This window comes from Stenella coeruleoalba, assembly GCF_951394435.1.
Source record: "Stenella coeruleoalba genome assembly, chromosome: 14".
NCBI classification, from domain to species: Eukaryota; Metazoa; Chordata; class Mammalia; order Artiodactyla; family Delphinidae; genus Stenella; species Stenella coeruleoalba.
Genome location: NC_137160.1, coordinates 69,288,884 through 69,805,314, shown reverse-complemented (window position 1 = coordinate 69,805,314; position 516,431 = coordinate 69,288,884). Strand labels below are relative to the sequence as shown.

General features: G+C 47.7%; 2 protein-coding genes, 1 long non-coding RNA gene and 1 pseudogene across 5 annotated transcripts; 3 read left to right on the top strand and 1 right to left on the bottom strand.

The window, feature by feature from the left end:
- Positions 1 to 4,617: 4,617 nt before the first annotated feature.
- Positions 4,618 to 15,717, bottom strand: CRYBB1 (crystallin beta B1). 2 transcript variants are annotated; one of them, XM_079942425.1, is made up of 5 exons: positions 15,485 to 15,717; positions 13,608 to 13,726; positions 9,737 to 9,869; positions 6,840 to 6,982; positions 4,618 to 4,921 (listed from the first exon to the last, which is right to left on the bottom strand). In XM_079942425.1, the coding sequence occupies exons 1-5, from the start codon at positions 15,632 to 15,634 to the stop codon at positions 4,738 to 4,740; spliced, it is 729 nt and encodes a 242-aa protein (XP_079798551.1). In that variant the 5' UTR covers positions 15,635 to 15,717; the 3' UTR covers positions 4,618 to 4,737. The 2 variants fall into 2 exon arrangements, with proteins under 2 accessions (XP_079798551.1, XP_079798552.1); XM_079942426.1 differs by lacking the exon at positions 15,485 to 15,717 and adding an exon at positions 14,962 to 15,084.
- A 6,109-nt stretch (positions 15,718 to 21,826) lies between these two features.
- Positions 21,827 to 27,537, top strand: CRYBA4 (crystallin beta A4; the record flags this gene model as incomplete). The annotated part of the gene is made up of 5 exons (XM_079942427.1): positions 21,827 to 21,955; positions 22,612 to 22,730; positions 23,623 to 23,764; positions 25,663 to 25,805; positions 27,390 to 27,537. Exons 1-5 carry the CDS (start codon positions 21,917 to 21,919, stop codon positions 27,535 to 27,537), a joined length of 591 nt encoding a protein of 196 aa, XP_079798553.1. The 5' UTR covers positions 21,827 to 21,916.
- A 58,567-nt stretch (positions 27,538 to 86,104) lies between these two features.
- LOC307196937 (lactoylglutathione lyase-like) lies at positions 86,105 to 87,038 on the top strand (annotated as a pseudogene). Its single transcript has one exon. The product of its transcript is annotated as a lactoylglutathione lyase-like (transcript).
- A 96,319-nt stretch (positions 87,039 to 183,357) lies between these two features.
- LOC307196936 lies at positions 183,358 to 406,138 on the top strand. The gene is made up of 5 exons (XR_013831293.1): positions 183,358 to 183,621; positions 336,580 to 336,743; positions 372,053 to 372,139; positions 391,488 to 391,668; positions 405,955 to 406,138. It is a non-coding gene; the product is annotated as an uncharacterized lncRNA (long non-coding RNA).
- The last annotated feature ends 110,293 nt before the right edge of the window (positions 406,139 to 516,431 follow it).

Here is a 516,431-nt window from a genome sequence, read left to right as displayed (position 1 = left end):
GGTGAGAGGAGGTTGCGGGGGTCTGCGGGGGCTGATGCTGCGGGGCTTTGTGGGCTAGAAGGAGTCAGGACTTTACCTTGCAGAGGTGGAGAGATATGGAAGGCGTTCAGCGGGGGAAGGACATGCCAGCTTTGCTTTCTGCAGAGATCCTCTGGCTATTGTGCAGAAGAGGACAGGCAGGGAGACTGGTTTGAAGGCTGTTAAAATTCTCCAGGGGAAGCTGGTCAACCCAGGTGGGGCTGGGGACATAGGGTTGTGTTCGGGCTCCAGAGATGTCTGGAAGACAGAACTGGCAGATCTCAGCGGCGGCGCTAAAGAAGGGGACCAGAATGATCGCCTGTTTTCTAGGTTGCACCTCTCCTCTCAGCACCCCAACTCAACGAACCCCCTCAGGTCTCAAGCTGGCTGTCCCCGCCTTGAGGAAGCCTAACTCCACCTCCCCACCCCTGGCAAATGTCCTGATGAGACGGGCACTGGACCAGGCAGCCGGGGAAATTGATGTGACGTTGAAGGCAGATGAACGAGCTCATTACTGTTTGCTCCTCCAGCCTGTGAACAACTGGGTCAGGGGCCTCTTCTCTCTTCCCCAACCTGTCTCCCCAGCTTCTAGACAAAGCCTGGCATGTGGGAGCCCCTCAGTCAATATTCATCGAAAGCAGGAAGAATAAATGTAGCATAAAGCATGTGGATTCTGGGACTTCCTGGTGGTCCAGTGGTTAAGACTCTGAGCTCTCAATGCAGGGGGCACAAGTTCGATCCCTGGTCAGGGAACTAAGATCCTGCATGCTGCACGGTGTGGCTAAATCAATCAATCAATCAATCACGTGGATTGTAAACCCCTTTCCACCTCTGACATTCAAGAAGATGATGCCGATGATGATTCAGATGCTTGCTATGCTCTAAGCACCTTATAAGAATTACATTCAAGCTAATCATTTACTCCTTCCAACAACCTCCAAGATTTTATTACCATTACTCCCGTTTTACAGATGAGGAAACAGAGGCTCCATCAGGTAACTGGGCTCGACCAAGGGCAAGAGCTAGTAAATGTCAGAGCTGAGATGCAAACTCAGGACAGTGGGGGAAGGAGGTGGTCCAGCAGCAGGCAGGAAGCTAGGATAGAGGGGCAGGTTCCCTCCTCTTGCTGGAAGGATGTGGGGTTATCCTTCCTAGTTGGGTACCCAGGCTTCATAAAGTACCCTGATCTTGGGTTCTTGATCCAGATGACTGGCTGTCATGGCAACATGGCCCTAAAAATATGCTCATCTCTCTAGAACCTCCTCAGGGCACCCTGGCACCATGCCCTCTTTCCAAAACTCAGTTGCTGTGTATCCATCACCATCTAGCGCTGGCACAAAAGGGATCACGCCTCAGGTGGTCCTTCCGTCCCCATCCTGCTCTTGCACACACATCGCTGACTTTGTGTCCATGTCTCTATGCCCAAAAGGCTGTGGGCTGCCTCCGGTCACTGTGGGTGCGAGATGATGTTCCATAACCAAGGTGCTTTATTTTCCCAAAGGCCTGAGACTCAAAGATTCATGAGCTGAGATCTAGCGTGGAAACATGGTGATGTCCCAGCTTGCCCAGGCAATGCATCCTGAAGCCAGCATTTACAGCAAAACTCATGCAGAATCAAAACAGCGCTGAGAAGCCCCCGAGAAGGCTGTGGGCACCACGGCCACTCAATCAAGTCCAGCTCTACTGCTATCCCCCAGCATCGTACCCATCATCCCTTCTGCTGAGCACCTGATGAAGTCGAAACTGAAAGTTTCTGTTTTGAGGCAAATATGTGACATATTTAAGCTCTGAAATTCTGTTCCAGGTGGTGAGATGCTCACATTTCAAGAGACGTTTTGGAACCAGGACCCACGGAAGGAACAATAGGCTTATAACTCTCATGTCACACTCCTGGTCCTTTTAGATGTTCTTTTCTTTTACTTGTTTCTTTTTATCTTTGTTACTTATTTTTGCTTGTAATTTTTATTTGTTCTCTGTTTTCTATTACCGTGTTTTATTTATTCATAAATTCAGTAGCAAAAGTTACATAAATGTATGGATAAAACAAATTAAATATAAAATAATCGCTTTGTTATTTTCTTCCAAGTTATGTTGGTTTGTTTTGCCAAGTGTGTATATTATTTCAGCAATGCTAATGTGCATATTTTTTATGTAACACCTGTGAGAAAATAAGGACATCAACAGCTTTGAGTTGAAAGCAATCTGGAAGGTCTAGACTATGAATGCAAAAAACTTAAGGACTCACTTCATTGGTGGATGTCTATTGTGTTTTTCTTTTTTTAAATATTTATTTACTTATTTATGGCTGCATTGGGTCTTAGTTGTGGCGCACGGGCTCTTCATTGTGACGCACGGGCTCCAGAGTGCGTGGGCTTTGTAGTTGTGACACGTGGGCTTTGTAGTTGTGACACGTGGGCTCTCTAGTTGTGGCACATGGGCTCAGTAGTTGCGGCGTGCAGGCCCTGCGGCATGTGGGATCTTAGTTCCCAGACTAGGGATCGAACCCGTGTCCCCTGCTTTGGAAGGCAGATTCTTAACCACTGGACCACCAGGGAAGTCCCCTATTGTGTTTTTCTTTTATAGGACTCACAAGATTGACACACTGAAAAAGTTATGTCTAAATAAGTTTAAAATAGTTCTTTCAATAAGGACGAAATAAAAATTCTAAGTGATCAGAAAGCAGCTGTGTTATATTTGAATGGATAGTAATTCTCTTTTTCTTTCTCAAATCATAAAATCATGGGGCATCTTGCCATCGATGAAGTCTTAGCATTGAAGAAATGTGAAAGTTGGTTTTGTGTGATTCCACCACAGTAGAATTTTAGAGCTGCCCTCACACACCTTAGGAATCGAGGATGGGAATCTATGTAGCCTGACACCAGAATCAGAGAATAGTGGACACTTAGACATAAATTACAGAATCTTGGAGAATCACAGAACTTTGGAACCATAGAATCCCAGCATCCGAATCTTGAGGCTGGATGGACATTGGAGCTGTCATTTTACAGATGAGAAGAATAAGTCCCCGGGAGTGGAAGTGATTTGCCCAACACTTGGTAGCTTCTAGCAGTAGAGCAGGGCTGACACCCATATCTCCTGATTCCTACCCAGGAATCCTATCTTCTGGTCCAAGACAAGACAGCCTGTCTTCTAACACAAGATGCTGGTCAAACTGGAGAGTGGATGTTGGGAGAACTAGGGTGGGAAGAAGATGGAAAATGCATGTCTCAGAAGGTAAGATCGGAGGTGGTGCTTCAACTTTGAAGCTCAGCAAAACCACGGAGCGGGGTGTCATGAGGCCCCACTTTTCTTTCCGGCTTCCTCTTCTGCCACACTTAGCATTCCCTTCCCACCCCTGACATCCATCCACACAACCACCAAACTACTCCTCCCACCTTAATAAGCTTGGACCCACCACAAGCTCTCTCAGCCTCTGTGCCTTTGCGCATGTTGCTCCACGGCTGCCGAGTACAGCTGTGCAGGTTGGGCACTGCACAAGGGTACCATAATGACATCGTAGACATCACAGATTTATTCCAATACTTTCTGGCAGATGGCCGTCAAATGTCCTGAGAAAGTAGCATCTTTTTATCATTTGCACAAAGGTGCCATATGGGGTAGCAGGGACCATACTGTTTGCTCTGCCTGGGATGTCATCTCCCTCATTCGCCACCAGGCAAGCTCCTAGTCCATCCTTCAAGACCCCCTTCAAATATCCCCTCCTCCAGGAAGGTATCCATGGCAACAGCTCCCCTAGGCTTTCTGCATAGATTAATGGTTAATAACATCAATCAATGCTACTTGTTGACTCAGGAGTCAATACTGCCTGATGGAGATTTCCAGAGCAGGGCATGTGCCATTTGTAGCAGGAGAGATGATTCTAGGTGGAACTTGGACCCAGGATTAAATAACACTAAATCAGATACAAGGAAATAAGCCTCTTTTTACTCTTCTTTGATTAAATCAGGGAGAAACATGTCAGTTTGGGCAAGCGTGTCTTTCAGACCTCTCTCTGACGCTTGCTAATCACCCATTTTGTCAAAGAGCAAGCAGGATGCAGGCTAAAACCTTCAGCAAGCGGTGGTGTCTGCTGAGAATTCAATACTTGGCCTTTTTAAATTGTATTTACTTATATGACTGCTTTCTATCTATACCATATGATGCCTGTTTTCCACATCCTGTAGTGTTATCAAATTTTACTTACAAGTCAGTGCATTTAAGCACACAATATTATTTATTTAAATAAATATATTAAGTAACTAACAAAACAGGTGGTAAGCAGAGAAGGCAAAAATCAGGAGAGTGGTACCTGAAGGAGTAGAATTTGAAAACACAGATTTGTTTAAGAGCGTGGCTCTGGAACCAGACTGCCTGGGTTCAGATTTTGACTTGACACCTGTGTGACCTTGGGCAAGTCACTTTCCCTCTCTGAGCCTCAATGTCCTCACTTTTTAAATAGGAATAATTATATAATACTGGCCTCCTAGAGTAGTCCAAAAGATACACTAAGAGAATGTAAAGAACTTAGCAGTGCTCACTGTTTTGATTATTATTATAATTATCAAGACAGAGGAAGTCACATGCCAGCAATGACAGGGGACCTTGAGGCATCCATCTGTTCACAGACCCAGGAGACATTTTGGCTTCAGGAACTTTTATTTGCATGGGGAAGATGAGCCTCCGGAAGGGTGGGTCACGAGAGAAGAGTGGTGTGTAGACTCACTTGGGGGGCTCAGCGGCCAGCACGGGGAAGCAGCCTTCACGGTGCCACTGTCTGTCACGCAGGCGGCGCACAGCCTGCATCTGTGGCTGGAAGGCTCCCCACTCATTCCAGTGCCGGAAGTCACCAGGCTCCAGGAGGTACTGGTACCCGCGGTAGCCAGGATACTGATAGCCGACCCAGCTGGTAGGAAAGCAAGGACAGCATGGAGATGGCTAGCCTCACTACCTGGCACTTGGACCCCCACCTTGACCAGTCAGTTCTCCATCCATCCATCCATCCCTGCAGTCTGCTCTCCATCCCTCACCTGTGAGGGTTTGGACTTGGGTTCACCAGGGCCTCCTCTGTCCTGGCTTTGCCCCTTCCTGCTGGCTTCCTGCTGGCTTTGGCCAGTGATCTCACCTCTCTGACAGATCTCAGTTTTCTCCTCTAGAAAGTGGGGATGGTCATGGGAGCTGGTTTATTAGGGTGTTTGGGGGCCAAATGGGAAAATGCATCTAAATTACTTACTAAGTGGGTTACATGTACATGGTAGGGAGATTAATACACATCCCACTGAAAGTGGTGACCCAGAGCTCAGAGAACAGGATTAAAGGTAGTGAAGATAGGGCTTGGGGACTGGTTAGCAATGAGGCAGATAAGAAGGGGGAGCTTTGTTTCAAAAAATGGTTTCCTTTGTATGAAAGTGAATTTGCGTGTAGCGGTTGGGATCACACATTCTGGTATCGGATATAATCGGTTCAAATCCTAGCTCTGCCATTTACTAGGTAGATGACTTATCAGAACACCAGCTTGCTATCTATGAAGTGGGCGTGATGACATACCTGCCTCATTGGTGTGTTGTAAAGACTCAATAACTATTCATTGAAGGTAGTGCAGTGCTTGGTCCACAGTAAGCAATTAATACCAGTTATTATCCATGATTGATTTCTAATTCTGTCCTTGCCTCTGCAGGGAGGGTTTTTCCAGGCCTCTCCCAGAGCCCCTGCCCATCTTTCAAAGTCTGATTTAAGTTCCAGCCTTGCCAGATAAGTCTCGGACCCACCCTCCACTCCAGCACACATACCCCGGTCCCAGAAACCTTCCTTCCTCCTCTGACCTCCTGTGGGGACCATCTCTTACCTATTATTGTCGGACATCATCTCACAGGTGTACTGACATCTCCCTGCTAGACTGAGTAAGGCCCCTGAAGGCAGGAACTGGCCCTTCTTCATCTCTGCCTCCCCCAGTGTGCTGAGCACAGAGCCTGGCTCACAGACAATGTTTAGTAAATTTCAGATTGCTTGAATGCAGGGATACTGGGTTTCAGGGAAGGAGAAAATAGCAAGAAAAAGGTCAGAGCCCTGACGGTGTTACAGGAGCTCAGAAAGAGTCTGGGGTGGAGAGGTAGACACCTTACATTTGCCTAGAGGAGACCAGGGGTGTCTGGCATGGTTGTTTGGAGGCAGGGGCATCGATAAAGTGACCTCCTTCGGGTATCCGGCCCTTCCCTGTGTTCTCATGGACATGGGGACATGGGGCTCTGTTTTGAAAGCTTCAGATCCTGAGAGCTCAGAGCAGAAGTCCTTCGGAATAAGGAGTCTGCTGAGCCCATTGTATAGATGGCAACACTGAGTCACAGAGAGGGCATGTGGCTCACCCAGGTGCCACAGTGCATCAGTGATGGGGTTAAGGGCCTTTCATTACACAGTCTCACCTCTCAGATGTCATTCTACTCATGTCCCTAGAGGCTACAATTTCCCTGAATATTCCCTTTCCCTAGACACATCCAGACTCGTCTACTCACGTCAACTCTGCCCCTTGCACTTATTTATTCCTCCAACCCAAATACAGAGTTAGAAGCCCCTATTCGCTCCATCTTCCCACTTTTTAGAACAACTTGCTAGGTCTGTTTACATTGACATGTAGTTCGTCAACAAATGACTCCACTCCCCAGAGGGATGAAACTCTCTTTGTGGAATCCCAGCCACTGGCACAGAGAGAATTTAGGAGGAGCCGGGGCCTTTCCTGTATGTCTGATGTCACATCCTGTAAGGGAAACGGCGTCCGAATCTGTCTGAGCTTGAAGCAGGGGATGAGGGCCCACAGGAGGGATTCTTACGTTCCGCTGGCGACCTTCACGCTGCCCACGCGGTCACAGAAGCCGTAGACCCAGAGACTGGGCACATCGTCCTCCTGAATCTCCATGGTGTTGCCCTTGAAGTTGGCACCTTCAAACAGGCAGAGCTTGTGCGCCTGGGCGTCCTGGGGAAGGAGAGACTGGGTCAGGGCTGTGAAGTATGAATGGGGCAAAGAGAAGTGACTTCGCAGGGCCTTCTGGGTGTGGAAAGAGAGAGCGGAGTCTGCTCAGGCCACCATGGGACTCGCCCAGGATTGCAGTTGTCCAGCCTCAAAGCGCCCTCCTCATCTGGGAAAAGGGAGTGTCAGCCTCTACTTCCTGGAGTTAATCCATACAGAGCACTTAGCACGATGTCTGGCATACATACACCAAGTGCTCCAAGCAAATTTATTATTTTTATTATGATGATCAGGGATGCAGAGGCTCAGAGAAGTCAAGGTTCTTGATCAATGTCACACAGCCAGCGAAGGGTAGAACCTTCCAGAGAAGCATTTCATTCTTCCCATCCCATCTTGCACCCTGTTCCCTTCCACTCCCTCTGCTGCAGCCACAGTGGCCCTATTTTAGTTCCTTGGTCCCACCCACTCCATCTTCATTCCAGGAACTCTGCCCTGCCTGTTCCCTGGGAGCCTGTTCAAATGGCTGACTCAGTTCCCATCCTTTGCAAGCTGTCTCTCCTGATCACCCCTGACCACTCCCACCCCCTCTTCCCCAACATCAGAGCTCCGGTTTCCTCTTCCCCTCTCCTAGCACACTGCATGGCCCCCGTGCAGCACGTGCAACAGTTGTTTGCCATTACAGATTCATTTTTGTGATGAGGTTTTCAGTAGATACCTCCCACGAGGGCAGGGACCTTGCCTGTCCGAAGCACAGCTGCACACCCAGAGCCTACGACACAGCCTGGCAGAAACACATCAATGTGTTTGTGGTTGAATGAATGACTGTAGGTGGAAGATGGCTGAGCTAGAGATCCCTCTAACTTCCCAGGAGAGAGGGCTGGAAAGGAGTCAGGGAACCAGCTGGCAGGGAGTTGGAGCCACTCAGGTATGAGAGAAGATGGGCCACGTTAGGATGGTGGCAGGGATACAGAGGAGGAATTAGACCAGTGGCTCTCAGCCCTGGCTACCCAGAGACTACCTAGGAGGCATGAAAAGATATCAGTGCCTGTGACTTAGCCCCAGAGATGTGGACTTAATTGGTCTGGGGTGGGGTCCAGGCATTGGGAATTTTTTCTTTGTTTTAAAATTTTACTTTTATTAGAGTATAGCTGATTTACAATGTTGTGTTAATTTCAGGTATTCAGTTATACATACATATATTCACTCTTTTTTAGATTCTTTTCTCATATAGGTTATCACAGAATATTGGGTAGAGTTCCCTGTGCTATACAGTAGGTCCCCGTCAGTCATCTATCTTATATGCAGAAGTGTGCATGTGTTCATCCCAAGCTCCTCATTTTTCCCTCCGCCTCGGGGATTTTTTTCTAATAATATATTTTATTTAAGAAAATGTGTCTAAATTATGATGATTTCAATATGTAGCCAACATGGCAATATTAATGAGGTATTTTACATTCTTATTCTCCTTTTTTACTATGTATTCAAAGCCTGGCATGGCTGTTGCACACCTCCATTCAGACTAGCCAAGATTCAAGTGTTTAATACCCATACATGGCTATTATATTGGACGGCAAGGTTCTAGAAGCTACTGGAAATGCCCTAGCTGATCGCTCTTCCAAACAAGGTCCGCTGACATAGACCGCCTTATAAGGACCATTGACGGAGAGATTTCTACGAATTCTTACGAAGAGTCCATTATTAAGGCTGATAATTCAGCCTCAATTTGAGAAAAACACTAGGAATGATCGGAATGGATAATGCATTAAGGTACGTTTGGTGATGCCAAAACAGCTGGCTGTGCGCACATGATAGCCTCAAAAGGACATGCATGAAAACTCTTCATGGGGCTTCCCCGGTGGCGCAGTGGTTGAGAGTCCGCCTGCCGATGCAGAGGACGCGGGTTCGTGCCCCGGTCCGGGAGGATCCCACATGCCGCAGAGCGGCTGGGCCCGTGAGCCATGGCCGCTGAGCCTGCGCGTCCGGAGCCTGTGCTCCGCAACGGGAGAGGCCACAACAGTGAGAGGCCCGCGTACCGCAAAAAAAAAAAAAAAACTCTTCACGAAAATTCCCATCTCAGATGGCAAAAGTTGGTTACCATCAGACACTAACATTGGTGAGTGAAGATGTGGCTGGTTCATGAATCATCATCAGCATAATTCTAGAAGAAACTTGTGATTGGCTTGGAGATAACTCCACCTATTTTGGCTTTGAGTCTTGAAGTTATGCTACTTACTTTAGTTAAACATTATAAAGGGGCTAATTCAGTATATAGTCTTATCATCAGGATAAGGTGCCTTTCATGGTGCCTTTCTACAATATCCCTCTTTTCAGCTATTACACGAGCTTCAACCTGCATGTCTGATGATTTGGATGGACCTTGGGATTTTTCGAAGCTCCCCAGGAGTGCCTAATGTGCAGTCAGCAATTAGAAACGTTCCACAAAGAGAGTCAAGGAAGACAACAACTGAGAGGTTCAGTCCACTCTTGACAGCAGCAGAGAAGGAAAAAGCTAGGTTCCATTGGCCCTGGGCTCCTAGTAGGAGCTGGACACACGATGAGTGTATCAGGGATGCCTTATGAATTGTTGAGCACAAGAGCCATTGCCCTTGGACAACTCAGAGGTCGCTGTGCCTCCCTGCCCACCATTCCTTCTTTATTTTTCTTGCTCACCTGACTCCTTTGCTCTCCTGGCCATCAGACCTCACGCTTGCTCCTGTCCTGCCGCACTAATCCCCCAGGCCCGGTACAGGAGCCACTCACCATCCTGATGGGCCGGAAGGACATGAGCCGGTCGCTGCGGTAGCTGCTGGACCACGTGTCCCATCGCGGGTACTCGCCCTTCTCCAGGATGAACATCTCCCCCCGGAAGTTGGACTGCTCAAAGGCAACCCAGCTGGACATGAGAGAGATGGGGAGGGCGGGGAGAGTCAGGAGGGGCAAAGGCAGAGAGGAGAGGAATCCTTAGCAGAAGCCCCTCCCACCACTTGCCTTCCGATCTTCCCCTTGCAAGGCAGCCCCAAGGCCGGTGGGTTTGATCCCAGGCTATGCCACTGACTGGCTGTGTGACCACAGGAAGTTGCTTCACTTCTCTGAGCCTCGGTTTCCTCATCTAATACGCCTATTTTCTTGAAGTTGGTGAAGGATTAAATGAGACAATGTGTGTAATGATACGACCAAAACGTTTCCCCAGATGTAGGATTTACATATAATTTAAGTATTATAAGGACTTGGGAGAAATAACACACAAGAAGACATTTTTTAAAAAATGGATTCCAGCTAGGAGAAAGTCTTTGTTGGATACTAATGTGTCTTTAACACTTATTAATCTCTCTTTGTAGCAAAGGAAGAACAGGCCACCAGCCCAGAGCCTTGAGCAGGCTATTATACTGTGTTCATTGTATAAATTTGTTTACGGATACCTTTTACTTATAGCAGATGATATCAGCTGTCCATTTGTAAAAGTGATGCAAAGGTTCTTTTGATATATGTTTACTTGGGTCAAAAATGGGTCATTTAAAATGAAATATATTAAATAAATAATAGTCCTGGAGGTATGGGGGTAGGGAAAAATTGATACAGGTGCTTGAATCACCTGTATTTTTGGTAAAGACCGGCCTGGCATACAGAAGACAGTAATCGGTATGAGGGCAGTGGGAGGGAAACGATAGTAATATTCACCTCTCAGATACCTATGAGAATTAAATGTGATTGCACATATGCAGGTGTTCAGTTCTCTAAAAGGACTAACTAAGCTTGATGTCAGATGGGGGCTTTCTCAGTGCGGCCTGATTGAGAATGGCAGTGAGCTTGTGTTAGAGGGACCAGGGATTCTGGGGGAGATAAGATGAAACCCATTTCATAGATGAGAAGGCTGAGACTAAGGAGCCTCTCGAACTTTGCCCTCTATGTGTTCAGGAGTTCTGAGGGAACATGAGAGGGCTGAGGGGTCACTGACATTAGTCTTATCTCCCTGGGGGCTGCTGGGACCTTCCTCTACCCAGAAGGAGATGCGGCAGATGGAGGAGGGATGGGCTACCACCACAGACTGAAACAGAATGTGTCCCAGGAGCCTCAAGTCTTGTCTGAGGAATGCGCCAACCCACACTGGAGTGACAGAATTGAAGATGCAGACTGATTCTTCCAGAATAGAGGTGAATCTGCCTCAGTCCTCCCTAGTCTAGAGTAGAGGAGAAGAGGGAGGGAGGGAGGGAGGAAGGAAGGAAGCTAGAAGGAAGGAAGGAAGGAAGGAAGGAGAGAGGGAGGGAGGGAGGGAGGTTAAATGGATAAGTAGATAAGTGGATGGACAGGTGGATGGACAGGTGGATAGAAGGGTAGATGGCTGGATCTATGGATGAGTGTATTGATGGATGGATGCATGATGGAGAATGGATGGATGGAGGGAGGGGTAAATAGAGGGATAAAGAAATGGGTGGAGAATGAATGGACAGATGGATGGATGGGTGGATGGGAAGGGAGCCTTGGAAGGTGGTGCCTTGTAGGAGTTAAGAACATAGACTTTGGAAACAGATGGACCTGAGTTCTAATCCCAGTTCATCATTTATTTTCTGTATGACTTTCGGCAAGTCACTTAAGCTCATTAAGCCTCCGAAAAGGAGAAGAAATGATTGCACCTACCTTGTCAGGAGGTTATGAGAGTTTAAAAGAGAAAGCATAATCAGTAATATCTTTCATGACTAAAGAAGAAGGGAAGCTGCTGGAGATCTGAGCTTATGGAAAGACAGACACTGATGTGGTCCTGCCACCCTGCCACCCTCCCCCAAAACTGTCTTATTCAGGAGTCATAATGCCCAGTGAGGACCTGTTACATGAGTGAGGAATTGTCAATATTTATTTTAGTGCCTTTTCTCATCTCCTACGGTTCATTTGAGTCTTATAAGCAAGGAGAGAGGTAGGGCAGAAATCTGAATTCCCAGATATGGAAACTGAGGCTCAGAGGGGCTAAGTCACTGGTCTAAAGTCACATGATGGTGTCAGGTGTCAGTTGAGGCCTCCTAGGTTTCAGGCAGGCATGCCTCCCCTCCCCATCTATGTGAGGGCACACCTCTCCTCCCCTCCCCCTGCCCACCTCATCCCCTCATTTTTTTTTTTCCACCTCTGTTTTTCCCATGACTCTGCTGGTCCTGACACAGAGCCAGGGCCCTGGAACACAGGATCTTTTCTCTCCCATCAGGTGCAGTCCCAGAGCACACACCAAAGACCAGCCGCATCTTTGCTTGAGGAGAGATGCTCTGGGTTTGAGTCACAGACAATGAAAAAAGCCTGCAAACCCAAACTGGCCACATCCGGCAGCTTCTGCCCCCAGCTGGGCAGTCTGAGGGTGGGGCTGAGGTTACCAGCCTACCCTGGCCCAGGGTGACTTGGCTAAACTCACAGGGCAACAGGGTGGGTAAATAATCCTCTGCCACCTGCCATGTTTGGGCACCGCCAAAGTGCCAGGCCCATGCTGCGTTATCACCTGCAGACCTTAGAATAATCCAGTGGAGGGTAGTGAGGACCATTACTCTGCCCATTTCAGAGATGAGGAAACTGAGGCTTGGACGCTGAACAAGGCAAACAGGGGAGCTGGGACTCAAACCCAGACCTGCCTGACCTCAAAGCTTATCTCTGCCCTTTGTATGCTGGGTGTACCGGCTGATCACACTCCTTGAGGGCTTTTTTGCTGGAGAGACAAGAGGCAAGGGGGCCCTGTGGGTCTCATCCGGGGGCTGGCCCTGCACCCTGAGCTTAGTGCACAGGGGCTGAAGTTGGTGCAGCCACTATGTCCAAGGGACAATGATTCTTGTATTATATGGGGGTCACTAAGGCCCAGAGAAGCCCAGAGAGTGAGGGGCAGGCTGTGGAGCATGGTGACTAAAGCGCTAGAGATGAAACTGATCAACCTGAGTTGAACCCAGGGTCTACCACTTACCACTAGGTGACTTTGGCCAAGGGACTTAACCTCTCTGAGCCTCGGTTTCCTCATCTGTCAAATGGGAATAAGAATCGCCCCTACCTCATACAGCACTGTAGGATCATCTAGGTAAAGCCCTCAGTCAGTGCCTGGCACGAATGGGTACTCAACAGTTGCTTAGTATTACCTTTAAGGCTGCTTGATGCCCAGAAGAGGGGACAGCTAATGGACACCTGGCTCTTTGGCCTCCTCCTGCTATCAGTGATGGGCAGGGTTCCTTCTATAGCAGAAAAAACATCTCTCTAGAGCCTGGAATCATGACTTACTGTCAGTGTGACCTTATGTTAATCAAATCACCTCTCAGAGTCTCGGTTTCCTCACCTGTAAAATGGGAAGGAGAATCATACCTCTCTTTCCTCCCTCTTGGGTTTGAAAGAAGTACTGGAAATAATATACAGTTGGCCCCAGTACCCATGCATCCAACATCTGCGGATACGGAGGTTCGGCTGTACTATGGGGACTTGAGCATCCGAGGATTTTGGTATCCACTGCGTATCCTGGAACCAATCCACCTCGGATACTGAAGGATGACTGTATGTGTCTCTAATAGCATGGTGATAGGCATGGAGTGGAGCGGGTGGCCAGTAAATGGCAGCTATGGTCGTTTTCTTATTACTTTACTAGGGCTGTGGGAGTGCCCTTCCACTGCCCAACACTCACGGTCCTGAGACGACAATGAGGCTGCGCACTCGGTCGAAGCCGCGGTCTCCCAGGTTCAAGCACTCCCCGGAGAATTCCACCCGCCGGCCCTGGAAGTTCTCCTGCTCAAAGACCACCAGCTGCAGGAGAGAAGCCCCCATGTCAAGGGGGCAGAGTGAGCAGGGAGAGGCTCCAGGTCAAATATGCATTAAGTACCTATGTAAATAAGAGCAGGCTGTGCCCAGATCACACGAGAGCTTGCCATGAGCCAAGATCTGTGAACTTAATATCTGTACCATCTTTAGGAACTGATGGATCTTCCTTCCAGGCCATTATCTGTGCTCTTTCTCCTGTCTGGGATGCCTTCTTCGTCACATATCCCCATCCTGGAGCTCATGTCCCCTGTCCTGTCCTAGGCTCAGATGTCACCTCCTCCAGGAAGCCCTCCCTGATACCCTCTCCCTGGGTGAGCTTGGTTGAGTGCCCCCCCCCCCACTGTGCTCATCCCATCAGCAGCACAAGTAACACACTACACAGTCACTGCTGCTTTGCTTCTGGGTATCCCTATGCACCCCTCTCCCCTTTCACTCAACCCTTCCAAAGACCAATGGGGTGGATCCATTTCTTTATCTCCAAGCCCCAGCCCCTGCCACAGAGCTGATGCTCAGGAAACATTCACCAGTCTACCCAACAAACCATAGGGGAGGCCAGAAGCAGGGGCCCCTGTGTAAACGTGGGCTAATCCCCTCCTCTCACTAAGCATCCAATTTTGGTTTTTATCTGTTTGTTGTCCCAAGTTGGGAAAACGCTGCCATTCATTTGGACCGAGGCAAGTGGATGCCTTCTCTTGAGCCTCAGTTTCCAGCTATAAAAGGGAAAGAGGTTCACATACCCTTGACCCAGCCCTTCCACTCCTACACTTATCTGCCCAAGAGAAACTCTTGCAGGTGACGTGGCTGAAAACACCTTGACCAAGCCGTTCACGACAGCAAAGCTACCAATCACCCAGGAGTGACGGTCACACTCTGAAACATCACACAGCAACCAAAACGAATCACCCACAGCAATGCACAACAGTATCAGTGACTATTAGAAATCTCATAGGAAGAAAAAAGAAAAATCCAGAAAGATTACATATGGTACATTTCAGTAAGTTAAAAACAAATAAAACACACATATATACTTTTAAAGGAACAATGCATCAAAGTACATAAAAAAGCAAGCAAGCAGATGACGGACGCGGTGGGGATGGCAGGAGCCTCGCGTAGGGGAGGAAGGAGGTGGGCTCGCGGGACGGTGGGGGGCGGGTAGGCGGCTGGAGAGGTGGGAACGGAGGGGGGCGGGAACACTTTGAAGTTAGATTGAGGATGTTTACCAAGTCCTGGCTTTTCACACAAGTGGTGGGTTTGCTGGTGCGTGTTGTATTATTAAAAATTAAATTGAAATTAACCATTAAATAAGCGACTACATAAATAAAATCTGGCCAGGGGTGGACTGCATGACAGCCTGTCATGAACCAAGGGTGGTGAAATGACCCAGTTCTGTGCACCCGAGGTTGAAACCCAACCCAACCCAATCCGAAGGGACCGGATGCCTCGCTTTCCAGGAGCCCTTTCAGCTTGACCGACCACTTGGAACACTTTTCAAGAGGGTCTGAGGCCGGCCTTCTGCCCTGGAGGACCTCCTGGGACAGCCGTTTCCTGCTGCTAAGCCAGCCCGCTTTCTCTCCTTCTCCATCTGTTTCTTGCATGCGACAAACTGTAAGCAGGTGCAAGCCGGTTGCGCAGACTGGCGGGGAGGGGAGCGGAGGAGGGGGAGGAAGAGGGAGGGTAAGGGTAAGGGGAGGAGGGAGAGGAAGCGCGGGGTGGAGCCCAGCCACCCCGCCCCCAGGTCCTCACCTTGTAGCTCCCGGGAGGCAGGTCCCCTTTGGCAGCGGGCACCCGCTGGGCTGGGGCCTGGGCGGGGCCGGAGCCCGGGGCTGAGCCCTTCCCATCAGTCCCTGGGTTCACCGCAGCTGTTGCCGAGGCCTTGGCCGCTGGCTGAGACATGGTTCCCAGCTGCAAAAGTCTGTAAAGAACCCTTCGGCCTGGGTTCAGTCAGGGGTGGCGCCCCCAAGCTGCCTCCCTGGCTCTCATCCCCCATCACCCTGTGTGCTCAGGCTTCTCTGAATTCATCTAGTCTTTCTCCTTCTAAAACAGAAGCCTGAATGTTTTCTGTCCCCATCTCCCTTTGCCGTCAAGGATTTCCTGTCTGGGGACCACTCATCCCTGTTATGCTTTTCTCCAGGCCTCAGACCCTGCCGGTACCTCCACCAAGCCGTGTCCTCGCTGTCCCCCTGCTGTGTCCTTCCTCTGCCCCCCCGGAGTCACTTATCATGCTTCTCACCACTTATCATGCTTCTTGGCTTGGACAACCTCAACTTGCCTCAGCAGATTCATAACAAGAAGTCCTGTTTGGGAAAGCCTAAGGGAGGCCAGGCTCTGTTACAGTCATGAATGAACACATCCGTCCCTCACCGTAACCTCTTATCTCCTCTGAGCAATCTGAGGCGGGTGGGGGTGGTGGGATGACCTGCCCAAGGCCACATAGCTACTAAGTGGTAGGACTCCAATTTCAGGGCAAGCACCCAGCAACTGGGCTTTGCCATTTACTTATTGGGATTGATTCACCCTTCCATCCCCTGCACCTGGCTCAGCACCTGGCCCACAGTAGATGCTCAATTAACATCTGTTCAGAGATTGCATGAATGCATGTTCCTCTCTCTTTTCCCAGTCAAACTGCTGCCTCTGGTACTGCCTGGGAATGGGTGTGTGGGTGCAGACACAGGCCTGGGACTGGGGCGTAAAGGAGGCTCCAGGAGGACGTGTTTGGCCCATGGCAGGGTTCTAAAAGGAGGCTGTGGCTGTGTAGGCGTTGGGTGGAGAGGACTTTGGTCAATTCCAGTGGTTCCTCATTACTTTGGGGTCATGGATGCCTTTGAGTGTTTGAAGAACGCCTTGTCCTTGTCCCCAGGGAAAAAAATGCCCCCTTTAATTTTGGAGACAATTTCCAGGGGGCTCCAGGACCCCCTGAGGGCGCAGATCATCAAGACCCTCTGGCAGTGGATTCCTGAACACTTTCTGTAAGAAAGAGCTGGTTGGGGCAAGCAGATCCCTCCCTGCGTCTCCCCCTGAGAAAGACTGCGGTGACTCTGGGGTGCTCTGCCCACGATGGGCAAGGCCACATATCTGGGCCACATCTGTGGCTTCCAGGCGCTTGCTTACCCCCACCCTGACCCCGGCCAAGTCAGTCTATGAATCAACATTCCCCTCGTATGGTAGCTGGGTTCCTTGCTTTCTGGACATGTGCTCATCCCTTCAATATTCTCTCTCTCCTCTCCCCCCCCACCCCCGCCTCCTCCCTTTCCCCTCCCCCTCCCTCTTGCTGCCTTCCTGTTTATTTCTGTTTTTACTTCTCTCTCTGCCTATGCTTCTGTCTTTCTGTTTCTCTGCCCAGTATCTTGCTCTCTTTATACCTCTGCATCTCTCTCTCTATCTGTTCTTTGTCTTTCTTCTCTTTCTTTTCCTCCCTCCCTCTCCTCCTCTCTCTGCCTGTCTCTATTTTTATCTTTTCTCTCTCTCTTTCTCTCTCTCTCTGCCTTTCTCCTGATTACCCCATCTCCCTGACTCTTTTCTGTCCCTGATCTCTCTGCCTCCCCCTCTCTCTGCCTCTGTTCTGTCCCCTCCCCTCCCCTGGGGCTTTTAGCTGCGGTGGGTCCCCTCTTACCTGGGGCCCTGCTACTTCCTGCTGGAGGGCAGGCAGGAGGGCAGGCTGGTGCAGTGGGTGACAAGGGGCCGACCCCCCATTTTATAGTCTGGCAGACACCAGACCCTGTGGTCTGTGGCACAAAGGGGGAGCTGGCTCAGCAGGCCCCAGGCAGAGAGTCAGGGGCCTCAGAGGCCTGACCCTGTCGGGTTCCTGCAAAGGGCAGCACTTCCCATTGTGAGCCCGGCAGGCACAGCAGAAACCCTGGCCAGTAGCCACATCGCTTCGCCTCTGCCCAGCCCCTGCCCGGGTGCCGCTCTCACAAACCCCAGCCGGGGCTGGGCCCACAGGGTCCCCGCTGGCTGCCAATCCTGGGGCAGGGAAAAGGGGAGCCCCCAGAAGGTAGGGGACCTGGGTTTGAGTCCAGGCTCAGCCACTCTGCACTGTGTGGCATTTGGCAAGTCTCTATCCCTCAGGGCCTCCGTGTCTGCAGTTATCAGTGGCACAGGTGTCCCTGTGGGGTGCTGCATAGGAAAGAAGGGGCCGTGAGTAGCACTAAATGCATCACCGCCGCCTCTGGTCAGGTCCCAGGACAACCCACCTTATTTGGCACTTTCATTGTACCCATTTGGCAGATGACCAAAACTAGGGTCCAGAGAGGTCAGAGTCAGGAACTGGCCAGGGTAAGGGGGAGCTAGGGAAACCAGGTTGCGAGGGAGACAGATTGGGAGAAGTGGAGAGCGACAGAGAGAGAGAGATGATGGAGATGGACCTACAGAGGGGCAGATGGACGGTGATGGGGAGAGAGACAGACAGAGAGAGACGGACGCCAGGTTGAGGCCCGGGTAGAACAATGGACTTCAACAAGGTCACACAGGGCGAACTCATAGTAGAGCCAGGGCTGGAGGGAGCCAGGGGCGCTGCTGGGCCAGACCAGCCTGCAGTCTGACTCCCCAGCCCCAGGTGGTGGGGGGGGGCGGGGAGAGGGGATTCTGCATAGGTTTTTGCTTCTTCTATGGGGGTCCAGGAGCCCAGATTCCCCGCGGAGCCCAGCTGCGCCTGGAGGTCACTGTGGCCTGGGGCCAGCTCTGCCTTGTGCCCTTCCACCCCCGCCTCACTTCCTGGCCTCCCCCTCAGCCTTTCATCCTGGGCCAAGGCCTGGGAGGGGGCCAGCGACCGCAGGATGGGGCAGCCACTGTAATGGGGGCCAAGATGCCTGTGGTAGGGACCACCCACAGGTCTGGGTTTCAGGGTCAAGATGTCTGGGGCAGTTCCATGATCCCTGTGGTAATGGGCTGCCAGCCAACCAGTGAGGGCAGAGGTAGGGGGTGCACGGCCCCATGCTGGATGGCTCCACTGGGAGCATCGGACTGACTTGGCTCCTATAATCCTGATTATGATGGTGGGGACTCTGAGACCAATCCTCTTTGCAGATGAGGAAACCGAGGCAAGTCCCTTTCCCCTCTCTCAGCCTGTTTCCTCATCTGTAAAATGGAATTAGGACTCATATCTTTTTTTTTTAAGTTTTTTTTTTTGATGTGGACCATTTTTTAAAAGTCTTTATTGAATTTGTTACAATATTGCTTCTGTTTTATTTATTTATTTATTTATTTTGGTTTTTGGCCACGAGGCATGTGGGATCTTAGTTCCCCAATCAGGGATCGAACCCACACCCCCTGCATTGGAAGGCGAAGCCTGAACCTCGGGACCACCAGGGAAGTCCCAGCCACATCCTTTTAACTCCTGAACCCAAGCTCTTAAAAACGACGCCCTCCTGTATTTAAGGGTAATCATGTTCCCCAGCTTTAGTGAAATATAAATGACACACAACATAGTGTAAGTGTAAGGTGTGCCACATGTTGATCTGATACATTTGCAAATTGCAGAATGATTGCTACCTCCATCCCATCCCATAGTTACTATTTACTTTGTTGTTGGGAAACATGTAAGATCTGCTCTCTAAGCAACATTCAAGTATACGATACGTATTAGCTGTAATCACCATGTTGTACATTAGGTCCCCAAACTTGTTATTCTTATAACTGGAAGTTTATACCCTTTGAGCACCATCTCCCTGTTTCCCCCACCTCCTAGCCCCTGGCAGCCACCATTTTACTCTCCACTTCTCTGATTTTGTCTTTTTAAGATGCCATATGTAAGTGAAATCATACAGTATTTGTCTTTCTCTGTCTGATTTATTTCACTTAGCACAATGCCCTCAAGGTCTATCCATGCTGTCGCAAATGGCAGGATGTCCTTCTTTTTCAAGGCTGAATAATATTCCATTATATCTATATACCACCTCTTCTTTATCCACTCATCCGTTGATGGATAATTAGGTTGTTTTCACTTCTTGACTATTGTGAATAATGCTGTAACAAATATGGGAGTGCAGATGTGTCCATAGTAATTTTTTTTTATTAGGAATGATGATGACAATGATGATGGAGACACATGACGAATGTTATGTCCCAGGCGAAGTTCCGGAACAGCAAGTGCTGTTCATGTGTAATTCACACTTACCCTCACAATACCCCTATCTCTTAGGTTAAACCCAATTTACTTTGTTATACCCATTTTACATATGAGGAAACTGAGGCTCAGAGAGATTAAGTAACATACTCAAGGTTACCGAGCCAACAAGAGTGGGACACAACCCTGAGCAGTCTGGCTACAGAGCCTACATTCTTAGCCTTTAATCTTCATGGCAAACTAATATTAAAGTTATGCTTTTTTTTTTTTTTTTTTGCGGTATGCAGGCCTCCTACTGTTGTGGCCTCTCCCATTGCAGAGCACAGGCTCCGGACGCGCAGGTTCAGCAGCCATGGCTCACTCTGCGGCATGTGGGATCTTCCCGGACCGGGCCACGAACCCGTGTCCCCTGCATCGGCAGGCGGACTCTCAACCACTGCGCCACCAGGGAAGCCCTAAAGTTATGCGTTTGATAGGGCTACCTTTAACCCTCTCAGGAGGGAACTAATATTGCCATTTTAGATGCCATGAGCTGACCTAGGACATCCTCCAGGTCACCCAGAGCGATCTGGTTTCCAGCCATGCTCTTTCCCATGCTGTGAAAGCCCCCTCTTAGGCCAACTCAGAGGGTGGGAGTGTGGGGAGAGGGCGCACAAAGCGAATTCTACAAACCCTGGATATTCAGCAGGTGTGGTACAGTTTGCAAAGCATGTTCACACCCACCAGCTCCTTCATTCTGCCCACAGAGCCCTCTGGACTCCTCTCTGAGCTCTGTGGGCCCTGGAGGCCCTGGTCCAGCCACCTTTCCTGCCTGTGTCCCTCTGCTCTCCTTCAGGGTCCCTGAACTCCAGCACCATCAGGCCACCAGCCCCATATTCCTACCTCTACAGCTTTGCCCAGCAAAAGCATTTCCTTCCATCTCACTTTGTACAAATCCTCCTCACCCTTCAGAGCCTAGTTTCAATGCCACCTCCACCATGAAGCCTACCCTGATTGCTCCCACTGGAAGAGGAAGGGACCTGGGAGGGGGAAACGTATAGGCATTTGTTGAATGTCTGTTCCAGGCATGTTACATAATCTCACACCAGTCCTGTGATATAGTTTATTCTTGTCCCATTTTCCAGGAAGAAATAGGGGAAACGACCTGCCCCAGGTCACACAGCTAGGAAGGACGAGGTTTTTAGACTCTGTGTCTACCGCTTGTTATCCTTCTCCAGTCAGGAGTCCCATGGAGCTGATTAAGGCGGACCTTCCTCCTCTTGCCTTCTTCATGGGTAATCCCTGAGTGGGAGCAACCTGACCTTTCCCTCCCAGCCGAAGCCAATGCTGCTGACACCTCTCTATTGGAGTTCCAGCCAGGGCTGGCTTTTGTTCCCGTTGCTCGCTTGCTGAGTCAGGGCTCTGTCCCCCAGGGGCCCTCTCTCCTCCCTGCCTATAAGAGCCTGACCTCCGCTGGTGCCAGGTCTGGCATGTTCTCTGGGTCCATCTCGGTAAGTCCCAGGCTCGGAGAAGGAGTGGGATCTGAGCTCTGGGTGAGCATCCTGGGAGGGAGGGGAGCCCAGGTCCCCAGTCCTGGGGACATCACTGTGCCATCCTGAATGCCATCCTCATCCTAACCGAGGCATCCTAACTAGGACCCAGACATCAAGACCAGTACCTGCAACCCCCATTTAAAACCAGAATTACTCCTGCAATCCTGTTGCCTCAGCTTCCACTATTAGAGTTCCCTTTTTGGGTCAGATGCTGTCTTTGGGAGGCTATCTTAAGCTGAGCACCTTGGTTCTTGCCTGGGGTGAAACATCCGCCCACCAGCAGCTACAGAAAATTTCCCATAGTGAGCAGATAAAACAATACAGAGCAGGGCTTAGAGGAATGGGACCCAGAATGGGTACATTCTGAGATAGCGGTAGGATGGAAGCAAAGCAGACGGTATTGGTCACAGATGGAAAGGGTAGGAGAGGGACAGGCCGAAGCCACACTTTGCCCCCAACCGCAGGCACATCTGGACCCCATCTGGAGCCCAATCAGCCCAAACTAGACTTCAGCCTCAAGGAGGGGAGCAGAGTCAGGGCAGAAGCGTATCACGTTCTCCTCTTGTGTAGGAAACAAGCAACATGTCTCTGCAGTGCACCAAGTCAGCGGGACACTGGAAGGTAGGAAGAGGCATGGGAAGGGGGCGATGTCTGGGAAGTGGGAGGGCACAGGTCGAACCCAGATCCTGGGGACCACCGCCCCCACCTTCATTGAATCCCCACCTCACCCCTGGCGGGCGGTAATGAGGGCCCATTTCACAGAGGATGCAGTCAAGGCTCCAAGAGGGAGAGGGTCTTGCCCAAGTTCACACACTGGGGTCTTGATTTGAACTTGTGTCTTATGGTCCCAAATTCAACCGTCTCTCTGGCAGAGGTGGCAAACTGGTAATGGCACATAGTCTCTGGGCATGATTTCTTTGACTTCCTCTGTGTTAAAAAAGAGAAGAAAAAAAGAAAACCCAACCTTTGAGTTTGTCATCAGCCTTTGAAAACATGGAAGGTCCACAGAAAAGTCAGATATAGGGGTTGTCTTGGGAAATTTAACAGTTGGTTGCATTATCATGTGGCAACAGTAGGTGGCGCTGAGCAGATGCCACCCACTTCCACAGGGCCTATGCTCCTGGGTCCTCAGCCCTCACGCTCCTTTCCTGGCCCCTAGAGGCATGTGAGTTTGCAATCCCTGCTTTACCTGATCTGCCCCACCCTGAGTCCTGGGGTGAAGCCCTAACCGCTCACGGGACTCTGATGCGCGTCTCCACCTTTTCTCTCCGGCATAGATCGTGGTGTGGGATGAGGAGGGCTTCCAAGGCCGGCGGCATGAGTTCACAGCTGAGTGCCCCAGTGTGCTGGAGCTTGGTTTTGAGACTGTGCGATCTTTGAAAGTGCTGAGTGGAGCGTGAGTCCAGGGGGATTGGAATCGGGGTGGGGGAGACAGGAGGTGATCTAGAGAGGGGTGCTGGGACTTTTAGATGTTCTAGGTGTTATCTTCCCAGGCTCTAACTGTACCGGTGTGCCTTCCTTGGGTCTGAGATGCTGGGGAGTGTGCAGCATGGCAGTGTAAGGTCGCGCAGGTTGTGCACTGCTCAAATGTAAGGGGCACCATTCACACAGAGCCTTCCCACTGGATGAGGCAGCCCTGCGGGGGCAGACCTTTAAAACCCAGTGTTGCATCTGAAATGTCCCTCTTAGGCACAAATCAAAAGCCAATATCACTCACCAAAAGTAGAAGGTAACTATAACTAAATATAGTAAAAAAAAATAATAATAATACTAGCATTCTGTAATTGAACATTGTTGCCTGACTGAGGCTCTGAGCATGAGATATGTTTTGTTAAGAGAGAGAGAGAGAGAGAGTCATGAGATGGCCAAGGCGTAAGTCAGCATGTGGTCAAGCCTCATCTACATGGCCTAGAGGGACACGTGCAAGAGTGCCAGCTACCTGCACGGAGCCGGTCCCCTACCTACAGTACGCACAGCGAGGCAGTGGGCTACTAGGTCTAGATTGGACGCCTCCATGTCAACAGGCTGGATGTTTGGGGCCGGGTAGTTCTGTGCTGGGGGCTGTCCTGTGCCTTGGAGGACGTTTAGCAGCATCCCTGGCCTCTACTCACTAAACGCCAGCGGCAAAACCCTCTGCTCCCTCCTCCCGGCACGAGGACCAAAAATGCCTGCAGACATTGTGACATGCCTCCTTGGGGGACAGAGTCACCCCTGCGTGACAACCACTGGTCTAGAACTCAGGGTGGGGGGCCTCTTAACCTCTTGCACTCTCTACCCTCTGTCCGCAGGTGGGTGGGTTTTGAGCACGCCGGTTTCCAAGGGCAGCAGTATGTGCTGGAGCGGGGTGAGTACCCGTCCTGGGATGCCTGGAGTGGCAACACGTCCTACCCCGCCGAGAGGCTCACCTCCTTCCGGCCCGTGGCCTGCGCTGTGAGTCCTGCCACTGCCTGAGCCTGGGGTGGCCTGAGCCCCTCCAGTGGGGGTTTGGGAACCAGATGTCCCAGAGTTCAAATTCTCATGTCACTGCTTCAAGTTGTGTGAGGTGGCAGTCCCTCCCCTGGGCCTCAGTCTCTTCATCTTGAAATGGGGCCATAGTACCTATGTTGTGGGGTAAAAGGATGTACGTATAGCATCTGGACAGAGCCCTCCACAAACGTTCTGCCCATTGCAACTTTGGTTATAATATGAGCTCCTCCGTGTTCTGCGTCCTTCTTTTCATGACTGAGGGACAGTGGGAGAGCCTGGGTGCCAGAGGTGGCAGGGCAAGTGAGGAAGAAGCGTTCTCTTTCTTGTTCCTAATTCATTATCAGTGTTCTTGATTTTATATTTTTGCTACTGTTTACAGAGTATGGGTGGAGGTGGGCATTATTACTCCCATCTTACAGATGAAAAAACTGAGGCCTGGAAAGGTGTACTTTTTCTTCCTTCAAAAACAACTTTTATGGATTTTAAACCACACGGCACACATTTATCACTTAAGGTTCAGGGGAAAACCTGATATGGCCGAATAAGAAAATAAAAGTCATTTATACCCACACCTCTGAGACAAAAGCTCACTGTTATCAGTGCTGGAGATTTCCTTGGTCTTATATGCTACCCACAGATTATATCCGCAGTGTTGATATCAGTATCTATGTCTAGATCTGTATATCCATCTATATCTATATATCTATACACGCGTATCACTCGGTTATAAAAGTTGAATCATAACGAACCTAAAGTTTGGAAACCAGCTTTTCTCCCTCTGCAAGTATATCACAATCACTGTCCCAGATGATTAAATCTCACCTGTGGCATCATTTTCCGTAGTGTCCTAGTATATCATTTGGTGAATGTTCATTTGTTTCACAAACGGCCCAGGCGTTGCGCCAATGCGGGGACTCGGAAGGACTCTCACAGATGCAATCCCTACCTTTACCCAGTTTACAACTTCTGGTTTCATTTCGTTCTCAAAACAATCCTGAAAAGCAGATGTGGTTAGTTTCATTTTAGAGATGCGGAAACAGGCTCAGAAATGCTGTGTGACGTGTATTTGTTTGTTTTTTTTAAATAAATTTATTTATTTATTTTTGGTTGCGTTGGGTCTTTGTCGCTGCGCTCGGGCTTTCCCTAGTTGCGGCGATCGGGGGCTGCTCTTCGTTGCGGTGCGCGGGCTTCTCATTGCGGTGGCTTCTCTTGTTGCAGACCACGGGCTCTAGGCGCGCGGGCTTCAGTAGTTGTGGCACGCGGGCTCAGTAGTTGTGGCTCGCGGGCTCTAGAGCGCAGGCTCAGTAGTTGTGGCGCACGGGCTTAGTTGCTCCGCGGCATGTGGGATCCTCCCGGACCAGGGCTCGAACCCATGTCCCCTGAATTGGCAGGAGGATTCTTAACCACTGCACCACCAGAGAAGTCCCCATACTTTTTTTCTTTAGATGATTAAGCTTAGTCAGCTGCTAAGTGGAGAGTCAGGATTTGACCCCAGATCTCCACACCCTTCTCTTAACCGTAGTGCAATATCCCAGTGTACCTGATCCTCTGTTATCGGACATTCAGGTTGTTTTTTCTCTTCCCTTCCCCCTTCCCTTCCCTCCCCTGCCCCCTCCTGTTATCAACAAGGCTTCTTTTCTCCTTGATTATCTTCTTTGTGTAAATTTCTGAAACAGGAATTTCTGGAAGGACAAGCAGTACACCTCTTGTAAGGTTTCTGGTGCCTGTTGCCTTACTGTCCTTCCAGAAAGTTTCAAGGAAGGCTGATTTTGGAGACAAGAACAGGGGTGTAGGGGCCAGCAGAGGCTCCTGGGTTTCCGACTGAGGACCTGATGCTCTGACTCTGTTCCCTGTACCTGCAGAACCACCGCGAGTCGAGGCTGACCATCTTTGAGCAAGAGAACTTCCTGGGCAAGAAAGGAGAGCTGAGTGATGACTACCCCTCCCTCCAGGCCATGGGCTGGGATGGCAATGAAGTGGGCTCCTTCCATGTCAACTCGGGGGCGTAAGTGGATGCAAGGCTCTGCTTGGCAGGGACAGAGGATGTTGAGAAGGATGGGGACACCTCCTGTGAAAACTATGCTGGGGACTTTGGGGATCTGATGCCCACATTCCAGAGGAAGATACTGAGGCACAGGGAGCTATCAGGCAAAATTTCTGGGATTGCAAGTAGTGGACACCCAGATCACACTGATATTGAGCTCAAAGGTTATTTATTGGCCCCTATAACTAGCTTCAGGCACAGCTGGATCCAGCTGCGACAGTAGGGATCTGTCTTTCTCCCCCTCTCGCTCTGCCTGCCTCAGTGTGGCTGTATTCTTAGGCAAGTTCCTCTCATGTGAAGAGAAGATGGCAGCTTCATCCTTATATTCCAGCCAGCCCCAGTGATTCCACGAAAGGTTCCAGGAAAGGCTCTCATTGGTCCAGCTTGGGTCACAGGTTCAACTCTAAACCAATCACCATGCCCACAGGAATGGGGTGCTCTGGTTGGCTAGACCTGGTCACGTGCTTATTGCTAGAGTGAGGATTTTCCCACGTTGACTGAGGCGGGTGGATGTGACAGGGTCTGTCACCAGAAGAGGAGAGGATGGATGCCCAGGAGTAAACAAACAGATGTGGGTTAAGCAACTTGCTCCAACAGCAAGTTATCCAACAGCAGGTAGGTAACTGAATCCAGCTTCAAGCCCAGGACTCACTGACCCTTCCCACCCTTTTCACCCAGGGGATGGCTGAGGTGTGAGATCCTCGGTTACATAGGATATGAGAGTCACCTTCTGAGGTACCCCTTGGCTCCTGGCTGGCAGGGGCAAAGGTGGGAGGTAGGGTTACTTTATTTTTTTAGTTTTCTCGGGAAGCACCAGAGGATCTTGTTTCAGAGTAGGATGGACCTCTTGTGATTCTTGAGTCTACTTCCCTCTTACAGAAAGGGAGAGGGAAGCTCAGAAAAGGAGACACCAATCCTTATCTAGTCCTGAACAACGCAGGGGTCGAGGAATTGAAAGAATAGCCTTTTCCTTGGAGGTACCCCTGAATAAGGCAGGAGGGGGAAAAAATAAGACTCCCCACTTCGTTCTCCCTCCATCCATCCCTCTGTCCTTTCCTTTCTTCCTTCCTCCCTCCCTCCCTTTCTTCATCAAATATTTATTGAGCTCCTCTGTGCTGGGTATCATGTTAGGCACTAGATAATGATGAGCCAGCACACACACCCCTACACCCAGGAGCTTCCTGTTGGCAGAGGAACCTGACATTTTTACAAATCATCTGTTAATTACCTAATTACATGAGTGCTACAAAGGTTCAATAGGGGACTGTCAGACCGCCCTGATGACGTGATGACTGAGCTGAGACCTGAAGGATAAATCCAACTTAACCAGGCAAAGAAGGGTTGGAATGGTGTTACTGGCAGAGGGAACAGCGTGATCAAAAGGACCCAGTGGTGGGGAGAGCAGGGCACATTCTGGGCAGGAATGCCAGGGAAGGAAGTCCAGGATGGCTGGCGTGTGTTTGCAGCATGGGGTCCCCTTGTCCCTGTCTTAATCACTATGCTGGTGCCTCTTCAGGGTAACAGTCTGCCTCTTCCCTTTTCCAGCTGGGTTGGCTCCCAGTTTCCTGGCTACCGAGGTTTTCAGTATGTGCTGGAGTGTGATCACCACTCAGGCGACTACAAGCATTTCCGGGAGTGGGGCTCTCATGCCCAGACCTTCCAGGTGCAGAGCATCCGAAGGATCCAGCAGTGAGCAGGGGGTCCAGCGCTGAGCAGTGAACATGTGCTTGTCTGGAACACAGGAGCTTTGGAGGCTGTTCCATGCTCTCTCCTCTGCCTCCCCCTGTAACCCGTACGACCCCAGCACCCATGTGGGCAAGTCCATGCACAGTCAGCACGAAAAACTAAAAGTAATTAAAAAAAAAAAAGTCTAGGGTTAGCCTGTGGTTTTCAATTTTATTAATCCCTTCAAAGAACCAACTTTTAGCTTTGTTGATTCTTCTCTATCATTTGTGTTTTATTTTACTGAGCTTTGCTCTCATCCTTAACATTTCCTTTCTTCTATTTACTTTGGGTTTACTTTATTCTTCTTTTGTCCAGCTTTTAAAGGTAGACTCTTGGGTCATTAATTTGGGCCCCTCTTTTCTTTCCCCCCAATAGAGCCGTTGAGAGCTATCAATTTCCCTGCAAGTACTACATTAGCTGCTTCCCAGAAATTTTGATTTGATGTGTTTCCATGATCATTCAGTTTGATATTTTCTAGTCTCCCTTGATTTTTTTCTCTGACCCATGGGTTAAAGGTGTGGTATATAAATATTTATTTTCTAGATATTTTATTGGGATTTTCTAGATAGTTTACTGTCATTGATTTGTTATTCAAGTCCACTGTGGTCAGAGAACATACTCAAGATTTCAATATTCTAATGAACGGAAACTTATTTTATGGCCCAGCTTATGGTCTATTCTTGATAGACTTGAAAACTGTTTAAATCCTGCAGTTGTTAGCTACAGTAAGTCCTCTACATACAAACCTTCAAGTTGCAAACTTTCAAAGATGCGAACGTGCGTTCATACGTCGAGTCACGTCAGTTAGTTCGCGTGTCTGGCGTACGTTGTCACGTGCGTGCATCCTCTACGAGCGGTTGTGTTTCTGTATACTTTACAGTACAGTACTGTATAGAGTACAGTAGTGCAGTATCTTTATTTTAAGCCTAGGATGTCCAGAAGCAAGCGTAAAAGCAGCAGTATATAGCTGGCTGTATTAGCTGGGTACCTAGGCTAACTTTGTTGGACTTAACGAACAAATTGGACTTACGAACACACTCTTGGAACGGAACTCGTTCGTATGTAGGGGGCTTACTATATCGTGTTCTATAAATGTTGATTAGGTTGAGCTGGTTCACAATGTTGGTTAAATTTTTCTATATCCTTTTGCCAAATTTTTAAAAAAATCAGTTTTTCATCAATCCCTCAGAGAGGGCTGTTAGTAACTCCTACTGTGATTTGGCTCTATCCGCCTCTCCCTTTAGTTTTGTCCAATTTTGCTTCCTGATTTGTTTTTTTTTCCTTCAAGAATCTTGATGCTCTGTTATTAGGTGCACATATATTTATGATTGCTGTCTTCCTGATAAATTGTCCCAAGCTTGTGTTTTTTTTTGTTTTGTTTTGTTTTTTTGGGTTTTTTTTGCGGTACGCGGGCCTCTAACTGTTGTGGCCTCTCCCGTTGCGGAGCACAGGCTCCGGACGCGCAGGCTCAGCGGCCATGGCTCACGGGCCCAGCCCCTCCGCGGCATGTGGGATCTTCCCGGACTGGGGCACGAACCCGTGTCCTCTGCGTCGGCAGGCGGACTCTCAATCACTGCGCCACCAGGGAAGCCCCAAGCTTGTGTTTTTTAAAGCCACGCATGGAGGGAGCCAGTTCTCTCCCCTAAAGCTTCTCACATTCCTTTTCTCTCTCCCCAGTTCTTTCTCACACATACTACCCTGGAGTCTCATTTAACATCTTCCACCTGAAAAGTTTTTAAAACAAAGAAATAAACTCCTATTCCATTTGCAGCCTGAGTGGCAAGATCTACGCATACGTTCCCCACCCCCACCCCTGCTTACTCTCTCTCCTGGTTCTGTACATATAGATTGTCTCAACAATCATAAGCCATTTGGCTGTTCTTCTAGACAATCTTCCTCTGTCATAAGTAAGCCTGACAGAATCAGGAAGGGGTGGGGTTCTGAACAGCCTGCTGGAAAAGATAACATTCTCTGGCTCAGGAAGGGGAGGGAAGTGTTTGGGAACATTTGCACTTCAGTAATTTTTAACCCCTCTTTGTGGCATCCCATTCATTCAAACAATCATTTGCTTGGGACCTACTGTGCCCTGGGAAATGGTAAACAAGATACACAAAGTCCTTTCTCTCATCCAGCTGGATGGGCAAGACAGACAAGTCTACAGTGGACTATAGTATCCTGTGATACGTGCTGTGATGGGGAAGCACAGGTGTGTAGGGTAGATAAGAATGGGCCTGGGGCAGATGATGGGAGAGCGATGGGGAGGCAGTTCTTCCTTGGAGCTTGTCTCTACTCAGACCTCTCCTCTGAACTCCATCCCTGAATACCAGCTGCCTCCTGGATGCCTCCGAGTGGATGTCTAATGCACATCTCAAACAGAACCCATCCAAAACCAAAGCTACACTTTTCCAGCTGTCTGGGCCAAACCTTTGGAATAATCCAAAATCTCTCACACCCACAATCCAATCCACTGGCAAATGCTGATGTCTGCACCTTCAAAATGGAACAGAACCCAGTCCCTTATCACCATCCCCATTGTTCCCACCCTGGTCCAAGCCATCCTCCCCTCTCTCCTCGGTCTCCCTAGTCCCACCTTTGCCTCTGAACAACCTGTTCTCCGCCCAGCAGCCAGAGTGGTCCTGTTAAAAATGTAAGGCAGATCTTCACTCCCCTGCTCGAAACCCTCCCACTCTTCCCATTCCACTCCAAGAACAAAACAAAACATTTCCTAGTCCTACAAGGCTGGCCATCATTTGCCTCCCCTGTGATCTCTCTGACCTCATGTCCCTATAGCGATGCTTCCTTAAACATCCAAGGTGTATTCGTTCGCTATGTTTGCCAAGACCAAATAGCACAGATTGGATGGCTTCAACCACAGAAATTTACTTTCTCACAGTTCTGGAGGCTAGAAGTTCAAGACCAACGTGCCATCAGGGTTGGTTTCTGGTAAGAGCTCTCTCCTTGGCTTGCAGACGGCCACCTTCTCCCCGTGTCCTCCCGTGGCCTTGCCTCTGTGCGTCAACCCCTGGTGCTTCTTTCTCTTCTTATAAGGACCCCCGTCCTCTTGGATTAGGGCCCCACCCTAAAAGCCTAACTTAACTACCTCTTAAAAGACCTTTTCTCCAAATACCCTTATATTCTGAGGTATTGGGGGTTGTTGGACTTCAACTTGTGAATTTTGGGAGGAAACACTTCAGTCCATAACACCAGGTTTATTCCTGCCTGAGGTTTTTGATTCTTGCTGTTCCCTGTTCCCTCAGACATTTCCCACCAATCCTTTCACTTAGAATCAGGGATTCACAGACTGTCAGACCTAGAAGGAAACTTCTAGATCAAGTCTAGTGTTTCTCAAGCTTTTTTTCATTATTGCCACCCTCCGGGGTCTTTTTAGACATTGTCTTCCAAACTGCCACCCCTCTCCTCTGTGGAATCTTAATACCACAGATATAATGTATATCTGTGTATGTCCAATATGTATATCTGTGCTTTATACATAAAAAGAATAAAGTTTAGGGGGTTTCTTTGGTTTGTTTGCTCCTCAAGAACCAATTTTCACCTCTTTGGGGGCACTGTTGCCCCCACTGTAAATGTGTAATGTAGCCTCATCCCTTTCTTACATGTAGGGAAGTGGAAACCAGGGAGGGATGGGGACTCGCCCAAGGACATACAGTGAGTTAGAGGCAAAGTCGGGATTAGAACACAGACCTCCTGACATTCTCCAACTCACCTCCATTCATTCATTCATTTATTCATTCAACAAACTTTTATCAAACATCTACTAGGTACCAAACACTATTACAGGCACTGAGGATCTAAAAGGGAACAAATCAGATACAAATCCCTTCCCTTGAAGGAGTTACATTCTAGTTGGAGGGACACTGATGTTATCCCCACACTCCAGGGTTCCTCAGTTAGGATTTATCAGTGGTCATTTGGGGATATTGTTACTTTGTTCCTTGAAAAAAAATTATGTCCTATAGCTTTGGGTACCATTGGTGTCGACACTGCAGGAGTTCTCACAGCTTGCAAGAGTTTCATGTGTATTTTGACTCTCTGGAAGAGAGAATAGAGTGTTCCGAGTTTCCCAAACTTATTTGACCACACGACTATTATTATCTTTTATTTTTCTGGCGGAGCATCTTGCATCATGAGTGACCTGAGGAATATAGGTGGGAAAACCGGCAGTTAGCTGTGATAGTCATTCACAGCCTAGTATGATTTAGTTTGGGGGGCGTTTAGGTCCCGGCACTCACCAGGGCTTTAGGAAAGGCACTGTGGAAGTGCTAAGTGCTGCTGTGGGAGCAGGGATACTATCCAGGAAGTGGTTTCATGGTCAGTCCTCGGGAATGGGCATTAGAAAGACACAGGGATGAGGACAATTTAGAGAGAGGGTTCTGAAGTCAATCACTGTGGATTCTGAGGTTTTGCTGAGGCCTAGGATGGACGTTGGGCCTGGTCACCATCTTCCAAACAGAAGTGTCTTCACCCTGAGCCCCTGAGCCCCTAGAAGGCACTGGATGTAGGGAGGTTGTACCCCTAAAGCTCTACCCACCATACAGGGGCAGCTTTCTGACCCTGACAGCTCTGAGTTGGTACCACCCTCTGAGGCAGAGGCCATCACAGCCCTGGATTTGCATCCTGGGCTTACCAGCTTGTCACCTCAGTTTCCTTCTCTGTTACCGGGGGAAACACGATACCCACCTCTTTGTTTGTGAAAAGTTAGATGACATATTACACATGCCTGTGCCCAGAACATATACAAGGTACTTGGTAAGCTCTCAGGAAAAGCTGGTGGAAGTTGTTGGTATCATTCTCAGTATTGTTATTAGTATTAGTCTACCTTTCTCTGTCTTTTTGCTTTCATAGCCCCCCATCTCCACCTCAACCCCCTTACCTGGGGTATGCCTTCCTCGGAATAATGATGATGATGGTGACACTGATGATACATATTGCGTTGGTTCCTTTCACATGGGATATAATTTAAACCTCACAATAACTCCTTGACATTATTATTATCCCTATAAAACTCATCAAGAACTTGAGGCTCAGAGAGGTCAAGCAACTTGCCTGAGGCCACCCAGCCTGCATGAGCATTGAGCTCACTACGGGTTGTATAAGGTTTCATGAAGTATTAAAGAGATACTAGGCACGAATGGGACTTATAAACAGTAAATTGCTAGGTTCATGTCCTCCTTTAAAATAGTTAAGAAAGTAGCCCCTCACACTTCAGTATGAATAACCAGGGGACTTCTCATCTACCACAGGAAAGCTGTGGATTCCTGGGGTCAAAGCAGGCAATATTTGCTTAAGGAATGAATGAATAGGGGGAGCCTCATTGGCATTTGATGGCGGCCCTATTAAGAGTCAGCCCCAGTCAGAGCCAAGAGTGAGACTGGCAACTACAAAAAATGGGACCCCAGATGCGAGATGACGGCTGGAGAGACAGGCAATAAAGAGACAATTTTTCAGGGATGATCTTGGGAGGGAAGGAAAGAGAGCGTGAAATTATTTTTCATATCTTGCTGGGAGACAAATTCTCCTAGGTTATAGAGGAAGGGGAATTTGAATTATTGATGCTATTTGTTCAGAAGTAAGTGGCAAGCACAGAACACCCACCATCCAGCATTCCACGCTTGGAGAACATGACCGACCAAAGGGTCTGGGACTGCGGATCTCAAACCAGCGTCCTCTTAGCCCAGATAGGGAAAGGGACTTGTCTAAGACCACACAGCAAGCACTGTCCATGTGGCTGGTCCAAAGCCTCATCACCCAGATACTCCCACCCCAAGTGGGTGGCATGGCACAAAGGACGGCAACACATCTGGGACTGCACACACCTAAGTCTGAATCCTGGATCCTGAGTTTTCCAGACAGGATGACCTTTTCTGTGTGTGTGTGTGTCGGGGGGAGGGTGCTTTGCCTCACTGAGCCTCAATTTCCTTATCTCATAAAGGGGAAACTGATACTTGAGAAAGTGCTGTGAGACATAGAAAGCAAACTTATGGTTACCAAAGGGGAAAGGGGAGGGATAAATTAGAAGTTTGGGATGAACAGGTACACACTACTTATATAAAACAGATAAACAACGAGGACCTACTGTATAGCACAGGTAACTATAGCCAATATCTTGTAATAACCTATAATGAAAAAGAATGTAAAAAAAGAATATATATATACACACACACATATATGTATAACTAAATCACTTTGCGGTACACCTGAAACTAACACAACATTGTAAATCAACTATACTTCAATTAAAAAAAAAGTGACAATACCAGAAAAAAAAAAGTGCTGTAAAAAATGAGATGGGACATTGTGTGCCGTTTCTCTTTCTTATTCTTCACTTGCTCTGCACAGCCGCCCCCGCCCTTCTGGTTCTTTCTCTGGTCTACAGGGTCCTCACACTACTGTCTTACCGAGCAAAGAGGCTGTGACAAAGGTGATGGTGGGAACGGTCAGATAGAAAGCAAAGAAACCACCTGGAATGAAAGTGGAAGATAGATAGCTAGAGAGAGAGAGAGAGAGAGAGAGAGAGAGAGAGAGAGGGAGGGAGGGAGGGAGGGAGGGAGGGAGGGAGATATTGGGCTTTTTCCTGCAAATCCCGCCATAAGCGGCTGCGTGGAACACCTATTCATCACTAACAAGAACCAAAGCAATGATGATTACAGTAACAAAGCTCATCACCGCAGCCCTTTGTAAAGAAACAACATCTATTGAGGTTTGTATCAAGCTGGGCACAGGGCCAGGCATTCAACCATTTCCTCCCCCACTCAACCCCCAAGCAGGCCATCGCCCCCAGCTCACCAGCTGAGGGACTTGAGTTTGGGAAGCCGCCACCCAGCCACAGCACCCGGGGTGGGGGGCGGAGTCTGGCACAAGCCCACTCGGTGGGTGATGACCGCCCCCCATCCCTACTTCCTGGGGCTGTTTACCTGTCGCCTAATTACAAGACTAATGGAGATGAAATATCTCAAGGTGCAGAGGCTCTTTCTTCTCTTGACACAAAACCTCGGGGAGGCAAGCCAGCAGGTCATGACCTTTTCCTCCCTGAGGTGGCAGTCTGCCCTTTTCACCCCAGTTTCGGTTTAGAGAATTGCCCATTCTCCTCTGCGAATCAACGCATCCAATGAGGTTGACTCACCTGATTCCAGAGGTGAAGACACCAGCGACCCAGGTAACAGTCACCGTGATTGGGCCAAGGGATGGGCACGTGACCCAGTGGGAGCCAATGACAGTTTGCTCTGGAAGTTTGGTTGGAACCGTTCGGAAAGAGACGCTTTCTACGTTCTGGGCTTGTGAAGTTTACAGGTGTGAGCTTGTGACCTGCCTTTGAAGGCAGCCCTGAAAGCAAAACCAAGGTGGGGAAAACCCTAGAGGCCAGAGAATGAGTCCAACCCTCCTGTTATGCAAATGTCACCTGTGCTCTTCATCACATGAACCAAAAAACACCTTCTCCCCGTTTTTTGTTTTATTTGTTTTTTTTTTCTTAAGACATTTTAAGATGGGTTTCTGTAATTTACACTTGAAAAAGTCCTGGCTCTTCCAAACCCACCAGAGGGGAAACAGAGAGGAGTTGACCACTTCCTCTCCTTTTCCCAGCAAGGGGCCCTGGTGGCTTTTCTTTCGGGGAATGTGGGCCCCCTTTTTTTCTCGCGCGTAGCTCAGAAGCTTTCGGTCTTTTACCCTCTGGCCTTTCTCGACCTTAGTGACCACGATCATTCTCCATCCCGGTCTCAGTCTCCTCTTCCCCCAACAGGCACTATTCACACCCTTGCTCTGGTGAGAAGACTGAGGCTGAGACGTGCAAGCTAATGTGCTCCTTTGCACAGAGCACCGGAAGCAGAGCTGGGACTCGAACTGGGGACTGACACTCTGGCCAGGGTTCTTCCTCCTTCCCCCTGTGGGGAAGCAGTGCAGCCTAGCTCTGCCGAGTATGAAACCGATTTCTTCGTTGAGGTTCAACCAAAGTCTGGGCACCAACTCGTGGAGGTCCCTCAGGCACCTCCCGGCCTCTTCAGCCCACCAGGCTGCCTCCGGATCTAACAAACGTCCACCCAAGACCTGCGCCGCACCGCCACCTGGTGGTCACATATAAAAACACACGCTCCAAGGGGCTGTCAGGAGATCGTTCTGCCCTGGGGCGGATGGGATAGGGAAAGGGGTGGTGGGATAGGGATCGATGGGGCAATTTCTAGGAATTTTGGAATCTGAGATTTGATTAGGGGCCTGAGATTCCTTCTCTGTTTCTCTGCCACACCTGTGTCTCTATACTCTTTTTTTCTCCTTGTAGTCCTTGGACACCTTTGAAACGAATTGCATTCCCTCTTTTCCTTGGCTGCCAGGATGCTCAGACCAATGTACAATCCACTACTGGCAACTAAATTACCATGTGGCAGGCATCTGGAAGAGAAGCTTAATCCCTGACTCCATATTCCTTTCTCTGAGCCTCATTTTTCTATCTTATTTTATATTTAGTTTTCTGCTTGGGCTGAGGGCATCCTTATAAACCACCTTAATTCCCCTCTTTGTGGGGAAGAGGGATGAAAAAGCAGGATTAAAAATTCAGAAAGCACTTCCTACCTTCTGCAAGCCTCAGTTTCCTCCCCTGTAAAGTGGGTACAAGAATCCCGGCCCTGTAGGGTTTTGTGTGGGTTTGGGGAGATGCCAGGTAAATATTAGTGCCTGCCTTATTTCCCATCTCTCCAACCCCCTGCCCTGGGCTCTCTGCTGCTTGCCTAGGGCAGGCCGGGATGCAAAGGGGATCCAAAGCACAGATCACTTTGCCTGCAGACCCACTCTGTGCTCTGTAGACCTACTGGGTGCCCCTGCCTGAGCCTGGCGCCCTGAGCCCAGTTCCTGTCTACCTCCTGGAAGACTTTTGGCCTCCAGAACCTTCTGCCTCCTGCCTGAAGACGCTGCAGCATTCCCAGCTGATTTGCAGAGAGTCCAGGTACATCTCATAAATAAAGTATGTACTCTTCCTGCAGAAAGGCTGCAGCGCGGCTGCGCGGGGGTGAGAAGCCTGGGTGAGAAGGAGCCACGGGAGGTGGGGAGGACTGTATGTGCTTCTGGTCCCATACCAGCGGCGGCTTGGGGGTGGGGGGAACGCTGAGAGCCTAGGAAGGTGTAATGGGGCCAGGGTGGGGAAGAGGCTCCATGAGGGCAGGAGCTGGATGCAGCCTGTTGAGGCTGAATCTTGGTTCAGACACCTTCTAACTGTGTCCCTTAGCTTCAATTTCCTTATCTGTAAAATGGGGATAATATCAGTACCGGTGCCATTGGGCTGCTATAGCCATTGCACTTAAAGCATTTAACTCACGAGCTGGAACACAGTAAATGCTCAGTAACTGTTATATTTGCCCTGAATTTCCTTAGTCTCTTCCCCAAGAGCTTTGCATTGCTTCTGCTCTGGGGAGCAATGAGGATGGGGTTCACACTGCGCCTGAGTGTGGGGAGAGGATTACAGGCTACAGGAAGGGTAGGAAACGGGAAGAGAGGCTCAAGGCGACAAGAGCAGGTGTTTGGAACAAGAGATGAAGACACAACCACCAACGCACAAGAGCCAGACCAGTTCCGGAAAGGGGACAGCATTTCTGCAGCCATTTCTGCGTAGGTGCTTGAACTGCTTGACTGGCTTCTAAAGGAGAGTGTGATCTTTGGAAGACAGAAGGAGCTGGGGACCCTGGGGACATAGATTACACCGTTAGCACAGCTGCACTGGAAGAGAGGCCTTGGGTAAGTCACTTTCCTTCTCTGGGTCTCTGTTTGTTCATCTATAAAATGGTTTCTGAGAGGCATTCCAGAAGTGTAGCATTTCCACTTCAAGGTTCACAGATGTACTTCCGACAAACATACATGGAGGGCCACCTGTGAGTCAGACCCTGGGCCAAGCTCTGGTGATGCGATGGTGGAAAAACAGCAGGTTCCTCCCATGAAGGGTCTTGAGAGCTGGTGTGTGCGTGGTGTGTGTGTGTGTGTGTGTGTGGGCGCGCGTGTACACAACAGACAAGCAAATGAATGTATAATCTCAAACTGAAATCAGCCCTGAAGGAGCGGGACGTGGGTCAATCATGGAGTGTGTGTAACTAATGGCCTTGACTTTGACCAGGAAGCTGGAGAAGGTTTCACTGGAGACAAGGATGCTCGGGCAGGGCTAGGGGCAGCCGGGTGGTGCATGGCTGGAGGAGGAGCTTGGTGAGGGATGGACACGGAGCCATGATCAGGAACCGGCCAAGGCAGGGCCTTGCTGGGAAAGGGAAAGAGCTTCCTCTTCATCCTGAGACCCTGAAGGGCTGTGGGCAGGGGGAGTGATGACGTCAGCTTGGCATTTCGAGAGTCTTCCGGCTGGAGTGGGGGGAACAGATTGGAGGACGCTGGCCTGGAAGCTGGAGGTCCCAGCTGGGGACGATGGAGGGAGAGACCCTGGTGGCAATTGGTGGGGTGAAGAGGACTTGGTGAAATGACAAGAGGATGCACTGATAGGGCGCGGGCGCACTGCATCTGGGAGCGAGGCTCTGCCGGGCTCATCTCCCCCTTTCCAGTTCCCTCTGGGCCCCATCTCTGGCTCTGCCAGCGTCTGCCCTTACCGCAAAAGAGCTGAGGCGGGAGGGGCGGGGCGGATGGGGCGGCAGCGGCTGTGCTGGAGGCTGCAGGCGGCGCCTTGCTCTCCACAGCAGCAGGAGAGGCTGGCTGCAGCCCCTGCTGGAGCGGCTGTGGAGCAGGTGCGGGGCGTCTGGAGGGGCTCTGTTTGCAGATGGATCACGAGATGGGATGGAGGAGAATGGCACACACGCTGTCCTCCTTCTCTGTTGTCTGGACACAAAAACCCAGACAAAGGAGCAGCAGGGACACAGGGCACAGCCCCGCAAGGAGGCAGGCCCACACAGCACGTACACACCGGGGACAAAGGAGAGGAGGACAGAGGCAGGTCTGCGCAGAACAAGGAGCGAGGGAGGGGGGAAGGCTCGCGTGACCTCGGGCAAGGCTGCCTGGTGTCTGAGCCTTGCTCTGGGCACCGTAGACAAAGAGGCTGCGGGACACCAGTAGGCCCCGGACCTCGCCAGTCCGATGGTCTCTTCCTCAAAGGAAAACTGATCGTGGACTCCATAAATTTGAGAGTACACTTTCAGGTCCTGTGGTTGGTGGTGATAAAGAAAGTGACCGTGAATGTGGTGTGGGGTCCACGTCAACCTGCATTTAGTTAAACCAACAGCTTGGACACACACACATGAAAGAGCAAGTGATTTGTGGATAGGACTTGCTACTTATACGCTCTGCAGACAGGGTTGGTGTCTGTGGTGTTTGTAAGACCCACTTATAATAATTTCCCAGGGCTAAGAACTCCAAGTCTTGTATAGTCTGTAATGGTCCTTCCAACTGAGAAGGGGAGAGAGAGAGAGACAGAGAGAGAGGATGTTTACTAATCCCATAACCATGCCATGTGTTTTCTGCAATCAAATCACTTATTCTTTGGAAAGCCCTGCAAGACAGGTTGTGTTATGCCCATTTTACAGAAGAGGAAACTGAGACCCAGAGGGACGTCGCATACTGAGTAAAGGGCAGATTCAAACTCAAGTCTGCCTGACTCCCGCGTCTACGTCTTAGCTGCCAACCGAGCTGAGAGGAAGGCAGAGAAAGGAAATAAGACAAAGACCCGAGTGGCAGAGAGCCTGGCAGTCTTTAGTGAGTGCCTCCCCACTGCTGGAGAAAGATGGATGCCTGGTAATGTTGTTTGGACACCTGGATCCAGCTGTGCCTGAAACCATTATAGTGGTGGACTTATTTCTGCCACTCGAAACTGAAAAGGTCCTGAAAAAGAATAGTTATACTTCTTGTGACTTTCAATTCTCAGTCCCTGGTACAGCGTCTGGCACTCAGTAGGCCTTTTGACTTCAAAGACAAGTTGGGTCACTAATGTATATTCCCACAAGCTCCCTGAACTTCTTCCGTGATGGTTTGCTCACAGTGACTTCTGCCCTCTCCTTGACTAGGCTGCGAGCTTCTAGAGGGCAGGACTCTGCGTTACTCACCATCCTATGCCAGGTTGGCACATAGGGGGTGGAAGCTTCTCAAACTGGGGAGACCTTGGATTCACGGAGCCCAGGGTGGGCTCTGCTGAGTGGCATTGGGCCGTGGTGGGTGATGGGAGTCTGCATGATCCATTGACCCCATGGGATGTCCCCTGGGCACTCACTGTGCCCAGGCACACCAGTGGCTTCGTACTGCAGGCCCCTGTGACTCCCTGCTGACGGTTTTCTTGGGCCAAGGGCATGTGTTTGGTCTGCACCAAGGGCAGCCTGGAGGTGGCAAGGGGTTGATGCCTGGGGAGCATCCTTCAGCCATGACAGATAAGAGTTGGTGAGTAAGTACCCTGGTTTCCTGGACCTCAGGTGGGACAACTCAGGCATGTCCCACCCAGTCTCCTAGAGGGACCCCAGCAGGACTGTGTCCTAGTTGCCACAACAACTTGGTTCTTGTTATGGACTGAATTATGCCTCCCTAAATTCATAGGATGGATTGAATGTGACCCCAATGTGACTGTATTTGGAGACAGGGCCTTTATGGAGGTCATGAAGGTTAAATGAGGTCAGAGGGTGGGGACCTAGTCCAACAGGACTGGGGTTCTTATAAGATGAGGAAGAGACACCAGGGGTGTACACACAGAGGAACGGCCAGGTGAGGACACAGGGAGAAGCTGGCTGTCTGCAAGCCCAGGAGAGAGGCCTCAGGAGAAACCAGCCCTGCTGGCACCTTGATCTTGGACTTCCAGCCTCCAGAACTGTGAGAAAACAGTGGCTGTGGCTGAAGCCCCCAACCTGTGGCGTTCTGTTACAGCCCTAGCAGAGTGATGCACTCGCTAATCCACCTCGTCTGGCTTTTTTCTCTTCCTTGTCTCACTACTTTACTCCACTCTCAGTGTTTCCTGGGATCACCTTCCAAATAAACTACACGCACTTGAATCCTTGTCTTGGAGTCTGTATCTACAGTAGTCCAGGCTCATGCTCCTGTCCATGCCTTATCTAGTGGGACTGCTGGCCTTTGCACAGGAAGGCAGCCACTGGGGGCAGGACAGAGATAAAACTGGAAAACATGAACTCTACTCGCCCATGGCAATGATCCTGAACCAATGATGTGCTTCTTGGACGGATATTAACCGCTGCTGTGCATGCCCAGGGCAGGACAATAAACAGACCCCAGCAAGGCGGTGGGGCTGAGCTGACTGTGGGCCATTGCATCCTTCCTAGGGGAAGGATCGGGTGAGCGTGAATGCAGATGGTTTTTTCAGAGATCTGAGCGCGGCTTTTGGAAACAATGCTGAGTTTGAATTTCAGCTTCAACACTTTCTAGCTGGCTGACCTTGGGTAAATCACTCCCCCTCTCTGAGCCTCTCTTTCCTTATCAGATGGAGATGATGTTGACATTTCCTCAGACAATGCCCGGGGCAGGGGATGTGGGTAAAGCCCTCTGAATAGTGTCAAGTAAGTGGGCCAGGGGTTAAGTTCATTGCTTCTGAAGGTGATGACAAGGGAAGGCAGAGGTCACGGGGGGGGGAACTGTTAAAAGCATATGCTATTCGGGGCCACACCAAAGGCGCCTCTCCTCTGCTGTACAAGCACCTTCCCCTGAATTTAGGGAGCTCCACCCTCCCCCCAGCGAGGATGAGTCACAATGAAATTTCTATCTGAGTGAGCTGGAAGCTGCTGGCTCGGGGAAGAGCCCTCAGAGAGAAGCTCCCCTGAGGCCCCGACGATGCACACAGGCTTGGTTAATATCTTGGCTGGAGGGCACTGGCTTTTCTCAGAGCCCTTCCTTAGAGGGTACGGCCGGTGTGGCCAGGAAGAGAGGTGGTGCTGGGGAGGCGGAGGGGGTCTGTGTGATTCGTTTAGGTAACAAGGTGATGAAGCCCATCTTGTCACCTTTCCAGAATGCCCTGACCAGGTGCAGGGTCAGGGGGGTATAAAAGGAAACGAAGCACAGAGAGGCATGTACCCCAAAGACTTGAAAAGAGGGACTCAGACAAATCCTTGTCCGCACACGTTCACAGCTGCCAAAAGGTGGAAATAACCCGCGTGTTCATCAACGGATGGGTGGACACACAGATATCCTGTATGCATATGATGGAATACGATTCATCCATAACAAGGAACACAGTGCTGGTATGTGCGGCAATGTGGATAAACCTCAAAAATCTTATGCTTGGTGAAATAAGCCGGAATCAAAAGAACACATGTTATATGATTCCATTTATAGAAAATAACCAGAATAGGTAAAGCCATGAGAGACGGAAAGCAGATTCAGGGTTGCCAGGGCCTGGCGGGAGGGGAGCATGGGGAATGACTGCTTAGCGGGTGTGGGGTAGTATTGGGAGGGGATGAACATGGTTTGGAACTAGATCGAGGTGGTGGCTGCACAACGCTGGGAATGTGCTAAATGCCACTGAACTGCTTGTTTTCAAGTGGTTGGTTTTACATTATGTGAAAGTCACCTAATTTTTTTTTAGGTGCAGCCGCTGTGGAAAACAGTATGGAGGTTACTCAAAAAACTAAAAATAGAGTTGCCACATGATCCAGCAATCCCACTCCTGGGCATATACCCGGAAAAAACTCTAATTCGAAAAGATACATGCACCCCTATGTTCATAGCAGCACTATTCCCAATAGCCAAGGCATAGAAACAACCTAAATATCCATTGACAGATGAATGGATAAAGAAGAGGTGGTACATATATACAGTTGAATACTACTCAGCCATTAAAATGAATGAAATAATGCCATTTGCAGCAACGTGGATGGACCTAGAGATTATTATACTAAGCGAAGTAAGCCAGAAAGAGGAAGCCAAATACCATATGATATCACTTATGTGTGGAATCTAAATTACGACACAAATGAACCTATCTACAAAACAGAAACAGACTCACAGACGTAGAGAACAGACTGTGGTTGCCAAGGTGGGTGTGGGGGAGGGATGGACTGGGAGTTTGGGATTAGCAGATGCAAACTAGTATATATAGGATGGAGAAACAAGGTCCTCCTGTACAGCACAGGGAACTATATTCAGTATCCTGTGATGATCCAAAACAGAAAAGAATATGAAAAAGAATATATAGATCTATAACTGAGTCACTTTGCTGTATAGCAAAAATTAACACAACATTGTAAATCGACTATACTTCAATAAAATCAAAAAATTAAAAAACTTTTTTGAAAGGAGGCACAGTGGGGTAAGTGACTACTCAGAGGCACCGGGCAGGCTGATGACAGAGTTGTAATTGGAACCCTGGACTCCTGGACCACCTGAATGTCTCCAGGGGCTGTTCTAGGGATAAAGAGAAACCAGAGTCCCCTCTCCTCGACATGTTACCAGCGTCAGAATTCCCTTGGAAATCTTGGGCTGCGGGGTGGGGGGTGCAGGTATAATGAATCAGTCCAAGATTACCCAGGCTTGCAGAGCCTTATGGGAATAGGTGAGGTAACCACCCGGTCCAGCTTACAGGAGGAAACTTTATTTTGAAATGGATCTCCAGAACGATGGCGCCTCTTCCTGTTGCCATGGCAACCGGCACTCCATTATAAGCCGCTCAAGCCACTTGCAAGAGAGGCAGAAGAGAAGACATTGCCACTTCCCTTTGGGGTGCGGTCTGAGGCTCTTATCCACTTGTGGGTTGCCCGGGGCCCAGGTTAGCCCCGTAAATGTCCCCTGGAGGTTGGGGCTCTTGGTGAGTTGTGGTGAGAATGACATCTACCATGTTGGGGATGTACTCTGCCGTGTCATGGGTCTACCCGCAGGATAAGATGAGGGTTAGAGACAAGAAGGATGCCAGCTCTCGATATCAGACGAGGCGTGGATCCCAGAGGAGGCGGCAGCCGTGCCTGGAGCATAAAGGAGATGACGGAGACCACCGTGGGTCCCTCCCCTTCCCAAGATAATGGAGAATTCAAGGGAAGGTTTTGTTCACTGCAAAAGTACTCAGCAGGTGGACAGAGGAAAGGCAACGGACCAACCGAATCCCTCAGGAGAACCAGTTTGAGCTAGCCGTGATAAAGAAATTAGAGAATCAGGGACAGAGGGCAGCAGGCAGGACCACACCTCACTGCTTTCGGTACCCGCTGGACATGGGGTCCGCCCTCTCCTTGCATCATTCAGTGTATGATTCATGCTGAATCCACCTGTATTAGACACGGTGTCTTCGCAGCAAATCCACAGTAGCTTCTGATGATTATTTTGCCCCTCTCTTCTTCCCACTGCGCTCCTTGAAAAGATATCCCTAGAACCAAAGATGCTTGGGAATAGGATCACAGGATCATTATTGTTCCTCTCTGAGAAGCCCCAGAGAACAGGAGAAGCGTTGAAAATTTGTGAGCGGCAAGTGCCTTGATTTTTTTCCCCCAAATGGATATTGGAAATGATGGGTGGATCCTCAGGAGGATTTGGGAACTGATTATGAACCAGGTGGTTTGGGGATACTTCACAAAGAAAGGAGTGACCCCTATGCATCCCTTGTGTTAATTCAGAACCTGTCACGCTGAACCCCATTTCCTTTTTTGTTTGTGGTCTGGTGATAGAGGGGAAAGTCGTAGACCTGTAATGACAGCAGTTTGGCTGTGGACTCCGGGCTATGCTGTGACCAGACCCCATCTTGCCTGTTCTCTTACTGTTCCACGTGAGTCTTACTTCTCTGGCAGGACTGCCAGGTCTGTCCGGGTGGAGGCAGTATCTCTGGCCTCCCTGGGATCTTCGTGGTTCCTGCAATGGCCTTGGGCTGTGCACATTGGAAATGTGCTATAGGTTTGTTGAATTGGGTCTGGATTTTCTGAAGAGCAAAGCTGGGGGTCCCAGCAAGAGGTGTGTAGTAGAGTGAATAGCTAGTAAACCTGGAACCTGAAATGGTGGCTTCAAATCCCACCTGAATCCCTTACCAGGGACCTGGGCAGCTCCGGTTGCCTCTCTGAGTCTTAATATCCTTTCCGGAGCAGAGAAGATGATAAATAATATACACAGAGGGGTGAAAATGAAAGGAGATGTCATCGTATTATAGGAATAAAAATATGTTCTGAGCCCTTGCTAAGTGCCAGGCTCTGTGCTCAGCATCCCTCCCACCATGTATTCCTGCATTTAACCCACACAACCCGATGAGGAGGACTCCATTATTATCCCTACTTTGTGGACTAGGAAACTGAGTCTCAGAAAGGGAGTGAAGCTTGCCTAGGGTCATCCGCTAAGGGGCATGGACAGAGCTGAAATCTAAACCCAGGAGAGCCTGGTTGTAGAGGCCACTGGAATTGTCTAGCCACAGTAGTTCTCAAGCATCGGCATCCCCCGGAGGGCTTGTTAAAACACAGATCTCTGGGCCCGCCACGCCAGCGTTTTTGATCCAGTCGCTCTGCGGAGAGGCCTGAGTGTCTCCATTCCTAGTGATGTAATGGTGCCTGTCTAGGACCCGGTCTAGAACGACTGCTCTAGGACCATTTTCTAACATTGCTCCTCTAGAAAAATAGTAGGTACAGAGGAGTGGGCAGTTTGGGGGGGAAAAAAAAAGCCACACCTATAAGAGCTGTTAGGCCAAGCGGGATAGTGGCACGAACACGGGCCATGAGGTCTCAGACATGGGTTCGGATCTTGACTCCACCATAACCACGTGCAGGGTTAATTGAGAGGCACACACCCAAGTCGTGCTGGTTAAGCACCTGGTACTCCGGCACCAGCCTCTTCGTCCTCCTATGCGCGGCTCCAGGCTTTTGCTCCCCGTGTCCGCAGTCGTGCGCCGCTCGCCTCTCGTCTCTCCATCCCTGCGCGCTCGCGCTCCGCTGTCGAGTCCAGCCTGGCGAGCGTTGCCATGGCACCGTGGCTGGCTGGGACGCTGGAGGCAGAGCGCGCTGCCCGGCTCGCCCCTTTGGGCCGCGGGGGTGGCTGTGCGCTCCCCCCCACGCCCGGCCGCACCCCGCCTCCCCGGCCCCGACCCCCGGGAGGGGGTAAAGGGTAGGGTGGGGGGTTGCAGAGGCGCGGTGAGGCGGGAGGAGGGCAGAGGCGAGGGCCGGGGGTAGGGCGCCTCCGCCCGCCAGCCGCTCCCGCATTAAAATTTCATGGGCGCTGCAGCAGCTACAAAGACGACGCCGGCTGCGCTCGGGGGACCAGAGGGAGGGAGGCTGCGGACGAGTGCGGGGAGGAGTTTGCGATGGGAGGCGCTTGCAGGGGCTCCCCCAGTTCTGCGCTGTGAGCTGGGGCACAAAGAGCCCTCTGCACTGGCGCCGCAGGACCGCGGACCCGAGGTAAGCCGCCGCCCCATTCTAACAGCCCTCCCTTCCCAAGCGTCCTTGTCTGCACGCTGGGAACAGCCTACTTCCCCGAGCTTGGGGTCCCGGGCAGGGTGCAGGGGTGGCAAACACTGCCTGAAGTGCCCCTCATTTGTTGGACGAAGAACCTCTCCAGCCCGCAGTTGTCAAATGAAGCCAGGACTCCGGCCTGGGTGGGGCATAGGGGAAGAGGTAGGGAGGTTCGCAATGGAGTCTAGTGCCCATGGGAGTCTTGCAGTCATGATCTGAGGGGGAACAAAGACCCTCCCCTCCCCCCGCTACCAGACAGAACAGGAGGGGTCCCCCTGGACCTTTTCCACCCACCGGAACTGGCCAAGCCTTGGAGGGACCCTCAATGGTCTCAGAACTGGAGATGGGGGATGGGATGGTGGAGCAGGGTTCTTGAGTCCCTGTTGTTTCACACCAAACCCCCCACCCCGACCCCCCGCCCAGCACCTGCCCATGCTCCACTTCTGGGACTCAAATTCCAGATGTCCAGCTTCCAAAAGGATGGAGAGGGTCGGAAAACCTCTTCATTGAGCAGAATAATGATATTGACAATGATAATAATAATACATCAGTTTATGGAGCGCTTTCTGTATGCCAGCAACACGCTGGTTGCATGCATTGTCTCAACAGTCCCAGGAGATGGTAAGAACCCCATTTTAAAGATGAGGAAATTGAGCTCCGGAGAAGGTTAGCTACACGTCCAAGGTCACACAGACAGTGATTTTGAATCTAGATATGTCCAACTCTAAAGCCTATGTTACATCCTTAAAACGGTCTGGGGAGACCTCAGAACCCACCAGCTGCCCACCTATTCCTCCCCAATACACTCTCTGGAGAGGCTGGGAATTTAGGAGTGAGGGGGTCAGATCTCTCCTCTCCCCCACCGGAGGCTCGGCTAGAGAAATTGCTTCTCTGCAGCGAAAGGGGAGGCCAGGGGCCTAGATTCCTCACCGTCATCCCAGACTCCAGACTAGTGGCTGCCCTGCTCCGGGATCGCTGGGGCGCACACCCCACTGCAGTGCCGCGGCGGGAAGCGGGGGCGGGGAGGGGGAAGGTGGTAGTGCGGGGAGAGGTGGGGAGAGAACGGCTTTGTTTTTCTTGGTGCCAGCCTCAGTCTGAGTGAGGCCCAGAGCCAAACGCTCATTCAGGCTACGGTGCTCTACCTTCCAAAGCGCAGTGCCATTTGGGAGCGCCTGGGAGCTTCGCGATTGCCTGGGCTGGTGGGGGAGGGGAGGGATGAGTAATTCCTCTTGACAGACTGGGAAACCTGAGGACAGTGGTTCTCAGACTTTAGGGGCGTTGCTTCGGATACGCAGATGTCCAGGCCACGTGGCCAGGGGGATGAGTCAGCAGGACTGGGGTGGGGCTGGGCATCTGCATGTTTACTCAGATCCCCTCCTCTCCTCCATCATGCAGAGGATCAGACCTCTCCCCTCACCCCAGCCCAGAGCCATGTAGCACTCTGGGCAAAAAGGTATCCTCGGGGACACTTGAGCAGTGGTTAGCTTTGAGTTTGGTTAATTTCACGATGAAAGCATTTTAAGGGTAACATCTCCTATGCCTTCCTTGCCCACCTATTTTATTATTTAATGACCGTTGCCACTGAGTAAGTTTCTGAAATCTACCCTATATCCTTCTTGCTGCATTTTTGGCCCATCTCTCCACTCCTTCAGGGAGGAGAGCGGTGAAGTCTTCGGAGCCCCCCAAAAGGAAGCATGACTTCGTACCACGAACTTTAGAAGAAACACTCTCTATGCTGGCATTCAAAATGAATTCAAAAATGTAATTTTTTGGTGATCTTTAAAATGACCATAGTGAGTTTAATAGGATGCATGATAACTGTAGAAGATTTGCAAACGACTGAAAAAAAAAAAGATGAAAACTCCATAATGTCGTTACCCAAGAATAACTACTGTATTTACTATTTTCACATATTCCCCTGCAGTATATTTTCTATTCCTGAAGATACTAATTGAAATTGTGCTCTATGTATACTGCTTTTAAAACGTTACATCAGAGGTGTGTTTCTCTGTTTTTATGCCCTTGGCAGAAATCATTGTAAGCGGGTTGGTGTTTCCTTATTATTGGTCCTGCCAGTTTGTGTGTTTTTTTTTTTTTTTTTTTGGTACGCGGGCCTCTCACTGCTGTGGCCTCTCCCGCTGCGGAGCACGGGCTCCGGACGCGCAGGCTCAGCGGCCATGGCTCACGGGCCCAGCCGCTCCGCGGCATGTGGGATCTTCCCGTAACAGGGCACGAACCCGTGTCCCCTGCATCGGCAGGCGGGCTCTCAACCACTGCGCCACCAGGGAAGCCCCCTGCCAGTTGTTTTTAACATCTCTGCGTTTAAGATCCTTTCTCTGGACCTGATCCCTGCTTCCACCCAGGGCAGGATTCTGCTCTTTGAATTGGTCCCTCCTGGATGCATTGCAGTGTGGTAGAAAGAGAAGGCATCGAGTTACACGGATCTCTGCGTGAATCCTCCTCCCCACCTACACGGTGTCAATTTCAGGAGGAAGTAATTGCCTTTCTCTGAGCCTCAGCCTCCGCATCTGTCAAGTGAGAATCATAATCTCTGCTTTAAAAGGCTGTTGTGAGGCTCTGAACCAGCGTGTGTAAAGTGCCCGACACCCAGTAAAGACATTGCTGCTTTAGTGCATCAACTATCAGCTCAGGTCACTTCTACCGCCCCTGAATCTTGTAGAGAAAACTTCGTTATTTGCTTTTATTTGTACGGGGCTGTCGGTTCCTCTCCTGGGTGAAACTCAGGCTGTTCGAGCAGCAACGTTTCTGGGGCATTGGGGCCGTAGTGCAGGTTCAATGGGCTGGTGAATAACTTAAAGGCTAGTCCTTTGTTTGGAAAGGATCCTTCCCTGTGTCTCTGAGGCCTGGCTCATCTGTCAGCTGGAGCTCCGTGGAACAATAGCCAGCGATACTCAGGGGCAGAGGCAAAGGCCGGCTGAGGGTGACATGTCTCCTCATCCCTCTCCAGGCTGATTGGATCAGATGAGGCAGGTGTCCCTTGCTCCCTTGTTGTGCCAGGTGGGCCCCTCTGGAAGCTACCAGGTGAGTCATGGAGGGGAGGGAGGGGCTGAGCTATCCTGTACTCAGGGGTGTGGAGTAGATGATTAATGGTAACTGACTCCAGCTACCATTTATTAACCATTTACCAAGGTTCTTGCTGGGTGCTGCCTCTTGGAGACCCCACAATAAGGCTGGGAATTGGGCATTACGGATGGGAAACTGAGACTCAGAGAGGTGAAGTGACTAACTCAGGGTCACACAGCATGTTAGTTGTAGAGTCAGGATTTGAACCTGGAACTAGTATGGCTGTGAAAAGTGTCTGTGCACCTATTACGCTACGCCACCTCCTCTCCTAAAAGTGAACATAATCAGTTGCCTCAAGACTACAGAAGCCACTGGAATAAACTGACCCAGATGGTTTAGCAATCATCACGGATTCCCTCACAGTAACACTAACACTGGTGACTATTGTTTGCATTTGACACATCCCTTCCTCAGGTCTTTTCTCCTTTAACCCCCACCCCCATATCTGAACAGGAGCCTTCTGCCCCTTAGGGGTTCAACAGGCCTGGTTAGAATCCAGAGGCATCATTTTCTAGCTGGGTAATCGTGGAGCAAGGCACTGGACTCTGAACCTCAGTTTCCTCATCTGTAAAATGGGAATAAAAACCCCACTCCTTGTTTTGTCAGGTAAAGGCATCCCCCACCCGCAGTTCGGGGGTTCCCTTGTTTGAGGAAGAGGTGAATACTGAAGCTCCTCTTTTGTGTAGGCTGTATTTGAATACTTTGTGCAACTGCGTTCTGCGCATGCGCAGAAGCCTGTTCCTGTGCGAGTCTCCTGCAAGGCGCCCTGCACATCCGCTTATTCCCAGGAACTTCCGTTATGTCTCAGCACTCACTCGTCCAAAGCAATTTAGGCCAACGTCCTTCCTACGCCTCAGCTCTCTGAGCAGCTATTTTATTCCAGAGTCAGGGAAATAAAAAACAACCCCAAACCCAGAGGGATCCTAAAATGCAACCAAATGCATGTTTCCCTGGCAGCTGGTCGTCTGTTACCAGGAACAGCACAGATTTTAGGGGAAAAAAATGAGTATCCATGGATGGTATTAATGAGCACTGTGGACAACGGTAGTCATAATAATATGAGATCATAAGAGAATGCAAGCTAATAAATAATAGTCATCATCTCATGTAATCCTCACAACAGCCCTGTGTGGTGGGCACCATCATTATCCCCATTGCGTGGATAAGAAGACCAGCCCAGGGAAGCAGCGGATTTGCTAGAGGTGGCAGAGCAGGATGGGAAGCCACACCGCAAAGCCTAAGTCCTTTCCAACACATTTGGATGTTTTGGTTGGCCTTGGCCCCACCAAGCCACCTCCTGGTTTCTCATTTCACTTCTGATCTGCACCCGAGGAGATCAGTTTTGGCAAATGCTGTGATTTCAGAATAGGACCCTGGCATCTATTGTCCGATGTGCCCATGGCTACATCTTTATCCCCCCATCCCTCTTTCTTTCTCTCTCAATGACAGATGGAGGCATCTCCCTGTCCACCCATGTGGTACCAGACACATTCACGTGGCCACCAGGACCCTAACAGCATCAAAGGAGTAACCAAGGTGACCCTTCCTCTCCTTCTGTGCACCCCTGGGGGTGATGGAGACCAGCCTCATGCTGTGTGGTCAGGTCCACCACGAAATCCACACACACAGGAGACCCTGTGGATTTCAGCAGTAGGAGGGACCTCTAGGATTCTCTGGTGTCCAATCCCTGGATCGAAGCTTTCCTGATGGGGCCCCCGACCTTGGCTTGAAGTAGGGGTGGGGTGGAGTCTGTCTGGGCTAGTGGGAGCTGAGATGCTGGGACCCGGGAGCCCACCACCAGGCCCCTGTGTGGCCTTCGATCTGACCCTTCTTGATTCTTGCCCTCTGTCATCACATCTAAGTGAGTTTTGAAAAGCGAACTATATTGAGGTATAATTTACGTGCAGTAAAAATACACCCATTTAAAGCATCAATGTGTTTCGATAACTGTATACACCTGTGTAGCCACCACGACAATCAAGATATGGAACATTTTCATCACCCTAAAATGTCCCCCTGCCAATCCCCTCCCAGCCCCTGCCCCAGGAAACCACTGACCTGCTTTCTATGCCTATAGATTTGACATTTTCCCTAACGTTTCATTGTTAGGGAATCTTTTGTTCTTGGCTTTTTTTGCTCAGCATAATGTTTTTGAGGTTCATACTGTTATCAGCTGTGTCAGTAATTCACCCTTTTTTTGTCTAACTTCATGGAGGCATATCATGTAACTTACCCATTTCAAGTGCGCAATTCAATGTTTCTTTTTCGTAAATTTACCAAGTTCTGTACCCATCACTACACATCAGTTTTAGAACATTTCCACTGGCCCAGTAAGATCCCTCACCCCCACTTACTGTTAAACCCAGCCAACTCCTAACCCCTGGCAGCTGGTAATCTGCTTTCTGTCTGTACAGGTTTGCCTTTTCTGGACATTTCATATAAATGGACTCGTACAGCATGTGATCTCTTGGGCCGGGCTTCCTTCACCCTGTATAATATTTTCGAAGTTTATCCTTGTCATAGTGGGTAGCAATAGTTTGTTCCTTTTTACTGGTGAGTAGATTTCATTATATGAGTGTACTACAGTTTATTTATCCATTCACCAAGACAGGGGATTTAAATTTAATCCGTGCCTCCTAAGTGGGGTGTATACACCCCCCGCCCCTGGAGACATATAATCCTGAAGGATAAACATGGCCCATATTTCTGGGACATCAGTGTTACACAAAGATTCACTCCAAGTTTAAATCATTAACTGGGGGAAATAATTTTTGGAACATGCACTGTGTGCCAGGCACTGGCTAAGCCTTTGAGAATAATTAACTTTGAGTCATACATCGGGTACGTGGGGTTTGGAAGCCAGAATCTCACCCATGTTTTGTTTGACCTCAGAGCCCTTTATACCCTCCTAGACAGCTGTCAGCTTGATGCAGGAGCTAAAGTGCCCCTTGAAACCCCTATTGCCTTATTCATAACAGGGATTCTGGGTCCACAGGGTGAGGGGAAAGGGTTTTTGTGTTTAAACAATGTTCCTCTGAGCAATGCAGGGTCTCTTTACAGAGTGCAGCAGGTTCCTGGGATAGAGGAGAAAGAAAGGGATTTCCGCTTTCTTCGGGACCACACGGGGAAGCAGCCTTGCAGATAAGTATTCAAACTTAGCAGCCCACAGCCTACCAGCCTGCCCTCTCCTGGTCCGTACAGGAAAGTACAGCATCCCCGAATCCCCAAGTCGGGGGAGAAATCAGTGCTGCGGCTCATTCACTTCTGTACCACAAAGAAAGAGCTTGTCCCCGCTTTATGGGGCCCCAGAAAGTAATTTTCCTACCCCACTTTTGGCATCAAGGCTAGAATTTTACAAACTCCACCATCGGGAACTTCTGAGGAACCGAGTTTAATGACTTCATCTTGAGCACCTGTAGATCTGGTGTCAGAAGGAGACTGGGGACTCCTGGTGATTTGGGCTGGCCCTTCCCTTCTCAGTTCTGACCCTCTGTCATCATGTTTATAAAACTTGGCTAGGACCCCTTTGCCTGGCAGTCAAGTGGGGACCTTGGCACTGTGACCCTATGGCATGTGCTTCGCCATGTAAGTGTCTGAGTACATCTCCAGGTCTGGACCCATGCCCTAAGTCCAGGTGCTGACAGCAAGCTCTGAAAATATGCCAAGAGGGCCCCTGACTCTCCTGGCGCAGGTCTGCTAGTGGACTGGAGACCTGGGGTAGTCATCAAAGAGCCCCAGCCCACCATCTGACTCCCCAAGCTTTTCTTTTTCTGGGGCATCAGAAGAGAGAATGGGAGATGAGGGCGGGGCCATAAAGATAACTGAGGCTGAGCCGAAGGGCACTTCCTACGTCCCATCCACTGCTTCAAACTACGGGTTATTACTGGGTGCTTTGGGTGAGTGTCCAGACGGGCTGGGCTCCAGAACTCAGAGAGAGGGGGGACAGACTTCCCACGGCTACACGCGATGCCGGAGCTGGGACCACATGTCCAGATTCCCGGCTCTGTTTGCCTGTCTCACTCGAGCTGTTTCCCCTTTCTCTGGGGTCACATTCCGCTGCCGGCAGGGAACAGGGAGGCGGCTGAAGGGAGCCAGGGGTGTTCTGGGCTGGGAGGGAGGGAGGGAGGGAGGGGGCGCGGGGCCTGGGCCCGGCCTCCCTGGCTCCTGGGGCGGGGCCATCTTGTTAGCAGAGACTCGCGGCCCGGCCCGGGCTGGGGAGGGGCCTGGGGGCGTTTTTCTCCCGTGTCGTGGTTGGCTCTTTTGTCTTCCAGGATGGACCTGTAGGGTCTGCGTGGGGTAGGAGCTGGGAGCTGCACGCTGCCAGGTAAGCCCGGGTAGGTGTCAGGGAGGGGTTCCGCTGCGCTTCGTTTCTTGGAGGCTGATTCTCCCCCCATCCAGGCCCAGGTACCCAGGTCTGGCCCAAACACTCCTGCCGTTGTGCGTGGTCTCGTGGAGGTGGTGGGACTGAATCAAGAGCACTGCGGGTGGGTCCACGTCAGAGATTTCAGCACATGCCTTTATCCAGCGCAAACACGGACCAAGCGCCTTCTCCCGGCTAGAAGCTGAGGATCCGGAGGTCAGCATGAGATGCGGTCCCGCCCTCTCAGGGCTTCATGTAAGAACGTGCTTTATCACAGTCTCTGTGAGGGAATGAGCTCCCCGTCCTGGGAGGGGTGTGTGTGTGTACGTGTGTGTGTTGGGGGAGAGGCGTACCGAGGTCCCCTCAGCGGGACTGTTGTAAAGGGAAGCCGAGCCTCCCGAGGACTGTGAAGGCCCTTTCTGCCCACCTGGACACTTGCTTCTTGTCCGCCCGTGAAGCCCGTGGGCCGGCTCCGGGGCCCCTTTATTGCTTTTACACCCCTTATGCGAGCCCCGCCAAGACGGGGCACCCTCTGCATGCGTTACGAGCATCCGAAGCCCTCACGCCGCCCGGTCTCAGTCTCGGTGGCACAGGAGGGAGACTGGGGGTCTTTGAAGGGCCCCCTTAGAGGTGCGGCTGCGGGAAGCCGGGGTGCAGGCTAGGCCCCCATCCTCACGTGCTGTGCCTGCTCCGGCTGCCTCCCCAGGACTCCCGGGTGACCCTGGACTCTGGCCACGGTGACACAGGGAGCAGCCTTTGGTGGTTTTCTGGAACCCTGGACAATTCCCCGGAGACCTCATCCTTCCCAGCTCCTGGGCTGGAGACCCCGGGGATAAGGCCCCCTCCTTGTTGGTGCTCCGCCGAGGACAGGACCTGGCTCTGGAGGACAGCGCGAGGGCTGTGAGGGAGGCTGGCAGCTCACCGTCCCCCCGCTTCTGTCTGGACCTGCCTGCTGGGCCCTACGGTCCAGGCCTGGAGGCCCTTCCTGACCCCGTGAGGACTTGATTTCTCCTTGAATCCCTGCCAGCGACCAGGCAGAGCTGGACCTGAGCCAAGGCCCCGCTGACCACACCCTCGCCATGGCTGGGTCTCCAAGGACCCTACAGGACGGGGGAGTCGGGGAGTAGCTCCCAGTGGGATGGAGGGTGGATGCAGCTCCCGGGGCGCCACTGGCTGGAGTCTGTCTTGCGCCGTTTGCTGTGTGAGTGATTCTCATTTTTTGTGGGAGCTTCTTGGACGGGGCTTTTCCTTGCTTCTCTCCCTGATGGTGACCAGGAGGGGGCAGGTGGGCCTGGGGGCAGCTTGGGCCTTTCCCTAGTGTTACGGAGCTCTGGGAGGGGCTATCCTGAAAGGAGAGAGTTTCCAAGAGACCCCGCTGGAGGTGGGGGAGGGGTGTGCGTCGTCGTGACACTCAGCAGAAAGAGACAGACACCGGGCCTTGCTCCCGACATCCAAAGGGAACGGTCTGGAATCAGCCTCACCCCAGCCCAGTCTCAGACCCTGCCCCTTGCCACACCCCTGTCCCTGGGGAGCAAAGGCAGGCAGGGCAGGCTCCCCACACATGCAGCTGCCGCATCACGCGGCGCAGACTCACTTGCACGCCCCCCTCCTCGTTCTCCACTCCCTCCAGCCCCCGCAGCGGGGCCAGTCCCAGTGCTGGCACAAGAGCTGCCTCGGCTTTCCTTAGGCAAGTTTAAGAGCCCCACCGTCCTTTTCCCAGGGTGGGGAGGGGACCTGTTTTAGTCAGCTTGCTTGGGCTGCCATAACAGAGTACCACACTGGGATGGCTGAAACCACAGAAATGCATTTTCTTATAGTTCTGGAGGCTGGAAGTCGGAGATCAAGGTGGCAGGGATGGTTTGTGGTGAGGCCTGTCTCCTTGGCTTGCAGATAGGAACTTATTGCTGTGTTCTCACATGGCCTTTTCTCTGTGCATACAGAGAGAGAGAGAGAGACAGAAATAGTTATCTGGTGTCTCTTCCACTTCTTATAAGGGCACCAGTCCTATGGGATTAGGGCCTCATCCTAATGACCTCATTTAACCTTAATTACCTACATAAAATCCCTATCTCCAAATATAGTCACATTGGGGGTCACAGCTTCAACGTATGAATTTGGGCGGAGACACAATTCAGTCCACAGCAGGTGGTCACCACAACATGGACAGCTGGAGCCAACTCCCCTTTAGAATTCCCACCCCCAGTAGGGAGGAAGAGGAGGAATAGAGGCCTGGGAAGTAGAAACATTGGGAGATTCTGTGCGAGGGTGGCCCTGGAGGCCTCTGGGAGACACCGGACCCAGTGCAGCGAGGAGGCGCCCCCAGCAGAGGGCTGTTACGGGAAGAGCTTGGGCTTTGGAGTCTGAGGGTGTGCAGTCTGCCGTACAACCTTGGGCAACTCACCTCACCCCTGTGAGTCCAATTTCCACCCTGAAACTGGAGCCATCTGCTCACCTGGGCGTGTGTGTGGGGGGCACAGGGAGAAGTCAGTGAGATCATGCACCTGGCACAGCGCCTGACTCTTAGTAGGTGCTCAATAAACACTCCTATCCATCTTGGAGTTTAGATTTAGGGCTTCTCTCTTTTTGGTACTCTGGACTTTAAACTCCTCATCTTTGATCCAGAGGCATTTCTGACTCTTGTATTTTTAATATCCCTCTCTAATCAGATTGAGGAATTGGCTGCATTGCATGGCCTCCATAGTAGCTCCAAATGCTTCCTGGGGAATCTAATATCCACCCCTCTCATCAGAATTGAGCACCTACTGTGAGCCCTTCCCTGTACTACTCGCTTGGGGGGAATATAAGTGAAGATATGGCCCTGATGCAAGCCTGCAGGATTTCACAGCCATGCCAAGTGGGAGAAAACCATCTCACACAGAGAATTAGGGGATGGGGCAGAAAACAGTTTACTGAGGCACAGGTTCTCGGTGCTTGAGTGGGTGGGAGTAAGACCCCAGAGTAGGCTGAAAAGGCTTCCCAGCGAGGCTGAACTAATCAGGACCTTGGAGGATGAGAAAGGTATGGTTTAGCTGAGAGTTTCCAAGGGAAAATTAGAGCAGACATGCCCAAAGTAAGTTCTAGGAGACGTCATTGCTCTTAAAAAAAAAAAAAAAGTTCAAATTCAGTAGGTTTCTGTAGTGCAGGGCTTATCAGAGCCTCTGAAAGTGCTGATGGGAATTGTGAATACTCAAGGATAGACAGAAGATTAAGTGTTTCCCCCCAGACTTTACTGGCAACAGAACCCTTTTCCTACAGAGCATCAGTTAGAACCGTGGAGAGTCTACAAGGGGGTTTATGTGGGAAAATCACAACTGTGAAAAGAGATGACGAAACGAGGGCACACTCAGGTGCTCTGTAGCAGCGGCTGGAAAGGCAGCCCTTTCCCTGGGGCTGGGAAGTCCGAACTTGGTTCCAGGAGCCAGGTGAGCTCTATGCAGTTTTAGTATTTGGGGGAGGGCAGGCCATTGGTTGGAGTAGCCAGAGGCCTGGCAGTAGGGGACGGAGAAGCTGTCCACTGGACCCGGCGGCTCTAGGGCAACAGACCTTCTGTGGGAAGATGCTGGTGTGCGCGCGCGTGCGTGTGTGTGTGCGTGTGCCTGAGTGTGACAGGACCCAGCCTTCTGGGAAGGGGATGGCCAGAACCGGGCAGGGGGTTTCCCGCCAGAGCAGCAGGGCCCATTTTCAGGGGAACTGAAGTGTGTGGGAGGGCCCCTGAGGCCCAGAGCTGAGAAGTAGGGAAGCCAAATTCTTCTGGGCAGGGTCTACGTGGCTAGCCTTGATTCTGGTGGGGCTGAGGAGCTGGGAGGCAGACCCCCTGCCCTGGTCAGACCCGGCTCCCTGGCTGGTGGGGGCGGGAGGCCTCTGGAGCTGCAGCTGGAGGGGCTGGGGCAGTGTTGCATGGTGTGATTAACCTACTAACACAGGGCTCGGCCGGGGGACGCTGTGGCGTGTGACGAGGTGCCTGGCCTTCTGCCAACCGACTAACCCACTAACCAGGCCCGAGCATGCCCTACTAACCCCCTGCAGCCAGACCCTACTAACCTTGCAGCTCGTGGGCCTTTCCCGGGGCAAGGATGTGGGGCAGACGAGGCTCCGGAAGCCCCTGCCCAGGGCCTGGGATCTCTGTGCAGACCCACATTCCAGGACAGGGCGCGCAAACAGGACTCGCCAACTCTGCTGCTTCCTGCTGGGTGACTCTGAGCAAGTCCCCTCACCTCTCTGAACCCGTTTCCTCGGCAGTAGAGTGGGAGGCCCGTTCCTCACCTCACCGGTGGCAGTGAGGAGTCCCAGGAATATGAAGCTCTTGACACATGGCAGGTGCTTAAAACATATATATGAGGGCAGGGGTGGGAGACCCAGAAAACCCGACCCATCATGTACCCTGGCAGACCCTGATCGCTCTGGGTGGTCTGCACACAGACCCCTCTGCCTGGGGCTGGACACTTGCTTTGAACCCCTAACCGTCTCTTCCCCACACTCTCCCTCCTCTTCAGCTTTCTTTCCGTAGACAGCTCTTTTTTTCAATTACTAACCCGTCTAACCCCGGGGGGCCTCAACTGCACCCCGACCACCCCTTAACAAACTAATGGACCTGCGTGTGTTCTTCCTTTTCTCCTAGCGACTCCCAGTGTGTGTCTGCTGAGGTGCCCCTGTCCGCTGGTGCTGTGCTCTGACTTACTAACCCAGCCCCTACTAACTCTGTTTTCTCTTCTTACTAACCCCAGCCCTGCCGAGCTCTGGGCCCCCCCTCGGGGCTGGTCCCCCTCCTTTTGGCAAGCAGATGTCCTGGGGCTGGCCTTGCAGACAGATGCCCCACTTTGCTGCCCCGATCGGCTGTGAGTTCAGAGTCCACTGGGCCGGTTCTATTAACCACACCAGTGGCCCAGAGGAAGAGGTGGTCCTGCGGGTGTGGGAGGAAGGCCGACCTCTGAGCACAGCATCCTTCCTCTGTGCACAAGGCTGGTTGCCACTGGGAGTGGACGGGAGCAGGGCAACTTCTGGGGTGTGAGTGTGGAGGCCTGTGGGTCTAGAATGCAGAGCTCTGGGCTCCTCCCAGACAAGGGAGCAGAGAGAAGGCGCCTGTGTGTCCTTCTCTGGAGGGAAGCGAGGGTAGAATCTTCTACATTGGCGAGTGGCCGGTAGAGGCGCGGTGCAATTAATGAAAGGCGCGTCCTGCACAGGAAGTCAGCAAAGGGGCGTGTCTCGCACAGGAAGTTAGTAAAGGGGCGTGTCCCACACCGGAAGTCAGTAAGTGAAGACTTCCCCACATTGGAAGTCGCTGAAAGGGTCTTAAACCGCAGTGGAAATCAATGAGTGGAACATTTAGTACAGGAAAGTCAGCCAGAGGGGGCATTTCCCACATTTGAAGGATGGGAAGAGGGGTATCTTTTACACCAGAAGTCAGGGAGAGGGGACTTTTGGCCTTATCACAAGGTGCTGAGAAGGAATGGCCAAGAGATCAGTGAGAGGGGCCTTTCCTAGAACGAGAACTTGGCTATAGGGGCCCTTCTCATCCCTGGAGCTGGGAGACCCGGGTTTCCCACACTGGAAGTAGATGTGGGCCTTTTTTCCTACTGAAGTCATTGAGAAGGGCAGTCCACAGGGGGAAGTTTGAGAAACCAGGCAAGAAAGCAGATCTTGGGTTCGGGGTTTGCAGGAGAAAGCGGGAAGCCACAAATGAACCCCAGGCACCCACAGAGCCCTGCAGACTGTCGGGCCAGCCAGAAGTTCATCCCTGGCTCCGCGTCCTGTTCACACCCATGTCCCTACACCAGCCTGCCTCCCCAGAGCCCGCCAGCTGCTAAGCCAGGGCCACACCTGGGGGTGATTTTATGCCTCACCTCCAGTGGGCACCTTGGTCTCTTTGGGCTAATCTCTGGCTCCTTTGCACTAACTCTTGCTCTCACCCAGCTAATCCCTGTCTCGCCCTGGCTGCCCCAGAGGGCTGACCACTAACAGGCAACCCTACCCATCTGGGGGCTCCAGCCTCCTGGCCTGGCTCTGACCTGCTCTGAATTAACCCCTCCTTCACCTGACTAACTCCTACCCTCCTGATCTGTTCCTTTCAGCGGAAACTAACGGCTTGTGGATTTCTTTCTGACTAACAACAGGTCTAACCCTCCTCAGTCACTATTACTATTAACAGCTTGGATGTCGGCATGGCTGGGACTGGGCTAACACAGGTTTGGGACTTGACTAACACAGGGAGAGGCGGAGCTAGTCGTGTTGGACGTGGTCACTGCTCTGGGGAAGAGCTATCTGAAGTCAGGAAAGTTCTCAGTGCTCTAAAGGAGGGGCTGGGCTGTGGCTCCGGCCTGATGGAGGAGTGGTGTCTGCTGAGGTGGCGTCAGAAACAAAGTCAGCCTCCCAAGATTTTGGCCACTGGACATATGCTATCAACCCCTTATAACCTGCATTTGGGCTCTGATTCTTTTAAACAATAGCCTGATAGTTGCAATAGTGGATGCAGCGTTTGTGGCCCTAAAAATGCCCGTCTGGTGTATACAGAGGATATGCCATTGTGTATGGAATTATCAGTCATCAGGTGAGGGCCTAGACTCCTTGATTTGGGGACTTTAGAGCTTTGGAAGCTCTAGGACATAAAACTTTAGATTGGAATAGTCAGACCGGTTGTAAATCTATCACCCATTTACACCCTGGTGTAAATTAGCTCAGCTTTCTCCTCTAACTGCTGTGCAATTTAGCTGCCCTGAGATGATGAGAGTTTGGCTGGGAGGGAGTTTGGATCTCTTCAGTGCTGGGGGAGGGTCCTCTGGGCGCAGAGAGGAGAAGCAACGAGTCCAGGGGTTCTTGGGTGGGAGTAAGAGGGGGCACCAGGTAGGGGGGGGATGGGAAGAGGGGGCAGTTTTGCTGGCTCAGTCTGGTAATCAGGGTCTGTGGGAGACGACAGCTCAAGGCAGGGCCTGGAGGACTGGATCAGCTCAGGGGCAGGGTCAGAGGCCTGCCTGGAGGCCTTGCAGGCAAGTTCCTTGGGTCACTGAATACTGCTCTGGGGCTGAAAGCTTCTCTGATAGGCAGGGACTCAGAGCTAATTTAGCGGAGCTGGTGGTGAGGCCTGAAGGGCGATCCAGAGGCCTGAGCTGCAAAGGGAAGGAGAGGAGAATGCATCGGAAGGAGCCTGCAGAACCGGGGCTGGGGTGGAGCCTGCACTGGGGAAAGCACGTGCCTGCTGCCCTCTAGTGGTTGCCTTGCCCCATTTCACTCGAAGCATTTCCCATTCCGGGGGCCTTTTTATTCAACCACAAACACTTGATGCTGCTGAGGACCTACTATGTGCCCAGCACTGCTCTGGGTCTGGGACCCACGCACGGGCTTTTCCAAAGTGCTCGTCTAGCTCAATGGGGGAGATGGAGAAAATAAACAGGTAATGCAGTAAGATGGGTGCCATGATAGGGATGGTGGGGCTGTGAAAGCACCCAGGAGACAGACAAGGATGAGATGCACCTCCTGTGTGCCAGGCACGGTGCTAGGCGTTGGGGATGACTGCTGATTAAACATCACACAATCGTCAGGAACTTTAATGCTAGCGTATTTAGTGGGGGCGGGGTAGCGTGAGGTGTGGGCAGTCAGGGTAAATTTTCTAAGAGGAAGACATCTAAGCCGAGCCCTGGCTGGGCAGACTGTAGTGGGGATGAGTTCCAGGAAGCGGGAATGGCGGACACAAAGTTCTGGGGATCAGAGAGGATCGAAGAAATTCTGGAAAGGTCGTGGAGAGCGCAGCAGGAGGCAGGTGGGAAATGGACAAATACCAGATGGTGCTGCCAGAGAGTTTATCCCCGGGGCAGTGGCAGTGCGCTGTGCATGTGAGCTGAGGAGGTGAGAGGTTAGATTTGGGTTCTAGGCTGACCGTGTGACCGTTTCAGCCCAGGTGGAATTCTGGGGAGCTTCTAATACGTTCTGGCCAAATTTCAGAAAACTGGTTCGAAGTGCTTGAAAGGAGGAGGACCCTCAAATCCACCTTAAGATAAATAAGGTGGGCCATGCTCCTGCCTGGCGGGGGCCTGGTGGAGGGAGCACGGACGGCTTGGAAGGAGAACAGCCTTAAAGGCACGTCATCCCCAGCCCCTGGTGTCACGCCACTCCATGCCACTCTTCATCCGAGGGCATGTGGTCACTGGCTGGGAGAATCTCACTGGAGAGGGACCCTGTTAGTCCTGTCAGGCTGCAAAGCGGGGGCAGGCAAAGCGGGGTCAGGCAGGCGTGGAGGAAGCTTCCGAGAGGCTGGTCCCGGGGAGGGAAAAACGTGTCTTGGTGGGTAACGAACCTTCTGGAGGCAGAAGGATTGGGACCAGGCCACCTTTGAGACTGACGATGGTGGTGGGATTCTAGGATCCTGTGTGAGTGCGTGTGTCCTCGACTTCATACTAGAGGAAGCTGAGCCCAAGAAGGCAACTCTGTCCTCCAGCCCCTGACCCGGCCGTGCTGATGCTCACCCTGGCCTCGACTCCACTGAACAGCCAGCTCGTTAGGAGCAGGACCTCGGGAGCTGCGGAGCTGGGGAGCTGGCCTCCCAGCTGGAAGGGGAGGCTGAATCCTTTAATAGGCAGCGTGGAGGGACTGGTGACTGTGGTCCCTGCCGGGGGGCTGTGCTTGCGTAGCTATTCATAGTGTACATATTGAGCTGGAGGGATATGCTGCAGGGGGTGGGGCTGGTCCCATCCCTACAGAAGACCCCAAAGGCCCTCTTGAGAATCTACCCAGGGACCCACTGTTTTACTTGAATAGACCAGAGACATTTTCCACGTCATTGCCTCCGGGGACGCTGAAGGTGGGGACAGAAATTCTGCTGTTGATGAAAAACAGTATTTTTACGTGGATCCAGCAACGGAGTTTGAACTTGGCATTTTGTTTTCACCCACGAATGTAGTTTCTTTTGTTGAAAATACCATTTTGATATTAAAACTAACTCACACCCAAAGGATGACTGTGACTTAAGAGGCTTGGAGGCAGGGTGGGTGGGGAGGGGAGAGCCAGTGGCATTTTCAAGGAATAGGAGTGGGCTCTGCCAGCCTTTTCTCAAGACCATGACCTTAAAAGTCAACACAATAGGGTACAGATTTCATTTGTAGTTTGTGGGAAAACACACAAAAGTTACCATCTTAAATAAATTTATTTTAAAAATGGTTATTTAATTTTATTTATTTGTGGCTGCATCGGGTCTTCGTTGCTGCGCGCGGGCTTTTCTCTAGTTGCGGCGAGTGGGGGCTACTCTTCGTTGCGGTGCACGGGCTTCTCATTGCGGTGGCTTCTCTTGTTGAGGAGCACGGGCTCTAGGCACACGGGCTTCAGTAGTTGCGGCTCGCAGGCTCTAGAGCGCAGGCTCAGTAGTTCTGGCGCACGGGCCTAGTTGCTCTGCAGCATGTGGGACCTCCCCGGACCAGGGCTTGAACCCGCGTCTCCTGCACTGGCAGGCGGATTTTTAACCGCTGCGCCACCACGGAAGCCCTACCATCTTAATCATTTTTAAGTATACAATTCAGTGGTACTGAATTACAAAGTTACAATGGTAACACTGTTGTGCAACCGTCACCACTATCAATGTATTTTTTAAATAGCACTACTTTGTGCCTAGGACAGTGCCTCAGAGAAAATCCATCTCTCTTCTCACCTTCTCTCTCTTTCCTTCTCTCCCTTTATTCACCTAGAAACCATCCACTGAGTCCATCCTGTATATCGGGCACTGCCCTACTCTCTGGGATGCCAGGCTGCCTGCTTTTCTGTTTCTCTAAGGCAACCATCTTTTTCTCACTCCAGGATCTTTGCACTGGCTGTTCCCTTTTCCCATGGCTGGCTTCTTTGTGGCCCTGAGGTCTCAGCCGAATGTCACCTCCTCACAGACATCTCCCCTGACCACCCCATCCATAGTGGTTCTATCGTTTTTGTTCTCAAATATTTTGGTCCTAGGACCCCTTTATACTCCTACCATATAGTAAGTGGTCACCCCCCGAGTCCTCTTGGGCTCTGCCCACTCACAAGGCTCAATTGGTTTCCCATTTCATTCATTCAACAAAACCTTCTAATGGCCAAAAAGCACATGAAAAGATGCTCAACATTATTAATTATTAGAGAAATGCAAATCAAAACTACAGTGAGGTATCACCTCACACTAGTCAGAATGGCCATCATCAAAAAATCTACAAACAATAAATGCTGGAGAGGGTGTGGAGAAAAGGGAACCCTCTTGCACTGTTGGTGGGAGGGTAATAGTTGGTGCAGCCACTATGGAGAACAGTGTGGAGGTTCCTTAAAAAGCTAAAAATAGAGCTACCGTATGACCCAGCAATCCCACTCCTGGGTGTATATCTGGAAAAAATGAAAACTCTAATTCAGAAAGATACATGCACCCCAATGTTCATAGCGGCACTACTTATAATTGCCAAGACATGGAAGCAACCTAAATGTCTACTGACAGAGGAGTGGATAAAGAAGATGTGGCAATGTATATACAATGGAATAATACTCAGCCATAAAAAATGCAATAATGCCACTTGCAGCAACATGGATGGAGCTAGAGATTGTCTCACTGAGTGAAGTAAGTCAGACAGAGAAAGACAAATATCATATGAGGAATATTATATGAGGAATCTAAAAAAGTGGTACAAATGAACTTATTTACAAAACAAAAATAGAGTTCCAGATGTAGAAAACAAACTATGGTTACTAAGGGGGAAGGGGGGACGCATAAATTGGGAGGTTGGGATTGACATATACACACTACTATATATAGAATAGGTAATAAGGACCTACTGTATAGCACAGGGAACTCTACTCAATACTCTGTAGTGACCTATATGGGAAGAGAATCAAAAAAAGAGTGTGGATATATGCATATGTATAACAGATTCACTTTGCTGTACAGCAGAAACTAACACAACATTGTAAATCAACTATACTCCAATAAAAAATTTTAAAAAGATCTTCTTATCCCTACTGTGTGTGAAGCACCACCTTGGGTGCCCAGGGCACAGGCAGAAGCAGACAGGTATCACCCCTGCCTTTGTGGAACTCACAGCCCAGGGGAGGCAGCTGCGCTCAGCTCTTCAAGGACAGGGAACACCTCACAGGGAGAAAAAGAGGAGAGAGAAATCGGCATAGAGAAAGTCTACCATATTATAAATTAGAACTGAGATGTTTTAGAAAGACTGGTTTATCCATTCATTACCATAATAGAAATGAAAACTGAGACTTTTAGAAGGCTTGTTTATTAATTCACTAAAAAAAGACAATAAAAATAAACATTGCATGCAAGCACAAATAACACTTTATGAAAAACAACTGTTTCTACAACAAAGACTCTGTTTTTCGGTAAATCTCTTTAATGTCTGGCTTAATAGAAGATAGAGTCTGTTGGATTCTGATATCTGCTTCTGCATTCAATCTGCTGCAATATCATATGTCCATGTAGCCCCTGCAAAACTCCACCGTGCACTTGTGAGGGAAGGAGATGAAATGGACAAATTAATTTCTCTCTGGTCCCCAGACCTCAGGACTGCACCTTGAGAACCGCTGCTCTGTCACAGAAACCTGTTTATTTCTTGCAGAAAACTTGTGCCCATCTGACATGACCTTGCTTACTCCTCTGATTCCTTGTTTACTGTCTGTCTCCGGTCTTGTTTATTGTACGTTCCTAGAAGGCAGGGTCCCAGAGCCCATTGGAGGTGCTCAAAGTGGCTGAACCAGAGCTGCAGTTCTCAGGCATGGCCAGCAGGTGACGGCATTGCACCAAGACCACTGCACTCTCTACTGGAAACCTGGTTCCTCTCTGGGACTTTTGGGGGAGGCTCTGTGGGGATACTTTTTGGATTCCAGAGTTTCAGGGCATTGGGTGGGCCTGGTATGGGTGGGGGAAGGGAAAAGGCGGGAGAGAACGCAGTTTTGGACAGAAGCTTTGGAAAAGCTTTGCTCATTTCTGCTGAGGGCTTCTGTTCTTTTTTTTTTTTTTTTTTTTTTGCGGTACGCGGGCCTCTCACTGTTGTGGCATCTCCCGTTGCAGAGCACAAGCTCCGGACGCGCAGGCTCAGTGGCCTCACGGGCTCACGGGCCCACGGGCCCAGCCGCTCCGCGGTATGTGGGATCTTCCCGGACCGGGGCACGAACCCGCGTCCCCTGCATCGGCAGGCGGACTCTCAACCACTGCGCCACCAGGGAAGCCCCTTCTGTTCTTAATAGAAGCCAAGCCAAGTGACTTCTCCTCTTGAAGCCTCAGTTTTCTTCTCTGCAAAATGGGCAAACTATGATTTTGGCTTCCATTTCACCATGGTTCTCTCGGCAGGGGTCACTTTATTTTGACGACACTGGTGTTTCTGACAATTCAGGGTCCCCTAAGTTTCTCCCCCTAGAGTATTCCGAGAACCAAGCTGATGCTGTGGGCTCTGCCTGCAGGCAAGACCATCTCCCCTCATCCCGCCTCCAAACCCCAGGCTTCGGCCCACCCGGGTTGACGTAAGATGGCCGTTTCCATTTTCCACGTGCTTACTGCGTGCCACGCTCTGTGCTAAATGGTTCCTACGTGCTGGCTCCTGGAGCACTCACGGTATTTGAGAGGTGGGCTTCCCTACCCCCATTTTTAAGGGAGGGGGGCACTGAGGCTCAGAGAGGTGAAGAGAGTTGCCCAGAGATGCACAGCTGGAGGATGGGGAATCCTAGGTCCAAGATGGTTACCATGGCGACAGGGATACATCATCCCCAGATGCTGAGTCCATCTTCCCAGTAAGACTGAGTCACTGTCTCTACACCGGCTTCTCTCTCCTGTTACTCCTTCTCCCTGCGAGGTGTCCCCTGTCCTTGGAGAACTGAACCTAGTTTGTGCTTTCATATTTGTTTTGCTCACGTGCTGCCTCCTCCGGTCTGTGAATTCCATAAGGATGGGGATGATGCCTGCCTGCTTCATGGCTATACCCTGTGCTGCACCCAGCATCGTGCTTGGCACAGAGTTGGGAATCCGGAAGATTTTGTTGAATGAATGAAATGGGGAGCCAGTGGGAACTTGAAAGTGGGCGGTGCCCCCAGCTGACTCGGGAGCAGCCAGCTCCACCCCTCGCTGGCTGCATGACCCCCAGCTAGTGATCTCCCATTTTTACGCCTTAGTTTCTTCATCTGTAAAATGGGGATAACACCATGTCCCTCTAAGAAGTTGTGAGGATTTGATAAGAGGAGATGCAAAGTATCAGCACGTGAAGGGTCCCCAGTCCCTTTTCCCCACACCTGTGGTTTCTACTGGCGCCGGGTAGGTAAGGTTTGCCGATGGAATCCAGGCAGAAGGTAGAACTGAGCCTGAGAATCTGACGGGGGAGCAACTGGGCCAAGTCACTGAGCAAACTGACAGGCAGCCCAGCTGGGGCTCAGGCCGCCGTGTCCTCCCAGCTCCTGAGCCCACCTGAATGCAGGCAACCCAGGAGCCGCGGTCCTGGTGGTCAACTCCCTGTGGGCATTTCTCACCAGGTCCCGTGGCAGATAAACAGAATCTCCAATGCCAAGTGGTCACAACAGGGTCGAAGCCACACAGCTGGGGTCGGTGGGGAGACAGAGGCCGCCGTGGAGAGGTGGTGCTGTTTAGCCTAAAACACAACGAGCTTTCCAGCCCTCTCCTGTGGGAAGGAGGCCTCCTCCCAGAGAAAAGCCCTGGAATGCAAGGAATGTTCTGGAGCCTCCAGCCTGGGCCCCAGGACAGGAGCGCCTTGGAAGCACAGGGCCGTGGGGGCACTTTCCCAGGGATTATCTCAGGGCCGCTGGGCCGCCGGGGAGCTCATACCAGACATCACCTTTTGGCATTGGGGTCAGGCCTCAAATGCCTCGAAGCTTTCCCAGGTCCTCAGTCTGGCAGCGACGGAGCTCCTGCCGGTCTTGTACTGTCTTGACTTCAGCCTCTCATCCAGTGCCAGCCCCCTGGGGTCTGGGGCCGGGTCCTGTGCTGGGCACTGAGGGGTACAGAAAAATCAGACTGAGCTCTGCTCTGAGCCAGCTGCGGGTGGGAAAGATCCAGTTTCAAATCTGAACTCAGATACTGTGTCATGTGGGACAAGTCACGTCACCTGTCCAGGCCTGTGTGTCCCCATGTGTAAGATGGGGTTAATAATGGGACCTCCTTCTTGGGATTATCAGGAGGGTGAAAGGACCCCATGCATGGGCAGGTCCTGGTGCAGAGTAAGTGTGCAGCAAATGTTCGTTATTATTGTCACTGTGGTTGGTTGTATTTTCCAATCTCTCCCATCCCCTTCCATTCTCTTGAAGCTCAGTGGGTTTGTGACCATGGCAGAAGTGATAGTATGTGGATTTCCAAGGCCGAGTCCGGCTCACTTGGAGCCTAGCCACCATGCTGTGAGGAAGCCCAAGCAGCTGTGAAGAGGCATGTTGAGGACCTAAGCCCCCAACCCCTTTCCCCATCCACAGCCCTGGCTGAGCCCCCAGACCCATCAACTGGGCCATCTCAAAGGCGGATCCTTTAGCTCTAGCTGGGCTGACCCAGCTGATGCTGCACGAAGCAGAGACAAACGGTCCCCACTGAGCCTTTCCAAAGTTGCAGATTCAGGAGCAAAAGAAATGATTCTAGTTTTAAGCCGCTAGGTCTTGGAGTGGATCCTTATGCAGAAACAGACAATAGATACAGTTCCTTTTAAGAAATGTCTTTGCTCCTCTCTTGCCTGGACTCAGGATGTTTCCTCCCTCATCCTGGTCCTCTGCCAGCATCTCCCACCTCAGTGAAGAGCCCCACATCTCATCTCTGGTTGCCCAAAGACGAAACCTGGGAGAAGTCACGGATAGCTCCTGATTCTGTCCGTTTTCCTCCATCCCTCTGCCATTCCCCTCACCCACGCCTCCAGCACTTCTGTCTTGGGCAGCCGGGGCAGCTTCCTTGCCTGACTCCCATTTTCTTACACAGAACAGGAATCTGATAGATAAATGATAGGCAGAGTGGGTAAATCACAGGCTTACAACTTCATCTGCCTGGAGTGCTGGGTCTCAGCTTACAACCTTCATCTGTCTTTTCCTGGCCTGTCTTCTTTGTTCCCCAAGGCCCAGGAGGAGGCCACTCCGGCCACCATGTCCTGTCTGCGCACAGCACCCTCAGAGGTCAGCGGGGGAAACAGACATGGAAACTAACACGTGAGGTACTTCCGGCCATTCACTGCTATGGAAGAAGTCGAGGAGAGCGATGGGGAAGTGTGTCCAGGGGGTGGACAAGGTCAGGTGGTGGCACTGAGCTGCTGGGAAGGAGTCAGCCACGTGACATCAGGAGGAAGGGAGTGTCAGGCAGGGGGAAAAGCAGGGGCAAAGGCCCCGAGGTGGGGATGGGTTGGTATGTTAGAGGGAAAGAGACAAGGCTGGGGTGCAAGAGGCTGGGGCTCAGGTCATGAGGGTGGGGTAGGGGGCAAGCAGGGAATCACGTGGAATAGAGGAGGTGATTCAAAGTTATTTCATACACTTGTTTTCCCAACCAGGTTACTAGCCCCTTGGAGGGCAAAGAGACGCTGATTGTCTCCCGGTGGGGACAGCCAGCCATACCGCTGCTGGTGCCTGTTACAAGTGACACTTTGTGGGGGCAAACTGCTCTTCAGGCTCACCCCGGAAATTCCTACTCAGTGCCAGTGTCACCTGCTCCGCGAAGACTCCCAGGTTCAGCTGCCCTTGCTTGCCTCGTGCCCCGCTGGACCCTGGAGCAGCTTCCAGCCCGGCACCCAGCGCTCTGACTTTTGTTTCCTCGTGTGGATCTTTTTTCCAACCAGGCCATTGTGTCTTAAAATGAGGTTCCCCCACTGCCTCTGAATTTCTGAGGCTGGGTGGGCTTGTTAAAAATGCAGACCCCTCTGAATCAGCATCTCGGAGTGGGCTCAAGAATCTGCCCTTCTAACAAGCTGCCTGCCAAGTAATTGTTTTTTTTAACTTTTTATTTTACATTGGAGGATAGTTGATTAACAATGTTGTGTTAGTTTCAGGTGGACAGCGAAGTGATTCAGTTATACATATACATGTATCTATTCTTTTTCAAAGTCTTTTCCCATTTAGGTTGTTACATGACATTGAACAGAGTTCCCTGTGCTATACAGTAGGTTCTTGTTGGTTATCTGTTTTAAATACAGCAGTGTTGAAGCAACGCATCCCAGAACGAGGTCCTGAGCAGAGGGGCTGTACCGAATACGGTCCCCAGGCTCCCTGCACAAAGCTCACCCCACTCAGTGTGTGTTGAGTGAAGGAATGAGGTTCCAGCAGGCATGTGGGGAGAGCAACTATCTATCCCTCTTAGGACCCTCCCTTGTCTCACGCATAGTCCCCAGGTAAGCAGGCAGTCTCATCATGTTTTTCTGCCAGGGGGAAACTTCTCCAGTAAGAATTCCCCTACCTCCCCCACTGTATAATCTGCTCATTAATACACAGTATTGTAGAAGTGATCTATAATTAGATGCTAACCGAGTTTGCCCGTAGAATTGGGTGGGCGAGGTCAGCAAAGTAAGCCGGGAGCCAGCTGATTGTTATGATCAATCAATAACCTATTTATTTCCCAACATTTCTATTAACCTCTGCCAGCCAATCACGGTTTCAATTTGAAAGGCTGGGCTCCGCTTTGCTGACTGGACAAGTCTGATTGAAAGCGGGACCCTGACACGACCCCGAGGGCAAAATCCAATTAAAATCATTTTCACTTGTAGATTAATATTTTTAGCATGTTCTACATCCTGGGATTCATCATTCCTGGCAGTAACTAATGTCTTGAGACACGAGCAGGTGGATTGGCACTGCCATAAATAACAATTGTGATTAATTCGCTCATCACGTCCTAGGATGGCTTTGGGGCGGTGGTCGGTGCAGCTTCTGAGAACTTTTCCCATCACAGGCTGGTTATGTGGTCCTCTGAATCCTATCATTGGATGGCCTTTTCTAAGTAGGAATGGAGTTTGTCCCTGGGTCTGCCTCCCTCTTGAAACTGAGCTCCCTGAAGCCAGGTATCATGCCTCGTTCATCCCAGCAAGTCACTTATTGTTTGGCATATCCAGTTCTCCTGCTCTGGAGAGGGTCCCTTCCTCTTTACATCTACCTTGTTACCATAGGAATCGCCATGTTTGTGCAACATGGCCCCATCCCTGGACGCTGTTGATTGGATCAGGGGTAAGGCCCAGCCCCAGGTGGGCCAATGAAAGCCTTTGGGAATTTGGAAGTAGGTTTAAGGGAAGTGGTCCCTAGGCCCAGCATGGGTATTCGAGGGAGTGCTGACTGCCATCATCTGTCCTGTGGGCTGGGAAGTAGTTATAAACGAAAGCAATGCCAAGAGAGGAGAAAGGGTGAGAGAAGGCCCAGAGAAGGGATACAGGTTTCCTAGCACACCCTGATTCCTATTTCCAGCCCTTTTCTGAGACCTAGTTGCATTCCAGATCAGGTTCTATGAGTCACCCCTGCATTTAATGATAATTATTCTTTCTCCCTACCTCCCCTGCTTGTTAATTTGAATGTCAGTTCCTTTCCAACAAACGTATTCCCCAAAATTCAGAGCCCAAGAGATGTCCAATGTCACACACAGGCTGGTGGCAGAACCATCCTCTTTCTCCTGACTCTCTAATGAAGAGCCCTTTGGGGGAAGAAGGGAGTAAGGAATAACTCCCACTTATTGAAGATCTACTCTGTACACATCTGCTTAATCTCTCCCATCCTGGGAGGTAGATTTTATCCTGTTTGCAGGTGAGAAATCTGAGGCTTGGAAGGGAACAACTTGTCCAGAGAAGAACTGGGGATTTAATGGTTTTGGCTAGTTCTGTGACTGTCCAGCACCCTATGCTGCCTCTTTGAAAGAGGTGTGCTGCCTCGCTGTAAATACCGGGGTGAGGCTTGCTGGGAGATAGTTTGCCCATGGGAACTCCAGGAGGAAATCAGCCAAAAGTCAAGGTCAGCCCCTTGAAGTCCTGCAGAGGAGACACAGGGCCACGAGTTCAGACATGACCAAGACCCCCTATCTTTTTTATATATATATAAATTTAGTTATTTATTTATATTTATTTTTGGCTGCATTGGGTCTTCGTTTCTGTGCGAGGGCTTTCTCCTGTTGCGGCGAGCGGGGGCCACTCTTCATCGTGGTGCGCGGGCCTCTCTTGTTGCGGAGCACAGGCTCCAGACGGGCAGGCTCAGTAGTTGTGGTGCACAGGCTCTAGAGCGCAGGCTCAGTAGCTGTGGCTCACGGGCGTAGTTGCTCTGCGGCATGTGGGATCTTCCCAGACCAGGGCTCGAACCCATGTCCCCTGCACTGGCAGGCGGATTCCCAACCACTGCGCCACCAGGGACGCCCAAGGCCCCCTATCTTTAAAGACCATCCCCTATAGGACCCACTCATTGCTGTGATCGCTTCAGGACCCCGTCAGGGACCACCCAGGCAGCCCCACCTCCAGCCTCTGGATGTCTCATCGGCCACTGTTGTCTCAGTGTGGCCACTGAGATCATGCCAGCATCTGCACCTGTGTGTTAGGAAAAGCAAAACCAGATCTTCCCAAAGAGGCTCTGCAAAGGGGAAATCCAGAGGACCAAGGTGCATGACCTGCTCTGATGCTCTCAGTGATTTTTGTCCCCCGACACTGGGCTATGGTTGTGTGTGTACCAGGCTCTCTTTAATATGCACATTTGGATTGGACTGGGATTCCCACAGCAGATTTCCTAATGCGGAATGGATGGCAATAGGGAAATAAACACAGCTAGGACCAGGTATCCAGACTAATGTATACTGAAGTGTTTCAGCACATATATTCAGGAGTCCAAGAAGACTGGGAAATTCCTGTAGTCCCTGTCTGAACCTGGGCTGCTAGAACAAGGTACCATAGACTGGATGGTACATAAATGGAAATTTCTCATAGTTCTGGAGGCTAGAAGTCAGAGATCAGGGTGCTAGCATAGTGGGATCCTGGTAAGTTCTGGGTTGCAGATTGCCAACTTCTCATATCTTCACATGAGGAAAGTGAGCTAGCTTTTTTTTTTTTTTTTACCCCCCTTATAAAGGCATTAACTCCATTCATGAGGGCTCCCCTATCATGACTTAATTACCTCTCCAAACTCTCATATCCCAGTACCATCCCAGTGGGGACTAGATTTCAACACATGAATTGGTGGGCACGGGGGGAGGGACCACAGACATTCCAGTCCCTAACAGTCCCAAATTCTAATCTCCAAATCATTTTGGCTGACCATTACAAAAACCAACCAGCCAACCAAACTGGAGGCCTTGTAACACTGCGGTTTCCTCAGCCTCACTTCTGGGGGATTCTGATTCCATAGGTCTGTGGTGCATTTGTCCTTCTGAGATGCTTCCCAGAGGACTCTGACAATCAGCCAGATTTAGAGAAGCCCAGGGCATATCCTTATATTAAAGGCACTGATAAGTCCTTCAATAGATACACCTGTCAATTTCACTGCACCCGGCTGATTAAAGTTACTTAACGTGAAATAAATAAAATATATAAAGGGATACATAACACCTGTTTGCACGAGGTCCACTGGGTCCACCGGGTCCACCGTTCAGAGTCTACCAACATTTTTCCTTAATAATTCTATACGCATAACTCCAGTGATTCTTTCATGTCTATCCCACCCTTTTACTGAATCCACTGGGCTGTTCTCTCCCTAAGGGTAAGTATAGTATCTGCCTTACAGTGAAACCAAGAAGGACCCTGCAGGGCCCTCCCAGGTACAAAAGCCCTTCTGAGTCCCCTCTCTTACTAGTAGAAAAGCTGTAGTCTCCCGGACCTCGCCTGAGTCCCAAAAGAGCAAGTTCAAGCAGTTAATAATTAGGGAAACAGAGTCACAGAATCTTTAGTTCTTCCCTGAAGGACACAGATAAGTGTCTGAAGCCCACTCCTGAGTTGTTTTATGGCTATAAAACCACCTCCAGAGGGAAGAAGCTAACTGCATGATGACCAGACTGTAGCCATGACATAAACTGCTCCGCCTTGCACAATTCCAGGAACTGGTCTCAAGGATATGGGAACAAGCCGACCCTGGAGCTGAAGATTAACTGCTCTTAAGACAATCAAGATGGCGCTGACCAGACCACCATGTGACCAATTTCAAGATGATCGACGGAGCCCAGTGTGCCGTTCTGCACGTAAGCCCTGCCCGCACACCCCTGAAGCTTTCCTTTAAAAGCTCTTGCCCCCTGATTGACAATGGGGAGCTGGTTTGGGGGGATGCTAGTCTGGCATCTCCCAAGGTCACCGGCTTCCTGAATGATGCATCTTTTTCCACCAATCCTTGTCTCTCAAACATTGACTTTTGAGCAACGAGCAGGTGAAGCTGAGTTGGGTTCCAGCTCTGGCTGGTAAAAACATCCCCCCCCCAAACAGAGCCTGAGCAAACTAATGTCTCTCAAAATCAACTCTGAACAGGAGACATGACCCCCTTCTCCTCTTCCTCTCTTCCTATCAATGGCAACACTGATCTTTGGGGGAGAGATTTAGAGCAAAGGGATGACGATTTCCCCTTGATCTTCCCAGATGTGAATCTGATTTTCATCCTACAGGTGGTCATAGTTGGGACGCCTATAAAAGCGCTTTTGGTTAGCTGGCAGCGTTGGGTGTTGGGTGCTGGCCACCCACCTCATTCTCCGAGGTGTGTTCTCCCACTGCTCTGGTATTTGCCTCTGAACAAACTGGTTCCCAGGTATGAGCCCTCCTGAGAGAAGCGGTCAAGACAAGAAGTTTCCCGTTGCTCCATTTCCTGTGCTTTCAAGCCACCAGGGGATTGAAGAGAGCGGTGCCAAGGCTATTGAAATGGGCTTCTCTGTGGAGGGGGCTCTTGTGTTGGAAATCAGGTAAAATTCAGCACCGATAAAGCATTCACAACGGCACTTTACGCCCCAGGAGCACTAAGATCCCACTAATCTTCAATCAAAATAATTAGACCATGAAAGGTGGCGTATTCATCCCAAAGGCACTTGGGCATCTGGAAGTTAGGGAGAGACCGAACCACCCACCTTTGGGGCTTCGCCTTTTGAGGGGTGCAATGACAGGGCAGGACACCGGAGAGCCAGAGGATTCTGCTGGGTGTTGCGGGAAGGGGGCCCGGTCAGCGTCAAGTCCACTCAGCCCACCCACCTCTCCCTCCGAGCAGGGAATGGTTAGCATATGCAAGGCACTTTAAATGCACTATTGGGTTGCACCTGCAGGCCTGTGAGGCTTGCAGTTACCCAGCCTCGAGACCGAAGAAAGCCAGGACAGCGAGAGAGACGTCAAATGACTTGTTGGACGGGGGATCTTAAAAAAAGGTCCTGGAGCAACACGTCACCACGTGCAGCCAACGGCAGGCAGGACATGGCATCTTCTCCAGCTACTTGGGGGAGAAGGAGGCTGCCATTTATAGGGGGGAATTGACGTCAGGTCAGTTAACTGGGACTAAGGAAGCCCTATAATGAAGAGGGTTGGGTGGTCATGTGAGTGAAGCAGGGGCTGGTCGAGCAGGGGACGGACACAGAGCAAGAGAACATCCATCTTGAGGGGCCTGACCATACACGCCACCCCTACAGACCCCACAGGACCCTTGCAATCCGGGTCCACCCCTCTGCCCCGATATCCCTGGGGTCAGGCCGGGGCGCGCTGCAACCAAACACCACAAATGCCATCTAGACACCAGCAGCTAAGGAGCATCACAAGGAAGCCAGGTGCTTGTCGGGTCAGCTTTTCACGTAAGTCCAGCGGAGGACCACAACGGCAACCAGACTCATCTCGCAGTGAGGCCACCACTGCCGCCCAGTCTGAGAACAGATTCCCTCCACTCAGACTAGGGTCGAAACGTAAGCTTCAACAGGCGCAAGACGGGGACTATCACGACCATCGAGCAAAATACAAACAGTCACGGCACTGAGACAACCCACCTGCCTGCAGGCCACACCCCCGTCCACCCTCGGTCCCCACAGCCGGCGCTGAATACTGAAGAGGCGGTTAAACAACAGGCCACCGGGTTAATATAATGGCGCCTTTCTCCAGGAGGGGCCCAGGGTAATTACCGTAGCGGCCTTAGGCGGGGTCGGGGAGAAGACAGGAAATCTGTAAGCCCCTTTCTAATGCTGTTCCCCACGAAGCGGCAGACACAAACCACCTGGACTTACCTGCCAGTCCCAGGCCACTTTATAACTGTTCCCCGGGGGTAGATCCTGCGGCAAGGCCAAAAGTGAGATGCTGTCCCGACAGGTGCTTGGCAACGGTCCTTTGGTCCCTCGGTGTCAACAGCTGAGCTAGTGTGGACTAGTTGCCTCTAGGTTAACACGGCGTAGGCGCCGGGACGATGGTCCGGGGGCGCTCAGGGATATTTCTCAGGGCTCGAGTCAGCCTCCTGGTCCACGTGTTGAGAGCGAGCTCCCCTCTCAATCGTTCAAGTGGTCCCGTCATAGCCCCGCAGTGGTGGGGCAGCAAGGCAGGTGGAAAAGCGAGTGTACGGCATTCTTATCAGCCCATCCCTGGGCTGCATGGTCCTTGGTGGCTATCCGTGTCCACGGGGGTCCTGTAGGTCACGCACAGCTGTTCTAGACCCTGAAGAGTGGTTGTGATGCTCGATGACTTGGGTCAGCTCCCACCTGTGGTAACGCGTTGTAGACGGCCTGTAGCTGTGGTCCCATCCCCCTATATCGTTGCTCTGCCCCCTCCCATAGCTGGGCCCAGAAACCCAAGGGTTCTCTTATTATTCTGCCATTGCCACAGCCCCTAACCAAACCCCTCTGGGTAACTGGCCGCGTCCAATTCACAAGGCTGTCCCTGAGTTAATATCCCTAAAGCCTGTGTCTGTAATTGTGTAGGGGTGCTGTTTCGGGGTAGGCTTGTCTTACCCGTCCAGATAACACCCAAGTATCTGATGGATAATCCAGGTCCTTGTGTTTCCTCCGTATTCACCAGCCATCCCCGTGCAGTCAGATGAACCCCGAGGGTGGAGCTGCTACTTCTAAACTGGAAAGAGACTCTGAGTTGAACAGGGCATCCTCAATGTAAGGAAGAGGAAGGCGGCTCTGGTGGTGGCCAGCCGCCCCAGGGCCCTGCGTGCTAGTGGACGGCCGCCTCGGGATCATCCCCCGCAACTTTCCGTTCCCGACAGCTCGGCGCTCACGGGAGTTTCCTCGGCCTCCTGGTTGGCCGGCCAACTGTTGGGCTGCACCCGCGGGTCTGTGAGCCTTGTAATTGCCCAGCCTTGAGCCTGGTACATCAACGGTCACTGGACACGGGACCTTACACGTCCGAAGCAAAGGGTCCTGGGGCGACACCCCACCATGCGCAGCAGACAGCGAGCAGAACATGGCGGCACTCTTTACCCCGGGTGGGGGGGGGAAGGGAGGCTGCCATTTATACGGGGAACCGCCATCACGTGGGCTCATCAGTTACCAGGGAAACCAGCAGCTTGGGCACGCCCCTCACGGCCCTCAGGTTAATGAGCATCACGAGGCCAGGTGTTTCCCTTTAATAAACTAGCAGGTGGAGCCGCTCTGGGCTAAGGATTAGGACAATCACTAGCTGGGGGCTGGGGGCAGGTACAGTCCCGTGAGCAGGTGCAGGTGAAGCAGGGGCTGGTCCAGCAGGGGACATACAGAGAGCAAGAGAACAGCCATACATGCACTGCTTCATCGCATCCTTGCCATAGCTTTGTTACCGTTATCTCCTATTACAGGTGAGGAAACCGAGGCCCAGAGAAGTTAAATAATGCACCCTTCAAAGCCCCACAGGAAATGTACCCCACAGATGGTACATTCAAATTAGCCTAGTTTAATAAAGGTACCGTTTACAGAGGTCAGGGTAGTGTATTCGTTTTCTATCGCTGCATTAAAAAATAGCCCCAAACATCGTGGCTTTAAATTTTATCCGTCTGTTAGCTCACAGTTCTGTAAGTCACTAGTTCAGACATTGTGTACTTAGATTTTCTGCTCAGGGTCTCCCAAAGTTGAAATCAAGGTGTCGTTGGGGCTGTGGTCTCATCTGAGGCTCAGGAATCTCTTTCAAGTTCATTCAGGGTGTCAGCAGAATTCAGTTCCTTGTAGTTGTAGGACTGAAGTCCCTATTTTCTTGCTAGCTGCTTGCCAAGGGACTGCTCTTGGCTCCTAGAGACCACTCTCAGACCCTTGTCATGTGTCCCTCTCCATAGGCAGCTCATGGCATGGATGTTTGCTCCTTTGAGGCCAGCAGGAGACACTGTCTCAGACTTCCAATCTCTTTGAGTTTTTTAAAGGATCACCTGATTAGGCCAGGCCCACCTGGGATAATCTTTCTTTTGATGAACTCAAAGTCAATGGACTAGTCACTGAGTTACAGTGTGAAATCTCATCCTATTCACAAGTCCAGTCCCCACTCAAGGGGAGGGGATTATATAGGGTGTGTTCACCAGGAAGCAGGAATCAGGGGGGGCACCTTTGTATTCTGCCACCAAGAGGCAGGAGATCAGAAACTACCAGGCTTTGTGGGTTCCCTGGGGCTAGTCATGGAGGGACTTGCTGACCATCCTTAGTCATGAATAGATGAGAAAAGGGGGTGGTTATAGAGCTGGGAGAGAGGGACGGCTGTGGGGGAGGGCTACCTAGCAGAAGCTGGACCTCTAGTTGAGGGGCACAGCTGGTCCATGGAGACCTAAGCATGGGCTTAGGGTGTCAGAAAGATCAGGACACAAAAGGGATTAAAAATAACTTCAGCCAATGGAACCAGGAAATCTAGAAAGGAGTTCATTTACCCTCCGCATGTGCACACATTTTGTGTTTTATGGTTTACATTGTTTTAATTTTGATTTGCATAGGGGATCACATGGGGATCCGTAATCTTTTCTGAGCTTAGGGCTTCTGAAGATCTGTACCTGCTCCTGCCCATAAACAGCAGGGCCAGGGGAAGGGACTAGGAGAGTCCCTCATCTTAGTGCTCTAGGATGGATAAGAGCATCCCCTTTTCCAGAAGGAAGAAAATGGGAGGAAGGTTGCTACTGACCCCCTTAGGCTCCCTGCATGGTGCTTAAGTACATGGCTTTGGGGTCGGGCTGCCTGAATTTAAGTCTTATTTCTGCCACTTACCAATTCTGTGATCTTGGACATGTCATTCTTTACGATTGAGCCTCAGTTTCCTCATCTGCAAAATGGGAATGATACCAGCTTGCTGAGTCATTGTGAGGGCAACCAAGGCACATGCACTTAGTAAACACTGTAAAAAGATGGATAATCACTCATTCCTTATTTATTGGATGTCTGCTATGTGCCAGGTTCCATGAGAGGCACTGGGGATGCAGAGGTGACCAGGACAGACTAGGTCCTTTCTCCCATGGAGTATATTGTATTTTCATAAACAAATAATGAGTCAGGTTGTGGTAAGGGCTACAGAGGAAAAAAAAAATCAGGGAATTCCCTGGTAGTCCAGTGGTTAGGACACAGCACTTTCACTGCCGGGGCCCAAGCTTGGTCCCTGATCGGGGAGCTAAGATCCTGTAAGCCATGCAGTGTGGCCAAAAAACAAAAACATAAAATCACAGAAGAAAAATAATCAGGGGAACAGACTGGAAATTAATGGTGGGGCAGGTTCTATTTTAGAAGGTGTATTGATCAGGGTTCTCTGGAGAAATAGAACCAATAGGATCTATAAGATTATTATAAGGAATTGGCTCACGTGAAGTCCCATGATGTGCTATCTGCAAGTCGGAGACCCAGGAAAGTGGATGGTGTAGTTCCAGCTTGAGAACCAGAACTGGTGCTATAAGTTCTAGTCCAAGTCCAAAGGCCTGAGAACTGGAGAGTCCATGGCATAAATTCCAGTCTGAGTCTGAAGATCTGAGAACCAGGGGCAATGATGATATAAGTCCAGGACTTACAGGAGATGGTATAAGTCTTCTGGGGGGCAGGAGAAGACTAGGGTCCCAGTTCAACAATCGTACAGTGGGAGAAAATTCTCCCTTCCTCTGCCCTTTTTGTTCTATGCAGGCCCTCAATGAATTAGATGATGCCTACCTGCATTGGGGAGGGTGCTCTGCATTACTCAGTCTACTGATTCAAATGCTAATTTCACCTGGAAACACCTTCACACACACACACACACACACACACACACACACACACAGAGAAATAAATAATGTTTAACCAAATAAGTGAGCAACCCCGTGACCCACTCAAGTTGACACATAAATTAACCATCACAGAAGGGACAGTCAAGGATGGCCTCTCTGAGGAGGAGACATTTAAACAGAAGCCCGAGTATTAGTTATCAAAGCTGTGTAACAAATCACTACAAACTTAAAATAACATACATTTATTATTGCACAGTTTCTGTTGGTCAGGGGTCCAGGCACAGCTTTGCTGGGTGCCCTGCTCCAGGATCTCATCTGAAAGCTACCATCAAGGTGTTTGCTGGGGCTGTGGTCTCATTTGAGGTCTCATTGTGGTCTCTCTCTTTTATTTTTTTCTTCCTTAAAGCCTTTACTTTTCAGACATGACAGAAAACTCTTACAGGTACACATGGAAAAGCAATACATGATCACAGCCGAAAGTGAAGACAATCTAGTCGGATTGCTAATGTTGAAGCTGAAGGATCCGCGTCCAAGCACACATGGTTGTTGGCAGAATACGGTGCCTTGCGGGCTGTAGGACAGAGGGCCTCAGTTTCTTGCTGGTTGTCAGATGGAAGGTGCCCCCAGTGCCTTAGCTGGTTGTTGGCTGTTGGCCACCGTCAATTCCTTGTCCCATGGGCCTCCGCAGCATGGCTGTTTGCTTCATGGAAGCCAGCAGGGAGACTCTGCTGTAAAGATGGGCACTACAGTCCTATATAATGTTATTATGAACATGCTGGGGACATTTCCCATCCTCTTTATTGGTTAGAAGGAAGTCACAAGTACTGACCACATGCAAGGGGAGGAGATTATATGTGGGGGTAAGCACTGGGAGGTGGGGATAATTGGGGGTCACCTTAGCATCTGTCTGCCACAGCTTATATGAAGTGGATGGAGCCAACCAAATGGAGATCTGGTCTGCCAGAGGGAAATGGCAAGAGCAAAGGCCCTGAGGCAGGACCCTGCTTGGTGGGTTTAAAGAACAGCAAGAAAGGAGGGTGAGAAAAGAGGTTGAAAGCGTTGTGGGGAGGGGGTCAAATCACGTGGGTCTGGCAGGTCAGAGCAAGGCTTTTGGATTTTATTCTGAATGTGACAAGGAGTCACTGGAGAGTTTTGGTCAGGGGAATACTAAGATCCGATTTATTAACTTAATTTTTTCCTAAATTAAAAAAATGCAGTAGAATACACATCACATAAAACTTACCATTTTAAAGGGTGCAATTCAGTGGCATTTAGTACATTCTCAGTGTTGTGAAACCATGACCATTATCTAGCTCCAGAACATTTTCATCATCCCCAAAAGAAATCCTGTACCCACTACCCATTACCCATTAGCAAACACTCCCCATTCTCTCCTCCTCCCAGCCCTTGGCAACCAACTAATCAGCTTTCTGTCTCTGTGAATTTACCTATCCTGGGTATCTCATATAAATGGAATCATGTAATATGTATCTGGATTTTTTCATTCAGCATAACGTTCATCCACGTTGTAGCATGCATCATGACTTTCATTCCTTTTTTACGGCTGAATAATATTCCACTGTATGGACATACCACATTTTGCTTATCCATTCATCCATTGATGGATATTTGGGTTGTTTCTACCTTTTGGCCATCGTGAATAATGAATAATGCTGTTATGAACATTGGTTTACAAGTGTCTTTTAGAACACCTGATTTCAGTTCTTTTGGGTATACACCTATACAAATAGCAGTTGAATTGTTGGGTCATACGGTTACTGTATGTTTAACTTGTGCTAGACTGCTTTCCACAGTGGCTACACCATTTTACATCCCCACCAGCAGTGTATGAGTGTTCCAATTTCTCCACAGCCTTGTCAACACTTATTATTATCCATATTTTTGATTCTAGCCATCCATGTGGGTGCAAAGTGGAATCTTCCTGTGCCTTTGATTTGCGTTACCCTGACGACTGCTGAGGCTGAGCATCGTTTCATGTGCTTTGGGTCACTTGCGTATCTTCTTTAGAGAAATCTCTGTTCAGCTCCTTTGCTCATTTTTAAAAAATTGGGTTGTTTGTCTTTTAGTGGTTGCATTGTAAGAGTTCTTTATATAGGTTTTGTTTGTTTGTTTGTTTGTTTGGCTGCGTTGGGTCTTCGTTGCTGCATGCAGGCTTTCTCTAGTTGTGGCGAACGGGGGCTACTCTTTGCTGCAGTGCGTGGGCTTCTCATTGCGGTGGCTTCTCATTGTGGAGCAAGGGCTCTAGGGCATACAGGCTTCAGTAGTTGTGGCATGCGGGCTCAGTAGTTGTGGCTCGAGGGCTCTAGAGCATAGGCTCAGTAGTTGTGGCACACAGGCTTAGTTGCTCTGCGGCATGTGGGATCTTCCCGGACCAGAGCTCGAACCCATGTCCCCTGCATTGGCAGGTGGATTCTCAACCACTGCACCACCAGGGAAGCCCTATATAGATTTATTTTTACGGAGCTATTATCACTGCTCCCAGTAGGGCTCTGCCTGGATCCACAGGCAGCAGGAGTGCCCTCTGCTTAATAGGAAAAGGGTAGAAATGTCCCTTTCCTTGAGCTGCCCACTCATCCTTCAGATTTCAGCACAGGCTTTACTTCTCCAGGGATTAGGTCAAATTCTCATTATCACCTCTGAGGATCCCTCCTTCCTAGACTAGTCATTGCTTTCATGATTGGATAAGCAACTGTCTCCCCTTGCAGAGGTCCTGAGAGCAGGGACCACGCCTGTTTGTCTTCCTTTGTAGCCCCAGCGCCTTGCCCAGTTCCTGGAGCAGACGGGGCATTAAGTAAATTATGTTAAATAGCGAAGGAATCTTTGTGCTCTTGGAGTCAGGGCCTGGCACGTCGCAAAATAACTGGTTCCGTTTGTGCTGAATAAATGAATGGGTTCTCCGTGGTCTGGTGGATCCCATCTCTGCTTCTATGTGGTGTCAATGGCACGGCTTTAGGGTGGACAGACTGGAATTTGAATGCAGGCTCTTCTACTTTCCAGCTGTGACCTTGGCAAGTCTTTTCCTTCTTTTCCAAGAACCCATTTCTTGGTCTGTCCACTGAGGGTCTTCATTGGGGGCTGCAGAGAGGATCTCACAGAGGATGGTTTCAAAGCCCTCGGTTAACCAAAGTCCTTTGCAAATGTACTTGGAGAAATACCGCTTCCCCCAACATCCTTCCATGGAGATCAGTGGTTCAGACCCTGCTGGGTGAACCCACTTCTGGGCCTGGAGGCCAGAGCTGCAGTCCTCGTGTCTCCTCCCTTTCCTGACCCTCCTCTGTCTGAGATGCTTGATAAACAGTGGCACTGGCCGAATTTCCTGGTACCCTGAGTGATTGGGGTTTGTGGTCACAAATTTGAACATCCTGGATGTAATTCCTGAGTCTGGTCACCTGTGTCTTGCAGGAGGGAGGAAGGTGGACAGATTTAGCAGTGGGATGTGCTGCAGCTGCTTTGGGTCCTGTCTTCTTGCTTTATGGGCGCGAGTTCTGAAGCACGGTCACGTGCACGCAGCTCCTTTCTCCTCCACTGTAGTCCATATGGAGCTTCCCCCACCCTCATCCCCCAACTAACTTATCTATTTTTATTGTTTCTTATCTCTTAATTATAACAGAATGCATGCTTGTTGTTTAAAAGAGGTTTCAAATAATAGAAAGTGAAGGCTCTTTTTGCCCCACTCGAATCTCACATTCTAGGGTAACCAGTGCAGAGTGTGGTGTGGGTACCACCAGCCCCTGTCTCTATGACACTCTTAAAACTTGTATGTGTGGGCTTCCCTGGTGGCGCAGTGGTTGAGAGTCCACCTGCCGATGCAGGGGACACGGGTTCGTGCCCCGGTCCAGGAAGATCCCACATGGCACGGAGCGGCTGGGCCCGTGAGCCATGGCCACTGAGCCTGCACGTCCGGAGCCTGTGCTCCGCAACGGGAGAGGCCACAACAGTGAGAGGCCCGCGTACCGCAAAACAAACAAACAAACAAAAACAAACAAACAAAAAACTTGTATGTGAAATGCTGGAGGGGGTGTGGAGAAAACGGAACCCTTTATGGGGGCAAACTGCTCTTCAGGTTCACCTTGGAAAGTCCTGCCCAGTGCCAGTGTCACCTGCTCCGCGAAGACTCTCAGGTTCAGCTGACCTTGCTTGTCTCGTGTCCCGCTGGACCCTGGACCAGCTTCCAGCCCGGCACCCAGCGCTCTGACTTTTGTTTCCTCATGTGGATTTTTTTTTTCTAACCAGGCCATTGTGTCTTAAAATGAGGCTCCCCCACTGCCTCTCAATCTCTGAGGCTAGGTGGGCTCATTAAAAATGCAGGCCCGGGCTTCCCTGGTGGCGCAGTGGTTGGGAGTCCGCCTGCCGATGCAGGGGACACGGGTTCATGCCCCGGTCCGGGAAGATCCCACATGCCGCTCCAAAAAAAAAAAAAAAAAATGCAAGTCCCTCTGAATCAGCATCTCAGGGGATGGGCTCAAAATCTGCCTTTCTAACAAGCCACCTGCCAAGTAATTCTTTTTTTTTTTTCTACTTTTTATTTTATATTGGAGTATGGTTGATTAATAATGTGATAGTTTCAGGTGTACAGCAAAATGATTCTGTTATACATGTATCTATTCTTTTTCAAATTCTTTTCTCATTTAGGTTGTTACATAATATTGAGGAGAGTTCCCACTTCTTTTTCATTTAACAATGTATCTGGAAAATTGTTATACCTCAGTCCACATAGACGTCCTGTGTTCACATTTATTTATTTAATTTTGAGGAAGTAATATATCCACTGTTAAAATATATAATAAAATATATTAAACGTATTTATGTGTAAAATATATAAATATATTTGAAGGAAGACAGTGAGAAATCTCCCTCCCATGTCTATGCAACCCCTCCCCCACGAATAACTATGATTCTTAGCTTTTTATATCTTTCCATATATATATATCCAGAGTATATTTATATTCTTACTTTACCCCTCTTTTTTACTCAAGAGTGATACACTATATATGTGCATTTTGGAGATATTTCCATTTTAGTACATAAACAGTTTCCTCATTCTTTCCTTTCTTTTTTTTTTAAACAACTGCATATAGCACAGCATTCCACAGTATGGATAGATCAAAATGTGTTCATTCTTTTAGAAACTATCATTTTAATTCACTAAATAAGTGATACAGCGTAGGTATAAAACTCAAGGTGCAGACGGGTGGCCAGTGAAAAGTCAGTTTCTCCCACTTCTGTCTCCAGATTACTCAGTTCCTCCATCTGGAAACAAACACCGTTCCCAGGGTCACACTATCCTTCTTGAGTTGGGCTGTGTAATACGTGGTGTACACACACACACACACGCATACATACACACTTACACTTTTCCCTTCTTTTTCAGCCTCAACCAATGAGGCAGAGATTAGCCTGCACAAACACCTCTGTTCTCAGGTGTGGATGGATTGGGACCTGTCATCACTGAGTTCAGTGCCAAGGGCATTGCCTATTTTGATGGATGTTTCCAAGTTTTGTTCCTAGGAGGCGCCATATACATCTCTACGTGGATCCTCCAATGCCCAGGGTCTGGGCTGGCTCTGAAGGGATGGGAAGCCAAGGGGAAGTCTGCCTCCTCTTCTTTGCTCAGCCTTACCCTCTGTGTCCCTCCTTCCAAACTTTCCCCCAGCTCCAGCTTCACGGTCAACCTTTTCTGGGCAGTGTGCTTGCTCCCGTATCCCCAACAAACTGAAGCTCCATTCACGGGTCTTTTGTGTCGCCAAGTCCATATGTCCCAAAGGGTCTTCCCTGCAGGTGAATCGGTGGAAGGGAACCATTTTACTCCTCCAGTCAAATACGTAGTTTCACCAACTCGGGGTGAAACTACGTTAAAGCAGGTCTCTTTACTGCAGGACTTTTCAGTGCCTCTAGTATGCTAATGTACACTGGGATCTCTACGAGGTCTTAGAGTCTCTAGACTGCTTTGACTACACAATTTCAGACACGCCAATATGGTTTCACTGCTTTAGTGTCATGAAGGGGAGTCTGAAGCCCAGAGAGGGACTGCTACTTGTCCAGTGTCACACGTCGATGGTGGAGATCTGAATTTCTAGCCTTCCCGTGTCCGTGACAGCAATGGAGTAAGTCCTCAGTGCCTTCTCCCTGCACCAGCAGCTCTAAACGTGGAGCGTCAAGGTGTCCTGGTGACCTTCAGGGACACCAAGACCTGTAGCTTCACTAAATTTTGTTTTTTGGGCCACGCCACGCGGCTTGCAGGATCTCAGTTCCCTGCCCAGGGGTCGAACCTGGGCTACGGCAGTGACGGCGCTGAATCCTAACCACTAGGCCACGAGGGAACCCCCTAGATTCATTAAATTTAAAACAACTGCGTAGGATCCTTCAAAAGTGTTAAGATCATGAAAACAAGGGAAGGTGAGAAACTGTCACAGACTGGAGGAGAGTTAAGAGACGTGACCACTAAATGCAACGTGCTTTCTTGGGGAGGATCTGCTTTAGTGAAAAACCGGGTGAAATCCAAATAAAATCTGTCGTATAATTAATAGTACGGCACCGATGTCAGGTTCTTAGTTTTGATCAGTGTACCATGGTCATGTACGATATTAACACTGGGGGGTGCTGGGTGAAGGATACACCAGAACGCTCTGTTTTATCTTTGCAGCTCTTCTATAAACCTAAAAGGATTTCTGAAAAGGGAGCTTCACGGCCTGCAGAGTGTGGGTGGCGGCTGCGTTCCCGGGGACCGTCGTCCGCGATACAGCAGCGCAGCCATGGTAGAGCTGCAGCCCACGTCCAGCAGACTCACCGACGAGGCCGCCCTTGTCTGCGGCACCTACCCGGACCCCAGCACCAAGGATCTTCTCTTGCAGCAGACCATGCTGCGAATTAAGATCCTAAGTAGTCACTGGATTTTTATCCTAGAATTCTTGGAATGACGCTACTCCAAAACTTCGATTTTCCCACTATGATATTTTCACTGTTTCTTGGCTTCTGAGGATAAAAATGACATCCCAAAAGGTAAAGATGAAAGAGTAGCATGGGCCATTCTCCAGAAAAGCTATGCTAGAACTGACACACTACTGGGGCACTGAAGAGGATGAGATGCAGAGTTACCACAGGGGCAATTCAGACCCTCGGGGATCTGGTCACATTGGAATTGCTGTACCTGATGTTCACAGTGCTTGTATAGGATGTGAAGAACTGGGAGTCAAATTTGTGAAGAAACCTGATGATGGTAAAATGAAAGGCCTGGCATTGATCAAGATCCTGATGGCTACTGGATTGAAATCTTGAATCCTAACAAAATGATAATTTTATTTAGTTCTGTGAGAATGCTGCTTTGAGATTTCAGTGAAGACATTGTGGAAGGTGAAAAAGGAAACAATGTGATTCAAGATATTCAGTTAAGGGCTTCCCTGGTGGTGCAGTGGTTGAGAGTCCGCCTGCCGATGCAGGGGACACGGGTTCGTGCTCCGGTCCGGGAAGATCCCACATACCGCGGAGCGGCTGGGCCCGTGAGCCATGGTCGCTGAGCCTGTGCGTCCGGAGCCTGTGCTCCGCAGCGGGAGAGGCCGCAACAGTGAGAAGCCCACGTACCGCAAAAAAAAAAAAGATATTCGGTTAACAGGAGCATCTAGGACTGATGGCTTATTGTCTCAATTCAAATTATTCTTTTTTTTTTTTTTTTTTTTTTTTTGCGTTATGTGGGCCTCTCACTGTCGTGGCCTCTCTCGTTGCGGAGCACAGGCTCCGGACATGCTGGCTCAGCGGCCATGGCTTATGGGCCTAGCCGCTCTGCGGCATGTGGGATCTTCCCGGACCAGGGCACGAACCCGTGTCCCCTGCATCGGCAGGTGGACTCTCAACCACTGCGCCACCAGGGAAGCCCTCAAATTATTCTTAAGTCCATTTCCCTTTCCTATTTCAGCTATGTTTTTCACCTAACTGTTCAGCCATTCTGGTTTTAAAGTAGTGCTTTGTCTTATGTCCTTGAATGTAGTTGTATAACTTCACTTTTTTAGGCAATAATTAGAACAATTCCCTTCAGGGGCTGCATTTGCCTTCTATCTCCTGAAGAGATACAAGTCTACAAGTCTGCCTTTGAATCATCATTTTCAAAAAAAAAAAAAAAAACCGACACTTAGTATGTTTTTGTTGTGGTTACCTTCCGGGGTTTCAGTTCCTCAGAAGTAACTTTTCAGAATGAGAAGTAAAGAACCCCGAACGAAAGTGAAGCTTCATGTATATTTCCAAAAAAATAAATAAACAAACAAATAACTAAAATTATTTCAAAATAGAAAGCTAAAAATGCATATATTAGTTATGCCAAATCAAACTCCATCCTGCACTGGATTCAGCCATAGAAAACCAGAAGCAAGCCCAAAATGTATGTTAGAATGCTGGATGAAAATATCTTCGGGAAAAATACCCAAGCATGCTGATCATCTCGGTTACTTGTGAGCAGGGCCCCGGGTGGCTACTGTAAAAGGAGGGAGACTTTTCACAGTTGATTCTGTAATACCTTTTGGATTTTGAACTATGTACATGTATTCTCTTTCAACAATTAAATCTTAAAAATAATTGAAGAGAGGAATTGGAAAAACATTACTTCGGACTTTTGGGGGCAAACAGAATGGATGAGAGAGTAACAATACTGCTCACTGCTGTTAGTGTTCACTGGAGGTCCTGTGATGTGCTTGGTGCTGTGGTGAGCACGGAACAGGGAAGAACTCATTGAATCCCCTCAACAGTGCAAGACCCCCGTTTTATAGAAGAACACCCATTTGTTCAAGTTGTCATGTAGAAAGTGACAGAGCTGGAATTTGAGGTCAAGTCTGCCTCACTCTATCACCTGAGCTTTTAATCATTCTTTCTACTACTGTGGGATAAATGTGCATGCAGGAGGCTATGGGAGCGAACAAGGCGAGGCATGCAGCAGACGCTGCTGGAGCCCAACCCATAGTCCCTTGCCCTGCATTTCTTTCCCTGGGGTGGGGAGAGACTCTCTCTGGCCATTGGACCTGCGCTACCCATGCTCTGGTCAGCTAAAAGAACTGGTGAATTACGCCCCAACCAATGACTAATAGAAGCTGGTGTATAGATAACCTAGCTCCCTCCTCTCTGGGTGACACCCTGTGTCATTTGAGTGACAGGATTGAGCCCTGTTGCCTGCGGTGGTAACCTGCTTGATAACATATCCCTTCCCTGTCTCACTTCTCTTCTCTCCTACCAAATAAATCACCTGCGTGCAAATATTCATCTCTGGGTCTGCTTCTGGGAGCTTCCAGGCCAAGAAGAGCCCCTAATCTAGTCTGGAGGAGGTAGAGAAGGCTGCCAAAAGGAAGTGAATTTGATTTATCTTTACGTCTTTAAAAATGAGATGTATTTTACATTTAGTGAAATCTTGGTCTTTAAGCAGATAGTTAGATCAATTTGATAGAGGTGTACACTTGTGTAACCCACATACCCATCGAGAGAGAGCATGTCCGCCACCCCAGAAAATTCCCTCGTGCCTGTCTCAGGCAATCCCTCCATCCCCAGAAGCAACCCCTTCTCTGATTTCTGTCACTATAGTTTAGCTTTTCCTATTCTAACACTTGTAAATGGAGTCATACAGCAAGTGCCCTTTCGCATCTGGCTTCCCTCACTCAGCAGAACGCTTCTGAGATGTACCCATGCTGTAGCTCGTGTCAATAGCTCATTTCTTTTCTATCGCAGTAGAATATGAATATCTCATAGCGTATTTATTCTCCTGTGGATGGACGGGTACCTGAGGTATTTCCGGGTTTTGCCTATCATGAATACAAGCCGCTATGAACGTTCTTGCACAAGACTTTTTTGAGAATCTATGTTTTCATTTCTTTTAGAAAAATTTCTTGGAGTGGGATTAATTGGTCACATGACAAGTATATATTTAACTTTTTAAGAAATTGCTCAATGATTTCCAAGTGACTATAGCATTTTTTATTCCCAACCATAATAAATGAGCACTCCAGTTCCTCCGCATCCCTGCCAACACTTGATGTCATTGGGCCTTTTCATGTTATCCATTTAGCTGGGCCTGGAAGGGCAAACTGGACTTTGGAGGATGGGGGAACACAGGCCCCCAGAGTGTCAGGCATTACCCAAACAGCATTACAGTTGCCAAATACGGGTGATTTCTTTGACGGTTTCAGCAAACAGTGAAGTCCCCCTGTAGAGAGCCAGCTCTGAACACCTTTCCTCTTTTTCCCACTCTGCATTGGCAGCAGACGGCATGCCTCTCAGGCTCAGACCAGGAAGTCTAGTTCTGAACTCTGTCTCTCGGGTGTGAGCAATAAAACAAAATTTTTTGTTTGGCTTTAAACATTTTTTTCTTTCTGAGTCTGTTGGACCAAGGGAATCAGATTATTTACAGAGTACAGGCGATTTTATGAGAAGTTTAAAAGCAAATTCATCTGTGCTAAGCTACAATCTGGTGATGGGGTCAAAGCTTTGCAGTTACACATCCACTGAGCGCAGAAGGAGACGTTAGCACCAACAGTGACAGATCTTAAATCCTGATCTTCCAGCTTTTTGAAAGCTCATTCCCCTGCTTGAAAAGTTTTATTGGCTCTCATCACCAGAAGACGAAAATACACACTCCACAAACCCTTGGTTGGAGAGTACTCTCCACCTACTTCCTCTCTGTTCCAGTTCTACTGACTCCCTTGGGTGTCTCAAATACGCCAAACTCACTCCTGCCCAGGGCCTTTGCATGTGATATCTCCTCTGCCTAGAATGCTCTGCTTCCTGCTCTTAATGGCTGGACTTCTTAACCCTGGGTCTCAGCTCTTCAGCATTTTTGCCACCTTTTCAAGAGATTACTTTCCCTCATCACCAAATCAAAATCATTTCTTTACAGAACTAGACTCCTCGTCTTTTTGTTGGAGAAAAAGAATCTATGGAAGTCACAGACCTTCCCCTCCATCAATCTGGAGGGAGAAGAGAAAAACACCAATGACCCACCTCTGGTTTGTTTTTCTGTCGGGAACACAGAGATGTGCATTGCAACATCATTCCAAGGGCAGTCCACCATCAGGTAAGATCATCAATCCAAATGCCGTGATTTTCTTGGGACGTTATTTTTACAGGATGTGGCAACCATTTCTAAAGTCTTAAGAATTTTTCAAGACCCTTTTGCTCTCTGTGTACTTTCAAGACAAGTTGTTAATAGTTATAAATGTTAACAACTTGTACGAGCCTCCACGTGGCACTGAATAACGAGATCGTGTGTTCCTAAGATGGTCCTCAATTTCACATCTTCTCAAATCTGGCTGTCTGATCTTTGTTTTCTAATGCAGGAAGAGATCTGTGCCTTGGTCACTGCAGGGGAGAAGAGCCTTTTCTTTCGTCTCCTTCTGGGAGGACTTAGTAGGAACATGCATGTGCGTGCAATAACTGGATGGTTGCACAGTGGTGAAAGCTAAGCTGAAGTGTCTGATAGATTGGTTGGAGGCCCAAGGGCACAGGGGGCCTGCAGCTGTGTGTGGGCAACTGTCCCCATTGGACCAAGAACCTGCCCTTCCGTGTACTTCCCCGCTTGGTGCAGATACCACAGTGGCCAAGTGCAGACTGAGGTCACATTCCTGGGCAGAATGGGGGAGCAGGGAGGCATTGACAGTGGGCAGAGGGAGGCCAAGGGGCAGAAGGGCTCTGGGGAGGAGGGTTCAGCCTCAGCTCAGACCCCTGTCTATTGTCCCAACCACGAGAGCTGACCGTTGTCACCATGAGTCACAAGATCTATGATGTAGCCGTCTGGGGCCTTGATGGAAACTCTGCAGGAGTTCCCAGGCTAGGAAAACCCTCTTTCCTGTTTTAAAGTTCTTTCTTTACACTTCCGAGGGTTCTTTCCCACCACTCACCCCTACACGGGATTTATCACTGTGTCCCAGCTGAGAAGCTGGGGATGCCAGGCCTCGGCCCATGAAGATGCCCCTTAGGGGGCTTCCTACATGGACACCAGGAAGTCAGGGTGAGCCCCCGGAGCTGTGGCCCAGGCTGCCCAAGTGAGCAAAAGTGACCCATGGACCATGGGAGTGGTTTCTTGCTTTGGAGGATGGGCAGTGCCACCCATTAGACATCGTGGCTCTCGGAAGCCAAGCTGTCACCAGCAGGTTGGGCAAAAAGTCAAGAGTGAAAAGAAAGATAGAAGTATTTCCCCCAGCACTTCTCTGGGTGGGGAAAAGGTACTGGCCCAAGTTCTTATATTCTGGGCTGCGGAAGAATAAGAGAATAAGGGGAATACCCTTCCTTATATACTTCCTCAACCTATGTCTTGACTTAGCCAGTCCTGCTGTTGTATTGGCATGTATTGAAGGTAGATGGAGTCCTGTCTCAGTCTGGGTTCCCCGCACAAAGCAGAGCCCACGATGAGGGTTTGGATGCTGAGGTCTAGTTGGAAGGAGGTGCAGGAAGCAGGAGCGAGGGGGCGGAACGTGGGAAGGAGGAGAAGCCAGCATGGCGGGCTGTAGGGAGCTGGTGTCTCTCGGGGCAACAGGGCTCCGCCCTGTGAGACACCCTCTGAGGGGCTGTGCTGAGAACGCCTCAGAAATGTCCCTCTGAGGGACTGGGGCAGCATTCATCCCCCAACTCCTATCCACGCCCCCCCCCCCCCCCCCCACCGCCAGTGGAGGGAGAACTCCCCCTACTTCCTGGCTGCCCCTGCTGGAGAACTGAGCTGTTTCTGCAGTTTGGGGAAGACCCATCGGCAAAACAGTGGAGCGATTCCCTGGCTTGTCCTTGAGATGGGACACGGCCAGTGTGCATGGAACCATCTGCCGCAGAGACACCGAGAGGATGTGATGCAGCCCCACAGTCTCCCTTTAGATGTGGCGAATAAGGATGGCAACCAAGTCAGTCTAGAATCCAGGTGGCCTCTGGACCCAGACTGCCTGGGCTGGAATTCCAGGGCCACTCTATGGTGTTGGGTCAGTTCCTCAGCCTCTGTGAGCCTCAGTTTCCTCCTCTGTACAATGGGAACAACCCCAGGGCCTCAGTCCTGGAGTGAATGTTGGCTGGAATAAGACACAGGAGGCTCTTCGCTCCGCCACAGGCACAGAGGAAGTTCCCAGTAAGCATTTGTCGTTGTGTGTATGGTTCCATCGTGGGCTTTGAATTCTAGCCTGATGGAGCCTATGGTGGGAGGAGGTGGCAGGTGTGGATATCTTTTAGAGTGCTCTGTGATGCGCAGGAAAGTGTGGGAACAAAGGGCAGAAGGTGAAAGGCAGTTACGGACATAACCGAATGGACCAGGAGGGATTTTGCCCTTTCAGGCACTTGTTTCTGGCTCGGTTCCCTGCCTGCGCCCCAGAGCTTCCGTGATTCACTGGGAGCACCAGGCACTCTCCCTCTGGCCCCTCCCCGCCCTCCTCTCCGAGCGCGGGCCCTCCTCTCCGAGTGCGCACCCATCTCACGGCCCCTGCACCTCAGCCGATTCTCCTTGTTAACAATAAACACAAATCCTGTTATCTCGCCTCTCTCGCAGCACTTGCCCCTTGATTTAAGCTGCCTTCTCTTCCCCTTTCATCAGCCCTGGGCCCCTCCTATCGTATATCTTGCCTTTATCTACTTCCCCAGCGCTAGGTAGCCTTGCGCACAATCGATTCGCTGGGCGGGGTGGGGGGGCGGGGGGGGGGAGGGGGAAGGGGGGAGATGGCAGGCCACCTGCTCGGCCGCCGAGGCCCGCTGTTCTTCTCAGGAGGCCGGGCCAGTATTTCTTGTGAAGCTTCTGTCTGGCCATGTTCGGTTTCTCATAAGGTTTCTGGCCGAGCTCGGTAGTATTTCTTGCTCCTGCGCGGCACAGCCTGGAGCTCCCTAGTAATTCTTAAAGGGCGAGATGGAGAGGCATACCTTTGGAGCGCTCTAGAATCCATCTGGCCTGTGGCTTGAAGTGGCACGTGGGGGTTTGTGGGCAGAGGGATGATGGGGAGTGGCTCCCATGATGGGGACTTGGTGGGTCCCTGGGTCACACTGTGGGTTTGCTCCTGTGCCTCCTGCGGCCACCTCCCCCTTGCGTCTCTGCATCAGTGTCATCACAACAGTCTGGGAACGGGTTCTCCGGTGCCAGCCTCATCCCACGCCATCTCTGGAAAGACCCCAGCAGCTCTGCTAATAATCCAGGTGTGGCAAGTTCTTCCTATCCCCAACTCAGTTTCCTCGCCTGTGAAGTAAGTTGGTTTCTCTTTCTTTTGTTCCTTTCTTCATTTATTTAGGAAACACGAAAGATGCAAAGAGTGTTCATGATGTCCCAGGTAGTGTTCTAAATACTTTCCAAATATTGACACCTTGAGATTCTCCTAGCCACCCCATAACAAAGTTTTACAGATGAGAAACCATGGCACAGAGAGGCTAAGCGACTTGCCCAAGGCCACACAGCTAACAAGTGGCAGAGCAGGGATGCAAACCCAGGCACTGGCTCTAGTGCACGTGCTCTCAAGAGACGTTTCCTCTTCATGGTCTTGTGGCCTCCATCCAGTTCCCAAACACCGCTACAGTTGATTCTTGTTATTCAAGCTAGTTAAGTTTTATAAAGTAGTCTCAAACACTGAACTGGTGAATATCGAACCATTGCTCCTAGGGGACATACAGGGTTAGGTTCCTGAAAGCCTCTTGTCACGACATTTTTATCAACTGATCAATACATAAACTTGTTTTATGTGTGTTTCTGTTTAAAGACACCTGAGTTAATATATATTGTTGATTCATTAACATTGAACTCACAGCCAATAGCCCTATAGCTCCTGCCTGAATAAAGGTTCTCCAACACATGTATTTTCTCCATAAGGTACATCACAGCCTTCTTACGCTTAGGAACACTAGTTAGCTAAACAGCAAAATGAAATGAACAAAGAAACAAACAAAAGCAGCAAAATCACCAACGAAAAGCCTACAAATGCAAAAAAATGTGGCACCATTTAGACCACAAAAGGACACCTGTTCACAGCATGAGAGCTGAAACAGGAAGGCAGAGTGCCACCTTGCTCAGCCCAAGCTGGGAATGTTCACAACGGGTGACTTAAATTTTTTGCTGCTCTGCACATGACCACAAATGACTGTGGAAATTGATTTGGGGGTTACAAGTACATTTTAGCAAGTAGGCGAATTTGCAAATACAGAATCCATGAATAATAAGGATTGATGGTATTTTGTATTACTCCCCTGCTTAAACATCTGCTGAGGCTCCTTACCGTCTACTATGTCAAATAAATAGAAACTTCACCTGCCTGCCTTTCAAGGGTTTTAATAATCTAGCCCCATTCCATCTATTAAAACGCGTTTCCCTTTACTCCTGGGGCCATCTCCTTTCTCCCTGGGCCTGGTTCCTCTTCCTTACTATTCTGTCACAACACCAACTCACTCCTAACTTCACACCTTCGCTCTCTGTTTCCCCTCTGGGCATGTCCTCCCTTCTTTCACTTATCTACCAAATCCTACCTACAGTTTAAAGGTCAGATCAAATTTCTTTTTTCTTTGTATAGCTTTGTCCCACTGATTATCCTTTCCTGGATGTTGTAGACTCATACCATACTGGAGGTTCATTTTTTTAAATGTTCTTTTGTGATTCTCTCACAAACAGCCTGCATGCGGGGAATTTCCCACAAAGCACTGTTTGATGACACTCTCAGAACAGGAGGCATCCAAGTTACACTGATCACGTTTGGGCTTGGATAGTGAGGCTGTTTTGGTTACAAGTGTAGAAGGAGGGATAACGTTGTACTCACCATTGAGACCTGGCTGGAGGAATGTGTTAACTCTTCAGAAATACCAATCGGTCTCCTTACATAACATAGAACAGTGAGCGGAGGATAATTAGACCATCAAAGGGGTCTTATCTAGAATTGATCTGTTCAGAGACATAAGCCTCTGCTTCTAACAGCCTCAGGGCGAGCTGGCCACGTGTGCAAGGAGCGGGGGCAGGGTGGGAGTTCTGAGATCTCAACTTGGGTAGGGGCTGGTCACCACAGGAGGACTTCAAGCTCCCTCTCTGGGACCCAGCTTAGCCCTAATGATGCTCGTCCCCCTCTTCCACCCTCCATGGAATAAGTAAGTGGAAACGGAGCCCAGCAACAGCTGGTCCAAATCATAGTCTGCGAGGGGTATTTGTCTTGCTGGTTTTCCCATGTCTTCATCCTGAGGGAAAAGACCTCCCCCAACCCCAGTGCCTTTGCTCTGGGGCACAGATGAAGGACAGGTGAGATGCGCAGAGGGTGCCGCCTCTTTCTGCCCATTACGTATACCTTCCTTTCCTTCTTAAAGTGGTCCTTGTCAACAATATTCAGTTAGGTTGAAACCTGCCGATCGACCAGAGTGGGTTTGGATAAACTAGTCTTGAATTCCATCAGTGAATTGGCGGTGTGCAGAACGTCAGAGCTAGGAGGAAACTAAGGGGGATGGTGGTCAAGTTCAGCACTTTCTTCTTGAAAAGAAACTGAGGACCAGCTCGGGGAAGATCACACAGCTAATTCATGTCATAGAGCCTCTCAAAATTGGGGCTGTCCTTCAAATGTCCCCACTTTCTGTTTCTACCTCTTTGGACATTTCCCCCTAGGCTTAGAGTAGCTTCCCCAAACTTAGGTGTTAGTAGGTGTGATGGAAAGTAAGACAGGTTAGGCATTAGGGCAGAGATCCAACCTGGCCCTGTGACCCATCGGCTGTGTGACCTTGAGCAAGTCATTTACCCTCTCTTAGCCTTGGTTCCCTTATTTGTAAATATAAACGCCCACCTCACGGCCCTGTTGTGAGGAATAAGTGATACGATTTATGTGATATTAAACTAATATTGACTGAGTCCTCCTAATTGAAGGCCCATAGTAGATGCTCAAGAAATGTTGGTCCCTTTATTCCTTACTCTTGACGTGTCCCTACATCCAGGTAATTTACACACATTCTCTGTTCTCCACTGAGGAGCGTGTGTTATCCTCTGTACAAAAACAATTCTAATGGTGGGGTTTCAGGCTGGGGGGGGGTGTGTGGGGGCCACTTTGAGAGACTCTCCTGTCAATTCTGAGCCCTTCTCAGGAGCTAGACTGACCTTGGCTTCTGCATTGTTTTCGTTCCAGCCAAAAATGTTTTGAAATTGGGGCCCAAACCTGGCAGATCCGAGAGGCTTGTGCCCACCCCCAGCACTTCTCTCCTTGTTCTGTCTCAGGTGGACGATCTGGCCACAGAGCATTTTCCTTATGGTCACAGGATGATGAAGAACCATGCACTAAGACACTTCTCTGAAGGGTGACATTTTTCATGGCCCCGTCTTCTCTGAAGCAGGGGGACAGTGGGGAGAAGGGGAGAGGAGGAGAGGTGCTGGATTCAGTGCTACACATCCCGGGTTCCAGTCCCAGCTCTGGCTCTTGCTGTGTGATTTTGGGCAGGATGTTCCATCTCTCCAAGCCTTATTTATCAAGTAGGGGTAACAATTGTTCCCACCTCACAGCTGTTAGGGGGTTCAGTGATGGGATCTATGTAGCCAAGGGTCCAGCACCCAGTAACAGCTCACTAACTATTAGCCATGCCTGGAAACAAAGAAGGCAGGATTCCAATTGTAGAATCGACTTCCAGAAGGTTGGACTGTCTTAAATATCGGGCAAGTCCCTTTCCCTCTCTGGGCCGCAATTTCCGCATCTGAAAAATAAGGGTGGGACAGATGGAACCACATGGCAGGTGTTTACATGGGTCCAAGGAGCTCAGGCCACTGGCCCCACCTCTGCCACCTGTAAGACTCTACCCTCCAGCTGGCAGGAGCCCTGTTTCTCTCCCTCCCCAGCGCTTCTTTAGCCCCCGGCATGCGGCGTCTGGCAGAGGACGGACACCAGACAAATGCAGGTTGCACGGATGGAGGAGCCCTGCCTTGGTCTGTTTTATCTACTGGGTTTTTGCATATGATTTTGTTTGAACAAAGAATCACATGGTTCATCAGTTAGTCCCCAGCAGGAAACACACAGCACACACAAATCGGGATAATTCAAGGAGAGTTTAATAAAGGAATTGCTGACAGAGGTGCGGGCAGGGTATAGGGAAACCACACAGGATAGCACAGTCTCTGGGGCCTAGTTACAGAGCATCATTCCTAGACCAGAAGATGTGACCAGGGAGGGATAAGGGTTACGTGGTCTCCAGGCAGGGGCTGAGATTCTCAGTGAAGGGATGCAGCCACCTCTCAGAGACCCTGGCAGGTAGGAGCAGAGGGGATAAGTACCCTGACCTCCATTCCCCCTTCCACCACCCACTTCTCATTTCCTTCTGGCAGAGCCCAACCAGAAGGCAGAAGGCAAGACAGTCCACTGCAGTCCATACGCGTCAGCCTCTGGGGCAGATAGTTGGGGGAGAAGCGTAGCGAGGGGATGGGGGTGGTGAAAAAGGAGGATGCCCGCGGCCAACACCCCCGACCCTGCAAAACACATGCCAGGATTAGCTCCCAGATCGCCGCTTTCCAAGGGTCCTTCCAGGTCTATCATGCACAGACTCTGCAATATGTCCAGCCTTACCAAGGTCCTATTGTAGCAGCTCAGAGTTGGAGGGGGCTGGTCTGGTACTAACGGCACAAGTTTGTTACATTAGGTCAAATAATGCCTATATTCAGATGTCAGGTTTTTGGGTCATGGGATTTTTCCTCTTTCCTTCCTTCCTTTCCTCCTTCCTTCCTTCCTCCTTCCCTCCCCACTCTCCTTCTCCCTCCCTCTCTCTTCCTTCCATCTCTCTCTCTCTCTCTGTATTTTCTACACATGAACAGATATTCCTCCTGCCGCTCCGGGATGCTGATACTGGGAGCAGATATACAGCATTTCTGCCATGATATAAGGGCTGCTGCAGTGCACAGCTGTCTCCTACGAAGGCGCTGCTGGTGCACTTCCTTGTCAGCCTTGGTTTTCTTGGCTGTCTACTGACTTTTCCAGAAATTCTTGCAGAGCAGAGTTTCTCAGACAAGGGAAATTTTGTGCCCGTCCCCTTCTCCTGGGGGACACGTGGCACTATCTAGAGACATTTTTGGTTGCCACAACTAGGGGTTTGCTACTGGCATCTGGGGAGTAGAGGCCAGAGATGCCGCGCAACATCCTTCAATGCACAAGACAGCCCACTCGCCCCACCCAAATAATTATCCAGTCCAAAATGTCAGTGGTCCTGGAGTGGAGAAGCCCTATTGTAGAGGGAGCCTCTTCATGTGGCTTTGGTCTTGGAGTCTCCCTTTTCCTCAGTTCCCTCTACTACCTTCTTGCTATGTGATTATGAAGACTCTTGGATACCTCCAGCAATGGGGAGCTCACTACCTGTTTTGAAGCCAGTCAGGCCTGGTCTTGATCTTGGCTCTTCCACTAGCAACCATGGAACTCTGGGCTTCCCCACAGGTGGGAGTGGCTCCACCACTCTGTGCCTAAATTTTGTCCAGGACCACGGGATCAGCAGCAGCCCTGCCTCACAGGTCATATGAGGCTCAGATGAGTTGATGCTCTTAAGTGGCCAGCTCAGCGCATGGCGCAGGGTGAGACCACTCGGTAAATGTTCTCAGCTATGAATGGCCCGCCCTGGCTGGTTTCATCACCTGGGTCGTGGGTGCATCAAGGGAAGATGAACTGCAGGGTCTCTCATGCCTGGGAAGTTTCAGAAATCTAGAGAAGTTTAGCACTGAGTGAGGAAGAAAATATAGGCTCTTGGGGAGACCTTTTCCTTTGGGGTTGTTTCTGTTTGGGGGAAGGGTGGTCTCTACGGATGATCGGAGGAGACCTGATAGCAAGCTTTTGTTTGTTTGTTTTTTAAAAAATTTTAATTAATTAATTAATTAATTTTTGGTTGCATTGGGTCTTCGTTGCTGCGCACAGGCTTTCTCTAGTTGTGGCGAGCGGGAACTACTCTTCATTGTGGTGTGCGGGCTTCTCATTGCAGTGGCTTCTCTTGTTGCAGAGCGTGGGATCTAGGCGTGCGGGCTTCAGTAGTTGTGGCACATGGGCTCAGTCGTTTTGGCTCGCGGGCTCTAGAGCACAGGCTCAGTAGCTGTGGCGCAGGGGCTTAGTTGCTCCGCGACGTGTGGGATCTTCCCAGACCAGGGCTCAAACCTGTGTCCCCTGCCTTGACAGGTGGGTTCTTAACCACTGTGGCACCAGGGATGTCCCAGCAAGGTTTTAGGATCGTTTGTGAAGGAAAATCAGAATTGCTAACGAAGGCAATGGCAGGCACCAGTTAAGTTGGCAAGTGGACGGTTCTGACCACCATTCATTCCATTTCCCTGCAGGGCTCAGGACTCCATAGCGCACCCCAAAGGTGGGTACCAGTGGGACCTACCTGAAGAGACTCAAAGGTGGTGGGATGGGGAGGGAGGAGGAGAGGGAGGGGATGACCCAGGTGAGCCCAAACATCTCGGTCCAGAGACCCTTGCACCGCCGGAGCACCACTTAGAACTGTCCCTCTGCTCTCCCCAGCGCATGACCTTGGAGGGATACGTAGGGCTTGGGGAGCAGGTGTGCATGGGGCTTAGCTCTAGGTGCCTGGTCTCTGAGTGATGACCTCTCCCACCTCCATTCCTATAATGCTGACAGGTAGAAAGCTCTCATACTGTTCAGACTCCACGCTAATTCTCTCACCTGGTCCTCACAACATCCCTCTAAGTCGGGGTCTCCATCCCCATGGAGAGGATGAGGAACTTGAGGCTCAGAGAAGTGAAGCCCCGTGCCCGCGGTCACACAGGTGAGGAGGGGCACAGGCGGGACCCACTGTAGGCAGCCGGGTTCCAGAGCTCGACTGCTCAGTCCTCTCCCAAAGAGCTCCCATCCAGCTCCATCCATCTCCCCTCAGCACAGGATCCCCTAATCTATGTGAGAAACCGACTGTTGGCGACATTTCATCTCGCTTGGAGGCTGACGGTGATAATTTGCAGCCTTGCCAAGGTGGGGAGATTATATATATTATCCAAAGCAAATATAAAGTAAGGGATGTAGTGTAGAGGGCAGTGTGAACGTGGATGTGGAGCCCGCAGGGCCAGGGGCCCAGACCTGTGGAAATAGTTACTCATCCCGGCTCACCCACCCACAGCTCCCTGGACCAGGGTCTAGTCTATGGTCACATGACCATACAAACCAATACAGAATCATGAACTGTGATGGGTTCTGGGAGAGATCAGAGCAAGTGTGTCCGACATCCCCAAGACAGCCCTCAAGTTCAATGAATGAGTTGCATAGAGTCCCTGCAAGTGCTTTACTGGAAAGAACGCATGGTTACAGTTTATTACGTGAAAGGATGCAGATCGAAATCAGCAAAGGAAAAAGGCACATGAGGCAGAGTCCAGGAGAGATCTGGCGTGCGCTGCCTGTTGTCTTCTCCCAGTGGAGTCGTGAGGACGCTGCTTCTTTCTCCCAGCAATGGTGTGTGACGGCACATATAGAGTGTTACCACCGGGGAGGCTCACCTGAGCCTTGGTGTCCAGCATTTTTATTGGGCGTCAGTCACATAGGCATGGAGCACCTACAAACGGACCTTAATAACTCAGTCTCCTGCCCCTCCAGAGGTCAGATGATACAGCAGGGTTCAAGGGCCCTCCATACATCGCATTGTTAACGTATACTATCCGGCCAGGTGTGGCCCAGTGTCCCAGGTATACAAAGACACTCCTATTAGTGAGACCATCTCAAGGGCTTAGAGGTAATCTCCCGAGAACCAGTCAAGCCCCTTCTTTGGATTATTCAGGGTTGAACATGCGAAACCTGCTGAGTTAACCCTTTAATGCACAATAGGATTCTACAGGCGAGAACAATAAGGGCTTTTCAAACTTGGAAATTTGGATATGGTGTCAGTGATCATTACCTGAGCAGGTTCCTACCTTTCTCAGTGCCACGTTCCTACCGTTAGACTTATGGTAGTTGATAATTATTCTATTTATTGGTTTACTTGCTTCTGTCTGCCTGTTTTGCTAAACCAAGAGTTCCGTGGGGTAGTGTGTGGGTCTGTCTGGTTTTTGCTGTTTTCGCTAATACTTGACATACTTCACACACTGCCCTGCAGGACCAGGACTGGGCTGGAGCAAGCAGGACACTCTCTGGGGTGCAAAATTTAAGAGTGGTGGACACATACAATCTCAGTCATCAAGATAAATAATGTTTTAATGCAATATTTTAAGAAATCAAAATTAATACAAAAATTTACAAGAAACAAAGTATTAAAATTTTAAACAAATACAGGGCCAGTGCTATTGCTGACCTTTCCTTTGGTGTCCAGCTCTACCATGGCTTGGCTCTGTTTTGGATCTTGTCTTTGTATACAATTTTGATGTTTCGTTCATTATGGATTTGGGGCATTCATTTTGACTTAAAAAATATTGCATCAAGAAGTTATGTACCTTGGGGAATTCCCTGGCGATCCCGTGGTTAGGACATGGGCTTTCACTGCTGTGGGCCTGGGTTTGATCCCTGGTCGGGAAACTATGATCCCACAAGCCACATGGCTCGACCAAAAAAAAAATTTTTTTTTAAGGAGTTATTTATCTTGAGGACTGAGTGTTTTGGTGCCCCCTTAAATTTTACACTCAGACAGAATGCCTCGCTTGCTTCACCCTCATTCTGGCCTTGCTGCTCACTGCACGGTAGGCCCCCAACAAATATTTATTGAATGAATGAAACACCCACCTGTGAAGCGGATAGTCATATGTCCGTTTTTAAAATGAGGAAAGGGGGACTTCCCTGGTGGTGCAGTGGTTAAGAATCCGCCTGCCAATGCAAGGGACACGGGTTTGAGCCCTGGTCTGGGAAGATCCCACATGCCGCAGAGCAACTAAGCCCGTGTACCACAACTACTGAAGCCCGCGTGCCTAGAGCCCGAGCTCTGCAACAAGAGAAGCCACCGCGATGAGAAGCCCGCGCATGGCAACGAAGAGTAGCCCCCGCTTGCTGCAACTAGAGAAAGCCCGCGTGCAGCAATGAAGATCCAACACAGCCAAATAAATAAATAAATTAATAAATTAATAAAATGAGGAAAGGGAGGCTCAGCGAGGCTCAGCCACTTGCTCAAGACTCAGGAGAGGGGCTGGGCTTCCTTCCTCAACTGTCTTTCTCCGAAGCCTGAGTTTTTATCTACTGTGTCCAGCTGTCTCCCCACCTCCCTGCCTCTGAGCATCAAATCCCGAGGTGGACCCTCCCGAGGGTCCCCTGGGGGACAAATCTCAGGGGAAAGGAGGCCAGCAGTGAGGAGACAGGAGAGGAAAATCGAGAATTGGAGAGGGCATGACATATGTTCAAGGCATCCGGATGGAGAAACACGATGGGCACATTCCAGGCAAGACAACCCCCTGCCTTGTCACTTACTGTAAATTGTCCCCCAATCACTGGGCTGACAGAGATGGATTCCCAGGGCTCATGGCACAATTAAGCTTTCTCAGGCGTCTCATGGGGGAAGGAAGCAGTTGGTTTACTTGCGAATGCTTGGGGATAATTTTCTAATGTCCCTTCCGCCATTGCAGAGGCTTGGCTCCAATCTCTTATCATATGTAATTCCTAATGATTTCTCTGTTATGTCCTGTTTTATTAAAGCGTCATTGAACTCTACCCTATTGATTTAGATTTCACAGACAATTGAAATTTAAATTGACTCCAAATTGAATGTCTCCATGTAATCTCTGTTCTGCAATAAAGATAGATAAAATGCTTCTGTTTTTGATAACAAGTTATACTGGAGGCACATTTTAATTTTGGGAGGGAAGAAAAAAAATGTGACTGAGTCTTGACTTTCTTTGAAAAGTGGCCGATGGTTCAGGGCCCAGGAGGTTGTTGTTGGGTTTATTTTCCCTCTGGGGCACAATGCTGGAGTTACAGAATTTTGGAATGTCTGAGCTAGCTCACAGATGGCAGCGGGAGGTGATCTCATGTGACCTATGATTGAATTAATAAGGTGATCCATCCACAAAATCCATCCATTTGTCCAGTGAGGACAGTGTGAGGGGCGGGGAAGCGGGAAAGAACGAGGATCCCTCATCCCATGATGCTGTGCGTGACTCGTGTCATTCTGAGGGTTGGGTCTGGAAAATCATCTTGGGAAAAGGAGGGAGATACGTCACTGCAGCCAGTTATGGGGCACCGTCATTCAACATCTGTTTCCCCCAAGCCAGATGGTCACTTTTATGATGGTGGTCACTCTCAAATCTTCTTTCCTTTTCCACTAATGATGGAGGACAGCAGTTGGGGCATGGGAAGGATGAGTGGAAGAGGAAAGGTGGTATCATCCCAGAGAGTCTCTATTTGTTATGAGATAGATTATCTAGAAAAGGGAGAATCAGTCAAGTGCCTGTGAGAACCTGGAGAGAAGTTGAAGTCGTCAGATGCCTGAGATCCTTCCAGAACAGTTCTAAGGGAACAATCATTGCCTCTGGAGGGTTCTAGAACCACCATGAAAGCTACCTCATCTGAGTCGCAGCATTCAGGAGATAGAGATTCAATGGTGGGAGGGTGTACCTGTTTCCTATTACTGCTGCAATCAACTACCACAAACTTATCGGCTTAACAGAATACAAATTTATTATCTCACAGTTCTGGAGGTCAGAAGTCCAAAATGGGTCTTACAAAGATATAATCAGCGTGTTAGAAGAGCTACATTCCTTCTGGAGATTCTAGGAGTGAATCAGTTTCCCTGCCTTTTCCAGCTTCTAGAGGTCAGTGCACCTGCATTCTTTGGCTTGCAGCCCCTTCCTCCATTTTCAAAGCTAGCAATGTACCATCTTCAAACTTCTCTCTGATCTCTGCTTCCATCCTCACAACTCTTTCTCTGACTTTTTTTTTTTTTTGCCCTCACCGCCCAGCTTGTGAGGTCTTAGTTCCCCGACCAGGGATTGAACCTGGGCCCTTGGTGGTGACAGCATGGAGTCCTAACCACTGGGCATCCAGGGAACTCCCTCTTTCTCTGACTTTGTCCCTCCTCCTTCTTGTGGTGACATTGGACTCAGTTGGCTAATCTAGGATAAGCTCCCCATCCCAAGATCACTGATTTCATCATACCTTCACAGTCCTTTTTGCCATATAAGGTAATAATTCACAGGTTCTGGGGATCAGGGGGTAGATGTCTTTGGAGGGGCCATTTTTCTGTTTACCATAAAGGAAGTGGAAATGACCCCATTTAAGCCATAATCCTAGCTACTGTGCGCCTTTCACAGCAAAATCCACTGGAGCTGTCCCGAGTTGGCAGCCTATGATGGAGATGAGAGCAGAAGATGGAACTCAGGACTCCTGTGCCCCTCCTGGCTTTCTGTTATCAAGTCATCTCTGTGCTCCTGTGCCTGCGTGGAAGCTGGGTCAGAGGGACCCTGAGCTTTGCAAATGCAACTGGAAAGCTGATTTGAGTTTCTCGATGGAGGTCAGTTTTCAATGCCTCCATGAAGGAGGAATGGCAGCAAATAAGGAAAAAGTAGAGAAACACTTATTTTTATGGAGGGCTAGCGGACCCCAGGGTCTGCCAAGCAATGAATGAGACTGAACAAAGGATAAGGATTTGACTCATCCATTCAATACAACTGTTGTCACAGTGAAATTCCCAGCCTAGTGCAGCAGCTAGAAGTACAAAAGGCAATCACTCTCCAGTGTGGATAGGAGAATAGTAGGGGAGTACCTAGCCCACACTGGGGGCATTGGGGCTGGCCACTGGAAGGAAGTGACCTCGAAGTTGACACCTGTAGGATCAGGAGGAACTAGCTAGGGGAGGAGGCAATGGAGTGGAGGGAGACTTCCAGGGAGAGAGAACAGCATGTGCAAAGGTCCTGAGGTGAGAGCGTGCTCACTCAGGGAACTGCAGGAAGTCCAATCCAGCAGGGGCACTGAGTTTGACGTTGAGACTGGTTGTAATGATAAGGTTATTTATGGCATTCTCAAAGCCATGTCTGTTTTTCCCTCTAAACTGTGAGCTTGTAAAGCAGTAGTTGTATCTGTCTTGCTCATGGTTGAACTCCCACCAGCATGGTACTTAGCATCTATACATAGTGTTGCATGAATGAATGAATAAATAGACGAGGTCAGAGAGGCAGGCATGGGGCAAGTCCCACAAGGCTTTGCGTGTCATGGTCAGTAGTACCGCCTCTCTCCACAGTAGGTGACCTGGAGCTGAATTAGGCTTGGCTTTAGGCTACTGGAGGATCAAGTACGTATCTGGTGGTGGGGCTGAGGCTGTCGATTTTGACACTCCCAGCAGTTGGGGGCTGTCTCCAGAGGCCTGTGTTCAGAGCTTAAATAACCAAGAATGACTGACTCCTGCCTGCCGTGGCATTTACTGGTTTTTGCCCCTCACTGACCAAAATGCCAGCCACGTTCCCCACCCATCTTCCAGCGCATCTTCCACCAGAACCTCGTTGTCCAGCTCCGATGCGACTCCCGCCCATGCAGGTGATCCAGACTTGAATTTACCCAGGCTCATTCAAGGCTGGGTGTTTATTTCATCTGCCGCTGAGACTCCCCTGGTGCTTGGACCCCAAGTCCACCCTCTAGCCCTGAAGATGCTCTGTCTGCTCTCTGTCCCCACAGCCGCAGCCTTTCCCAGGCCATATCCTGCTTGCCCTTGAGTCTCCTGGGCTTGGGAGTGGGAAGCACCTGGCACATAACGGCAGCTTAATAAACGAATCAATCCTCCTTAAGACTTGATTGGCCATTAGCCTCATTATCCTGTGAGCAGAGGGCTGGGGGAAATTCTAGAATGCCCAAGAGGGGACAGATCAAGGGGAAGGGTGTGTCCAGCCCGCATTTGTGGACAGGATTACACCCAGAAAGAAGGCAGTCTGACCAGGAATCTTCATCGCTGGACGCATGTCAGATCCACAGGGGAAGCCTTATAAATACCAATGCCGAGGCCCCACCTGGAGCTTTGGAAGCTGAACCGCTAAGGGAGTGGCCCAGCTGTTGGTGCTTTAAAAAGCCCCCCAGGTGAGTTTAATGGGCTGCCAAGGAAGGCTGGAATGTTATTTTTAATCTCTTGAGTGAAAGAAAGTCCCAGATTTGGCCATCCCAGCTTTGGCACACGGAGATGCTTAATGAATAGCAAGTTTCCTGAGATCTCAGATTTTCTGGTACCATCAGATTAGCCTCGATAACAGTCTCCCGTCACCACCGTCCCATGTCACACTGATATATACAGCATCTCCTGTGACCCCTTCATGCAACCGATGGTTGCCGTACTCTAGATGATTCTGTGCTTAACATCTTTCTTCAAATTGCATCTTAACCCACTTCTCTTATTCTTTCCTTAGTCTGTTCTAAACTAATCTCATGAGAGTGTGGGTTTGATATTCTGCTGGTATTTTTTTCGGAACACATGAAAACATAAACATATAATGATGAAAGAGAAAAAATAGGTTCATATCTCTACTACCTAAAATCACTTTGCCAATGAATTGTACTTATACTACTCTGTGGAAAATACTATTTTATAGTTACCAAAAATGTTTCACAAATAAAAGGATGAGGGCGAGCAGTTTTAAAAGTCTCCATCTCTCTCCATGAATCAGATACTGTTATTCTTTCATTACATCCTTCTGACAACCTTTGAGATATTAAAAATAACACTGTTTCTAATTAATTAAAATAGAGCCCACTGGGGGTCTAATTTTGTGTGAGTTTCTTTCTTTCTTTCTTTTTTTTTGGTATTTGCTTTAGGTCACAAATCAGTTTCACTCCTAAAACTTCATTTAAGTAGAAACCAGATTTCTCATTAAGAATTTAAAAAATGTTAATACCCTTAGACCCATTCATTGCATTCTGGGGCATTTATAAGAAGGAAATACTTCAGAAGAGAGATAATAGTTTATATACAAAAATGTCCAGTGCAGTGTTCTGTACAACTATGAGAAACATTAATCCACCCAAATCTCTAATAACAGAATGACTAATTTAATATATAATTAATATATATATTTATATATATATTCAGTTTAATGAAAGGTGTGATTTAAAAGATTAGGAACCCTATAAGATTCTAATGTTTACTGGATTCTAATTTTTACATCTCCACCACTTAGCGCAGTGCTCGGTACAGATTAGACCCTCAAAAATACTTGTTAGGGCTTCTCTGGTGGCGCAGTGCACGTATTGCAAAAAAAAAAAAAAAAAAAAAAAATACTTGTTAGAGGTTGGATGATTTATTAAAATGATAGTCACAGAATTTATAATAACACAAAAAACCATTTTTTAGTAAGTGAAGAAACCAGGTTGCAATAGGAAACATAAAGTATTGTCACATCTGTATTAAAATGTGCATTGGCTTTGTACATGCCAAAATAAAGGGTGGATTAGTGAAATGTATATCAGGCTATAGAATTTTCTGCAGCTACTAAAATGATGTTTGCAAATAATATTCATGATATGAGAAACTGTGATAAAGACGTAAAAAGCCACATGCCACATAATCCAGTTTGTGTGTATGTATAGAATTCTAACATCATATGTTATAATTTAATTGTAATTATGTTATATTTATAATAATGTAAATATTATCAATAAATATTATAAATATCTATAAATACTATAAAATAATAACATATATTTAAACATTTTACATAAATTTAATATTCAATATATTCATTTTATTATGTATTATATATAGGTATCTGTATTTTACGTTTTATTTTATTTATATGTATATGTACATATATATGTATACACATACATTCACAAGACTGGGAATAACCTCAGATATTAACAATTGTTTTAGGTGGTAAGATTAGGATAAGTTTTTTTTTTCCTCCATTTCATTGTTCCCAGTTTTCCAAACATCCTCCTTCAGTGAGCATGAGTTACTTTTATCATCAAGACAAAAGAATAACCTCTAGGTATGTTTTAGAGACAGAGCGGGTGGGAGAGTTGGGGGGTGTGGAGGCGCGCAGCCTTGAGGGATGCTGGAGGATAGAGGTCTGCGGTCACATCGCATCAGCTGGTGTGACTGATTCTGCCCAAGTTCAGGTCCGCAGGCTTCTCTGGGCAGGAACTCGTGGCGGAGCCCGGCGGGGGGATGTGCACTGTCTGCGCCCTGGACTGTCTGCTTGTGGATGGTTTTGGGGACCAGTAGCCCGGGGGCCTGGCTGATCCTTCCAGAGGAATGCTGCCTTCCCCTAATTTGCCGGGTCCCTCCAGTTGCTAAGAATGATGGACAGTAATTAAAACTAAGCTAATAACCTCCTCACTCTTGACATTTCTGTGGGGTTTTGTTCACCATTATCTACATATAGATTAAAAATTGTAATTGGACTGGCGATCGGGTTAGGAAAATCAACCGCCTTCTAACTTGTCGTTTGCCAGAGACTGACACTTTGAAATTTTATTTAATCTGAGAAAATTGAGTTGAACTCTGGCACCCTGGGAGGCAGGGATGGGGGTGGAGAGGAAGGGGGAGAAATGAAGCAACATTTATCTTTAAGGACTGATGCTAGCTGAGAAAATATTCAGGCTCTGGGCTGGAAGGAGTGGGTCTGAGGTCAGAGGGGTGCAGGGAGCAGCTGCAAGGATACAGCAGACCAGGTATAGGGTGGAGGCCTCCTAGGAGGCAGCCATGGGAGGGTGACCAGATGCCCCAGTGGGATCCTGGATGAAGGAGGTTTAGGGAGACCAAAGCCACGTTCCTGAAAGGATTCCTGTGTCATTTCATAGGGTTTGGGCTACCTAACCCCACCGAGTCCCCCTGTGCTGGCGAAGAGTGATGTTATTGGTTTATAATTCCATGATTACAGGTCTCTGCAATGCTGTGATTATAGGGGTCCAACGTACATCCTTCTGTTCTCTGCAAGACTGAGGTACCATGCATCCCTTTCCCTGGGTCTAAGAGGCAGGGGTTCCCTTATTTCTGAGTCTATGCTCCTGGAGTGTGAGGTCTGAGGTCTGAGTCTATGTTCCTGGAGTGTGAGGACTCCAGAAGTCAGGGATTATGATATCGACTTTAAAAGGGGGGCCATTGTCACTGCTCAGCTGCCCCTCCTATGGAGTCATGAATTTGTCTAAATTGAAAGCCTTAAACTGATACTAATCTTAGCTTGTGTCCCCTAGGTGATGGGCCAGCTGAAGATTTCTTTGTAATACACCATGTGGCGGCGTCCATGCTGCTGCTTAAGATACTTCAGTGGGGTCTCATGGCACGATTTGGGTCAAGTCCAGTCTCCTTAGGATGGCTTCAAGGCCATTCTGGATTGCCTAGTGCCTCAGTCTCTCCAGAGTCAGCCTCCTGAATCCTCACAAACGTTTCTCCCCCAGCGTGCACGCTCTCTCTCCCTTTCTGACTACAACAGTGCCTCCAGATCTTTGCATTACTCTTCCCTCTGCCTGGAATTACCCTCTTCCTGCCCCATGCCACCCCCTTAACTTTGCCTCCTTCACTCACCAAATTTCTATTAATCTATCACTTATCTTGGGCTTTACCTTCTCCAAGAAGTGTTTGCTGCCTTCCCAAATCGTGTCCTCTGCTCCCTCGGCAGCCCCGCCCCATACTCACTTTGTGCCAGTTCTGTGTGTGACTCTCTGCCATCTTCTCCCATCAAACCAGGATCTCCTTGAAGGCAAGAAGAGTTTCTCGTTTACTGTTAATTCTTCCATCCCATGGTGCAGTAGTGCCAGAATTAAAGAATGAACGAATCTGTGTATAAAGGCAGGGAATTTGTGACTCCTTTTCCCTTGGAATAATACATGCTCATTTATTTATTAATCTCAGAAGTATTTGTTGACTGTCTACTTTGTCCCTTGTTCTGTGCTCAGCCGTTTGGTGTCCTGTGAGCGAGGCATAAGTCTCTATTGTCTACCGTGCTTGTGGGGGAAATAGATTAGAAAGATGAATTGGGGGGAGGAGTTACGGGAAGAACATTCGAGGCAGAGGAAACACATGTGAAAGATCTTGAGAAAGGAAGGGGAGAGACACAGTGTGAAACAGAAGCCCGGTGGGGCTGGGGCACTGTGAGAGATAAGGAGGGGTCCAAAATGAGCCCAGAATTGTGGGCGGGACTTGAATCATGAGGTCCTTGCAGGGTTTCCAGCCTGGAGCTACGGGATTAATTTTACACTGTGAAAAGATGGTTTGTTGAATGAATTAAGTCCATGTGTAAGATATAGACAGCCTTGTCTATTTTGAGAATAATTATTCTCATCCTTCATGCTTGTTGCTTTAATCTTTCCGGCACACATTCACCTCTGGAGAGGACCTGTGAATTTTACCTGCCTAGAAAGCTTTCCCAATACCCTTTTCTGGAAACACATTCTGCCGGCTGCAGAGGCGGTCCCAAGACCCAGGCCTGACCAATCATAGCATCCTATCCCTCTGGTGATAGTGACTGGGGCAAGAGGCAAGCACGTGACCCAAGCAGGGCCAATCAGAGCCCTTCCATGGGGTTGGTATGTGGACTTGGTAGGAGGAAGCTTCTCCTCCACTTAAGTTTGTAGGGCAGGTACCAGCCACGTGGAGAAGGTGGAAATGGAAGGTGTGTATGGAGAAGGAGAGTGAAGCCACCGTCACGAGATGAGGAAAAAGGGAGAAACGAGAGCGTTTTCTTCGAATGTTTGAACTACCCCAATATGCAAATATTGAGAACCAGTGAATCTCCCCTTCCTCGGCTAAGCTAGCTTACACTGGATGTCTATCACTTACATCCAAATGAGTCAGCTCACTCATGCCGTGCCTGATTCCCATACCTCTCTAGGATGTAGTCAAGGAAGGCATCTTATCCTAATTTTATAGTGGAGAAAACCTGGGGCTCAGAACATTGCCTGAGCTCATGCGTATTTAGTGGCAGAGCCGGAATCAACTGATCCATCCCTCCTTCTATCAACCAATTGATATTGTCAAGCTATTATTCCAAGAATGGTGATTCTGAGGATTTTCTGGATCAGCCCCAATTTCAGATACTCCGTCCCAGTATCCTCACAGACCACCTGAATGGGCCACTAATTTGAAGTGACAAACCACCTTTCCTTAAATGCTTTTCCATGTCCAGAAATAATTTGAAAAATCCATTATAGCCTTAGCTCTCGATTTGTAATTTGGAAGGCGCTATAATGACTCAGTGGTGTGCTGGTACGTGTTTAGCATTCAACGTGTGGTTCTGACATTAATCTTGGTTAATATTTTTGTTTACATTAGTGAGTGAGACAAAAACAAAACAACAAAGACATATGTTGGGACTTCACTTGTTCATCGGTGACGCGGGCAACTTTTTTCTGAATTGAATCATGGTTTTCAAATACTGGAAGAATATTTCCTCGATTGTGCTTTCACAATAGAATGGCTACAGACACATCATATCTTTAAGTTTAATCTGCTTTATTAACATTTTTTACATCACTTTCTAAGGAATTAACAAAACAATAATAAATTGAACCATGGCTTGGAGCATTTACTAGGATCTGTAAATATTCCTATCGGGGTTGATTTCAAGCTACCAACATGATGTCATTAAAGTGAAGTTGGGGAGATGCACAGATACCATTATATGTATTTCTACCAGATAAGTGCAATGGACGTAAATAACTTCAAGAGTATAGATTATAATAAAATGTGGTCAAATAATTAGGAAGTGACGAGTTTTGAGTAGTTTTAATGTCATTTATTTAACTGTAAGTTTATACAATTTAATTTTTAATCATGACCACATTTTACAACTGGCTCACAAAATTCCTGAAAATTTAGCCGTTGGCTGTCATGGGATGGTATGAGCTGGTACAGCGTACAGCCACAAGTCACTGTAACCGTGTATTCTCTGATAATTGGATGTTAATTGAAACTACCTGCCATTGTCCTGAGAGCCTTTCTTCTTTTACTGGGAATGAGCTTATCCTGGAGGTTCCTTCTAAGAGCATCCTTCTGGTTCAGATCAAGCAATGCCCTCCCCTTTTCTTTCACAGCCCCCTCTTTTTTCCCTTCATAACACTTAACACAGATTGTAACAATGTTACAATCACAATCAATAAATATCAGAAAACTCCAGGCTTCCCACATCATTTTCATGAGATAGAGTGAGTGCTTGTTTCCGTTTTTGGTCAGAACAGAGATTACTCAAGAATAGAGTCATGATGATGATGATGATGGGGATGACCATGGCAGGTACAATAAATTGTGCTCTTATGATGACAGGCTTGATTCAAAGTGTTTCTCATGCATGAATACTTTACAGACTACCTCCATCGTATGAATGTGGAAACAGGCTCAGAGAGGTTAAGTGACTTCCCCAATGTCACACAGCTTCAATCCAAGACTGGTTGACTCTGAAGCACCTCCTCTCCAAACCTTTCTCCTATCTGGGAGGGAAAACCTGGATGGAAAGCAAGCCCTTTAGCTGGCAACCCCTTGCTCATTTCCTTCCCTGAGTCACCGTCCAGCCACGGAGGCACAGACCCCACTCCCTTTGCCGTGTAGCGCATTCGCAAAGCTTGGCCAACCCAGCGCTGAGACTGAGTTGTCAACCAGGAGATAGAAAAAAAGAAAAAGCAATTTCTTCCCTTTCTTGGCTCAATCCTATGTAGTCAATACTGTTAACAGTGAATCAAATATCAGGACTGCATTGACTCAGGAAAAGGCCAAGGAGAAAAAAATTCCAGAGCAGAATCCAAAAAGCAGAGAAAAAATGTTCAGCCAGAAGCATAAATCATACCTGGGGAAGTGAACCTGCAGGGGCAGCAGTAATAGCATGAGAATTAGCTGCCCCAGCAAGCTGGCTCTCCAGGGCCCCTGCTTTTGGTGTCCAAGTTTCTTGGACCCCGGTTCCTGGTAGATCCAGAGGATGAGAGGCCACTAGAGGCAGGGCTGGGGATCTCCGATTTGAGGTCCTTCGGATTTGCCACCTCACCCCACAACCCTTGGCGGAGTTGGGAAGGGGTATCTGCAGAAAATGGCTTTTGGGGGCAAAGCGCCCCCTTCCGCCCCTTCAGCCCTTCATCCTTCCATACATGCCATCCTATAAGATTTTACAGTGCAGAGCACTGGCTCCAAAAAGTATGAGGCTCAAATGTTCTAAAAAATATTCAGGCATGTCTGAGCCACGCTGCCGACTGACCTGTGATCTCCTTTCATAAATGCAGCTATTCAACAACTTTTCATGAAGCACCCACTGTGTGCCAGGCATTGTTCGAAGGCCCTGGGGATTCAGCCATGGACAAAATAGACACAGATTTCCTGATTTCACTGAAGCTACAGTCTAGTTAGTGATGCAGGGGAGATAAGATAATTAAGACTTTTATAGTATGTCAGAGGGTAGTAGATGTTATAAGGAAAAACAAAGAAACTAAAAGGGATGTAGGGTTTTTTGAGTGGGAAGAGTCAAGTTTAAGGTAAAGGGACATCTGAGGAAAGACTTAAAGCAGGTGAGGATGTGAGCCTATCAGAAAGTGGAGAAATGTGTTCCAGGGAGCAGGTGCAAAAGTCCTGAGGCACAGCGTGTCAGGGGTGTTTGAGAAATGATGGGGTGTGGCTGGAGAGGAGCGAGGGGATGTTGACAGATGGTGGGGTTGATGTTGGAGAGGTGACCAAGGACCAGAACAGGCAGGGCGTCTGGGCAGTACGGACTTTGGCTTTCCTCTGGGTCGGTGGGGATTGTTGGGGAATTGGGAGCTGGGGAGAGACCTAATCTAACATGGGTTTCAATGTCTTGTCAGTCCCTCAACCCCATATCCTGACTAGTTAAGATTATAAAAAAACAGATGGATTTGCATGGCAACTTGTGTACCCCTGAGAACCCATCTTTCTGATAGTCACCTGTTAACGCCCTTGCACATTCTTGGCATATAATAAACGCTCAAACATACTAGATGAGCATAGAAAGATGTCTGGATGGCTAGTCAACAAAGAGTTAATGGTGCTTCCTTTGGAGACTGGAATGGGTATGGCAGGTAAAGGGGAATTTCCTCTTCTCTTTCTTATGTTTTTGTAATGTCAGAATTATTTTTTAGCTTTTTTTTGTTTTGTTTTTTTTAAGATGTGTTGAATGGTTAGATAAAGACCGGGAGCTCTGTGTTAGGTTGTGTGACCTTGGGTAGGCCATGCGTTTCTGAGTGTCCACTGCTTGTTTTGATAATGGGGTAGCCCTCTCATGCCTACTCATGAGGGTCTCAGGGAGATTAAGCCCAGTGATGTCTGTGGAACACCTGGGACAGCGTCTGGTTTGCACTGATTTTAAACCAGGTTCTTAAGGAGAGACCTGATGGGGAAGGACCTGGGCTTTAGGGACATAGGTGCCCGCACTAGCCCCCACCTACTGCTCTGAGCAGGCCCAGCTCTCTCCATCCTCCTGGGCAGCTGGGAGCTGGCTGACCATTCCTTCTCTCCCTGACTCCTCTACCCCAGCCTGGTACCCTATACCCTCCTTGGGGAAAACTGGCCACCTTCCCTGCAGGCCCCTCAGAAACTGAAGGACATCCTAAGACCTAGGGGAGAAGCCACATCACCCAGTGGAACTCAATAGAATCTTTTTCCAGGTGAATTCCAGAGACTTGTAAGGTGTTCACCTAAGAAGCAGCCTGGGGACTAGTCTCACGTTCAGCACAGACACCTCCCGCACAGTGTTCTAGCACCTAGGCCCCCGCAGTGGACCCTTGTCAGTTTTGCCTCTTTAGCATCTGTTCCTTTTTCTGGTAACAGCATCCTACTTTTTTTTTTTTGGCCACACTGTGTAGCATGCAGGATCTTAGTTCCCTGACCGGGGATCAAACCCATGCCTCCTGTAGTGGAAGCGTGGAGTCCTAACCACTGGACTGCCAGGGAATTCCCAACAGCACCCTACTTTCTTAAGGAGTCCTCTCCCATCCCCACTCCACTAGTTTTAGTGGGGTTGACTGCCCCTCCCCCACATGTGGAGGCGAGCATGTGAACCAGGCCTGAGCCAATCAGAGCACTGCTGTCCTCTGCCTTCAGTGATTGGTTCAGAGATGGCACTCATGACCCAATCTAGCCAATGAAAGCCAGACTCAGGATTTTGGTTCAGACTGTTGGTGTAACAGTCAGAAAGGGCTGGGATATGCTACAGTAACACACAGCCCCTAAATCTTAATTAGGGTGGTGCAAATCTTAGTGGCACAAAACAGCAAAATAGTGGCACAAGTTGATTTCTTGCTCATGCTCCATGTCTTCCTCAGGCTGGTGGGGGCTCTGCTCTTATCTCCCTCATTCAGAGATGCAGGCTGGTGGAGACTCTACCATCAGGGACATCATCAGATACCATAGCAGGGGGGAAGGGGATGTGGAATCAGATGCATCTGACTTCAAGTCCCGACTTTGCTGCTTAAAGCAAGGGACCTGCCTGGTACATAGTTATCGCTCAGAGAGTATCGATTTCCCCCTTGTCCACTTTCTCCAACCCTTATATGTTGTATGTCCAAGTTGGATTTCCAGAGCTTGGCTCAAAGGCCTGCCCCTCCATGATGAGTTCTCAGACCCACCTCATTGCCCAACACCTTTCCATCATCTTAGCACAGAGGGAAGCACCTAGTAGGGGCTGTAGTCTGTGCCCCTTCAGTGTCTAGCAAAGACCTAACCACTTAGTAGGTGGCATTCTCAGGGCCACGCAAGGTGCTTTGCGGTGTCAGGCGCATAGTAGATGTTATTAGTTGAACTGTTAAAATGCCCAGCCCAATGCCAAGCAGATAGTGTGTTCTTTCCTTGTGTCTCTCCCTGCAGTGTTTCTAGCAGTGTATTTTTCGAAGATTACCCCCCAGAACACGTCCTCCCAGCCCCCAGCCTCTTGCATCTTGGGACCTGGAGTTTGTGACCAGGAGTTGCCACCAGGGTATATTTGCTGAAATGGGAGGGGTGAGGTGAGGGGGCCTTGAAGGGGTGGTCCAGGGCTGCGCTGCCCTGCGCGGGTCATCAGGGGTCAGTGAGCAGCAACTTGGCTTATGAATTTCCTTGGAGGGCCCCAGACAAAGAGAAAAGTCATTGGTGATGCAGTTACCTCGGCAACTCTTTGTGCTGGAGAGTGGGAGAGAGATGGGGGAGGGAGGAAACTGAGGGAAGGGGGCAGCTGCTGGGGGAGAGGGAGGTGCCGTAGGGGAAGTTTCCCTTTAAAAGAGGTGAATGACTTTGCTTCTGACTTCTGAACAAACTGAAGGAAGGGGTCTCCATGCTGCAGGATGGAGGCTGGTCTGGGTGGGACGTCCTGCTTCTCGTCTTCAGGCCTCTCTTGAAATTCTTCCAGCTGGCCTAAGAACATGGAGAGAACTGGGTTGGAGTTCTGGCCCTTCTTCTAACTTGCTGTGTGACCTTGTGCAAGTTACTCTCCCTCTCTGAACCTCAATTTCCTCTCTTATAAAATGAGGATAGTCATCCACAGCGTGGCAGTGAGGATTAGGAGATTGTTTTATGTAAAATGTGGAACAGTGCTGGGCCCCTATGAAGTCTGAACTACCTGGCGGCTGGTATTTATTTGATGGCCTCTCACTGGCTACATGGATTTAGGCAAGTGACTACCTTGAAATAAGGATGGGGCATTTCTAGGTAACATGCTGTGAGCCAAGGGGGAGCTCCTGGTAACTAGTGATTATTGATGATTTTGGATGTTTCTGCCGGATTCTTGACATTGGGAAGGGGGTGTGTGGGAGAGTCATTACTGTTGGGCCTCATGGATCATTATTATGTAGAGGGAGAGACTGAGGCCCAGACAGGGGCGTGAGCCTGAAGTGCCCTTGAGGGAGACACCTGGGAGAGGGAACCAGCAACACGGCAGCAACGTTGCCCAGCTCTCTGCATCGTGTATTCCCGGAACAGCTCTCTCGCAGCCCCCGGGCAAAATTCCGTCCTTCCCCACCCACCTCGCATTGCGCATGTCCAGGAGCCAGCCTCCATTTCTGGGCCGCTGAGACCGTGAAAGGTAGGCAGAGGTCTGAGTAGAGGCATATTTGGGTGGGGTGGGAACCCCGGCTTCATGAGGGCAGGGATGGTGGAAACCTAGAACTCCATGTTCCAGGGTGGGGTGGCCTCGGGCGCAGTGCCTCTCCTACCAAGGAGGCTGACCGGTTCCTGTCCATTTGCCGGGGCCTTGGGGAGATGTGGTTATGGCGAAGGAATCTACTTCCCCGTGTACACTGTACACTGGCAGCCGGTTTATCAGCCTGGCTCTAAGGAGGGCGGTTTTCCTGGAAAACAAGTACCTGGAGTCCTAACCTTCATGGAGACCCTCGCTTAGCTCACCAAAGCCCTTTTGTCTGTCTCTCCGTCCATGTCTCCCCATCTTGAGGAGCTGTCCTGTCCCTGGGCAGACTCCCTAGGCTCTGCTGGGAAAGAATCTCTGTCTCTGATCCCAGATGGTTTCTGACTGCTGTGGGGAGACACACTTCGCCGTGTTTTAACTACATATTATGGGTGTTACCTGGGAAGCATCACAAACAGGAAGTGCTTCTGGTGTTCAGAGGGCTGGAGATGTGAGGGAGGGCTGCCTGGAAGAGGCAGCATGCTTCTCTGAAGGAGGAAAGAAAACAATAGGTGTCAGGGCCAGGCACTTTCAAGACACTCCTCATTTAATCCTTACAGTAACTTGGTGAGTTGGACACTATGATGATCCCCATTTTACAGGTGAGCAAACTGGGGCTTGGAGAGGTCAGGGGCCTGTTTCAGCCTGTCCAGAGGTTGCAGAGGCCAGGTTTTAAGCTGAGTCTGTCTGATCCAGATCTGGGACATTTTGCTCTACTGCAGGCCAAGATAAGTGTGTCTAGGTGGAAGCTGTAGGCAGGGAGAGAGTGTAGAGTGAGGATCCAGGAAGATTCTGGATAAGGGAAGTGGCAGGGACTAGTGGGGTCATACTAGCCTGGGGGGAGAGGGAGGGCAGAGGGGTTTGTATTTAATGCTGTGGGAAAATCTGACCATGCCACTCCACTTGCATAGAACCCTCTATGGCTCTCTAGAACCCTTGCAAAAGCTCTGCGTTCTCACCACAGCCTTCAACATCATGCATGACCTGGCCCTGCTCCCCTCAGCAGCCTCATCCTCCTGTGCTAACACAAGCACACCTCCTCCTCTGCAGAAGTTCAGTCTCCACCTGGGACCTTTGTCTCATGATTCCTTCTTTCTGGAGAATTCTGCCTCTCTCCACTGCATGGCTCATTCCACTCGTTATTCCTGTCCCAGCTTAAATGGCACCTCCTCTGGGAAGCCTTCCTTGATTCCCCAGGTGGGTCTGGTGCCTCCTCCGAGTGCTCACAGCCACCTTGGATTTCCCCATCACTCTGCTCTGATTATCTGTCCCCCTTTCCCTGTCTTAGTCTGTGAGCACTCCTTGAGGGCAAGAACCACGTCTATTTGTTCATCACTGAATTCTCAGTATCAAGAGCGAATGTTGCCAACGCATAGCAGATACCCAATAGGAATTTATTTAATAAATGAATGAGGTAGGGAACCAGTGAAACTTTTGGTGGACAAGCAAACTGGCAGAAATTGGGTGGTGGTGGGCAGGATCTGGTGGAGAGAATCCTGATTCAGACAGGATGTCACCCCACTATACGTCAAAGTGCCCCAAGCACCCCCCATTCCATCCCTCTCCCTTTCACCTTTGTGTGGGGAGGAGGCTCCCTTAGGTCCTGAAGAATTCTCTGCCTCACTCCTGTCTCCTATCCCAGCCTCCACTGGGGCTCTTAGAGTCACTCCCCTGCCCTCTTGCCTGCCAAGGACACCCATTTCTGGAGAAAATCTTAATGGAAGTCTCTCCAGCTATTTTTCTGTCTCTAGGAGGAATTAGCAACCACAAAATCTTCTTTTGTCCCAGAAGTGGAGCGAATAGGCAGTGCTAAGAGGCTGCTCTCTCATCCCCTTACCATGGCTTTTTCGACCACTGGGGAGACCATCAATTATTGAGCACCAGCTGTGTGCGTTTCCAATGAATGTTAAATTCATTCACTCCACGTTACGAATGGAAGGAATTGGAACTCAGAGAAGAGAAGAGACTTTCTGAGGTCACTCTCTGGAGAAGTTTAGAACCGGTGTTCATGCCCAGAGTGGACTGCCCCCCTCAAGCCCCTGACTGGAGCCACGGTGAACTGTGGGCACTCGAGCCAGTGCAGTGCCCTGGTTTAGGTGTGGTTTCTCCACGTGCAGCTGTGTCATCTTGGGCAAAGGGCTTTACTTGACTTCTCTGTGCCTCAGCTTCTTCATCTGTAGAATGGGCGTAATAAAAGCATCTACTTCACTGGCTTGTGAGAAGTTAATTGTTGAGAATGTGTCTAGCGAAAGTGTTTGGCAGAGGGCCATAGGTACAGTGCAATCCAGATTAATTCAACAAATCTTGTTGATTTGGATGTTGGGGCTACAGCAAGGGAGCAGAGCAGACCCCACTCCACCCTCCGGCACTTACAGTTTTGGTTATTGCCATGTCACAAGGTATAAGATAATAGTCTCTGAGCCTTGAGCTACTATGTATACATTCGCCCATTCTGTTGAGTACCTACTGTACTCCAGCCTCTTATGCCTCTCCAAGGAAGCCTGTGAATGGGCTTACAAACAGGGAAGGAGAGAGTCAGAGAGAGCCTTCAGTAGGCTGAGTCCTGGAGGGCCAACAGGAGTTAGGTCCGGAGGGTGACCTAAGTGCCTACACTGCACATGCAAAGGCACAAGAGTTGTCTTGCTTGTTCACGTTTAAACCTTAGTGGTTGTTAGACTCCTCCATTAACGTTTGGCCATTTCTTCCCTAAACTCAACAAATTGTGTGTGAACGTGAGAACTTTAACCCCGCTAGCTTTGACCTTGATTCTCTTTACATTCTTTTAAATATCATCTCATTTAATCCAAACAACAATCCTGTTGGTATCATTATATAAGTCCAGGAATAGATGATCACTTTATTTTACAAAAGCACAGAGAGGTGAAATGTTGTGTCTAAAGTCACCCAGTTATAGGGTTGCCGGATTTACAAAAACAAAAGTAAGCAAAGCTGGGCTTCCAGTTAAATTTGAATTTCAGATAAACAATGAATGATTTTTTGAAGTCTAAGTATATCTCGTGAAATATTTGGGACATAACTTATACTGGAAAAGTATTTGCCATTTCTCTGAAATTCAAATTTAACGAAGTATCCTGTATTTTACCTGGCAGACCTATCCAGTTTTTGAACTTGGTTGTGTCTGAAAATAAAGGTAATGATAATTATCATCTCGGTTTCTTGAGGGCCTACTGTGTGCCAGGCTCTGTCCTAAGTGCCTCTTGAGCATACAGTGTCTCTTGAGCACTGAAGGAAGGGGCCAGTCGCGCTACTCTCCGTGCCCTCTGCTCCGGGCCAGGTGGCCCTGCAGTTTCCAGCGTGGCCACGCAGTGTCACCCTCGGCCCGCTGTACCCGGGCGGGGGCGGCCGGGAGCGCGCGGCCCATTCATCATCACGGCGGGGCCGCGGCGCGCAGACAATGTGGGGAGCGGCCCTTGCCCGCGCGGCTGTCGGTACAAAGGATGCGCTGTTAACACGTGTACGGTAATGGGCTCCCCCACGGCCTCTTCGCGGGCCGCCCGCTCCCAGCCTGACGGATGGCCTGAGCCATCCATCTAAATTATGTCATGAGCAATGAGCATCCTCCTCTGTCCGGAGCCCCGCCGCCAGGGCCAGGCTGGACCTCATGCGGTGAACTCTGCCGGGTCGACCCTGTGGCCTCCCACTCTGGGAAGGGAACCTCCTGCAGGGTGAACACCTACTGTGTGCTGGTCCCCAGCCCCTCTCTTCTTGATTTCCACGTAAGGTGGTGTTTGGATTATTTGCCCATTTCACAGAGAAGGAAACAGAGGCTTGGAGCCGGGAAGTCTTTATTCTGAGGTCACACAGCTCTGGGGGTTGCTAAAGATGGATTTTTTTCCTTACGGCTTTATTGAGATATAACTCACCTACTATAAAATGCACACGTTCAAAGTGTACATTTCAGTGGTTTTTAGTCTCTTCACAGTTGTGCAAATATCACCACAATTCAATATTAGAACATTTTAACTACCCCCTCCCTCTCCCACCAAGAAACCACATACCTGTTAGCACTCTTAGTTCCTCTGCCTCCCTAGCTCCTGGGAACCACTAATCTTTCTGTCTCAATAGGTTTACCTATTCTGGACATTTCATATAAGTGGCATCCTACAACATGTGACCTTTTGTAACTGGATTATTTCACTTAGCATGGTGTTTTCAAAGTTCATCCCTGTTGTAGCCTGTGTAAGTACTTCCTTTTCTTTGCTGAATAATATTCCATTGTATGGATATATCACTTTTTGTGTATCCATTCATCTGTTGATGGACGTTTGGGTCGTTTCCACTTTTTGACTCACGTGAACAGCGCTGCTATGTCCATTTGTGGAATATTGGTGTGGATATATGTTTTCAGTTCCTTTGGGTAAATACCTAAGAGTGAAATTGCTGGGTCATATGGGAACATGATGTTTAATCATCTGAGGAACTGCTAGACTGTTTTCAAAGTGGCTGCACCATTTTACATTCCTGCCCACAGTAGATGAGGGTTTTGATTGTTTTTCCACATTCTAGCCAACCCTTGTTACTATCTGACTTTTTGATTCTAGTCATCCTTGTGGGTGTGAAGTGGTATCTCATTGTGGTTTTGATTTGCATTTCCCTGATGGCTAATGATGTCAAGCATTTTTTCATGTGCTTATTGGCCATTTGTATATCTTCTTTGGAGAAATGTCTATTCCGATCCTTTGCCTATTTAAAAAAATCGGACTGTCTATTATTGAGTTGTTGTAGTTCTTTATATATTCTGGATACAAATACTTTATCTGATATATGATTTGCAGATATTTTCTTCCATTTTGCAAGTTGTCTTTTCACTTTCTTTAAGGTATTGTTTGCAGCAGTTTAAAATTTTGGCGGAAGTCCAAGTCTCTATTTTTCATTTTGTTGCTTATGCTTTTAGTGTTGATAATTAAGAACCAGCTCTGTGTGACTCTGAAGCTGGTGCTCTTTTTGCCTTCAACCTTCCATGGGGGATGTAGAAATTGGTGGTCAGGATTTGGTAGTCAGTCGTCTTAGGCTTGAGTGAGGGTGCAGAGCTGTGGAGAATAATGACCCTGGAATCAAACGGATTTGAGTTCTAATCCTAGCCAGGCTATTGCTTTCTTTGGTGACTTGGGCAGGTCATTCAATGCCTTTGAACCTCAGTTTACTCATCTGTACAATGGGATGATCACACTTGCCCTCGAGGTTGCTGTGAGATTAAATGGGGGTGGAGCAAGCACATGGAAGATGCTTCCTAGACATAGCTGGGTTGACATTGGCCTCTGAGTTCACCACGAAGAGCCCCCCCCAACTCCCCACACCCCAGTACTGTGCAGGGCTCTGGACCTGGAGACACACAGCACCTCTCTTGCCCTCAGATGCCAGGCACCAGGGCACACGGCCGGGAGTCCCTGGGCCTCTGTCCCAGTGAACTTTTCTCTGGAGCCTGAACACAAAGCATAGTTTCCCTTTGTCCTGCTGAAAACTGTGAGGGCAGCAGAGGGAACCAGAAGGAACCATTAAACTGTCAGGCAGAGGGAGGCGGAGGTTCCAGTTTAGAAATTGCCCCCCCAGGCCTGCCCCAGCTCCCATAGCCTTTCAGCCTCTGTTACCAATAAGGCAACTAAGGCTCAGAGAGGTGAAGCCATTTGATGGAGGTCACACAGCCCCATCTTGAAAAGCAATACAAAGAAGGGCTTCTTGCCTCCAGGTCTGAGAATCTTCAGGCATCACCCTGGCACGTGCCCCACTTCTTGTGGAGTCAGGACCTTGGAATGCCCCCCTACCTGCAGTGCACCTCCCTGGCTCCCCATTAGGACAAGACGCTTTGGAGCCACACAGAACTGGGCTGGAATCCAGTGACACCATTTACTCTCTGAACCTCAGTCTCTTCTTCTGTTCAGTGGGGATATTTGTTCCTGCCTCTATGGTTGCTGTGAGGATGGAATGAAGGCTGAGCCTTGTACGAGCTGAGTGTGGACCCAGCCCTCTGTGAGTGCTTGGTAATTACGACTGTTTACTATGACTATCAATAACCCAGACAAGAGTTTTGTAACAGATACAGACTGGGGATTCACACTGGCCTGACTGCGAGGTGGTGGCCAGACCATTCCCTCATCCCCGGAACCCCCAGAGGCAGTATTTTCAGGGCGGTGGGAAGCGGAGGGCACTGTCTGCTGGAGCATGGAGTGGATAAAATTGATTCCGGCCCAGAGGCTGCAGGTGGCAGGGCAATTACCGACTGCAGAGCCGCTGGATATGAGAAGCCCTCGGGTCACGGCTCTGCTGACCTACGAGTCGGTGGATCGGTCTGGCTGGCTGGCTGGCCGGGCCTCCTGTGCTGAAGCCAGGGGCTGCGGTGCTGGGGCACCCGGGGTCGGGGCTCGGCCTCACCCGCCCCTCCAGACAGACAGACTGATAGGCAGGTGGACAGGCCCATATCAGCTCCACTGGGGGAGCCGGACGTGTTTCCATTTTGATCATCACAGAGCCAGCCTCACAAGCAAGTGCTTAGCCCCTGGGGCTCATAGCCCACTTGTGCATGGAGGTCCCACTAATGCAGTCTGGCTCATAGAGAGCCTTGCCGTGAACGCATCCCTGCCTGCCCCTCTGGCATTTGGTGATGCAGAGACAGGCTGCATGTCTGTGAAACCCTAGACTGAGTGCCACCAGGACAGGGGCTGCATCTGTCTTGGTCACCATCCTCTCCCCCCACCTGGCACGGTGCCTGGTACAAAGTGGGTACTTGGGGGAACATTGAATGGGTAGATGGGTGTTTGATTCTCCTTTCTCCTCTCTGCAGAACCTAGCCAAGTGTCTTGTATATAGTAGGTGCTCATGCAGTAGAAATGCCCAGTCTTAGAGCAGGAAGGGCCTTTTGAAAGTCTATAGTGCTCTTGGCCCATGTTATAGATGGTGACTGTCTTAGTCAGTTTGGGCTGTTATAACTAATACCATGGACAGGGTAGCTTAAACAACAGACACGTATTTCCCATAGTTCTGGAGGCTGGGAAGTCCTAGATCAAAGTGCTGGTAGATTTGGTGTTTGATGAGGGCCCACTTCCTGGCTTGTAGACAGCTGCCTTGTTGCTGTGTCCTCACATGGTGGAGAGAGTCATCATCTCTCTCAAGTCTTGTCTTCTAAGGACACTAATCCCATTCATGGGGGCTCCACCCTCATGACTTAATCACCTCCCAAAGGCCCACCTCCAGACACCATCTCATTGGGGGTTAGGGCTTCAACTTATGAATTTGGAGGGACATGAACATACATTCAGTCTATAGTAGGGACACTGAGGCCCAGAGGGGGAAGTGGCTTACCCAAGGACACTCAGTCCATGCAGAGCCAGGCCCAGAACCTGGATCCAGTGTTCCTTCCTCTCCTCCCCCATGGCTGGGTGGGTTGATGTCATCTACAGAGTGAGGCCTGGCCTATCACTCTCCTCCAGCTTCTGGTGGCCTTGGACATCCCTTGGCTTGTAGATAGACTTCTCCCTGTGTCTTCACATCATCTTCCCGATATGCTCGTCAGTCCGAATTTCCCCTTTTATAAGGACACAGGCCTATTGGCTTAGGGCCAACCCTAATGATCTCATCTTCATTTGATCATCTGTGAAGACCCCATTTCCAAATAAGGTCCCATTCATAGGTACCAAGGATTAGGATTTCAACATACTTTGGGGGGGACACAGTTCAACCCGTAATTGGCCTGTAATGAAATAATCATTGTGCTGTGTTTTTTGAGCACCAGCTGGCATATACCTGGCACATGGTGCCCAGAGCATGGGGGTGGGGTGGGGAGGAGGAACAATATCTATAAGTGGGGACCATGGAGGGGGTGTGGATGGAGGGCAGTGGGAGGTGGCATATGTCTCTGGGCCTGCAGGGGGCGCACTGGGAGATGGGCCAAGAGAGGAAGGTGGGGCCGATGGTGCCAGCGTTGAGTGCCAGGTGCAGGACTTAAGAATTGAACCACTAAAACATTCTCAGGAGTAAGCAGGAGTCTCAGGCTTGATGAGCTACAGAGCTGTAGAAACCATGCTGGCTTGTTTTGTTTATTTGGGGCGGGAGGTCTGTGTTTAAAGCTCAGCTCATCTCCAGCTCTCATTTAATGGGGGAAGAATCTGAGGTTCTGAGTGGGGAAGTGACTCTCTCAGGGTCACCCAGCCCGCAAGGGCCAGGAGTGACATTGGATGGTAGACCTTCTTGCTTCCAAGTCTTAAGAGCCCATGGCCCAGTCTGCAAGTTATAAAAATGCTTATTCAAAACACAACAGCCATTACCGATGACAACAGAAGCCATTTGCCATGTTTCACTCATCTGCTTCTCTAGGGGTTAGTAAATTTGCAGCCAATTTTCAGGGGTTTCAAATTGGATTTCTAGGTAGATTCCATTGAGACATGGAGAAAAGTTCCCACGCTTATCCTAGAAAGGGCTGGGCTGAAGATTCCTTCATCGAGTGAGTGTTTCCTGACCACATACTGTGTGCCAGCCTTCCCCTCCCCAGATGAGGGCTGGGAATTGAGAGGCTTTTTTTTTGTTTTTTGTTTTTGTTGGAAAAATTCTTTTGGAATCCACAGATACTCTTGCTGCCTCAGCCTCATGGAACTCCAGTGGGGTAGACAGTCTCATACACGGATAACCAGAATCCAGGTAGCACGATTGAAGCAAGCCCAGGGGGGCGGTGGCATCTGGGGGAAAGTGTCTGACCAGCCTCAAGCACAGGGAGGGCTTTCTGAAGGAGGTGATGCCTGAGCTGAGTCTTGAGAAAGGAGTTGGAATTCACCAAATGGGGGAGGGGATCAGGGATGTAGTCCAGGTGGAATGGCATGTGAGAAGGCTTAGAGGTATAAGGTTTTATAGAAAGTCATTAAATGCACCTGGCTGTGAGGCTGGGGAAGTGTGGGGAGTAGATGGGGAGAGATTAGCAAAAGCCTTTGAAGTCAAGGGGAGGAGCTTGGGCTTTATCTAGAAGGTAATAGAGATCTATGGAAGGGTTCAGAGCAGGGGAGTAACCTAGCAATACCGGCCTTTTTGAGAGCTCCTTCTGGCTACTGTGATACCAGTGAAAAGATGGCTGCAGTTGTGCAAGTGCATGGTATTTAATATAATAATAGTTATTACAATATATATTACAATAATAGTGTACCAGGCACTGTTCTAAGCATTTACATGTTTTACCTCATTCAGTCCTCAAATATCCCTATGAGCTGAAGTGCATGGTAACCTGGGGCCTGGCATATTGTAAGTATCAACAAATTATCTCCATCATAGTAGTAATCTGTATGTACTCCTTGCCCCATGTTGCAGCTGAGGATTGCGGTTCAGGCTGTTTAAATAACTTGCTGTATTGGATGCTGGGATGCACAGCCCAGATCCACTTTAGGGAAGGAAGGCTTTATTCCTTCACTCCAGGAGCGGTGCCTTCTTTGGAGGCTGACTCAACAAAGGTTACTCCCTTCTGGGGGCAGCTAACATCCAATGACTGATAGATGCAGGAAGATAAAGGCCTGACCCCTTGTGCCAACTCGAGACAGCTCTGAAAGGCCATCTCAGCTCCAGAGCTCCCCGTGGGGTCCGCTGAGACCTTTGTTGGACCATCATCACAGCTCAGCTTCTTCCTCTTCCCAATTCTGCTTCCTTCTCCCCTCTTGCTTGAGTTCTAATCCCAAGAGCACTTTCTGCTGAACATCCTGCATGGTAGATTCTGCTTGCTGGGGACAGACCCATGACACATGCCCAAAGAAATACAACCAGTAATCAGTAGAGCCTGTGTATTAGTCAGGGTCCTCCAGAGAAACAGAACCAATAGGTCAGATAGAGAGATAGAGAGATAGATACATAGATACATAGATAGATAGAAAGAGATTTATTATGAAGGATTGGCTCACATGATTATGGAGGCCTAGAAGTCCCACAGTCTGCTGTCTGTAAGATAGAGGCCCAGGAAAGCCGGCAATATGGTTCCAGTCCAAACCCAAAGGCCTGAGAACCAGGGGAGCCAATGATGTAAGTCCAGGTCCAAATCTGAAGCCCCAACAAACATGAGGGCTGATGTCCAAGGGCAGGAGAAGGTGGACATCCTGGCTCAGGCAGAGAGAGGGAATTTGCCCTTCCTCTTCCTTTTTGTTCTATTTGGGCCCTCCATGGATTGGGTGATGCCCACCTACATTGGTGAGGACGATCTTTACTCAACCTATTGATTTAAATGCCAATCTCTTCTGGAAACACCTTCACAGATATACCCAGAAATAATGTTTGACCCACTGTCTGGGCATCCCTTAAGCCTAGTCAAGTTGACACATAAAATTAACCATCACAGTCAGAAAACAAACGCTGACCCATCTGGCGTCAATAAGGTCTCCATTTTGTTGTCACCACACTACCTCCGTCAAGAATATTTGACTCTGAACTTTGGTTTCCTTGTCTGTAAGGTGAGGGTGTATCAGTCAGTGTCGTAGTCTGCTCAGGCTGCCATAACAAAATACCATAGACTGAGGGCTTAAACAATAGACATTCATTTTCTTGTAGTTGTGGAGTCTGGAAGTCCAAGATCAGGGTGTCAGCAGGGTACCAGCAGGCTCATCTCTTGGATTTTAGACAGCTGCCTTCTTGCTGTGTGCTTACGTGACCTCTTTTTTGTGTGCAAAAAAGAGAGAAAGAGAGAGAGAGAAAGACACACACACACACACACACTCACACCCCTCTGGTGTCTTTTCTTTTTTTAAAAATTAATTAATTAATTTTTGTCTGTGTTGGGTCTTTGTTGCTGTGCGTGAGCTTTCTCTAGGTGTGGCGAGCGGGGGCTACTCTTCGTTGTGGTGCGCGGGCTTCTCATCATGGTGGCTTCTCTTATTGTGGAGTATGGGCTCTAGGCATGCGGGCTTCAGTAGTTGTGGCTCATGGGCTCTAGAGTGCAGGCTCAGTAGTTGTGGCGCATGGGCTTAGTTGGTCTGCGGCATGTGGGATCTTCCCAGACCAGGGCTTGAACCCGTGTCCCCTGCATTGCAGGTGGATTCTTAACCACTGCACCACCAGGGAAGTCCCTGGTGTCTTTTCTTAAGAGGACACAAATCCTATCAGATCAGAATCCCACCCTTTGACCTCTTTTAACCTTAATTACTTCCTTAGAGGCTTCATCTCCAAACACACAAGGGGTTAGGGCTCCAATATATGAATTTTGGCGGATGTTCAGTCCATGACAGTCAGCTTAGTTCAGGCTCTGCAGAGGTACAAACATCTCCAAAAATCTCTGTGGCTTCCAAAGATAGGGGGACTGACTTGTCCTAATTCACCCAGGTTTGTCTTGGTTTTAGCACTAAAAATCCTGCATCCCAGGAAATCCCTCAGTCCCAGATAAATCAAGGCCATTCATTTGGACTGTCTCAGTTTTAAAACTGGAACCCCCTTGGCTCTTGAGAAACCTGGACAGTTCCTCACCCTGTAAAAAAAAAATGAAGATTTATCTTTCACTTGCGTTCCATGTCCATCATTTACACATCCATCATGTTCCTCACGTTCCACATTGGCGGCTGCCCTGCTTCAAATGGTTTTTACGTGTGACTCAGGTCACTGAAGCAGCCTCTCTCTAGCACATTCCTGGTCTGGAGGCAGAGAAAAAAGACACCCAGAGAAGCATGCACTGTCTGTTAAAGATTCTGCTTGGACGTGACATGGATCACTTCTGCTGTCATGTGACTAGAACAAGTCACATGACCAAGGCTGCTTGGAGTGTTGCAGGATGGTAAAATCCTTCCTCCAGGAGGGGTGCCCCAGGAAAGGGATTTGGGCTATTTGGAGGCTGCTTGGAGGAGGTGATCGTAAACATCTTGGGTGGCCACTAACCGCTTCTTTCCAGAGCTGAGGGCCTCCTCTCTGTGTCTGCAATGCTCCGCCATGCTAATGACTTGAAACAGCGGCTAATTTGACAAGCCAAATGGAGTTCCCATGATTGCATTTGACTTTCTGACTAATGACAAGAGATGAACTCCCTTTTCTTAGCGCAACTTACAGTTGGATAGCCTTGGGCCATCACCCGATCCCAATGTTCAAAATGTTGCCTTGTAAATTGTCTAATAAAGTAATAAAGAAACAGACTTGCTAAATGATTTGTCTTTTAACCATTGTAATGGGATTTTTTTTTGGGGGGGGGTAACATTGTTTTATGTCAGAATGCAAAAATTATCACATGTAATTAGAATCATTTCAATTCCAGTCTCTGCCAGGCCTCTGACATATCCGGCAACTTGTGCCATGGCATGCAAGTCAGCTCGTAAAACCTAATCAAATAAAATTGTGAAAGGCAGTCGGATTTGGAGTGGTGCAGTGAATGCTGGAAGGGAAGTGGTGCAGTGAATGCTGGAAGGGAAGGCAGCTCCTCCATGCCTTGGAGGGAGGAGAAAGGAAGGAGGGAGGAGGAGGAAAGATGAAAAGAGAGGGGAAGAGAAAAGATTCAGCTGCGTTAGGGCTGCTTTCCATCCGGGCAGCCCAGGACCCGACAGGCCATGGGTCCACCATGATGCTCTTAATCACTGCCCCTTCAACCCCACTCAGATCCCACATTTGTACCCTCCACCCCCTGAGTTTCATCTCATTCAGGCCGACCAGGTCCCTGCCTGTGCATCTTTTGAATATTTAATCCTAATCGTGCAGACACATGTATGGATCTATTTATCCACAAAAGCTGCAGTATAAATGTTTAACCAGAAAAGCACACGGCAGTTTGGAACATCTAACAGGCAAGCTTTTCCAAGGGCACAAGGACGGGCAGGCTGTCTCGCTGTGGGGAGAAGATGTTTATTGAGAAAAATGTCCCTGGTTCCCAAAATGTCCAGGTCAGGTCTTGGGGGTGGGGGTTAGGAAAATGTTGCTTTTTCCAATTGGCTTGAATGAGAAGCTGCTTGCCTCTGACTGGAGAAGAGTGGAGAGTGAAGGCTGCCTCCTTCTAGATGTTGGTGGGCATATAGGCTCTTTATTTGTCCCGTGATGTCCCTGTGCAATGATGGCAGCCCGGTTGTCCTCATTGGGGCCTGGAATCTAGTTCTAGGCAGGAGGGTTGTCTGCCCAGGCTGGGATGTGTGGGCGGCAGCGGAAATTCACACTGGAACCAGTGACCTGCGATAGAAGAATCACACTGTAAAGGGAAGTGATAACATCAGGGAATGGCAACAGAGTGCTTGAATATTCTGGGCACTTGGACCAACAGCCAGCGCCGGACCCGGCTCCTGATTCATCAGTATTACACATCAGCACTACGCAAGCAGGCTGTCAGCAACTTTGATATTTGCCTCAAACCCAAGGAATCACAGTGGAAGTATTTCCCGGAGACACCTGGCAAGAATGCCGGGCAGTGTATTCTTCTGCGGTCAGAGAGCATGGGACTGGGCTCTGGAGGCTCTGGGTTTGAGACCCCGGTGCTCCACTAAAAACCAATGTAACCTTGGGCAAGTCTGAGCTCCCATCCACCCCCAACAGAGCAAGAAGAGAGAATGTGACCACCTAGTATGTGCCAGCAACCACATTGCAGCCTTTCTGCAGAAGAGAAATGATTGACCCCGTTTTAGTCAGCGTAAGCTGGGCTGCTGCAACAAAAATGCCTTATAAGCAAAGTTCATTTTTTGCCCCTGTAAAGTCCACCGTGGGCCTGGGCAGCTGTGCTCCATGTGGTGACTCAGGGATCCAGGCTCCTTAAATATGTGTTTCCATATTTCAACACGAGGCCTACTGTATTAACAGGGGGCAAGAGAATTTCCTTAGTTTGGAAGTGATGCTTGTCACCTCCACTCATAGAACCAGTCACATGACCCCAACAACCTGGAAGGAGGCTGGGAAGGGGTGGTTTTCTGTGTGTCCAGGAAAGATGAATATGAAACAGCATTTGGTGAACACATAGCACCATTTCTGCTGCAACCACCATGTCTTATCTCAGCAGTTACCATAAGACCATGACTCTACATTAGTTTATTTAAATCATTAAAGATCCTTTTGGATGAGGACATTGAGGCCCAGAGAGGTTGAATAACTTGCCCAAATTCACAAATCATGGCAGATTCGGAATTTGAACCCAGGTTTGCATGCCTCTGAAGTCTGTGCCCTTCACCTCTCATGTGGTGGTGGACCTTCAGACTCCAGGGGAGCTGGTGGGGTGACTGCTTTCACCCTCAAGTGTCTGCTTGTGGTAGCCAAGCCTGGATGCATGAGGGGAAAGCACGCTTTGCTGACTTGGGAATCCCACTGGGTGGATGTGACACCTTGCAAAAGGCAATCAGTGGTTCCTGACAATTTTTTCATTTAAGCAAAAAATATGGAAAGCATATTTTGATCTTTGCTTTTCTTTCATTTCCCATCTGTTCTTCATTAGGAGTTCAGACTTAATAACTTTCTAGAGTTGGTATTGAATTCAGAAGCTGACACTCCTTGGAGAGGATCCTTGTTGCAAGAGGATGGGTTGGATCATGCTGGTTGTTGTTTTCTCTTGCTCTTCTGTCTGTAAGTCCATCTGTTCCCTTGCCTTCCATATCTGATCCTCCTCACCCAGAAAGTCAAACTCACTTGTGGGTGAAGCAAGAGACTGCTTTGGTGTATAATTTCAGGAATGTTTGATTGGTCTACTGACCCTTCAGGTCCTCTCCCGCTTATACCTGTGCCTAAAACCCCACCATTCAAGAACCTTCCCTTTAGCGTAGGGGAATTCTTATGTTTGGTCAAGATGGCCCAAGAAAGGTAATCGTGTCCCAATAGCGTACCTTTTCAGTGGCTGGGGGAAAAATCTTGAAGAAAGCAGATTTCAGAGGGGAAAGAAGGCAGAGGACATGGGGAAGTAGTGCAGTTGTGGCCAGAGTGTTGACTTGGGGTCAGAAAACATGGGGTTGTGTCCCACTGATGCCACCATCCTTGGATATGGGTCTAGCAAGCCATCCAACCTCTCTGACCCTGTTTCTTCATCTGTAAAATGTGGACATATGATGTATTTCTTGTAGAGTGACAGAGAAAATCAACAGAGACGAAAAAGGCAACTTACAGGAACTCAGTGTTTTACAGCATGGCAGGAAAATATTTTGAAATATTAACTGAGTTCCTCTTTTTCTAAAAAAAAAAAAATCTGTGCATTTATTTATGTCCTGTGGCCAGTCTCCTCACTCAGGCAGCAGCCAGACCATGCAGCATGCATTGCCTCAGGGAAAGGATGACACAGCAGAACTCAGATAAGGAAGGGAATCCAATTTTGGCTTTTGAATTTTAAAAGCCAGCCAAGGACTGGGCATATGACAAAAGATTTGGAAGGATGTAAAAGTGAAGCAGTCCTGTCTCTAAGACTAGAGAAGATTCCCTGGGCTGCAGAACAGAGTTAAGGGCGAAGTGAAGGGAACATGGATGCTGGTGCCTCCTGAGAAAGGACAGGGAGGGCTTGAGGTCCAGGGTGAATCAGGGTGTCTGTAGATTACCATGGACCACACCTGAGCAAGGACATCTTAGCAAAAGCCAAGAACAAGATAAGATGACTCCTATTCCTGACACCCTATGGATAGCCATTCTCCAGGGAGCCTCACCTCCTGGAATGCATACCTTCATGCAGTTTCTCCCTTCATTAAATTGGGACTATCTGTGTGATCAGTATTGTGCAGTGTTGTACAGCAGAGGTGATGTGTGACTTCAGAGGGTGGGTCATAAAGGGCTTTTCAGCTTCCACCTCATTCTCTTAGGTTCCTTGCTCTGAGGGAAGCCATGCTGGGGGGACACATGTTTTGGAGATGCCCACATAGAATGACAGGAGGCTCCAGTGAGTGAATCACCTTGGAAATGGAGCCTCCGTCTCCAAACAAGCCTTCAGATGAGACCACAGCCCTAGCTGATATCTGACTGCAGTTTCACAAGAGACCTGCAGCCAGACCACCCGGCTAAATACTCATGAATTTCTGACCTACAGAAGCCATATGACATAATAAAAGCTGATTATCATTTAAGCCACTACATTTGGGGGCAGCAGCAATTGATAACTGATACACTCAAGTTGGCATAATGTCATCTCTCCAGAGTTTAGACACAGCCCTGGACAAAGGAGGAAGAGGACCCTAGATGAACTATAATTGTATTTCTGCCACTTGGTAGAACACAGGCTTGTATAGATATTATACTCCATTGCAAAAAAGTAAAGTTTTCTAGACTGCCTGAGTTTCTAGACTAGCTGTACTGCTGCAACCCACTCCAAAGGGCTTCTGTAGACATTTTCAGGACTGTGGGAATCTGGGGACGCCAGGACAAGAGCCACTAGACTTTTGGGACAAGGATGGTCAAACAAGGTGCCTGAAGATACATAATTCTCCAGTTCTTGGATTTGGGGACCACTCAGCCTGTGCCTGTCTCTTCTCTGGGCTCCCTTTGGCTCCTCACTGCACCCCCTCCCATGAGCACATGTGAGCTCTGCTTGATGCCCAAGCCCTTCAATTTGTCTTGTTAGAAAACCCTTGTGTTAAAGAGACCATTAAAAAAAGAGGAAAAGATAAATTGCCTGAAGCTGCAAGGCCCAGGAGGAAAGAGGAGAGCAGGTGATGGAAAACAGGCCTGTGATTAGAGGGCAGGGGGTGGCACAGGAGCCCAAGCAGGCAAAAACCTCCACTGGAGATGTCAAAATATTTGAAAATTCTCTCCCTTTGGTGAATTGAGTTACCGAAATGTATTTTTTTTTTCCTTTTTTGCACACAGAGAAGAGTCTGGAAGAGGTTCAGAGCACAGTTTTGAGTCAGGCAGAGCTCGGCTCTGTTCCTTTCTCACTGCTGTCTGTCCTCAGGCAAGTCTCTGAACCTCTCTGACCCTCAGTATCCTCATCTAGAGAGAGGGATAATGATAAGCCTACAAAAATGGCCCTGAATCTCCCCCTCTCTTTGTGTTTATGTTCCTTGCCATGTGACTTTACATCTCCTCCCATCTCAAGGTGGAGTCTTGTCCCCCCATCCCTTGATTTTGAGCTGTCCATGTGACTTATTTTGGCTAATAGGATATAGAGAAAGTGATGGTGTGACAGTCCTGAGCCTAGGTCCCAGGAGGCTTTGTTCACTCTGTTCTCTGACCCCCATAAGGAGAGTCTCAGGCTAACCTATTAGAGGATGAGAGGCCACATGGAGCAGACATGAGCTGTCCCAGCTGAGGCCATTCTAAAACACCTGGGACCCAGGTGACCACAGATGCGTAAGTGAGCCAGCCAGTATATGCCAAGGCAGACCCAGGAAAGCAGAAGAGCTAGCTGAGTCATAGACTCAAGGGCAACAGTGGATACATGGATATTATTTTAAGCTGCTAGATTTTGAGTTGATTTGTTACACAGCAGTAGCTAACACATACTCCTGTATCTTAAGGAGTTGCTATGAGGAGGAAGTGCAATCAAACAGGAAAGCGATAATAGCTGCCATTGGTTGTGTGCTGACTGTCTGGCATTCTGCCGGGGTTTGACAGGCATTGTTTCAAGAACTTGCAGAGAGAGAGCTGAACCTGGGAAAGTGCATTCTAGCACCTCACACCCAGAGCCTGACACACAGTACCTGCTCAACTCATATTAGTTGTTGGCTGCTGCTGCTGTTGGGAGTCCAGCCCAGTGCCTCTGATTCGGCAGTGGGGTCTGAGCTGTAGCCTCTGTGTCTGGAGGCCTTGGTGAGTACTTAGCTGTGAGAAGACTAGGAGGCATCATCTCTGGGTGTTGGGGGAACTACAGGGAATGAAGTTGGGTCAGGGAGGGGATAAGGCATCGGCCAGGGTGCTCCATACTCGCCCTTCCCCAGTGCAGTCCCTGGACCAGCATCGTCAGCGTCCTCTGGGCCTTTGTTAGAAATGCAGACTCTCAGGTGCCACCCAGGTCTGCTGAATCAGAATCTGTATTTTAAAAAGATCTCTAGGGGATTTGTGTAATGTGAGAGTTTGTCTAGAACCCTGCTTCTCAAGCTACCCGTGCTGAAGGACCAATATTCTTTTTACATTTCCAGTTCATTGCAGAATGACACTTGTAAACTCCAGTAAAAAAAAAAAAGAATCTTATAAAAATTAAATGAAACTTTAAAATAGCTGCAAAATCCAAGCCCCTGCTTTTTTATCGTTAGATTCAATAGATATAAAATTACTACAAAAGTTTCTTAATATTAGTATTTACTCTTTTTCTCTGTATATACCTCACTGTGCTGAGGTGATAAATAGTTTGTAACCTGGCACGGCCCGCGGACCATACTTTGAATAGCATGATTCTAGAGTTAATCATGATAATGGTATGAATACAATGTGATTACACATGATTGTGGGCTGCACATTGGCTGGTGGTAGGAATTTACAAGCCTGTGTACCCTGGAATCCTCTTGACAACCTGCGGGACAAGTACATGTTTTTATCTACACTTTCCAGATGAGGCAGTTGAAGCCCAGAGAGGCTAAGTGACTTGCCCAAGGTCACACAGCCTGTAAGTGGGGTAACCAGAATGCACCTGTTTAGCCCCTACAAGGCAGGAGGAGGGGGAGGAAGGTGCCACCAGTGACAGGCACAAGGGTCTTGTTCCCTGTGCCCTGTGTGAGTGACAGCTGTCAAAAAGCCAGACCCAGGATGCTCACTGTCTTGGAGCCTAATAAGCTGTCTGCTAGCCGCGGACTGGGTGGATCTCCCTCATGCCTCACTCTTCGGTGCAGCCAGCGGGAAAGGAGCCCAGCCCCTGGCACCACCCTAGCCTGCCGGGCTGCCAGGGGTGAGGGGGCAAAGCCCCCTTGCAGGCAGCTTTCTCTCTCTTGCTTTCTCTTTCCCCTGGAGCCATGGGGGCCGGCGGAGGGGCCGAGGCGCGGGCTGGCGGGCTGGGTGATAGCTAGTTATCGACAGGTTGATGGCTGCCACAGAAGGCTGCCCGAGGACACGGAGGCAGGAGCCACAGCTCCAGGAGAGCCGGCTGCCAGCGTCTCTGCCCAGGGCTCGGCGCTTCCCCCACCATCTCATTAATCCTGATTTACAGAAAAAGGCAGCAGGCAGGGGCCCTCGTAACAGGCCGAGCAGCCGACTGATTTGCCTTCACTGAAGACAATAGTGCCCAGGAGACCCGGCATTGCTGAATTATTCAAATCAGCCGCGGCAGGGAAATCTGAGGACACAGAGTGGAGAGGGTCCTCGGCCCCCAGACAGCCCTCTTTGCCTGCCCTCCCTGGGTGGTGGTAGCCGGAAGCTTGGGGTGGCCGACACAGGTCTCCTTGCCAGAGATGCGGGCTGCTCCTGGCCGCCCCTCCTCCCTGGATGGAAGTCGGAATTGGTGTTGATCATCTCTAAGCACCTTAGAGCTCTAGTAATGGATCCAAAATGACATTTCCCACCTGCTCGTCCCAGGGGGCATATTCTGACAAGGACTTCTGGATGAACATGTGATGGGGATGGGGGAGGATGAGGGCAGCAGGAGATGGCTCTTCTGCCAGGGGTGTGTGTGTGTGTGTGTGTGTGTGTGTGTGTGTGTGTTTCAAAGAGGCAGAGGACATGGGGTGAATCCTGGCTTGGAAAAACCCCCAGTTTTTGCTCTTGGAAAAAACCATAGTGAATAGGCAGCTCTTCTATTCAGAGATTCAGGAGCAAAGATGCTCAGACTCAAAGCTGACACCGGGTGAGGACAGAGCATGCCTTCTGTAGCATGGTGGACTCCCAGAGGGAAGGAGCCTTTGGAGAGGAGAAGGGGTAAACTGAGGCCAAGAGGGACTTGCCCAAGGTCATCAATTAGCTTGTGGCCAAACTGGGATTAAACTGGGATTAAAAGTCATGGCAGGGGCTTCCCTGGTGGCGCAGTGGTTGGGAGTCCGCCTGCTGATGCAGGGGACGCAGGTTCGTGCCCTGGTCCGGGAAGATCCCACATGCCGCGGAGCGGCTGGGCCCGTGAGCCATGGCTGCTGAGCCTGCACGTCCGGAGCCTGTGCTCCGCAACGGGAGAGGCCACAACAGTGAGAGGCCCGCGTACCACTCACACACACACACAAAAGTCATGGCAATCGACTGGGATTAAACTGGGATTAAAAGTCATGGCATTCGACCTGCAATCAGGACCTCTTTGTTCATAATGATATCTACCCTTTACAGGGCATGGACAGTATGCCAGCCTCTGGGTTCAGGGTTTTGCAATGTATTATCTCTGTTAACCTCATGATAATCCCATGAGGCTGATGCAACTAGTATTCCCATTCACCTGATGAGGAAACTGAGGTTTACAGAGATTCAACCACCAGGGGGGCTAGAAAGTGACAGATCTGGGAGTGGAAAGGTGGTCTGTCTGATGCTGGGCCCTTAATTGCTCTGCTTGAGTGGCGGCACCAGGATTCCAGCCTGCTCCCCCAAAATCCCTCCTCACCAAGGCTGTAGTGCCTGTACTGTCTCCTTGTGATGGCCTCCTCGGGTTAAGCATTGCCACCTACCCACTTTCCCCCAGGGGGAGGGTCAGATTAAGGACTTTAACCCTCTTCAGAAAGGCTGACTTCACAGCATCCCAAAGGGTCTGCCCTGAGCCCGAGGAAAACTTGTAGGGGAGGGAGTCTTTGAATGGTGGAAGGAAATTTATTCATGAAAGGGTTCAGGATCTCTGGGCACAAAATCTGCATCCTTGGGGAAGCCAGTGGGTTCTTCTTGATAGATCTGACCACCAGTGGAACAACTTTCTTTAAGGGAGGCAGAAGCTGGGGACGGTGGGCTAAACCAATCGTGTGCATTGGTGGGAGGGGAATAACAGCTTTTCCGCGTTAGCCAAATACCAACAACAGTAAGAATAGGAATAGGAGTAGTGACCTTTATTCAGAGTTTGCTATATGCTGAGCCCTTTTTTAAAATGCAGAAGGTCGTTGAATCCTCGAGACCATTTTAGGAGGTCAGGAGCTATGCGGTCGGTATCATTATGTCCATTTCACAGGGGAAGAAACCAAGACTCAGAAGGGAAGCCGTTCACGCAAGATCCTGCTGCTGGGATGGAAACCCAGGGCTTGTGACCCAAAAATGTGGCCTTTGGGATGCACTGTGCATAGGCACGTCTTCTCCGTACAGGTTAAAGTCGCTCTCACAGAGGGCACCCACTTCTTCCCTGCCCACAGTGCCCCCACTAGTGGCCCGTTTAGGGGCCACCATCCACGTACTTGAGTCCCCAGAGGGAGACTTGATGCTTCGAGGCAGCTCAAATGCACCTTTGCAATCATGCCTTTACAAACCCTGTCCCTTTTCTTAGAGAAACCTGCTTTTTCCCAGGGAAGCTCGGCTCTCTCCTGCCCTCCTAACAGCTCCCATTTGGAATAATCAGCATCTGAATTAGTGAGGTCTCCAGCTTTTGCCTAGTGCAGAGCTGGCCTCCCAGGATCCCTCCTTGCGGAAAAACCAAACTAAGAGAGATTTATCTCCTGGGTCAGATAAAGGTGACTAAATGCAAACTGGACGATTCCTTTCGGCAAACGGTTCCCCAGGGACGGCTTCTGCAAGGAGGAGAAGAGCCAATCGATCAGGGAAATGCTTCGAGGTGACTTACAGGGGAGGCTTAAAGGAAAAAAGTCCCCGTGTTTTTACACCCTCCAGCGACTCTGCAGCCTGTAAAACTCCCCCGAAGAGCCAGGGAGCAAGGAGGCGGGGAGTAGGGCTGCTCCTCATTTACCAGGCAGGCAAAGGGGGAAACTCTGCAGAGTTCGACCTCTCAGACTCCAGCTGTGTTCTTCCTTCATCCCCCAAGCATCTGTTGAGTGCCTACTGTGTGCCTCCTAAGCCCTGCTTCATTTCCCTCTGGTTCTCCTCAATTCTAAACTCCCCTCTCTGCTTCCAGACTCACAGAGACCTTCCTTATAATCTGGGGACTGTCAGTAAATCCTGGAGACTGGTTTCCCTTGGCATCTCCAGGTTCACGCCAGCCCCTGCTCCCACCTTTCTTCCCCTTCACTTCACTAAGGTGCAAATCCCACCTTCTGGGAAGGGTAACTGGGTCTGGCAGGGGTCTGCAAGCTTTTTCTGCAAAAGGGTAGATAATACATATTTCAGACTTTGTCCTAACTGCTCATTCAGCTCTTGTGTTTCAGAGACAGTATGTAAATGAATGGGCATGGCTGTGTTCCAATAAAACTTTATTTACAAATACAAGCCCTGGGCCAGGATTCAGCCCATGCATGGCCTTTCCTTCTCTGACCTTGGAACAGAGGATAAAAGATTTGGTTCGGGGGTCACACAGACCTGTGGTTTCCCCCAGGTCACTTACTTCTTTGCTGTGTGACCTTGGGCAGGTTGCTGCATCTCTCTGAGCCCTGTTTCCCTTCTGTAAAATGGGATAATTATAGCACCTGCCTCGGGAGCTATTGCTAGGATTCAGTGAGACAAGGCAGTGAAGGCACCTAGCTAGTATGCAAACGGGTAACTGTTACTTTCTAATTAATGACTTTAAAACTTCTGAGGAAAGTCCCACTCCCTCCCTCATTCTGGGGTAAGGGGAAGCTGTTATTCTATTTGATGGCTAATTATGCTGATAAGATTTTCATTTTTTTCAAGTTAACACACTTGCATTTTAATGTTTTGAAAAGATGCAGGATGTGTCTCCTTAGGGGCAGAACTGGCTGCAGGCCTTTCTCAGGGCGATGGTCAATGAAACTCCAGATGCCCCCAAAGTCCCCTTGAGTCCAGCTTCTGGTCCCCTCTACTGGCTCCAGAAGGACGGGCTGGGTGATCCTCTGGTTCAGAGCTGATCACAAGTAGTCAGTTAATCTATTACTTGCAGATACAGTTTCCATTAGTGATGGTGGAATAGCTGACTTTGAAGCAATTAGTCAGTGTAACGAACCTGAGTCTGGGCGAATGGGGGAGAGGTTAACTGCTTGATGCCCAAAGCGGGCTATGATGGTGAGGGAACAGACAGAAGATTGGGGATAACGGAGAGGCTGGAGAGGGAGAAAGGTCTGCAAACCACACCCCAGACTCACAGGTAGTAGGACAAGATGGCTTTGAGCCAAAGGGCTGGAGCCCAAAGCCAGGAAAAGGTGACTTTCCTAGTTACATGGACATGAGAGAATTGTTCTAACCTCAGTTTTCTCATCTGCAAAATGGGAGTCATAACAGTACACACCTCATAGGACCATTGTGAAAATCAAATGAGACCTTGTATGAAGTACATAGTCTTGTGTTGGCACGTGGCAAATTCCCAATGGATGCTGGTCTCTCCCTCACGCTCCTCGACTTTGCTGGGGGTCATGAGGAGAAAAACAAGGGACCTCTTCACTTTGGGCTTAAAATAACAGAAACTTCTCCCTAAAATTGCCTTAGCTCAGATCCACAATTAACATAATTGCAAAGGCTAGGATTCCAACAGATATCTTTGCTGCAGGCCTTGTCAGTGACTTGAACTTCTGATGTACATTGTGACTCTCCAAAAGGAATTGGTCCAAATTTCCCAGACCTGTTAGAATGAAACAGTTTTCTTTTTCCATCACAGAGCATCTCATAGGACTGGGAGTTTTGTTGTAAAAACAGTGGGAAATGATGCATTTGCCAAAGTTTACCCGGTCTCTCCCCTAAAGCCCTCCCATTCTTACACAGTCAACCTTCTCCCTCCTGTGATCTCTGACCTGCTTTTGGCCACTGTGTTTGGCACACATGGAAATAGAAAGCCCATGTCTTATGTTTTTTTGGCATCATCTACGTTGCCTGGGACAAGTAGTTGTTGGACAGTTCTAGGTTTTGGTTGCCTTTCTAAGGGGGACCAAGAGAGCATCAGGTGGAGAGGTGAGCAAACTGTGGCTTTGGAGGTTCCCAGAAGAAACTGGAGGGCTGCTACCCTGGTGAGGCCAAGTGAGCGATGGTTCAGGATGGTCTTCGGGTTCAGGATGACTTTCTACTTTACCTTCCACTAGGTTAGCTGTGAAAACAATAAAATAGGAAATCAGTAGGATAGAGGGACGGTCAGTGGTGGGCGTGGAGGATGCTGTCGATAGGGTGGTCCAGGACTCCTTCTCTGTGGAGGTGACTCTGGACTGAGGCCTGACACATGAGAAGGAGTCCATCAGAGGAAGGGAACTCCACGGGGAGCGACAGCAGTGGCAAAGCCCTGAGGTGGGAGCAAGCTTGGTGTGTTCCAGTCCCAGACCCAGGCCAGTAGGGCCGAGTGTGGTGAGTCCAGGGATGGGGGGGGTCAGACGTGGAAACAAAGTCAGAGAGGAAATGGGGGTGTAGGACCTCATAGACCCTTGCACAGAGTCTGGAGGTCATTCAAACAGGCCAGTAGAGGGTTCCATGCGGAGGAGGGACATGATTTGTTTTTAGAAGGGTCCCTCTGTTCAATTCACATTGTAGCATGCATCACAGCTTGGCTCCTTTTTACGGCTGAGTAATATTCCATTGGGGAGTTCCCTTGTGGCCTAGTGGTTAGGATTCTGGGCTTTCACTGCTGTGGCCGGGGTTCAGTCCCTGGTTGGGGAACTGAGATCCTGCAAGCCGTAGAGCCTGGCCAGAAAAAGAAAAAAAAGAAAAAGTAATATGTATGGATGGACCACATCTTTTTTGTCCTTCATCCGTTGATGGACGTCTGGGTGGTCTCCATCGTTTGGTTATTGTGGATGGTGCTGCTGTGAACATTTGTGTACAAGAATTTGCTGGAACACGTGTTTTCAGTTCGTTCGGTAGTATACCTAGGAGTGAAATTGCTGCATTGTATGAATTTCACCTCAATTAAGTAAAAAGTTTCCTTTGGGGCTTCCCTGGTGGCGCAGTGGTTCAGAGTCCGCCTGTCAATGCAGGGGACATGGGTTTGTGCCCCGGTCCAGGAAGATCCCACATGCTGCGGAGTGGCTGGGCCCATGAGCCATGGCCTCTGAGCCTGCGCGTCCGGAGCCTGTGCTCCGCAACGGGAGAGGCCACAACAGTGAGAGGCCCGCGTACCGCAAAAAAAAAAAAAAAAAAGTTTCCTGTGGCTGGAAGGGGCAAGAGTGGAAGCCGGATGTCCAGTGGGAGGATGATGACCGAAGGTGATGATGACTCATTCATGGTGGCCGTGATGAGGGGGTCAGATGCTGGTAGCATCTTGAAGGTAGAATCAGCGGGTGTTGCTGATGTTGTCAAGTGAATAACAAGGAACCACAGATGCCTCTTTGCATGATTGCAAAAGCTGAAGCCCAGGCCCACCCAGCATGTCTCCCCATCAGGCTCGGATGGAAATCCCATCTCCCAGGTGTTGCACTGAAGTCATCCTGCACATCACTCTGGCTGAACCTCCCCTCCTCCCCCTGAGGCAGGAACCTTCTAGTCTTGGCTTAAATGTGCCCCATCCCAAGAAATCTCCGTCTACCCTCATCCCCTAGACACTGGCAGACAGCCGGCCCTGGGAGAATGGGATGTTCCGTCTGCCTTGGTGGTGGGCGCGGACGGGCTGTTTATCCGCGTCCTGGCGCTTGGAAAGCCATTCTGCACCTTCGAGCCACCGCCAGCCCCTGCCAGGGCGTGCTCGTGGTGCGTGTTTAAGCAGGCAAACTGCCCCCCATGATAGAGACGGATGGAAGCCCAATTTTGTAATAGACAACCTTTCATTAAGGAAACCACTGCCTTATAACGCCACTTTGGATGATCTAAAGGCGCTAATGGGCCAGCCCCAGCTTGGGACTTAATTATTATTATGGTTAACGAGCTGCACCAGCAGCAACTGCTTGGCAGTCGGGTTTCTTTCTGCCACCGTGGGTCTCAGGTGACACCGTTAGAGATTGTAGGGGATGTGATGGCTGGGAGGGTCAGTGAGAGCGCCACTTCTTTGAAGGGTCTCCGTCCCCCTGAAGATCCAAAAGGGATGCCTGTAGCAGGAGAGAGGAAAGTTAGACATGGAGAAGTACTTCCTGATGGGGAGGCTTAGAAGTTGCTTCTGTAAGGGTTCTGAGTCTTAGCGGTGTCTGTTTCCGTCCCCAGACCCTGGTACCCTCCCAGAGTGGGGCCGGGACCAGAAAGCCCTGAATCAGTGGGAGAGAGAGACAGGGATGCATACAGTATATGCAGGGTGTCTGTTGTATATCAGGATTTGCTGTTCTCTCAGCTGTTTGCATGGCTGCTTCCCGTAGGACTCAGGGGACCAGCTACCTCTGCAGGGAGCCCAGCCCAGAGCTCACTCTCCCCATCTCTCCCCAGCACATCGCCCTGTTTATATCCTCCCTAGTTCATGGCCATCTATAATTATCTGGTTTGTTAATGCATTTACTTGTTTACTGTCTGGCTCCCGCATTCCTGTCACCTCTGTGCTAGCAGGGGCCTTTGTCTGTCTTTTTCGCCTCTGCTTCCCCAGCGCTTGGGACCGTGTCTAGTATGTTGTTGGTGCTTAACAAATATTTATGGAATGAATGGATGAATGAATGAATGAATGAACTTCTGAGCATTTATAAGATATACAAGTAGCTCAGAGTAGCTTAGTGCACTTTTTTAAAGTTTTTTTTTATTGTGGTAAAATAGACATAACATAAATAACATTTACCATTTTAGCCATTTCTAAGTGTATATTTCAGTGGCGTTATAAGTACTTTCATAATGTTGTACAACCATCACTGACATCTGTTTCCAGAACTTTCTCATCATCCCAGAGAGAAACTCTTGTACTCATTAACGATAACTTCCATTTCCTCCTCTGCCCACCTTCTGGTAACCTGTATTCTACTTTCTGTCTCAGTGAATTTGCGTATTCTAGGTACCTCATATAAGTGGAATCATGCAATGTGTCTGGCTTATTTCGCTTAGTGTAATGTCCTCAGGGTTCACCCATGTTGTGATGTGTGTCAATACTTCGTTGTTTTTTTTTTTTATGGCTGAATAATGTTCCGTTGCACGGATAGACCCCATTTGTTTATCCATTTATCTGTTGCACAGTGCACTTTCGAGAGAAGATGTGTAGGTGGTACAAGGTGAGGAATTAGATGTTTCTGCTCTTTGGTAACTTGCAGAATTAGAGAGGTTTCCCATCTAGCCTCATCTCCTGTCTAGGGCTTTTGCTCTAGGAATACCAAATTACGTCCCACCTCCATGCCTTTGCCCATGCTGTTCCCTCTGCCCATGCAGTTCCCTCTGCTCCAAGTGGCTTTTCCAGTACCACTTGTTGGCCCCGAATCAGCCTCTTTTTGTAGGTTGTAGAGTCAGTGAAAGCAAGGACCACATGTATTTTATTCACTTCTGGATTTCCAGCCCATGAGACACACTGCATGTGTGCCTGCATGAATGAATGAATAAATGATGCATTCAAACCCACACTCCTCCAGAGGGTCCTCCTGGATTGCATCTTGTGCTTTGCAGCTACTTCTGCCTGTTTTTCAGTCACCACACTAATTGATTGATGCTACATCTGTCTCTTCTACTAGACTGTGTGCTCCTTGAGCACAGAACCCATGTCTTGTTCATCTTTGTGCCCCTCCCTTGGCATATCATCACCCCAGAGTAAATGTCTACTGAATAAAGATGAAGGTTGCACACAGACATCAGGTGTTATTAGTTCCTCCCTGCCATCCCATCCCTGCAAACTGGTTTCAGGCATGTTTGTCTTCATCTCAGTAGAGACTGGAAGACCATAGGACACTTGCCCAAGCCTAAGCTCTGTCAAAGGCTGTCAGTGATACGGTTCGGAAGGCTCCTGTTACAACCATTACACAACCTCTTACAAGTCTGTGCAGCTCAGACACTCATTAGCTAACTGGGGCCTCCAGCAGTCTGCTGCTGATGTTTAACAGAAAAGATTATTATGTTCATTTTACGGGACAGGAAACTGAGACTCAGTGGTGGGCATGGCTTTGCTGAATTGCACATAATTAGTTAGTAACAGAGTCTGTACCACCATCTAGATTTCCTACCTTCCAAGTCCTGACTTTTCTCCTCTTTTCCATTCTGGGGGAACTGGTTTTCTACCGTGCCTAAAATTTGTAATGATAATAAAAACAAAAGCAATACAAATGACAGCTAACTTCTGTTAAGCGTTGGTTCTGGTTTGGTCCCATGCTCAGGACTTTGCCCATTAAGGAGTAAGTCCATGGCATGGGTCAGTTTCCCAAATGTCTGCTTTGGAAGAGATTGAAACCAAGAGGAATTTGACTTATGTGTCTTTTGGATCAGAGCAACATTCAGGACTTGGAGAAGGAAGAGACTAGCCCTGATTCAAGTCATCACATCCATTTCTCCGGGACTCAGTTATCCCCATCTGTAAAATGGGTGGTTGGATGAAATGAACACTCCAGGTCTTCTCAGAGCCAACATTGTGTTGCTTCTTCGGGAGTTGGTTCTGCCTCTGCCTGAGTGTGGCTTTCTCATGAAGGCAGATCCTAGAGTCAGTGGCGGTGACTCTGGGTCTCCCCCGTGGACCTTCGGGAGAGCAAGGAAGCACTAAGCAACACAAGAAAGGCACATGAGCCCCATTCTTCAACGGCAGCAATTTTCCGTGTAATTAAGTTTATTCATCATGTATATTAAGGGGAAAATGGAGACGCATGATCATCACAGCCCATTTGCCATGAACATCCATCTCTCAAGCATCGCTTCTGTTTTCTCCAAGACCAACTTGCCATGATAGATACAGGGACTGGGAGAGCCATCTGGTGGGAGGAGCAGTGGGAACCCAGCCCCCTGCAGGACCCAGGTCTCATCCACCTGGACAGACACTTCTCAAAAACCATCCCCGCCCTCAAGGGGCTTACAGCCCGGGAATCAGGTTAACACTGGGCATTGCTTTCAGTTCGTCTTCCTCCAGTGGAATGCTGGCAATGTCATTGCCGGACTAGAATGTGGAGATACAGCGTTGCTGCAACGTTTCTACCATGCTCATCACTGCAGCTTCCTCTGGTGTGCTTTCTTACAAATGCACAGGTAAGGCTTAGCCTGACCCCTGGCACGTATAGGAAGCTCAATCAATTTACCAGTTCATCCCACAAATACTTGAGTGCTTATCCATTCTAGGCTTCTGGGATCCAACAGTGAACACAACAAAGATCACTGGCGTCCTGAAGCTTACTGGGTGACTATTTTGGAATAAAAGAATGAATGGATGGGCAAGCGCACATGAATGGCTTTATTCATTCGACACTGAGTGCCAATTATGGACAGCACTGTGCTCATCACAGGTGATTAAAATGGGGCCCAAACAGTGTGTTCTTTGCCCTCATGGAACAAATGGAGGATGAAGATATAAGTAAAAGGATCACACTAATGAGTGACTCATTACAAACTGGGATGAAGCTCTACGAGAGAAAGGGATGCGTTTTTTTGAGAGGGTGTGAGGGGGTGGGGATTCAGGAAACCTGGAGGGAGGGATACTTAAGCTGAAACCTGAAATAAGAGTTTTCTTCAAGTAGTAAAAGAGAGTGGAGTGGGATAGGGTAGAAGCGTGAGGGTTCTATCTGTTAGGATGAGTTAGGTGGCCAGTGTCTGAAGACCCAAAGCAGTAAATAATAAGGACAATTTACTATCTCGTGTAATAAGAAGTCCTAAAGCAGGGCAGCTCCAGCGCTGTTTGATTCAGAGGCTCAGTGACATCATCAAAGACACGAGTTCTTTTCATATATTCACCCTGCTTTCCTCAGAGTGTGGGCTTTTGTCCTCAACATTATTTCTTCATGGTCACAAAATGGCTGCTGCAGTTCATCCTCACACAACAGCATTCAAAGCTGGCAGAGAGACTTGCAGTTCTCAGACTTCTTGAAGAGAGAGAGGAAACCTTTTCCAGAATCCTCCCAGGAGATTTCTCATTGGCCAAAGTTGTGTTGGTACATTTGAACTACTGGAGTTGAGGGGATGCTCATGGGGTGAACAAGAACGTCTGGGCTAGGAAGCCAGGGGACCTGATTTGGAGTCCCAGTTCTGAAGTCAACTTGCTGTGTGACCTTGGATAAGTCTCTTCCCTTCTCTGGGTCCTCAGTTCCCAATATAAAAAGCTAGATGATTCCAAGGGTCTTTCTGTGTATGAGGTTCCAGGATTCTAAATGGGCTCTTGTTGTTGGAGCCATACAGATTTTTGTCTGTCTGGGTTCCTTGTGGGTGGATGGGGCCATGTGATGAGTTCTGGCCTATGAATCAAGGGTATGTTTTTCTTTCTAGGCTGGGGCATTTAATGGCTGATTGGAGACTCTCAGGATTTATTTTTCCCTATAGCACAGCCACTGGTAACATTTGAGATGGGGGCTATGCCCCATCAACCTGAGTCCCTGAGTGATTATAATGACAGCCTCCCTGCTCCCTGCCAACCTAAGAGACATGTGGCTCAGGCTTGAAATAAACCTATAAAGATGTGGGAATTACTTGTTATAGCAGCATACCTTAACCCATCCTGACTGATACAATAATAATAACAATAATAACATAATGGGCATAACAGGGGAATTGACTCTGGGCCAGGCAAAGGGTTAAACCCTTTATTTGCATTTTACTATTTAATCTTCACAGCTGCCTTGTGGGAGGGGCACAAGTACCATCCCTATTTTCAAGATGAGGCAGCAGAGTCTCAGAGAGGGAAAGTCAGTAGCTCAAGGTCACACAGCTGGGAAGGAGCAGAGTCAGGATTCAAACCCAGGTGTGTCTGACTCTGAGGAAGGAATTAACCCCAGCACTATTCTGCCCTGATGAAACTTAGTGGAGCTTTTGCTCAGGGCTAAAGAATGGACGAGGAGCTGGAAGAACAATGCGTGTGTGTGTGTGTGTGTGCGTGTGCGTGTGCGTGTGTGTGTGTGTGTGTGTGAAGCTCACTCAGGCCGGGCTTCACTGCAGAGAAGGGCCCTGGTGGTGGACAAGGGCGTTCCCAAGTTAGGGGAGACCCGCCCCCACCCCGACCCCCCGGCCCAGCTTTGTCTCTGCTGGTAGCCACCTCCTCCCCGCCTCGCAGCTTCCTCTGCCTCCAGCTCCCTGCAGGGCCTGAGCCAGCTCTGCCTTCTAAGAGACCTAATTAAGCCCCAGCGAGGAGGTCCGGAGCGTCAGCTCTTGGCAGGCAGCGGCCCAGAGTGGGGAGGTGGGTGGTAGGGCAGCCATGGATCCTGAGCTGCTAGCAGAGTGAGAGCAATAATAATAACACCTATAATCATCATAATAGTAACCATCACAGCTCAGGAGAGCTGTAAACAGTTACTGCCATTATATCATTATCATTAGCCTGGCTCTGGGCTGTAATTAGCATTCGTGGAACGTTTCCTGTTCACCATTAGGGTCTTACTGAGAGGTGAGACCCTCTCTTGCTCCATCCTCACCCCAGCTATCTTCTCGGGAGACTTCGTGGGAGGTGGTCCATCTAGAAAAACCCGAGCCTTGCCCCATTTTACAGATAGGGAGCCTGAGGCCTCAAAAGGCCATGTTCAAGGCTAGTCAGAGTCCTGATCAGGGTGGGTCTCGTGTAGGAGGGACTTGGTCCCTTTCAGGCCCTTGAGGACTTCGGGCCACTGTCTCAGTGGACAAGGGGAGATGGAGCCTGGGGAAGGGCAGGTGTCCCCAGGGGTCACTCCTCGGCTGTGGCCGGCCCTGGGCTGCCAGAGGGCACAGGGTCATGGTGGGCCAAGGTCTTGCTGACGAGGCAGCCTCGGTGAGGGCCTGTGGAGCCTAGTCCCGAGGCTCCGGCTCCCCGACCTGCTCCCGGCAGCCACCGCCTCGGGGATAGCAGCCTTATTAGTGCAGCCGCCTGCAGGCCCTGGGTGCAGCCAGGGGCGGAAAAGGCCTCATTTACCCCAATGCTGGACCCTGTGCACGGTGGCCGCACGTGCTCCAAGCGGGGCTTCCAGAGGCACATGGGTACAGCCACACACACACCTCACGCCCTGCATTGACACGGTCACGGGCCCAGAGTATGCATGGCCAGGCTTACACGCTCAGGCAGATGTGTACACAGGCGCACAGATGTGCACCCAGACATGTAACTGCTGTGGATGTACCCACATCCACACAGCACAGACACACACACATGCATCAAGGTGTACAAATGTGGGCACGTACACGCATGCAAACATAAACAAGCTCACCTCCCTGCACACACTGTACACGACAGGTGCCCAAGTGCACGAGAACACAGAGCTGCAGAGGCACAGATACAGACATGTGCTTCTGTCTGTTCACCTAGACACAGCCAGGCTGGTCAACACACGTGCCCTGAAACACACACACGTGCAGGCCTTCAAATGAGGGTCGTACTGGATCCAGGAATGTGCACCCACTGAACACACACTCACACACACGTACACACGTGCCCTTGTACAGACACTGCAATTCACAAACACACCCACCCTGTTACATGAGGGACCCATAGATCTTTGTATGCACCGGCACACACGTGCTCACAGTCTGTGTTTACCTGTCTCTATTGTTTCCGATTCTGTGCGAAGCTCTAGTCATCCTACTGATGAGTGGCGTCTACAGGCACTTACATTTGAAGGCACTGTCACCGAACAGAAGTTCATTTGGTTCCCACCACCTTCTTGTGGGCCAGGCTTTACATATTCCCATTTTACAGATGAGGAAACTGAGCTGCAGCTGGAGCAAGGGACTCACCCAAGGACAGCCAGCTAGAAGGTGATGGAGCCCTGATTACCTCCCAACACAGGTGGTGTCGTGGGGAGCAGGGCGCAGGCCTGGGTTTGAATCCTGGCTCTGCTGCTCACCAGCTGCGTGATCTTGGGCGGGTCTCCTTACCTCCAGGAGCTTTTGTCCTCACTCATGAAGGTGGGGAAGGACAGCAGCTGCTTTGTGGCATTGCCTGGAAGAGCAAGGGGAGAACCGATGTAGAGGGACAGGTACTGTGGGGGGTGCCCTGTGAGCAGTGGGCAGACGTCATCTATCTTTATGACTATTATCCTAGTGGTGCAGGCACAGAGGGAGGTGATGTGAGGATGCAGGAAAAGACGGCCATTGACAGGCCAAGAAGAGAGGCGTGGGACAGACCCTACCCCCGTAGCCTGCGGAAGGAACCCACCCTGCCCACACCTCGATTTTGGACTTGGAGCCTCCAGAACTGGGGGACGATACGTTTCGATGGTTTAAGTCGCCTAGTTTTTGGTACTTTGTTACGGCAGCCCTAGGACACTAACGCAGATTTTGGTCCATCGCATTTTGCTTCGTAGCAAATCCAGGGGGCTGCTGGCAGAATCCCATCCCTGGCATTGTCCCCAGGCCCCGGTGTGTCTCAGGCAAGGGGCTCTGGGCATCTCCAGAAGAACAGGATTCAGACCCGCCACGAGGAGCAGGGAACCTGGGAGCCCTGAGCACGACAGCCAGGCCCGTTGCAACAGTGACTTAGAGCTGATATAACAACGCTCGTATTCCTTTCGTGAGGCCTGAAAGGTGCTATTAAATGGAATATTGAGATAAGGAAGTGGGAGCAGGAAAGGTTAGACACTATTTATTCCGGTTTTCATGGGGCACTAAAATATCCTCCCTGCTGCGCTCGCCACCCCTCCGACCTTCCCCCTCCGTCCCCCTCCTCCCCTCCCTCCTCCCTGGTCCATGGCTGGTTCTCCCAGCACATGGGGGTCAGGAGGTGCTGGGCTCCTCTGCTGTTCTGGGAGGGAGCCTGGACTTAGGATTAGGCTGGGTTCTGGGCTCAAGGGGACCCAGCTCTGAATCCCACCCCAGCTGACCTGTGGGTAAACAGAGTTTCTGTGCTTGGGCAGTGGCGGGAATCAAGGGGAGAGGGGGCAAGTGCATGGCACAGGGTTCACCGCCCCTCTCTTTCCCCAGAGCCCAGCTGGGGGTGGGAGGGGTAAGGGATGGCTCACAGCATCCTTGTCCCACAGCACGACCCCTCGGATTAGATAGGACCCTTCCAGCCACCCTCCCTCCCTCCCCACTTCCCTTCCTCCCTGTCCCTCCTTCTCTCCCTCCCTCCCTCCCTCCCTTCCTTTCCTCTTCCTCTCTCCTCTCCCCCTCCTCCCTTCCCTCCTTCTGTCTTTCCTTCCTTCCACACCTGTCTCCTATGCAGCGTTAGAAGACAGGAGAGTGCGCTCTTGCCTGTACTGGGCTCACAGCTTTACTCACAACAGCCCTATCCTTATCCCCATTTAGCACATGTGGCAACTGAGGCTGTGAGCGCTTGGGCAAGGCTTCCCAGCTGGTCCGAGGTGGATGAAGGACAGAAGCCCAGCTCTGTCTGACCTCTGACTCAGCTGTCTCCGAGGGCTGCTCGCAGGGTCTGATGTGAGTACCCCAGAAGTGGTGAGGTTCCCAAGCAAAAGTGTGCCGAGTGGTGCCCATGAGGTGTGAAGGTCGTCCTGGGAGAGTGACCGTGGGACCCTGGCAAGGAGGCAGACAGATGGCAAGGACATCTCGGCATTTGGAGGGGCCTCTGGGATGGGGTCGGCCAACCTCGCGCCTGATTCTGGGGCCCCCGGGGCAGACTCCTTTCCAGGCCGTGGATTCTCTCAACCCATCTCCACCCACTTCTTCCATGGAGGGAATTTGCTACGAGATTATAGTGGGTTTATTTTGTTTGTTTTGTTTGTTTGTTTTTTGCAGTACGCGGGCCTCTCACTGTTGTGGCCTCTCCCGTTGCGGAGCACAGGCTCCGGACGCGCAGGCTCAGCGGCCATGGCTCACGGGCCCAGCCGCTCCGCGGCATGTGGGATCTTCCCGGACCGGGGCATGAACCCATGTCCCCTGCATCAGCAGGTGGACTCTCAACCACTGTGCCACCAGAGAAGCCCTATAGTGGGTTTTGAGGTGGACAGACTTGAGTTCAACTCCTAGTTCTGCCTCTTCCTAGCCATGGAATTGTGGAAAAGAGAGTTAAAACTTCAGCGTTCTCATGAGTAAAATGGGCATGAGGACACCACCTTCCAAGTGTTGTGAGAGTTTGCGGGGGGGCTACTGGAGGTAAGCATGCATTGTAAACTGTAAAGTACTGCCTGATGTGAAGTTTGGGCCGTTACCTGCCTTCAGTAGAGACTCAGAACCTTGAGAGCCGGGCCCTTGACTGATTTAACCGTGTACATAGTTGGTGCTCAATAAATGTCAAAGGCATGATCTGTTGGGTGGATTATAGCTTTTGTCTTGTTTTATTCCCTTTGTGGGTGGGTAGCGGACTGTGAGCTCCTCTGGCATCCCAGGAAGGCTTCAAACATGACAATAATTATCATTACTTAATGATAATGATGACAACAGCTCACTTCACTGAGCACTTTCTACGTGCTTGGTTCATCTAATCTTCACAGCAACGCTATGAGATGTGTACTGGTATCATCCTTACTTCACAGATGAGGAAAGGGAGGCTCAGAGATGTTGTGTTACTTGCCCAAGGTCACACAGCTCATAAGCGGGGGGGGAGTTAGGACTTGAACCACGGTCTGGGTTTTTCTGACTCTAAAACTGGGCCACCCCAACCACTGGGGACCCTACCTTCAAAGGTTTCTGTCCTCAGGCCTGGGCAGAAGACAGAATAATGTGAAGTCTGTCACCAGCTGGGCACTCACATCCACTAATAATACACTCAATTGCTCCTTTCAAATTACAGTAAATATTTCCCCCCTTGAACAAATCATTTACCGTAACTGCAGAAAGAGTGTCCTGTTTACACGCAGAGCCAAAGGAATTCCAATCTGAGTCTAATTATTGATGCTGCAGCTTCTATGGCCTTGGGAAAGGGCTACCTAATTGCACCAATTAATACCTGCCACTCGTGTGGGTCTGTCGGGTTTGAGGTTTGGTTTCTTTTTCCCGTGGGTGTGCGGAGAGATGGTTCTGTGCAGCCACCGTGGGTGCAGAGCCCGGGCCACAGGCTGCGGATGGCGGGAGCTTGTTTTCAGGGCATTGTCATTTTCGGGGGAGGGGCAGCCCAGGCATCCTGTCAGACCTCTGCCTGGCAGGCACTACCTCCTAGAAAGGAGGGTGAGGGCGGCTGGGGGATGCGAGTTCCATACGCCAGTCTCTGTTCTGCCTCTGATGTGCTCTGAGGTCCTGGCAGGGCACACCTCCAGCCCGAGCCTTGGTTTCCCCATGAAAAAAAAAAGGGGAGTTTATGCCCATTTTAGTGTTACCATGAGGATTTCACAGGGTCAAGTGTATCAGGTACAGTTGCGGGGTGAACTCTAAGGGGCTAGCAAGACTGAAGAAATTGTTAGTAAAAATGGCAGGGCAGTGGCTGGGCGTCTGGGTATGGGGATTCTCGTCTTGGGTCCACCTCTTGCTTTGCTGTGGGCTGTGGGATGATGCCTTCACTTTCTTGGGCCTCGATTTCCCCAGCTGCAAAATAGGAATGATTTCATCTGCCCTGTCTGATGTCCATGTGGGAACCTTGCCAGTAGTACCCTGACCAATGAATGTGGAGGCTGTGATTGTCCCATGGTGCTGATGAGCTGCGTGATGAGTTGCTATATTGGGAAAGAGAAACTCTACTTGGGGTTGTTTGGGTGGCAGACAGGGTGCTGGGTGGGAGTGGAGAGGCAGAAGAAATGTCATGGGTCTTCAAATGAAACTGACCACCTCTGACTCTTCTGAGCTGCATGGTCTTCAGTATAATACTTACAACAATGACTCATTGGTGCTTGCTGTGTACTGGGTACTGTGTGATATATGATTACACTAAACCCTCTAGGACGTAGGTATTCTTTTTATACCTATTTTACAGATGAGGAAGCTGTGGCTCAGAGAGGTCAAGTAAGTTTCCTGAGGTCACACAGCCAGGTATTGTCAGAACCAGGATTTGGACCCGGTTCTCTGCGATTCCAGAGCCTATGCCTGTCACTGCTACATCTTCCTGCCTCCAGTTGCCTCAGTCTCCCCATCTGTATAAGGGGCTCATGTTAACTTCTTCCAGGCAAAGACGTGGTTAGGATTGGGCAAGGTAAATTACGTGAGTCTCAAGGCCCACGGTGTGGCTCCTTCTTCATGAATATATGTGGGTTGGGAGACTCATGGCCACTTTTCCATCCTCCCACCCACCCTAACACCACAAGGCCTGGCGGGAAGTTGGGCTGTTTATTTCCCAAGAGGGGGCTGGGTGGGCTGGTGTCTTCTTATCCCTGCAGCCCCCTTTGCTGGAGATTCCTGTTTTTGGTTTCCTCGGCACCACTGGGGCTTGTGGTCCCACCTGAGCACACGTGGGGCTGTGTTTTCTGATGTGACACATTGTCACCGTGCATTATATGTCATCAGCCCCGCAAAGTAGTGACACCGGAGCCTGATGCCACATGAGCGACAAAAAACGATGTGGGCCCCCTGGGGGAGTCTCGGGCCTTGACAGGTTCTCTGCGGTCCGCCCACCCCCACCTTCAACTCAGAGCCCCTCTGCTGCTTCTTGGCAGAACCTGCAAGGCCCCGAGGGGGTGGGGCTCTGCTGGCGGGGCCGTGGCTCACAGGGGGATGAGTTTGATGTCCTGGAGCCTGACACATGCCTTGTATGAGGTCCCCAAATTAAAAGAAACAAAGCTCCTTAGTCAAAGGCAGCCCGGGCCTGGTGGGGAGACGTGGCAGGGCTCTGGAGTGCGGCGACTGACTGATTTCCCCTAATTACTGCTGGTTTAATATTTATAGGGTTGGTGCCAGAGGGCTGCAATTCAGCCCAAATGGCTGCTGGGGTGGGGGAAGGCTCTGGCGGGGGCCACTGAACAGGCAAGAGTCTGCCTGCGTTCAGGGTCCTGCTTGGCCAACTGGTCTGTCCCTGGCGACTTCCTGAGGCACAGAGAACATCCATTTATGTCACACAAACTATGTGCTGGGCCCTGGGATCAAACCCAGCCAGCCTGGAGGCCCCTGTGGCCTAGTAGTTCAAGGTGGGGGCTCTGGAGTCAGTTAGATCCAGGTGTTTAATCCAAATTTGACTTCTTCCTGGCTGTGTGCCCTTGGGCCAGTGACCACACCTCTCTGAGCCTCAGTTCCTTTGTCTGTAAAATGGTGGTAATAATATGCCTCCCTCCCGTGGTTGTTGTGAAGATCCAATAAGGTAAAACATGCAAGGTGCGGGCTTCCCTGGTGGCGCAGTGGTTGAGAGTCTGCCTGCCGATGCAGGGGACACGGGTTCGTGCCCCGGTCCGGGAAGATCCCACATGCCGCGGAGCAGCTGGTCCCATGAGCCATGGCTGCTGAGCCTGCGCATCCGGAGCCTGTGCTCCGCAATGGGAGAGGCCACAACAGTGAGAGGCCCGCGTACCGCAAAACAAAAAACAAAAAACAAAAAAAACATGCAAGTTGCTTAATACAAAGCCAGATACACAGTTTGTGCTTGATAAATTGTAGCTATGTCAGTGATCTATAGATATTACTTTGTGGGATGGAATTCACCTGTATCAGTTAGCTATGGACTCAATGATGTTGTGTAACAAATCAGCCCTAAACTTGGTGGCTTAAAACAACACTAATTTCTTCTCCCAGATTTGTGGGGTGGTTGAGGGTTGGTTCCTCTAGACTGGGCTCAGCTGGGTGGCTCTGCTGATCTTGACTGGACTTGCTCAAGCAGCTGGGGCTTGGATCATCCAGGCTGGGCTCTGTCTACATGGCTCTCTCCCCTTTCTGGGACCAGCACTGGGCTGTGCATGTTACTCTCTTGGCAGTGACAGAAGCATGCAATATTATTGTCTATCCTTCCACCTGACATTCCTGTGAAGGAGAAATTATTCCCATTTTCCTGATGAGGAAACAGATTTGGATTCAGGAAGTTACTAAATGGTGGAGCTAATATCGTAACACTTCAAAGACTGTATTCTTCTCAATTGCCAGGTACGCTGAGCCACCTTGAATCACAACAGCAGGTACCATTTATTAAACCCCTACTATATGACAATTGTTTTGCATGACTTATCATTAATCCAAAGCAACTTTTGGATGAAGGCATTTATATCCCCATTTTACAGACAGGGAAGTTGAGACTAAGGCTAAGTAACTTGTCCAAGCTCTCATAACTAATAAGTAAATGACAAACTCAGGATTGGAACACAGGTCTCTTTGACTCCATGCCAGCATGTCTTTGTATCTGAGGTTTCCTCTGCCCGTTGTCTCTCTCTCTCTCTCTCTCCCTCTCTCTCTCTCTCTCTCTCCCCACCGTCTTTCTGCAACCAGACTATGTCCATCAAAATAATGTGTTCAATAAATTAAAATAAATAATAGACACCAGGAACTACAGTGGTGCTATCCCCATTTTAAGGATGGGGAAACTGACTTGAGGAGAAGTGAGGTCTCTTGCTCAGGTCACAGAGCCAGAAGTGACTTTGCAGCACAGAACCAGCACTTGAACTCTGGGCTACCTGCCACCAAACCTGCAGTTTTTGTGTCTAGGCAATGCTGAGGTATGAAGGAAGGGTCAGTTGCTGTGTGTTATATAAGAAATTGGCCCTCTCTGGCCTCTCTCTCCTCTTCCCCGCCTGCCCTGTTCTCCACCTGATTAATCGATGCCTTTCTGCACTGAGGCATCTGCCTTCAACAGGCTGCCCTGCATCCCACACCTTTTCCTCTTTCATCAAAACTTGCCTTTGTGGTCCCATTGCATCCGGTCTTGCTGGGGACAGGAGCTCATCTGACAAGCTAACATGGGCCACCTTGCGGTGTAGGGCTGAGGATGGTATCTCGTATAGCCACTTCTGACCACCCCACCGAGCTAACCTGGGTGAACATTCCCTCTGACTCCCTGAGCCTCAGTTGCCTCATCCGGAAAATAGGGAGAGTCACATATACTTCGAGGGCTGTCGTCAGCATGAAAATGTGCTTACGTCTGGTCTTAGCACAGCATCTGGCAGGGAGGAAGCACTGCATAAATGTAAGCTATTGTTACTGTCAGTTGGGCCCTGCAGTATTTTTTTTCACTCTGAGGGGGGAAAAAAAGCTTAAAATTATGGAAGCCGGCTGACTTAGGTTCCCAATCCATCATTCTGCAGATGGAGAAATTATCTAAACTCCATCCCAGACTTCCGGAGTTCGGGAGAGATTCCACAGGCTTCCAGCTGTGGCCGAGGAGGGGTAAGGAGGCTGCGGGCATGGAGGGGTGACAATATTCTGTCCGATGCCCTTCTTTTCCAATTCGAAGGCTCAGAAGGGCCCAGGAATGCTGTCACGTCCACATAGCTGGCTGCCAAGGGGCTGAGGCCACTCTTGGACCGAAAGCTTCACAGCTCTTCCTCTGTCCCGGACTCAGGCCTCCCTGGGCTGCAGTTGGGGTGCTGTGAGGTGTTTCAGGGAAGAGCAGCAGTGTGGGGAGAGAGAGAGAGAGAGAGAGAGCTGCTAAAGCAATTCTCAGTGAAATCCCCGGGGGTTGGTGTCAAGGACAAAATAGTGTGTCCCATGGGTAAATATAGTTAACACAGCTGCAAAACAGAATTTATTTCTTGTTCGAGATATCATTTTGAAAGTATGGCATAGGGAGAGCTTTAAAAATGAAATTATAGCAGGCAATAAAAAACCTCATAGGCACTGTATTCAAATTATGCTACAGTAATGGGCCAAGTTCATAAATAAACATTGCCGGTTAACCCCTTCTGAGCCCTGGTGGCAGAGCCACTGGGATTCAGCTGCGAGTGGTGGTTTTAAACCCCAGTGGGAGAAAACAGAATCGCCTTCCTGTGCTCCCAGCCTTCTCCCCCTGGCCTCTACAGTCAGGTGTTAAAGGGCCACAGGTGATTCTTTGCTAAAATGAGAGGCTTGGGTTTGCAGAAACATGCCCCAGAGATGTCTGTGCTCTCTGAGTCAGGAGTACTTTAGGGTCTCGATTAGGTAGATTCCTCCTCAAACTCTCCATATTTCCCACCTCCTCTTAAAAATAAAATATGTTACTATTCTCCCTCTTATTAGAGTACATGGGTTCTCACCACTGCTGGCGGTGATTTTGCCCCCCTGTGAACACGTGGCAGTATCTGAGATGTGTTTGGTTGGCACAACTGGGAGATGCTACTGGTACCTGGTGGGTGGAGGCGACGGATGATGCTCAACATCCTGAAATGCACAGGTCAGCCCCCATCCCCCGTCACAAAGAAAGATCCGGCCCCAAACGTCCCTGGTGGCGAGATTGAGAAGCCCAGCTTTACCACGATGCCTTGTTCGGCCTCTGCCGTCCTTTTGAAAGCTGGCACGTGTGGTCTTGTTCACTGCTCAGTTTTATCACTCAGCCTAGTGCTTGGCACACAGTGGGTCTTCAATAGGGATTTGCTAAAAGGTTGAACGAATGAACGGAAACTCTGCATTGCCCCTTCTCCCCTTGGTGGACTCCGACCCATCCTTTTGTTCCCAGCTCAAAGGTTGCTTTTCTCGGGGGGGGGGGGGCCCTCCACTGGACCCTCTACTCCGAGGTTACCACCACCCCGCCCACCTCCCATTAGACATTTTGGTGATACTTGTTCCTTGTTTCTCATCCTTGGATTTACTTGTCCATCGTTCACATTTCTGGTCAAACGTCACAGCTTTGAAGCAGCGTCTTGACTGCCTTCGCTAAAGTGGCCTCACTTGTGTCTCTCTCATCCTTCTGTTTCGTTTCCGTCATAGCATCTATCAGTCGCTGAAATCATTTTGTTTATCATGGGCTGGGGCTTAACCATCACTGGGTCCCTAGTGCCCGGTGTAGCCCCTGGATCAGAGGGAATGCTCAGTGAACACTCGCTGAATGTGTCAGCGAGGGTCGGAGAATGGGGACGGCCTCTCTTGCCCTAGACACCTGCCTCTCCTTCTCTGGAATCCTCCCACATCTCCTTCCTCTGACATGGAGATGGTATTAGGACTGAAAAACCTGCCATCTCCCTCTGCACTGTTCCAGTAACTTGTCGGGAGAAACTGGCAAGTCCCTATCTCTCCCTTCTCTGCAAAATGAAGGCGCTGGGGTACATCCATGCTTTGTAACCAGGGATGTGTGTGTCAGTATCACCTTCTCAGACTTTTCCTAAGAGACAAAGCCCTACTTTGTACAGTCCTGCAGAGCCAGACTCTCTGCAAGGGTGTGTGCCCTGCTCTGTGCTTTTGTAAAAAACTCCCTGGGTAATCTGGATTCAGGGTATGATTCAGAGGCAGAAAACCGGGGACCTTTGGAGCCCCAATTCCAGCCCCAGCATCTGACATCTCCATGATTTAAAGTTGCCCAGCCTGGGTCATTTATCTGAGTGACTCTCTTCCCAGGCTCCCCTGGCACTTTTGCTAATTTAATAGCATTTAATTTAATTTTGAAATGATTTTTTAAAAAAGGCTGTTGCCGCAGAAGCCCCAACCATCTCATTCTTCGTCCTCCCTGAGGCTGGAAATACATCTTGTGGCTGAAGCCAGGTTTCTGGCCGTGGATGTCCCTTGGAAAGCTCACCGCCTTTTTGTGAAAAATGCTGAGCTTGCTGTCTACCCATTGGGCATAATTACCTTTCTCCTCTCCAGAGCCCTCTGCTCGTTCTGTCCTGAGGTGGAAAGAAAAGGCTGGAAAACCAGACCAAGTTAGTGTCTGACTCATGAGCTCTTATCTTAGACAAAGGGATCGGCGTAACCCAACACATGTACACACACGCACATACTTACACACGGATACAAACACATGCACACACATGCACTCGGTTCATTCTTTCATATTCTCTAGGGCTGAAACAGGCTACATTTAGCTCTGGGTTTTCTCCTGAACTTTCCAGATTTTTTTTTTTCCTGGACATTCATGGGCTTTTTCCCAGGGATATGCCACATCAGTTTCTTTGCCTCCTTTTAATTATTTTCTGTTATTTTAAACCCAATTTTACATGGGCTTGATCATTATAACTCATCTTAGATTCATCTATTCATGCATTAATTAATTTTTATTGAGAATCTCCCATGTGGTCAATGTGAAGACAGGCACAGTTGTGAGTCAGACAGACCTGAATTTGTCCTCAAGAAAGACAGAGCCGGGACTTCCCTGGTGGTCCAGCGATTAAGAATCTACCTTCCAATGCAGGGGACGTGGGTTCGATCCCTGGTGGGGGAACTAAGATCCCACACGCTGCAGGGCAACTGAGCCCGTGCGCCGCAACTAAGACCCAACGCACCTAAATAATAAAATTAAAAAAAAATTTACTTAAAAAAAACCAAAGAAGGACAGAGCCTGCCTAGGAGGAGAGACAGGTATGGGGAAAGGTTCTTATGGGCACAAATGGGGAGGGACTATGGAAAACGGGGATGGGCAGGTAACCCCAGAAGTCTTGGGGGAGGTCTCTCCTGTAGAATAATTATACTATTTGTCTGGATAGCCACCAGAAGCAAAAAGGCAGAATGGAGATGGTGAAAGCATCCTGTCACGCCCAGACAAGTTGAAGTTCTTTTCTCTCCTGTGGCAGAGATTACTAGCTCTTTGCCAAATCTGTTTTGTCTTCTTTCAGGACACACAGCTCAGGTCCCAGCCTCCCTCGCAGTGGCCATGAGACCAAGTTCTAGTCACATGCGAGTGGAGGTGATGTGCTCCACACCCAGGCCTTGTCAATAAACCCTCCCAGGTGTGATCTTGTGTGCTCTTTCCTGTCCACTGATTTAATTCAGATCAGTCCGGTGAGCTGAGGATGGAGGAGCCATAATATGGTGAGAACCTGGGTCTCTAATACCTCTTGGAGGAAAGTCACCCTAAAGAGTTGCCCAACCAGGAACGTCTGCAGTGGACTTTGCAAGAGCTAGAAATAGACCTCTACCATGGTTAAGCCATTGCACATTTCAGGGTTTGCTTGTTACATCAGCCGACATTACCTTCATCCACGAGCCCCAACCCTCCTGTCACCTGTGTTTGTAAATTATGTTTTGTTGGAACACAGTCCATGCTGCTTTCAGGCTGTAGCAGCAGAGGTGAGTAGTTGTGACAGACTGTATGGCCTGCAAAGCCTAAAATATTTATTCTCTGGCCTTTTCCAGAAATCATTTGCTGACCCTGCTCTTCACTAGTGCACCAAGCATCTGGGCAGAGCTAGAAGCAGTCTAGATTCTTCTCCCTCTCTCCACTACGGGTTTCTTTGAAGAGACCACTCCCAGATGCTCAGACTTCCGGCCCGGACTTGGTTCTGGCTTCCTCGGCCCCTTTGGCCCCATTCCTTGGGCACAACTAGGCTTTGTGACTTAGACCCGAACAGAGACAGGAAAGGATGATTGGCGGTCATCATTCTTCAACTTCCTCAACCGTTAGCTCTGATCTTCTGAATCATCTAGTTTCAGCCCTTGACTGTCTGGACTTGGAAGCTGCCACCCAGAGAGAAAGGATTAGACTTTTCCCAGGGTCACTCAGCTCAGCGAGTAGCTGAGAGGTCTTGCAGAAATAGCTGGGGGTCAAATAAACTGCTTTTGGATAAAAACAGCTAATGTTTATTGAGTGCTCTTTATGGGCGAGGCACTCATTTACTCCTTTCAGCAAACCTCAATGTGCTATCATCCTGATCACTCCCATTTTACAGATGGCAAAACTGGGGCACAGGAGGCTAATTTGCCGAGGTCCACTGTGTTGGTGAAGCTAGGATTTGAATGCAGCGGTGTGAGTTCAGAGTCCACGTTCTTATTCATGGTGCCCTATTGGACCTGTCATCCATGCCCACTTTGAGTCTTGAAACTTTCCCCTAATCAGCATTGGTAGAAAGAATAGACTCAGGTGTACAGGGGGGTCCTTTTTTTTAGCCCCTGCTCTCCTGTCCCACCTCCCTGTGATCCTCAAAGCCCGGAACGGTTCATCAATTTTGTTTGCATATCCAACTTCACACACTGTCATTTCATTAACTCAAGTGAGGGGCTCTTCATATGAGGTTGAGCTTCAATAATTCTCTTTAAAGTTATGGAGAAATGTATGCTTAATTATATTTGCATATGAAAAATAGGGTCTAATTAGTTTGATTGATTATTATTTTAGCCCTAATGGCATTTTGAGTATCTGTCCCAACTAACAGCAAGTGGATCGCTAATAAATCATTGAATTTTTATGGCATGGTCTATTGAGCTGGCTTATGAAATATATTTTATTAATATCCCGGAATGTATTGAAACTGATACAAGTCAAACAACTGCTCATTTATTAAACTGTTTAAATGTCAGTTTTATACAAGAGTAATAATACAGGAAATACGTTCGTCCAGGAGACATCAGCATGCCACGGGTACTCACAGTATTAGTTATCTTGGAAAAATATATTATGGAAATAAAAGTCCAATTATGTCATTTATTGCATTAAATAAATCTATATTGACTAACATAAATGTGGCATATTAGCAGATGCACTTTCTTTCAAACTTTTTAATTCTCTAGGATTTCACTCAAGGGCATAGTGGAGCCTGGATCTCCAGGACAGAGGAGTCACTGAATGTTGTGGTCAGTTCTCCTCGTTGTGGCGTGAGTCTGTCCTGTGCAATAAAGGTCCCCAGGATGTCCTTTCTTTTTTTTTTTTTTGCAGTACGCGGGCCTCTCACCGCCGCGGCCCCTCCCATTGCGGAGCACAGGTTCCGGACGCGCAGGCTCCCGACGCGCAGGCTCAGCGGCCATGGCTCACGGGCCCAGCCGCTCCGCGGCATGTGGGATCTTCCCGGACCGGGGTGCGAACCCGTGTCCCCTGCATCGGCAGGCGGACTCTCAGCCACTACGCCACCAGGGAAGCCCAGGATGGATGTCCTTGCTTAAGCGTTCCTCTTCTGGAACATCACGAAGGACTGGGGTTCAGGCCCAGCTCTTACAGGAGCACAGGTGTCATCCTTCATTTGTTCACCTGATGAGTTTTTTTTTTTATTGGAATATAGTTGATTTACAATGTTGTGTTAGTTTCAGGTGTACAGCACCTGTATGAGTACTTTTGGGGTGCATGCTGTGTGTCAGGTGTTGCACCCTGGGGACACTGGGGTGCACCAGATAGGTAGGGACCCTACTCCCATGGAAGTGACATTCTAATGGGGGTAAAATTAAAAAAGAAACTCTTTTTCTCTGCTACTACTATGCATAGCAACTAAAAGGAAAAAACACTGTTTTTCTTCTCCTACTTACGATGTTTCTGACTCCCAACGTGTGGGTTTTTTTCCCACACCAAACAATTCTCCAATTCTCTGGACACCAACTAGGTATCCCGTTACTCAATTCTGACACTAGCCACCTGGGCTTAGTGCAGACTCTACTGGTTGAGGACTCAGTTGAGGACAGTTGAGGACAGACTGGCCCCTCTGCCTGACCAGCTATACGTTGAGGATTCCCACAGGGCCCTCCTTGGGTTCAGCAATTTGCTGGAACCCCTCACAGAACTCAGGACAGTGCTTTACTCACTATGATTTGTCGATTATGAAGCATACAACTCAGGAACAGCCAAATAGAAGAGATGTGTTGACTGACAAAAAATGTACAACGCGAGAGTTGTGAGTTAAGTTTTATTTGAGGCAAAATGAGGACTATAGCCTGGGAGACAGCATTTCAGATAGCTCTGGGAAACTGCTCCAGAGAGGTAGCGGAGAAGGTAAATATATACGTGATTTTGGTGAAGGGGGAATACATGCAGTCAAGCACATATATTTTTGCAGAAGGTTTCTGCTAGTCACGAGGAGCAGACGTCACCATGAGGATTTTAGTGCTTTTCTAGATACGAGGAGATCCAAGAATTGGGCTCATAAAATCGTCTCCTGCAAATAGTAACTATCTGAAGACCTGTTCTGCCAGTTTTTCCCAGGGCACAGAGTGCCTCCTTCCTGATCTCCACTCTGAACTCCTTTCAGGGGGTCAGCAGCTGCAGCAGCTTATAATTTGATCCTTGTAGAGGTGCCAATTTGTAGGTGACAGATGCATAGGGCAAGGTATGTGGGGAGGGGCGTGGGGCTTTCATGCCCTCTCTGGGTACACCACCCTCCCAGCACTTCGATAGCTTCACCAACTCCGAAGCTATCCAAACTGGTGTTTAGGATTTTTACGGAGGCTTCATTACCTCCATTGCAATGATTAAGTCATTGGCCATTGGTTATTGAAGTCAATCTCCAGACCCTCTCACCTCCCCAGAAATTGGAGGGGTGGGACTGAAAGTTCCAACCCTCTAATCACATGGTTGGTTCCCTTGGCAACCAGCCCCCATCCTTAGGGGTTTTCCCCAAAGTCACCTCATTAACATAAACTCACTAGAGTTGAAAAGGACTTATTATGAATAACAAAAGATATTCCTCTCACCCTTGTCACTCAGGAAATTCCAAGGGTTTTAGGAGCTCTGTGCCAGGAACTTGGAACAAAGACCAAATATATATTTCTTATTGTATCACAACATCACGGGGAGACAATGGACAAAAGAAAAATGAGATCATTTCAAATAGCGATATGGGCTATGAAGGGAATAATGCAGGCTGCCGGGGTGGGGAATGCCGTGGGCAGGGTTCCTTTACATGGGAAAGTCAGGGAGCATGGTGAGAAGGAGATAGCCAGTAACAGAGCCAAGGGCATGGACTTCCAGGCAGAAGGAAGAGCAGGTGCAAAGACCCTGAGTTTAGAGTGAGCTTGTCTTGTTTAAAGAACAGAGTGAGTGCCGATGGGGCAGGAACAGAGTGTGCTAGGAGAAAAGTGAGAGCTGGGGCACCAGATCATGAAGGGCCTTACAGATCAAGAAAAGGAGTTTGGGTCTAATTCTGGGTGCGACGGGGACGCCACTGGACTGTTAGACTCAGGAGAGGGAGATGGTCAGGTTTATATTTTGCCAAGGTCACTAGGGTGCTGGGAGGATAATGCACTGCAGGGGGCTAAGATGGCTGGGGAGAAACGGGGTCGGCAGGTGCAGTCGTTAAGGGCGGGATGCGGGAGGGAGAGAAGTCCACGGTTCGGGATGTACGTGGAGGTCGAGTTGACAGGATACGCTGATGCATTAGAGATGGGGAGACAGGGAGAGAGGAGCCAAGGATGCTTCCAGTGTGTGATCCGAGCATCTGGGTACCATTTCCCGTGCTGAGGAAGAGGGTGTGGGAAGGAACAGCTTGAGTAGCCAAGTCAAGACTCGAGGGGCCAGTAGGAATCACTTAGGCTGGTGGTTCTCAAATGTTAGGTGTATTGGAATCACCAAGGATTCTGGTCGCCATCCAGAGTCCTGGACCTTGTCCCCAGGGGTTCTGATTCATCAGGTCTGGGCTGGGGTGTCGACATGAGTTTTTTTTGGTGGGGTGGCCTCTGGTGATTCCAATGCGCAGCCATGTTGGAGGACGGCTTTTCCAGTCCCCTCATTTTGCAGAGCGGGAAACTGAGGCCGGAGAGGAGACAGGGTTTGCAAATTGGTGGCAGAACTAGGATAGTAACATGTTCATCCTGACTCTTGGCTTGGCTATTGGCTCTCCCATGGCTCAGGCTGCCTTTGTCATCAAGAAAGGCATATTCTATGCCCTGGGTAGGCAAAGCCCAGACATTCCGGCTCAGCCACGCTCAGAAATGCTCAGGACAGAGGTGGGGTATAGGGAGTTTTAGAGTTAGATAGAGGCAGTTGGGGATGGTTCAGCCTCTGGGCACTGCCATCTTGCTGTGCATCCTTGGGCAACCCATGTAACCTCTCTGATCCTTGGCTTCTCTATGTATAATTGGTCATAAGAATGATGGCTTCTTCACACGGTGTTGTGAGGATCAAATGGGACGTGAGGGGCTTAGCACAGCTCTTGACGCGTTGTGAGCCCTAAGTACACATTAGCTGTAATATTGATACAAATTACTGTGGATACCCAGTGGTGACCTGGGGAGGCAGCCCAGAGCAGTGATAGTAGCATGGACTTGGGAATTAGGCAGACCCAGGTCCAAATCCCACTTCTTTGCTGTGGGGCCCTGGGAAGGCATTCTACCTCTCTGAGCCTCTGTAAAATGGGAGGGCAGGTGTTATAATGCCCACATGTAGGGTTTGTTTGTGGATTTAAGAAAAATGTGCATCAGATTTCAGGCTCAGAGTCTGGTCTTCAAGGGCTGGGTGTTATTGGAATTATTATGCCAACTTCAAGTCACTGACCCAAATCCCAGTCAGTTGCAACTGCTGTAGAAAGCGCCACTGCCACCTGGGGACTGCCAAACGGTGGCCGCGGAGGACAGCGCTTGCCTGGGGTCTCCTCCCTCCATCTTGCTAACTTGCTGTGTGACCTTGGGTGAGCCCCTCACCCTCTCTGGCCCCTGTTGCCTCATGTGTGAAATGAGGAGGTTAGTCTGGTTAATCTCCAAGGTCTTTTTCAGAGCCTTAAAAAAATCAATGACTGTAAAGGTCTGTGATTAGTGAGAAACCATCTGCCCCAGGCGAAGACCAGACCCTCCCCAACCTTTGTGTGTGGGGGGAATAAAACAATAAGCAGAAGGCTTAGCAAATTGCCACCTCACAGGCCTTAAAAACGAATATCTGCTTTTGTATCAGCCTTGATTGAGATCCTTATGCTATGGCGGCCGTCCCCGCCATCAATGCCTTAATTAGAAATTAGGACAGTCACATTGGCATAAATTAAATCAGACTAAAGATGATTAACAAAGTAATGCAAGAAATCATTAAATTAAACCATTGTGCCAAGTCCTCTGCTGATCTATCACAAATTTGGGCTGCTAATGAGGTCTTAATTAGTAAGTTAGGTCGAAATAATTCATGTCATTCACTTCAAAGACAGCCCTCTTTCTTTCTTTTTGTTTTTTTTTTTCCTCTTTTTGAATCCAGCCCCTAATGTAGATTTCCTGGGCTGCAGAAGGAGGCGGGTGGACATCATCAATAAAAAACAGAATTCTTCAGATTATCAAAACCTGCTTGGCATCCAATGTATTTTTTGGGAGGCTTGTTCTGATGTCAGATTAGGCGGAAGCAGGATGAACAGCTTGCTATCCTAAGATGACAGAATGGCAGAAAGAGATGAAACAGTTTGGAAGTTCATTCCTTCATGATACAGATGGGAAAACTGAGGGCTGGACAAGGTAAGGGTCTTAGAGTGTGTTGGGGGCAGAGCTGGGACCCTGGCATCCTGAGTATGGATCGGCTTTTTTTTTCTATTGCTTTGTGATGTCTCCCCTTTGTCCAGAAAAAGCAGCAGGTGGAGGAAGCAAGTTCTGAAATGGTTCAGTACTATCCAGTTTAGTCAGTAGGAGGCCCTGCCCCTGTTCGGTAGAGATTGACATCTTCGTGGTCTTCCAAGGGACCACTTCAAGTGCCTGGTCTGTGGCACGCTCTCAGGAGTAATGGCAGTTGTTATAATGGGTAGCATTTCCTGAGCATGTACTACATGCCCAGCACTGTGATAAGTGGTTTCCATGCCTTTCCTCATTTCATCTGGAAAGCATTCAGTAAAGTAGACGTTACTGTGTTCCCCATATTATTGATGAGAAAGCCGAGGCTCAGAGAGGTGAATTAACTTGTCCTAGGTCACACAGCTGAGAAGAGACAGAGCTGGAATTTGACTTTGATGCCAGAGTCTGAATGCTTAACTGCTGTGCTCTCCTGCCTCAACAAATAATTGCTGAATGAATGGTGGGGTGGCTGGGGTGGGTGATGTGGGGGCATGTGGTAAGAGTCCATTGGAAAGGTGATCAGGGAAGAGGGAGCCAGCCACGGATAAATGTGCTGACTCAGCATGGTTTTAGAGCAGAGTGGGGCTGTTGGAAGACCGATGGCTTTGGGGTCAGACGGGTCAGAATGTGACACCTGATTCTGCAAAGTCCTAGTCATGCGGTCTTAAGCCAATTGCGTCCCATGTCTGAGCTTCAGTTTCTTCATCTGTAATATGGATACAATTAATATTTACCTGTGAGGAATCTGTGGGGCTTCAATGAGATTGTATGAGGAATATGCTTTGTATATAGTATGTGTTTAATAAATGTTTTCTCCCCTCACCTTCTCAATGGTTGTCTGTTGATTAAGTTAGCTTGTGCTGTGTAACAAATTACATGAAACCCAATGGCTTAAACCAAGAACCATGTAATTAGCTCAGGATTCTGTGGGCTGGTCATTTGAATTGGGCTCAGCTGGAAAGTTCTTTGGCTGGTGCTAACTGGGCTCACACAAGAGTCATCCATTGATTGCTGGTCAGCAGGACTGCTCCAACATTGGGGTTTGGCTGGCTGTTGGCTGGGGTGCCTGGGCCATGTGTCTCTCATTTCCCAGAAGGCTAGCTTGGGCTTGCACTCCAGGTGGTGAAGCGTTCCCAGTATAGCAACAGAGGGCAGCCCTATGGCACAAGCGCTCTTTAAACTTCTACTTGTGTCACATTTACTGAAGTCTCACTGGCTGTGGTGGACTGAATGATGCCCCCTACCCCGCTCCTCAGATATCCAGGTCCTACTCTCTGGAATCTGTGACTATATTACCTTATATGGCAAAGGGACTTGGCAGATGGGATTAAGGATCTTGAGATGGGAGGTGATCCTCAATTATGGACTGGGCCCAACGTCATCACAAGGGTCTTTATAAGAAGGAAGCAGAGGGAACTACAGAAGGGAGGAAGGTGATGTGATGATGGAAACAGAGATTAGAACAATGGACTTTGAAGATGGAGGAAGGGGCCACAAGCCAAGGAATGCCGGTGGCCACCAGAAGCTGAAAAAAGGAAGAAGGTGGATTATCCCATTAGGACCTCCAGAAGGAAGCAGGCTTGCTGACACCTCGACATTAGCCCTTAAGGCTCACTTTAGACATCTGACCCCCCAGAAATGTAAGAGAATAAACATGCATTATTTAAAGCCACTAAGTTTGTGATAATTTACACACTTACAGCAGCCATGGGAAGCTAGCACTGGCCAAAGCAAGCCCAGATTTAAGGGGTGGTGAAATAGACCCCAGTTCTTGATGGGAACTGCAAAGTCCCTTTATAAAGGGTGTGCATTTAGGATGGGAAGGATTTTTGGTCATTTTTTGCATTCCGCTACATCTGTGAACATGTCGCTTCAGCCCAGTAATTTAAAAATAATAATAGTATTAATAATAATAATGTATATTTAGTGAGCATTTTCTAGAAGCCAGGCAGTGCAAGCACATGGCATGCCTTATTTTTATCCTTTACCTGTATTGTGGTAAAATATACATAATATAAAATTTCCCATTTTAACCATTTTTAGGTGTACAGTTTAATAGCATTAAGTACATTCACGAAGTTGTGTAACCATCACTGCTGTCTATTTCCAGTTTCTTTTCATCATCCCAAACAGAAATTCTGTAACCACTAATCAGTAACCCTCCATTCCATCCTCCCTGTCCTTCTGTGTCTGGCTTATTTCACTTAGCAGAATGCCTTCAAGGCTCATCTGTGTGGCAGCATGTGTCAGAATCAAGTCCTCGTAACCACCCTCGGGGGCAGCTGAGGCTCAGGGGGGTGCCATGACTTGTCCAAGGCCACACAGCTGGTAAGTGGTGGTGTCAGGGCCTGAACTCGGATCTCCTGGACTCTAGGTGTGCAGGTTGACCTCCTTTCACTTCTCCATCCTGCGTCTTGTGGCAGGTACTGGGCCTCCTGGGTCTTAGTACCCACAACCCAACCACAGCTCAATAAAGTTTCCCTCCCCCCCGACCCCCCCACCCCTCCTGCCCACCACCATGCTGCCCGAAGCCATCCATTTGTTTCCCACGGCCGAGATGGCGCCCCACCCAGCCAGAGCCAAAATGATCACTTCTTCATTGATTCCCTGTCAATTAATTAAAAAATCCATCCAACCACTCCACAACTTGCTAGACTCTGAGGATTCAGAAGGAAATAAATAAATTAGTCCTGGAACAGGAGTGGAAGTGAGGTGGTGGTGGAGGGAGCAGATGGGGATGTTCAGCTCCAAGGATCCAACTCTGCCATGCTCCTTGCACAACTTGTCGGGGACCCAGGAGCCCCCCAAGACCCTTTGCAGATGGGCAGGGGCCAACGACCTGGTGCTTGTATTATTATGAACATTCTTAATAATACCTATGTTTTATTGGGCATTCCTCTGTGATGGGCATTTCAAATATGTTCCATATACATTATCTCATTAACACCTCATAGCGTCTCTGTGAGCCAGATGAGGAAACTGAAGCTCAGAGAGGTCGGGTGATTTGTCTGAAGCCACACAGCACCTCTTTGGGGGTGCATATTCTGATTTGCCCATTGTAGTGCTATGAGTGGAAAGGGCATGGGGTGGGATTCTGTGCCTTGGAGGTAGTCTGGGGAATTGTCTCCAAGGGGGAGGGCTTGGATGATGAACTCCTGGGATGTTATTTAGAGCTGGAGACCTTACCAGATCATTTGCTTTGTTGACTTTCAAACTATGTTTAGCCTGCAGATTCCAGTGTTGAAGTGAAATCTTATGTAGATTTATGAAAGGAAAAAGCCAAAAATAATGCTGCTTGGAGGAATAGTAATAATAATATAAACAATAATAATAGATGGCTCTGAGGTGCTGGAGCTGGCTCACACCAGTTCACAAGAGCCGATTGTTAATTATTCAGGAGTTTTCTAAGCCACTTGTTAAACCATCGGCTTGAAATTAGTTGTGATGGGAATATTTGCACCATGGAAATTGGCCAGTGTGAGAAATGAGGACTCCTCCATCCGCTCCCCAGATCTGGATATCTGGGATGAAAGCCACGTGCCCCGCATTTGATGCCATTTCACCGTTTTATCAGCTCTGTCTCCAGTCTCAGCTCCTCGACTGGGCTGTGGGTCTGAAAACCCCTGACTCCTCCTCTCAGGGAGGATGTTAGGTGAGATAGGCCACCTGTCAGAAAAAGATTGATCTGGAACTTGGGGTGAGGGAGAGGCAGAGCCAGACACTGGGACCTGCTCAGTCTATTTCCCTCCAGTGGGGCCGTGTGTGTGGGGGGGGATGTCAGACCGCCTGCCAGGCCTTATTTTTGTTCTTTTAATTTCCCCCCAAACAAGCAGTTCTAGGTGAGAAGAGTGATGTCCCGTGCACCCCATCAAAGGTGCTGAGGCAGACTTCTCTATTGCGTGTGTGCGGCAGAGGCTTACATTCACCCAGTAGGCAACTCCTGAAAGCCTAAAATACACTCATTCATTCATTCATTCACTCACTCATTCATTTATTCATCTGTCAGCATCTGTGGTTATTGACCCCTAGATGAAAGGCCAGGCCCCGTGCTAAAGCTGTGGGGATTCAGAGAAATATAGTACCTGAGCCCCTACCTGCAAAACTCATTGTAAGGGGGACAGATGTCACACTATGGGCCAATTAGTTCTGTGCTGGTTCTTATCAGAGGCATGTACAAATAACTGTACATGAAGGGGCAAAGCAAAAGCTTCCCTGCCGGTGGGGCATTTGACTTGGGCTCTGAGGGATGCCTAGGAGTTCACTAGGCAGAGAAAGGCATTGCAGGCAGTGGGAATACCACAAGAGATATAGGGGAGGAAGTCTGTATCCAGAGGGGAAGTGTTGTTTGACTAGCACATGGGATATCTTTGAGGGTATACCTACGTGTGTGTGTGTGTGTGTGTTTGTGTGTGTATGTGGGTGGTAATAATGAGGTGGAAAGCTGAAAAGGTAGGTTGGGGCAAATTACTAAGAACCTTGAATGCCATGCTCAGGACATTAACTTTTGCTTAGCTGGCACAAGGGTGGGGGAAGCAGAGATTTTTATGTAAAGGAGGAAATATCAGATCCATGTATTTTAAAAAATGATGTTGAATAAATTAGGGATCATGCTCCCTTCAAGGTGTTATAGAGACTGAGTGTATGAGGACAGCTGCATCTCTGCCACCAGAAAACACAGCTAGCTGGGACTCTAGCAGCTCTGAGACTCAATTTAAGTCCTGCCTCTTCCAGGCAGCCTCCCTTGATCACTCCTCCTCCAGATGGTATGGTTGGCTGGTAGGAGCATTTGGGTGTCAGTCACATCTGGATTTAAATTCGAGGCCCATATTTGACCAGCTCCAGCTCTTGAGAAGACATTTTATTCCTAAGAGTCTCACTGTTTCCTCTGAGAGACGGGCATGATAATGATTATGATAGTAGCCTGGTAGGACTGTTGGGAAAATCAAATGAGATCACGGACAGGGAGGTGCCTACTGCTGAGTCTCCTCGCTGATAAGAGGGGTCGGGAAATGAGTCTGCCTTTCCCTGACCACTCAACTCAGATGCTCTGGAAGGGTCTGGCCCATTTCCCCCTCCCTCCCAGAGATGTCCACTCTGACACTGTTAGTTTTATTTCTAGAACACAGGATCAGGGATAAAGCGAACCCTCTTAGTGCCAGGAGTGCTCATAAATTCTGGGGAGATGAGAATATTTTAATACAAACCAAAGAATCTCAAGTACAAAGAACTGTTCTGAGAATGTGTTTTTTTTCCCCCTTTCTCACTCTTTCTGTTCCCCTGATATTTGGAGCTGAGAAGACTCCTCGGGGAATTTATAACAAGTGGAATATTTAAGGATAGGGAGCCAGAGGTCTCTCTGGCGTTCTCTTTTCAAGGGAAGTCACCTCGGAGTGTCTGGTATGTGCATGAGTGACATGAAAAGAAGGCTGTGCGTGGAGAAGGGGAGGATATGCCAAGAATTGTCAATTATGAAAAAAAAAATTGCTTGTCCAAAAGAGTGATGTGTCTGGCTTTATTCCCCAGATGGAGTTCAGCATTCTGGTTGGGGCCTTTGCCACACTGTGAGTTTTCTGGAAGTGCCTTGGGGCTTGGCTTCTCTGACCCACCTGTGACGACAGGTCACTTGGTCAGCTGGGGGTCACTTTCCACCTGCTCCACCAGCGACAGCTGTGGGATTTGTGCTTTGATCTGTCTTGAAGAGACCCTGATATTTTGAGTCCTTGGGTTGGGAGATAGTTTCCAGGAGTGATCTGGACTGGTGGTGTGTTACACCCAGTGCTAAGCATCTCAGAGCTGTTCAACGAGTGTATCGTCATCCACTGCCATAATGATGCTGTGTAATAAACAGCAACACAGTCTCAGGAACATATGCCAATACACTTTTTTTTTCTTTCTTTCTTTCTTGTTTTCTTATTTTTCTTTCCCCCCTTTTTTTTTTTTTTTGCCCAGCTGGGCTTTCTCACGGAAGCTGGTGAGGTGGCTGGAGGCTGGTTGGTCTAGGATGGCCTCACTCTCAAGTTCTACGGTTAACTGGCTGTTGGCTGGGGTGATGGAGGTGAGTGGGCCACATGTCTTGTGCCCTCCAGCAGGCTAGCTTGGACTTGCTTGCCTGGGGGCTGGCAGGGTTCTAAGGAGGGAGAGTGGGAGCTCCAGTGCTTCTTAAGGCCCAAGCTCAGAACTGGCATGGTGTTACTTCCACCACATTTTATTGGCCGAAGCAAATCACATGGCCAGTCCAGACTCTGGAGGTGGGGAGAAGTTTCATCCTCTGATGGGAAGAGTTTCAAAGTCACATTGCAAAGGGTGTGGATTCAGGTAGGGCAGAGAATTGGGGCCTTTTTGCAAACCATCTACCATAATGGATGAGCAGAAATAGTGAGTTTCACTTACAATTATTACTGGCATCTCTATGCTGGGTCCTCTGTAGGACGCTGGGATAAGAAGTGAATATGAGATGTTTTCATTTCACATTCTGAGGGCAAGAAACAGACATAGATACAGACGATTATGACCCAGTGATACAGACGATTATGACCCAGTGTAGGTGCTGCAATGCGTGAAGCTAAGGCAGTGGGGGGAGCCCCGAAGAGGCACCAAACACTCCTTGGAGATCAAGGAAGGCTTCCTGGAGGAGGTCACTCTTGATGTGGGTTTTCATGTTTGAGCAGCAGCTCACAGGGTGAAGGAGGTGCTGAACAGGGTGATGGGAAGTGGAGAAGCCATCTAAGAGGAGGTATGTGCAAAGCCATGAGCGTGAGGGAGGAGCTGGGGGTGAGGCCTCAGTCACGATGGCTGGTAGCGGGTGAGGACAGAGGCAGTGTAAGGTGAGGCTGACGTGGAAACAGTGACCCCTCTGGCAGGACCTCCAACCTGGCTCTTAGGGCAGCAGGAGCCTTGAAAGGTTTCAGGCAGCAGAGTGACGTATCACCGGGTGTTTTTAAAGCATCCTTCTGGCTGCTGTATGGGGACAGTTTTGAGAGTGAGACCGAGGGCAGAAGGGAGGCCTGGGATGTGTGTGACCCGGTTAGGGCATGATGGCCGTTGACAGGAGATGATCACCCAGAGTGGGGTTTGGAGGGAAGTTCTGATAAGGGGGTGCAGAAAAGGATGAGCAGAGCATTGTTAATAACAGTGGAAACCCTCCACTCACCCATCTCGCCCCCACACTGAGTGTTGGCTGTGAGCCAGGTCTTGTGTGGGTGCTGGGGTCTCAAATCAGGTATAATTTCTGCCCCTGAAGACCTCACTGGGTCTCAGAGATACGCTTCCGCTCCCTTGCTTTCCGGAGTCTGCAGATAGGGCTAGGAACTGCCCCACTCCCACAGCCCACCACTCCCAGCCCTGTGGACCCCATCACCCTGTTTCATTTCCTTCTCAGCAGTTAGGTACAGTAAGTCCCCTACATATGAACCTTCAAGTTGTGAATTTCCAAAGATGCAAACATGCGTTCCATCGACCTCAGGCGTAAGTGAAATTGCAGCTTGCCCTGCATCTCTTATTGCTGACGATCCTTCAGCTCTACCATCTCCCACCTCCTCTCCCTCCTCCAGTCAGTAACTCACTCCTCTTGCCTGGTCACTCGATGCCAGCCCCTGTATGCCAGCTCTTGTACTGTACTACTGTACTTTTCAAGGTACTGTACTGTAAGATTAAAAATGTTTTCTTTATTTTTTTGTGTGTTTTTATGTATTGTTTGTGTGAAAAGTATTATAAACCTATTATGGTACAGTACTATATAGCTGATTGTGTAAGTTGGGTACCCAGGCCAACTTTGTTGGACTTAACGAACAAATTGGACTTACGAACATGCTCTCGGAATGGGACTTGTTCGTATGTAGGGGACTTACTGTATACCTGAAGTTGTCCTGGTTCTCTCTTTAGTCACTCAAGCGCTCTCTGCCTCCCCCACTCCGAGATGGTGAGCTCCATCAAAGCATCTTTTTTGTTCAGGCCTGTATCTTTGGTACCCAGCTTAGTCCCTGGGCATAGTGGGTATACAGACTGCCTTAGCTGAATCATTGACAGGCCAGCTCACTGTGAGATGCTCAGCAAGCCATTTGCCTGCTCTGAGCCTCAGTTTGCCCATCTATAGAGTAGGGATGTTGTACAACAGCCCATCTTCCCGCTATTTTCTGAGCTGCTACTCTGGGGCCAGACTGTGTGTTGGGTGCTGGGTACACAGGGATGATTCTGCCCTGTGGATTTTCTTGCCTGTGGACAATGTCTGGACTTTGCACCTTCTAAGGTGGCTGTGAGGATGGATTAGGAAAAGGACGTAAAGCAGGTGGCAAGAAACTCTACAGACAGGAGACATTTTAGTCCTACTTCACATTCTCCATCGTCTGGGCTTTTCAAAGCTTTCTCCACTTCAACGGGGACGCCCAAGGTCACCTGTGCTCATGAGGAAGGTGGTGTAAAAATCGACACCTGGAATTATGTTCCAAGCAGTATTATTTATGCTCTGCTCCCCCACCTTCCTTATCTGCATCCAGGTGCTTTTTAAAAGGATGCCAGACACCCACATTCTCCCTGGAGCTTTGCTTCCGAGTCTCTTTGTTTGAATCCAGGGGAACTAGCCAAACATGAAGCCATCAAAACAAAAGTGGCCCAAGATGTTCAACTGGCCTGAATTAGCCAGAAAATAAGTATTTCCTGGCCGTCAAAAGGGATCCGTCGGACGCAGGGTCCTGAAACCTCCATCCCTCCCCTCCCCAGGAAGAGGAAGGAGCAGCTGGCTCGGGTCACTCTCCCAAATTCCTAGCCCAGCAGTGGTTAAAATGTGATCCCTTTTATTCAAGTAATAGAGACGAAGTTCCTGGGCCTTCAAGGAGCATCAATCCTGAGATTTATTAACCAATTTAAAATACTATTGTCTTTCACTTCAGAGCAAGATTGAGGGGTGTTGTTGGAGGAATGTAAAGGCAGAGTGACTGAGCCTCAGAGCCAGGAGGTGTCTGTACCTGGGACTCAATAGATATTCATGAACATTCCTGTATTTAGTGAAGGAAATAACTTAATACTGACAGTGCGATGGAATAATAGCTATTTCCTGGCTGACTTGCAGGCCTCAGAAAATGAGATTGTGGCGGCTTCATTTTTCTTGTCTTTTCCCGCGCGCTCCCTGCCAGAGAAGGCGGCCACCGCTGGGATTCTTTCTGCATTTCCAATGAGCTGGGGCCTGCAGCCCCCTCCCGGCCCTGGTGCTTCCCTTATTACCCCCTTCCCCTGCCATGACCTTGGCCTGGGCTTCCTCGAGAGGGCACCCTGTGCCTTGTTTAGTAGTCCAGACTGGGATTAAAGTCGTTCAAGCTTTATTCAGGTGGAGGGGCGGGCAGATTGGTTCACTGGTTTGAATATTTGTTCATTCATTCATTCCATATTCACTGAGTGTCTACTATGCACTGTATGCTGAGGACACATATAGAAATGCCCTCAGATCCTTCTCCCCTGGAGCTCACAGGGCATTGATGGAGATGCAGAGAAAAGCATTCCAGGGCCCCCAAGAGCTGTCCACACAAGGTCCAGTGATGGTCACAGAAAAGTGGAGCCCTGATAACTCAAGGGACAGATGGTCAGGAATGGCTCTGTAAACCATTTGCTTCTTAAAAATTTCCTCTAGTATGACTCATTGAGTGACCTCCTGCCAAGCACTTTGTAAGTATTATTTCATCTGAACCTCACAGCAGCTTCATGAAGTGGACTATCGTTCTTCCCATTTTATAGGTGAAACACTGAGGTTCAGCCAGACGAATTGGCTTCCCCCAGGTCATGCAGCTAGGAAGTGGCAGAAACAGAACTGGAACCCAGGTTTCCAGGCTCTGCACTGTCTCACTGTCCTGTTGCCCAGGTGTGGGTGTGGGGAGGGCATTCCAGGGGGTGGGAAGAGCCCGGATAAAGGTTTAGAGATGTGAAATGACCTGATGCTTTTTTGGGAACCATGAGATGTGGCTTAGGGCTTGAGGGTGAGATGGGAGTGGGTATTGGAGCAGGGGTGGGGTGGGGACAGGTGTAGGGAGTGAGGGGTCGGGGGCATCCTGGGGAGCTTGGAGCTTAACTTGTGGGCAAAGAGGAGCTAATGAATGATTTCAGCCGAGGGGGTGGAGGGCTCTATGTGGGATGTATCCTGCTTGACCCTCCAGACTGAGCTCCATCCTTCACCATCCTGCCCTGAGCCCAGGAAGCTGACCTGATTGGACACATCGACATGTACCCACGCCCTGTGGCCCTGGCTGGGTTCAGCCAATGAAGAGACTGGCAGGAGATGAGGGGATGGGAGGAGAGGAAGGTTGGGTGTTTATCCACCTGGCCTCCTTGGGCTGACTGTGGCCTTTGAAGGTCATCCAGGGGGGTTGCTCTAACGCCACTCTCTTATTCCCTTCCCAGCATTAATAACCACCGAGGCCAAAGGCTTCATTAACGTGCTTGTTCATTTATTGTGTTTTGCAGGCTCCTTCAGGGCAGAGACCACGTCTGTAGTGGTACCTTGGGCTAACATCATGAAGTGATTATTATGCACTGGACCATCTTCTGAAAACTTTCCGTGGATTAACTGTCTGAATTCTGACAACCCAGTTCCTCCCATTTAATCGATGGCACACAGAGGTAAAGTCATGTTCCCAAGTTCACACAGCTAGCAAGTACCCACACTGTTATTTGAACCCAGACCATGCCTAGCTCAGAGGAGGCGGTCCATAAATATTTATTGCAAGAATAAAGGAATGGGTTTTGTTAGAAAAGAGCTAGACTGCGGACTGATTGCTTGATTGTCAAACCTTGTGGTTCATCAAGTTACCAGAGTTCAAGTCAAGCTAATCAAGTACAGGTCAAACTGATCAAGTGCCCCCTTGGGGTCCCAGCCTGTGACCAGACCTGACCTCCAGCTCCCCAAACACATATGGCTGCAGGACTGCATCACGGCGTTCCTGGGCTCTATGCACTTTTGCCTTTGTGGGCCCCTTCCTCCATTAAAAAAATAATAAAAATTATATTTTACGACTGTTGGTACGAGAAGGAACATTATTCAGGCTGGATTATATTACAGTTTGTCTTTTAAAAGAAGTCAAACATTTTCATGGGCCCCTAAAATATCATGGTCCCTAAACACTCCGCCTTCTGTGCATAGTGGAGAAGTCAGGCCTGAGTGACTGAGCTCACAATCCTGTTCTGGGCTCAGAGCATTCGTCACTGCATTTACATTGCACACAAGCGTTCGTAGAGGGCGTGATTATGTCCATTAGAGAGATGGGAAAACTGAGACTTGGAGAAGTTGGCCAGCTCACCCAGGAGCACAGAGTGGGTCCATGGCGAAGCTCACGTCTGAGAGTTTGCCATGTCATCAGAGGAAGTTCCAACAAGGGCACTCTTGGGCTGTGCTGAGGATGACATCCACGTGGCAGTGAATTTGTCACAGTGTCAAGATAAATGTGGGGCCGGCACAGGGATGGCCGACGGAACAGAGAGATTGGGGAGACTCAGACGGATTCTTGCTTGACTTATGGCCCCAGAGTGGTGGTGAGGGTGGGGGGCAGAGGAAGGGCCAGCTCCTTGTCCTTAGACTTGAACTTCTGGGCGAAGCTGGTGGCCTCTGAGTCTGTGACTCTGTTGGGGTGGAGACTGGGCTATTTATAGGCTGGGAATGATCCCTCCCAGCTCCGAATGCAGGTGGTCGGTGATAAGGTGGCTGCTCTGTAATGAGCTCAGTGGGAAGTTAATAAACGCCATTATACTCAGAGAGCAATTGCAGACTTGAGCATGAAATAAGAGAAATAGCCAAGGGGCGGCAGGACCCCTGAGCTGAGGAACAGCTGCGATGAGCACACCCTCCCCCTGCCCCGCACCATGTCAGACAGTCTCCGCTTCCTGCAATGGCTCAGCTGTTCCCTGGTGTGTGACCTTGGGCGTGTGGCTTCACTGTCTCACGGCTGCCTCCTCTGTACATTGGGGCTAATGGGAATTAAACAGCGATGGCACCGACATCATGGGCACGCTAAGATGCTGAAGCCGGGCATCCTGTTGAGGGCCAATGCACAGGGCTGCTCTAAACAGCTCAGAGCCAGGAGCTCTTCCGCTACAAGTGAAGGACTGGAGCTTTGCTGATTCAGCCCCCAGGTATTTACTGAGTTCCTACGATGTACTGGGTTCTCAGCTGGGTGCTGCATCAGACAGGTCCCCTGGGCCTTAGGTTCAAGAGGAGGGAGACAGAAAATAACACATAAACAAGGATTATACAGTATGTCAGAGAGAGGCAGTGAAGGAGGGCAGGGGAGGAGTGGGGGGCTGCTCTTTTACTGAGGGGGTCAAGGAAGGATGCTCTGGTAAGGTTACATGTGCACAGAGTCCTAAAGACAGTGAGGGGACAAGCCATGGAAATAGCTGGGGGAAAAGCACTCCAGGTGGACGGACCAGCAAGAGCAAAGGCCCTGAGGTGGGAAGGTGAGGTTGGGTTTGAGGAAGGAGGAGGCCAGGGTGGCCAGAGGCGGGGGAGGAGAACTGAGGCCAGAGAAGTCATGGGGGCCAGGTTGGGTGGGGACTTTGTTAGGACTCTCCTTGGGGGAAGGGCTTGTGGTCGCGGTGTTGTCACTGGCCAGCAGCCCTCAGCTGTCAGCCCCAGGGATGGCGCAGCTGCAGGGAGCCACCTTGCCCTTCCTTGCTGTCCACGTCCAGTAACTGACAACGGTAGGGGTGTGAGGGCCGGGCCACTTCCGCCCGATGTGGGCTAACTCCCACGGGCCTTTCTGGCTCCGGGGCTCTCCTGGGCCTGCCTCTCCACCTGACTCATCCCTCTGCCCAGGCTTCCCTGCCCTCCCCTTCCAGCGGCGTTGATCCCGCCGGGCGCATGCTTCACCCCATCTCAGTTTCTCCTTTTAGAAAATGGCATTGATGACCCCAAAGATTCTTCCATCTGAACCTTCTGGATTGTGTGATAAAAGGCTGTTCTGGCCAGGGTGCGGGGTGGCTTTTCATGCCTTTGCTTGACATCCAACCTGCTACAGCCTCGTAGGGAATTTTAAGGACTCGGGCTTTTAATGAGATGGAGAATGCTTGGAAGGTTGGGCTCCCAGGAGGGATGTGACCTGATCTGCCTTTTGGAAGGATCACCCCGGCTGCGGCCAGGGTTGGGAGGCTTGTGGGGCTCAGGTATAAGGCGACAAGTCCCCTTTCTAGTCTCACGGCCAGAAATACGATCACTGTGATTGTTGTTACTGCTATGACCGCTGATAATCTAGGCAGACGGGGGACAAAAGTCCCGGTAAATAGGGGAGGAAAAAAATCACTTCTGAGTGTTGCTCAGAGGGGTCTTCTGGGGCATAATCTTCCCAGGACTCTTGGGATCCCCATTACCCCGAATTTAGTTGGGGTTCACTCTTCACCTGTACCTCTTGTGTGCCAGGTCTGTCCTGGGTGTTGGGGATAGAGTTTGACCAGAGTCAGTCCTGTCCTTGATGATTTTATGATTTACTGGGGGAGATAGACAAGTGGATGGCAGATTGCAACCCAGTGAAAAGTGCTCTGATGGGGAGTAGAGGGGCCTAGGATGCATTTGGGAGGCTCCGAAATTAATTTAGGGGGTGGTGCAAGGAAAGAGGGGGTGATGTCCTAGCAGAAACGGAAGCATGAGTAGGAGTTAGCCAGGGAGGGGACAGCATGGGCACAGGCCTGGAGGTGAGGGAGATAGGGATGGCTCCTAGTTAGGACTTTATCCTCTTAGTCAAGGCTGTCTTGCTTCAATGTCACAGCTACTCACATAAGAATTTGTGGCCATAGCTTTCCCTCTCATGGCTAAAAAGGTGCCCAGAGAGTCCCCCTTACCCCCAGGATGGCCTTTATCACACAGTGGAATGTTGAGATGGAATCACCCTTGGGGTCGTCAATTCTGTTTTCTAAATCGAGAAACTGAGTCCCAGACAAGAAGAAGTGATTCGACCAAGCATGCACTGTAAAGCTGGGCCTTGGTGTGGGACTCGGGCTCTTTCCTGCCTTACACGTTGAGGGCTCGTCCCTAAAGCTTTGCCCTGTGGATTGAGCGAGCAGCTAAAACTTGGCTGAAGCCCCCAGCGTGGGCTTGGCACATAGTAGATGTGCAGTTAATATCATTCTCTTTCCATCCATGTGTCCTAGCTCTGCCACCACTCCCTGGCTGTGCAACCTTTGGATAATACCTCACCCTCTCTGGGCCTCATGTGCTTGATGGGAAGGTGGGATGGAAAACCACCTGGGGTATCTTCCAGGGCTAACCTTCTGAGAACAGAAAGGGACGGACAATCATTTGGCTAGCAGGATAGTTGCATGATTTCATTTCTGCTAAGATTTTCTGCCTCTCAGAGCAGCCTCTGGGATGTTTTACTTTGCCCACAGGCCTGGGGTGCTAATTGGAAACAGAGGCAGGGGGTCCAAAGGGGAGAATCCACAAAAGGCCCCACGGTGTGTGTTTGCATTTGCGTTTCGTCCCTACAGAAGGCTTATTTCCAAGCCAGCAGCTGCCCATCCCCTTTGAAGAGCCTTCACGGCAGCCGCCATCCATCACCCGCTTGGCATGACTGTTAAGTACCAGTGCTCAGCGCCGAGCGCTGAGGGACGGAACTCCAAGAGGGGTCAGCCCAGGGCCAGGGAATTAGAAAGAGGCAATCGAAGCAGAGGGGCTGGAGCAAACTGGTTAACACGCAGGCTTTGAGTGAGGAGGCTCTGGGTCACATCCCCGTGTGGTGGGCTATTGCTGCTCGGCTGCCTCATTCTGCTCTGTGGGGTTTGAGAACAGATTCTTGGTCTTCCTTTGTGAGAATGTACCTTTCCTACACCCTAAACCCCTCCCAGCCTCAGAAGTGGGCATGCAATCCTGGTTCGGACAATAGTACCTTCCAATCCTTCTGACCACAGAGAGCAGGTTAGATGGCCACACAACCCTCCAGGTTGGTCCAATGATACTTGCATTTCAATGGTGGGTGCTGAGTTGGTTTGGGGTACACCTAGAGCTGCTTTTGGCCATCTTACCTCCACGAGGGAGAATTCCCCTGGGAGTAAAACTATCACAAAAGAAAGCACACCAAGAGATGGAGAAAGACAGATACCGAGTGCCTAGATCCAGCCATGCCTGATGCTGTTACCTTAGATTTTCCTGCTACATGAGCCTATAAATTCCTTTCACTGGCTTAAAGGTTTTTGTTTTTAATTGGAAAGAGTAGCCATGAGTCCCCACTATTACACCCGTTAGGCATATGATTTCACCTCTCTGGACCTCAGTTTTTTTACCTGTAAAATGGGGGTGACAATAATACCAGGTAGTTAATATTTAGGTTAAATGAAATAATGTATGTAAAGCACTCATCACAGTGTCTGACTCTAATAAATGCTCAATTCAGCTATAATTAAGCCATCCCCATCCCGTTAGGGTCCACAGAGCCCTTTCTTGGCCTCTTGTTCTCATGTGAAGGGTTCCTGTGAGGCTTAAACAAGGTGTTATGAATGCAAAATGCCTACTGTGTAGTCTGGCACATTCAGGTATGGTTGTTCAGTGGTTTTCTGGTGAGCAGGTTATGGAAGCCCTGAAGAACTGAAGAACAGGTGAATTGCGAGTACTGCAGAGCCAAGAATGGAAGGCAGGGAGAGGTGGTCTAAATAGGACAAACCATCCACCCTGGGGACATCCTATGGGTCCCAGCAGCACACTCCCCTCTCATTACCCAAGCTATATGCTCTAGCGGTTCTCCCTATGAGGGGTGCATGGGTCCTTCTGTTGTGGCGGGCTATGTGGGTGGTCTTGTAGGCTTGGTTGGCCCCTGATCCAGTTGGTTGCCAGGCCCTGCCTTGTGTGGAGGCTGCCGGCCAATGGTTGGCAAGGCTGTGTCTCGAGGTGGCTGACTACAGAACCCTAGGGTACCCCGGGGCTAGTACTGGCTCACAGGTGGGCGGAGTCAGGGTACAGAAGACTCTAAGGCTGTTGCCCCCCACTGGTGGGTGAAGCCAGGTCCTGGGGGGCTAGTGCCGGATACTGGCAGGCAGAGCTGGATCCTGGAGTCTGGCTGCAGGGCCCAGGGGTCCCAGAGCTGGTGTCAGCTCACAGGTGAGGGGGCAGTTCCTGACACAGTTGGGTACAGAGTCTGGGGTGTCCTGAAGCTTGTGTTGGCCTGCTAGTGGGCCGGGCTGGGGCCCAACTGGTCCCAGGGCAGGGTCGGGCCTGCTGTCAGCTGGCTGGGTCCGCAGGCTGTGGGGTTGCGGTTTTCTTGCACGTTATGTCTGCCCCAGGTGGGTGGGGCTGGTCCAGAGCCTCCCCGGGGCGGAGCCTGGCGCAGGGGATTCTGGGACTGTGGGCGGAGCTGAGTTCTGGGCCCTCTTGCGGGCAGGGCTTCGTTCAGAGGCCTCTGTGAGCTTAGGGCGTCTTAGGTCAGCCTGACTGCTGGTGGGTGGGGCTGTGTCCTCGCCCAGTTAGTTGCTTGGCCTGAGGCGTCCCAGCATTGGCCCCAGCAGGCTGTCGGGCGAGGCCAGGTCTTGTCGCTAAGGAGCTGGAGGCCGGCATCAGCCTCTCTCAGTGGAAGGAGCTCCCAAATATGGCTGCTGCCAGGATGAGCCCCAGTCTTCCCGCCTCACCCGGGGACCTTCCAAGACCTGCAGGTAGGTCTGGCCCAGGCTCCTATCAAATGACCGCTTCTGCCCCGTGTCCTGGAGCGCGTGAGATTTTGCGTGGGCCCTTTAAGCCCTTCAGGAGTGAAGCCTCTCTTTCCCCCGGCGCCCTGGGACTCCTGAAATGAAGGCCCGCCCGCCTTCAAAGCCAAATGCTCTGGGGGCTCGTCTTCCCTGTGTAGGACCCCGGGCTGGGGAGCCCGACGTGGGGCTCAGAGGTCTCACCCCTGTGGGAGAACCTCTGCGGAGTAATTATTCTCCGGTGTGTGGGTCGCCCACCCGGGGGTATGGGATTTGGCCATATCACGCGAGTCTACCCCTCCTGCCCGGCTCACTGTGGTTCCTTCTTTAGTGGCGGAAGATCTTTTCTGGTAGGTTCTGGTCTTTCTCATCCATGGTTGTTCTGCAGATAGTTGTAATTTTGGTGTGCTCCTGAGAGGAGGTGAGCGCAAGATATTTCTACCCGGCCACCATGGCTGATCTCTCTTACAACGCCTTGATGGTTAATTTTATGTGTTAACTTGATGGGATAACAGAGTGTCCAGACATTTGGTCAGACATTCTGGGTGTGTCTGTGAGGATGTTTCTGAAATTCCAAAACCGATGATAAGTGCAGTTGCTCTCGCCAGAATAATGATGGTGCCAATAATGCTGCAGAAACTTCATGTTTTTTACTTTGTTTTCATCAAGGCCCATCTGCCCCTCTTTAGAACATTTGTTAAGGAGAAATGCAGCATATATCCGAAAAAAGGGTATATATCTGAAAAAAACCCCACTAATACGAAAAGATACATGCACCCCTATGTTCATAGCAGCATTATTTGCAATTACCGAGGTTTGAAGCAACCTAAGGGTTCATCAACAGATGAATGGATAGAGGATGTGGTGTATATATACAATGGACTACAGCCATGTAAAAGAATGAAATATTGCCATTTGCAGCAACATGGATGGACCTAGAGATGATCATACTGAATGAAGTAAGTCAGACAGAGAAAGACAAATATTATATGATATCACATATATGTGGAATCTAAAAAATACAACAAATTAGTGAATATAACAAAAAAGAAGCAGAGTCATAGAGAACAAACTGGCAGTTACCAGTGGGGAGAAGAGGGGTAATATAGGCGTGGGGGAGTAAGAGGTACAAACTATTCGGTATAAAATAATCTACAGGGATATACTGTACAATGTGGGAAATATAGCCAATATTTTATAATAATTGTAAATGGAGTATAACCTTTAAAAATTGTGACTCACTATATTGTACATCTGTAACTTATATAATACAATACAGCAACTATATTTCAATAAAAAATAAAATAATACTAAAAAATAAAAAATGTAAGGAAAGCATTACAGGACTTACAAATATGATTAAAACAGTTTTGCCCTTGAAAAGCTTACAAATTAGTGCCAGAGAGAGACTAGAGGAAAAAAGTGTTCTTTGTCAATGTTTTTTTTTGTGGTACGCGGGCCTCTCACTGTTGTGGCCTCTCCCGTTGCGGAGCACAGGCTCCGGACGTGCAGGCTCAGCGGCCATGGCTCACGGGCCTAGCCGTTCTGCGGCATGTGGGATCTTCCCGAACCGGGCCATGAACCCATGTCCCCTGCGTCGGCAGGCGGACTCTCAACCACTGCGCCACCAGGGAAGCCCTGTCAATGTTATTTTGATTGGTTCTGTTGAATTCCATGATTTTTAAAAAACATTTCTTTATTTTGGCCATTTTGGCCATTCCTGCCCAACCCCCACCCCCGATTTTGGCTATTCTAAATGATGTTCCTGAAATGTGTTGTTTTCTATTCTATCTTGGCCCTCACATAGACTCTTCCCATGTGAAGGAGGGCACTCTTTGCCCTGTCCTCCTTTAATCTGAGTCATCCTTGAGGTTGCAGCCTAGACACGCCTCCTCCAGGAAGTCTTCTGGGATGCAACAGTTCTTGATCACGTGCCCCTCCTTCCTGTAGAGCCCTGTCCTTCTCTCATCACAATGTGTGATAAGCATCAAATGGCTTGCTTCTAGCTTGACCTGGAGTTCTAAAGATCCCAGGGCTGCATCTTATTCACAGCTGTAACTGGTACAATGCAGCACAAAATAGGCCACACTGTAAATACTGGATAAATGTTGAATAAACACTGCAACACACATCCTTGGATCATCGTGGGGAAAGTATTGGCACCCCTGTTTGATAGATGAGGAGCTTGAGACTCAGAAGGGCAGCGAAAGCTGAAGTGAGGCAGAGCTGCATTCAGAATTTATTGAATAGTTTCCTCTGATTCCAAAGTATTGTTTCCACTTTGCTATACCTCCTCCATTTCAGCACCTCGGATTGCTTCTCCCATTCCTTCCCCCAGCTTTCCAGCTCCTGGAAAAGGCTAGAGACAGAGGTAAAGAAACTGGAAAGAGGGCTCTGTAATCTGGGGAGCAGAAGACATCACCTGCTCCAGCAGGAGAGGAGCTGGGAATACTCACATGTGCCAGCATTTCCCATTATTTTTTTCCGGAGGAGAACCTGGCCTCCTTCCCTCATGCTGGGGACTCACAAAATCCGATTTGAAATCTACTCAAGTGTACACTAACCAGCTTCCTCTTGGCACAGGCTGGGGAGCCTATAATTAGAGCAGACACCATACCAGTTAGCGGGTTTCATTCACATGAACAGAAAGTGTGTTTGCAAAGGGAGATGGCTGGAGAAGCAAACTTGGGAAACTTCTCTGGAGGGCTTGCACCTGCTGAGTGCCAAAAAGATGCCTTTCTAAGTTCAGAGATAGTGGCTGGCTGAATGTGGGTGGGGACACCACTCCAGGAAGGTGATGCCAGGTAGTTCTTAAGCACATCCCAGCTCCAACAGTCAGGTAAGTAACTCAGCTTCTCTGAGCTGTATCCCATCTGTGCGGTTGGGACATCATCACCGACCTCGCAGGGCTGTGTCGCAGGGCAAGGTCTAAATGAGACAGTGTATAAACAAAACCAGAGCAGGTGCTCAGAGATAATAACAATACTTATTATTCTTAAAACCACCACCTCCACCAATAAAATAGCCAGCATTTATTGAGCATGTATTATGTCCCAGACCCTGTTCTAAGACTTTACATGTGTTACCTCAGTTTCACAACATTTGGTAGGCAACGTATTTGAGGAAACTGATACCCAGGGATGTCACGCCACTTGCGCAAAAATCACACAAAATGGGTAGCTTTTTACTAACAATCCAAGGGGCGGGGAGAGCATGGCAGTATAAGACAGTGTATGGGGTCTTATGAAATATACAAACTCATCAGCGCTGGGGTCCACATTTTCCTTATTAGGATCCTGGGGCCCAGAAAGGGGAGAGAGTTTGCAGTAAACTAATTTATTTGGCACATCTAGTATAACCTAGCTGCTTTTATAGGTATTATTTTATTTAATTCTTCTGCCCGGGACATTGCAAGTGTGAAAGGATACACTCAGAGATTGATGTGTCTTGCCCAAGGTCATGCAGGGCTGTGATTAAAACCCTGGACAGTCCAGTCACAAGTGAATTGCTCATTTTGTAATACAACAAGATCACCCGAGCCCGTCAGGACTCTTTTGGATGCAGGGGCTAACTTAAGGGAAAAAGGAAATTTGTTGGATCATCAAATTGAAAACTTTTGAAGGAGGCCTTCAGGCATGGCTGAATCCAGGTGCCTGAATAAAGCACGCAGGCATTTATCTTTCAACCTCTCTTCCCTCTGTGATAGCTTCATCCTCAAGAAGTCCCTCTCCTCTTTGTAGTGAGATCTCCATTGGCTTTTTGGTATCAGGCATTGGCTGCTTTCCTCCCACCTCCCACCATTGGCTTCATTATCTCACCCCAAGTTAGAAGACGAGGTAAGGTGGTCCCCATGGGTCAGCCTCTTGGAACCCAGAGCAGAGCAGGGAAGGAAGGAGAATGGGCTTGGGATAGAGGTCGAAAGGAAAATAACCAACACTCCCTCCCACTTCTCACCTCTAGGCTCCAGTCTTGGTTCCTTCTTAGGTGCTGTAGATTTTCTGCCAAAACAGGAGATTGTCCTGAAGCTCAGTTTTCATCCTAGGGATTGGATGCTCTTTACACTCCCAGGCATTGGCTGGGCCTCCTCCCAGTGGGCCAGTCAGGAGGAAGCATGAAAACACTCTCCCTCTGGCTTGGGCTCTCTCTCTGTCAAGACCCAAGGCCGTACCTCTGGATGCCTGACTTTGGATTTCTCCCTCCCCTAGCAACCCACTCACCTCTTGCCCAAGTCCACCCAACTCCCGTAACTTCCTTGGGCTCCATTTCTTTCTCGCTTGTACCCTGGCACTTAGCTCTTATTCTGTCCAACCACATCTGTTCCTTACCCCTCCCTCATCCCATCCCCCAGGCCTTGGCCCATTGAGGCCCTCTCTCTGGCTCCCACCTCTTTCCAGATGTGGCATCAGGGAACCAACCCTCCTCATTCCTTCTCTGCTTCTTTGGCTCTTGTCCAGCTGGGGATGATTCATCTGCTGTGTGATCAAGGGTCAGTTACCTTCTGTGGGCCTCAGTCTTCTCAGCTGCAGAAATGGGAGTGATCCTTTCTGATCAGTTGGCTGCAGTGGAAGCCTGAGTTTGGCGATTGTATTTACAGTAACATGAGCACAATATGTGAGGAATTACTAGGAGGCTCTGGGCTGCCACGAGGCCGGATTTGTACTGATATTGCCCCATTACGAGGTGTCATGTTGCATTTGCAGGAGGTGGCTGTATGGAATTCCACTCTCTTGCACCATATGAAATATTCACCCGCCTCCCCTGGAAGGGATGAGAGCTTCCTCCCTGGTTCCTGGCTGCTCCTTTGTGGAGGGAGCCAAGCCCCAGGCTGTCACTAATACAAGATGACACCAGGACCCAAAGCAGAGCCTTGGGCATCTGGGACAGAGGGGTGAGGCTGGCGGGTGTTGCAGAATGGAGGGAGGGAACGTGATGTCTGTAGCGGCCCAGGGTCCATCAGACTCATTACTCACCTGTTCCCCATAGGCAAGGACACATGGGTTTGGAAGGAGTTACAGGTTGAATTGTGTGTCCCCATCCCAAATCCCTATGTGGAAGACTTAACCCCCAGTATCTTAGACTGTGACATTATTTAGAAATAGGGTCGTTGTAGATGTGAGTAGTCAAGTTGAGTTCATACTGGAGTAGGGTGGACTCCTAGTCCAATATGTCTGATGTCCTTATAAAAGGGAGAGCTTTGGAGACACACAAATAGGGAGAACTCCATATGAAGACTGGAGTTATGCTGCCACAAGCCAAGGAACTGCCAGAAGCTGGGAGAGGAGCCTGGAAGGGACCCTTCCCTAAGGTCTTCAGAGAGAGCCTGGTCCTGCTGACGTCTTGATTTTGGACTTCTGGCCTCAGAACTGTGAGACAATAAATTTCTGTTGTTCTAAGCTGCCCTATTTGTGGTGCTTTGTTACAGCAGCCTAGGAAAATAAGACAGAAGGGAGTTCATAGATCCCCAGGGGGCCAAGGAGGTGCTACATGGTCAGGACATAGAGGATGAACTCTGGAGTCAGCCAGAATTGACTTTGAAAGTGAGAGTTGAAGTTTTAGGAGAGAATTTGGTGTTGAGAGTCAGAAATCAGGGCTCTGGAGATAGAATGTGGACATCCTTACTTCCTTACTGGGTGACTGGGTGACTCATCTAACTTCTCTTGGCCTCAGTTTTCTCATTTGTAAAACAGGGACGAAGTACTGTTGTCTTCGTAGTATTGTTGGGAGATTAAATGGTATAACACCTGGGAAACAATTAGCATCTGAAATGTTAGCTTTCCTCGTTGCTCGCTGAGTGACCTTAGGCAAGTCACTTTGTTTGTATAGGCCTCAGTTCTCTCATCTGTAAAAGGGGGCTAATAATTCTGACCTCACATTTTTGTTAAAAGCATAAGGAAGGTATACAAACATTTGTCCCGATAACTGACAGTAGGAGATAATTGTTTAGCTTTATTCTTTCTATTTAAGTTTCCCACCCATGTAGTTGCTCAGCTTCTGCTTGAATACCTCTAATGATGGGCAGCTCATTACCTTTTACAGTGTTCAATTCTATAGAGAATAGAAGCCTCACACACAGAATCCTGTTTCAAGGGACTTTCTAAGGTCCCATACATGTGTTATTCTTACTCTTCAAAATGAGGGACCTGAGGTCCAGGGACCAAACAGAAAGATTAGAAACAAGGTCTCCCAAAAGGGAACCCTCCTACACTGTTGGTGGGAAGGTAAATTGGTGCAGCCACTATGAAGAACAGTGTGGAGTGTCCTCAAAAAACTAAAAATAGAGTTGCCATATGATCCAGCAATCCCACTCCTGGGCATATATCCAGACAAAACTATAATTCAGAAAGATTATATGCACCCCTATGCAGCACTGTTTACAATAGCCAAGACATAGAGACAACCTAAATGTCCAACAACAGGTGAATGGATAAAGAAGATACGGTATATATATACAGTGGAATACTACTCAGCCATAAAAAAGAATGAAATAAGGCCATTTGCAGCAACGTGGATGGACCTAGAGATGATCATACTAAGCGAAGTAAGTCACAAAGAGAAAGACAAATACCATATGACATCACTTATATGTGGAATCTAAAATATGACACAAATGAACTTATCTATGAAACAGAAACAGACTCACAGACGTAGAGAACAGACTTGTGGTTGCCAAGGGGGTGGGGGTGGGGGAGGGTTGAATTGGGAGTTTGGGATTAGCAGATTCAAACTAGTATATATAGGATGGATAAACAACAAGGTCCCACTGTATAGCACAGGGAACTATATTCAATACCCTCCTGTGATAAACCATAATGGAAAAGAATATGAAAAAGAATGTGTGTGTGTGTGTGTATGTGTGTGTGTATATATATGCGTGTGTGTGTGTATATATATGTGTATATATATATATGTACGTATATATATATAAAACTGAATCACTTTGCTGTATAGCAGAAATTAACACAACATTGTAAATCAACTATACTTCAATAAAAATAAATTTTAAAAAAAGAAGTAAGGTCTCCCAGCTCCTTCTAGGCCCTCCATGTTACGGCCTGCACACAGACCAGCTATCTCTCTGCACACTTCCTCTTGAAGCTCTGTGAGTGTGAAAAGGGTGAAGGGGGAGGGTGTGTGAAAATGTGGGGACGTGGCCCCCTGCAGTAGCCCCCTCTTCCTGCCTCTCTCTTCTTCCGCACTTGCCTCTTCCCCGCTATGGCCTAAAATGTGAATTAGCTCACACCCTTTCCTGCTTCTGACTTTCAGTGGGTCGGTCCCCACCCCTGCGTATGAGCCTCCCTTACTGTACCTGTTCATTTCCACCATCACACATGGCACCAGTTGCATGAATATATTTATTCTGTGCTTGTTTGATGAATGCCTCGCATTCTCAGCAGACCCAAAACTCCAGGGAAGCAAAACTCATGTTTTTTTTTTGTTTACAGTTGGCCCCTTGGCACCTGGTAGGACCTCAGTAACTGTCTTTTGAATGGTTGAATTGCATGCGTTTGAGTCTGGGTCTGGGGTGTGCGTGAGGTGGGTGGGACGTGATTGTCTTTCCCAGGGGACTGACACGTATCAGATTTGTAACTGAGATGACAAATTGGTGAGTGACCAGAACTGTGTTTTAAAAGAAACAAGTGACTAAACTGTGTGTGTTAAATCTGGCAAGGAGTAGACTTGGGGAACGTGAGCCATGTCACTGCCCCCACTGAAGACAAGACTCTTCCTGTTCACCATGATGTCTCCAGAATCTAGTCCAGTCTCTGACACAGAATCTAACCTTGAGTGAGCATGTGCTCAGTGGACGTCTAAAGAGAGAATACAGGGACACAGACCTTGCCTCAGTCAAGGAAAATTCTTTGTCATGTTTGGACCTGGCGCATGCTTGGAGGATAGTGAGTGGCCTTCACCTGGGGTCTTCATGTCCCTTTCAGCTCTGACACTTAATGCTCTAAGAAACCTTTCCCTGGCTGGGCAGACATGGACAGAAGACAGAGTAGCTTTCCTTCTTGCAGGGAGCACTGGGTGGGAGGGGTGGAAACAGACCAGTGCTTCCCTCCTCGACCAGAGTCTGGTCCTGTTTGTCTTAGCCCTGGGCCTGGAAGCAGCACTACACTCCCTGAGAAGGGACCTCCTCCCTTCTTCTCCCTCTGTAGGTCCTCAGGCATGAATCCCGAGCAAGGCTTGTTACCTCTCTGCTTGTTTAATGATTTCCCCAGGTCTCACAATGCTTATTATCAAAGTCACAGCAAACAGTCATGGCCTCCTAATTAAAAGCCAGCCTTCATTCGGTCCCTGTGCTTGGGACTGCAGCTTGGCATAACCTGTATCCAAGAAGAAAAACTTGTTGGCAGAGGCCAGAGTGAGAACGTGTTACCCAGGAAGTCAGGACAGAGCCAGTTCAGAGGGGCTGGGGGAGCCTGGACGTTCTCTCCCTGAGGTCAGTGGGGCTCATCAGGGTAGGTTGTATGTTCAAAATGACCCTCGTCGGGCTTCCCTGGTGGTGCAGTGGTTGAGAGTCTGCCTGCCGATGCAGGGGGCGCAGGTTCGTGTCCCGGTCTGGGAGGATCCCACATGCCGTGGAGCGGCTGGGCCCGTGAGCCATGGCCGCTGAGCCTGCGCGTCCGGAGCCTGGGCTCCGCAACGGGAGAGGCCACAAGGGTGAGAGGCCCGCGTACCGCAAAAAAAAAAAAAAAGAAAAGAAAAAAAAATGACCCTCGTGTAGAAGCCCAGTATGGTGAAAATAATTCGGACTGAGACAGCTAGGGTTTAGAGTGCCAGCTCTTCTAGGTGAGCTTGAACAAGTCACTTCATCTCTTGGGCTTTAGTTTTCTTATCTGTAAATTGGGGATTACAACAGTGTTCACCTCTTAGGGTTGCTGTGAGAAGTGAGTAAAATAGTGAACACAGAAAGCTCTGGATGGTCAGCATTTTGCCTTGTGGGAGGCAAAGATGTATTTCTTATGCTGAGGAACTTACATTCTTCCATTTCTGCTGCTTGGCGCAGTAGTTGCCTAATAGTGGAGAAGTGCTTTTTTGGCCATTTTAAGTGAGAAATGCGGTCATTTCTTTCACTCCTGGAAAAAAATTGGCATGAGGAATTTCAGAATGTCAGCAGAGGGATGGGTGACCTCAAATCCATTTAGCTTGACTCGCTGACTTTGAAGTTGTAATACCTGAGAGCCAGAGAGGGAAAGATGCTTGTCCCTGGTAACACAGCGTGTGCATGCAGAACCAAGATTAGACTCAGCAGTCTGATTTGCCCTCGTATGCTTTCTAGGAGGTGAAAGCAGTATGGTAGTTGGTCATAGTCCAAACCCTATTGACTAGACTAGAAGCAGCCTTCCTTAGTCACTAAAGCTGGGATCCTGGACATTCTCTTCAACCCAAGGCCCGTGCAGGGCCAAGTCTCAGCATGGGAATTTGAACATAACAAAACCACAGGCTGACAGCCTTGTACTCACAAACACAGTGTTGGGGGAGATGAAGGGGAAGAAAGTGCTCTCTTGACTTTCCAAAGGAAAACAATTTTCTTTCTTGGTAACAGCAGTTACTTGAAAACCATGTCAAAACAGTTGTTTTTCTCCAATACTGTCTGTCTCTTTCTTCCTCTCTCTCCCTCCCTGCCCTCCCTCCGTTCTTTCTTACTACTGTTCAAGTGGCCAAAGAAACTGCAGAGTGATGGAGAGAGCAGAGATCTCACTTAAGGACCTCGGACAGAGATGCAACCCCGCCCCCCCCCACCCTCCGGGCCCAGCTGAGCTCTAGTGGAAAGAAGGGCAGCAGCCAATTAATGCCCGAGTTCGGAATCTGATAAGCTTAGCTCCTCACATGGGTATTTCATTGCGTTTTGGTTCCATTTCCTTATAAAGTGATGAGTGCTTTATTGAGTGCATTTTAAATGAGTGCATTTATCACAAATCATTTTTTTTTTTGATTTGTGAGAAGCTCGGAGGGCCCCCATCTCTCAGGAACACCCTAAAAAGGTTGTCTTCACTAAGTGAGAGTTGCTGTTCGTTCTAATTATGGTCCTCTCCAATTCCAAAACTCTTTGCATAATAAATAGATACTGAGACTTGGAAAAACAAAGGCTGCACCTTTAAGCCATAGACTAGAGTTCATTGGCAACTTTGGGGCCACTTAGCTCCATGACTGTTTGGACAACAGTGTCTGTTGTCCAACACCTAAAACACCCAATTAATGGTCCTATTTCCACTGTCTGATTGCTGAACAGACTGGGGGAGAGGTCACTGGATTCCCACTCACAGAGTTAAATAAGACACCTTTGTTGTAGGTTCTCCTCAGCACTCTCTGTTTAATTACAGAAACGATTGAACAAATTAATGTATCAATTTAGCAGAAGGGTCATTGTGTGAATGCAAAGCCCCTCCCAGGCCAGGAGAACAAGGATTTAACTTCCACTTCTGTCCCCAACCAAACTTGATTTATTTTAATCGCACATTTGTGACCTATTTGGAGTTCATGTCTCTGTTATTCATTTCTTTACAAGTCCTGTCTTGTGGGTGTGATAGGCAACAACCCAAGTTGTATCTGCCCCCTTGAGACTCTCAGACCCTCAAGGGCAAGGAACAGACCTCACTTGCCTATAGAGTGCCAGACACAGTAAGTGTTCATTGAATGTATGATGACTGACTGACTGAGGGACTGACTGAATGTTAAAAGGGAAATTGAATTTAAGCTCAATGAGTGCAGGGATCTTTTATTTTTCTTTTCTTGATGAAAACCCAACATCTAGAACAATGATTGCTACAGAGTAGGTGATTACTGTTTATTATACTGTGTGAATGTGGGAATAAATGAATATGAGAACAAGGGCTCCCTTTCCTTGCTAATTGTGTGAGTAGAGAAAGGAATTCATCCCTTTTTATGGCTGAAGCAGTGGAAGCTCTGATGAAATGATTTATGGGAAGTGGCTTGGTGAAGTATAAAATGATATACACATGTGTATTGGTTACCCATTGACACACCAGTGCTGGGAAAGGTACATGAAAAAGTGCTCAACATCACTAATCACCAGGAAGATGCAAATCAAAACTACAATGAGATATTTCCTTACAGCTGTTAGGATGACTATCATCAAAAAGACAAGAGATAAATTACGGTGAGGATGTGGAGAAAAGGGAGCTCTTGTGCATTGTTGGTGGGAATGTAAATCGGCATAGCCACTATGGAAAATGGTATGGAACAATTAAAAATAGAACTACCATATGATCCAGCAATCCCACTTCTGGGTGTATATCCAAAGGAAATTAAAAAGGATTTTGAAGAGATATCTGCACTCCCATGTTGATTGCAGCATTATTCACAGTAGCCAAGACATGGAAACAATGTTAAGTGTCCATTAATGGATTAATGGACAAAGAAGAGGTGGCATATATACGTATACACACACAATGGAATATTATTCAGCCATGAGAAAGAATGAAATCCTGCCATTTGTGACAACGTGGATGAACCTTGAGGGCATTATGCTAAATGAAATAAGTCAGACAGAGAAAGACAAATACTGCATGACATCACTTACATGTGGAATCTAAAACCGCCAAACACATAGAAATAGAGAGTAGAGTGGTTGGGGGGTGGGGGAAATGGGTAGATGTTGGTCAAAGATGATAAACTTCTAGTTATAAAAAGAGTAAGTTTGGGGGATCTAATGTACAGCATGGTGATTATAGTTAATAATTCTATATTATATACCTGAAAGCTACTAAGAGAATAGATCTTAAATGTTCTCACCGCAAAACAGAAGTGGCCCTTATGTGACATAATCATTTGGCAATATACAAGTATTTCAAATCAACACATTGGACACCTTAAACTTGCACAATGTTATATGTCAATTAGATCTCAATAAACCTGGAAAAAATTATCCTGTGAAACAACCATAAACCTCAGTGGTAGACAGCAATCATGTTTATGGCTCAGGCAGGCTGGGCTAGGCTGGGTTGTCCTTCTGGTCTTGCCTGGGCTTGCTCATGGGCTGGTTGTGGGCTGTCGGGATGGCCCCTGCTCAGATGCCTGGGATGATTCAGCTCTGCCCCATCCTCCAGCAGCCTAGCTCAGCCACGTTCCCATTTGCTAAATTCCCATTGGTCAGAGCAAGTCACGTGGTGGACCTCAGAATCAGAGTGGGTGGGCACTACTAAATCACATGGCAAAGGGCATGGAGGCAGTGGTCATTTTTGCAACCTACCACAAAATAGCAGATTTGAGGTTTTTTTCCTCCTCTGTGCAGACCTGGCACATGGTAGATAAGTATTCACCTGAAGCAACCAAACATCCAATGTGGTGGAGGGTCTCAGAGGGGTGAGGTGCCTGGCATAGAGCTGGGTACATAGGCCTATGGGTTGGCTGCCTTTCAGTCAGGTGACCACCCTTGGTACAATCAGCTCTGGCTGGGGAGATGGGGGGTGGTATGTGATATAAAACGTGTCTGCCTAAAGTCTTAAGTTCTCAGTCCCAGGACTGTGGCAGTTTTTCCCTGCCTGAGCCAAAAAGAATCTCAGGATCTGGGATGAGGTAAAGGGGGATTAGTTTTCCTTTCCTCGCCTGTTGTAATATAGCTCTGGAGGAACTGTTAGTTGGTCATATCTGAGAGGATGGGTGTTTGGGGTCGAGTGGCCTCAACACTGGGGTGGGAGAGGGATGCAGGGTCTGGGAGATAGTACGGTCTGGGAAAAGGTTATCCAGGCCATCTCCCTGAACTCCCCATCTAAGCTGTGGACTTTTAAAATTGCATCGTATTTATCCCTGTCTCCAGCATCCAGTGGGACGTCTGAAGCAGCAATTCTCAGTAAATGCATGATTGAATTTAAGAATCAACATGATTGTCTGCTCTGGGGAGGGTCATATTTTCCCATAGGGGAAATCTGAGAACAAAAACGGGGTGGTCAGAGGCGGGTGGACCCTGCAGGAGGATTGTGCTGTTGGCACTGTGCCTACACTTCTCACCAGGGGAGGCGGGTCCTTAGTTACTGGTTATGGAGAAATGTTACCCAGTGTCAGCACTGTTCAGCCTGCCTTCCTTTTTCTTGAGGACTGCAGAGACAACCCCCACCCCAACCCTGCAGCTGAGAAATGCCTCACAGGCCAGTCACCATTCTTTTTAAGCAACTGGGCAAAACAAGAAACTTTGGATGACTTTTGGAGGCAGGAACTGCTCATTCCTCTGTCTCTGGATGAGGGATAAACAGTTTAAGAGATTGAGTTTCTTCAATGTCAAACAGGTCTGAGTTCAAATCCAGGATCTACCATTTGCTCTACTTGTAACCTTGGGCAGGGAATGTCCCTTCTCTGAGCCTCAGTTTCCTCATCTGTAAATGGGTATGATAGTAGCAGAGCCCTATTCTTATAAAGATTCAGTAAGGTATTCTAGGACAAGTGCTTAGTCCTGATCTCGTCAAATACTTATTGAGGGCTAGCTAGGTGCCAGGACTTGAGGGATATATTGGAGACAAAAACAGACATGTACCTACCTCTGTTGTTCGTAGGAGGGTGGTGGTAACTGTCGAGTTAGACACCACACAGAGAAATGTGAAATTGCAGTTGTGGTCACTGCAGTGAGTGGAGGTGCATGGATGTCTGAGAGTCTCCAGTGAGGAGTTCGACCATGGAGGTCAGAGAAAGCTTGCCTGAAGTAGTGACTCTTGGACCAAAATTTGAAGAAGCAACACCTAGAAAGCATTCGATATATGTATCATTCCTCACCTTCAGAGGTCAGTTTAAGAGCAGGAAAGGGCAGGATTTAGCCTTTGAGCACCAGCTATGTCCCAGACAATTTGCACTTTATTATCTCATGTAATTCTCCAGCAATCTCCCGGGAAGTAGGTAGGATTATTGTTCTAACACGCTGAGTCTCAGAGATGTGAAGTCCTCGTCCAGAGGAAGGGACAAAATAGAGGTTAAAATTCAGGCCTTTCAGACTCCAAAGTTCTTTCCCCTGTACACACAGCAGTGTGGTTCATATCTTCATGGTGTGATCGATGCCTAGGAGTCCCTGCAATGCGATCTGCACAACGCTTGTCTTCCCAAAGGTTCACTATGCCTGGAATACCACCATTAGCATGGTAGCCCTTACAGTCCTCTTCTGGGTAGAACCTTTTCCCCCTTATTTATAGTGGCCAACAAAATGGGTCAACTCCTCATGAGGGGAGACAGATTTAAGATGCTGATCAATAGAGAGATTTGGGAGCAGGTACAATGAAAGGTAAGATGAAGAAGATACCTAGACTTCTCTACCTCCCCACAACCCTGTAATGTTAGAGAGGGTCAAAATCTTAGTATCCACTCATTTAATGACTGAGAAACCTGAGGCTCAGAGAGGGTTAGGTATTTGCCCAAAGACACACAGTATGTGACTTACGGCATAGGGACTTGTACAAGGGTTTCTTAACTGCTCTTGTGCTTTCTTTTTCTCTGTACCACATTCCCTCTAGTTTTACGGGGGGACCTTAAAATCACCTCCTAAAGGAAGGCAGCAGATTTATGGGTTAATAAACATTTACAACGAGCTGCTGAAAAAACAGACTCAGGTAGACAGGAATTATTCATTCAAATTAACTATAAATTAAGATCAACCTAATTTAGGCCTATTAAAATGGAAAGCATATTATCTTTCATTCAAAGGAATTTGTATTTGATGCAAATAGAACAAGTTCCTAAACTTTAGAAATGTTCTTGGATTTTTCATCTGCGTAGTTAACCATTGGAGAATGGACCCCCAATTTAAAAACAGGGGAACATAAGGAACAATAATCAGTTATGTAAATAATGTGGCATTCTTGTTTATAATTAGTTCAAGAATAAAATAAAATTCATGCATGTCACAGGACTAATTTTCGTATGCAAATGAACAATCAAAATTATAAACGGTAATAATGCAGTTTGGGAGATGTGACATTCTCAATTTATTAGCAGAGGTGCCAGTTACAGCTGATGATGGCTGACGTTGGGAGATTTCAAAGGTGCCCAGACCTGGAAAATTCTCACCCATCAAGAGGAGAAAATCTGGGCTTCCCTGGTGGCGCAGTGGTTGAGAGTCCGCCTGCTGATGCAGGGGACGCGGGTTCATGCCCTGGTCCAGGAAGATCCCACATGCTGCGGAGCGGCTGGGCCCGTGAGCCATGCCGCTGAGCCTGCGCGTCCGGAGCCTGTGCTCCGCAACAGGAGAGGCCACAACAGTGAGAGGTCCACGTACCGCAAAAAAAAAAAAAAAAAAAAAAAAAAAGAGGAGAAAATCTAACTAAAATATTTTCACCCGTTTTATGTTGCTGATGGCCCCAAAGTGCGCCCAGGGCTCCCCCAAGCTTGGAAAGACAGATGGCCACACCTGGGAGAGAGGACTCCAAGAGAATCTTTGAAAAGATTGCTCTGGAATCTGGCTGGTGGAAGGAGCCAAGAGAGGGCATTCTAACCTGGGCTCTGGACCTCAACTCTGTGTGTGACCTTGGACTAGCCACCTGCCCTTGCTAGGTCTCATTTTCCTCTTTTAAGATGGAGGCTTTGTGAAAGAGGAGGTGGAGGTTTTGCAATCAAACAGATTTGGGTTGGAACTTTGGTTCTACCACTTGCTAACTGCAGGGCTTTTCCTCCTTACCTATCTGTGCTTATGTTTCCTCATGTGTCAAATGGCAATAATAATAGTGTTCCTTGTCTGTAAGCAGTGCTGAATTAGCTCAGAGAAGGACTACGTACATGTTTGGAGGAAAGTATAATACCAGGGGAAGAAAAAGAATGAGATAATCAGCAGGTTTAGAAAAAAACGTAATTAAATTTTGGCATTTGTGAGAGCTTTGTGTTGTTCTGAAAAATAACTTGAAAGTATACCATGTCACCATGAAAATGTGCATCATGTTACTTGAGATTTACCTATTCATCCATTCATCCATCCATCCATCCATCCATCCATCATCCATCCATCTAAATATTAGGAACATTTAGGTTAAATGTATACCGTATGATGGGTGGAAACTCCAGTTCCATTTAACAGGTGGCACTCCAGATTTGGGATGGGAATTAATGATTATTGAGCACCTACTCTGTGCTGGGCTCTATCTAGAAGCTTTAGTTACATTATCTCATTTAGTCCTAACACAGCCCTAAGAGCTGTAGATGATAATACGTAAAATGATAATAGCTCTCATTTACTGAGTGTTGCTCTGCACTAGGCATTGTGATTAGCCCTTTATGTGAATTATCTCCATTAATGTCCTCAACAGTTTTGAAAAGGAGTTGCTCTTACTTCCCAGATTCAGAGAAGTTAAGTGACCTGCACTAGACAGTCGTGGGAGGAGGAAGACAAGTGCCTTAGTGCCTTCTCCCAGAACTGTCTCTGCTCCTGACCACAGTGGGCATCCCCTCCTGAGCACCCTGACAGGTCAGCCTGTGCTCAGAGCAGGCTGGGCGGTTCCTCCACAGCTCCCAGATGTGAGTACACACAGCTGCCAGGCTCCCAGGAGTCTCTGGATCCCAAGAGCAGTGGGGGACTCTTCAGGATTAATTGCTTCTCCAGCTCCCAGCAGGTAGGCAAGGGGCCGAGACAGTTTAGCTTGGTTAAGGTTGAAGGGAAGGCATGCAGGTGGCAGAGAGCAGACCCCTGTAGCTCAGGGGCCTCTGGTCTGCAGGCCAAAGAACCTACAGAGAAAGGCTCATGGCAGGTAGGGAAGACTGCAGAGGGCCTCGCTTCTTCCAGGCGGAAGATGTCAGACCCTGAAATCCTCTTCTCCCACGCAATTCTAGAATTACACAACTGGAAAAGGAGCCCCAGGAGGATCTGTTTTCACCTTCTTAATTCTTTTGGTGTGCGCTTCTTCCCTGTCTTTCTCTCTTCTTCTTCCACAATTATTTTTGGGCACGTACTGTGTATTATGCTCTGGAAATACCAAGAAGAAACAGGCAGACCCAGTTCCTGACTCCATGGAGCTGGGAGTCTAGTGAGGAAGACAGACATCATCAAATAATGGCACAAAGAAAGGCACGTTTACAAGCTGGGCTGAGGGTTATGTCAGGGAGTCACAGGTCTCCCTGTAGCAGGGACTGGCTTCCGTGGGGGGTTGGCCAGGAAGGGCTTTCCTGAGGGAGTGACATGGGCACCAAAACCAAAGGATAACCAGGTGAAAAGTCACTTGACCTCTCAAAGCCTCAGTTTTCTTGTCTGTTAAATGGGATGACGGTAGTACCTGCATTCTAGGATATTTGTGAGACTGAAATGCCATGAGACAAGGGAAAATGGATAGCATGGGGCTGGTACGTAGTGAGCACCCAACCTGTCATAGCCATGGTGGTATTCCCTTCACATGAAGCCACCATACATTGGAGGGTCCATCTTTGACCTAGGAACTGCTGCAAGGGGCAAAAAATTGTAAGCCCACTTCATGAAATGCTTTGATGGTGAAACGTACAGAAGAGGAAGGGCCTCACTGTGCCGTGTGTGTGTGTGCGTGTGTAAAAGAGAAGGGGCAGAGAGAGATAAAGAGGACTGCATGGAGAAGGTGGTGCCTGGGCCAAGTCCTGAATGGTTAATACTGTTCAAGAGAATGAAGGAGGGAAGGGTGTTGGAAGGAGAAGGAACAACAGGTACGAAGTGATAAAAGTATGAGAATAAATGTTATCTGTTGTCTGATACCTGAAGAAATTCAGATATGCACACAGGGCAGATGTTCAAACAAAAGAAGCTTTAATAATACAACACTATTAAAAAATACAACACTACTATTCCTAATAACAATGACAATGCAAATAATAATAACAATGACCACAAAAGCAGAGGGAGGCTACTCTTCGCCAGGCACTATACACGGCTGACTTCACTGACATGCTAAAAGTACATCCCACCCATTCTGTGATATGTTGCATGACTTGATGTCTGACATTGTGTGGGCTACTCACACAGATGAGGAATTGAGGGTAGAGCTGTGGAGGGATTTTCCGTTCCATCCCAGAAGAGATGCTTTTAATTTATGAAAGGCTATCCTCAGTAACATGAATGGTCTACACAAGTTCGTTCTTTCTTTTTTTCTTGGAGGGTAAAATTGGAATGGAAATATTAAGGAAACAGGTTTAACTCAGTCAAAGGATGATTGTACAGAGCTCTAAGAGGTAGTGAGCTCCCCATTATTGGGATATGCAAGTGTAACCTGGCTAGTTCCTCATTGGAGATGTTTTGAGGGCAACCAGAAAGAAGTCAGAGGAAGGGAAGTGTGAGGAATTGGACTAGGAGACCCCTGGAATCTCTCCATTTCCAATTCCCCTCACCAATCACTCTACCCCTATCATCCATTTGATTTTCCTTTTACCGCTTATAAATACATCTCTGGACCTCTCACTTACAGCTAACTTATGTATGGTCTCTGTCTCTTACTAAAACATAAGCTTCTTAGAACAGGGGCTTGGTTTTCTGTTGTCATATCTCCAGTGCTGAGGACAGAGTCTGGTGCAGAGTTGATTTTTAAAAATATGTGTTAACTGAGGGGAAGAGGGAGAGGGATAAATTAGGAGGTTGGGATTAACATATACACACTACTATATATAAAATAGATAACTAACAGGGACCTACTGTATAGCACAGGGAGCTATACTCAATATTTTGTAATAACCTATAAGGGGAAAGAATCTGAAAAGGATATATATAACTGAATCACGGTCCTCTACACCTGAAACTAACACAACATTGTAAATCAACTATACTTCAATAAAAAAGTATGTATTAACTGACTGAATACTATTTTTTAAAAAATTAATGAATGAATTAATTTATGGTTGCGTTGGGTCTTTGTTGCTGCGTGCGGGCTTTCTCTAGTTGCGGCCAGCAAGGTCTACTCTTCTTTGAGGTGAGCGGGCTTCTCGTTTGGTGGCTTCTCTTATTGTGGAGCACGGGCTGTAGGGGTGTGGGCTTCAGTAGTTGTGGCACACGGGCTCAGTAGTTGTGACTCGCGGGCTCTAGAGTGCAAGCTCAGTAGTTGTGACGCATGGGCTCCGTGACATGTGGGATCTTCCCAGACCAGGGCTCGAACCTGTGTCCCCTGCATTGACAGGCGAATTCTTAACCACTGCACCACCAGGAAGTCTGAGTGAATACTTTTTAAAAGAAATATTTATTTATTTATTTGGCTGTGCTGGGTCATAGTTGTGGCACGTGGAATCTTTGTTGCTGTATGCAGGATCTTTAGTTGCAGCATGCGGGATCTTTAGTTGTGGCATGTGGGATCTAGTTCCCTGACCAGGGATCTAACCCAGGCCCCCTGCATTGGGAGCACAGAGTCTTAACTGCTGGACCACCAGGGAAGTCTCTGAATGAATACTTGTATGGGGACAGCAGTTAGCTATATGCAGAGAACATCACACATTATGTAGGTAGTTCTTTTAAAATACCATCCACTATTGGATTTCCTCATTTTAGGCATGTGAAATAAGAATACGCAGGCTTCCAAGACACCTTGGTTCTATTCCTAGCAGCATTTCTTCATGGAACAGGTATTTGTGGGGGCCAAAAATAGATACATCAAACTTAAGATTAAAGTTGAGAATGTTTGTTCATTGAAAGACACCATTAAGAGCGTGAAAAGGTAAGAAATCTAGTGGGAGGAGATATTTGAAATTCATGTACTTGGCAAAGAACTCATATCTAGACCAAATAAAGGATTCCCACAGTCAACACGAGAAAGGCAGATAATCCTATAGAGATATGGGCAAAAGACTTGAATAGGCATTTCACCAAAATGGATATCAAAATGACCAATACACATGTGTTCTGTTTCAGAGGTCAATAGGATAATGCAGATTAAAATCATAATGTGGTACTACTGCATACACACCATAATCATTAAAATATTTAAAAAGCTAGGGAATACCGGGTGTTGGTGAGAGTATGGAGTAACTAGAACTGTTTTACATTGCTTGTGGGAGACTAAATTGAGATAACCATTTGGGAAATCCGTTTGCTGTTTGCTGGCGTCTCCTAAAGCCAAGCTATGCATATCCTATGACCTAGTAATTACACTTCTTGGTATAAATCCAACAGAAATACATACATATGTACACCAAGAGACTTGTAAAAGAAAGTTTATAGCAGCACTATTTACATTAGTCCCAAGCAGAAACAACCCAAATGCTAACAACAGAAGCATGGCTAAATAAATTGTGTTACATTCACATGGTAAAAAACCAAGCACCTATGACAGTGAACAAACCACAGATATATATAAAAACATAGATGAATCTCACAAACATAATTTTGGGTGAAAGAAGGCAGACCCAAAAGAACACGTGCCATGTGAGTCTATCTACCTCAAGTTCAACAGCTGGACAAACTAATCTGTGCGTCAGGAGTTGGGAGGGTGGTTATTCTTTGGGGTAGGCATAGTGACTTGGGGTTAGGACAATCTTCTGGGGGTTGGGGATGGGGCTGGGGAGGTTGGAAATGTTGTGTGACTTGAGCTCGGTACTGGTTGCCCATGTATGTTTGTTTTGCAAAAATTTGTTGGTTGCACACTGTGACTTGCATCTTTCTGCATGTATGTTAGGTATTAATAGAGTTTATTTAAAAATATTTATGGGGTCCTGCAATGTGCAAACCGGGCTTGACTCTGGGGAGGCCTCAAAATCAATGGAGAGGGAAGCCTCCCCATCGTGGAACGAAGTATTCGGCATTCTAGTGAATGCCATGGACTCGCTGGGTGCCCTCAGGTAAGGGACATCATTTCCCTTAGAGATAAGGGAACTGGGTCTCATTTCCCTTATCTATAAATTGAGACTCCTGACTCTTTCCCCCAGTCACACCCAGCTGGTGAATTCCCTTTTCATTGCTCCCTCAAAGAGACTAGCCCTCCTCACCATGTCTCTTTATTTCCACTCACAGCTATCTTTCAGATCCTGGCCCCGAAAGGCAAGGCAGGGAGGGGCCCCGGCTTCCAACCTCTGTGAATCCCAGAGCCCTCCTCCTGAGATCTGCAGGGGGAGCATGAAATATTTAAAAGCTCAAATTGAAATCCTGTTAGCGCCAGGTCTTGGAAAGCCCACTCCAGCCCCAGAACATCAGTATCTGTTTGTCGGTGTCATTTAGGGACCCCGGCTTTCCAAACCACTGATTGAACCTTTCTGTCAATCCAACACTTTTAGGGTAATTTAACTTAATAATACCTTTGTCTGCACCAGCGCCTGTATCTGAAGGGTGATTATCATAGAAGTTATTTTAGGTTGTTTAATGGAATGTAGTAAATTCTCAATTGACAGGGCAGATCCTCAGAATGGCTTTTCAAAGTGTTTACCTTTCAAAGCTTCCCCCCCTCACTTTACCAAACTTACTACTTTGAGCCGGTGAAGACTTCATAAATTATTAGCAATTGTTCTTCCCCCGTGTTCACATGCATCATTAATTCTTTGTAAAAAGTTCAAACTGTCCGGAACTTAATTGTTATCACTGGGAGAATGGCTGGAAATGTATGTGGGCTCTATTATTTCTGTCAGAAATTTTGACTTATTGCACTTGATATTTTACCCAACACATCATATTCTCAGTACAAGAGAGCAAAAAAGAGGAGGGGAGGGGGAAAAAACCCATAAATGCTTCTCCTTGAAACAAAAAAATAATAATACATATATTTCTGGGGAGAAAACTCAGAGATCCAGGTGACAAAATAATAGTTCCAATCCCCCGAAGAGAGAGGAAGAGGAGGGCAGCATTCAGGGGAAAATTTATGTTGTAATTTTTATTGGCTTGAACTGTATTTTTGTTCTAAGGTTTGAAGGTTCTATGATTCTAGGAGTCTAATTTTTAACAATTCTGAGATGTTTAAGTTCTATGTATCCAAGTTCCCAAGGCGTCTGATTTTTAGGATAAATTAATCTGACAGTCCAAGATTCAGGACTGCTGAGAAGTATGGTCTCTCAGAATTAGAATAGTATTGACAAGAGCGACACTAATAGCTAATATTTATTGAGAGCTTATTATGTGCAGGCACTGTGCTAAATGCTTCCTGTGCATCACCTCATTTAATCTTCAAGTCACCCGAAACTCTTGATCAACCCCATTTTACAGTTGGATAAACTGAGGCAGAGAATGGTTGAGTAACTTGCTCAAGGACACACAGCTGGTAAGTGGCACAGTTAAGCTTTGAACCCAGGCAGTCTGAGTCCAAGGCCCATATATGTAGAACCTAAGTATCCCATCTCAAGATACCGGCAGTGGTTCTTTTGCCCCACCTGGAATGCTGTGGACTAGGCCGTGTGTGGAAGTGCAAGGAATCACATGTGTGTTGCCAGACAGCATTCCAGGTGGCCCAGCTCTGGCCTGTCTTCTGCCTTTGTGGACACTGCTTGTCCAGTCCAGCAGGTCTTCCCTTCCTATTCATCCTACAAGGTCACCTCCTCCAAGAAACCTTCAACTCTGCTTTTCCACAACTTGAAGTGATTGCTCCATCCTTTGAAACTTCACAGCTTTTGGTTCCAGGCAGTGGGTGGGAGGCATCTTGTAAACCACCCGAAAGCATGGACTATGGGGTCAGTTGTATCTGGGTTGGAATCTTGCTTTAGTGCATTGAGCTTGAGTTAGGTGTGTCATTTGAGCCTCAGCTTTCTCATCTGTAAAATAGGCTGTCTCATAGGATTGTTGTGAGGATTAAGGGAGGTGCTCAAAAGGAGTCTATTGAACTGCCTCACGCACAGTCGGTGCTCAGTAAATGTTGGCTGTTGCTCTGACTTGTATTATAGTTATCTGTATGTCCTATCTTTTATACTGAATGGTTTATGGGTTAAAGCATAAGGATCGATATCTTTTGGGCATTTGCTGTGGGGTCAGTCTCTGTGCTGAAGGCTTTATGTTTGTGAGATCACTTGACCCTCATAACTGCCCTCTGAGCCCACGATTAACCTTTTCTTCAGAGGAGGAGACTGAGTCTCAGCGAGGTTGGTCATCGTGCTCAGAGTCACAGGGGTGGTGTGTGCTGGTTCTGGGAAAGCCTGGGTTTGCCTGCTTCACTGTGCTGCCGAGGGAAGAGGACCATGTATTCATCTTCTCCAGAAGCTCAGTGAAGGATATTTCGGAGGAGTCCCCTGGCAGCACCTGTCTTTGGACCTCGGCCAGGGAGGTAAGGCCATCGTCTGTACGAGTCAGGCAGGGAAGTCGCCATTTTCCTGGGGAGAGTCTCATGAGTTGCTTTGATTCTGTACCTACTCCCACTTCTCTTTTTGCTGGTCTTCATGGGCCTCCTTCCCAATGAAACAGAAGAAGAGAAGGGCCTGATGTCCCAGGGATGGCCAGAGTGGCTTCTGGATTGAGGGTGCAGGTGGGTGGGAAGTGTTGGGCCAGGAGTCAGGACACAGAGGCTTGAGCTGTGGCCCTACTAGCTGTGTGAATTTGGGAGGAACCTGGTCTCTCCCTGGACATCCTATCCCACAAATGCAGAAACGTATGAGTTGGATTATCACTTCAGTGGCTTCCATACTGTTTTAGTTTGTGGAGCAGTGGAACCAGATGCTGAGGTGAAATCGTCACAAGAAAGGCTTATGCTCAAGTCAGATAGGAGGGGGCTGCTGTGGGTGGAGAGGGAGTGCGGGTGTTGATCGCACCCTTCCTCTCCCCAGAGGTGCCTGAGGCACCTGCAGTGAACACCAGTGTGCCATAGACACTGTATGAAAAGAGACGGCCCGAAGGTCCCTACAGTATTACTCCTGCAGTATTCTATGTCTCTTGTCATCCTGAACGATTCAGCCCACGGTTAGAACTTCTCAGTGGAGCAAGGTGAGCCAGTTCAAGGCTCTGGGAGTTTGAACAGAGAGGGTACTGTGGTCTTGGCCACTGATTTCTATCTGACTTTGGAATATGGGTCTACAATTTCCTCCAAGTCACAAGCCTGCCTGTGCCTCAAGTCTTGTGGGACAACAATCAGGTCCCTGTGTCCCTGTCCGGATGCCTTCCTGCTTGTTTGCTGAGTGACGAAGTGTCACTATCAACAAAAGAGGTGAGAACATTGTTGTGAATCCTAGCACATCAGAGATAGTCGAGGCTAGTCATCTACGGGGCGGGTAGAAAAGGCGTCTCTGTGGTTCTCCTGGGGGAGGAAGAGAAGGGCAGGGTCCACCCACCACCCCTTCCTTTTCTAGAGCACCTGTACTCTGACTTCCTTCCATATGCATGTGCGCTTTTAAAATTGTTTCTGCTTAGTGTTTTATTTTCCTCCGTTTCACACAGAACGCTAAGACTGTGGTATGTTGGAGCCTGTTTCTTCTGGTTCATAAGAACCTATTGTGTCCATCTCTTCCCAACTCTAATCAGTGAAGTCACGTTGGTAGCTTGAAATAGGCCATGGTGGGAGTACTTATACCATGACGATTGGCCAACACTGCAAATCAGGGTTTTCCCCTAGGGAAGTCGGTTGTTAAACATTTATCAGCACTCCGCTAGACTAGTATAATAAACACTTATATACCCACCACCCCGCTTTGGTAAATCTTGACATTTTGCTATATGTATTTGTTTCAGACCTTTCATTTTTCTTTTAAGGGATAAAATAATACAAAAACAGTTGGCTCCATCTGTATTACTCTCCACAATCTCATTCATTTGCTTCCTGATCCAGAAATATAGTCTCATCCCAAACTTGGTGTTTATCATGTTTTAAAAATATTTTTACTACATATGTGTCCATAAATAATACATGGTATTGTTTTGCATATTCTTAGATTTATATCCATCGTATTATACCATATGTATCATTCCACAACTTTTATTTTAAAATACATTTTATGTTTTTTTGAAAGGCTTATACATGTTGATATATGTAATTCTAGTTCATTCATTTTAATTTCTATATGGTGTTCCATTGTATAAATATACCAACATTAATTTATTCCTTTTTCCACTGATGGACATGTAGGCTGTTTCCAATTTTTGTACACATCTCTTGGTGCACATATGCAAGAATTTTTAAGGTATATACTTAGAAGTGGAATTTCTAGGTGCAAGGATATGCATATCTTAATCTCTACTAGGTTTGCCAAGTTGCTCCCCAAAATGGTTGTACAAATTTACACTCCCACTAGCAGTGGATAAGAGTTCTTGCCAACAATTGGCATTGTCAGATGGCTTAATATTTTCCAATCTGATGGGTGTAAAATGATATCTCTTTGTGGGTTTAATTTGCATTTTCCTGATTAGTATCAAGATTGTGCATCTCTATATATGTTCAATGGACATTTATTTTTCTCTTTTGTGAATTATCGATTCATTTCTTATGCTGTTTCCCCCCAAAGTGTTGTTTAGCTTTTTTGTAAACCAGTTAAAAATATATTCTGATTACTAATACTTTGTGATTGTGTGAAGTGAAAAATTTTTCTACCAGTACGTATCTTGTCTTTCAGTATTGTGTGGGGTATCTTTGTGTAGATATGGTCAAGTTTAATTAATCACATTTATTAATCTTTTATGTTTTGTGCTTTGTGTCTGGTTTAATATAAGTAGTCCATCCTGAGTTTATAAGAGATCTTCCTACAATTTACTGTATAATTTAAAAAGTTTTATTTTTCCCTATTAGGTCTTTAATTAACCTAGAATTTATTTTTGCATAATGTATTAGGTAAGACTCTAATTTATTTGTTTTACATGTATGTACCCAATTGTCTGACCACAATTTAAGAAATATTCCATCTTTTCATTTCTGATTCTCAACAATGTCTTGTAGTTTTTAGTGTACTGAATTCTCTCATTGTTTGTTAGATTTATTTCTTAGGTATTTGAAGTATTTAATACTATTATAGTTTCATAATTTTCTTAAAAATTATTTCTATTTGTTCATTGCTGGTATATAGAAATAAAAGTGATTTTTGTATATTAGCCTTGTATCCAGTGACATTGTAAATTAAAATATTAATGCTAATAATTAATAGGGACTTCCCTGATGGTCCAGTGGCTACGACTCTGTGTTCCCAGTGCAGGGGGCCCAGGTTGGATCCCTGGTCAGGGAACTAGATCCCGCATGCCCCAGCTAAAGAGCCTGCATGCAGCAGCTAAAGAGCCCGCATGCTGCAACTAAAGATGCCACATGCCGCAATGAAGATCCCACGTGCCGCAACTAACACCCAGTGCAGCCAAATTAATAAATAGTTTAAAAAAATGCTAATAATTTATAGATTCTTTTGGATCTTCTACATACCTAGTCATGTCACCAGTGAATAAAGACAATTTTATTTCTTCATTCTCAGTTCTTAAGCCTTTACTTTCTTTTTCTTTCCTATTGCTGTGGCTAGACCCTCCAGTACAATGCTGAATAGAATTGGTGATAGCAGGCATTCTTATCTAGTTCCCTATTTCATGGGAAAAGCTTTCAGTAGTTCACCATTAAGAATAATCTTTGCTTTTTTTTTTTTTTTTTTTGCTGTACACGGGCCTCTCACCGTTGTGGCCTCTCCCGTTGCGGAGCACAGGCTCTGGATGCGCAGGCTCAGCGGCCATGGCTCACGGGCCCAGCCGCTCCGCGGCATGTGGGATCTTCCCGGACTGGGGCACGAACCCGTGTCCCCTGTATCGGCAGGCGGACTCTCAACCACTGCGCCACCTGGGAAGCCCCTCTTTGCTATTTTTTAAAATATATTTATTTATTTATTTTTGGCTGCATTGGGTCTTTGCTGCTGAGCGCGGGCTTTCTCTAGTTGCGGTGAGCAGGGGCTATCTTCGTTGCAGTGCGTGTGCTTCTCATTGCAGTGGATTCTCTTGTTTCGGAGCTCAGGCTCTAGGCGCGTGGGCTTCAGTAGTTGCGGCACATGGGCTCAGTAGTTGTGGTGCACGGGCTTAGTTGCTCTGTGGCACGTGGGATCTTACTGGACCAGGGATTGAACCCATGTCGCCTGCATTGGCAGGTGGATTCTTAACCACTGTGCCACCAGGAAAGTCCTCTTTGCTATTTTTAAATTTAAAAAATCAGATAGAGGAAGATCTCTCCTATGTCTAATTAAAATTTTTCATCATGAATGTACATTGGGTGTTGTCAGATGACATTCTGCATCTATTGAGGTGGTCGTGTAATTGTTCTCTCTTTTCTGTTGAAGTGGAAAATTATACTAATTGATTTGGGTCATTGTATTCCTGGAATAAATAATCAACTGGTCATGATGTATTATCACTTTATTTATAACTGGATTTGATTTGCAAAATTTTATTTGGGATTTTTGCATATAAGTTCATGAGAGAGACACCACGTGTTGAAAAGAATTTCCTTGTTGAATTGTCTTGGGATTTAAAAAAAATATTTCTTTCTTTATTTGGTTTCACTGGGTCGTAGTTGTGGCAGGTGGGCTTCTTAGTTGCAGCTCAAGGGCTACTTAGTTGCAGCTTGCTGGCTTCTTAGTTGTGGCATGAGAACTCATAGTTGAAGCATCCATGTAGGATCTAGTTCCCTGACCAGGGATCGAACCTGGGCCCCATGCATTGGGAGCTCAGAGTCTTAACCACTGCACCACCAGAGAAGTCCCAGGGATTGTTGTTGAAAATCATCTCACCATATATGTGTGAGTCTAGACTCCATTCTTTATTTTTTCCAGTGTCATTGAGATATAGTTGACATATAACATTATGCGAGTGTAAGGTATACAACATGTTGATTCGATACATTTATAAATTGCAAAGTGATCACCACCATAATATTAGCTACTCCATCCCATCACCTAGCTATCATTTCTTTTTGTGGTGAGAACATTTAAGATCTACTGTCTTAGCAACCTTCAAGTATATGACACAGTATCATTAGCTATAATCATCACGCTATACTTTAGATCCCCAAGCTTGCTAATCTTGTGACTAGAAGTTTGTACCCTTTGACCAATACCCCCCTTTTCTCCACCTCCAACCCCTGGCAACCATCACTTTACCCTTTGTTTCTCTGAGTTCGTCTTTTTTACATTGTGCATATAAGTGATATTATACAGTATTTGTCTTTCTCTGTCTAGCTTATTTCACTTGGGATAATGCCTTTGAGGTCAATCCAAATTGCTGCAAATGGCAGAATTTCCTTCTTTCTCATGGCTGAATAGTATTCCATTGTATATATCTATGTATCCATTATATCTGTATCTTTCTATGTATCTATGTATGTATGTATTGATCTGTGTGCACCACATCTTCTTTATCCATTCATCTATTGACAGAACGCTTAGCTTATTTCCATATCTTGGCAATTGTAATGCTGTAATGAACATGGGAGTGCATATTTCTCTATGATATCCTTATTTCAATTTCTTTGGATATATACCCAGAAGTGGGATTGCTGGACCACATGGTAGTTCTGTTTTTAATACTTTGAGAACCCTCCGTACTGTTTTCCATAGTGGCTGTACCAATTTACATTCCCACCAACAGTGCACTAAGGTTCCCTTTCTTCATATCCTTGCCAACACTTACCTCCTATCTTTGTGGTGATAGCCATTCTAACTGGTATGAGGTGATATCTCATTGTGGTTTTGATTTGCATTTCATTGATGATTAGTGATGTTGAACACATTTTCATGTATCTGCTGTCCATTTGTATGTCTTCTTTGGAAAACTTAGATTCTCTATTCTATTCCTTTAATCTATATGGCTCACCTTTCACCAATTCTACCCTGTATTTATTACTGTAGCTTTATTGTAAGTGTTGATATTAGGTAGCGTAAGTCTTCTATCTTTGAATTTCTTTCAGAAATTGCCTTGGCTTTTCTAGATTCTTGGCATTTTGTAAAATTTTTATATTCAGCTGTTATTCCTACTGCTTGGATTTGGATTGAGATTCCCCAACTTTATAGATCAATTTGGGGAGAATTATCATCTTAACAGTATAAGTCTTCTGATCCATGTATGTGGTATATTTCTCCATTTATTTAGGTATTCGTTACAGTTTTTTTTAGTAATGTTATGTAGTTTTTAGTATACAGGTCTTGTATAGGTTTCATTAAATTTATCCTTAAGTATTTTATGTACTTACATGATATTGTAAATAAAATTATTTTTCCTAGTTTAGTTTTCAGTTGTTTAATGATAGTATACAGAAGTATTATAGTTTTGTTAAATTAATTTATTAGTTTTGATAGTATTTTTATAGATTCCTTAGGATTTTCTACATATACGATCATATTTTCTATGAATAAAGACAGATTTACTTCTCCATTTCCAATTTCTGTGATGTTTAGTTGTTTTCCTTGACTTTTTGCAATGCTTATGATATCCAGGATGTTGTAAAATAGAAGTGGTGAGAGTGGACATCCTTGTCTTTTTTCCAATATTTGGGGAAAATGATAACTATTCCACCATTGTTTGTTAACTATGTTTTTTTTTTGTTTTCATGCGCCCTTTATCAACTGAAGAAGTTCCCTTCCATCTCCAGTTTGTTGAGAGTTTTTATCATGAGTGACTGTTGAATTTAAAAATAATTCTTCTGTATCAATTAGGACAGTCATGAATTTTTGTCATAAATTCTCGCAAAAAGATCTTTTCAGTTCTTCAGTTGAGGACCATTTGAGTCTCAAATGAGAGGTGAACTATTTCAAATGTTTCAAAATCTATTTAGCTAATTATACTAATTTCTCTTTTAATGTGGTATATTAAAGTTTTTCTGTTTTAAAACCATCCTTGCATTCCTTAGATACACCTATTATAAGTATTTTAAAAAGTATTGCTGAATCTGATTTGCTAGCTTTTCATTTAATAATTTTGCATCCATTTTTATAAGTGAGATTTCTTCTATAGATTTCTTTAGTTGTATTATTCTTATTTTATTTTACTTTATTTATTTGGCCACGCCACGTGGCTTGTGGGATCCTAGCCCCAACCAGGGACCAAACCTGGGCCCCCTGCAGTGGAAGCATGGAGTCCTAACCACTGGACCGCCAGGAAATTCCCTTGTTTGATTTTACTGTAAAGGTCTTACTACTTTCAAATGAATTTGTGTTGTGTCCCATTTTATCCATTCTCTAAAATAATGCATAGATTATTGGATTTATAAACCTTTATTGGTCCTTTAGGGTTTTGTATAAATAGTTTGTAAAATTATCAACTCCCAGGAATGGAGTGGGATGGTGAGGAGAAGGGATAATATAGAGGCTTGATAGAATTTTTTAAAAAATAAATTTATTTATTTTTGTCTGCTTTGGGTTTTTGTTGCTGTGCACGGGCTTTCTCTAGTTGTGGTGAGCAGGGGCTACTCTTTGTTGTGGTGTGTGGGCTTCTCATTGCAGTGGCTTCTCTTGTTGCGGAGCACAGGCTCTAGGCATGCAGGCTTCAGTAGTTGTGGCACACGGGCTTATTAGTTGCTCTGCGGCATGTGAGATCGTCCCAGACCAGGGCTTGAACCCGTGTCTCCTGCATTGGCAGGTGGATTCTTAACCACTGTGGCACCAGGGAAGCCCTAGAATTTTTAATGACTAGTATTCAGTTTAAAATTTTTTCTTCTTATGTCAATTTTGATCATTTAAATCTTTTCCAACTTAACCATTTTATTTGTTTCAAATGATTAGTATTATGTTAGTCATAATACTTTTAAAATAATTTGTAAATGTTCTACTGTTTCTGTAGGTTGAAAAATTATCATGTTGTGTGTTTGTGCATGCCCTCTCTTTTAATTTAATCAGACATGCTGGAGGTTTTTGTTTGTTTGATTTTATTTTTAAAAAATATTTATTTTATTTATGTGGCTGCGCCGGGTCTTAGTTGCGGCACACGGGATCTTCGTTGCTGCCTGCGGGATCTTCAGTTGAGGCATGTGGGCTCTTTGTTGCGCTATGTGAGATCTAGCTCCCTGACCAGGGATTGAACCTGGGACCCCTGCACTGAGAGCGTGCAATCTTAACCACTGGACTGCCACAGAAGTCCCTGTTTGTTTTATTTTAAAAAGTAGCTATTGTGTTTGTTGATCCTCTCTATTGTTCCAAGGTCTTGTGGTTGGAATTTTGGCAGTTGCCCTGCTGGTACAGGTAGACCTTGGAGAAACTGTGGGTTTGGTTCCAGACCACTGCAATAAAGTAAATATTGCAATAAAGCAAGTCAAATGAATTTTTTGGTTTCCCAGTACATAAAAAAGTTATGTTTACACTATACTATAGTCTATTAAGTGTAGCACCATGTCTAAAAAATTTATACACCTTAATTTCAAAAAACTTTGTTGCTAAAAAATGCTATCCATTATCTGAGCGTTGAGTAAGTTGTAGTATTGATAGTAACATCAAAGATCACTGATCACAGATCACCATAAAAAATATAATAATAATGAAAAAGTTTGAAATATTGCAAGAATTACCAAAATGTGACACAGAGACATGAAGTGAGCAAATGCTGTTGGAAAATGACATCAATAGACTTGATCAATACAGGGTTGCCACAAACCTTCAATTTGTAAAAAAAGAAATCCTCACAATATTTGTTAAGTGCAATAAAGTGGAGTGCAATAAAACAATGTATGCTTATAGTCAGGTTCAAGGATAAAGAGTTTGCCTGAGGAAGACAGTGTTATAGTGGACAGTAATTGTTTGACATTATTAATTCCTTAAGGACAGGAAAAGGGCATTATTCATCCTCAGTCTTCAGTACCCAGAACAGAGTATCATATGTAGAAGTGCTCCATAATGGCTGGCAAATGGCTGAATGGAATTCAACCCATAGACATGCCAGAAACGAGTAAAAGCCTTTTTACCTTTGCAATATCCCACCTCTGACACCCTTACTGCAATCTTTGTAGAAAGTAAACTGGACTTTAGCAGAGATAGGAAGACCCAATCTTCTTGGGCTGTTTATTTGCATCAAACCTCCCTAATACAAAACACTCTGTCCATTGTGGTTTTGGCCCTGAATATAGAACTTTCAAGAGCAATTCTAGTTGTTAGACAGGAAGTGGCCCCATACCAGAGAGACTTTCTAGAATAGATGAATGCAAATCAGTTTCATCCATGCCAAGCCTAGCCAAGTGAACCCTAGAAAATTTACCCAACTTAATCCACATCAGTTCCACTGAAGTTCACCTGTATAATGACCCAACTCAACCCAACTCTACTAACAAAATGCAACCCAATGCAACCTGATATTATTTAACCAAACCAATCCAACCCAACAAATTACAACCCTATACAACTCAACACAATACGATACAATAACCACTTCTCAGCCTTACAACCTAACTCAACCCAACACAAGCAAATTCAAGTCAAAACAGCTCCCTGCACAAGATGTTCCAACAATGCAATGAAATTCAATCTAGTGCAATTTAATAAATGGTCTTAACATCTTTTCTGTTTAAGGAAGGTAGGGTACTTTGGGTACTATACCAAAATAACATCTATAAAATGTCTATTTGACTACAGTTAGTTTTTGCATGAACCCTTGAAATCATAGCCTTTTCAAACCTCCTTGGTGTAAATACAAGGAAACTGGATCTCATATATTAGAAATTTCTCCCTATTTATCTCCTTCCCCTTTCTTGCCCCCTGAATACTCACAACACTTTATTTTAAGTAGCCCCTGGTCTCATCTGCACTAGATTGTGAGCACTTGGGGGCAGGGACCATGTCTAATTCACCTGTCTGCGCTCAGTACCTTTCAAAGGGCATTGAGGAAATGTGGTTTAAATGAATGAATGATCAGAGGAAGAAATCTGAGAAGCTCATTCTATTTTGAAGAGTCAGTAGAGTTTTATTCATTTTGGGGTCCTACTGAGGAGGATGTTAGGCAGAACACATAGATTTGAATCCTGGCTCTGCACTTCCTATGTGTCCTTGGGCAAGTCACATCACCTCTCTGGATTTGTTTCCCTGTCCATAAAGTGAGGAATATAGTACCAACTCTAGGGGTGTTTTGACGATAAATATTGAGTTGATACATGTAAAGCACTTCATACTTTGTCTGACATACAACTGAGGATTAATCAATAGCAACTGTAATTTCTTTCTGAGTTTCCTTGTTCAGCATTTTACCTTTGCAGTTTGGGGACGCTCCCTCTGTGGATCAGAAAAAAACTAAAAAATCTCTTCTAGACCCCTTGTAGAATAATATCTTCTTTTGTCATGGTTTCAGTGGCATAATTATTAAATGGCCACCATTTGTTTTGTATTTTACTGTGGTTCCTTAGTTAAAATAAGCTTGAGAATGATTAGTCTGGGAGAAGTATGAATTTACATGCTTAAACAATTAGGGATTAGGGCACAGCACATTACAGTAACCACAGCCATTTGAACACACACTGTTTGCCAGGCCTGGTGGGTATACAGCTAATGGCACGTGATTCCTGTCCCTAAGGAACTTATGGTTTAGAGAGAAGATAATGTAGGAATGAGGTTGAAGGGCGCTAACTCTGAGGACTTCAGACATGGCAGCCGCGTGCGCCAGGCAGTGGGCTGGTTTTCAGGAAGATGGTATATTCTGTGCTGTCTTTGGCCAGGCCCTTTCCTCTCTGAGTCTCAGTCTCTTCATCTCTATAGAGGGGATCATGATACGCACCTCATTGGTTGTTGAGGGGACTCAGTAAGAGACTGACCAGTTACCTGGCGTACAGAAAGTGCTAAATCCATATTGGTCCCTCCTTCCCCATTTACGTGGGTTACTGTGCACCCTGGTGAACCACACGTGTGTGCACACACACATATACATGCACACAGGTACGCCTGAGTATTTATTAAGCACAGTTAAGACACCGATAGTAAAAAGGAGTCAACAGGAGTTCTGGGCTCAGAAAGCATCTCTCACTTCCTGAAGCAATACCCATTCCTTGAGTCATGAAAAATACGTTCGTCTGACTCCACATTCCACTATGAGAGACACGCCTTGCGTCATCTGAACTGCTGCACAAGCCCTCCCGGCTGTCAAACACACAAGTGGCCCCATCTGAACAGCTTGGTCCCCACCTTCTCTCTGGGCGCCAGGTTATCCCAGATCGGGGCTCACATCTGAGTCACATTTGCCGAACTGGGCTGCCAGGACAGCTGGCTCCAAAATCAGTTGCCTCCCCCACTAAGGAGCCGGGGCTGAATTCTTCTTCATTACAGCCTGGCTGTGGGCTAGGCATTATAAATAACATCGCGCAGACAGCCAGATGGACAGTATGCCTAACTGGGGGATGCTTCATCTGTCCCAGCAGAGACAGCCCTGAAAATAGCATCTGAGGGATTGGGCAGGACCCACCGAGTCACCTTGTCCTTCCCTCGGGTTTAGTGGGAACTCTCCTGTCTCATCTCAGACAGGAAGGAACCTATCTGTTCTCTTTCTTATAAATCTCCACGAAGAAAGGAAAATCTACACAGACCTCTTCTACTTTTTTCTTTTGGCAGTGGTTAGTGCAGGGTGACATCTTTCTGGGGTAGGATCTGGGCTTAAATCCTGGTTGAGTCCTTCACAAGCTGTGTGACCTCAGGCAAGTTACCAAACCTCTCAGTTCTCTCACCATCAAGATGAAAGATGAGAATAGTGCCCAGCTCAAAGGTTGCTGTGGGTCTTGGATGGGATAACGATCATAGTAAATGCTCGGGGAATGGGAACTATAATTTTAGGGAGGCACCAGATTAGCAAGGACAGTTATTTAGCTACTTCCCTTCCTGTCCATCAGAAGGCTGGGAGCTGCCCATTATCACTCAGGGCAGGTCTAGCTCTTTCTGGATCTGGGGACTAAACAAGACCCTGTCTGAAGGGCCACTCTGGTGCCAGTGTACCCATCTCCCAGGTCTATATTATTATCCAGGAGACAGAGTAGCAGCATAATGGGAGGGAGGTCACAGAGTCAAGTCTCAGGTCTTGGGTGGATGATCTCAGTACATCTGCCGATGCTGCAGGAACAGAGGTGCCTCAGGGGCTACGAATGAGGCTCTGTCCACTTCCCCCACACCCATGCCCAGCCCCAGGACACTCTCCTGACACCTGATTTTATGTCTTAAAACTCCATTAAAAATAGATTTATACTCCAAGAAAAATTTGAGAGTTGCTGCTGTAGCCAGTAGTCCCTTGGTTTACTCAGAGCACTGTAATCCACCTCCTGTGACATCATTCTCAAACTCATATGAGGGTGAGTCTTCTCCCTCCAAGCACCATTCCTTGGCATTCGGCATCTCCCAACCTGACGCTGTGCCCCCACCCCCGCTCCGCCCCAAACTCACTCCTACATTTTGTCTGCATCTTTGGTGCTCTAGTTATTAAACTCCAGGACAGTCTCTGAATACGTTAGATGTGGTCCAGCATCTTTACCTCTGTTTATTGTGGCTCCCCTATCTGCAATGTTGTTCTTCTGCTTCTCCATGTACTCCCATCCTATACTTACCCTTTCAGACCATGCTGAGATGTCCTTTTGTATTAGAAGGTTTCTGTTTTGATCCCTCCAAGCAGAGGTAAGCAATTATTCATGTATTCCAATGTTGATTGAATGCTTACTATGTGCTGGACATTGGAGGCAAAGGGTGAACAAAAAAGAGACATGGTCCCTACCTTCATGGAACTTATAGTCCTGATGGAAAGAGAGAGACAACTATCAGATACATAAACAATTGAACATATATTTAGGAATTTAAATTAGTGCCACTAGTGAAAGAAACAGGTTCTAGGAGAGTGTATAACAAAGAGATCTGACTTAGATTGTTGTGCCAGGGGCTTCCCTGAGGAAGTGATTCTGAAGCATCAGAGCAAGTTAGCTGGGTGAGTAAGGAATAGGGAGAACAGCACTATTCCTTGTGCAAAGGCCCTGTGGCAGGATCAACGCTGTATAGTGACCACATATTCGTGTCTGTTCCAGAGAGTCCAACTTGTCCTGGGTCATTAAGTAGAAGCACCATCTTTCTCCCTCCAAAGTGGCCTGGCTTGAAAGATAAATTATATGGTTGCCCTACGATTGTGGCCTATTTGGGGAATAAAAAGAAGCCCAGAATGTCAGGACCGCAGGGAGAGGAGGGGCCAAGGCTGGAGAGGTTGGCAGGGACTGGACCATGTGGGCCTTGATAGCTGGAGTAGTAGTTCAGTCTCTATCCCAAGAACAAGGTGAACCTTTGAAGGATTTCAGGCAGGTGTGCCAGGATTGGGTTTGCCTCCTGAAAACACCTCCCTCTTCTCTGTTCTCCTGAATGTTTTGGCCCCTCCTCACTTGAAGATCCACCCTGTATATTATAGGTTGTGGTTTGCATAGCTCTCCTACTCCTGGACTGTGAGCTTCAGGAGGGGCAGTAGGAACTTTCTGTGGGCCTCCTTCGAATTCTTTTCCTCTCTGCTTGCTGGATGGTGGGTACCCAGGGCAATCTTGGAAGCCATGGCAGAGCCTCCATCAATTTGGGCAAAGTAGAATTTCCCCCCTACTCTCTGTCGTATGCCAACCTAGAACCTCATTGAGTAGTTTATGTGAATGAGAAACTAACTTATTATGTCTGAGCCATTATAAATATTGGAAATAAATCTTGGAAATATTCAAAGGGAAAATACCAGCTACTGAGCATTGAGCGCATGGCATAAGTCAGACTCTGTATACTTTAAATGCACAATTTCCTTTAATGCTGACAATATCCACTTTATAGATAAAGGAACAAAGACTCAGAGAGGTGAAGTGACTTGCCCAAGGCCACACAGCTAATGAGTAGACAAGCTGGGATTTGAACCCAGGAATATCTGATTCCAAGACCAAATACCAACCATGGAATTAACCAGCCCTCTACTTCTCTCTCCATCACTGGAGCAGTGGGGGTGGGGTCTCCCCACCACGTGGACCCGGGATTTAGTCTGGCCATTTTCCCCTTCAGGCAGAGCGTCCCGGAGCAGATGCTGGGGTAGGGGACGTAGGTGGGAGAAAAGAGAGGCCACAGCCTCTGGTCCCATCTCTACATCGAGTACCCATCTCAGGCAGTGGCCAGTGGTGGTATTTCTTTCACCCGCCTGCATTTGGGCAGATTCCTCAGAGAGACATGCTCTTAGATTCATTTAAAAGTCTAAGCAGGGACAGCACAAATTATTAGTGTTTGAAATATTTATAAAGTCCCTTGTTTGCTGTGGCATAGGGGGTGAGAGACCACAAATAAAAGAAAACTGTGGCTGTACCATGAGCAGCAGAGAGAGATGAGAAGCGAAGGGGTTTTGTCTGTCTGCTGCCTGGTTTTCCAAGGCTGCCCAGCCAGGTGCATTTTCACTCTGCGTTTGTGCAAATGAACTTCCTTTCTGCGGCTCCCACCACACCTCCACCCTCAGGATGATCCCCCAGACATTCGGACTGAAGGCTTAAAAATCATAAACCATTAACATTTGGGGAAGCTGGGTGAAGGGTAATGGGAACTGTCTGTGCTACTGGTTCTGGTTTTCTTTCTTCTTCTTCTTCTTCTTTTTTTACTTTTCTAGTCTAAAATTATTTCAAAACAGAAAATTAAAAATATATCACAAAACGCACACTGTGTGTGAGCTGGAAGAGAATATGGAGAAAAATGTTATTTTTCTGATTTGACAGATGGAAAAAGAGAGACCCAGAGCATGAGGTCTCAAGTTACCCAGTGAGTCAAAGGCAAGAGCTGAGGTCTCCTGACTCTCAACCCAGACCTCCCCTTCGTTAACCTCCTACCATCAGCACAAGCTGATGATTTAGAAAAGAGGGGTTCTGGTCTTGATATGGGGATCATATAGCTCTGATTCAGTCATTTATGTGTATATGTATATATGAATGTATTATGTGTGTATTCATTCATTCATTCATTCACTAACTCAACAAATATGGTGCTTTGTCAGCAAGTCAGAGATGGTCCTGCCTTTAAGGACTTAGGAAAAGATGTGGGTTCAGATGAAGTCCATCCTCCAGCTGACCCCCAAGGAGCTCTGGAGCCTGAATAGCAAGCACCATAGAGTTGTCCCGCCCTGGAGCAAGGAGACTGGCCTTTTCTACCCTTGTACTAGTTAGTTAGTGGCAGTGGGACACCCCTGGGGGAGGGTGTATTCTTCCAGGTGTTTCCAAGAAAGATGGCTCTTTTAGCTGAGGGCAATTCTTAGCTGTAGGTTGCAGCTATGAGCGTGAACAGCCAGCATTCACAGTAGCTGGGGTTGGATGCACTGGCCTTTCCAAGAGATCTGAGTGGGGCACCAAGAGTATCTGCTACCTGGGAAACTGGAGCTTCATGCCACTGGCAGAGATAGTATGGAATTTGTACCTCCGTGTGAGGGAGCTGGGCTATCTACCCACTGACTCCCACCAGTCATTACGGAAGGCTGCTCCAGGGGGAGTTCAATCCCCAGCCTGAACGAGCACAGCCTGACCGGTGTGGGGCCATGGAGAGATCCACCAGACAGAGGAAGCCCTCAGCAATGAGACCTGTGTGCAGAAGGGTGGGAGTTGGGCATGTGTGCCTGGAAATGGGAAGTGTTGAGGAGATACGGGTGTGTGAGAACCAAGATCATCTGCTGCAGATAGCCTGGGCCAACCACACTTATTCCTCAGATATGTGGACTTGGGAAGCTGCTGGAAGCATGGGGTCTGTTGGCTGGAGCACCAGAGCAAGAGAATCACGGAGTCCCAGCTGGGTGGCCATCATGGCCTTTTGAGCACGGAAGCTGTGTGGGTGTGAAGTCGAGGCATCGTTAGAGTGGATGGCTGGGGAGAGAGTGGGGCAGAGCGCTGTGTGTGCAGATGCTGGAACGTCGCTCAGGGAAGGTCATGCTGGCCTGAGAACACGCCTGGCTTCTGATCATTCATTCATTCATTCATTCATTCTGCAGATATTTATTGAGGGCCTGCAATGTGCCATTATACATATTATGTATAACATTGGGCTAGGTGCAGGGAATATGATGGATAAATAAGACAGACAGGGTCCCTGCCCCCTTGGAGGTTATATTCTGTGTGTCTGTGTGTGTGTATGTGTGTGTGTAGAAGGTAATTAGATAAATAAACAAGATACTTTCAGATACGCATACATTTAGTAAAGGAAACCAACAGGATGCTGAGTGGAGAGTGTCTGATGATGATGAGGGCTCCTTTTGACAGGGTGATCATAGAGAGACTGATCACACCCATTTTACAGATGAGGAAACTGAGGCTTTGAGAGGTTCAGTAACTTGCCCAAATTTGCATTCAGCTACTAAGTGGTCCAGTTTTAGATACCAAGCCCGTCTCTCTGTAGTAGCTTCTACTCCTTGGCTCTGATTTCATTGAGCCAACGCAGACTAAGCCTCTTTCTTCTTCCTCTATAAGTCATTTTGTAATTTGGAGGCCAAGACCTGACCCTCCTGAGTCCTGACACAAATTCTCCTGTTTGTGCCCTGGCCCTGGAATAAGCTGTGTCTGGTAGTTTTGGGGCCAGCCTCACCCAGGCAGGCATCGAGGTCCAGGAGAGCACAGTAGCTCTGGAGACAGTGAGGCCGGTGCTGGCCCCATCACCGTGGGACCTTGGACAAGTGACCTCCTCTGTCACATGCTGATACCAATTGTTTTACCTCCTGGCATTACTGAGAAGATTAAATGAGCTAATGCTTAGGCAACACTTGGCACTGACGCTGGCACAGAGTGGACACTCACCTTGATCTTGGTGAGGCAGCCGTTTACCCCAAATATTCTGATCAGTTGTCAGGGGTCCAACGGGCAAGAGGCAAGTAGAGACTTTCAGCCCTGGTCTTCATGGCCCTCAGCCCTCGAGTGACCCCAGGCCATTGCCGGGAGAGGAGAAGGGAGGATTTTCTGATTCTGGGTTGGGACTGCCAAAGCCAATTAGGGGCGTCAGATGGACAGCAGCCTCCAGCACCCAAGCAAACCGATGTGATGGCCGACGGAGGGGCCAGCTCGTTCTGACCTTAAACCCAAATGCTTCTGCCCACATCTGCAGCTAAATAAACCAAGTAAATCATGCTGGCAGATAGATAATTAAATAATTATCAGGCACTTAATAACAAGGAGTGGGTGTTCTGAATTACCATATTAGACAGTGTCTTTGAGGACTAATTGTTGCATTACATCAGAGTTACTCATTCATTATTCTTGTCATTTCGGGTGATAATTTGCACTTTAGGAGACAGCGACAATTTTAGCAGGCAATTAGAGACGTGTCAGGCCTGGCCCCGTGAGTTACTGTCACAATTATTGCCTTTTTTCCAGTGTCCTCATTGCAGCCGTGTATTTAAGGGGATTTGGGTAATTCCAGGCCTGGCAAAACAACCAACCCACGGGATAGTGGCAGGGCGAGGACACGGCAGCCACCGCTGTCCGGATAGGGGACAGCTTCTAAGAAGTGGAGGGGTAGAGCTCAGGCCAGCGGGTGGAGTTGAATGAAGCATTTTCCTCCTCTGGCAGAAGGCGCGTTCAGTCTCCGAAAACTAGGGCTCTGCCTCCCCGGTAGTTCTTGAGCCTGTCTGTTCCTCTCCTGGTTCCTGGTCGCCCACCAACCCAGCCCTTTATTAACCCTCATCCGAACATTTGTGGTGAGTTCTTTGCAGGCTTGGGGGAGGCACAAGGGAGGAGAGAGAAGAAGGGAGAAAAGAAGCTGTATTAATTATGTTTTTAAAAAGTTTTCTGTATTTTATGATGCTTGAACAACTCAGCGCCTTGCAGACCCCTCCGAAGGTTAGCTAATTCCTAGAGGGCGCAAACATTGCCTTCCAGCACACCTTTGATGTGCAAACCAACCGATGCAAAGGCCATGCTCTTTTACCTCCTTTTATCAGGCTCCTGCAGCTCAGGATTCCACCTCCCAGCCTGAGTCACCCCAGGGCCAGGTACCAGACAACTGGAGAACCACCAGCCCTATAGCCCAGAGTCTGCCGAAATTATTCAAACTAGCCAATCCTAAATCGGCTTACTCTTGCCTCACCTGTCTTTCCTGCAAAAACCACAGTCAAATCTCTGGCACATGCATGCTTTCTTCTTGCTCCTTCTGCCTCCTGACCAGATGCATCTCCTGGTGCTTCCCCACATAGCCCTGCCTGCTGTGGCCCCTTCTCTTGGGAACTGTGAGCAACAAACTGTCTTTTCAATGGCAGTCGTGTCCTGATCTGTTGGCCTCACCATTGCTAATAAACTCTTGGACATATTTTAAAAGACAAGAAAGGAAGAGAGAAAAGAATAGAGGAGGGAGGAGAGGGAAATAAGAGGGAGAAAGGAACAGGAGAAAGAAGGAGAGATTAGAAGAAGGAGGGAGGGACGATTGAAGTAAAATAGAGATGGAGAAAGGCAAGAGGAAGAGAAATCAAGGTGAAAAGGAAGGAAGGAGGGAGAGATTGGGAGAGGGAGATGGGGAAGAAGAGAGGAAGGGAGATTGCACATGAGAGTTACGTTTGAAACCAACATTTTTTTTCACGGCTCAGAATGTTTACTTTTGGGCAAAATTCAATGTCTGGGTTCATTTAACCACGCTTGACTCTCTTGACCATGGACAACTTCAGAACAGACAGTGTGAATCAGTGACTCAGAATAGGTTCGGAAAATATTTTTCACTGGCTGCATAGTGGGAATCAAGAAAAAGAAAGCACTATTCAACCCAAAGGCAATACTCTGCAAGAAGAGAAGGGGGGTGGGTTCCACATCAAACCAGCTACTTCTCAGGTCTGTCCTCAGCAATTAGGTAAGAAGAGACCGAAACGGCTCAGCTGGGCCTCCCGTTCCCTTTGGGTTAGCTTTGGAGAGTCATCAGCTCAGGACACACCCACCTCCAGGAGAGAGGGCAGCAAAACTCAGAGCTTAAGGTGGTGCGTTTGAAGTCCTGGTTCTGCCACTTGTTTGCTGTGTGATCTTGGGCAAGTCGCATCTCTGACTTCCTCATTTTCTCACCTCATAGGTAGTTGGCACTGCCGAGCTTTCACAAAAGTAAGTCTATAAAGATTGAGTGGGGGCTACTATTTTATAAGTATCCTAATTTTGCATTAGCATATGGTTTTCTGCCCCTGTGTGGTTTTGTTCTGGACCTACCATCTCCCTGGTCCTTATTGCGATGATTCAGGTGTCCGGTCTGGTTCCCCCTGGTGTGTGGACTACCCTCTCTGTGTGGGTCCCTCTGAGGGTTAGAATGCTTCCTTGACCTCACTCCTTAGGCCCTGCTACCCTGGCCCCTACATCACAAGTCTATCCCCTGACTGGGAATAGGAAAGGGGAGCTTCCACAGCAGGTACTGAGCATCGACTGTGTGCCAATACCTTCACTTCACTTTGTCATTTCATTTAAGCCTCACAGTAGCCTCTGAAGTGGGTATAATTATTCCCATTTTACAAATGAGGAGCCTGAGGCTAAGAGAGATGGTGTAGGTTCTTTAGGGTGATACAGCCAGCCAGTGGCAGAGCCAAGATGTGAACTTGACTCATGATCTTTCTGCAGTCCTTTCTGCCTCTAAGATGCAATATCATGACCCTATGTGGTCACCCCACAGGAGAATGACTTGGGAAGTGCTGCTTTAGACCCATTTCTGCAGCAAGATTGGCTTCATACAGCTTAGTGTGTTTTCTTCAAATATTTTAAAAATTAGATTTGAAGAAAAACACAAAGCATGGAAAAGTACAAGCAACTACAGGTAATGCATCTATCTATCTATCTATAGATCTATTGATTCATCTAATCTATCTGCCTACCTACCTATATCTATCTATTTATCTATCTATCTACCTATCCCTACCTATCTATCCATCCATCTTTATCTGTCTATCTAGTTACCCCATCTATCTATCCATCCATCTTTATCTATTTATCTATCTACCTACCTACCTACCTGTCCCTGTCTATCCATCCATCTGTATCTATCTACCTATCTATCTATCTATGTATCTATCTAAACCATACATACACACACACTACATACACTTGCATACACATATATGCATAAGCTAAATGGAGTCAATTAAGTTAAAACCACAGTAAATCTCACAGACTCAAGATTAACATGATGGTCAAAATTGTAGGAAATATAGCATTTTGAAAAAGAATAAATCCAGCCAATTACAGATTTATGTTGACGCCAGCATAGTTACTACAGTTTTACAATAATCATTGGTCAATCAATGTTTTATGACAAAACTATAATTTTCATGTGTTTCACCCTCACCTAAAAGTTTCCTCGTTTGCTTAATTCCCAGAATGCGATTCCATAAATCTTTCTCTCTGTGATATTAAGTAGATAATAAGAATGCCATGTAAGATTTGCTTATGGTTTAAAGCACAGTTGCAAATGATTTATAATTAGGGCCAAATCGAAGACAAAACATTATTAAAATCAAAACCTGCTGTAAATTGGCCCAGTCTGTTTAGGCCTTTAGCAATTTATTGGGGTTTGATGACAGTATTTCCTCTGGTGAGATCCAAGGAGTCAGCTGACACCAAGGGGAGATATTTATGAGTTAAGAGGATGCTGTGGAAATCATTAGAGCGTCCCTGGTGGCATCAGCCAGGGGTACAGATGTGACTCCATGTGCCACCTTCGAAGGCAAAACTCTTTCTGCAGTTCTGTGGGTTCCTCCTGGCAGGTCAGCCACCGATGAGGGACCCAAGTCCACCCTGCTTTCCCCACGGGCTGATCACATTGGAAGTTTCAGTTCAAGAATTTATTTGGAATAAGTCCAAAGAATAGAGAGTCATTCGTGCCAAATGTGTTTAGTGAGCACCTGTTATGTGCAGGGTATGGGGCCACGGTGGTTTGAAAATGAGGCAAATGTCCCTGCTCTCATAGTGTAGAGTGGGGAAGAGACAGACAAGATCTCTTCCTGGATAGTGGTGGTGGGGATGTAGGTGGGAGAGGGGAGGGATGCATGGGAGGGTGGGAAGGAAGTTGGTAGGGGATGAGGGATGATAGTAAGAGGTGGGAGGGATGCTGGTGGGGAATGCAGAGGGATGCTGGAGTGGGTTGGGAGGCAGGCTGGTAAGGTCCCTTTAAAATAGAGTGGTCAGGGAAGCCCTCCTGGAGGAGTTGTTATTTCATCAGAGTCATGGGTGAGGGAGTAAACCACGGGCTGTCTGGGGAAAGAGCATCTCAGGAGGGGAGACCAGTAAATGCAGAGGTCTTGAGAGGAGAGTGTCCCCAGCAGGAGCCCAGTGGGACTGGAGCAGAATGAGAGAGAGAGAGAGGAGAGGGGTCAGGGCCTACCCAGTGCACTGAAAGGACCTCGTCATTCACGGTGATGGGGAGGCCGTCAGAGGGCTCTGAGCCAGGTCTGATCAGATCAGCATTTAAAAAAATGATTGTTCTCGCTGTTGTCTGTAGAACAAACTGTAGGGGGCAGGAGTGGAAGCAGAAAGGTGAGATCAGAGAATTTCCTGCCTACCAGCTGTGAAGGGAAGGTGGCTTAAACCGGGAGGTTGTGGTAGAGAGGGGGAAAGAGGGTTGCATTTGAAATAGTTTTTGTCACTGAGTTGACAGGACTTGTTGACGAATTGGATATTGGATGTGACAAGAAGACAGGAGTAAAGGTCGAGTCCCAGGTTTCTGGCCTGAGCAACCAGGTAACAATGTTGTCATTTTCTGAAATGGGGAGGACTGGGGAGTGGTAAAAGATTGGAGAAAGGGTGGGATGGCATCAAGTCTATGGTGATGGACGTGTGAAGTCTGAGATGCCATTAGTGTCCAGCTGGGGATGTCAAGGGGGCAGGTGGATGTATGAGTCTGGAGTCTAGGAGAGAGGTCAGGCTGGAGATATAAATTTTGAAGTCATCAGCCCAAGGATGGTTTTAAAGCCATGAGATCACTGGGAACTGAGGACAGATAAGTATAAGAGAAGGTCTGCAGGCTGAGCCTTGGAGCCTGCAACATTCAGACATTGGACGAAAGGAGAAAAACCCAACATAGGACATCAAGAAGGAACTGTCATTGACATAGAAGGAAATTCAAGAGAATGTGGCGTCCTGCAGTTGAGAAAAATAACCAAGGGTGAAGCCATCAACTATATCAAAGACAGCCAGGAGGTCAAGTAAGATGAATAATGCAACCTGACCACTGGCTTTGGAAACATGGCAGTCACTGGTGACCTTGACACCAAAAGTTCTGAGTTCTTGGACCACACTTTGACATTTCATCATTGACCTTCACCAAGAGACATTCCAAGAGTCACTGGTATCAAAATCGCTTTATTTCTTGGAGAAGTGTCTTTGAGGGACGTCCTGCACTGCATCACAGCTACCTAGGCATGAGCACCCATGCAGGTATTTCTACCAGAGGAACATCAAGGAAACCTCCTTGTTTTGAACAACCGAATCTTCCATTTTCAAACTCCTGTATTCCTGTTTCCTGCTTTGCATCAACCACCAGTTGCCTGGCACCTGCATAGGGACGGACTTTTGTGTGCTGAACTTACTCTTGGCTCCTTCTTATTTTTTATTCTCATTTTTCTGGTTCCTTTCCCCTGTTTACCTTGTCTATTTTATTTTAATCCTCTTTTAATGTGTGCATTTCTCTTGAATGTGTGTATTTCTGGAGTGTAATCGCTGAAAATCTTTTTGGAACCATATGGGGGGTAAATGTCAAATATTATGATTGTTTCTTAGATACTACTGGGTCTTGATTAAGAACTTGCATGCATCATGATGGAGAGGAAATAGACCTGGGCATGCAGCCAGGAGATATTTATTCTAGTTATTATTCTAGTTTATTATTCTAGTTATTATTATTCTAGTTTATTATTCTAGTTATTATTATTCTAGTTATTATTATCTAGTTATTATTATTATCTAGTTATTAATAATATTATTATTATCTAGTTATTATTATCTAGTTATTATTCTAGTTATTATTATTCTAGTTTATAATCTATTCTAGATTATTATTCTAGTTCTGCCTCTGCCACTAAACAGCTGTGTGATAAGCTGGCAATAAGTTCCCCTCTCTGAGCTTCAGCTTCTTTGACTATCACACACAGGGGTTACACTAGCTCGGGGTTAGCAAATACGAGGCACACATACACTGACCATCACCTAGCTCCATAGCGGACATCACTAATCAATAAGGTACTCTTTGGCATTAATCTTAAAAAAGACATCAGAATCTTTCTTAACACAGTACTTCAGGCTACAACTACAAATTAATAGGAGCTGGCATGCTAAATGAGATCTTCTTGCATTACAGGACTAAATAATGTCTCAGGGTGAGATTGATTGCTGGCCATGAACTAGAACTGTAGTACTATCTGTAGTGACATTCCATTGCCCCCAAGAAAACATTCCAAAGCAGAGTGGGTGGGAAAGCTCTGTAATAATTGTAAAGGGCACCATGCATATCCTAGCATTTGTCATTGAATATATGAAGAATGACATTTGGACACATACCTTCTATGTACTTAAGGTGAGAGTTTGGGAACATGAGATATAAAGAATTGCTACCTACCCCAGTCTGAATGCTTATTATCAGAGATAGGTTTGTCTTCTGTTGGAAGAAGCAAACTCATTTAATTTCTGCAATCTTTAAAACATTTTTATATGTTTTCTTTCCAAATAGAAATAGCAATATAACACAGTATTTCTATTCAAATCATAAGTGTGGTGGGGAAAACTTTTCTTCATAGACAACCTAGGTAATTACTTTTAAGTTAATTAATTGATTAAAGAATTCCCTGTCACTGCATATAACAGAATATTTATGTCTGTGTTCTTTGTCCAGGATTCATTGAGCCCTAACTGTGATTCAGACTAAGACTAAGTAGTGCTAAGACTCTTCCTTCCTATAACCTCATGAGGTAGCTAATTTTATTATTCCCATTTTATAGCTAGAAACTTGAGGCTCAAAGAGCTGAACAAATTAGACGAACATGTTTTATAAAGACACCTTCAATGGCATCTCTGATGTAATAAAGTTCTAATCATAAAATTCTTATAGGAATTCTGATTTCCTACTTTAGTTTTTGGAACACCAATGAGCAATTGATGATGGCTTTAATAGAGGGTATGTGAACAGACTTTTATCTCAGAGAGAAGGTGATATTTTTACATTTATCTATTTCCTCATTTAATCACCTCTTCAAACTGTGAGGTAGGCAAGGCTTTGGAAGCGATGCCTTGCCAAAGGTCATAACATTTGAACCTTATGTTTGTGTCACTCCACATTCCTTCTGTGATAAACTTCCTCTCAGGATTCAGTACAAGCAGACATCACTCCTGTTCAGAAACAAAAATGAAGGGACAAGATGATTTTGGGGATTTCCAAATGTGGACCCTTTAAAAATTCATATGCACAGATGCTGGGGGTAGAGGGAGAGAGACTTAGCCACTGGGACAGACATGGTGTCAGACGGCTGCTTCCATATGGTGATCTTGATCTCCTTGTGGGTGACAGGTGGGTTACCAGGTTCTGCAGGCAGAAATGAATTTTGGGGATCCACTCCAGTCCAGGCACTATTGGCAGTCAACACTACCTGAATGAATGATGATCGAATGAATGAATGATTGGTCACTCTGCTTATTCCCCCTCTGCATTGTCAGACCAGACTCTAGTGAATATCCTCTGTGCCGCATCTTTTAAAAACCACTTTACAGTGTTGAGCCTTAAACATCGTGCCTGCTCTGCCCTCCAGAGCTCCAGAGGCACTAACAACCCTCCCTACCTTTCTGCCTTTGGAGCCGCATCAGGGAATTTGCTGCAGCAGCAGGAACTGGCTGACAACACAATTCTTCATGTTTCCTGGGAAAGCCTTTATTTTGCTTTGTTCTGCACTTGAAAGTGAGCAGGCACGAGACTGTCAAGAACAGCTCCTTTAGACTGAGCTGTTTGGGACCCAGGGGATGCTGGGCTGGGTGGGGGAGGGGGAAGGAAGCCAGCCTTGGGGGCAAGGTTAGATTTGAGTCCATCCCTGCTGTGTGACCCTGGATATGTCATTGGTGCTCACTGCACCTAGGTTCCACTCTGTTTGAATCCAGGAGGCTGGGTGAGATGCTCCTGAGGTCTTTTCTAGGTCAAAAACATACGTTGAGGAGTAAGTTCACGATCAGTGCCTTGCGGAATAAATCCTTGATGGTTTGATTTCAAAAACAACAGATCCCTGCTCCTTCCCTGAGTGCATCTTTTGAGAGAGGCAGGAGAGAGGCAGAAACAGAGCCGCTTCTGGTTCTCGAAGCAAGCAAAAATAAAGCAGGAGGGGGAAAATGTGGCGTTTATTTTGGAGCTGTATCGGAAGCAGAAGCATCAACTGGCTGAAATGCCGACTTCTCGCGCTGGTTAACGGTGTGGGTGACAGCCCGCACATCCAGATGAGGGAGCGATTAGACCACGCTTGCCTCTGAAGATGGATTTCTTGGTTGGGGGAGTGGGCTGGGGGCTGGGCTGGTGTAGAGGGGACAGCAACATGAGGCGTTGGCAAGTTAATTAGGGTTCAGGAGTCCAGCGAGCAGGGAAAGAGGCTGGATTTGCATAAAGCTCATTTACATAATGTTCTTCACAAATTGTGCAGCCAGAAGGCTTCTGGGCTGGCAGGAAGGTGGGAGGGGGGGCGGTGGTGGTTAGATGCCTGAGGCGGCAGCAGTCAAGGGGGAAGGGCGCGGCCCAAGGCGGGGCCTCCCCCTTGCCTCCTGGCTGCCCTGTCTGTCCCTACCACGGCCCACCCTGCAGCAACCTCCCCCCCCAGGCCTCCCCACGCCATTCATGTCCCAGCCCCGAACTGCCCCACACCATCCAGCCGCCCCAGCGCAGTCAGAGATTTCTCAAGTCCCGCTGAGATCACAGCTCTCCCTTGCTTAAAGCCTTTTGGTGGCTCCCTCAGGATTAAGTCCCATCACCGGAACCAGCTTACTGACCCCTTCTGCTCCCCTGACCCCATCTTCCCTTTCGTTCCCTCTTTCTACCTAAGCTCAGTCCCCCTGAATGACTCTTGGGCCTCTAAACATGTTTTGCTCTCACTGGCCTTTGCCCCTGCTGTCACCTGCCTTGGAATGTCCATCCTACAAAGGCCAGCCTCTTTGTGGCAAACCCCTGCCTCCTGGTTTCAAACTCCCGTCCCGCTCTTGGGGCATTTCCGCACGTCCCTGCAGCCTCTCCAGTGGACTGAAAGCCCCTTTGGTGTGGCCAGAACTTGTCATGCTGTGCAGTACTTGCTCCAGGGAGGGTCCCTTTCCCCTCCTCCAGGAAAGGGTTGTGCTCGACTCACCTCTGTATCCAGCTGGGCAGGGCCATGCAAACAGTGGGCACCCAATAAATGTTGATTGGATGAATGAGATATGTCATCTCAGCCACAGCTGGAGACCAGGTTCCCATCTGCCTGAAATGAGCCAGACCAGCTCTTTAATTTCTCTGGGGTTCTCTCCCCACCTCCTTTCTTGCAATCATCACCCAGTCCTGTGTCTGAGCTGCAAAGGACGAGGTGAAGGCCCCCAGGAGGGTAGGTGGTGTCTGAGCTGGACCCCCCGCTGGGAGTAGGCTAATGAAAGGCAGACAGAAGGGAAAAGGACAGCCCAGGCTGGGCAAACAGGGAGGTCGAAAAGTGCATGGACCGTTTAGAACATGGGAAGAGGGATGAGTGGTCTGGAGCCAGAGGTGAAACAGGAAAAATTTGGTGAGTCTTCAGTTCGGAAGAGGCTGAAATAGATCTGGTAGATTTTTGTAAGCGTCTGAAGGTTTGTGTTCAAGAAGAATGAAAACCGTGGCACCTGAGTACCTACCATGTGCCACTAAACATGTGATTTCATTTCACAGCCACGCACAGTAGGTATTACTCCCCCCATAATTACCAGTTCAGAGGACGGGCATGCAGTCCTCACTCGCCTGAATCTCACAGCTCAGAAGTGGTCAAGCAGGGCTTTGAACTCTGGTTTCAAATCCTAGTTAGCCTTCTGGATCTGATTTATTTGTGTATTAGAGAAATGTGAAAAAAAAAGGAACTGGTAGAGAGAGACAGAGGCCATAGAGAGACAGGCAGACAGATTGCCAGAGAGAGAAGGAAAGGAGGACATCAAGGGGAGGTGGCCGAGAAAATCAGAAGAAAGGAGAAAATTCCCAGGTGTCAGTTGTCCCCCTCCCCGCCCCCCACGCCCCACTCCAGCCCTGGGGAGAGCAGCGGGGATGCTTTTGCTACAAGACAGAACCATCTAATAGAACTTTCCGTGATTATGTTTTCCATCCACTGTCCAATACAAAAGCCACTAGCCTTATGTGGCTACTGAGCCCTTGAAATGTGGCTGCACAGCTGAGAAACTGAATTTTAATTGCATTTAAATTTAAATGCGAATAGCCTTGTATTTAAATGTATTAATTTATATTTAAATTTGAACAGCCATCTGAAGGTGGTGGCTATGGTATCAGAGGTGCTGCGCAAAGAACAGTCCTTCGAAGTGAGAGAGTAGCATTGACATATATACACTACCAAATGTAAAATAGATAGCTAGTGGGAAGCAACTGCATTGCAAAGAGAGATCAGCTCAGTGCTTTGTGACCACCTAGAGGGGTGGGACAGGGAGGGTGGGAGGGAGACGCAAGAGGGAGGGGATATGGGGATATATGTATACATATAGCTGATTCACTTTGTTATACAGCAGAAACTAACACACCACTGTAAAGCAATTATACTCCAATAAAGATGTTAAAAAAAGAAAAAAAGAAAAAAAAGAGAGAAAAGAATAGTCCTTCTTTTTTCTATCAGGGGTCTGGCTTGGGTTTCCTTTGGGTCCTCCTCAGCCTCCCAATCTGGGACTCTGTTCTGAAACAGGCATTCCTGGTATTTCTCTCCCTCACATTCCTGGACATCCCTCCCACACGGAGGTTTAATTTTAGCTGATTCTCTCTCAAGGACAAAGTATATATTTTTATTTTAATTTATGTCGCCTGAACCATTTCCAAGTTTTACTTTTAGAACCTGTCAATATTAGTGACATGTGGCATTTTAGGTGCTTTTCTGCTGGTGGGGCCGAAATTTATTGTCATTTTATGTCACTCAGCAAAATGCACAAAATGCCAGAAGTGTTATAAACAGAGACAATTTATGTTCGGGTTGGGGTGAGGTTAAGAGAATGAATATAATCCATTTTTTTTCAGAGACTTTTATGTGAGTGTGCCTGCCGGCCGGTAGGTACACATTTGACACTTGGTGGGACGTCTTTTCCAAGCAACAGGAGATGGCAGATGGAGATGGGTCCCAGTTACTGCTGCTCTGTACTGATCATGCTGTGCTCGTGTGTGTGTGTGTGTGTGTGTGTGTGTGTGTGTGTATGAGTGAGTGAGGATACTGACCCCTGGTCTCAGGTACCCAGCATGGGGCTGTGCACACAGTGGGTGCTCAATTAAAGCGTGTGGAAGAAACAATGAAGAAGGGGAATTTGAGACATAAATGGGAATTCTAGTGACTCCTCTATTCCGCCCTCATAAGAGTGATCTTTTGGAAACTTGTCACTCCACTGCTCTAAATCTTTCAATGGCTCCCTAGGACCCTCGAGTTCTAGCTTATCAGGTCCATCAAGATCTGGCACCTGAGGGTGTCTCTGTCTCACCTTCTCTGAGTCACTTTCAATCTCTGAAACTCTCATATTCTTACTCCATCTGCTTTTGCTGTTCCTGCAGCTGGAAGTGTCCTCCTCCTCCTTCTCCTCTTGGTCATTCTTCAGTAACTGGCTCTAACTCCTCTGTCCTTTGCAACCTTCACCCCTCTATCTTCGCAAAAAGAGTTGATTGCTCCTTCTTTGGGGAATCTTCTGCCATATCTATATATCTGTATCTATATATCTTTATTGAAGGACTTTTCACATTGCCTTGTTTGCTTTACTCTCTGTTGCCCCCAAAAGATCATGTGCTACTTGAGGGCATGGTCTGGGGAGCCTCATTCATCTTATTCTGGGTCTGTATGGAGAAGCTGACAAAGGAAAGCTAATTGGATGCCATAAAGAATGGGTTCCAATTGGGTTGGTCCCCAGCATCCCCACTGCTGGCTTCAGATTCAGCTATGTTGGATCTGCTAAGTCAATGACCCTCGTCCACCTTCTTTCCAATTTCTAAACCTTACGGCTGTTGTCTTTTCCTCAATGCGCCCTGTCCTTAGATGTTTATGCCTTGAAAATTTCCTTTATTGCAATTTTATTGGGTTTTGTAGAGGGAAATATATTAAAGGGGTGTGTTTAATCCGCCATTTGAACTGGAAGTCAATAACAAATGAAAGTCTCTGTTAGACTTTGGGCAAATTGCTTCTCTTTTTTGGGTCTCTGATTCTTCACGTATGAAATGAGGGAGTTACGCTGGATGCATCCTAGGGTCCAGCCAAAGTCCGAGAGGGGGACAGTGCTGGGTCAGATGTGCTTGACGGGTCGTGGGCAGGAGTTTGGATTTTATGTGACTCCCTGTGATCCTCTGTTACGACCATCACTCTACTTGTGTTGGGAATTCTCTTTCTGTCACTGGTGTCCTGCCTCCCAAACTGCAGTTGGTGGACAGTTTTGAAGTTCCCCCTTATTCAACCCATGGTGACAGTAACTGACTCTCATCCAGTTCTGCAGTTTGCCCAGAGGTCTCACCCTCACCTAATGGAGCTCTTGGGCCAACCCAGGGAGAAATCTTGAATCCCATTTTACAGGTGAGAAATCCAAGCCTTGGAGAAAGGAAGGGACTTGCCTGAGGTCATAGGGCAAATCAGTAAGGAGCCAAGTGCTAATCTTGGTCTGATTGAACTTCGACTCTGATGTGTCCAGCATCCCACCTGTCATGGATGCTCAGCTATATTTATTTGGAGTGGGAAGTGATGACACTTGGATTAGGTCATTGAGGAGCCATAAAGGCAAGAAACACTGTTTAAAACTTAATTATACAGCATGATGTTTTCAAGGTTCATCCGCATCATAGAATGTATTAGTACTTTGTTCCTTTTTGTAGCTGAATAATATTCCATTGTGTAAACATGGACCACATTTTGTTCATTCATCAGTTGATGGACATTTGGGTTGTTTCCACTTTTTGGATATGGTGAATAACGCTACTATGAATGTTTGTGTATAAGTACTTATCTAATGCTAAGTGAAAGAAGCCAGACACAAAAGGTCACATATTATATGAAATATCCAGAATAAGCGAATCCATACAAACAGAAGGAAGATTGGTGGTTGCCAGGATCTGGGGAGGAGGGAATGGGAAGTGGTTTCCTTGTGGGGTGATCAGAATGTTTTGGAACTAGAGAGAAATGATGGTTGCACAACACTGGGAATATACAAAACGCCGCCAAACTGGACACTTTAAAATGGTTAATTTTATGTGATGTGGATTTCACTTCCATAAAACAATTAATTACTGTTTGAACACTTCGCTCAAGTAACATTCAATCGGGCCTACTGTGTGTTTGGTAAGGTTAGGCTCTCTGTTTGCAAACATATAGTAGGCACTTGGGAAAGATTTGTGGTGTCAATTCATGAATTGTCCCGTTGACTGTTTCTATATCCAGCCAAGTCTAGTCCCCAGAGCAGTGGCATCAGCATCCCCAGAGCTGGTTAGAAATGTAGGACCTTGGTCCCAATCCCCACCCACTGAATCTCTGTGTGAAGCACACGTTTGTTTGCCTCTTGAACCTACTTCCTTAATCTTCTTTTCTTACCACTGAAGAGAGAAACGGCAGGAGAGGATTGAGGATAAATCCCCCTGAAGTCTGTTGTCACTGAACAGGACTTGTGGTCTTTCTGTCTGTCTGTCCTTCTCTCTCCCCTCCTGGTCACTCTCCTTCTGTCTCTCCCTCCTGCCCTCTCCTCCCCACAGTGCTTCCCCCATTCAGCTGAGTCCCTATCCTCCCGCGCTCTCTGAATTGATTTTTCTTACTCATCTTGGCAGGTTAGTAATCACGCTTCTCAGCAGAAATTCCTTCCATTTCATTATACCGGGTGAGAAATACTGGGCAGCAGGGGGTGGGCTGGGGGCTGTGTTTCATTTCACTCCCATCTCTGTGTCAGGTGGGGCCGGGGGAGCTTCCATACTGGGCACCCCATAGGAAGGAGGGCAGTGGTGTGAAAAGGAGTAGAGACCACTTTGTTGTTCTCTCCAGCCCCAGGGTCCTGCCCCCAGCTTGCTCCAGCTCTCAGGCACCCCTGCCTTTCTCTGTCCTCAATCACCACTTGCATTTTGAGGGCTTCCTATAGCTTACAGAGCCCCTTTCTATGCATCACTCCTTTTAATCTTCACAATACTTTGAGGTTGGAGTTGTCACCTCCATTGTACAGGTGGAAAAGTGAGGCTTGGAGACATGGAGCCACTTGTGAGACGCTTGGGAATTAGACGCAGATCTCCAGGCTCTGGCAAGGTGTCCTGAACTGCACCGAAGCTGGTCAGTGAAGGGACTGCTCCATCTGTCTTATTGCCGTGGTGTGGTCCTAGCAGAGAGAGCTTGGCATTTGTGGTCTCATGGGCTTGTGTTCCAATCCCAGCTCTGCACTTACTGGGCATACTGCTCTGGGCAGATGCTCCAACTCCCTGGCCCTCCCTCTCCGTAGCTGTCCAATCAGGATGGGACAGAGCTGCCAGAACACAGCTCCCAAGACTAGGAACGCTGTGATGCAAACCTGGGCTTCCCCCTTCACCAGCTGTGCCACCCAGTGGAGGCTGCATCACCTCTCTGGGGCTCCATCCCCCATCCTCAAAGCATGTTTAGAAATAACACGTGTCACTCTGGATTATTGCAAGGATTACATGAGCTAGCTCCTTTGCAGCTTTTAGCACATGCCCAGCACATGAGCAAGAGCTCAATAAATGCCCTCAGTTGAAATAATATCGTCGTATTTCATCAAATCTAAGATGCTGTCACAATGACAAGATGTACCCTGAATTCAGAGGTGCTAACGTATGAAAAAAATGTGCTTAGAATCAAGAACTCCCTACTGTGTGTGGTGCCTGCCCCACGTGAGGCATAAGGAAAGGCATCTTACATACATTTCCTACTGAGTCCTGGCAATAATCCTAAAAGGTGTGGTTTATTCTCCCCATTACAATGGTGAGAAGGCTGAGCCTTAGGGAGGTGAAGTCACTTCCTCTGCTTGTGTTGTTTGTAAGAGGTGAAGTTAGGATCAACCTAGGTCTCTCTGCTACCACATCCAAAGTACAGATGAAAAAAAGCAGACTTGATCATGTTCTGCAAAGTACAAAATTCCAGCCATATGTGTTGGGGGAGAGGAGGAACACTAATAATATTATTATTAATAATAATAATGTTGGGGGCTTCCCTGGTGGCGCAGTGGTTGGGAGTCCGCCTGCTGATGCAGGGGACGTGGGTTCATGCCCCGGTCCGGGAGGATCCCACATGCCGTGGGGCGGCTGGGCCTGTGGGCCATGGCCGCTGGGCCTGTGCATCCGGAGCCTGTGCTCCACAACGGGAGAGGCCACAACAGTGAGAGGCCCGCCTACCGGGAAAAAAAAAAAAAAAAAGTCTACTTAGCATTGGGTGCCTACTATGTTCCAGGCACTGGGCTAAGGGATCTACCTGGATTACTTCATTTAATTCCTATAACAACTCTCTGTTACAATCCCTGTTTTACAAATGAGCAAACTGAGGCTCAGAGTGGTAAAGCAACTCACCCTGGGTCACACAGCCAGGAAATAGTGAAGCTTATGGGCTCCAGAGTCCATTTAACCCTTAACCTGAAATTGGAAGCTGCTCACCTTGGGTGCAGGGAGCTTAGTTGGACGGACCCTCTCTACCCTTGGTGGCCCCCCCATGGCCCCCTGCCCCACCCAGGCTCCAAGTTCTGCATCCACTAGGTTCTCACCCATTTTTCTGTAACTCGTCTGTCTTCAGCCCCTCTCCTTGCCCGTCAGGACCCCGGCTGGGGCGGCAGGCAAGACGGAGAGAGCGTGCAGTATGCAGATCGCCCCATTAAAATTTCATGTGGATTCAAAAATTCAGTGTTGACTCCGGTGACGCAAATAGGTATGAAAATTCCGAGGAAGGCACACTCTTTCTTACCGAAATCAAATGGTTGAACGGCCACTAATGAGGCAGACAAGGAGCCCTGCTCACCCTCTGAGGATTGGGGGAGACGAGAGGAGCAGTCGCGCTACATTATTCATACCCTCTTGTTTGAGTTTCAAATCTCAAGGAGGCTCTGGAAGGGGAAGGGAGAGAGGGCAGAGGCGGCGGCGGGGAGACGGCCCCACTCTGCCAGCTGCAGTAGGTCGGGTGACTAATTGACAAGTACTCACAGAGCCCTTTCCCCAGGGCGCCCCTCTCTTCCTGCTCTCATTTTCAGCTCCTGCCCACAAACACCTGCCACGGTGCTAGATTTCTCCCGTCGGTGGCGGTGTTGTGTGTGAGCTTGAGATGCCAAAGGACGAAAGCGCGCATGCGCAGCTGGCCTCCGGTCCTGGCTCTGTGTGAGCTCCGGCTGGTGGCTAAACCTCTCTGAGCCTCAGTTTCTTCCCCTGCAAAGTGGGGAAGCCAACCAGCACCTCTTCTCCCTACTTTGTGGAGGGGGAGTGGAATTGCTGAGGTTCAAATGCTACATTGTAGCGCTTCTCACGCTTGAATCCTTAGGAATCACGCGGGAGTCTTGTTGGATGCAGATTCTGATTTAGCAAGCAGGGATGGGGCCTGAGATTCTGCATTATCAGCTAGCTCCCAGGTGAGACAGGTGCTGCTGGTTTGTGAACACCACCCTCTGAGCATCAAGCGAGGCCATAATAATAGGGAAGCACTTTGTAGGGTGGATCCGCTGGTCCTAAAGCCTTTCTGTGCATCCGCATCCCTGGGCAGTTTGGAAAGACACTATGTCCATGGCATCCCTTGAAGGTCAAGTTTAATTGGTTGGGTCCAGGCATCTGCAGTTTTAAACCCCCACCCCTCTTGGTTCTTATATGCAGTCACATTGTTGCAGTTCTTATTACTAATACTTCTCTATTGTTTATCCCCTTCATCTTTCCTGACCATTTTGCAGGACCCTATCTTTCCCAATTCCCCTTCAGCATCCAATGCCACCATGCATTGGATGTGTAAGGGGATGCATTTCTTCCTTCTCACTGAGCAAAATCGTTTGCAAGAAAGAGCCTGAAGACCCACTCACTTGTTCTCTGAGGGGAAAGAGATGCTGCATCCGAGGGGACCAACCTCTCTCCAGGGGCAGCACCCCGCCTCCCCAGATTCTAAGGGTGCACTTGGGGTCCACTCTCTGGAGAGGCGGGGAAGGTGTGAGTCGAGGGTCACCTGAGTAGCCGTCCCTTCGGTGCATTCTAAGATTGCTGCCCAATCACACTGGTGACACATTCTTTAAAAGTGTAAACTAGACTGTAGAGGAGCCATGGAGGTAAAGCCAGCTTGCCGGAAGGAGTTGATCTCCACCTGCGTGGAATGTGCGATCCCACCGTTGACCACGCACCCGGCATAACTAATAAACAGGTTCCTGAGCAGAGCACTCCCTGCATTTCGTAATTATTACCCGGCTATAAAAATCCCTTCTCCCTCCTGCCAACATTATCTTAGTAAACGTTATGAGCGCTCACGAGGTTAATGCAGGGCCGTAAATCCGCAGTGGGTCGAACAAGTGAGACTTGAGGAACTGTTCATAAATCTACCGGAACGGCTCCAGTTTGTTTATTTAATAAAATATCACCTCATAGAAATGCACAGGGCACTGTGGGGTTCGCACCTCGGCGGGCGCTTGTGGGGAGGGGGTGAGGTGAGGTCTGCAGAGGATGGCAGGTGCATGCACACGGGTGTGCAGAGTACTCCGTGCACATGGGCTGAGCACGTGGCCGCCTGGCGCCCGGACAGCCCTGTGGTCTGTTATCACACTAGCCATTCTGAACTCAGAACCTGCTCCACTTAAGGCAGACTGTTGTCTTGGAATTCTTTAATGGGCCTCGTCAATATTTGAAACGATGCTGCAAAGCCCAGGACATGTGTAATGCTGTTTGCACAACACGAACACCTCCCAGAGCCAATCTTCTGGGATTTGTTAGGGGCGCTTTGCCCAAGCTGGGCTGTTAAATCAACAAGAAGTCAGGCTTCCCCACACGTCGTGGAATAAAATGCCAAAAGCACGGGCATTGGAGGAAACAGACGTGGGTTCTAACACCAGATTCGCCCCTTACCGGGAAGATGGCCTTTGGTATTCACCTCTCTGGCCTCAGTTTCCTTCTCTGTACCATGGAGATCATCGTCTGTGATGTGAGATGCAGGAGGACTGGAAAGGGGAACCAAGATGGCTTTCTTTGCTGTTTCATTCACCTGCAAGTCTGAGGCATTGCAGTAACCCTGAAAGGCCTTTGTTAATCAGTTTTGGCTGCAGGTCATCTTCAGGGCCTTCATTCTTTTCTTTTTAATTGGCTGGGCCCAAACCTGGAAATAAAAGACAGTGAGATGGGGTCAATAGAAATGGCAGAAGTTCTGCAAAACCTGGAGGTGGCATTCCTGCCATGTGGGGATTTGCATCCCTGAGCCCATAATGGGAATCCAGTCACTCAACAAAGGAGACAGACAGTGTGGTCTCGTGGTGAGGACCGCGAAGTCCATGGACCAGGGTTCGAGTCCTGACTCTAACACTTAACTCTCTGAGGGACCTCTGTGGTCAAGCAGTTTAACCTCTGGATTCCTGGGGCCATGCCACGCGGCATGTGGCATCTTAGTTCCCCAACCAGGGATCGAACCTGTGCCCCCTGTATTGGAAGCTCGGAGTCTTAACTATTGGACTGCCAGGGAAGTCCCCCCGTGGAATGATCATAACGTCTACCTCTTAGGGTTCTGAGCATGACATGAGCTGATGTGGTAAAGTGTTTGCATAGGCCTGGCATGTTGTACAAACTCAATAAATAATGGACAGATGGATAGTGGAGGAAACGAGAGGCAGAAATGAGGGTGACCAACATGTCTCAGGTGTTCCCCGGACTGAGGAATTTTTATTGGAATCTGAAGGGTCTCATATCCCGGGAACTCCCTTTGTCCTGGAAAAATTGGATGGTTGGTTGCCCTAGAAAGAATGGATAGGTCAGTGCTTGAAGCACTCTCAACTCTGGGTTTAATTTGGCCACAGCTATTGATGATTTAATAACAGCTGGCTGATTACAGAGGCTTCATCTAAAAGACTCTGATTCCCCAAGGCTGATTGCTGAGCGCTTGATTTACCCGGTGGTTCTCATTAGAATCACCTGAAGAGCTTTCCAAACATACCAATGCCTGGACCTCACCCCAGACCAGGGTTTCTCCAGCTCACCATTATTGACGTGTTGGGCTGAATAATTATTTGTGGTCAGGGGCTGCTGTGCGCATTGAGGGACGTTGAGCAGCATCCCTGGGCTCCATCCTGAAGATGCTGGCAGCAATGCCCTAGTCTCATGATGACCAAAAAGAACTCCTGGATAAAATCACCCCAAGTTGAGAACTAATGCTCCAGACCAATTCAAGAATCTGGGGGCAGGGTAGGAACTGAGCCTTGGTATTTTGTATTAAGTTCCCTGCCCCCAGCTGACTCTAGCATTCACCTGGGGCCAAACTCCTTGCGAATGTGGGTGGATGCTGACGTTCAAGGCGATCTTTGGAAGGGGCTGGAGCGGACTTGGTGTTTGGCCCATGGTGACCACCGGGAAGAGAAGGTATGCACAAACCTCATGTGATAAGAGGTGCTAAATTCCTGTCCCCATATATGCCCTTCTCTCCCACCTTCTTCACAGCCCAAATCTCACTATTATTACATAGAAGTTCCTTTAGGAAGTTTCAAGTGCCCCATTTGAGCCCTCTTTTAAGATACTTTCGGAAGGCAGTACATTGACACTGTTATTGGTCGCTCATGACTTCTTCAGGGTGGGAGGCTGTGCTGGTTCTCAAAACATTTTGACATGCTAAATCATTTGATCCTTAAAACTCTCTGCGGTCGTGTAGATTTACTTGTACACATTACAGGAAAATGGCTTTCAGAGAGGGTAAGCAATTTTCTCAAGGTCACACAGCTGGTTGGCAACATGGCAGAAAGCAAACCTCAGGACGAGTCACTGACTTTTAGTGACTGGCCTGTTCTGCCTTTCATTTCCTCCTGTCCCTCAGAGGACCGGGTGCTGGCTGAACTCTGTGGGGGGCAGAGGTAGGACAGTAAGATTCCTGTGTTCCACCTTGGCTGGGGAGGAAGCATTCCTTTATGTTAAGTCTTATATTACTTCCTTGACTCACCTTGACATCCCTATGCAGGAATTGTTGTGATTCTCCCTTTTGGGGAGAAGAAAGCTGAGGCCTGAAGAGGGGAAGCAATTTGCAAGTGGAGGTGTCAGGACTTAAAATCAGGGTAGGGGGGTACAGCATTCTATGGAGAAAATTAATGGAAATTTCAATATTTAAGTTTTCCAGCTGTCAACATGAGAGGCACTCCAGTTTTTGCAGGATTCCAGTCATTCCAAAATTACTTAGGTCTGAGTGGAAGTGGCCACCAATTAAATCCTTGGCATTCAGATTACTCTATACACTCCTGTAAGCAAAGACTTCTTTCTTCTTTTAGATGCAATCTGGATGGGCCAGTGGGAATACAGAAAATGAGGGATGGGGGACACAAGGTCTTCTACATTGACTCATCAGAGCCTCGCCCTCCCTCTGCTAACAATGCCCTTCTTCAACCCATAAGGGTTCAGCACAGTTTTGCTGGGTTGGCTCTCTTCTCGCTGGAAGTATTTACAGGTCTTGGAGCTGAGACGGGAAGTGACTCGGAGTGAGGTCAGCATTTCTCATATTTCCTCCAAGGTGAAGGGTAGTCACTGTGTAATTGTGAAAAGCAATTACAAGGACCACAGTAGTACAAATCGAGAGTGAGTTTTCTGACTGCCAGGAGAGGAAACATTTTAGGATTGGTTTCCTAAGAGGAATCCATCCTTTTGATTTTAGCTGTGGCGGTGAACACAACGTTCAGTCTAATTTTAGAAAAATTCTGAGACAGGAATATGTTGTGCCATGTCTTTGTCAGACAGTAACTTACGTTTTCTGAGTCTAAGATGGATACTGGCTGAAAATTTACGTTCAAAGAAAGTTCTGTGTCTTTAGAATCACACCAGAAATTTCTAATGTAATGACAGTGATTCCTAACCCAAGTGGAAGTATGTATTGGTTGAACTATCTGTGTTGATAACTGTTAAACTTGGAAGTGAGAGAGAAGGGAAAGATGTGGTTAAAAGAAACCACATCTCACTTGCATCACAGAAGAAACTTGGAAGATAAGATGGAGTCCATTAGTCAGAGAAAGTGGGAAAGTCATGAAGGCAGGAACGGCACATGCAAAGCCATGGGGCCATGAAGAAACCAGTTGTATTGTGGGTCAGGGAAAATTTCAGTGGCAGGAGCAGGGAGTATATGGAATGGGGAGGTCAAGAGATGCAGCTGGTTGGGGAAGGTCTGAGAATTCTTACCCTGCAGTAGGCTTTCCCTCTAACACTCAGCAGAAGCAGGCTTTTACCCCGATCCCCACCCCACCTCTGACTGTTGGCTTGGATGCCTGGCTTCCTGACCTTCATCATCACTGGCCTCCTTTGAGGATTGGAAACTCATCTTCACCACCCTGTGGACTTGTGACTTAGGTTGCATGGCAAAGGAGAATTAAGGTTGCATATGGAATTAAGCATGCAATTCCACTGCCCTTAAGATGGAGAGATCATCATGGATTATATCAGTGGGCCCAGTATGATCACAGGAGTTCCTAAAAGCAGAAGAGAGAGAACTAGAGAGATGGCAGCATGAGAAGGAATCAGCCTGACATTGCTGGCTTTGCAGATGGAGGAAGGGGCCATGAGTCAAGGAATGAGGCAGCCTCTGGAAGCTTTAAAAGGCAAGGAAACTGGTTCTCCCTTAGAGTCTCCAGATGGAATGCAGCCCCATTGACACCTTCATTTTAGCCTAGCGAGACCCGTTTCAGACTTCTGACCTCCAGAACTGTAATATAATAAGTCTGTGTTGTTTGAAGTCGCTATGTATGTGGTTATTCATCACAGCAGCAATAGGAAACTCATTCAGGTCCCATTTCATCATCTGACAAATGAGTTTAATCATCATGCCTCTTTTGTGGTGTGTTGAAAATTGAGTTAATGGACATCAAACATGTAGCACAGCTCCTGGCCAACAACGTGTTCTTTTCTGTTAAAGCCACAGGTGGATTGCATCCCAGGCCTACTAGCCTAGCTGTGTTTGGCTGCTCTCACGAGGGACTGGAAGAAAGAATTCTGGACTAGGGATCACGAATACTGGGTTAAAGTCATGGCTCTGCCTCTCACTAATGGAAAAATGATCTTGGACTTGTTCTTAATGTGATCTGGGTCTCATTTTTCCAGTCCATGTGATGGGTGTGGGGAGAGATGACACATAAGCATCCTTCCAGCTGTGACCTTCTTGTGAGGATACAGACTGTGTGTGTGGGGAAGGGGCGGGGGGGACACTTTTGTAGCTCACTTGAAGCTCTTGGAGTGGTTTTCTGTGAATGTGCACCTCACATTATGTTCTTGAGACCTCAGACCTAATGGTGGTCACCCCAATTCACTTGCTTCTCCCTTCAGAGAAGAGAAGCCTGCATCTTGAGTAGAGGGCTAGGGTCTAGGGAGCATCCTGAGGCCACAGGCCAAGCTGACTAGTCTCTGCTGGTGTCCAGTCCATGACCTTGGGCAAACTCACAAAGCAAATCAACAGCTAAACACATAAGTATCTCTTGGTCCCCTTAGTCAAGTCAATTCCTGAGGCCTCGTGGTGCAGTGGAAAGACTTTAGTTTTGCTGTCGAGCTGAGATGGGTTTCAGTGGTGGTTGGGCCACTTGTTTGTGAGCAAATTGCTTAACCTCCATGAGCCTTAGTTTACCAGCTGGCAAATGGGGATAATAATAGGCAACATTAGACTAAAGTAGATTCAACCTCATAAAGCCATTATGATAACCAATATATTAATTCAAGTGAAATGGTATGATAATTGCTATGACTTGCAGGAGGCATGAGGAAGTGTGGGAAGTATTAACCCTTGTAGTGGGGGATGATAGTCTTAGAAGTTTATACCTAAGCTGAACTTTAAATGGGGATAATGTATGTGAAAAGCTTAGTACAATACCTGATGTGAATTATATGCTCATAAAGGAAAAGGAAGAGAATAAGAAATGAGGTTGGTGGGGGATCCAGGGTTCCCTCCCGGCTCCCTACTGCGTCTGGTCCACCTCAGTCCTGAGCCTCCTCCTTTTCCTGCTTCTCCCTCTTGCCCCATCGCTGCACGCACGCTTGGTCCTCCCCCCACACCCTGAATCCTACTGCAGGGGCACCCAGCAGGCACAGACATGACAGGAGAGGGAGAGAGGCAGACCTGAAAAGAGGGGCTTGAAGAAGATTGATGCCGGCATTGTTGTCATGGCAACGACAGGATGGGCTTGAGGCCCCACTGCCAGGAGCAGCTCCTCCAGCTCTTCCTGGATTCCAGAGCCTTTGAGGGGAGGCAGGAGGCTCAGGTAGGGGCTCTGAGAACACAGGTGGGGCCTCAGGGTGACAGCCAGTGAGAAGGGAGGCTCTGGGATCTGCCGAATCAATGGACTCTTAGAGAAGACCCGTCCAAATCCCTGAATTGAAAAATGGGGAAACTGAGTATTAAGGAGGACGAATATTTTCTAAGCACCTATTAGGTGCCTGGTACTTTCAGCTTGCTTCTAATTACTTGTCTCTCTTTTCCACCTATGTTATTTGGGAGGACAGGGAAGCATCTTGGGTATGGGCTAGGTGTCAGAGAGACCTGGGTTCAAATCCTTGCTCTGCCACTTACCAAGTGGGTGGCAGGGCATGCTATCTCCCCTCTCTGAGCCCCAGTCTCCTCATCAGCAAAATGGATAAAGTTTATGCTATATAATATTGTCTGCCTCATAGAGTGGTTGAGATTCTTGAGTGACATAACTGATATGAAATGCTTCATGTAGCGCTTGGTAAAGCATAAATGCTCAGTAAACGTCCCTGTGATAATACTATTACAAGGCTATCCAGAGAAAAGAAGCTTCACATTTTGCTGGCTAGGAAAAAAAAGAAACAAAAACAAAACACTGTATTTGTGTAGCTTCAGGAGGGGTGAGATCTAGTTTACTTCTTGAACCATCTGGTTTAGCCCCTTTGCCTGCCTTACATTTATAGCTATATTTTCTGTCTCTTAGAGAGCAGAGCTCTACTGACTAATGGAAGCACACAGGACAGTATTCGGGAGATACAGGCTAATAATAATAATAGTTCTCATTTATTGGGAACTTACTGTGTGCCAGGCTCCTTGCTAAACATTTGACATGAATTCTTCACAATAATTCTTTGTTAGGTGCTCTTATTATTCAATTTTAGAAGAGAGGAAACTGAGGCTCAGAGAGGTTAACATACCTCATCCAAGGTCACAGAGCTGGTAAGTGGCAGAGATGGGACCTCAGTCACAGGTGGAGCTAATTGTTGAGGATTAGCCAGAGCAGATAAGGACCCGTGTCGCTGACCTTGGTCCTGAAACATTAGTGGCTGACGGGGCTGAGCTACTCCTTAGAATGCTTGTTCATCGGTGCCTCCCCTAGGAATCTGACAGGTGAGAGAAGAGGCAATGGGAAAAGGACATGGAAAGGAGAACACAAGGAGCCAATGAGAGAAAGGATCAGGGCCTTCTGGAATGAGAAATCTCCTGAAAGGTGCTAAGGAGAAATAAAAGTGACTTGATTTGATATATATTTTGAATAACAAAATCGCTGGGGGAAGTGCCTTTTGAGACATTTGACCCTCCCCCTCCTTGCCACATTAGTGCTCAGTAACCTATTTTCTCTCCCTCACAAATGGGGTCTCATTATCCTTACCTCACAGAATAGTGAAAAATCCAAACATGGTGCCTGGCACATCTGGGTGCTGACTGCATTCTCTTTAGCCCTTCTCCTGGTGGTATCAGTAAGTATCGTCTGCCTATTACTTGCTTTGGCCCAGGCTCCATCCTGGCCAGCCAGTCCCCGACCCAGAATATGGGTTTCCTGGGAAGGATTTCTGCAGCCCAGCCACTCAAGTTCATTTGTAATGCTGGCTTTCCCTGCCATAAAGCTCCAAGCTGCTTGGAAGAGTTTGGAACCACATTTCCCTGCATTAAAAAGTGCCTCGAGTGAGGATCATGTTCCAATGGCGGCATGTAAATGTCTCTTTCAAGAGGGGAAATTGCTTTGAAGTTGCTATTTCCCTGGCTTTGATAATAATCTGCTTAATGTCTTGTGTCAAACTAATTACAGCATAATTACCTTTTTTAATAACAGATACTTTTAATTGGTGCAGGGTTAAACAATTCTGTTGTAAAAATTGGTTGTTTTACATTCATGGCTATAGTTTACAAAGAACTGGGACAACCTTGTAATATTAAACATTCCATAGAGCTGGGATGGGACGTGAATGAGAATGCTACCATGCCTCCTCTCCTTGACATTGGACCCCATTTCTTGTAATGCTTCAACAGCTCAGGGACAGAAGTTCTTATGCCAAACTCTTGGAAGAAGAGAAGAAGGATGGTTAGAGCTACGTGTGTTCACATACATCATCTTGCTTCAATCTTATCTGTACACACACGAAAGCATATCAAAGAAGTATTGTTGGGCTTCCCTGGTGGCACAGTGGTTGAGAATCCGCCTGCCAATGCCGGGGACACGGGTTCGAGCCCTGGTCCGGGAAGATCCCACATACCTCAGAGCAACTAAGGCTGTGTGCCACAACTACTGAGCCCACATGCTACAACTACGGAAGCCCATGCGCCTAGAGCCCATGCTCCGCAACAAGAGAAGCCACCACAATGAGAAGCCTGCGCACCACAACGAAGAGTAGCCCCCACTCACTGCAACTAGAGAAAGCCTGCATGCAGCAATGAAGACCCAACACAGCCAAAAATAAATAAATAAAATAAATACATTTATTTAAAAAAAAGTATTATTGTCTCCATTAAATAGATGACTCAACTGAGGCTCAGAGAGGTTAAGAACCTATTGCAGGTCACAAAGTCAAATGAATGAATCAGACTCTTGCACTCATGCCCTTTGCTTCTAAAACCTGAGTTTTTGAAAGGTGGTATAATTGATGGGTCTGGAATCCAGAATATCTAGGCTTGATCCAAGATCTATAACATAATTACTGGGTGACCTAGGATAACTCCTTACCCGCTCTGGGCCTGTTTCCTCATCAGTAAGAGTGAGAGCAATAATAGTATCTACCTCATGGGACTAATAGGATAAAATAAAACCACATAGGCTATGTGTCTAACATACTAGGTACACATAGAGTGGTAATTCCTCCTCTTCCCTCTAAGCATTGCTACAGTCGGGCTTTTCTTCTCCTGGATTCTTTCCTTATAAAACCGAATACCCCCATGGATGTATTTCTTCACGTCTTGACTGAAAAAAGTGCACACACTCATCTCATTACTGCAGCTTTTTGCATTTCATTAAAAAACCTGACAGGCCATTTCATAATAATTTATTAGCACAGAGTCAATTTTTATTAATTACAATCATTAATTTATCAGTGTTCCCATCATCTGAAGTTTGGTCAGAAATGAAAGGCAAGAAGTGCAGAGAGAAAAATGGGCAAAATGGAAGCTGCAGGACTCAGGATGCAGTGGGGTGGAGGTGGCAGTGGAAGGGGCTGATTGGGTTGCTGGACTCAATGGAATAGGAGACACCATCTTGGATGCAGAGTCTGGGGGAGAGCAGCATCATGCACTGGAGATCAGGGGTCTGACCACTGAGTGATGCTTCCTTTATTAATGCAGGAACAAAGGAAGTGTAGGGGTGACATATACAGGGCTTCACAGTCCTTAGGAACAAAATCCTCCAAGTTCTGTCTCTGTGTCGCCCTCCAGCGTCAGCCCCTAATTCTCTCCCCCTTGCTTACTCCACTTGGTTATTAATTCTTCTAGTTGATATTTTCCTCTTGCTCCAGGTTGTAAGCTCCTTGAGAGCAACAGCCTTGTCTTGGCCATCACTTGATCTCCAGATCCTAGTGGAGAACTCAACCTGTTGAAAGGATGAACAAAAGGATCGTCTACTCACCCTCTGCCCATTTTATGGAGGCAGAAGCTGAAGCTCAGAGAGGGCATCTGACCTACTCAAGGTCACACAGCCCATGGATGGCTGAATCAGACACAAGAATTAAACCTGCTGGACTTTTGACCAGTGGCCTTTCCATAACTAACATGTTCCCCATTTTTGTGTTTTGGCTTTTCCCTCCATCTCAGCCCTTGGGATCTCTCCTTTTCATCAGAAAAGGTACAATGAAAAACAAAAGTATGGATTGAGAATAAAGGTGAGGCTATTCCCTCAGGGAGGCGCAAGGTTTGTTGCTATCTGGGTCTTCGTCTTGCTTCACTGAGTCTCGTTTCTGGCACCACATCATGGCTTGATGCTTGTTCTTCTCTGGGCAAGGAGCCCTTCTAATGGCTTCACCATAGAACCACTGAAAAGTGAGCTGGGGAAACACTCAAGTGCTGGGGTTTGGCCTGGGGCTGTGATCTGCACAGCTAATGCGGAGACTGTCTGAAGGATGGGAATCACTGCTCTCGGTCCTGACCACATGGAGTCAACTCCATGGCCAACTGCTCCTGCATCCAAATCTGTGTGGTGATGCTTCTCCTTCTATTCTCTCCACTTTCTCCTCTTACACACCAGGATGGGGTCTAGTGGCAGCATCCTTTCCCCTCCTGTGTCCCAATCCCAGTTCACCGCAACAGATGAACATTCTCTTTAACAGCTGGGCCTCTGGTGTCACGCAGACCTCAGTTTGAATCGCAGCCTGGGGCAGTTGCCTTTGCCTATCTGTGCCTCAGTTTTCTCATTTACAAGTGGTGCCCACCTTTGTGGGTATTGTAAAGACTGAAGGTCAGTGCACATACCCTTGCCTGGGGTGAGGACTGGTCGTGGACATGGAAAGCTTTCTTCGGGAGGTGCTCCCAAGACAGGATCTTGATAGTTGAGTAGGAATTAATGAGGGATTCTGTTGGGGATGAGATGGAGGACCTTCTGGGAGGAGGTGATGCTGTACATGGAGGCATGTGGATGAGAAACAGCATGGTGTATGCAGGGAACTCTGGGCATCTCAATATGTACTGAGCGTGACTGCATGGCAGAGAGCGTTGGGGGGGATGGCAGGGACCAGATCATACTGGAACCTTGCAGGCTATGATAAGTTGAGTGACTTTTGTTCTGAGGGCAGTGGGAGGCCTGTGAAGCAGGTGTGTGTGTGACATGATTCTGAACTATAGAATTCAAATACAACAGAGGGATTTGAAGGGGTAGTGTGGAAATGGCCAGTGAAGAAGGTGCAGTAGCCATCCCAGGTGAGAGATAACGGTGGCTTGGCCAGATAGGGCGGAGGGGTGATGGCTGTGGGGATGGGGAGGAGGCGTTGGATTCAAGAGTTACTAAGGATGAAGAATTCTTTGCTGGGAATCTTCTCTGCCTGCATCCCATCTTTGAAGGCCAAACCTGAGGTGTGGCCCCTTGCATGAAGATGTTACAGGTCATCAACCTTCCTGAGATGGAAAATTTCTCTCCCTGTATCTCTGTAGCTCTCAGATATGGCTTCATGAGGTCAGACATGTCTAAGTATTGTCCTCTTGGGGGAGGTTCTGTGCCAGCTATACTCTGTACCCAAGCACTTAGCTTGGCCCAAATTTGGCATGAGATGAGCAAGCATTGGATAGAAGAATTAAGTAGTGTTGGTGTCATTGTCACTGCTTCCTAGAGTTCAAGATACAGAAAAGACATGAGGTATATCATGTGACACCCTTCCGACACATGATGCCGCCACTCTTTCTCTTGCCTAGAAAGTGAAGTTGAGCCTGTTTGACCACACTGGTCTTTCTCTTCCTGAATAGCTAAAATAAATCCCATGTCCCTAGCTCAGTTCATCCACAATTCCCCTATCTGAGCGTCAGTTCACTTGTCTGAAATTGTGAGGATCCCCACACCAGTGTTGCCAGGTGGCTGTTTTCTGAACCCCCTTACAGCATGAGCATTCTTCTGGATTGAGGGGGAACCCCAAATGAGCAAGCTCTCCCTTCACAAATGATCACAGCTCTTCACACTGGAGTTGTGGGATCCACCAGGATTGCAACAAGAATCATGGGGTCAAGCTGTTCTTGGCCAGGGAAGTGACACGTGGCAGAGACTAGGGAGAGAAAGTGATTCAAGGTTAAAAACCCAGTTATTGGGGGCCCTTTGTTCTGACCTGAGGACAGCCATCATGAGCCAGGCTGGGGACAGATGGATACTTGCAGATCCAGACCCCGTGGGGTTTTTTGTGGTAAAGCATTGCCAGCATGGAGCAAGGTCAGCAAAGTGGCCCTCGCAGACTCCTCTGGGGCAAAGGCAATCAAGGGCTCCAAGAGGCCCGAGGCTCGCTGGGGTCCAGGGAGAAGGCAGGGACTCTGAGGAGCGGGGTTTGCAAAGTGTGAGCCATGCCACGTGCTTGGAAGCTGTGAGTAATGGCCAAGATCATGGGCTTTAAGTTGGATTCATGGACTAGGCTCAAGTACTGGGTCTGTGTATTTGAATTCTGGGTCCTTAGGCAAGGGGTTTAATCTTACTTAGCAGAGTTCCCAGCTCTCAGCACGTGGCAATGAGCACGAAGAAGCACATTCAGTGAGCCCAAGGTCACACAGAGCCGTAAGACTCTGTCCTAAGGAACATTTATTGAGAGAGGGAGGAAAGGAAGAGGACCATCACAGTATTGATGTCAGGAGTCAGGACCAACACCTCCCTTTTATCAGTAGATGGGGTGACAGCGTGCTTTGTGCTTCAGAACAACAGCTGATTATCTTTTGCTTGACCACACACTCCTGTCTGGTGTCTGCTTGGGACTGGCTGTATAGCTTTGCATCACATGTGTTTCCCACTCTGGAGAAGTGGGTTTGGGATACATAAATCTGCCCAGTTCTTAATGATGCTGAAAGTGAGGATTAAACTATCTATATTAAAGGACACAGACATTAGATATAGATATACCCAATCTATATCTGATCTCTGTCATCTCTTAGCATAGTGCCTGGGAACTTAACATGTGGATACCATGATTTTTTGGACATTGGGGGCCCAGGTGCACAGAATTGAGTGTGCAAGGACCCTCTTTGCAAGGACTCTTTACTGCCTCCATTTCCCACCCTGATGCCCCTCCTCTTGCCCACATTGGCACACATCCTAGTTGTATGCCCTCAAACCCACCGTCAGGCCATTCACACATATTTGCATCTTTCGAAAATGTATGGTGCATGTAATTTGGTGTAAATTGCAGAAATGGTTTGGGGTTTTCTCTTTCTGGCTCTTGTTCTTCTTTCTCAGCATCGTTTTTGAGATCTGCTTATGCTGCTGCATATAGATCTGACTCCTTTTTTTTCTGACAGTGCAGAGTATTTCCCATTTCCCAGTTTGCCTCCCACCACGTATGACTCACCTGCTACTCAAGGGAGGGAGCACCACCACTTTGTGTCAGCATAACGAGAATGCAGTGAACACCCTGTGAGTATCTTCTTGTGGCCCAAATGAGAACTTCTTCGGGCCTGTATCACCATTGTTGGGTTTGCTGAGCTCTTGGGTGTCTGCACACTAAATTCTACCGAGTCTGACCAGGCTGTTCTCAGACGGCCGCATTGTTCACACTCTCTCCAGCTGTGTGTGAGAATTCCTCTGTCACCACATTTTTGCCGAGACATGATACTATCTTTCTCTTTGACTTTTGCTAGCCAAATGGGAATAATGTGACACTTCATGGTTAATTTCATTTTCATGTCACTCATCACTGGTAATTTTGAACACATTGTTATATACATGTTAGAAATTTTCTTTCCCTTTCGGTAAATTATTTATTAGTGTATTTTGTCTATTTCACTGTTGGATTTTCTGATTTGTACACCTCTGTGTTTCCTCGATAGTTATTCTTTGCAAGTATCTTGTTTCACTACATTAGCCTTGTGCTAACTTTATCTGTGGTGTTCATGGGACGGATATCTTTACTTTTTTACAATTTTTATTTAAAAAATTTTTTTAGCCACACCGTGCAGCATGTGGGATCTTAGTTCCCTGACCAGGGATTGAACCTGTGCTGCCTGCAGTGGAAGCTCAGTCCTAACCCCTGGACTGCCAGGGAAGTCCCCGGATATTTTTAATTTTGATGTGATGAATTCCATCCTTTACCTGTATCATAATCTCTAATGTTGGGATGTTTTCAAGAAATTCTACCCCCTCCCATTGAAGGTCACAAAACTATTCTCCTATATTTCTTCTATTTGCTTTCTACTGTTTGCTTTTCATGTTTAGGTATTTAATCTATTTGGATTGTATTTTTGTATATGGTGTGAGGTAGGAATTCACCCTGAGTTTTCCATATAGAATAATTCAGTTGTCTCAATATCATACTCAGTAATTCATCATTTCCCCCCGTTCGTGATTCTGTCTATCTATATATCTGTCTGTCTATCTATCTATCTATCTAATTTATCTCTGCTCTCCATTTTTCTCCATTTGTCTTTTTAAAAGTACACTATTAATCTGGTTGTAATCAACAACAGCAAAAGCTAAGCATCTCAGTAGCGTTATAGGAAGTTGAGCTTGCAAAAGGACTTTAGAAATTACTTTGTCTGATCACGTCATATCACACATGGGGCAATTAGGCTCAGAGGATGGCAGCTCCACATTCAAGGACATAGTCAGAAATGGAATTCTTGTGTCCTGACCCTCACCCTCATCAAGCATTCCTGAATATTTGTTCTGTTCTGTGACACCTGAGAGTGTTCAGATGTGAGTGCCTTTTAGGGGCAAACATATTCCAAGCCTTAATGTTAGATTAAATACCAAATACCTTAACATTTGAAAAAATGACATTTATTATACCGAGTTGTAAACAGAGGGAAAATTACAATAGAACCCAGTGTAGAGCTTACATAAACGGCACCCATTCGGTGTAATGACTCTGAGAATGTCAGTGCTAACAAGCACATAATTGGCACCAGGGAGATAATTTTTGCCACCTTATGCAAAGGGGAAACCGTTCTGCATAATGATTTTACCTAGGAATATTCTTTATTCAACAGGCCCATTTGCATAACCCTCCCAACTTTCTCGAGTTAACACAAAATGCTCTGGAGACATTGCCAAGTCTCTTCCAGAAGATGTCTGCTGCTGCTTCTTTTTTTTTTTTTTAGTTTCCCATTCCCCACTCCCAGGTTTATTGAGCTATAATTGACATATAACATTGTGTTAAGTTAAAGATGTCTGCTTCTTGAAATAAACTCCCCTCTCTCGAGCGTGCGTGCGTTGTGTGCCAGGTGCTCCGCTCCCTGCCTTGAGAGCATGATTCACATTTGCATTTACAGCATCCCGAAGTTGGATATTTTTTTGAGAGCTGGGTTCTCTTCTGTTCTGTTCTTCACTGTATTCCCAACATCCAGCAAAAGGCTCCAGCTGCAGGAGATGCTCACTATTGTTTTTCTACTTTTTTTGTCTGCACCGCGTGGCATGTGGGATCTTAGTTCCCCGACCAGGGATGGAACCTGTGCCTCCAGCAGTGGAAGCATGGAGTCTTAACCACTGGACCACCGGGGAAGTCCCATTGCTCACTATTGTTGAATGAATATGTGAGTGCCTGTCATGACGATCCTATGAGGTCGGGGTTTTTGTCACCAGAATTGATGTTACTTATGTAAGGTCAAAAAGCCAGTCAATGGCCAATGGGATTTGAACACAGATCAGCTGGACCCCGGATATATTTATCTTACAAACATATTCCCTCTTCCCCTCAGGGAGCACGGTGTCTAGTCTCATGCTGCCCAGTATGCTAGCCACCAGCCACACGTGGCTCTTTAAATTTAAATTAATTAAAATTAAATAAAATGTAAAATTCCTCAGTCTTAAGTGCCACATGTGGGCTACTGAATTGGGCAGGTCGGCACTAAGGCGTTTTCATCATTGCAGGAAATTCTGTTGGATAGTAGTGGATTTATATCTACTCTTTTTGAGTGTCAACTACGTGTTGGGCTGTGTCTTAGGTCTATGTATACATACTGCTGTACATACTAGTATTTGATCTCCGGTTTCATGCAGATCTTGGTTCAAATCCTAGTTCAGGACTTGACTTTATGTATGAGTCTTAACCTCTCAGAACCTGAGTTTTCTCTTCTGCAAAATACAGATAATAATGGGACAACTCAGAAGGCCATCGTGAAGGTAAAGTGTGTGGATACACAGAAAGCGTTTAGTACAGCCTCTGGCTGTGAAGCTTTGACAGTGGTCCCCATTCTACAAGGAGGAAACTGGCATTCAGAGGAGTGATGGGACTTGTCAAGGTTCTCATGACTTGAGCGGGTCCCCTGGGATTTGAGCCAGTGTCTGCCTGGTGCCAAAGTGTAGGAACTTTCTGTTACGGTGGACACCCATCTCTAGAAGCATTGCTTCTTACAGGATGGGGAAGATTGCAGTGCCCAACAGTTGGAGGTAGTCCAGAGACTACAGGGAGTGGCTGACAGATGAGATGTGTTCGTGTCAATGTTGTCCTCCTATACCCAAAGAAGTTACTGTTGTGCATAAACATTTAAAGAAAACATTTTATTTAAAAAAGAGAAAATTTTAACCAAACAAAAGACAACTTTTATTTTATATATGAGAAAACTAGGCCTAGTAAGGGGAAATGAGTGTCCTAGGTTCACCTACCTGCTTAATCTAAGAACAAGAGTAAAATCTCAGATCTAATATCTCCCAGCTCAGAGCCCCATTTTTCTGTATTTCAGTGATGATTGATAAAGAACTAGATTTGGGAAACTTTGCTTATTGATCAGGGCCCTTTCAGTAACAAATGCCAGCAATCCAAATGAAACTGTCCTCATCTAGAAAGGGAATGTATTGGTTTATATGAAAAAAAAAGTCATCAGCTTCAGGTATGGCTGGCTCCAGATGCTCAAGTGATGTCAAGAGTATCTGTTTTCATCTCTTGTCTTGGCTTTTCTCTGAGTTGGCTCCATTCTTGGGGAATGAATTTCTCTCTGTGGTGGTAAGATGGTCACCAGTGACTGCAACTCCATTGAAATTATTTGCCCTCCACTCCCAGGGAGTCTTTCCTGTGAGTTGCAGCAAAAGTCACAGGACTGTCTCTCATTTGGATGGCTTAGGTCATGTGCCCACTCCTAAGCCAATCGCTGTGCCATGGCTCTTATTGGATGGCTTGGGTCATGTGCCCATTCCTAAACCAATCAGGGAAAGGGATTTGTGCAAGTGGAGTTCCATGGGCTGAGAATGGAGGAAGGGTGGGTCCTTAAAGGAATATAAGCACCCTGTTCCTAGAAGATAGGGAATGGACGTTAGATAGGCAAGAATAACAGATGTTTACTGTACATTGTCCAGGTCAGTGTTTACAATTGCCCTGTCCACTTGTCTGGTATTGGAATTGCCACCATATGGTGTTCATCAAAAATGAAAATTTAAAGAATAATAAAAGGAGAACATTTAATTCCTTGTACTCATGACTATAAGGATGAATCTAGGGTAGTTGGACAGTCCTGAGCCCAGAGAGGTGTGGATGGGGAAAGAGATGCCATCAAAAGGACCACTGACATCAACAGCAATGAAGGCACCTCAGCTATGCTCAAGCTGACTTAGCTTGTAGATGAAGTTTCAGGTTGCTCAGCAGGAATCAGCAGCTGCCTTTGGGAGATGTGAACAACTGGGAAGGCTTCCGGGAGTTGGTGATGACTGATCTGGGCTTTGAATTATAAGTGGGATTGGCATGGACCAAGAAGAATGCAGCTGGAAAGAAGAATGTTAACCATGAGATTAAGTGGACAATCTAGAAAGGTGCAGAGCAGAAAGATCACTGCTCTCCTCTACCTTCCTTTCATCCTTGCATCTAGGATTACGGCACTTGGCACCTCTGTGCGCATTAGTAAAGGGCTCCTCCTCCAGGTGGAACCTACTCCTGCCCAGGATATACAGCTTTGAGCTACAGTGTAAATTGGATTTCAGTCCCTATTTGCCCCATTGGCTGAGCATCCTTGAACAAGCAGTGACTCAGACAAGTGTCCCCAAGAGTCTTCTTCTTTCTGCCGCCTTTCCCATCCTTCCTTCCTTCTTCCCCCATCCCTCCTGGTTCTTATTATGCATGTCACTCAGATCTGGCCTTTCATTTTTGGCCATCCAGCCACCTCTCCCCTGTGTTATCCGGGACCATCTCAGCAGTCACTGCCATGTCAGGGAACCCTTGATCCCTTCTTCTTCCTCTGGGAGCCCCCACTTCCGAGGCTGCCAGAGTACTCCCCTGTTCACTGAATCCACCTCCACTTCCTCCCTAGCTGAAGGGCTTTAACTCACAGGCCAGGGCTCCCCTTTTGACAGGCTTGATTTGGCTCCCTGCACATCTGGGCCTCCCATCTGGCTCCCGCACAGCCGACGTGAGGGTTGCTTTATGGATATAATAAATTTTACTTCCTTAATATGATTTCGCTTAGGTTCCCAGTGACCCACTCAAGCAAATCTTCCATTTAACACATGACTTTCTCTTCAGAGGAAGCAAAGAAAATATTGTTATTGGAAGAGGCACAGCCGTGAGGGGCTGGGGGGAGCATGTCCACGTAACCTCAAAGATTGCTGCTGCCTACAGGCCTGGCAAGACCTCAGCATTCCAAGGAGCTAGGTTCAACTGTGGGCTGGAAGATTTCAAGAAATGTTCGAGCCATGCTCAGTGGGGGTAGCCACAAAAGGACTTCAAATGTCATGCTGCCCAGTGCAGTCTTTGGTCTCACCTCCACGGCTTGGGGTATGGAATGGGACCAATTCCATTACATCATTCATCTGGATGGGGGAGAGGACCAATCTGACCATCTACAGGCAGTTTATCAGAGGCATGCAGATAGCTCTTACTTTCAACACAAAATTTTTAAATTACACTTTGAAGGTGGATTTATTTTATCTGGTGCTGAGAGTGTGAATCAATGGGACGGTCAGACTGGAAAATGGCATACACTGTGCTAGCGACACCTACTGCTGGAATAGGATATAGCAACCTAGCTGTACCTGTTTTACTATCTGTTGGGGCAGAAGAAATCTACGCTTATTGAGTGTTTGCATGCATCACTTACTTTAGTAAATACTTACTAAATCATCACTCTTTCCTTTAAAAGTCATGTTTATTGAGGTATGATTTACCTATAGTACAATTTACTCTTTTTATTTTTTTAATTTTTATTTATTTATTTATTTTTCTGCGGTACGTGGGCCTCTCACCGTTGTGGCCTCTCCCATTGCGGAGCACAGGCTCCGGACGCGCAGACTCAGCAGCCATGGCTCACGGGCCCAGCCGCTCCGCGGCATGCGGGATCCTCCCGGACTGGGGCACGAACCCGTGTCCCCTGCATTGGCAGGCAGACTCTCAACCACTGCGCCACCAGGGAAGCCCTGCAATTATCTTTTGAGGTGATACATTACCCCCACTTTAAGGAGAAGAAAACTGAGGCTCAAAAAAGTGAAGTAAAGTCACGTGAACCCAGTGTCGCTCAGCTCAAAAACATCTGTCCCAGACCTGATCTCAAATCTGGGGGCAGTTGTAATGCATACATTTCCTTTCCTCCTCTTTATTTATTTATTACGTCTTTATTGGAGTATAATTGCTTTACAATGGTGTGTTAGTTTCTGCTGTATAACGAAGTGAATCAGTTATACATATGTTCCCATATCTCTTCCCTCTTGCGTCTCCCTCCCTCCCACCCTCCCTATCCCACCCCTCTAAGTGGTCACAAAGCACCGAGCTGATCTCCCTGTGCTATGCGGCTGCTTCCCACTAGCCATCTGTTTTACATTTGGTAGTGTATATATGTCCATGCCACTCTCTCACTTTGTCCCAGCTTACCCTTCCCCCTCCCCATATCCTCAAGTCCATTCTGTAGTAGGTCTGTGTCTTTATTCCTGTCTTACCCCTAGGTTCTTCATGACATTTTTTTTTCCTTAGATTCCATATATATGTGTTAGCATACGGTATTTGTCTTTCTCTTTCTGACTTACTTCACTCTGTATGACAGACTCTAGGTCCATCCACCTCACTACAAATAAGTCAGTTTCGTTTCTTTCTAGGGCTGAGTAATATTCCATTGTATATATGTGCCACATCTTCTTTATCCATTCACCCGATGATGGACACTTAGGTTGTTTCCATCTCCTGGCTATTGTAAATAGAGCTGCAATGAACATTTTGGTACATGACTCTTTTTGAATTATGGTTTTCTCAGGGTATATGCCCAGTAGTGGGATTGCTGGGTCATATGGTAGTTCTATTTGTAGTTTTTTAAGGAACCTCCATACTGTTCTCCGTAGTGGCTGTACCAATTCACATTCCCACCAGCAGTGCAAGAGTGTTCCCGTTTCTCCACAACCTCTCCAGCATTTATTGTTTCTAGTTTTTTTGATGATGGCCATTCTGACTGGTGTGAGATGATATCTCATTGTAGTTTTGATTTGCATTTCTCTAATGATTAATGATGTTGAGCATTCTTTCATGTGTTTGTTGGCAATCTGTATATCTTCTTTGGAGAAATGTCTATTTAGGTCTTCTGCCCATTTTTGGATTGGGTTGTTTGTTTTTTTGTTATTGAGCTGCATGAGCTGCTTGTAAATTTTGGAGATTAATCCTTTGTCAGTTGCTTCATTTGCAAATATTTTCTCCCATTCTGAGGGTTGTCTTTTGGTCTTGTTTATGGTTTCCTTTGCTGTGCAAAAGCTTTTAAGTTTCATTAGGTCCCATTTGTTTATTTTTGTTTTTATTTCCATTTCTCTAGGAGGTGGGTCAAAAAGGGTCTTGCTGTGATTTATGTCATAGAGTGTTCTGCCTATGTTTTCCTCTAAGAGTTTGACAGTTTCTGACCTTACATTTAGGTCTTTAATCCATTTTGAGCTTATTTTTGTGTATGGTGTTAGGGAGTGTTCTAATCTCATACTTTTCCATGTACCTGTCCAGTTTTCCCAGCACCACTTATTGAAGAGGCTGTCCTTTCTCCACTGTACATTTCTGCCTCCTTTATCAAAGATAAGGTGACCATATGTGCATGGGTTTATCTCTGGGCTTTCTATCCTGTTCCATTGATCTATATTTCTGTTTTTGATCAAGAAAATGCTACTTCCACAAGCTTCATTTCCTCTTCCTCCTCTCTCAGTAAATATTTGACAAATAAATAGGTAACGACCACCATGACTGCCAAGGGATCTGTTTCCAGCTGTGTTGCTGGGAGTGAACTAGCCACCACTTCATGTGTTCAGCAGAGGTATATAAGTGCTTTGCAGGAAGATGCCTGGTTGCAGACTTCCCACCTTGGAGTGGGAAGTTAAGTTACATAGACCCTAATGTCCCTTCTTTCTTGAATTTCTCATTAGAGGAGGAGTATTTTCGGAGAGAAAACCCTCAGTTCAAATTCTGTTGTGCTATGTAACATTGATATTTCTGTTCCTTGATCCTCAGCTTTCCCATCTGCACAATGGACATGTTCACCCTCCCTCTGAGTTGGGGAGAGGATCGTTTGAGGTAATGTGTCAAGGCACCTGCGCAGCACGAAGTGCGCTGGTGATTCTCACCCACATCTTCCCCACTGAGCTGTATAAGGACAGAAAGCTTCTTTCCACTTTGGTGGCTTTTTCCTCTGTGGAGTAAGAAACATGCCCTTAGTTTCCTGGGAACTTGGAGGGTGTTGGGAATCCATGCACAGACCCTGCCTTTCTTCCACACACGCCTCCACCTGGCAGATGAACTACAGATCAACGTTCTGTGCATTAATTCTTCCAAGGCATTTACATTGGCTGGACGCCACATTTCACGGCCAGAGAATGGCTCCATTCCTGTCTTATCGCAACCACCTGGCTTGTCAGTGTGGTGCGTGCCCTGCCTAATCCCTCTCCCCAGTCCCTGTACTCCTCCCTAAATCCCCTGCTGAGCTGGCTCTCAGATTCCTTTCATCTTGCCAAAAAAGAGCTCTGTTGGTCCAGGACCAGCTGAGCAGAGGGGCTGCCTTGTACGTCCCCTGTCTCCCATCTCCCTGCCAAGCCTTGTGGGAGGCTGGAGCTGCCCTTGTTTCTGGCCACTGTGCCCTACCTAGACCGTTGTACCATGAGGATATACAAAAGGGGAAGGCAAAGCTCAAAGAGAGGACATGGATTGCCCAGGGCAACACATCAACCAGATAACAGTTTCCTTGCAATTGACATCGTCCTCCAGGCAGGCAATTTCACCAGAGTATGCTGCTGAGCCTTACAGATATCCAGTGAGAGAGACTCTACGCTCATCCCCATTTTTGAGGTGAAGACACTGATTGCCAGGGAGGTTCAGTCACTTGCCCAGTGTCACACAGCTGGTACGTGTTGGAACTGGGAGTTATACCCTGGTAATCTGGCCCCAGAGTGTGTGCTCTCAGCATTCACACTGTGCTGCATTTGAATGATCAATCTGTGCAAGACACTCTACTAGGCACTGCAAAACAGACGGAGACTGGTAGCTTGCCCTCAAGAGACTACCATGAAGCTAGGCTAAGGTACAATATAAATGCAGGAGAGGCATGGCTAATCAAGCCCAGGGGGAGTAATGCCTGGGACAAACAGAACATCATTTGATTTGACACTTGGCTTCCTTTCCTCTGTGTTCTTCGGCCTCTGATCCTTCCTTTTTTTCCTCCAGTCTTTTTTGTGTCTCTGTTTATCAGTTTCCCACTGCCTAGCCTGGAGCAGGAGTTTAATAATGGTTGTATGAATAAATCAAGGGGAAAATGGCAGTACTGAAAAGAAAAGGAAGGCAAGAGGAAGAGAAGAGAGAGAAGCTGGCTCCAGTCTCATAGAAATCCTGGAGGTGTGCTGATGGATTGGGCTTGAGCTGGGTGTGGATCTAGAAGAAGCAGGGTTGGGAGACAGAGGACTGTTCAAGGCCAGCCTCCCAGTGGGTAGCAATGCCTCTGCAGCTGCCCTGGCCTTTGGCTACTTTTTTGTTTGTCAGAGTGAAACATTTGCACCAGATCCTGGCATTCCAGGCTTGCTGTGAAGTTCTGATGAGGGAATGGATGGCCCTAGAAAACAGTGACCACACTAAGCCACGCGGAGTGTGGATTCCACAGGCTTCAGTTCATGCCCTGAAGACATTGTGGGGGTTCACGAGCTCTGTTTGCTGCCCGGACCCTGGGGGCAATAATTGCCGACTCCAAACATCTGTCTATGAGTCAGTGACTGACCAGAACACCTTTGACTTTGGCTGATGTTCCTGTAAAACAGAGCCCAGCATGGCCTGAGGGAAGAGAGCCCTGACCTGGGGCTTTGGGAGATGTTGGTTCTGTCTCAGGTTGGCTGAACTCCACGTGGGACCTCATATAAGCCAGTCCCTTGCAGAAGCCCTCCTTGGATCCCACTGTGCCCAGAGTGAAATGCAAAGCCCTTGCTAGGCCCTGCCACCCTTCTGGCCTAATCTTCGACCTCTCTCCTCCTTACTCCTGAAGCTCTATCCTGATTTCCCTTCTGTCCCTCACTAGTCAAATTTGTTCCCACCGCAGGGCCTTTGCACCTGCATTCTCCCCTTCCTGGAATTCCCTTCCCCAGATATACAAACAGCTCACTCCTTTGCTTCCCTCGGGCCCTGCTCCAGTGTCACCACAACAACATTCTTGACCGCTCAACTAAACAGGCACGTATCCCAATTCTCTGTTCGCTGGCTTGTTTACTTGTTTACCTCTGTCTCCCCATGAAGACAAGGACCACATCTGCCTTGTTCACAGTGGCCTCAGGGCCTAGAACAGTTGACACTTGATTAACTATATGGTGGTTTAATTAATTAATGCTGTTTCTCCTCTCTTTTGGCCTCAGGCTCCCCCACTCTGCAAAATCAGGGAGGGAGTCTTGGCATCTTGGAAGGGGTCCCCGTGCTCTCTCCCTCATCACCCCATGAGGAGGGTGTGTGGTGGGCAGTGATGGGCCTTGGGTGGCCCAGAGTCTCCTGATGAATGAGTCTGATCCCTGTGACGCTGCTGTTATTGATCTAAGCAGGCTGTCCGTGAAGGGGAAGTTGTAATTGCTGCTGTAGTTTCATTGTAACCACCAGCCCCGAAGGGAAATTAAACTTTGCAGCTAATGGGGCTATATGATCCTTCAACCTTTGATGTATTGAATCCAGAGTGGTCCCTGGAATACTGAGTGGCTGCTCAGAGCATCATTTTTAAGCAGAAGCTGCCTCAAAGCTGATGTTCTTTCTGGGCCTGGGGAGGGGGTGGAACTGGGAAGGTTCGCACATTCTTACATTCCATCAGTTTCCTTAAGAGGCTTAAAACATCTCTTAGAATCAAATCATGAAGTGTTTGAACTTGAAGGAACCTCAGGGAGTAAGCACCCACCTTTAGCCTTACCTGCTTTAATCCACCCTCTGCACAGTAGCCAGACAAACTCCTACAGGCCTGATCTGACTATATCACATCCCTGCTTAAAAACCAGCAGTGTGGTCCCATTGCCTAGAACTCTGTCACTCAGATTGGATCAGCAGCTTCAACTGCCCCGGGAGCTGGTTAGAAATGTAGCTTCTTGGGCTTCACCCCAGGACTTACTGATTCAGGAATCTGATTCCTGTGTGCAGTAGAGTCTGAGAAGGGGCTTCCCTGGTGGCGCAGTGGTTAAGAATCCGCCTGCCAATGCAGGGGACTCGGGTTCGAGCCCTGGTCTGGGAAGATCTCACATGCCACGGAGCAACTAAGCCTGTGCGCCACAGCTACTGAGCCTGCACTCTAGGGCCTGTGAGCCACAACTACTGAAGTCCGTGTATCTAGAGCCCGTGCTCCGCAACAAGAGAAGCCCACACACTGCAACAAAGAGTAACCCCCGCTTGCCACAACTAGAGAAAGCCTGCGTACCAACGAAGACCCAACATAGCCAAAAATAAATAAATTAATTAATTAAAAAAAAAAGTCTGAGAAGCACTGAACTACAGGACAAATTCTAAGCTGATTTTCATGGCATATAGGCAATTTTGATCTGAAGGTAATGCAGTATTAAGAATCCAGGGTCTGGATTTACGCAGACATTGGGTTAAATCATGACTTGGCCACTGACCAGCTGTGTGGCTTGGTGTGATTTCCTTCCCTGCTTTGATCCCCACAGGGTTGTTGTGAAAATCAAATAAACTTTTACATACAAAGTGCTTGGAAGAGTGCATGACACATGGTAAACCCTCAACAAATAGCAATTCCCTTCAGCCCCTACAGAAAGCCTGTGTATGGACTCTTCATTCATGCTAAAGTGTAAGTGACTGATATAGTCAACTGATAGTCAACATGTTAATGATTCTTACACTGGCTCATTGTGCATGAAAATTTTCCATTTTTGGAAAGGAGTGGAGAGGGGATTTAAGCACATCGCTGTCTGACTCCAGAGTCCAGGTGCTTAAGCTCAACTGATGCTTGCTCTAGTTAATTTTTTAACCAGTTGTCTATCAGATAGATTTGCAGATGGTGAAACCGAGGCCCAGAGAGAGGAAGTGGCATCTAGGATTCCCAGCTCATGGGTTGTAGGGCTCTAGGTCTCTTAACTCTGAGTTTTACATTCAGTGAGGATTTATCAAGCGTATAGGTTGCATCAGGCCTCATTCTAGGCAGCGGGGATGCTGCAGTGGCTAAGACAGGCCCATTCTGTCTGCCAGAGCTGAGTGGAGACCAGGGCTTTCTTACACACTTCAAGGGTGTTGGATCTCACTTCCAAACGTCTTGGTGGCTTGGAGAACTTTTTCACCTTCCCACCTTCTCTGCTGCCTGCCCTGCCCCCACCAGCCCTCCCTCCTCTCCCCTTACTCATCCATATACCTCAGCCCGGTCCCCGCACACCACATCTCCTGGGCTTGCGTCCAAGCTGAGTAGGAGATGGGGCATATTTTATCCTGGCACTATTTCTCATCCTGTCATGGACTTACAGGAAATTAACATTTCTCCCCAGCCAGCCTTCTCCCCTTGTCATGTTACTCGGGAGAGGGACTACGGGTGGGCCCTCCATGGAGACCCCAGTGATTGGACTGAGGATCTGATTTCTCCGGGGCTAGTAGCTGCCGATGTGTAAGGTCTTGGGAATGGGGGTGCAGGCAAGATTAAGACAGAGACGAAACTGGCCAGAAATTCACACAGCACTGGGCCAAGAGGGGAGAACACTGGGTTTGCATTCCTGCTCTTCTGTGATCATCTTCATGAGCTTGAGCAAGTCCTATAATCTCCTTGGGCTTCTGTGTCTTCACCTTTGAAGTGATGTTCACCTACTAAGTGCACTGCATACAAGATGACTCCTAGATCCCCATTTACAACACTTTCCTGTGCTAAGATATGTAAGCATCTTGCATAGATACGTGCTTTACAGATAGTACATGCTACAGAAGCTCAGGTAAGAAAGCAAGCACGGTGGGCTGCAAGGACTGGGGACGTCTCCAGGAGGAGAGGGAACCTGAGCTGCTCCCCTCCTCAAATGCCATTGGAGGGTCTGCAATGTGCCCGGCCTACCCTCCATCACATCTTCTCCGGAGAGGCATCTCAGTGTCCTGGGACACTCCCAAATAAAACCCTGGTCTGGTCATTTGTGAAGAGGTGACCTTCTGGTGGTCAGGGTCCCTACACCTGTCTGCATTCTCACACCAACTGTATCAGTATCTTATTGCTGTTGTAACAAATTACTACAAACTTAGTTGTTTGAAACAACACACATCTACTATCTTATAGCTTTGGAGATCAGAAATCTAAAATCGAGGTGTCGGCAGGGCTGTATTCCTTCTGGAGGCTGCGGAGGAGATCTATTCTCCTGGCCTTTTTTTTTTTTTTTAACATGTTTATTGGAGTATAATTGCTTTACAATGGTGTGTTAGTTTCTGCTTTATAACAAAGTGAATCAGCTGTACGTATACATATATCCCCATATCTCTTCCCTCTTGTGTCTCCCTCCCTCTCACCCTCCCTATCCCACCCCTCTAGATGATCACAAAGCACTGAGCTGATCTCCCTGTGCTATGCGGCTGCTTCCCACTAGCTATCTATTTTACATTTGGTAGTGTATATATGTCCATGCCACTCTCTCACTTTGTCCCAGCTTACCCTTTCCCCTCCCCGTGTCCTCAAGTCCGTGCTCTAGTAGGTCTGCGTCTTTATTCCCGTCTTGCCCCTAGGTTCTTCATGACCATTTTATTTTCTTAGATTCCATATATATGTGTTAGCATATGGTATTTGTTTTTCTCTTTCTGACTTACTTCACTCTGTATGACAGACTCTAGGTCCATCCACCTCACTACAAGTAGCTCAATTTCGTTTCTTTTTATGGCTGAGTAATATTCCATTGTATATATGTGCCTCTCCTGGCCTTTTACAGCTTATAGAGGCTACCTGTATTCCTTGGCTCACAGCTCCTCCCTTATATCCATCCGTCCAATCTTTGTTTCTGTTGTTATATCTTCTACTACATACTTGGATTCTCTTGCCTCCCTCTTGTAAATTTTCTTGGCTCTTGTGATTTCCTTGTGACTGCAGGATGATTTTCTCATCCCGAGATCCACAAGTTAATCACATCTGCAAAGTCCCTTTGCCATTCAAGGAAAAGTTCACAGGTTCTGGGGATTAGGACCTGGGCATCTTCAGGGAGCCATTATTCAACAACCGCACCAACCCTTGCTGGTGGGATTTCTTCTCATCATTTGGAAACAGAGACCAGAGAGAGGGAAGTGATTGCCATAAGATCAATCATCATAAATGACCCAACTGGGGTTTGCACTTGGGACTGCTCCTGCTTCCAATACACCTAGATGCCTCTCTGGAGAGAGTTTGATGGCATAGTGGGATAGGCAACTGGAGAACACTGTGGATAAAGGCTAGGTAAAGGACTCCAGTAGAGAAAAGTCCATTTTTTCCCCTTTATTATAAACACCTTCTCAATGCTTAGTGCAGTGCCTGGTGCTTAATAAACATTTAGTGAATGAATCAACGTAAAGAAGAAAGATGAGGCATTTTGCCAGAGGAAAGCCGTGATAGATAAAGTGGTGAATTTAATCAGGGGTCAGATAGTGTAGAGTCTTAAATGCCAGAATAAGGAGGTTAAAAGTCACCATGAAGTCAGCTGTGAGCTTCTGGTGATGTCTAATATGAATGTGGTATTCCAAGGAGATGAGTCTGGCATTATTTTGCAAGGAGGACTGGAGGGGAGACAGGTCAGTGTCTGGAGAAAGGATAAGGGGCTGCTGGAGCAATCCAGCATTCTGCCAAGCCTGCAAACTCTTGGAATAGCCAAGAAAATTAAAACTGGGCGGGGGGGGGGGCTAGTATGAGGCATGCAATTGTATCAGAAAAAAAAAAGATATAACTTGATCATGGATCAGAATATTCATAGTTATAAAAGACTGAAAACCTACTGTGTATTATAAACTGGACTAGGTACCTTTCCATACATAATTTCATCAACACTCACAAAATCCTGTTAAAAAATGCCCATTTTGTGGATGATGCAACAGAAGCTCTGAGAAGTGAGGTGAGTCACCAGTGTGGTGCAGCTAGGAAGTAGCAGAGGCAGTGTTTGAACTCTTGTCCCTGGAATTTGCCTCTCTAGCATTGTGTCTCTGGGATATGTGGTGATATAGTGAGGGTGATAGAGTGAGGATACAAAATAGGCAACATTATTCCACTATGGGCATATAGAAGGTATATGGTTAGCCTGAAATGATGACAGCCGGTGTGGGGCTTCTGTTTTGGGGTAGAGTTCAGTGGGATGTTTGGTGTGGTCTTACTGGGTTTGAGGAGCCCTGGAAAAGTCTAGCAGAGATGCCCATGCAAGTTGGTAATTCAGGTCTGGAACTTGGGAGAGGATCTGTGGATGGAGATGAAAATCTGGGAGTTATAGCAGACACTCTTGGTGTCCTACTCACATCCTTGGAGCCTTACCTTTGAAGAGCTGGCTGGGATGAGTTCCAGCAGCCTAAGGCTGTTGCTTTTGGCTGGAGCCTGCTCTGCTTTCACGCAAGCAAGTGCCTGAGAATTAACACTGCAGGAGTAACTTTCAACCAGTGATTGGAGGGAGTTGATGAGCAAATGGCCTCATCCCCCTGGTTCCTCAAGTGGGATAACCCTGAGGAACATTTCTACACTACTTCTCCAGCGGGATTCAGCTCCGGTTGCCCGTAGTGGTACCTGGCTTCACTTTGTACCTTTGATCGGCTGTCTTCCCTTCCCTGTTTCGCTTCTGCATGCTCCTTCCCACTGTTTCTTGCTTACACTGAAAACTTTGCTTTTGGCTCAGAGTCTCTGCTTATGGGGGGACTCAAACTAAAATGCACAGAACCGGATCGTGAAGATCGGGGCTGGAGGCAAGAGAGAAGCAAGTCAGGAAGTCAGAACCCGACCTTGGGTAAAAACACATACAATGGGGAAGGGAGGTCAGAGGGAAGGAGAAAACAGGGAAGGACAGGATTGTGGGAGCCAGGGTGGAGAGAGGTTTAGGTGTGTGGTCAGTAGCGGCAGGGCCTCCTGATAGCTGTCCGTGGTGCTGAAACATTTGCGTTAGTGCTCACGCTGGGGAGGGGAGCCCATCTGTGGCTCTGGTCCATGGTCTCTACTTCTGAGAGAACTGGAATAGGCTCTTAGATGTAGCAATTTTGTCACTCATTATTATTTTCAGAGCAACTGTGGTATGTTGAGAACAGAACTGTATTTCCAGAAGTAGAAGGAGGTGGAGCAAAATGTGACTATGATTCGTTTTAGACAAATATTTATTAAGCACATTTTATGTGTGGTGCACTTTCACATTTATACCATTGGTCTTCAGTGCATTCCTAAAATTAAGTAATGATACCCATTTTATTGATGAGGAAAATGGAGCCCACAGTAGTTAGGGTGACAAGCTAGATCGTCATCAGTGGAAGAAAGGAAACACGTGATGGAAATTGAGGGAGAAGTGGGGTGTAGAGTTGCTGTTTATTGAACACCTACTCTTTACAAGCTCTGAAAATTACTAGTTGTATAATTTTGTGCTTGCCACTTGTGTGCCTCAGTTTCCTTATATGAAAACATTTTCTAGTATAACCTCATGGAGTTTCTATGAAGACTTAATTAATTATTATTTATAAAACATTTAAAATAGTGTTTAGTAAATGGTGAGCATTTAAAAAGTTAGTTATTATTTTTATTATTAATGTTAAAATTATTATTACTAGAGTTACTGTGACATATATGTACATGATTGCTAATTTCTATAGCAGATAAAGATAGGCATCATCTCCAGTTTACAAATGAGATAATTAAACCTCAGAAACTTGCCCAAGGTAACAGAGCTATAAGGAATGAGCATGTTTTTGAATCCTTCTCTGCCTGGTTCCAAAACCCATTTTATTCCATTGCATCAGGCTTAGACAGAGTTTTTCCAAGTCAAAAGTGACTTATAGTTTGAAGGGAGAGGAGAAGGAAGAAATTGAGTACAGAAGATAAGAGGATAACAGGTGTGTCTACTGTTGTAGGTAAGAGAATGTGATCAAAAGTCTGGATTTACAGATTTACCCTGGACCTTATCACACAGATAGGAAGGACAGTAAGAAGGGAAGGTGAATTTGGCATTGTGGCAGCAGTGCATTGTGGATGAAAATCTTCCTGTCTGGGGCTTTTTGCTGTCCTGAGAAAATTAGGTTTCATGTTTTTGAGCTATGAGCACAGCAGGAAGGAAGAGGGAATGGTTAAACAGCAATGAAATTTGGTTTGGTCATTACAGCATCATGGGTAATAATGAAGAGAGAAAAAAATCATGCAGTATCCCACAAGGACCAGAAGGGGTGTCTCAACCTGCATTTGGAATAGGTTAGCTGTGTCCTGCTCCTAGGTCAAGAGTCACAAGTCTTACTGGATCAAACATCAAGGAAGCCCACCGAAGACAATGTAGTATGGTAGAAACATCACTGACTTGAGTCAGACAATCTGGGTTTGAAGTCAGACTCCGTCAATTCCTGGTTATGCGACCTGTGCCCCATAACTTCCCTTCTCTGAGCCTTAGATTACTCATCTACAAAATGGGGTTAGTAGTATCTTAATCGCAGGGTGATTGAGCAAACTAAATGAGATTATGTTTATAAGTGTGCTTAAAATGTAGAAAATGCCAGTAGTAGATATTAACAATGTCATAGTTATAATTTAAGATTTCCCCAATTCCTAATATAAGCTAAATTGATGTCTCCTGGTGGACCTTGCTTTCCCTCATGGGGAGACTAACAGAGCTGGTACTGTTTTCTCCACACTTGCCTTTTTATGGACTGAATCCCAAGAAGACAGATTGTCAATGGTCCACCTTTCTTCAAATGGTGGTTTGGTGTTCCAGACTCTCTGGAGGACAGGGATGCTTCAGAGGAAGCCCAAGACAAGCACTTTGTGGGAAATTCCTACCTCAGGTGGGGCTCCCTGGAAGAGCTGGGGCTGTGAGGTTGTTGATGTGGCTTTGTGGGTGGTTGAGTCCTCTGTAAATGTCATTCCACCAAAGGGAGAAATTATGACGCTCTGGGGATAAAAGTCCACTATGATCTTACTTATTTCCTGTTTCTTTTAAAACTAATTGAACAACCATTCACTGCACATTTACCACAAGCTAGTAAGCTATGAAGGGTCAGCGTTAGTGAGCCTACCACTTTGGAGCTGTCCGTGGTGCCGAAACATTTGCCTTAGCACTCACATCGTGGAAGGGAGCCCATCTGTGGCTCTGGTCCATGGCCTCTACCTTTGAGAAATCTTCTTGATTTCCTCTCCATGATACAATCTGAAGGTTATGACACATGTCCTATATGTTCAGGAATAACCTTCAACCATATCATAGCCCTGAGCCTTGTCTGGAATCATCTACCAACGACTCTTGTCATTAGCTCTCACTGGAAGATGAATGGGTAGCTTGAATCCCTGACTTGGTTCCCGGGTTTGTATTCCAAACCCCACGAGATCCAGCTATGCTGTACCAGCACATGTCTGGCAGATTTCTTCAAACCTTCTTTAAAGAAAGCTGTGTTCTGCACAAAAGAGAGGCATAGGGTAGCAGAAAGACCTGGATTGAATCATGGCTTCAATTTTGACCAGATATGTGTCTTGCACAAATTGTTTAATCTGTCTGAGCCTCAGTCTCCTCATCTGTACAATGGGGGACGGCAGTTGAAGAGATAAGCAAGATAGCTATGTATAGGCTATTTAAGGGAAATGGATCCTACCAGGGCTCCACAAACAGCATGTTTATAAATGTTAATAAAAGGGATCTTTCAAGCCAAAAGTTTCCCTTTCACTCTTCCTCAAAAATGCTCACCAATGTTTCCTTCTTATTCACTTGTAGCTTTGGGTAAATCACTCATCCTCTCTGTGCCCCTATTCCCTGTTCTGAAAACTGGACGTGATGATGGTAGTTTTGGTGGTGAAAGTCCCTTCCCTTCATAATCTGTGGATTGTGTGGAGGAGAAAATTTGTTGAAAAGAATGGGAGTGATATGTAAACTGAGTTTCACTTGAAGTTTGTCGTGGTTCATCCTTCATGGGATGAAGGTTTGTTTTCTTCATGAATATTGCCCATCACCTTCTGGCAAGCCTTTAGTGCTGTCTTCCACCCCCGATAAACCCTTTCTCTGTGCTTGCTATACATCTACTTTTACACTTACTTCTCTGTATAGTAATAATTTGTCTTGTCATTGACTATCCCCCTACAAACTGTATTGTGTAATTCTTGAGGATGGGATTTATATCGTAGCCATCTTTAGATTCACCATGAATATGTTCACTCCATATTTATTTAGTCAAATAATATTTATATATAGTCAAATAAATATGGATTTGATTAAAATCACATAAATAAAGTGGATTAAACACTGAATGAACAGTCAGGATGACATAGATCTACTCTGATTCTATTGGCATTTTGCCACATGGCTCTGGAAAATCCTCTTCCGCTCTCTGACGGCTCAGTTTTGATATCTGAAAATAATGGGGTTGGATTAGATGAATTTTAAGGGGACTTCCAACTTTTCAGATTCAACACACTTTCAATTAGTATTTACTAAGCACCTATTGTTACTATTATAAGTAGTGGGAGGTCTGATGAAGAACTTAACATGTTCCTGACCTCAAAAGGGGGCAGAGAGGAAAATGATCAGACAAGTACAATGTCACGAATGTGGTAAGTTCCCTGACTATAGTTGGTGTCAGCACAAGTGGCTATGGCAGCCCAGAGGAGAGGTACTACCCAGCCTGGGGAGGTGAAGGATAGGAAGCCTTCTTGGAGGAGGTGCTAAGATGATGCCTAAGAAAGGAATGAGTGTTGACAACTACAGATATTTAGAGGGAAGTTTGAGGAGGAGTTGTGAGTGGAAAAAGGAGCACTTCGAAGCCTGAGTATATAAAGTGCAGTGCACATTTGTGAGGCCACAAGTTGAAGTATTGTGTGTGTGTGTGCGTGAGTGTGTATAAGTGGAGAATATAGATGACAAAAGGACAGTCTAAAAGTAAGCAATGGCCAGATGTCAACATAAAAGTGTTAGGCCTTTATCTTGAGGGAAGCACAAAAGGGTTTTTTTAATCAGGAGAAATGTCTTGGTCAGATTGCATTGTAGAAAGTGCCCCTGGTTGCAGTGTGGGTATTGGTTGGAAAGGAAGGAGGCTAGATTTGGGGACCAGTAGGATGAATGTTGTAAGAATCCAGCTGCCAGGGGTTGGTGGCTGGGCTGGGGTAGTGACAGTGGGAAGGAATGAAGCAAATAAAATTGAGAGACGTTTACATGGTCCTGTCTACTGACTGGGTGTAGACGCCAAGGGAAAAGGAATTGAGTTCTCTAGACTAGGAAACTGGATGTCTGGAGGGCCAGTTATTGAGCAGAGAGCACAGCATGGAAACAAGTGGGGTTGGGGGTAAGTGTCATGCTTTCCATTTGGGGCATTTTGACTTTGTGGGGCCTTGGGGAATCCAAATGAAGATACAAAAGGCCAGAGCTCAGAAAACAGGTCTTGATGGAGGAAAGAGTTAAGATGCAAATGGTTATGGTGTCCTCTCGTTCCATTCTATTCCCCAAGGGATGTTTTCCTTCCCTGAACTCTTTGAGCTTGTTGGTGCCACACAATTAGGCACTTAATTGCTTTCTAATTGATATGTGCCTCAGCCTGTCTCACCAGACACATTTGCAAGCTCCTTGAGGGCAGAGGGCTCCGTACAATGCCCTCCCAAGCCTCTCCCTGGGCACCACGTGACATTTATGAGATATTTGAATGGCAGAGAGAAGAATGGTTAGCTTGTCAGTCATTGATGACCACACCTGACCTCAGTCTTTCCATCTGTAGAATGGGAATCACCAGGCTTCCTCCAATCCTTCTATGATCATTTAAGGTTTCAGGTTTTATTCATCCCTCAAAATGGTGGCGAGGGAGCCAGGGAGGGGAGAGGAAGCAGTTCATCAGACTTCTAAAATGCATTCCATTGACCTGGTCCAATATCAGGTTGTTTAGTCAGGAAATAGAAATAACAAAAAGAAAATAAGAGGAGAGAAGCAAATTGTTTCTTTCCAGTAGTAGCAGTCGCTCAGCAAAACAAACAAGTGTACTGGAATGCTTTGGCGATTATACAGACAAACAAATCACTTTCCCGAAGTGCTTCTTGGGGGAATTAGGGCTCCTGGAAATGAAACACAAACAGATTATTAAAAAAGAGCTCCCCGTTGGGAGAGAAACAGTATTTACAAGAGAAGATGTGCCTAGCCGGACCTCTAATTGCTGTTCATTATCTCATATTGATTTAATTAGCTGCTGCACTCAGGTCTGAATTGCCTGCTGCCCGCAGCAGGGGACTGGTGGAGAGAGAGGGTTCAGATTGACCGAGCAGCCTCCTGCCATCTCTCACCCTCCTCCTCCTTTTCCCCTGAAAGATGGGGGTCAACTCATGGGGTGTCATTGTGGTAGCAAAGTGGCGGCCGGTGGCTGGAAGCAGCCAGCCACGTCCGAGGCCTTGTGGGCTGCTCTGTCTCTCGTGCACCTCAACTAGGGTGGCTGTGAGGGGCTAATTAGCTGCAGTAATTAGAGAGAGTGTCTTCCTAATATGGAATTAGAGTGGCTTTGTGAAAGCACAGGGAGATATATGGCCCAGGCTGGCAGTGGTAACAGGGGAGAAGCAGGCAGGGGGACGATGGGGCGGCCTCCCAGAATGTCCTCTGGCCCCTGTAGGGTGACTTTTCTACTCCCTTCTCCAAGGTGGCCACTCCCATGTCAGGTTATTCAGCTGCTCCTGGCCTCTCCATCCTTCTGTGACCCAGAGACTCCAGCTGTATAGAGCTTTCCAGATGAAGAAGGAAGGTTATTAGCGATTCTCTCTAGTGGGCATCTGGGACCAATTGTTTTGAAGATTTGGGGTTTATAATTGCAAGTGATTAATGGAGGAGTTGGCAATCAGGCTTAAAAGGTTGCTAATTGCTCTTTTAACATAACTGTGTCCAAGTGAGAGCAGTGTGCGTGCACCGGCTCCGCATGCAGAATGCACGATGTAGGGGCATGAAATGGCGTCACTGCCTTTCCTCCCTTCATCCATTCATTCAAGAAATATTGACTGAGAATCCATGAAGCTCCTGGCCCAGGGCTGGGTGCTGGGGACACAGCTGTGCATGAGACAGAGCCCCTGCCCTCAAGGGGCTTACTGTCTCGTGGGCTTGGGGGCTCTGAGGTGTGGAGTTTCCATATCCAGTCTACTTCTGCCCAGGCAACAGAACCAACCACACTTATTAGAGAACTTCTAGGAGCTTGCTAAGAGAAATCCTCAGGCCTTCCCACTTAGAGCCTAGTAACTTTTCTTCTTTTTATATCAATAGCCAGCATAATTTTTTATTAATAATTTAAAATGATTGCGTTTTTATAAAGACTAACTTGAAAAATATTAAATCTTGAATATGTTTTTATTTAAGCGAGTCTTTACTAGAAACCATAGAGACTTACATTATAGAATGTGTACCAAACATTCTCTGAATCTTCTGTTGCGGATGGTCACATTATTTTATAGGTTTTATAGATGAAACTTTCCAGGGATTTTTTGCAGAACTGATATATTTTTCTGATGGATTCTCTTGTTTTATTGTTTTTTTCTAGTATATGCATTTCTTTTTAACATCTTTATTGGAGTATAATTATTTTACAAGATTTTTTGCAGAACTGATATATTTTTTCTGATGGATTCACTTTTTTTTAGTATATGCATTTCTTTTTTTTAACATCTTTATTGGAGTATAATTTCTTTATATTTACATACAATTATAACAAACATAGTAATCTAATTTTCCTTATTACCACAGGTACACAACAGTGCTATGTATATAGAGCACATCTTATAAGATATGCCCCATCTGACAGAAAAGGAAATCGAGGCTCATGGAAGTTGAGGCTTACTCAAGTTTGCACAATCTGTAAATTATGTTTCAATCTCCTAATCTCATGTTCTCTGCATTAGGCTCATAGTAGATTCCCAAAGGTCAGATATGAAAATACTTTAGAGTTTATTGTATTAAAGAGTGGCAGATAGGTTTCACCTTGCTCACAAATTTTGCCTTTCTTAGTAGTGGCTGCTTGGACTGTTGCATTGGGAAAGCATTCTAAATGTGTATCTGGTCACAGTGGGAAAAAAAAAATCAGTGATCAATTAATAATGTCTGCCTTGCCTCAAGGAGGAGGTGCAGTGGTACAGATACCACAGATTTGTCATCCTTGTTAAAATTTGATCTTATCTTTCAGGTATGGAACCAGAGTCTCAAAGAATGGAGTGACTTGCCCAAGGCCCTTAGGGGTCAGTTGAGTAAGGATTTATTCACCCACATCCCTAGGTCCAGTACTGCAAGGAAAATAGGAACCATGGCTTGGGCTCTTGGTGAGCTTACACATTACTAAGACATAGTGTGTGCAGAGAGAGTCCAGAGGAATGGTGAAGGGAGAGCATCACAGAGGAGGAGGGTCATGGAGGACGACTAATTCGGGCAGCTGCAAATATTGGTGGAAGGTAGGTCAGGTGGGGGTACAGCAAGGGCAAAGGCAAACCGTGGGGAGGAGATTCGTGCGTGAGACATGTACATGAGAGAGAGGAGGCTGGCATGGCCAGAGTGGAGGTTGTGAGTTAGGAAGCGGCAGAAGATAAAACTAAGAATCCCTTGAAGAAAGAGGATCTTTCATCACTTCTGAGCCCATTGTAATGGTCATGGTGCCCTGTACAAAATAGGTGCTTGATAGGTGTTAAGTCGATCTCCAGTCCCCCTTTTAATGTCATTAATTCACTCAACAAACATTCAGGGGGTGCTTTGCGTGTACGAGATCCAGGACTGAGTGCTGGGGATATGCTGACAAATCAAAAAGAGATGGTGACTGTTCCCATAGCACTTACTATTTGGCAGGAGAGGCTGCACAGCCAGATGAAAGAGCTCTGGGCTGGGCATCAGGAGACCTGGGCTCTGGGCTGGTACAGCCACGAATGTGCATTGTTGTTCTGAGAAAATCACTGGCCATGTCTGAGTCTGTTTCCTCCTCCTTAAAATGGTGAGTAAACTTGAAAAGCCACAAATTGAGTCATGTCACTAGCTAGCTTAGAGCCCTGAAAGTTCTTCCCATCACACTTAGGAGTACATTCAAAGGCTCACCCTGGCATTCCTACAAAATAGTGCCCTGCCTGCAACTCCTTCCTAATAATCTCCCACCACTGCTTGCCCCAATCACTCCGCTCCAGGCTTCCTTCCGCTCGCACCCTAAAGCCTCCTCCACCTCCCACCTGACTGGCTTCTTCTCATCCTTTGGGCCTCACTGTGAGCACCACCCTCTTCTGAGAAGTCTTGCCTGATTACTCTGCCTCTGCAGAGCCCTCTGTACTCTGTCACAGCCCTCTTTGCTCCATGCAGCATCTACCATACTTTGTAAGCATCTGTTTAATAATTGGCTACATTTTTTCCCCCCTCTGTCTTCCCCCTCTAGTTTGAGAGCAAGGATCCTGTCTGCCTTTTCCCCATTTTGTTCCCATTGCCAAGCCTGGTACTTGCTGTAATTATAAATGGTGTAGAATGAAGAAATAAACAAAAGTATTGCCCTGGTGGATTAAAGGTGCTAGAAGGCTGATTTGACTGGACTTTCTCAGAATTAGTGGTCAAGACCTCCTGGTTGGGATTTTGGGAGATGTGGATTCATAGTCTAATATTCACCAGCTATGTGACCTTGAGCAAATTCCTTTACCTCTCTGGTTCTCAGTGTCTTCATCTGTAAAATGGTGGTAATCATTGTATCCAGTGCAGAGTGTTGTCTTAGGGATGAAATGAGAAAAAGAAGCACTAACCTCAAAGTCTGATGCTCAGGGCTACCCAGTGTAAGGCTATTTATGAATATTATTCTCCATGTTTCCAAATTGCAGAATGAGCTGCCTTGGGTGCTACAGGGAGGCATGGGAAGGGGTGAGCTTGGTGAGAGGCAGAAGAGCTTCAACTACAGAACTGGGGGCAGGAGATTGGACCAGACCTTCAAGCACCATCCTGCCCTGAACATCAGTCTCTCACTGGTCCTGGGCTATAAAGAAATCAGTCCCGTGAAGCTCTGATTTAATTAGCTCGGTGATCTTGCCCTATCGATCATTCATTTCAAGTCTGCCAACTGGGGGAAGTGCGGTTTGCCCATCACCCTCTCACTTATCGAAAGGAAAAGCAGACATCGACTTGTTTATTCAAGCCCAGCTGGGGCGGCCCCTGAACCCCCTTCCCCATCCTCCTTGCACACATATTTGAGTTTGGATAAATCTCTCTCTTCTTCACGCTCATCAGCAAGCCCTGTATCCCCCTTCCCTGGGCTTTCCAGGCCCTCTCTCCATTGCCTCTTTTCCAATTGAATTAGCTTTAATATTTTTTTTTTTTGGTGGAAAAAGTGTTTGCTTTATCTCTGGTGCTAAATGTCCTAATTGTTTCCTTCATCTTGGGTAATACCTCATTAATTTAGTGGCTGCCTGCCTCTTCTAGAGCAGCCGTAGCCGTTGGGGTCTTTTTCTGCAGCTGATCGATGCTGCTGGACCTGGAGGAGACCCAGTCGACTTGGGGCTCTCTGGGGGGCTCTTCTCTCTCTCACCCTCCTGTTTATCTGTAAGTCTCCAGCTTTCCTTGGCCCTTCCCTTCCCCTCTGCTCCCCTCCCGTCTCCCTCCCTTTCTCTCTGCCTCTGTCTCTCTCTCCCTTCCTGCCTCCTTTTATCTCTGTCACTCAGCCTCTCCTCTTTCCCTAGAAAGAGAGTTCAGACTAGCTTAAACATGAGATTCTGGCAGGAAAGGGGAATATGCCATTACAACTCAGAGGAGCCGCTGGGATCTACGTGCACTCTGACTGTTCCCACCATTGCCTGCCTGCAAGTCCTTATTTTCTTCCATTGGAACCGTAGCAGCCATTAACCCACAGTTGCCCCAGACGTGTGACAATGCAAGCCCCAGGGATACTTGGTCAGGGAATGGGAAGAGAGGGACCTGGGGTCTAATAAGTTGGGAAATGGTGCACATGATGTAGGGGGCTCTTGGAGAATCACAGAACACACTGGGAAAGTAAAGGCTCTGAGAAGGCCTGCAGTAATAAAACCTGTTGAATTTTGTTTCATCCAAAGATTTCTGAAGATATCCACTTAGCCAAGTGCTGCAAGGAACTAACTCCTTTGGGAAGTATTAGCCTCATCTAACAGGGCTCTCTTCCCACTCCTTCTTCTTTGACAATCAAAACACTACGTGCTTTTTTTTTTTTCTCTATTTTTAAAGATCCTTTCTATATTCCATCTTCTCAGGTGCACCGAGATCCCAAGGAGGAACTAATTACCCCTCATCTGTATAAATTTGAGACGCTGTTGAGAATTATCACAGTCAACCCCTCACAGTCTGCCTCTGGTTTCATAGTCCTCAAGGGCAGGCAGTAAGAGGAAGTAGGCTGCTTGGCAGTCAGACACAGGCGTTCGAATCCCAGCTCCGCCACTTGGAGGCTGAGCCTTCCTGAGCCCATTGCTAAAACTGTCGTGGCTCAGTTTGCTCACCTGTGAAATAGAATCATGACACCTACCTCACAGGTCCCACCAGATCATACAAGAATTCACTGAGATAACAAGATAACATCAATGAAATGTGGGACTTCTGATGGGGGCTCAGTACATTCTGGGGTGTGTGTGTGTGTGTGTGTGTGTGTGTGTGTGTGTGTGTGTGTGTGTGTGTGTGAATTGAGGTAAATTTCACACAACATAAAATTAACCATTTTAAAGTGTACAGTTCAATGGCATTTAAGACATTCACACTGTTGTGCAACCACATGCATCTGGCATTTTATCCAGTTCCAGAACATTTTCATCACCCCGAAGGGAAATCTCATACCCATTAAGCAGCCACTCCCATTCCCCTTCCCCCCAGCCCCTGGCAGCCACTACTCTACTTTCTGTCTCTATGGATTAACTACTTTGAGTATTTCATATGAATGGAATCCTACAACATGTGACCTTTTGTGTCTGCTTCTCTCACTCAGCATCATGTTCATCATTTTGAGGTTCATGCATATGGTAGCATGTTCAGTGCTTTGCTCCTTTTTGTGGCTGAATCATATTCCGTTGTATGGCTATGCCATATTTTGTTTCTCCATTCATCACCCAGTACATTCTCCATTAGAATTATCGAAGGCACTCCCTCCTCTCCTTTGAGAAAGTGGTGAAGCTTAATTCCAGTTCATTTGTAGGAAGCACGCTAGAGTTAGAATGAAAAGTTACTGTGAGATGATGGTGTTTGCTGGGTAGAACTCTGGACTGAAGTCAGGAGTCCTGGACTCTGTGTGACCTTGGGATTCTCCCTTCCCCTCTCTGGGCCTCAATCTTCTCATCTGTAAAATGGGGGTTGATCAAGATGATTTCCTGGTTACTTCCTGCCCCAACATTGCACAGTTCTAGATGTCTCTGTATTTTTCCATGAGGTCACCATATCCAAAGGAAACTCTTCTTAGGAATATCAGAAGCCTTTTTTGTTAAATTTTCATTCATGTGTCAGGCCTAGGGGTGATAGAGGCAGAAGGGCTTCAGCGTTTGTCTCTGTAAAACCAGGAGGGACGTGTTGAATTAGGCTTAGTTTTATGCTCCTATGAGTTATACACTAAATGTAATGGAGCTAGCATTTCTGCAGCTCTTCCTGGCCAGTGTGCTGATGGGGCTGGGATTAGTCACATTTGATTTAAAAAACCAATGCTCATCAGGGAGATCAGCTTGGTGCTTTGTGACCACCTAGAGGGGTGGGATAGGGAGGGTGGGAGGGAGGCGCAAGAGGGAGGGGATATGGGGATATATGTATACATAGAGCTGATTCACTTTGTTATACAGCAGAAACTAACACAACATTGTAAAGCAATTACACTCCAATAAAGATGTTAAAAAAGAAAACCCAAAAACCAATGCTCATGAACTGGCCCCCTCTGTCAGCAGTCTGGGCTCTCCAGGTAAACGGTTACATTGGATCCCATCGTGGTTTCCATGAGCACCTAGGATTCGGAGTTTCTCTTTGGTAGCTCCTCATCAAGACATATTTTGACAAACTAAGACTGTCCACATTTGCTTCTGTTAAAATAGAGCAGTTGGTGAACAGGGTCTAATTAGACATTAATGAACGTTCCAGAATGGGAGCCCGCTACTGACATGAGGACTGATCATGAGCTGTGCGGTGCATAGCGGTGGTGAGAAGGGGAATCTACTAGGCATTCAGGGGAATCCACTGTTCTCACTCTCTGAGTTTAGGGATCTGGCCTAGGGATGGAGACCCACAGCTGGGCCTTGGAGGAAGAGCCTACTGACCCATTGTTATCTGTGGGCAAAGAGGAAACCCACACCTCCTGGGTGCTATGCAGTCAAGAGCTGTCACCTTGGGCAAGTTATAAAAGGTAGCATTAAGCGTTAGACTATATGCTCCAGGTGGGGAAGAGCCATTTTTTCACACTTTTTTGCTCACTGTTATCTCTTCAGTGCTGGCACAGGTCTTCACCCATTTTGGGTACTCAATAAATATTTGTAAACTGCCCTAAAGCCAGGAAGCTAGAATGTATTAAATGTGGGATTTGAACCCAGGCACCTTAGAGCAGAACATCTGGGCTTCCGATCTGATACAATCTTCCTTGTCCCGCGTGTATCACAGGGTGCTGTCAGTGTCCATCTCCTCTACTGCACCATATGCTGCTTAAGGAGTTGTTTCTTCATCTTCATATCTCCAATCTCTAGCACAGGGCAGGATCTACAGTAGGGACTCAGTAAATGCTCATTGGGCAAGATCTCAGTGAGCCAAGGCCATATTTCCGCAGCAGGAGGGACTCGGGTTTTAGACTGAGAACTGGGACCGTTGTGTATCCCAGGCCCCAGCCTGGAGCATGGCATAGAGTTGGAACTTGATATTTGTGGGCTAAATGGAAATGTCCATACCAACCTCATTCAACCCAAGAGAATGAACTACGTTGCAGGAGGGACACTTTAAAATGTTGTCATTCAAGATACATCGCCTGAACACCATCATGGTTAGGCCACGCCCCCATCGCCCCCATTTTTATATGAGTGAAATGAAGGTCAGGCAGTTATCTTGGATTGGGCTCCCAGGAAACAGATTCTGAGATGGAAAGTTGCATGTGGAAGGTTTATTGAAGAATGCTCTCAGGAGATACACCTGGAAGGGAGGAAAGAAGGAATGAAGGTATGAATGAAGGAAGGAAGGAAGGAAGGAAAGACTGGTGGAGATGAGACATTGATCCACTGTGCAATTGCTACTGAAGCCTCAGCTGACCATGCAAGGACCTCTGGTCCACCATGCTCACTGTCACCCAGTATGGAGGGCCAAGGGCTTCCCTTTCTTCCAGCAGGAGGTGGCTGGTGATGGCCCCAGATGGTGTGTGTGTGTGGCGGGGGAGGGGGTGGTGATAACATCCGATCAACAGACCCACAGCCCTCAGTGCCCCAGGAACACTGGTATTTGCTTTCTCCATGCCCATTCTGGTCAGACAATAATTTAGGATGTGCCTTTAGAGAGGACTGACTTGACTTCCACTGGCTCCAAGATTTCTCTGGGGAATCATCCACTCCAGATCTGCAAGCCACTCTCTAGCTCAGGAGAAGGGAACACTTGAGTATTTCATGCACGTTTCCCTTACTAATCCATCCAGGACCTAAATACCCCAGACCTCCAGGAAAGGGAGGCTGAATTGCTTGGTGGTTACAATCTGGGACCCCTGAGTTAACAGACATGGGTGTGATCCCTCCTCTGGCTGTCCTGGCTATGTGAGCCTGGTGTGGGGTCTTCCCCACCTGGCACTTCAGTTCTCTTCTATGTTAAATGGGGTTAATACTTCTTAATGAACATTAAATGAGGCAGCACAGACAGTACCAAGGATACACTTAATTCTGTCCCTTCTTTCTTTCCCCTGCAGCGCTGGAGTGAGGCAAATGGGGTTCTTTTAACTTGTGTCTTGTAAGTGTGGGATATTTGGCTCCAAAGCCAAAGCCACATTCACTAGCTTTTAATACAGGCCTTTTCCTTACCCCCAAGAGAGGTCATTTGACTACATGCCAATGTTTTGTTGATTTAAGAACTTGGTGTGCCTGTCACCTCCAAGGTACTACACATTCTGAAAAGTTCCTCCCAGTCCAGCCATTAATCACCCTCTGTAATTAAATAACACAGCAACCTGTAATTAGGGTATTGATTTGTTGGTTTAATTGTTTACTCGTGGGTTCTCTTTCCAGCCTGTGAGCTTCATGAGGGCAAGGACTATGTCCATTTTTATTCACTGCTGGGTCTCTGTTGCCTGCCCCGGCAGTTGACACATAGACGATTTTCAATAAACATTGGTTGAATAAAGGAATGAGTGGATACAGGGGTTCATGGCCAAGTTTCTCTCAGGTATTAAACTAAGTGTGAGAGAGGGGTTGGCAGTTAGCAAGGAAACTCAGTCATAATGATTCTTTGCCTCTGGACTGTGCTTCACAACTTAGGCAGTACTTAATACTGATGAGTGCTCATGGTGAAAAGGATGAGGATGAGATGATGGTGATGATGATGAAGAGGATGATGATGTTGATGATGAATATGATGATTGGGATGGAGATAATGGTGATGGTTGATGACAGCGATGATGATGATAATGGTGATACCATTTCTTGAACTTTTATTACATTCCAAGTATAGATTACATGCATTATTTCACATGATTCTTGCAATAACTCTACATTTATTATATCCATATATATAACTCTACATTATTATTTCCATTTTGCGTATGAAGGAATGAGATTTAAAGTATCGCCTAAGTCATCCAGCAGGTAAGGGGCAGAGTTGTGACTTGAACACAAGTCTGTATAACTTTGCTCTCATCCATGAAATTCTAATGCTTTTTTCTGGCCATGGTCTCAACTAAACTCTTTGATGTAATAAGGCAGTCATTATTATCAATATAGGTGTTGAAAGAGCTTCAGAGAGGGAAAGGACCTGGCCAAGGTCACACAGTCCAAGAGGGACATAGCTTGGACCAAAATCCTACTGTTCTTATTTCCAACATGAAACTTTCCATTATAGGACAAGGCTTAGAGATTTAGGCATCCTGAAATAGAAGGGAGCATAGAGGTAGGATTCTCAGATCCTAATTCCAGCATCACCTCTTTCGAGCCACATGAACTTGGCTGTGCCTCTGTATCTCACTGAAACTTGGACGGAGCAAAGAGGTCTCCATCATGGGGACTGGATGAGGGTTTACTGACATCATAGGTATGGAAGTGATTCATAAACCATAGATCTCTGTGCTGTTGGATACTGTCAATTCCAGTGCCTTTATAGCTCTATGCTTTTGATGGTCCAGTGAAATCTCTATGTGGTCAGTTTCACTGCTTAAATGAATCACCTACCTCTAAAGCCCTCGCTCTCACATCCAATGGCTCCCAAGTAACAACAACAAATGGTTTCTTTGAAAACTGAAAAAAGAAATGCCTAAATGGTGAATCTCAATGTTGGTTAGATTTATAAGAAAAAGCCCCTTCCTATTATGCTCCAGTCACCTGGCTAGACTTTCTGTCCAGAAAATATTCCATTTTCAGTCCCTTCTCAGGGATGTACTGGATGTTTCCTCTGCCTTGAACTTGCTTTCTCCTCCACTCAGTGGAGTGTCAGCTCAGATGTCACCTTCACAGATAAGTCTTCCTGCCCACCCCGTCCCCCATAACCACTCTACACTGTTCTGCTGTTTCTCCAGCATTCACCAAAACAGCTGGAATTACCCAGTCAGTTTATTCTATTCTCTGTCTCCAGTATGAAAACATATGCCCCATGAAAGCTGGGCTGTGTCTGTCTTGGTCGTTGGGGTATCCCCAATGCCTGAATAAGTGACTGGCAAAAAATAGGCGTTTAATAAATATCAGTGGAATGAAGCATTGAATAAATGAATTCTATCCCATGTTACTTGGGAGTCCTCGTGTTATGGATGGGCTCTGACTCAATCTCAGAGAGGAGATGCCACATCCCATTTCCAGTCCCCTGAGTCACCGAGCGTCATGGCTGATACATGGCCATCTTTGTGGGAAGGCACGAGATCTTATTTCTCGGCTGGAGCTGACACCAGGGCCTCCTGCCAAACACGGGCGAGGCAGCTGAGTCTGCACTCTGAAGGACCAGGAGAAGATGGGCATCCCGGTCCGTGCTGTTTCTGGAAAAACAGTCCAGTTTTCTTGTTTCTCTCCACTTGTGAAATCTACCGGTATACTGTTGTAAAGATGTCTGAAAAAGTGTAGAAGCACATTTCCCGGATCTGGGGATGCAATAGTTTGTGCAGTTATAACCCAACACATCACAGAAGTCAGATTGGCGCTTGCTGCCTGCATAATTCATCACTCAGTTTCCTGTCAGGGTCTAAGACCTTTCATATCTGGTAGACACAAAAAATTAAGTTTACGTTGCTTGATTAAAAATTCAGAAGTTTAGGGCTTCCCTGGTGGCTCAGTGGTTCAGAGTCCACCTGCCGATGCAGGGAACACGGCTTCGTGCCCCGGTCCGGGAGGATCCCACATGACACGGAGCATCCGCGGCTGGGCCCGTGAGCCATGGCTGCTGAGGCTGTGTGTCCGGAGCCCGTGCTCCGCAATGAGAGAGGCCACAACAGTGAGAGGCCCGCGTACCGCAAAAAAAAAAAAAAAAAAAAAAAAAAAATTCAGAAGTTTAAAGGGAAAAAAAGGAGGATGTGAGTTGTATCATCATTAAATAGAGATAAATAAAGCATTGGAAGAGGAAACATGAAAAAAAAGTGGAGACAATGAGAAAAAACCTTGCTGGTAACTTGTCATTTCTCAGACTTAAGAATGTCAATGGTAACTTCACTAATTTCTTCTCTCTAATGGTCAAGATTCAGGGACTATGGCAGATGGGAAGAGAAAGGCTTTGGGACTCAGAGGGTATCCTAATTCCTTCCTTCCTCCCTCCCTCTCTCTCTCCCTCCCTCCTTTCCTTCCTTTTTTCCCTCCCTCCTTCCCTCCCTCCATCCCTCCTTTCTCCCTCTCTCCTTCCTCCATCTCTCCCTCCCATTCTTCTCTTTTTCTCTTTCAAAATTTTATTTAAGTCCCTACTCTTCACAAGTCACATTGTAAAGTCCTAGGCATATGAAGCCAGATAAATAAACCAGAGTCCTATATTGATGAAGGACCTGCAGGCTATTTGGAGAAAAGGGAATTACAACCCAGAGTGATCAATGATGTGATGGTGGAAGCAGAGGGAGCTGGGGGGACAAAGAGGTGCCAATGGATCCAGCCAGGGAATGATCAGGGAAGCTTCTAAAAGAAAGTGAAGCTTGAGTTGGTTCTTAAAGAAGGCATAGGTATTAATCAAGTGATAGACAAGAGGTGGAGTGGGAAATGACATTCCATGTAGGAATGAGCAACATTTTCAAAGGCTCTGAGGTACCATGGGGTACAGTGTGTTTTTGCAAGGGGTATAGACTGGGTGGGTGGAGGTGTGGTGAGAGTGAGGCAGGGATCACGCCATTAGGCAGGGCTCAGGTACTTAGCTCCTACTAGATTGAAAGTTCCTTGAGGGCAGGGGCTATGTCTTTTTTATTCTCTCACCAGTGAGGCCTCACTTCCTAGCACTTTGTTCGTCACAAAACAGAACCCAGCAGATATTTGTGGACTGGTTTTTTGATTCCAGAAGTCACGGGAGAGACATGGAAGAATCTCGAGTGCAGGAGCAATGAGATCATATTTGCTCTCTAGGAAGGTCCTTCTGGGTGGATGATGGGTGAGCAGTGGCGTGGAGGAAGAGGAGAGGAGCTAGCTGGAACTGTAGGCTTGGAGACTAGTCAAGGCCGTGAATGGTCCCCCACTCTCCAATTTCCCCTTCTTCCTTTTGGTAATGGAATCCTTTGAAGCTGAATGGGGCACAGGGCTGCTTAGCTAGAGACTACATTTCCCAGCCTCCCTTGCAACTAGGTGTGGCCATGTGACTAGGTTCAAACCAGTGAGATGTGAGTGGATGCCATGGGTGCAACTTTCACACTACCTCCTTAAAAGGAAGCTGTTTACCTCATTTTCCTCTCTTTTATCTGTCTTGAATGTAGTCATGTTGATGGGGCTATAGCTTCAACCATAGTGATGAGGGTAGAGATTGGCAAACTCTGCCTGTGAACCAATACTGGCTGGCCATTTGTTTTTGTACATAAAGTTTGATTGGGACACAACCACGCATATTCATTTACCTATTGTCTGTGGCTGTTTTCTTGCTACAGTGACAGAGTAGAGTGGTTGTGACTGAGATTGGTATGGCTTTCAAGCCAAAAATATTTACTTTCTGACCCCTTTCAGAAATTTGCGCAACCCTGCTCTAGAGGATGGCAGAGAAACAATATGGAAGGAACCTGGGTTCCTGGGTGGTTTCATGGAGCAGAGACACCTGCCCGCCTTGGCAGCCCATTTATATCAAGAGTGAGAGATGAGAGAAAAATTAATTTCTGTCTGGTTTTAGACACTGACTTCAGGTTCTTTTTGTTATGGCGGCAGCTCAGCTCGTACCCTATCTAATAGAAAGACTAAGTAATAGTTAACTGCATTGAGGCATCTGGAAGATGGTGGTGGTCTGAACTAGGTAGGAGTGGTGAGGAGGAGAGAAATGAATAGAACCCAGAGACATTGGGGAACTCAAGTAGGCAAATCTGGTCTGACTGGATGAAGATATGAGGGAAAAATCAGAAATGACTCCCAAGCTAGCAATGGTAAATGCAGGGGGCAGCGGGGCAGGTTGGGAGAAGATGCTGGGTTTGGTTTTGCTGTATGATGTTTGAGGTTTCTGTAGGTTCTAATGAGTCTGGGAAACAGCCGCCAGGAGAGGGTTTGGGGCAGTGACACACTGTGTATGAATAGGATACGTTGTTATGAATAGGACAGACCCCATCTCTTGGTAATTTGATGCTAGCACCAAAATTTGAGCTAGAAAAGACTTTGGGCCTCACCCTGCCCCTCTCCCCATTTTAGGATTACAGAGACTGAGGCTTAGAAGGGGCAGCAGGTCCTTTCAAGGTCACACAGGATCCCTGGCTCCTCTTCCAGTGCTTGGTCCATTCCTTCTTCCTGACCATCCACATGCCAGGCCCTCCACTAGGCACAGGGCATAAGATGGAAAACAAAACACACATGGCCTGCTGAGTAAACGATGGCAATTGTCAGAGGCACCTGATTTCAGAGATGTTAAAACATGCCAGACTAGCAGCTTAGAAGGATGAGCTACGGTGAGAGGAGCAGCTACCACTTCTTGAGTGCCTGTGCTGTGCTGGGGGCTGTGGGAAGTGTTTTTCATGGGTTATTACAGCCAGTCCTCACAACAAGGAGGTAGGTGCTGCTAACAGCCCACTTTGCAGATGAGGAAAAGTAAGGTTCAGAGATGCTCATCTCTAGCCTAAAGTCACACAGCAAGAAAATGGCCAGAGTTGTGAATTCATGAATTCTCTCATTTGTTCAACATTCAGCCCCAAACCTACTAAGTGCCTGGTGCCATTCCAGCATGTGGATTATAGCAGAGACAAAATTAATCACGTTTTTGCTCTCCTGGTGTTTGGTTCCTAGTAGTTAGAGAGGAAAGAGAAATAAATAAACAGATAAATACATAATGAATCAGATGGCATCAAGTTCTAAAAAGAACAACAACAGCAATTAAAAACAGAGGGAGTGGTTGGAGAATGAAGGGGATAGTGTTATTTTACAGAGGATGGTCCAGGTGAGGATTCTTTGATTAAATGACTTTGAACAGAGACCTGGATGAAGTGAGGCAGGAACAAGCCACCTGGACATCAGGGAAGATACTTCAGGCAATGGAAATAGCAGGTGCACAGGCCCTGAGGTGGGATAAAACTCAGGTCTGCCTGTCTTTAACACTCTCTTTTCCAACTACGCTATCCAACTCAGGACATGCTTTCCGGAGCACCTAACATGTGGTGGCATGGGTCAGAGGGCAGGTGAGATCATGGAGTCTACCAGACCCAACTTCTGCCCTCAGGGGATTCACAGATTGGCAGGGGAGACAGACTCATGGTGGATGCAACCTGATGGCCCCAGGCAGATATAGAAAGGGTGACATAAAATAGGAAGGGGAAGGGCTTGTCTAGTCAGGGAAGGACTTGCCCTGGACGTCAAGGGCAAGTGGAATTTCTTTAAACTCCTTGTTTTAATAGTATAAATACATCAGACAGTGCACAGCTTGATAAATTTTCACAAGATGAATGCCCTTCTGTAACCAGCAGCTTAATCAAGAAACAGAATGACCAGCTCCCCAGAAGTCCCTTAAGACCCCTTCTAGCCACTCCCAGGTAACCCGTAGCCTGACTTCTAGCAGCATAGGTTAATGTTGCCTGTTTTTACATACAGTGAGTCCTCTTTTGTGCCTGGCTTCTCTTGCTTGGCTATGTTTGTGAGATTCATCCATGTTGTGTGTAATTGTAGCTCATTTATTCTCATTACTATGCAGAATCCCAATGTGCGAATACGCCGTGAGGTTTTTTTTGTTTTTTGTTTTTGCTCGCTCTGCTATTGCTGGAGATTTGAGTTGTTTCCATTTTTGGCCATCCTGGGTGTTGCTGCTATGACATTCTTGTACGTGTCTTTTGGTGAACATATGTATGCATTTCTGTTGGGTATGATCTAGGAGTAAACTTGCTGGGTCAAGGGGTGTGTATAGGCTAAGCTTTGCTAATGCTGCCAAGCTGGTTTCCAAAATGGTTGTACCAATTAACACTCCCACCAGAAGCATGTAAGCGTCTGAGTAATTTATCTTCACTCACACTCAGTATTATCTGTCGTTCTCATTTTACTTCATTTCTTTTTATTTTCATTCTTGGTGGGGGTGAGAAGGTATTGCATTTTGGTTTTAATTTTCATCATCTTGATGACTAATGTTGTTGGGCATGTTTTTATATGTTTGTTGGTCATTTGCTCATCCTCTTTTGGTGAAGTGCTTGTTCAAGACTTTTGCCTATTGTTTTCCTATTCAGTTATCTACCTTTTTCTTATTGGTTAGAAGGTGTTCTTTACATATTCTGGATATGAGTCCTTGATAGAATATACTATGGAGATGATCTCTCCCACTCTGTGGGGTGGGTTGCCTTCTCACTGTCTTAATTGTGACATTTGACGGGCAGGTGTTTTTACTTTTAACGTAGTGCATTTTATTGATATTTATTTTTCTTACAGTAGGATAGCATTTTCTCAAGTGTATTTGAATGCAGAAAGCAGCCTTTTCCAGTGGGGGGAGGGGTTCGCGCAGAGGTGGGGAGGTGGGAAGGTCAGAGCGTTGGAGGAAACAAGAACATTGGCTGTGACCTGACATTCAGGGGGTGTAGGAGTCTGGGCATGGGGTGAGGCTGGAGGAGGTGTTGGGGGCTGATCACGGGGGCTTTGTAATTCCAGGATGTGGAGTTTGGACTTCCTTCCTCAGTCCACAGAGGGCTGAAGTTTTGAGCAAGGGCTGCCAAAACCAGAGCCGGTGTTAAGAACATCAGTCCAACACTGAGTATTAGGATGCAGGTGAAGGGGTGAAGTGAAGCTGGGGGAGGCAGGGCTGTTGGGGGAAGAAGGGCCCAGGCTGGACAGGCCTGCGGCAGCTGCATAGATAGGACTTGGCATTGCTTCTCCACAGATGGGTGTAGACTGTAGCTGGGGCATGGGGATACATTCATGGATGACGTCCTTAAGGATAACATCACAGCCCTCTCAGGCCCTGACAGTCTGGCACTGTTCTGCTCTTCAGTAAGAGCTTAGAAAACAAGGAGATGACTCAGAGGGTCACAGACCAACTCTTAATCTGTCAACTGTCTGAGAGCCTCAGAAGTGAAGGGGCAAGGCTGTCTGTTCCGTGTCTAGGAAGAACCCTGTTTCTCTGAGGTGAAAGACATGGCAGACGCCTGAGAAGAATTGGGGCGTTCGAGCAGGAGGCCTGGATTACAGGCCTGGCTCTACCTCAGCTCACTGCTATGTGTCCTTGAGGTCCCTTCCCCTCTCTGGACCTCATTTTCCTTATCCACAGAGAGGGTTGCAAGACTCAGATGAGCTCACAGGCATGAAACGCTTTGTGACTAATACTGCACAAATGTAAAGGATTACTGAGTCCCCCGTTCCCAGGAGCTAGGGACTCAGAGAACTTTGCATTTAGCTTGCTAACAGTTACGCCAGAGGCGGTCTAAAGGGCCAATATTGCTGGATCTCACCCCGAAGCAAAGAAAGTTTGTTACCTGCACTTCCTTGCTTCCTAAGTTACTAGGACGTGGCTACCAATGCCAACCTCCCCTTTCCTAAATCCAAACATCTTAAATCCCAGATATGGACATTGCAATTATCTATTTTCATTGGTAATGCATTCTTTTGCCCCTCTAAGGTGGCTGACAAAATAATAACAACAGCATCTTTTTAGTACATCCTTGGGGCAGAACACCATACTGGCCACTAGGTAGGAGATGCACTTGAAGATGTGGGCAGAGGGGGTGACATGAGCAGAGGCACAGGGTGGGAAATGGCATGGACTCACGGAGCCTGTGATGGCAAGTTGTTTGTGTCAGCTTGGTTTGTCTCTGGCATCCAGTGATTCAATCAAACCCCGTTCTGTTCCTGTGAAGGTACTTTGCAGATGTGGATAACATCTACTATCAGTTGATTTTATTTTATTTATTTATTTTTTTAACATCTTTATTGGAGTCTAATTGTTTTACAATGTTGTGTTAGTTTCTGCTGTATAACAAAGTGAATCAGCTGTACATATACATATATCCCCATATCCCCTCCCTCTTGCATCTCCCTCCCTCCCACCCTCCCTATCCCACCCCTCTAGGTGGTCACAAAGCACCAAGCAGATCTCCCTGTGCTACGCAGCTGCTTCCCACTGGCTATCTATTGTACATTTGGTAGCATATATATGTCCATGCCACTCTCTCCCTTCGTCCCAGCTTACCCTTCCCTCTTCCTGTGTTCTCAAGTCCTTTCTCTACATCTATCAGTTGATTTTAGATAAAGGAAGTTATCTTTGAGAGTGAGGGTGGGTCCCATCCAATCCGTTGAAAAGCCTTAAGAGCCAGACTGGCGATTCTGCCCCAAGACTGCAGCATCAGCTCCTGCTTGCACACTTTCATGATGTGGAATTGCCCTACAGGTTACAGACTTGCCAGCCCCACAACTGCATGAGCCAAGGCCTTGGAATAGATCTCTTAATAGATCTAAGTCTAGGTCATTATCTGTGTATCCTACTTGTCCTGTTTCTCTGGGGACCCCTGATGGATAGAGTCCCAAGTGAGAACTTAGGGCCAGGGTCAGTGGGAGCAACAGGAGATGCTCTTTCATTCTTCACTTCTCTGCTCCGACCGCAAAGACCTTTCTAGTCCTCAAATGTACCAGGCATGATCTAGCTGCCAGACCTTGGCATTTGCTGTTTCCTCCCACTGGAAAGCTCCTCCCGTAGGTACATGAATGCCCTGTACTGCCATTTGGTCTGGATCTCTGCTTAAATGCCGCATCTGGGGCGGGGGGGCTTGCCTGACTATTCCAATTTAAAACATCCACCGCCATCATCCTTCTTTACTCAGATTAATTTTTCTTCCGGACAGTTACCACTACTTGATACTTCATATGTTTCTTTTGTCTGTCTCACCCACTGGAAGATGAGCTCCTGAGACTAGAGACGTTACTTTTCCACTTCCGTGTCTTAGTTACTAGCACGGCGTTTGGCACAGTGAGGGCACTCAGTGGGGTCCAAACTGTGGTGGGTTTTGAGTACCGTGCCAAGTACTTATAAGGAGTTTAAACCAGCTTCACCAACCAATCTCCTGTCGACAGCTGTGGACCCCCAGAGAGTCGCTGTGTGGGGGACTTGCAAAGAGATGCCTGGGAGAAACAGCTTGGAGGCACTTGACAATTTTCCCTTATTTCTGATGATCCATGTTGACTGGCCAAGTTGTTCATGAAGGAGGCCTTATGATGTATCTCAAAAAAGCAACCGTGGCCTCTCAATCACTCAGCACTTTTTGGAAGGAAAAATAGATATCAAAAACGAAAGTGCACAAACAGTAATACATGATATCAGATCCATCACTCTTTACAGCAACATGGACGATGGCGTTTGGGAAGCAGCAGTTGCACCCAAAAGATAGACAGGCAGTTTTGACATGTCTTGCCAGAGAAGAATCACCCACCCCACCCCTGTCCCCCCACCATCCTGGCCCAATTACAAGGAATGACAGAATTACAAACAAATCAATCAGGCGGAGAACAGAAGCAGCAGAGACTCAGGGCTTGGGTGGTAGTGAGAAGATGGAGTGCCAGTGTATCTCAGTCAGGGGCAAATGGGTGGTTGGTTGCCCACAAGACAGGTCACTTGCCTCCAATACCTCACACAGAGCGGTGATCTGTCCATGGTGCTGAATTGTACTACTCAGTGTTAATTTGTGTTGGAGAGAAGTCACAGGAGACGGTTATCAATCATTCACTCCTGTGTTAGAGTGAGTTTATTGTGGTTTGATGAAGCTGGAGTTGGGGGACAGATATTCAGAAATCATAGACACATAAGCCTACAAGGGCCAGTTGATAACATAAACAAGGGAGAGAAGTTGTAATCAATAGGGAGTGGTGGGGATTGTGGCTAACCAGATGGCACATGTCCCATTTAAATAGGTCAGCCACCTCTCATTTCAAACTGAGTTTGAGACCATGTGGGAATGTGAGAAGAATTTTCCAATCAGAATTTTTTAGAGGACCTATAAACCTTTTGGATGGACTCTCTTGTGTTTTAAATGCTGACAGCTAATTCAAAGATATTCTTGAGTAGCCCCTTATTTTAAGATGGAGATATTGAGGCCCAGAGAAGGGAAGGGACTTGCTCAAAGCAGGTCAGCAAGTTGATGACAGGGTAGGTGCTGGAACCTCAGTGCCTGACTCTCAGTTCAGTGACTTTCCTTCCACTCCATCTTGCTTTCCTGTTTGACAGGAGAGGCTTCTTCTCTCTGAGCTCCAGACCTATGAAAGGCAGGTAAAGAGATGGAATATGAGGGTGGATGTTTGAGCAAATCAATCCTAAATTTTGCAATAGCACAATATAGCTGCAATTATTTCAACACATCCTAGCTCAGTTGGAGTGCCAGGCCTAGGGGAGAGAGACTGAGGAAAGGAGACAGCAGGATTGGAGGGTCACAATGCCTTTGAAAATATGGATGTCTCCTCTGGACCACTTGCAGGATGCTGGGACATCCCTTGGGGAGCACATTTGGCATCAGAGCCGATGCTCCCCCTCTTCCTTTCATCCTAATCAAGCTTCATGAGAACAGATCCTGTGGCCCCTGATCTGAATCCCAGTAGTGGTAAACTCTCCCTGTAGGAGTTCTCTGCACCAGAAAAATCAGGCAGATCATGGAGAAAAGCCAGCCAGGGTGTATCTGGTCTAGCCAGGAGCCCCCTCCCCCTCCTAAGTCCCAGCCTCATCCTTCTCCTACTCCCTGGCTGGGAAGGGAGCTCTTGTCCCCAAAAGCTGGATGAATCTTTCTCCCTCAGCAATGCTGGGGACATAGTCTACATTAGGCGAATCAGCAAGGCCATCTCAGAAGAGACCAAATAGGAAATAAGAGTCCCCATTGCCTAATGGGACTTATCAATTATGATCTAGGGCCATATTTCTTTGAGGGGTGATTGTTTCACGGAGTCTGACATCTCATATAGCTTTAAATTACTCACAACCGGGACAGCTTACAAGATAGCAGTAAAATCAGGAGAGGATTGGGCAATGTAATTATAGTATGGAAATGATGTTGGTCACTCAAGCAGGGAGAGACCTTGAATCGAAAACCCTGCTCTCTCTCCCCACCCCCTTCCTTCTAGTTCTCCTGTTCGGGACTGTAGAATACACAAAGCTTGGGAAACATGGGGGTAACCTCGCTCCTTCTCAGAAGCTGGAAGTTGGCCAGGTCTTTGTGTAGGGTGTTACGAGTGATCAGGCTGGAGTGGACCAAAGGATCAGGACCAAGGACAGATCCCATCGGTCTTGATGGTCACTATCTAAAGGCCAGAAGACAGGAAGGAGTCTGCAGGAGTTGCTGATTGGTCAAGCTTATGGAGGTAACAATTTCCTAAGTTCTCAATATATGCTAATAATTATAGTAGGATCTGGAATTACAGAGATTCTTCCTTCCTTCCCTCCATTTCCTGAGTATCATCTTCATGTCAGACACCATGTAAAGCTTTGAGGATACAAAGATGAATTATTTCAACTGTTTAATGAGCACATGCTGTGTGCAAACTTTGTGATGGAATCCAGATAGAGAAAAACTTATTATTCATTCAAATACTTATTGATGATTGATTAGTTCATAGGATTTCTAAACTTCTCATCAAACCCATTTTATCTTCTTCCTGAACATACAGTTAGGTTACGTTTCCCAGGCTTCCTTGAAGTTAGGTGTGGACATATGACTGAATTCTAGGCAATAGAATGTGAACAGAAGTGATGCAGTTCACTCCCTGGGCTGGCCCATAAAATCCTCCTACCTGTGATCTTCCACGCTCTTTCTGCAACCTGCCTGCTGGGTGTCAACACCCACCTGTTGAAACTGGCAGAGCCATAAGTATATTGGGTCCCTGAATGAACATGTGGCACATAGCCCCTTCCCCATCCCAAGCCTCTACTGACCTGAACCTGTATTGTATTATCAGGTGAGCAAAATATACCTGTGCTTCTTGAGCTGCAGAAATATGGGGTTCATTGGTTACTGTGGTTATCTAGACACTATAACAGGTATTGGGGGCATAAACGTTCATGAGAGCCTTTCCTTGCCATTTACGGTGGTCCAGGCAGCATACTGAGTGCCAGGAATGTGAAACGCAGTTCATTTATTCAAGTGCTCGGCTCTGAGGTTATAGGGCTACATGATAAATGAATAATAATCAATTGGTTTTTTCCACAAACATTCATTAGGTAACTAGTATGCTCCAGTCTTTGTGTTAAGCTTTGGGGATATAAAGAATAATTCATTCAGACATGGATTAACTTTCTACCATGTATTAGGTACTCGATTAGGCATTTGGGGATTAAAGATGAACAGAGCTCTTATCCTCAGGGGGTTCACCGTTTGGTGGAAGAGCCAGGTTACGGTGGTGCAGTGCAAAAAGTGCTAAAATAGAACTTTTAATGAGATACTGCAGGAAACCAGGAAATGATCTCTGCTTGGGTCTGAAGGGGAAGGGGAGGGCTCAGGGAAAATTACAAACAAGTGGGGGCTTTAGATCTGGACTTTGAAGGATGAATATAAGTTTTCTAGGCAGAGAATAGGTGGAAGGGAAATCCAGGCAGATGGAACAACATGTGCAAAGGCGATGTGTCCTGGGATCAGTGAAAAGTTTGGCATGAATGGAGCTCAGGGTTATGTGGTAAGGACAGAATCAGGTGAGCAGGGCTGAAGCCTGAATCTAGGACAAATCCTTGTCTCTCTGCCTGGGGGGTGTATGTTATTAGAGCCAGGAGGGTTCAGAGCCTGCAGATTAATTCCATCTTGGACTGAGGTGGGAGTAGACACTCTCTCTTAATTTGCTCCCACCTCCATGGGCAGAGATTGTTTAGTTCTTCCTTTTCAAATTATACGTTTAATGCATGTGCAACTTTATAAAATAATCCCACTAATATTATCCCCATTTTATAAATGAACAAACTGACCGTCGGAGAGGTAAATTATCCACTCAAATCACACAGCTGTACGACCCCATGGTTGGCATTTAAACCTCCAAGTAAGACCACATTCCCAATGTGTTTGTGGCCCTCAGCAAGGCAGGAAACAGGTTTTCTGTCCCAATGATGCAGACATTCTGAAACCCTCTGGGGTTAACTGGCTGTATTGGGCAAAGGCCGAGGAGCTTCCCCTCCAAAAAGCTAATCGGAACTAACTCAACACTGAGCTCATGTGCATGTGTGTGTGGGGGGCGTAAGGGTGGGGAGAGTCCTAGCTGAGCCCAGACCAGTGTCAGCTGTGCTGGAAAGGAATAAATCTCTTCATGAGCCAACATTAATACAAGCTTGGCAGGTTCTGGGCAGGCCCCCGGTTGATTATGCCAATGGACGCCAGGGAGGGGAAGATTGAGCTGCCGGGGGTGGTGTGAATATACATCACATAAGGTAATGTCTCGAAAATATATAGCATCCAAGCAGGCAGGCATCTGAAGGTGGGGCAAAGGGGGATGGTGGGGGAGGGGTAGCATCTCTTTTCAATTATGATGGCCAGAACCCACTGAACGAAGTTCCCAGACTGACGCCTAGGGCACTTACCCACTTGCAGTGGTACCAATCATTCACTCCTCTTGTGTTTATTGAGCACCTATTCAGTGCCAGGCACTGGGGGTATAGGCTGACCATCCAGGCACATCGCTGCCCTCATGTAGCTCCTAGTCTGGTGGGGCAGACAGAACTAAGTAGACCATCATGCCTATTGCATAAAAAGTGCATCAAGGAGAAAAACAGAGTGGTGAAGGCTTAGAAGACTTAAGTAGAGGTCATGGAGGACTGCCCGGAAGAGGTGACATTTGAAATGAGAGCTGAAAGATGAATTAGGGTTAACTTGGTGGAGTGTGCATTTATATAGCAGAGAGTAGGAGACAGAGAAGAATCATATGGAGGCCCTGAGGCAGTAGGGTTTTTGGAACTTGTGAGCAACAAAAAGTAGGCCAGGTTGGCTGTTGCATGGAGAGACAGGGCTCAGACATATCTGAGATTTAGACGAAGCCAGACCAGCTGTGGCCTTGTGGGAGTTGAAGGGATTGGACTTCATCACAGAGCAATGGGGAACCACTGAAGATTCTAAAGCAGGAGAGTTACTGATCAGATTCTCCTTTCTCAAGGTATCTCATCAAATCCTCACTGCAACCTAGTGAGGTAAATATAACGATACCTTATTATTTGAGTGAGGAAACTGCAGCTCAGACAGGTGAAGCAATTTGCCCAAAGTCACACAGCAAAGGAGTGGCACACTGGTCCTGTTGTATCCCAAAGACAATAAGCAATTGAGTGCAGATTCTCTAGCCCAACATTATGGACTTGTAGCTAAAAAAGAAGGTTTGGATTCCAGAATATGAAAGGAAAACTCAAATCCCTAGCTGTATCTTTGGTGGGAATCTGACAGATGTTGGGAGGTTCAGATCAGAATTTGGGAGCTATGGATAGCCTGGAGAAAGAACCCAGTGTCACCATGACCTGCATAGGAGTTTGGCTTGGGGGTGGCTAAAGGGGACCATCTGAGGGTGCCAAGGGTCTGCAGAGAGCCAGTTACCTCAACCAGACAGGGCAGAGAAGGGGCCACCATGGGCTGCTCACTCCAGCTTGGGAGGCTGAGAAGCTGCCTCTAGCATCCATCCACTGGAAATTCAAAAGGAAACTAACAAAACCTAAAATAAAATGGGAGATCCTCTCCCGTGGAAGCATATTGTCAGCTCAAGTTTGGAAAGAGTAATCTAATTCATCTGCCATATCTTTGCAGGCTCAGATTTGGCAAAGGTTATAGTAATAATGGAGACCAGCAGTAGCAGTGCAGCCATTTGGCAAACGAATGAGCACTACTGTGAGCCTCACCCTGAACTAGGCACTGGGGTTAGAACAGAGAAGAAGGTGGAGATGGAGGCAGCCCTGCTGGAGCTTACAGTCTGGTCCAGGGTGGTATTAGTTATGCTTTGTTGAGAACCTACTATTGCACGATTGAAACAAGATAAGCCATGTACACATCCCCTTCTCTAAACCTCACAGCCATTCTGTGAGGTTGGTACTTGTAGCAGACATTGCTGGTCCCATTTACCTGACCAGTGTGCCAAGCCTCCAGCGTCTATGAGTATTGGCTGCTGATAGCTCACATCTTCCCCACTTCTGGAGATGTGCCCTAGAGCCACCTTGCTCAGCAATGCCTGGGGAGTTATGCACACCTGGGGGCGGTCTTTAGATGATGACTGACTCTTACAGGAGCTCCGCTGGCTTTCTGTGGGCAAACATTTTGGTGCCCTTCATGCTCAAGAGCTCCCCATGGGATCGGGCAGAGACTGGACCTCAACTGAAACCACATCTTTGCTTTGCTTCTTCTTCTCCTTTGCTGGCCAGCTCCCCCTATCCTTACAAGTTTTTCTCTAGAGCTCTCATGCAATTAATCTCTTGCAGAAGAGTCCTTATCCGGGCCTCAGGAATGGAACTAGGGTGAGGCAAGCATGGCACTCAGGGCACAAAATTCAAGGAGGCACTCATTCTCAGGGTCTGACCTAGTACTTGTATGAGAAGGAGGGTTTCCTTACATTTTCCACTCTGGGTACCTGGATTGCCTCATTCTCATCCTGGCCCCAGTCCCAGTCTTAGTTTCTCCTTCCAGGGAACATATTTCAAGACAGTATCTTTATTGTACCTAATCCATAGTAATAGATATCAAGTTGGACAGACTAAGAAATGTATCTAAGATCCCAGATTTTGTTAAGTGATAGAGCTCAGACTGTTTGAAGTAAGTTTATGTAGTCTTTTCCTATGATCTTATTGCCTTTGGGACAATATGCCCAGTTATCTGGGGAGCAGAGACTCAAAGGTGAGATAAATTGAGAAAAGAAATCCCAGATCCTGGGCTTCCCTGGTGGCACAGTGGTTGAGAGTCCGCCTGCCGATGCAGGGGACACGGGTTCGTGCCCCGGTCCGGGAAGATCCCACATGCCGTGGAGTAGCTGGGCCCGTGAGCCATGGCCGCTGAGCCTGCGCGTCCGGAGCCTGTGCTCCGCAACGGGAGAGGCCACAGCAGTGAGAGGCCCGCGTACAGCAAAATAAAAAAGAAATCCCAGATCCTGGGAGAGACCTCCAGTTCCATCTGGTGCAGCCTCTGCCTCCCAGCATCTAAAAGTAGTTGCTATGACCATTTTAAGGATGAGACAAATGGGACCCAGGATATCAAACATCCAGATCTAAGCCACCTTGAAGACTTAACTTGCTCTTCCGAAGCCCCCTCACTAGTGAGGGAATAGAACCAGGACTTGAACGCTGAAAGCATCTCTGGCTTTGACACGCTGAGATAGTCTCAAAGGCTGAGTGGGACCTGGGAGATTGACAGGTGGTGAATGATGGGCTGGCATTACCCAAGAAGGTCAAACCTGGATCTGACCCTGGCTCCAGAGGAATGGGGACCGCCCTCCATATCTGTAAGCCCGAGTGCGTGAGGCTGTGTGTTGGGTTGGGGTTTACTCTCTGTCTGGCACCCACGCATGACCTCACAGCTGCCTCTGTTGAGTTCTGACACATTTGGTGCTCCAGGAAAACCAGCTCTACTTTTCCTTCCTCTCAGTCTTATTGTTGCGTGTTCCCCCAAACAGAGCAGTTAATTGTGCTATTGTTATGGTTGCTGAAGACATCCCCTCCTTTTCTAGTTTAGCTTCTGAGCTGAAGCACTGGTTGTGCCCACCATCTTGAAATTCCTAAAATTAAAATGCAAGAAGGAAGGAATTGAAGTATGGCTTGGAGAGGCTGGGTGTGTGTGAACTTAGGCCAGTCATGTCCCAGCCCGGACTACAGTTTCTTCCTCTGTCACTTGGTGAGAGGAGGGCTCTGTCCGATCCTGTCCCCTCTGTCCAACCTCCTAGGTGGCCCTACCTCCCACAGCTATGCTCTTCCATATGTGCAAGTGATATGCACCAATGATGTATACAAGCCTAGGAGGGACTGATTCTAGAATATGAGCTTCTGGGACCTCAGAAATGAAGCAGATGTTTATCATGCACCCCCCACTGTTTGGGGATACTTCAGTGTTGCTGAATGCATCTCTCTGTACCCAGTCCGACTACCACCACCCTGCAAAGCTCCCGTCCCCTGCACTCCTGGAACTGCTCCATTGGAAGCTTACTGTCTAGGTCTAAATGGCTCTTGTAAGGCACCATCCTTGTTCTTGTGTGAAACTCATGCAAGAGAAGAGCTCTATTACCCTATTCTTTAGAATTTTGGGTCCGAATCACTTACCCCAACCTATTCCTTATACTGCCCTGGACCGTCGTCTTCCTCCAGGATTCCTGCTTCATCCTGGTGGATGGTTCCTGCAACCCAATTTTCCATAGATTCTTGTTGAAGAGAACATGTTGCCCTTTATGAAGATCTGTGTGTCCCTAGTGTTGTCAGCTAGTCTTAAGGCCAGGAGCTGTCTCCCTATATTCTGCTCCTTCCCTGCCTCCCCAGCATCTATATAATAAAGACCTGAGTCTTGCAGACACACTACAGCAAGTCTCACTGAACTTTTCCCACCTCAGTGTCACTGTCCAGACAGTTCTGCCTAATCCTGCATTGGAAGGATGAGTCCTAATCAAAGTCCTAATCAAAGGTCAACAGCTAGAAAGAACTCCATCTGAGTTTTGATGACAGGGATGCAATTAGAAGTTTAGAGAGCTGTGGGGTTCCAGAAGGGGGAAGGCAGGATACGATTGTCACTCTCCACTTTTATTTTCCTGTAATCCACATGGAGAATAGAAGGCTTGCTGGGTGATGTTCAGGAAGCCGATTCTCCTCTCTTAGCCTCAGCATTCCCCATCTGTTCAAATGGGTGTGCTGGATGGGCTCAGAGCCAATCATTCTCTGAGATGAAGCATTATATACTTCCTGCTATGTCTCGCTCGGGTCTCACAGGGCAGAAGGGTTTTGAAAGCATTCATCAGTTAATGCATCACTCGTTCATTAAAGATTCTTTCTGGACATCCTCGTAGCTCCTACTTTTCCAGGCATTTGACCCCCAGCCCCACCGGTGCTGACAAATTGCTGCTTGAAGTTCATGGTCCCAGAGGCCTTCTTAAAATGTCCAGGAATGCAGGCATGGGGGGTGAGGAGGGAGATTGGGGAGGTGTTGGCTGGAAGCCACAAGCCACAGCAGTGGGAGGAGGGTGCAGGGGGTGGGGTGCAGGCACCCCGAGATTGCTCAGGTGGAGAGGCGGTCAGCAGCGTCCTGACTTTGAAAGCAATCCAAAACAAGGTCTGCGTTCTAGTCTCCAGTGATGTCACAGCTAATCATTAGCCTGGTAATTACATTGAAAGCCTTCTGCGATCTTATCCTCAGCGGGGTCATTAATGCAAGGCAACCACACCAGTAAATGTCTCATTAGTCTTATTTTAGACTTATGTATTTTTCAGGACTACAGAATTTTAATAGTCTGCCCTCCCCCCAGCTCCCCATTCTGCGACATTAATATCTATTCCACATGCCAGATTCTTCCAACTCTTCCCCCTCCCTGTTTTCTCTGCTCAAAGCCCCCAGAGGAGGTCCAGCAAGGAAGGAAGCCTGGAGTGGGGGTCGAGAGGAGCTAGGTCTTTGCCTCCCTCACCAGCTCCGGGTCTGTTTCTGGCCCCAGTCTCTTTTCTGTAATGACAACCTTTTCCTGGATTTTCTATGTCTTCCTCAGGAAGCTTCACTCTTTTTATTTTAACCCTCTTTAAACCTTTTTCTCATTATCGAAGAGATGCATGCTCATTACAAAGACAGGAAGAAAACAATTACCATTCATCTCAGACCCCAGGCACAATGATCCTCTCCCCACTTCTTGCTCACCCCCTGTCCTGCGATTCTGGCTTTTCTTTTGTCACTGGAATGGGCTGAGCTTCCCCCATCTTGGGGCCTTTGAACATTGCTGTTCCTTCTGCCCACAGCGTTTACCTATCTTCTCTGCCCTTGGGTGACTCCTACTCTCTCTCCAGGGTACTGCCTAAACACCACTTCCTCCTGGAAGCCCTCTCTTTCTTCCTCCACTTAGGGCTGTACCTCTGCCTTTTGATGCTCTTGCCCATGTCTTACACACACATGTCATAATCACCATTAGCCATCTACATGTAACACTAATTGTTTGATTGCCGTCTCCCTGACGAGGCAGATTGTTCCAGGTGCACAGGGAACACCCCTATGTGGTTCATTAACCTTTGGTCCCAGTGGTCACGTCAGGGGCAGTTGATACAAAGAGGCGTCAATAGGTACTTGTTGAATGAGTGGATGGATTAGTGGATGGGTGGGTGGATGGATGGATGGGGAGCTGAACTTATTTTGGAATATTCTCCAGTCTTTCCTTTGCATTTTTAGATACTGTTGAAATGATACAACATGTAATTTTACATCTTTTTTTATTCTGCATTTTTCTGCGTGTTAACAACTGTACGCATTTTTGATGGCTGTGCAGTACTCCACTGGGTAGATGTTGCCTAATTTACTCACTAATTTCCTGCTGGCATGCATTTGGGAAACTGATATTTCCTGTAAGTTAAGGCTTTGGGTTCCATCCCCAAGCAGCAGGGTTCAGATTCTGCTGTGCCACCACCTCAGCAGTGTGACCATACAGTTACGGACAAGTGATGTAATTTCTCTGTGCCTCCGTTTCCTCATTTGTAAACAAGGGTAATAACTTATGGGGTTATTATGAGGGTAAAATCAGTATAAGTGCATAGAACAGTGCCTGGCACCCAGTAAACGTTAATTATTGCTTCATGGTTGTCAACTATACATGATTTGGTGAGGGATGTATGAATGGGTGGAGCTTGATCTGTATCTCTGACTATTCTATTAGGATAGCCAGGGCCTTGCTGAAATCCTAAACCTTCGAATGCCCAGGATAAAAGCCGAAACATCTTCTCTTCCCATCATGAGCTCACAATTTGGGGAGGCCTTTCTCCAAAGCGTATCTGCCAGCAACCTGCACTATCATTTCCCCTTCACTATTCTGGTCTCACCCCAGATCTTTCCTCTGAACAGTGTGGTGGAAAGAACCAGGGCTTTGGAGTCAGGGAGGCCTGGGCTGAGACTGCCACTCTGTTCCTTGTGAACCAAGAGACCTTGGGAAAGCAGCTTCCTGTTTCTGAGTCTGAGGGTCATCTGTACGTGGAGCCAGGTGCACCCAGCTTACTGCAGGTTGGGAGGATCAAATGAGCGAGTGTGTGTCTGGCATTTGACCCACGCTGGCACCCCAGCCTCTGCGGTCACAACCCCTCGGCAGGTGCGTGGATGCCCTCTCTGGGGTAACTTTTCAGGTGTCTCCCATGTGCTGGGCGGGACATGGTGTGCCATATCTCACTGACTGAGTGAAGAAAGGAAGAAAGAAAGAGAGCAGAGGAGCAAGTAGGTTTCAACTATGGGAACCCAAAGATGCAAAACAGACTCTTTCCTCTTCTTTATAAGCAGTAGCCCTGAAATGTTCATGCTCTCACTGTGAGGTTTGGGGCAAATAACTTCACCTCGCTGAACCCTCAAAATTTTTTTAGCATCAAGCAGGGTGAGAGGGATCCCTGCAGGGTGGTGGTGATGATTCCATGAGATGACATCTAGTGAATGCTTCACCTGAGTTAGTTAGTATTTTTTTCTGGACAGTGGTAAGGAAAGTGCCAAAAAGAACTTGAAAGTCACAGAATCAGAGTGATAGGGCTGAAGAAGGCCTCAGAAATCAGGCCTCTTCACTCCTGGTGCCATGTCGCCTGCCCTGAGCCACGCTGACTTGGGACTCCAGGATTTATGCTTATCGAATTCATAAACAAGAGGCAGCTCTCACCTCAAATGTTCTCTTGCCTACTGAGCCTGGAGGTTCTCCTACCCTGGTTAACACACCAGTTCATAGACATGTGTCTTGAAGTTTGGGGACCTTGCCACTGATGTGTACACACCAAGGGGCATAATTGGAGTTGGTCTTTTTTGCTGCCAGATATCCAGAAACTAGCACAGTACCTGGCCCACACACAAGTGGGGGCTTAATAAATACCTGTCATATGAGTGAATGAACACGCTTTTACCTTGAGAAGAAGCTGCTGCTGCAGAGAGGCCAGCTGCCCAGCCTCCCTCCCTGGCTCCTTCCCTGGAGCCTGTGATATTTAATTAATATGAGCCAAGCAGAGCCCACTTTATGGTGCTGGCCCAGGGGCCACCCGTAATTGAGAAATGATAGGAGGCACCTGCTACTTGACCTTGGCTAATGATGGATAGATCCACACAGAGATCAGGAGCCAAAGACCCAGGGACTGGAGCATCTGTCTAGAGAGCCCAGGTGGAAGGAAGGGAAAAGAGATGTTTGCTGCCCTGGCCTGCAATCTCAGAGGGTGGGTCAGGTCCCGGGAAATTCTGATGATGCCATTTCCCCGGGGGGAAACCCGTGGAGGTGTCACGGGCTCACCACATGCCAGGCTCCGGTGAGCACTTTACAGAGAGCTTCAGGATGGCAGCAGGTGCTGCTCTTTCCCAGCATCCTGACATGCTGGGAACTCGGTACATATCTGTCAGATGGTGAGTGAATAAGTAAAAGACTCCAGGGACACTTTGGAGGGAAGCAGAATGGAAAGAAGATCCCCCAAGCTGCAGCGTGGACAGCGGTGCAAGGGGCTGGGACGTGGATGGGCACAGAATCCCCCTCCCCTGCTCCTGCCTTTGGCTCCGGTGAAGTTTGGGGACTGACATAAAGGGAGGACCTTTATGTCGCTAACTCCAGTCTGAGGTCATCTCCTTCACTCCCCTGGCTCCAGTGTCTTACCCACCAAAGATGCAGCCCCTCATTTCCCTCCTAAGAGGAGAGGACACTACTTGAGGGAGATGCTGCTCTAACGTTCAGCTCTGGGGTGGGGGTGGGAGGGCGGCTGCAGGACCCTGGGCGTCTTCACATCTGTGCTGAGCAATGTCTGGGGCAGAGAGGAGCTCACAGGGCTCTGTCATGCCCTCACACCACAGTTGCCAAGAGCATGAAGGACAGAAATGGAATTCCAATGACAAGACTCTTGGAGGGTCATGGGGGACTTTGGCAGGGAGGGAGGGCATTTGGTTCCAGCCACAAGGTCAAGGAAATGTGGACCCCTGATGACCAGGAGGTGCACGGAAAATGGCAGTACTGCAGAGCACAGCACTTTAGAGTTTATAGAGCATTTTCAGATCCAGCACTGAGACGAGGAAGAGACGATTGATGTTCCCATTTGTCGGAGGTGCTAACTGCTGCTTGGAGAGCAGATGCACCATCTCAGGGCCCAGAGCTGGGAAGTATCAACCCTGAGACTCCAGCCAAGGGATTCCTGGCCAATTCCTTGCCCATGGCCCCCGGCACTGCCTCACCCCTTCTGAATCTGCAGGCTTTGCAGGGAGTGTCCCATCTCTCTCTTTTTTTAATTTGTGGCAAAATACACTTACAACGTTTACCTCTTGACCATTTTAAAGTGTTCAGTTCAGTGGCATTAAGTCCATTCACACTGCTGTGCCGCCATCACCACCATCCGCCACCATCCGTCTCCTGAATTTTTTGTGTTCCCAAACTGAAACTCTGTCTCCGTTAAACAGTACCTCCTGATTTTGCCCTCCCCTCAACACCTGGTCATCACCATTCTACTTTCTGGCTCTATAAATTTGACTACTCACAATAGCCAGGACATGGAAGCAACCTAAGTGTCCATCGACAGATGAATGGATAAAGAAGATGTGGCACATATATACAATGGAATATTACTCAGGCATAAAAAGAAACAAATTTGAGTTATTTGTAGTGAGGTAGATGGACCTAGAGTCTGTCATACAGAGTGAAGTAAGTCAGAAAGAGAAAAACAAATACCGTATGCTAACACACATATATGGAACCTAAAAAAAAAAAAAGGCTCTGAAGAACCTAGGGGCAGGACAGAAATAAAGACGCAGACGTAGAGAATGGACTTGAGGACACGGGGAGGGGGAAGGGTAAGCTGTGACAAAGTGAGAGAGTAGCATTGACATATATACACTACCAAAAGTAAAATAGATAGCTAGTGGGAAGCAGCCACATAGCACAGGGAGATCAGCTCGGTGCTTTGTGACCACCTAGAGGGGTGGGATAGGGAGGGTGGGAGGGAGACGCAAGAGGGAGGGGGTATGGGGATATATGTATATGTATAGCTGATTCACTTTGTTATACAGCAGAAACTAACACAACATTGTAAAGCAATTATACTCCAGTAAAGATGTTAAAAAAAAATTTGACTACTTTAGGGCTCTTATATTAGTGGAATCATACAGTATTTGTACTTTTGTGGCTGGCTTATTTCACTTAGCATAACGTCCTCAAAGTTTATCCATGTTGTAGCATGTGTCAGAATTTCCTCCCTTTTTAAGGATGAATAATATTCCATTGTGTGTTTATACCATATTTTGTTTATCTGTTCATTGGTCAGTGGACATTTGGATTGTTTCCATGTCTGAGCTGTTGATGTTATGAACATGGATGTATAACTGTCCCTTCAAGACCCTGTTTTCCATTCTTTTGGGTATATACCCAGAAGTAGAATTCCCAGATCATATGGTAATTCTATTTTTAATACTTTAGAGAACCACCATAATATTTTCCTTGGTGGTTGCACCATTTTATTCCCCACCAGCAATGCATAAGGATTCCAATTCCTTCACTCCTCACCAACATTTATAATTTTCTGGAGGTTTTTGTTTTTGTTTTTTGTTTTTGATAATAACCATCCTTCCCCCCACCCACCAGAACCCATCTTTTTTAAAAATTGAGTTATGATTAACATACAATATTAGATAGTAGCCATCCTAATGGGTATGAATAAATAGTTTTGATTTGCATTTCCTTAATGATTAGTAATGTTGAGCATCTTTCCATGTGCTCATTGGCCATTTGTATATCTCTTTTCCATGTGATGCAGAAAGAAGGGCCTAGGATCTTTGGAGTCCAATAGGTCTTGGCCTGATCATGCCTGAACCTCTCAACTTTCTCGCTGTGTGATTTCGGGCAAGTGGCTTCCCCTCTCTGGGCCCCAGTTTCCTTGTCAAGGTCACAAGTTCAATCTACGGATGGACCAGTTCATGTTTCAGAGGAAGGAAAAATCAGCCTCTCAGAGGTGGGATCCTGGTTGGACAACTCGGGGATTTTTCAGAGCTGGTGCTTGGGATGTTGGCCACACACAAAGCTGTATTAGTTTCCTAGGGTTGCCATAATGAAGTGTCACAAACTGGGTGGCTTAAAGAACTAAAATTTATTCTCTCAGTTCTGGAAGTTAGGAGTCTGAGATCAAGGTGTTGGCAGGGTGGGTTCCTTCTGAGGCTGTGAGGGAGGGTCTGTTCCCTGCCTCTCCCCCAGCTTCTGATGGGATGCTGGCACTCTTTGGCCTTTGTTGGAATGTGGAAGCATCACCCCTATCTCTGCATCACCTCCATCTTCACCCACGTGGTGTTCTTCCTGAGTGTGGTCATTGTGAGAAAGCTGAGTGGGAGGGGGCTATCAATCTCGCAGTGGCCACACAGACTGGCAGCTGAGGCCCATCCCTCTCTGATGTCTGCCTTGGTCTCGCTTCTGACTGGTCCAGGCTTCCACCAGTAGCAGCGTCTGCTCTGTCACACTATCTCTGAAACCCCTTGACCAGGCAAAGATCTGTAGCCCAGTGCCTTAGCTGCGAACTTGAGCATGAGTGCTCTCGTTTCCTCCCTTATAAACAGGGAAGATTAAAATCCCCACCTCATCACGTTGCTGTGAGGTTGGACAAAGACTATGTATGTCATGATGACAATGATGAAGTTTCCTGGGAGACCCAGTCGGTCCCCAGAAGATCGGCATCTGCAAGGTGTGATCTTGGTGAGTCGCCACAGAACATCAAGTTCCCTGATCGTGTCAGGGGTAGCCTTGGCAGAGCAGCATCAGCCGAGCACAGCCCATGAGCCAAACCCAGCCCACTGTCTACTTCTGTAAATAAAGTTTTATTGAGTCACATTCATTTGTTCCCACATTAGCTAGGGCTGCTTTTGCAATATAATAACAGAGTTGAGTCATTGCTACAGTGACCATATGCTCTACAAAACCTAAAATATTTATTATCTATCCCTCTAGAGAAAGAGTTTGCAGATCTCCGGCATAGAACAACAAGGGCATTGGTACTTATAAGACCAGAGTTTAAAACTCAACCTTTGCCCTTCCTTGCTGCGTGACTGGTGTGTGTTATGTGACATCACTGTTCCTGATTTGCCACATTGAAGTGATAAACTTATGCCGTAGGATGATTGGGACGATGAGATGCTCGCGTGAAATGCTCTCCCGTGTCTGCTTGCGGGAAGAGCTCAGTGAAGCTTTAGGCCGCAGGTGTTGATGTGTCGTGGTCTCTGGTATGCGGTAGGTGCTCCACATATTCCTGTGGCCAAATGCAGGAATTTCCCGTTTTCTAGGCTTAGGCAGAGTCTGGGGGCCTCATCTCTTTGCCCACAGAGTCTGGAGGAGTTGCTGGTCCCCTGGGCCCTCAGTGACGGAGTTAATGAGGCCGCTCCAGACCTTCGTGCCTCAAAGTGCAGTCCGCGATTCAAAAGCTGCCCCTGCCATTCTTCACCCCGGGAGCCCTTTTCTGTCCTGGTACCCTGTACCTCACACTCAGCCCCCATCACTCATGTAAGTGATGGAAAGAAGTCAGTCAGAAGAAAAAGATAGATTGAGTGCCTCTGTGGCCCTGGCATTTCCCTCCAGATCTCTGGATTTCCATATATTTGAAAACCTAATATAAACAACAGAGAAGAAATTTGCATTTTGGGCAGCAAGGAATGAAAAATTGAGGTGGCGTAATGTATTGCCACGCACGGAAGAGGGATGACCGTGGTGAGGCCAACGTCTTACGACAGACCCAATAGGCCGGTGGCAAACTCATTTCCTGGCAGAATACAGGGTTCATCTGCTGGAACATTTAACAGGCATCAAAGAAAGATCACTTCCACCTCTCCCCGCCGCCTGAGATGCTGCACTCCTGCCTTTCTTTTTGGCATTTTATTAAACTTCTTTATGTGGTTTTAATACAATGTGTGTGATCCACACGGAGACAAATAAATTCTTATGTACTTTTCGGGATTCGGAGTGTTCTAATGGTTATGTATGCTTTATTTATATTTTCTGAGAGACATTAAAAGGGGGATATATAAAAATATGCAACCCAAACCGATGGTGATTTATGGTTACTCACGGAGTGATGGCAAATGGGAAGTTCATTTCCAGATGTGTGGAGATGGAGATGGTGCGGGAGGACTGTGGTCTGCAGTAGTGGCAAAGGGTGTATTAATTCTGGCAAAGGCTGGATTTGGTGGTAAGTATGTCATAGTGATGCTCGTGAGTCTGGAACATTTTAAGGAAGTGGTGTAGAGCCAGGGGGGGTGTTGCTGTTGCAGACAGGAAAGGGGATGCCCAGAGAGTTTAAGTCAGTTGAGGTGTGCAGGAGCTGAAATTTACACTGGTGGCTCTGGAAATCCACTTGGGGGCAGGGGACCAGGACCTGCAAGCTGGCAGTGCCACCCACTTTATGGTCTAGATAGGCATTAATTTATATATTGCACTGGGCTTGGGATGTTGGCTTGTTAAGCTCCTGCAGGGTGGAGGGATTCAGAGCAATCACACAGAAACAAGCTCTGTCTCTTCGAACGCTTTCACCCATGCCCTGCTAAACTGCCCAAGCTCTGCCCTCCAAGTCTCATGTCCATTTAAGCTCTTAATTTCTGAGTCAGTGATTCCAGGGAACAACTGTAGCCTAATGGTTAGAGCACAGGCTCCAGAGCCAGACTTCCTGGGTTCCAATCCCAGCCTCACCACTTATGAGTTCTGTGAACTTGCGCCAACTGCTTAACTTCTCTGGGGGCCGCATTTCCCCATGTGTGTAGAGGGGATGATGACACTTCACCTGGAGAAGTGCTGTGAGCAGAGCATGGTCCAGTGTGTGGCAGGTGTTTTATCACAGCATCCCCAGTCTTAATAAACGTCAGTTTTCATCACTACCGTTATTCTACCTGTCTCACCTTGGATAAGTTCTTACCCCTCTCTGGGCCTCAGTTTTCCCATCTGTACAATAAGGGATTGGACTGTGTCTTGGGTTTAAGGGGAGGATTCCTAAACCTGGCAACTCCAACATTCACTAATGCTAGTAGAATATTTACAAGGGGTCCCATCTTCTCTCGGGCTCTGTGTATCAAAAGCCATAAAAGTGTTCATTTCCTTTGGCTCAGCAGCTTTCACTTCTGGAGCTGTTACCTTAGCGGATTAATCATGTGTGTATGCAAAACAGTAACTACAAGCATCTCTGTTGTGGTGTTTAGGGTAGAGGGAAAACTGGGAGTGACCCAAATGGAAACAGTAGGGGGTTGGTTAAATAAACGGTGATGCGGCAGTAGAATACCTGTGGCTGATTGAGCCCTTATTGTATGCCCAGCCTAGGAGGAGCACTTGACACCGTGCATTACTTTCAGTCCCCCAATCCCCCAATCCCCCTGCTAGGTTGCAATTAGTTCTTGTAGTTGGGCCCCAGGGGAACCGAGCTTAGAGAAAAAAAACAAATCGCCCAACCTGCACAGCTGGCAGATGGCAGAGCTGGGAGTCACCTGACCATCTGACACCAAACCACACTGGCCTCTTTTTTTTTTTAAACCACATCACACTCCTCAGGTTGATGTCAGGAAGGTGGCTCCGAGGAAGAAAGGAACATTGATGACAGCTGTGCATGGATAGTCATCTGTGACATACAAGCCTTCGATTGTGAGAACACACGGTTGCTTTCACACTGCTGTGAAGCCACCATCCATGACTTAACGTGAACCTTTATCATCGTGTGTTTGTGAATTTGCCTTGATCACCTTGCTCTGGTTTTTCTCTTGTGGGAAGAATTCCCCTCTTGTTTATTCCAATGCCAACTTCTAAGCTCCAGGATTCTGGTGACCCAGTATCAGGTTTATGCTTCTACTCTACACTTCATCCATCCATCTGAATGTACCACAGGTATTCATCCAACCACCCAGTCATCCCTGGACTCATATATCCATTATCCATCCATCAATCCACCCATCCATCCATATATTCACCCCCCATTCACTTGTTTACCCATCCATCCAACCATCCATCCATCCATCCATCCATCCCTCCTTTTCATTTATTCATTTATTTCATTCATTCATTCATCAAATATTTTTTGAATACCTCCTATGTACCAGGCACTGTTCTAGGCACCAGGGTCACAGAAATGAACAAATCAGACACAGTCCCTGCCTTGAAGGAGATCACAGAAAAGTAGATTCATTGGATGAATAAGCAAATCATTTTGATCACTTCCTGGTCAATAAAGATTTATGTTATCTTGCTTTATTTTCTCTTCATAGCATTTTTCACGACCTTCCAGTACACTGTAATGTTTATTGTTTATAGTCTGTCTCTTCACACGTTAGCTCATTTTGTTCTGTACCACTGCATCTCTCATTCTAGAAGAGTGTCTGCTCAGTACACGATTCCTGAATCAATGGATAAATGAATATGTGGGGTGGATTGAGGCTGATGTGATCTTGGCCTCACAAGCATACGGTGTCATGGGGAGTTAGACCATGACTGAGTGATTAGAAACGTGATGTCAGTTGAGAGGGGGACACACAGTGTGCCACAAGAGAGAATTTGACTCAGCCTGAAAATTTCAGGAAGGCTTCCTGGAGGAAGAGGTACTTCATTGGAGTCCTGAAGGAGGGGTCAGAGTTTGCTAGGTGAAGGGGTTGGGGTGGGGCATGGCCCAGGGAACAACAGGGGCAAGAGCTTTGAGTTGCAAAAGAGCCTTTAAAATAATCAAATTCTACCCATGGACAGAGCACTCTCAGTTGGTAAAGCACTTTTCTCCTCTGAGCTATTCTTTCATATTCACAGCGTATTTATGTAGCAAGGCAACCATTTTCCCCTCATATTTCCAGATATAGAAACTGAGGTCCCAGGAAAGTCACATGGCCAAGAAGTCATATCTTGACTGCAGAGCTGGTTGGCTACATGGCCCTGCCATGCACCGTCATGGTCATTGGAACGGGGCTCTGTATAACCCACGGAAAGTACTGCTTGCACTTCTCAAATTAGCTGAGATAACCGTTGAATACTTTGTGGATTGGTAAGTGAGTTCTGCTTTCAGGTGAGGTGGTGGCAGTGTGAACACAGACTCTGGGACCAAGTGAATGGGGTTCAGATCCCAGCTCCACCTCCTCTTCTGTTTATGCTTAGCTTTGCTTAGCTGGAAAGTGGGATGGAGACCCAACACTCATGAGTAAATCCTCAGTAAATCTAGCGTTTCTTTCAACAAATACTGGTGGAATCTTCTCCATGCAGTCTCTATATTATGATCTGGGGATGCAATGATGACTAAGTCAAGATACTATTTTTGTTTATACACTGATAAGCTCACTAGAACACCTGTCTTCTTGACGGTTTCCAAGGCAGATGTCTTCTTGTCTTTTCCATGTCAGAGCCTATGATTATTTTGTAACTTTGGGCAAATCATTGGGCCACTTTGGACCTCAGTTTCCTCGTATTCTCAATGATCTCTCAAGTCAGACCCTCAAGATTGCCTGAGTGGCATGGCATGGGATCCTGCGGCTTATGTGCCCACTAATTTCCAGAGCTCTGCCAGAGAGGCAAGTCTACTTAACAATCACGAAATGGATCTGGGGGGGGCTTCCCACAGGAACCTTTCATCCTGTAGGAGCTGACTGTCCGAGAAGATAGCTCACAAGGAGGAATTTATTTGTGATTGTCCCAAAAGGAAAGATAAAGCCATTTTGTAGGCACCATGCCCAGACTTCTGAAAGCGCATTTGCAAGAGAGGCTTCCAAATAATCCATCGCTGAGACGGATCCTGCCAGCGTCTCCAGGCAGTTTGTGGCTGCCCTTCTGACCGAGAGGGAACCCTTCTCTGTCAGGGTTTTAGGGTCCGCATAGCACTTGGCCATGGCCTAACAGAGACCTCCCTGTGATTGCTGTGTACCACTTACAAAACTCTTTTACACATGAGTGAGGTGTCTTGGAGCAAGAACTCTCTTATGGAGGTTCCAGTAGCTTGAAAAAATAAAGTTTTCTAAGGAACCCAGGAGTATAAAGAGAGGGCTTTCATCTGAGTTATTTCCTCTCCTTCAGACATCTAATAAATCCATCAGTAGGTCCCATCAGTTCTGGCTCCAGATACATCTATGCATCTGTCTCGAGTCTGACCATGTCTGGCTACCTTTGGCAGTCCACCCAGGTCCACGTCACCATCATTTCACCCCTGGACAGCAGTCAGGTCCCATCTGGTCTCCATGCTTATTCCACCCCTGCTTCCCTGTCCCCCGCAATTTTTTCTCCACCAGCACAGTGGAACACTCTTCTAAAAAAACGAAGTCAAATCCTGCCTTCCCCTGTTGAAATGCTTCAGTGGCTTCCCATGAATGGAGTTCCAGCTCCTGCCCTTGACCTGAAGGCCAGGTGTGTCTGTCACTGATCCCCCAAACATCATCTTCATCTTCCCCTTGCTCACTTTGCTCTACTACATAAGCCTTCTTTTATTTCCTTGAATAGATCAAGTCCTTTCCCACCCCAGGAACTTCTCAAATGCTATTTGCTTTGGGAAGGGGTGTGCCCCCACTCCAACCTCATCTTTCAAGTCTCAACTTAATCATCACTCCCTGGAGAAGCTTCCTGAAAATACCCCCTCAAGTATATTCCCTATAGCAGCATCCAGTTCATGAATCTTTTATAGAATTTATCATATTTTAGAACTGTTTTTTTGCTTATTCTTTGTCTTAGAGTCCTCTAGACTATAAGCTCCATGAAGGCAGGGACCAGGTCAATTCTGCCCAGTGCTATCTCCCTAACTCCAGTCTCCAAGCCTTCATTTTTCATTGGTAGCATTGGAACAATGATCATTGTCATCTTTTTGAAGCGAGGTAATGTGCCCAGGGTCCAGATGGAGTCATAGATGTGGAAATGTCTTCATAAATTGGAGTGGTGCATGAGAAGAGGGGGAGGTCCAGGTAGACTTTCTGAGAGCATAGTGAGCCTGTGACCTCTATTTACCTGGGAAGCTCTGAGCTCAAGAAAATGACCTTAGTGTGGATAAGGGGGGAGAAGAGAGCCAAGGCTTTGGAGTTAGATAAACCTGTGTCAAGGTTGTTTTTTGCTGTCTTATGACATGTAAGGAAAGGGTCTTCACAGCACTGAGCCTGTGCTTTCTCATGTGCTAAATGGGGATCATGTCACCTACCTCTCAGATCAGTTGATGGAGCTTCAGAATGGGCCATGGAAGAGCCTCAGTAGGCATCAGTGGTCATGTCCTAGTCTCTCTCAATCCCCTTCCCTTTCCCTCTCCCTCTTTCTCTTTCTCTATCTTGCTCTCTTTCTCTGTCTCTAAAGGTATCACCCACCTCTCTCTCTTTATTGGAAATATCTATCTTTCAAATGTTTAACAGATTTGTGAAGATAATTTCCCCAAGAGGAATTCATCCTATAGGAGTAGGCGGAGGCCAGTACACAAGCAGAGAGCAACACCCTAAACTGAGCCTTGCCAGCCCACGATGCACCAGCCCACGATGTGCCAGCCCAGGGCGGGCCCAACGTCGTAACTTTCTCTTTGGCCCCTCCCCAACCACCAGTGCCCTGGCCCCTGCCCAGTGCCATTCCATTTCCAGGAAGGCTCCCTTGACCCGTGGGTCCTTCAGCCACAGCAGAGGTGGCGCCGGCTGGAATCCAGGCGTGAAATTATGAAAGAATGGGGCTGTCGCTGCCTCCAGTTGTGCACCGGCCTCAGATGCGAAATTGCTGTTTTTTCCTCCCCGCTCGCACCGGCCTGTCGCATGCGGGGCGGAAAAGATTGTATTTATCACCTGTCAGGATCTGCCAGAACTGAGTTACGTGAGGCAGGACAGCATAAAATTATCATACACAAGCATGAAATTACAAAATCGCTTGGAACTGAACAACAAAATTATTTCATTTCGGAGGGAGGCCATTCCATTTTTTAGCTCTGACACCTTGACTGCCAAACTTTGAATTGAAATTGAGTGTGAGGGCCATGGAATAGAGACAGCAATAACAAGAAGTAGCATGTAAACTAGCCATGCAGACACACTACATTAATGGCCCCCAAAACATCCCACCAGAGATATGTAACTGAATAAATGTCACATGTCCCTGTTACTCAACTTGCCTTGCAGCAACTAGAAATGACTTAAGCCAACGTTAGAACCCAGGTCTAATAGCCGAGGGAGGGTTCTTGGGAGGGATTGGGTCAAGGTTGGTTCTTCAAATCCATAGAGTGATGCCCCAATGAGACAGAAAGCATGCAGGCTTTGGAGTCAGGTGTGTGTAAGTTTGAATGCTGGCTCCAACATTAGTGAGCGGTGTGACACCAAATGAATTTGTTAACGTCTCTGAACCTCCGTTTTATCATCTGTAAAATGAAGACAATCATAGGTTACTGTGAGGACAAGAATATCTCATGCATAGTGTCTGGCACATAGTAGGTTTTCAATATAGGAATTATGAGAGTTGGGACAAGTGGGTTTACCCACCATTTTCTTTCTTCTTTCAAAGTTTTGTGCCATTTTTACACTCTGTAGTGAAAGCATTTATCCAACAAGCTTTTTATTAAGCATGGAAAAGAAAACTGTGATAGTAGTTTGTGTTTAGATATAAAACACAGATTGGATATGTTGCTTCCAACTTTCATATACCCATACTTTTTGACATGTGACTTTGCAATCCCTCCCCTTGGAGGTGGGGCTTATTTCATCATCCAGTTGTTAGTGGACCTGGCCATGTGACTTACTTCAGTCAATGGCCTGTGAGCAAGTGATGCAAGGAGAGTCTTGACCTCTTGCACTCCTGCTGCTTGCTTAAGAATGGCATGCCCTATGTAGACTCTGGTCAATGGAGGTAGAGAGACATGTGGAGCAGCCTAGAGTCAAGTTGAGCCAACCCACAGATCTGTGAGTAAGGGAAACAAATGATTGTTGTTAGCCACTGAGGGTTTGGGGATTGTTTGTTACACAGCAAAAACTGACTCATTAAGTAGCTAGACTCAGATGATTATAAACAGAGGTTTGCTTTCATGAATACTCTGCAGAAAATTTAAAATTCATGTGGGACTCAGGGCAATTCCTTACAGAGTTGTTTTTTGAGGACTTGTTTTGTGAATTATAGTATATCTAGAGGCTTTGTCTTCTGTACCTTAAATGCCAATGTTTCCTCATCAGTATGGGAACTAGTCTAGGACTGTGGGTCTCTACTGCAGCAGACCCAACACTCTCTTTTCATTACATCTATTTTATAACACCCACTTTGCTATCCTGAAATGAAATTCATGCATTTCATCTTCATATACACGTAATTTATTTATTTATTTATTTTTGCGGTATGCGAGCCCTCACCGCTGCAGCCTCTCCCGCTGCGGAGCACAGGCTCCGGACGCGCAGGCTCAGCGGCCATGGCTCACGGGCCCAGCCACTCCTCGGCATGTGGAATCCTCCCAGACCGGGGCACGAACCCATGACCCCTGCATCGGCAGGCGGACTCTCAACCACTGCGCCACGAGGGAAGCCCTACACGTAATTTTTTAAAAAAATCAATATAATGACCTAACTATAATATAAAGAAGGAATAAAATGAAAGCAATTTATAATAAAATAGTATCTATTTCAATATGTAAATTATTGGGAAACCACTATCTGCCAGGAGACATAATGAAGCAGCCTGATGCTTGTACCTACTTATAATGAATAAGTTGAGATTTCAGACAAATATTCAGTTGAATATTGTCGACATTTTTCTCTGTGTTTGACATTTTGAAATAAGAGCTAAATTAGTATATTCATATGTATGGGTGGCATCACTGTGACTGGGGCTGCTGCAGATGTCGACTGATGCAGGTGTGTTGTAGCAACTCACATTCCATGAGCAGCTTTGAGGCCAATGCCTGGATTTTCCAAAATGGAAAACAACTTGATAGAATTTTGGAGAAAACCAAGCACTGCCTTCCCCCAGTTTATATTGCAGCTTCATCCCGGGAAAATCCCATGCAAAGTAAAACTGTGCAAAGAAGATTTTGCTGTATTTAAGATGGATTTAGATTCTAGACTCAGGTAATTATTAAGTAAAAAATTTACCTACATGAATGTCCAGAAGGGCATTTGAAATTCCCCAAAGACTTGGGACCATTCTTTTTTTTTTTTAATTGTATTTTTATTTATTTATTTATTTATTTATGGCTCTGTTGGGTCTTCGTTTCTATGCGAGGGCTTTCTCTAGTTGCGGTGAGTGGGGGCCACTCTTCATCGTGGTGCGCGGGCCTCTCACTGTTGCGGCCTCTCTTGTTGCGGAGCACGAGCTCCAGACGCGCAGGCTCAGTAGTGTGGCTCACGGGCCTAGTTACTCCGGCCTCTCTTGTTGCGGAGCACAAGCTCCAGACGCGCAGGCTCAGTAGTGTGTCTCACAGGCCTAGTTGCTCCGCGGCATGTGGGACCTTCCCAGACCGGGGCTCGAACCCGTGTCCCCTGCATTGGCAGGCAGATTCTCAACCACTGCGCCACCAGGGAAGCCCGGGACCATTCTTCTTGATGTGGGACTGCCCTGGGCGTTGCACGTCCAGTGTGGCTGATTTAATCCTTCCAGTCTCTAGACAGGGTTTCTCAACCTAGGAACAATTGACATTTGGGGTGGATAGTTATTTGTGTTGGGGGTGCTGTCCTGTGCATTGTACGCTGATGAGCAACATCTCTGGCCTCCGTCCACTGGCTGCCAGTAGTACCCTCCTCCCCTCCAAGTGGTGACATCCAAAAATACCTCCAGATACTGCCAAGTTTCCCCTGGGGTGCAAAATAACACCCCGTGGAGAAACAGTGGACCAGGATAATACCCCATCGCCCTGAATTCCCCAAATCCTCCTCGGAGATGGCACTGCCTCTGTTAAGAAACACTTGTCCAGGAAGCCCTGGATTTCATTGTCATTTTATTCCAAGAACAGACATTGAGCACCTTGTATGTGCCAGGTGTCATGGATACAGTGATGAATGTGACAGTCCTCTAACTCAAGGCGTTCGAGTTGTTCAGGCCCCATACTGGAAGTCAACTGTGTATCTCTCCTTACCTCATGCCATCATTCCACCACTCCCCACCCATTCCTCATGCCATCCATTCTAACAGCAGATTTCATCTTGAATTTGTCCACTTCTCTCCATTCCCATCTGCTCTTTCCAGTCTTGCTTCTCTTCAATCTGTTCTCTAACCTGTGGATAGAGTAATCATGTTAAATTACAAATTCAGAAATTTCATTCTTGCACTCTCCTACTTAGAACACTTCAGTTGATTTTCATTGCACTTAGGGAACAATGAAAACCAAAACAAGGTTTGCACCATGCTCTACAGGGCCATCCGTCCTGTCCTGACACCTTCTTATTTTTGCCCAGGGGGTTGCAAGCTGGGGCTGGATTTTGGAAAGTCTTGAACGTCAAGCTGAGTGGTCAAACCTCAACCGAGTGACTGTTAAAGAGCCTCTAGTCCTCCAATGGATGTGTCTAGCAAGGCCAGATATTCTTCTGAGGGGATGGTGTTCCCTGCAGATCCCTTAAAAAGGGGAGAAGATGGTGGAACTTAGAGTATTTCAAGATCGAATCAGAGAGTAGAGGGGCAGAGCTTAACTGAGATTCGAGGTAGCTTCTCCTGATTTCCTTTCCTCTGCTGGGATATGAGCTTTAACATCTTATAATATCTTCTTAGTAGTCTTGCCTGGTGAGTAGTGTTATCCCCATTTTATAGATGATGACGCTGAGCCTCAGGGAAAGAGAGATGATCGCCCAAGACCCCTGAGCTTGTGTCAAAGCTGGAATTCGAAGCACATCCTCCAAGGAGTTATCCAAAGCACCATTGCCCCTCATGTGATAACCACAGGGGTCTCCTTATTGGTTTCCTTGAGTCCATTGTGGCCACCCCACCTACTGGGGGCTACAGTAGTGGAAATGACCTGCAACACCTCATGAGACTTCCCCTTGCCTACTTCTCCAAACCTATCTCTCTATCCTTTCCTCCATCAGTCTCTGAGCTTCAGGTGTACAGTTCGTCTCTTGGCAACTTGATCCTGTCACAGGGCCTTTGCATATGCTGTTCACTTTGCCTACTTCAGGTGCTTTTCACCTTCTGCCCTCTCAAATCTCAGATCAAGCATCCCTTCTTCCTGCAAGTCTCTCCCATCCCCCTCCACACCTCCCCTAGTCTGGGTCAGGTCTATTCATTATACACTCATGCAACAATGTTCTTCTTTTATTTGCATGGTTAGATTTTAATCTAGTCTCCTCACTGGAGTGTAAGCCTTCTGAGGGCAACAACTTAGGTTGCTTTGCTCATATTAGATCCCATCCCTTAGCTTAGTGTATAACACATAGTAGGTACTCAATAAATTTTTGATCAGGGAAGAGAGGGAGGGAGGGAGGGAGGGAGGGAGGGAGGAAGAAAGGAAGGAAGGAAGGAAGGAAGGAAGGAAGGAAGGAAGGAAGGAAGGAAGGAAGGAAGGAAGGAGCTCTTTTTTCTGTATTCACCACCTCCACATTTGGTTGTATTGCCCTGAGGGGACTTACCCACTCCTCCTACCACTTGGCTGGGTGCGTGACAGCCCTTCAGGGGACCATAGTGTCTGGAGCCCCAGAGTGAGTTGACCTCCAGCTGCGCCGGGCTGCCAGCGCCCACGAGGAGAGCTGCCGGCTTCAGCGGGCAGCGATGCTGTCATTTTGTGGAGTGCTAACAGCTACAGGTACTGGTCACAGGCCATTGCCCCCAGCCTTCGCCACGTAAATCCTGTAACGATTTGTATAAACTTCTGTTACATGTGTTATTTATCACTGCAAATAACTTCGCAGTGGGTTGGACCATGCTCTTTTTTCCCCCACATGCATGCCTCAGGGAAAGGCATGGGCTGAGTGGGTGAAAGGGTTCCTGCAGCCGGACGGCCTGGGTGGGATTCCTGGCTCCCCTCCCACTTACCAGCTGTGTGGCCTTGGGCAAGCTTCTGTCCCTCTCTGTGCCTCAATTTCCTCATCTGTTCATTAGGGATAATAATAGTGCCCACCTCAAAGGGGGGCTGGAAGGATTACGTGAGTGCAGGTCCTAGGAACTGGAGACAGTCAGTGACCATAACCCTGCCCGCAGGAGCTCTCATTCCAGGGAAGGGCAAGAAACATGAAACATAACAAACCAATAATATAGAAGGTCAGCAGGTAAAGGTACCTATTGTAAAAAGAGCAAGGTAAGGGGATTGGAAGTGATAGAGCAGAGGGGTACACTCTCCGGTAGGGTGGTCAGGTGAGCACTCAGTGAGGAAGATGCCATTTGAGCAAAGACTTTGAAGAAGGCGAGGGTGTGATATTTCCCAATTTCAGGAAGAGGGAACAGCATATGCAAAAGCTCTGAGGTAGGCATGTGCTTGTTCAGGCAACAGCGAGAAAGTCAGTGCTTCTGGGGCAGAGTGAATGGGCGGGGAAGATGAGGTCAGTGAGCTAACATGGGTCCAGATCACGCAGCACCTGGGGGTCATAATAAGGACGCTGGCTTTTACTCTAAGTGTGATGGGAGCCACCGTGGGCTCTTGAGTAGAGGAGTGAAAAGACTGGACTTAACATTTTTAAAATGTCACTCTGGCTGCTGCATGGAGGATGCATCAGAGGAGATCAAGGGCAGAAGAAGAGAGATTCGTTAGGAGGTCACTGCAGTGACCCTGGTGAGGGACCATGAGGCTGGGTGACACTTGACACATCTACCCCAGGTCACCCCTCTTAGGGGAGAGGAATCAGAAGTCTTGTTTTGGTCAAGGCACTCAGCAGGCAACACTCAGTTTGGCTGTGGAGGCATGCCCAGTTTAAGGATGGGCGACATGGTTTCCTGAAGCTCCTTAGCCCTGTAGGACACAGACAGCTTTCTCCTACCGGACTCCAGGTCTGTCCATCCCACCCTGGCTGTCCTCCCTGCCCTCCACCTGCCCTGCCAATCCCAGCCAGTACCTGGGCTTTCCCCCCATCAGCACCTGGCCCACAGCTGCCCTCAGGGGCCAGCAGGTGGCCCGGAGGAGAGTATGTCTGAGGTCTGATCCTCCTAGATCATTGGTCTGGGATTTGGACCACTTCTGTTGACAGGGCCATGCTCCCTCCAATTGCTCTAAGGAAGAATCCTTTAATGCCTCTTCCCAGCTTCTGGTGGTCGACGGCAATCCTTGGTATTCCCTGGCTTGTAGCTGCGTCCCTCCAATCTGCCTCTGTCTTCACATTGCTGTCTTCCTTCTGTATGTGTGTGTGTGTGTGACTTTGTATGTCTCCATATCTGGTTCTCCTTATAAGGTCACCAGTCACTGAATTAGGGCCCACCTTAATACAGTATGATTTCTTAACTTGAGGACATCTGCAAAGACCCTATTTCCAAATAAGGTCGCATTTACAGGGACCACGGATTAAGACTTCAACATCTCTTTTAGGGGGAATAATTCAAATCAGGCCACCATTATCTCCCAGCCTCCTCCTTGGTCTTTCTGCATCAGCCTCTGCCTGTCTCCTCCAGTTTTCTCCCTGTAGTCAGAGACCTTTCTAAACCATCTGGAAGAGCCACTTTCTTGCTTTTCACCCATCCATGGCTCCCCAGTGCCCTCCCAATAAGGTCTATAACCCTTAGCATGTAATTTAAGGGCCCTGCTGCTCTGGTCCTTGCAAATGTCTCTCTTCTCCCTGTGTTTGAACTTTTTGTTTTAGCTCAGTGGTCTCACCCCTGGCTGCCCATTAGAATCAACTGGAGACTTTCAACAAACACCTATGCCTGGGCCCCAGGACTCATTAATCAGGTGCTCTGTGGGTAGAGGCTGGCTGCCATGTGCTGTGAAAAGCTCCCGGGTGATTGCAATACAAAGCCAGGGCTGAGAACCAATGCCGTACAAGTGGTTCTCACACTGGGGGACTCAGAACCCTGGGGGGCTTTTTAATATCCCACTTCCCAGTTTCTGATTCAGCAGGGCTCGGCGGGGCCAGAGAATTTTGCTTTTCTAATAAGCTCCCAGGTCATGCTGCTGCTGCTGCTGCTGTTGCACCAGTTTCTCAACCTCAGCACTCTTGATATTTGGGCTCATCATAGTGGGGGCTGTCTTGTGCATTGTAGGATGTTTGGTGGCATCCTTGGCCTCTACCGTTAGATGCCAGTAGTATCTCTCCACGCACTTGTGATAAGCAGAAGTATCCCCAGCCATCACTAAATGTCTCCTGGGGGCCCAAACTGACCCCAGTTGAGAATCGGTGGGCTCTGCCAAACTATTGGTAATTCTCATAAGTGCCTCAGGGCCTTTGCACATGCTACTTTCTTCCTAAGTCTCTCTCTGATTACCTCTTGCTGGCTCGTCAGCTCTCCCAGCTTGGCCCCTGAGACGCCTCCTCTGACCATCACATGCCCACCACCCCACATAGCATCATCCCACTCTCCCGTCTCCATCCTTTTGCCCCGAGTATCCCTCCTACTTCTTCTGTCCAGGCCTCCATAATAGCACTCCATTTAGACCAGTTACCTACCCATTTGAAAAGTACTTACTTAACAGTGAGGCACTTATTAACTCTTTCTCTTTATAAGAATAAGTCATTGTACATTATAGAAAATAAATGTACAGCAAAATTCCTCTCCATCCATTCAGCAAATATTTATTGTGCCCCTACTATGTGTCAGTATTATGCCAGGTGCTGAACATATGGAGGCAAGTAAACCATCATGTCATCCTTGGTACAGTGACTTACATATCATGGAACTGGGGGAAGAAAAATTATTCTTCTTTTTCTATTTCCCAGAGAAAGCGCCCATTAACATTTTGCTGTATGTGCCTCCAGGATCGTTTCCCCATAAAATTTATACTTATACATATAAATATACATTTAAATAGTATGTATCTTTAAAATACAGTGCCAACCCATATGTATTACCCTGTAACTTGCTTTCTTCACTTAATATTTTTTTTTCACTTGAGAATTGATTGTGAGCATCGTGTCACATCCATACATCTTCTATAAAATCACTCACAAAATACCAAGAAGAGGTGGGAGGAATTTTTCCAGGGCTCAGCTGTTCCAGGGCCAGTTATTTCTGTTCTTGAAAAGAAAGATGAGGACAGGTGTGGTTTTGGGTGGGAACAGAGGGAGCGCATCCTCACTCAGTGTTGGCTGCCCCCTGAGATACAGCCCCTCCTGTTCAGGATCTGCTCCCCTCCACATACACCCGAGGGCTCCAGCCACTCCTTCAAGGTGGGGGCTGTTATCCTCTGATGCGGGCATTAATTATTGTTTTAATAGGGGACATTGAAGCAGGGAACACGAATGCCCCTGGGATGGGTAACACACCCTAAGTAGGCAGTTGTCTCGGTTACCAAGTTGGTTCTCAAGAGTCTAGCACTTGAATCAGAGATCCGAGAAGTAAAGGCAAAAAGTGTCAAGACTGGGCTTCCAGCAGAAACTGGAATACAACACTGTAAAGCAATTATACTCCAATAAAGATGTTTAAAAAAAACAACAACTGGGCTTCCAGAGCTCCTGAGCCCAGCCTCACCTGCTGTTAACTCCTTCCACCTCCAACTCCAGATCACTGCTTCAGCACTGATGCTCCCTCTGTCATTTTATACTTCTAGGTCTCGCATGTATCTTCCCCTCTGCCCTGACACATTTTAGCCCAGAACTGGCTGATGAACTTCTAAGCCTTTTCCCACCACTGCTTTCAAATGTGGAGATCTGTGTCTAGTTATAAATCTGTACTGTGGAGAGGAGGGGGAGAGGGAGAGGGGGAGAGAGAGAGAGAGGAGAGAGAGGGAAAGAGAGAAGGAAGGAGGGAGAGAGAGAGACAGAGAGAGATAGAGACAGAAAGACATATCTAAAAGGATTGTTTGCCAAAATTTTTTTTGAGTGATTATCCTTGGGGAGAGGGACTTTGTGATTTTACTTTCAATCTTGAATCTTAAAATTATTATTGTTTTAGTCCATTAATAAATGTAATTTTTCCAAAGAGCATATGACTATCACAAAGCAACATTCAGTGGTGACTCCCTTTCAGGACCCCTTTCCTCAGAATGTGCACACCTTCCCCTGAGGTGGAGGGGCGAGGCCAGCCACGGGGAGTTGTCAGAGGACAGGGCCCATGTCCCATCTGTCTCGGTCTCCAGTGACCTGCACAGAGCCGGCCAGGACAGAATGAGTCTTGTAAATGTCTGTTTAATGAACAGAGGAAGGAAACTCATTATAACACCATGTATCGTCCAGGTTAAATAAGGGAAAGGATTATTATAGCAATGATGCTGCAATGTACCCTCAATTAGGCACGGCCATGAGGAGGGCCTGCCACCAACTAAGGGATCATCGAGACACAATTGGACCTTCTCGGGAGCGCCGTTCACTTTGTTTGTATTTTAGTTGTTTGAGGTTTCCTGCTCACCCCTGCCCTTTTTAAAAATTGTTTTTAGGGAAGGGGCACTGACTAACCTCTCGATTGTATTTGGTTGAAGTTCATAATTAAACCAGTTGATATCTTTTTTAAATTAATTTTTACTGGAGTATAGTTGCTTTACAATGTTGTATTAGTTTCTGCTATATAGCAAGGTGAAACAGCTATATGTATACATATATCCCCTCTTTTTTGGATTTCCTTCCCATTTAGGTCACCACAGAGCATTGAGTAGAGTTCCTTGTGCTGTACAGTAGGTTCTCATTAGTTATCTATTTAATTTTATATAGTAGTATATATATGTCAATTCCAGTCTCCCAGTTAATCCCACCACCCCTCCCCCCTGGAATCCGTATGTCCATTCTCTACATCTGTGTCTCTATTTCTGCTTTGCAAATAAGTTCATCTGTATCATTTTTCTAGATTCCACATATGAGCAATATTATACGATATTTGTTTTCTCTTTCTGACTTACTTCACTCTGTATGACAGTCTCTAGGTCCATCCACCTCACTACAGATAACGCGATTTCGCTTCTTTTTATGGCTGAGTAATATTTTGTGTGTGTGTGTGTGTGTGTGTGTGTGTGTGTGTGTGTGTATCACACCTTCTTTATCCATTCTTCTGTTGATGGACATTTGCTTCCATGTCCTGCCTATTGTAAACAGTGCTGCAGTGAACACTGGGGTGCATGTATCTTTTTGAATTATGGTTTTCTCTGGGGCCGGTTGATTTCCTAACAGAAGGGATGACCCTGCCATGAGCAGCGGTTCTCAAGGAGTGTTCCCTCGATTTGCAGCATCAGCACTGCTGCCTGGGAACTTGTTAGAAATGCAAATTCTTGGGCTGCCCCTCAAGCCTCTGAATCAGAAACTGGGGTGGGACCCAGAAATCTATGTTTCAGCAAGTCGTCTGGGTGATTCTGTTGTATGCTCAAGTGTGAGAACCACTGAGTCAGAGGTTAATCCTGTGGATTCTGGTGCTTTGCCTCAAATTCTGGGTGATGCCACTTTACTGGCTGTGTGTCCTCGGGCAAGTCCTCTCTGTGCCTCCGTGACCTCATCTGTAATATGAGGTATCAACAATGCCCATCTCATAGGTGGTGAGGATGGGCTGAAATAATGTATGCAGAGCACTAGCACAGCGCCCACACTCCATCCAAGCAAATGCTGCCTGTTGGCGTATTTCATGGAGTAGGAGCTGCCTTTGATTGTCAGATTCATTCAGATTTCAGATTGTGAATGTAGGGAAAAAGTTTGTCTTAAAACAGTGTTTTTCAAACTTCAGTGTGCTCACATATCACCTGAGATGTTGGAATGCAAATTTGTTTTTTTGGGGTTTTTTTTGCGGTACGCGGGCCTCTCACTGTTGTGGCCTCTCCCGTTGCGGAGCACAGGCTCCGGACGCGCAGGCTCAGCGGCCATGGCTCACGGGCCCAGCCGCTCCGCGGCATGTGGGATCCTCCCGGACCGGGGCACGAACCCGTGTCCCCTGCATCAGCAGGCGGACTCTCAACGACTGCGCCACCAGGGAAGCCCTGGAATGCAAATTTTGACTGAGGAGGGCTGGGGCCAGAGATTCTGCTTTTCTAGCAAGCTCTCAGGTGAAAGGATGCAGCTGGTGCATGGACCACACTTTGAGTACGGATTGCATCTAGTATCTGGGGCTCATACTGGGCTCGCATGATGAGCTGGCAACGGTCGTGGGCTGGTCCTGGTGAGGCTGGCAGAGCAGGATGTAGGGCATTTTGACTATCTACCTCTGGCCAGAATTACAGTGATCTTTGGAGTGAGAACTGGAGATGCGAGTTTGAGCCCCTTCTGTGGCCACTTACCACTCTAGACCACATCCCTCCCATCTCCCACCCTCAACATCTTATCTGCCATGTAGACCACACAATGCCGTTTAGGGCAGGTGAGGAGAATCAAATACTCATTTTCTCAGAGAGTGATTTGATGACAAACTTTTCCTTGGAATCATGGATTTGCCAGAGTTTAAAAATAATGAAAAGAGATGGGAATTTAAAGGAGTCAGGGCAAGTTGATGCTGATGGAAGATGGCGGGTTATTACTGTTATTGTTATCATCATCAGTGTTAGTGGTGCGGGTGATAAGCCCTGGGCTGGGGCTCTCCCTCTACCACCAGCCCCAGGGATGTTCCGCTCTTCAGACTCGCACTGGAATTCTGTTGGCTCCAGGGGGACCCCGTCGGGCCAGCCTTCTGCGTGAGCTCAGTCCACTGAGGGCTATACAGAGGGAGCTCCGAAGCCTCAAATCCTTATTACTCCTATTATCCTTTTCACAGCTACTCTCAGATTTGGAGACACCGCTCACTTCCAAGGGGACGGGACAGGGCTGGAGAGAAAAGGGGTCATGCAAGCTCATTTCCAGAGTAAACAAAGAACACTATGGGGGAGAGGAAAAATGCCTCTTGCTCCCCCTCTCCTGACACATGTGCACAGAACACACACACACACACACACACACACACACACACACACACACACACACTGCCCCAGCCTGCATGTCACCATCAATCAGCTCCCTCCCACTTGCTGTTTGCAGGCAGAGTTCCCTACAGATGTGCTGAGGGGGGTAGGCTGGAAGAAGGAGAAGAAGGTGGAGCTGGAGGCTGGGGAGGGAGGGGAGGCAGAGATATCCTCAAAGAGTTAAAACCTTGCCTTGCCAGACTGTGAATTCACTCGACTCTCCCCCACCCCCCTCAATCCAGCCAAACAACAGCTTGACATTTTCCATCCTTCACGAGAAAGACAAAGACAGGAAGATATTCCCATGATCCCTTTCTGCATGCCTAACCGTGAGCTCAGGTGCCGTGGTGTTGCCCTGCGCCGGCCCCATCAACGTGAAGGGCGAACTCATCCCTTCTGCATCTTTTTCTCGCCACTGCTTGATTAATTGGCTGACTACTACGCCGGCAGAATACCTAATGCCTCTCCTTCCCCTGTTCTTCCTTCACAGGTTTTTTTTTTCCTCCTTTGCTCCATTTACATATACTTTATATTCCATAATTTTCACCCAAAAAGAAAAAAAAAAGGGGGAGCGGGCCCATCTCAGTAATTTGATGTAATGACGGCATGTCACCAAAAAGAGGAATTAGAAAAATCTGTAGGTATTTAATTTATTCTTGTTTTTTTCAAGTAGATCTCTCTGAGAGGAACATTAATATTCATGGGCCAGGAGAAAAAAGTATCCTCAATAGGAAAATTCCAGATTTTTTTAGGGGGGAGGGAGGCAGCTAAATTCAATGCATTTTTAAGCACCATTATTTAACTAATAGCGCTCGAGTCCCTCTGGTCTCCGTTCCTCCCCTTCAATGAAAATAAGCGGGTTTTAGTTTGCCTCCAAGGGCTGTGTGTGTTGGGCTGACACCCACGCAGCTGAAACAGAAAAACTGGGTTCTGTGTTTTCCTCCCCTCCTGGGAAGACTCGAATAAAGAAGAAAAACATAAATAAAGGCCTTTTCAGAGTCCCCAGGCTGGAGTTTTGAGCTCCTCTGGTCTCCGCCATTGGCTGTAATCGCGTTCTGAGGGCTCCATGGGCAGGAAGATTTCCCCGAGGTTTCCAGCAAGGCCACCCTCTTCTTATTAACTTGGGTTCAGGTTTTGGGCTGTTAATTAACTACTTGTTTATCAGAGTAAGTGTTGAGTTAAACCGTAATCATAATTGTTACAGGTGAAGCAGGGGGGAAAAAAACCCCAAAGCATCAGAAAGATGCCTGGAGTGTGAGAACTGAGTGGAAACAGCTTTTCTCTCTGGGGCAGGTCTTTGCAAAGGGTCTTGGGGTGGTTGGCCCTCCCAGGGATGGTGATGTTTGTGGGGGCCCAGGACCTGAGCTGGTCTAGTAGGAAGGTGGACTCTCAGCCATGAGGACCATGTCTGGGACCCAGATGCCTATCCCCATTTTAATCGATGGGACTGGAAACATATCTGAATTTCTGGGCCTGGATACAAGCCATTTGCCTACTGTGGCAATAATAATAATTACCAATACCACGTATCATTATTTTGTCTTTATATACATTAAACTTTTTAAGTATAATTTTAAAGGTTACTTTCCATTTACAGTTATTACAAAATATTGGCTTTATTCCCTGTGTTGTACAATACATTCTTGAGCGGGTCTTATACCCAGTAGTTTATACCTCCCACTCCCCCACCTCTCTGCGGCCCCTCCCCACCCCACTGGTAACCATTAGTTTGTTCGCTCTATCTGAGAGTCTCTTTCTGTTTTGTTATATTCACTAGTTTGGTGTATTTTTTTTTAATCCCACATATAAGTGATACCATACAGTATATGTCATACAGTATTTGTCTTTCTCTGTCTGACTTACTTCATTTAGCATAATGCCCTCCGAGTCCATCCATGTTGCTGCAAATGGCAAACTTTCATTCTTTTATATATCTGAGTAGTATTCCATTGTGTATAGATAGCATTTTCTTTGTATAAGTGTATTAAGTGTAGTACAGATGAATATTTTACCCAGGTTCATACTCTACCCAAATCCAGATGCAGAACATTCCCAAAGCCCCCAGAAAGCTCTCATGTGTTGCCTTCCAGTCATACAGCCTGCTTCAAGGACAGCCACTTTTCTCCCTTCTTGGGCTACCAATGAGTTTTGCTCGTTCTTGAACTTCCTCTAAGTGGAACCATACAGCATGCACTCTTTTGTGCCCAGACTTCTTTCTCAAAACCCAGAGTTTTGGAGATTGGTCCACATTGTGCTATGTAACGGTAGTTCATTCTTTTTATTGCTGTGCCATGTTCCAGCATATAAATAAACCAGAATCCAATCAGCCACTCTCCTGTCCGTGGCCATATGGATGGTTTCCGGTTTGGGCTATTCTGAATAACGCTGGCATGCACATTCGTCTACATGCCTTGTGGGGGACATAAGCCCTCCTTTCTCCTCGGCATAGACCCAGGCATGGAATATCTGGTCATAGGGTAAATGTACTTTCAGCTTTAGTAGACACTAACAAACTGTCTTCAAAGCGCCTGCATCCACTTTTACTCGCCCACCAGCAGTGCCTGAGATTCTGGTCACTCCATATTTTCACCAAATCTTGGTAGCGTTGTCATTCCTTTTAATTTTAGCCGTTTCATGGGTGTGGGACAGGAGGAGACCTTGGCAGACGTTCAGCGGGGAGGAAACAGGAGATGCTAACTCAGAGTGATACTGAGAAAGGGAATTGGGAAGGCAGTGGGACAGAGAAGGAGGAAGAGAGACAGGAAGAAGCGGAGAAACGCCGGTGGAAACCCAGACGGAGAGACGGGTGAATGAAGGGAGAGAAAAGACCCAGGAACAGAGAGGAGAGAAGGGAAGAGAGAAAGAGGAAAGAAGAGAAAAAGGAAAAGGAAAACAGAGGGGAACGGCAGAAGCTGAGAAGGAAAGGGGTGATGCGAAGGGAGGAGAGAAAAGCATGGGAGAGGAGGGAGCTGAGAGCAACCCTGGGCGGCGGCCCTGGGAGGGGGGCGAGTGCAGAGATGGGTCTCTTGGTATTTTATGAAACATGTCCTTTTTTCTTTCCTTTTTTAAAAGTGCTTCTTGGTATTTTTATGTTTATATATTTTAACTTGGGCCTGGCTTCATGGAAAATGCATGAGGAGTAAGTGGTTTCTGGGAATGTTTTATACATGACTGGAGAATTGGGAGGATGCAGGGGGTGGGCAGGAGGGATGGAGGGTGTGGACCACTCCCTCCTTGGGTCTCCCCGGCAGGGCTCCCATGGTGCGCGCAGCAGGCAGGTGGTCAGAGCTGCTGGCTCTTCCCTCGAGGTTACAAGGTGGTGGATAAGTTGGTGTGGCCAGGATCCTCCAGCCCTCTGACCAGGCAATCCACATCCCCTCCTCCCAGCCTCAGTTTCCTCCTCTGCAACTTGGCATGCTAGTACTGCCTGCTTGGAGGTGTGGTGGGCTGATCTGACCTTGTCCAGGGGAAGGCGGCAAGGTGAACTTTCTGAGTGACAGGGGTTCTCCAGGCCAGTGCTTGTCACACTCGGCCATGTACCTGGGGATCTTGGTAACAGGCAGATTCAGATTCAGCAATTTTGGGGTGGGGTCTAAGAGTCTGCATTTCCAGCCAGCTTCCAGAGAATGTGGCTGGTCTCTGGACACAGGGCACTAGGAATGCTTGGGCCATCAGTGGCTTAAAGGAGAGCATGAGAAGCAAAAGGACATCTCTGGAGTTAACAAGACTCAAGAGAAGTGCAGCCCTGGGCTTCAGGAATTCTTCCCTTACCCAGACCGAAGAGAGCTAGGGGTAAGTGATGTGAGCTCCGTCTGTTCTTTTACTTTGCCCGCACCTGCCACGCTCCACTCTTAAGGACTAGATCTTCTGCAACCAGAAATGCTTCCTTGTCCAATAACACAATGGTTCTTAAATTCTTTGAGGGGCAGAGAGACTTAAAATGCCTCTGGACAATCAGGTGTAAAATTGCATACTCTCCCAAGGAACAATGCACGTTCCCACTGTTCTGCATACAATCTCAGTGTCCAGGCATCAGTTCAAGAACATGGGCCTACAGTCACTGCCTTCATGGAAGCTTCTACCCAGGTTTGCCCTAAACAGCATCAGCCCCTCCCCTGAGACTGGCCTCCCTGGGACTCAGACCTTTGTTCCATCACGTAGACATGTCATCTGTTTGTGTGTCTTTCTCCTCCACTGGTGTCTGGATACAGGAAGGAAGAATTGTGCTTGTTTCGGTCCCCTGGAGCCCAATGCAGGAGCTGGCCCAGGAGGCCCCTTGGGAAATGTTAAATGCACTAGCAGGCATATCTCCTTCTGTAAAGTCCACTGTTGGAGGGTCATGGTGGAGTGGGAACCTTCTAGAGTTTTTCTCCTAGACGCTAGACCTTGTCTCTTTGCAAGGATGAAGGCAGCCTCCAGCAGAAGTGTGGCTTTGGGGTAAGGAAGGCAAAGGCTCCAAACAGACAACCCACTCTTTCCCAAAGAGCATAAAGTTTTATAGTATCCTGAGCATCCTTCATACTCCAGTTGGCAGGGGAAGCTGGACCTAGTAGAAAGAACTGAACTGAGAGAAGTGAGGAGTGGGTTCCTGTTATGGACTGAGTTATGTGCCCTCAAAATTCCTATGTTGAACCTGCAACCCCTAATGTGACTGTATTTGGGGATGGGGCCTTTAGGGAGGTCATTATGGTTAAATGCTAAATGAGGTCATAAGGGTGAGGCCCTGATCCAATAAGACTGGTGCCTTATAAGAGGAAGAGTCATCAGAGAGCTGACTCTCTCCCCACGCGCACACAGAAGAAAGGCCACGTGAGGACACAGCGAAAAGGTCGCCATCTGCAAGCCAGGAAGAGAGCTCGCACCAGAACTCAACCCTGCCAACACCTTGATCTTGGACTTCCAGCCTCCAAAACAGTGGGGAAGTAAATTACTGTTGTTGAAGCTGCCCAGTCTGCAGTATTTTGTTATGGCAGCTAGATCAGACTAAGCCAGTTCCCATCCGTGCTCTGTCACTGGCCGCCAGTGTGACCTAGGACAGGTTGCTTCCCATCTCTGGGCCTCAGTTTCCTTATTCATAAGTTGGGATTGGGACGATGAAGCATAGGATGGGGAAATCATCAAGGTTTCTTCCAATTCTGAGAGTTTACGAGCTCTGAAGATGCTCTTCAAGAAGGCTATGATTTATGTCACAGATGTGCAGGAGAAAAACAGTTGCATGGGAATCAATTTTCTCTTGTAAATAGGATCTTTTTTAAAAGCACTCCAGGGAGAAAAGTAGAAACAAACATTTCTAGAAGGCCTACTACGAGGCAGAAAGCACTCTGCAAACCTGGTTTCATTTATCTCCTTACACTAAACTTTACTTACCTTGCAAATATATTATAATCCTAAACTTTTTAAAAAAAATATGATGTTTTGTTTCACAAAGAAAGGAACTGAATGCTCCAGAGGAATATGTGGAAAATACAAAACATAGGATGTAAAAGGGAAAATAAACCATTCCTCCAATAGGTACTTGTTGAACACGCACTATGTGCCAATGACTATACAAAAACTGGGTTTCTAACCAGCTTTTAAATATATAAAATCTCTGTAAGCATAGATTCTATAACATTTAGATTGTGCAGTTTTATTTAAATTTCTATTATATTCATTTTGATGTTGTAATGGAGCTAGTTCTTAATAAGCCCATCACTTTCAAGTCAGCTTTCTTTTTCCTGAATTTAAAAGTAGCACATATGTTTATTGAAGAAGATGTGGACATTATGGGCACATAAAAACAAAGAAATAAAGATTGCTTGGAAGCCACCACCCAGGCTGTTTTCTAATTATGCATCCAGACTCTCAACACACATGAGTATAACCTGCTTCTACCTTCCTTCATGGGACCCCCGACTTCCTATTCATTCCCCACTCCCCCCCCCCCACCACAACTACCAGACTTACACACACTGTGACGTAGAAAGCTACCTGAGGTCAATAATTCTGTCTATTTATATCACTGCTTTATATTTAGCACCTAGAACAGTGCCTGGCACACAGTGAATGCTCCATAAGTAACAAATACTGTATATAATGTAAAGAATGAAGGAAAATTGGGTTATCGAGAACATGCAGTTTATAATCTGCTTTTCAGAAAGCATCAATGTGTCATAAGTGTTTTCTTGTATTATGAAACATTCTACTGTAATATAACTGCTCTGTGGCAGGTGGAATCTTTCCGGACCAGGGCTCGAACCCATGTCCCCTTCATAGTATCCCATCATATAGATGAATCATAAATAACTTCTTTAATCTCATCTTGCAGCTGTCCAAATAACATCTCCAGAAGATCGTGGCAGCCGTTCTTTGCACACTTTGTGATAATTTTCTTGGGATAAATTTCCAGAAGTGAAATTGATGGGTCCAAAAGCAGCATATATAATGGAATATTATCCAGCCGTAAAAAGGAATGAAGTGTTGATGTGTAGTATAACATGGATGAACCTAGAAAACAATGCTAAGTGAAAGAAGCCAGATACAAAAGACCACATGCTGCACGTTTCCATTTATATGAAAATCCAGAATAGATAAATCCACAGAGAGGGAAAGCAGATTAGTGGTTGCCAGGGGCTGGGAGGTGGGGGTTAGGGGAGTGATTGATTCATGAGTATGGGATTTTCTTTTGGGGGTGTTGAAAATGCTTTGGAACTAGATAAAGGTCATGGTCGCACAGCATTGTGAATGTACCAAATGCCACTGAATTGTCTGCTCTGAAAAGCTTTATTTTATGTTATGTGAATTTTGCCTCAGTTAAAAAACTAAAGCAGACACAGTTTCAAGACCAACTTGCTATACTAATTCATGCATTCAGCAACAATGCATTTGAGTGGTCATTTCGTCAAAAATTCAGTAGCACTGGTGAGTTTCTATAAACCTGGACAGGTTTACAGACAAAATGTATTGATTATCAGTGATATCAGTTTTCCTTTTCTCACTGGACTGAATGGATATTTATATCCTACTTATATATTTTTATTTGCAAGTCATCTCAGAGTGTTGGTCTTACTGATTTGCAAGTATGCATTTTCCACTGATGATATTAACCCTTGTCATGTATGTCTCAGACTTTATATCCTTTTATTATTTTGCCTTTTAATTTTAACATAATTCTAACTTTTAAATTGCTGCTAGTCTACCAGATAGTGACTACCACACTGTCCCATGGCTAATCATCTCCCTGGTGATTGCCTACCAGATATTCAGTCCCATTCCCACCTTTTCCTTCCTGATACAGTCCAAATTCACCATCCTTGTCCTGCAGGTAACCTACCTCCAGCTTCACAGGTGAGCCCTGACTGACCATGCCAATCACAGTCACCCCATTTGTCTTTTCAGGGTTGGTTAAGACCTGGGTGCACAGCACAATCACAGGTGATGAGATATAGGAGCCTCTGGGAAAGGTTGATTGACTGTTGTTGTTTATTTTTTTAAATAAATTTATTTATTTACTTTTGGCTGCATTGGGTCTTTGTTGCTGCGCGCGGGCCTTCTCTAGTTGCGGTGAGCGGGGGCTATTCTTCGTTGCAGTGTGCGGGCTTCTCATGGCTTCTCTTGTTGCAGAGCACGGGCTCTAGGCGCACGGGCTTCAGTAGTTGCAGCATGTGGGCTTCAGTAGTTGCAGCATGTGGGCTCAGTAGTGGCAGCACCAGGCCCTAGAACATGCGGGCTTCAGTAGCTGTGGCACGTGAGCTCAGTAGTTGTGGCTCACAGGCTCTAGAGCACAGGCTCAGTAGTTGTGGCACACCGGCTTAGTTGATCTACGGCATGTGGAATCTTCCCGGACCAGGGCTTGAACCCATGTCCCCTGCACTGGCAGGCGGATTCTTAACCACTGCACCACCGGGGAAGTCCTTGATTGACTTTTATAAAGAGGCATTCATGAGACATTGCCCCTGTTCTTTCTCTGCAGGTGGCTTGATCAGAGAGTGATGCCAGGACTTCTGCAGCCATCTTGTGTCCATGAGGAGAGCCAGACCAGGGACAAAGTGGACATGCAGGGAAGGACACAGAGGAGTAGATCCAGACCCCTGGAGGCATCCCATCAGTGCACCCTCCCCCTGGGCTTCCCACGAGGTGAGATAATAGATGTCCTGAGCCTTGCAGGCATCCAAATTGGTTGCCTATTACCTGCAGCTGAGAGTATCCTAAACCACCAAACTCCATTTAGAGACTGCTAGTTCCTTGTTTGCTTTTTTAGAAAACGTATAAACCAACCACTCCCATAAATGCCTTTTTAAATAAAACTTTTTCTATAATTTGACATGTATCCTCAGATTAATTCCCAGAAGTGGAATTATAGGCTGAGAGAGTATTAATTTTTAAAGTTGCTTCATTCACATTTTCATTTGCCTTCCAGTTGGCGGCTCTACAGGCTTAATCAGTCTCCCAGCCAGAAATTAGGGAACAGGGGTTTGAACCAAGGCCTTCTGATACCACATGCAAAGTTAGATATTAAAGGAGAGCTGGGCTTTAGTCCTGATTAAGTTCCTCCAAATCTGAAATCATGGGTAATGAATTCCCTTTGCCTGAATAAAGCATCCCCTGGGGAGCCAAAGCTGGCTGTCATGCTTTTCTGTTTCTTCCACTTCATTATGGAGAATTCTAGAATGTCAGGATTGGGGAGGACTTTAATGGTCCGAGTTGGGGTGGGGTGGGTCAAGACCCCCATTGCTAACCTTGTGAAATGTATGGACCATCTCTTAGAAAAGTTTATGCCCATCTGTATTAGTGCCCCGGGGCTGCTGTAACAAAGTACTGCAAACAGGGTGGATTAGAACAGCAGAAAGGTATTGTCTCACAGTTCTGGCGGGGGGGGGGGGGGGGGGGGGGGAGTCTGAAATCAATGTGTCAGCAGGTTGGTGCCTTCAGGGGTGGGGAGGGAGAATCTGTTCCATTGCTCTCCCGGATTCTGGTGGCCTCAGGCATTCCTTGGCTCTTAGGTGGCCTTCTCCCTGTATCTTTGCGTCATCTTACCTCCATCTGTCTCTGTATCCAAATTCCCCCTTTTATAAGGACACGGTCATCTTGGATGAGGGCCCATCCTCATGACCTCATCTTAACTCAGTCATCTGCAAAGACCCAATTTCCAAATAAGATCACATTCACAGGTCCTGGGGGCTAAGACTTCAGCGTCTTTCAGGGGGACACAATTCAACGCATAACACCACCCAAACGTGTGAGATTGTGCATAAAATATCAGGGGTAATGAATCCACTAAGGTTTATCTAGGGACCCCAAGATGAGACTCTATTCTATTATGACCTCTTCACTTTAGAGTGAAAGAAAGATGGGAAAAAGTGACGGGAAAACCGAGGCCCAGGGAGGGAAAGGCGCGGCTCCAGGTTCTCACCGCAGTAGTGGGGATGTGCCAGGACTGGAGCCCACGTCTCCTTGGCTTTCACATGACATCTCAACAGGATCCCAGCCCTCGATAGGCCCAGTCTTCTGGCAGCCACAGAACCTGAGCCAAGCTGTAAAGGGACAGGTGGCCAGACTTTGAGGGAGGTAGAGAGGAGCTGGCGGGGACGGGGAGTGCCTGCCAGGGTCCACCCCTTCCTTAGCAGACAAAGGAGGCTAGAACATTGGGAGTCAGAACGCAGGAACGGGGCACATCCCAGGGAGGCCAGAGCTTGTGAAAATTGATGCAGGTCATGGAAAGCGTGGGAGAGGAAGCTCGCTCCCATTGCAGACTCTTCAGAGTGACGATAGGGTGGATTCTGGCTTCAGTTCCCATTGGCAAGGCCCCTGGACGTTTAAGGGGGCAGCCAGGAGGGGGCCGAGGAGCCCTCCTCTCTGCTGCCTGTGCCAGCTGCCCATCCATAGGAAGCCAGAGTGTCAGCCCTCCTGCCCCCGATGCCAGCCCAGAGGTGCCAAGGCACCAGGCTCAGCAAAGCCAGCTGGTAGTTTAGCGCAGAGCCAGTGGCCCGACCGGCCGGCCCGTCTGCTTCTCACTGCCAGCTGCATGCCTGTGTGAGGGGGGCCGGCAGCCCATCCAAGTGGCCGAGGTGCCAGCCACTGGGTGCTTGGGGCCAGCTGGCAAGCTGGCAGGACTGGCCAGCGTACCCATCTGCCAGCCGGTGCCAGATGAACGTGCAGGGGAACTGGGCCCGGGGACCTTGGGGTGCCCGCCCACCTGGAGTTCCAAGGCAACGGAGGCCCTGGCTCTCCTCTTCCCTCTCTCCCACACGGCCTCATGAAGTCTGAGATGTTGCTAACAAAGGCCCTAAGTAAAGGCATGGGGAAGCATGGAGGGGCATGGACGGTTAGGAACACAGGACCCCAGAACCATAACATCACAGGATGGTAGAAGCCCAGCAGATCGGTGGTTAAGAGCATGGACTCTGGGATTGGACACCCTGGATCTAAATCCCAGCTCTGACACTAATTAGCTGTGTGATCTTGGGTAGGCCACTTAATTGCCTGTAGGCTCAGTTTTCTCATCTGTAAAACGGGAAAGTAGCACCTGCTTCATTGGGTTAAAGTGAGGATTAAATAAGATGGTTACATGACCCTTAGAATATGGTAAACACTCAGTACAAGGTGATTATTATGATAGATTCTGTTATTAGAATCAGAAGATTAGAGTGTTTGAACTCAGATGGGCTTCAGATATCATCTGGTCCAATTTCATCATTTTTAAGCTGGGGAACCAAGGCCCAGATTGGGGAATTGTTGGATTATTCAGGTCACAATCAAACAGTCTGATTAAAAAATGGGCAGAGAGAGTGGGGGGAGAGGGAATTGGAGGAAGGTGGTCAAAATGTACAAACTTCCAGGTACAAGATAAGTAAGTCATAGGGACACAGTGTGCAGCATGGTGACGATAGTTAACAATGCTGTCTTGCATATCTGAAAGTTGCCAAGAGGGTAGATCTTAAAAGATCACGTCACAAGAAAAAATATTAAAAACTATGTGTGGTGATGGATGTTAACTACACTTACTGTGGTGACCATTTTGCTACATAAACATATATCAGATTACTGTGTTGTACACCTAAAACTAATACAGTGTTATATGTCAGTTACAGACCAATTTAAAAAATGTAAAACAAGGTCACAATCGCACAGAGATCATTTGGGGTACAGGGACTAGATTCCAGGTCTCCTGACTCTCTCCCTGGTCCTTTGCCACGAGAAACTCACCTGAATTAGGGGAGGTGATGGCAAGGTAGGGAGGGGCCTCCCTGTCCTGCCTCAACCCACCTAGATGCCCCAAATGCCTGGCTACCACCCTCCCCACTTAGCCCTCCTATTGCACTGCCTGATGTGTGAGTGTGTGTGTTTGCCAACACATACATGTGTGTCCGTGTATGTGTCTCTGAGTGTTGGCATATGCCCTTGTATGTCCACTGTGTCCTGTCTCCTCCAAAAGACCAAAATCTTAAGGGCAAGTCCCATGTCTTATTCAGGAACACCTCAGCTATCCACAGCTCACCTCTCTGGAAGCCTCAGATATCCAGAAAGCCTCTGGGCATCCCTGAGCCCCTGTGCTGAGAACAATCCCTGTCACGTAGCTGGAGCTCTATAAACTTGTGATGAATGAATGAATGAAGCAGATGGAGCGTTTGTTTGGCCTGGCACATCTCTGTGAGTTTGGTGAAACAGGACTCTTACTGTCCACCCGCCAACCAATAACAGCAAGGATATGAATGCTGTAAAATCTTCATCTTCACCAGCAACTCTCGACTCTCACTCAGAGCCTAGTTACCCTGATTTTGCACACAGTATTAACAAAGGTAGTTAGCTGGCCTGGTCTGCAGGTTGGATGCAACAAATAGAAGGGAGAGGGAAGCAAACAGCTGCGGGTAAAAGCAGATAAAGGTGGCTGTGGATGCCTTCATGGGCTAGGGAGAGAAAGGACTGTTTGGAAGAAGCCTCACTAACGTCAAAACCAGAGCACTCTGGGGCCACTCTGTGTGGGGGAAACACGCCTTCTTGTGCAGACCCGTTCATCTCTCTGGAAACTTAGTGATGCTCATAATGATAGATATGAGATTCAGTTCAAGGGCCTCCATGCAAAGTATCAAAGAACAGAATGAGTTTTGGAGAGATTTCCATCCAAAATGTAATTTTCAAAATGGTAATTAAAGAGAGCTGATCTTCCATCAACCGGAAAGCTTGGCTTTCTCCAGCGACTTGGTCAGGGAAGGTTACATGCAGCTGGGATCCACTGCTCTTTGAGTGGACAGAGCTGACAATTAGAGAACTTAAGGGAAGCAAAGGGAGAGGGGAAGGTGTGGGGGAGATCAGTCAAAACGGCTTTTCATCCTGAATGTGAATGTTAACACTCCCTCATTACGCGTGTGAAGGAATGGGCAGTGTTCAAAAGTATTTCGCATCCGTTATCCTTCACCTCATTTATTGGGCTTCTCGTCTACCAAAGAGGAGACACGTGCACATACAGAAACACAGACACACACACACACGGATGTGCACCCATACGTAAGGACACACACTCATTCACGTCCTTATGTACACACAGACATGCACACACATATTCAGACGCACATGTGCCACATCCACGTGTAGACGTGTATATACACAAACACACATACATACATTTACACACACAGATACACATGCATACACGAAAGCACAGACACATGCAGGCATGCACACATGTGCTGGCTGGTGTGCACCCATACACGAGGTACATATACGTGTAGACATGCATATATACAAAAACACATGCACTTACATCTCTTATCCACTTTTGACAAATGAATGGTGCGACATAGAGGTGAAGGGACTTTCCAAGGCCAGGCAAACGGGTTCAAGTCCACCTCTGTCCAGCTGCACAGCTTGTGCTGTTTTCACAATACTTTTCTTCTGCTAATAGCAGAGGAACCGAGGAATTGAGGAAGGATTGTTTTTAAAGAGTTTGCCCAAAGCGCATCTTCTGAGAACCAGCTGCCTCTCCAAGCACCTCCGTTTCACTGTTCCGTGCTTCTAGGAGGGCAGAGGTAGCTGCACCAGGTCAGAGAGGAGAGAATTCTGAGCTGCATGAAATATGAGACCACCACGAAGGGAGGATGCCTCCAGTTGCTGGCCACTGGAAGATGCCTCAAATGCCCCCACGACTGAGCTACGTAGTTTCCTGGGCCCTTTGGTGGGCACTGCACAAAGCCTTACAAGTCTCTGCAAATTCCAAAAGCACCATGGGGTTGAGGAAAGTGCCTTAGCTGGGGACCAGGAGACCTGGGTTCTAGTCCTGTCTCTGCCCCTCGCTTGCTGCCTGTTCTTCCCTGCTCTGTTCTTAAGCTCTGCCTCTGCTCACTGAGGAGGGTTGGACTTGGAGAGACAGCGGAGAACACAAGATGAAGGTTTAAGACTCAGCTCCATGGCTTTACAAGATTTGCAACTTGAAGCAACTCATTTAATATCCTGAGCCTCACTTTCCTCATTTATGAAATAGAAACGACACTACTAATTGGGCAGCTGCCATTTATGTGTTCCTGGCATGTTCCAGGCAAAGGAAACTGCAAGTGCAAAGGCCCTGTGGCACCTGCTTGGTGCTCATGTTCACCACCTCACTGATGAAAGGCCCAACTGTGGGCCACCTCCCGTTGCTGATGATGAGGAAGGAGAAGACCAGAATGGTCACGTGGCTTGCTTGAGGTTGCAGAGCTACCTGATGGCAAAGCAAAGACTGGAACCAGCCAGGACGAGAATGAGGAAAGCATTGGGCACAAAATTGAAAGGAGGGTATCAAAAATCCCAGTAGTCGAGGTAAAAAACAAACAAACAAAAAAAACTGCTTCGGTGAAGTATTTTTTTAAAAAGCGAAAGTTAAGGCAAACCAATCTCTGATGAACAAAATATCAAAATTTTAAACAAAGACAGAATTAGAATTACTGATTTTCCCTTTTGCCTCAGGCACCAATGTGACTCCCATGGCACTTTATTTAAAATGTTTAGACTTTGTTCATCGTGGATTTTTGTTTGCATTAAATTTGAATTTTTAAAATATTGCACTAAAATGTTTATCTTGATTATTGAAATTTTTGGTGCCCCTTAAATTCTGTGCCAGAGGTAAGTGCCTCACTTGTGTCACCCTAGTCCCAGCCCTACAGGACTTGCTCTGCCAACCCGGATGCCTTGCTCCTTCCCTATGGCTCTTCACTCACTCATTCATCTACTCATTTGTTCAGTCATTCAGCATATATTTTGGATGCCCATGATTCCAGGAGCCAGAAAAATAGCAGTGTACAAGATAATCATGGTTTCTGCCTTCCTGGCATGGACCGTTTAATTTTAGCAACAGATGTGGACGAAATAATCTCTTAAACAAATGTACGAGTAGATATGTGGCAGTCGCAGCAAAGGGAACTAATGGAGGTGTTGACCAAGAGTGGCAATCAGGGCAGGCTTCCTTGAGGAAGTGGTGTTTGGATGAGATGGAGTTAACCAGGTGAGAATGGATTGAAGGTGTGTGGCTAAGAGTGTTCCAAGCAGAGGAAAGGCAGATGCAAAGGCCCTTTGTGGCAAAGGCAAGAGTGTGGAGGGTTCTAGAAACACAAGAGACCAGTGCAGCATCATGCTGAGAGCCAGGAATAGTGTGGGACAAAACAAAGACGGAGAGGTAGGCAGGGTCTGAAGATGCAGTGGGGAAGGATCTGATCTCCAGCCCAAGGGCAGTAGGGAGCCTGGAGGATTTGGAGCTGGGGAGTGACATGATTAGGTTTGTTCTTTGGGGTGATCCCCCTGGTTGATTGCTGGATGGAATGTATTTTGGTGTTATATATGGAACCCAGACTCCCTAGTTTTCTAGTCTGGCTTCCCCCTTTCTTGCTGTGTGACCTTGGGTAAGTCATATAGCACTTGCCTTCTCTGTGTTTCAGTTACTCATCTGTAAAATGGGATACCAGTCTCTCAGTGTTGTTAGGATTAAATGAGATTATAAGTGTTGGTCTCTACAATAGGCCTGACGCACAGCAAACAGTTGGCCGTAATTATTATTACCGAGGATGGATTTTAGGGGGCAAAATAGAAGATAATAAGAAAGCAGACACTTCCTTCAGCCCGGGGGCGGTGCCGCCTGGGCTCCTCTGCCTGAAGCTCCTTGCTCCCTCATTAGAAAGTGGCTTTTCTTTCTGCCGCACGCTCTCCGGAGGAGAGGGCATGGTGGAGGCTGCAGGAACGCTGTGAAGGTCTTAAAAGGAATTATACCCTGCATGAAAATATTCACTCCAGTGGAGGGCCTTAAACCATTCCCCTGGGCATTGAACAGTGACTGAGCGTGTATTACTGTGCATTTAAGGTGATGGCAGCCGCCCAAGGTCAGAGAGAACCGGCAGGGAAGTGTTTAAGCATAGAAGTTCCCCTAAATAGTCGCATCCTTCCTCTAGCTGTTCCTCTCCCCCACCTGCCAAGTGACTGATCCATTGTCCTCCATATCCACAACCCAAGGAATAAAAACAGTCCCTGAAATTGCTCAGGGAGCTAAGGGAAGGGAAGAGGAAAGGGAACAGGTCTGGGCTGGGAGCAGGAGCGGGTCCAGATCTTACCCTGTTGTGGTCTGGAAGGACTCACTTAAAACCTCTGACCTCAGCATCATCATCTGTAAAGTGGGAGCCAGGCACCTGCTTAGTTCTAATTTCTGAGAAAACTAAATGAGGAACTCCAGCCTGGAAGGCCATATACAAAGTACTCAAAAATGATCATTTGTCCTTTCTTGGAGCTTCCTTCCTTCCCATTTTTTTTTTCTTTCCTAAATTCTAAATGACTTTACTTCTTGGCAAGGTAAACAACCTCCCCAAGCCTTGAGTTTCCTCATCTGTAAAGTGGGTACAATAACAGGAAGGACTTACAAGTTGATTGGGGGGAATAGTGAAATGTTTGGAGCTATTGCACGCTGAGATGGGAGACTGAGCCTCACCTATCTTGATGGGTTTTGTCTTTTCACAGCCGAGGGTGGCAGTGGGGACCGGTAGACTCTTCCCCTGCTTGCATCTGGGCACTGTTCTGCCTCTGGTAGCAGCACTGTGGAAGCATAGTATCCTTAATTCTGGACCTTATTGAGTCCATGAATCCTCTGCATTTGAACACCCAGAATCATCATATTTTTAAAGTGGGTCCCGGCACCCTAAGGTCTAAGGAGTGTCTTGTCCCAGGTAGAAGTGCTCTGGGCCAGGACTGAGAATCCACACATGGGCTGTCACTGGCTCAGGGAAATGGGGCTCTTTAGCAAGCCTTGCTGGCCTCAGTTTTCTTATCTGTAAAGGGGGAAACAATGGAATGTACTCCATAGGATTAATGGGGGGGGGGGTTAGTGGGGCAATGCTTCTGAAGTGCTTAGCACATAGTAGGAACACAGTACCTATTAACTCCTTTTCCTCTTTCCTTGTTGCAGAGCTCAGTGGGGTCACCATCACCATCCAGAATTCTCAAAAGGAGCCATTTTATGAAATACATATCACACTTCCTTTTGATCTTGGATCAGTATAAAAATAGGGAAAAAGCTCTTTTAATTAAGAGAGACTCTAAAAACAAAGAGAACTTAGGCTCACTGTCTCACAGAAAGCCTTGTCACTACCAATGAATGTTTCTGGCAGATGCAGGGACAAAAAGAGGGATTCTGTGGTTAAACAGGTTTGGTAAGCATTGTACCGAAAGAATTAAGTGGTTGTCTTACCTACAGGGCAGGTCGGAGTCCTTAGCATGTGATGTATACTTCGAAGCAGCAAGATGGGCTCTGATTACTCAGTGCTTCCCTAATTTACCTGGCCAGAGAATGCCTTGCTGGGCTCAGCTTCTATAACACACATTTTTCTGGGGTTTGGGGGGAGAGGAATAAAAACTGGAATAGCCAATCTTGGGGGCTCTTCTTACTCTTGAAACTTGATGTCTCTATTTTAGCTGTTTCATTTATATCTTTCTTTATTTTAAATAACTCCTTTGTGTAATTTTCCTCTCTTTTTGTCTGTTCTTGGCTCGATGCATTTTGCAATCAGTGCTTCCCTGACTTGGTTTCCCTATTACAAAATCACTGAATGTTGGTGATTTGCCTAATGATTATCTCTCGAGAATCTGCTCCGATCCCCTCTGGGGCAGGTACTTCACCATACACCAGGGGGCAGGCCAAAGTGAAGCAGGGCCCTGTCTCAGGAGCCTGAGGCCAAGGGAGGCTCCCAGCTCTCCCACTGCCTACCTCCCCGTAATGATTAGTTGGAATCCAAGACAGCAATACAAGAAGTGTCGTTGGTGGGCGTGATGGAGTGCCTGCTGAGTGGGCTGCAGATAAGCACCGTGATTTCGGAGGACGCTTCATCATTTCGCAGTAAGAACATGTTAACGGGTGATTGTTTGAACGTCTCCAGCTAATAGGATATTATTCATAACACTCTGGCTAGTTGGAATCGAAGATGATAAGAAATTAAATCCTTAATGGCTTTCTTTAAAGGAGGACTTTTCCCAAGGGGACCTGGAACCTTGGGAATTCTCTCCCTCTGCCCTGGCAATATCTCTGTGGAGGAAATTGGCTTCAAATGAACTTCCCAGGGAGGCACAAAGGTAAAAGGAAGAGGAAAAAAAGCAATTGGCATTGATTTGGTGTCTACTATGTGCTGGGTACCTAGATATTTTACACTTCGTCCCAGCAACATCTCTGTTGTGACCAGGTACTATTAAGCCCACATCAGAGCTGGGGGATCTAAGGCTCTCGGAGGTGAATCTCCTTGCACAACGTCTCAAGTTTGGCCTCTGGAGTCATGATTTGAGTTCCAAAGCAATTTTCTTTACATGAGATACAGTTTATGGAGAGGGGAGTTGTCTGAAAGAAGGAGGAGCCCTTGCGTGAGATTTGAAGGTGGGAAAGGAGAAGACATAATACCCTGGAGGGATCTGCAAGCAGGGGCGAGGTGTTGGCAAAAGGAAGGCATGGGTTTTGCAGGTGGCGTCTACATTAACTTTGGGAATCGTCTATTTCCAGGAGACAGGCAACCAACATTTCTGTGATACTCCCTGTGATTCTGGTGCTTCTGGATTTCCTGAGCTGGGTTCCTTCTGTGTTTCTAACAATTAAGGAAGCTTCTAACTCCCTGTATTAAATCCCTTCCTGCTTGAAATACCTTGTGCAGTGACTGAATGATGACAGAGTAAGCCACCAATCATTTTACAAACACATACACACACACACACACACACACACACAAACACACACACACGATCAACTCCCCAAGAAAAGGATAACTTAACAAGAAAAGAATTACAGATCAAACATCCTTAGGGCATGTGATAATAAAATCATCATCATCATTATCATCTGTTTCGCAACATGGAAACCAACCTCCTGAAGTCTGGACAAATAAAGAGCCCACAGTATTTTTTTTTTAAAGCTGCTCTTCCATGTAATTAAATCCTCCTTCTAAATGAAAAAGACAGAAATGGTGGTGAAATTCTTGAAGAGGCCAAATTCACTTTCAATGGGAACTCACCATAGCAGCTGGCTGTGAATATTTAAAAGCTAATGCATTGTTTGTTTGTTTGTTTTCATTTTTGTGGGGTACAAATATCCAGCATTTCCCCAGCCTCCCCACTCTTTTTCCCCTGGGTCTCATCAGCCTCCACAGTGGAAGCCAGCTCGGTTTTCCATTTGCAAAGTTCACGATTCACCCAGCCATGAGCTGTGCCTTTAACCACCGCTAAATTGTTTCCTGACAGCCCTCGCTACAATTTTCTCCCTTGACATTTGATTTACATATGATCTTTAAACACTGCCATGGTGGTAATAGTGATTTGGTTAATATTCCAAACCCTCCCCCATACCCCACACCTTGCAGGGACATTTCATTGCTGCAGCGTGGCAAAATGCATGTACCAGATAAATGTATTGCTAATGAAGTAAACGGATTAGGGGGAAGAATCAATTGCCCTGCTGCCTGGATGAGGCACTGGGAGTTAATTTTGTCTGGATCTGCAAGGGTGGCTGTTAATAGAATAGGCTTTTTACCTAATTGGAGGGAAAGTAAATGAAGTACAGTAATATTCTGTGATGAATTGGGTGAATTTACTTCATTTTCTCTTAGTCTTGCTTGATGAGTGTTTACAGCACAATAGAATTTATGGTCTCCCTCATCCCCCCATTTTTCTTTTCTTTCTCTAGTCTTCACTATCTTCCTTTTCTTTCTTTTTTTTATATCTCACTTTACCTTTCTTCCTCCAACCTTTCTTTTTGTCCTTCTTTCCATCCATTCATACATCTATCACGCCATCCCTCCCTCCACCCCTGTACTCCTCCGTCCATCCATCCATCCATTTCTTCATCCAGCTAATAAACCAGGGTCTCAAACCCAAATGTCTTCAGGAGCCAGTGATATAAATGAGTAACTCTTTGCGGGGCCTGTGGCAAAATGGAGCCGTTACTATCATCACGGTCCCCATGATCGACATCCGCATTGTCGTCGCCATCGTCATCATCATTTCCATCAATCTGTCATGTATTGAATCTGTCCTTTTTCCCTCTATCCTTTCAACATTTATTGAAGACTTACTGTGCTATTCAAGACCCGATTTACCTCTGTGAATATGACAAATGAAAAAAAGTATAGCAAATAAGTCACTTAGACCAATCTGCATATCTGTCTGATGCCTAGACTCCCACCCAGGATTTTTCTCTCTTCTCTCCTGATGGAGGCATTGAGATTCTGTTGCAGTGATTGCATTTGCCAAAGATCAGAATCAATAGGTGTTAGGTGAAGTGTGGCCAGTCCCCTGGAATCAGAAGTAGGAGAGATCTCTACAAACAATGAAGAGAAGGGTCAGAGCATATACAGGAGTTTCAGAATGTGTTTTCCTAGCATGAGGTCATGCACAGGAGACCAGACATCTGTGGGAGGGACAGAACATGGCTTACTGAATGAAGAGAGGTCATGAATTAGGGTGGGAAAAACAGACTAGTAGAGTGAGGCACCGAAGCCCAGGGCAGCACCAGGGACAGCTCCAAGGCCTTTCAATTGGGCAGCTCTGGCCTGTTCAGGTCACATGACTGGCAAGAGGCAGGGCTAGGATTCTAACCCAGGATTCCAGAGCCTACGGTGATCCTCCAACATCAGCACATTAGAATCCCTTCGGAACTTATTTAACCTGTTGATTCTTGGGGGTGACAATGACTCTCTCTTTTGGCCAAATTTGAGTCAGGCTCCTCTGAGTCCTCTTTCTGATTAGACGTGGACCATGGACTCTGTCTCTGACCTGCTTACTCCAGTTTTAGCAAGAATCTTGCTGAGTCAGTTTAGCCAAAATCCCCCATTCTTGGTCTGATCACCCTTGATATCTGGTCAAATTCCTAATCCCCGACCCTTGATATCTTATCACTCTGGCCTGCATTCAGCAAGAATCCTATTAGATCAGTCTAGCAAAGAATTACCCTGCCTCTTAGTAATTTTCCATCCACAGATGCCCCCTCTCCCCCAGTTCTGCTCCTTGGCTGTAAATTCCCACTTTGGCTCGTTGTATTCATTTGGAGTTGAGCCCAAAATCTCTCACCTATTGCAAAATCCTCATTGTAGTAGTGACATACCCCCTACCCCCTTGAATGAAGTCTTCCTCACCATTGTTGACACATGTCTGAATAAATTTTTCCTTAACAAGGGCCCTAGAATCTGCATTTGTAATCCACTTCCCAGCTGATTCTGATGCAGGTGTTTTGCAGACCATACCTTGAAAAACTCCACCTGAGTCTTGTCAGGGCATGTTTAGACCAGTCTTGTTTTATTTATCCAGTGTCCCATAGCCACTGAGTGTCATGGTGCTCAAAGGAGAAAAAGGAGAGTCGATGTGGGGCTGGGGTAACGGCAGGGACATCACTTACCTCCACATGATTTTTTTTTTTGTTTACTAAAGATCTAGTTATATTTTCAAGGACGTGACTTCATCTACTTTAAAGGCACAGTCTGTCATCTGCCTGTTGAGCCTCAAATCTCTGCCTGAGCCCAGAATCTAGATTTTTATTTCTAGTTAAATGTTCTGTCTAGGGCCAGTCATCTCCTGAGAGCCTACTCTGTGCCAGGTACCACGTTGGACACTGGGAATGCAGAAATGAATCAACCTAGACTTTTACCCTCCAGGAGCTCAATGTTAAAACCACAGTCAGCCCCCATTTTGCATCTATTGCGCTGGGGCCTCTAGAAAGCATTTATCATCTTGTTCAACTGTCTCCTCTTTTTCCCCTTCTCTTACCGCAGACTTCTGCTTGTATAAACTTTGCTGAGAATTTGAGCAGAAATAGTAAATAATGAAGCTCCAGAGGGTTGCACTAATTTCCCAGACATTTAATCAATATGGAGCTGCCCTGTTCATTACAGCTGTCAAAAATATGCAAAGTTGTCCATCTGGTCCTCTCAGGTACGAAGCTCTGAGCTGCAGTCACCAGTTGCTTGGCTAATTACCACGCCCCATTTTCCCTCATTCCGAGGCCTCTCCATTAACCACGAGCTACCAGCTCAACTATAAAGGCAAACAATAAATATTTGAAATGGCATTGCCTGGGCAGGGGTCCTGAACAGTGGTTGAGTTGGGTCACTGCAGATGAGGAATACAGGTGGGGTTTTGTGGAAGAGCGCATCTCTCCCCATCTTCCCCCCACCTCCCCCGCACCGCGACTCTCCCCAGTCCTCAGCCTCCTTCCTTCTGAGGCCCCTCCCTGCCCTTCAGATATCTAGACCTATTAAAAACCATTGGGGGTTAAAATGATCTATACAAAAGCTTTGCATAAAAAAGTGATCAATGCAAATTCCTCTGAGGAAATTGCTTCAACAGATGGAAACGGCCCATTTGCAACAAATGCCGCTGGCTGTGCAGATGGTAATTATGGGATGTATGTAAACATGCAAGCTCTGGCAAGCAGAGCAAACTGCACTGCTGAACTCAGCCGGCATCAAGGCTGCCTGCCCTGGCACTTACCCCTGCCCTGACTGGCCTGCAGGCCAGGGGTTCCAGAGGAGTCCAGGGGTGCCTAAGGACTTGGGTTTGCAATTCCAAGACCTAGCTTCTATTTAACTACAAGTCTTTCTGAAATGGGAGCAAACCACATATCCTCTAATCTCTTGGTGGACCAAGGCTGTGGCATGGCTTCCTGGAAGAAAGAAATCAACATATATTGAGCACTCACTGTATGCCAGGTACTATGCTCTTAGTCTTGAGTGCATTCTCTTGTTTAATCGCCACAAAGACCTCGGTGGGTTGACATTATCATTATCATCACCACTTTCATTATTTTGCAACTGGGGAAACTGAGGCTTGACGAGGTGAGGGAATTTTCCCAAGATTATAAGACTAGAAAGTAAGGAACCAAGATGTATCAGTTAGCTGTTGCTGAGTAACAAACAATGCCAAAGCTCAGTGGCTTCAAATAATAAGCACTTATTATTGTTTACAACCCTACAGTCATATAGGTGCTTCTTCTGGTCTTGGCTGGGTTCAGCTAATCATGACTGGGCTCACTCATGCTTCTAGATGGTCTAGGAAGACTAATCATGACTGGGCTCACTCATGCTTCTAGATGGTCTAGGATAGTCTTCCTTAAGTCTGTTATTTGGCTAACTGTTGAGCTGTGTTGACGGGGATTAAGAACCACGTGTTTTTCATCCTCCAGCAGACTCATGGTAGACAGCAAATTCCAAAATAAAGAACAGAAATGCATAAGGCCTCTTGAGGCCCAGGCTTGGAAAAGACACACAATCTCCTCCACCAGATGGCTAATCCAAACTAAAGAGGTAGAGAAATAGACTCCACTTCCCAACTTAAGGAACTGCAAAGACACATTGCAAATGGCAAACACACAGAGAGGAATGGAGAATAAGGCCAGTTTTGTAAGCAGTATATCACTATTGGAAGCAATATAAGCATAAGACTTGAACTTAGAGTTCTCTGGTTTCAAGTCCATAATTTCCAAGGTCATCCATGGGTGCCCATCATTCCAGAGATAACTTGGCCTTTTATGGTTCATCTCTCCTTGACTATCTTCTGTCTGCAGGTAAATTAGGGCTCATCTCTTCTCTCTTCCAGTGATTCTTACTCCCACTCTCAGCCTCTTTCCCTTGGACATCTGAGTGGGACAGTGCTTTAAGCACTAAATTCAGAGTCAGTGTATTTGAGTTGTGGTCCCATCTCCATCACTGATGCTCTTTTGGGCTTCATGGAATCCCTCCCCCTCCCCAGATCTCAGTGTTATGCCTGCAATAAACAAGATGGAGAAGGTTTGATCTGAGATTCCTTCCACTCAAATTCTGTATGATTTTATGAATGGCAAGAGGTTCTCCAGCCTCAGTGGTCCAGCTCATACCATCATTTGCCTATAGCCCCTGTAGGTGTTTGATTTTGCAGCTTATGGACTAGGATCCCTCCAGCATTAAATTTTTCTGCGTCTGCTCTGTCTCAACAATCTTGTGAAGAAGGTAGTATTATCATTACACCCACTTTACTGGTGAGGAGTCTGAGGCTTAAAGAATTGAAGGGACTTGTTTAAAAATCTCAGGGTCTCTGAGTGTGACCTGGAGACAGATCCCACATCTCTTGACATCCAACCCACTGAAGGAGGCCAGAGGTCCAAGATGGGATCCTAAGCTGGAGCTGGAACCTCTCCAGGTCCAGGTATCTTGTTCCCCGATTCTGTTGAATCATCCGGTTTCCTCATCCTTCAGATGTTGCAGAGAATCCAGATTCCTCTCCCTGATGTCCTCAGCTCCCCCTGCATTGATCTCCAGCTTTATGAGGGTGACAGGCCATACCTTTTAATTGCATTATTACATCTTTATGGTCTGCTGATTGAGCAGGTCGCCTCTGCTGGGCAGCCAGGCCCTGGAATTTATATGCGGAACTGAAACGTTTATTGGAATCATATTGATAAAGGCATATTGTGAAAAGGCCTGTGACTCTTAAGAAGAGAGTGGGGTCCTCAGGAGGCAGGGGGAGAAGGCAGGTCAACATACTCCCGAGGAGAGAGTCGGTCACTCATGAGATATGAGGGCAGCAGTTCCCTCCGTCCCCTGCTCAACTCCTAAATATTTCCTCTTTTGTCAGCCTGTTAAGTTCTGGTAGGAAAGAGCAAATGCCTGGAAAAGCTGTAGGGAGAGGGGCTGGGAGATTTCTGAAGAGGGGCAGTATTCCGGGTTCGTGGATAAGTTGGCAATGAGGGTAGGGACCGCTCCTGCTGAGATGGGGAGGGCCCTTCAGGTAGAGGCTCTGTGTGAACAAAGATAGATTGTAGAGACTCTTCATGGAGTAGAAGATCTGTAAGGAAACTACCTGGCCTGCTTGCCAACTCCACTTGCGTGTTGAATATGCACCTCAAACTTGCTATCCCCCAACCTGAACTGATCCTGCCAATTTATTTTTATTTATTTATTTATTTATTTTTTAAGATGTTGGGGGTAGGAGTTTATTAATTAATTAATTTATTTATTTTTGCTATGTTGGGTCTTCATTTCTGTGCGAGGGCTTTCTCTAGTTGTGGCAAGCGGGGGCCACTCTTCATCGCGGTGCGCGGGCCTCTCACTATCGCAGCCTGTCTTGTTGCGGAGCACAGGCTCCAGACGTGCAGACTCAGTAGTTGTGGCTCACGGGCCTAGCCGCTCCGCGGCATGTGGGATCCTTCCAGACCAGGGCTTGAACCCGTGTACCCTGCATTAGCAGGCAGAGATTCTCAACCACTGCGCCACCAGGGAAGCCCAATCCCGCCAATTTATTTTGCAGACGTGCCCGTTGCAGGAGTCAACAGATCCACCCTCCAGGGGCTCAGGACACCTTGGGGTCATCTTTGATTCTTCCCTTGATTCCACTCCCTCCCCACTTTTTTTTTTTTTTTTTTTTTTTGCGGTACGCGGGCCTCTCACTGTTGTGGCCTCTCCCATTGCGGAGCACAGGCTCCGGACGCGCAAGCTCAGTGGCCATGGCTCACGGGCCCAGCCGCTCCGTGGCATGTGGGATCCTCCCGGACCGGGGCACGAACCCGTGTCCCCCGCATCGGCAGGTGGACTCTCAACCACTGCGCCACCAGGGATGCCCCTTCCCCACTTTTAATCCATTGTAGACACAGTGGGCTGTACTTTCCAGATATTTTGAGAGACTCTGTGCTCCTCTTGCACCTCCCCGGTTTCTACCCCACATGGAACCCCCATCAACTCTCCTTACATCATTTCAGCAGCCTTGGAATAAAGTTTTGGTCCAACTGTCTCCTTAAGATCTTCCCTGATAACCCTATTTTGAATCATCATCCTCACCTCGCAGCACTGTCTGCTGCTGGGTCCTGCTTTGTTTTTCTTCATAACACTTCTCCCCATCTACTATGCTATAGAATTTATTATTGTTGTTATCTTTCTCTCCCACTAGAATGTAAATTCTTGGAGGGCAGGGACTTTTGACTGTTTTATTCACTACTGTATCTCCAGCACAGGGAACAGTGTCTGGCATATAGTAGGTGCTCAATAAGTATTTGTTTAATGAGTTCATGAATGAAGTTGGTTGGAGCCAGGTCCTGGGGGACGTTTGATGCTGCACTGGGGGCTGGAGCTTGTACCATGAGCTCTGATTTCCACCCTGAACTGCATAGTGTGTTAGTGGAGCTCTCATATGCATCCAAGGTAATCAGTGTGCCTTCCTGGAGCTCTGGATTAGTAATATCATGTGTCAGGGAGTCAACCCTAAATGAGGAATTTGCAAGAGGATAGCTCAGGGGTTAATTTGAATGTATTTCCGTGTCTCAACATCAGCACATTCTAGGAAAAAGGAATCTGCTTTGCATAGTAAATGGTATTTGGTGCGTAGCTTCTTTCTTCAGGTATGACCTGGGTCGTCTGTCTTTTTGATTCTGAAAGGACTTTGGTGCCAGGAGGGAGGGGTCTGTGGTGCAGTGTTAATTGGCGGCAACTCATTGGACCTAGTTTATGAACTCCTCCAGGCCATAAGCCACTCATATTTTGGTTCAGTGTTGTAATGACCACAGTCCTTTTCTAAAGTGCTCTACCTTTGACGGAAAGCAATGGCATATGGCCAAGTTCACCTCCAGGGATCTCTCTTCAAGGGGGGCAGAGGAGGTGAGAATTTTAGGGTTGGGGTTCTCAGTTGGAATGGCCAGATGACAAACTTTAAGCCAGGCAGCTCTGGGTTGAAATCCTGGTTCAGCCACCCACTAGCTGTGTGACCTTGGGTGAGTCCTTAACTGCAGTTTCCTCATCCATATAATAGGGATGATAGAGCTTCATTTTATATGACCAGAGGAAGGGAGGTGGAGTGGCTTTTATTTAACAGTGACTGACTAAGCACATACCAGATATATGTGCAGATCCCCAAAAGTGTCTGTTAGAAGTGTATCTAGATGAATGAGTGATTGTTGAATGAATATATGAAGGTATGCTGTTCAGAGGTTACAGGGATGGACAATGTCCCCAATCAAAAAAGATGGCAGGACTTGGGTTGCTTGACCCTTTGGGCATTTAGAGTGTGGAGGCTGTTCATGAAGAATCCCAGACTTGAAGAATCCTAACATATCATGACTTGAGGGAGTCTCTGAGAGACTTCTCATTTTGAAGGGGAGTAGAATCATGGCCCAGAGAGGGAAAGTGGTGGGGCGAAGGACACACAGCAAGTGAAGGGCAGGCTTGAGGTTGGAACCAAGGTGCTCTTTTTCCTACAACGTTCCCACCCCAGCCTCTCCACAGGTGCTTTTCTGAAAATGCACAGGAGAGAACGGGGCAGAGTCTAGACCTGTGGTTCAAACATCAAGTTCAGAAGGAGAAGAAAATAAACAAGTCGGGCCCCCTCCTGACTTCAGCCACAGGCCTGGGGAATCCCCAAAGCAGAGGATGGACAAGGACAAACTTCATGAAGGGTCAAGAGATGCAAGAAAAGGCAGGCGGAGTAATTAATAACCATCAGCAATAGATAGTGTTGGGGTGAGCACTGAGATACCTATTGATCAGAGAAGTAAACACCAATCACTGCAAGTGTTTCTTCAGCCCTGGGTCAATATGCTTCCATATACAAAGAAGCTAGCAGCTGTTGCCAATACTGGGGAGGTCTTAGTCCGGGTGGCCGCGAGAGCTTACACTGCTTGAGGATGTATCTGCATTGTGAGCTACTCTGCTGTAGGTGCTCTTTCCATTCGTTTGTTCATTCATTTGTTCATTCATTCATTCATTCAACATATTCTAAATGCTTACTACACGTCAAGCTTCTTGGAGGCACTGGGATAGAGCAGTGGGCACGAAGGCAATCCTTGCCCTGACGGGGCTCACAGAATAGACAAATAAATAAATAAGATAATTTCAGACAGTGTTGAGTGCTGTGAAGAAAGTCACATAAGGGAGGTAGATGGAGAATGGGTGGAGGGGGATGGTGTCTCGCTGATATTGGACAATTGGGGAACGCCTCTCTGAGAAGGTGACCTCTGGCTAAGATCCTAATGAGTAGAAGGAGTCAGCCCCATGAACACAGGGGGAAGGGTGCTCCAGGTATAGGGAACAGCATGTGCAAAGGCCCTGGGATGGGAAAGAGCTTGGGATGTTGGAGGAACAGAAAGGAGTAAGGGGTTGGATTTGTTTTAAGTGATGAAGCCATTGGAGGATGAATGGCCAGCCCCTTTCAGTGTGGGCCCCTTAGCAATGAGGCATTCATTGACCTGGAGTTAGCGACAGGCTCCTGGCTGGAGTCTGGCAGACCCAGCCCTGCCCGAGTGTGGAAGCCTTGGCCAGCTCCTCCCATCATGGAACTTCTATTTCCTTATTCACAACATGCAGGACATTGGCTCATGACCTTCCAGCTCTGACATTCTGACCTTCTTTCAAGGACATGGGATGCAGATATACAACCTCCACACATACCAGTCACTCAGGTAAGGCCCCTTTGCTTGCCATGAGATGCAAGTTATTGTGGTCAAGGAAGTGGGAGATGAAATGGCAGGAAAAGCAAATGTACCAAAGAGAAGAGTTGACTCCTTTGAGCTGTCATCTGAGTTGGCTCCTTTGAGCTGGGCCTGGGTCTTTGTGTCACCAACCCCTCAATTTCAGGTTGCACCATGAATCCGCCATGTTTCGTGCAAGCTGCTAGCTGTCTTCCCTGTGTCCTTGCAGTGAAGTTGCAGCCTCTGAGGGCAGGTCCTGGTGGCAGAAATAAGCAGTGCCCATGCAAAGCAACAGCATGCAGGAAGAGGAGAAAACAGTTGCACTGTAGAAAATATAAGAGCTCAACTAATTAAGAACAAGCGGTGCTACAGTTGCTCATTTGACAGGACCTCCTAGCACCCAGAGATCCCATGCCTAGGTATACACCCAACAAAAATGAAAAATGAAAATATATGTGTGCCGGAAGATGTGTGTGAGCAGCATTCTTTGTAACAGCCTAAAACTGAGAACTACCCAAATCTCCATCAACATTTAAACTGAAAGATTGTGCCATACTCCCAGAAAGGTATACCACATAACAAGATGGGCAAATCCAGCCCATGGTCATATCTGACCATTTCCCATTTTGTAAATAAAGTTTTATTGGAACACAGCCATATCCATTCTTTACATATAGTCTATGGCAGCTTTTGCACTAACTAGCAAAGATGAGCAGTTACGAAAGAAATACTATAGCCTGCAGATCCTCAAGTATTTACTCTCTGGCCCTTTCCAGAACAAATTTGCCAACGCTTGCTATATAAAAATGAAAATAAGCAGGCTTCCGTGGTGGCGCAGTGGTTGAGAGTCTGCCTGCCGATGCAGGGGACACGGGTTCGTGCCCCGGTCCGGGAAGATCCCACATGCCGCGGAGCGGCTGGGCCCGTGAGCCATGGCCGCTGAGCCTGCGCATCCGGAGCCTGTGCTCCGCAACGGGAGAGGCCACAACAGTGAGACGCCCGCGTACCGCAAAAAAAAAAAAAAGAAAGAAAAGAAGCAGTCTACAACTTCCCTGGGCAATGTGGATGATTTTCACAAACAAAATATTGAATGAAAGAAGCCAACACAAATGAGTACCAGTTGCACAATTGCATTTATATTAAGTGTAAAGACAAGCAGAACTATTCTACATTGCTGGAAGACAGGTTACCCGTGGAGGATAGTAACTAAACAGGGCACGTAGCAGCTTATGGGCGCTGGAAATGTTCTGCTTCTTCTCCATCTGGGTGGCAATGGGTGTTCATTTCGTGACAGTCCATTAAAATGTACACAGATGATGTGCACACTTCTGTGTATGTATGTTGTTCATCGATAAAATTTTTAAAATAAATAAAAAAAGAAACGGTGGGTGTAGATCACCATGCCAAGCATTTTCTCAATGTATTTCCTGGGCAGAAAGCGCAAATAACAGATTGTCAAGTTAGAAAACAGATAACTTTAACCTTTCCACGCAAGCACACATTTATGCATTCACTCTACAAATGTTTATTGATCTCGCACCATGCGCCAGGTGCTGGGAATTCAGCAGTGAGGGAGATAGACACAGCCGCCACCTTCCCAGCATTTACGTTCACACTCACACGTGCCCAGGGAATCTTGCACGCATGTGCACCTAGACGCTCCATCCTCAACGTGGACCTGCCCACGTGTGCACTCCCGACCTGCATCTGCAGGTCATGTCATTCTCAGGTGCACACTTTTCTGAATTTTGCTCTCCCTTCCCTCACTACCATAACTTCCACCTCCCTCCTCCCTCGGATACAGACGGATGGAGCTCAGTTTACCCAGCATCACTTAGGAGTCCTGTGTCCTCCGGGGATCATGGACCTGGGCTGGCCAGGACTCCACAGCTTAGTTCCCAAGGTGGGATGGGTCAGACCAGCTGGTTTCCCCCCAGGTCATGCCTGGCATCTGAGACACTTAGGGCTCAGACAAGTGGAGACCCAGGGCTGAGCGGGTGGGTGACCTTGAACCCAAGGATGCCCTCTGATGTCCCCTGGATTTTCTGCTGGGCTTCCTCCCCTCAGTGTGGTTACCTGCCACCCATGGATCATGGTCACCAGAGCCTTATGGTCTAGTGGTCAAGGCTGACTTGTTCAGTGAACCCCATGTTCCCTTGAATGTCTCCCTTTGAAGACCTCCTATCCCAGCCCCTCTCAGCAGTTCAGCCCAGAAAGCCAGCTGCTATGACTGATAAGCACCAGCTGTCCAGCATTCCTGTGCCATGGTGGGTACCAGCATGCAATGGGGTGGCTAGACAAACACACCTGCGTTCAAATCCCGCCTGGACCATCAATATTCTGTGACTTTGGGCAGGTTATTTAACCTTAGCTCATCTAATTCCCCCAATGACAATAAGGAAGAGGTACTGCTATCATCCTCACTTGATAGATCCAGAAACTGAGGCTTAGAAATGGTAAGGACTTGCTTGAGGACACACCCACATCTGCACCCTGGATTCTAATTTTAAAGACCATCTGTTGCTCTGAAGGACTAACCCCAGTTATGCATCAAAATGGTTTCCTTTGGAAAAGTCACGATTTGTGCTTTTGAAGTCCTGGGTTTGGCTAATCAGGAGCAATCTCCTTTTCTTGGAGAAATAATTCACTGTTGGATGCAATCATGGAAAAAGTGAATTCCCTCCAAATTCTTGCAATGAGACAGTCAGTGCTGAGGACAAAATGTTGAGGTCTTTTGAGGAGATGGTACCTCTTAGTAAGTGGAGATGCTTAATTTTTTTTTCTCAGTGGAAAGACCTGCTGTTTCAAATTTCTTACAACTGGGTCTCTGTTCGAATACTGGCGTGGAGTGAACTTTTCATGCCACGGGTCATCTCTGATGTCATGGCATTTCTGATGAACTCCACCAAGTTTGAGCATCAAGGCTGCCAGAAGTGAAACTGGTATTTGCAAATGTATCTCCACTTCCTCAGAAATAACAGATGTTTGCTGGAAAAAATTAAAGTCGCCTAGTCTGTTATTAAATATCTGAAGTGAAGCACTGGCTGTCCTCAGTCAGCTTTCTACCTTTCCCATGATGATATTTTGTTCTGTTGGTAAACTTCTCAAGTGTGCCCAGCACTTTTGTTGGCATCACCTGGCAAGTATGCTCATGGAATTTACCTGTAGGAGTGGACAGGTGGGTTTCTGTCTGTGTGTTTCATGAATTAACTTGGTTGAAAAAACTGTCAGGAAGGGCTGGGTTTGAAGTCTGCCCAGGAGTTCACTCTGTGCTCATGACTTGTTCTTTGAGTATTGAGACCATAAAGAAGCCTTTTACATCAATGCTAGAGTAAAACGAAGACGGTGTCCCAAGTCAGCAGCAGCTATTTTCATCCATGGACTACTGAGGTTGGGAGTGGTGGGTCATGGAGTGGCTTGGAGGTCAAGCTCAGAGCTCTGGAAGGTCCAGAAACTACAGAGAGTGGCCTGTGGATCCTGGAACATCAAAGGATCCCTGGCCTGAGACCCAGAGCCTAGGTATACAAGATTATACCCTCTCAGAGGCCAGCAGTAGGGAAGACCCCACCTTCTCCAGCAGCCTAAGTTTGGAGAAGGAGAAATGTGAAGCAGGACCACCACGGCATGAGACAATCCCTGTTTCCACATGCCCTTTCCAACTGGGATTTTGTTGAAGATCATTTTCTTAACTAAGCATTTCTGGGGATTTGTCAGAAGGAGGTGGGCAAACCCTTGCTGACCTGTCTTGTAGGTGTTTGGAAGTGTGTTACAGAAAAGGGCAGGGATGTGTTGGCAAAGGCAACTTGACAAAACCCTCCAACAAACAAATTTACCTGTGGGAAAAGGGACAAGATTACTCCAACCATCAACACTGGAAAACCAAAGCTGCTCCCCTACACCAGGCCTCAGCCTGGCTATAGACATAACCCGAAGAAAGCAATTCGCTCATGTTGCAGGCCCTCGGATCCAACATCAGCCTGGGATCTAGGCCTTGGGTAATGAGCAGCCCAGGCGGCGAATGAGGTTTGCAGTTGAAATCCATCTGAGGCCTCTCTCCCTGCCAATGTCTACAGCTTAATAATTGCTTCCTTGCTCCCCCTGCATTTGGGTTCAGGAGAAGTGCCAGCCCCTCCAGCAGCATTATGCAAATAGGGCCCAGTGCGTTCTGGCAGCGGCATATAGAATATGTAAATTTATGGTGCTGGCGGAGCCTGCTTAAGACAGAAGATTTCTCAATGATGAAATTAGATTTTCTGGAAAGAAGCTTCTGAGGACCTGTCTCCTGTTCCCCTGACTCGTGCTGTGCCACAGCCACCAAACCGGTGCTCTGGGAAATAATTAACTGAATTACGGGCTCAAACCTATCGTTAAAAAAAAAAATAAACAGGGAGAGAAGAAATAGACCAGGTTGCAGGAGGCCACAACAAATCCAAACGTTACCGAGCATGTCAACGGGAATGGCGGCTGGGGGGGTGGGAGGCGGGTGGATGGGGAGCATGGGGCTCTGGCTGGCAGGAGGAATTGACACAGGGTGGAGAGAGCTTCCACCTCCCCTTGGCCTTCACGTGGGCAAGGGTGGGAGAATGGACAGAGCTGTGGGCGCTGGTTTCTGCTCCAACCTAGCACTGCCACTTTTATCTGCTTTATGTACCTGCCTTCTCCTGATTTTGTTTATAAGAAAGCATTTATGTCATTTTTAAAAAATTGAAAAATCATTCATGTAGACCAGATCAAACTTGAACATGCATCAGACTTACCAGGAGGACTTGTTAAACACAGATTGCTAAGTGCTCCTCCCAGAGTTTCAGAGTTGGTCCAGGGAGGGCTCAGAAATGCACATTTCCAATAAGCTCCCAAGTGACAGTGATGCTGCTAGCCAGGAGACACACCCTGAGAATCACTGCCTTAGGCTAAAGTCTTCATTAGAATGATGGGGGAGACGGAGGCCCAAAGAGTTAGGTGATTTGCCAAAAGTCACCCAGTGGCGTCCAGACCAGGGTACAGAGCTGACTTTTTCCATCATCATCATCATCATCATCATCATCATCGTCATCACCGTCATCACCGTCTCTGTCATCATCTTTGTTGTCACTCTCCTTTGCTGAAAGCTTTCTAGGTTCCAGGCACTTATACTCCTCACTTCATTTAGCCCTTTGCCATAACTCTATACAGGAGCTGCACAGTTGTCCCCAATAAAGATACTGTTATGGATGGAATGTTTGTGTTCCCCCTTCAAATTCCAGTGTTGAAGCCCTAACCCCCATGTGATGGTACTTGGAGGTGGGGCCTCTAGGAGGTAAATAGGTTTAGATGAGGTCATGAAGGTGGGTCCCCCATAATGAGATTAGCGTCCTAATAATAAGAAGGCAGATCTCTTTCTCTCTCTCTCTCTCTCTCTCTCTCTCTCTCTCTCTCTCTCTCTCTCTCTCTCTCTCTCCCCCTCCCTCCCTCTCCCTCCCTCCCTCTTGTGTCACACATAATGAGGAAGCTATCTACAAGCCAGGACACGAGCCCTCACCAGAGACAGAATCTGCCGGCACCTTGATCTTGAATTCCCAAGCCTCCAAAACTGTGAGAAGTAAATCTATCCTTTAAGCTACCCAGCGTTTTGTATTTTATTATAGCAGCCCAAACAGACTAAGACAGACACTGAGGCTCAACTTCGAGTGACTTCACCTCCTGATCCTCAGGTTTCTCATCTGTAAAATGGGGAGTTCTGACCCTTCAGAGTGTTAGGAGGATTCAGTGAGATTTTACACACAGTGTGCTGAGCACAGAGCCTAGCACATAGCAGGGGCTCAGTAGTTGGGTCATAGTAATTATTATTGTTCTTGTAATTATCATTATTTATTTTTGTTTTTTGCCGTACGCGGGCCTCTCACTGTTGTGGCTTCTCCCTTTGCGGAGCACAGGCTCCGGACGCACAGGCTCAGTGGCCATGGCTCACGGGCCCAGCCGCTCCGCGGCATGTGGGATCCTCCTGGACCAGGGCACGAACCCATGTCCCCTGCATTGGCAGGCAGACTCTCAACCACTGCACCACCAGGGAAGCCCTAATTATCATTATTAATCGAGTGGTAGAGATTGGGACACAGTGGTGTTGTGGAGTGAACTTGGGGTTAGGAATATGAGGGTCTCGAGTCTAGTCCCAAGCCCTAAACTCATCTGCTGTGAGACTAATGTGTAGGCCACCACCCTCTCTAAGACCCAGTTTTTGCAAATGGAGTAGATGGAACTTGGTGGTCCCAGGACACACCCAGCTGTACAATCTCTGATTCCATCATTTCAAGGGTGTGGCCATCTCTTATCCCCATGTTGCCCCAGCGTGGGTGTCCTCCTTCCTCTCCTGGACTGCTGCTCAGCCTCCTCCTGGCCTCCTGGCCTGTGGTCTCACCCCAGCCCCTCCACCTTTCTAAAAGTCTCAGATGGCAACCGGGTACTCAGACCCTTCTGTGGCTATTTCCCTTCTTTGGATCAAGTCCAAGCATCTCAGCTTGGCATCCAAACTCCTTCATGCTCTGGTCCCTCTCAGCCCCTAATCTCTTGCCTCTCCCTCTTACACTCTATTTTACAGTAAAATACAGACGTTTGTGTTAGCCCTCAGGCACGTGCTCTTTCCTGCCTCCCTACCTTGTTCTTGCTGCACCTTCTGCCTGGCACTCCATCCTTGCCCTTCCTCTTTGTCTGCAAACTTCTTGAACTTCAGTGCTCAGCTCAGATATGTTGTGCCCTGAGAAACCTTCTCTCACCTACCTTCTTACTCTCTCCAACCCGAGGCTCCTAGAGTCCCTTCCTCTGAGCTGCCTGTAGGTATCTCGTCCTAGTACTTAACGCTTCCTAGTATAAAGGTCTACTGCCTTTCTCACCTTTTCTGCTGGACAGTGCCTAGTTTAAAAGGAAGAGACAAGCTTCTCAGTCAGGGGCTTTTCGAAATTTTCTGTTTTGTTGTTTGCTTTATCTGCTGTCTGTAAGCATCTTGAGTGTAGGGCCTTATGTATTTTGTTTGCCAGTGTAATTGCAGCACTTATTTTCATGCCTGGCACATGGTAGGTGTTTAATCCTTAAATTAATAAATCTGAAATCTCTGCCCATTTTCACAGATTTCTTATTAACCATTCTATCCCTGCTGCCTACCAAATGCCTGGCATGGAGGCATCAGTAAATAATTACTGAGTGAATGAGTAGGTGAATAAAATGCATGACTTCATATATAACTGTATCAGTCAGCTGTTGCTGCATAACAAACAGCCACTAAATCTCAGTTGCATGCAACAATAGGCATTTATTTCTCATCTAGTTTTATCTTGTGAGTCAGCTGGGGCAGCTCTGAGCTGCAGGTGGTGTCTGGCTCAGCTCCACATGTGTGTCATCCTCTGAGGGCCAGCAATCCAACCAGAACATGGCGAGGGCAGAGGTGCAAGAGAAAAAGTGGAAACACACATAGTTTCTTAAGGTCTCATCCCAGAACAAGCACCGTGGCCCTTCCATTCCAATATCGTTGACCAAAGTGAGGAACGTGGTCAAGCTCAGTCAATGGACAAGGATGTACCCTCTAGGAGGAGAGGCTTCAAAGTCCCAGGGCAGAAGGCATGGATACATCTAGGGGTGAAGGATCAGGACCCATAAATCTGTCTACTTCAATGACCACCCCCAGCATCTAGCCCACAGCTCATGGCACATAGCTACCACTCACTATGATCGTGGAGACAAAGTGACCACGGTGGCCCCCCCATCTTTAAGACACCAGAACATTTTATTCACTTTTTGCATTTCATACCCTCCTTCATCTCCCACCCTGCAGTTTTCAGCGATTTTTCTGGAGCCCTCACTAAACAATCTCTAGGTCTATGCCCACAGGCACTGCCATTCTGGGGCATGTCACAAGCGCACCGCCCCCCCAGCCTGTCCTCCTCTGTGTTCTTCTCCCAGCCCACAGTGCACATTGTGAGGGTCCCCCTGATGTTTAATGCATGAGCTCATCGTCCTCCCTGCAGCCTCCACAGACAGACTCTCTCAGCCTGGGAACGGCCATGAAGTCAGGTGACTGTACAGGAAGCAGTGCCCTCCCCACCGCCTGCCTCCTCGCCTTCCAGTTGTTGTGAGGCTGCCCTTCTTCGACTCACTTGCAGTTTTGTAAGCTCTTTTATTAATGTGCCGGAGGCAGAGAAAAATGCATTTGTAATTTCCCCTTTATGGCTGGTGGAACTTCTTTTTGCTTTCTTTCTGAGCATTTGTTTGTGGCGTGCGCGCGCGTGCACACACACACACACACACACACACACACTCACTCACTCACTCACACTCCAGGTCAGAATGAATTGAATGACAAGGCAGTGGATGTCAAAGCACAAACACAGTCTTGGAATATCTCAGCAGGAAAGGGGTCTGAGTCTGATGGCTGCCACATTGCATTCCCGGAACCCTGTTCTTCCTTAAAATAGCATCAGAGGGTGCTGCAGGGTGAGAAAAATTGTGTGTGTTTGGCCGGGTAGCGGGGGAATGTTTGGCCCTTCCCTGGACCTTGCTTCAATCAGAGCATCTCTGTTTTGCCTGATTTGTATACTGTGGGTACATAGGCTTCTTTGGAATTAAGGATGTACCATGGATGCTTGTGCTAAAGGGAAAAAGCCATGGTGGGGAGGTCTCCTTTTGCTTGCTGCAAAAGAACGAAGATTGACTGAGCACCTAGCATGTGCCAGGCACTGGACTGCAAGTACTTGAGATATGCATTGTCTAATCGAAACCCCAGCGCTAGGTGGGAATGATTGTCTCCTATGTCACAGATGAGGATGCTGAGGTTTGGATGGGGAAAAGACTTCCCATCACCCAGGAAATGGTGGAAATGGGATTCACACAGAGGTTCTCCGTATGTTAAAGAGATGACAAAATTTCAGAGTGCTTAGCCCTTCGTAGGTCTTAAAAGTCAAAATCATTCAAACGATCTGATGACAGTGACCACAACTTCTTCCAGATACTGAGTGATTACCTTGAGCCTGGCTCCTGCTGGGTGCTTTACAAGCAGGGCTGCCAGGTCCAGCTGTGCAGGGTGGGTCTTGCAGAAGAGCTCCCAGCCAAAGGGACAAGGGACAGCTGACTCAGTCCTTAAGCTGCTCCCCAGACCCCGGTGTAAATTTGCATCCTGGAGGAGGGGATGCTGATCTCAAATATCTCTGCCAGGAAGAGCTGCCTTTTCCTAATTTCCACAACGGCGCTCTGTGCAAGCTGCTACCCTGTCTGCACACATTATCGCAGCCTCCAGGGTAGCTTTATGACTATACCCATTTTAAAGATGAAGAAACAGAGGCACAAGGAGGTTAGATTTCTTGCCCAGAATTCTGCAGCTCTTTCAGTGTCAGAACCAACATTTGAATCCGAGGTTGTAAAACTCCATGACTAGAGGAGATAGGAATTTGCAGCTATACCCACCCGTATTCCCTGTCCCCACAAAGATTGTTGAGTTTCACAAGGTTCTAAGGATAGAACCTGGGGATGCAAGGTTTGGGGACTACTGGAAGGAGGTATTCTCTGCCCTGTGTAACAGGAATCAAGAGAGATTCTGAGACAGCAAATGGCACACAAAGATCAACCCCGCTGGGCTTTTTCAACAAGTCTGTCTTTGGATCACTTGTCTGTGGTCTTCTCTGCCACCCCTCTCCCAAAAGAGATCCCATGGAGGGAGTAAAAGACCCCCAGATCATGTAGGTCTGACCTCCCCCCCAACCCTGTGCCTTCTCTCCTGGAATACCCAAGAGCTGGAAGAAGCCTCCCTGGAGATAAATATCTACACAGAGCCAATTGTCACACGATGTCCCAGAGCCAATTACTCATTCTGAGAGACCCAGAGGTGGCTTAAGGAGTTGACAAATAAAGAGGAAATAATTTGCAATTTGCTGTTTACACATAATCAGAGCGTACCGAGGGGGGAAAAAATAGTGTTACAGCTTACGGCTTCTCACGTTTTATTTTGATCTTCTAAATCAATACATAAGTGGAGAGGCAGCTGGAGACAGACGTTTTGGAAAAAGAAAATGTTTGCATGTGTTTGGCTAAAGGAAGGAAGGACTTTCTATAAAACCAAAGATATGGCAAAGAAGGTTGAATGAGGCCGTGTCCCCCCGACAAAAGGAGAGGCAGTGAATGACAGTTGCAGGATCCTTACTCTCTGCCACACACTGAGGCAGGCACTTGACAAGTTATGGCCGTGGATCCTCACCTCCAACCTGGGAGGTACGTTCTATTTTCAGCCCCATTTCAGGTGGGGAAATTGAGGCCCCAAGAGATGAAGGCTCTGGGCCAAAGACATTTGATCTGCATAAGCTGAACCCGGGACTAGCCACCCAAGCCAGGCTGATGCTGGAGTCCATCCTTCAGCTTCCAGATTACTTTCCCTGAGTTTTGATGCTGGTCTTTTGTTTGGGGACCATTAAGGGGCTTAAAACAGGGGTCCCTCTCTCGAGGGGAGAGTCTTGGGGAGGGTGTGCTGTCTCTGGTTCCTCTCCAGTTGTCTCTGCCAATCACTGTCTTGGCAAGGATCACATCCCCACTGCAAGGGGGAGGGTCACTGGGGACCAAGGATCCTTGGGCAGGAGACCTCAGGGAGGGGCACGGTGACGGGATGCTGCTCATAGTCTAAGAGGAAAGCCCTGCTCAGGGGTGTTCCCAGCTCCAGTTTTCTTTTCTCTGTATTTCTTACAGTTCTTCCTTTTTCTTTCCTGGTCTCCTTGAGACATTGGATATTTTTGCCACTATCTGCCCTCCTTCTCCCCCAAGTCCACTGACATCAAGAAGCCGAGATCCCTTCTTAGAACTTGTTCTTCCTCTCCTACTTGTACAAATCATCCCCTGTCAGTGGTCTAGGATCCTGGGCCACAAGGGACCTCCAAGATAGATCTAATCCAGCCCCAGATTCAAGAGAGGTGAAGTGATCTCAGCCCCATTTTATAGACAAGTCCATTGATGCCAAGTGCCTGCTTCTGGCCCAGAGTAGAAGAGAGGGCTCAGATCCACACTCCAGCCCCTCAGGATGCCCAGTGCCTCGGTTTCTTGGGGTGGGGGAGGGAGCGCCCGTCCCCGTCTTTGTTCCCCACCCTCCCCTGTGTTTCCGAGCTGTGTGCAATTTACATCTCCACGTGCCCGCATTTGCATGAAACACACAGACACACACACACGCAGGACTGCTCCTGGCTTGAACAACAAGGGATGCCAAATGCCGTTCACATCTTTCTGGGGAGAAGTGCATCCATCCCGATTCTGTCTTTGCCAAAGTGCCATACGTACCAGACGTACATATATTCCGTGTGAATTTCCTTAATCTCCTTCACAGCTGTCCCTTTCCACAGCCTCTGCTAGAGCATTCCCAAATTACTTGTCTCCTGGCTGGGATAGCAGCCTGTTCCCTGATCCCTCTATCCCTTTAACAACAACAAAAACAACAATAATAATAATGGCCACCGTTGACGTAGCCCCTACTGTGTGTTAGGCATTGGGCTAAATGATGTTGCGTCTTGTAGGAGCTCTGCGGTGGAAGCATTATTAGCCCCATTTTACAGGTGGGAGAAAATGAGGCTCCAAGCTTAGGGGCATCACACAGGGCTGGGGACTGAGTTTATGAACCGTGGCTGACTCTGAGACTTGGGCTGGTCACCCCTGTCAGGCTGCCCTCTGATCTCGCCATGTAACCCAGCCTGCCACCGTGATGACCATAACACAGGAGAGGGCCCTGGAGGGTAGCAATTAAGAAAGTGTACCGTTTCAACCTCTGACAGTGCTCTTTTCCGCCTGTGTAAGTTCAGGTGAGTCCCTTCACCTCTCTCAGCCTCAGTGTCCTCCCCTGTAAAATTCGGATCATGGTAGTACTGAGCCGTACGGTGTTATTATGGAAATGGATACCATGATTGCAAGTGAAGCACTCAGCAGAGTTCTCAGCACCCAATAGATGTTGGGTTTTAATAGAGTAAAAGCTTGTGGTATAAAGAGATGGTTTTGGTGTCTGACATTCAAGGCTCTCTTGGGCTGGGCTCTGCCTTTCTTTCCACCATGCCGGCCCTCCGCCACCATCTTGCATCCCACTCTTCAGCTAGAAGGAGGTCCCCACTGGTCTCCACAAACTCTCCACCATTTCTTACCTCTGTTGATTTGCCCAGATGTCTGTCTGCCCATCTGCTTTTCACCTTCTCTGCAGACCCAGAATTGGTTTGTCCTCAATGCCTAGCTCAGAGACTGACCCTACCTGGCATCTTCTCTTTCTTGCCCATTGGAGGCTACCTCTTCCTCCTCTGGACACGACCTTGGGTCCTAGTGTGTGTCATTCCTGAGGTCCTACTGTGCAACGGGATAAAGACAGAGCTACACCTAGGACATGATCCTACTTTCTTTTCTTGTACTTTAAATGCCACTCAATGGAAGGAACCCTGGGTTCCTGAATGATTGCATGGAACGATGGCCCACGTCATGCCAACCCACATTAGACTGTGCCTTGAGCAAGAAATAAACCTTTATTATACTGAGCCACTGAGAAATGGAGGTCCTTGGTTACAGCAGCTTACCTGTCCTAATACATCTATCTAACTAAACTCTTTCTGATCCCGTATTGTTCCAGAAAGAGCTTATTCATTTAAAAGTGTATTTTAAAAATAGAATGAAAGAAAAATGCATGTAGGAACATAAGACAGTGCCAGATATAACACTCAGAAATGTGTGCTATGAAAACCAACACCCCTACCATGTGTGGATCAAAAATATAGCTCTGAGCTTCCTAGCAGCCGGGGTAAAAAGGGAGAACTGTTTAGTTACACACTATCAGAGCCTTTGAGATAAATAAAAACACCATTGCTAAGGATAAATACAGTAAGAGTTGCAGAATGTTTTTTTTCCTCTACATGTTCATTGAAAAGATCATTGCGTGTCTGCAGCACAACTCAATATTGTCCAGTACTTTTTCTGCATAGCAACCCTTCCCCATGTTTTACCTTGTTGAAACACATGAAAATATGTATAAACACAAAAACACAAACATATAAATAATGTAGAGGAGTTCTCTTGATACATCTCATAGGCAGGTCCTCAGGCTTCTCTGTAGGCTTGGGATACCCTGGAGGAAAGAGACTCTACCCTCTTCATTTCTGTTTTCATGTCTTATTATAGAGTCTGGAGCATGGTGGATACACACAGTGGCTATTACTACTATTGATACTAAACGTGTGTGAGTGTGTGTGCTGTGTGTCAGGCTAGCACTCCGTGAATTATGAGCTCTTTCCTGGAATTGTGTGTGTGTGTGTGTTGTGGCGTGCTGTGTGTGTGGCGTATGCATGTTGAGTATGTGTGTTATGTACTGAGTGTGTGTTGCATATAGTGATGTTTTGTGTGCGTTGTGTGTGTGTCATGTGGATGGTGGTGTTGGATCCTATGAGCATGGTATATGCGGTACGTGCATTGTGTGATGTTGTGTGGGTGATATGGGTGCTCTGTGTACATTGTGTGTTGTTGTAGGGGATGTGTGGATGGCCCAGGTGTTGTGTGTGCATTGTGCGTGAATGGTGTGTGTTGTGAATGTGTATTCACGTGTGTCCTCTGACGTCCTCTGACATCCTGCATCCCAAGTGTCTTGCATAATCCCTGCAGATTTGGTGCACATTCCCTGTGTGTGACTCTGTACCGCCTTGTGTCCCTTTTGTGAGCTCAGGGTGTGCTCCTTGGTGCTGCCTGTGGGCATATCGGCTTGCAGCCCCACCCTGTGCAGGCTCTTTGTGTGTGCCCTGTGAGTCATTGTGGATACATCTAGAAGGCGGTGACTATTGTCTTCAAACAGAGAACAGCCATTAAGACATTCATTAATTAGGATCATGTTGACACTTCTATTGCCGACTAAAAACATCTGTTTGTTTAATCAGAGTCTCCTTAATGCCTTACACTTATTCTCTCAGTGAGAGAGGATGGGCTTGCTTTCCCCACGTGTGTACACTGGGGTTTTACGAGGTGGAGGCACAAACTCTGTCAATATTGTCACAGGATGACAGCTCTCAGGAAGGCCCACGGCGTCTCAACAAACGTACATCCCTTTCAATGGTGAATGAGTAGTCGTTCATGGGTCAATTTGCCAGTGGCCATTCCCCGTGTATCGGCATAGCCTGAATGACACTCTATAGATCAGATGTAAGAACTCCACCATAGCACTGGGTCTCAATGCTACGGGCGTGGTGTGCTGCTGGGTGTACCAGCTGCTCCACCGTCCTTTCCTTCCTACCTAGGTGTATACCCCAAACCCAGCAACAAGCCGCCGGTAACCTCGTCGGAGTTAAATCCTCTCTCCCATGATCTTAGTTTTCTTACATGTAAAACAGGATGATAAAAGGACAAAACTAAAGATTCAAAGAAAACATATCTAAGGGAAATACCCAGAATGGTGCCTGGAACCAAGCAGACGCCTGAAAACGTCACTCCTATCCCCTCACCCTCCCACCCCACATGAATTCACAAGGAGGATGACCAAGGAAAAGACTCAAAGTTAGGAACTGACTCTGGTCACATTCCTCACCAGTCACACCACTGGGCGTCCAACGCACGTCCACTGCATCCCTCCTCTGTGCCAGGTGGGGCTGGGTGCTGGGACACAGAGGCTGATGAGGATTTCTTTCAAGAATGTGGAAATGAAGGGCATTCCCAGCAGAGGAGATGGGTGAGCAAAGGTTCCCTGGGCCGGGAGCATGGAGGAGAGGTGTGGGGTGAAGCTGACGGGGAGGACGCGATGGACCATAGAGGGGTTTTTGCTTTGGGGTGTTTCGTTTTGTTGTCGTTCTGCGTCTTGTTTCATTTACTAATATAGTTGGATATCTTTTCATAGTGAACATAAACAGTTCTACTTCATTCTTTTGCGCAATTAATAGCTTCTTATATATGTATGTCCCTTATTTTAAAATCAGGACGACAGTGATAGACCCGTAAGTCATCTCTAGTTTGAGGATATCAGTGTGATTTTCCCAAGGTACTTCCCAGCAGTGGGTCAAAGGATATGTGCATATGTGCTCTTAAAAATGTTATTTTTTTAACATTTTTAAATAGTGGCAAAATATATATAACATAAAATTTCAATTTATACCAAATCAAGCAGTGAAACCTTGGATTCCCTCTTTAAGCATACTTGCCACCTAGCACTGCTGCTTTTTCCTGTAAAATGGGCCCCAAGCTGTTCTCAAAAGGATGGTAAGAAGATTCAATGGGGAGATACTTAGAGAGGCTTGCTCAGTACATGGTCAGCCTCCAAGACCTGGGCTTCATTATTGGGAACTGGCACAGCCCAGTGCTTAGGGGCCCAGGCTCTGGACTTAGGCTTGCCAGCTGTTTGACCTTAGGACAGTTGCTTCATCTCTCTGAACCTTGGTTTCCTCATAGAATTGTAAAAATTACATAAGGTAATATAAATAAAGTGGATGGTGCCATTTGGATGTTCAACAAATGATATTTTATCTTCATGTTAGCATCATGATGACCTCCTGCTAATTCTATACTTAATTGTTACCTCAATTAAGCTTTATACATTTTTGTTTTGCAGGTTTGGTCCAGGTGATGCTGCCACACATCTTTTCTCCTCACCAGAGCATGCTAGCAGATCCAGTCTGCTCCTGAAAATGGTGGTGATGTAAGTGGTGGGTCTTCACAATGACATCTTCCAACTAGACACTATCTTATTTAATCCTCACAACAACCCTTTGGTGGTGGCACCATACCCATTTTACAGATGAGGAAACTGAGTTTCCAAAAGCTTAGGCAATTTGCCCAAGATCACACAGCTAGTAGATAGTGCAGTCAGGAGCTGGACTTTGAATCCAACTCCATCTGTGCATTTTCCTTTACATTAAGCAACTTATTTATTGGATGGGTGGACCTAGAAAGTCTAACGGATTTGTCAGGACTCTTTAATATACAGAGAGGAAAACTCCACTGCCAAAGTAATTTAGGCAAAAGAGGAATTTGTGAGGTCTCGTAACTAAAAACCTACTGGATTCATGCGTGGCTGAATTCAGAGGTCCACCAGTTTTGCCAGGACTTGGTTGGTTTCCTTCTCTCTCTTTTCCCACATTTCCATCTATCAGCTTTGTTTTCCAGTGTGCCAGCTGGAAGTCATTTTTTAAATCCATAATGACAAGATAGTCCACAGTAGCTTCAGGTTTCTGTCATCCAACCCCAGCTAAGAAAGGAACAGCTCTAATGAAAGTCCCAGAATTTACCTTGATTGACTTAGGTCACATGTGCATCCGTCAGCCAACTGTTCCAGCCTTGAGAATGAATGGGATGCTCTTATTGGCCAGGACGGTCCACATGACCACCTCAAGATTGGGGAGGTCATGTTCATCCCATGCTGGACCAAATGACCCTGAGGTGAAGATTTTCCTAGAGGAAGATCTGTAAGCTTAACTTGAGAAAGGAGATGGAGCTGGTGGGTAGAGAATAGGAATGGACGTCCAATCCAGTGAGCTTTGGGTAATGCAGAAAGACATCGGTGGGGTCTTAAAAGGCACTTCAGCAAGTCTAAAAATGGCAGCATTTATCCCCAGCCAGCCTCCAGGCAGGCGGACGGACCACGTGAATTTACTGAAGTCCCTTTCCAGCCAGCCTTTTGGGACAGCTCCAAACAGGACTTATTGTTCTGGTAAATCCACCAGAGCCTTAGGAACCGAAAAGCTAAAGAAAATGCAGGGCCATCTGCCAGGGTCCTTGCCTTCCCCACCCTCTTCTCCCTTTTTGTCATCTTCTTCGTCGTCTGCTTTTAATTATGAAATGTCTATTGCTAGATTATCGATCTCCTGCTTGTAAGAGCAGCTGGGGTGATATATGGTGCGTGAGTCCCTTCATCCACAGCACGATTGAACATTGCCTTTGACGAAGCGCTTATTAGTCATGCGTTCCAGAAAGGGTGAAATAGCTTGTGACTCTGAGGAAGGGCTTAGGGGGAGAATGTCAGTGCTGGGGGTACAGTGAGGAGGTTCCCCTTTGGTCTCCCTAAGGAGGAGGATGGACACTTATCTCAGCCCAGAGGGACAGGCTGTCTCTATTGAAACCTTCCGCCCCTGGATCAGCCACCACTCTCAGACTTTCACCCAAAAACATACTATTCCCTCTTCTCGACAACGTGCCTGAAACTCTACCATTAATTAGGTCGTCCCTTGGGCTTAAGAAGTTACTCGTAAGGGCTAACATGGATATGAATTCTAAAACTACTATTATTATTGCACCAGTCACCCTTTCTTGAACAATTACCCTTTTTTTTTTTTACACTTAAAGAAATAATTTCAGAGAAGCCAAGTATAAATAGACTAAAAATGCTCAAATTGGAATTCACTTGGGCAAACTGACCTCTGATTCTCCCAGGCTGAACTATATGTTCCCTCTAAGGTAACATTTTAGGGGGTTGGGGGCAAGAGGAGCAACCAGAAATTGCTTCAAGGATAGGGATGGAGTAGATAGATTTTAGTTTGCCTAATTGATTGCTTCCGCTCCCTGTGTCTCAATTTTCTCATCAGAAAAGTGGAAATGCTCATAGGATTATCATAAGGATTTAGAGATTATTCATGTAAAAGCCTTAGCAAGGGGACTGGCCCTTAGCAAATGTCCAATAAGTGTTAGCAGCTTTTCATATTAGTATTCCTATTAGCTACTCAGGGGTCTGTTTCTCTCTCTATTGCATACAGCAGGCATTCTGTAAATGCTTATGGGATTAATACATTTGTCCTTACCTTTATGGCAAAAATTTGAACTAGACCATTCAGGATCATTTAATTTATTCCTTGCTTTCATCTCTATGTCAGTTAGAGCCACCTGGAAATAATGATGATGGTGATGATGGTGATGATGATGATTTTGCCACTGTTCCTGAGGCAGGGCCCTAGATTTAGGTTCTGTGAGGGGGATAGGTGAGTTAGAATTGCTGAATCCCTGGTGGGGTGGAGTTGGGAAAGAGAAGGGGGAAAATACCACTTTTTAAAGACCCGCTAAATCTAAGCCAAAACTGTGCAATGATCTATGTCCTTATGTCCACTCTTTCCCATCCTACTGCACTCAGGGAGCAATGACCATGCAGAAGAGATGATAGGCTCACCCCAGCCCCAAACCCATGACACCAAAAATAAAACAAAAACTCTGTTTGCAGACTCCAAGGACGTGCTATCCCCAACCTTATCTCCTGATACTTATTCCTTATTTCTGTTATTCCAGTTTCATGAGCCTTATTTCTGTTATTGGACCATATCCGACTCTTTCCAGGGTCAGCGCCTTTGCACTTGTTGTGACCTCCGCTTGAAATCCTCTTTTCCTGGCCCTTGGCATGGCCGATTCCGTCTCATTTTTTAGGTCTTGGTTTAAATGTCAGTTCTTTGGAGACACTTTTCCTTGACCTTTCAACCTAAAGCAGCCGTGTTCCACCCCAGAGTCATCCTTTACCCCAACATCTTGGCCATTATCTTAATGATAAAGAATTAAAATCAGTGTCTAAATTCTTTGCTTGTTTTTTGTGTCCCTCACTGGAAAGAGGGGAGAAGCGGTCAGGCCACCTCCATTATTGCTCTGTTCCGAGAATCTTGCACACAGTAGATGCTCAGCATGAGGCTTTTTGATTGAAGGAATGTGTCCCCATTGGGAGGGGCTGCTGTGAAACCATTGCCCCCACTGGATTATGGGAAGCCATTTTCCCCAGTGGTGGGATCTCTCTACAGTGGGAGATTGAAAAGGAAAGGACATCTCTGGTTCTGAATCCCCATCTAGGGTCATAGGGAGAAGCTAGACTTCTCCAAAGGGCTGGGCAAGGATAGGGAAGGAGAATTTGGTCTAGAGGTCAGTGTTTGCTCTTAGGGAGGCAGCCAGAGGGAGAGGGAGTGGCTGAGGAAGAGATTCAAGTCAAGGGTCCTAAGGAGCAGCTGGGAAGGTGGAGATTGGAGCCAGGAGAGAGGGAGAGAAAGAGATAGAAGGAGGAGAGAGAGTGATGGAGAGAGAGAGGCAAAAAGAAGAGAAAGTAGAGAGAAATGCAGAAGAAGGAAAGAGATGGAGAGAAAGATAAAACAAGGAAGAGATGGGGAGAAAGTGAGAGGGAGAGAGGAGAGAGAGAGAGAGAGAAACAGAGAGGGAGGGCGGAAGAGATACACTTATGAAAAGAGAGAGGTGGGGAGTGAGGGAGAGAGAAAATGATATGCAGAGAGAAAGGAAGAAAGAAAACAAGAGAAAATGTCTTTTATGGGACAAGCAATCTGTGAGAAGGTAAGAGTGGGATCCCAGGAACACAGGCACCAGCCTTAGGCCAGAGTCCAGGGACGTCCCATTTCAGCACTCTGGACAGAGACCTCCGAGTCTTTACTTGTGACCTTGGGCAGATCATTTCCCTGTTTGGGCCTCCGTTTCTTATTGGTCATATGGCGCTACTCACACCTGCCACTCAGAGACATTGCTCCAGGGATGGTACAGAGCAACTACTAGTGTGAGCCACCTGGAGGATCTTAAAAAATATTGATGCCTGAGCCCAATCCCCAAGTATTTTTAATTGTTTTGAGGCAGGACCTGGGCATTGACATTCTTAAGACGCCCTCCCCCCTGCCCAAGTAATTCTAATGGGCAGATAGTAGAAGTTAGAGACTCTAACCAGGGAATAGGAACTTCTGAAGAAGTAGCTATAGACGGCACTGCTATTTCTCAGCCCCAATGTATATGTTACACTGATTGAGAAATTGTGCCCAGAGAGGGAGGTAGTCTGCCCCAGCCATACAGCCAGTGGGGCAGGTATATCAGATGGTGAGGATAATCTGGAAGGGACGCTGTGCTGGTACAAAGGCTTAGCAATGCCACCTCCACCTCTCTGCCCAAGGGCTTCCCCATCACCAGGCTGGCTGACACCCCCAACCCTATGGGAAATCTGTAGACTCAAGTCACTTCCTGCATGGATGACCCCCCAGCCACTGAAACCCAAACATGTTAAATGCCCCTTCCTGACCCACGCCACATCTGACTGCTCCTCAGCAAACCCACCTGCCGTCCTCGGTCCCAGCTGAGGGACAGGCAGGAAGAATTAAAGCTGGCCCTCCTGGGATGCTGACCAAATGCTTCATGCTTGGGCTCAAATGTGACCGCTCTGGATTGTGAAACCAGTAAGAACCTCAGGGGAAGAATCATCACCGACCTGTGCAGGGTCTCCTCAGTGGCCAGGTTCTCCTGCATGGGAGGAGGGTTGGACCAGGGGTTAAGGTTGCTGACTCTCTGATTGCTCAGGTCCAAATGCTGGTTGCTTCTCTGGGGATATTAGAGTGACCCAGGACAAGCAAAGAAATCTTTCCAACCCTGAGTTTCATCACCTGGAAAGCAGGGTAATAAGAACTTCCTCCTCAGCTTCTTACAAACTTTTTTTTGAAATATGTCTTGAGTATGCAGCAAATGTTTAATAAATGAGAGCTGCAAAGAAAGAGAATAAGGAAGAGGAGGTGAGGAGGAAAAGGTGATGATGATGGTGCTTCATCCTCCCGATTACTCCGATGACTTGTTAAGATCCATTATAGATGGAGTAACTAAGATTTAGAGAGGGAGAGAGACTTTCCTGGGTTTACTCAACAAGCTAACAGCAAAGCATAGACAAAACTCACTCGCCTTACTCCAACCACCACAGTTTGAGAAATCTCCACACTAGGAGGCTCTCAAGAAAGCCTGCTTCCCTTGGAGTTGTCTGCAGCCATGAGGATGGGTTTGCTCTGGCCCACCCACTACTGCCGCCATCGGTGAGGATGTGAGGGGTACCGTGCACAGAGAAGAGGATCCCGGCTCTGCACCAGCCGGTTCTGCATCTTTCAGCAAGTCACTCCCCATCTACAAGCCTCAGTTATTGCTCTGTTCAGTTGGAAGGGAGCTAGGTGGTCACTGAGGCTCCCGAGGAACTGATGTTCTGGGGCATCTGTGATCCCGCCTGTGATCTACACTTTGCAGTCGGTCCCAGGAGCTCGGGGAGCCTCTGGGTGCGTTTAGCAGCTTCTGAATTCTACCTATGCGGGCTTCTAGTGGTGTCTGGGGAGGTTTCTGGCGGAAAAGCTTACTTCAGTAGATCAGACTCGGGGTAGTTTCTCTGGAGAACAAGCAGCCTGGCAGGAAGCAAAGAGGAGGAAATCTCCAGGGCTGTGTGGGTCCCAGAGGCTGCAGAGGGGAAAGCCCGGGAAGCCTGTGTACCTCTGGAGCCTGCTGGACAACCCACAGGGTGTTGGAGCTTTTGCCTGGCTTGTCTTTGAGAATCTCCCTGTCCATTGGAACCTGACAGTGAAGTCCACAAGAAGAGGCACCAACAGTGACCGCAGAATGGGGAATCAGGCACTCATGATGTTAGAGGCAAAGGACGAGGTAAGCAGACACGGACAGCCAAGAAAGCCCTGGACTGGCCGTCGATGTCCTGTGTTCATATCCTGGCTCTAATGCTGTCTGCCTTTGACGTTGGGAAGACCCCTACTCCCTCCTGGGGCAATGCTGGCTTCTTCAGCCACCCCTGTCCCAGTACTCCTGGTCTCTCCTGGGCTCTTTTATTGGGAAGGGCACAGGATGGGTAGGAACTGAGATTTTTTTTTTTTTTTTAGTGACAGGATGGGTAAAGACTCATGAGGAAAACAGATTTTCCCGCTGTCCTCATTTCCCTGCCCTCCGGTGGGCACTGGTGCCTCCTTGTCAGTGAGAAAAGGAAGCAATACACTTATTCACAAAAAAGCCCAAGAATGGAGGGAGGGAGGTAAAGCTGTATCGTTTTCCTCTTTGTTTTGGACACTTAAGTTGTAGAATCTGTCTTTTGCAGGATGATTAGAAGCAGGAGGCCTGGGGTTGGACTCCATGGGTTTGCAACCCTGGCTCTTCTGCACCCCAGCTGTGTGACTTTGGGAAAGTAAATTGGCTTCTCTGAGCCTCAACTTCCTTGTCTGTAAACTGGGGATGATCATTTCCCCTCTGTGAGTGTCAGACTACCCCTCTGTATTGGGAATCAGCAAGTGCACTGAAAATCACTGTTTATTTACAAATTGTCTCTCTTGTTTGACAAAAAATCTCAATAGTTAATGTGTATAATAGGCCAGGCACTGTCCTAGGCACTTCACATTTATTAACCCATGTGGCTGTTCTATAACCCTATGGGTTATGTGTTGTTATTATGGCAGCCGCCTGACAAATGGGGAAAGAAAGGCTCTGAGAGGCCAGTCTCTTGGTCAAGGCCACCTATCTTTAAAGCGGCAGAGCTGGAATTGAACCCAGGTTTTGTTGACTTCAGGCTTGTGTACTTATCCATGACTCCCTAGGTCTCCTGACACCCAGGCCGTGGCCTGGAAAGTCAGGCTGCTGTGGGTACCCAGCTGTCCCCCATCCCCACCTGGGTTTATCAGCCCAGCTCAGGGTCTGTTCCCCTTCACGCACACTGCCCTCTTCTCCTCTCCCCACTGCTGAGCGATCTTGCTGAGCCATGTGCGGGGCACTGGCCAAGGTCCCAACTGATTATTGGCAAATTAAAAATATAAGCTATTGACCAGACACTGGGATGGAGTCCCAGAGCTGAGGACCTGAATCTCAATGAAGCAGCTGAGCATGGAGATCGATTCTGCAGGTGGCGGAAGAGGCAGACAAATTGCCCCCTGCCTAATGTAGAGTCTGATGCTCTGGTTAATAACTACCCAGTGGGAAGTGGGGCAGGCCTCTGCCTGAATGAGCTCCCTCCCCACTCAGCAAGAGCCCCACTGGTGTAGGAGTCACTAGCACCACTTTACAGATTGGTCCATTCAGAGATACACAGGTGTTACCCAAGGTCAAAAGCTAATAAGTGGAGGGGGCTGGGATTTGAACCCAGATTCTCCTAACTATAAAGCCTGGAGCTCAGAAACTCAGGCAAACCATGCTTTCAATCCAGGCTCCATCCCTTTTGGCTGTATGACTTTGGGAGAATCATTATACCTCTCTGAACCTTAGCTTCCTCTTATATAAAAGGTGGATAATAAAATCTACCTTGCAGGACTGTCGTAGGGATGGAACGAGAAGGCAAGAGATAGTGCTTTCTGCCCTGGACGTCTGAATGCCCCTCTCGAGCCTCTTTATCCTTCTCCATCTGCAGTTTGACTCAGGTAGCGGACCCACGTGGGCTGTATCAGCAGGCTCCCTTGCTCTCTTGTGCCCTGTATGGTTTGGCCAGTGGGAGGCAATGTCAGGAAATTGGAGGGCAGGAGTAGAGTGAGGCTGAGATATTTCTTCCTTCTGCTCCCTCCCTGCCTGGCTCTGGGTTGACAATGGCTGTGTTGCCCTACCCACCACCTCCCTTCCTGCTGGGTGGCTCTCTCCCACAGTGGCAGCCACAGCTCTCTCCAGGACCCAGTGTCAGTCCCTCTTGTGACTCCTTGAGGCCTAGGGATGGATGGGCTCTCAGCTGCTGCTGCCCCCAGGTGCTGCTGCGTCATCATCCCCTGTTGCTTTCCCTCTCCCCCTCCCTCGCCTTTGAAAGTACCCCATTCTTAAACTCTCCTAGGTTACCCCACCAGATGCACCATCGGTTTCCTGCCAAGACTCTGAAGAGCCACTTAAAGTGTGGTGCACATGTAAAGGGCTATCCTTAAAGGCATTGCCACCATCGCTACCCCTGACAGAGTCTCTCTCTTCCATTCATCCATCACCACTCACAGGCCCCTGTTAACACCCATCCCTCTGAACAAATACAGCCGTTTGTATAGTGGCTGTCTCTCCCAGACTGTGACCTCCTGAGGGCAGAGCCTGGAGTTACCTGGAGCTGTCCCTGGCCGCACACTCCCTATGGCAGGGCCAGGGTCTCAGGGAGTGTTTTACAAATAAAGGAGCCTTAGACGACTTTCCTAAAGTCACAGTGTGAGAATCTGACATGGGACTAGCACTCAGTTCTCCCAGCTCACAGAGCCAGGATCTGAAAATGTCTGTTCAAGGAATGAATGAGCGAACCAAAGGATAGATGAATATCACCCCCAGAACAAACAGATGAAAAGTGCTCTTTCCTTACCCCTGGTTGCAGTGGTTCTCACCCAGAGGTGATTTTTGTCCCCCCTCCCCCTCAGGAGACATTTGGCCATGTCTAGAGACCTTTTTGTTTGTTACAACTTGGGGAGTTTGCTACTAGCATCTGGTGGGTAGAGGCCAGGGATGCTGCTACACATCCTATAATGCACAGGACAGTCTCCACCACAAAGAATTATCTGACCCAGGGTTGAGAAGCCCTGCCTTACCGTACGCATCTTTTGAGGCTCCTGCCTGCCCAAATGGCCCCAAGTAGAGGGCGGCTTTTCTAATTTTACTGGACTGGCTTAAAATTTTTCCTTATTACAAAAATAATATGTGTTTATAATAGAACATTTATAACATATAAAAATATAAGGAAGAACATTAAACACTCTCCTCAATTCCCAAACCCACTGTTAATTTTATGGTGAATATCCTTCCACTAATATTTCTGCATTTACGCAGGTTCATACAGCCACGTGCTCACATCTGTCAACTTCATTCAAAAATTCAACATCATTTCGAAAATGCAGTTTTTGTTTACGAGATTTTTACCACGTTCTATCTTAATCATTAGTCTTTAACAGCTTTCTAAAGAGCAGTACAGAATCCCATTGTAGGTACAATCCATGCTGTAGTGGAAGTATTTGGGATGGTTTCAGTCTTCGGACCCATGATCTTCCCTGAGGATGGGTTCTTGGAAGTGGTGGTATTAGTGGGTCAGAAACAGAAGTTTTAAGTCTCTTGTTACATAACTAGATGCCTTCCAGAAAGGTGATTTCCGGGGACTTCCCTGGCAGTCCAGTGGTTAAGACTCTGCGGTTCCACTTCAGGGGCGCACGGGTTTGATCTCTGATTTGAGGTGTGACCAAAAAAAAAAAGAAAAAAAGAAAGGTGATTTCCCTCTCCAGTGTTGGTCAAGTGACCTAGCTCACCCTCCTCTCGCCAATACAGAATCAACTCATTAGAATCTGTGCCAAACCAAGAATTTGCTTCTTGTGAGATTGTCTATATACATTTTTTCATGGGTCCATCCGTCGTTTACATTTCTTCTTCTGGGAACTGTTCATTTCCTTTGACTTTTTTTCTCTTAGGGTTTTAGTGTTTTCTATTTGATATGCAAGAGCCTGGTAAAAAAATATGGGGGCACTAACCATTTGTTTATCATAAGTGTTGCAAATTTTTTTTTTTTTTTGCGGTACGCGGGTTTCTCACTGTTGTGGCCTCTCCTGTTGCGGAGCACAGGCTCCGGACGCGCAGGCTCAGCGGCCATGGCTCAGGGGCCTAGCCGCTCCGCGGCATGTGGGATCTTCCCGGACCGGGGCACGAACCCGTGTCCCTTGCATCGGCAGGCGGACTCTCAACCACTGCGCCACCAGGGAAGCCCACAAATATTTTTCATCTGTTTGTCAGCTGGATTTTTTTTTTAACATCTTTATTGGAGTATAATTGCTTTACAATGTTGTGTTAGTTTCTGCTGTATAACAAAGCGAATCAGCTATACATATACTTATATCCGCGTATCCCCTCCCTCCTGTGTCTCCCTCCCACCCTCCCCATCCCACCCCTCTAGGCGGTCACAAAGCACCGAGCTGATTTCCCTGTGCTATGCCGCTGCTTGCCACTAGCTATCTATTTTACATTTTGTAGTGTATATATGTCCATGCCACTCTCTCAGTTCGTCCCAGCTTACCCTTCCCCCTCCCCGTGTCCTCAAGTCCATTCTCTACATCATCTGGGTCTTTATTCCTGTCCTGCCCCTAGGTTCTTCAGAACCATTTTTTTTTTTTTTTTTTTTTTTTTTTAGATTCCACATATATATGTTAGCATACGGTATTTGTTTTTCTCTTTCTGTCAGCTGGATTTTAATTTCATTTATTAAGTCTTTAGTTACACCTTCTGTTTTCTATTTCATTTCAGGTAAACAAATCTATCCAATTTTCCCTTCCTTTGTGATTCATTTCTTTGTTTTTTTCTGCTTAAGAAATGCCTTCCCCTCTGTGGTATCATTAACTCTCCATTTTTGTCTTTAGAATTTTATTAATTTTTACATTTGGCTCTTCATTTACAAAATTCATCTGGAATTTATTTTGTTGTATAAACTGAGAATCTAGATTTATATTCCTTCCCCTCTCCCACCCCCCAAAATAAAGGCCATTCTCCTTGGGGGAGGATGTCAAAGTACAGGAAGGGTGTTCTCCGGGAGCTCTGTTGAGACCGCTCTCCAGTCTTCTTAGAGGCCAGGGAGGGCTCAGCATCACGGGGGCTCCAGGGGATGAGGAGACGCTGGCCTCCCTCCTCCAGAAGATCGTGAGGCCCACATCATAGCAGATTAGGCCATCAAAAGATCGGGTATTCAGCACTCCTCAGGAGGTATGCCTGCTGTAGCCCTTCCTATGTCCATTTATCTTTTAATGCTTTGCCCTTGAAATTAACTCAAACTGGACGCAAGACGCTGCTTTGGTGAGACACCTTCTGAGTTTTCTGTAAGAACTGCACTGACTGCATTCTCATTATAGTGTCCTGTATCCCCAGGGTGAAGGGCTGTATCCATCTCCACGCAGCCTGGTGGATGGAAGGAGATCCGGTTGGGCTTGGGAGTCAGGCAGACTCCCCTCGCCCCCAGATACCTGTGTGTGACCTCAGGCAAGGCTCTCCCTGAACGTTGCTGAGTGCTGTGTATTTTAGAAGTTAAACTACTGTCCCATCTCCCTGAAGGAGTTGTGAGCCTTCCATGACATAACAAACGTGGATTGCTTTCCACTGTGTCTGGAACACACTGGGTGCCTGCTTAAGAGATGGTAGCTACAAAAATCACACCACTATTTTCCATTTTCAAAGCAGGAAAATTCCTGTCTTGCTCAAGGACCTGATTTGCATCTGTTTATGAGATAGAATTACAGAACGCCCTGCGTGTGACTTTCTGGGTTGGTTTCCAGGTGCGTGTCACCCAGGGAAGCGGTCAGTGAAGAAGCTAAGACAATGTCTTACCAGGAGCTCAGGATCTACAGGCTCTGGAGACACACACCCTGGGGTCACATCCGCCCACCAGCACTCCCTGGCTGAGTTACCTTGTCCAGCCCAGTCTCTCTAAGCCTCAGTTTTATCATCTGGAAATTAGAAACAATAGCATCACTCTCCCTGTGTAGCTGCCTCCTGTACTATTTTGGAACGAATCTAGACACCCTGCCATTTCACCTGTGGGTAGTGCTGCATCTACCTCTGAGAGATAAGGGCTCTTTAAAAAATATTTTAGGGCTTCCCTGGTGGCGCAGTGGTTGAGAGTCCGCCTGCCGATGCAGGGGACACGGGTTCGTGCCCCGGTCCGGGAAGATCCCACATGCCGCGGAGCGGCTGGGCCCGTGAACTATGGCCGCCGAGCCTGCGCGTCCGGAGCCTGTGCTCCGCAATGGGAGAGGCCACGGCAGTGAGAGGCCCGTGTACCACCAAAAAAAAAATTTTTTTTAAATTTTAAGCCACTATGTTATTCTCACCTTGGGTGGTTTCTAATACACACTCAAGTCTGAGATGCTGCCCTAGATTGTTTTTTGGCTCTGTGAGGGGAGGGCCAGTGTTGTCCTAACCAGTGTAAGCATTTCCCAAAATCCTGCTGAATGTCAGCTGTTTGGGTTAGAACTTGGAGTAAACAAGGAAACAAACAGGAGACAGGAAGAGTTAAACACTTCAGTGAAGGAAGGAGCCAGACTTCATTGGCAAAAGGAATTTTTTTTCCTTTTTGCTTCTGCAGCCCCAAGCTTGGAGCTTGGCACTCTGGGGAAGGCACCAATCAGATTGTTGCCTGCATGTTGGAAAATATTTATGTCACCTACCAAGCTGGGAGCATACTCAGCGGGTTTCCCGGGGCCGCCTGATAGACAAGGTCGCATCCCAGCAGCTGTGAGGAAGGAGGCATGCCGGCCTGACAGCTGTGCTCGGCGCTGGAGGCTGCCAGCAAGCCTGGCATCGCACGTTAGAGGGAGACACACTTCTGTGACCACCAGCTCGAGGGCAGTGGGGAGTCGGGGGACCCCTGCTGCCTGAGACAGCCGCAGGTCAGCTGCAGGGGGTGCGGAAGCTGGGAAAGGAGGAGGAAAGGGCACGGACAAGGGGATGGGGGCCGAGTAGGAATCTAGCATTTACGAGGTGCGGCATTGCGGAAAGTGCTTTAGAAGTGTTATCTCCATGAATCTTTGTCACATCCCCTGAGAGGGATAAGGTCATGACCATTTTACAGGTGAAGAAACTGAGGCTTTGAGAGAGTTGGTGAAACAGGGAGCTGGGACTCCATCTCTAGTTTGTCTTTCTCAGATCCTGCAGAAAAAACATTTATCATTAAGCTATAACTGCTATATACATGAAAAAACCCACAAAAAACCAAAACAAACAAAAAACATACCACCAACTACCATTATCTATCTGTCTGTCTATCCATCCATCCATCCATCCATCCATCCATTGGTCCATCCCTAGTTTGCTGGACGTCGCTATTTATCAACTTGCATTCAACAGTGAAGTCCTATCCTATAGAGTTGTAAAGACCTCCAATTTTGATTACAGGGGACAGCAAGCCCTTGAGGTTGTACGTCCACAACGTGGGGCTCCAATGATCAACCTTACATTTCTACCACTGCCCTGAGGATGCAGACTGCACCGGGCTGCCCTGGCTAGTTGTTAAGAGTACGAGCCCTAGAGTCAAACTGCCTGGGTTCAAATCCCAGCTCAGCCATTTATTTTGTGGCGTTGGGCAAGTCACTTCTCCTCTGTGCCTCAGTTCCTCACCTGTAAAATGGAGATATGAATAGGACTTCTAGAAGTTTTGAAGATTGAGTAAATATTTGTAAAATGCTTAGCACAGTGGCGGGCGCACTGGGAGCTGTATTATACATACTTGCTGTCCCAGTTACTGTGGCTGTGTTAAAAAAATCACCCCAAAACTCAGTGACATGAAGCACTGAGCATTTATCATGCTCATGGTGTCTGTGGGTCAGGAGTTCACATAGGCCACAGCGGGGATGGCTTGTCCCTGCTCCATGATGTCTAGGACTTCAACCAGAAGGCCTGAAGGCTGGGAGTTGGAATCATCTGAAATCTCACTTACTTGCTTAATCGACGGCTGATGAGGGTTGTAAGCTGAGAACTTAGCTGGGACGATAGGCCAGCACGTCCACCCACAACCTCTCCATGGAGCCTGGGCTTCCTCACAACATGGTGGCTGGTTCCAAGCCTGGGCACCCCAAGAAAAAGAGGTCCAGGTACAAACTGTGTCCCCCTAGCCTCCGAAGTCACATGCCATTACTATTAATGAAATTTAGTAGTCAGAGTAGTCACAAATCCTCCCAGGATCAAGGGGAAGGGGAATAGATGCTACTTCTTGGTGGGGTGTGGCAAAGATTTTGAAGAGCAGAAAGGATTGGAAATATTGCTGTGGCCCTTTTGGAGAAATATGAACTGCTACAGCCATTGGCCATCCTCAAGCTGGCATGGGGATCTTGAGGAAGGAGGTCTCAGGGAGCTCTTGTGGCCAGCATTATACCTCCCGGTGCACCCACAGTTGTGCCTCCTGAGGTCTGGTAACATCCCCAAGATACTCAGGTCAGGTCCCCACCTTCCCCGCTATCCAGCCCCCTACCTCATTTTGGTCTTTGGGGTGTTCCTCCTGCATCCCTGTTGTCCCCAAATGTGTGCTCCATTCCCTTTACCCTTCAGGGTATCCGGTACCACATTCTGGGGGACTCAGACACCTCATAAAACATAGGAAGGGCCCCTGGCTTATTTAAACACCTTCTCCCTGAGGCAGGGCAGCACCACGGGCCTGGTTCCCGGCTTGGATGGAAGAAGAAAAAGAGGGAGAATGAATCCAGTTACATCCATGCTCTGAGCCAGGCCTGGGACCAACTCAGAGAGGCACAAGCAGTCCCGCCTGCCCTCTGTCTCCTCTCTCCTTGCCGACAGAGGGCCTGGAGGAACAGGGAGAGGGCTGAGCAGAGCTGGAGGCTTGAGAAGAGCAGCAAAGAGCTGAGAAGTCAGGTTCTAGTTTCAACCAGCATCTACGTGGGTGATGTGGGCAGACAGGATGCCTTGGGGATGCGAGCAAAAAAAAAAAAAAAAAAAACAACTTAAAAATGTTTATAAACCCCATGTGACCTTGCTCAAGGCTGTTAGCCCAGACAGAGTTTTACAATCACGTGCCTGGTTGTTTGTCTCAGTCTCCTCCTTCGTCATGTGTTTCCAGGGAGCTGGTGTCCTGTGAGGGGAAGGGCTCTGCCTGGTTTTGTGGACCATTCATTTCAGTGCTTAGTATGTGACAGAAGTGACAGAGCATGTATTAGCTAATGAAATAATTGATTCAGTAAATCAACCTTCCTGAATATCGATTACAGACCAGGCATGGTTCTAGAACACAGGATACAGTGGCTAGTGGAACCGGCACAGCCCTTATCTTCATAGAACTTCATTCTAGTGGAAGACAATAGTCACTGAACAAGATAAATTAATTTATGATATAATGTCAGAGGGCAAGGAACACTCTGTGGAAATTAAAAGGGGGATAAAGGATAAAGAGTGGCTGGGAGTTGCTAACTTATATCGAGAGTGATCAGAGAAGGCCTTTTGGAAGTGGTGAAGTTTGAGCAGAGGCCTAGTGAAGGAAGGGAGTAAGCCATGGGGGTGTCCGGGAAAGAGAGTGTCTGACAGAGGAGAGAGCAGATGCAAAGGGCCTGCAGCAGCGGTGTTAGAGTGATTGGAGTGGGGTGAGAGGGGAGAGTGGAGGGAAACAGCTTGAAGGGCAGTTCTGTGGTACCCTGTAGACTGCAGTAAGGATGTTGGGTTTCATAATAAGTATGTATAAAGCCAAATGAATGAAGAAATAAATGAAACAATGGAGAGATGGATGGGTTTATGGATGGATGGGCAGATGAATGGAGGGATGGATGAATGGAGGGATGGATGAATGGAAGGGTGGATGTATGAGTGGTTGGATGAGTGAATGGATAGATGTATGGATGGGTGATGGGATGGATGAATGGGTTGAAAGATAGGTGGATGGATGGATGCAGATGGATGGATAGGTAGGTAAACAAATGAATGGATGGGTGGATGAATGGTTGGGTGGATGGGTGGATACATGGATTAGTGAGTGGACATATGGATAGATGAATGGATGGATGGATGGATGGGTGGATGGATGGATTCATGGATTAGTGAGTGGACATATGGATAGATGAATGGGTGGATGGATGGATGGATGGGTGGGTGGATAAATGTATGGAGAGATGAAGGGATGGATGAATGGATTGCGAGATAGGTGGATGGATGCACGCATGGACGCATGAATGGATGGATGGGTAGGTAAACAGATGGCTGGCGGGGTGGTGGAATGAATGGTTGGGTGGGTGGGTGAATGCACAGGTGAGTAGGTAGATAGATGAATGGATGGATGGATGTACAGATGGACAGTTGGTCCCTAGGCACACGTGTACTAAACTAAACCTCTGCATTGCCTTTCCATCTCTAACTCACATTAGAGCCTTGCCCCAGTATGGGAAACACCCCAGGAGGAATGAGGCATGGCACAGTTGATGCCCAGATGCTCTCAGGGGCACAGGCTGAACCTTAAATAACTCCTTTTCTTTCATAGGAAGAGCGGTTCTGGAGGCACAGGCACTGGGAGGCGTTTGGGGCAGGCGGCCGTCACTAACAGATTCATTAAGCTCGCTCCAGAGCAACGATAAAAAATCAATTTAGTTCACCAGGCAGCTTGAACAGGCGCCAGGAGCAGGGGAGCCCTCCCATCCGTGAGCTCGGGGCGTATGGAGAGGTGCTGTGGAATCGGTGGAGCTGGAGCCTGGCAGCAACCCGTTGTCAGGGACCACCCCCCCAACAGCAGGGCTGCAGGGGCTCTGACAGGATGCCCGTGGAGGGGGAGGGACAGGACCAGAGTGGACTTCTTTGAGCATCCCAGGCAGTGCTGCAGACACACCTGACTTGCTGGCATGCTGGCCACGATCTTGCTCCCCCACTGCCCTGATTCACTCAGTGATACCTTAACAGCCCCTGAGAGCTGACTAAGTGCAGTGGACTGAGCAAGGGGGCCTGGGAGGTCTAGGCAAGGTCTGTCCCTTATGGAGCTCCCAGTCTGGCTGGGGAGCAGATCTGGGCCCGGTATAGGAGGGTGGGTGTGAGCAGAGGGGTGGGGAGGGGTGAGAGGAGAGAAGACGGGGAGAAGATGGCATGAGGGGTTCAGCAGAAGGAGAGAATTTGCATCCATCTGTGTCACAGCAGGAAACAAGTAGCAACTCAACCTGGGGTGACCAAGGGGACATGTAATGAAGGGAGGAAGGATCAGAGTGTGGCCAGAGTTAAGGGGGCCCAAAAGGATGGTGCAGCACCTCTGGGCTGGCAACACAGGGGAGCCATTAGTACCCCGAGGCCTGGAGGATAGAGAAGGGGTGCTACTAGGACCTGGAGAGAGGTGTGGCTGCAGGAGATAGCTGCCCACCAGGGCCTGGACTGCAGGGGCGGAGTCAGGACAACAAACTCCCCAGTCTCCCTTGCCTTCCGCACCCTGAGCCCCTTCGGGATCTGCATCCAGAAGCCAGGGCTGAGTGAGCCAGGTGATGTGGTCTGCAGAAGCTACATTCACAGAGTCCAGGGCTGGGTGATTCAGATGAGGGAGAAGCTGGAGGGGCAGATGGAGGATATAAAGGGCAGCCCTGTAGGAACTGGTCTAATAGGGCTCAGTGACTCAGTGGGGAGAGAATCGCTCATCGGAGCCTCATCAGGGAACGTTGTGGCTCCTGACAGAGTCCTGGCTCCTTCTGGGATGAATGGGCTTGTGGCGCTTTCCTGGGAGAGGCTGGATGAGGTGAATGGATGCAGGTAGGTGGGAGTTGGGGAGAGATGGACAGAGAGGCAGAGATGCATGGAGGGGCAGGGAACAAAGTGATGGGGTGGAGAGGGGGAGGGAGAGAGATAGAGAGAGAGAAAGCACGGATAGGAAAGAGGGACAGATAGAGCGAGAGAGAGACAGACACAGAGAGACATTTAAAGAGACAGACAGACAAAAAGACATGGGGATTGAGGAGGGAGGATGGAGAGGGAGAAGAGCAAAGGAAACACATGAGAAGATGTAACCAAAGGAATGGGGGAGAAAGAGAGAGAGAGGGAGGAGAAAAAAGAGGGAGAACAAGGAAACAGAGAAAAATGAGAGAAAATGATGGAGGAGAGGGGAGGGGAAAGAGGAAGACTCGGAGGGCTTTGGAGGGCCACCTAGGCTAGGGTCATGCTGGGAGCCCCTGTCGGGCAGGGCACCAATGCAGAGAAAGGGTGCGAGAGCTGGAAGTCTGGGGAAACTGAGGCACAGGGATGGAAAGTGACTTTGTCGAGGGCATCCAGCAGTCTGGGACTTCACTGCTGCACCAAACTCTCATTTAATCCACCTCCCTGCTTTCTTGGTCACATCAAAGGCAACCTTGAAGTGAGAACAGGAGAGAAATAGAATTTCTTGAACACCTACCATGTGTCAGGCATTTAATTTATATTGACTGGTGGGTTCCTCACAATAAGGGTAGAGTCTTCATACTATGACTGTTTCCATTTACAGATAGGGAAACTGAGGCTCAGAGAGGTGGCTTCACCAGGACGTGGCCGTGTCTGGGCTGAGACCCAAGTCCTCCTGGCGTTAACTCTTGCCCACACCCCTCTGGGTTTGCTGCCCATTGCTCTGGACCCTGAAATGAAGAGGACCATGTGTGGATGGCGTGGAGAGGAGAGAGCTCTCTTCATCATTCCTCTGGGTCTCCCTCTGCCAAGGAACGCAGCCAAAATTCCTTGGAATCTGTTGCTTTAAGCTACGCACAGGGGGGAACAGAATCAGACGGGGATGTTTGTAATGGTTTCCAAATGTCTGGCTGCAGCTGCCTCCTCGGCAGCGAGAGACAAGGAGGCCTGGGGTGGGGGGGGAGACCTGCTCCCTGCCTCTGTCTCCCACATGCATTTCAGGGGCGCTGATACTTCTAGAGCCCTGGGTAGAGGGATGTGCTGCTCTGGTAAACAAGCTAAGGGATGAAGGAGGGAATGAATGGATAGATGAAGAAGGAAATGAGTGGATGGTGCAGGGTACAACTTTTCTTATCTGTAAAGTGGGGATAGTTACACCACGATCGATCACCCCTTCCACTCCACGAAGTCCTTACACGCATTTACCATCTTGATGAAATCTCACAAGGATCCCATTGGCACGCCCATTTGACAGACCGTAAAACTGAGGCGCCAAGGTAAAGGTGCTGGCCTGAGCCGTATAGTGATGAAGGAGGGAGCTCTTGAATCTGGTCTGTTTCCAGAATTCCTGCTCCTGTTTACACGGGCACTCAGTAGACGTTCAGATGATCTCAGTTTAAATGCTACGTTGATGAGAGCCTCCTAGGGACGGGCCAGTGAGTCCTCTGTGAGTCACACAGACCTGATCTCTGTGGGGACAGCCATCTCTGATGAGTCACCCCCCCTTACCAAGACTCAGTTTCCTCTTCTTAGAGTGGGGCATCATGGCCTCAGACTTGCTGGGTTGTTGTGGGAGGCTGACTGGATATAAGTGGGAAACACTTCCCACCACTGACAGGCACACAGTAGGTGGTTTTTTTTAAATAGCATCAATAGTATAACGTAAATAATGGCTAATTATTTTTGACTGTCTACTGCTCTTTATATGATTTTTTCCCCTCACTTAATCCTCCCTCCAACCCTATGAGGTCAGTTTGATCCCTATTTTATATAAAGAATGAGGCTCAGAGAGGTTAAGTGGCCTGCATGAGGTCACACAGCTAGGACACGGCTGAATTGAGAGCCTGGTTTATCAACCCCTAGGCTTTTTAGTTAACACACATACGTGAGAACATGCCAATCCATGCCTGCCACATAGGACCTTATGAAAAACGCTAGCCTCCCCTTTTCTTCCCTGTGAGGAATTTACTGTGTTCTTCTGCTTTCAGAGATGGGGATCTGAGGTCCGGGACCGAAACACCATGCCTCAGCCATTTGACAGCGTTTCCTGCTGCACCGGGTTCCAGATCCTAGAGAAAAGGGCTCAGAAGTGCCCGACAAACCCTCCTACCGGGCTCAAGGCCCCTCCTCCAATAAGACATCTTCCCACAGAATCACATCTCTGTTAAGGTGGGTTAATCGTGATTTGCTTTTAATTCACACATACCTGGTTTGTAGTTGTCTGATTAGAAATATGAAAGAGGTTTGTTGCAGAAAAGATAGAAGATGATTCCAGTTGCCCACAATTCCCCTATTTGGAGAAGACCACAGTTTGGCATTTTATCTGTTCCTTCTGCGTACAATTGCCGTCATTGTGAGCATACATAATACTCAGCTCTGCATATATTGATTTTTTTCCTTAAAGCCAAGTCTATTGTTTTCTATTGATGAGAGCAGTAAGTACAAAAGGATGAGAAGATCAAACCCTATTTAAGGAAAGGCACCTCTGTTAATATTTTGGCATGGACTTATCCAGGGTGTGTCACTCACACACATACTCCGAGCCCCATCCACGCATATATATTTTTGACATCATTTAGGTCCGACTTTGGATCAGTGTCTCAAGCTCAAAAGCCCTGGTAGCTCACAGGAGAGAGTGCAGGGGTCGGTTGGGGGCCGAGCAAGCCGGACTCCACACGTCCCACCCGCGGGGACAGCTGCTATCACTCTACCCGGCTGCTGCCTCGTAGGAATGCAAGCCCAGCATTACTACGCGTCCCAATTTTGCAAGAGATTCCAGAAATCTAGACTTTTATATGAAAACTCCCATTTGAAAAATAATGCAGCAAATTCCATTTAAATAAAGCATATGCGGAACAAAAAAGACACCCTGTGGGGCTGCCCTGAGTTTGCAACCTCTGTCCTTCGTGTCATGCAGACGTCCACTCTTCACTTTTAATTTAGCAGACACACGTGCTCAGCGTTCTGTTGCGGAGCAACCCTTCATGCATCTGCGATGCGGGTTTTAAATCGGAAGGGCACTTTTTCTCCCAGTTTTCTTCCTTGTGTCTGCTTGTTCCCAACCCCCTCCCTCCAGCTCCTCCCCTTCTTCTTTCCCTCCCTCCTACCCCCAACCATTCAATTTTATTAATGGTTGATTTTCTTTTTAAACTGTCCGGAGGCTGCTGCAAGCTCCACGGTTGCCAGTGGCTGATCGATATCTTGGTGGGGGGAGGGTGTTATTTCATCAGCTAAGTGCCAGGTACTCTACTTGGTAAAGCCCATAGCCTCTTTTTGAGCTGGCAGACATGAGGCAAAGGAGGCTGGCCAAAGACCCAAATGTGCTGCCCGGATGGAATCGGCAGGACATGTGTGGAGACCCCTGTGGAGGTTTGATCTGGGTGTCTCTGGTCCCCCACGTTGTCCCCATCCCATCTCCTCCCTCTCTGTCTGCAATCCATCACAGCGACGTCTGCAAAGCTTATAACTGTAGTTAGAATTCCTCCATCTGTAGTGGGGAAAACCGTACCTCATTGAACTGTCACAAGAATGCTACCTTGGGAGCAAGATGCTCAGTTGGAAGGTGGTAACTGAGGCAAGGAGAGGCTTTGTGGCATCACCAAGCCCCCAGCAGACAGAGCCAGATTCGAACCCAGGGCTGGCTGACTCCTGGTCCTGTGTTCTTCCCGCACAGGAGCTGGCTCAGGGGCGGCCAGGGGAAGGGGCTTGCGTGGAGCAGTGTGGACCCCTGGCCCAGCCACAGAGGAAGTCCCCGTGGCCTTGTGAACAACTTTACCACATTCCTCTGGCTCCTCTTTATGGAGGCTGGTAGTCCCAGACGCTGTTCAATTACGGATTTATGGCCACCGCCAGGGCCAGCCAGCGCTCTCCTCTCCACGGCTGGAAGGCATTAGAGCTGCGAGAGGATGCAAACGGCTTTCCTGGCGACAGAGGCCCTGTGAGAACTTGAGCTCCAGCCCAGGGACAGGATTTTCCTGTTATTGGAGGGTCAGTTTCAGCACAGAAGGCAGGGGGGCGAAGGTGTGAGCAACCTGATACCCACAACACATGATTTCCATTGATTTTCTTAGCAGGATACCTGGGGGCAAGGTTCCAGATTGTAGGGACCCCACTGGGATGGGGGCTTGTGGAAGAGCTGGGGGTCCGAGAGCTCCCAGAAGGAGGAGAAGGGAATCCAGGTGGTGAAGAACGTGGGCTTTGGAGCTGGACGGAGGGGTTCGAGTCCCAGCTGCTCCACTTCCTCACCTGGGAACCGTGGATTCTCCACCACATCCCTCTCAGCCGCTGCGTGAAGTGGGGATGACAGTGGTACCTGCTTCACAGAACTGTTGCAATGATTAAACGAGATGATGTGATTCACATGTTTGACACAGGGCTCAGCGTGGATCATCCTCATCAAATTAGATGTTCTCACCAGTGATAAAGGGAGGAAGTGGGACTCCTCAGTGGCTGCTGTGGGCTGGGCACGGGGCCAAGTCTTTGGTATATACTGTCCCACGCAATCCTCACGACAGCCCATTTGAAAGATGAGGCTCAGAGAAGCGTAAGGTGGCCCGTCCCACCAAGAGCCCGGGATTGAAGCCAGGTGCATCTGGCCCTTCCAGTTACACCATGTGACCCAACCCCGCCCCAGACATTGGTGAGCGTGGCAGGTGGAGAGCGACCGTATCCAGAGCTGAAGACAAGAGAGGCAGTGTGAGTAAACCCGGCTGAGGAGTCCGACCCTGGGGTGGATGCTGTGTGTCTCCACCCGGGTGCCCCGACAGGGAGGCAGGGAGCCCTGGTCTTGGGGGCCTCCCCAAAGTCTGAAAGGAATCATGAATCTCTGTCGGGTTGTCTCCTAAGGGCAGAGATAGCGGGAGTCAGAGTCCTGACTGCCTGGGAGTGTGCTAGGCTCACTGGAGAGGAATCCCAGCCCTGACCGCTCAGTACTTCCGGGACAAGGCAGGCTGCTTCTGAGACGAGCATCAGGGGGTGTGCCAGCCAGGGGTGTTATAGAGATTAAACAGGCAAATGCGAAAAAGGCTGTTGAAGGTTGGCTCCTCTGGACACAGACCCCGAGGCTCTGGGGCTTTGAGTGCAGGGGGTTTATTGGGATACAGTAAGGGAGACCCTTAGGACCCATACTTCAGGGGTAGGGAAACAAGCAGAATGAGGCAGAGAGAAGTTGGAGTGTGATTCAGTTTTCCCCAGGGTCTCAGCTGATCCCATGGGAGCTCCAGAGCTGAGATGGCTCCTACAGTCATCCTGCCTAGAGGCAAGGAGGCCAGGCCCGTATACCCCCATCACTGACCAGACGCTGGAAGGAGGTTTGACCTTGGACAAGGCAGCTCTCTCCAGCAAAGGGCAGCTGCTAGGTCCAGGGGCTCAGCTGGGAGCCGTCAGCCCTCGCAGCAGCCGGGGCGATGTCTAGGTGGCCACCATAGCAAAGAGACAGCCCAGAGCCACTTGACACCTGGGTGGGTACAGGCACATCGCTTGCCTTTTCCTCTGCCAGGGAGCCTACCATTAAGGCCAAGGGCAGGCAGGGGTGAAAGGAGGCTGCCTGCCATATGAGCAGGAAGCCGGGCTGGGGGAGAAGGTGTGATGGACGCCAAGAGGGAATTCTGCTCTGCCCGTGATGTTTCACGGGGCTGGGGTCTTAGGTGAGCCCGTTGCGTGCTGGTGGTGGCGGCAGGGAGGGTGTATGTGCCCTGAATTACACAGCTGGCAGCGTCTGGTCAAGTGAGGCATAAGGCGCTGCCCCCAGGATGGAGGAGAAATGGTCGTGCCATCCGAGCGGCCCCCGCCTCCCCTGTCACCCTGCAGGGCTGTGGCTTACAGCCGGCGCTCAACCCTGGAAAAAATTGACTGCCTGTTTCTGCCTGAGTGCTCGAGAGTTACAGGCTGCGAAGACGGGGGAGGAGGGGGGCCGAGGGCGGGTGGCTGCCTCCTCATCAGGATGGATTTTTCTGCTTCTCTGCTTGTAGGAAGAGCAGGAACAGGATACGGGAGGCTGCTCAAGGAGTAATCACTGTGCAGGCGAGGGCATGTCAGGGGCTGGCTCTGTGATGGAGGCAGGAGGGAGGGAGGGCGGTGAGGGCAGAGAGGGCACTGGGAAGGTGGGGAAAGTGGAACCTGGCGTTCCCCCAGCTGTCTGCATGTGCGCCCTCCCACCAGCCTTCCTTCCGTCTACCCCTCTTTCCTTCCTCCTTCCCATCCTTCCATCCACCTTTCCTTCTTTTCATCTTTCCATCTTTCCTCCCTCCCTCCCTCCCCTCCTCTCTCCTTCCCATCCATTTATCTGACCATACATCCTTTAACTTATATCCTTTCCAAGTCCACCCTTTCTCCATTCTTTCCCGGTACCCATTTGCTCTCATTTCTGGGGACCTGCCAAATGCCCAGCCTGGTATTGGACCCCGGTGATGACCACGTCAAAGACTTTTGAAGTCAGCAGAAAGAGGCTCTTACTCTGGGTGGGTCAGAGCTCCTTGGGGAATACCCAAGGTGTATCGGCAATGCCAGAGACACTTGAAGGGTCAGAGAGGGCTTCCTGGAGGAAGAAGGATTTGAAGTCAGCCTCGAAGAAAGAACAGGATGAGGAAAGGGATGGAGGCACAGAGGAGCAGAAAGTGTCTGTGGCTTGGCAAGTATCTGTGTAGCCCGAGGCTGGGGTGCAGGGCGGTAAGAGACAGGGGGTGGGAGATGGTTTAGCTGAGCCTGGAGAAATGGGTTTGGTCTGGGTCATGAAAGGTCTTGAAAAATTTGGACATTACTCTGCATTAAGTGGGAGTCATTCTTGTTTAAGCAACGGAATCTCTTTCTACGTGAAATCTTATGCGGAATTTCAAACCACAAAAAAAAAAAAAAAATGATAAAGGTAGAGCTGATGTGGCTAAAGCAGGGGAGGTTCCAGAGCATTGCCCACGTAAACCTCCCTCTTACTCCTCACCACGGAGCTGCCAGAAAGGCAGAGAACCTTGGGGTGCCCTGGAACACAGTTTAAAAACCACAGGAAGGTTATGGGGCCCCTCGTCTGAACTTCAATGAGACCCACAAACTGCAGGTCCCACCTCTTGTGTGACCAAGAATCAGAGTTTGGTGGGGGGACAGTGAAGGCTGCATTTTCTCCAAGTGGGAATCAAGTCCCAGCTCCTTAGGGAGACACACAAGGTCCTCCAGAATGTTCTAACCCCCCAGGTTCATCACCGCCACTGTCAGCCCCCAATTTCCAGCCATACTCAACTACGTGTGGTTTCCAGAAGGGGTGTGGTCCAGCTTGCCTCTGCCTGGAGCTGCTCCCCATCAGGATCTTTGCCCGGCCTGCTCCCCAACCCTCCAGTCTTGTCTGGGTCCCTGCTGACCTCCTGTGACCGGCTCTGAGAGCTGAGGTCGGGCACCACCCTATACACAGTCGGTGTTCAGTATATGCTTGTTGAATATACCGGAGGTACACACCAAGACCCCCAACAAACCAAGAAAGACATGAATAACCATGTGGACCCACAAGTTCACAGTAAACATCCGTCTTCATTTTCCAGTCTGAGCAAGTTCACGTGGAGTGAACTGGGAGGGAGCGACGAAGAAGGGGGCTCCATCTCTGCACACAGAAGGTGCTCAGAAAGTGCTGATTGAGGGAGACAGAGAGCTCGCCCACATCTCCAGGAGGTGCTAAAGAAGGATTTGGGGTCTGAGACAGTGGTCACTGGTGGTCTGAGAATGTCCCTCAGGCCTCAGGGCACATGGCCCCCCTGCCCGCTTTGCCTCGCACATTGAGGAGGCTGGAGTAGGACATTCTCTGGATGTGTGCCCTCAATCCAACTGTTTACATCATTAATTTACACGGCCCAATTTGCATTTGCACTCCAACTCAATACTTTTTATGATGCAATTACTACTCAGAGATGAATTTTTTATGAGTTTCCTTTTAATGTCTCTGGGGCCCTTTATTCTTGAGGAAATCTCCTTCTGGAAAATGGCTAATTCTCTTAAAGGGGGAATTTAAAGCCCTCTTGTCCTCCCAGGCATCACCTAAATGACACTCTTCCAGGCAGCCTTCCCTGGCCTCGATGCCTGGAGAGGAAGGGCCCCCTGAGGGATGGGCAGCAATGAAGGTTGGCGGTTAAGCGAACAAACTCAACCTGGATTCAGATTCTCACTGCAACACTTAGTAGCTCTGCAGCCTTGAGCAAATAACTAAACTTCTCTGAGCCCCAGGACTGTCATCTCATGAACAGGGATCAATAGCCACGAAGTTACCTATCTCTTGGGCTCGCCTGGGGGACAGAATGGGATCTTGCATGCTAAGTGCACTCATGAAATATCTGCTGTTATTATCATACACCAGTACAAGGAGCGGCTGGCATCCATCCACTCAGATACATTAACCTTCTTGTCCTCCGTCATTCATTGGGTGGGGAGGGGCAGAAAGGTGCAAGGAATCGCCCGCCCCCTAGAGAGACACAAAGATCATCTTTGGAGTTTAGTGACCGTGAGCTTTGATATACAGGCAGATTTTCTTTTTTTCTTGCTTGTCCCAGTGTTGGCCAGTTCTGTCTATTGCAACAGGGAAGGTGGACCAAGAGGAGGCAAGGAGGGGCCCTTGTAGAGGTTAAGACAGCCTGGATTCAGACATGCCTCTGCTGCTTCCTAGCGTTTCCTAGACCTTGGCTGAGAGCTGTCTTCTTTCCTTTACAGATGTAGCACTTGAGTCCAGAGAAGGGAGGGATGGCCCTGGGGACCCACTGCTCCTCTCAGTGCCGGGAAATCTGTGCCCATCTCTGCACAAAGGCAACTCCTATTCATCCTCAGTGTGCCAGCCCAAGTGCCCCAACTTCAGGGAAGCTTTCTCTGAATGCCCCATGGCAGCCAGGATTTTTCTTTCAAAATACTTACCAAACCACCACACTTGTGAAGGCTTTTTCTTTTTCTTTTCTCCCGGTGCCCCTTTCTTCCTCCTTTTCATCCTCCTCCCCTTCCCCCTTCCCCCTCCTCTTCTTAACCTTCTTCTTTCTCTCTCTCTCTCTCTCATCTCTCATGCATCTATCTGTCTATCCATCCATCTACCTTGAATTTCCCTGCCACTTTATTGAAAAAAAGTTACACATTCAAGAAAGCAAACGTTTACACAGCACAAAAGCTCTCTCACCTCCTTGTACCCTAGCACCCTAGCTTTATCCCTGAGGCATCCACTGTTCCTGATTTCTTGTGGATTCTCTCAGAGACCTTTTTTGCAAGTACAAGTCCGCGAAAGCCCCGCCAAGGACTCCGTTCTTTGCAAATGGACACACTATAGTCACTATTGGATCCCTGGCTCCTTTCACTTAGAGGTTGCTCTGTGTCACCATACAGATATCTGCTTCATTTAAAGGGCCACATGGTGTCCCATTCTAGGATGAGGATGAGCCAAACTAAATCTATTCATGGACCCTTCGGTTGTTCCCTAATTTTCGTCTGTCACTACCTTTTTGATGTCTGTCTCCCCGAATTGACTGTAGACTTTGTGGGGGTAGAGAAGTTTTTGTGTGTTTTGTCTATTTCTGTATCTTCGGAGAACAGCATGGGGAGTCTGAAACATAGAAGGGTCTCAATAAACAGTCCTTGAATGGGTAGATGGAGGAAGGAAGGCAGGAACGAAGGCAGGCAGGCAGGCAGGAAGGGAGGAATGATAGAGGGGTGGAGAGATGGTTGGATAGACGGATAGAACCTGGACTAGGTCTCTGCTTCTCCTGCTCTCCTGTGGCCTCAGGGATCCAGCCCCTTGACCATCTCCCCCAGAGAGGACCCAGTGGGGAGTCCCTGTCTTCAGGCAGCTCCGATCTGGAAGATGAGCACACGCTGTCCTGCTGTGCATCTCGTGAACGCGGGAGCAATAGCCGGCTTCCAACCAAAACTCTCCCTTGGATGCTCACAAACAGCAGTGACTCCCCAAGCCTGCCAGCGCTGGGTGGAGTTGCACACGTTATGGAAACTTCTATTTCTGCTTTATGAAAACAAAGTAGGAAAGGAAAGCTGGCTCTGCTGGAGACCCATACTGGCCCCGTGAGTCATCTTTATCCAAGCAAGACGAGAAAACCCTCCCAAGACTGGGCCTCTCTCTGAGCCATCAGCCAACGAACGAGATCATATGCCCCCACCCCCAGCATCCCACAGCCCTGTCGGCGAGGAGGTTGCAAACTCAGATGCCCCCAGGGGCCAGGCTAGAAACATACCATAAAAAGTGAGACCAGCACGCAGCCAAATGGAAAACACTTTTCTACACCAGGAATCTGGATTTTTATGTGAAATCTCCAATTTTTAAATTCTGGAAACCAATCTGCTGAGCCGGAGAGCCACTGGCGTGAGCGTCTACTGGGTGCTCCTGCAGGAGAGTTGGCAACGCTCTGGGTACCATTGGGGTTCCTGCGTTCCCTGCGGTCAGGGGCCCTCTCTGTGCATCTCTGTATCCCAGAGACCCTGCAGATGGGAAACAGAAGCAATTGTTGAGTGCTTTCCGTGCTTTTAATGACTGCATCGATTTCACAGATACGGATCAACCCCTCAGGGGTGTGCCGCTCTAAGTGATAGGCATTTCCTTTTCTCCCTGCTCTCTCTTCAGTTGGGACCCGGTGGTTATAAGCTCAGGCTCTGGTTTCAGATCGCCTGGGTTCAAATCCTGGCTCTGCCACTTACCAGTTGGGTGACCTCGGACAAGTGATTCAATTTTTTTTGGCCAAGTCTCAGTGTGCTCACTTGTGAAATGGCGGTCATTGTAGTCTATGTCTCACTGTAAAAATTAAATGAACTGATATATGGGAAGCGTTTAGAACAGTGCCTGGCTCCTTGTTAAGCCCTTGATCCATGTAGCTATTAATAGTCACCCATTTGCCACAAGCTTGTTAAACATCCCTTTGTTGTTAAGCTTTGTGCGTGGCACTAAGGGTTCAGCTCTAAGCAAAGCAGGGCCCACCTGGAGGAAGCCCATCCTGTTAAATTCTCAAGGAAGCCCCATTTGACGAACGAGACAACTGAGGCTTAGAGAGGTGAAGCGACTTGCCTGAGGTAACACAGCTGGTCAGCGGCTGTGATGGGATTCTAATCAGGTATGTCTGTCCTTCCCTCCAGAGCAGATGCTTCTCCTGGGGGGAGGGGATGGGGAAGCCCCTTTCCCTGGCAGCTTCTCTTAACAAGCAAGGAGTTGGCCTCCGCATCGTGGGAGAACCTTGAGATAGCTCTGACCATTTGCAAGTGGGCCTGAGAAGAGAAGGGCTGGCATGTGCTCATGGTCCCAAGCTCAGGTGCTCAGGAACTGCTGGCCCGTGTTCGTGGGCACCAGGCAGACGTTAGCAGAAGCCTCTGACTTGTTTCCTCCTTTGGACCTGGGCACAGTACATCACCACTGTGCCCATTTATCCATTGTACCTGAGAATGACCACACGTCCATGGAGTCCACGACCAAGGGTCGTGCACCTTTCATCCCGGTGTGCCAGTCCTTGGAAGGGAGCGGCATCGCCCCCTTGCCATGAGTTGTGACATCTGGGCAACTCAGTGGACAACATTTACGGAGCATTTACTCTGTGCCAGATGCTGTTCTAAGAGCTTTAAATTAACGGACTCATTTAATCTGCACTATGACCCCCAGTGCAGTAGATACTATGGTACTCCCGTTTTACAGATGAGAACCCTGAGGCCCAAAGAGCAGAAGTAACATGCTCAAGGTCACAATGGGAGTCATTGTTAGACACCAAAATACGAGGTCTCATGGGTCTCAGGAGGAGAGAGTGCTCTCCCTCCCTGGAGGCACCCTACCTGATGTGCAGGGGCACTCAGCTCCGTCCACTCACCCAACCAGCCACTTACGCACCACCCTGGTCAAGCAGCACACCTGTGTGGAGACCCACTTCGAAGCTGCAGATCAGTATGCCAGCGCTCACCTCTCACAGGGATGAGGGCCAGAACACCTGCCTGCGTATAAACGTGAGGGGTGGGCAGAAGGTGTTGACCACTACACCCACTACCCCTGGTCTCCGTCAGGCTTGGCTCTGAGCCCAGGTCAACCTCGAGGCATGGCCAGCCACTCACCTTTGCCAAGGGCATAGCCTGCTGTTATGTCAGAAGAACTAGACCACATTAATTAATTCAGGAAAGATAAGAACGTCTGGTCTTTGCCCTTCTGCTACTGTGTGACTTGGGGCATGTTCCTTCCCCTCTCTGGTCCTCAGCATCTCCAGGGGCTTAAACTCCGTGACCTCTAGGAATCTTTTAGGCTCAAGCAATTGATGGAAAATTGCAAAGACCCCGGAGCATCTCCCTCAACTAGTCCCTCTTTGCTCCCTTGTCTGGAAAAGCCAGTGGCAAAAACGTCCCTCTCTCCTGTCCATCCCTGGATCGAAGAAACCTCAGGACTAGTTTTCTGTTTCCACAGTTAACGCTGTTGTTGTTATATTAGCTGCATTAACTGGACTGGAAGAGAAGAATGTGCTCAGTATTTTCTCTGCACTATCTCTTGAATCCTCGAAATAACCTTGGTACCGTGATGCCTTTCACTTAACAGACGAAGAAGGTAAAGCTCAGAGGGGTTAAGTAGCTCAAGGTCATTCTCCATGCCAGGTCGGGGAGAAGCTACAGTTTGAACCCGGGAACTCCCAGTTCAGCATCTCGGCTCTCGGCCATGAGACGTCCTGCCCTGCGGGTCAGAAAGCAGATCCTCCTCCTTTTGCCCGAAAGCTCCCCTCACCTTGGCCACCCCACATGGAAATATTCTGCATCCAGACAGCCAAGAAAAGAGAAGTAAGAAAGAGGGAAGAAAAGAAAAATGAAGAACACTTTGTTCCTTGAACCATTCTCCATAAACACCGTCTCCGCCAGGTACATGACTTAACTGTGGAGGTGACCCCCGACCCCCATGGCCGCCTCTGGTCCCCTGGCAGCCAGCGGGTCACGTGATGCCCAGACAGCCCTGGTTGCTATTCAAGCATGTCCGTGTGAAGCGGCTCCATTGAGCATTGCTCCCGTGAGGGGGTTAGGCAGGGCCTGGAGTCAGCCTCGGACATGGCCCCTCACCCTGCACTGGAGGAGCCCCTGTCAGTGCCCGCTGCCCTCGCAAGGATGCTGGACGCTGAGCCTGCTTCTGTGCCCGTTGCCCAGGAAGCAGCAGCTTAGGCGAGACGAAATGGCTGACGCAGGGTAGCATCATCATGGGGCTTCTGCTCATTGGGGCTGAGCCTGACCTCCCAGCTTCACTCATTCATTGATTCATTCATTCATTTGTCCCATCACTCATCCATTCATTCATTTCATACTCATTGAGAAAGTATAATGTGCCTGCCACTCTTGTCCGTAGCTGGAATACAACAGTGAGCAAAACAGGTGATATCCTCGTGGAATCTCCAATCTAGCAGGGTAAATAGCCATTAAACAATTAAATACCTTATTAATTATTCAGTTGCAATTGTGCTAAGTTTCAGAAAGAAGGAGTAAGCATACGATCACATAGCAAAGGGGCCCAGCCTTGTCAGACAGCCAATTACCAAAATATAGCGCGCTCTCTCTCCCTTTCTCTCTCTCTCTATATATATATTGCAAAGCAGATATTTGCAAGTACTTAGAATCCTACAGGCCTAAAAGCACCAGACATTGGAAGAAACATCAAAGATTATCCCAGTCTTCATGGCAAAAGGCCATGGAGTGATGTGGTCTAGGGCTCAGACCTTTGAGCTGGATTTCTGGGTTAGAAACCAGCTCTACTATCCACTGTAGATGCTGGTACAAGTTCCTGAAGCAACTTGCCTTGGAAGAATGAGGATTAACAGAGTCCTAGAGCTACGGGAGCAGATTAAATGTGATGCTACATGTGAACAACTTGGCACGTGCCAGCCCAGAGCAGCAAGTGCTTCACGTCCCCGCCATGATAGTTTATCTTCGTTGAGAGGAGGGGAACCACATGCCCCAAGGCCACTCACCAAGAGTCTGCACTTGAACCCACATCTCCCAACTGCCATTGCAGTGCTCTGTCCCAGCACAGATGAACTTTGGATGCCCCATGGAGAGCTACCCTTCTCCTGCCGTTCATCAGCCTGTCATAAATATACCAGAAAATAAGCCCAAGATCAAGTCCTGAGACTCACGTACCCTGGGGTGGCTGCACGACTCCCTTCCAAGGCACCCTGGCTGGTGGGAGGGGGCAGAGGAGAAAGCATCCAACACAGCATTGCCGTGGCGGGAATGGTAACTTCTCCTAATTATTTCCCAGCTCCCGGATTCGTTAACGAGCCTGATATTAATTCAGATGGTTGCATTTATCCCCATCTGTCCCAGATTCGTCCCTGAGACACTGGCGACGCTAACATGGGGGCTTCAGCTACGAAGGCTCACCGATTAAAGCTGTTGGAAGGAGGAGGGGCCCCAGCAATTTCTGCTTTAGAATGAGGAAGGAGAGCCCCTACCAAACCCAGACACACCACCCCCAAACCTCCAGACCCCCAAAGCAGGCAACCCATGGCCCACGGGCAGATAAGCTTCCACCCTGGCCTCAGAATCAGAGAAATTCCTTTTAAATGACTCTGCAGACCTCCCCACCCACTGAGCTCCCCTCTTTGGTTAACAGATGGGCTCGGCTAACCATTCCCAGCTTTCCGATAAAGCGGTGTCAGGCAGTGAGGCCCCCTCAGAAAGGCATGCTTGGATAATAAATTCCAAGGCACCCCCGCCATCTGCAGGCTGCCAATCACGGGGGTGCGGGGCACACCAGGGCTCCCAGCCTGCTGCTGCAAAGGAGCTGGGGTGGGACCTCAGCGGGTGGGGCTGCAGCCCGCCCCTGCCCACACTTACCTGCCCCTGCTGCCCTGTCCTGCTCAGCCTGTGACCTGTCCCAGCTGAAGCGGGCCAGGACCATTACTGCTGAGCCCCCTCCATCTCTTCACACGAGACCCAGCGTGCAGGCAGCGCTTGAATTCAGTGCCATGGTCATGAGCCTCAAAGGCAGAGTCGGAGCTGCTGCCACATTTGGGCTCAGCAACATTCCACTGCTTAACCTCAGGCAAGCCTTCCCCATCAGAGCCTTGGTTTCTCCATCTATAAAGTGGGAGTTAAAAGACATCCCCTCTCTCATAGATTCCATTTAAGGGTGTAAACAAAATGCACGACACAATCTCTGCTCCGTGATCGTAAGTGGTGTGGTGGTGTCATAATTTAGAAAGCCATTTAGCCTGAAAAATAGACTTTATGATTTCTGCTTCATGTGATTCTTGTGTCGCAGATGTGATAGTAGGTATGCAATGTCTTAACCTGGTACACAGTAGGCATTCATGAAGTGTTATCTGCCTCTGTTGAATCTCCAGCTTGTTCATTCATTCATTTATTAATGTAAGAGGCATTCACTAAACACTATGCCAGCCTCTGTTAGTCCTGGAGAAACAAAAACCAAAACACATGGTTTCTACCTTGAAGTCACTCATGGTCTAGGGGGCTGACGGAGCAGTCCCTGCAAAGGTACAGGTTCTGAAGGTCTCAGGTTTGCCATTTCTCTGGAAGGAGGCCAGGCTTCCCAGATGAGCCCTCCCCATAATAATAGAGGATATGTGTACCATGTTGCTTGAGCTCTTTCTGATTGCTGAGGTTTCCTGAGGCCAGGGATGCAAAATGAGCAGTATGTGTGCTGTTGAATCCCATACTGGGCCAAGACAGACATCACTAACTGAGCACCATTCTCTTTTGCATTGAGCCTGGGAAAGATTCCTTGCTCCTAGCAGTCACAGACAATTTATTGAAACTGGCACTCAAGTTTTAAACAAACATCATCTCAGACTTAGATTAGGGATCAGCTGTGTCCAGCTATGTGAGCTACATCTGGACTTCCACTTCTTTTTGTTAATAAAGTTTTATCAGGACACAGCCATGCTCATTCACTTACATATTATCTGTGACTATTTTTGCACCCCAAGGGCAGAGTTGAGCAGTTGTAGCAGAGACCAAATGGCTTGCAAAGCCCAAAGTATTTACTCTCTGGCCCTTTACAGGAAAATTATTTGCTGCAGGGGTTTACTATAAGGAAGTGAGCAGGATTGTTAGCACCTCACCAAGTCCTGTCCGCTCTCATACTCACATCTGCTTGCTACAAATGCCCGTGATTCTCTGCTTCTGAGTGTTGTCCTGGCCTTGGCAGCCTGCACAGCCTAACAGAGGGCAGGCTGGAGGTGCCAGTGAGTTAATGTCCCTGAATGGAGGTAGGGTTGAGGTGGGTAAATGCCCCAGTCCCCTGAGCCCCAAGGCCACCACTGCATGTGGCAGAATTTCATGCTAAGTCATCAGAGAAGGGGTTTCTATGCCTTGCCCTGGCTTCCCAGTGGCCGTGTCTGCACAAGGTTCTATTAGCTAAACTCTTAGCCTTGTCTCCAAAAGTACGTTCCCACCCTGAAATGCCCTACTTCCCTGCCCAGGGCAGACATCATTAATCAATCACAGCCTGACTTTCTCTTTGCATCTTTTCCGGTAAAGCACGCCAGACAGATGCTATCGACAGATGGCAACTGGTACACCAGATTGAATGCATTATACGGGGGAATGCCCATGATGTAAAGCTGAGTGGAAGGAAGCACAATGGTAAGTACGACATAAAATAGTTCTTCAGAAGAGAAACTAAGCGTGCCAGTGCGAATGCTAAGTGTGGGAAAGTGATATCTCATAGGGGCAGGATTGCAATGTTCTTTTTCTCTTTTGTGTTGCCTCTGCACTGAGTATCTACTCATTTGATGCATGTGTTCATTGAGCACCTATTGTGTGCCAGTCCTGTGTTAGGGGTGCAAGGACGATCAAGACTAATGTGTAATTGCTTAATTGAGAAGACAATTACAATGCAATGTGATAAGGTAGGGACAGGAGCCATTGGGGCACGCTCAGATTAGATCTCAGTGCACCTGTGCTTCTTTTCCATGATGCTCATCGCGGTTAGTATGCTGTAGTTACTTGTGAGATTAAGCGCTGAATCTCCCTCCCAGAAATCGCCCTTTCTATCTCTCTCTCTTCCTCTTAGACTACAGACTCTGTGAGGGCAGATACTGCATCCTTTTGTTTCCTGCCACATCCCCAGTGCCTAGAACAGTGCCTGGCAAAGGGCATGGGCTCAATCAATATTTCATTAGGAAGCAGATCCATTTACTAAGAAGTGGGAGTTGGGCATGGGGTCTAGACTGTGATAAGAGATAAAGGTGGAGGACTGACTTGTAAACTACACAAAAGAGTTTTCACTTTGTCCTGAAGGTAGTAAGGCACCTGCTGAAGGTTTTCAATGTAATCAGGCAAAAGAAAAACAAACAAAATAGTTTAGTCTTTGCAGATCAACACAAGAATGAACTACCCATGCTAGTATCCAATTATTAGCTAATCTGTTCTGAACAGGGTTTAATTTTCAGTTCACACATAGGCTCTGGTCCCTGAGAGCTTTAGCTAAAAGCACAGAAACTGACAACACAGACTTGAAATATTGATGGACAGATTTGTACCCCTGGAGTGTCGATATGGAACATGTGATTTGTCCTTAAGCTGTCGGGTCACCTTGATTACTCTTCTTAAAGTGTTTCCTACCCACTGAGGCAGAGAAGGGTTTCCAAGGCAGGCAGTGGAGAGGGAAACAGAAGGTACCGCTTTCTGCCTGTGATGCCCAGGTTCCTGAACCACTTGGAGCCTCAGTTTCCTCCTCAGTAAAATGGGGTCAGTGAGGATGATTCCCACAGAGTGGTTGTGAGGAGGAAGTTGCTTGACACATTCTGAGAACTCATCATCAAAGGCTACACTGGTGATGATGATGATGATGATGATGATGGGATACTGGAGCCGGTAGAGGTCCAGTTTTGCTGGGAAGGAGGGAGACTGAGGCCCAGAATGGGAAGTGGCTGGCTCAAGGTCACACAGGGAATCACTAGCAGAGCTGGAATCCCAGGGAAGTTCTCAAGAACCAATTCACGTACTCTTTCCTCTGGGACTACAGTTCCCAAATTGTGAGCCGGGGCACCCTGGAGCACCACAGCAGCCTCCCAGGAAAGCTGCAAGATATTTTTAATTGTCAAGGTCATCCTAGCAATACTTGGCATCTCTCAAATGTCACATGAACTACTAGCTTGAGGCCATTCCCAGTTCCAGCATTAGAGCAAACCACATTCTTTTTGATGATGTCATATCTTTGTGACCCTGGGTTTTCGGTGGTTGCTGTGATAAAAAGCAAGGTCTGTGCCAAAATCAACATAGAATGGGAAACGAGGGTGGCAGAGTCCAATCTGCTTCCAAGGTTTCAGAAGCTGTGCAGAGCCCAACAGGCATATACATTTCGATAGTAAGTAACTGTTTATTTAAGACTGAAATAAAAATATTCTTCTTCTACCAACTTATGTGAATTATTTTTTCAAACTGCTACTAAGTAGTTAGGACATCCATGTTCATTATGTTTGCTCCTAAATACCTAATAAACAGAACGATGAGGGATTTCTTTTGGTGAAACAATGCTGGAACACTCAGGCTGCTGTGAACCCAGAAAGTTTAAGAACCTCTGCTCCATGAAAGGAGGCTCCAAGATTGTAGGGAAGGAGGCAGGCAGCTCTGAACCTCCATCCAGGACTGAGGCATGAGGGAGGGAGGTTAATACCTTGCAAACAAGACAAAGCAGGAACAGGAAACCTGATCTCTCAGCTGCTGCCAAGCCACTGTTTATTTAGAACCAGTGGTGTGAGTACATTGGAAACTGTGTCCTCGCAGTTCCCCAGCAAGACGGACTACTCACTCATTCCGTGAATGCGTACCCAGTGTTTACTCTATGTCAGACACTGTGCTGATACAGTGATAAATAAGGTATAGTCTCTGTCTTCAAAGGTAGGAGAGGGAAGAGAGGAGGAAGGGTGAGAGGCAGGAAGGAAGATGGCACTGTTTTTATTTTTACAAATAAAGCTCTGTGAAACAGTTTCAGAGAGGTTAGGTAGGTGACCCAGAGTCACACAGCATCAAGATGTTAGATCATGACTCACTGCCAAGACAATGACCTATACCCCTGTGTGTGGGCATTCGTGGTTTAATCTGAGAGCTCAAATGCTGGCATGCAAGATAATATTTGGAGACAGGATTTGACACCACTTAGGAAGGGTATGAACAGTATGGTACTGACACAAGGACTGAAATATCAATCGATGGAATAGAATTGAGTCCAGAAATAAACATCGATGGTCAATTTTTTCTGAGAAAGATGCCAAGAAAACTAAATGGGGGGAAATAGTCTTTTCAGCAAAGGATGCTGGGGACAAATGGATATTTGCATGCAAAAGACTAAAACAACTCAAAATGGATCACAGACCTAAATGTAAGACTCAAATTATAAAACTCCTAGGAGAAAATATAGGAGCAAGTCTTCATGACCCTGGATTAGGCAATGGTTTCTGAGATGTGATACCAAAACCACAAGAGACAAAATTAAAAACAGGCAAATTGGACTTCATCAAAATAAGAAATTTTATTCTGCAAATCATATTATCAAGAAAGATCGTGATGGATGTTAACCAGACATATTGTGGTGATCATTTCACAATGTATACAAATATTGAACCATTATGTTGTGCACCTGAAACTAATATAATGCTATATGTCAACGATACCTCAAAAAAAATGCAACAAAAAATAAAGTGAGAAGATAATCCACAGAGGGAAGAAATTTGTTGCAAATCATATGTCTAATAAGGAATTTGTATCTAGAATATGTAAAAATGTTTAAAACTCAGTGAGAAAAAGACAATCTAATTGAAAAATGAGCAAAAGATTTGAATAGGCTTTTCCCAAAGAACATATCCAAATGGCCAGTAAGAACGTGTAAGGATACTCAGCATTATTAGTCAGTAGGAAATTACAAATCAAAACCATTAAGATGGCTATAATCAAAGAGACAGACAATAACAAGTACCAGTGAGGATGTGGAGAATTGGAACGCTCATACACTGCTGGTGGGAGGGTAAAACGGCCCAACCCTTTGTAAAGCAGTCTGGCATTTCCTCAGAATGTCAGCCATAACCTTACGACATGACCCAGCAATTCCACTTCTAGGAATCTACCTAACAGAAATGACAACATATATCCATCTCAAAACTTGGACGTGAATGTTTGTAGCAGCACTATTCACAGTAGCCAAAAGATGGAAACAACTCACATGTCCCTCAGCTGATGAATGGATAAACAAAATGGGGTCTATCCGTACAATGGAATATTGTTTAATGATAAAAAGGAACTGGTTACACTAATGAACGAGTGAAATTGCATCTGCTACTGAATGTCCTTAACAATCATATAAAGTTAACACATTACCACCATTTTGACAATGGGGAAATTGAGGCATAAAGAGGCTAAAAGACGTACCCAAGGGCCTGAAGGTGAGACATCTAGGAGTCAGCACTGACAAAGGTAAGTTGGCTAGGTGCTCGATTCTTAGAGGGTCCCAAACTCACTGGCCATCATTCATTCTCATTCCCTCATTTAATTTAATACTATTTATTGGGTTCTGTTGGAGCTGCTGCTGCGGTCTTGCTCATGTCTCCTTGGCTTGACCTTTCCAGGGCATTCCAGCCCAACTTCCAGCTGCCAGCACGTGTGTCTCTTTGCTCAAGGGTTCTTTGGGCACTGAGGCTTTCTCTGCCCATGAACATGGGGACGTGAAATTAGCGAGCTCTCCTCCCCCACCCCCACCTTCACCCCACAGTGTGGGAGTTGATGTACAAATACCTTAGCTCTCTTCTCCACCCAGTGCCACACTGTCTCCCAGAGGTCTCTGGCAGGGTTGGGCTCCAGTGGCCCATGGTGGTAACCCCATTGTGGTGTCCTCTCCATCCTGTCCAATTTCCCCACTCCTGTACAGGTGCCTCCTGGGATCACCCACGTGCACTGAAGTCCTTGTCTCAGGGCCTGTTTCTGGAGGAGCTCAAACTCAGACGGGCGCCTCCTCCGTGCCAGGCACTAGGTACCAACACAGGTTGGTGAGCAAACTGGTGAGGTTTGGTCCTCTTAGGGCACCCAGGCTCAGGAGCCAGCCAACAGGCAATGATGACACATAATGATATACAGAAGTGCTGGTTTCTGATGTCCCATTGCCTTGGAACTAGCATCTTCTTCCTTCTCCTCTTCTCAGCCCAGAACCTGACATCCCACTGAACACCAAGATTCCCCATGGCAGCCCTACCTCTGCCTTTTGACAACTTGACCAGGAGTAAGGCAGTAGTTACCCTGTCTGACAGGTGCTGTTGCAGAAACCAGGGCACTACCCAGGACCCAACTGGGCAGGGGGTGGGTGGGAAGTAGAGACAAGAGTTTTCCTCCCTCCCTCCTGCTCGCACCTTCTGTTGCCCACACCCCAGCTCCAGCCTAAAGCAATTAAGTCATTTGCTGCTGGGACCTGGAGGTGGCAGTAACATATAATCACAAACATAAACAGTTTTATATGGTAATTAGGAATTCTGCCTATTTTTTTTATCAGTGCAACCCAGACCGAAGATTATTTTCTGCTTGATATAATTCTAATTTTGATCCATCCTCCCCTCACCTCCACCCAACTTCAGAAGGATTAAGATGGGGCTACAGCTGATAATTTGGCGTATGACAGAATCAAGGCCTCTGTTTGCAGGTCTTGTACTACATGGATTGGACCGTAGTGGATTTGCTGCAGACGCTCCATCCTGCGTTGGGTTAAATATCCAAATGGTAACACCCACCATTTCATGGCTGGGCCCAACCTACACAGCCGGCACGTCTTGTCTGGGTTTCAGCAATATTTTCTCCACTGGTCTCCTGGACTCCAGCATCTTTCCTTTGGCTGGGACCAAATTATTCTTTTCAAAGCCATGAATCTTTCTGCCTAACTGCACTTCTCCAGGTGTCCAGTGTCTTGCTAAATGGCACCGCTGACATCCCAAGGCATCAGCTAAAATCCCAGGAGTCTTTGTGTGTTCCAAACTCGGTCTCATCCCTTCTACTTCCCAAATATTCCCTCCCACAAATATCTGCAGTTCTCCGTCTACTCCATTATAACCTGGTTCCAAGTCATCTCCTCTCACCTGGGTAGCTGAAGACGCTTCCCCCCTGGCTGCCCAGCTTCCTTTCTGGTCTGCCCTCTTCTCTCCCTTCCTCTGCCCCCCACTCATAATCTGCTCTTCACCCAGCAGCCAGAGTGAACTTTGAAGACATAAATCAAGTCATGCAATGCCCTTTCATTGCACTTAGAAAAAAATACCCAAACTCCTTGCTAGGAGCCTGCATGCCTTGCCTCTGCCTCCGTCCCCACCTCTCATCCTGTACCAGTCTCACCTTCACACGCTGTGCTCCAGGCATGCAAGCCTCACTTCTATTTCTCAGGCAAGATAAGCCCCTTTCAGCCTGGGGTCTTTGCCTTTGCTGCTCCCCGCCTCCAGCACTGCTCCCACCTGTCTTGACAGAGGAAGCATCTACTTCTCATTTATGTCTTAGCCAGACTTAGTCAGACTTTCTTTGACCACCCTCGCCCAAGCAAATTCTTTCCCTGCTCATCCCACCGCAGCATCCTGTTTTAGTTTCTTCTTAGTCCTTACCTGAAAGGATCGTCTGCGTGTGTGTATTTACTTGGTTGCTACCTGTGTGCTCCTGCTGAAATGTACACCCCACGAGGACAGGGATTTTGTCTGATTTGCTCACTACTCTATCTCCAGGGTCTCATGGAGGACTTGGCACATAGTAGGTGTGCAATAAGCAACTGCCCAGAGAGTGGAAGAACAGCGCCCTTCGTGGTTCCCTGGAAAGCCTGTTGGGAGAGGCCGCCAGACCGCCTCTATCCTGCAGCTACAATTATATATTTATGGGGTAATCAGCAATTGAAAAGTTCCCCGTAGTAGTAACTGGAGCTTAACATACAAATAAACTGAGCAGCATTAAGGACATTTTGTGGCCACTGGGGTGGATCAAGTGAGCTAATCGCCCAACTCCCAGCAATTAAGTCAATTAACCAGTTAGACATATGCTGAGCCATTTCCCAGCTCGAGTTTCCTGGGGGCATCTGTGAAATTTGTGCGACTTATTTATGGTGTACGCTTCCGGTGGTCGTTCCTAACTGGGATGACTGGGGAAGCGAGAGAGAGAGGTGGCTGGTTAAATAAGAAAAAAGTCAAGGCTGCATCGAACATGTGATAAGCTGCGTGTTTCCCTCTGAAGGCACTTTTCGCTCCCTCCTTTCCCGTCTGCAGAAAGGGTGGGGGATGCAGCTGTTTCTTGCCTTGATTGACTCACCATGTTCAGTGCTGTTTTAACACCTGGTGAGTCACTGAGGGAAGGAGAAAGAGAGGAGAGAAGTGAATGCAGCGTAACCTGTTGGGACACAGACTCAGTCCTGGGTTCAAATCCTGACTCCCCCGTCAGTAGCTGAGCCTCTGTGTCCTCATCTGGGAAGTGGGGAAGTACAGAGCCTGTCTCACAGGGTTGTGGTGGGGATAAAAGAAGACGAACAGTGTAAAGTCATTAAAGCAGAGCTGGACGCAGGGCAAGTGCTACATCAATGGTAGTCATGATCGCTATCATCACTGAAAGACTAAAGCGTGGGAGATTGAAAGAGTGTGGATAAAGGATGACTTCCGACCCTGACAACACACCTGGCTGGAATCCCAGCTCTTCCTGGTGTTACATTGCTTTATGCAATGAACTGTGCCTCTCTAAGCCTCAGTGTGCTCATCTGAGAAATGGGGCTAATAATGCCAGGAGGGGCTTTAAGATCAAGCGGGTCTGACCCTTGAAAGGCGCTGGCCTGGTCCTCCTCACCCCACTGGATTCTTCCTTGCATTTGCAGAAGAAGAAATGGAAAGGACTTCCCCCAGGTCGCGGAGCAAGTTCAGAGATGGAGCCCAGGTCTCTGATTCTGCTTTCAGAGCTGCTTCCACGTTGCCTTGCTTAGGCACTTTACAGTCATGTAAAACAAAGCCGTCCTTTCAAGGAGAGAGATGCTCCCGGAGATAATTAGCATGTATCGATCTGCTGTTCTCCTTTTTCCCGAGCACTACACAAAGGCTTTCACCGATATTGTATAATTTAAACCTTACGAAGAAATTCTGTGAAGTGTATCTTATGGACAAAGAAAGGACTCAGAAAGGGCAGTTAACTCGCCCTAGATAACACAGCAAAGAAGTGAACACAGGCAGAACCAGGTTCTGCCTGAGTCCGATGCTCTTACCCACTGCCCATGGCATGCGTGCTGCAGTTTTCTCCATGTGGAGCTCCAGTTTGCAAGGAAACGAAAGCATCCCAATTTCAAGATTAATCAATGGTTTTTGGAGAGGGGCCCTTACTCCCCTCCCCCCGCCCCAGCCCCAGCTGTCAGCTTCCTCCTCTCCTTCTCTCACTCCCACCCCCAGGCTCCCAGAAGGCAGCGGGTCCTTGGCTGAGGGTGGAAAGCAGCCAGATGGATCGGGCTCCTGAGACGGAGACTGAACCTCCACATCAGAGCCCGTCCCCACCCTCGACGTCCAGGGAGCCGTGCTGGACCTGCCAATATCCTGGGCCTTCAGGCTCAGCTCAGCCACATCCCTGCATGGGATTTTGGAAAGCACTGGAAGCAGACATCGCCGCACCTAAGACATAACTCTGATCTTCTGTAGCCCGGGCAGCAGGGTTGCCCGAGACTCTGTCTTCCTGGCAACAGTCCACACCAGCCAGTGCCAGAAAAAGGGAGGAACAAATCCCCAGCTGAGAGCATTTCTCAGGTTCCAGCAAGGGCTGAGGCACCGGTTGCTGGCTACTGGCTCACTTTGACAGCGTGGTAAGATGGAGGGGCATTTTTCCTACCTCCTCCTTCTACCGGGATAGAGCTTTACAGTTTGCAAAATTTATTATTATGGGGCTGCAATACAGTTTATTCAGTATGGTCATAATAACAATTACATTTATGGCTTTTTTCAACCCATGTGTCCACGTCTCTATATCTACTGCTTTATCTACTTATCCTTATGCCGGTTCTCAGTCTCTGACTTATAAATTAACAGGCAGGAAAGCAAACAGTCATGTGCTAGTAGAGAGGAGGACAAAAGGGCAGTGGTTATTAAACTTTGGTGTGTGCAAGAATTACCTGGGAACTTTATTAAAAATGTAGAGTGCTAGTGCCAACACCAGAGCTTTCAATGCTGTAGGTTTAGGTCAAGGCTTGGGAATCTAGATGTTCAAAATGTTACTGAACTGTACGCTTTGTCCTGGTTAATTTTATGGTATGTAAATTCTACCACAATTTTAAAAAAAAAATCACCCCAGTGAGTCACATGCCACAGACTAGAACAGTAGGGAAGGCTTCCTGTGAAAGATGCTCTCTGAATCTCCATGGAGATTTCCAGGTGGGCAAGGCAGGGAAGGGCGTTGCAGGCAGAGGGCACAGCACGGGGAAAGTTTGGAGCAAGAGACAATATGGGAATGTGGAAAACTATGAGGCTTGATGGGTGGGGGTGAGGAGGTGTAGGGGCCAGGACCCAGGCGGCCTCACCGGCCAGGCTGAGATGTTGAGTGTTATCCTGATGGCCCTGTGTGTCCTTGAAGCGTGTTTGATAAGGTTGTGCTTAGAAACGATCACAGGCTGACCCACAGGGACTTGATCAGGCGGGCAGACATACAAGGCATAGTAACTAATTCTAGTGAAACAAAAAACCTCAAGTTAAATAATGCAGAAATCCATAGAGTGAAAGAAGACCACTTTCCTAAACCACCCTGTTTTAGGCCTTTGTAATATACATAATTAACTTAGCTACATACGTTAGACCACGATATATGTGCTATCTAGAAATTACTTTTCTCTCTTAATTCAAAACAAACGTTCCTGCAATACTGTACCTGTTAAACTGTCTCTTTCTTTTTAATGGCTGCATTGTATTCTATTAGATGGATATATTCAGTTGAAATTGTAGATATACCACCATTTCTTACTTAGAAAAATAGGCATTTTGGCTTACTGAACCATTCCCTTCTTGACGGGTGGTTAGGTTTTCTTTCCCAGTTTTCTTCCCTGCTATACTTAACGATGTTGCAGTGGCCCTCAGTGAGGATAAGCCTCTAAGCATCTGTGCAAGTACTGCGCTAAGGTAGATTTCTAAAGTGGAATTGCTGCGTCAAAGGGTGGACAGTAGTTAAGATTCTGGTGGGTGCAGCTAAGTGTTCTCTAAGAAAAAAAAATCATCCATTTATACTCCCAGTGAGAGGAAACTGATACAGGGAGACTGTGTCAAAAACGTTATCTCTCAACACGCACACAAAGATACTGCATAATAAATGACCACAAAATCTCAAGGCATACAAACGAAAGTAAGTGTTTACTCTCGGGCTCTATAAAGATTCTACCCACGGTGTTCCAAAGTGCGTATTTTGTAACATCCTCACGAGCAGTGTAGTTATCATTAAAGAAAAATGTGCTGATTGGACCATTTAAAACTGTTCTTGTAAATTGTATTTCTTTTACTGTGAGTGAAGTTTAGCTTGTTTTATGCTTATTTGGTCATTGCTATGCCTTCTTTGATTAATTTCACAGTTATATACTTGCTTCATTTTTTTTCCTATTTACTTTTGTTCTTTGTTTTCTTAATAATATCCAAGAATTCTTTCTGTAATGTGTCTATTAACCCTTTGCCCAGTGTATATGAAGCAAGTAATTTTTCCCAGTGTTTTTTATGCCTTTTAATTTTTGAAACTGTAAATATTTTCATTTACATGGAGTTTAATCAATCTGTGTTTTCTCTTATTTTGTTTCTCATTATTTTGTTTTCATACTTAAAAACATTCTCCCTGCTTAAGGTCACAAATTGCTAACCCACATTTTTATTTGGGGGTCATAGAGTTTTATGTTCTACTGTTAACTCCAGTCCATCAGGAATTGATTTTGCTGAATGGCTGTGAAGCAACAGTTTAACTCTAATTTTGTCCTTCTGTGGTCAAACAATTGTACCAGTGTTGTTTATGGGATCATCTTTTCCCAACTGACTTGAAAAGGTACCCGTAGTACATGCAGATTTATACATGTACACTGACCTGTTTTTGAAATTAATAAGCAGAAATGCCTCTAACCTTTCCCTAGATTACATTTTCTGGTCTCAGCTCTGCTTCTGAAAAAGGCCTTCCCCCTGTTTTCACTCATTCATTCATCCCTCTGGGCATACACTCTTTCATTCACTCATTCACTTTTACTCTTTCACATGAGCTCTAAATGGGTGTGTGGGTCCTAGGATTAATGATACACAGTCAGCTCAGGTGTGTTTTCCATACCAGGCACTGGGCTCTGCAGGTCACCTGCTCCAGTTTACTGACTTCTCCCAATAACCCTGTGAAGTAGGCACTCTTTTTAGCCCCACATGACAGATGAGGAAACTGAGGCTCAGGGAGGCTGATTAACTTGCCCCAAGTCCCCTAGGTAGTAAACTCCAGAGAAGACATTCAAACCCAGGTCAGCCTAATGCCGGTTTTAACTCTCACTTTGCTGCGTTCCTTATAACGATCGTTCACACTCGTCATGCATCTACTCTGTGCTGGAAATTGTGCTAGGCAATGGGAATCCCCAGGTGGCCCGACTCTGTCCCTGCCCAGGGGAGATGGCAGTGTGGTGGCGGAGGCAGGTCACTGAACAGAGGATTATAATCCAGTATGACGAAGGCTAAAATATGCTGGTAAAGAGCAAACCCTGGTGAGGGTTTTCCTGGTAAAGCAAAGGCTTCCAGCCTCTGGAAAGATGACTTTGCTGTCAGCCTGGGAGATTAAAAAGCACATTTACAGGTAAGACCTGAAGGTCCAGAGCCAGGATTTTCTAGCCCTCTCTCCCATCCATTTGCACTCTGGACGCAGCTACCGCACCGGGGATGAAGGACTTCGGGCAGCCTGCATGGGAAAGAGTACAGGCAATGAGAAAAGAAGCAAAAAAAAAAAAAAAAAAAAAAAATCAACACCCTTCAAATCGGCCTTCTGGGCCCCATAGCTTCTGAAAACCTCACCATCTGTCCACATAAGCATGTTCCAAAGTTTTAAGTACCTCTTTTCATGAAGTCCGTTAAAGTTAACCTGGCTTCATAATATATGGGGGAAATCTGCTATAAATAGAGGTAAATAGAGATTGTAAAGATAAATAACAATACCAGCATGTGAGGACCGATAATGTACTCTATTTACGGCCCGACTCTAAAAAGGGATGTCCAGCGACGCTGCGTCTTCAATGACTTACTTTTGCCGAGGCAGCCTGTGTTCCCTGTTAGGGTGCTAAAGATTCAGTGACACAAAAAGCTTACAGATAATTAAATATTGATTTTTGCTTTCTAATCCTATATAAAAATTGTCCTGGGTCTCCCAATGATGGTTTTATCTCACCAGGACATGGAAAGAGGGGAGGTGTCTGTTAACCCTCTTTGCACCCCTGCTGTGTAATATTGGGGCGTTTCTTCAGTGAGGGTGGGAGGTGTCCAGGGCACATGACCTCTGCAGCCACACAGGACCCTGTGCTCAGAAGGGCCCTACACTTGGCTTTGTGCTCGTCTTGTACCCTCTTAAAATTCTTAATAATTTTTGCCCAAGGTGTCCTGCCTTTTCATTTTGTACCAGCCTCGCAATTGTGCGAGTTTGTCCTTGGGGGCTGGTCCGACTAAGAAATTGGGGCATCCGGTTCTGGACCCTCAGCTACCCCGCTGCTGCCCAGCATTCTCCCTTCTTTCCTGCTCTGAATTTTGCCAGTCGTGCCAGAATCTTCAAATCTGGGAAGAGGGCCAGAGAAAAGTTGGTGATGAGAACAGTTTTCTCCCACCCTCTGCTCCCTTCTCTCTCTCTTTCTTTAAAAAATAGGGAAAAAAAACCCCACTTCATTGTCATTTTGCGTCTGGAGTGCGGCAAGGGACATCTGGCAGTGTGGTGGAGTTGCTGGCTGTCTGGGAGTGGGTAGCGTCCACAGGCAGGCCAGGCCTTGGGCTCTGACAGCAGACAGTGTCTGAGGCAATAAGGAGTCAGATTCGGAGAGGTGGGTCCTGAGCCACCTCTTGCCATGTGTTTGTTGTGTGGCCTTTGGCAAGTACATACAACCCTTCTATGCCTCAGTTTTCTCATCTGCAAAATAGAGATATTAATTCGAGCCCTGTTGCCTGCCTCCCCTCTCCCAGCAAGACTGCTGGGGAGAATTTAAGTTTAAAAAAAATAATAATAATAACACTAAGAATAATAGCTAATGCTTACCTATTGCTTACATGTATCAGGCTCTTTATATAAGGTCATAGAAGCTAACGTATGCTTGCCAAAGACTTTGCATATTCTCATTCATTTAAACCTCATAATAACCTCATGAGGGAGGTCCTATCATAAACATCCCCATTTTACAGATGGGGAAATTAAGCACAGAGAGGCTAAGCAACTCAGCCAAGGTTGCACAGCTGGTACATAGCAGAGCAGAAGTTTGAACTGTGCATTCTGACTGCTGAGCCCTGGCTCCTAACCTCTGCACAGGACTGTGTGCAGAGGTTCTTTTGATGCCTCCCTCCTACAGGAAGTGAAAATTAGAGGTCTGCAGGCCAAAATTGGCCCACAGAGCATTTTTGATTGGTATTTCCACACAGTGTCAGCCTGCACTGCGTTTGAAATTGGAATCAGTTGCCAATATTGAAAAAGAATTTCAAGATTTCTCCATTAAAGTATAGATTTCCAGCATCTGGTAGATGCTCTGGTAAAGATGGGCTCCTGTACCTACATGGCAAAGATCCCCCATCTGCTACAGTCCCCACAACTCCCTATTGTCTTCCTGACACTGACATTCAGAGTCTATTTCCCCATTATTTTACTGCATCTACCCCTTGCCCTCACATACATCACCTGCCAAGGCCCTGGGGAAGCTTAGCTTTTGATCCCTTCCCTGCAGTGGCAAGGATCTGCTTATGGAGACAGAAATCTTCCTCCCTGTGGCTTTCTAGGCAGGGTCCCCTCTCTGGATAGCACCATATGTGGAAGGAGCAATTAATTTTATGGGAAGCGGGTGGAACAACGGAATCTAGAGGTGAGTTAGCCCCTGAACTGAGCTCAGAGTCTGAAGCTCCTTTAAGCTTTGGGTTTCCACAGTCCTCAGTTTAGAGAATTCCAAGAAGCTCTGATTGAAGAATATCAAATTTGAAAACAAATTTATAATTACAAAATTCTGAGATTTTATGATCCAAGTAGTTTATAATTAGAAGACCCCCCAAATCCTAGTATTTCATGCCTCCAAAATTCAAACTATTGCAAAGATTCTCTGATCCTAAAATCTCATGATTCAAGTTTACTCACTTTCTAGAAAATGGGATACAGTAGTCCCTTCTTATCTGTGGTTTTGCTTTCCCCAGTTTCAGTTACCCACGGTCAACCACAGTCTGAAAACATTAAATGGGAGGTTTCAGAAATAAACAATTCATAAGTTTTGAATTGTGTGCCGTTTTGAGTAGTGTGACAAAATCTTTCTCCATCTTGCTCTGTCCCACCTGGATGTGACTCATCTCTTTGTCCGACGTATCTATGCTATATACACTACCTGCCCTGGCTTTTAGTATAGGAAAAACATAGTATATGTACAGTTCGGTACTATCTGTGGTTTCAGATGTCTGCTGGCTGTCCCAGAGCATGTCTCCCACAAGTAATGGGAGATGATCCTGCTACGAGGGAAGAGCACTAGAATGCTATGGCTCCCTAGTGCTGAGATCTCATGATTCTGTGATTCAGTAATGATCTGCTCTGCAAAATCAGAGAGAAGCTAATCATCAGTTAGCTAAACAACAGTTGACAAATGAGGCCGTCTGGTTGTCGTCCTATTACAAGGCAGGGTTGGGATTTTCCTTCCACCATTTAATCTGATGTGACTATTCCTTCATTTTCCTGATGAGATCGATGCCACCAGGAAGGAGATGTGGAAGTCTGTATCTCACTTTAAACAAAGCCAATATGTAAATATCCTGAGTTAAGAAATGAGATTTAGGGATTGTGTATTCGTTAGCCTTACACACATCAAAGCCTTATAAGCATCCCTTCATCAGGCTGTATTTAATGAAAGAGAACCCGTGTTGAATGTAATTCAAGTCTGATTAGATTAAAGGCAGTCTGACCTCGGGAAGAAGAATGTGGAAGGAATGATTTTGGCATGAGAGGATTTGGGCTCCTTCAGCTGGCAGGGGGATGCTTATTAGCATGACACTGGAAATGTCATGGTATCCATGGTTCAGACCAATGGGAGATAGGTTTTAAGTTCAGTCTTAAGTTGGAGGTGACTCTTCCCAACACCTTTAGACCTGGCATGGATGGACCACAGAAGCAGCTGGCTAGAGACAGAGTGCTAGGCTGGAGATAGAGAAAGTAACGGAGCCAAAGTAAGAGTAAAATTACCCCTTAGGGTATCGAGGGGCAGACATTTTGCACAATGCATTGGAGGGAACAAATCTTATTGGCTGTGTCATTACAGATATCTCAGTACTTGGTGCCAAGTTTTGGCAATTACATCCATAAATAGGGAAGTTTCTCTGCAAATAGAAAAGGGGAGTCTGATACCAGGATGCCACAGCCAGCACATGAGTCAAAATCGGAGGGAGGTCCTCACTATCAACACTATTGACATTTGGGGCCTCATAATTCTTCGTTGTAGACTGTCCTGTACATTGTAGGACGGTGAGCAGTATCCCTGGATCCCCAGTCTCTAGCCACTAGATGCTAATAGCACTCCACCCGCAATTTTGACAATCGAAAATGTCCTCAGAGGTTGCCACATGCAGAACTTGGGGAAAAGAATCCAGGTTACCCAAAAGAGAGCCTGTGGCTTTTAGCCACATCCAGATAAGGATTTCCATCAATGACCTAACTTGGACATAACTAGCAATTCATATCAGAATTCTGCGTGTGCCACTTGGAGTTTGTTGTGTGTAATTATGCTGAAATTATCAGTAGGGTCCTCCTTCCAGGGAGGGGGTTCAGTCATTCTCAAAGAAGTCTTTCTGGTGACTTATTAGGTCTCAGTTAAAGAATTCCCCTAGGTATTACAGTGGATCGAAGTATGCAAGGTGGGTTCTTCCGGACAAAAACAAATAGAAAGCTAGCCTTATGGGAGATTGCATTAACCGGATGAATTTCTCTTTGAAGAATCTGCATGGCAGTCGAGAATTTCTGATATATAATGAGCACTCTATAAACATGAGATAAATTAACAAATAATTCTTATGGGTCATATCTCAGAGATGAGACTTACCCTCCAGGGCCAGGTTCCAACTTATCTGCCAGTTCTGAGCTGTGAATAGTAATGTCCTGAAGCATGCTGTTAAGAAAGATTCTGAGGGAGTGTCCATGCTCAAGAGAAATGTGATTGATAGAGGATGTCTGCTGTGGGTAGGGTTGAGGCTCTGACAGCCTAAGGCCCAGGAGTTCACTCTCCTCCAGGCAGTATCCTGATCAAACTGATGGTAAGAAAGGTCATTTGGACTACCAAGTGGAGGCTAGATTTAGGAAGGGCAGATCCAAAGTTAGAAACACAACCCATGCCAGGTATTCTAGCAGAAGGAATTTAGTATAGGGAATCAGTTGATCTGGTGTTGACAAACTGGAAGGGCAGAAAGGGGACACTGACAAACGCGGAGGCAGTGATTGCAGGAAGCAGCTATCAATCACCCTGGGCTCAGGGAGAGAGCGGAGAAGTGGGGGAAGAAAAACCCCAAAACTTTGGGGTAGGGACCAGAGCTCTGCTCTTGGGAGGGAGCCTGCAGAGCTTGGGCACAGACTTCTGAAGAAAAGCTGCCTGAGGTGATATGAAGAGGCTGGTTATCATTGTGAGGAAGACCTGCGCCGCAACCAGCCGTCACTGCTGGGATTAGGAACCACTGCTGCGGTGATGCTGACAAAAACTGTCGGCAAACAGGGACAAGCGCATCTTTTTCCTGCCAGCTGCCGCAAGTCTCCCACTAGCACCCACTAGGGGCAGAGGCTAACATAGGTCCAGCGGGCAAAGCAGAAGTGCAGTGGGCAGCATCCCAGCCCTGGCGCTAGAAGGCAGAGAATAGAAGGGCAGGTAGTTTAATAGCTTGTACAATTGGGGAGGCCCAGAGAGATGAACCAAGTCACCAAGTGACTAGTCCAGAGCTGGAAGAGGGCCCTCCTGCCTTCTCACTCTGGCCCCCTGTTTCTGGGCTCCCAATTACGTACAGATTTGCAAGATCCTGGTGGACAGGGGTGATGGTTTTCAAGTTACATCCCTCCTAAAAGAAGACTTCCCTTTCTGTTACGTCTCAGGGCCCATAGAGAAGTAAAGTTGTTCCTCTAACGCACTGGGCAAAACTCCTTGCGCACGAGCTGTATTCTCTTCCAGAACCTGCACGCACGTTATGCAGAAACATTAAATATTTTACCCGGGGGAAAAAAAAAGTAGAGAGAGATTTCTTGCAAAGTGAATTTTCATCTCCTCTTTAGGGCTTCATCTGCAGTGAATCTTACACACCCTTTTGTGAAGGCAGAGCTAGTGAAAACCCTGAGAATAAAAGTGGGGCTTGATTTTATGCTAATATATGTAAAGAATGTGACTGTACAGTCATAGGTAACACAATGAACTTAACTTTTTTTCCTCCCTTTTTTTATTGAATTATAATGACTAGTTTCCATAGCAATTACTGCATCACCTTGTACATTACCAGGAAGATCTACTGCACTTTTTCCCAGTCATCCTTGTAAACATTTCTACATTTTTTTTTACGATGTTCTAGGAGAAAACACAGGCCCTTTCGGCTCAGCAGCAATTGGAGAGCATATTTCAGGAGATTAATAAAGCCAACCAGAGTGTTCTTATTTTCTAAGTTCGGTGGTTGGTTTTCCATCTTCGCCTTCACCAGCTACTTGTCAGCCAGACAAAGAGGGAAGGAGGGGAGCAGGAGAGAGCAGAGGTGATGGGAGATGAAAAGGAAGGCACACGAGTTACCAGGGAGGGCACGTGGAACTCGGGAGGAGCCGGCCTAAGATCCCATGTTTGTGTCTCCGATGATTCTGGGAATTTGAGAGCTATTCCCTTGGACGCACCCCTCTTTACACACGGGGCTTGGAGGAGAATGGGGGATGTTTCTAAGCTTATAGGAGATCAGGCATGGGAGACACACAGAGATGCCTCTTGGGTAGCTTTGAAACTGTGTGTCTGAGATCGCCAGTTGCTTCCAGAGCTTCCCAGGGGAGATGGGAATCGAGGCACCCCTCCATTCAAAACCCCCACTTCCACCAGCAGCTTCCTGTTAGACTCTTCATCTTGGCCTCTCACATTATGTTTCACTTCCAGAAAGGCCTCTACAGCTGGTGGTTATTTGCGGACACCTCCCGTTGAGAGGTGAAGGAGGTGCAGCCTCTGCTGTGAGTGAGTCAGGGGTATCGCAGGGGCTGGCCCAGCTGTGGGATGCGTGGCTGGTCCCATTGTTCCCTGCGGACGGTTAGTAGCAGAGGTCACTGTCGTGGGCTCTGGTAGACAAGAAGACCCCATGCTGGGCTGTGGGACCCCCATACGTGGTGGGGATTCTGAGTTCCCAATCCAAGAGAGGGGGCAGCAGCCACATCCTGAGCCCTCAGTACCTTTATTTCATTAGATAACGGGCCTGCTTCACTCCTATTTGTGCACCAGCCCACTGTCCCTGGAGGGATCAGCGGAGAGAGCGACGCCCAGGTGTCGTGAGAGGGCCTAGTGCTTGGGAGCTGAGGCCCTCAAGTCCGGTAGCCTGGGCTCCAGTCTCCTGGCTGTGCCTCCCTCACAATGTGTCCGGGATCTAGGGATTTCCCTTGCTCTGCCTCAGTTTCCTCATCTCTAAAATGGGGCTAATGGCAGAACCCACCTAAGAGTTGTTTGTGAGGATTAAAGGCGAGATGCTGAGTAAGTGCTTACACCTATAAGTTGCCTTGTTGTTCCCCATGGGTACAGATACCCACCTGTGCCCATGGTGTGACCTTGAATGAGTTCATTAACATCTCAGAGCCCTGACTTTCCAGATGTAAAATGTCTGATGGGTGGTCTCAAAGGTTCCTCCTAGCTCTGAAATTCTAGGGCTTTTGGATTCTAACAGGAGAGCTGGAGGGAGGAAAGGAGGAAGGGGGGAGGGAGGGGGAAAGAGAGAGAGAGAGAGAGAGAGAGAGAGAGAGAGAGAGGATGAATGTGTAAGAGCAGGTGCCTTAAGCAGAAGGGAAAATTTCCTAAGTGACAAGAAGCTCTGAGTTCACCAAAATTCTTAACCAAGATAAGAAGGATGTAACTGATGTTGGAAAGATTGTTATGAGATTAATAAAAGTGATTAAGGGATTAAGACTTCTCAAAAAAGATAGTGAAGGGACCACCAATGGGAAAATCCTCCCTCACCCTCTGTACTCGGCCTCTCTCCTTGATTTTAAGTCCTCAGTCGTGCTGGCATCTAACAAAATGGTCTCAGCAGACACTCAAATAGAATCCTGGCTTAAGCTCATCTTAGATATTGGAGAAGGTCCCCTGTGTCATATTTATATATCTATTTATACACACACACATATTTATACATACATATATAGTCAAATGACATTTTCTTTCTGGGAATGCCCAGAGGAGTTTCAGGAATGCCTTGCGGGCCTGAGTTTTGGGTCGGGGTTAATCAGTGAGGCTGGCCTACTGAGCTTGGAGAAAGCTGCGTCCTGGTTGTGAATCAGGCATCGTAAGGAAGTCAGGGTGTGTTGGGGGCCGTGGGGAGGCTGTCTAGTAACTGAATGATCCTGATGATCTCAACCTGCTCCCTGAGCCTCAGCTTTCCCACCTGTGCACGGGGGACAAGGATGCTCTCTGTGATGGAACTGAGAGACGCAATGAGTGGGGAAACACTTTGCAAAGGAATCGCTGGGATTCCCATGCACAGTGCTTGCCAACACCCCTTCACTGGAAGATTCTAGGCTGCTCTGTGGTTCTAGAATAACAAACAGGAGCCTGGACTGGCCACTCCGCTTTCAGCAATGGGCTCTGAGGGAGACATGGGATCAGCCCCAGGGCTTTGAAGCCCGGCTGCTCCTCAGGCGAGCTTGGCCCCCGGGGCATGTGGGAAAGGACGCTGAGCACCAATTCTGGGACCAGCTGTGTGTCCTTAGCTATGTTCATGTGACAGGAGATAAAGGAGGCCGGATGTGGAGGCTCCTTACAACGGGAAGAAGCTCATCAGACCCCCAGGTTCCATTGTGAGCCCCCAGGGGCTGGCAGCGTCTGGGAAGTGCTAACTCAGAGTGGACAGGGAAATTCAGTCTGACACAAAGAGACTCAGTCTCCTGGCCTGGGAGAGCAGGACCCCCTAGCCCTACTCACACGACTTCCCAGTCCCTCAGCCCCCGACAGTCACAGCACAGTCCCAACAGCGTCTCTGGGGGGACAGGGATGGCTATCACGTTGCTGCTGCTGGCGGCTTCCCAGCAGTTGGGAGGAACAGTTACTGCTGGTTCAGCCTCCATGGACCACCCCAGCGAGCTTGAGGAGGGAGAGGCAAAGGCAGGGGACAGCCACAGTCCCAATAACACAGTGATGAGTCAGTGGGCTCCATGTAGGCACCCAGCCCGGAGCAGAGTGATCGACGCTGGGAGCTGATTGCTCCTGGTGGGACTGAGGCTGTCTGGGAGATAAACACCCAGGGATGATGGTACAGTAGGGTGGGGAGTCTGTTCAGAGATGGGGGCACCTCTGCCCCTGCTCAGGGCAGAGAAGCCATCTAGCAGGGAAGGTGGGCAGGCTTGGCCATGAGTGTCTCTTCTGCTGAGGTTGGCCATGCTCCCTGCACAGACAGGCTGAGCCCTGTGGACCCAGGCCCCACTCCGCAGTCCAGTGAGGGGAGCCTGGACTTAGACCTGGGCTTCTCAACCTTAGCACGAATGACATTTGGGCGGGATCATTCTTTGTCAAGGGGGTGTGCTGTCCGGTGCACTATAAGGTGTTTAACATCCCTAGCCTCTGCCCACTAGATGCTGGTAGCATCCGCCACCCCCAGATTTGTAATAACCAAAAAATGTCCCCTAGTGTTCCCTGGGGGCACCGACTTGACCCACGGCTCCCTCTCCTTGGGCCCACATTCCCTCTCACCCCAGCTGCTATGTTCTGTGCCTCTTCAGGATGATACACACTACAAATCCCATGGGCCAACCGAAGCAGAGTTTATTCTGACCCACCTTGGCAGAATGCTCTAAGCCTAGGGACCTGTGGGTTGTGATCTGAGCTAGGATAAGCTGACTGACAGAAGAGGGGCGCTACAGGGGCAGCCAGGCCTCTCTGGGACACCCCATATCCTGGGAAGAGAGAAGGAACAAAGAGGCACATTTGGTCTCCATCCTTTCCTATTGCTCCAGCCTCCACACTGGCCTCCCTGCCTCCAGGCTCTCTCTCTCTCTCACCCATTTTCATCTTGGCAGCTAAAGCCATCCCCAGCACAGCCAATCAGATCACAACAGGGTCTCGTGTGCAAACCTGCTATGGCCCCCTGTGGGCTGAAGATCAGAGTCCTTTGTCAGTTTTGAATATCCTTCATTTTTTGGTGCAGGCCAACCTAAAATCATCAAAATAAAGGCCATAACTAAAAGATGTAAAGGAAGTAATCCATGTAACATCATGGTCAGGTCTCAATAAACGTAAACAGTTACCATCGTGATTCTCATCATGTGTGTAACAGTGCACAGCCTACAGCACTCTGCAGAAAGAATTAGAGCAGGGAGTAGCCGGGAGCAGGGCTTAGGGGGTTCACAGCATGTAAAACTCAGTCTCTGGGGTTAGACAGGCCTGAGTTTGAATCCCAGCTCTGCTCTGTGATCTCCGCCAGGTTACTTGACCTCTCTGAGCTTTAGTTACAACTTTTCAATAAAGAGCGGTAAAAAAACTCTGATTTTCCACATTGGTTGTGAGAACAAAATGATATATGTCAGATATGAAATCACAGTGTGTGGTATACAGTAGGCACTCACTACTTATTACGGCAAGAACTCATGAATCATTTGATCCTCACAACACCTAGTGAGATGGACATTGTTGCTCTCCCAATGTAAAGACAAGGAAACTGAGGCTGGAGGGTGGTGGGACTTGTGCAAGGCATCCTGGCCTTTGTTTTTTTTTTTTTTTTTTGCAGTACGCGGGCCTCTCACTGTTGTGGCCTCTCCCATTACGGAGCACAGGCTCCGGACGCGCAGGCTCAGCGGCCATGGCTCACCGGCCCAGCCGCTCTGCGGCATGCGGGATCCTCCCGGACCGGGACATGAACCCGTGTCCCCTGAGTCGACAGGCGGACTCTCAACCACTGCGCCACCAGGGAAGCCCAACTGGCCTTAGTTTTGACCCAGGGCCACCAGACCTTCCTGTCTGCTCCTTTGCAGACTGATTCCCTGAGGCCCCAGGGAAAGCTGGGCACCTGGAACATTGTCCCCAAGGGCTTTCCTGAAACTGAGTTAAGACAGAGGAAGCAACTGAGAAAGTGGGAAACTGTCAGGTCCCCTCCAGGCCCCCAGTGTTTGCAGCTTGTATCTGAGCAAAGCTGAATCAGGCAGCAAAGAAGCTGCTCCTGAGAGGACTGCTGCGTGGGAAGAACGAGGTCTCCGCCAACCCGTTGGAGGCCCCTGGCACCACTCTCCTCTGACATGAAGGAAATGTGCCCAGACAGGGCAGCCGGGCCAGAGTCCTGCCACTTAGAGGGAGATTTAGAGGAAGCAAGTGGGAAGGCCAGACACACTGGCTGCTGAATTTACTGGTCTTTTCAGCAAGGTCGGCAGGAGGGCCCTTCAGCTCTGGGCTCTTGTCTGCAGCCAAGATCCCTGAGTTGGTGACTGTGTCCAAGGTCTCCCTGTCTCCCTGTCTCCCTGCACAACGAGGCTGGGCAGAAGAAGCTAACTAGCTTGTGTCCTGGAAACTTCGGGGTGATTCATGGTTATTGCACCATGGAATTTCAAAGCATGGCCGTCTGCCAGGGATTCTGCTTTGAAAGTTAAAAGCGCAGGGGAGCCCTCATCCAAGTGTGTCCTGAGTGCTCACTGGGTACCAGGCACAACTAGCCAACTTAATGGCCATGAAACTGTCGGCATTATCCTGTTTCACAGACACGGATGTCTCAGAGATGGGCTGTGTCTCTGATCCACGGATATGTATGTATGCATATATATGGCTACTAAACGCATCGCTTTAAATAACTGAAGTTTACAGAGATGAGCTAAGTTGCAAAGAGCCCCCCAGTTTATAAGAAATTGAGACTTTCCTATAAACGCCTCCATTTTCTCCCCTGCGAAATGGGTATATTACTATTACTTACCTCACAGGTTGCTGACGATATTCCCCAAGATAATGGGTGTATAATTGTTAGCAGTGATCCAGGCACATGGCAGGTCCTCCATAAATGCCAGCAGGTGCTGTTATTCCTGTTTTAATCAGAATGGACTAAAGAAACAAAAACAGGGGTATAAACTTTTCCAGAAGCACACTGTTAAAACAGTTTGTTCTTTCATTAGGCAGCAAATATTTATTGAAAAATTGCTCTGTGCTAGGCTCTGTCCTAAGATGTAGGGTTATGGAAATGAACAGGGCGTGGGATTGTTTTCATGACTTTGAGCAATGAATTACAAAATAAATAGATAGATTAATAGACTACCCTACAAAATGCCAAAGAACAGGTTCTGTGGGCATAAATGATAGGAGGCTTGGCTTGAGGAGTCAAGGAGTGAACTCCACAGGAAGTGATTAAATTTGAGAGCTGGAAGATAAGTAGGTGTAAAATTGGTAGAAATAAAGTGTGTGCATGTATATGTGTGTATGTGTGTGTGTGTGTGTGTGTGTGTGTGTTTATTTGAGGATAGTTCTGAGCATTTCACACCCAGAGAACAGCATGTGCAAAGGTCCTCAGGTAGGAAGGAATTTGGTGCACTTCAGAAATTCAGAGGTCAGAATAATGGAGGTAAAAGAGAGAGGCAAAGGTCAGGTTAAGCTCTGCAATGTCATCTCCCACCCCATCCCCACCCCACCTTCCCTTCCTGGGATCCATGGAGTAGGTCCCCATCCTCCATAGTCAGTACATCTCACTAATTCCATGCTCATCATACCCTCAAGTATGTATCAGATTCATAACCACATATCTGTATCCTTGACCAGAATAGGACCAGAAGGGCAGAGATGGGAGTCATTTATCTTGGTAAGTGAAACCCTATCCCTAGACCTATGACATCATAGCTAACTCGAACTATTGTGCCTGGGTGAATGAATGAATGAATAAGTGAGTGAATGACTAAATGGCTACTTGCAAATGCTGGGAATTAAATGCCATCAGCATGTCTGCACACATGTTCTACTATAAAAACAGTAAATAGGCATCGTAAGGGTTAGAGAAAAGAGATAAGCAAAAAATAAGATAAAAACATCATGTTCCTACTTTCCAGAGATTGCCTTTGTTAATACCTTAGTATGTATGTATCCATCCATCTGATCTATCTATCTATCTATCTAATCTATCCATCCATCTTTATCTATCTATCTATCTATGTCTGTCTGTCCATCCATCTTATCTATCTATCTATATCTACCTATCTAATCTATCCATCCATCCATCTTATCTATCTGTCTATTTATCTATCTATCCATCCATCGATCTATCTTTTACTAAAATGTAATCATACTAGCTGTCAGGCTTTGTAACCTGAATTTTTAGTTACCCATCCCCACATTGCCATGAACTCTTATCTAATAACTAGTCTACATCCAAATCCCCCTTCTATCCCCCAAGCCTCCCTTTGAGTTCCTTCTGCAGAACGTCCCTCCTTCTGGGTTAAGCTGGTGCTTCTCTGTGGTTTCATTTGTCTTGTTGCCCTATCCCCTGTATTTCACAGACCAGACACTGGTTCTGAAGGCTGAATGGATTCATGGTAACTTCTCATGACTAGAGCCTTTCACCAGGAGTACTGCATTCTTCTTATAGCCTCAGGAGAACAGTGACTTCTGCAGGACCCTTTTTTTGTGATGTAAAATGAAACTGGCCCTGGGTTGGGATGACGAGTGTCATCTCCACCATGCACGTATGTGTTTCCCCTTGAGACGATAAAATGGCATGTGTACAGGGGTCCAAATCTCCCTCAACCATACACCTAATGATTTTAACACCAAATAATAATGTTGCCTGAATCTGTTATTTCACTGGGAGGTGGCTGAATACTGGTTTACTCATTTTGCATGATTTCCTTTTCATTATTAGTGAGTGTTCTCTAGGGCAATAGATCTTTCCTCCTCAACCAGGTTAGTGGTTATTATGAAATACAGTCGGAATTGTTTTTTTCTGCTTTGTCAGGGCAATGGCTGTAAAGTGATCTTATTTTAGCCACCTGTGCTGGATTATTTAACCCAGTGTGTCTGGGAATGGGGCTTCCTTGTTGTACCCTCATGGTGATTTTTTAAAGACAGTTATTCCAGGGAAAAGTTAAATAAGAAGAGGCAGGAGTGTAAAATCAGAGATCTCAAGAGCTATAAAGTTCCTTTAAAGTCCTTGGTTGATGTGTTAATGTCCTATGGACCAACACTCTTAAACTTTAATATGCTCACCAGTCACCTGGGGGTCCTGGCAGAGAGAAGATGCCGATTCCACGTATCCGAGGGTCCTAGGATCTGAATTTCTAACCAGCTTCCCTGGGATGCTTATGCCATGGGTACGCACACCACACTTTGAGTAGCAAGGCGCTAGAACGTTGCAACCAAGCCTCCTTCCGACTTCTGCTTGGGAGTTTGCTGAACGGTCTTCACAGCCCTACATGATCTGGCCCCATCCACACTTCCAGCCACAGAATCAGCATTCTAAATTATGCATTAAAGATTAAGAGCCATGGCTACACTATGCATCTTACATGGATTGGCTAATTTTTGCTGACATGTACATATCTAACTCCATAGACAAAAAGGAGTGAGAATTTGAGCGTCTGCATACTTATAAATACGAAATATCCCTTGGTTAAAGACTTCTCTGCCTGCCTCTCACATGTATGTCCCAATTCACCTGCATAGCAACCTTCACTCTCCATTTCCCTCCCCGAGAATGTTCTGGCTTCTTCTCTCTGGAGATGTTCAAATTGAGCTTGAGTTTATCTCTATAAACACTTCACCTTATAAAAGAAAATAGCAACAACATGTCTCCTTCTGAGCTGTTGCTGTTGAATCGTTTGACAAGGTTTGCAGAGAGTGCCTTTTAAAAGGCCCCCAAAGTAGCTCTTCTAGAAGATGACTAACATGGGTTGGGAGACGGCTGCAGGCACTGACCTGGGCATCAGGGAACCTGGTTGTTGACCCCATTCTGCCATTTTCTTTGGGTAACTTCACAGTCTCCTCCTTCCACCCCAGCCCCTCATTCTGTTTGTCATTCAATAACTTTATCACACATCTATTATGTGCCAGACCTGGTCTGAAGAGGTTGCAGCAGGGAACAAAGCAGACACAATGGTCCTGGCCCTTGTGGGGCTTGTGCTCGGGACAGGGACACAGCATGGAGCTGGTGATCATATGATGACAAAGCTTACTTTTTAAAAATTTTGTTTTTTGTTTTTTAATTGAAGTATAGTTAATTTACAATATTGTGTTAGTTTCAGGTGTACAGCAAAGTGATACAGTTATATAAATATATATATATATACTTTTTCAGATTCTTTTCCATTGTAGGTTATTACAAGATATTGAATATAGTTCCCTGTGCTATACACTAGGACCTTGTTGTTTATCTATTTTATAAATAGTAGCTTGAATCTGCTAATCCCAAACTCCTAATTTATCCCTCCCCTTCCCTTTCCCCTTTGGTAACCACAGGTTTGTTTTCTGTGTCTGCGAGTCTCTTTCTGTTTTGTAAATAAGTTCATTTGTATCGTTTTTTACATTCCACATATCAGGGATGTCATATGATATTTGTCTTTCTCTGTCTCACTTACTTCACTTAGTGTGATAATCTGTAGGCCATCCATGTTGCCACAAGTGGCATTATTTCATGGGTTTTGGGGGGCTTTTTTTTACCGCTGAGTAGTATTCCATTGTATATATACCACACCTTCTTCATCCATTCCTCTGTTGATGGACACTTACGTTGCTTCCCTAAAGCTTGCTTTTGATCAGTGTCACAGATGAGCGATGTAGGTTGCTGTGAGTAGAGCCAAGGTAGGAGATGGGGATGGAGTGGGAGAACTCAGGGGGCCGAGGAAGTGCAGGTGTCATTGCCCACAAGCCTGGAGGGCTAAGTGAAGGAGGGAGGCAGAGTGAGGGTCCCCAGGGAAGCAGGTGTGGCTTCAGTCAGCACCTTCCATGACCCCTGCCCCTTTACCACCCTGCTCCACTGTGTTCGGTGCCCAGGGCAGTGACCCCGTGGCTTTGACAGCATCCATGGCTTCAGGTTCGTCAGGCTATGGGGAGACAGTAGTAGATGGAAGGGTTGGAGGAAACTGGGGTGGGGTATTGACTCCTGCAGCTCCCCCGCTGCAGGGACACCACAAGCAAGGTATTATCTGAACACCTGAAGAGGACCCTCCGGCCGGCCCCCTCCCCAGGTCCCTTCCAGGCGTGGAGTGGTCCTTGTGGGCTTTCTTCCACCCTTGGAAATAGTTTCTTTATCAAAGTCTCCTGAAGTGAGCCAACCTGGGGTCCTGCCTGATACAGTTCAGAGCCCACAGGGCTTGGAGACGCCCACCCTGTGGGCAGGGGGACTCTGCTGAGGGTCCACAGAGGGTGAATGGCATCATCCAATTTGTATGACTTTTATAACTTTTGTGTTGATATAATTTCACGCTTATAGAAAAGTTGCTAGAATAGTACTGTTATGGGTTGAATTGTGTTTCCCCCACCAAAAAAAAGAGATATTGAAGTGCTAACCCCCAATACCTCAGAATGTAACCTTGTTTAGAAACAGGGTCTTTACAGAAGGAGTCAAGTTAAAATAAGGTCGTTAGGGTGGATCCTAATCCAACATGACTGTGTCCTTATAAAAAAGGGAAATGTGGGGACAGAGACAGTCATGCACAGAGGGAAGAGACACAGGGAGGAGGCCATGGGAAGGTCGGGGTGATGCCAGCGAACATCTGGGGATTCTAGAACCTACAAGAGGCAAGGAAACATCCTCCCCTATAGGGTACAGAGGAAGCAGGGCTCTGCTGACCCCTTGTCTCAGACTTCTAGCCTCCAGAGCTGTGAGACAGGAAGTTCCTGTTGTTCTGAGCCACCCGATTTTGGGTACTTTGTTATAGCAAAGTACTCCCCAGGAAACTAATAAAAGTACAAAGGAGTTCTGTTTACTTTTCACCAGCTTCACCAATTGTAAACGTTCACCAATTGTCACATTTCTTGATTTTCTCACTAAATTTAAATATATGTGTATATTAATTAGATACATAATAGATTAGATACATAGAAGTAGATTATATATATCTCTATATATACTATACTACATATACTATAGGTATATTATAGGTATACTATAGATATATAAAGTATTAGATATATTTATTAGTATATGTATTAGTATATTACTAATATATTAATACATAATTGTGTACTTATGCTAATATATTACTATAAATAATGTGTTATGTATTAGACATATGTATATAATGAATATATATGTTAGTATAGTATTAAATATATAGTTAGTACTAATATATAACACATGGTATATATCATACATATATACTTATATACAATATATATAAATAGTTTTTTTCTGAACCATATGATGTAAGTTGAGTGCTGATTCCCTTCTCTAGAGTGACAAAATCTCCTGGTTTGCCTGGGATTTTCCTAGCTCTAACACTGAAAGTCCCACACCCTGGGACCCCTCAGAGTCGTGAGCAAACTGGGACTGTTGGTCACCCAACTGTTAAATATTTCAGAGTGTATTTCCTAAACGTAAGAGCAATCTCGTACATAACCACAGCACGATTATCAAATTCAGGCCATTTACCATTGCTATCATGCGTTAGCCTGTACCACAGTCCCATTCAAATCCCACCAATCGTCCCAATAAGCCCTTTACAACTATTTCCCCATCCTCATCTCCAGGGCTAGACCCAATCCAGGATTATTTAGGTATCATGTTTCTTGAGTTGCTTCTGGATGTCCAGATATTTCTTCTAGAACAGTTTCTGAGTCTTTTTGTGTGGTTGTGTGTGTGTGACCTCAGTAATGGATTACAGACCACTGACTAAAGTAAGAAGCCATTCTGATAATAAGTAGATGCACAGAAGAGAAGGCACAGATCTGCTCTGCAGTAGACAACCAGCTAATAAATGCGGAGAAATAATGGAGTTACAAAACCAGCATTTTGCAGCCATCATGGCATTAGTAGATTCAGGTGGCTGTCTTCCATGGATTCTAAAAGCCAGGAGTAAAAGTGGGATGAGAATGGGGATTTATGGTTTGGAAGTCGCTGGGTAGAGATTTCGGTCAGGGCCCCAAATCGTTCACAGTAGAAGTGGTTTGCTTTCCCAGGTCTTGCCTCATGGGAACATCAGCTCCCTGAGGCTGGTGGCCCTTTTGCCCACTGCGGTAGCCCCAGTACCTCGCCAAGTATCGGAGACATAGCAGATGCTCAATACATACTTGTAAACTGAACGAGGGACTGGACTAGGAAGGTCTCTTAGGGGCAGGGGTTGGGAAAGTAGAAATGGTTCTGCTTCATCTGTTGTACTTCCCTTTCCCACAAGTGCGTGTTTTCTTCAGTACAGTGTTCCAAAGCAGAAGCGGTGGTGGGCGTCCACTCTCTTAAATGTTAACTGTGTAATAAACATGAATCACCAAAAAGTGCTTTTAAAATAAGGTTAATGGAGCTGCGTTTATTCCATTTTGTTGCATGGTTAACTAGATGCAAATAATTACTAGCGCCACATTTATGGAAGCTCGTTTTAAGGTTATTTTATGTAGCTCTGTGAAGTGAAGGCTTTTGTTTTTCCCTCTTGGTTTTATAGGGCACTATGGAATAGAATGTTCAATAAAGGCCTGCTACAAAGGGGTACCCATCCTGGGGGATGACTCCCCAATGCCCAGGCCCCCTGTGCTAATTCCTATCGGGGACCCAACCCATCCCAGGCTGGGCCATGCCTTTCATATCCTGCAGGAACCAAATGCAGGAGTGAAGTGTGGTCCCCTGGGTGTTTCAAGAGAAGAGGGGACAGCTGACATGTCACTTGTCACTTCCCCTGTCAACATTATTGTTACCTGTTTGGAATTAGGGACCATGCCAGCCCACCCCACCCCCTCCTTTTTCTCTGCAGCGTGCAGAGCTGAGTGCTTAATCGACATTTGCATAAAATGCCATAAATCATAGGATCTTAAAGCTGCAAGAAGGCTGAGAGGTCAACCAAGTGATGAACAGGAAAGCCTGAACGGCCGGGGAAGCCAAGGAGTCAGGAAGAGAGACAGGTGGCTGCCGGTGTGCATGCCTTTTGGTCACTGCCTCGTTTCATACTCACCTTGCCCTGTGGAGCCAGGATTGCCGTGTCCACTTGGCAGATGGGAACACCGAGGCACACAATGATGGCCGGCCTGGGATTCTCAGCAGGATCTGATCTGACTGACCCCAGGCTTCACGCTCTGTCCATGGGGCCTCACGGGAACCTGGGGATCTGGTCATCTGGGGATGCATGACTGAGCCTCCGTTTCTCCACCTGTGAACTGCTTGTGGGCACGTTCTGTAAATGAGTTACACAAAGAGTGGAAAACTGAGTCGTCAGCACGCTGACAGAGAATGGGGTACCCAGAGAACCCTGGCTCTGTCCCTGGCAGGGGTCAGAGGCAAAGAAAAGAGTTACAAATGTGGGAGTCAGACAGAACTAGGGTCAAGTGCTACCTTTTCTGTGTGATTACTGCGTGAACTCGGGCAGGTAACTTCATCTGCTCTTCTACCTTCGCTTCATAAATGTCCAGAGTCGTGGTCACGTGCAGTCAGGTCTGACTGTCTGGGTTGAAACGGCTCTGCCACAGGTGATCTGTATGACTCCACACAAGTGGTTTCTCATCATCGTCATCGTCATCACCACCATCTACATCCTCCTCCTCCTCTTCATCAGCACCATCATCGGTATCACCACCGTCATCATCAAGGTACAGTGCGCATGTGATACGACACATAAATCTAAATGCAGAGCCTGAAGAGTTTTTACATCCTCCTACCCTGTGTAACCACCACCAGGATCAGGTTCTAGAGCACTTTCAGCCACCCAGCAGCCCCTGCCCTCGGCCCTCCCAGTCCACCCTGCCCTCCGTCCCCAGAAGTCATCACTGCTCTATTGTCATCACGTAGTTCTGCTTCTGAACTTCACACGGATGGAACCACGCGGTGCCTTCCTTTGTGTCTGGCTTCTTTCACTCAGCAGCATGTCTGAGATGCATCCACGATGCTGCGGCTGCACAAGCCCATTCTTTCTCATTGATGTATGGTATTCTGTGGTGTGACTTCACCACAGTGTGTTTATCCGTTCTTCTGTTGATGGACATATGGGTTATTTCTAATATTTAGCTCTTACAAATAAAGATCCTATGAACATTCTTGTGCACATCTTTGGCGTCCCTAAATACGTGTTTTTTAGGAGTCTACACTTAGGAGTGGAACTACCAAGTCATAGTTTAGACCCATATTCAGCATAAGGAAATGTTAGTGTAAGGGTTTTATCTCCTCTGTTCCTCCCCTTCCTCGTCTGTAAAATGGTGCCAACCTCTTAAGGCCGTTGTGAGGATTAAATGTGATAATCTATGTTAAGCGGGAAGAAAACAGCAAAATACAGAATGAGATGTACAGCTAGATATCAATTATGTAAAGTTTCAAAACCTGCATGAACAACAAAATATAATGTGTACGGCTACATAATTGTGTAATAAACATTTTAAAAATCTATTGACGTAGTAAACTCCAAATATAAACTCCTGGTTGGAAAGTAGAAGAAAAAACTGGGATCAGGGTAGGTGCATGGGGACCTCAGCTACAGCTGTGATGTCTTGTTCCAGTAGAAAAAGATCTGGAGCAAATAGAGCATGCAGTTAAGATTTTTAAAAGCTAGTGTTTATTATATTTTCTGTATTCTTGCCTGTATGTTTGAAATACTTTTCATTAAAAAAAAACATTATTACTAAAATGTAATATTGGGGCTTCCCTGGTGGCGCAGTGGTTGAGAGTCCGCCTGTCGATGCAGGGGACACGGGTTCGTGCCCCGGTCCGGGAGGATCCCACATGCCGCGGAGCGGCTGGGCCCATGAGCCATGGCCGCTGAGCCTGCGTGTCCGGAGCCTGTGCTCCGCAATGGGAGAGGCCACAACAGTGAGAGGCCCGCGTACCGCCAAAAAAAAAAAAAAGTAATATTAATCTCCAAAATATTAATACTATGTAATGGTTTGTAACCTGCTTAGGATACAGTATGCAACTAAGTGCTAGCTATTATTATCATTAATACAAAGAGCCCATTGTACATGTAATTCTCACCCTTCTTCTTGCTGGGTAATTCACACCTCGAAAACTTGGTCCAATGTGGATCCAGCTCTCACACTGTTGCTGGCACAAAGGAGGGCCTCAGTAAACCCTAGCTCTGGACATTTTCTTAAGATGATCAGAAGCCACCAAGCATGGCGGTTTTGACTAAATATGTCAGCCCTTCCGTGTGTCCAACTCCAATCACACTAGGAAACAAAGACCCCAGGAAATCTGTGCCTTGGAGGGAGCCGTGGAATGCATGCTCCCAGCTCAGCCCAAGAACCTGGCCAGCTGAGTTATTCTTTTTCTCTCGAGACCTGCACGGGGTACCCAACAGCCAAGCTGCCCTTGACAACAGGCTCGGGCTCTAACAAATGCGATGCTGGAACTATTTATTTTCCAAACGTGTTTGAATTTTGACTCATTGTGGAGATGCAGTTGGGGATAAAAAATGACCAGGAAACACACACACACACACACACACACACACACACATGTTCACACCTACAGAGAATAAGCCAATAGCAACCACCCTTCCCAGGAAAAAATGGAAAAGATGAAGATAAGCAAAAGAAGCTTTTTCGTATCACTTCAATTAAGAGGAACAAAATAGTCCCCAGGCATACATGAGTGTGTGTGTGTCTGTGTGTGTCTGTGTGTGCACCTGTGTGTTTGAATTGAAAGGGGAGAGATTAGGTGGAGAGGGAACAGAGTGCTTAGGGGACTTCCTTGGCCCCCAACCCTTAACCAAAAAGATGCTTCTTGACTTGCATTCCACAAGCTGGCTGGACAGCATAAACATGGATTTTATCTTAATAATGTCTTAGGCATGACAAGGGTTCCTTGGCTCTAGCAGAATGGGTGCCCTGCCCTGGCATAGTGTGTAGCATGCAGGATGAAATGTTGTTTCTGGGCTCTGGTGAAGGTGGAGCAGAGGAAGCAGTTGTGCATCTAATTGCTCCGTCGAGGGCTTGGTTTACAGTGATATCCATGCCCTGGCCTCCAGTAGATCAGCATCATAGAAAGAGAGAGAAATAGCAGCCCATTGGGACGGGAAGCAGGGATGCTGGAGAGCAGGTGGACAGGAGCTCCACACTTAGGCCAGCTCTGCCGGTTGAATTTCACTGGTGAAATCTTGGGGACAATGAGGGGTTTCTTCTGCCCAAAATAAATGGCATTTGGAGCCTTTGGGTTTGAGATCTGCCTCTGCCCCTTCTAAACTATGTGCTGGCCCCCTTGAAACTCAGTTTGTCCATCTGCAAAATGGGGCAATGCCATCTGCCCTGGGTTAGGGTGACAACTATAATGAAGGATGTCTAGCACCGTGTCTGGCACAGTGCCACTAATGCTGACTGGCTCTTATTTTTAGAGGAAAGTAAGATTCAGACTCTCTGAGCAGGCAATCTGGTAGGAAAGACATCACGTCCAATTGGGACCAATAGAAAGGGGCTCAAGATTGTGGAGCTCTCTGTAAGAAAGGCAGCCAGGTGCTGCTGGGGACTTGTCTGAAATGCAGCTGGAGCTGGTGCAAATGGCAAACTGGGCTGAATTCTCCAACGTACCTGATTCTTCTCATCAGCAACGGTGACCACGGGAAGCAGAGGAAACCTCTTTGTTAATCTCCTAATAAGCACCTACCACCTTCCATGTGTTTTACGCGCACTGTCTCATGTAATATTTTATCCTTATAATGATGCTATTTTCCTCTCTGCTGGACATCTATTGGTTTTACAGCCTAGCTTCCAATCCTCCTTTCTGCTAAAGATACATTTATACATTGTATTCCAGAATGAAGTCCCCATATGCTTCTGAGAGTGCTGTTCTGTGCCTGCTATGGGAGAGCAGGAGTCTGGCCATGACTTAGGCCTGACTAGTCAATGTATGCCATTCCTCTGGTGGCAGTGATTGACAGAGATGAGCATGTGACATATGACAGAAGCGAGGCTCAGTTGCAGGATGTTAGCTGGAACTACTGGGAAAGGGATGGTCTTTCAGTGACAATTGCTAAACTGGGAGGATATAGGTTTGGAGCTGCTGGCACCCTTTTTGTTGCCATGAGGTAAGGTCTTGCCTAAGAATGAAACCAACACAAAGAAGTCAGAGTAGAGATGAGTCAGATGTTTTTAATACTGTTTCATTTTAAAATGGTTTACAGTTGTTCACAAGGAGTTGCAAAAGTAGTAATACTTCACCCAGTTTCGTCCAATGATAATATTTTACATAACCATAGTAAAATGATCAAGACCAGGAACATGACATTAGTACAATGCTATTAACTTGAATACAACCTGATTTGGATGTCACTAGTTGTATGGGAACTTTTTGGGGTGGGTGTATAGTTCTATGAAATTCTATCACATGTGAGTATTGGTCACCACGAACAAGGTGTAGAGCGTATCCATCACCACAAAGAAACTCCCTCAAGCAACCCCCAAATGGTCACACCCACCCCACCCTTAATGCCTGGCAACCCCTGATCTGTTCTTTAGAGCTATAACTGTGTCACTGTGAGAATATTCATGCATAGCATTCTTTTCTTCATCTTTGAATATTTCCATCTTCCAGATGAATCATATATAGCACATGAACTTTCAGGAGTGGCTTTTTTTTCACTCAGCACAATGCCCTTGAGATCCATCCAAGGTGTTACGTGTATCAGTAGTTTGCTCCTTTTCATTGCTGAGTAGTATTCCTTTGAAAGGATGTACCATTGTTTGCTTAACCCTTCACCCACTGAAGGCCAAGTTATTTCCTGTTTGTGGGTATTAGGAATGAAACTGGTATGAACATCCATGTACAGGTTTTTATGTGAAGATAAGTTTCATTTCTCTACAATAAATACCCAAGAGTGAGATTGCTGGATTATATGCTAAGTATATTTTAACTTTATAAGAAACTGTCAAACTGTTTTCCAGAACAGTCCCCCAACAGCAGATTGGGGGGGCATATGACCTTCTTCTTGCCCATGTTCTCCTGATAAGCAACACCGCATTTGTCCCTGGATCACAGAAAACATACACTTTCCCCCTTTAGCGTCTGTACTTAGGAGCAAATGTGAAATGAGATTCACAACTTGCATTCAAAAACAACTTTTATTTTTTCTGATTATAAACAAGATGCTTGGTCATGGCAAAAGCACAGGCAGACCTCAGAGATATTGTGGGTATGGTTCCAGATTACCGCAATAAAGCAAACATTGCAGTAATGCGAGTGACACAAAATGTTTGGTTTCCCAGTGCATATAAAGGCTATGTTTACACTAAATAGTAGTCTGTTAAGTGTGCCATAGCATTATGTCTAAAAACCAATGTACATACTTTAATTTAAAATAACGCTTTTGGAAAAATGGTGCCAATAGACTTGCTCGAAGCAGGGTTGCCACAAACCTTCAGTTTGTAAAAAATTCAGTATCTGTGAAGCACGGCAGAACAAGGTGTGCCTGTATTTGGAAAATTCAGCAAAGCGTAAAGAAGAACTAAAAATCTCCCATAAACTCACTCCCCAGGTGAAACCACCCTTGGGATTTCAGCGTTGGAATCTCAAGGTTCATCCTCACCATCCTCTTTAAACGTCTACAAGTCACCATCCATCCTTGGCCGGTGGGGTGGGTGCCAGGTTTTCTCCTTCCTTTAATAAGAAGGGAACTGAAACAAAACAAGATAAAAAATTGGAGGGGAAAATACGCCCCAGGCCTTGTCTGCTTCTCTCTTATCGGCCTGCCTTCACGGAGCAGGAGTTTCCTCTTACGGCTCTCAGAATAGACACTCTTCTAGTCCTGCCACGTGCCTCCAGGCCAAGCAGCCCATTCTTATCAGCAGAAGCACCTGGTGCATTGTGGGAGAGCCGGCTGGGTGGGGACCCTTCCCAAGAGATTCCCCGACTGGGCCCCGGGCCAGCTGCCCTGCTGACCCGGAGTTGATTTTTGCTTCTCTTTGCAGCCTTCCCCTCCCCACCTTCCGTCGCTTAAAGAAGGCTCTGGGCTGAATAGAAATGACTTGCTGGGGTGGTGAGCCCCAGAGGGACACCCTCTGTGATTGTCCCCAGATCTCTCCAGAAGCCCCTGGGCTGGGAGGGGTGAGGAAGTTGAGGTCATTGGTGAGGGGAGAGTGGACTCTAGGGAACATGAGAACACACCTGTACACTCTCCGGCCCAGCAGTAGAGACTTCAGATCCACGGGGACCTGTGATGGCTTTATCCCCTCGGGATCCCTGGCATTCTGATGACTATGATTTTTACTGTATATATATCTATATCTATATCTATATCTATATCTATATATATATATATATGTATTTTTTTTTCCCATAGTTGGGGAAATTGATTCAAGTTCATGGTGATAATTCTAATCTGCTAGTGTTTCTCCATTTTCAAAATCTCAGGTCTGGTCACTGTCACATTTCATCTTTGAAATGACCCTTACCGTGGTTGCAATTATTTTTTCAGGTTTATAGTTGAGAAAGAGGAGGCAGGCACAGAGGGGTGAAAGGACTGACTCAAGGTCACATAGCCGGGAAGCGGCAGAGCGAGGGTTCTGACCTGCCGGTGCCTGCCTGCTTCTGACTTCCTGCTCTTTCCAGCACCCCGGGTCTCAGTTTCCCCCTCGGCACAGAAGGCGGATTCATCTAGATCCTTCCTATGGCTCCGTCTCCTTAGAACTTTTTGATGCCCGTGTTTCAGAATCAAATACTTGCAAAATCCAGCTTAGAGAGGGGCCTTGACCCCTGGAACTGAAAACTTGAACAGAGTCAAGTGTGAGTTTGCTAAAATGGGAGAGAACTGGCCCAAATCCAGCCTATCACATGCTGGAGGTGGGTGGCGGGACAGGAAGGCACCCGGCAGAAAGTGCAGGCAGTCAAACAGGAGAGAAGGGAGATGCCTGAGCAGTGCATTTACAATCAGTTATTGCTTTGGGGAAGAAAATCACGATTAATATTTTTTAAATGTAAGGAGAACGGAAACTTATCAACAAAAGTCAGCAGAGAGCCTCCTGTCTAGAAAATCCACTCAATGTTTGGCCAAAATGGTTCTAAACATGTCTCCGCACCTTTGTATCTCTAGATGAAGAACAGCTTGCAGATGTGCGTCACCCTGGTCTCTGGTCATGGTGTGACCTAACCCTGGCAAGCTGGATGCTTTATCCATGTCAGTAAATGACTATCCTTAATAGTCATGGTTTCAGCACGTTCCAGTATTGGAATACATCGCAGTTGTTGAACTAGTGCCCTGTTGAGGGATCTTTAAGTGGTTTCCAAATGTTTGCTATTGTGAGCAACCCAAAGCTCAAATGATATCTAGATGGAAGACATTGTAGATATAAGTGATATAGATATAGATGCATGTGTAGGTGTAGGAATGGGTATTGGTACCTGTCGGTACACAGTGATATCAGTATGAGTTTTAACCACTGGCATCACAGTTTATGTTATAATGAGGGCTTGCTTTTTTGAGGGGTAGGTAGCTTGCCAACTGGGCAATATTGATGTGGAAGCTTGAAACCGTCTCTCTTCTTCTCATAAGGCAACATGGGCTGAGGGGCAAACACATAGTAAGTTCTCAGTAATCATCCCTTTCCCCTTCTCTCTCCTGCCAGCCTCACTTCAGAGACAACAAAGAGGCAGCATTCCTTGAATAATTCATTCAGAAATCCAAACAAGGACTTCACACCTCCTATGCGCCAGATTCTATGCTAGGCATTTGGGACGCAGCCATGGAAAAGGCAGGGACCTCACTTTCCAGGGGCTCCGGGCCAGGGAGAGATGCCCAGATGAAGGGCGAGGTGGGATTTAACAGCAGTGTGAAGAGTTCACGCGAGGAGCCATGAACAAGGTCAAGAGTGACTGTCGTGGTTTGGGGGATGGGTGGGCATGGTCTGGAAATACGTTCTGGCATCAGAGACACCAAAACTAGGCTTGCAGGGGGATGATGGGAGTTTGCGGGTGGGAAGTGCACTTCAACAGGATGGAAGAGAATAGAAAAGGCAGTGGATGAAGCAAAGATAAAGTGGCTGGAACATGGTGGTTTTCTTGCAAATGGCGGGTGGATGAGCTGCTCTGACTCATTACTTCAGTGATGGGGTGGGGATAAGGTGCCTACAGGCCTGGGACCAGGATCAAAGGTGAGAATGTGGAAAGCAGGAGACACTGCCCTGTCTCTAGGTGCTGGGCACCAGGGGACAGTGTCCTGTGAGGGTGTGGGTCATATGTGGACAGCTCATATAATTTTTCAGGGGGAGGGGAAAAGCATATCTTTGACAAAACCCCTCCTGATTTTTAAATATTGGCAAGGGATCCAATCTAAAAACCAAATGAAATATCAGCAACCATAAAAACAACTAAAAAACCAACAACTCCACAAAATGTCTTGTAAAGACTAAACAGAAGGCATCCTGGTGACAAAATTGTACCCAAAGGACCCTGGTTGACCAGCTTGTCACTTGACACCTCCCCAGGGATGTGTGACCTTCAGAGACACCCTCCAAATACAAGCTTCAGAAAAGATAAGCCCCTTCCATGTGGCTGGGTTTATTTTTAAAGCAAGGTTTCCTTGTTTGTGTTCAACTCGATGGGTGGAGAAAATAATTAGAATTGATTTCTCTGCACCTACCAAGGAAGAGAATATGAGGCAACTTGCATCTCTATACACGGCAGAAAAGGGGGGAAAAAAAGAAAAAACTTCCAGGCTTCCCTGGTGGTGCAGTGGTTGACAGTCCGCCTGCCGATGCAGGGAACACGGGTTCGTGCCCCAGTCCGGGAAGATCCCACATGCCGCAGAGCAACTAGGCCCGTGAGCCATGGCCGCTGAGCCTGCGCGTCCAGAGCCTGTGCTCCGCAACAGGAGAGGCCACAGCAGTGAGAGGCCCGTGTATCGAAAAAAAAAAAAAAAAAAACTTCCTTCCAATCTGTGTCTCATCCCACGGATAGTCTTCTGACTTTTTGGACTGTTTTAGGGGCGTCTTTTGATTACAACATTGGTTTGAAGAGACACTAATTGTACCCTGCTTACAATGCTTGTAATTATGCGTATTACATTTTGATTCATTTCCATATGTCAACACCACTCCGAGATGCAGGGTGGTGGGGTGGCTGAGAACCGCTTTTATAATCGGTTATTGTCTATGAAGAAAAAATCCGCACAGAACATGAGTGAAGTGTTCTTTGTTGAAATTGGAAATAAGATTATACATAAAAGTCGTCCTCTGACACCCAGAAAATGGACAGTTTAAAATAAATTGCCACTGCTGATCAACAAGATTGCTAGCTCCCTTCTTCCCTTTTACACTAATGAGGGAAATACTTTTCAAGTCTCTAATAGCAAGATGTTCTAGTGCGTCATTTCAATAGCTTTGTTCTTAATAAAAGGTGACCCCAATATTCCCCCCTTTGCTGAAGACATTGTCCTACCCCGACATATTTCTGATTCCAGGCTCCTTGTAGAAAAGAAACGAGGGAGAGAGAGAGAAAGGAAAGGAGAGGGGATGGGGGAGGTGACGGGGCGGGGTGAAGGGGAGAGCGACAATGTCTCCTTAGCTTGAAAAAACCCAGCGGCATGGTGACAAGCAGAATCAGAGCCCTTCCGGTCTGAAGGAAGATGACTCTGAACCAAAGCAAAAATAAATAACCAAAACCAAACAACAGCTTCAAAGAACCTGTGTGCAGACCGAGCTTCCTCGGAGGACTTTTCCTGCGCGCAAATCCCTTTCGTGCATGAGATGAAAGGACGTAGGCATCTGGCTGGCATTTCCACGCAGTGGCTGAGGCAGGTTATTTCCTGCAACTCTGGAGCCTGAAAGATGCTGAAGGTTGGCTCCGGATGGAAAATCCTGGAGGTTTGGGGTGAGCCAAGGCTTGAGTGCTTTGGAACAGGATTTGCAAAGGGCTTGGGGTGGGAGGCAGAGCTGGAGGGAAAGGGCACGGGTCTAGGGCACCCCCCTTGCTCACCACTTACATGCTGTGTATACATACTGAGTTGTGCCCCTCTCAAAATTCATCTGTTGAAGTCCTAACCCCCATAACCTCAGAATGTGACTATATTTGGAGACAGGACCTTTAAACTGGTGATTAAGTTAAAACAAGGCAGTTGGGGGGGGGGGCCCTAATCCAATCTGACTGGTGTCCTTTTAGGAAGAGGAAATTTGGACACACAGGGAGACAGCAGGGGTGCACACAGAGGCAAGGCCATGTGAGGCTACAAGGTCAGAGGCCAGGTCTGCAAGCCAAGGAGAGAGGCCTCAGGAGAGACCAGCCCTGCTGACAACTTGATGTTGGACTTCCAGCCTCTAGAACCGTGAGAAAATACATTTCTGTTGTTTAAGCCACTCGAGCTGTGGTATTTTGGTACAGCAGCGCTAGCAGACTAATAACAGTGGGTGATGGAGGGCAGGTCACATCACCCGGTCTGTAAACGGAAAAGATAAATCCCATCTTGCCCTGCTGCTTAGAATCACACTGGGTGCAGGGCTGTGCGTCTCGGAGCTCAAGGGTGGGAGTTTCTGGGTAAGGAGGTAGGATTTGTGTCACAGTCAATAGATGTATCCAGGGAGAGCGATAACAGAAATTCCCACTGATTGAGACTAAAGCCGGTGCTATACAAGGACTTCCTCATGAATTCCTCCGCCAGCCCTGTGAATGGGACTGCTGTGGTCCCTGCTGGAGATGGGAAAGTCATAAGTGGCCATTAGGATTGGAACCCATTTCGACTTATACAGGTATCCCCTGCTTTTAGAAAGTTCGCCTTATGCCTTTTCTCTTTTATGAAACACCTGCGTTAGTATCTGTTTTCACTAACTGAAAGAAATTCCAAGAGGAGTTTTGCTTTTACGAAAAAGGGAGAAAAGCAAAAATTGCGTTCAGTGTTTGTTTTGCACTGAAATGTTGTAGAGATAGGATGAGCCCCGAGCAGGGCGGGTGGCACCGCTGAGTTCCCTCCCTGGGATCCACACTGAGCATCTCAGCATCCGGCCACCATAGCTTTGAACCTCTGTCCATGAGCATCTGTGCTTTATCTCTATTTATTTTGTGCATCAGTGAGCAGGATGTGTCCTAAGGTAACTATTTTTTCGCTTTACGCCGTTTTGGCTTACGGAAGGTTTCGGATAGTGGGAGAAACCTGTCCTGGTTTTCTGTGGTTTGTATCTCCTGATCCTGAGTGTGAAAACTGATCAGACCCACCGTTTGGGAAAATGCCAAGGGCATGATGGAGAAGCCTCTCTTCCAGACATGTTTCCCCAGCCGTCATCCCTCCTTCAGCCTCTAAGTGTTTAGATGTCTTCCCTTCCAGGCCACTACAATGGGACTCAAACAGTTTTGCCCAGACTGGAGGTCAGGTTCAAGGCTCCGAGCAGACATTAGTTTCTGCTTTGGAATATTCCTGAGTTTTTCATTTTGCGTAGTCTGGCTACACAACAACTACTCTGCGATGTGCTTGTATGCTCCCTGGGGACACCAACATGGCATCCTGTGATTTGGTCTTTTCACAGGACTCCACGAGGCTATTGGCCTCCTGCTCTGTCACTATATAGGACAGGCTCTGGGACAGTTTGCTCCCTGGGGTCAGCTGGCCCTGTTGTGGGGCCTGGTTGTCTTAGTGTTCATGGTGACACGGTCCTGTCCCCTATAGAGGGCTGTGCTTTGAAATATAGGAAGAGATGCCCTCAATGGTGGCCTGCAGGCCATCAAAAAGAAACCTGGCCAAGTCCCAACCTGAGAATTTGTTCTCAGCAGTGCTGGCGCCTCTTCTGTAACTCCAGCCTGTGTTTACTAACGTGAATGAATAGTACAGGCTAACCTTCTGTGTTGGGAAGCCTTGTGCTCAGATCTTAGGTTCATCAGAGCATGTCAGCCCTCCGTCCCCAACCAGCTAGCAGGGAGAGACAAGAACCCCTGTTCTTCAGAGGAAGAGACTAAGGTTCCGAGAGGCCCGGCAGCATGCTGAAGGTCACCCAGGGGGCATGTGGAGCCGAGCCAGGATTGGGACACAGGCCTGTCTGACTCCAAAGCCCATGTACCAAAGCGCTGGGCTGCACTGCCTGCAGCTGCTGCTTTGCCCGGGACCCCCATGCACACCCCACTCAGGCAGCGGCCTCCTGCTCTTTTGCTCCCAGTTGGCCCTGACCGGTCCACCAGCTTCCCCCTGACTTCAAGGCCATTTTGCAAGTGTCTGTGCCTTCTCCTAATGTCCGTGCCCCAGCTGACCCCGGATTCTGCTTTTGCCGCCTCTGCCTCCAGGGTCATAATGTGAATGGGAGACCCCTGGGCTACAGGGTCCTTTTAGATCTACATCTGGCTAGGGACCTGCAGGAATTCTGCATCGTCCTCCACTTGTTTTTGCCTCTGTCTCATCTCCGTGTTTTTTCAACTTGTGTCCTTTCATATTTTGTTTTGATATTAGCTTTTACACTAATATTTACACTAATGCTCGTTGATGGAATTCCAAATAGTCTCTGCCATCCCAGAAGAGTCTCGAGGATGCTGTGAGCCCCGCAAGTGCAGGGCCCTCCATCCCACTGATCCCTGAGTCTCCCTGCCCTACACAGGTCCTGGCTCATGGTCGGTGTCCAGTAAAGGGTAACTAAGCTTCCATGGTCATTATCCATCCATTCCTACCACAGGTGTTTATTGAGCACCTTTTATGTGCCAGGCACCAAGGTAGATCTGTAGATACAACAGTGATCCAAAGAGACAGAAATCCCTGCATTTGTGGATCTTATATTCTAGTGGAAGGATGGTGATAAGGGAGGGAAACGGGGGGAGGAGGAGAAATCAGAACATAACGGGGAGGGGAGAGAGGGAAGGGGCGGGGGGAGGGAGGGAAGGAGGGCCAGGAGGATTTATGCATAGAAATGTCTCAGAATATCAAAAATAGCAAAATATCAAGAGGTCTCCTTCTTCTTGAGTTCTTCGTCTCCTTTTCTGTTACATTGTCTTGTTTGTTTGTTTCTTTTTACCTTTCCAACACTGAGCCCATACAATTGGTTTAATGATTTTTTAAAATGAGAACTTTTTGGACTTGGAAAGGTAGGAGACCATGGTCTGGTCCAACTTGTCCATTTTATCGATGGGGAAATTGAGGCCCAGAGTGGGTGAGTGACTTGCCCAAGGTCATGGCGTGTGAGGGACAGGGTTGAGACTGGGGTTCCGGGCAGCCCTCTCTCCCTGCAAACGCAGATCCTCAAGAAGGAAGCTCCCATAGAAACATCCACAGAAGGGTGCCCGGCCAGGGTGGACAGTTCCAGGCAACTCAGACTCGGGCCACAGGGCCCACACCAGGCACAAATGGTGAGGTGTTTGCTTTCTGCCAGGGGTGGCAGTCCCGACCCCCGGCTCAGTCATCACTCCAAGGTCAAGCCTCAGCAGTGGGACACTGGAGCTGGACTCTGAGAGGTCCCAGGGGAATTGAGCCCCCGTTCACAGCAGTGACCATGACAAGCACCCTCAAATTGGCCCTCCCTTGTCCCTGTCTTGCTGAACGGACACTAAATAGGTAAATAGTCCTTGAATAAGTAATGTGCGTAGTATGCCAGATGGTCCTAGCAGCTAAGGATAAAATGAACCGACTTTGTGGGGTGGAGCGTGACAGGAGCTGCTGTTTTGGAGAGGGTGGCCAGGGAAGGCCTCTGATGAGAAGGCATTTGAACAGAGAACAGGGAGGAGGGAGGGAGGGAACCCCAAGGCTATCTGGAGGAAGAGGGTTCCAGGCAGAAAGAAAAGGAACGCAAGCACCCCCTAAGTGGTAGGGTGACTGGACTGGGAGGAAACGAGCAATGCTCCAGGGTGGCTGGAGGGGAACGGGCAAGGGGGAGAGTGACGGGAGAGGTGCGGAAGTCTAGTGTTAGAGAGATGAATTGATTTCCCCAAGATCACACAGCAGGGCTAGGCTTAGAACCCTGGTCTTTGAGAGTCACTCTTCTATATCACACCAAGCACGGTCCCCAAAAATGTTGAATGGAAAAGAGAAGGAGGGAGGGAGGGAGGAAGGGAGGGAGGGGAGATGGATGAATGGATACAGGGGTAGATGAATGGATGGATGTACGAATGGATGATGAATGGATGAATAGGTAAGTGGAAGGACGGCAAGAAATAAGGAAGTAATAAAGGAAAGATGATGGATGGATGGTAGGAAGGCAAGATGAATGGATGGATGGATATATGGATGGATAAATGGATGGATGGATGGAAGGATGGATGGGTGGATGGATAGATGGAGGGATGGATGGATAGATGGATGGATGAATGGATAGATGGATAGATGAATGGATAAATGGCTGGCTGGCTGGCTGGCTCGCTGGATCAGTGGATAGAGATCAGGAAGGGAAGAAGAAAGAGAGGAAAGAATAGAGGAAGGAACGATGGTTGGATATATGGATGGATGAATGGATGGATGGATAAGTAGAAGGATGAAAAGAAATAAGAATAAAAGGAAAGATGATAGATTGATGTATAGCAGAAAGAAAAGAAGAAGAGAGGAAAGAAGGAAGGAAGGAAGGAAGGGAGGAGAGAAGGAAGGAATTTTTAATGTATTTAACCTCAGTGCTTCCTGCTCTAAATCTGGCCCACTTCCGTGTCACGGGCTGCTGCCTGCACCTGCCCTTTCTCTGCACCCTTCCCCCACAGCCCCCTTGCTGTTAAGCTTGCTGAGACCCTCACCCCAGAAAGGTAATTCTACCCTCTAATTACAGCACTTGTAAAAGTAAGAGAGGAGCTCATTCTTCAGAAATAAATCAATACAAGTTAAAAGGCCATCCTGTTTGTTTCTGTAACAATGCTCTTTAGAAAATTGGGTGCTCTTCCATTTGCTGACGGGTAGCCCATCCGTCATCGGCAGCCGGAGTCACATCATATTATGTTGCCAAACATAATATAGCATGATCGGGATGATGCATCAAATTGGAGATTGGCAGGGAAATGAATTTTAGCAGAGATCTCACTTGAGAAAATACATAAAGCCAAGAAAGAGCGAAAGCTTAGAGGGAGTTTTCATAATCAGATATGGGATTTAGAAAGCTCAATAGTACAGGAATCCCCAAACCGGGAAAATTACACCAATAACAAGACATAATCATAAAAACCAAGCAACGTATTAATAATTAGAAGAGAAGGGAGGACAAAGCTGTCAGCAGTGTTCCCTCCACTGAGACACACACCAACCACAAGAGACAGGTTTTATTATTCCTATTATGTGGTAAGGAAACCGAGGCTCAGAGAGGTTAGGTGAGTTCCCAAAAGTCACACAGTCATTACCAGCAGAGCCAGGATTCAAAGTTGGATCTGCTGATGCTGGACACAGAAGCACCAAGGTGTGTAGATGAACTGGGGCCAGTTTTCTTAATTAGATGTAAACAGTACAGTTGATTTTCTGAAAGTCTCAGAAACTTACCTGAGGCACCAGAATATACACATCTCACACTCCTGCCAAGGAGGCATGATTGGTTTGAATGTGCCTTCCAGCCTTACGGTCCTTTGGGTCTATAAATAAGTGGCACATGGGTTGTGATGGTTCCAGGGAGGGTAACCGCCCTCATTCTGGGAAGCCTGAAGTTCTGCCCGTGACTGGTATTTCTGTTGGCACTAAGTAGGAGTTTGATTTTGCACCAAGGGGAGGGTTCGTGGTTAGCAAGCCCATCCTGGATTTATGGCCCTAGCTGGACCCCCAGTTCTGCTCATGCTGGGGCTTGGAGGAAGATGGGGGTGGCTGTCAACCACAGGGCTCACTCTGCCATGCCTGGACCCTTTCTCTGTCATGTCTGAGGAGCTCCTTTCTTGAAGTCACATGGCCTCTTTTTCCTGGCAGATTCAAGCTGGTGAGATGCTCATGTGAATTTTAGGGACTCCAAAGGGACTTGAGCACATACTCTGCCTAGGGAAATTTGGCCTAGTTCCTGCCCTGGAGGGGCACAGGGGAGAGTATGTGTAAACAGACAAGTGTAGCCTGCTTTCATTTATTTGGAAACGCTCTAGTATCTCAAGTGTAGAATACAGTGCCAGAGTCATAGTGGGGTTAAATAATTGGGAACTCAGATTGTTGCCTCTATGTAGGAATGTTCAACCATAGCAGCACAAAGGAGAGAGTAATTAACTGAGCCAGGATGAAGCAGTGAGGTTCATGTTGGATTTTGAGGCATGCATAGGAGTTTGGTTGTAGGCAAGCCTATTAGAGATAAAGGCATTCCAGGAAAACAGGTTAGTGGGCAGAAAGGCAGGAAGAATGGCATGTTTGGGGAATAATGTAATTTAGGAAGGGGGTGTTCCCTGGTTTGTCAAGTGGAGGTGAACAAAGAATGAGAGATATATTATAAAACACTCCTTGGTTAGGTACCATGCCACTCTACCTGTGGGTGGCACTAAAGACAGAGTCCAGATGCCATGTGCCCCAAACTGCATTTTCCAAACCTGAAGCTAATTAAATGAAATGCAGAAGCACGTAGGACTGGAATGATTCTTTTCCTCCCTTTAGAATCCTCCTTTCCTTCAGATGATAAAAGAGATCTCTCTACTTCAGCAGACACAACAATCGCTTAGGGCATGTGTGAAAATGCAGATTCTTGGGCCCCACCCCCAGAGATTCTGATCCTGGTGGCCCTTGGACCACACCTGGAGAAACACCACTCCCTGCAGACCCTGAGCGAGGGGTCCACAGAGACAGAGTTCTTTATGCTGCAGCACCCACACCAGGGATTCGAAGTCACTAACAGAGATTCCCCAAAGGAGGCACGGTTGTTTCAAGGTCGTTTCAAGCTGGGAAGAAGGGACATGGGGTGGGAGCTCGAGATTTCACAGCGAGTACTTTGTAAAATCACAATGGCATACTTTGCTGTAGAACCACAGCAGCACCTTATTAAAAAAAGATCAGTGGGTCCCTTGGAATTGATCATAAACTATTTTTGTCAATGTCATACACAACCCTGTTTGGGGAAGTTTGCAGGCACATCTGCTAACTTGAAAGGTTTTGGGGTTTGAAAACAAACAAATAATAAATAATGAATGTATAATAAAATGAAGAGGGAGGAAAATTACACTTTGAGTTGGGAGACAAGAAATCATAAGAGAAAGGAAAACTGTGTATCCATTTTGTGTGTGTGCCTGATACCAACCTTGTAGGAATATTCAGTAAGTGAGAAATGAATGAATGAATGATGGATAACATATTTCACTGATAGTCTGAAGGCAGCTGTGCCTAGAGCAGGAGCTTAGAAAGGACTGCATTTCCAATTCCTAGTATTAGTTTTAGTAGTGGGATAGTTTCTTTGTTAAAATGAATTTCAGGGAATTCAGTGGTCCAGTGGTTAGGACTCCATGCTGCCACTGCAGGGGGCATGGGTTTGATCCCTGGTGGGGGAACTAAGATCCCACAAGCCATGTGGCGTGGTCAAGAAAAAAAAAAGAATTGCAAGTTTGGACAGCAGTTAAGATGGCAACTTCTTCCATCAGTCTCATTGGGTTCATTGCCTCAGTCTTCCCCCATCAGCTGTGGAATACTGAATTATTCGTTTCAATTCTTGACTCTCCTGTAGTGATATGTTTAACCTTTGCCAGGGCTTCCTAGTGGGGAAGGGTACTTCTCCAACCACACTTGACCATGTGATTTGCTTCAGCTCATGGGATATTAGCACATATGACACTTGCCTTTTGTCATGGGTAGGTGATGGTTTAAGGAGGATGGGAGGCATGCGGGGTAGACCCAGAGCTGAGCCCAGTCAACGACAGCCTAGGTTACCCCAACCAGCCCTTAGATGCATGAGTGAGAAATCAACAGTTGTTGTTTGCCACTGAGAGGTCTGTGGTTGTTTGTTATGCAGCATTATTGTGGATGTAGCTGACTCATACAGCAGCTGTGTGACCCTTGGCAAGTTATTGAAGCTTCTTATGCCTCCGGCTCCTCATTAGTAAAATGGGGAAGAATATTTTACCCACTATAATCAATCTTCCAGAGTTATTATGAGAATTATATGTAGTAACACAAGTATTTAGAATAGTGCCTGGCATGTAGTGTGTCCAGAAACTTTGGGCAAGTTAGTATCATCATCATATGTGAAACCATGAAAATTGCTGCTTACATTCAAAGAATTTGGGGTAGATTCTAATCGTGATCAAAGTCTAACGGTATTCCAGTTGAAGGAGATGAATTTTTTTTATGTTTGCAAGTAATAATTGCATTTGCTGAGCCTTCTCTTGTGCCCTGAGCCAAACCCTCAGACAAATATTATACATTATTGTTTTGTTGAATCCTCAGAACTGGTCCATTTACAGATAAAGAGACTGAGGTTCAGAGAGCTACTTCACCTAGGGTAGAAGCGATGGAGCTGGGATTGAATTTGATGGGAACTCCATACTTCACATCTGTAAGCTCCATGCTCACAGCTAAAGATTTCCATGTACTTTACTGATGAAGAAACTAAGGCTCAGAGAGGGGAGGTGCCTTGCTTGAGATCACACAGCAGGTAAATGGCAGAATCAGCTTCCTTTTGATATTATCAGCTCTGTGAGATGAGAGGAAATCTCAGGGGGGTGACTTGGAGATACAGGCTGGTTTCTGAGGGCCCAAGGATGTATTCTTGAGGTTGGATATAGAAAAGAAACTCCCGTGATATCAGAGAGGTGGTGCCGTGCTGGGCCAGTGTGTGCTGAGGGTAACCGAGCAGACGTTCCTGGACCCACTGCTGGAAAATGTGCAAACGCAGAACTGTTTCCCCTGCAGAGCTGGGTGGTGTGCAGATGCGACTTGCACAGCTGTAGAATCCTGCAGTGCTCGTTGGCCGTGACTCACCCACTCCGCAAAGCCAGCCTGGTCATTTCAGGTGGGGATCAAGAGCACACAAGGTTGAATGTGGCTTTTCTGCCTCCCAGAGGACCCGTTGGATCTGCCACCAGGACACCCCCTCCTCGACTACATCTTCTCTCCAACTGAGTTTTCAGAAACATGGATAAGGCAGAGTCCTGGAAGAAATAATGAGAGAACAAAGAGAAAGGAACATTGATAGAGTGCCTACTGCATGCCAAGCCCTGGCTAAGTCACACTTTTATAAACCCTTGCTCTTCAGAGGCTCATCCCAGCAGCATGGAGAGCTCTGCTGAAATGGTTAGAAATGCAGAATTCCAGGTCCCAGACCTGTTGAATCAGAATCTTCATTTTAACAAGACCCCTGGTGACTCGTGTGCTCATCAGCCCTGTTAAAAATCCTCATTGCCTCCCTTGTAATGTAAGCCCCCTGAACCCCAATTTTAGGGGAAAACTGAGCTTAGAGCTCTGAGAATTTCCTAAGGTCTCCCGGGGAGGAAGAGGCTGCATCGCCATCTGCACTTGGCTCTATCTGACCCCAGAATGTACGATCTTTGGGTCACCTTACAAGCAGAATGGCTCAGTTCTGTGGTTTCAGGACCATGATAAAGAGAGGCAGTGTACTGGAAACAGCCTTGTCAGTGGCAGCTGGGTAAGTCTCAGCTCTGCCACTAACTTGCTAAGATGTGTCTCTAGGACTCAGTTTCCTCATCCATCAAACGCAGGTGAGGATGCATCACTCTTGGTTGGGAAGTTCTGATTCTAGGATTCCAAGGGGTAGTGCCAGGGGCCTCTCCCATCTCCACATGGGGTCGAACCGCATCCACCCTCCAACCCCAAGGAATCTCCCAGAAGCTACTCCCACAGCCTGCAGAGACCCCAGGCTCTCGCCGTCCCCCAGTCAAACAGAACTGCCCAGCCACCTCAAACACTGCACAAAATCGCAGGCAACAGGGCAGAAAACCCAATTATTCTCAGCTGTTACACTGCTTAATTTAATATTTCCAACGGGTTCCTTGAGCTGCTTCTCAAGAATGAAATGCATATTTGGGCTCTGTCACAAAACATTACGTTTTGTCAAGGCTATCCATTTTGCTGCGGTAATTTGTAAGTGCACGCCGGCCTCCGTGCGGTCTGGGGGTTTTGCTGTGTCTTCTGGGAGGAGAGGCCAAAATGGGGATCTCTGCGGCGTCAGGTGGAGATGGTACACTGACAGACCCTGTTGTGGCATGTCTTTCTGAAGCTCCAAAGAAAGAGAGATTTGGGGGAGAACAAATAGACCTGGGACTGCCTTTGCAGCTGGAATTACAGAAGCAGGACCTGGGGTTTGGGCAAGGGGGTTGCTGGTAAAGGATAATTCTGTTTTTAAACTTTTTAAAAAAATTACACAAATTATCATTCCTAGGCATTGAAGAAAAATTAATTAAGATAATAATAAGAACAAAAGAAGAAATCACCTGCAAATTCTCACCAAGAGATGAAGATGAGTTTTGTTAACGTTTTGTTGTACGGATATCCTTTTAAAATGGTGTAGAAACACTGTGTGAGCACACACAACCAAATGGGATCCCATATTACATACTAATTTAAATTTAATTTTTGAAATAACTTTAGACCCACAAGACATTGCGAGAACCTTACAGAGAGTTCCTGTGTATACTTCCTCCCATGATGGTATTTACATAACCACAGTATATGATCACAACCAGGAAATTGACACTCTGTGGACTATTTCATTATCTGCCTTCTCCACTTGACACTTTCCCATTAGGTTAAATCCTGGTTCTGCCCCTTTCTATCTGTGGGATCTTGGTCATGAGACTTTAGTTTCCCATCTGCAAAATGGATTGATAAATGAAGCACTCATCTCCTGGCAGGCTTGTTGTGAAAATTAAATGATATAACGCACAATGCGTGTGACCCACCTGAAATGCTTAGAAGACGCCAGATACCGTCTGTGCCCATATGATTTTATCTTTGTATTGTCCCTTCACATCTCAGAGATCTAGGGAGGTGCCTGAGGTGTGCTGGCTGCTAAGAGTGCAGAAGGGCTGAGAAGGCAGGACCCCTGTTTCTCTAGCTCCCAGTAACCGTGGTTACTATTTTTTAAAAATCTACTTGATGTATTTGAATTTCATGCATAAAATCTGGTTTTAGGAAAAGGAAGGATTGTGGGGTTTTTGAAATGGAGGGATTCCAAAGGTTTTCCTGATCTCAAATGGCTGCAAAGGATTCTGTTGCATGCTTTACTTAGTAAATCCCTTTTTGTTGGAGACTTAAGTTGTTTCTGACTTGTTGCTAATACAAACTCCTCTAAATGGAACATATTTGTGCATCTATTCTTGCATATTGACTAAGTATTTCTTTAAGATTAGTTCTTTTTTTTTGCGGTACGCGGGCCTCTCACTGTTGTGGCCTCTCCCGTTGCCAGACCACAGGCTCCGGACGCGCAGGCCTAGCAGCCACGACTCACGGGCCCAGCCGCTCCGCGGCATGTGGGATCTTCCCGGACCGGGGCACGAACCCATGTCCCCTGCATCGGCAGGCGGACTCTCAACCACTGCGCCACCAGGGAAGCCCAAGATTAGTTCTTACAAGTGGAATTTTAAGGAAATCAGGGAGACTTGATTAAGGAGGAAGCAGTTGCTTCTCTTTCATGAAGCACAGCACTGGGGACGCCTCTTGCAGAACCCTGGATGAGCATCACAGATAAGTCTATTTACACGCTCGGCCCTTAACTTGCTTATCATACTGAATCCTCCCATAGTTGGATATGGTGGGAATTTCTCTTCCCATTTTGCTGATGAGAACACTGAGGTTCCCAGAGGAGAAGCAGCTTCTCTCAGGCCATACAGCAGGGAGTCAACCTGTTTGTAATCCAGGTGCACCCCACAAAGTCTTAGACTACCCCGCATTCCCCAACACACACACACACACACACAATTCAGGAACCAGTTTCTAGGTTGTCTTTGAACTGCCACACACAACTGTTGGTCTCAGTTTCCTCAAGTGTAAAATGGGAAATATATACGTGAGATTATATATTCTAGGGATGTTTGAATTTACATGAAATCCGAGATTTTCTTCACTAAAGGATTTCTCATAGCCTTTATTACAAGAATGCATATTGTGAATCTCTAAGAAGGGGATTTGCAGGGCTGCTGGACATTTATTCCCAGGGAGTCTTTCTATCAAAAAGCATCTTATGGAGCTGTTATTTCACGGAATTCCTTTAAGGGACACTTTAGCCGGGTATCTATCCCCATATGTAACTATCCCCAACATTCATTGAACTCTTGGGCAATGCCCGGCATTGTGCTAAGCATTCTATACATGTAGCTTATTGTTTAACCCTTGTGATCATGTCTGAATGAGTGAGTGATGGTGCTGTTGGGAAAATGGAAGAGTGAAGGAGTGAGGTGTGGGTATCATTCGGGCCCCAGCAGGGGACAGATGGCTCATTCAAAGGGGCTGAGATGGTGGAGAAGAGGTAAAAGTAACAACAGAGCTGTTACCATCCCAGGCCGAAGGAAGCAAGGCCAGGGGATGGCTGCAGGGAATTGGGACGAGTAGCCATCAGAGTGGGCTCTTGACAGGGGCCCCAAACCAGCCTACAGCCAAGCTGCAGCCCAGCACAGAAGCAGCCAGGGAGTTAATCCTCTGTCTCCTTTCTCCTCCTCCCTCCCATCTCTTGCAACGCCTGTCATGGGCTGGACCCACCTGGGAGCCCCGAGGGCTCAGGACTGGAGCACCTCCAAGCTGCTCAGCCTCCCTGGGCACTGAGCAGGGAGGAGAGGGGTGGGGAGTGTGTGGCGGGGAAAATGGGAGACATCTCACGCTTTGGAGTGAGCTAGCGAAGGAGTGGTGGAGGAAAGCAGCTGTCTCCCTGGGATCCAGCCCCCCTCCCCAAAAGCCACCCTGCCCTCCCTGCTCCAAGCACCACCCAGGACCCAGGCTGGGGGGTCAAACCCTCCTTAGCTTCCCTTATTATCCCATCAGATCGGGGCTGTCATTAGCCCCCAGCGCCGAACAAAGGGCCCTCACCCAGGCGGCCATATCCATGGGGCTAATTAATTGGATTAATGGTAGAGCAGCCCACACTGGGTCTGGCTCGGATAATTTCAATGAACGCTGAGCACCAATCCCCAAAGTCATTGGAATATGGATGAGGCAAATTGAGTTAAAATTGAGGAGATTGCTGCATTCATTAGCCCGCCCACCCTCTGAAGTCGCTGGTTAATATGCAAACTATTAATATGCAAATCAGCACAAATGGAAAAAAAAAAAGAACTGTGACTTCCCCCCCACATGCACACTTTTTTTTTTTTGGAATCTGGCTACACATGGGCAGCTGCTTCCTGTGAAAGGGAGAGGCAAGGCGCGTGAGTGTAGGTCTCTGAGGCAGGAGAGACTGGGAGCTTTCATGTCAGAAATTAATTAAAAGGAGCGGCAGGGACACAGGACACCTTTATCAGCCTGCAAACACATGTTGGAGTAACTGGGGCAAAGTGGGGGAACTGGATTCCCCGGGGGAAGATTTGCTTTTCACTGGGGAATAGGTCCCTGCCAGCCTTGCTGGGGGCAGGGGCTCTGTTTGGCTATTAAAAACTTTCATTAGTGTGTGTGCTTTTGTTTTATATATATATATATATATATATATATATATATATACTCCATAGACAATACCTGTTCATCTAGAAATATTAAACAGTCAAAGCTTGGTGATCTAGGGGTAGAACGAAATCAGAACCAAAAGTTAAGTCAAATTTAAAAGTTGCTTAAAACAAGGAATCATTTTATAAGTGCTGTGTTCCTATATTAAATATTTTATTCATCTTAAATTAGTTGATTCTTCAATAAGGGATACAGGCACATATGTCAGAATTATAAAGGTTAAAAAAAAAAAAAAAGAAAAGCAGGAGACAGAGTCACCTGTGTTGTGTCTCCATCACTCCTCCGTGTCCCTGTCACCCAGTCCTCTTCCTTGGAGGCAACAGCGCTACTCTTCCCTAAATATCCCACGTGCATACAAGCAACTGTACTTACGTATTTATGTATTTTCTCTCTTTCACAAGCGGAGGTTACCACGTATACTATTTTGCATCTTTGTCCCCTTAACAGAATGTCTCAGTGATTGTCTGTGAAGACCCTCCCTGCCCTATTTACATACTCATGTTATGCTGTTGTTTCCTTCCTGATGCCCTATGGCTGGACATTTAGGTTGCTTCCTATTTCTTTGGCTATTTCAGCCGATACAAAAACAAAACAAAACCCTTGTCCATATGACACCTTGAAAGTATAGGAGATGATCCTCAGGGGACACTCCTGGAGGTGGAGTGGCTGCGTTAGCTGGTAGGTACAGGGGTAGGTGACGACGACCATCATCACTGGCTCCCAGCAGCCTCTGCTCCCACTGGGTACCCAGAGAGCCTACCTGCGCACAGCTTCGCCAGCAGAGCTGTTGCCATCTGATAGGTGGAAAACAGCTTCTCCTTAGAGGTTCAATTTGCATTTCTTTCCTCAAAAGTGAAGCTGAGCATTTTTTTTATCTTGTGGTTCAGAGCTATTTGTATGTTCTTTCTGTTTACTCTCTGTTCATTCCTTTTTCGACTTTTCCATTACATTATTAGTTTTTCTTTCTTATTGATTGGTAAATAGAGCTCTTTAAGGGCTAAGAAAATAGTCCTTTCTCAGTGATACAAAACCCTGGTACTTTTCCCCAGTTTTCTGTTTGTCTTGGGAGTTTATGGTTACGGGTAAAACGAAAGAATAGTATATGTTTTCTTAACTCATATCAATATACATGTATTCACCAAACTTTTGATGCCGGGCCAAGCCTTTACCTTTGAATTTAGCTTCTCTGCCTGGAGGTTACTTCCAGCCTGTGTTTCTTCACTGAACCCACAGCTGCAATGCCTCCTCTCTGGTTACCAAGGTCTCTCAGTGGAGCAAGAATTTAAAACATTTAAAAAGCCACCTGAGCACAGGATTTTTCTGTCTTTTATGATTCTCCTCTCCTATTTCTTACAGTTTTCTTGTTTGCATCTTGTTTTATATATACATCAATTATTATATTCTAGATTCTATATTATCTTATAATTTACATATATAAATATATAGCTTATTTTATACACTTCTATTACATATGCTATCATATATATCTCATATAAAAGTTATTATATATAATATGTATTTATATTTTTTCTAAATATATATATAATTAAAGCAATTTACTTTTATTGTGTCTTTCCAAGAATTCCACTTAACTTCCTTGGAAACAGCAGCATTTTCTGGCACACTCATTAAGTCCCTGGTTTCCCTAAAGTTTAATTAAATGATCTAGTTATGCTTAACTATGCTAACAAGCACAAGTGGAATAAGCAAGTTTTGGAGCAAACACGACTGGTTTCCAGTAAGTTGGTGCCTTAACTAGTGGGAGGAGATATACCCAGGTGAGGTGAGGGGCAGCCACTGGCCGAGAGTGCGTTTCTGGGGTCACGGGCGTTGGCAGTGTGTTTGTTGGAAGGGATGGAGGACATTGGTCCAGCCAGCCAGTTTGGCAAGTGGAGATTAGGTCAGAGAGCTGCTAGGTCAGTGGCAAAAGGGCGAGGGAGGAGGGAAGAATTTCCTGAAAGTTCCACAGTCCCCATCCCTTTGGGACACCTTGTTTATTAAGTACTTATTATTTTCAAGCACCAGCATAAGTGCTTCATAAGCTTTTCCTCAATTCCTTAGCCTCATTTTAGACAAGGAAACTGAGGTCCAGAGAGGGGAAGTGATTTGTCCTAGTTTGTCTTAGAAATGAGTACTATTATTTTGCGAGTTTGATGGATGAGAAAAAAGATGAAAGAAAAATGGAATCACACTGGACTCCTGTCTTGAAGCTCGTTCTTTCATGTAGGATATCATACACACTTTTTTTTTTCTTTTAAGAAATAAAATTAAATATTGGGCAGATACAGGTGAATATGTATAAAGAGTGTGTAGAGTGTAAATCCCCCTGGAATCCAACACCCAGTTTAAGGAAAAGAGCAGCTCGGCGGCCTTTGCACCATCACATGCTCCCCCGGGGCTCACTCCCCTCCTCCCTCCAGAGTAACCGCCATTCTCAATTTCGTATTGATCAGCCCTTGCTTCTCTTTTTAACTCCTAAGCCTGAACATTATATTGCTTACTTTAGCCGCTTTCTGAACTTTCGATAAACAGAATCTTCCTGTTTTACTCTTTGGAACTTGCTTTTTTTCTCCCCATAGGGTGCTGTGGGCATCCCCCCATGTCAGCTCTGTCTCTCTTCACCCCGTGAAGGAGGGTGTACTTGTCACGTAGTTGAACTGACACTTACCCAACCGGGGGCCGCTTTTCCACTGCACCTCACTTCCCAAGGGGCTCTATTAGGCCATCCTTCCTGCTGATTCCCAGAGTGGGGACGTGATCGTGGCCAGTCTTCTGGCAAATGGAAGATTTAGATTCTGTCCACCATGCAGGTGTGCGGGTGAGAAGCACCCCGGGAGCAAGCAGGACCTCCGAGCAGGCCTATGAAGGTGACAAGTACCTGATCTCAGCTCAACACCTCTGCTCTCAGGCCTGCCATGGCTCCTCCTTGTCTTGGCTGGACATCCAAGGCTGAGGATGCTTTTGTCCTGCTGTCACCTAGCTCTGGGCTGGAGCGGCACTCAGTAATATTGAGTGAATGAACAAACGGACCAAGGAAGGAAGTCTCCCCTGATTCTGCCCTGTGCTCGTAAGCCATCCCTCTCTCCCCTCTGATCCTGCCAATCCCCTTTCTCTGTCTTCCTCTTATACTACACTCTGTCCATCTTGCAACACTTAGAAATGGAATCTGCCTACGGGTGTTTAGCAGCCTCTGTTGACGTGACTTAATCTTAGATGCTGTAGGGACTCATGACTGTAGGGATGGTGCATTTCCAGTGGCTGCCGCCATCAGGGGTATAGATGCGGAGAGGGTCTTTGCTGGTCAAGATTTTAAGTGTTTCTCGTGGAGTCAGCCCACAAATACTGATTAAACATCTGCCATACAAGAGACCCAGTGCTAGACCCAGGCCAGAAATAGCCAAGAAGGGGCAGGGAAAATATTATCATACTATTATCATCGCAGGTAACGTGAAGTAAGCACTCACTATATTCTGTTCGCGCTTCCAAGGGCTTTACATATTTAATTCATTTAATCCTGAAAGCACAGTCTGATGTTAGTACTGTTGCTATCTGCCTTTTTCACATGAGTTAATTGAGAGCTGAAAGAACTTGCTGGAAGCTCACACAGGTTATCCGAGGCAGAGGAGCTAGTATTTATTAAGGTCCTGTGACGGGTAAGCAATTGAACTCTGTGTCTGTGTCAGGCCCTATAGGGAGCCTGTGCGCTTGCTGATGCTGTTTCCATGCTGCAGGCAAGAAGCTCAGGATCAGAGAGGTCAAGTGAGGTTCTCAAAATCACACAGCCACTTAGTAACAGAGCGAGGTTCTGTTGCTTATGAAGGCAACAGAGTTTTACTGGATGGTGGTGGGATGGGAGGCGATTGGGACCGAGAGGCTGTTCTTGAAGACACGGTCTGATGGCAGAGGTGGGCAGACAGACAGGCAAGCAGGATGCTGGGGGTAAGTGTGATGATGGAGGGGGCATAGGCAGCTGCAAGGAGGCTCAGAGGGCTCCCCATTCTTCCTGGAGGTGATGGGGGCCTTTCTAGAAGAGGGGTGTGTGTGCTGAGACAGTAAAGATCTGGAGAGAGAAGTGCGGAGAGCAGGGCAGTCAGAGGAAAGCAGCTGAGCCAAGACATGAGACACGTATGAGCCTGACCCGCCCTTACTGGGAAGGAATTTAGGAAAGCACAGAGGATGTGCTGCTCATAAGAGCCTTATCTATTTATTCATTTATTATTTTTATCCTCCCCCCCACCCCATCCCCTTTGGTAACCATAAGTTTGTTTTCTTTGTCTGTGAATCTATTTCTGTTTTGTAAATAAGTTCATTTGTACTACTTTTTAGATTCCACATATAAGTGATATTACATATTTGTATAATATTACATATTATATATTTATATTATAAATGTAAACATATTTATATTTATCAAATATTACATATTTGATATTATTAATATGTAATAATATTACATATTATTTCTTTCTGACTTAATACTTCACTTAGTATGATAATCTCCAGGTCCATCCATTTTGCCACAAATGGCATTATTTCATTCTTTTTTACGGCTGAGTAATATTCCTTTGTGTATATATGTGCCACGTCTTCTTTACCCATTCATCTGTTGATGGACAATTAGGTCACTTCCATGTCTTGCCTATTGTAAATAGTGCTGCTATGAACATTGGGGTGCATGTATCATTTTGAATTAGAGCTTCCGTCTTTTCTGGTTATATGCCCAGGAGTAGGATTGCTGGATCATATGGTAACTCTATTTTTAGTTTTCTAAGGAACCTCCATACTGTTCTCCATAGTGGCTGCACCAATTTACCCTCCCACCAACAGTGTAGGAGGGTTCCCTTTTCTCCACACCCTCTCCAGCATTTTTTATTTGTAGACTTTAATGATGGCCATTCTGACCCGCGTGAGGTGGTACCTCATTGTAGTTTTGATTTGCATCTCTCTGATAATTAGCGATGTGGAGCATCTTTTCATGTGCCTGTTGGCCATCTGTATGTCCTCTTCGGAGAAATGTCTACTTAGGTCTTTTGGCCATTGTTTGATTGGGTTGTAAGAAGCACATCTATTGAGCACCTACTGTGTACCGAGCCCTGTGCTGAGCTTTATGAGTGTTCTCTAATCCTTGCAAAATCTTACCCTCCAGGGTGAGAACTGTTACTGTGCCCACTCCCCAGAGCAGCAGCTGAGCCTCAGAGAGGGGGTGGCGACCTCCCAGGACTCCCAACCATTGCACTCTGCTGCCTTCCTGTTGAAGAAGCATCCGTCTCCCACCCTCCTAAAACAGGCTACAGGAAGAATACATTAACTGATCTGCATTTAATGCCTGTGTGTGCCAGACAGAGCACTCAGCACTTTCTACAAGTAGACGTTTATTAACACGTGCACTCGTTCTATGAATTAGGTACTGTTATTATTACTATTATTATTCTCATTTTACAGACAAGAAAACAGGGGCTCAGAGAGGGAGGTGTCTAGCCCAAGTCACACAGCTAGGGAGCAGCAAAACTGTGCTGGGAACCCAGGCAGGCCGGCTTCGGGTTTCTCCCACTTAGCCACCTGGCGGCAGTTCAGATGGGTCCAGATGAGCCTCCCCAGAGCAGCCTCGCCGGGCACACTCTGATCTTCGGCACGTCTCCGAGTTAAACAGCAGGAAAGTCAGCCCAAGGAAGACCTCAGGCCCCTCCCTGAAACGCAGGGATGGGACCTGAGCTGGGTCAACTGACAACACCGTGGGTGGCCTGGACCAGCTCATAAATGGAGAATGCCATGGGGCTGTTTGTGCCGGTGACATCATGGCTCCAATGTGGTCCAGGCCGCTGCAAATTAAAGAGAGGGTAATTGACTTAGTGTTAGGATGGCGGCCTCATCATTTCTATGTGGCCACTGCTGCCTTAGCTCATGCTGGAAAGTTCCTTCATGCCCTCAGAAGAGGCCTTGGCATGGTCTCGCCGGTGGGGCTGATTCCCAGGCAGCTGTTCCCGGAGCTCAGCATCAGCCCTGAGACCCCCAGGCAGAGAGAGAAGGCCTCAGCAAGCCGCCTGCAGCTGGCAAGGCGGACTCAGGGCTGGCTGGGGATTCACCTCCCCGTCTCCCCACCCCAGCATAGCCCGTGTCACCCGCTGTGAAGTGTGTCCTCCAAGCTCCTGAGAGCAGAAACTCAGTCAGGCTCACTGCCGTAGCCCCAGCACTCAGAGCACCTCACACACAGTAGGCACACAATAACTGCTTATTGAACATGTAGACAAAACCGTGAAACTAGACGGAGTGTGCACTGAACTATCTTGCCCCTCTTTAAACATGAGCCGAGTGGGAGCGCATGGGTGGGAAGAACAGTCTGTGTCCTGATTCTGCCTTTCAGTAGCCAGAGCCCTTTGGTGAGTTGTTTCTCTTCTGAGTCTCAGTTCCTTGGTCTGTAAAATGGGGAGAGTAAGAACTCCTAGCTCCCAGGGTTGTGTCAGGACCAACTGAGCCAGTTCACACAGTGGGTTAGGTTAGCACATGCTGGGTCTGTTTGCTCCTTGCCTCTTCTTGACAAACTCTAAGTACCTTCATTAGCAAGAAGTGTATCTATTTCATATCTGTACCCCTTTCCCACGGCAAGCTGCTAGTATTAGTACAGTGCGGGGCACATAGTAGGTGATCAGTGACTACTTGGAGGATGGATGGATGGATGGATGGATGGATGGATAGAAGTATGGCTGGAAAGGCAGATAGTTAGATGAGTGGGTGGACAGATGCATGGATGAGTGGGTGGATTAATTGATTAATTAGTGGATGTGCACTGACGGATGGATGGATAGGTGATTGGCTTGATGAATGGATGGATAAATAGATGCTATGTTTTTTTATTTAGTTTTATTCTTTGTCATCCTAGCATTACAAATCAAAATTTAAAAATGATTTTAGGAAAATTCATAATGGAGTGAAAATAATATGCTGGGTGCTCAAATCCATTCATTTGGAGCCTCCTTCCATCCGTATCCCCACTTACTGCTTTGGAATGCACAACATCATTTCAAATGCTCTGATAAATCCTGCAATAAAGAAACATGTTACTTCATTTAAACCAGAGGCTATTGATTATAGTCAATGACGGCTTTTATTTTCTCTGAGGTTCTACTCCTCTATGGTACACTGTGGTGAATGTAAGTATTAAAGATCTTTGGAAACTTTTTACTTGGCAATCCCTTACTTGAAATGCTTCTGTGATGGGAAAGCCACTGTGTGTGTGTGTGTGTGTGTGTGTGTGTGTGTGTGTGTGTGTGTGTTTTCTGATGCTGTGGGCTTGAAAACACTATACTAGGAGAAGGGAGCCATTGCATGCCCACCTTGCCAGTGATGGAACTTGCTGTGTGACTATGATGATTCACCCTCATCTGTAAAAGGAAGAATATGATGGACTCGGCCTCTGAGTTCCCTTCCAGCTCCTGGCTCTACCCTGCAATTCTGCCTGCTTCCCAAAAGATGTGTCCATATACGGATCACCTACTATGTGCCTCCCTGGGTTTCCCTCTCTCCCAAGATGTCTACCTACTCCATTTGTCTAAGGGACAGACTGCCAAGAAGGGGTAAATTACCCACATGTACTCCAAATATTTAGATACCTTGGTGCTGTGACTTAATTTTCCATGTCGGCCCCCACCCCGAGTCCTGGCAGTGGGGAGTGGGTGGGGAGTGTCGATTTTCCTACCAGGGGCGATCAGTTTCGAGTGCCACTGCTCCGCTCCCAGCTTGGTGCCTGCCCAGAGCAAACTAGCCCGTCACTGTGTTTTGGCCGCAGTCACTTGCTCCTCCTGCCCTCCTCCCTCCTCTGTCTCTCAGGAGTCAGCAGCGGTGGCCTAGCTGGCGAAATCATTCCACCTCAGTTATTCCCAAAGCTCCTAGGGGCAGTGCTTAGGCTCGCCATCTCTGCGCTCCTGGTGGAGATTGCTGGCAACCCCGCTGAGTCTACGTGGACCTGGGAGGCTTGGGAAGGTGTCTGAGTGGACACTGAGGGCCCAGTGCCTGGACTGAGGTTCAGAGACCCCTCAGTGAGGGCTCTTGAGAGTCTGGAGATGGTTATTGCCACCTCCACCATCACCTCTCAAAGTGGGATCTGTCTGCAAACCCCATTCTGTGGACAGAGTTGGAGGGTCAGGACATGGTGAATGGAACCAAACACTGACACTTAAAATCTATGTTCCCAAGAGCCCCTAAGGATCTCAGCTTGCCTGGGGCCTCTTCCCTCAGTGAGGAGGACAAGGTGGAAGAATGCCCAGCACACTTCTTATACTTACTAGGTGCTCAGGAAACACCAGATTTCATTCCGCTAAACATGCCATTGATTGTAATATGCACCATTATTTGATGTCTTGCTAAGAAGAAAAAAAACAAGCTACTAATTAAAATATGGCACACCACTCATTGTAAGATGAGTCCTGACTCAGAGATAGTAAAATCTAAGTAAGTGCATCGTGGAGCCAACTATAGCTGGTCTCTACTAAGTAAGAGAACCAACGGGTGAGTGGTAGAAGGCTTTGCTTCGTTGTTTGGTTTCTGTTTTGTTATGTTTACAGGTGGTGCTGCCATCGACTTGCTTTGTCACCTTGGAGAAACCACTTTCCACCCCTGGGCCTCGTCATAATGTGAGACCCACCTTCCTCTCCAGCCACGCCATAGGGCTGCTGTAGAAATCAGATAGAATCGGGGCAGTGACAAACCTCTGTAGCTGCCGAGGCATTTAAATGAGAACCCAAGGTGTCAGCCTGTAGTGAAATCCTTGTCCGAATGTGCTTGCTGTCCGTGTATTCGCTTTGTGACTTTGGACAAGTTGCTCCACCTTCTTGAGCCTCAGTTTCTCCCATCTCCCCTAGAGAGACAGAGAGAAACCTTACAGGGCTGCTGCGATGTTTGTGAAGTGCTGAGCGCCATGGCTGGCACACGGTAAACAGCCCCAGGAATCCTAGTTGCCGTGACTATTTGCAAATGTACTTGAATTATCTGAGTGGTAAGAAACGGGCTTTGGTAATTTTTTTTAAGCACCATCATATCACCAGTGTCTTGAAGATAGCTTGTTCGTTGAACAGTCTGATGAACAAATGAATGGATGAATGAATGAATACACGGAGAAATGCATATTCTCAGGTGTCCAAGTAAGACTGAGTTCCATAAGCAGGAGCTTTTTGAAGCACTCAGAGGCAAAACAAGAAATAAATCACCTTGGAGATCTTGTAGCTCTACCCCCATTTCACAGAGGAAGATACCGAGGCTCTGAGAAGTTCAGGAAGTTGCCTGAGGCCACACTACTCACAAATAGACTCCGGTCCGAGCCCTCAGCTACCATCATGGCCTTTCCCCTTCAGCCTCATACTCTGGGCCAATGTCTAGTGACTCCAGACCCCAGTGACCGAGGCAGGCTGTCGCCAGGTTGAGCACTGCACCATTTCTCCCAATGTAATCTCTTCCAAAGGAGGCCCTGGGAGGAAGCCACTGCCACTGCCTCCGAGGCCTCAGACCCAGCCCCATTATTATGCTTCTCGGTGTAATAAATACATTTTAAGAGAAACAGATGCTGGAACAGTTGGACAGGAAGGGCCCAGGCATGTGAAGAGGAATCTGGTTTGTGAAAATCTGTCCGTTTGCCAGACGGTGAGCAATATGGTACAGACACCCAGGTCTGGGTCCAGACAGCCAGGTCTGGGTCCGGCTGCCAGGTGGGCTGAGCGGGCCTCCCCACTGCGTCCTGTTGGTCCTCTCGGGCCACCATCCTCAGGCGCCCAAATTGGTGTCCAGCTATCATTCCTGCCAAAGATGGGCCCTGGATGCTCCCTAATGACTTTCGCCACTGAAGCAGGGTGGGGACCTTCATCTTGGGAGCTGGCAGCTTGCGTCCGGAGTGGCAGGGCTGGGGAAGGCATCTTCTGATTGAGACCCAGCCACTTCCGTGCGTGGCTTTTCTCTTCCCTATATTGGCTTCACTCTCTGATGGTGCTGGTTACCTGCAAGCAGGTACTTTGATACCTGACCCTGCGAAACCATGGTAGGAAAGTGTGTCTTGCTGCCCTTCCTGCCTGGTGAGAGTTTCTCTTCTTCTCCCTCCACCACCAATGATGGGAGAAAGACATGTTGGCTTCTTTACAAAAGATGCTCTGGCTGCTGCAGGTGTAGGATCCAGCTTCAGTGAGGCAGAGACGCCCAGAGCAGACTTCTTTCCACCAGGCTGGCTACCCCCACACCTTCTCCCTTGGCCTGAGCTCACAAATCCTGCTGATTTTTGGCAGGAAGCTGTGGCCCGTGGGTAGTGACCGGGGAACAGAACATCGAATGTCTGACCTGGCTTCTTGTCTTCATAACAATCCAGCAGGTGAAAGTGATGGCCCCCATTTTGCAGATGAGAAAGTGGAGGATCCAAGAGGGAATGTGACTTGCCTAGGGTCACGCGGCTCAGAGGAATCAGTGTTGGGCAGGGCCCACAGGGTTGCCTGACTCTTATTTCTCTCCTCTTTCTGCAGACCCAGCCCCCTCCCTAGGGACAAACTTACACTTCTTCATTCTCCCAAAACACAGGCTGGAGATGAAGATGTTCTGCCCACTAGTACTGATAACCTTTCTTCCCCAGATGTTTTGTCCCCCTCCCTGAGCTGACCTACAGAGGGCGATTAACCATGTCATAGGCTTTCCCCAAAAAGTATGCTTTTCCAATTTTCTCAAAAAGGTAAAAAAAAAAAAAAAAAAAAAAAAGACCTGGAAAGTCAAGAATACTGCATCCAAATTATATTTCTCCATGGATTTCTTGCTCCCAGAAGTAGTATGAAGTTATTATGCGTGGTTGTGTAACCTGATTTTTTTTTTTTTTTGGTGGGGGAAGGACTATTCTTTTCTAAAACAGTAATGATAAAAGTCTCACTGCCTACCCTTTGTTGAGAACTTAAGATATTCCAGGCTCTGCACTGAGAGTTGTACACACGTCATCTTATTTAGCCCTCTCAGAACCCCTATAAGGTGGCTGTCCATATTACCATGTCATAGTGACAATAAGGGACACACGGTTAGAAGGTGGCAGAGCTGGGATTTAGCAGGTTTCCTGTCTATGTGTCAGGTCCTCTGGGCGGCTTCCCTGAATTTCCATTCTACCTCCTGCAGCTTGAAGAGGAGGGAAAGGCAGCACTGATCTTTCTTGACTCCCTTGCAGCTAGAATTCATCCCTACCAATGAGAGGCACTGATGTGACATTTGGGAAGCTGATGTGAAGCCACACTCTGGTGGCTCGAGGCCACAGCTGTTGGACAGTCTAGTCACGCAAATGCAAGACTCTCCTGACAGTCTAGTCATGCAAATGCAAGACACCATGTGTCTTCGTCCCTCATCCTGGGTCTCTAGAGGCAGTGGTGTTGGACGTGCCGCAGCTTCTTGCTTCCAGCATAATTCCAGCAGCGGCTGTCCAGGTGCCTCTGTTCTGTATTTTCTGGGAGTTATTCCAAGAGGCTTAACCTAGAATTTGCTCCTTCCAGTAGTTCTGTATGCACTTAAATCCCTGTATTAAATCCCATCCTGCTTAAAATACCTAGACTGGACCTTGTTTCCTGCATAGAACCTAGACTGGTATGCCGTTTTTGACTTCAGGGACACCTGCTCTGGGTCTCAAACCTCATTTTCCTCATTTGTACAATTTACGAAGTCACAGAGGGACTGTAATGAGCAAGTAGAAGCAGAAGGGCTTTCCCGCCAGAAAATATTCTTTGGAGAACGTGGCCCAGTTGAAATGTGCTCTCCCTAACAGAGAATGCGGGCCATAGTTTCTCTAGTAACTGAGCCCCATCCGTCTTTTACCCTTAAACTCATTACAGAACCAGGTACCTGACCAGCTTGCCGAGGACCTGGAGGGCAGCTGGGGTAGGGAGCGAGGGGGAGGGGAAGTAGCTTGTGGCTCCTATCCGCTCATAATCCTCCTCACCTGTAATTACATCTCCTGTGCATTTCACCTGGGATCCTTGCTATGACATTGCGGTAGAAGCTGCTGGCCTGTACTGTATTACCCCTGTCTTACTATCTTATGGGGGTCACGGCAGGAGGCCCCATCACAAGCTCCCCCATCACTTTTATTAAAATGGTGCAGCCTCAGGAAGTTGACAGTGTTGATCAGGGCCCTCTGGGCTCTTGCTTGCTTAACAGGGAAATGAGTCAGGAGGGGGACAGTCATGAGAAGGGAACCGGATACCTGCCAGGATGCGTCAGCCGCTGTTAGGTTGACTTTTGTGTGCAAAGAAGCTGGATCTGAGAGGAGACTGAGAGGGTGTGGAAGCCACTGGGTTCAGTCATAATTCAATCAACATTTTTTGACCACCTACTATGTGCCAGGCCCTGTGTTTGTACCGAGAATTCATGGTAAAGAAATCAGGCACAGTGCTTGCTCTCCTTGGGGAGAGAGAACTGAACAGACTTTTGTACAGTGCAGTGATTAGTGCTGTTAGGGGAAGCAGAAGGAGCAGTGGGAACCCAAGAAAGCCGTCTGACCCAGCTGGGGTGGGGGTAATCAAGGAAGGCTGCCTGAAGGAGGTGACATTTAAGCTGCAATCTGAGGAACATATAGGAATTTTTCAGGCAAAAGGGGATGGTGGGGTGGGGAGGGGACAGAATGCTCTTAGCAGAGAAAAATCTTGAACAAAGCTCTGGACTAAGAATGAGTTTATATAAGGACTCAGAGTTGTTACGCAGAGACGGGCTGAGTAAATGGTGAGGGGGCGAGTGGCAGGGCCAGGCCTAGATGCCATAATATCTAAGGTCTCTTCTCCTTTTAAAATTGTATGGTGCTCTTCCTTAGACTAAAAATCCACTCCCAGTTGACTTTAGGAAAAAAACCAAACAGGTTTCACTGGACCCCAGAGGCTTTCTGTGAGTAAGTTTGAGAAAAGATCCCACTCTCTCTGTGAGGATTTTCTTCCCATGAGGTAGAGAACTGGGCTCTTAGACATCTAACTTTCCTCAGGGGACACTTAGCAGAACCCTTCCAGGAGAAAAGGTGCTGTGCAGTGGCCCAAGTTTGGAAACAAAATGGACAGGAGTAAAAATACATATTTTCTGGAGTTAGGACCCTCTTTGCGCTAGTAATCAAGATTCCCAAAGTACTTACAGCAGCTCCCTTTACACTGAAGAAGGCACATTTGATGCATTAATGCATGTAGGTCTTACTCTGTCTAAAGTGGCAAAAAATACTGCTTTGATTAAGGATTAAAGATTCTCGTGTACTCAAATGTAAGCTCCTTGGAGGAGGCCAGAATGGTTCCATTGTTTGTTTCTGCACCTGCAGAGCCCAGGGAACAGCTTAGTGAGTGTCTGTTGAATGACTAGATGAATGACTGAATGAAATAATTTAAATAGTAAATAGGAGAGAGTCTGCTACAGCGCCTGGCACATAGTAGGTGCTCAACTTAATGACATATTCTTATTGTGAGCGCCGGATCAGTTGTCAGAAGCCTGAATTATTAGTCTAGCTTTACCTTTAACACAACTGGGAAATACTGGCCCAATCTCTTTCCCCTCTAGACCTCAGTTTTCCTATCTGTAAAATAAGGGTCCTTCCACTTCAGGCATTTTATGAAATGGATGAGAACTTGGCTCTGGTTAAGAAAAAAAATGGCCTGTACACACAATGAGATACTAATGCACACTCACAAGTTGGCTAAGATTAAAAATACTGACAACAACAAATGTTGATGAGGTTGAAGAGCAACTGGAACTCTTATACATAGCTTATACATAGCTGGTGGGACTGTAAAATGGTATAACCACTTTAGGAAAAAGCTTACAAAGTTTCTTATAAAACTCAGCATACCCCTCCCTACCTTATAACCCAGAAATTTAACTCAGTATTTACAAAGAGAAATGAAACAAGTTCACAAAAAGATTTGTATAAGAATGTTCATAGGAGTTTTATTTAAAGCAAAACTAGATATGGCCCAGTGACCATCAACAGGAGAACAAACAAATGAATTATGGTATGTTCACATGGTAGAGTCCTACGCAAGAGTAAAAAGAACAAACTGCTGATATATATAATGGTATGAGTCAGTCTCCAAAACTTCATGTTCAATGAAAGAAACCAGACAGAAAAGAGTACAAATTGTATGCACTTATATAAAATTCTAGAAAAAACAAAACTAATAGATGGTGGGAAATAATAACAGTGCTTGCCTCTGGGGGTCAGGGCAAGGATTGACTGGGAAGGGGCTGTGGGAACTTTCTGGGGAGGGGTGAGAGGTTTGGGTCACACAGTTTTTTGCATTTGACAAAATTCAGTGTCAGCCCCACTTATGATTTATGCATTTCAATACATTCATACACTTTTTTACATAAAAACTGTAAACACGTATTGATATTGCATTGCTGAAATGTTTGCTTGAAATGCATAAAAGATAAGATGAGTTAATGGATGGATAGAGGGTTAGATAGATGGATAGACACGATAGAGTATATAAATGCTAATGGTGGGATCTAGGTGGAGGATAAAAACTTTATAAAAAGTTCCAGACTTTTAATAAACTTTCATGAGAAGTTTGCTATAAACTTCCTTCAATTTTTCTGTCTTTGACACTTTTTATAGTAAAATGTTAGTGAAAAATGTGGACCCATCTAAGTTTAATACAAAATCCATCAGCTTCACCACTCCCATTCGATTTTTTTAGACCAATGATATGAAAAATAAATTAATCTTAGAAATTTAAAGCGTACATATAAACTCATCTCCTACTTGCATTTTTCTGTCTCTGAACACCTGGAAAAGGATAACTGATGACTGAGTAAATTATTCCTTATTCTTATATGATTACTAATCATTAAAGATGCCTTGGGATTAATAGTACCAACAATCAAGACAGGCTTCATAAGGATTCAGCAAACACTTACTGAGCTGGACCATGTGCCAGGCATTTTGCCACGTGGTTTCTTCTGCTTCATCTTCAAAACAACTCAACAGAAAGTAGACATCTTTTCAACCATTTTACAGACCTCAAACCAAACTCAGAAATGTTTAGAAATTTAACCATGGTCACAGAGCCACTGAAATGGTCTTCAGTGACTATTATTTCTCTCCTTCCAGAAAATGCACCCACTCTTCCTATCTTAAGATAAAAACCCTTATAATGTAACCACAGCCAGCCCTTTGGATGCAGCAATTACAGGCATATCTCTATTTATTGTGCTTCACTTTATTGAACTTCACAGATACTCCATTTTTTTCAAATTGAAGGTTTGTGGCTGTTCCTGTGTTGTCAGATGATAATTAGAATTTCTTAGCAATAAAGTATTTTTAAATTAAGGTATATACATTGTTTTTTAGACACAATGCTATTGCACCCTTAACAGACTACAGTATAGTGTAAACGTAACTTTTATATGCACTGGGAAACCAAAAATATATGTGACTTACTTTATTGTGATATTCACTTTTATTATGGTGGTCTGGAACCGAACCTGCAATATCTCTTGAGGTCTGCCTGTAAGCTAAAGGATAGTTGCATGACAGGGACAGGCCAATCAGAGGCCTTCTCTGGGATTTTCTAAATTGAGAGTAGTAAATGGACATCTGGCTCTTTCTTCTAAATCTCAGGCTCTAAGCTCATAGGTTTGAGGATAGTGGGGGTCATGAGTCCTTGATGTGAAGAATACTTTATGCCAGGATCTCTATACACACCATCCCATTCAAACCTCACAGGAACCCTATGAGATAACTTTCCTTTTCCCTTCTTGTGGATGAGGAGACTGAAGGTCAGAGAGGGTAAGTCGATTTCCCACAGGAACACAGCTAATGAGGGGAAGATTCAAAACCAGGCTTAGTCACCACAGGATAGGCCCAGAGGACTCCCCAGTGGGTCCAAGGGGTCAGCCTGGAGCTCACAAGGCCCCCTCCAATGCAGAACTGCACTGGTCAGAGCTGTCTACTGCCTTCAGCTCGGACCCCCAAATTCACACCACCAAGCAACTGCTTAACTCCCAGTAACCAGAGCAACCTAGCTAGAGACCTCTGAAGGATCTCCCTCGTTCTCAAGTCCTAGACAACACAGTCTGCCATTGCTTCTGCACAGATTCCCTTCCTGTATCAACAAGATGCAGAGCTCAGGATCTGACTGTGGTTATGGGGAAGTGAAGGAATGAATTCTCAGTTCTGGGGGACTTTGTTCCCTATGGCAGCCTCTCGGATGCCAGTCACAGTGAACTGAAGGCAAAGGGCGTAACAGGAATTGGCTTTGGGAGCTGGACTCTTAGATCTGAATCCAAGCTAGACTGTGCCAGTTTATCTCATTTGATTCTTAGAGGTAACAGCAGTCCCATTTTACAGATGAGAAGACTGAGGTCAGAAAAGACTTTTAAACTCGTCTTTATGAGCTCTTTACTCCATGTAAGCTCCAGTGCTAGGCTTTCTATGTATTTGACTCACATTCTTGCCCCATGATAGGTACGGCCCATCATTCCCATTTTACAGATGACAGAACTGAGGTTTGGAGAGGGAAGTGACTCGGCCAGGAGATGGCGGAGCCGGGATTTGAAGCGACAACTCTAGAGCCTGTGTATCTGAGGCCTTGCTCACCTTCCCAGGAGCAGTTTTGCTGGTTCAGATGTAGGAATGGATTGTGGCTGTGGCCTTTCTGACCCACAGGCACGAAACTGAATCTGTTATCGACATTTTAAAATCCAAGGTTTGTTTTGTTTTGTTTTGTTTTGTTTTAATGCTTAGAAGTTTTGTGCTGCCTTCAGATAAAAGAAAGAAAACGTGATGAGGTCTATCTCCCCCACTGCCCGCTCCTTCCCTAACACTCACCTGTTAAAAAGTCCCTCAATGGACCCATGGGCCTAAGCCTGGGCTTTGCTGGCACCTACAGCAGCTGAGATGCGGCCCCCGCAGGCCATGTGCTGCTAACTGTGTTACAGATTTCAGGGGGAGAGGAGGGGAAGCAGAGGGGAAAAGCGACTTTTGCCAGCCTCCAAATGGCCCCGCCCACTAAGTCTTACTGCGTAGAAGGTGCCAGATCAGATTAGAGTCACCAGTTGCCGCATTATCCTGTCTTGACTTCACTAACGCTCATTAAGCTCCGAAAATCCCTTTTACGATGTTTAGGACACCTCCAGAGGAGTTTGCTGTGTAAATATTATTCCACCATTAAATCCTGCCACAAGGCCGCCGTCAACAAGTGGGATTCGAGAAGGTTCCGCCTAGGGGGCTCCGCGGGGCGCCTGTGAAGTGCGGCCAAGGGGCTCCGCCAACAAGCCAGCGCGAGCGATAAAGGCCCCCAGTTCTCCCACAGAAGCCTCCTGCCACTTGGGCCTGCTTAACAGAGCGGCCGCTGGGGCACGATTTGGGTTAAGAATCAAACACGCCGTCAGGGGCCCCTGGGAGCCAGGGCCTGCCTTGGACAGCTGGTGTGCACACTGGACCCACTCCGGAGTAGGGGCCTCGCGGGCTGCAGCGCACTTGGTGGAAGCTGGGGTCTGGCGCCCGTCTCTCCCACCTCGGCAGCAGATGTGGGCATCGGTCTTGGGGAGGCGACTTTTCCCAGCCGGAGGCCTCTTTGCCTTGGCTGTCCTTTCGTCTGCACGCCTTTATTAATTTATGTATTTGGAGGAGGGAGATCGCTCCATTAGGAGCCGTGGATTATTGCGGATGGATAACCTATCTGACTCAGCAGATGCTGCTGCGGCTGGCGCGGCTGTCACTGCTTTTTTGTTTTTCTTTTTCTTTCTTTCTTTCTTTCTTTTTTTTTTTTAATTTAATCAATTTCTCTTTTCAGCTGATTTGCAGGGTGCACTCCTGGGAGATGGTGACAGAAGATGGTGGACTTACATATGGAAATTGCACGATGCGGCGCCCGGCCTGGCTTGGGGTGGACACTCATTGTGCCACGAATGACCTTCGAACCCCCTACTCTGTGCCAAGTGCTGCTCTAGGCTCTGGGGACCCAGCAGGGAGCAAGACAGGTATGGTTCCTGCCGCGTGAGGTAACCGTCTAGAGCTCTGGCTGTGTGGAATCCAGCAGTGTCAGTAAGTCCGACAGGGACACAGCGGGTGCACAGTAACCTGGGGGCGATGTAATGCATGCACAGCCCCTGGCACTGTGTCGGGCACATAATAATTGCTCAACTAAGGCTGTCTCTCTCATTCTCTCTTCGGAGGTTGGAGTCCCAGGTGAATCATTTTTTGCAGCTGTGTGACATTGAGATCATCCCTTTCCCTCTCTGAGGCTCAGTTTCCCCATCTGTGAAGTGGGGCTTATAAAACGTGCCATATGGAGCTGTTGAAAGTGTTTGTCTATCCTCATGGGCTTGTGTGACATACAGTTATTGAGCACCTACTGTGTGCTGGGTGCTGAGGGTTTAAGCAGTGATTGAGATCTGGTGCCTCCCTTGTGTTTCGTAGTCTGCTGAGGAGTTAACAGGTAAATTCAACGACCCCTGCTCGGTGCTGTGATGGGGTAACTCAGGGACACTGTGGAAGCCTCGATGAAGGGCCCTTAATGTAGCCTGCAGGGATCAGCAAACTATGGCCCAGAGGTCAAATCCGGCCCATTGCCTCCTTTTGTACAGTTCCCAAGCTAAGAATGGTTTTCACATTTTTAAATGATTGTTTTAAAAGTCAAAATAATATTTCATGCCACGTGAAAACTATAGGAAATTCAAATGCCAGTGTCCATAGATAAAGCTGTATTAAAAGCCTGCGGTACCCACTTGTCTGTGGATTGCCTGCGGCCACTTTTGAGCTATGATGGCAGAGTTGAGCCGTGGCAACAGAGACCATGGGTCCCACAAGGCCTAAAATATTTACTGTTCGGCTCTTTGCAGAATGAGTTTGCCAGCCGTTGTCCTAGGGGAAGTCGAGGTGTGAGCCAAGAGCTGAAGGATGGGTAGAATTGGTCAGTTTGGGGTGGTTGGAAGGGGCAAGGAGAGGTCTGCTTTGTGGCTTGGAGAAAAAGCCTAGCGTCTTCGAGGCTGATGGAGGTGCCGTGAGGTGAGCTGCAAAGCACCGTTGCAACTTGAGTGTTGGGAATAGTGGAGGACGTTGACGGCCTATAGGAGAAAGTACAGTGGAGTAATACTGATACTAGGTCTCGTTTATGATGTAATTATTAGGCCCACTGCTGTAGTTCCCGTAACAGTCCTCCAAATGGACCCGAGTGTTGAGATCATTAACCCACTTCACAACCGAAGAATCAGGAGCTCAGAGAAGCGCAGACGCCTGGTCAAGGTCACACTGCAAAACACAGAGCAGAACCCCAGGCTGCATTACTCAAAAATCCATGTTCCAAACCCACACCAGTAAACCCAGACATTTCACTGCCCATATCCTGCAATGTTATACAGCTATGCGTTGGTAAAAAGAAAGGAGAAAAAAATTGCAATGAAACTGGGCTAGAATCCAGAAGATCTTTGCAGCCATTCCTCACCCCGCCCCCTACCACATCCTGAGTGTTGTTTTTTCCAGCTCCTCCCCATCCTGGGGCTCCTCTGAAATCCAGCCACATTGCTGGCAAGGAGAAAGGGGGGTGGGAAGCTAGGCTTCCCAGAAAAGCTAGCAGAGGAGGACTCTCTGAAATGGGTGGAGAGATGCATGTTGAAGGCGCAGTGTGTTGGCAGCCCTGGCTCCCGGCAGCTGTTGGCTGCGCACAGAATAAATACAAACGGATGGATGGGTTCGGGCTGGGAAGCCACCTCGCCTCGCGGGCTTCAGGCAAAACCGAGAGGTGCTGGATGACAGGCCTGCCAGCTGACGGGAAGTGACTCGGGTGTGGGGTTTGTGCCTTTGGCTGCCTGGCGCAGGTCTGAGCACCACCGGGGCAGCGGTGAGAGACACGGGCGGTCCTGGAGGCAGGCACTTCCCGTCTGTGCATCCCTGGGCGGGATGGTTCACCCACATGAACTCAGCGTCACCATCCATAAGTGGAGATAACGGTACCTACCTTTGGGGACAGTTGTGCAGTGGACACCATGGAGTACCGCCCAGATCCCCGGTGGCTGGGGTACCGTTGTCAACAAACAGCTGCAGCTGTCAGCCAGGGACAACCCGGCTCCAGAGACCCACCTCCCCAAGGTCACATCCAAGGACCGATCACTGCAGGGTGTATAGGCCTGCATGACTCCAGAGGGCCAGCCGAGCTCCAGGGCTGCCTGTGGAGCTGACCCAGACTGTTGTCCTACCTGCATCAAGGTTCAACTTCTCGCTCCATCCACGTTCCCTCTTCCCTCCCCAACACAAGTGCTATCCAAAGAGTCTTGCTAATAAATGACATGCGTGCTAAATTCTGTCCTACATGGCATCCTGGGCACCCGACCTGGGGCTGTTTGTTTGGAAAGTGCCCATGGTGAGTAGGGGTTCAGTACATGTAGAGAAACAAAGGGAAGATGAGAACTACAGTGAGAACCTACTTCAAGGTGTCCAAATTCCTCTTGATTTCAAAGACGAAGAGTGTGTGCCCTGTTCTGCAGCGCTGGTGTCCACAGAGACATCTGTACTATTTGATTGTCATCACACACCGAAGCCCAGCTAGGCACTGGGCATGCCCAAACAACCAAAGGGATCATCGTCCCCAAGTGACAGATGTGAAGACTGAGATCGAGAGAGATAGAGTGATGTACCTACAACTCGACAGTGTCCCCTGTGATCATTTATTCATCCATTTAGAAAATATTGAATGCTGGGCTCTGGGGTCCCTCACAAAGCTCAGAGCCAAGGAGGGAGACACACGATGAGCCAGCCGAGCCATGATGATGACAGATGTCTAAGACCAGTGATGACTGACAAGTGCGGTGTGTGATTTGGGGGTTGGAGTGGGGGACCCACAGGCAGCCAGGGTGAGTCACAGAGCAGGACTGGAATTCAGGTCTTCCAGCTCTGCACCAGCAGCTACCTGACAAATCTCTGTTCAAGGGGGTTATGTTGGAGAGGCTGGGTTCTCAGTTGTTCCCTGGTTTCTCCCCAACTCTGCTTAAGAGCTAGCCTAAGGACTTCCTGGCCGTCCGGTCCAGTGGGTAAGACTCCGCGCTTCCACTGCAGGGGGCACGGGTTTGATCCCTGGTCGGGGAACTAAGATCCCACGTGCCGAGGCCAAAAGAAAAGCTAGCCCCAAATGCCCCACCCTCTCTGCATCCAAGAAGCCCACATCCCTTCCCTCAGTTTCTCCTCCATCAATCCAAGGCTGAGCAAACCCAGGTGCTTTCAAAGCAAGATGACCAAGTTTGGAAGAGACTCTGAGCCCTCTCTTCCCTCTGCATGTCTCCTGGTAAGTGGTCAGCCTCTCCTTCCAGGAATCAGAGCCAAAGTCATCTTAATTGTTCTCCTGTCTCATAGGCTGAAGCATCTGTTCCCCACATAAGCTCTGTCCTGCACTCAGGCACCCCACCCTGGTCTTTTTTCCTGGCAACACCAGGGAGCTTTCCCAGCCTAGGGAGGAGTCTCTGAGGGTCACAGCTCAGTGGCAACTATTGGATTCCTGGAAAAAGCCAGGTTCAGAGAGAGACGGGGAGCCAGAGCGAGGACGGGCAGAGCCGCAGGTGGACAGTGGTGGGTGCAGGAAACTGGCCCCAACTTCGAAGCTGTAGTTGGGAGAGCACTCCCAAAGGCAGCTCAGGTAACATAGGGCTTGCAATGCCTACCAACACAACTCCCAGAAGGTCTGGCCCCTGCCTACCCAAGAAGCATCCTGGCCAGCTCCAGGGTTTTAGTGTCCCTCCCTTAGACCTTTCTCCATGTCAGAGAGCTTTTCACAGTGAAATGTAATTATGGGTTGACCTGTCTCCTTCTCTCTCCAATCTCTGAGCCACTTGAAAGCAGGGACCACCAGGTTTGACTCATCCTGAAGTCACCAGAGGTTAGCTCAGAGCCTGGCATATAGTAGGTGCTTTGTCACTGCCTGAGTCCGTGAGGGTTTCCCCTCTCTCTCCATCTCTTGACTTCATTCTTCAAACAGGCCTCAAATGGTGGCTGGGTTTGGCCATCAGCCTCTCTGGACTCATATGCCCCTTGCCTAGAAGCCCATCAGGAGAACAAAAACTAGGGAAGATTCTCATTGGTCCAGATTGGGTTTCTCCCTGAAGCACCACATGACCTGGGGAAAAGCTAGTTCTGATTGGCCGGGTCTGGGTCAGGTGTGGCTTCTGTGGCTGGGAGTGGGGCCAGCCACATCAGGACCACAGGGCATAGGTTTCCCACAGGAGAGAGGGGTTCTGGGGCTAGTGCAGATGAGGGTATGAGACCAAGAGAGACAGTGGATCTCCACCAAGCACCGTAGTTCAATCTTGGGGAAAAAAACTTTTGTTTAACCACACTATCTGATTATTTTGTGAAGTAACTGGTAGTTTTCCCCAGAAGGAGAGATTCTGAAAGTCCTCGTATTCAGAGCCTATATTGGGTTATGAATGCACCCAGTGGACAGCCAACAAATATTTAAACCTGAGGCTGAGAGGTGGGTGGGGGCAGAGTGTGAAAGGCCATGAATGATACAACAAGAGGCCCGGTCCTGTCGCTCAGCACAGTCTGGACCTCAGGATGGCCATCTGTGTTTGTAAATAAAGTTTTATTGTAAAACAGCCACGCACATATTGCTTACAGCTGACTTCACACTCCACCTGCAGAGCTGAGTAGCTGTAAGGGAGACCATCTGGCCCACGAAGCCAAAAATATTTAATAGCTGGCCCTTTACAGAAAGTTTGCTTGTCCTTGCGAGAGAGAGAGAATTGGAGGCACAAGAGTGTTGTAATCCACTCTATATTTTAAGAAGATGAATTCTACACTCTAGACAGGGTAAGGAGATATTTTGAAGATTGAGCCTGGACCTTGCAGGTCGTATGGATGTGGTTTGATCGGTTGATAGTGGGCTCTATCACAAGTGGGGTTCTCCAGGAGCCGACCCTGAGACAAGGAATCTGTGCAAGGAGTTTAGTTGGGAGGTGATCTCAGGAAGCACCCTTAGGGAAGAGAGGAAGTGAGGTGAGGCAGGGAGGTGGCCTTTAAAGGGGGCAGTGCGTACAGGTTCCCATTCTGGGCGAATGGAGCTTATGCCCACTGTGGACTCTGGGAGCAGTGTGGATCGCACACCTGTGAGGCAACAGGGAGCCAGGGTATTTATAGACTTAAGTGCTGAGACTAAGACTGACTGAGCCAAAGTTTCCTGAGTTCCAGCCTTTGCCCTGCCTGTTACCAGCTGTGGAGCCTTAAGCAAGTCCCTTTTGCTCTCTGGGCCTCAGTTTCCCCATCTGTAAAATAGGAAGGTTCTAGGAGCCCTTCCAGCTTGGAGAATCGATGACTTCCTTGCCTTATCCCAGACTGTCCCAGGCCTGGCTATTGGGTGATTCTGATGACATTGGCTTGTCTCCTGGTCCCTCCAGGACCCAGCTGGAAGTTTCTTTTCCCTCTCAATGTTCACAATGTGTTTCTGACACACCTTCTAATCTCACACTTTTGTTTTCCTTCGTGCACTGGAATTAACCCAATGTCTCCATGTCTGGTTATGCATCTGCAGTAACCTGGTTGTCGCTAAAATGCAGAGTCCTGGAAACTTCCTTAAGACCCACTGAGTGCGAATCTCAGTGCAGGAGGGCCCTGACATCTGCGTTTCAGCAAATGCCCCTGGGGACGCTAAGGCTGCTAACGGTTGTGATTCTGTGCAAAGGTTCCAAGCTCAGGCTGGCATCTCTGACTTGCCATGTGGTTTGGGGGAATCAGCTACTCTCTCTGATCCCTATTTCTATCACAAACACGGAGCTAACCATATGCCCCACCTTGTGGCAGGGTGAGGCTTAAAGGAAACACTCGTATAGAGCCGTCAGCAAATTCAGGCTACCCTGGCCATCTTTATGTCGGGTCTGAGTCCTGCCTACTAGCTCAGGAGTGTGTGAGATGTCACAGCTGTTTATTTTCTATAAATCAACTTAATTTCTGTTTCCAGCCCCCATCCCATTGGGCTGGAGGAAAACATAACCTTGGACACATATTCTGAAAGCCCAGTTCCCACCATACCCCTGGGTGTTGCCACAGCCAGGCTCTTGGATATGAAACACCAGGAAACCGTGGATCCTGTTCAGTTTTCAGCATTGGCTTCACCCACCCCCAAATGATGACACCGGAGCTGGTGACCAACTGGAATGAGATGGGAAGACAGAAACGATGCACTGCCCACCGAAACAGAAACGCACACATACACCCGTCAATTTAGATTCAAAATATTGTCCAGACACATTGCCTCCACCCCACCTCACATTGCCTATTTGATTAGACCTTCCCTGAAACACCAGCGAGGAGGGTTTTATTGGGTGGATATGGTTAAAGGATAATTTTAAAATAAAGCTAGAATCACGACTCTCATGCAGTTACAAAATGAACATGCGTCAAAGAGTGTAGTTAACTCAATAATGAGGGAGCCAGAAAGATAGCACAACTGGTTCAAAGGAGATTTCAAACAACACACACATATACAGTCAATCAGAAAGGCTGGGATTAATTTACAAGGAGATGCAAAATTGGTCGATAACTTTAGGGCAATAATCAATTGCATTCTGCTGGACAAAATGCATTTGCATTTCTATGGCATGAGTCATTTGTATTGCTATCAGTTTTTTTTAACTTAGAGTTATAAAATAGCTCAAAGACAGTGAAAGGCACACTAACCCCTAGGGCTGTGCAAGGCAGAACATCCAGGCGTCGTTTATTTCGTTTTTTGCCTGTATCAACGTCACTCGCAATTTTTCCTGACCTTATGATACTGCCACCACCATCCCAGAAAAGAGGAGAGAAGCTGTTTTGTGTCTCCCAAGGCTCCGTTTCTTAATCTGCCAAATGGGCTTGGTAAGAGCCCTTGACAGCCCAGGGACAAGAGCCCGGCCATGACACATACAGTGAGAGAGGGGAGTCGTGTCAGGAAAGGGTTCTCACTCTGAGTCACGCGTGTGTCCGTCCTTCTTGATTTTGGCCACATCCTTGTTCTACCTTAAAAGAGTTACTGTTTCCTTTACAACAATTCTGATTGGATAATACCCACGGAATCAGAGGATGAGGTGCTGGTTCTATTTATTCTACCTTAATACGTATGAAAGTAGACATACAGCCGTTGAGATAAGAAAAGTAAGTTCATCCTTGACCTACTAATCCAGGGCTCGAGGGGAAACCCTGGATTAGGAAGGTATGGGGCAAGAAAGGAAACAGAAGCCGGCACACAGACTGTCATAGACACACATCGCCACCACCTCCACCAGGCTCTACAAATCAATTTACAATTGGCAAACCCCATCCTGAAAAAAGAGGGAGGGCAAATGAAACCCTATCGAAGGCAGGACTTAGAAGCAGAGACCAAAGGCTGCCCCGGGGAGGGGTTGTCATTCTCTGGACTGTGGCTGGCAGATCCCTGTGCCTCCGCGCACCCCTCCCCCAAGCCCCACATGCCCCCCACCTGCCCCTCAAATTCCCCACCGGCTCCTGCTCTGCACCTCTAGATGCCCAGATAGCGGCCCCTCCTGTGATTCATCCGGCTGGAATGTGGGAGTTCTCACATTGCTTGAGCTAAAGGCTTTTAATTCCCCTTCGGTGATGAATGGGCGAGGCTCTCAAATGAAATGTCGAGGCTCTGTGTCCAGGCCCGCCGTACTCCCCCTGCTCAGCGTAATTATTTCTGTACAGAACGTGTCAAGTGCCCCCGCTTCCCGGGAACTTGTTTTGCATGCAAACATTTGGTGATTAAGTGAGGCTTACTTAATTAAGCACTTTGTAATGACTCTTAAACCAAAGAAGGGTGGATTAGGAGTCCGATTCGTGCTGGTGATGTAAAAAGCGCCTTCGCATCAGGAGAGGCAGACAGGGATCCAGCCTGGGGAACAGAGTAGGGACTGCAGCAACTGGAACAGAATCATTCATTCATTCACTCATTCACTTATTCATGGAGCACATCCAGGAGCCAGGGTGTATGGTGAATAATATCAATAATAATAATGCCAGGCATGGGGCTAGGAAGTCTGATGAATAACATTACAATGCACAGGAACAGATAATACTTGTTGAGAGCTGGCGTTCATGGACCCTGTGCTGCTGCCACGCATAATAATAATATTAATAACAATATTAATTGCTTATTTACCTAGTTGTGGTCAGACTCCCCCATAGTGATGTACAGTGAATTCCCTGATGTCTCCTGGTTGCCCTCTGCCTGATTTTGATGTGGTCCTTCAAGCCCTGGAACTCTACTTGTTTTCTGACCGTTACTTTGGCCTTCAGAAACAGCCTCCTCTTTGTCACTGTCTTCCTTACTCAAAGTTTCTCACCCACCAGTGACTCACTTTTCCCATCTGTATAATGGGCAGTTTGATGTGGATCATCTCTAAGTCTCTGTCTGATGCTTGAGGGTCTTTGGAGCAAGGAATGTCACCTCTGCTTTGGGGACCACAAGAGTAACAGTGGCAATTACAGGACCCTGGCTATCAGTTGCAATGTCAGAGAAGGCTTCAGAGCCCAGCCTTGCACACCTCTGAACCAGAGCAAGGCTGAGTCTCATCTTTGATCTTCAGAAGCTGTGTGACCTTTATCAAGTGGTTTGCCCTTTCTGAGGCACAGACCCCCTCACCTCTCAAATGACTGCTGTGAGCCATCTGTACAGGCTCATGGGCTGTTAGGCCCCTTTAAAACTGTCTGCCTGGTGGCAGAAGCCATTGTTTCCCAAACTTGACCCCACAAATATACCCCAAAGCGTCCACTTCCCTACTTGTCTTTGTTTTCTCATTTATATCATAACCTGGGAAAAATGCTTTATAACCTGAACGATCATCTTATAACCAAGGACTTCTATGGGACTTTGGAGCCTGGATTGCTATGTGTTTTCACAATTGTGAACTTGCTGCGTAAAGACCAAGCAGCCTCACAGTGTGGTTCCAATGAAGATTTTGCAGGTGTTTTAAGGGTAGGATGCAGAGTTGTCTCTTCAAGTGCCAGATACAAGCACGGTGGTCTTCAGCAACAAGGAGTCTCAGCCCCACAATGTAGCCTGAGACTCACACGTGAGTGGATGTGTCACTAGACCCTAGTTCTGCACGACTGATGTGCAGTCATTCACTGGCACTGAGGGCTGTAGCAAATACACAGGGAAGACCTCTCTCTGTTCCTGATGCCAGCAGGAATTGTACTAGGTGCTCGTTAAATGATTTCAAAAATCTGTTTCATGCAAAGCTGACCACCGTCTTGTCTACTCAAGTGATGCAACATTAAGATCAGTAGATTGAGTTAAATGTGGGGTCTGATTATCCTGAGCTAACAAGTAAAGTTTGCCATTTTAGACAGCACCTCAATCCTAAAAGTCATTCTCTGCTTTGGAAGTATACAAGTTAGCCAACAGACCTTGAATGTGGCAACCACTGTTACTCTGTTACCCAAAGTCCATTCTCCCTTTCTTCCCTAGTGACAGGCCCCTTCTTTTATCTGAGGTGCTGATATGCCCAGCTAAAAGTTTTTTTTTTTTTTTTTTTTTTGCGGTACACGGGCCTCTCACTGTTGTGGCCTCTCCCATTGCGGAGCACAGGCTCCGGATGTGCAGGCTCAGCGGCCATGGCTCACGGGCCTAGCCGCTCCGCGGCATGTGGGATTTTCCCGGACCGGGGCACAAACCCATGTCCCCTGCATCGGCAGGCGGACTCTCAACCACTGCGCCACCAGGGAAGCCCAGCTAATAGGTTTTATTCCTTGCTTCCCTTAGATATAAAGTTGCCAATGCATCATAAGCTGAGGTCATTAGGTGGTATTTCTGACCAGGTTCTCTAAAAAGGGTAGATGTACCTGGGAGGCATGCTTCCTTCTGTTTTCTTCTTGTAGGGAGCACAGATGCCATAGCTGGAACCACAGCAGCCACATTGTGACTGTGAGGCACCTTGAACTAGGTGACCATGTGCTAAGGATGTTAGTATAGAAAAGACTAGGCATTCCCTCATTTCTTTGACACAAGTGAAAAATAAAACCTCAACTCATTTAAAGCATTGTCATTCTGGGTGCATTTTATTAGTCTTCATTGCCATTCCCAGCTGATAGAGTTTATATATAGAAGCAGATCTAGAATGCCATCTTTCTATATTAGACCTGGCATAAGTGGTTTAGATTCAAGAAGGAAGTATCTTCTGCCATATTAAAATAATGTTGATAATTTAAGTTCTGTGGTTTCATAGTTATGTTTATAATTATAAGGTGAAGGGGCTTCCTACAAAAATAAGATATAAGAAGTTTATATGCTGGCTTAACATATGTATCAGTTTTTTTTACATCTTTATTGGAGCATAATTGCTTTACAATGGTGTGTTAGTTTCTGCTTTATAACAAAGTGAATCAGTTATACATATGCATATGTTCCCATATCTCTTCCCTCTTGCGTCTCCCTCCCTCCCAGCCTCCCTATCCCACCCCTCCAGGCGGCCACAAAGCACCAAGCTGATCTCCCTGTGTTAAGTCAATTTTAAAATAAAATGACTTAAATAAATATTAGGGACCTCTTCATTTTCACTTCTTAAAAGAGGCCCATACATTATTTGAGCTCAAGAAGTGCTGGGCCTGGGACTTCCCTGCAGCTGTGGCCACAACTCCTTTTGTACACCCTGACTCACTGGAGAAAGTGAAGCAGAAGAATCAGGAATTCTCATTAGCAGGTGAGAAGAACTCAAGCTGGTTTTGCCTGAAGTGAGGGTGGGAAATAAAAGAAATGCTTTCTTGAGTTTTGAAAAACTTTCCCACCCAAGCCAAGGCCCAGCAGCATTTGTCTTCTCAGGGTTTCCTGGCCTGGAGCGAGGCCGGAAGGCAGAAACTCTGAAGCACCTTGTGAGAGGCTGTTTTTATAGCGTCCCCTGCAAGAGCTGGCCCGGGAAAGGTAGGGGCTCCAAGGGAAACCCCGCCTGATGAGATTTCCAGCTCCAAGCAGGTGGAGCTGCTGTGACTGAGAACAAATTCATCACACATCAGGCCAGGACTGACTTCTGGCCAAATCATGTCCCTTGGTGGCCCCCATCTCTTCATCTGTGAAACAGGACCATGAGACCAACAGAGCTCAAAGGGGCATCCTTAGACGGAAAAAAGCGATAACCCGTGTTCACACAGGAGATACCTACGAAGGGTGAGGGCTCGTGTTAGAGTTAACTTAGCTCGTTTAAGGTATTTATTTTCCTTCCAAAGGGATACTTATTTTACCTTTTGGTTGCAAATGACATTTCCAGGTCCCCGGTCACATTCAGATGAATCCAGGTGAAGCCTTGGACCGGGTGTAGATAAATGTAGGGGCCGAGGCTGCACCCTGAAACAAGTTCAGAGGTGAAGGAGACTTGGGTCAGAAGAATCATGAGAAAAAGGACCCAGAACAAATCTTTCCCGCTAATCGTCAAGTTTAGGGCAGAGGGTGTTTGTTTTGAGGAGTTATGAGTGGGCAGAGCTATGTGCTGACTTTAACAAGGTAAAGTTGAACAGGAATAAGCCTGAAGGTGTCCTTCTGGGTCCAAGAATTCAATGATGTAAGTTGTAGTGGCAGCATTTTTACTATTATTACAGCTAACGTTGGGCATCTGCTATGTGCCAGGCATATTGCCGAGCAGCTGTATGTGTTACTTTACTCCAAAGAGGCAGTGGATTCCCCCAGCAAGGGGCTGAGTCCAGCCAGGTAAAGCACCAGGGTGCCTGGGGAATACTGGATGAAGACTGAGTCCCCCGTAACAGACCCATCTGGGGTCATTTATTTATCATCCATCTCTCTTACTAGACTGTGAGCCCCATGAGGGCAGGGACTGTCTCTGGCTGGTCTACCCTGAATCCACTGCTTAGCAGGGCATCTGGCGCATGTAGCGTCTGAGTGCATTCTGTTACATGCACGAATGCAGGAATGAATGGAAGCCAGCCTCTCGGCAGACATTCAGGCCCTTAGTGGCATGTTAACCTCTCTGGTATTCCCAGACCAACCTCGATTCTGATGTGGTTCAACACGTAACAGCCGTGTCATCCAAGATGGCACATGGGCTAAGAGTGTGGGTCTAGAGTCATAGTTCTACTGGCTTTGAATCTCTGCTCAACCAGTCTACCAGCTGGAAGACCTTGGGCGGGGGAACCAAGCCTCAGCTTCCTCCTCTGCAAATAATAATAGAACTTAAGGGAAGAGAGAAGTTGTGAAAGTTAAATAAGATATGTATGCAAAGCCCCGGGCACAGTTCTTGGCCTAGAGTGTGAAATTGTGAGCTATTTTTATTGTTATTTGTGGAGTTGAACTTTTGGACCTAGAGCTAGGATTTTCATAGTTCTCTGTTAACTTTCACTTTGCAAGATCTGGTACAATCTCCAATCACTGGAGATCCTTTGGGGACCTGAGTTTTTTGCCCATCAGGAGCCCACTCTCCCACATTGGATCATGAGCACTTGGTGTCTCCTCCCAAACCACCGAGAAAACAGGAGTCCGTGGTCAAGGCAGAGCCACATGGGTCCTTCTGATGGAGCGGCTGTATTTCCACAAAGGCAAAAGCAGGGGTGCTAAACAAATTTGATGAAATGGAGTTGGCCTCACTGACCAGGCAAAGAAGGAGCACAGATTTGATCCAGAAGTCCCCAGAGAGGCTCCAATCAAGGCCAACCTTGACCACATCCATCTGGGTTCTGGGTATTGGGCTAAGGATTTCACGTGCCTTATCTCATTTAATCTTCACAAGGACCTGAGAGATGACTTCTATGACTGTCCCCATTTTACGGGTAAGAAACTTAGGCTCACGGAGTGCAGAGTCACACAGGAAGTGGCCAAATGGGATCTGAACACAGTTCTGTTAAGTTGAAGCTTTTAAACCAAGACTTAAGTCATGCCTGACTCAAAGGCTTTTATTAGAGGTTGGCTGCTGTCCGCTTGGCTGTGGGAGTCAAGGACTCTGGGGTTTGCAGAGTGACACCACAGGGCGTCTCGAATCCCACCCCGAACTCGCCCACCGTCACTCCTGTGGGCTCTCCCTACAGGGAGGGCTGCCTTGGGAAACACCGACTTCCCAACTGTGTGACTCCCCGGCTTCAATCACACTTACGTGGATGAAATGACACTCCCCTCCAGGGACCAGCGCAGCAATTTGTTTTGGCCGTGTTCAAAGCCAGGCTCAGTGATGAGGGCCTGATTTCCCACACCCTGGAGTGACTCAGAGCATCAGAGATGAAATGAAAGGTTTCGAAAGAGAGAAGATGGAGCCCTGCCTACGTTCAGATATGTGGTGCAAGAAATGTACTGCCATGCGTTCTAAACGTGAGAAGTGGGAGCCAGCCTCGGAGCCTGACGGTAGGGAAGTGTTTCCACATCAGCCACTCTTTTGCATCTATTTTAAAATAGGTGCATTTATTTATTCTATGTTCTGTTGATTCATTTACTCATCAAGTATTTATTGACCCCCTACTATGTACAGAATGCTGGGAAAGATCCTGGTGATGCAGCTGGGGATGGGATGGTGGCATCCCTGGCCTGGGGGAGCATCAGTTCATCAGAGCAGACCAGCAATTCATGGGTAATTCCAACACGCACAGGGCTAGGGAACATACAGGTGGCCATCCCATCATGGGGCCTCCTAGCACGATTACAGGGTAAATTTAATGACCTGGGGAAATTCTTATGCTAAAACACTAAGTGAAAAAGCAGGTTACAGAATTTCTTATGGAGCATAATTCCAGCTTTATTATAAAAATATATGTGTACGTGACTAGGGAAAAAGACTCATAAGGAGATGCATAAAAACGTCAACAGTGGTTATTGCAGAGTTGCGGGAATTTAATATTCTTCCTTTTACCTTAACACAAGGCTCCGGTGCTCAACCACAAGTAGGTATTCATTTCGTTTTATAGGTTTATATACATTTTAATTATAAAGCAATTTATACTCATTGAGAAACTCCAAAGTCCCTAACTCCCCTCTCCCCACTCAAAACCCCATTTTTATTTTATTTTATTTATTTATTTTTTTGCGGTACACGGGCCTCTCACTGTTGTGGCCTCTCCCGTTGCGGAGCACAGGCTCCGGACGCGCAGGCTCAGCGGCCATGGCTCACGGGCCCAGCCGCTCCGCGGCATGTGGGATCTTCCCGGACCAGGGCACGAACCTGCGTCCCCTGCATCGGCAGGCGGACTCTCAACCACTGAGCCACCAGGGAAGCCCAAAACCCCATTATTTTAAAGTGTGATGTTCATCCTTCAGGTCACACCCTCCCACACGCACGCGCACACACACACACACATGTGTACTGCACTCTTATAGTATCACTTTGTTTCTGTTTTGATTTGTATTCTGTTTATAATATGGTTTGTTTCCTAATTAAAGAAATACATATTTACATATATACACATATATGTACACGTATATATAATTTCTGCAACTTTCCCTTAACAATATAGTTTGATCATTTTTTCCTAACGGCACATGTAGATCTTATTAACAGCTGCAGGGTATTCCAAAGTACTTCTGTAGCATGATTTACTTAATCAACCCCCTAGTGATGGACATCCTTAGATAAATGTCTTTGCATATCTATGCAAACATTTACAATCAGGCCTCTGGCTGGGTCACTGGGTGTGGTCTATTTTTAATCAGTTATTAAATTAGCATTGAAATAACAATCTTACAGTCTAGGTGAGTAGAAGAAAAGAGCTAAACACTCACAATAGTACTTCTTGGTCCCATTTTATAGATGGAGGAACTGAGGCCCAGGGAGGGCTGCTCCTGGCCAAGGTCATGCAACAAACAAGTGCCGCAGCCAAGTCTAGAAGTCGGGACTGACTCCCATCAGGGGGTCTTTTCTCCCTCCCACCCCTAGGTCTATACTCACCTGGGCTGGGACCCCAGAGATCTCTCTGCATCCCTCCCTCCAGGCCGCCCTGTCTTTGTCCACAGCTGGTTTATTGACAGCACTTTCAATGTGTGGCCTTGTGGGTGGAATTATTGGCCCTTAATTGAATTGAAAACAAAAGGAGATTGAGTTTTATGGGGAGTGGGAGGCCAGGGGAGGGGGGAAAATCAAATGCAGAGCAAGCATGAAAGGTTCTCAGAGGAAGCTCAGCTGCAGGTGGGAGTGTGGGCTGCCTCGGCTGTTTATGGAGCCACAGAACTTAAGGTCAGTCCCTCCCAGGGGGCCCTCTGTTGTCGCCCCCCCAACTCCACTCCAACTGGATGCTGTCCTCTCCCAGGGTCCATGCTGCAGACTCTGTGAAGCACCTGTACTCCCTTCCATGCAGCGGGACAGAATAGGACACTGGCTCCTGGTGACTCAGGCATCTTAGGTCTGGCTGCCTTATGTGAGCGAGGGAGGCCAACCCCTCACTTCAGGAGCCAGGTCTGGGGAGAAAGCACGTCTGCATCATCAATCATCTCCATGCCTCTTCATAGGCCCTCTGTAAGAAGGCGGAGCAGACAGTGGTAAACAAGTCCAGGAAAGTCCCACCACCAGATAGCAGCCTGCTGTGGACTGAATTATGTCCCATCCACCAAATTCATATATTAAAGTTTTAACCCTCAATGTGACTGTATTTGGAAATAGGCCTATAACGAGGTGATTAAAGTTAAATGAGGTCATAAGGGTGGGGCCCCGATCTGATGGTTTGTGTCCTTATAAGAAAAGACACCAGAGCACGCTCTGTCTCTCTCTCCCCTCCCCACCCCCACCTTCTCCATGCACTTGCAGCAAAGAAAGACCGTGTGAGCACATAGCAAGAAAGTGACCACCTGCAAGCCAGAACTACAGTCCACACCAGAAACCAAATCAGCTGGAAACTTGATCTTAGATTTCCAGCCTCCAGAACTATGAGAGAACAAATTTCTATTCTTTAGGCCACCCCGACTATGGTATTTTGTTAGAGCAAGCTGAGTAGACTAAAATATGGCCCATCCAGGACCTGAACTCAAGCCTCCAAATTCCCAAGCCCAGTGCTTCCCCCCACCATTTTTATCCATTCGTCCCTCTGTCTGGCGTGTGTTTCTGTCTGCAAACTGACTTACTTCAATGCTTGGCTCAGAGGTTATAGATTATTTATTTCTGTTTACCAGGGCTCAACTCAATGCCTGGCACAGCCTTGGTCCTCAGAGAGCTTTGCTTAATGAAGAGATGCATGTTTATAGAAACATAAATATTCATGGAGCCAAGAATGTCGCTGGGAGTGGGGGCAGGGGATAAGGATGAAATGGCCTCTCCAAGGAGGTGCTCACTAAAGGAAGAGAGAGGTGTGAGCTGCAGCCAGCATGGTAGCCATGGACGGAGGAGCATACCAGGCAGAGAGACGATGTGAGCGGAACCAAGGTGACTGGAAATTCAGAGGCTGTTCCACCGGCAATAGCAAATGACTTTCTGATCGGCCAGAGAAGAGTGGATGAGAACCAGAGGGTGGCAGAGGCCGTATTGGGAAACCTGTGTGCATGCCAAGGCCAAGGGATTGATTATGACCCCATGGGATTTGATTCTTCAACTTGTCTTGCAGACCCTGGAGAGACTCATGGCGTATTTTTACAGGAACACAAAACCACAGGATAAACACAGTGCATCTTCCTGGAGCGTTAATTACCTTTTTAGGGTTATTATTTATAACTATGTGATTTGCAGCCTTGCAGGTGGCTGAGCACGCAATCTCTGGAGTTCCCATCTGAGTTTAAACCTTCCTTCAAATTGCTGGCTGCATGACCTTGGGCAAATCATTTCACCTTCCTTGTGTCAGCCGTCTCATTTTGTAAGTGTAAATAAGCACATAAAAACCTGTACTTGGGTGTTTGTAACACTTTATGCATAAAAGCCCCCGACTGGAAACAACCAGGATGTCCTTCAGCAGGTGAATGGATAAACTGACACATCCACACAAGGCAATACTACTCAGCAACGGAACGGAAGAACTAGGGATACCCGCGTCAACTTGAGTGGATGTCAAGGGCGTTATGCTGAGTGCAGAAAGCTACCCAAAGCTCTATGCTGTGTGATTCCATTTATATAATATTCTTGAAGTGACAAAATTACAGTGATGGAGAACAGATCGGTAGTTCCCAGGGACTGGGGTTGAAGGGAGTGTGTGACTATTACAGGGTGGCCTGAGAGAGTTTCTTTGTGGGGATGGAGCTGTGTATAATCTGAGCGTGATTGTTGCTTCTACTCTATAGCTGTGATAAAATGTCATAGAACTGGGTGGATAGATGATAGATGATATTATCTATATATCTATACATATACACACAAACACACATACACAACATGAGATAGATGGATAGATAGATAAATAGATGATATTATCTATATATCTATACATATACACACAAACACACATACACACAACATGAGACAGATAGATAGATAGATAGAGATGTAAAGAGTGCACGTACAAACTGATAAACTCCAAATAAGGTGTGTAGCACTGTAGCAAAGTCAGTTTCCTGGTTTCGACCGTGCACTATGACCGTGTAAGATACTCTGTCGTTGAGGGAAGGGTACGTGGGAACTCTTTGGCCTATTCTGGCAGCTTCTTATGAGTCAAACTATTTCGAGTTAAAAAGTTATTTTTAAAATGCAGATAGTCACAGTCTCTACCTTGCGACGTGGATGGCGCAAGATGATTTGTGTAGGGTATCTGGCACCCAGCAAATATTCTAAATATTCTAGATATGTTAGCTTTTTGGAAAGGGGGTTGGTAGGAGATGGATTCTGGGAGCTTCGCTGAAGCTGACAGTATTTCCTGATGGAAACTCTTCAGGCCAAAAGAGAATTCAGATTTAATCTCTCAAGAAGAAGGAGAGAAAGAAAGAGAGAGAGGCAGAGAGAGGAGCTCTGGTTCGTGTATGAGCCTACATTCCCCGTCAAGCGACGCCTCCAGACGCTTTGCAAGTTCCTTGCGCAACATCTGTTAATCCCGTGATGTCAAGGCCCAGAGCTCACCGAGCCTGGGAAATCGCTGCTGTGTTTTACTGACTTCCCCACAGTTGGCAGTTTCCCTCGGAATCGCCGTGTTAATCAGAAACACGCCGTCCATATTGTCAACACTTTGCTTAACCACTTCTATAAATTCAGCATTACTGTTGGAAAGGTCCCGAGTTGACGGATGAAATTGGTGGTGGCCCCAGACAGCCCAACCCCATAAAACAAAGTCAGGGCACGAGGCTCTAAAGAGGGAGACACTTGACATTCACCAGGACACGTGACATGGCAATGACTCACCTCTGGGCTTGAAAGCATGGCAGGTCCTACAAGGAAACAGGCCAAGGAGCAAGGAAGGTCTTCAGGTAGTATCCTGACAGGGAGATTATTGGAGGAGTCTCTGCCCCGTGAATTCGGGTGATGCCTGGAATGAAGCCGGGGGACAAGAGAAAGTGGAGGAAGCTTGGGGAGAAGGGAGTCCATGAGATGGCATAACTGGTCCACCCTGGTCCAATCACACCCATTCTTTTGAAGTACGTGCTTTGATTGGCTGGTGGCCTCCAGTGATGCAGGTGGGTGGGATGCATCCTTCCTTGGAGCATGGCCTTCCACACATTCCTAAATAGGAGGTACAGAGGTGTCTCCATCTGTCCTTCAGTCTGTCTGTTATCTGCCTGGTGTCATGTGCTGACCGCAGGCCTGGGATCTGGCAGACCCAGTCTGAGCTTTGTCCCACCCTTGGGCTGGGACACGCACAAATGGGAATGTTTCCATTCACTCCTTGAGTGCCTACTGTGTGTCAGGCCAAGTGCCAGGGAAACCACAGTGAACAAGATGACTATGGTTCAGCTCTTCATGGCCTCGGAGTGGGTGAGGCAGACAGACATTGGCCAAGTAATTAATGTAAAATGCTAGAACAATCTATAAGAAGGGCCCCAGACTTATTTTGGGGGATTGAGGAAGGCTCTCCCAAGGAGATAATATTTAAGTGACACACAGAGGATGAGACAGGGGTGGGTTAAGAGCAAACAGGAGGGTTCCATGCAGAAGGAATAGCCCTGAGTCTGGTAGGACTGTGGGGCTTCCAGGGTCTGGATGAAATTTGGAAGGTTGGAGCCCAGTGAATGAGGAAGAAGTTGGTGTGGGGGGAAGTTGGAGGGACAGGCCGGGGCTGGACCACACAAACTCCCAAGGCTTTTGATTCCAGTGGGGAAACTGAGGCCCGCAGTGGGCCAGTGATATGGGCAGCGTCCAAAGGCCTTAGCTCATGCCTTGCAAAGCTAACCAAGATGGTGGCCTGCATCCATTGCCCACTCCTCTCCCTTCATCCCTGCTCCAGAGGGGAAAGGCTGGCTGGACAAGGCATATTCCTCAAGACTGAGGCAACAGAGACATCAACCAGCTCTTGTCTTCAAGCAGCCTCCTCTCCCCAGACTTTCAGACCCTTGGAGAGGGGCCAGGCTTCTGACTCCCAAGAAGAGGCTGCCCAGAGGTGCTGGCCCTTCTCCTCCCACACTCCCCAGTCCCAGCTCCCCAGGCCAGCAGCTCTCCCTTCCACATCCTGCCCACCTCGTCCAACATTTTCCAAGAGGCTGTTTTTCCAGAAACACGAGTTGAGCAAAACAGTCTTCCTCCCTGAACTTGAGTCTGAAATAATAACCCCAAGAAACACACACTTTCTTGGAAAACCCTTCAGAGCCTCCCGCTGCCTTTGGACACGTCAAAGCTGGGTTTGTTAAAATAATAATCTTTAGGAACTCAAGCCTCTCGGCCGCCAAATGCCTTGCATAAGAGTATCACGCACCTCCATCCCTGACCCAGAAAACTGGGCCATGAGCTGATGTCGCCCGGCATCCAGGGTGAAATCACTCGCTCTCTCTTTTTCTGTCTTTCTTTTTTATTTTCTCTCTCTCTCTCTCTCTCTCTCTCTCTTTCATGTACAGATGGCTTCCTGAATCTTGCAAGGTCTTAAGCATCTGAGTGATGTGCTCACGGAGACAGGATGTTTTGAACAGGGCTGTACTTGGGTTAGGGGCTGGGGCGGGGGGAGACTGAGCAGGCCAGAGGCTCTGGAAATTGTGAAGCCTTTGGATTTGGTTTCCACTGAGAAGCATCCAGCAGGATAACAAGGGGGCATCCAGTCCAGCTGACTAGCTGTGACAAGTGTCTCCCTCAATGCCTGCGTGGCAGGCTCGTGCGGTCGCCATCTGCCCGAGCAAAGTGGCCACTTTCAGTCTCTTCACCAGCCATTTGCAGGAAGAAATCCACATTTCCTAGTTTAGCTGGTGGTGTGTAGGCTCTTGGGCTCTGGAGCTGGGTGGTCCTGGGCAGGATCTCTGGCTCTGGTGCTTACCAGCTGTGTGACTTGGGCAAGGGACCTTGCCTCTCTGAGCCCCAGTTTGCTCCCCTGTAAAATGGCAGAGTTAAGAGGATCTCACTCAGGGGTTGTAGTTAACATTCGGGAAGGTGCTTAGGACAGAACCTGCATGCCGTGCAGTGAGAGCCCACTGGATGACAGGATGCTGAGGGAGCCGTCTGCCACCTTGCCCTGGGTGGCACCCAGGATTTCCTCCAAGAAGCCTCTGAAAGGGGTTGGTGGAGAGGGCAGGGAGGTACACAGGCAGGCTCAGCTGGCCTCTCACATCTGACCTTCTCAGTGGCTGGGTTTCCACCATTGAAAGCTCATTTTTTTCTGCCTCCAAGAGTTCCCTGCAAAATATCAATCCCCTCTAGAGGGATGGAATATTTATGGAGCATCAGTTAGTTATTCTAGAGACTTGACAGCCCAGATAACAACCCAAGGAAGCACCTACTAGTCATGTCCCCATTTTAGAGATAAAGAAACTGAGTCCCAGAGAGTTTATATCAACTGATGAAGCCACACAACTAGCGAAAACTGGAGAGCCTGGAAATAAAGCAGGTAATCTGATTCCAGAGGCCCTGGGCTAACAACTTACCTTCACTGCCCCCCAGTGTGTCCTGTGTCCAACTTTTATTCCCATCGCCTGTGTTGGGGAGGGGGCTGCTTATTACCCGGCACAAGCTCTGAACTCAGTTCTGGGTTCTCATCCCAGCTGTGACCATTCCTTGCTGTGTGGCTTTAAGCAAGTTGCTTTCCCTCTCTGAGCCTCCGCTCCCCCATCTTGAAAATGGGCATAAAAATAATACCTACGTTTAAGTGTGTAAAGGGACACAATGAAATGACCCACATAAAGCACCAGACACTTGGAAGATACTTTACAAGGTAATCTAAATGGTGATTCTCTTCTTTTTACAGAGTGAATGGATACACTTATGGCCCAGCCACTTAGAGAGTATTTTTGTCCAATCCAGTGGAGTCTCCTCTCGTCTTTTTTTCTTCTCAGCCTTTGCTCAGAAGCTAAATCAAAGCTGAGTGCTGGTCCCTGATAGGCGCTGCCTTCAGCCAGCCGCCAGTGGCCGTCCAGCATGCTTTATGGGCCCTCTGCCTCTGCAATTAGCGCCTCGGCCTCAGAGGGATGTGCTGGCCTGAAGGCCAGGCAGCATCCTCCTCTCTCAGGGGCACCGACTCCTAGAACCCAGACAGCTGCCCCATATCCTCCTTGAAGCCGGGAGAGATCTGGAGTACTTCTCTGGACAGTTAGGCACCCCATTTTCACCTTTGGAAAAGAGCACTGGGCTGGGTGTCCCGTGCGGGGGCATCAAATCAAGTCCCTGGTTTTCAGCCTGAATTTGTTATTGTTGTTGTCTTGTTATGGTTTTAACAGAAGGATGCTTTTAAATTTAAATTAATTCATATCTTCCAGAGATGCTACATAGATGTAGTCGGTGCTGCCCTGCCCAGATCTGCTTGTCACTCACTGTCCCTAAGCCCACTGGCCATTTAGCTGGCTATTGCCTTTGCCCAAGGGCTCTCTCAGGGCCACAAGACACACCGGGCCTGGGCAGTGGGTCAGGCCAGGGATATTGAAGCGCTCACTTCCCTGGGAGCACCCCTCAACCAATAACTGACAGGAGCTGGAGGATAAATACCCCAGCTCCCTCACCCCAGGGTGGGCCAAGTGTGCGGTATGTCCTACACAGTCCCTAAGAGGTCCCCAGCAGGACCAAGTTCCAGTTGCCCACAGCAGACATCTGCTAATTAGCATATCTGTTATTGGTTTCTTCCCATCCCTCTCCCCCTGCCCACCACCCTATGGGGACGTCCTGAGTTCACCTCCCAAAGAAGCCACCAGCACTGGAGTCCTTATCTCAAGCTCTGTGCTGTAGGAGCCTGAACTAAGACAGATGTATAAAAGTGATCATAACTGCTCACATTTATTTTGCAGTTTCTACGTGCCAGGAGGCACTGTGCTAAGTGATTGCCGTGCATTGACTCATTCAATGATTACAGCAGTCCTAGAGGAAGGGATAGTTATCATGCTCCTTTTACAGATGGGAGACACAGGCCCAGAGAGGCCAAGCAACTTGCCCAAGTTCACACAGCCAGGATATGTTAGAGCTTCTCTGTTGGAGGCAAGAGTGGGTGCCTGGATTCCACCTGCTGACCCCTTCCCACTTCCTCTACCTTTTGAGTTACCCCAGGTTCCTCCAGCACTCACCTCTGGCCCCATCTGAAATGAGAAGGGGAGGGTTAAATGAGACACAGCTAGTGACATGCCTGCTGTGCTCTGTGCCACAGGCTGGTGGCCCTGTGTTCTATCTTGGGACACCTTCCCTAGTTACCCTTATCCTATCTGTATAGGAGGCAGGGGAGGCAGCCTAGGGTCAGGATGGAGCCAGGCTGCTTGTATATGAAGATTTATTCAGCCACTGATGAGCCACATGACCTTGGGCAAGTCTTAGAGTTTGGTTCCCCTGTTTGCAAAATAGAGATATTTGTCATAGGAGACCAATCATATCTATTCAGAGAGTTGGTGAGGGCATTCAAGGAAGTGACCTTTGCAAGGCACTCAGAACGGCACTCCAAACTATTAACAGTCTAGGTCACAGCCTGTATAACGATTAATCTTGCTGAGTCCCACCCTGAGTAATGTGATGCAACGGAAGTAATGCAAAGGACATGCCTGGAATATAGTAACTACTCAGTAAATCATGTGTTTTAATATTGATATTAGTTCATTAATATTAGCTAGTGAATATTAATTAGTGTTAGTATTTAATATTTAGTATTCCTGATCTTACTGCAATAGAAATGGCTACCAGGTTCTGATCACTTTCTGTGGAGCTGGGCACACCGTGAAGTTCACGTACACATCATTTCACCTTATTGTAGCAGCTGGGGGTGCCAGATAAAGTGCAGAATGCCCCATTAAGTTTGAATTTCAGAGAAACAAAGAATAGATTTTTAGTATAAGTATATCCCCAATATTGCATGAGATATACTTGCACTAAAAACATCATTCATCGTGTCTCTGAAATCCAAATCTGTGTTTTTATTTGCTACATCTATAGCAACCATAACAACAATCCAGAAACAGACGCAGAAAGCTGAAGCGACTTGTCCAGGGCTGGAAGAGGCAGACCCTAGTGGGGTCTCTCGGGTCCAGGACCCTCAGGCTCATCCACTACCCTGGGTGTAGCTAGCAGAGGGGTGTTTTCTCAGAGGAAGTTGCTCTTTTGATCAACTGAACTCTCCTCTGTAGGTCATGATGGGGGTACAGTCTGCTAAAGTTTTCAGGGGTCTGCTCCCACTTTCTCACTTTGCCTGAAGACCCCAGGGGCTCTTTAGCACCCCCTGCTGTCTGTGTACCTTGGCTGCCGGGCAGGCTACCTGGGCTGAGCCCCCGGGTCCCTGCTGTGGAGGGAGCAGGACCAAATTCAAGGCTGGCTGGTGTCAGGCAACCCTGCAGGAAACAAACAGACGCAAGTGGAAAAGGGGGAAAAAATCCACCAATTACTTAATGCTTTCCTGGTGTCCAAATATTTCGCCTTGAGTGAACTGAGCTCGGAGACTTGGCTGGGAGAGCAAGATGAAGCAGGACCCGGGAGACGTTTTCTGTGCAAATCCAGAGGGATGGAATTGCGCTTTCAGATCCCACAAGGTGGATCGGACGTCCCTCATCTGAAAACATCTTGAGGTCAGAGCCAAGGTCAAGGAGAGGAATGGGGCCTACCTAGAGATGCAGGGCTCCCCCTGAGCTGCCCTCCCCAGCCCCAGCCTCTACTTCCTGCTGCTGGCATTCCAGCCTATTTCCCTCCTGTTCTCCTGCCCCCCTGGGTCCAGCTCCCCTGCTTTTGTCTAGAATGTGTCCCCTCACCCACACAGGCTTCCCTCCCCTGTGAAGGTGTCCCCGAGCATCCCCAGAGAACCAGACACTCAGAACAGGGCATCTGAATGCAGCTCCCACTTTACAGATATAGAAACTGAACCCAGAGAGGAGGAGGGGGTTTCTCTGAGGTCCTGGAGGGACCTGCAAGCCGGGTCTCTGGACTCCAACACCGGGTCCCTCTTCATTGCCAAATGTGGTCTATTTCAGCGGTCCCCAACCTTTTTGGCTCCAAGGACCAGTTTCGTGGAAGACAATTTTTCCATGGATGGGGGCTGGGAACAGGGCTGGGGTATGGTTCAGGTGGTAATACAAGCGATGGGGAGCAATGGGGGGCGGCAGAGGAAGCTTAGCTCGCTGGCCCACCACTCACCTCCTGCTGTGCGGCCTAGGTCCTAACAGGCCACGGACCGGTACTGGGGACCTCTGGTGTATTTGACAGTTAAAGGGCACTGAAGGTGGGCCCTGCTTCTCACCTGCTGGGGGAACCTTAGGGAAGTTGCATAATTTCTCTGAGGCTCATTCCAATGATGGTGCTGTAAAAAGTACACTGGCTGGAAAGAAATGAGACCCATATTTTCGTGCTAAAATTCTTTCTTTCCCTTTCCTTCTTTCCTTTTTTCCTTCCTCCCTCCGTCCCTCCCTCCCTCTTTTCCTCCTCTCTTTCCTTCTTTCCTTCCTTCCTTCCTTCCTTCCTTCCTTCCTTCCTTTCTTTCTTTCTTTCCTCTCTCTCTCTCTCTCTCTCTCTCTCTCTCTTTCTTTCTTTCTTTCCTTTCTCTCCCACTTTCCTCATTTACTCAATAAACATCTCTGGATATGTCTCTATGATATTGTTATCCTAGGACCTAAGGACATGGAATGAATGAGACCCACACCAAGTCTCCAGGCCCCCTCAGTCCAGGGGGAGGGGCAGACAAGCAAACAGACACAGACAGCCTCGAGGTAGACCGGCGAGGGCTCTTCATTGGGGGCCCGGTGGGCTGTGGGATTACAAAGCAGGAACACCCCTTCTCCCCCAGCCCCTGGACGGGTCAGGGGAGCCTTTCCCAGAATGTCATCTTGGATTGAGACTTAAGAGATGACGAGGGATTATCTGGGTAAAAAGTGAGGGGAGGGGAATTTTAGGAATAAGGAACAACCTGTGCAAGGCACAGTGGGCTGGTTCTGGGATGTGTGCAGAGTCCAGGATGGGCTTGGGAATGAGGAAGCAGGTGAGGCAGGGATAAACAGGACAGTGGGGCCACCAACCCTCTTGGACTCTGTCCAGAAGGCCCTGGGGCCCCAGCTTTCTCACCAGCTTCTGTGTGGCTTCACTGAGTCTGGAATCTTCGAAACTGGTTTGGATCAGATCAGAGTTGCCAGCCTGCCGTTCTCTAGTCTGAGGGCCCTGAGCCAGATCAGCTCTAAGAGCCCTTCTTGCTTCAAGGTTAAGGCCCTGGTGGAGAAAGGGGCTCAGGGACACCCCCCAGCACCACCACACACACGAGCTGAAGCCCTGAGCCCGCTTCATAAACCACAAAGCTGAGCGGAAAGACCATTGTATAGGCGTTGGTCATGAGGAAGAATCTCCCACCTCCTTCCATGCCATTGGGGCCTCTGACTTGATAAGCTGGGAAAAAGGACCACATCTGATTTCCCCACTGGTTCTGGGCAGAGTCCTGGACGTCTCTCCCCTGCTGACTCACCATCCTCTAGAACTACCAGTAACAGCCACCCGTTCCCGGGCACTCACACGGCCCTTGCGATGTTCCCAGCAACAGCCTTGCAAGTACTGCTAAGCTCCACCTCTCAGGGGGGGGAATGGAGGCTCAGAGAAGTGAAGCCATCTGCCTGGAGTTGCACAGCAAACAAAGAGTTCAGAAGGGGTTAGAAGCCAAGCCTGTCTTATTCCAGAGGCACCAACATTCCCCTAAGCCACAGTGGTTCTTGGACAAGGAAATTGGAAGATGCACTCCACCCAGGGAACTGAAGTTTAAAGACATCTAAATAAGTCCCCTGATGAAACAGACAAGAAGTATCTCCTTCCCGAGGAGAAAGGACTCTCAGCTCCCTATGGACCCCTGGATGGGTCTCCAGAGGCAGGATGCCAGCTGCCATCTGGTGTCCCAGCAAAATGCCAGAGATGACCCCAGCTGCAGGGGAAGGATCCCTGGTGGGGTGATGTGTACATGATAGAAAGTCCAAAAGCTACTGCACGCACACACACACACTCACAATTGCAGTGCACTTCAGAGTTTATAAAGGCACTGCCTCACCGCATTCACACGTTCACCCAGAGGCCATGTGTGATGCATATATCTGCATTGTCCCCATTTCCCAGAGGAAGAAACTGAGGCTTAGCAAGGTTAAGGATTCCGGTGGTAGAACTGGCAACAGGTCCCAGGATTCTGCACTGTGTTTGCCCTCCTACGGCCCCAGCTCATCATGAGTCTTCAGAGAGTGGGCGTGTCGTCCTCACTGCAGGATCCCCCATGACCAGCACCTCACTTGAATCCAAAGAAATTATTCAGGTGGGGGCTTCCCTGGTGGCACAGTGGTTGAGAGTCCGCCTGCCGATGCAGGGGACACGGGTTCGTGCCCCAGTCCGGGAGGATCCCACATGCCGCGGAGCGGCTGGGCCCGTGAGCCATGGCCGCTGAGCCTGCGCGTCCGGAGCCTGTGCTCCACAACGGGAGAGGCCACAACAGTGAGAGGCCCGCGTACCGCAAAAAAAAAAAAAAAAAAAAAAAAATTATTCATGTGAACTGCACGTGGGTGGGGCCCAGGTCTGTCTTGTTCACCCCATAATCCCAGAGTCTGGCATAGCACCTCATGCAGAAGAGACTCACAGTGAATACTTGGGAGCTTGAACTGAATTGCAGGTTTATTGAGATAGTGAGTGAATAAGTTAATTAAAATATATAATAAATAGACACAAGGTTAGGTGAATAGTTTCACTAATTAAGGGCACTAGGACGTTTGGATGAAATTAAAAAATAGGTGGATGGTAATGGAGGAATGCAGAATGGGTGGCTGCCTAGGTTTCTTAGTAAGTATAAAGGCGCAGGGTGGCTGAATTAATTAATGTGGATATAAATAGATAAGCAAACCATCCGTAGACAATGCATTAACAGCTGACGGCGTGCAAAGATGGAGAAATGAAGAGGGCGGTGGTTCATCAGATTGGCCCACCTTTCCGGCTGCCCAGGGAGAGCAGAGCCGCCTTGGTCCTCAGCCATGCAGCACCCGCCTCCCACCTCCATCAGAATCCTGCAGTCAGACTATTTTTGTCCCCGCTGTGAAGGGGAGCTATCTTTTTTGGACACAGCTTGTTAGAGGAGAAAGCACGCAGAGCCCTTTCCTCCCACGGGTGCCTCTTCAGCTGTACAATCCCCCCTCTGTCAGGCATCCAGGAATAAAACTGAGCAGAAAGCCACAGAAAGTACAAGAAACCCAACACAGAAAGACAGAAAAGGGAACTGGGCAAGCTTTCCTGCCTTCCCTAGGGAGACAGAGATCCACAGGAGAAGGGTTTCTTGGGCTGAGCCTGAAACTGCTGACATCCAGTCACTCACCCCACTGTTACTTAGTGAACTCCGTGTGCCAGGCCTTGGGGACACAGTGGCGATTTGCACAGAGACAGCCACTGTCCTCATGGAACTTGCTGTCTAGCTGGGGGGAAAGACAAAGATCCTTGAACAAAAATATAGTGTGACAGCAGAGTAAAAGAGTTGAGAGTGTGTTAATTATCTATTGCTGCATAATGAATTACCCAAAACTTAGTGGCACTGTTTCTGTGCCACTGTGTGACTCTGGCTCAGGGTCTCCTGTGAAGTTACAGTCAAGAAGTCGGTCAGGGCTGCTGTCTCATTTGAAGGCTCAACTGGGGCTGAAGGGGTCACTTCCAAGGTGGTGCACAAACATGCCTGGCAAGTTCATGCTGGTTCTGGGCAGGAGGCCTCAGTTCCTCTCCATGTGTACATCTCCAGGAGGCTGCTTGAGCATCCTGAGAGCATGGGGGCTCGTCCCACTCTTAAGAATGATCCAAGAGAAAGCAGAGGGAAGCTCCAAAGCCTCTTACGACCTCGTCTCAGGAGTGGCACACTGTCCCGTTTGCCATGTTCTATTCCTCAGGAGCAAGTGGCAGAGTCTAGCCCACACTCAAGGGGGAGGGGAATGGAGCTTTCCCTTTGAAAGCAAGGTGTGTCAGAGGAGATGAGGTTGAAGAGAGGCAGGAGCAGGACTCTGTAGATGAAGGTGCACAGCGTGGATTCTGAACAACTGGAGATCTTATTGAGTGCTCGCACGTGCCACTCTGTAACCACTCAAGAACCTCATGCGGGAGGTTCTCTTATTATTTCCAGGGTAGACGAAGTGAGAATACTGAGGAACAGAGAAGTTAAGGAAGATCACACACCCACCTGTGAATCCAGAGCCAGGGATTTGAACTCAGGCAGGTGGCCCGAAAAGCAACAATCCCAAAATCCTATGGAGTGAATGTTGCCTTTAGCATATAGAGAAATTGGGGTGAAAAATGCCTCTGAAGAGAAAAAGGCAAAGAAAAAGGCAAAGAAGACCAATAGAGGCAGAGGGAGATACAAAACATAAGAGAGAATGAGAGACCCAGAGATATAAATGGAGAAAGACAGAAGGGGAGATAGAAGAGGATTCGGAATGGGGAATCTTTAGGCAGACAGGCACAAGGAGGTGGCAGGAAAAATAAAGCAAGAGACACAGACATGGAGACAGTGGGAGGCAGAGGAGTGGGGGGGGGGGGGCTTCTGCATGCCTGGGGTGTGCATGTGTGCGGTGTGTGCGCGCTGGGCGGTGCCAGGGCCCTGGCAGCTCCGCCGTTCATCTCCCGTCTTGCAGGAGAGCTGGGGGAGGGAGAGGAAGCTGACAGGAGACAGTGCAATTCCAGTAATTCCAGATGCAATAGCAGCCAGAAGGCTTGCCTGCCAGGAAATTGGGGTGGAGCGGCCAGGGAGAGGGAGGGAACGGCTGAAGGAAGCTTAGCAAAATAGCTTTCGGATTCCCTCCTCCATCCATAGCCCCAAGTTATCCTAGTCATGGGGGTGAGGAGGGTTTTTCTGAGCTTGGGGCTGGAGGAAGGACATCTGGATGGGCAGTGGTCCCCAGTGAATGGGAGGACACCTGTCTAGACCAGCCCACGTGAGGCTGGAGTCTCCGAGGAGCCCTGGCAGGGGACCAGAGGGTGACAGAGCGTGGCTTCAAACCGTAGCCCACCTCGCATGAAGGAGTGGGGTGTTGAGGGAGAAGGGGACGGATCTGACCTTCCCCAGGTACCTACTGTGTGCATGGTGGGTCCATCTCCCCTTGGCTAAAGAAGTACCTACCCGAGCTCCCTCCACACCATCTACACCTGGTCTCATTCACACCCCTCCCCCCAATCCCCTCATAGCATCAGGTGTTCGGTAAGATCCTCATTTTCAGGCAAAGAAAGTGGAGTTCAGAGAGAGCCAGTCACCAGCCCACTGTCACCCAGCTGGAAAGTGGCAGCGAGTGTCCAAGCAGCCTTAAGCCATCAAGCAAAGCTACCCCGCATGTCTTAGTTGAGCCCCTTAAATTCCAGGGATGGAGAGAGCGACGCTATCCCTCCTCAATATCAAACATACAGAAAAGGTGAAAGAACAGTGCTTGTTTACCTTCACTTTATTTTGCCTTGCCCGCTTTCTCTTTCTTCCTTCTCTCCCTCCACAACCCTCCCCTGCATTTAAAAGTAAACTGCAGACCTCAGGGTACTTATTCCTAAATACTTCAACAGGCATTGCCTAAGAATAAGGAACATCTCTGGTAACCACAGCACAGTCATCACACCCGAGAACTTTTACACTGATACAATCATAACATTATCTAATGTGTAGTCCATTGCCAAGTGCACCCAATTGTCCCAAACACCTCCTTTAAGCGATTATTTTTTTAAAATCCAGGATCACGCATGGCATTTGGTTTTCATGCCTCTTTTGTCTCCTTTTCTCTAGAACAGTTTCACCTTTTTTTCTTTTCTTTCTTTTTCTTTTTCTTTTCTTTTTTTTGATGACATGGACATTTTGGAAGGCTCCAGACCAATTGTATCGTAGAATGGCTCACAGTCTAGGTGTGTTTAGCTGCTTCCTCTTGGTCAGATTCAGGGCAGACCTTTCGGGCAGTCATGTCACAAATGTATGTGCGTGGTTCCCACTTCATCTCTTCTGAGGAAACACGACGCCACTCGGCCCTGTTACTGGGGATGCTAAGTTGGTTAGTTGGTTAAGGTGAGGTCCACTTGGTCTACCCTTTTCCTTGTATAAATAATACAAAATCTGTGAGGTGACACTTGGGGACTGTGTCAACATCCCATAAATTGGTAAATTTTTACCCAGTAGTTTTCTGGTTTTTGTGGGCTTTTTTGGTATCCATTAATAGTCCTTGCCAGAAACAAATATTGCAGTGGTGGTTGCAACATGGAGATTGTTTTAAGTTTATCATTCTTTTTTTTACACTTGTTCATCAATAACTTTTGGTAAAGAGTTTCCCACTGCCTCCCCCCCCCTTCTTTTTTATGTCATATGTTATCCATTAGCATTTTTTAGTGCTCAAATGGCCTCAGAAATGGCCAGTGGGAGCTCCTCCAAGCCGGCCCTTGGGTCTGTTTGCACATGTCTCCCTCATTCTTGGAGAACTTTCTAACTTTCTGATAGAAAAGAATATTTCAGGCTCATCTTGCATTTTCTTTACACCAACCCAGAATCAGCTGTTTCCACAAGACCACCCAGCTCCTTTCAGCGGAGAATGGTATTTAGAAACAAAGATACGAGTCCAAGGTGCGCTCATTCCTGCTAGGGTGTCACTGTTTCTAGGATGTGTCAGAGGAGAGAAGATACACATAAACTCATTGCAATGCCACCAATTCAACTCCAAAATCACAAGGTTCATCCTCACACTTCCCCGATTCCTTCTTGCCATCTCTCTGATTCCACCATAAGAACCCCATTTCCCCAAATATCAAATGCATATGTTCATCTGTTCTGTCCTATAAGCCACATGAAAAAGTTTCAGAATCACACCAATCCAACTATGAGTGACAACCTATTCATTAAAGTTTAAGATTTCTTTGCAGTTCTTCTTGCTTTTAGTGTATATTCAATTAAGAGGGTACGATTAAAGAACTGTGTTCAAAGATTGCTTGAACTAATTCCCTGTCTGAGTGATTCTCTTTCTGTAATGTCTGTGGCTGCATAAGAACTATGCAAAATGTAGTAGCTTAAAACAATATTAATTAGTTCACAGTTTCTGTGGATGCAGGTTTGACTTACCTGGGTACTTGGCTTCAGGGTCTCTCCCGGGCTTCCATCAAGGTGTCAGCCAGAGCTGGGTCCTTATGGAAGGCTTGACCAGAGTGCAGGGTCCACTTCCACCCTCACTCCTGTGGTTGTCGGTGAGATTCAACTCCTTGAGGGCATGGGGCTGAAAGTCCCAGTTCCTCACTGGCTGTTGGCCAGTTGCCACCCCATTCTTTGCCAGGCGGTCTTCTCAACCAAGATAAGCACATGAGGAGAGCCAGAAATGGAGGGTTCTAACAAGACAGAAGTCATAGCTTTTTATGACTTAGTCTCTGAAATGACATCTCATCACCTTTGCCGTATTCTATCCACTAGAAGCGAGTCCCTAGATCCGGCCCATATTCACAGGAGAAAGGATTATACTATATAGCATGAGCTCTAGGAACTAGGGACCCCTGGGAACCAGTTTAGAAGTTTACCTTCCGGACTTAGCAGTTTGATATACAGTTAGATTCCTCTGTTTCTGTTTGTGTTCAATTTTAGGGTTTGATGTCATTTTCAACCTTCTTGATTTTTTTCTTTGAATCTATAAAACCATTCCCGTGGTTCAAGAGTATATAGTATATAAAAAGAAGTCCTAAGGGACATTCACTCCTATCTCCATTCTGTCACCCTGTTCCTGTCCACCTCCTGTACTAATCATTTTCATTCACTTCTAACCAGAAGTGCAAACTATCAGTTTTTTCTTTTACAAATTTATATTCCATAAATGTTGTGGCTTCCAATGACAAGTAATTATTTAGCTCCTGAGTCTGTGTCTCAGTGGGGGTTCCTGCTGAGCACGGCTGTGCTCCCTAATGTGTCTCATCCTCTAGGAAGCTAGCTCGGGCTGGTTCTCAGGGCAGCAGGCAGGGTTCCATGAGAGAAGCAGGAAGTGTGCGAGACCTCTTGAGTCCTAGGCTTGGAATTGACATGGCGTTGCTTCTGCTGTGTTCTGTCGGTCCAAGTAAGTCACGTGGCTGGTTGAGAGTCAAAGGATGGGGAAACAGACTCACTTCTAGATAAGAGGAGCTACAAAGTCACATTGCCATGGGTGCGTGGAGAATTGGAATGTTTGGAAACGTAGGGTCTTTGACAAAAGTAATTTAGCACATGGGATCACCTTGCTAAAGCCCTGGTGAGGAATTTGGGTATTATTCCAAGTCAGGGTTCTGCAAACATTTTCCGTAAAGGGCCAGATAATAAATATTTCAGGTTTGACGGATCATATGGTCTCTCTTGCAACTGCTCAGCTCTGCCTTTGTAGTGCAAAAGCAGGTGGATAAAAATCTCAGACAAATGACCATGGCTGTGTTCCAATAAAAGTTTATTTACAAAAACAGGCGGTGGGCTGGATTTGGTCCACGGGCTGTAGTTTGCTAGCCCTGGTTCTAAATGTATGAAGAAGCTATTAAAATGTTTTAGGCCAAGGAGAGCTGAGAGAAAATCTGAAAATGCCCTCGGGCTGGAGAATGGATTGGGGATGGGGTGGGGAAGCCTGGAGACCTCTCAGGAGGCTGCCGTAGTGTCTGGGAGAGAAAGGACATGATGGTGGTCCTGATCCGAGGGTGGCAACAGGGGTGGGGCAAACTAGATACACTGGAAACTCACGTAGAGGTGGAATCCACCAATCCTGCCCAAGGCGGGGTTGAATGTGAGCAGTGAGGTACAGGAGCAAAGAGATACATCCAGGTGCTCGGTGTGGGGCGATGCTGTTTGCAGAGATGGGTGGAGGACCAGAGAAGTGAAATTAAAGAAAGTCTCTCTGCTTTCAAGGAGCTCACGCCCTCAGACGGGGATAAGAGGTCCTCTGAGTCAGAGAAAGAGAACAACATATACCAGAGATTCAGAGCAGGGGAAACTGAGGCCCACAGTGGCCAGACAGCAATTGGCAGTGAACCCCGGACTCAGCCCTCAAAGCTCATTCCCCTGGAACCCATCGTCCCTCCTCGGTTGTTATGTGTCACCCAACTCCTTAAAAGAGAAAGAAAAGGATATTGAGTAACACAACATAGTAAATCAACTACACTCTAATAAGATTTTTTTTAAAAAAAGAAGAAAAAGAAAAAAAAGGAGAGGAACCTCTTCAGCAGATTTGTAAGCAAGTGCGATGACTTGGGGATAATTCTCCTCCGCCAGGGCCGATAGATCTCTGGCTCAGCCCCAAATAGGGTCTTCAGTTTCTGGAAGCTTAAAAGAAAAAGGATTTTGAGCTCTGAGGCTTTCACATCAGAAGGAAATAAAGCCCCTGGTAGAATTAGAGGATCAGATAAGCCGAGACAGAAATGGAATTACATAGAGGAAAAATATCTATCTGGATTATTGCCCCCCCCTTACTGCTCACAATGAGAAATAGGGGGTCGTGCTGGGGGGCCTCATTCTGATGAATAGCATCTCCCCACATGTTTGGGTTCCATGAGGCTCTTGAAAATAGAGGGGTGATTTGGGCTGGTGAAGAGGAACTCCAAAACACAGTTTTCCCCTTCCCAGACTCCAGACGGGATGCTTGCTGGATAACTGCGTGGAAACCCCAGCTTCCTGCAGGGTGCAGAGCCTGGCTTATAGACACTCAAAATGAAAGAGATAGGTTTGTTCCTTGTTTGTCAACTTATTTACTGCCTCCTCCAGGTGTGGATAAAGCATCGTGGCTTTTCCTGCCGGTCCACGTCCAAGTGCCGGAGCCCTTAGCTGATGGCAGAAAGGAGGCATGGAAACATGTATACTCTGGGGTTACACAGACTGGGTTGAATCCCACCTCTGTGTGACCTGGGGCAAGTCTGTGCCTCTCGAAGCGTTGGTTTCCCCGTCTGGACAAAGGGGATGAAGATGGTGTGCACTTGTAGGGTTGCTAGAGAATTAAATACGATGATGTGTGTAAAATAATGACACACAGTGGGTGCCAGGTAAACAAGGCTTGAATCATCCTTTTCCTAAGGTCTAATCATTGGAAAAAAAGGAAGTTGAAAGAATTGGAAAACAACACTTTCAAAGAGCCTATGATGTACGAGGCATTTCAACAAAACTTATTTCATAAGGTACTCATGTAAATATCCTCTACGATGAGTGTTGTGTGTAATAAACACAGATAAAGACACCAAGTTCCCCTCAAAACTGCCGGTATTGGACCATAAACTCGAAACGTAACAGATAAAACCAGCCTGTCTGTGTTCTGGGGTCCAAAATTAGAACATCTCCTAGAGCAGGTGTCCCAAAACCATGGGCCAGATCCATCCTGCCACCTGTTTTGTCAACAAGTCTTCATTGGAACACAGCCACCCATTTGCATATTGTCTGTGGCTTTGGGTTGCAAGGACAGAGTTGAGTAGCTGTGACCAAGAAGGTCTGGCTTGCAAAACTGAAAAATACTTACTACCTGGCCCCTGACGGTGAGTTTGCCCAAGTCCTGGTCTGGATCAATGATAGTAACGCCCCTACGGGGGATGGAATGTCCTGGGTGCCAGGCGCTATTCAGAGCGCGGTATCTGCACTGCCGTGCTGGGTCCTCCCACCTGTCCCAGGATACAGGTTACTAAACCACCCCCTTAGGGGTGTGGAAGCTGAGATTTAGGGAGGTGAATGGGGTAGGAACTGGGGGAACCACACAAGGGTAAGATTTGACCCAGATCCAACTTGACCGGGAAAATCTCCCACTCAAACCTTTGCAGGACGAATAAACAGAATTAAGGGCTGGTCTCCTCAATCACATTAAAATGGCTAAGCTGTGACTCTTACCCCGCCATTCATTAGAATCACGCAGGGGGGCTTTGAAAAGTAGGACCCCTCCTTTCCCACAGCCCCGGTCTGACTTAATTTTTATTGGTCTGGGATGGGGCTGGGTATTTTTTATAGTACCCCGGGTGATGGTAATGTGCAGCAAAGGGCAAGGTCCTCGGAGCTAAAATAAAGAAAGGTGACCAGTGTCCCCCAAACCCCGGAATGACGGAGAGCCCACCCGAGCCCGGTGCCTTCGGCGTTGGCATCACTGATCAGGTATCTTGAACACCTGAGCCCTGCAGTCGTGGCTGCTGGCGTGGGACTCCTGGGGGAGGATGCACCAGGGCTTAGTCAGACCACCCCCATGACTGTTATAGCTCCCCCGCTCCCATGACAAATCAGTGGCCCTGAGGCACACGCATCGGTCTTCTGTGGGGTTAACTAGTTAGTATAAGGCCACCCTAAGGGAAAAAAGTAGGAAAAAAAGTCACTCAGTCCAGCAGAATTCACCAATAGGGGGTCAAGAAACTCACATCTCTTTGCAAACAATGACTTCACTTTGTGGGTATACGAATACCCTCTCTGGGCCGGTCACTGGCTAAGCACTGTGCGTTTTTTCCTTTATTTAATCTTCGAGGCAAGTCTAGGAGGGAGGTTCTGTTGTCAACCATTTTGATGAAGAAACTGAGGCAGTTGGGGGGGGTGCGGGGAGGGGGGTGAGGCCACGTGCCCCAGTCTCCCGTCTCTAACTGAGAGAGTTGGCACTGGAACATGGTCTCCCGCCCCCCCAGCCCCAAGAACATTCTTCCAGGAGGGGTGTCTTTGAATTGCCACACCGACATCTCCTTGGCCGGAAAAGATCTTTGTTCTGGGAATGCGTACTGAGAAATAATAGGCCGGGGCATTTCTTTTTCCCCTTGCGCGGGTCCTCAGCATCCTCGAGAGAGAACTAAGCAATCAGGGGAAGGTTATTCTGCAGCAGGGCCCCCACGCTGCCATAGGTCTAATAAAACAAAACCCCAGCCAAATTAGGGGTATATTTCATCTAATGGGAGGAAATATATGTGGCATTTCTGCCTGGCGCTTGACCCGCTGCATTTATGCACAGAGAGAGGGTTCGATACATCACAGGGCAGTTATATGCTGCTTAAGTGGCCTCTTGGGCAGGCGAGGGACGAGAAGAAAAATCTCAGGCCTGGGCCCGGGTCTTCATCTTCCTGCATTTCTACTGCCTCGGTCTTGGGCCAGCGTTTCCAGGCAGTGTCACACGGTTCTGGCACACGGTTCCCAGGAAACAGCCCCTGGGAATCCAAAGACCAGGTTATAGTCCCCACTGTGCCACTCACCAGCTGCGGGTCCTTGGGTGAGGTGAGGCTCCTGGCTGAGCCTTGATTTCCCATCTGTGAAAGGGACAGGTGCACTGAGCGATGCCTTCAAAAGTGCACTGAGCGATGATCCAGAGTTTACAGGGAGAGGGCTGATTTCTAAGACCAGCTTGGGGGGCAGACGTGCCCTAGAGGTGAAGCCTGGGTCTTCCAGCTCTCCTTAACTTTAGAGCCACGCTACTGTGTCTGTATAATACAGGGCTGTCCAAGCTATTCAAACTCAACCCCAATAAATGGGTACGTGGACATATACACGTGTGCTGATACATATGTATAAACGTATACACGTTTATTATGTGATCGTGGGCTACTGTATCCACAGATTATGTACATCATAAGATGACAAAAGTGGAAATTTTAAAAGCTAAACTATATATAGTAGTTTTATTAAAATTCTAACACGCCCTCCCACCCACAGGACAGAAAATCCCACCTGCCCTGATGTGCTTGTTTCTTTCTGATGACACTGTTCACCTTCACATGTATTCTGTGATTTGTGATTTAAAACTTCTGCATTCTCCGGGGCTGAGAAGTCAGGCCGGAGGGATGGGAAGACCAGATACTGCACCTCTAGGACCGGGGTTCCTCCTCCGTTTCCAAATAAACAGGTTCCTGTAAAACTGGCAAACAAATACAAATGCATTAAGAAGATATACTGGGAGCAGTTTATGGAATCATCTGGAGACATTAACCCAGAAGTGGATTCTGTCCAACGCTACCTATGGGTAATCGCACTGACCCCATAAAACAAGCTTTAGCGCTTGCGGGTGTGTGTTTGATGAGAGAGGCAGGATATGCCAGACCCTATCAGGGGCGATCCCATCCAGTGCCTCATCTAATCCTCAGCCTCCCAAGGAGATGGGTCCTGTGACTGGGACCCATTTTTGAGATGAGGAAACTGAGGCAATCTTCCAGCCTGATAGAGTCTGACTTCAGGCCCGGGCCTGTCTGATCCATGTCGTTCCCGTGTTGCAGCATCTCTAGGCTGACGCGAGCCAGGCCAGGTGTCCAACTGCCCCTGCTGCCCTGGGCGGGTGCGGCTCAGAGCCGACAGGCCGTGAGCCTGGAAGGCAGACACGCTGAAGGATGGGCTTCTGGGCTACAGTGTTGGCTGGGGTCCAGGCTCTGTGCCGACTGCATCCGGGGGAGAGAAGAGCCCACTGATTCAGAGCCCGTCTGGATGGACAGCCGACAGGAACCGGGCCGCTCCAGACACTCCGGGAGAGCGATAAGCACGGCCTCAGGGTGCCCCCGCAGTCCTGTCCAGGGATGCCACTGTAGGGGAGGTGGCTGCGTGGAATGCCTCTGCAGGTCCCCGCAGCCTCTCCTCACTCCCCTTCTTCTGACCACGTCCAACCCGTCCTGCAGGTCTCTCCTTCAGGCAGCTGCCCAGCTCTCACCCCGGCTGTCTCGGGGGTCTCCTCAGGGCTCTCTCTGCAGCCCTGGTCACTCGGGGACCACCAATTCATCCGCCTCCCCGCCGCGCTGGGAGGTCTGTGGGGGAGGGATGGTGCCCACTTGTTCCCCAAGGCCCTCGACGCACAGGGCCTAGCACTCAGTGGATACCCAATAAATATTTGTGGTTGACAGCGGGTGGCAGAGATCTCATCCTGCTGGGGTCTCTGCAATGGTACCTTCCCTTTGTACCACAGCCCCCGTCCGGGATAGCAGCTGAGGTAGCGATAGTCAGAGTGAACTGTGTGGAGTACCAGGATGGCCTCGCATTGTTCTAAGCACTTTACGTTTAATCACGACTTTCATCTTCATCCCAAGAGGCAAGTAGTCTTATCCCCAGTTTACAGATGATGGAAGTAAAGCCCAGAGAGGTTAAGTAACTTGGCCAAGGTCGCACAGTTGGCCAAAGGCAGATCTGGGTAGGCTGGCCTTAGAACCCCTGATGTCACCACCCACTGCAAGACCAGGGGCCCAGGACAAGCTCTTGGTGATGCACAGACATGAGGCTGGGGCTCAACTGCCCAGAACGATTTTTGCATTAGGTATTGGACAGTGAGATTAACTCTGTGCCCAGCCTTGATAGTCATCAGAATATCAGACCGGAGGGTAATTCATGACCGCTAGCCACTGCCCCAGGCTGTGAGCTACCCCAGGGTCTTACCTGCCCAGAAGGTCCTTGGCTCGGGCCCTGAATCTGCCCTCCCCGAGGGAAGCTTGACCCCATCCTCCATGGGGAGGCTACATACATAATAAACTGGGGACTCTGGACCAAGAGCCAAGTTTGCCACTAATTGGCTGTGTGACCTTGGACAAGTTACTTAACCTCTCTGGGCTTCATATTCTTCACTTGAAAACTGGGATAATAGTCGTGCTGTAGTGGGGTTTGGGGGAGGATTAAATAAGCTAATACACTTCAGTTTCTTAGAACAATTTCTGGTAGAGTGAGCCTTACGTAAGTGCTGGCAACAGCCAGGTTCTTAACTTTCTCATCTCCTGCCTTTACAAAAGCAAATCACATCACATGCTCTACTCACTCCCAGGGCAAATGGAAAACCTCCTCCCCAGGAGAGACATGCCTAGGGCTGCAAAGAACCTCTAGGAGTCTAGGAGGACAAACGTGCGAGCTTGAATCCCAGCCCTGC

Bases quoted from the DNA above. Each gene is read 5' to 3' on its own strand.
- CRYBB1 (XM_079942425.1), bottom strand. From the start codon at position 15,634: ATGTCTCAGCCAGCGGCCAAGGCCTCGGCAACAGCTGCGGTGAACCCA. The intron at 6,983-9,736 runs GTGAGTGGCTCC...CTCCTTCCCCAG, and splicing joins CCTTCCGGCCCATCAGGATG to GACGCCCAGGCGCACAAGCT. The intron at 4,922-6,839 runs GTAAGAATCCCT...CTTTCCTACCAG, and splicing joins GTGAAGGTCGCCAGCGGAAC to CTGGGTCGGCTATCAGTATC.